Source organism: Sphaerodactylus townsendi, linkage group LG02, assembly GCF_021028975.2.
Source record: "Sphaerodactylus townsendi isolate TG3544 linkage group LG02, MPM_Stown_v2.3, whole genome shotgun sequence".
NCBI classification, from domain to species: Eukaryota; Metazoa; Chordata; class Lepidosauria; order Squamata; family Sphaerodactylidae; genus Sphaerodactylus; species Sphaerodactylus townsendi.
In genome coordinates this window covers 92,863,151-93,439,866 of record NC_059426.1, presented here as the reverse complement: position 1 = coordinate 93,439,866, position 576,716 = coordinate 92,863,151, and the positions used below count along the sequence as shown (strand labels likewise).

Here is a 576,716-nt window from a genome sequence, read left to right as displayed (position 1 = left end):
TCATCAAAGAACTCCACCTAATCCTTGTGGCAACCTTGCAAATATGATAATGTTCATATCTTTTTAAAAATGAATGTACATTCCTTTCTTTTGGTAATCACAATGCTTTAAAAATGAAAAAAAATATTGGAATGGGATAGTCCACAGGGAAGCTCTTTTATTTTCCCCTTCTGTCTGCTTGTTAGAGAGAGATTAAAACTTGTCTGAGTAGTGAACACTGGATCACATACTACAATGTTCACTGGTCACCAGCTTCATTTTCCTGATCTACTCTAATATACACAAAAAATACATCACTCATTGTTTCCTGTCTTCTTTTCTCCCTCATTTTTATATATGCTGTTTCTCTCTCCTTGTGCTAATAAGATTGTCTCTTCCATCTTACTTTATACTTTCTCTTTTAAATCAACTCAGACATCCTCAAGACAGCCTGGAATTCATGTTTCCTCTTCTGTTACTAGACTAGCTTCTTAATGGTTTTCCACTTTGCTATCATTGTACAACATGCATGTTGTTTTGATGTACAGACATTTGACTGTGCATGAATGAACATGCACATGGCCAAAACAGTACATCCATATAGAATGCCAACCTCCAGGTGGGGCCTGGAGATCTCCCAGAATTACAACTTATCAACAGACTTCAGAAATCAGTTCCCCTGGAGAAAAAGGTTCCTTTGGAGCTGTGATTCCCAACCAGGGTTCCACGGCACCCTGGGGTGCCGTGAGCATGTCCCAGGGGTGCCACAAGAATGCTACTGGCCCCCTCCCTTTCCCCCCACCCTTCTTCATTTCCCTGGGGCAGGGCTTCTTCTCCCTTCCTCATTTCTGTGCCTGCCTGTATGTTTTTTAATCTCCCTATTCCTCTCACTGCTTCACCAGCTATGCCCATGGCTGCTGTTCTGTTTCCTCCCACTTCTCCCGGGGTCTCTCGCTCCTCCACACCTGGTCTTTCCTCCTCTATTCGCTTTCTATCCGCCACTTCTGCGGCTGATTTCTTATCTCCTCCCTTTCCTCCTGGCTCCCAACTTGGCGCTTCCCTCTTTTGCGCCGCTTCTCGCTCTACGCTTCTTTTCTCTCCCACTTTTCCTTTTTGGCCTTCCTGCCCTGACCCCCAGACTTCTGCTCCCACTGCATGCCTTGCATCATGCTTTTTCCCAAAATCCCATTGCTCCTGTTCCAGTGTTTTGACTTCTTTACCACCTGGGAGCTTGCTTGTTGCCCCTACTGGGCCACCACGCATCCTGGCGGCACCCCTCACCCATGATGTTGAGGGTTCGGGGCTGGAGTCCGGGTTGCAGGCAAAGTCTCCCTGCCTCCCCCTCCCACCCAAGTCTTCTAAATACCACCCACCCACCCACCCTCCCTACCCACACCTTTCAACCCTTCCCCACCCCAATACTCACCTCAATCCCTTCCCAACTCCTACCCACACCTTCCAACTCTCCTCCACGCTAATACTCACCTATCAAACCTCCCCCTTACCTTTCTTTCCTCCCCCACCCCAAGCCTTAATTTGCCACCCTGCCCCACCAGAACCCTCACCTTTCCACCCTCTTCCACCTCAAGCCTTTCTATTCTACCCTCTCTCAATCTGCCACCCCAAGCCTTCCCTTTCAACCCTAACCCACCAGAACCTCACCTTTCCATCTTTCCCCACCTCAAGCCTCTCAGTTTCATCCTTCCCCATCCATGCCCACACCTTTCAACACTTCCCTTTGACAATACTCACCTTCAATCCCTTCCCCACTCCTACCCACACCTTCCAACCCTCCCCCACCCTAATACTCACCTCCCAACCCGCCCCAATCCTAACCCTTACCTTTCTTTCCTCCCCTACCCCAGCCTCACCTTGCCACCCTGCCCCACTAGAATCCTCATCTTTCTGCTCTCCCCACCTCAAGCCTCTTTATTCTACCCTCTCCCAATCTGCCACCCCAAGCCTTCCCTTTCAACCCTCCAGCCATCTCCAGTCACTCCTCCCCACCCTCCCCTTATCCTAACCTTCCAATTTACCCCAAGCCCTCATCTCTCTGACCCTCAAGCCACAGACCTAGAACCAGGTAAGTGTTGTGCTATGAGAAAGGGGTGTAGGATCCACTACAACCCCACTAAAGCACATCATGGGGGGGGGCGGTGTGTGTGTGTGTGTGTGTGTGCGCGCGCGCACACATGCATACGTGTGTGAAAAACTCAGATTTTGCCCCAGGCTCCATTTTTCCTAGATATGCCTCTGGGTGGCAGGGGCGTACTGCTAACAGGGTACCATAAGATATGAAGAGTAAGGTCAAGGGTGCCGCGATGTCAAAAAGTTTGGGAAGCACTGTTACCACCCAAGAAAATAGTCAAAATATTTTCTTGAGTCAAGTTACATGGCTACACTGGCTCCATGTCAGGGTGCAGAGACCTGTGTGGTTCAGAAGCCTCCATAAGGCTTGCAAAAGGACATGAACATGTAATTGTGCCAATGTTATATGGTTTCCCTCTTGCCTCTGCCCTTGTAAGATATAATGAAAGCCCCTTTAGAGCTGAATCTAACCCATGATTTGCCCACTGTTTAGGATTGTAGGTGGACTAGGTTCCCCAGTTAGCTTAAGGTTTTGTTATTGTTCAGTTAGGAGGTTCTTATGTACTGGTATTGTATTGGTTTCCCTAATGTTTAAGTTTAAGAAAAGTTATTTTGATATTTGTGCTATTAGTAAAAGCAGTAGCCTGTAGAAGCTGAAGTCAGCCCTGGAATGCAACTTAGACCAACACCCAGCCAACTCCTTAGCAAGGACAAAGACACCCTTTGGATTTGCAAATTAAACTCTGCTGGCAGCACCCAGAGGTCCCAGCCGTTGGAAGACATGCAGGGACCACCACTGGATAATTTGAACTCTCCTTTGTTACAGAGATGAGGCGCAGGAGCCTCAGGACATAACTGAAGGAAACAGCCATCTGATAAAGGAGATAGCTGGGTGTGATAACGAGCCCACCTAGATTTTCTGAATGGACTTTATCTGCTCTCCCTTCAGCCCCATTGCGAGATCTTGCGGGAAGATGTTTGACAGCGGGATTTCGTGATCCCATTCAAGAGTTGTAATTGTATCTTCTTTTTGTATTGTTGTTTTCTTATTGGTGTTTGGTAAGGGACTTGCCCCCTTACCTCCCTTTTCTACCTGCCCCCTTGCCCCCTTTGATGTTGGTGAATAAAAGTTCTTGCGCTTGTTTGCAAGGCGCAATTCTCCTGCCCGAGCTGTGACCATCACCTCCAAATAAAATCCTTTTGCTTTGAAGAACGCCGGCTTCCTGTGCCTCATTACGTTGCTGAGCTGAAATCACTTATTGTTACCCAAGCAGTGGCGGTAACAGCACTGCTTTGGAGCATAGTCTGGAGCATGGTATTATATCCCACTAAGGTCTGTCCACTCTCCAACTCTACTACCTCTGATCTCTACCCTCCAAATCTCCATAAATTTCTATCCTGAAATTGGCAATCTATAATATAAACCAATTGTCCTTTGTGAAAAATTTATACTTCCTTTTTAGGTATTGCAACATACATTTATTCTAAAAGCCTGACTTTAAATCTTGAAATCTCATCCCATTATGCTGTTTGTCTGATTTATACATTGGTACTTCAAATAACAGTTTATCCCTGTGGACAGTCTCATCTTGTATATTTTTTTATCTCCTATAACTTATCAGGACAGAAGTAATATAATGCTGATAGCATTTCTTTCACACCATTGCTATGATTTAAAAAAATCCTCATTGTTTTAAAGGAAGGTAGCAAGGGACAGAACTTAAACACAATATTAGATATTTGTGTCAGATATTACTCAACTTAATTTGTATATAATAAAATTGCTTTGTACCCAGCATGGCTGCCTACAACATGCAAAGTGTAAACAGTGGTTTTTTTTCTCTTTTAACATTCTGCTAAGCACTTTAAAAACTACTCCACACATGTTTGAGGCTTTTGAGTGGCCCGTCTTTTTACATTGTGTTTTAAGCATTGTGATTACCAAAAGAAATGAGTGTAAATTTATTTTTTTAAAGTTATGAGGGAAAATTATTCACATTGTAGATTACTATAAATCTTGTGTTTCATCTGTCATATGAAAAGCATATTGGGAGGATCCACAGTGTAGATAATTAGGGGAGGAGAAAACTACAAACAAATTGAACATTACAGTTGTGCCACAAAATCTGTTTCAGCAGCTAATAAACACTAGGTCAATTACAGCCTTAAAAACTTTCAGTTACCAAATCAATTCCCCTCCACCTTTTTTCCCCCTTTACCAGAGACATATTCTTTTCTTTTCTCTCATCCAAGCAATCCGAATTATCTTTTCATGCCATAAGAACTTGGTAAAATAACACTAGACAAATGTAGACTATCTCAGTGGCTTACCTAGGCAAACTGGAACCCTGGGCAAAACCTGAGTTTGATGCCCCCTCCATGGCTGGCCACCCACCATGACCAAACAATGATTTTTTACACCAGGTTGTTTCAAAGTCACCATCACATTATAGAACATGACCCAACTCACAAATTTGAACACAGCAATGGGCCATGCCACACAGCAGAAATAATTTTTGGAAAACATTTTCAAAATGCTTTCAAAAATTTTTATTACTGCTATGAAAACATTTTATGGTGTTGTATCCAGTTCCCCCAATTGGGGAAAACAGCATCACTTTCAATGTTATTTAAACTGGGGACCCCAGATTCACCCTTTAAGATGGATTTAAAATGAGTATCTGGGCTCCCTAGTTTAAACAAGTGATGCTGAAATCCACCCCCAAACAGCATTATTTTCAATGGTGTTTATCCCCCACCCTGAAACAGCATCACTTTCAAACTGGGGACCTCAGATTCTCCCTTTAAATCCATGCCATTATTTGGATAAAAGAATAAAAGAAATAAAGAAAACAAGCATTGGCAGGAAGGGGGGGGGATTTAAAAGGAAAATCTGGAAAAGGAAATTTACGGGGTGCCTGCTGTTAGGGGTGCAATTATTAAGATAGCAACACCAAACTTTCAGGGTATATTTAGGAGACTCTCCTAATGATACCACCCAGGTTTGGTGAAGTGTGGTTCAGGTTTGGTGAAGTGTGGTTCAGGTTTGGTGAAGTGTGGTTCAGGGGGGTCAAAGTTATGGACCCGCAAAGGTCTTCTGTTAGCTCCCATTGGAAACAATGGGGGATAGGGCACCCCCTTTGGGAGTCCATAAATTTGGACTCCCTAAACCAAACCTCACCAAACCTGGATGATATCATCAGAAGAGTCTCCCCAAAAATCCCTGAAATTTTGGTGCTGCTTGCCTAAAAACTGCACCCTCTGCGGGCCAAAAATGGAAAAACACTGAAAATACAAAAAATCCCACAAACAAAACTGCCCACTTTGCCCAATGGGAGGAATGCCTCTGGACTATCTACCTGTTCTCCCTTACAGGGGTTCCCCTCCCATGTGCATATGTCTGCTTTACTAGGAGAACACATAATTACAATCCTATGTTTTCATCCACATAATCAATATACTTAATTCTCAAAGTGGCCTAATCTATAGATCCCAAATGCAGAGAGCACGGGCATGGACAAACAGGACAGATCTTTCTACAATGTTTGAAAATACCCAGGTTTGCAGAAAATCTGAAGTCTTTAAAAAAATACACTGGGTTAGGAGCACCAAAATGATAGAAGGAATCCCTGAAGGTTTCAAAAACAGATGATCTCACTGTTAAGGCATCAACAGTATTGCCAGCATCAACAGTACTGCCAGCCTTCAAGCCCTGGACACTGTCAATAAAAGGCTGGGAGAAGTAGCAGAGCTCTTTCTGGACTGTTTTAGCCTTTGAAGGAAAACTCATCAGAGCCAAACTCAGCAGTAACCACAAGGCAACTTGCTACCATGCAACTTGAATGACCCTTCTATGTCCAGCTGCTTGCTACTTTTCAACATCTGGATGTGGCCCACCTACTCTAGTGGAGGGAGGGAGAGGGGAGGAGAGGGAGGGGGAAGGGTGTCATGCAAGGGAAGGGGAGTGAGTGAGGGAGGGGAGAGAGTGAGGGGTGGCATGCAAGGGAGGGGAGAGAGGGGGGCCGGCATCTGGACATGGCCCACCCACCCTAGCGGAGGGAGGGGAGAGAGGGGGATGGGTGTCGTGCAAGGGAAGAGGAGGGAGGGAGGGGAGGGAGGGTTGGCATGAAAGGGAGGGGAGGGGTGGCATGCAAGGGAGGGGAGGAAGGGAAAAGGGCCCAGCATCTGTACATAAACCACCCACCCTCTCCCCTCCCTTGCCTGCCACCCTCCCTCCCCTCTTCCTCCCACCGCTAGGGTGGGCCATGTCCAGATGCCGGGGCCCCTCCCCTCTCTTGCATGGCACACCTCACTCCCTCCCCTCCCTCCCCTTCCCTTGCATGCCACTCCCCCTCCCTCCCCTCCCCTTCCCTTGTTTCACAGACAGGTAAGTGGGCCAGATTATCACACCCCCATCCCAGCCTAGATACTTAGGCTCTTAAACTTGTCACTATAAATATACTAAACACTAGAAGGGGACTTCTCTTACAGATACTTGACACTAGGGACAAGAGTGTTTTCTCATAGATACTTTTGAAACAAATAAGAAAAAACAGCATATCTTGGAGGTAGGATGTAAAGGTTTAGGCTTAATATATACATGCAACAAGATGCTGTAGAATACCAGAACAATACAGGACAAAATATTTACCTAAAAACAACAACAACAACCAACAACAACAACAAAACTTTAAAAAGGCAGAGGGGGGAGGGGGACCTCTTTCTTCTGAACTAGTTTTCTTGTAGCAAGGTTAGGCGTTTTTAAAGCCATTTTTAATACATTAAGAAAGAAGCATTAAAAAAGATCCTCGACTGTACTCTGGTATAACTTATCACCTCAGGCTCTACCATGACACTGCTGTATGAGTAGAACAGATCTTAATATGTGTGACATCATAAAACTCTAGCCAAATGAAAGATCTTTGAGGAAGCTAGACAGTCCAACAAGGATGCTTTTGAGTCAGGCTTAATGTGTTCATCTGAGAAATGAGGAGTTAACTGCTGTTAGTGCAGTCAGCCACTTCTGTAGCCACTCCTGCATGGGAGCTGAAATGAACAATATGGTTTGCCTCACTGGAGTTATAAAGCAGTACTTTAACAGCGATCTTTTGATTAATTTCTTTTATCTGGCTGTCTGATGAAATGACAGAAGGAAGAAGGGGCTGGCAACTCTTAACTGGGAAAGTGAGGATGCAAGGATTATTAACTACTCTAGCTCCCAGGGGGACAGGGGTGAGATGAGGCAATAAAGATGGATAATAGAGAAGACAGGAGTTTTGAAGGAGGAGGAAGAGGAAGAAGAGTTGGTTTTTAGAACCTGCTTTTCTCTCATGTAAGGAGACTCAGAGCAGCTTACAATTGTTTTTTCGTCCCCTCTTGTGAGGTAGGTGGGGCGGAGAGAAAAAACCTGTGACTAGCCAAGGTCCTCCAGGAAGCTCCTTGTGAAAGACCAGGGAAAACAAACCCAGTTCACCATATAAGAGTCTGCTGCTTATGTGCAGGAGTAGGGAATCAAACCTGGTTCTCCAGATTGACTTTGAATAGTAAAATCTGATATGTCATGGGCAGCAACAAACCTGTATAAAACTGAAACAGTCCTCCTACACAAACCTTTTGACAGAAATTATTTTGAAACAAGTTCAGAAGTTTCTTACGCCATATCTACTCAACACATCCTCATCCCCTTGCAAGGTAATCAGCTAAGGTGAGCCTAGTCTATTTGCTCTGCAGACATGTGCAAAAAAAGAGAGTTAAAGTTAGATTTGGATCGTTAGCCTCTTTAAAAACTTAAATCGAATTCTTTAATATCAGAAGTAAAACTTCTTGTATAGAAAATCAGGCCTAAGGGCAGTTTTTAAGGAGGGCTAATGAGCTCCATGATTAGGTTGTTTCTATTTCATTGTAATGGTGACTTGCCTTGTCTTAATGTTTTCATACTGAATTTAATTGTAAGCCACTTCATGTACTTTAGAGAATGGGGCCTCATATATTGATTGATAAAAGTGTGTTCAAGTCATAAGAAATAAATGAAAGTAATAATAAATAAACCATAATAAATAAATACATACATAAAATTCCTAGAAAAAGATGATCTGATTTTCATCATCACTGATCACTTTTAAATTAACTTGTGGGGGTGGGGGAGCAGCTCAGAAGGTTCCATGAATGCATGTATGTATAATCCACATCAAGTATTCATTTGGTTTTTCTCCGTACCTGCTAGTCACATATTATATTTAATGTATGTACAGTTGAATGTGTGATTGAAACTGTCATTTATCTACGCACTGGTTACATTAGTAAAATGAGCACAAGACTGATCTTCCTTACAAATGTACCGATGCCCATACATGCAGGATGTATCATGTATGTCAACAAGGTCTGACTGTTTGCTCTTTACCATCATGGGAATGGATAGCTTTAACACTCTGCTTCAGTACCAGTGATCTGCTCCCCAAGTAAAATATCTGAGGTGCCATGCCCCCTAAAATATCTTAGGGGGCACGACAATCAGTATGCAGAGCCTTGGCCTTTATTCCTGCCCCGTTTCTCACTTCTTCCCTTCAACCATGAGTGAGAAAAACCTTTGCCTCTTTTTACTGTTGCAGGCAAGCCTCTTGTGTGGAAGGGGCGGGAGGGGGGGGGAGGAATGAAACCTGAGGACAAATCTTTTCCTCTAATCTGGAGAACCATGTTTGATTCCTCATCCTTCCATATGAGCAGCAGACTCTTACCTGGTGAACCAGATTTGCTTCCGCACTTCCACATTCGTGCTAGGTGACCTTGGGCTAATCACAGTTCATTCAGAACTCTCCAAGCCCCACCTACTTCACAAGGTATCTGCTGTGGGGAGAGGAAGGGAAAGGAGTTTGTAAGGTGCCTTGAATCTCCTTACAGGATAGAAAGAATGGGTATCAATCCAAGCTCTTCTTCCTCCTTGTATCACCTCAGTAAGAATGGGTATAAATCCAAATTATTATTATTCCTTGTATCCCTTCAGTTTTAACTTACTCTGTCCTTGCCTAGTAGGTAGGTTCCTCTCCAAAGAGCAAAATTGTGCACACAATCAGAAGCCATACTTCTACAGAATCAGAAAATCTTCCCAAAGCCAGTGGAATGATCAGCAAAAAATGGAAATACTGTCTGTAGAAATGCCAGTCAGGATGACACTGTTTGGCAGGAAGATGGCTGTTGTCCCTATCAGACACATATCTGTGGAGTCACTCTCCCTTCCCTGCACCTCTTACCTCTCAGTCTCTTAGGAAAATACCAGAGTGACCATCAAGATCAGGACATTTTCTGACTGTTCCCAAATTTCAGAAATACATATAGATCATCATGGGTAGCAATGTTTGTCTGTAGCAGTAGAAAAAAGCATGAATCCAGTAGCACCTTAACAACATTTCTGGCAGGGTATGAGCTTTTATGAATCACAACTCATTTCTTCAGATATTCTAGAAACTCATTGGTTGGGATTTGGAGCATGTATGGTATTTGTGAATGGATGCTATTCAGTCCAAAGCTTGATTTATGAATTTCTGAGAGCACAGCTTTTCTGCTTGCCACTGTAATCCTTCTTCATTCCTTAAACAAAATCATTCTATAAATTTGAAATATTTCAAAAGGGCTTAAATTCTTAATAGAGCTCTCTTAGCTATAAAAGTTATTATAAAGGAATTTATTTATTTATTTATTTATTTATTTATTTTCAGATTTCTAGACCGCCCCATCCCCTAGGGGCTCTGGGCGGTGCACAACATAATGACCATCAGGTACAGTTAAAAACAACTAAAACTTTTAAAAGCAGCGGTAAAATAGAAACTGACTATAATAGATAAATTAATGTATAAGATGGCATCCGCAATCCCAATTTCAAACCCTCTTATGGGAGGGAAGAGCAGCAAATCCCAAGATGACAGGCGCAGATGTACGGCCATGGGAGGGGGGGGCACCATCAACGGCTGGTACCTCCAAAGGCCCGGTGGAACAGCTCCGTCTTACAGGCCCTGCGGAACTCTGTCAGGTCCCGCAGGGCCCGGACAGCTGGTGGTAGAGCGTTCCACCAGGCTGGGGCCAGGGCTGTAAAGGCCCTGGCCCGTGTGGAGGCCAGCCGTATCATCGAGGGGCCAGGGACCACCAGTAAGTTGGCCTCTGCTGAACGAAGAGGCCGTATTGGGACATGTGGGGTGATGCGGTCCCGAAGATACGAAGGTCCCAGGCCGCGTAAGGCCTTAAAGGTCAACACCAACACCTTGAAAATGATTCGGACTCTACTGGGAGCCAGTGCAGCTGGCGTAGCACAGGCTGGATATGATCCCAGATGGCATTACCTGTAAGCAAACGCGCAGCTGCATTTTGGACCAGTTTTAACTTCCGAATCAGACGCAAGGGAAGGCCCGCGTAGAGCGAGTTACAATAGTCTAATCTGGAGATGACCGTTGCATGGATCACTGTGGCTAGGTCGGTCTGGGAGAGAAAGGGGGGCCAACCGCCGGGCCTGGCGAAGATGGAAAAAAGCAACCCGGGTTATATGGGCCACCTGGGTCTCCATTGATAGAGACGAATCCAGGTGGACCCCCAGGTTGCGTACGGAGGGGGTCGGAGCCAATGAGACCCCCTCCCACACCGGCGGCTGAAACGTCCCCCTCTCCCCCTCACGGCCCAGCCAGAGGATCTCCGTCTTCGATGGATTCAGTTTTAACCTGCTCTGTCGCAACCAACCAGCAACCGCCTCCAAACAATGCTGTAGAGCCGCAGGGGCGGCGGCTGTTCCCCCCTCCATCAACAGAATGAGCTGAGTGTCATCAGCGTACTGATGACAGGACAGCCCAAAACTCCGTACCAGCTGAGCAAGGGGTCGCATGTAGATGTTAAATAACAGCGGGGATAGTAATGCTCCCTGGGGTACACCGCAATGAAGCGGGCACTTCCTGGAGGCTTCATCCCCGCACCTCACTTGTCTGAGTCCGCCCCCGGAGAAACGAGGCAATCCATTGAAGGACAGTGCCCCGCACTCCAGAGGCAGCCAGGCGGTGGGCCAAAAGATCGTGGTCGACCACATCAAACGCTGCGGTAAGATCCAACAATACCAACAGCGCCGATCCGCCCTGGTCAAGCTGCATACGGAGCGTGTCTGTGACGGCGACGAGAACAGTCTCCGTCCCATGCCCAGCACGGAAGCCGGACTGGAAGGGGTCGGAGGCCGATGTGTCATCCAGAAAACCTTCAAGCTGCTCCAACACCACTCTCTCAATTACCTTCCCCAGAAACGAAAGATTCTGACGGGCGGTAATTCGCCAGATCTCCAGGATCTAATGATGGTCCTTTTAAGAGTGGGTGGACCACTGCCTCCTTCAGCCCATCTGGGAAAACTCCTTGCTCAAGGGAGTTGTTGACGATACTCAACAGATGGGGCCGTAGCTCCGCTCGGCAGGCTTTCACAAGCCAAGACGGGCATGGATCCAGAGGACAGGTAGTAGGTCTAACAGCAGCTAAGGTCCTGTCAACAGCGGCTTCACGGAGCAGGGAAAACTGGGCCAAACAAGGGCCAGAAGACGGCAAGGGAGTCTCCAGTTCGCTGATTGTAGCCAACGTAGGTGGAAGGTCGTGGCGGAGCGACGCAACCTTATCCGCAAAACGCGCATAAAGGCCTCACAGCTAATATCCAATTGAGGATGTGATGGCCTTTCTGACAGAGAGGTCAATGACCGAATTATAATGAATAATTGAGCGGGCGGGAGCTAGCGGACGCGAGGGAGGAGGAGAAGAAAGCCCTCTTTACCTCCTTCGTCGCCATCTCATAGGCTTTCATAAGCGTCCTATAAGATGTTCGCGCAGCTTCATCGCGAGACTTCCTCCATACTCGCTCTAATCGTCTAAGGCCCCGTTTCATCTGACGCAACTCCTCCGTATACCACGGAGAGCGTCGAGAGCCGGGGCGTAGAGGACGCCGGGGGGCAACAACATCGATGGCATCAGAGAGCCGGGCATTCCAGTCCTCCACCTGCTCATCGAGTGTGCCGGCGGGTTCAGGGTCCCGCAGAGCATTCAGGAAACCAAGTGGATCCATGAGTCTCCGCGGGCGGGCATAAATAAGCCCGTCGCCTAGACGGGGGCGTTGTGGCAAGTCCACCCGGACCTTCAGGGCATAATGGTCGGACCATGGCACTCTATCAATAGAGGATACGACCAGATTTATCCCCGACCCGAAGACCAGATCCAGTGTGTGCCCGGCCTCATGAGTGGGACCAAAGTTTATTAAGGAGAGGCCTAATGTCGCCATGGATGACACTAGGTCCGCGGCCACTATACATGAGGCGGCATCGACATGGACGTTGAAGTCACCCAAGACAATAAGTCTGGGGAACCGCAACGCCCAGTCCGACACCACCTCCAGTAACCGTGACAGGCTGTCTCTCGGTGCGCTAGGCGACCGGTACACCAGGAGGACAGCCACCCTCTCCAAGGTCAACCACCCCAGGCCGACACACTCTATGCCGGTGATCTCCAGAGCGGGGACTGCCCTAAAGGGAATAGACTCCAACGGATGAACAATGCCACCCCACCCCCCCGGCCCTGTGTTCGCGGATCGGTGAAGACATGCGAAACCCGGGGGCGTGACTTCACCCAGGGCGACGGTTTCACCTTCGCTAGACCCAGGTTTCGGTAATGCCTGCCAGGTCCACCTGCTGGGCACCGAGAAAATCTCGGAGCACCATGGTCTTGTTGTTGATGGACCTGGCATTAATTAACACCAAGGACGAAGCAGAGGTCCCTGATCCCAACCACCATCGTTTCTTGGGATAGGGTCGGAGGTCAGAAGGTGTCTCGGGCATAACCGTATCTCGCACGTCTTCTATCATATGGCCGCCGCCTACCGCAGTATCGACCCCGTCCCATTAATACAGGGATCCCCAGCCCCAGAGTTGGTGCCCCCATGAATATGCTACTTCCCTCTATCTAAACTTATCTAGCCCTAGCCTATCTAACCCTGGTATACAACCAGGCTGATAACTAACTAATCACAACTAATGCCTGAAACACTACAATAAAATTACAATTACAAATGATGGTTACAAATACATTCCAAATATGGCAATGAGCCTTTAAACAAGAGAAATGTAATAAAAGAGGGGGGGGGATTTGGGAGATCGAGGCCGGGAAAACACTAAATAGCCGCCGAGGGGGGCTGCTGCCACCAAGTCCCCCTACTGTTGGGCTTCCCAGTGAGCTCTGTGGGAATGGTGGTAAATACAAGAATGAACATGCTATCACCAACACTGTAGATACATTACAAAAATGTAGGATATCTTGATTCAGGCATCAAATTGCAAATAGATATGGAAAAAAACAGATGCCAATCTGTGCTTTCTTTTAAAGAAAGCACTGCAAGAATAGACCCTTTCTAAGTGGAATCATGTAATCCGTAATTCTAAATCGGCAGGAACAATTGAGGGATACTATACAACTGTAACACTATACAACTGTAAAGTATAGTTTGGTTAAAAATATCCAGTTGTCTCCTGGCATTTTTTAAGTCTGTGAATATTTAGACTGTGTCACTGCTGGCATTTCCTATACATCTGTGCCAATATTTGAATACAAAACAAAACAATGAACTCTTAGTGGCAGTCCTGTGTATATAATGATGAAAGGTGAGGGATTGATTGCACGTTGCTATGGCAGTAAAGCAATCATTTTGGATATTGAGCTGACTTGCTCATATTGTGGCTCTCACTCTCCATTTCTAGATTATTATGGCAACAACGGAGTATATGAACTTTTTGTACTATCGCTTCAAAGAGAAGGCTTACAAGAAAGGAGTATGAAATAGAGAACTATCAAGAATTTACTTTTCAATCCTGTTGACACAAAATCCTTGTTGACACAAAATCATTCAGAACCCTTCCTTTACCCTTTTACTTTTGTTTTGTTGGATCCATATAAAAGACGGATAATAGTGGTTAAAATGGCAATAGAAAACTGATGTCATCAATGACCACAGTCTAAGTATTTAAAATGCCAGCGTATTTAGAGCACAAAATCCTGCAATTATTGATGTACATTCAAAATGTACATTCAAAATGGGCACATTTGCCAATGAGCTCAGCTTTGCCCCGGACCTCTTCCCTCTGCCCACAGCTAGCCCCCCTGCCTGCTCTCTTGTGCTGCTTGACTTCTCTAATTCACAGTGGTGTAGGAGAGTTGGAAGCCACCAACCCACACATGCACACAGAGCCAGCCCATTTTGTCTGTTGTGTGTAGCAAAAATAGGCGGGTGAGAAAAGGCACCAGCTTAACCAGAGAGGAAAAGCCTGGCTGCTGGGACCGCCTGGGAGCAGGAAGAAATACACTTGGAAGCAGTGGCCAAATACTTTTATTAGAAACATCAATACAGTTGGCTTTTGCAAAGAAACAGCACAAGCAGGGAAAGAAAGGCAACAAGCAGGGTCTGTTTCTGGCTCCACCCATTCCTCCACTGTACTTCTGCTCTTGCCAATGAAAAAAACAAGCCACCTCCTTGCAGTAGCAAGAGTATGTATATGTGTGTGTATGTAAGGGAAGGGGGTAGAAAAGCAGCTCTAGTGTTGAGACTCCTGCTTGTGATGAGATCTGTGCTTTTAAAGCTAATGATGGGTGGAGTTAAGAGAACAGGAAGAACCAAAGCCTCTTTGAAGCTTCAGTAAGCAGCTGCACTGTAGGCACTAGGCTGCCTCGTCACATGTAAACAAAGAAGTGCAAGGAGAGCCCTCTGCAAGCCCAGTGTGCAGAGAACAGCCCCAAGGTAAGAATTCCATGGGTAGTGGGCATGGGAGTATAAACTCTACAGCAAATGGAGCAAAAGCTTTTGAGATTATGCAAAGAGCAGATTGTTCCCTCTTCTTGTACTCCACTCAATCCAAGAAGGTTCCTAAAGCCTCAGAATTAGTTCTGGAGAGGGGAAGAGTACAGAAGGCTGTGGGGGTGGGGGGTGGGTGCATTCTGTGAATCCTTTCACAGTTGATATGATCCAACCCAATATACTGGTAGTCTTGTATACAATGCAAAATAAGATCATGATATAAGATAGCAAAATTTAGAAAAATAAACAAGAATACTGTGTAATGAATTTTATTTAGGAAATATAAGGAAACATTTTATAAAATGAAATTCTGCTTTGTATGACAAATATTGAATATTGGTATTGTCCATCCTATTTTGTATTCCAGTGCTTGCAGATGGAAGTACCAAGAAAGGAATTATTGGGCTCTGGACTGATATTGTTACTTTAAAAAGTATGTACTCTGAAACACTTTTTATCATACTAAAATGGATCATTTTGATACTTTCACCCAAACAAAAAAATATTTCTTAGAAAATGAGCATTCAAATACTTTTCTTAGTACAAATGCCAAGCATATCCAGTATCAAATGTTACTTTTTAGGGCACTGTCAGTCTTGTAAGGGTACCAGCTGTACTGATTCAACACATCTCATACTCACAAGCCATTCCATGAATCTGTTGCTCTCCATGTAAATTCTTTTGAGTCCAGATTGCAGAGCAGGGGATTAGAAGGGGTCAAGATGGATGACACGGTTCAAAGAAGGGATAAGTTGCTGATTCTTGTAAAAAAAGCCTCTGCAACTTTGTAACTTCATCCTCTGCCCAGCTACTACTTTCTTCCACTTTTGGCTTAGCATAAAATCATACAACTAGCCAAGTGAAATGCTGCCATCTAAACACAAGCGATAGAGTGTGATTACTTTAGACAACAAATATAATATGTTTTCCCTCCCAAAGAAACCTAACATGCTTGTTTATTTGAATGTGGATCCATATTCTAATACAACATTCAGAATGTGCTGGAATAATTAGCAGGATATACATCCCATAAACCAGTGATCCCTAATGTGGTGTTGTGGTATTCACAAATGTATTTTCTGATATCCATTTGCTTTTTGAATCCTGGGGATAAAATCCCAAGTATCTTCAAGGAAACATGAAAAAAGGTGCTTTAGCTTGGTTCATAATTCATTATTGACTAGGAAAGCTCTGAAGTAATCTTGTACAAGCACATTAAAGTCACACGCCCTAAACATAGCAATTTAAAGACTTTTAAAAATATCTCTTGAATTGAAAACTTCTCCCTGTGATTATGCAGGGAGCAAAGTTATGCAGGGTGCAATCAGGGCTTCAGAAAAGACCATGAAGCATCATCTTTGTATCTGCAGGAAGTGTCCATTCAGAAGCAGCCACATAATATTGCTAAGAGAAATTCTCTTTACTCATTTTCTCTCTAAAAGAATCTACACTTGACCACTATATGATCCTCAACCTCCTGTTGTTAAAATACAAAAAAAAAAAGGTGGGGGGGAGGTGATCTAAGAGCTTTGCTGCCTTTTTGGACCTGAAAAGTGCCTTTGACTCAGTTGTAAGAGAGTTGCTGTGGCTTAAGCTAACAGAGAGGGGAATCGATGTTTGATTATTATTATTATTATTACTTATCAAACCTCTCTATTCAAACAAAACTTGCCAGATAAAATGTACAAACTCTGGAGACCTAACCCCAAAGATTCCCATTGTGAAAGGTGTTAAGCAAGGCTCTGTATTGGCTCCAGTCTTGTTTAACTTATTTATTAATGATCTGGTATGCGTATTGTCAGATGTTAATTCACACAGCCCAGTTCTTTCGAACAAACTCATACCACTCCTACTTTATGCTGATGACATGATACTGATCTCTAGGTCTCAAGTCTTAAAAGGCTTTTCAGAAAAACTATGGAGTACTGCACATCTAACTTCCTATCCTTAAACTCAGAAAAATAAAAAATGTCATTTTTTCCAATGTATTTAAGCCTTCTAGATGGCTTATTAATGGGATTAAGGTTGAACACTCCAAGTCCTTTAAATATTTAGGTCTAACCTTCCATCATAAAGCCACTTGGACCAGACACAGAGACATTGCTTTAACAGGAAGCTATAACATTGCTTCAGTGATGGTAAGTTTTTTTCATACCAGGGGAAGGGGATATGTCCCAGCAGCTCTAAAGGTTTTCAACTCCAAGGTAGTTCAGCAACTTCTCTATGGAGTTCCTATATGGATAACTGCATGGAACAACTCTGTTGAAAGAACACAATCTGGCTTCCTCTGTAAAATCCTTGGCTTACCACACTCTGTACCATACACTGTACTATGCTTAGAAACTGGTCAGAACCTACTTGAAACAAGAGCATGGCTGAATACATTCAAGTAAATTATGTTTTAACTCTGATGCGAACAGTTTAACGCAGGGGTAGGGAACCTGCGGCTCTCCAGATGTTCAGGAACTACAATTCCCATCAGCCTCTGTCAGCATGGCCAATTGGCCATGCTGGTAGGGGCTGATGGGAATTGTAGTTCCTGAACATCTGGAGAGCCGCAGGTTCCCTACCCCTGGTTTAACATATGCTGCGCATCCAGACCTATTTGCCTCTGAATGGTATCAACTTCTTAAATCAAAAATTTACTTCAAGTAATAAACTAAGTTTATTACTTGAAGATCTCTGTATGCTGTCACCCAGAGAGATTCGCCGAACCTTAAAAAGCAGACTTTTAGAACAGGAATATCATATCTTGCTGGGGCAAGCAAATAAATCATGCTCACCCCTTTCTGTCGGAATAGTACCGGAACAGGGGCACATAGCCAAATATCTTGAACTATTCACTGAACCCCAGCAGAGATGGATTATTACAAGCGCCAAATGCAATACTTTTCCATCAGCCATTACAAAAGGTCACTACTTATCTATCCCTCTCCAGGATCGGGTTTGTCCATACTGTAAAAACCAAGTGGAGACTCTTGCTCACATTATACTTGATTGTCCGAGATATGTGGGTATTAGGAATTTCTCTCCTTGGCTAGCCCTAGACAAATCTGAAAGAGACTCTGACAGTTCTGTTGTGGAGTTTCTGTTAAACAATACAGATATTATGCTCTTGGAAAAAGTAGCAAACATTTTTTTTACAAGTGACAGAACTTTCTAAGTAATGTCTAATGCTAGATACAGTTTCTCTGGGTTTTGAATGTATTCTTGTTTTGTACTTCACAAATGTCTGGTAATGCTCTAGAGCCTATATGCTGAATAAAGGTGGTGGTGGTGGTGGTGGTGGTGGTGGTGGTGGAATCTATTTCCTTCCCTCTTTGGGGAAATTTAGAGTTAGTTTCCAATCAATTCTATTTTTTGTCAATTTCAAAGATAAGGGAGGTTCTACAAAATGTCAGAATTTCACTCTAAAGGTTCTCAGAGGCAGGCAGAGGCGTAGCTACCATGGGGACATCCGGGGACAAGTGCCCCGGGCGCCACCTTGTGGTGGGCGCAAAAATTGCAGGTTCGTTAGTGGCTTTTTCTATTTTTCAGGGTTTTCCCATTTCTGGCCTGCAGGGGGGGCGCTGTTTTTAGGCTAGCAGCACCAAACTTTCAGACTATTGCCAGGTGGCTCTCCTGATGATACCAGCCAAGTTTGGTGCAGTTTGGTTCAGGGGTCCAACGCTATGGACTCCACAAAATGGGTGACCCCTGTACTCCAGCCCATTATTTCCAATGGGAGCTAATAGTAGCAGTAGCTCCCATTTTGAGGGTCCATAACTTTGGATCCCCTGAATCAAACTTCACTAAACCTAGGTGTTTATCATAAGGATAGTCTCTGCTACATTAACAGGTTTTGAATGCAGTTTAATTCAGAAGTCCCAAGATATGAGACTAAAGGTGCTCCATCCTCCATTGTTTCCAATGGGAGCTAATGGTAGATGGGGCTACCCTTTTGAGGGTCCATAACTTTGGGCTTCCTGAACCAAACTTCACTAAACCTGGGTGGTTTAATCAGGAGAGTCTTCTGAAGATAGCCTAAAAGTTTGGTGCAGCTAGCTTAAACATTGCTCCCCTGACAGGCACCCTCATTTCCCCAGGTTCTCTCTTTAAATCCACCTCCTTTGGGTGGATTTAAAGGGGAGAATCTAGGCTCTAGATAAAAAACATTAAAAGTATTGTTGAAGGCTTTCCAAAAACCAGATTCAACTGGTAGTTGTGAGTTTTACAGGCTGTGTAGCCGTGGTCTGATAGATCTTGTTCCTAACATTTCAGCCTGCATCTGTGGCTGGCATCTAAGTGTATCACAGAGAGAAGTCTGTTATAAGAGAAGGCTGGACTGGTATGTAATAGACTTCTCTCGTGATACACCTCTGAAAATACAGATGCAGATGTAACATTAGGAACAAGATACACCAGACCACGGCCACACAGCCCAGAAAACCCACAATAACCAACATTGAAAATGATGCTGTTTGGGGTGGGGAATCTACCCTGAAACAGCATCATAATGTTGTTTAAACTAAGGAGCCCAGAGTATCCCTTAAGATTGGATTTAAGGAGAATCTAGGGCTCATGTAGTTTAAATAACATTAAAAGTGATGCTGTTTCAGGGTGGATTCCCCTCCTTAAAAAATAGCATCACTTTCAATGTTGTTTAAACTAGAAACCTGGGTGTGTTCAGATTTGTGTGTTGGGCCATGTTCTATAATGCAATGGTGACTTTGAGATGACCTGGTGCAAAAAATGTTGTTTGGTCGTGGTGGGGGAGGGAGGCTGCCCAAATGGGGGGGGCGCAAAACTCAGATTTTGCCCCGGGCTCCATTTACCCTAGCTACACCCCTGGAGGCAGGCAATGTCTTCCAAATTTTTCCTATCTTCACACATGAACACCTCCTTGTAGAATGTAGTATAAAACAACAACAAAGCTAAAGTTTGCATTAAGTTTGCATTAATTTATCTTCAAAAAGAAAATCAAAGTCAAATCACATAGAAATTTCTCTTTTAACAGAGAAAAGTTTACAAGAGGAATCTAGTACTACATCTTAAAAAGTGAATTTCAATTTTTTTAAAGGATGGAAATTCTTCTCCCCATAGCAACATTACAGTCATAGGAGATTGCTTCAATTAGAACCTTCTTGTGATTTGACCATTTTGTGATGGCACTTACTGTCTTTTTCTCAAAATTCCGAAAGTGCTCAAGCACTAAGCAAAACTGGAAACCCTGCTGTAAGTGACAAGAACTGAATCCATATATTTTTGGATACTGCACTATCATTGCACTGTAGTGATAATTTGCAATTGGACTGGCTCATCCACACAAGATAATCTATTTTATTATGACTGCTATATCTCACCAATATTGCAATATCCAATGATATGCAATGTAACCAAGGTTTGCCTTTTTTTACTGCAGTTGTATCTGAATTCCTGTTCAATCCTAGAAGATAAGTTGTACTCTTTCATATGTACTTAATATAGTTTAGAGACAGTGTAACTGTATGGGGATTGGTTATCACATAAGTATGTTTGTACAGTTCTTTAATATCTCAAAGTGCTAACATGGTCCTTCAAACCTTCCCTATTTGCAGGGCAGGACTGTCCACTGAGACATTCATATCTATGGCTTGGTATTCTGCTGAGTTTCAATCTCAGAAAATAAGCAAGAACAAATGTAGCAGTATGTCTTGACAAAAGTCAACATTAGTCTTGTAACATTATCTCTGGAGAGCATTTTGCTGTTAAGTTAAATATGAACTGAAAAATACATTATGGTTATGTCAATGAAGAAAGGCTAAAAAACAGTAACAGAACAATGCACAACACAACACAGCAGCACAGTGCAACCTTAAGCAAAGTTAAACTCTCAACTTCAGTAGAGATAGGATGATGTAACTTTGTTTAGGATTGCACTGCAACAACCTAAACTGAATGCTATTTGTCACATCGGGGAATCTCCCACGTCCCCTATACCTAGAGGCAGAAATTTTCCCTAATTCTTCTGATATTTGCTTCTTCTGATAGTCTTACTGATCAGCTTCACTGCATATAACTTTCTGGAGGATTTTATTTCATTGTCCCACTCCACACTGAAGAAAATGTATAGCTGAACCAGCTTAAGGAATTGAGATGACCTCTCCCACACTTTTCTCTGCTGTGTTTGATCTCAGACATTATCACGCTAGAGGCTTTTCAAAGTTCAACCATAAAACATGAGCATTTTATTAAGCTCCTCAAGGGAATAGGATAAGAGCAGGGAGAAATTTGGTGAGATAAAAAGAAGCAAAAATATACAAATATTAAGATGTTAATAGTACAGCTCAGATGGCATTTGACTGTTTGATAAGATTTCCATTTTTTACAGATTTCTGAATGATTTGAAATAAGATGGATTTTCTGGTTGTTATACAGCTTTGACTCATAATTGCACTCAAGTTCATGTGCGAATTCCAAGGCCTAGAATCTAGAAGGAATGGAATATTCACCCAACTCCTTTTTTTTCGGACCTCCTCCAACTGTAGGATCACTTCAGAGCTTTTGAAGTAAATCCACCTTAGAACTACGGATGGGGATTCTTCTCCCACATAAAGTATAAATATCCTCCTGGATAGAAAATGATCCCTCTCTGACAACATCTTTCTTACTAAGCCAGCTCCCTCTGTTTTACACACACAGATTAGGAAATTAACTACCTCAGTTTTTAGAACCTGGACTAGGCATTCTTCTTTGCCTAGAAATTTATTCCCCTTTTTGTCTAGAGTAGGGTCTTTCCCACTCCCCCCACAAAAACCTCTTTCCTTGTCATCACCACAGATCTATATACACACACTAAAAACCATTTTCCTTAGGTCTGTCACACCATCATTGTCCTCATGGGATCTGATTTTAAAAGATATGTCAGAAATTTTAGTTAAATGTTTTGATTATACATATCTATAAGTATTTATATAAATATATATAAGCATGGAATTTTTTGTTTTAGAAGGTAAATGACTTATCTTTTGATTGAAGAAAAATTCTCTCTTATTTGGGTTGGCCCATTCTGCAGTGGTGGAAGAAGTGGCGAACAGTGCCCCAGGGATGGTGTTTTTACTGTCCCTGGGATGCTGTTTTTGGCCCATGCAGAAAGGGCCTTTATATCTATATCCTGATGTTGCCAACATTTCAAAACACATGAGAGGCTGCTTTATCTCTTCTTATAATCCTGTCAGTATAAAAGTAAAGTAATGTTGGAATGCAGGAAAACCAATTAACCATTCATTTCAGTAAATGACATTATGCATCCATTATTGACAGCAATAAGGATGTTATTCTTTTCTTATTATGTTCCAAGCTTACAGGATGAAAAGACTACTTTGGAGTTGCATCTGGAAGATATGTCTCCCACCCACCCACCCACCCACCCACCCACCCATCCATCCATCCATCCATCCATCCATCCATCCATCCATCCATCCATCCATCCATCCATCCATCCATCCATCCATCCATCCATCCATCCATCCATCCATCCATCCATCCATCCATCCATCCATCCATCCATCCATCCATCCATCCATCCATCCATCCATCCATCCATCCATCCATCCATCCATCCATCCATCCATCCATCCATCCATCCATCCATCCATCCATCTATCTATCTATCTATCTATCTATCTATCTATCTATCTATCTATCTATCTATCTATCTATCTATCTATCTATCTATCTATCTATCTATCTATCTATCTATCTATCTATCTATCTATCTATCTATCTATCTATCTATCTATCTATCTATCTATCTATCTATCTATCTATCTATCTATCTATCTATCTATCTATCTCACAGACAGCTACGATCTTTAAGAAAGTTTAATGTTCAAAATAAAACAATACAATATTAGAATAATCAGGCAACAGTAACAATAGTACAAGCAGCATACTGTTTCTTGTACCAAAGTTCAGGCTCATATCATACACCTGCATGTTTCTTCCAAAGTCCATGTCATTTAAATTGAATGTAAGAATAGATAGGCTGATTTGAAGTAAGAATAGATAGGCTAATTTGAAGTGACTTCTTTATATGATAACACTTTTTTTCAAAACTCTAGCAGCATTTATTGCTAATTGTGCCAACAATAATATAGTGTCACCTACAGCCAAATTAAAAGATTGAAAGCCTTGCATTACTGATTCCTAGGCAATGATTACAAAAGAGGTCCTCAGACAGACCCTTAAACAGAACTTAGCAGTGCCCTAACTTAATTAATTAGTTTTAAAAATCGTACACAAATTTCCCCTGCACCTAGGGTTGTAAGGTAAAAAACTGTGTGTGTGTTTGTGTATGTGAAAATGAGCTTGGTCTGATCTGTAAGCCCTATTTCACTCATACCCTCGCCCAGGGACTTCCAACTCCTCCTGGAGGGGCTTCTCTCTCTGTCAGGAAACTGCTTCTACCACCTGACCACACCAGAAATTGACCATTGGAATGGTCAGGACTCTGAAAGGAAACGCAAACCGGGGAACCTCACCCCCGGAGACAACTTGCAAAGAAAAACAAGGAAGTGTGTATTATAACACCAATTTTTAGTGATCAATATTATAAACTAGTATTACATTCATTCAGAAACATCAATACTTATCGCATGATCCGTACTCGTCCCGTTCCATCCATTCATAAGTCCGAATAGGCTTTTCTGCAAAACTGGGAATTGCTGAATGAAACAAGCCAGTATTTAAGGTAGTATTTAAGGTGGCAGAAAGATGGAGTAGGGCCACCGTGGCTGCTCTGGTAGATGAAATCACAGTTTATATCCGAATAGGCATCCGGCAAAAAATATATCGGCTGCAGCAAATATCTATGTCAGAAATTTCTTTGTAGTACGAGCTGCATCCGCTTGTATATATATTTGACTCAGCAATGAACCCGCTGCTTAAATAACGATGATGAGCAATGCGGACCAAGTCGCAGCTTCTTCTAGATGCAGTTCATTCGAAGACGAGTATTGCAGTCTACGCCGCAATTTCAGATACATGTACACAATTGTGCAATGTTCAATTAGTCAGCATCGTGCCAGTAACAAGCAAAACGCTTTGCCCTAAAAACGTTTTCGGTTCTTCATCAGTGCCTTAAAGTGCTCACATGCAATACATATTTTAACGTGCATTATTGATCTACAATATAAATAATACAGAAAGTTATATGAATGAAATATAATATACATACAAATGTTCCTAAAAAATTTTTTTTAGTAATTTAATACATATTTTAATATATTCTTATTGATTTTTAAAAAATGTATATTTATAAAAACGTATTTATTAGAAATTTATTAATATAAAAGTTTTTATAAAATTATTAATTAATTTATACAATCCACCAAGCCTCAGAACAATAAAGTAAATTATTTAAATTATTTATTCATCATAGAATTGCTCTTGACCAAAAATTACTCAGTGTCTTACCACTCAATAGCATGAACCTCTCACTGGATGTAACCTCATAGATTCATGTGGTATAGAAACACAAAAAAGTCTTGAGTCGTTTAGTAAAGGAAAGGAATGACTCATAGCACCTGTTTCTAATTCAGAGGAAACAACTATAGTCAATATCTCTGTTTAACCCTTTCTGTATGGAATTCAGCTTGAAAATCCATTTGGATTCTTGTTGCAATAATATTCTTTTTACTTCTCTTCTACCATCACAAATTCCAGCTACAACAAACAGGACTACAAATGTGAAATCATTTGGATAATGATTATGCCTAATGAAATGTTCTGTCAATGGGGCTTCTAATTTCTGGGTTCTTACTGAACTGATATGTTCAGCCAGTCTCTCACGAAGTGAGCGTGTTGTCATTCCTACATATGCTAATCTGCAGGGACATACCAGCATATAGACACACTGCTTAGTACCACATGATGAAAAATGGGTGATCTCCCAGCTTCTACGATGGTCAGCTGGATCCACAATTATTTTTGTGTTGTACGTGAGTTTACAAAATTTGCAACCCTGGCATCTGAAGTGCCCCTTAGGTGCAGTACTAGGATTTTTCTTTTTTATGTCTGTGTGTACCAATAGATCCTTTATATTGTTAGTACGCCTAAGTGCTATTCTAGGGGGCATTCCGCAGTTGGCAATATGTGACACAATGTGCCAATGTTTCTGGACAATCTTTTTGATGGCATTGGTATTGGGAGTGTATGTAATAGCCCAATGTATCCTGTTCTCTTGAGTTTTTTTCTTATACTTTAATATTTGTTGACGCGGTATCCTGTCAGGACTCCCCAACCCTCCCAAACTCTGAGCCCTTGCCTTGGCATCTCCCATTTCTATTCTGAGCCCAACAGGGACAATTTCCAGTCTGGTATGTCCCTGAAAGAATAGCATTTCCCCAATTGCCAGCCTTCCCCCTCCTGGTGCCCCCTTTTAAAAATAATGTGTACAAGACAGTGGAGGTCCATGTGGTACAGAGAACTGCTGCCCACATCCAAAGTTTTAAAGTATTTATTAAAAAGAAAATGTTTGCAATCATACTTTTAGCACAGCATCAGATTGATCCAGAGTTCCAAAAGAAATGAAATACAATTCTTCTGTCCTTTTTTATATACCTGCTCTATCAGATGTTAGATAGGATAGGCTCTTAACTTCAGGATGTTACAGATCTCTTCAAAGTTTCCATAAACTGGAAGTCTTCTCCAACTCCCTGGGATGAACATGGTCAAAATGACTGCCTCCTCCAGACATCAGATGAAAGATCTGTCTCCCCTAAGAGACCCAGTAAAAAGAGAGCTTCCTCCTTGCTCCCAAGTTTTCTTCATTGTCTTCCTCTACCCTCAGACTAGGCCAGCCTGGGTCAAAGAAGCTTTTCCTGAATCCTACAGGAGGTTTTTCCCAGAAGTGCTTTCTAGCATTTTAGACCCTCCAAATCCCTACTTTGAGAAGGGGGTAAGGGACATGACTAATCTCATTGTCTCTTTCTGCATCTATTAGCATTTCTAACAATATGGCTGAGGTAAGGCTGGAAACCAATTAAATTGACTTCCCCCTTCTGACTCCCCAGAGGGGAAAAATGATTAAAATGTTCCACTCCAAACTTCAAGTGAAAAAAAATTCTTCATGCCTCCTCTTCACAAGATTCAAGCAGAAGGGCACCTTTTTGCAAAAGGTAGTTCTGCAGCAAATCCAAACATATCCATTTTAAGACAGGTACAAGAAAGCATACATCATATTAGAGAACATACATGCAAGTCATCCTGCATAATACTGCACATTGGAATGAATTGACTTTAAGTGTCTATGTTCTTCTTGGAAATGAAATCTGCAACCCACTGTTATGTTCAGCACTGTTATGTTGAATGCCTGAATCTTCCACAACCACCCCTGCAATTTAGTGTTTGAGATCTTCATGGTTTATGGCCATTTCAGAGATAGGTGAGTCTGTTAGGAGGGTAAATTCTTGCTACATCTACTAGCTTGATTGCCTCCCACTCTTGTATTAGAATGTCCCAATCCTAGAGTCTGAGGCCTGGCCTGCAATGAAAAAATTGTGAAAGTCAGGAGCTTTTAGGACTGCTTGGGCAGCGATCTGAGCTAACTTGTCTGGCAGGGATTGCTTGGTCTGCTATAGCCCCAAAGTTTGGAGCAAACTGTTCGTAATAGTTTGCCAAAACCAGGAAAGTGCTAACCTGCCTTTTGGTCCTCAGAGCCTCCCGATTTTGGATTGCCTCTACCTTTTCCCCCTAGAGGTGATACTCCCACTCTCCACATTGTCCCAGGTAAACCACCTAAGGCATCCCAAACTGGCATTTGTTCAATTTGATGGTGAGACCCACCCCCTGGATAGCACCTAGCACCCTTGCTTAATATTCCAGGTGCAAATCTAAGACCCCTGATAAAAATTGAAATGTCATCAACATAAGCCACTGCAAACTCTGACATGTCACACAACAAGTTTTTCACCAGGCATTGAAAGTCAATGACTGGTGAAAAGCTATACTAGGAAGAAAAACAGTGATCTTTGACTAAGCAATATTTATACTTAAATAGATGAACAACATGCAAAGTTATATATGCAAATATATTCACTTTTTGGGAGTGAACTTTAAAAAGTATAGGGCCACTGTCTTGTCTATGTAATCATTGCTTGAATGAACACAACAACCCTTTTAAAGCCCTAGTTTAAGCTGTAATGTATTGTAATATAGCAGAACCATGCGGCTCAGCTCAGATAATGGCAGTGCATTTTCCAGAAGGACCTCTTGCATGAAAGGATTCAACCCAATGTATTTAATCCAAATTACATTAATAAACAGAAGTAAGGACTAAACCCCACTTAACCCAGTGGATGAAATTTAGTAAAGAAAAGGTTGGCATCCACTCTACAAATGAAGTGTTGGAAGACATTTTGGCAAAGGCCTTGTAAATTATCTCTAGGCACAGAACATGTGAAAAGTCCTTAATAACCATCAGCAGCTGACAGTACCTTTGATTTTAAGGTCTTATCTAAAAGTTACACAGAACTGCATGGTACTTTATTTGCCTCCCTGAGACAGATAAGAAACTGACTCAGCTCTGTTGGTATTTACAGCTGAGATTCCAGGGAACCTTACATAGGAATAACTAGCATGCTCTTTAATTAAAATGCTAAGCCACCTGCTGTAGTTATTTTCTATAGGTTTGCATATCCTTTTGCAGTATCTTCATTACCACTAAGGTTTTTGTTTTGTTTTTGTTTTTAACCCCATGAGTGTTTCATGTTGAGAAGATCAGGAATGCCAGTCCCCTCAGGATAGATATGGGAATAAACATGCTTTCCTGAAAGAGGGTGTAGTTAGCATTCCTAAGAGATCTGTGCTGAAATTTGTACTCTGTCATGAAGTTACTTGCATGATATTGAGCCAGTCACACATTCTTACAGGCTCTTTCCTTACAACACAAACAAAAACATTTCCGGCAGGAAATAAAATGTTCCCTCTATGGAGTTCAACATGATTTACAACCCAATTTGTTTTATTTCCTGTCTGAAAATATTTTATTTGCATGCTGTTCTCTAGTGATTTTTTTAAAAAAAGTTTTGAAAATGTTTTTACGTGCTGTGCTATCTTTTTAAAACAACTCCCACACCTCTCTGCAGTCCCTGGACTTCCTCCTAAGTGCCATTTTCTGTACTCATGTCAGCCATTGCATACTGTATTTCCAACAGTTTGTAACATTTAGGGGGGGGGGAATGTCTACAACTCCTAGAGAATCACAGCACAGGGTTTTGAAGTTTTGTAGCTACGGATCTAAGAAGAAGTTTTTTAAAAAATGGAATGATGACAAAATGGTGATCAGGAAGCATTTTCGAGGAGGGGTGAGTGCATACAAATGGGGTGGGAGGTTGACCTACCTCATACAATTGTTGGGGGGGGGGACAGAACACTTGCAGAGATTCCTTTACATTACTCTAAACTTCTTTAAAGGCTAGGGAAAAAGTGTAAGTAGCTAAAGTAAATCCTATCAAAACAAAACAACCTCTTCCTTTTCCCAGTCACCGTTTTCTCACTCACTCTCCACTTCTTCCTGCCATAAGGTATCAAATATAAGTTCATGATGACAAACATGCATCTGATTCACTACAGGGCAAAAAGCTTCAGAAGGGGTGATTTGAGGTGAAGAAAGGGTTATGCACATTTCTGCTATATCTCCTAGGATTGCCAACTTTTGAGCTAGTCCCTGTGGAGTTTTCCCTGACAGAGTTTTGATCTGCTGCATTTAGCAGGTGATCATGTTGAGCTCAGTACCATGAAAAGCTTCTCCTGCTGATTTCAGATTTCTGTTACAGGCACAGGAAAAGGCTGAGTTATTTCCCCCCTTACAAGCCTAGCTTCTCTGTCCACAGAAGAGGGATAATTGGGCTATAGTTATGTACATTGTGAGCCTAGAGAAGTCACTGAACTTATATAAGCCTAACTCTGCTTTGAAGTGTGCAGTAGGTTTTAATGGATGTTTTTGCAGATATGCAGTTGTATCAAAATGTTTCTTGGTATGGAATAAAATTTAAGAAACTAATGAAGCCATCATGTTATTTTGTATAATGAATAAAAGTTCCACGATCTCCCATATCTAAATAAATCCAGTATAGTAGTTGACCACAATTTTCTTGTGGATTTTTATACCATTTTCTTGCACCAAGAGGAAGAGTTTTTAACTCACTAGGATCTTTTTCAAACTATAATTTGTTTTAGCAGTCAGTTACTAACAGATTTTATGTGACGTTGCAGACATAACTGTTTTAGCTCCCAGCTGTTAACAGATTTTTTAACCTTTTCACACAACACCACTTGTGTCCTTTTCACAAAGCCAGTCTGCGTCAATTTAAAAACAGAAAAGTATTCTTTCTTCTATCATCAGATTTTCTTTGCACTTCTGAATTGCTGAAGTGTGTTTGAAATATCTGCAGTACTTCTGAAAGTGCATTTCCCTCCCCCTCGCCTTTTCTGCTCATTTACAGATTTAAATATGCTATTTGAAACCTTTGTTCCAATGTCATCTTACTTGGAATCAGGTTAACAGTGAATAACAACTGGTTTAAAACAGAAGTGTGAAAGGGACCCAACCACTTCACAACTCTCACAGTCTGAATTTGCAACAAGTTTGAACACAATAGGGTTGCTAGCCTCCAGGTTGTGGCTGGAGATCTCCTGTTATTACAACTGATCTCCAACCAACAGAGAACAGTTCACCTGGAGAAAATGGCTGTTTTGGAAATTAGATCGATGGCATTATATCCTGTGATTGTCCCTGCCCTCCCCAAATCCCACCCTCCTCAGGCTCCACCCCCAAAATCTCCAGGTATTTTCCAGCCCAGAACTGGCAACCTTAGTACACAGCTTATACAGAAAGAATATTGTATGCCAGGCCCTTCACACACAGTACAGGGAGAGCAGGTTGCAGGCAGGATAAAGGAACCCACTCTCTTTCTTGCCTAATTCGCCCATCTCCCTGCAGGTAGTGACCAGAGCCCGCAGAGGCAATGCGGGCTGCATTCCGCCTTTGCATGCAGGCATGGCTTTTTAAAAGAGACTTACCTCCCATGCCGCGTAGCCACGAGGGAGGGCAGCCGTGGCCCCCACAGCCATGCTGATGTCTCATGCTGCTACAAGATGTCCCTGCAACTCCTTGTGGCTATGCAGCCATGAGGCAAGTACCTTTAAAAACCGGGAAGCACGCCTGAAGTACAGCACTTCCCAGGGCAGCCGTTCACTCACAAGCAGCTGCAAAACACAGTAAAATGAAAGAATTGTGAATTGTGCGATTCTCAAATAACCCATTTCGGAGGGAAATGTGATGCAGCCTTGCTTTAGGGGCGGGAGCCATGTGAAGTCCCCCACTTGAAATGGTTTTTTTACAGGTATTATCCTGTGATAATTGGCCCATGAGGAAAGGGCCTCAATCATAATATGTATGATTTAATGTATTGCCGAAGGCTTTCATGGTTTGTAATCTTTTTTTTAAAGTGTATGTCGTGTGCCTATTTATCTAAACAGAGACATCTGTCTTGTTTCCTGATTTTGGACATGCCTTATCAAGTTGTCTTTTTAAAGGCCTCTATTTTTCTTTATATTTTGTGCCTAGAAGAAATAGAATGGTTTGAGTGAGTAAATAATGTATCAAAAACGTACATGTAAAAAAAAAGGAAGAAACAGAATGCACTATGAAAAAGGCACAAAAAGCACATGGTGCCCACAGACAATGTGGTAAGAAACAAAAAATAAAAAGGAGTTAAGGATTTAATGAAACCTGCTCCAAAAAGTTACCTAAAAGAGTCTGGTTGTACTTTATAACAAACAGAGATATAAGTGTTCCTGAGGCATAATCGCATGAGAACTGAAGGGGGAGGGGAATGAGACTGCTCCCAACTTCCCATAACGGCAACTCTGCTAATAGAGGGCAATAGATTAAATGAGTATTTTATAAAGTATAATTAAGGACCTCTACAGACTTTGGTTCCTGTGAAATTATGTAAATGTGTCTGGAACATATTTAGCTTTCTCTTGTTGGAGGAGGAATAAAGAAAACTGTGATTGGAGCCTATTTTATATGCCTTCATTTTTATTTTCTGTACGAATCGTATACAGGGTACACATATTAAAATGTTATACATAAAACTGAATGCTGCTACATTGTTTTTGTAACTAGTAGAAAAATTCTTCTCTCTAACCAGCTTGGCATTTTTTGCTTTTTAAAACAAGTATCTGTGTTCATACCTTTAACTATATAAACGTTAGCAAGTAAAATTGCCCCCAAACGGAGATGTCCAGAACTAGTATTGCCAACAAGCTGAAGGAAAAGGAAATGTGCTGCCTCTTTAACATAAGCCTAATGTGTGGAAATAGGCAGCAGTTAAAGCATGTCATGACACTAAGGTAAACGATACCATCTGCTAAATAACATCCCACTAAGTCTCTTTGAAAAAGCTTGAAATTATTTCTCCAGGTTGTTGGCAAAACACAAGCATGGGAGGGGGGTGCAGAAGGAGGAACTTTTACGAGCATGAGTGAACTGTGGTGATGGAGCAGGTAGGGTTGAAAGCAGAGGTGGGATCCAGCAGGTTCTCACAGGTTCCCGAGAGTAGGTTACTAATTATTTGTGCGTGCCGAGAGGGGGTTACTAATTGGTGATTTTGCTGTGTGATTTTTGCCTTAATTACGCCCCTCCTCTCAGCAGTAGCGCGCAGAACTTGAAGCAGTCTAGCAGGAGGTGAACTGGTGTGCGTGGCAGCCTGCGCCTGCGTGCATTCGTTTCCAGCCCAAGGACCGGCGCAGCGGCTGCGTCCTTTCCACAGCCCCGCCCAGGAATGCTCCGCCCCCGGAATGCCGCCCCCGCCCTCGTCATGCCCCGCCCAGCCCCATTGGCGCTACGCCACAGTTTGAATCCCACCACCATGGGAACCTGTTACTAAAATTTTTGGATCCCACCACTGGTTGAAAGCCCATCACCATAACACAGTCTATTTTTGACATTTCAGAAATAAAGAGTATTCATTGATTTATGAGATTCTATGTATTTAAAGAAATAGCCCATCTTATGGGTCTATAACAGGCCAATAGCAATGATGTTTGGGGACACCTGACCAGACATAAGAACATAAGAAAGAGCCTGCTGGATCAGACCAGAGTCCATCTAGTAGAATATATCATCTATATATATAAAAAGCTAACAGTGTATTTGTTAGTGGTAGTATAACTCAGTAACTGCTGGGCCAATTCCTCTGAAAATTCCCAGCCACTATAGTCAGCCAGGCGAGAGTGCTTTTAGATGTTCACATACCTGACATTTCACACCAGGCCCAGGTAAAACACCTTTTTCCTGGTGCTCCATGGTGAAGGACATGCAGTTGCCTGTGTGTAACTGTCACCCTTAGATTTTTCGTGCAGCTTAGAATGTTCGCTCAGATGGCCAGATATGAGCAGTGAAAACAGTACATAGGCAATAACTCGAGTGGAAGTGAAACACATACACACACATACATACGAGGAAGAGGGAAGGGAAGGAGAGGGAGGGAGGGGTGGCATGCAAGGGAAGAGAGGGAGGGAGAGTAAAGGGACAGAGGGGGAGGCATGCAAGGGAAGAGAAGTGAGAGAGGGTAGCCCCATCTATTATTAGTTCCCATTGAAAACCGTGGGGAATGGGGGCACCTCCTTTGGGGGTCGATAACTTTGGACCCCCTGAACCAAACTTTACCAAACCTGGCTGGTATCATCAGGGGTGTCTTCTGAGGGTACCCTGAAATTTTGGTGCTGCTAGCATAAAAACTGCACCTCCTGCTGGCCGGCAAAGTAAAAACCGGCAAAGAATATATTATCGTCCCCCTGACCAAAGTGCACAAGAGGATTCTGAGATGGAAAAAGAAATTAGAGAGGCCAACAAAAGCAAAAATGTCGTGGTAATGGGTGATTTTAACTATCCCCATATAAACTGGAAAAATGCATGTTCAGGTCATAGTAAGGAGAGAACATTCCTGGATATGCTAAATGACTGTGGCTTAGAGCAGATGGTTGTAGAACCAACCAGGGGAGAGGTGATCCTAGATCTAATTCTATGTGGGACCCAGGACCTGGTGCGGGAAGTCAGTGTTGTTGAGCCGATGAGGAATCAGCGACCACAATGCCATGTCAGATTCAAGTATCTCTGCATCACCGAACAAGTGACAACTACTAATGTAGTTACATGTTGCCTTCAGAAAAGGGAAATTTCTCAAAGATGGAGAGGGATAGTGCTTGCAGGAAGCTGAAAAGGGAAAATCAAAGAGAGTCAAAACTGTCCAGGATGCTTGGAGGTTATTTTAAAACACAGTCTTAAAAAGAGCTCAGCTGGGATAAGCGCGTTCCGCGAGGTTAGGAAAGGCAGCACCCAGTCCAAAAGAAAGCCACCACGGTTAACAAGGGAGGTTGAGGAAATTATTAGGAAAAAAAAGATGTCTTTTAGAAAATGGAAGTCCAATTTAACTGATGAAGAATACCAGAGAGAACACAAATGGTGGCAAAAGAGAAGCAAGCATTAGCTGTAAAGGAGGCAAAAAAAGGATTATGAGGAACGCATGGCTGCAACAACATCAAGACTCACAGGGCAACAAAACAGCGTTCTTCAAGTACACATCAAAAGCAGGAAGCCAGCTAGGGAAGCCGGTGCAGGCCCGTTTAGATGATGAAAGGAACAAAAGGTGTGCTAAAAGATGACAGTAGGAGATTGCAGAGAAGCTGAATGAATTCTTTGCATCTGTCTTCACCGAAGAGGAGGTGAGGAAAATTCCTGCACCTGAACCAAGCTTCTTAGGAGGCGAATCCGAGGAACTAAGCGAGGAGATAGTGGTAGACAAGGAAGAAAAGTTCTGGCAGCCATTGATAAACTAAATGCTACCAAATCCCCTGGCCCAGATTGGTATTCATATCCAAGAGTGCTCTTAAAGAGCTCAAGCATAAAATTGCTGGATGTTCTCACATTAATATGCAACTTATCCCTGAAATCAGGCTCCATCCCTGAAGACTGGAATATGGCCAATGTCACACCAATCTTTAAGAAAGGGTCTAGGGGACCCAGGAAATTACAGGCCAGTCAGTTTGACACATCTGTTCCTGGTAAATTAGTAGAATCTATCATTAAAGATAAAATTATTAAACTTATGTAGAAAAGCAAGACCTGCTGAGGAAGAGTCAGCATGAAAAGCTTTTGTGAGAGGCAGCATGGCTTTGTAGAGAGGCAAGTCCTGTCTTACAAACTTACTAGGAGTTCTTTGAGGGTGTAAACAGACATGTGGATAAGGGGAACCAGTGGACATTGTCTACTTGGATTTCCAAAAGGCTTTTGACAAAGTTCCTCACCAGAGACTATTGAGAAAAAAAACTCCAGCAATGAAGGAATAAGAGGGAAGTCCTCCTATGGGATTAAAAACTGGTTGAGGAACAGGAAACAAAGGGTGGGTATAAATGGGAAGTTCTCACAATGGAGAGATGTAACGAGTGGTGTCCCCCAAGCGATCCTGCTTTTGGACCCTCAGTGCTCTTTAACCTATTCATAAATGACCTGGAAGTAGGGGTGGGTAGTGTGGTGGCTAGGAGTTTGCAGATGATACTGCAAATTATGTAGGGGTGGCAGGAGAACCACAAAAGGATTATGGAAGAGCTCCAAGCCGGACCCTGATAAATTAGGGTGAGTGGAGCTAAGAAATATGGCAAATGCAGTTCAATGTAGCAAAATGTAAAGTGATGCACATAGGGGCAAAAAATCCAAACTTCACATATACACTACGCTACAGGGGTCAGTGCTATCAGTCCCAGACCAGGAAAGCGGGATTTGGGCCGTCTTTAGACAGTTGATAGTTCCATGGGAATGTCAACTCAATACACTGCATGGCAGCTGTGAAAAAAGGCAAAACTCTATGCTGGGGATCATTAGGAAAGGAGTTGATAATAAAACTGCAAGGATTAAATCATGCCACTTTATATAAAGCAGTGGTGCGACCGCACTTGGAGTACTGTGTTCAGTTCTGGTCGCCGCATCTCAAAAACGATATCGAAGAGATAGAAAAAGTGCAGAGAAGGGCAACGAGGATGATTGAAGGATTGGAGCACCTTCCTTATGAGAGAGAGGCTGCAGCGTTTAGGACTCTTTAGCTTTGGAGAGGAAGACGTCTGAGGGGGGGATATGATTGGAAGTCTATAAAATTATGCATGGGGTAGAAAATGTTGACAGAGAGAAAATTTTCTCTCTTTCTCACAATACTAGAACCAGGGGGCATTCATTGAAAATGCTGGGGGGAAGAATTAGGACTAATAAAAGGAAACACTTCTTCACGCAACGTGTGATTGGTGTTTGGAATATGCTGCCACAGGAGGTGGTGATAGCCGCTAACCTGGATAGCTTTAAAAAGGGCTTGGACAGATTTATGGAGGAGAAGTCAATTTATGGCTACCAATCTTGATCCTCCTTGATCTCAGATTGCAAATGCCTTAGCAGACCAGGTGCTCAGGAGCAGGAGCAGCAGCAGCAGCAGAAGGCCATTGCTTTCACATCCTGCATGTGAGCTCCCAAAGGCACCTGGTGGGCCACTGCGAGTAGCAGAATGCTGGACTAGATGGATTCTGGTCTGATCCAGCAGGCTAGTTCTTATGTTCTTATGTTCTAAACACAAAAATATAATGACCCGCATATAAGTCGAGGGGAGCTTTTTCAGCATTAAAAATGTGCTGAGAAATTTGACTTATACATGAGTATATATGGTACGTTGTAACCTGCCCAGAGCCCTTTGGGGATAGGGCAGGATATAAATCCCACAAAAATAAATAAAGGGAGGACTAGTTATTTTAATACCTGCATGTTTGTTAGCAATACACATGGCAGCAATGAGATAGTACCAACAGGTTCTGTCTTCAACCTTTAAAGTGAAAAGGGTAGAGGCAAACCCAATAGATTCCCGATCACAGAGAGAGCTCTATTAGTTTGCCCACAGGCTTTGTTCCATCCTTCCACTGGATGTGGCCTGCTCCCATGGTCCCCAAGTGTGTTAATACCCTCACAACTTTCCACTAGGTCCTAGGAAGACTTAGGCTACAAGTCACCATTTTCAGCCTTCCAGAACCATCAGCCACCACCATTAGTCACAAAAAAGAAAGACAGCAACAGAAACCTGTTTTTGTTTCAGGCATGTAAGATCTAGCCTGTTCTTAAAAATTGCCTTTAACTGAACTTACACTAGGTTATTTTACATACATTAGCATAGGCCTTCTGTATTGGAATGAATCTATTCAGCTTTGCAAATGTATGTCATCTCCCTCTCTTTACATTTACTGTGAACAATACCAATAAAAGGATTACAAATGAACAGGCCAATTAACAAATGAAGTGATTTATTTCACTGAAATCCCACTGCCTTAAGTGGCCAGTGAATTACTACTAGGTAAACTGCAGTTGTTTAGAAATATGAAAATATGATGAGTTAGCACATTTGAAACATAGCAGCAGAGACATCAATAAGACCCACTGCACAAACTTAGTTTTCTGAGCAAAAAAATTAATAAAATACATAAATAGGCCAATTTCCATGCTTTAAAATTGTCCCTTTATTTAACCTGCAGTAGGAAAATCCATTTGAATGGTGGTGCCAATTGCTTAAAAGCTGCTATTTTCATGCTTCATTAATATTTTCTAACCCAGTTACTGAATTCCCACTGACAATCCAGCTAAAGCAGCCTTAGTGAGGTATTAAATTTATCCTGGTCCTGAATGTCCAATGAAGAATTTCTGAATTTCATTACTGGCTGGAAAGAAACCTTAATTATCACAGAAGAAGTCTTAATGACTGGAACTACCTGATGCATATATGGGGGGAAATGCTTTCTTGTCCATAAACCATTTAGAAATTGTAGGCATCTGCAATAGTTATTCATTATGCTACTGTTCTGTGTCATCTGCCAAAAATACAGGTATAACAGTTCAGGAATGAATGTGGGCTATGCAATATAAATTGCTCACTTATGATATGCAGTATGTAGCCCCCACCAGAATTTAATTATCTTGCTTCCTATTTAGCAGTATTTTATTTTATAATATGTCTTGTTTTCCTCAGCAGGAGAGCAGGAAAAGCAAAGCAATTATTCATTGTCACAAAGAATATCATAATACGAACTTAATGATGTCTCAAATTCAAAGCATTGTTCTCTTTAGGGGAAAAACGTTTACCTTTGTTTTACCTTTGTTTTACAATCTTTGGTTATATGATTTTTGAAGAAACAGCATTTGAAGCAAAGATTCTGCTCCTTTACATAAGATAGATGTTCTAGGAATGCGAATCCTGGCAACTCTGGGTTCTATTTCGCTGACTCCAACTCGGAAAGTAGATCTGCAAGATCCCACAATTTCTAGAAATCTCTCGTTGTGAGACTGGGAAAGGTTTTTAGTCTTTGCAAAAGCGAAGTCTCTATTTCTGAAGATGCTCCATTTAGCTCATCAGTCTAAAACCATATGAGGGTTTTCACATGTGCTGCATAGACTCTCTTTATCTGTGTGGAAAAAGTTGGTCCTAACCAAGCTGTGAGCAAGGTTAGTTCTTCTTCTACAGAGAGCTTTAATTCTTTGAGGACTCTCTGGAATGTGATTTTCCACAGCAAGTAATCTTCTGGTTTGTCAGAGAACTTTTGTATACCTCTGTCAGCTAAATCTCTTCCAGGGTTTCTGGAGAAAGTGGCATTCAGGACATCTGACAAATGTGGAATCTTGGGTTGGGTGAAAGCATACTGTGGAGTTGATGATACTGCAGGAGCAGCTTTCATCTGAAGAAATTCTGGTCTCCATCAAGGTATTGCAGGGTTGAGATTATGTGCTGCAACTGGAGTAGCATACATTGACTGCGTCATGCTGTGTGAGCTTGTTGGCCAATCTTGCTTCTTGTTGACTTGGGGCAGACTATTCAGTAGAACTGCCTGTTGACTTGTCACTCCTGTGTCACCACACTAGGCTGTGGTTGAAAGTAAGCTACTGGATGTTGCACTTTGGGTATCTGAAACACTGATGCTGCTGGTTCCACAACTGGAAGTTGTTTTATATTTTTAACTTCCTCTGGTCCAACAGCTGGGGCTTCAAGATTGGTTGTTTGTGTATTCAAGTAGGAAGTCACCTTTACTATGGGGTCTTCTTCCTCTACTTCTTTGGAATTGAAGGTGAGTAAACTCCCTTTAAGGCCTTGTTCCAAAACCTGACCTCTTGCTATAAGCTCTTCTGTAATATCTGTTACATATAATGTGTATAAGGTATAGAGCATCAAGTTAAGGTGTTACAGAAAGCAAGGTCCAGATACAGGACACTGAAGGAACCAAGAGGAAGCACTGACAAAGTGGACCTTCTTGGAAGTAGTCAAAAAAGGATCAAGGTCTCAAGCTTCAAACTGTTCCACTCAAGCAAGTACTTTGTTTTAGTCAGACCATGGGAGGAGTTAGGGCCTTGAGCCTTCTATGCAATTAAACCTCTTTTTGTTGAACTGTTACACCTTTGCTTGAGTCTCCCACTCTGTTCTGGCCGAGTGCAGGGCACCTAGAATATTTTACTTGGGGAACAGAACAGAAGGTGTTTATCTTGAGATTTCAAACAGAGAATTTACTTTTCACAACTAAGGATGCATTTCTCAGCATAATTTACTAGAAAGTAAATTCCACTGAACTCACTGGGACTTCTGTAGAAATTTAAAATGGCTTTTCAAGACAAAGGAAGGTATGTCTTTACACAAAATATAATGAATTTGTGGAACCCACTGGCCCAGGACAAGGTAATAGCCACTAGATTTAATGGAGAACAGATCCATAAACAACAGATAAACAGCTAAATAGATGCCACATGTACTGAGGTAGTATATCTCTGACTATATGTATGACTACAGTTGAGAGGGAATAATGGTACAGGTGGACAACAGTAGGCTTCTCAGCTAGTGCAGAATGCTGAGGCTAGACTGCTGGTAGAGGTCAGCTACTGGGCAGACATGACCCCAGTACTACAGGAATTTACACTGACTATTCCAAAGTCCAATATAAGGTGTTGGTTTTGTCCTTTAAAGCCCTACATGTGTTGGGATCAGGGTATCTGAAGGACCATCTTCTCCCATATGTTCCTGTCCGGGACCACCTCCGCACGTTTTCCGCTCCTCGTTCTGCGCATGCGCCGCCGCCACGAGTCTCCCGCTTCTGCGCATGCGCGAACATACTAATACGTTGATTGGCTGGATGGCCGCGTCGAGTCGGCGGAGATTCCGCATTCCGCCGGCCTCGACTCGAGCGCAACCTGAGTCGGCCGGTCGACTCGACCTCCCAGCAGGGTCGCAGAAAAATCCAACGGGCCGAGGAAGGGAGGTGAGTCGAGTCCATTACCACCCGAGTCCGACGCTTTCACGTCTGTCAGCGAGGAGGACTGCGTGGTCCGGAACTCTCTAGTCGCACCTCAGAAGTCGAGTGACCCATAATCGCGGAAAGGAGCTCCAGGTATTAAGATCACAGATAGACGCCCTTCTGACTGTCCTTCCAATCAAAGGAGTTTGTATGGTGGGTACAGGACAAAGAGACTTTTCAGTGACAGCTCCACAATTATGGTACAACTTCCCCATGGAGGTACACCTGGCCTGCTCACTGTGGATCATCAGGAAATAATTGAAGATCTTACTATAACTGCTGTTTTAGACATATTGTTTTATTTTTTAAAATAATTTATATTTTAAGCCACCTTGAGTTTTGCAAGGAAAAAATTGGATAATAAAAATTTTAAATAAAGAAAATAATAAAATATAATTAAAAGAAACATGATTCTTGTTTGTTGAATTCTGTTTTTTCCCCATTACTTCAGTCTCACATCTCTCAGTTTCAGTTTTACAAGGTAGTCAGAATACTCCTAAGAAAGACAAAGAGCACAGAGTTACCCAGTGAGAGAGGAAAAGGGGCCCTGGGCTTTCTTCATAAATTGCAAGCAATAGCCACTAAGCTGGATATATACAAGTAGGGACCTGGAAGAACTTGCAGGAGGCATTTTATTTTCTCCTCCCCCACTATTTCCACTTTTCCTGAAAGCTGTCATCGTCTCTCCTCTTTTCTAGCTTCCTTCTCATCTTCCCACCCAATAGCTAACTGACATTTATCTCTCCCTTTGTCTTCAGGTTCTCTTCCTCCACCCCATCTCCTCCATGGAGATCAAAGCAGGTTACATTATTCTTCTTTCCTTTCTAACTTAACAATCCTGTGAGGGAGGTTAGCCTGAATGTGTGCGACTAGCCTAAAGTCACCCAGAGCTTCCATAGCAAGATGGGGATTTGAACCTGGATCACACAGACCCTACTCTGAAGCTGTACACTAACTGCTGTACCACACTGACTTTCATGGGGCGGATGCTGTTCAACAGCAGCAGTCTGCAAGGCCTTGAGGTTTTGGAGTGTAGACTGTCATTATATCCATCTGAAGCCTCTACCCAAACACTGCCCTGCTCAGACTCAACTACAAAGTCTTCAGGAATTACCCAACCTGGATCTGGAAGGTCTAGTCAGACCAAGTCTCAGTGTTTTTCCCTAAAAAAACCAAAATAGATCTGGAAATGTCCCTCCCTTCCCCCCTTCCTTTACTAATATAACCAATCCTTAAATCTGTGGCTGCCTAGCAACAGCCACTGAGAGAATCTATTGCTTAAAGCTACAGGTGCTCTGTTCATTATTTTAGGGCAATTAATGGTATCCAATTGGGTCTGACTAGAATCTTGTCTTTGCTTGCTTCTGGAGATGCCAGAAAGGGTAAGAAGAGAGTTATTGGTAAGAATTAGACAGGTGCACATGAAATGGCAAGAGTCCCTTCCTAGTGGTTTATGGCCAAGAGGGGTGACCTTTTCCGCTGCTGGGAAAGCAAGTAGAAGGGCCAGGGGACTTCTTTCCTTCATCTTTTGCAAACTTGTGGAAAGTGATCTAGAGGTCTAGAGATCTCTGCAGACAGCTAAAGAGGACTATAAAAAGCATTCTTTCCTTGATCTTTATGGCTTCACACACTTTGTAGATAACTAGGCTTCCCCTGACACCCTGGTCCCATGAGAAACAGAATTGCATCCGTTATCTCATGGGGGCAGGAAGCCAGGTGGTTTTCTTTTCCTATCTGCCTCTGACCTTGGGGTGCCTCAGCTTCAGGGAATGTTTTTCTCAACTTCTTGGGAAAGCAGGGGGGGGGGACTTGCAATGGGATAAAGGGGATGGCAAAGGCCATGTTTGTCAGAACTGGCTTTGCCAAGCTTTGGTGCTTTGATGCCTCATCAATAAACATTACTGATCAACAGTACAGAGTCCATTTATTGGCTTAAAATTTGAGACCTAGCACCCAGCACCTATAAAATAAACTCCTAGTGGTTGACCCATGTTGCACCAAGGTTGCCAGACTGACTTTCTGTCTCCCCACCAGGCCTCAAAATGAGGTGGAAGGATTGCTTCCTGGCAACTTGCCTTAACTAATATGTTGGTCAGGGGTAGCAAATCCACAGTCTACAGTAAAAGAAGCCATTTTTTCCCTTCCAAGGCCTGTTTGGCTCTGTGTGGCATACTGTTATCCTTTTAGGCTGTAGCTCCATGGGAAAGCTACATCATTTGCATTTAGAAAGCCTATAGAATGCTAGTGCAATCACTAGTATCTTTAATCAGAAGTATATCAGGTTCTAATTATTAGAAAGCCATTGGCAATCAGAATAGACCACTGAGGTAGATAACTTCATATGTTCAAATATCAGCACACCCTAAAATGAGTGTACAGTGAACAATTCTCATCTCTGCTTCACGATACATCACAACTAAACTCACATTATAACTTTGCCATGACAGATAGAAGGAGTGGGAAAGCTTGAACTTGCAATAATTGCTTGAACATTAACCGTTAGTGAAAGTACATTGGGAAAGTAGTTGAGATAAGAAGAGATGCATTTCTTTTTAAAAGTTGGATTTTTTGGATTAATTTTATATATATGAGAGAAACACGTGTCATCTGGGGCAGCAGGGGGTGGGGGTGGGGGGTGGCAGAGAACCGATCCATGCTTGCTAAAAATTCTGACTTCTGTTCTTTTCTGCCTGGCATGATACCCAAATTAGTAGACTGTTTAGCACATATTCCTGACAGCTGGAAACCATCTCTGCAAGGAAGCTGATAGCAACAAGAAATGGCAGTTTTCATGTTATAGCATTTAGCATTAGACATAATGTCAATATGAAGATGATTTGCAGCTCCATGACTTCTCACTGTAAATAGGCTCCTACTAGTGCCAATTGTGAGCCAACAATTTTAGAGCTTCTTGCGGCCTCACAGAATGGCAGCCCCTTGCTGTGAGATGATGGGTTTTTATCTCAAGCTAAATGGATCAGCCACCAGTAGATTCAGAAGCAGCTCACAGTCAAAATATATGTGTGCTGTGTTACAACTAGGGGTGGCGATAAACATACAAATCTTCCTAAACCCTACCAATATCACTGTTTGATTTTCTATTTTTGTTTTATGTCTCCTTCAGAACAATACAGTATGAAGTCTATAGTCAGGAAAAAGCTGACTGTTTATAACATTTTGCTTATATAATTTTGCTTCTATTTAGTACAAAGGCTTAGTACAAAGTAGATAAATGGAAGCAATCTTCCCTTTTCTCCTGTATTCATTTATGCAACTGTACCATAGTTAAGTAGCTGACAATGGTTAAAATCATGCTAGTATGTTATCTCAAATACCACCAATTTTTTGTGGCCAGAGGATGGAATAGACAATTAGAACAACCTTCATAGCTTACAGGTTTTTTAAAAAAATCAAATGCAGCAGTTTGTATAATTGAGCAGTGGGGCCTAGCACTCAGCTGGAATCACTTTAGGGTTGCCAATTTCCAGGTGGGTTCTGCAAACCTCCCAGAATTACAGTTTATCTGCAGAGTACAGAAATCAGTTTTCCTGGAGAAAATGGATGCTTTGGAGGACAGACTCTGTGGTATGTATTTGCTCCTGACATTTTTCCCCTCCCCAAACACTGCCCTCCCCAGGCTCCAGCCTGAAAAACTCCAGAACTTCCCCAACCCAGAATTGGCAACCCTAACCACTTACCTGTCTGTGATGATTTTTTGAAAAAACAAACAAACAAACCTTGCATTTTCAGTTATTTTTTATAGCCAGCGCAGACAAATTTTGCTGTTTTGATGCTTTTCAGTGCTCTGGATGTTGCTTCTTTTCGGCACATTGGAGAATCTCTCTAGTGCGAGTATATTCAGTACATTCAGTTCATTCTCTTTAGCCCCTTTGAGGGTGGAAAAGTTTGCACTCAAAATGGCATGATCCTCCATTTTGCACAATAAAACCAAGGTGCAATCCACCACTGCACACACCCATACACCCCCATCTGCACCCCCCGCCCTGAGACCTAGTACTTGAGAAAAAATGCTAGGATCTTCATGATCCTAGCCTTTTACGTCTTAGCACTCAGTCATCCATTGGCGCCAGTGCTCCATCAATAGTCTCATTCACTAAGAGAACAGCAGCATAAACAATTTATGTGCAATTGCTGTGCAGAAAAGCCAAGACTTATGTCCAAAGGAAGTATTTTCAAGGATAAACCCAGCAATCCAGAGGCAGTTGCCCAGGCGCCCCCTTGTGGGGGGCGCAAAAAACTGCAGGTTCGTTTGTGGGATTGTTTGTATTTTCAGTGTTTTTCTGTTTTTAGCCTGCAGAGGGCACAGTTTTTAGGCTAGCAGCACCAAAATTTCAGGGATGTTTCAGGAGACTCTCCTGATGCTCCCAAAGGGGGTGCCCCATCCCCCATTGTTTTCAATGGGAGCTAACAGAAGGTGGGGCTACACCTTTGAGGGTCCATAACTTTGGACCCTCTGAACCAAACTTCACCAAACCTGGGTGGTAGCATTAGGAGAGTCTCCTAAAGATACCCTGAAAGTTTAGTGCTGCTAGCTTAACAATTGCACTCCTGACAGCAGGCATCCCCCCAAATTTCCCCAGATTTTCCTTTTAAATCCCCCCCCTTTGTCATGGATTTAAAGGGAGAATGTGAGGTCCCCAGTTTAAACATTGAAAGTGATGCTGTTTCAGAGTGGGGGAGAATCCACCCCAAAACAGCATCCCTTTCAATGTTGTTTAAACTGGGAACCCCAGATTCTCCCTTTAAGGTGGATTTAAAAGGAGAGTCTGGGCTCCCTAGTTTAAACCCCATTGAAAATGATGCTGTTTGCGGGTGAATTCCAGCATCACTTGTTTAAACTAGAGAGCCCAGATTCTCCTTTTAAATCCACCTTAAAGGGAGAATCTGGGGTTCCCAGTTTAAATAACATTGAAAGTGATGCTGTTTCCTCCTTTTGGGGGGACTGGATACAACACCATAAAACACCTTCTATTCTATTCCTCCGGTTTCAGAGTCCCCCTGTCATCTAGGGGACCCACTTTTTGTTCTGTTCCCCCCTCCTTGGAAGGGTTTAATTGGGGTTATTGCTGACATCATTTTTATTGAATTTACCGCTGTGTTTTAAATTTTTTAATTTAAATTCTAATTTAATGGGGTTTTTGTTTGTATATATTATATGTAGAATCTGTGTTGTGTACCGCCCAGAGCCCTCCGGGGGTTGGGCGGTATAAAAATCCCATAAATAAATATATAAAAATAAAATGTTTTCATAGCAGTAATAAAACATTTTGAAAGCATTTTGAAAATGTTTTCAAAAAATTATTTCTGTGGCATGGCCTATTGCTGTGTTTAGGTTTGTGAGTTGGGGCATGTTCTATAACGTGATGGTGACTTTGAAATGACTTGGTGTAAAAAAATCATTGCTTGGTCACAGTGGGGGAGGGCAGCTGCTCATGGGGGGGCGCCAAACTCCAGTTTGCCTAGATACACCACTGGGCATAGCTACAAGGGGGCTGGGGGGTGCGAGTTGCACCAGGCTTGCGCAGGTTTTGCCCATGGCTCCAGTTTGACTAGTTATGCCACTGCAGCAATCAAACGAAAAGAGGACCATGCTCCTGGGCCACAAATGACATTCAGGATTAGAACATTTCAGATATGGCTAATAGGAAGATGAGAACCCGTGGTCTTTTGGAAATAAACTACGAAACACACCAAACCAGTGGAATAACAGTGCAGGAAGTGGCATCAAAGTACAGTTGGAGAAATCCTGTGCATCAGCATGATATGTAGAGTAGGGCAATGTAACTCAGCACTACATTTAAAATGCTTTATATACTGCATTAGCTTTAATGATGTTTATCTAAATTAGTAGAGTTGAAGCAAAAAATACGTGTCTAGTGGCAATTTAATGACTAACAAAAATTTATTCCAGCATAAGCTTTCCTGGTCTAGAGTCCATTTTGTTAGATTCCATACAGTGACCCTTCTCTAGACAGATATTCATGTATGAGGTATGAAAATAATAATAAAAATTAAACTCAAGGTGGTGTGAAATGCAGGAAGTATAAGGGGAGATGTAATTATTTACAATCCAGATGTAATGAAGAGAGAGACAGAGACAGTATTTATGGTGGCAGCAATTGGTGATGTTTCTTATTCAGCATGTATGTACATTTTAATAGTTGTCTCAGATTTTACCAAAATATTTACCAAAACAAGGAATCAGTCCTTGTTCAGCCCTCATAGGGAGAGTATATCAAATCTCTTGATGAATTCCAATTTGGTAAGTTCTCTACATTTAAAGGTGCTTTTCTGAAGAATGATGACTTTGGCTGTTTCCGCACACGCATGGAAACATAGCTCCACCGGCATGAATTGTGCCGGTGGAGGCTCGAAGGCTATCATAAGAGTGGCCCTGACTTGCTCCCCTGCTGGAGAAGCGGCTCCACACGGTAGTCAGCTTGTTGGTTCTCCCATTCCACTGACCGCCCTGTCCAGTGTCTCTGAGGAAAGTTGAAGGGACTTCCATTTACGCCGCTCCTCCGACCTCCAGGGGTCGGAGGGCAGCATGGGTGGGTCTCTGCAGGCCTCCTGAGTGATGCTGGACAGGAAGGTCAATGGAGGCAATGAGAAAAGCAGCGGCATCCTGCTGGTGCAGTTCATACCACGCCAGCAGGAAGCCACCACTTTACAAAAACCTCGCTCATTGAGCGAGGTTTAAAGCGGTGCCTTTGCGCTGCTCCAGGGTGGCCAGGACAGCACTGCTGCGATGCAGCAGCGCCTCCTGTGCAAACAGCACCCTAGGGATGGCGTTTTCCCCATCCCTAGGGCACTGTTATTTGGCCATACGGAAATTGCCTTTTAGATCAGCTACAATGCATGTTTTTGATGTATGTGTCAAAAGTTCTCTCACTAAGTTTTAATATTACTGTTTTTAAGGTCATATTAAGGTGCATTTATTCTTTTACTTGGGGACCAATCTGTTTATACTATATATAGAACAGAAGAACATTGTTGACACATGAGCACATTCAGCTGTTTTATACTGAAACAGACTAGCAACAGCTTTCCAGGGTATTAGGCAGAGGTCTTTCACATCACCAATTATATTTCTTTTAAATGGAGATTTCAAAAACTGAGCCCTCTGCCTGCCAAGGAGATCTTCTACCACTGAGTCATCATCCTTCCTCCAATGATGGCATATTATATTTTACATTTATTACACTAGATGATGAACCAGTAAATGAATCCAAGATAGTAGAACTTAGGCTATTAACTTGGTATCTTCAGCAAACGACACCACTGTAACTTAGTGTACCTTTTACCCAGGTTTTTTGACCATATGATTCTGCTCCTAGAATCAAGTGAAGAAGTGAACAGAATGAGATTGTTTTTAGTGCCACGACTGGAACTAGAAGGCATGCTCATAGATAGCCTTGTGCTTATTTATCCTGATAGTCATTCCTGGTCATTTTTTAACATATATGGGGATTAGCAAAGTCTTGCCCATCATTGCTTTTCACAAGCAAAGCACTTTTACACCGGACAATGATTTAGGCAGCATGGGTCAGTGAATATTATAAGGTTCATATTTCTCTTTAAAAATAAACTGAAATGCCACAGTGGCTGTTATTGATTTTTTTCTATTAGAATTTTTTTTCTGTGATGCTTGGCTAATATTTAAAATCTTCATGAAGAGTCTATGAGGGGATTTTTATTCAGTGTAAGTATAAAACATCTGTCTCTAAGAATAGTACAGTGTGAATGAAAAATTGGAAATCAATACTTCTCAGTATTATACTGTATTACAGCTCATATTACTTTATTGGTCTGAGTCCTATTTTAAATCAAATATGTCTATTATACTTTTATTTGGCTGGGTTTTGTTTTATAACTGTTTCATATATTTGCTTGGCAAGCATAGTTTCTCATACCTCTCAAACCATGCATTCCAAAATTGCCATGAACTAATGTTAGGTATTTATTAATTGGCAAGACCTGAAATATCTTTGGTCTGTGTGGGTCAAAGCATGTTGGAGGTGTAAAAGAATGCACAGATAATGACAATAACTCTTTGAGATAATGCTGACATAGTAAATGCATGAGGCAATGAGGATGAAACAAAGATGACTTCTTGTGCAAAAGGTGAATTGGTGTGTAGGAAGTGTGCTGGAAAAGCTGCTGAGGGAGGAGGACCATATTTTCAGCTTGGCACTGGGCTGTATACTCATTCCCTCAAGACAGGGTGCTTTGTCAAGGGTGTAATTCAGCCCTTCCATTCTAAGTGGAATAGGTTGCCACTCAACCTTTGAACACACTATCTTACAGGAACAGAGCCCAGTACAATAGATTAATAATTAGAAGTCATTTCAATGTGATACATATAAGTGTGGTTTGGATAGCACCAGCTTCTGACTTGATCAGAGGTGGGGATAAGCCATGGAGTTCCATTCCCTGAGCTATGGAGTGGAGTCCCTAACCCAACATTCACCAAACCAGGTCTGTTAAACTCTATGGCAAACTTTGGAGGCTCTGGAAGGTTGTTTTTTTAAGGCAGAACCACTAAATTAGTAGTGTAGCTTCAAGTGATTCTCCTTAGTAAAACCCCAAATTGATCAATGGTCCAATTTTATGGGCTTCCCAAATAGGATTATTTCTCTGTTGTTTCAAATGGAAAAAAATTGGGCCCCATTAAATTGGATCCTTGATCTGATCTTCACCGAATTGAGGGTTCATGTAAGGAGAGTCACCTGCAGTTTTGCTGCAAATTTGGTGCCTTTATCTTGAAGAACAGCCTCTCTCTCTGGAGCCTTGAAAAGGTCCCCCATTGACATAATGTTGAGCTATGTCAGAGCTAATAATTACAGAGAGAAAATTTTCCCAGCATAAGAAAAGTATTGGGAAATCATTGTAGGACAGTTTTTTGAGATAGAGGTACCAAATTTGCAGCATAGTTGTTAGTGATTGATCTTACAAGAACCCCTAAGTTTGGTAAAGATTGGATTAGTGGATCAATTTTATTGAGCCCCATTTTTCTCCATTGGAAAAAATGGGGAGTGGATGGGGGCAACATATTTGAGAGGCCATAAAATTGGACCCAACACCCAATCTTTACCAAACTTAAGGATTATTTTAGGGAGAGTCACTTGAAGCTACATATACGTATTTACCCTTAGGAGTCAGACAAAGATTTTCCATAGGTTTAAGAGACCTTTTTTTCCAGGATTCAAGAAAAAAAGGATTCACAAAAAAGCCCATATTGGTATGGAGATCCATCTTTTTTTAAAGATATTTTCTTTTAGATTTTTTTAGATTCTGAAATTTTTATATCTATTAAACCCAAATCCACAAACTACCTACCTACCTACCTACCTACCTACCTACCTACCTACCTACCTACCTACCTACCTACCTACCTACCTACCTACCTACCTACCTACATACCTACATACCTACATACATACATACATACATACATACAAATACACATACATGTGTGTATATGTATGTGTGTATGTGTGTGCATGTATGTGAACGTGTGTGTGTATACACACACACCACTAGATGCTATGGCATGGCATGGTTGTTGGGGAGGCTTATGCAGTTGTGGCCTCAAAACCCATCTATGAATTCTTTTTCCTGCTGCCTGCTTACTAACCAAACCATACAGGGAGCAGACTAGCACCACCACAGTTACACTGGCCACAAGTCGCCACAGCACAAATGACCCTTAGGACTGTACTGACCATGGGCTATGTCAGTTAATGTAGGAAGCTTTGTACATGGGGACTCTAAAAAAATGAACCCATATCTGCAGTCTGAAGTAATAACAGTTCAGAATTGGACCACCAAATTCTTCTGGTTCATTTTATTTTGCTCATCCTTTGCATCTGGGATGAACATAAGGTTTCACCCATTGGCCTGGACCCCTATCCATTCAGCAAAAGCCCTATGTGTATACAAAGATATACACCCAAAATATTTCAAGTGATCAGTAACTGCAAAAAAAGTCAATATCCCTAACTATATGGCAAACAGCCTGTTCACAAGTTTGTTCCACTCCATTCAGAACACATGGAAGCTGGAGCAGGGCTAGCATGCATGTTCCCATTCACTGGAATATACATTTAGAGTATACACATTTGAAGGTCTAAAAAAGCTTTAGGTCTGATCAAGCTTCATTCTACACATTGTGTAAATGACTCTACGGCTGACAATTGTGGAAAGAAGAGGTAAGAGGAACACAGGGCGTTTTCGCACACACTTTTTATTCCAGAATAAAAGCGAACCGCATTGATTCCTTACCTTTTTAATGTAGTTTCGTCGCTCGATGGCATTCACACATGACGGTCGTAGTCACACATCTTCCCACTTGCTTCAAGCTAACTCCCGGGTTTTTGCATTCCTCAGGAATGCGGCGCAAACGACGAATCTGATTGGCTGGCGTGCAGTCCTGGGGCAGTCCGGGGGTGGGGCCTAGAGATTACCCCTGTGAGGCGCGGGTGGGGCTGAGAGAGCTCCAAGAAGCTGTGACTAGCCCAAGGCCACCCAGCTGGCATGTGTGGGAGTGCCCAGGCTAATCTGAATTCCCCAGATAAGTTCTCTCCCACAGCTTCGAGGGCGGCAGGAGCTTTCGGGAATCAAACCCGGTTTCATCCAGAGATTAGATACACGAAGCTCTTAACCCCCTACGCCACTGGCCGGGTCAGTGTTTTTTCTCAGTGGTTCTCTTCTCCCGCCTCCGGGGAGAAGGCACAGGAATACCTTTGTTCCGCTTTCCCAGGAGGACTTTTCAGCACTGGATCGCTTGGAGAGAAAGAGAGGGGATGAAAAGAAACAGTGGAATGCCCTCTTCTCTACCCTACTTTTAGCAGGATGAGAAGGGAAACGGGGGAAAACCCACACGCATCCCGCACTCCCACCCCAAAGGAGGTCTGCAGGCAAATAAAGGACACCCGTTGTTGCATGACAGCACAAGAGTAATACTTCTCTGCTCCTTTCTCAAAGATGCAAGCCGGCCTCTTTTCCCAGCCCTCCTCCTGAAAATCCGCAGATCCTTTAAGCAACATCTCCTAGAGCTCCTCCAAAGGCAAGCAGGCTTTTCGCCAGCCGCCCTCCATTCAGTTCCGGACAAATGTGGAGGGACAAAGAGAAAACAGAAAGGGGTGGTGGTTTTTTAAGCACCCTTCAAGTTATGGAACCATCTGTGGAATTCGAGCTACAAGGCGCATTACCTACGACCCGGGAACGGGATGAGGGGGGGGGGAAGTCGCAGTGAGATGCAAAAGGAACAAAGGAATGTGCGCGCAAGCAGCCAGCACGCTCAGTCAGCATCTCCCATTGGATGGATCAAATCTCGTCACACACGGGTGGGCGTAAATCGCCCTCAAGCTGTCAGCTTCGATCCACTTACGCTCCACTTTTGTTTCGCAACTAGGCACCAAATTCTGGGGGGAAACTGCGTTTTCCAAGAAAGTTGCACAAGTATCGAGCGACAGGAAAAATGCGGAACAACGGCTGGAATGTGGAACAGAAAGGGGGTCGGGACACATTTCGGCTTAAGTGTGTGCAAAAAAATGTGTGATACGGCGATGACCTCACATGCCAGATCTGCAACATACGGTGTGTGCGAAAACGCCCACAGTCACTCACTTACCCACATCCAGAGTATAGGAGTGAGGATCTTTTTCCTTATCTCTCTAATTCTCTGAACAGTAGGTATATTTCATCTCTGAAGCTTTAACTGCACTTCTGCTGACACTCTCCATGAGTCTGATTTCCTTTTAGAAGTTTGCTGGAGGGGTACAATGTGTCAGTGTGTCAGCTCATTTGTCTGAACTGAAGAATTTGCCATCAAAATGGATCCTGAAGAATGTATTCTACAGTTCGGATGCAGGATTGGGGATAATTTTTGTTCTAATTCCTGTGGTTGCCTGGATAATATACTCTATGCTAAAGGCTCTGAGATAAAAGTAATGTTCTTGCAGAACTTTTATTGAAATAATTTCAGCAGAGACACAGCAAAATGTACTTTCATTAAATTATATCTGCATGACTTCTGAAATCCAATGATTACTGCTCTTTGGAAGAACCTTTAATGCATTCTACTAATTATGACATTCTTGTAATAGCATTTTTCCATAGAATCCATCCACAAAATGTCTTTATCCCTAAGCTCAAAAACATGGAGCTGGGAACGGAGGCATTTATGTTTGGCTGGCTTTCTCTAAGATGGATCAGCTTCAACAGGGACCCGGGTTTTCCTTCCTCCCGGGGCTCCAGGAGAATTTTGCCCGGTGACCATAATCCTGCCTTACATGGCCCAGCGCCCACCAGTACAGGGATTATTCCTGGTGCATCAGGACGGTAGCCCTTTGGCCCACTTTCAAATGGCCTCTGTTTTACGTATAGGCATTACTGAGCTTGGTCTCCCCCCCTGAATAGTTTGGTCTTCATTCATTCAGGATTGGAGCTGCCACAGTGGCGGCCTGCAATGGCTGTTCCCCTGACCAAATCCGGGCAGTGGGGCATTGGCATTCGTTAGCCTACAAAACATACGTTAGACCTCACCTGTTGTTTTAATGTTTGTGCAGAGTTGCAGGAACGCCGGACCCAGATATGCATCATCGGACGTAGTATTGTCCACTGGGCCAGCCTGTACGCGTCCTCATCTGCATGGGGCACTGGATCTTGGAAAGAGTGTGGACATTGTTTGGCTTGGCCAGAGGGGTATGCCCTGGAAGTCATGCTATCTGCTATATGGGAGGTGCTTCAGAGATTCGGTGCACCTCAGGAGATTGTCATCCACTTGGGTGAGAATGAGCTCCCAGCATTGAAGGGCCCGGAACTGTCCTTGCGGATGGCGGCCAACCTTTGCAAGGTCCTGGACATTAAACTATCCTTATGGGGAGGCCGTGCTTGCACGCCGGACCTCCCCATGCTGGGGGCTCTATAAGAGGTTTGGGTGGGGCAGGCTCATGGCGCATGCTGCAGAGGCCTCTGCAATTGAGCCCAACACCCCAGCGGAAGGGGGCCACAAAGGGTGGGCACCCTGGTGGTCCAGTACCTATCTGTCCTCCCCAATATGGATTGGGGTTGGTGCCGGGGTCAGCCAGGGGTGCTGACCAGCTACCAGATGTGCTCCTCTTGCTTGCCCAGCTTCTGCCTCAATAAAAAGGGCTGTGACCCATTTTAATTCCAAGACGTGTCCTGTGGTTATTAACCAGATGGAACCTCTTCACATCTGGGCGCAATATAAGCTAAAGGAGTTTTGACTCTTCAAAATTGATACCTGAAAATTTTGTTGGACACTAAAGCGCTACTGGATTCAAATCTAGCTATCCTAAGCAGTCATAGCATTTTACATCCTTTGAAATTAATGTGCTTAGAGTGATTTAACTATGTATATCACTCGGGATCTTTGTAGTGCAAAGTTGTGTACCGATCTATGAGCAACACTAGTCTATTCAATTTTTTCTTTGTTCCTTTACATTCTTATTGGATACTTACTTGGACGTCTTACTGAAACAGTGAAACTTCCATATTTAGCATAGTACAACTAGGGGTTTGGCTTGTGATGTTCCCCTTATGTTACCAGGGAAATCAATAGTCTTTTGCATTCCATCAATTGCTGTTGCTTGTGTTAACTCAGTGATTTTCAACCGGGGTACCACGGTACCCTAGGGTTCCGTGAGCATTCCCCAAGGGTACCGCGGGAAACGTTACCGCCCTCCTCCTTCCCTCGCAGTGGCGTATGGGGAGGGAGGGCTGCCCAATCCAATAGCCCACCATCTTTCCAGCTCACCCCCTCCCCACAGCAGCTGACTACAAGCCCTGCAAGTGAAGCAGTGAGATTTGAAACGGGGGAAAGCAGCAGGAATACAGCGGCGCAGGAGCAGACGAGTGGGTCTGCACGTGGCCTGCACTAAGGGTGGGCACTTTTGTTTAGCGCTCAGACCATCGTGGCAATTTTTGAGCTGGTTCCTAAATCCTGCCTGTAAGCAAATTAAGGCAACAAGGGTTTTTGGGAAAGGATAGGTAGGCAGCGGGCATTTGGGGAAGGAGTAATCATGCACCCTGCTCGGGGATTGGGTTGGGTTGTGTCACTGCTCCCCCGCCTTGCTCCTGACTCCGCTGCTTTTGGCGGCCTTAGCCCGAAGTCTCCCTCCCTCCCCTTTGGCCTTGTGGGCAGCGCCTTGAGTTGCATGCTTCTCTGCCCAGTGCCCTGCAGAAGCTCCAGCCTGGAGGCTGGAGCTGCTTCCCTCCTTGACGGGCAGGACGGGGCTGGTGGGGGGTCACTTTGTGGCTGCCGCAGGATGGTGGGGGGCAGGGCAGCGAGGGGAGAGGAGGCAGGCATGGGGAGGGGCTGAGTGGCAAAGGGCTCCAGCTGCAACCCCCCAATCCCCTCTGTGGCACCACTTCAGGGACAGCAACATCGGAATGCAAAGTGAGCCTCCCTTCCAGGCGCCAGCCAGAAAGTGGGGACCCACTTGTTTTGGGCTTTGTGCCCAGAAGCCCTCCAGGATTTATTTTGCCTGCACGGTTGGAGTGGGATGCAAACTTTTGAGGAGTTGAACTCTCGATGCCTCTTCTGTCGACATGGGCCGGGGGGGGGATGTTAGAGGGGAGTGTCTGTGTTGCTGGGTGGAGCAGGGGAAGGCAGAGTGAAGGGTCCCAGCTGCATATTTTTTAAAAAGACCCACAAAGTTTGTTGCTCTTTCCTTGATTGCTCATCCTTCTCCCCCTTTCCATAGCGGATTTGTATTTTGTTTCTGTGCATGGTGCAAGGATCGGTGTAAGAGAGCAGTCCTGGAAAAAATAAGTTGGATAGGTTCCTTTCTAGTTTTTCAGTTAGAAGTCAAATGGGCTGAGCATTTGTTCTGCTAAACATCAAGCAGTCTACGCAACCCCTGTGTACCCCTCGACGAAGTTGCAATCCTGTGCATACTTAAGAGAAGAAGCCCCACTGTGTAATTGCTGAGTAAACATGCATAGGTTTGAACTGTAAAAATGAAATCCTAAATATAGTTGCACATAAGTATTCCTCTCCAGCATTTGAGATAGTGGACTTTTTCGATGGGGGATTGGCCAAGGGCAGCTAACAAATGGTGGAAGGTTGTTGCATCCTATCTGCATCCTGCCAAATGCACTTAGAAATCCTGGCGGAGATGCCTGTTGTTTTATCGGAAGGCTGGTGCATGAAGTGATGTATGTTGAAGACCTGAAAGCTTTTAAAATTTTCATGAGGTGTGTTGGTGCAGTAGTTCTTCATTTAAAGAATTTTCCCTAGCTAGTTAATTAATGAATAAACAGGCAATAAACTATTACGTCTCTCACGTCACTAATAATTTAAATAAATCAATTAAAATAGGTGTTTTCCTCAAGGGTACCCTGAGATATGAAGAGCGAGGTCAAGGGTACCATGACATTGAAAAGGTTGGGAAACACTGTATGACGACTGAGGCTGAGATTAAGCTTGGGAGAGCCACCCTTATCTCACCTCGGTCCTGGGTCCTTTTCCCTCCTAATAACTCCAGGCCAGCTGGTTTCTCACAGATTTATTGTAAAAGTTCAAAACAAAGAAATAAAACATAAATGCGATTAGAGAAATTGACCAGCTGAATGCTTCTTGTGGATCTCTTGGGACCTCCAGCCAAGAGGTGCTTCTCTTAGCTTAGCCCATGATAGAGTCACCTAGGCTTTGTTCCCTCACTCTCCAAGAAAACTTTTCCCGCTCGCCATGAGGTTTCCAAAACCTTTGACGTTTCATCCTAGCACCTCTGCATAGTTTCCTGTCCTCACTCCAGGAGATCAAAAGGCAAAGATGCTTTTCACAGTCATATGTGACTTCCCTTTACTGTAGCAATAGCATCTTCCATGACATGCCCCCTTTTGGGATGAAGTCTGTAAACTCCATGTTCACATACTTCAGCTTCCTAATAATACTGGTTGCATAATATCACATGTTTCTAGCTAATACATAGTTCAGCTAACTATTTTCCATCACACGCCCCCTTTTAGAGAGGGAATCTGTAGTCTAATGGCTACATATTTCATCTATCCATATAGAAACGATTACATGTGTTACTTCCACATCAGTCATCTCTAACTAATACAGAGATCTGCTAACTACAATTCCTTTCATGCATAACATAGTCCTTATGATAGCATAACAATACAGAATGAAGAAAATCATGTTAATACAAAACATAATTTCAGACTAATACATACTTTCAGACTAATAAGCAATGCAATACTCTTTGAGCATTCAGCACAAGTTAACTCTTTATAAGGTTGCAGCGGCTGAGAGGCATCAGCTTCACCTAAAGTTCTCAGGAGCCTTTGATAGTGAGAAATCTCCAAAAGTGGAAATCTTGGAGGCCTAGGGAGCCCACCGCGATAATTCTTGCATTGTTACCTTTCATCCTATCTAGGAATACTAGAGGATTGTGATCAGACTGGACAAAAAACTTTGTGCCCATCAAATAAGGCTTCAGCTTGTTGAGACACCATTGCTACTAGTGCTAAGCATTCTTTTCTCCACCGTGCTATAATTGCATTCAACGAGGGAAGAAGTTTCCTACACAAGTACACCTACGAGGGTGTAATTCTTGGTCATCTGACTCCTTTGCATCAGAACACCTCGCAATCCCTCTTTCTGAGGAGCATCAGTTTGAACTAATGAAAGGTTTGCTAAAAATCAGGTGCTGTTAATATAGGTGTATCAATCAGACATTTCTTTTTATTAATTGATCAAAGCGCATTTTAGACATTGTGGCGACCTCACAATACATTGACAGAAGCGCTACTCTTTTTTGCATAAAGTCAGTCAATGGGGTTGCGATTTGACTGAAATGCAGTATGAATCTGCGGTAAACTCCTGCCATTCCTAGAAAAGTCATGACATCTTCTTCTTGGTGGTAGGTTGAGGCCACACTGTTTAATGCTGGCAACCTTGGCTTCTCAAAGGTTTCAGCTGACCCCTTCCTACTCGGTGAGCCTAAGTACACAGCCTCATTGCAGCCGCAGGTGGCACTTGTCCGGAATCTGGAGTGTAAGGCCTGCTTCTTTCAAGCGTGTCAGTACTCATTCTAAGGTGCTCAACATGTTATTTCTTCCCAAGTGGAAGATGTAATGGCCCAACATCATCCTGATAGGCTCATCGCATACGGTAAGCCTTCTAGGACTCTATCCATCAGACGCTTGAAATGATTTACTTGCACCTTTGGAGTCCAAACGGCATTTTTACAAATTCAAAATGACCAGCAAAACAAACAAATGCACTTTTTTTCTCTATAGCTTCCAGGAGTTAAAGGCAACTTGAAGAGTATCCTTTGCTGCAATCAAGTGTGGAGATAAACCCTCGCACTTGCCAGTTCTCTCGATGAGCGTATTATCTATTCTGGGGATTGGATAAGGATCGAGCATTGTGATTTTATTGGCGGAGTCTCCGGAAGTCTACACAGACTCGGTATTCAGGAGAATCATGGTCTGAGACCTTCTTTCCTTTGGGACAATTACTATAGAGAGCTCCCCCCCCAGTTAAGAGGTTAGCTCTAATTACTCCATGGTCCAACATCTGTTGGATTTCTTTGGCTACAATCTGTTTCTTATTGGCTCATTTAGATGAAGTAAGGCTTAACCTTTTATTGGTGCATGATTACCAGTATCAATATGATGGGAAATCAGGTTAGTAGAACCTGGCTTACTCGAAAAGATTGTCCCAAATTCAGCCAAGACTCCTGTCAATTGAGCTTGCTGGGGTGCCGGCAGGCTGTCAGAGATTTGCACATCAGCCCCAATTCATGCCTTCTCCAAAGTTTGGCATCCAGAAACACTTCCTCCCCTCCTCTCTTTGCCTGGAGAGAAGCAACTGTGACAGGTCGCTTCCTATAGGGTTTCAGTCGGTTGGCATGAACCAATAGCGATCTGCCATTCCCTCCCAATTCTTTAACCCTGTAATTGTCAATGGAGAGTTTCTGTTCAATGGAGAATGGGCCTTCCCATCTCACTCCCAGTTTTTTGTATACATGATCAACAGATAAAACCCACAATCTTGTGTTACACAAAATTCTCTTGGATCACTGAGCTTTTTTTGTCATAATACATCTTTTGCTTTTGCTGAGCCTGTTTTCGCAGGTTGGATCCCTGCTTCTTGCCTGACCGCTTCCAAAGTTTTTTCCTGAGGTCAGCAAAATACTCAGCCACACCTTTTGGAAATTCATGGTTTAGAATCCCTTCCTCTAGTCGTAGCCTTGAGCAAATCCAAGGGACCTCTTAACATTTCTTCCAAATAGGATTTCATTTTGCACTGAAACTGTAAGGATTCTTGGGGCGAATCTCGTGAATGCTGGAAACAGAATATGTGGTAATGCAACATCCCAGAAGTTCTTGGGGTGTTTGAAAAGAATATGTTCTTAGCAATTGCAAAAGGGAAGAAATATATCGTTCAGCTAACTCCATTAGGCACTTTGGTGGTGTGGAAACCGTGGGACTTTGTGTAATTTCTCGCCAGTTCACAGAACTTTTTCCATAAGTTTAGAAGTGAACTGTGTCCCTCTGTCTGGATACTAATGTACCAGGTATCTTCCATACACGATGCAAATTCAACCATGCATTTTGCTATATTTTGTGCAGTAATACTCCTCAAAGCATAAGCCACAGTGGTATCTAGAGGCATGGTCTACCAAGACCAGGATAAATCGTTTCCCTGTGCTTGTGCAATTGAGAGGGCCCAATATATCCATAGCAACAGTGTGAAAAGGTTGTGTGATTACTGGAAATGGGTTCAAAGGCATTCGAAAGTGGGTATGTCCTGTGGGAATCCATACCCTTTGGGCACACATCACAAATTCTGTACAATACTGCTGCACATCTTTATTTATGCCTGGCCAGTAAAGAATTTTCTCTGTATTTTAGCCAGTGTTTTCTTAATTCCTCAAATGTCTCCTGAGAGAGGTATTTCATGCACCGTTTTTTAACACCTCCTCTCTGAATTTCTTGGGTACAACCAGTCTGTTTTGACAATATTATCTACTCCTCACAGCTTCCTTCTCTGAGCAGAACTGTCTGCTCGTCTCAACCATTTCTCCCTGCACAATATTTGTACAGAATCACTAGGAGTAAGATCTGCAGGGTCAGTTTGAACTCTACTCCTACAGTCAGCTAGAGAAGGACAATTGTGCTGCTCCAGTTTAAAGAGATCAGAGCGTTGGAAAATTTTGTCAGTGAGAGGATCCCTCCCCTCCCTTGGGTTTTCCATTGTGCTCCACAACCCCTCTCCCTGCTGTTGGGACTCATTGGCAGCCACAGGAGGTGATTCTGGATCTTCTCCCCCACCCCCTTCTGCCTCAACATCCTTTGGATGCTGCTTTGCTCCTGATCTAGTAGAAACTTGGCCCACAGAAGCATCGTTACACAGTAAATCCATACCAACTATGAATTCAGCTGCGCAGAGCTGATGGGTCAAGACCTTCATATTACCCTTAAAATTGTTATAGGTTATATGTATTTCTACCAGATCTAAATACCTGTCCTGAGACTCAAAAGGTGAAATTTTCATTTGGCCGCACAAAGTGTGTGGAACCTTGTCCAGAAGATCTGCTCGCAAGGACGATAAATCTGCACCAGTGTCATATGTGACTTCCCTTTACTGTAGCGATAGCATCTTCCATGACACACTGTGTTAACTAGAGAAATAGAGATGCAATAAGAAAGTAACTTTTTAATATGGAAAAGTGGCTTTGACAGAGCACTGGAGGTTCTTCAGGGTTGAATTATCCTACAAACCTCCTGAGTCGTCTTCATCCCATGTGTTTGCTGATGTATTGAAAACAAATACTTTTGTTTTCAATACATGTGGTGTCTTACAAGTGCTGCAAAACATTCCATGGCTATGGAAAAACAGCAGGAGTGAATGGCTGAAACATCCCACTGGCCTGTTTTCTTTCTTTACCCAAATGATATCCTTTGACATTAATAACTGCAGTCATAAAAGGAACATTTTAGCTTATCTTTTGCTTCAATTTCCATCTGCCAGCACCCTGCTGTTAAGTTTCACATGGAAAAGTAATTTGCACTCATAGAGCATCGATGGCCTCATCAGTAAGTACACACATTAAAAGCAAGACTCCTCTGAGGGTGGAGACAATTAGCCTTGGCAGTAAGGAATGATGGTACAGTAGAAGTAAAGTCCCCATGCCCATTTTTTCATAAAAGCCCCAAGACATGAGAGATTAAAATACTGTCATCAGACAACTGATAGCCAATAAGAGTGATTAATTATAAGAATATGCATAAAACAAGCTACTGAAAAAGAAGATTCATTCATTTTTTTTAATTTTCACATTCAAATTCAGAGCAATAACTTGAGACTATTTCAAGTACTAGACCCTCTTTTCTATGGTTTCCAGTATTTAGCAAGCTTCCATTTCCAGGGCAATTTGTTAGCTGATGTGTGAAACTGGATTAGATGGTCTGATCCAGCAAGGCTCACCTTATGTTCCCAGCCTCACTGTCATTTTCTCTAATGAACCTGTGAGGTCTATTACTGCAGTCTAGTGGTTGAGTCAGGGTGCCTCAATGTCAAGGAAACTGTGCAGTTTAGGTCAACATTATATTTATCTATTTAGCAGCATGCAGTGGAAAGACCATGTCCAGAACTGCTTGAGTGATTAAGGAATGTGCTGTGTGATCTGTTCTTTAAGGTTAATGTGATAATTCTCACATTATAGTTCTGCTTTGCATGAACATACACATTTCTACGATGACAATATTATTTTGCTGATTTACCCATTAAATTACCTATAGCCAACTTAAATCTGAAGTTTAATCCTGACAAGATGGAAGTGCTACTACTGGTTGGAAGGTCTGACCAAGGATTAAAGGTATCACCCATTCTGGGTGGGGTTGCAATCATGTTGAATGAACAGGTCTATAATCTGGTGATGCTCTTGAACCCAGGCCTGCTGCTGGATAAGTCAGTGGTAATTGTGGTCAGGAGTGCCTTTTACCTGCTTCAGCTATGGCCTTTCATGGATGGAAAAGATATGGCCAGAGTGGTACATGCTCTGGCTATATCTATATTAGATTACTGCACATCAAGCTGGCCATCAGAAAAGTTCCAAAACACTTCTGTTGCCACCCTCCACAGCAGGTGAAGACTTCATATGTTTCCTGCCCAATATTTTAATTGAGCACTCTTTTATGCCCTATGTTTTAATTTTTTCAAATGTATTAATTGTTGTTTCTATGTCTTTTAATGTTTTCAGTTCTGGTTTTAAAGGTTCTAATGCGGTGTTATTGTTTTTGGATTGGATTTAATGGTTATAAAATGTGATTTTAGTATGTATGTATGTATGTATGTATGTATGTATGTATGTATGTATGTATGTATGTATGTATGTATGTATGTGTGTATATTATTATTATTATTACTATTACTTTTATTATTATTATTATTAATTGGATTTAATATACCGCCCTATCCCCGAAGGGCTCAGGGCAGTGTACAGTATAAAAAGTAAACAGCATACATAAAAACATTACAGTGCCAATATCATAAATACAATTTAAAACAGCAGTTATTGCCTGACACAGTTATTGCCTGACACAGCGCCCCACGAAACTCTTACTTAAACCCTCCCAAGAAAGGATAGTGGGTCCTGATGATGTTAAGGACCCATGTGGAGCAGAGGGGAGGGGGCTGGGGCACCCTCAGCAGCTGGTCTCTCCAAAGGCCCGGTGGAACAACTCAGTCTTACAGGCTCTGCGGAATTCCCCAAGGTCCCGCAGGGCCCGGACAGCTGGAGGGAGAGTGTTCCACCAGGCTGGCGCCAGAGCCGTAAAGGCCCTGGCCCGAGTGGAGGCCAGCCACATCATTGAGGGGCCAGGGACTTCCAGTAAATTGGTCTCTGCTGAGCGCAGAGGTAGAGTCAGGACATATGGGGTAATGCAGTCCCGAAGGTACGAGGGTCCCAGGCCGCGTAAGGCCTTAAAGGTCAACACCCACACCTTGAAGATGATTCAGAATTCAACTGGAAGCCAATGCAGGCGGCGCAATACAGGTTGAATGTGTTCTCGAAAGGCGCCCCCTGTGAGCAAGCGAGCCACCGCATGCTGGACCAGTTTCAATTTCCAGATCAAACGCAAGGGAAGGCCCGCGTAGAGCGAGTTATACATTTTTTTTGGCTGTCCATAAGATCCAGCTATTCAAAACTTGATTAGCAAGCAAAGATAGATGACTGTTTCTTGATCAGTGAGGTTATTTATTCAAGCCAAAAAGTAGAATACATGTGATCACATGTGGTGTCTGAAGATCTGGGTTCAGAGACACTTGATCGGAGCCTGCATACACTTTTTATAATTGGTTATTGAAGGCAACTCTTTGCAGTTTCATCGTACTTTCCACTCCTCCCATCACTTCCTTATTTGGCCAGCAGTTTTCGAGCATACAGAAGCCAAATAGCATCATAATACTTATTCTGCCAATAATTTTAGCTTAGTAAGTTATTGGAAGTAAAACAAACAACATATGCTCATGAAAGCTTTGCATAGGAAATGGCAAAAGGGAGGATACCTTGATACCACTTGGAACATGAAGCCAGTTGCTTATCAAATCTTGGAAGACTGTCAGAGTAACTTAACAAAGATCCTTGGCTTTTCCCCTGAGAAGGCTGAAACATGGAGCTGATATTAAGGCCATATCTATATGGACCTTACCTGGGGGTCCAGGATTGCCAGAAGGTCCAGGTAGGCTATTTAAGTTGCTTTTACCAGGCAATCAAGAGGACCCCAAAAGGGACCCTTGGGACCAGTAAGGCTAGCAGCCCCAGGAGGACCTGGTATAACAGGCCCCATGTAACATTTGTCCCTTTAAGTGTGTCAGGGTAACCAAGTAAATAATCTTTTTTAAGCTAAAAAAAATATGTGCTCCACAACTTTTCAATTTAACTATTTGAGTCCAAGTTATCACCTTGGTGGCGCTTGTGAGGGAAGAAAGGTGGGATGTAAACACTGTAAAACTTTTAAAAACTCAAGTTATGCACAGGTTTCCAACTTTGAAACCCCAATAACTGTCAACTGTGAGAATTACTGTTGGGAGTGGTGGATTGGACATGGGGATGGCATTGTTGGGGCCATTTCTTGTTGTCTATGATGTTATATTATTATGTTATATTATTATGCTTCCATGCCTAATAAAGGATATTTGATTGATTGATATTATTATGTTTAAGATGCAGTAATCCGTTATGGTGCTGTTATGTTGTGATGTTATTCTGCTATTGTGTTATGAAATGTTATTATGCTATTATGTTATGATTACTGATGTTCTTGCTTTTTGATACTTGGGGATGTGTTTATTGGCGTTGCTGTTTTGATGTTTGTTGGTTTGCTGTTTGCTGTTTTGATGTTTGAAAGGTGTTTTGATGTTGTTTGTCTGTTGTTCGCCACCCTGAGCTCTGCATGGGAGGGCTGGGTATACGTTAAATAAATGAATAAAATGAATGAATATACCTGCTTCAATGTCCCTGTTATATTTTTTACCTTGCCAAACCTTTAATGTTTTTATAAATAAATACTTCTTTTTATTTGTTCATCTTTTAAAGAACCCAAGTCTCTGGTGCCTTAATGTTATGTTTCTGAGAAAAGGAAAACATACCATAGTCCTCTGTCCATACTGAGTTTGCTGCTAGTAAGACACCTCCCCCCCCCCCGGTGCTCATTGACTAGCCAAACAACACTGGGAGGAAAGGGCCCAAACCAAGGAATCTCCCATCCCAGCAGGAGTATGGCAACTCTACCTTAAGCCCTCATCTGTAACTTTATGCAAGTCTCCAAATGTTCAGTCTTATCATAGAATTGTAGACCTAAAAGTCCCATAAATCATATCACTATGCTGTATCACTGCTCCATGCTAAAATAAAAAACATAAACTGCAAACAGCACTGGCATGATATTTTTGTGAAAGTATGGAAAACTATAACCCACTTTAGAAACTAATGAGCTATTTTGGATGCCTTCTGCAGGAAATCTTTGGTTGTACTTCTTTCTGTGGATATATTTGAATAAGTCTGATTTGGTGGTCCATTGTGTAACTTTTTAACATACTTCGATACCTTGCATAACATTAACTAGATTGCAAGGAGACTACTTGATCATTACGCCTTCTTTTAATCAGTGCCAGCAAAGGAACACTTTAAATAGTTTTACTGCATGACTAAGCTATAATTTATACTGATTTTCTTACACCAGGCAAAATTTGTATCAGCAACTGCACCATGCTGTGCAAGAGATGTGACTTTAACAAGTGCTTCATGATGACTTGAAGCATTTTCAGGAAAAATTTAAAAATAATTTACAATTACCATATACAGGGGAATCACAAGGTATTTCCATCTGCTTGCCTTGACAGTGTTCCATGACCTTCCTCCTGATCTTGTAAACAGATCTTTATTTATATATTTTACTTATTTGTACAAAGACCCATTTTAGTAAAACAGTTGGAATACATCATGTTTTAAACATGTCTGGGTGTGTTTAGAAAATATACATTCTTCATTTTCAGAAATAGGATCTTGGTATTATGAACTGAATTTATTTTCTCCTGCAGGAATCAGTGGAAACTCTTTGCTTCTATACTGTGGCTGCAGTTGGGGGGGGGGGGGCAGTGAGAAAAGGATGAAACCTGTTCTTTCATAGAATCATAGAGTTGGACGAGGCCCCAAGGGCCATCAAGTCCAACCCCTTGCAATGCAGGAAAACACAATCAAAGCACTTCCGACATATGTTCATCCAGCCTCTGTTCAAAAACCTCTAAAGAAGGAGACTCCACAATTCTCTGAGGCAGTGAATTCCACTGTCAAACAGCCCTGACAGTCAGGAAGTTCTTCCTAATGTTTAGATGGAGTCTCTTTTCCTGCACCTTGAATCCTCTGTGTCCTGATCTCTGAGGCAGCAGAAAAACAAGCTTGCTTGCTCTTCAACATGGCATCCCTTCAAATATTTAAACATAGCTATCATGTCCCCCCTTAACTTTCACTTCTCCAAACATCCCCAGCTCCCTAGGCATAGGGCATGAACTCCAGACCTTCTACCATTTTTGTTGCCCTTCTCTGGACCTGTTCCAGCTTGTCAATAACCTTCTTGAATTGTGGTGCCCAGAACTGTACACAATATTCCAGGTGAGTTGTAATCAGTGGCGCAGCGCCCATGAGGTGGGGGGCATGACACCCCAGGCATGCCCTGGTGTGGGGACATGGCCAGAGCCTAGCAGGGGCATTCTGGGAGTATTCCGAGGTGGGGAACAGGAGGGTGGCACTGAGGCAGAGGCCCAGGGTGTGCATGCACCCAATGGGTGCAGTTCCCCCTCACTTCACCCCGGGTCTAACCAATGCAGAATAGAGAGGTACAATGACATCCCTCAATCTTGACACTATACTTCTATTGATACAGCCCAGAATTACATTGGCTTTCTTGATTGCCGCATCACACTGCTGACTCATGTTTAGTTTCGTAAGACTCCCAGATCCCTTTCACATGAAGTGTTGTCAAGCCAGGTGTCATCATATATCTGTGCATTTCATTTTTTTCTGCTTAAGTGTGGTATCTTACATTTATCTCTGTTGAAATTCATTTTGTTTGTTTTGGCCCAACACTCTAATCTGTCCAGGTCATTTTGAATTCTTACTCTGTCCTCTGGGGTATTAACTACCCCTCCAATTTTGATGTCATCTGCAAATTTGATTAACATTCCCTCTATTCTATCATCCAAGTCATTGATAAAAAAAATATTGAATAGCACTGGGCCCAGGACAGAACCCTGTAGCACCCCACAGGCCTTCTTCATTTGTGACCCCATGATGGAATGCTCCAGGCCAGAACTATTATATGTTGATTATTGTTTCTGTATTGGTTTAATCTAAGTTGGGTTACATTTGGACATACAGATGATGAGGAATCCAGTTTTGAAGGATTTTAACTCTTGTGTTTTAGCTTGGTTGCTGATTGAGCTAAGGTTTTAGTACTTTTAAAGTTATTGTTGAGACCATATTGTTTTTGTTGACCCTCTTTTCCAAAGCTAGTTTACTGTTTTTCTTTGAAATAAATATTCAAAAACATTTAACCTACTGATGCCTCAATTAATGTAATTTTATTGGTATCTATTTTTATTTTTGAAATTTATCAGTAGCTGCTGCATTTCCCACCCTCGACTTATATGTGAGTCAATAAGTTTTCCCAGTTTTTTGTGGTAAAACTAGGTGCCTCGGCTTATATTCGGGTCGTCTTATACTCGATTATATACGGTATATGCTGAAAAAATGAAAGGTCCGACATTTCCTACAATAGAAGGATGACTGTGGCCAGATTACCCTGGTTCAAGATCTGGGGAACCAAGCCAGAGAGCCTGATAGGTCCTTCTTGCCGCCACTGCCACATGGAATTTCAGTGACAGTGATAGATCCAGAATAACCTCCAGGTCCAACACCCTATCTTTCTGGGGTAGATCCAGAGTCAGGTGTCCTTAATCTCCCAGACATTTATGCCAAAAACCTCCCTAAAATCCCCTTATTGTGTATTGGGGGGGGGAGGCAGATGGTTGTCATGCTGCTGCAAGAGCAGGACCAGCAAAAATCCAGACTTTTCTACCTACATGTTAGCCTGTCTAGCTTTGCCACCTTATTTCCCAAAATATCACAGCAGGTTTGGGAAAAACTGCAGAAAATTCAAGAAAAAGTAGCAAGATTTTGCGAGGAAGCAGACAATGCACTTCCCAACAACATCAGTCCCAGGGCAAATTACCCATGTGGGCCACAACCAATACTGAGTGTTATTGTAGCATGATGTGCGGGGAGGGGAGAGGGAGGGAGGGAAGAAGGATGAATTTTTCTTATAAAACTCTTGAGGTTATAGCAGCCTCATGGGATGTCAAGGATGCATCTAATTAGGATGACAACAGTAGTTGGAAAATCTATTGTCTCTGATGTGTTGAGATGCACAATTTGCAGCTCTAAAATTCTCAATTCTCGTGGTCCTGGAAAGATCAAGAAGTAGATCTGAAATGGTAGACATCTCTCCTTGTGGCTGTGAGAATAAGAATGTCTGGTTTAGCCATTTTCCAGTTTCATGTTTATGTGGCTGCATAGGGATACTAAACATGTGGCTGATTCAACTCATTAGGTTACAAGAAGCTCCCTTGTGCTATCTAAAAGTCAATTAAACCTTGAGTGCAAATTACCTTAGGCTTCTGTAACTGACTCTTTTCTTAGGTTACGGCATTTTAATTTCAGAACAGTTCTGGGGGGAAAAACAAACATTTGTGGCACAAGTTCAACCTCAGAAATAATCATTTCTCTAGTTCACAAAACAGGAGCAAGAAGAACTTAGCTGAAAATAAGGAGATATGTTTTTAATTTCTATTTCTTCTGTTAAATTTGAATTCTATTTGCCAATAATTATTCACCAAAATTTAGGAATAATAACCACCATACAGTCCAACCCTTCTTATTGTATTTGCATCCTATGAGTCAAATACAGAAGATTCACTTCCCATTCCAGCCTACTTGTGAAGTTCAGTCAATGTACGGCTTTTCTTCTAGTCACCATGCGTTTACCTATCCACCCTAATTATAAAGTGAAGGATTAGCCAGTTATTTTTTGACAGTGAACAGAGATTTTTTGGGTGGCACCTTTCAAATTGGTCTAAAAGGATGTCCTTTAGTTCCTGTTATGCATTATACACAGATACAAAGTAGGAATGCTTGAATTCTTATTTGCTCAGCTCAAGTGCCATTTAACCATTTTTTATTATTGGTTCAACTGTTTGTCAGTCCATTGTTGTGTCAGGACTGCAATTCCCAGCAACTACCCACCTTTTTTGCAGCAGAGCGGGAAAACAAGCCAGGGGGCTATACCAGATCGAAACTAAGTAGCTCTGTCAGAACCAATGAGAGATCAAGGTTCAGGCTGAGGAAAAGGGCTGATTGGTTGTTGTCTGTTTTGAAAATAAAATAAATACTGGAACTGAGGACAAGAATCCTCAGTTCTAGCACCCTGTAGCTAGGGCAAACCAAATCAATAAAGTTCTCTTTTAAAATCTGACTTTGAGTGGTGTTCAGCCTTACATGTTGGGTGTTTGGCAGGTTGCTTTACTGTATTTCTTCCTAACAATGCAGTACAGCACAACTGGCTTTTGATACATACACATTGTCACATAATCCTGACTGAGTTCTACTATCAACACGATTGCCACCTTTATCTTTGCTGCATAATTGCTTTGCTCAGCGGTAGGATTGTGCATCTGGAGAAAGCTGAAAATATTTTGGGGGACTGAAAAAAAGCTATCTGGATGGATTAAAAAACATTTCAGCGTTTTGCCTTTACCCATGGCCCAGTTCCCATGACCCATTTCAAGAATTTTCTTTACAAATCTTTTTAAAAACTGAAGCCCAATTGCAAGGTTGGTAAGTACCCAGCAATTTATAATATTCTGAAATAGGGAGAGATGAAATTGTGGTCAGGGAATATGTGCCAACAGGTGCACATTTCTCCATTCCAATTATCTCCTTCCAATTTTCCTACATAGCACAGGGACCAATAAAACTACTCCCCTCCAGTGTTCCATAGCTCATGTTCAGACCTACCCCAAGTCCAAGGTTGCAAGACAGAGGCAGGCAACTGCAAACCACCTTTAAATGCCTTGAAAAACCTATGGGATCACCATGAATCGACAGCACCCTCCAAAAAACCCCTCAAAAATCCAAGATAAACATTTTAAGGAATTTTAATCTTTTAAGTTGCACTGCTACTGTTTTCGCAATTATTTATTTATTTATCATTTTAATGCTATAAGGCACCATGGAATTGACATTTTTCAATAAAAAAGTTAGGCTGCTGAGATGTGGAGCTAAGCTATTTATCTAGTTCCAAATGTCACACTATTGCATTGTGAACTCCTAATCATCAATATATCTAATTCTCAGCATAGCCATGGATACTTCAGTCCAGAGACTGCAGTCATGAACAAACATGACAGATCTTTCTACAAATCTGAAAAAAGCCCTGGGTTTGCAGAAAAGTCTGAAATATAAAAATGAAAATGAAAAAATTGGAGCATTAACCCCACGAAAAATAATAGAAGCAGTTCCTATAGCTTTAAGAAATGAATACCCCTAGTGGCTCATCCTGCTAGGCTTTTTATTCATCATTGCCAGCCTTGATGGCTTGGCTTCTGTCAGTAAAATGTATGTGTGGGGAAATGGGGAGTGTGCAGGGATATCCTTGAAGAAAGGAAAGAGGAAGTAATGTAAGGAAGGAGATAAGGGAGAAATTAAATGCCCCCATAATTTTTTGTTGGTTTATCATTGGGCAAGTTGGCCCAATCCGGCAGCCAGCACCACGCAACAGGGAGACAGTTTTCTTGCTAGAAGTTGCCAAGGGAAGCAAAGGAGGGGAAGTTGAAGATAAAGGTAAATTGGCTGGTAAGGGGGAAAGAAAGAAGGAAGCAGGAAAAGAGGAGACATTATTTGGGCTTTCAGAGAAGAGATAAGGAAAAAGTGGGGGAAATGAAATCCCCCTGTCCTCACAAGTGGGTCCTCTGCTTATTTATCTTATTTCTCCCAGGCTTCCACCTTGTAAGCAAGACAAAAGTAAAAAAATATACAGACCATTAGACAAGTTATTTACATATTTGTAAGGCAACAGTAATTTTCAGTTAATGAAAAACTTTCAGTTTATGAATTCAAATATTTCGGTTCTATTAATCAAAACATTGGCATTATTGTTTGATTACTTCATTTTATTTTGCATTATATGACGTATCCAGGGAAATAGCACTTAATAATTCATGTCCTCCTTGTTGCATAAATGAGAATTTTATTGTGGTCAGCTTTGGACTGAAAGCTTCATGTTCTCCGTGCTGGAATAAGTGACTCAGCTTGCCTGGACATTGGTGGGCACTACTATAACTGTTATTTCTTTTAATGGGATGCCTTGCTTTTAATCTGGGATTTTACCCCTCCTCACCCTCTCTTGCCCTTTGTACCTCCTGTGCACACAGGTCTATATGGATTCAGATGCATCTACAAGAATCTGATGTTTAAGCAAAGTCCTCATACTTCCACTTCTGATAGGGGTAAATATTCTTTAGATTAGGCTTCTCTTTCTGCTTTCAACTGCAACCTGAATGTAAATTGAATTCACCAGAATAAATTAAGCCTGACTTTTGCAATATACTTCTTGGGATTTTGTTTACTGCACACAATATCAAGCACCTATGACTGGGAAAACTGCTGTGTTAATTAAATATATATTTGTATCTCTCCAAAAGTTCAAAGTAAAACTTCTTCATCTCCTGATAAGTGAAATATCAATGCAGGGAGACCTCACGCAGCTCACTTCAAGGGAAAATGCAAAACTACAGCTGTTGTGGAAATGCAGGTTGCCAGGAAGACTGAGACAGTTCAGTTTCCCTCAACCTCACACATCTCTGAATCTCTTGTGTTGCTGGGTGCAAAGCACTAAATAGCAGACTAAATGTTTTCCCCCAAGGAAATATAAGTTATATGTTCACAGAAAGGTTTTCTGTATTCATTGTCCCGTTCGTATTTCAACTCCTATCTAAAAATACAATAATTTTAAATTGCTTTCTGGATCAAATTCGCAATCTTCCGTGTAAGAAAAATAGTGTGAAAAAAATAGATCTGCACATCTGTGGGGGAAAAAATCATGCATTATATCTTGCAGCAGTGGCACACAGAGAGGTGCTTATTTTATCTTGAAGCCCTTTCAACTCAAAAAAGAAAAGAATACTTGAGAATGAGTTCTTAGAGAATTGATGCTGCTTAACTTTTCGACAGCAGGTCCTTTTGTAAGACCCCAAAAGATAGTACAACTTCTACATATAGTTGTTTGGAAAACCTCTATGCTGCCATCAGTCTGAAGGCTTACAGGGTAGCTCATGACATAAATCAATATAAAAATGTGATACAATAATGTATTTGTTTTTAAAGACTTTTATTCTGATTTTCTTCTGAAGAAAAGACCCAAGGTAGTTTATAGTAAAATACAGAATGTTAAAATGGTAGACACAAAAGACCAAAACAAGATACAAAACAGTTCACTATGCAGTGTGCTAATTAAGGTTGGCAACTGTGGAATGGAAAACTCCTGGAGATTTGAGGGTGGAACCGCAACAGGGTATATAAGGTTGCCAACCTTAAGGTGGGCCCTGGAGATTTCTGAGGGTTACAGTTGATCTCCCAGCTTCAAAGATCTGTGCCCCTGGCGAAAATGGTTTCTTTGGAGGATGGACTTTATGGGATTATACCCTATCATCCCCAAACTCACCCTTTCTAGGATCTACCCCATATCTCCCAATAGTATAATGCCACACAGTTCACACTACGAAGAAGTAATTTTCTTCAGGGCAACTGATTGCTATAATCTGGAGATGAGTTTTAATTCTGAGAGCTGCAATTAAAGTCTACTACAAGTCATAAAAGCAGCAATAATAAATATCTATAATATAAACTATAAACACAACTAAAAGTTGTTTAAGGCAGCATTGGGATGACCTCGGTTAGTTTTTGTCATAATCGCTGAATCTCAATTTTCAAATCATGGTATTTAGTGACCTTCTCATGTTTTTTTTTTTCAACCATACACTACCTCCAGCACAGCTCTCAACATCATTCATGCATGCAACCCCCTTCTCTATGACAAGGGCGTGTCCACAAGGGGATTATTATTATTAATTTAATTTAATAGCGTGCTGTCTTCCTGAAGCCGGCTCAAAGTGGCTCACAACATAGGTACAATTAAAATGTCATAAAAAGTCATAATATCATAAAGTCAAAATGTCATTAAAAGTCAAATAATATACATAACTTAATAAACAATATATATAGATGGTGCTAGAAACTTAACCAAGGACAACTTTCCACCCCTCCCTCATTTGATAAAAGAGGAGGAGGAGGAGGAGGGAGGCCAGCCAAGATGGACCAATTAGTCCCCATTGCTGCCCTCAACTATAGACCTGACAGAATAACTCTGCCTTGCTGAGCCTTTGGAACTGAGATAAATGCCACAGGGTCCTGGTCTCATTTGACAGAGCATTCCACCAGGCTGGAGCCAGGGTTGAAAAGGCTCTGGCACCAATTGAGCACAGCCAGATACTTTTCATTTAGGGACCACCAGCAAGTTGTTATTGATGGAGCATAAAACTCTCTGGAGGACATATTGGGAGAGATGATGTTGCAGATATGCTGGTCCCAGACCATTAAGGGCTTTAAATGTCAGCACAATTAAATGCACATTTGAGGGTGGCTGTTCTTTGATGCAGTGTTAGGAGATCAGTTATTATTCATTATTGGTTTTATTTGTAATTGTTATTTGCTAATCTATCTCAGGATCCAGTTGTAGAAGGAAGAAGGATCTATAAAGGTTTTTAATTAATTTGTATTTGGTAAATGCACTCTCCCTTTTTTAAAAACATAATTTCTGAATATGGAATTTTGGATTTCTTGATCCAGTACATGATGGTTTGTTTAAGTCAAAGCTATGGATGGATAACATCATATGTCATGTCAAACAAGCTCATTTGTCATATCAAACAAGCTCAGTAGTCACTAGCATTAAGATGACTGAATTTCTTACAAATATCCTTTTTATATTGCTAATCCAGATAGGTGGTTGCATGTGGGTCAGATTGTTTGCATAAGCAGTAGGCACATTTCCATTGCAATAATTATACAATTTATGTCCAGATTGTAGTATTAATGAATTTCTAGTCTGCCATCTTTGAACATGAACATGGTGTTTTAGTGATTCATTATTTCAAACACATGGATGATCTTCATGTAAGCACGTACAGTGATGTCCCAGCTTGACAGGTAAAGGCCCATTTTAGAACAATGCAATATAATTCTAAAGGCTCAGTTATAACCCTCCTCCCTCTTCCTAGAAGTAAAGGGAAATAATGGAAATACCATCAGTCCCTAAAGTATAGCATTGCTGCTACAGGATGCCATTACAATATATCACTGGCATTCAGTTGTTCAGGAGTCATTCATCTCATGATGTATGCAACCATAAGACCTAACTTGAGCAAAGCACAATAAAGCTGGGACAATTCCTCTCAAAAGAACAAAAAAGGTCATGTGTTCATACACACATCAAGACATATGTGTCTCTTTATAAACAATGATTGAAATTTCCTTACAAGGAGAATGTAGGATATCTGTTATAGAACCAGTAGTTGAAGAAACATGCATGTTCTATGGACACATTAGTGTATTTACCCCTGGCATCACTTGGATTTTCTAATTTGTATTCATTTCTCCCTTTTCTTGATTCAGTTTCTAGTGAAAACCACACAGATGGCTATATCTTTCATTTCTTCTCCTTTCTTCAATTTTTGACTATTTAATTTTAATGACTAAGATGTAATCCTGTGTTGCCCTTTTACTTCAGTGGGAGTCTTCATTAAGAGAAAACTGTGGGATGCTGCTCATTATTTTTTTAAGTTGTTTTCTTCTGGGCTGATATATTCTCTTATGTAACGTTCATTCTGGCATACTCATTCTTTATTATTTCAAATATTAAAATCCAAAATACTTTGTTTTTAAGGAAAGAGTGACATACTTGGGCAGATGTAGCTGTATATTACAAAAACATGCTTAGAACATTTTGTCCTAATAAAATAACAGACATATTATTATTTCACTGTATTTGCTGCTGCTTTATGCAAGGAAAAAAATCACATTTCCTTGTTCTACATCAGTAACAAATAGCAGATATTTCTACAATTATCTGCTTCCATTAAAGCATTTTTTCCCATTAAAGCATTTCAACTCAATGTTCCAACTACCAGCACACAAGGAAGAGATGTGATCTCCCTTTTCACCCTTGACGCCTTCCTATGACCTTTTGCCCACATAGGTCTCCAGTCTTTTCAAGCAGAAAGAGAAGTGGGACACTGTATATTTTATTTCACCAATAGAAAATGAATTGAACCCAACCCTCAGCTAGTCTCTGTACAATTCTATGACACAACAGCAACATGACCAGCAGGTGAATCCTGGAATGCAGGCAGATTCAAGCCCAAAAACTTTACCCACTTCATTGCTGATAAACAAAACACAGAACCAGATCCAATTTTTAAAAGTTAGCAATAGATGTAAGTTATCCAGATCTATAATAAGGTGAACAGTTGCTGCAATCTGTTTGCTATCCAAGGTGTTCTGAATAGCCCACCATATATGGTAAAACAGGGGTATGCAGGTTCTACTGCAGGGGTATGGAATTTCCTTAGTTCTGGCCCAGATCTCAAGATGTTAAATCTCATGAGGAATTTATCTCTTCAGCCTTATTCCATCCCAGCATAACATCAGGGAACCTGCCCGAGGCAACTTACAAAACACAATAAAAACATAAAATTCCCAAGGATTCATTTTTGCAGCCACCAATAGGTTGTTAGTTGTATAATTGTTTGGTAATCTACAGCCTAGACCCCTGTTTCAGTTTCTCAAGAAACTTTCCTTTGAAGTAAAAAATCACCATTTTACTCCAAACCACCAAGGTTGTAAGGGAAATTTTTGGGAAACCCACCTCGAATTATTTAGAGTTAAGCAGGAATCTTGTCTTCAATTTGTAACTTTATCTTTATATTTTATAAATTATATAGAATTTGAATGAATTTTTGAAAAGTTGAACTGCACAGCCTTAAAGCTTCTGCTTTTTTATGGAAAGAGACATTATGCCTTCAATGGTGAAATAAAAGAAAAAATAAATGAGATATAGAGCTTAGGAAGGTTTCACCTATTGATTTCTGTCGGTTTAGAAGTTGTTAAAAGCACAGAACACTTTTAAAAGTGGCTACACTGACACTTGTTTACTAATTCACTCAAAGCTCTTAATTATTTAGCCTGAGATATATATAACCATATAACATTACCTAGGCTGTAACTGGTTTCTCAGACGATATCAGAGTTCCTTGCATTAACAAGAGGTTGAAGGGATTGTTAACTCCTACCCTCGCATTGGATGCGAGGGGGATCTGGCTGTGACATCTGTCACCCCATTAATCACCAGGGTCGATGTGGCTGATCTGGCTGGCTAGGTGGATGTCCCCTACCTCCCTCATCGCTCTATGTGTGTCCCTCCTGAAGCTGCATGCTCAGTGGGAGAGAATGACCATCCCAGATAGAAGGAGTGTACCATTCTTTGGTCAAGCTGCACTCTCCTGCTAGAACCTCCAAACAAGCTCAAGCTCAAATCCTATCCAATCTCTTGTGGATCCAATGCTAAAAACTGAAGACATCTTACATGTTCATATATTTATGGTAAATGGAACTTGACCTAGGAATGACAGGCTGTCTCAGGCAAATTCCCATCTCTGATGTCCAGGGTTACTGTTATGAATCTCAACCATATAAAATATAGTTCCACTTCCATCAGACATGTGGTAGTAATTCTGAACTTCCATAACAAATAGCTGGTCTGATCCAAATCAGGTTGTCATTTGTTCAAAAGACATTAATGCTTCCAGGATGGTCCAATGTGGAATGGAAATGAATAGGTCATTAATGTAACCTCTAGAGGTCCAAACTCTCATACACTCTAGGTGGTGCTCTTTCCCTAATAAGGTGTTAGAATTTCTGTCACATACTGCATAATAACATTTTACCCTCAAAAAGTTCACCCTTCCCCATTATTTATTCAAAATGTAGCTGTGATTCTAATACCAGTTTACTAGAATAGGTATTAATTTCTTTCATTTAACTTTGGTTTAAAGCATCCTTTTCTTCTTTCCCTTGAGAATTTTTATTTATTCCACACATCTAAACAACACATATACAGAAAGTCAAAGAAGAAACACAACCTAGTCCCCTCCCCCCACAACAGCAATGCTAAATGAAAAAAAGGGAAAAACACATACACAAAAACCTACACATATGTATGGTGACTTCTAGCTACCTCACTAAGGATCCAAGCATAATTCTAACTCAGTGCTTAAAATTAATATTTACACTTTTTCACTTTTAGTCCTTCTTATAAAGTTGTCTTAATCCAATACGCTGTTTTCACTTAAGTCTCGAATCCTGACGATAAGCCTCCTTGCCTGAATATGTTTTCAATAAGTAATCCTGCTGATTTACAGTCTTTCTGGGAAAATTGTCTGTATTCTCAAGTCCCTAACACTATCATTAGCCTTGCCATCTCTGCATACTCTGTGACTTTCAAGATCCAATCTTGTTTTGTTGGGATTTTGTTGTCCCTCCATTTGTATGCATATAAAATTCTTGCTGCAGTTGTCATATACATAAAAAGTGTTCTACATTGATCCAGAATACATTCCCCATCAACTAAATCATCATTTTCTAAACATTTTTTTCTAGATTATATGCTAGCATCATTTTCTAAATCTAGTTTATAAAAAGTGAAATTTCTTGCAACCAAAACTTTTCAAATCAAAAAGTTAAGAGTATATCAGTTTTGTACAATAAATATGATACACATTTTCTTTTGAGATAAAATTCCATTGTGGACCAAACAACATATTCCTTTCAGTTTTATAAACCTAAATATTTTTGTATCTACATTAAAGCTAGGAGCAAGCAAACTGGAGATTACATTCCATTTTCTGCATCAGCAACAGAACGGGAAGCTGTTAAACATATACACAGTCGTTCCGATCACCGTGTTTCAAATGCAAGCCATGGGGTTGCACAGAATATAAATGGAAGACAGTAGGATTTCAGACCCTGTAAAGGAAGCTTCATTACTGGTAGTGATGTGGAAGAAGAACAACCATTATTTATTATTTTAGCCTAGAGTGTTTAGAGTGTTTCTGGGAAATTGGGAACACAGGGCAGCTTTTTACTTAAATATTCAGGAAATTTGGTCTAAAAACCATTGAGATATGAGCTAGAATCAGATACCATACTTCAATACAGTTAAATAAAAATGGGCATAAACACAACTTATTCCTCAACTAGTACAAGTACGCAAAGCAAAATAGAAAAAACAGGTCGCAGCTTTATTATCACCTCCAGGCACGTTGGGGATTGTGATACAGGGTGCTGTGTGTGTAACCTCAGCTTGTGGGTTCTGTGGGGCAGTACTTGGAAGGAGTTGCAAAGAACCAAATTTAAACAAAACAGTTTACTTTACTTAACAAATAACACTTTTAAAACATTTAACATTTACACTTTGCAGTCCTGTTAAGTTTGCATTTTCAAGTCCTTATTTACAGTCTACTGATATTGCCAAGTCCAATTCTTCTTTGCTAGAAGTCAGTTCTGAAGCACTTCTGAGGCTTGGTGAATGGGCTTCAAGATGATGAAGGTTCCCAGAAAACTCTCACCATTTACATACACAAAAACCCTGAAACAATAAATTCTAACATTTACAATATAGCAAAAAAATAAACTCCCTTCCCACTAGTTCCCCACAACATTGCAGTTACCTTAAACAAGGTGTTAAGGGCTTAATAAAATCAATCAAGGTCCCAGCCTGGTAGTCTCGCTTCCTCCAACCTCATGAGTTCTGCAGCATTCTACTTCATTTCAGACTCCACCCCTTTCTGGGTCATCCCATTCTGACACAGGGGTTACATGTGCAAGCACAAAATGACTACCAGAAGAGGTGATGCCAACCAGAGCCCTTCGGGGGTAGGGCGGTATAAAAAACCCATAAATAAATAAAAAATAAATACACCATAAAACCAAACACTTGCTTTTATTTAACATTTTATTTAAAATATTTACATTCTATCTTCTCTCTGTGAACAAAACAAACCACAATTATGGAACAATTCAAATATAGCAAATATTCACAATTAAACAGTCATTTCTGCAAGTCAGTTAGTGTCCGGGGGTGAGTGAGATGGGCCCCATCTTGCCCCCGACCCCAGACTCCCCATGCTGAACCCTGACAAGGTGAAAGTCCTCCACCCCGAACTTACCTGGAGCAACAGGGGGACGCGGGAAGAACAAGGACGTGGCCAGCGGTCCCCTGGAGGTGGAGAAGGAACACCCACACACCCCAACGCCAGCCAAGGAGGAGGAGGCAGAGTCAGCAAAGGCCCCGAAGGCCCAACGCCTGGAAGCGGCCTGCGATCCAGCAGCCAATGCACTTTATTCACTCAGATAAGCATCCCCCTGACACACACACACACACACAATTAAAATATTAAATTATTAATTAACATTGACACCCTGATCATGAGTTGCAGATTACAGTTTGATTTCTGATTCGTATTCAGCATGAGGAGCAATTATATGTTAATGGATGAAAAATACTTGCAACTTTAAAAAAATATAATAACTGCAAAATGGTGGATCTGCCATCCTGCATAGAAAAAAACCAGAAATGAAATATATAGTGTCAATTTTTAACTCCCAAAATACAGCTAATAACCCATATATGACATTAAAAATATCAAACAGAAGAAACAAAATATAGCAATCACTAACTAAAAATAAAATAACATTTCTAAAAATAACTATTCACATTTATTTTTACACCAGCTTTTCTTATTAACCTATATTCTAACCATTTATACATATAATTTCCCCTTTAAACAGTTATTTGCCTCTATAATAATATTGCAAACCATTTTCATGTTATTTAGATATTTGATTACTCTAAATCCCTTTACTTAACCTATCTTATTCTATCTAACTCTCCTTAACTTGGTCTCTACTGGTAGATGTTTAATACTCTCCACTAAAAAAAAAGGAGGGGCAGTGAGAAAAAAGCAGGAAATATTTCCAGGTTGTTTAAAGGTCTTTTTTGGAAGAAACTTGTGATCATTTTGTTTCAACAGTATTTCTCTTGGGAGCTCCTTCACGATGATTAGATCCTGACCCTGAAATTGCATCTTTTTCTTGTAATGCATGCCAAGGATTTCTTTGAATTATCTTCATGTCAAATATCACACAGTTCAAGGGAGGGTTCTTGTTTTTAGCTGCTACAGACCTTACATGGTAGATTTTGTCCACAATAGCCTCTGTTTCTCCAGTGGATAGAGATGGGACTTCTGGGAGAATGGTGTTTTGGCTGATCTGAGCTTTATGGAGCTTGTTGCCATGCATCGCTGAAAGGGGCGATTGCAGGCTTTTAAGTAGATGGGGTTTGGCTCCAGCCTTTCCAGATGTTCTAGGGACTTTCAGTTTGACAGGTGGACTAGTTAGGGTTCTTTCCGGACCCACTAGTTTTAAAAAATTCAGGATCAGTTAGTGAGTACAAGCTTTGGCTTTAGAAGCAGTCTCTCTGCTTCCTCAACCTCCCCTCCCCCTTTTTAGTTTCATTTTCTCTGTTTTTTTCATTTTTGCTTTTCTTTCAAACATTTTTATACTTATCTATTCCTTTTTTAAAATAAATATTTTTTCATTTATGTAATTTTTTGGTTTAAAAAAAAACACAATTCCAAAAGGTAGCAACATAAATCTCACCAATTCTGGAATGAAATCTTTTTTAAGGTCTTCTCCATGTTGCTCTGGCATGGCATGTATTCTCAATGCGCATTTCCTCTATTTCAGCTCTAGCCAGAGTATATGAAAGTCCTGCTTGTCAACTGGTGAAGGGTTCGTCATTGTGACATTCCATCCCTTAGCCTTTTTTTGGTTAGAATGTTCTAATAAAGTACTATTGGTTTTCTGATGCTTGTAATATGTCACTTTCATTCAGTCTCACAATATTTTCTTTATCTTGGAGCTCTTAGGTTAGCAATCATAACTCTATGCAAGTTTGATATACTAAGAGATTGGCCAGTGTTGACCACACTGTTCAGCTATAGGGCTTTTAACTCATTACCACTTTTTTAAAGCTGTATTTTGCATGCCCCTTAAAATGAATATGTTATCAAAGTTAAATCTATTGCTGCATAAAAGCCACAATTCTCAAATCTTGCATTTCTGGGACAAATTATTTGAGGATTGCTTGTGACCCAAATTTTGATACAGTTGTGCAGCAGCAGTTTTTAACATCAGAGCAAGCTGATTTACCAATGATTTACCCACTTCATTTGATTTACCAATGAGGTTGCCAACATTATATTTATTCTGATTTCCTGCATTCTTAACACTAATCTGACATGTAGAGCTGAAGGTGGTAAAAACTTTTACTGACAAATAGGAAAAATGCTGAAAGAAACTAGCTTAATTTGTATATTTTGTATGACTGGGAGCTTTTGTAAAACGAGCAAGAGCAAAATCAATTTAAAAAGTAGGTGCCTCTTTTTCATTGGCACTTTGTCCCCTGAAGATAAAAAGTGAGGAAGCCTAGAACACAGTCTTGGGGAGGTCACATAATCAAAGAGCTACCACTGAAATGGCCCTTTCTTGTTTACCCACTAGGAGGGGTAAACCACCCATGGGGATAGGGGGGTCAAATGACCCCAGGCACAAAGGCAGGGGGTACAAAAACACCTCCAGCCCTCTCCCCCCCCACACAGACCCTGCTCAGAAGACCTGGGTCAGCACAGGGGAGGCGCCTAAAGACAGAGCTGGCCTGCTGCCAGGAGCCGACCTGCTGCCACGGCACCTGTCTGAGCCACCTCAGACCCTCAGGGGTGGAGCTGAGGGGTGGGGGCGTCTTGGACAGGCACCACTGCAGCAGGCTGGCTTCTGGGCTTCCTGCCACGGCACCCTGCTGCCTCGCCTCCCTGCAGGCCAGCTTCTGCCTTCCCCAGGGCCTGGAGGCAGGAGGGTGGCTTGGATGGGGGCAGCTCAGATGGGCACTGTGGCATCAGGCCAGTCCAGGAGCCAACCTGCCACTGCGGTGCACATCTGAGCCATCCTTGCACCTGAGCCCCATCCATGAGCCCCACCCCTGAGCCACACACCTGAGTCCCACCTTGAGCCTACCCCCAAGCATGTGGGGTGGGGGCACCCAGAGTAAATGTTGTCCCTGGGTTCCATTTCCCCCCAATACACCTCTGCCCACTAGTCAAATACTTTGATCAGTCAGGAGGGCCTTCTTTATCCTGAGCACTGCTAAATAGAAGCCCTCTTCCCTTCCCCCTCCTGATAAACCAAGAAAATTTCTAGTTAGCATAGGGGATGGAAGGTTTTTTTAGGCCAAATTTGAATGAATAGTGCACCATTAAATTTGAGGTTTCAAATATGAGGTTTTAATTAATCTCCTATGTCACTGATTGTGTTATAAATTTCATTGTAAGCTGCCCTGAATTCGGCCTCAGCCAGGAATTGGGCAGGGTATAACTCCAATACCATAAAATAAAACATATATGGTGTCTCCCTGCAATCTTAATTTCTGGGCAAAAATGCATGGAAGAAGATGGTCCTTCTACCCTGGTCCCAATCCATATAGAACCTTGGTGGCGAACCTTTGGCACTCCAGATGTTATGGACTACAATTCCCATCAGCCCCTGCCAGCATGGCCAATTGGGCTGATGGGAATTGTAGTCCATAACATCTGGAGTGTCAAAGGTTCGCCACCACTGATATAGAAATTGAAAGGACAAAACCAATGGCTTGAATTGGGCTCAGGAGTGGATTGGTAGCCAATGTAATTGTTGTAGTGTTGGGGTCACATGTATCATGCCCCTAGGCTCTGGTGCCCAGTACACCCTCTTCCCGGGGTCCTAAGGTACACGTCCACTGGCCTCAGAGAGGGCTCAATTACCTCTGACATCAAGAGGGTTGCCAATCTCCAAGTGAGGCCTGAGAGCTCCCAGAATTACAGCTGAACTTCAGACAACAAAAAACTGTCTCCCTGGACAAAATAGCTCTTGGGGGTGGACTCTATGCATTACATCTAGCTGAGATCTCTCCCCTTTCCAAATCCTGCAGTTTTCAGACTCAACCACAAAATACCCAGGAATTTCACATCCTGGAAGTGGCAACTGTAACTAAAGGGCCTATTATACTGCGCTGCCACCAAAAATATTTATCTATATAGCCCACTCAATCTGATTTTCAAACGGACACTACCCTGACTGGGGAACACAGAGACACAGACAACAAATAATAATAACTGGAGCGGTTTATAAGATGAACAAAAACTGAAGACTTTATTTGCTGGCTAACAGAGGCTTCTCAGATAAACTGGAGAGGAAATAAGCGTATTGGTTTGAGAGAGAGTTTGCTTAAGCTTAACGGTTGCTGAATAAAGACTGTTTCTTAAAGCTTAGCGGTTACAGAGAGAGATTGTTTCTTAAAAGCTTAATGGTTTCAGGCACTTTACTTCAGTTACACAATGGACACTCGCAGGTGTCCCTTCCCTCCAGATTTTACTTTAGAAAAACATGTTTCTTAACAGATGTTACTTTAGAGGTTTTACACTATCTTCAAAAATAAAAAGATTTCAGTCCGCTGCACCTCACCACAAAATGAAACACCAGGGGCGTACCTAGGCAAACTGGAGCCCTTGGCAAAACCTGAGTTTGATGCCCCCCACCCACGGGTGGCCAACCTCTCCCATGGTAACCAAACAATGATTTTTTCCACCAGGTTGTTTCAAAGTCACCATCACATTATAGAACATGCCCCAACTCACAAATCTGAACACAGCAGAAATATTTTTTGAAAACATTTTCAAAATGCTTTCGAAATGTTTTATTACTGCTATGAAAACATTTTATGGTGTTGTATCCAATTCCCCCAATTGGGGAAAACAGCATCACTTTCAATGTTATTTGGTAAACAGGGGACCCTAGATTCTCCCATAAAGGTGGATTTAAAACGGAGAATCTGGGCTCCCTAGTTTAAAACAAGTGATGCTGGAACTAATTCCCAAACAGCATTACTATTCTCTCAATTTGTGTTTAAACTAGGGAGCCCAGATTCTCCTTTTAAATTCACCTTTTAAAGGGAGAGTCTCCAATAAGCGAAATAACATTGAAAAATGATGCTCTTTTGTGCGGATTCTCCTCACCCTGAAACAGCATCACTTTCAATGTTTAAACCGACCTCTAGATTCTCCCTTTAAATCTGTTATGCCGAAGGGAATGGATTTAATAATAATAATAATAATAATAATAATAATAATAAAAATAATAATAATAATAATAATAATAAAAATAAAAACAACAAATGCAAACAACAACAACAACAACAACAACAACAAACAACAAATAACAAACAACCTTCATTAGGGCATTGAGAGAATAAAAGAAAGAAAGAAAACAAGCATTGGCAGGAGGGGTGGATTTAAAAGAGAATCGAATTTAGGGGTTGCCGTCAGGTGCTGCATTATATAGCACCAAAAAATTCCTCAGAGAGCCTGTGAGACTTACTGAGGATATACTACCCAGGTTTGGCGAAGTTTGGTTCAGGGGGGTCCAACGCGGGACCAAAGGTGGAGCCCTCATCTCCTATGGAAACAATGGAGGATGGGGGCACTCCCTTTGGGAGTCCATAACGTTGGACTCCCTAAACCAAACCTTACCAAACCTGGGTGATATCATCAGGAGAGTCTTTTGAAGAATCCCTGAAATTTTGGTGCTGCTAGCCTAAAAATTGCACCCCATGCAGGCCAAAAATGGAAAAAAAACACTGAAAATACAAAAAAATCCCACAAACGAACCTAAGCTTCACATACGTTTGTAACTGAAGCCCACTTTGCCCAATGGGAGGAACGCCTCTGTGAAACACCCAGTCTACGCCCAGTGGGATTCAGGCATACAGTCTCCCTCTCCCTCACTCCCAAAATCTGGCTTCTCTGCCACAGGAGCTGGGCCTCCCAAGACTGATGTTCACTGTGGGACGGACTTAAAGACTTTTATACTTTGCAGAGGTTTCCCTCAAAACCACAAAACAAAACACCTGAGGGCGGACACACGCCTCCAAACTCAGGATTTAAGATCATTCGATAGCTTCCTCAGCTATGCTCTAAACACCAGAGCAGTGAGAGATCTCTCCGGATTCTCCTCACTCTGTCACCAAAAAGTACCCGAAGGCACATGCGCTCAGTCAGAGCCAAAAAGTCCAAAGACTTAAAATAAAGAACCCTCAGCACTCTCTCAAGACATTATATATAGTATCTGCCCATTTTTCTCTGGCCAATCAGGGCTGGCCAGGGCTTAACTCATTCAGGGGCGGCTCCACCCTGTAACCTGAATGCAGTATAAGTGCATTCATCACAGCAACCCTAGCCAGGTCTGGCCCCAAGGGTGTCCTCCCTCAAAAGCCTGAAAAGGGCCATGTTCCCTCCCCCTTGTTTTAACTGACAGAACCAAGACTTGGAATGCTGTGGCTGCCTAGCAATAACCATTAAAGAAATTTGTTTGTTAAAGCTACAGGCACTTCTTTTATCATTTGGTAGGTTTTTGAACCCCCATTTTTTGTCTATTTTTTAGATTTCCTTTTTTTTTGTAAACCTAGGGTATTTTTCAGGTTTGTATTATAATCTGTCTTGTCCATTCACAACTCTAGTCACTGGATTTAAGTTTTGGCCAATTGGGCTTATTAGTGTATAGATTAGTTCATACAAAACTTTCTATAACTGTTGTCTCCATGGCACATTTCTGCATGCCTGGCTTGTAAAGGCACAGGATCAAAGCCAGCAAAAAGATTGGCAACCCAATCCTAGACATACAAAGTCATCTCACAGCTTCTCTCACAGAACACTGTTCTGCCTAATAGGCATGGGTGGCACTTATCAAGACATGAGCCTTATCAAGACATGAACTGCAGCAGTGAAGTGCTGCAGCATGGAAGATGCCCAGCTCTGTTTGTTAAATCTAACCATCCATGGTAAATGTATCTGTTTGCACGTATCTTAGACTGATGCATCACACCAGACACTTTAGGCAAACAGACTCTAATTGGCAGAACAAATAGAAAACCCTAAGGATGCCCATGCTTAATGACATTGCTAGTATTCTAGAATGTATCCACTACAGAAATTACTCATTTCATGGCTGCAGGCAGTGCAAGTTAATTTATTTGTCTCAATTGCTAAGTTAAAGCATGTACTTCTAACAAGATATACTGTACTATGCTGATCTAGGAGTGTCTCCAGCAATATTGGTTTTAAAGCAAAGGAGAGCAAGAGAGCTGAAAAGAAAAGAACAGGGCAAGCCAACACAATGAAGCTCACTGAACTGGTAGGCCACAATCAATCATACACACAAATACTTCAGATTAGCTCCTAATTAATTCAGCTGAATTTGCTAAACATATTTAAGACAATATGGTGCACATGTCATCACATGAAATGTGTTTACCCAAGTTTTGAATTAACTATCCATAACCATTCATTCACAGCCCAGTTTTGAGTTAACTATCCATAACCATTCATTCACAGCCCAATTTTGAGTTAACTATCCATAACCATTCATTCACAGCCCAGAAACCACACAACACACCATTCATTCACTGTTTGTTTCCTAGGTAGCTCTTAGCCAGTATGAGCAACAATCCCATTCATCTCAAATCCTGATTATTGGAGTTGTTTAGAGATACCTCAAGCTATTCAGCTAGATGTGATTGCACTTTGTATTCTATTTAGTAATGTATGTCTGATGAGATAACAGGATACTGGTGATTTAATTCATGTTTAATTCATTTTATTTTGGTTTTTTTGTTACAAGTTTACCAGAGAGAACAAAATGTTAAAAAGTTACACATATTCAGCAAGTAGAACACAGAGTTGTAGTTGTGGACAACAAAGCTGTGAAGTAATGATTCAAAACTGCTAGTTGGTGTGACTCCAACACTAATCGGGTAAAAACCTTTTCAAAGCTAGTGTTGCTGGGTTGCTTTTCTTCCCCATAATCACTTGTATATTATTAGTTTATTTTAGATGCCACTAGAGCTAGTTCAAATGAAAAATGAGCTGAGTCATAAAAACATAATAGATTGCTGGATTTGAAGGGAAAAAAACCTTTTATGTAAAAAAAAACGGCCTGTCAGATACTTCTAGATGGTTAGGTATGAAGCCAATAGATATTCCCCGATTGTATTTCCTTAGAATCTGTGTGATTCATAGATAAACTCCCTTTATTCATAGAAGCCTCATTTAGGTAACATGGCATGGTTGTTTTCTCATCCTTTAAAAATCCATCTAAGCTAGTGGCCATCAATGCAACTTGTAGCATTAGGTTCCATAAATTAACTGGACATTTTGTGTAATGCTTCCTAATGCCAATTAATTTCATTGAGTAACCCTGAGTTCTAGCATTATGAATATTAGTAATTGTGAGTTATTTCTCTCACTCAGCATTTGTGTATGAGTTTAGAAATCTCCACCCTTTCTCTCACTTGTTTATGTTTCTCTTTAAAATCAAACATTTTAATCATTCCTCACAGGAGAAGTGTCTTACACCTTCGTTAATTTTTCCAGCTTAGTGGTGCATAAATGTGGGCAATGGGTAGCCCTATGATACCAGAAAGCTTTGATTTGTCCCCCCTCTTTCCTGGGTTCTCTGTAAATCCTATGAGTTTTTTTATGTTTTGGAGAGAGCAAAACTCTCTGCTGCTCTTCCAAGTTCTCTGGCATATGTAGTCTTTCATTACATGGGGATTTGGAGACACATGGAGAGAACACAACAAATTCACACTGTTTCTAAGTGTCTTCAGATTCTGGCAGGAAGAGACAGATTGAGCCTTCTATTTAGTTCAGCTCTCTGTTCAAGATGGCTCAAGAAAGAGTTGGATCAGCAATGACCCTATAGGCTATTCATGTGATGGGTGACTATATTCTAAATATAATGCATAATTAGTTTGCCCAAAAATGATGCATTACTGGTAATTTTATATTAAACCTTTTTTTTAATGATTTCTCACACAGAATCTCTCTTTTTCTTAACTGAGTTGATGTTTTCAGTGAACTAACCAGCACAATGTCAATACCTTTTTTTCTGGAAAGATATGGTCAATTTATTTCCTAACTCTGGTGAAGTGGGCTCTTAGCAGCTCACTACATAGTTATACAATTACATAAAATAGTCATATAAAATAGAGGATCTAATAACAACATACAAGTGGTGCTAAAAACTTCACCGAGGGTGGGACAAACCATTCTTTCCCAATTTGATGAAAGAAGAAGGAAACTGGACAGGGAAAGCAGGAAGATCAGCCAAAATGGATCTATTATTATCCATCATACTAACAGCCCAATCCAGAGCGGGCTTGCAGGCAGCACCCCGACTCTGGCACTGCCTCACTCCACTCTAGAGGGCTTCTGAATAAGGAAGCAACAAAAGGAAAACCTCAAAGAATAAAATGTAGGTTGTGGGAGCCTAGGTGCTACGGTTGTAGTTTCTAGTATTTCCTTCCTGACGCTTTCGGGCCAGTATCCCGTGGCTGGCATCTTCAGAGGATCATGCCAGCCAAGATGCAGGCGAAACGTCAGGAGAGAATGCTGCTAGAACACGGCCATACAGCCCGGAAACCACACAGCACCCAAGTGATTCCGGCCGTGAAAGCCTTATGTGGCATATCTCCAACACCAGCTCTGCCAGCGCATGAAGGTTGAATGGGCAGTGGTAGCCAGCTAAGGTGAGCTCCGCCCCCCTCCACCCCGGCCACCCGCCACCCCTCCCCACGTAGGAATGTCTCCAGCTAGCTTGTTGTGCCAGCAGGCTTTGGGACAAGCTGTGGCTTCCGGAATTGGGTGCTGTGGAGCTGCGCAGCGCCTGACCACCCGGGTAAGTTGCCTCTCTGCTGGCACATTTGCCCCTTATGCCTGTGGAATGGATACCCATGTCCATCCCCCACTCTGGATTGAACTGCCCATCTTGTTTGCCATGCTTGTGCCCACTTACACAATTGTGTAAGATCCCTTTGGAGCTCTTCAATCACTTCAGGGTTTCACTAACTTCACTAGTACCATCTGCAAACTAGTCATCTCAATGTTCTCCCATATAATTTACACTTCTAGCAGACAGCATGAGTTTCAAAAGAGATCCTTGTGTGATTTTACTCAAATCTTGATTTGTCATACTACAGTTTCATGTACCATTGATGATTGACCTTCAGAAATACCAGATTCAGTATGGGAAATTTCAGCTTATATCTCATCATATGTAAATTATTTGAATCAGGTGTGACTTTCATAAGACTTTAAACAAGAAAAATATCTGCGCCTCATCCAAGGTGATACTGCATTAGTACAGACAATTTTGATATCATACAATTCACCCCCTAGTTAGTGCTTCTATTGCTTTGGCATATCTCGGTGTGCATGTGAATGAAAACTTGTTCCCATGTTTTATGTGGGTCAGTGTAAGAGTCTGCATCAGACCTGGGTTCTTTTGTTAGGATGATGAAAAAAGAAGAGTTTGGATATATATCCTGCATTTCTCCTCTGTAAGGAGTCTCAAAGCAGCTTAAAAACTCCTTCCCTTTCCTCCAACAGATACTTTGTGTCAAAGATCCATCCAGGCCTTTGGAGGGGTAGCAATGCCAACCCCTGGGTTCTAAACCAGTACTCAAAACACAAAGCAATTTTTTAATTTTTTTATTTAAAATAAAGGTTGTAAAATAATAGCTTTAAAAATAGACAGTGAATAAAACATCATGAGGTGCATTTCCAGATACTCAGTAAAACAATAAAGTACACTTACTAAAAGAAATACTGGCTAGAAGATATAACAGAAGTCCTCAGTGCATACATCAAGTTCTTCAAGCAAGATTGAGGTGAAATAGACAATAGAAAAAGAAAAAATGGCTGCTAACTTAGATGAAATTAATTTGTGGCATAAACTGGCTACACCAAATAACTACCAATTAACCAATCAGGTATCAACTTAGTGAGAACTCTCTGGAAGGTGAACAAATTACCCCAGGCCCTTTTGAAACCTTCAGTTAGGGGTTTAGCTGATTCATTGGAGATGATTCCATGCCAATAATGAGGAATCTGACCTTGGTGGTTGTATAGCCTATCTCTGTCTACAAACACCTGCTCCTCGGCTATGTGAAAAACAAGAGAGACAGAAAACAAGATTTTTGTAAGTCTTTTCAGCAATTAAAATGGAGTCTCTTTGGACATAACATACAAGCAAAACTGTTACTCTCCTCACACCCTGTGAGGTAGATAGGGCTGAGAGAGTTTTGTGAGAACTGTGACTAGCTCAAGGTGACCCCGCAGACTTCATGTGTAAGAGTGAGGAAACAAATCCTCTTTACCAGATAAGAGTCTGCTGCTCATGAATACTATTACAGTTGCTATAGATGCTTAAGGATAAAGTGTGAATTAGTCAGACATGAACACAAATCACCTCCAAAATAGAAGTTGAAATATCAGTGATGTTTTATACATTTCACACCAACAGAATCTAAAAGTAGCCCAAGTATATTCCTTTCAAGCAAGTGAGTTTCAAAATCTGCTCATTCTTATGACCAAACCCCTTATGAGGAGGATAGGAGCATCAGTTGCCCCTTCTACCTCAGTTCACAACCACAGGTCTGATTTATCTCTTGTTATGCCAGCTGAATTTGAATATGTCTTTTAAACAAGTAAACAAACACTGTTATTTTTACATCCCAATGTGGTTACAATTAACCAACCATCAGGATTACAAATTACAGTTGTGACTTCTTCCATCCTGGCCACACACTGCCAAAGAAAAGGGAAGGGGCTAAATTCTTTTTCTTGTGCAACTCTTAAATGTGCACAAGACCTTCCAATATCAAGACATTGGACCCCTGGCAGTTGTTACAGTGGTTAACATAGACCAGAGGTCGGCAACCCGTGGCTCCAGAGCCACATGCGGCTCTTTCCTCCTTCTACTGCAACTCCCTGTGGCCACCCCTCCGTGGGGGGGGGGCCGTCCAAGGGAGGCCTGAGGAGAGTCCTTCCTTCCTGTCTTTCTGTTCCTCCGCTGAAGATGAGGTGGGAAAATACGTCATTTCTTTCTGGAGTAGTGCGAAGTGCCACCTGCTGCAGCACCACCAAGGAAAGTCCAGGCCGGAAAAGGGCAGGTGCCCACCCTATCCCCATCCCCAGTCGTAGCAGGCGGGCAGCAGCAGTGGCACCTGAGAGGCATGGTACTCACCGAGAGCAAGTCAGAGCAGCGAGTGGTCGATTGGGAATTCAGATTGAGGCGCCTCCTGTTTCCACTGAAAAGTGTCCTCTTTGCTGAATAAGGGGGCCAAGCAGGGGGTGGGTGACAAAGTAATCCTGGGTGCAGGCTGTAGGAAAGGCGTCCTCCCCTTTGTTGCGGATCCCTATTGAGTGCATGCAATGTTGCTTACTTCCTGGGAGGGGCGCGTAGGAATGAATTGGACCACATATCCCGGTCTGCAATTCGGAGTCTGGTGGTACCTTCAAGACCAGATGGATGACCTCCTAAACCTCATTGTGAGGCTAGGGATGGGAAGAAGGTATCCATGGCTGTGTTGTGGAAGGGCAAATCCGGGGGGGGGGGGTGCACGATCAGGTCTGGCACAGGCACCCATTTCTCTTGCAACGCCTTGCAGGGTGTAGCAGGGATTGGACGCTCAGACTCCCTTTCTGGAGACTGCCTCACTCCAACTCTCCCCAGAGGAAAAAAAAAACCCTGACAAAAATAGAGGGAAACTTTGGGCCGCTCCCCACTCACCATAAGGCCCAGGGTCACCTCTTTAAAGACACGGGATCTCTTGGATCGCTTCCCTCTATATGTCAACCAGCGCCCACTGCGCGAGCTGTTCTGACTTCTGCCGCTTCTTCCCACCTCCTTGTCAGCCGCCGCAAAATTAGGTCCTCAAGAAAGATCAGCATTTTCAAAAACCCCACGGCAAGGAGGTGGGAGAGCGGCAAATTCCGGGCGCTGCTGTAGCTGAAGGTGCCGCTGCTGCTGCTGGCTCAGGAGGAAGCCGCCGCGGCCGGACTCAGCCACGAGCTGAGCTTAGTGGCGGGAGAGGAGGAGGAGGCGGGAGAGGAGGAGCGTGTCCTCTGTTTGAAGAGGCCGGCATGGCCGAGGTCAGGGAGCCGCTGTTACGTTTTCTACTAATGTATATCAGGAAAGGAACTGGCCCATCGGTAACCTTTAAGTTAGGAGGGGGCAGATAGTAAGGCGAGAATAAGGACTGGTTTTCAGGGGAAAGGGCGTTTGGTGGAGTTTGGTGGTACCTTCAAGACCAGATGGATGACCTCCTAAACCTCATTGTGAGGCTGGGGATGGGAAGAAGCAATGGTGGGATTCTAAAGCTGGGCAGCCTCCGTGGAAAGGAGGGGAGCCAAAGCCAGCAGCCCTCATCTGGGGGCTGCTGGGGCGCCCAGCTGACTGGGGAAGAGGTGTTCTTTACATAAATAAAATATAATTTTATCTGTAGCACTTCATGGATTTTACAAGCAACACACTATAGTTGTTTATACAGAGCGTAAAGGATAAAAAACAATAAATACAGTGTTATCTTAATTTTAAATGTCAAAAAGTATTTGTGGCTCCAAGTGTTTTCTTTTCTGTGGAAAATGGGTCCAAATGGCTCTTGGGTGTTAAAGGTTGCCAACCCCTGACATTCACAAAACCATGTTTTTCCTTGCATACTCTCTTTCTTAATCAGTAGGATGAGAATGAAGAAACTGGACCTTATTAACCTTTAGATTTATCTGATGGGAAATTTCAGAATGAAAAGCTTTGCATGATAATGCTTTATCATTATCAACTCCTGAAGGCTATTTTTTTCCTGCCCCAACTCAACCAATCCATCTAGGAAAACTGTATGGTTTACTGGATCTATGAGGCGTTGAGAAAGCACAGATATGGTCTTGGAATGAGAAAAGCTATGTCTGATGTAATTTTTCCTCTTGTTCAACTCTAAAGAAGCTCATTTAGAGGCCCGACTGTGCAAAGCCAATGGAAGGATCTTGCCTTCAGAGCATTTTTTCAGCCGAACAAGCCTAGAGCTCAAGCAAATTCTTTTTAGCCGGATTGCCACACTGATAACTTTTGACTGCAGTAGGTTAGGTTTCACTTATGTAAATTACAAAGCCCACAGCAAAAAGAATGCTATAGTGGCAATTGTAGTGAATATAGCCAACATCACATTATCTTTGCTTAGATTGCTCTCCAGAGCACAGTGGTTTGGGATTCTGCTCACTGTTTGCCTTGCTGCATATTATAAATTACTGACTTTTTTGTTTTGCCTTGCTAAAAATTAAAGATGCTCTTGAATACAGACCATCAGTAACTTCTGTCTCTCACACAAATATGTACTGAAATATGTTCTGAAATGGCAGAAAAAGGTCTACCCTTCTTATAGCTTTTTAGTTGCCTATGTGTACACACTGGGGTGAAAAAGTAAAAATCCAAAACATTGTATGCTAGTGGCTTTCTTCATTTTTGTTTAAACTTTCTAGGTTGATAAGCCTGCTGAGAAATCCTTACTTTGTCAACCATGGAACCCTTGCAATTTGCACGAGTTAGTCTCTCAAGACCTGTTACATCTCATCACCATCCTTTGTAAACTAAGTGAACTTTCCAGAATACATCTAAGCTTTCTCCATGCATAGAAGATCAGCAGTAGTGAGCAAGCCATCTTTTGGGTCCACATTACTGACTTGAGAACTTTAATAGATATGCATCTGTTCTTTTGCTGTCCTTATACCTTACTCTGGATCAGGGGTCCCCAAACTATGGCCCGGGGGCCAAATGTGGCCCCCTGAAGGCATTTATCCGGCCCGCCAAGCATGGCGGCGATGGCTCCATTCATGTGCAGTGGGGGCTCGAGGGAGAGGAGGAACCGGCCCCAACGGCTGTTGATTGCAGTTACATGATGGCACCCCCAAATCTCCATGAATTTTCTGACCCAGAGTTGGAAACCTTACATGTGGCAATGCCTGCTCCGCCCTTCCCTCTCGGCTACTCCATGTGTTGCTCTCAGGCTTCTGTTCCTACTCACCATCTCCATTGGGCATCAGCCAGGCTGGCTTAATCGCCTCTCGCTGGCTGCTAGAGGAAAGAACCCAGGAAGATATCCTGATCCTGGGTTAGATGGAATGTTTCATTGGGAAAGTTCTGCTTTTTTTTTTTACAGGGGAAGGTATTCCACAGCCTCCCCAACAATATTTGGAGCCCACCCTGTACTTGACATACTTTGGTCACTATTCTAAAAATAGACCATGACAGAAAGGCTGAAAGGTGAAATCAAACATTTTACAATCATTTGTGCATAGGAATTGGTTCATAGTTTTTTTTAGTCCGGCCCTCCAACAGTCTGAGGGACTGGCCCCCTGTTTAAAAAGTTTCGGGACCCCTGCTCTGGATGCACTGGTACTACTGAGGGAGGATTGGGAGACAAAAATGACTCTGGAAGGTCCAGCTCCACCCTCCACTTGTGTATAGGACGAAAAGCAGCAGCTTGTGGTCTTAATGACCAGTTCATTCCTGCATGCTCCCTTGTTTCTTACTCCCAATGACAAAAATGCACTCAAATCTCTGATTAATCTATATGCGTATATTGTAAAATTACTCCCCTCAGGCTTCTTTAGAAATACAATAATCCCAACTGGAAATACAACAGGATGATTTAGGTTGCACGCCCATTGCACACTTGCCTGTGTATGTGACCTATGTTAGACTTAGTGGGATTCATTTATGTGTATACATGGATAGTACAAATCAGTATAATTTCTAAATTATAAGAAAGAAACCAGACACTTTAACTGAATGTGATGTACCTCTGATTATAAAGCAAAGGCTTATCTGATGGTACAATATCCCAGGGGTGTACCGCCCTAGGGACATGGGGACATTAATGTCCCTGGGCATATGCCTTTCGGTCACGTGGAGGGTGACGAAATGGCATGTGCCTGAGCTGCCCTCCATGCTGCCCCACCCCCTCTCAGCCTCCCTGGGGAGAGCAGGAGCCAGCTTCCAGGGACGTGGGGGGACAACTCCATGGTACAACTCCATGGTGGCGAGCTTGGCTTCTGCAGGCAGCTCAGCCTGCACAAAGGCCAGGGGGCGGAGCTTGGTGGCAGGCCTTTGTGCAGGCCTCCCCAGGCTCTGCCTGCCTACATGGAGGCCTGGGGTGGGTGGGGACTCGACCTGCAAGCAGGCTGGGGGGGCGGGGCTTGGATTCAGGTGGTTCTGCCCCAAAGCCCCACCCCTGGGCACAGGGAGAGGGGTCAGGGAAGGGTTTGTCTCCAGTCACCATTTTCCCCAATACACCTTTGCAATATCCTTCAGCACATCTTTCCTAAATGCTTTAACTTTTTGACCCCTCCTCATTTTGTTATGCACTGAGATAAGTCCTCAGTTCCTTTGCTGCCTTCGAGGAGGTGGCCTGTGAGTTCAAAATGTCTAATCATGCTTCCTGCTGTCCAATATGTGTTGTTATCTTCCCCTGGGATCTTAGGGTGGTTTAGGTGGGCAAGGAAACAAGTGGCTATGAGTAGCTCAGGAATTTAAATGTGTTTGGCTTCACTAGATGTGGCGGCAGACAAGCACTAAGAAAGAATGTGGATTTTAGAGAGTCTGATGCCACCAATAACAGCACCAATAATGACAGCACCTTCCCTTGAAAATCCTTATTATTTAACCAACCTGTGAAGAATATAAACTGCCTCCACAACAGTAAAAATGCACAGGGAGGGCAGACATTGTTACCGTGCTACCAGGATAACTTTAATGCTTTCAGTGTGATTTCAGATCTCGAAAGGGCGCAGAGGAACAGAAATTGGGACCCAACACAGCGAGTATAGTAAACAATAAGGATTCTTTATTGCGATGCTGACCTAAGTGTCAGCACCTTCGTTCTACAGCAACTGCGCTGCCTAGCAGCTTTACAAGGCATTTTAAAGACTTTCTCCCACCGGGAAAACTGGGAGACCATGGTACAACCCACCTCTATTCATTAACAAAAAAAGAAGAACCAATCACATTCCAGAGGGCAGTCCCTTCTTGAATTTCACGGTAGATTCAGAGCGAGGCGCTGACATAGGTGCGGTCAAGTCCAAGATGGGAAAAATACAAAGGATTTACTGGGTGAGGGGATCAGGAAATGAAACCTAAGAGTGCAGCACCCCTTTTTTGCTGGGTGATGAGATTAAGGCAGGCTGATGTCCGTCTTCTGGGGTTTCTGGTCTCAGTTTTGTGAGTGAAAAGGACATACCGAGGTGGGGCAGGGCTGGGCTATTACCAGCATTTCTGCCTTGAAGAGAGGAGGATTTATACAAATACAAAACAAAATCCTATCTTCTAATGCAGAAACTATTTCTATCTAAACTACAGAAAAATAAAATAAAGTTTCATTTTATTTGGAAACAAAGATCAGAATTGGATTTCTTTATTTTTGACACCGCTATCAACATGTGGGAGAAACTTGCTCAGACTGATTTCAATGTTCATGAATTGACTGCCAAGAAAATCCGGAGTAATCCAGCATGCAGAAAAGGTCTGGAACGTGGAAGACAGAATCCCTGTCATAGTTTCTTTCCCCCCTTTGTTTCAAGAGGTCTCAATATACGTCCTTCTGAAGGTATATTGTATTAATAATTAAAGATGATTTTGCAACAGGCTGTTAAAACACTTTGTTAAAAGGTTCACACCAAGTAACCCCAGTTATAAAGATCCCAGACTCCCTGAAAATGTGACATGTGCTTTTGAGACACTCATTACTCTTCATTTTATATAAGCTCTGAAGTTGCCAGTAATCAAGCATTTTAAGTCCTTTTTGATCAGTATTTTTGCTTTGAACTCATTTATTTTGAAAAGCATACTCCACCTTTACCAAAAGTTTAAAGCAGTTTACACTCTAGTAGTAATAAGACATTTTAGAAGGAGGAGGGGGAGGAGCTTGGATTTATATCCCCCCTTTCTCTCCTGTAAGGAGACTCAGAGGGGTTTACAATCTCCTTTCCCTTCCACCCTCACAACAAACACACTGTGAGGTAGGTTGGGCTGGGAGATTAGCCCAAAGTCACCCAGCTGGCATGTGTTGGAGTGCACAGGCTAAACTAATTCACCACATAAACCTCCACAACTCACGTGGCAGAGCCGAGAATCAAACCCGGTTCCCCAGATTAAAGTACACCTGCTCTTAACCACTACACCACTATGGCTAAAAATGTAGCTATCAAGATAGAAGCCCAGAGAAAAACAAGAAACAACAGATCCGAATGTTCAAATAAATCACACCAGAATGTTTTGCATTCCATTCCACAGAGTTGGTGTTATCACTATTAAAGCATACATTCCTACAGAAAACACATATATCTGGAGAATGGAGGAAACAGTCATAGGATCTGTTACCGAGACCTAAATTGGTCAATGGGCAAGGGAGTTATTCAGCTGCTTCGGTCCCAAGTTGTAAAGATTTTAAAAGATGAGAATCAACAAGCTTGGAAACAAATTGGAAGCCCATGAAGCTGTTTCAAAACAAAGTTAATATGGTACCCTGCTCAATACCAGTCAACAACAAGGGGTTACACTCTGTACCAGCTGAAATGTCTTGTGTTGAACAACACATTGTTAGTAAACCTGGACATTACTGAAGCATGGATCCACGTGTCTGTGTCAGCCAAGTCTAGAAGGAAGGAGAATCTATGAACTCAATGTGGATGGGAAAACGTATCCTTGACATGTACAGAGAGCAAGGCTTGGATCAGGAGCATGCCCAAAGTCTTCACCTGGTCTAACAACGTCAGCTAAACCCATGCAGGTCAAACAAGGTCTCCATAGAACATCACCCCCTCCCACGATCACCAGTGATGGGTTAGATAAGCTAGCAACTTGGATTGTTTCCCTCATGCATTTGTCAAATATTTTGTTAAATAATCGAGGGAATTGTTTCCTATTCACCCTTGATCTTCCAGCTCCGTCCCAGCACTTCTGACAGGCCCCACCGTTCTCAAAATCACCAGGCTCCCTCCATCCATTCACCTGGCTCCTGACTCTACAATTACAGCATCCCCTTGGGTCATTCAAACACCACTCCAGGCTCTCCCCAACTGGCCAGATATTTTTAAAATGACTAATAAGATTGTTAATCCTCGTTAGCACACATAACAAAATTTCTGTATTGGCAGCAGGATGATAGTGATCTCGCGGTTTTACACACAGATCAGGATCCAGCTTCTTAATATAGTTCCCAGTGTAATGTTGCACCAGTCCTATGAATGTTTATTTCGGGGTAAGAGAACCACTGAACTCGGAACTTACTTCCAAGTAAAGGTGCACAAGATCGGAGGGCTACACACCTTTGGCTTCCGGCATCTCCCTTATCTCCCCCCTTTCCTTGGATATCTCCTTGAGGGAGCCAATCTGCCTTTCGAAAACTTCAAGGTGGACGCTTTAAAGAGCCGGCAGTTTGCGAGTAAGTGAATACCTCGATGCCATCTGCCTGGAAGAATTGTGGGGGGAGGAAATTCTGCGGTGTCTAGCGGCTGGCTTGATGAAAGGGAGAGTTCAGGCAAGACATTCTCGCTCGTCTTTCTATCCATAGAGTAACTACCGGCTTTGGCAGGAATTTAGGCGATTGGTTTCAAGTCTCTCCCCTGCGATACATCCAGTGGGGGATCCCCGCCCAGATGTCTTGGAGACGGCAGCGTCGTCGTCCCGTCCCCCCGTCCCCCTCAACCGCCAGTGCACCCTGCTCTACTATTGCGCCGACCCCTGGGAATTGAGCTTGGCTAAGTAAACAGCACCGAGCTGCTATCACACGGTCTGCCACAAAACAGCACTTCACTTCGCATCTGGGCAAGATCAGTCCTCTTCCTCCTCCTCCGGCTTGCCTTAGCCGCGGCGGAGCTGGTCCCTCTGCTCGAGCCATTTCCCACTTGTCTTCTCTCTCCCCCTCTTTTTCACAACCCTCCCCAGGCTTGGGGCAGGGGGGAGACTTCGCTGGCTGGTGGCTGCAGCTGATTAAAGGCAGCGTTTGGGAGCCAGGTCCTTCCTTGTTTTGCTTTGCTTTCTCCGGAGACGAGAAGGGGGTAGGAGGGGGGCTTTCCCCAGCCATCTACTTCAACCTGCCAATGTTGTGATTTCGCAGCCACTGCTAGACGCAACACATTTCTTTTTTCCCCCCCGAAAAAAAGTTGTTGGGAAACCCAGATGATGGGACTTTATTATTATTATGGTTATTTGCAAGCCTTGCAGTTGCTCGCTTGGAGTTTCCCCTTGATGACATTCGCTTCCTTTACGGATGAAACCTTAGAGAGAGCCGCCAAATCCGAAGGATATTGCAGCCGGATTCTGCGAGCCCAAGGCACTAGACGAGAAGGATATAATGAATTTAGCCTCCGCGTGGAAGGCGATCCAGAATTCTACAAGCCAGGAAACAGTTACAGGGGTAAGTCTGCGCACTTTCAAAGGATACAAGCAATCGTGAGCCCAGCGAGTGTTGTGGAACTAAAAGGGGACTGTTCTGACTTGCAAGGATAAGATCGTTCCTGTAACTTGCTTCTGCACGTTGCTTACTTTGGGGATGCCCTCCACCCCCAACAGAGTGTAACACTTGTTCAGCTTTTTCAAAGTCCCTTTGGAAGTGATGGGGTGTTATTCCCCCCTCCCCCTTTTGGCAGGGACATTGGGTAAAAGGTAGTTTGTGTTGTGTTGCAGCAATATATGTACCTTAATTGCTCCCCCTCCAAACACTCATCCCCATCAACTGTCTACACTAGTGTGAAATTATTTCACTTGGCCAAGGATGCTCAATGGGTGGTAATACTGTCTTCCTTAAAAACAAGAATATAGTTTGTTAACTTAGCATATGGGCCAGGAAGGTTGCTGCAACGAACTGGCTGGTGCCTAAAGTCAATCCTGTTGGGAAGTTATCAGGGTTGTACTTATACAGCCTCATGGGAAAGATACTTTTCATGCTCAAGAACATTGTCCTTTTATTGTTTTTGCAAGTTGTGAGAGGGGGCCTAGCTCTAGAAACATATTCAGGGTATATTCTAGTTAGTGGCTTTTCAAATGAAATCCTGCTTTCCACCCAGCTTTCCCCCCTAGGGAAACTGAATAGATATTAAGTAAGAATAATACAAGACAGGGGAAACAACTACTGAAGGTGATGTGGGAGTCCTAAGGATTAATATATATCTAGAAATTATTATTCTAGGATTGTCTAATTTCTGGGTCTCCTTAACAGGTGAACATCTTAACATCAGATTGGGTGAAAGATTCCATTTATTTGTTTACAAGATTTATATTCCACCTCTGAAACTGAAAGTTCCAAAAAATAATTTAAAGTTAAAAATATAGTAAGCATTGTTAACTTTCTTGCTTTACCTTTTATATTTATATATTTAAAATACTTTGGAAAAATACATCCATCAGGAGTATGCCTTTGAATAAAGGTACCTGGGCTTGTTATGAACCATTTAACTTTGCTAACACTGAAAGCAGCTGTTAGGGCAGGCAGATAGTGAAGAGCTTTTCTGCCATGACTTTTGACCTCAGCTGGAGTGAATGGAAGAGCTTTGGGTTCCCATGGGATATACACTGATTTTGGAGAGGAGGTCATGGTGCACGTTCTTAGGAAATGGATTCTTCAACAGTGATTGACCACTTCTGTTGATAAAAAGTAACTTTATTTCAAGTTTGGAACATAAATGGACTAAATAAAGGAAGGTAACTTGAAATCTTGTGAGAACAATCTAATAATTCTCCCCAAGGAGGTGACCAGCTAAATCTGAATATTGTGTGCCTTCTCTGTTCCTAGCTTTGTATCCACCTCCTGGATTTTGTTGCGGTTGCTGACCTGCAACTGCAATGTTCTTGTAAAAATCTGAAAATTATTCCCAGTGAAAAGTTTCACTGGGTATTGCTTTTAGCTTCTAAGAAGGTTTCTTTTCTTGGCACTGGAAGAGAAATTAGGTTTTCAAATAAACTTCCAAGACAAACTTGGAGAACATATAAAGGGGTTTTTTTGCCTGCAAAGCACAATTAAATAATCATTTTCACATATTTCCTTGTGGTAAAAGGTTCTTCCCCCAGATTTTGATTGACCACTAATTGTGTGACATCATGCACTGAGCACATATTACTTGTGACTTTCAAAGCTAAATTCTTCCAGAATCTCCTAAACGTAGATACAGCAGGAGAAAATGTTGCAAGGGTGATTTTCCCCCCATAGCACAGCAGTTTCCATGTTGTCACTTCATTTTATGTTTATTAACTGTCAAAAGTGTTTTAACATTTTTATAAGTATTTCTCATGCAACCTGAAATGACATCATGGTAAACCTAGAAACAGATTTTATCCCAGATTTATTTCTTGAAATGTGATTTAGCTAGTAAATAACTGTGATATCTGCACCTGATCTCTGTAAGAAGAAAAGCTGATTAATTAAAGACAAACCAAAGATTTGCCACCTGTAAATTACCAGGAAACAGGAATGATTTTGCATAAGATGTTGAGAAAGATAATTGAGTTACAGCCAAGGATTTGGCAAACAGTATCAACAGGGAGTTTAGAGGGGGGGGGGGGTCTTGATTCCACATTCTGAAGGCACCAGTGTCTACTTCTGATACATTTTTGCTTCTCTTGAGAAAAGAGGCCACCAGTGTGGAGCCTGAAGCTGTTCTTCTAATACCAGGAAGCAAGAGAATTTCTGTCTGCAACTGCCACTCTCTTTAGTACATCTTGTTGATCTGGCATGTTCTTGTCTTTAGGTAAGCAGAGTATTATCCATTTCAAAATGGCAAGGTGAATTTACATTTTCTTGTGCCAGAATAAGGGCCAACATGTAGGACTATTTCTTTTGCCACTTAACCAATAATATGATAAACCAGTTTCCCATAGAATAAGTTTCGCTTTTGCAGACTCTATGTAGTAGAATAGAAATGATTAATATTCTTGCGAAGAGACTCAATCAAGCATTTGTCTCCTTGGCCAGTTTGATTATGTTTTTATCATGATCTTAAGGAAGTGGCATACATGGTTCTCTCCCCTTCAATTTTATCATCCTGTGAGGTAGACAAGTCTGAGAAAGAATGACTGGCCTACAGTCACCAAGTACATTTTTATGTTAAGGAGGGGCATGAATTTGAGTCAAATTCAGAAAGTGTCCATAAGCCATGCTTCTCAGTCTGCATCATGTGGCTCCCTGCAAATTTACTCATAAAGTGCTTATAAATATCATCACATGGTGGGAAAATTAATCATGAGAACTAGTGAAAGTTTTCAGGTGATCCTAGTATGTTTGAATGAGGAACGGGAAAGATTCCGTTTTTGGGAGTGGAACAAATTAACTTATACCTTCTAGCATACTCAGAAAGTATATCTGTATTACAAATTTAAAACGGGAAGCTAGGGGCCAAACAATCCTCAAAAGCTTCCTGGAATTCTGGGTGAAAGCTATGACAGTTAAACTAGGACAGACCTAACACTGTAGTGTATGCATGCCCTGAGACGATAGTGTTATTCAGATGTCCAGTGACTGCACAGGAGGATGAAAGCATCTTGCCCATTGCCCTATGCATTCATCCATACAGAATCTTTATGTGTGTATTATGTGCATATAGGCTCTTTCTGCACTCTCAGATGACCTTTGGTCACACAGCCTGTCTGGACTTTCAGACAAATGCACAGAGGTCAGAGTGAGCTAAGGGAGCACAAAAGGTTAGTTGTTTGAGTTTTTTTTTTTTAAAAAAAACTCTTGTCCTTTTAAATTGCTATAATCATATATACTATTTGTTGTTGTTATATTTGTTTTTGTTTCAAATGATTTCAAAGAGAGAAACTGTAAAGCTGTAAAGAAAAGCTGTAAAGAAAATCTCAAGCATCATTGTATCTCTCATTAAAGGGATCAACCCTGACAAATTTTGGGTCCAGAGGCAATGAGAATTCTGCCGTTGCAGAGTTGGCTCAGGAATCCCCTTGTCATGTCAGGAAAAGTAATTGTGTCTACAAATAACAGAAACATCTTCTCCATGAATTTATATCTGCTATTCATGTATAAAGCAAGTAAGATAGGGATCTTTACTTTTAAATATAAATGGGACACGTGAAATGAAAGAAGTTCAACCTGCCTTCTCTCATGCCTTAACTTGATACTGGGTGTTTGAAGTAATTTTCTCCCAACCCAACTCTGAAACTGGTGAGCTAAACTTGAAAAAAATGCTGAAAGAAACCAAACACAGAGATGTAGGGCAGCAGGGTATAATTTCCCTTGTTCTCACATCTTTCTGTTAAAAGAAAAAAAAACTTCAACTCCCTGGAATGTCTAAACTTGTGTGAATATGTGAGATATTCTCATCATGCCTAATTTGTTCCTTAGTTTAAATAGTGAAAAAAAAATTCTGCCAAAACTAACAGTTTCTGAGTATATGGTTCAAAAGCTGCTGTGACTTCTTTTAAGGAACTTTGCAGATGTCAAAAGATCTCAAATCCATACTCATCACAGATTTCTCCTGTATTTTGTTTTGACCCTAAATATATCTCTTCATTTCTCTCTTATGTGGTGAATCAGAGGGTACACACAAAGTTAGAATTACATACTTGTGAGGTGTGTGTGTATAGGAACAGAGTGTGGAATTTGACTCCAGACCCCCAGTTTCCTATGCAATTTTGTTGAAGAAATGTACATCTGCAATACCATGGAATTCAGGACTGGCCAGGTATATGGCTTCAAGAAGCTTTAGATTAAGCGGAATATTTAAACCATCAAACAAACAAATTTTTGCAGTCATTAACCAGTACAAAATTTACAAAAAACTCCCCAGTAATTAGAAGTGCCTTCTCTGATGATATTACACTACTATAAAATAGTCTTATTCATGATAAAATTCATTTCTATCCAGTCCCTTATTTGAATTCAACCATTTGTGTCTATGCTTAATGGCCAACTGTGCATATTTAACAGCTTTGTATGGCAGCTTATTATTTCTGTCTGAAATAATTTTCTTTAATTTAGCAGCTCTTTGCATTATCTGTATAATCTAACAATATGGGAAGTATCTTAACCATCACAAATTGAAATTGGAATTGTAAGGAAACCTGAAGTTCTGGAGTACATCATTACTGTTGTAGATAGGAAGAATTCCTGTGATCAAAATTATTGTTTACCCAGATTTTTGTTTTTTTAAAGAAAATGTTCTGCTGGTGATTTCACATAGTCACAGAGAATAATGTTGGAGTTTATTTAGTTGGCAGCTACTCCTTTAGTGAGAACTTAGTTCTTCCCTGGGTAGGCAAAAGCAATTTGTATTAAAAAGAAAACTAGTGGATCTCCTGTGGGTCTAGGAAAGAAAGTGTCTGGTTGCCTGCTGCCAGCCTGGGTGCCCAACCTATTTGCCTCAGTTTATTTATTCCTGTAGTAGTGCCAGTAGAGGAGGGGCCTATTTAAACAGCGGATCCATGCAATCCTTTCCTGTGGTTGGTTTGCTGTTGAATCAAGGATCCTCCTCCCCCCAAAAACCCCTAAACTGGCCTCAGAGATATCCCCCGCTCAATACAACTGAATACATCAAGCAAGGAAAATAGGTGTATTATTTACAGCATTTAACTTAATCATTAATAACAATAACAGTGTTCCAGAGAGATGGCAGTGAACTCAGTGGGGCTTTCAGTTGACCAGACATGCTTAGGGGGCTCTGCTTCTAGGGCAGGGGTCTGCCACCTTTTACTCTCAAAGAGCCGTTTGGACCCATTTTCCACAGAAAAGAAAACACATAGAGCTGCAAATACTTTTTGACATTTAAAAGAAGATAACACTGTGTATTTTGGTTTTTTACTTTTACGAGTTGTATAAAACAATTATAGTGTGTTGCTTATGAAATCCATGAAGTGCTACAGAGAAAAATATATTTTATTTATGTAAAGAACACATTTTTAACATTTTGAACTTTAAAAAAAATAACAAAAAATAACAAAAAAACACCCTCCCCTCCCAAATGGTGGATGGACGCCCCACGGACACCGCCGCTTTTTTCTTCTCCTCTCTGCAAAGGGGGGGAATTCCCCACGCTCCCTGCTTGAACAGGGAGCGTGCAGCCAGCGGCCGCTGCTTTTTTCTCCTCCTGCAGGGGGGGGGATTCCCCACGCTCCCCAGGAAGGGGCTGGAAGCCGCACCACAAGCTCCCAACCCCCGTGCTAGGGACTCCCTTTTGAAACGTCTTTCCTCTACCAGTACTCTTCCAAATGAGAGGAGGAGGATATAGTTCAGCTCTTTCGATTGTCTTGTCAGCATCCTGAGCATAGGTGTTTTCTTAACATTTCAGCTCCTAAACCTTTCAGAAGTTATTTAGAAAGATATGTTTGCTGTTATGATTAGAGATAAGCATTGAATATGGCTGTTGACCAGTGGTTCTCAACCCTCCTAATGCCGCGGCCCTTTAATACAGTTCCTCATGTTGTGGTGACCCCCAACCCTAACATTTATCCATTTTACAGATTGAGAACACTGATGCAGAGAGTCTTAGGTGACCCCTGTGAAAGGGTCGTTCGACCCCCAAAGGGGTCACGACCCCCAGGTTGAGCACTGCTGCTGTAGACTGACCTTCAAAATCATGTTGGAAGGTATAAAAATGCCTTTCATTAAGACGAGGAGTTTAGATTTACATAGCCACCTGAGTCTCCTTACAGGAGAGAAAGGTGGGGTATAAATCCAAACTCTTCTTTGCTGCTTCTTCTATACCCCACCTTTCTCTACTGTAAGGAGACTCAAGGTGGCTTACAAACTCCTTTCCCTTCCTCTTCCCACAACAGACACCTTTTGAGGTAGGTGGAGCTGAGAGAGTTCTGAATGAACTGTGACTAGCCCAAGGTCACCCAGCAGGAATGTGGAAACACATCTGGTTCACCACACATCTCTTCCACTCAGGTGAATCAAACCCGGATTAGAATCCACCTACTCTCCAGGTTAGAATCCGCCACTATACCTTGTTACACAATCTCTTGATAGAAAGAGAGAGGAATGTTAAAAGTTCAGTATACAGCAGAGCTCAGGTGTTCTAAAATTATGATGGTAGTATTCTACAACAGGAGAAAATGGAATCCTGATATCCCATCACCTAGATTTAGCAGCATAATAAAATTTGACTTCAGTAGCACCATCACCTTGAAATTCAGGTACAGAACAAAATTTGAGTCCAGTCACAAATGAAAATTTTCCAAAGTATAAACTTTAATGAGACAAAGCACACATTGTCAGACAGAGTTGAGATTGTGTGTGGCCCTTTCACACGTAGACCCGTGTAGAGCCATGTGATGTAATCTATTAATGTAATCTAGGCTATGAATTATGTAAGCACATGGGTGTAATGGTATATGCCTTGCTTATATATTTGCATCCCACTTAAAGGGTACAGATTGCATACAAAATAAATTTCACATTGGCTGCATAATTCTGTGTGGGATTGTACCACAGAGAAGGGGAGCTTAGGGAAGCAGTACCTAGCCTTCTAAATGGTTTAGAACCATTTTGGTTACAATAGATAATTTCCACCCCTTTCATTTTACTTTATTGCTATGTAGTCGACCCACGCGGTCAGCGTAAGAACGGTGACTCCAGACGCCGAGGAGATAATATCTGCGGGAGATCGCCAGCAGCAGCCGGAGACCGAGGTCCGCGGTTCCTAGCGAAGCCTCCCGGCCTGCCGTTCCTGGCACCTTTATTGCTACTTCCATTGGGGCGCAGGAGTGGAGTGACTGGGGAGTTCCGGGAGAGCGGGAGGTCGAGATCATCAGGTGATGGCATGATCTCATCTGGTTAATGCAGGCGGAGAAGAGCCGTGACGTTTGAGCCTACCCTCACCTGGGGCAAGACCATTGTCCCTGCTCTCGTGATTGAGCTTTCAGACAGTTCACGCAATTCGCGGACTCATGGGGATGAGGAGTGGCGCGAGCGCGACCGCAAGGCCGCAGGTCCGCTGGCGCCCTAACGTTTACCGCACTGTTGGTCGGCAGTACTCACTACATCTCCTCCTTTTTACATTTTAAACAAATAAACGCTTAAGGCTGCATTTAAAGTGACGCTTGTCTCCTCCGCCGCTTGGTCATAATAAGCTGCTTAAAAGTAAACATTGTGAACTTGGTTATGGGTAAGGGAAACAGCGAAGTTTTACACACATTACAGGCAATATTAGACAATGACATTGAATCCAAAACAAGATCCATAACAAGGCACACAATTAAAACTAATGCAGAGCTGTACAATAGCACTAACTATCCTCCCGCAGCCAGCTCCAGAGGGCTGACCACCAATGGGGCAAAACATCATACTTCAGATTAGCTACAACTTCTTGCAGCTCACGACTTTCATGTGGATCAACTGGGAATTGTCAGAAAGATTAAAACAACACATATTATGTACATTCTCACAACCTTGGTGATGTAACAACAACAAATAATCAATAGCGCACGACTGTCTAGGGTCGCTGACGAAAGTTCCTGCCGCTCTTCGAGGCCAGGGCATCCAGAGCGTGGAGGTAGAGCTGGATGGACTTCGCGAAGGCACGCCAGCCGCCAATAGTCTTAGCATTGTAGGAAGCGAAGTCCGGGACCCCACTAGGAGGTTGCGAGGGAGACTTTAACTCCGCTCGAGAGGGCGACCGCCGCCTCGGCTGCGGGAGGGTCGAAGCAGGGCGAGCGCGCGGCGGCGGCCCGGCTCCCCGGTGAGCCTGGGGATACAATGGTGAGGCGTTGAGGCAGCAAGAGTTCCGCAGGGAGTCGGCGGGATGGGGTTAAACGCCCTCGCGAGGTCCAGAACCAGCCCCCCTGGGGAGCAGGATGTTCAACACGGGGAATGTCCTCCTTATGTGTGTGCAGTTCCAACTGTCCGAGCCGACGCATCGGGCCCGGTCAGTTCGCTCGGGTTGGCGCTCGGTGATGCGGGCGCAGGTGTTGACTCGCGGGTTAGCTTAATCGCCTTGGTGACAAGGAAAGAGCGCCAGCCGAGGGTTTGGACGACGGGTCCCCAGTCGGGCGCCATAGAATATCTGATGGATGAGGTATCCGCGAAGGCTCAGCCCAGAGACCCGCTTAGAAGTTCCGCGCTTCTGCACGGGGAGCAGGCAGGAGCTCAGCAGGCTCCCGGACTCCTTGGTGGTACTGGCCCAGGCAGAAGGATGAGACGCTATGAGCGCAGCAAACCGCTCCCAGATGTTGGTCTGGTGAAAGCTTCGTTGTGCGGCCGATCGCCATCGGTAGGAGGCAAGGCAGCAGAGCAGGCAAAGGGGATGGTCGCTGAGTTGGTGGTGATGATCGCGAAAGAGACGCACAGAGGCTCCTCGGCGCCCGGTGGTCTTACAGCAGCAGCTTAGGGTTTCCGCTGGTGTCGCCTTGACGCCTCCCCCAGGTCATTCGGTCTTTGGGCGCTATGACGGGCGCTCCTGCTGGGATCGCTACGGATCCTTAGAGAGATGCTCCATCTCCTCGATGGGGTTGGTTTTCCCTACGCCATTCCACGGGCTGGCCTGTCATGGCGAATCGAGTCCATGGAACCTGTAGGAAGAGGAACTGAAAACACACCCCTTCCCAGGTTACGTAATGGTCCCGCCAAGCTCAGTTCTAGCTGATGGCGGAGATTGGGATCGAAGTTAGTGTTTAGGATTTTAATATGGGAAGGAAGAAGGCTTGTTTTGCAGCCTGTGAAGGTTGCTTTTACGTAACCCTCCTGGGGCCGCCACACTTCTTTAGTTGTTTGACAGGAGGGCAGGAGGTAGGCGCACTCTGGTGGAATTCGGTTTCCAGAGCCATCAGGGTGCGCCAAGGCTTAGGTCCGAGCCTTGAGGGGGGGGAGGAACAGGCTATCCTGGGGGGATTGTGGGTATGCATACTAATCAGCAACACAAAGGGGCTTTGAAGCACCTTTGGGGATGGGCATCCGGGAATGAAGCAATCAGGCAATAGAGGCAAACTCCTTTGTACACACAAAGGAGAAAGGAAGGGGCTTCTTTGCAAAGGAGTTGTAATCTACCGTGACCTTGCATAATGCAGGAAGCTGGATGGTGCTAAATTTGTGATCGAATTATCTGGGGAATTGCCGCCACGAGACCGCCTCTAAGGGCGAAGTCGCCTGGCCTTTACCGGTAATTGATAAAGTTGCCAGGCGCCATAAGCCAAGGCAACTCCAAACGGGTTTGCATTAGCGCATAATGGCGCAGCCCTTAAATCCGGGGCCTGTCCTGACAGTGCTGCGTATCAGGATCGCCCAGATTTTAATCCAGGAGGGCCAGTCATTAATTGGCCTCCCGCCTTTACTGGTCGGAAAAGAACAGAAGGAAAAGGGGAGGGGAGAAACAGATTCTGTGAAATTAGAGGCAAATCCTCGAAGGCACGAGATTGAATCAATGATCCGTGGACGCTTTACCCATCCCAGACCAGAGTCGTTTTAACCTGACTCATGAGGTTCTTCCCAGATTGACATGGGATGTCTAGAATCTTATTGGGCGGACTGTGAGCTGCCGCCAAGTCCTGGGCTGTTGACCGTGAGCCGGGCTGGATGCCTGGCCTCGCGGTTTGTCTCCCCACCCCCCCCAGATGCTGGCAAGCCTCGGTCGGGTTACTGGTCGGCCACTCGGCTGCTCTGATGACGGTAACATCAGCGCCGTGTCCACCAGGCCCTTTTAACTTACATCCTTCAATGGCGAAGCCCAGATATGGACGGAGCTCCCCGATATGCCTCCACCGCGACGGTGGTGTAGGTTGCCTATGTTGGCTGCCAGCTCAGAGCCTTTATTGGGTCGGGCAGCTGGCAGCGATGGGGCAAGAGAATCAGCTGAGCGCAGCTGGCTCCCAGCGGCAGCTCCTCGTGGATGTTTGTCCAGACTCGAGGTGATGGGTCCTGGTGCGCGGAGTTCCATCAATTCGGGACGCATGAACAGTCCCTGTTCAGCGGCGGAGGCCTGGCAGCACCAGCCCACTGTCCCGGTAGGGATGGGCTCATTATACTGGCTGGGGCGATAAGAACCCGTGGGGAACTAAAGGAGATGGGCTGCGCATGCGAGCCAGATGCCACGAGGGGGGTGGTTTTGGCAGGGCCTTTGGCGCCAGAGTCTGCTCTAAAGTACTCTCCTCCTGGTCCTTGGCTAGGGGAGACTGGCCGGAGCGCTCACGGGCAGTCAAGTCTGTGCGGGAAGCCCTTCGGCAACGGCACCGGTTTTGCGGCCTTCCTTCCTGGGGAGGACCCTCCTCCATCGGGTTGTAGGCCCCGCCGGCTGCTCTGCACTCCCTTCGAAGTCCGGTCTGCCGCAGAGTTAAAGCAGTCATCCTGGTGACTGTCTCCCCGGCCGTGCCATGCAGGAGTACAGCTTTGCGGGCGGAGGATCCAATGTCCCGCGCCTTAAGCATGTCGTGGCCAGTTCAGGATTTTGCCTCAGGTCCGCGGATTGTCTCTGGCACTCCATGGAAGCTGCTCTCCTTTATGGCAGGTACAGAGGAGCTTCCGTTTTGGCCTCCTCGCTATCTACCTGCCTCTTGAGCTTCCTGAGCCTGTTCACAAACTCAGCATAGGCCCTTTTGGGGTTTCTGGGCCGGATGGAGGAGAAACTCTGCCATTACCGCATTGGGGACTTTGACAAATGCCTTATAGGCGCACTCAGAGGCGCACTGCAGGGTGGCCTCAGGCAGCAAATCTGATCGCTGATTGGCAAAAAGGCCGGTCAGAAGCTGAGCGGCGTGTAGCCGCCAGAGGTGGCTGCTCTGTTGAAGCATTGTTGGCGTGAACTCACTTTCCCAGACCACAAATTCGTGCAGGGCTCAGGAGCATGCGAAAGGTGGTTTTTCCAGTCATCTGGAACCATTAGGTGGTTCCTTTATGGCGGCTTCCAGCATGCCTCTCACGTGAGGCTAGTGACTCTTACCGCCCCGCATTGCTTTCATATATGGAGCTCGGTAAGGATATTATAGCTCAGGGCGTACCGCATAACCCGTTTTAACCATGCCATCCTCCTCTACCCAGAAGTGGATGGGGCACAATGCGAGAATCTCGGCATCGCCTTCCGCCAGGGTTTTCCTTCTGCAGATCGCGGGCTAATACGCTCAGCGCAGAGTTTTCTTGAAACCTCAAGGCCACGCGGCTGACGGAGTGCAGTGGCTTCGAAAATGAAGGCGATAGAGGCGGCTGAGCCGCTGAGAGTTTGAAAATGGGTGAAGGAGCTTAGGGCAGAAGGAGTGACAGGCGTCCAATTTAGTGGATAGAGAAAATTCCGGGGTCAAAATTGAAGGTGAAAGATCGAAAGGAGGGCGCCTTACAGCAAGGAGCCGTAGGTTCAGCAGGCTGATGGCGACAAAAACATTGCCCCCATCGCCAGTAGTAGCTTATTATCGGGCGCTACGTAGGCTCTGCGCGAAGAGTGCGCTCGATGTTTTCCCCAGTCCTTAAGATTCAATGTCCCCTCTGGGTACCATGCGACACTCGAGCTTCAATCTCTCAACCAATTTGCGCAGCCTCTTCTTTACGGGGACTCCTGCCGCATTTAACGCCAGTTCGGGCTAACGGTTTGTCATAAGCCCCGCTTTTGCAAGCCTTCCCATACTTCACCGTGTTCCGGCTGACGAGAGTGTCCGGTAGGACGCTGCGAAATCTTCTGGATGCCATCCAGAGGACAGGCGAGCACCAAACGGTGTTCCTGGATGCCTGACATCCAGCGATCTCGGTATCGCTGGCCCTTCCCCAGGCGACGGTGAGCAGGGTGGAGGTTCGAGGATTCCGGTTTCGCACCAGCTTGTAGCCTAATCTACCCGGCTTCAAAGAACGTAGACGAGACGCCGATACCATCTGGTGGAGATCGCCAGCATGGAGACCGAGGTCCGTTCCTAGCTTAGCCCCCCCGGCCTGCCGGGTTCCTGGCACCTTTTATTGTTACTCTATCGGGCGTAGGAGGGAGGACTGGGGAGTTCCGGGAGAGCGGGAGGTCGGGAGATCATCAGGTGATGCATGATCTCATCTGGCTACGTGCGGAGAAGAGCGTACGCGTCTGAGCCTAATCCTCACCTGGGGGCAAGACCATTGTCCTGGCGCTCGTGATTGAGCTGGTGACAGTTCACGACCCGCGGACTCATGGGGATGAGAGGCGCGACGCGACCGCAAGCGTCAGCAGGTCCGTTGGCGTCCCAACGTTCTACTACGGCACTGCTGGGTCGGCAGTGCACTACTACATTGCTATTTCCCTTTTCTCAAGGGACTCATGAGCTCAGGATACACTGTAGACAAATGTGTCTTTTGGAATACAATTGCCAACTCTGGGCTAGGATATTCCAGAAGATTCAGGGGTAGAAAGTGGGGAAGACAGATATCATGCCATAGAGTCCATGTTCCAAAATAACCAGTTTTTCCAGGGGAACTGATTTCTGCACTCTAAAAATTGGCTGCCTGATTTTGAATCCATGGACTCTGTGGTTTGGGTTTTACAGGATATCTTCTTGTTTTCAGTGACACAATTGTTCTGAAGTGATTAGTGGAATAGGAAGAGGGGTGGGGTCATGGCAGGTAGTCATGATGACCTCTCTCTCTATAGCTGTTTCTGCACAGCCGAAAAACAGTGCCCCAGGGATGGTAAAAACTCCCTAGGTGAGTTTTTTCAAAAGCGGTGGTTTCGTGCTGGTGCGGTGCAAAGCACACCAGCGTGAGGGTGCTGCTTCTGGCCCCTCTGGTTTCCCCCGGGGGTTGGAGGGCAGTGTGGGTGTGTCCCTTCAGCTTTCCAGAGCTGCGTAACAGTAGGAAGAAGAGGTGGGTGAATGGGATGGCCCGCTGGCGGCTGCATGCAGAGCCACCTCTGTGGGCCGCAGCAGCCTCAGCGCTGCCTGCATGAACGCTGTGTAGAAATGGTCAATGGTTTTACCATAGTTTCCAACAGTTCCTAAAGAGGCCAGCCACAGTCCTCCATACAGTAGAAGGATGCTTGATTCCTTTTGTTTCCTCCCTTGTTTTGTTCCACATCTGGACATCAACAGACAAGATATGGATGTATTAGCAAGTATTGGCTGGTTGCCACTCTCTTTGCTGTCGTGGGGCAGGATTTGCATGCTGCTCTGTGATTGGTGGATGTTGGACTTGCTGTGGTCATTTGTTATACTTTCTGTATCTAGACAAGAAGTGTTTGTTTAACCTAACTCCCCTCTTCATAGTATAACAACTAGTTGGTCCCTCTATTAGGATGAGTCCCTAATATACTATTAAAGATACTAATTGGCAAATTTTGCCCATCTGCATTTTGTTTTCATTGTAATGCAGTTTCATCTTGGTTGTATACTAATATGATATCACACATAGAATCACTGATAGCAATAATAAACGTCAATGCCAAGTCATAGCAAATCAGACTTTTAAGAACATAGAATGTATCACACTTTTCAGAACTGCTTTGCCTGTTCCATTTTGAACCTTTCGTTTTCATGTGTTCAGAGCTTTCTCTATAACTTGAAATATTTTTTTCATTAATAATAACTGGGAGAATCATGCAGTCAGTGATTACAGAAGCTTGTACTTTAAGCAAGATGATCAAATTAGGATACCTGCTACATAAATCACAAGCACTAGCTGTTCACCTAGACTCATTCAGGAAAAGGGGGGGAAATCCTTCTCATAATTCCTATAAGTACAAGAAGTGGATCATCCTGAAGTTTCTATTTTATTGATTAGAAACTGAACTAGGCTAATACATTTTAACTGATTCTTCCAGTAAACAGTTGACATTCTTACTTCTATATGTGTGTGTTCATTGCAAACTCCTATCCTTAAAACAGTTTTCTGCCACCAGCTTAGCAGAACACGGTAGTCAGGGTTTTTTTGTTGCATTCTTATCCCTTTGTTCATTTCAGCACAAATCCCCTAAAATGTTCCTAAAATGTTTTCAATCCTCCTCCGCCCCCCTTACAATGATGTATGTCTGCACTCACCCCCTGCAAAATGGTTCCTGGCTGCCAGTACAGGATTTTTCCTCTTTTTAAAAAGTTTTACGTTGAATCGATGCTTCAATGCTTCACAGCCTCATGCTGCATTCTATGCTCCCCATATTCTTGATGCTTCGAAGATTAGCATCCCCCAAATAAAAGAACAAACAGAGAAATGATGCAAATAAACTGGCAAAGGGAACTGAGTAAGCTCAGAAAATGGCACAGAGGAGGAAGTTTAGGGAAGCAGAGAAGCTTAATATGGTTTTAATAAGATGTAAGTTATTATTTATTGTGGTTGCTGATTTTGTTTGTTGTTGACCTGTACACTGCCCAGAGCCCTTAGGGGATGGGGCGGTATACCAAATCCAGTAAATAAATAAGCAAATAAGCAAATAAATAAACAAGCAAGCAAGCATGGGAAACATAGTAAATAGATCACACAGCAACTGAAGGTGTTTTGATAATTGTTTAAAAAGGGAATTCATTTAAAACGTTTTGAAGCTGGAAATAAAACATTGTGGGAGGGGTAAAATGTGGAACTCCATGGAGGAAACATTTTATTTCTTGCCTCAAAACATTTTAAAAGGTTTGTGTGGAAAGGGCCTTCTTCTCACCATGTCTCACTTTTGACAGTTTGTGGCATTTTGATTTCTGCTGACTTCTATGTTGAAAGCAATATGAAAACTAGTATATAGTTCAGTAGGCACTACAAAAATCTGGTGAGAGAGATCCATTCCCTTCTGCAGTGAACTTGATAACATTTTGCCTTATTCAGTATTACTCAGTGCTCCTGTGGCTTTGTTGCCTGAAGGAAGGAATTAAGCCTTTATCTGTTCAACTATGATCCTGTCACATTTATCTGAGGAAAGAAAAACGTGTATTCAACTAAACAAGAAGGAATTTATTAAAAAATTGTTGGAAAAGATATTGACCTATTGAACCACTGACATAACATACACATTCCGCTTATTGAGATAAGTTCATCTCCAAACTTGTATTCTAATAGCAAAATCAGCCAAATCTTTGGATGCTTAAATTCAGTGACTGGACCTGTGAACTGGCAAGACCAATCTTTCTACAAACTTGAAAAGGGTCCCAGGTGTGCAGAAATAATGTGAAATCTAATAACATGAAATAAAATTAGGGAAAGTTTGAGGGGCTCATAGTGCAAGATTAGGCTAATTCAAGAGCACGCTAATTGAAGCTCAGATAGAATGCATTCCATAGCTTAGGAAAGGCATGGCAAAGTCCAAAAGAATGTCTCCATGGTTAACGATGCAAGTCAAGGAAGCTATAAATCATAAAGAGACTTCTTTTAACCAGTGGAAGGTCTGCCCCAATGAATCAATCAGAAAGGGCCACAGCTTTGCCAACAGAAATGTGAGTCAAAAACTAGGCATGGAAAAAGAGAATATGAGGAGTATGTTGCTAAAAGCATTAAGATGAACAATGAACATTTATATCTGGATCAGGAAACCACTCAGGCAAGCAATAGGGCCTTTAAATGACCCAAGATAAAGGAAGATGAGAACATGACAGAGCAGCACAATGAATGTTTTTGCTTCTGTGTTCACTATGGAAAGGATGGGGCATGTACCCATGCTACTGTCAATATTTTTATGAAGGTGATCTGAAGAACTGATTCATATTGAGGTGACTTGAGATGAAACTCTAGACCAGGGGTGGGGAAACTTTTTCCTGCCAAGGGCCATTTAGATATTTATAATGTCATTCGTGGGCCATACAAAATTATCCAAAGGCCATGCTCCTCCCGCCTTTCAGTAATTCATTTCATCTCTATTCTGTTCTTTCTGCAGTCCGCTACTTACCTTCACCCAATCGCCAGGCGAAAGCATTGCCAACCTGCCCTCCCCACTGCCCACCAATTAAAACACTTAGTGAGACCCAATTCTAACCAACAGGAAGCTAGAAAGAGTGAATGGCAGCCACAGAAAGGGAGAGGGGGATGGAAGAGTCCAACTGCAGCTCCTCCTCTCGACCCCCCCTTGCATTCGAGCCTTCATCTGGTAGAATTAGTGTCCATGGCTCCTGCTGTGCTTTGATGGCATCAGCCCCTGACGCAGGTTCTGCAGCACCAGCTCCAGCTGATGTGCATTCCTGGCTGAAACAAGGGGGGGCGGGGATGTAACAGATGGAGTGAGCATGAAGTGGTGGTGAAACAAGATGGTGGCAGTCTGGGACTGAGATATAGGGTAAGCCCCTCCCCTTACTCTTCCTCCTCCTTCTCGTCTTCTTGACACACCCAATTTCTGGGTACAGGGTGGATGGGCATGGGCCAGACCAAATGGTTTCCCAGGCCTTTTACAGCTCACAGGTCTGACATTCCCCACCCCTGCTCTAGACCTATTGTGGAATTCAAAACCATTAAGTCTCCAAGCCCTGATGGCATGTACCCAAGAGTTCTTAGGAAACTCAACTGTGACATAGTTGATTTACTAACTTGCATATATAATCTATCACTAAAATTCAGTCACTGTACCAGAAGATGAGACAGTACAAATTTTAAAAAGAGATTCAGAGGAACTTATAGGCAAGTCAACTTGATATATATCCCAGGAAAATTAGTAGCAATGGTAATCACAGACAGAATTACTAGGCACACTGAGGAACAAAGCCTGCTGAGGAAAAATCCACATAGCTCCTGCAAAGTGAATTCCTGCCTCACTGACCTTTTGGAGTTTTTTTCCAGAAAGTGAGCAAGCAGACATCATACACTTGGACTTTCAAAAGGTCCAGCAGACCCAGCAGACATCATACACTTGGACTTTCAAAAGGTTTTTGATAAGGTACTTCACTGAAGATTTCTGAGTTAACTTAGCAATCATGTGAAAGACTGAAGAGTCTGAGGCTAAGGGGAGACATGTTCGAGGTTTATAAAATTATGAACAGGGTGGAGAGAGTTGACAAAGAATGCTGGACAAAAAATACTACAACTCAAGTGAGTCCAGTGAAATTGATGGCAGTAGATCTGGACAAACAAAAGGAAACTCTTTTTTACACTGAAAGGGCTTATAATGTAGAATTTGCTGCCAGTGGATATGGCAATGGCCACAAGCACAGACAACTTTAAAAGGCAATCAGACCGTGTCAGGGGCTGACGCACAGTGCAGAGAACAACCCCAGTTCCAGCCCAGACTATCTCCCAGCCGGGAAGCTAGCTGAGCTGGGCAACCACATGCAACATGGATCAGGGTTCTCAGTCATTCATGTGCATCATTGTTAGCACTGAGGCTGTCTCTGTAGATATTCTAATTAATACATGTAGGTTGGGAGAAGAAATTGGCACCACAATCCCATTTCTCCCCTTCCATTTAAGTTCTTTCTCCCTTCTTAGAATGCTATAAATGGGCTTTGATCACTGCTACATGTACTATGTGCCTTAGTTTAATTAATACAAGGTTAGCCCAGTTGCCAGGAAAGTAAGCAAAAAGCCTGTCAGAAGTTCATTTTGGTGTTCTTATTTTTCTGCCTTTCTCTCCCCAGTAACTCTTTCTGCTGCCACTCCAGCCTACTTTCGTGGATTCACACTGATTGCTTTGAAAGAGGGCAAAGAGGGAGACAAAGAAGAAGACCATGCAGGAACCTTTCAGGTAAGAAATGTGTTCTTGAATAGTAGGGCATTAGTAACCCTGGCTAGGTGATAACTTCTTAACAGTAAACATGCGTTATATAAAATTGCATCATCTGTTTGTATAGATGCTGGTTTTTCTATAGCTTATGCATGCTGTGAGTCACCTCTGTAGCACCAACTGTTATAAGGTCATATTTCTGTAATAAGGGAAAATACTTCATTGTATGCTCTAATTTGGTGTGGAGTTCAGTTAAACATTATAGCCTGCTCCTTGCAGTTTTATTGAAAACTAAACTTCCCTGAAATCAACTACTCACCCAGTCACATATACATGTGCATGAGACTGGGGCTTGAACTACCTCCTCAAATTGGATACAAGAGATCAGATTCTACCAAAACGATTAATAACAAATGAATATGTGTAAAATACCATCAAGTCACAGCTGTCTTATGATGACCCCAGGAAGAGGCTTTCAGTTGAGAAGCAGAGGTTGTATCCAAATACTGAGAATCTGATGAGATTGGGCTATATGCAATGCTGCCTTGCCTCCCAATAACAACAAATACAATCTTCTTAATATTGTGTAATGTTTTTCCTAATAATTTGTGTTTTTTCATGTTGCTTTCTGTCTTAAATAGTCTACACATGGTTACTTTGGAATAAGTCTCACTGAGTTAAGTTCCAAATATGTATGTATTGGATTGCAGCCATACAACATGATTCTTTGTGTATTTACTTAACATAAATTCACACTGTATTTACTGGGATTTACTCTGGGTAGGATTGTACTGTTAGGCTTAATCTACATAATATAGTAATCACAGGGACATTTATATTTTCATGTGGCATTGTTAATTTAGAAAGTTTCTCACATGCATTTGCCTCCTCAGAAATTCCCTGCAGGTTTCTTTCATTATCTTTGTTTGCATTATGTTCCCAGAGAAGAAATCTCTCAGATTGTATGACTACAGATATTTGATTCCAGACCACCTGAAAGAACATCAGCTATCTAGCTGTTTGTGTCTGGGTTCTCCTTTTAAAGTACTAACTTTTGCAGCTTCCTTTAAGAAACTTGCAGTGAGTTATGGAATAACTCCTTCTGAGCTTTGGGGAAAAGTATTTTTAAAATAAAGTCCTTTATAGCCTGCAATACAATTAATGTTTACAACAGTCAACAAGAACTCCTGCTGGACATCACATCATCAGCAATGAAAATGATGTGATGAAGGTCCAGGGGCTTGCTGAACCAAACACTCTTAGATTTGACTAAACTTCACTTTTGACTACTGAATCTCAAACTGAGAGTGTGACCTGCAGAAAATATGTACATGAGAGCTTATACTTACTTTCAAGAAAAAAAAGACTGCTTTATACTTCTTATTTTTAAGGAAAGATTGAATATGTGATTTCCACTGTTTCCGAATGGTACAGGAACTATTTTTAAAAAAGCACCAAAGTGAGCCCAGAAATGATTTTGCCTTTTTGCTAATTTCAGAACTTAATTTCAATTCATTGCATACAACTTAGTGAATCTGCTGGTGTGGTTAGTGAATTCTGATACCTTCAGAGGCCTGACCACTGCTACAGAAAGATCTTCAGTGCTTTGTTCCACTGAATCACCATTCTTGTATCAGTCACAGTCAATAGTCTATTGTAGGGATACTGATTTTGCAGCCAATTTCACAGTTTTCTGTTTCAATGCCCATAGTAAGCTCTTAGTTTTGGCTCCCCTGGAACCTGAAGAACATCTTTTTAAAATAAAGGTTTTTGGAGAAAATTATATTAAATACAACAGGATTTATTTCTGGACCTCGCTCCAATATGTGGAATAACTGGCAATCTCTGGGAAAAGATAACATAAAGGCTGAAGCTTTTACAAATTCTGCTGCTGAAATTACAAATTCTGCTCAGTGCCACTTCTGAAAATACTGCTGAGACAGTTCCATTTTAGAATCATTATGCTGAAAAGTCTTGCATCTCTTCAGTCAATAGCAACTCTGTGTTTCTCCTTCCTCACTAGTAATACTCAGTGGCTGAAAGTTATGTTGGGCTGCAAAAGGGCAAATTGCTTCAACGGCAAACCAGGGAAAGCATGATTCCTTCTCCAATGGGGGGAAGACTCCTCATGTTCTAGGACCAGTGGAGACATTCCAATAGAGATACTGGGGCCATAGAGGTGATGTCAAGATGCTATTCCATCAAATTCCTACACTCCTCTCTAGAAAGGTTCCTGTCTTCCCTGCTGGCTCGCAATCAGGAGAACAGAAAGAACCATCCTGGCCATAGAACATGTCAGGGTCATTCAGGTAGTAGAGCTGGTTTCTCATCACAAAATCGGATGTGGAACTTGCTCAATTTTCGTTACCATGCCAAAATGCATTGGGGACAGGCAATCAATATTAGATCTTAAATTTGTCAACAAGTTTATAAAACTCCCATCATTTCCAAATGGACATCCTGAGATCCATCTCAGAAGCTCTTCTCCCATTGGAATTCATGACATCTATAGACTTCTCAGAAGCCTATCTGTTTCCAAGCCACAGATGGCTCCTCCGCTTTTGCATTGCAGACCAACGTTTCCAGTTCTGGGCCTTGCTCTTCAGTCTTTCCTCAGCCCCCCTGAGTGTTTTCCAAGATTATGATCAACATCATTGTAATTCTCAGACAGCAAGGCATACACATCCATCCTTATCTGGATGACCTGCTCATCAGGGCTCTGTCCTTCTCCCAGGCCCTAAGGGACACTCAAACCACCATCAGTTGCCTCCAGGAGCATGACTTTTGGGTCAATTTCTCCAAAAGCTCTCTACATCTGTTCCAGGTCTTGGAACATCTAGGGGTTTTGTTAGATTCCACTCAACACAAAGTTTTCATCCTGACTGAGAAGACTGGCAAGACCAGGACAATGACTACTCAAGTTATCAAAGGCAAGTCCTCTTCCCTGATGTCTCTGGTGAGCCTCATGGGGTTTCTCATAGCCAACGTCAAGGCCACTCAGTGGGTCAGTTTCCATTCCAGGATCTTTCAGTACTTTCTTCATCCATTCCAGCTTCAAATTGCATGTAAGGTCAATATGTCCTTAGTTGTTCCCAGACCAGTGAAGGCATCTTTCATCTGGTGGGTCAAGCACATCAATCTACGTCAAGGGAATACCTATTGGATTCCATCCTTTATGAACATGAGCCTAACGGGCTCTGGTGCCACCCTGGATGGAATTTTGGCACAAGGGCTGTGGTTGTCCTGGGAGTTGAGGATATTAATCAATTGCTTGGAGCTTTGAACAATCTTCCTTTCTCTTTGAGCAATCCATCTTCAGTCATCTGATCCTAGATTCTCACGACCTTGTCAGGACAGACAACATATCATATCAGCCAAGGCATACAAAAATCTCCAGGCGGGTTCCAGATCAAGCAATCTGCACAGGGAAATCTCCATCCTGCCATCATAGGCTGAGAAACACATTTTGTTCATCAGGGCAGAGCACATACAGGGTCTCTACAACTGTCACGCAAATGGGCTCAGTCATCAGCATCTTCAGGAGGGGGAGTGGATATTGAACAGGGAAGTTTTCCAACTGATCTTGATGCCCTGAGGACCCCAGAGGTGGATCTATTTGCCTTCCACACCAGCCATCAGCTACCCAGGTTTTTCCCTTGGTTCTTCCATCCTCAGTCAAAGCCATGGATGCTCTGACCACTCTGTGGCCGATGAGACTTCTTTGTGCTTTCCCTATAGTTCCAGTGCTGCTTAAACTCCTGCAGAGAGTGAGAGCGCTTCAAGCTGACATAATTATGGTGGCTCCAGTCTGGCTTCGAAGACCTTGGTTTTCCTCCCTTCAGGAGATGTCCATTGATCCACTTCTAGTCCTCCCAATCTGTGAGGATCTTCTTCAACTGGGCCCCATCCTTCACTGCGACCAGCCTTGTGGCACCTGGCCACCTGGAAATTGAGAAGAGCTATTTTTCCAAGCTAGGGTACTCCATGGAGGTTAGAGAAACCATCATGGCCTCTCACCACAAGTTAACCAACAGAATATATTATGCTACTTGGAAGGCCTTTATACATTGGTGCTGTCAGAAATCGGTTAACTTCTGTGATACGGGCACCTGCAATATCCTGCATTTCCTACAAGATGGCATACTTGCAGGCTTCTACCCTGTGATGTCAGTTGGCAGTTATTTACACCATGGTTACTTCCTGTGACAGCTGGCCACCCTCCAAGCATCCCCACTGGATTAGATTTTTAAAAGGGGCCTTGGTTGTGTGCCACAGACTCCCTACTTGGAAACGAAACAGGGTGCTTACCGCCTTAACTAAACTGTACTTTGAGCCCATCAGAGACATTCCCCTCAGGTTTCTCCAGCTCAAGTCTATTTTCCTGGTAGCTGTGACATTGGCACGCCACATTTCCAAGTTAGGGGCTCCCTCCATAGACTCTTTCTTGTGTGTCTTCCATAAAGATAAGGTGGTCTTTTGCACCAACCCCTTATTTTGTCCTAAGGTTGACTCCAGGTTCCACAGGCAGCAGGAACGATACCTTCCATCCTTCAGTCCAAATCCTAGACATACTAAAGAGAGGGTGTGGCCCACCTTAGATATGAGGCAAGTCCTTAAAGTATTAGGACCAAGAAAATTAGGAAAAGGGATGCTATACTTATTTCCCTTACTCCCCCAAACAAAGGCAGAAAAATGTAATCCTGCACCATCAGCAGGAGTGCATTTCAGAGGCTTATAAAGCCTCAGGGCTAGCTCCTCTCAGGGGTATCACTGGACACTCAGTTAGTAGACTGGCTACCAATGCTGCACTGTCCAACAATGCTTCAGTGGAAGAAATCTGTAGTGCAGCACCTGGTCCTTGATAGCCACCTTCACTAAATACTACAAGATTCACAAATACAGTTCCTTTGATGCAGTCTTTGGCTGCAAGGTCTTACAGCGCATTTTAGGCTCTTTCCCCACTCTTTCCCCACTTACCTTAAGCCCCACGCTACTCTCCTCAAGTAGCGCGGGGGTCCAGCTGCCCTCCCCACTTCAGGGGCGGCGAGAACGCAGCTGCCCCGACGCTGCCTCTCTTGCGCCTCCTCGACGCGCGTAATTCCTGGCGCCTTTTGAAATGGCACCTTTTGATGACCCCGCGCAGGAATGGCGCACGCCGGGAATTGCCCACAGCAACCCTTGGGCAAAAGTGAGTGGGGAAAGGGCCATAGATGTGTAGGTTATCCGCTTGTTGAGGGACACTGCTTTAAAAGGTCCCAAACTACAAATGTTCTCCTGGTCAGGGGAGAACGACCATTGGGCCCTTACCATGAAGGGTCCTTCTCCTCTGAGCCAAGGAGAACATCTGCCCCCCCACCCCGGAATTCTTGACTAGACAACTATTACAAAACAAGTCTGTTCAATTTCCTGTTTGCTCTTGCTGTTCTAGAATGTTAAGTATGTGCTGTTTTGGAGGAGGGAATGTTGCAGGTTTTTTTCTCTTCCTCCCTGTTCCTTCCTGCTAGTGGCTACCTTTCAATCATTCTGCATTCATTTCTGTTTGGTGTCCTTGAAACTGAGTGGAGGCGGGTTGACTCCCACCAGTCACAGGAAGCTAAAATTCTACACCCTGCCTCTCTGGGAATGTGGTGGGAATCAAACTACAGATGTCCTCCTTGGCTCCAAGGAGTAGGATCCTTCATGGTAAGTGCCCAATGGTTGTTCTATTTGATTTGATTTATTTAGATATATTAACTTTGGTTTTCTTCCAGTGGGGACCCAAAATGGTTTACACTAATCCCTCTTCTATGTTATCCACACAGCAAAAATTTATGAGGTGTATTAGGCTGAGAGTGGGTGACTGGCTCAAAGTTCCCCAAACAACTTCTGTGACAGAGTGAGGGTTCATACCTGGATTTCATGGATCTTTGTTCAACACTTTAACTGCTGTCAGTGATAGAATGGAGAGAAAGGGAATAAGGATGAGTAAAGTACCATGATCATGCAATCTACAAACATATGGGATTTCCTCTTCATTGTTCTTTTTTAGGATATGTGTGGGGAAGGCCATTGGTCAAATCTGAAAACAAGAATTTCCCAAGACTTGACCCATGGGTTTCTTTTTGTGTGTGAGAGAATGGTAAATCCTATGTGTGAATCTTAGTACCCTCTCACCTAAATCCACAGTCATGGGAAATTAGGGAGAAAAAGCAACCCCAATGGTTTCAGGCTCCAAGAGACATGCAGCACGTCTTGAGGGATCTGGATACTTTTAACAACTGAAAAAAAATCAAGAGGGAAATGTTGTGGAATTGTAATATTGAAAGAAAGTCAACGAACATCTTTCTAGCAGATAACTAAGAATATTTGGCTGTAAGAGATAGTTTTGAAGTAAGTTATCACACTGTTAGCAAGTACAAATTAGTGTGTCTCATTTCCTGCAGATTAATTATATTTCTCCTTTACAATAAAAAAGGGTTATTTTCTTATTTCTGTAGTTCGGCGCATTCCTACCATTAATGTCCTATTGCAGCTAATATCCAATTAAGTTTTCAGCACTGGCAAGAAAAGGAGGGTTTTTTTTACAGGGATCTGGACTCTAGGCCTAGCTCTGTTCTCAGCATCAAATCAAAAACTTCCTTCACTTTACAAAAGTAGACAAGAATTTTGAACTTGGGAATTGGCAGAAAATGGTACTTTCTACTTATCTCCACATGCCTCATGGATCTCAATGAAGGGGTAACTATTAAGGTATTTAATTAGTTTTATTATACTGCTTAGAAGCTGAAATCAGCATTTTAACTGGCAGGTTAATGTTTTTAATGTTTTTAATAGCTAAATTCATATTTTTAGCATGAAGTGGCACTCATTGCCTTCCACCTGTGAACACTCTATTAAATGCTCTTTGTAGAGTTAACATCTGGCTATAATATTTGCATTCATTAAAGACTGATGTCCTAACTTCAGTCCCAGGAAATAGTGCCTTATAGTTACACCTAGATACCTAGTGAGATGAAAAGTGAGAATTCTCTTGGTCCATGCCCTCTGTCCACATTCCTGTTAAAACTGATAGAGCTTGGTCACTTTAGAACTATGCAACCCGGATAAAATGTAGCTGAGATTCTGTGCATTCAGTTCAAATTTGTGAATTGTGAATAAAAATGAGTCTTTTAACAACTACACATGCATTATAGAAAAAACACATTATTGGAAACAATCAACAGAGAGTTACAGGTGGAATCCTGAGAAAAGAATCAAAGGGTGCATGACCAGATAATCACATATAAGATACTCAGCATTTCTACCCAGTAAAACTTTATTTGTGATGATCATAAATCAGCTGAGATTGACATACAGAATCATTAGTATATCAACATATAATAAAATTTCAGAGCTGTATAATAGGCTGATTTCAAAATAGCAGGAATACCGGTAGTTAATAAAATGCCTTTACCAGTTGCTTCCTTGCTGAATATATTGAGGTGCAAAATTTGGCTACCTTAAAGGTGGTTTCATTAGTACAATCTGCAAGGAAGAAAGAAATATAAATTCATCAAGTCAAACTGAAACATTTGATAAGGCTGGTAATATACAAAGAACAATTCAACAACATGTGATCAGATGTTTCAACCATGTCAAGTTTGCAGGGGCAGCCAAATTGATGGTAAAACAGCTGATGGTAATGCATTAAAGCAGGCCAAGGTGAAAGCTCTTTGTTATTTATGAAATTCTAAAACATATAGTATGCTGCAAAAACGTTTTTACCTTGATTCCAGCCTACTGAATACAACTTTGCCTATGCTCTGTCTACCTGGAGGACTGCATCCCAGATTTGCTATTTAATTATGTCTTTGACTCCCATAAATCCAAGGTAACATAGGGTCGGTTGCGTAAACCATAGGAATGTAGCTTTTTCGCAACAGCTTTCACACAGTATGAGAAGAAATTTTATCTTTTATTTTATTTTTTAAAGATTTTTTAAAAGAATTTTTTTTTTTTTTAAGATTTGGACTCTCTGGCACAATCTAATGGAATCTGTCTGTGATCAGAGCCTTGATGTAGAACTCCATGCTGGACTAATACTTCTGCAGTTTTGAGTAATGTCTTTTCCACCACAATCAGCATCAGGTGGGCAGGCTTAAAGTTTTTCTTCCAATCTTGCTCTTGACCAGTCACTTCAAACCTTTGAGTAACAGAGGTCAATGAGCTGAGTAGGGAAATTAAAACTAATCCATCATGGTTGTTTTGACAGCTTTAGCCAAATAGTGAAGATCAGTCACTATCTACTGAACTCTCTCTTCCTTGGAGAAATTCCGCTTTAGGATTTTATTGCTTATCTCCACAGATATGAGTGTGTATCTTATTTTAAGAGCAAATTGTATTATTTAACAAGTAGGGCCAAGTTATTCATATCTGAGGCAGGACACCTGTAGAAATTCCATTCCTTCTACAAAGGCAATGGAAGTCTTCATTCTAATGCAAATATGTAACATGAGCCCAAGGTCTTTTCATAACATTAGCTCCCTTACCCATTTTTCAGTGTACAGGTGTATAGTAGAGCTGTTTTGCATTGTGGGACTTTGACAAGATGTAGGCTGGGGAAGGGAAGGGGCCCAAACGACTGTTAAATATCACCTTAAAAGCTATTGACCGTCTCTTGGGGGAGCGGGATCTGCTTCAATGGTATAGATTATAGAAGTATCTTATTTGCATGTGTAAGGTCTCAGTTAAAAAGGACACATTGTAGATGATGTGAACAATTTCTGCCTGAGACCCTTGAGAGCCACAGACCTGTCAAGGTCAGCAGCTTTATATTAATTCAGAACATTGATTATGAAGATCAGTGTTTTGACTTGGTGTAGGGTAGCTTCTTCTGTTTTTGTTATGCTTTGCTGGTGCTAATACTGACATAAATCTGTGCTTGTAGTCAGAATCCTAGGAATGCTGTCTTGAATCAACTGACATGATGGCATCTCACTTCCTGGTTCCGGTCATCATTTTAAATAATGAAGCTTGGAAATTTTGAAATTTAAAAAAATTCAATTGTATTTTTAAGTATAATTCTGAATTTGGAAAAAAAATGATTTAAGCTCAATTAAGTAACTATTTTGCCTTTATCTTAAAAATACATAAGATGGCAAGAGGGTTACTAATGACAACTTCGCCCATGAAAGAGAATGCAAAAGCAGAGGATACATATCCTGGATAGAAATGTGCTGTTTTTCTGGTTTTACATAGGCAAAGGAAAAAGATCTCTTTACTGATTTTTCCCCCCTCTGCAGTCAAGCTGGAAGCTTTCTGAGGACAAGAATTTTAAGGGGCAAAATCAGCTGCACTGGGAGCAGGGTAATTTTAAAGTTCTATTCTATGAGCTTTGTTCTACTTGCGATACTTGGATACAGATGGAAAGAGTATGAGCATCTCTTCTGTCTTGCGTGAAGAGGCTTTTGATATTTAGATTGTTGTACTACTCCGTGCTCGGCAAGAAACATGACTTATGATTTGCATGAAGCAAATTACTCTGGCATTCTCCAAGAAGAAGAAGAAGAGTTTGGATTTATATCCCCCCTTTCTCTCCTGTAGGAGACTCAAAGGGGCTCACAATCTCCTTGCCCTTCCCCCCTCACAACAAACACCGTGGGATGTTGGTGGGGCTGAGAGAGCTCCGAAAGGCTGTGACTAGCCCAAGGTCACCCAACTGGCATGTGTGGGAGTGCACAGGCTAATCTGAATTCCCCAGATAAGCCTCCACAGCTCAGGCAGCAGAGCGGGGAATCAAACCTGGTTCCTCCAGATTAGAATGCACCTGCTCTTAACCACTACGCCACTGCTGTTCCTAGGTTCTCAACCAGGAATGCATATATGATGGTACATCTGTTCTTGCTTTAGTATTTTGCAAAGTCAAGCACATAAAAGTTTGTAAGGTGTTATGTGGAAGAGGTAGCTGATTTCAGGCAATTTTTTTTAAAAACCCATCTTTCCTACCCTCTTAGCCTCAGCAAGTTCAGATCTCATTAGACTAAATTCAAAGTGGGGATTTTTTAAAATCCCAGTGTGCATCACCTTACGCTTACCAACATGGAACAAAGTTTGTCACATTGTTATCCACTCACCTAATTTCTGGAGATACTCCTCCATAAGAGCAGCTTGAGTACCTTGTCAAAAGCCTTTTGAAATCCAAGTATATAATATTAATATCTGATGGGTCACCGGTATCTACTTGCTTATTTAGTTTCTTAAAGAATTCCAAAGGGTTGGTGAGGCAGAACTTCCCTTTGTAGAGGCTATGCTGATTTTCCCGTAGCAGACTTTGTTCCTCTGTGTGCCTAATAATTATATCTTTGATTACATGTCTTCTAATTTTCCTGAGACAGATGTTATGCTGATTGGCCTGTAAGTTCTTGGTTCTCTCTTCCGACACAGCTGCTGAATTTAGTGATAGGTTACATAAATGGGTTAGTAGATCAACTATGTCACATCTGAATTCTCTAAGAACTCTTGGGTTTACCCCATAAGGACCAGGAGACTTATTGGTTTTTAATTTCTCCAGTAGGTCTATAGCCTTAGGAAGTTTCTTCAGATAAATTAGGGAATAGCAATTCCCATCAAGCTTTTCTCTGTCAGCATGGCCAATTGGCCATGCTGGTAGGGGCTGATGGGAATTGTAGTTCCTGAACATCTGGAGAGCCGCAGGTTCCCTACCCCTGGTCTAGAGCTTCATCTGTTGTAACTTCAATTTGACTTAATTTGACAGTAGCATGGGTACATATCTCATACTTTCCATTGTCTGGGAGGCAGTAGGTGGCACAGAGCTGAACCTATGTTGCCCCTGAGACCCATGTGGACTTGGAAGTCAAGCCTGCAGTTCAACACTGGACTCTACCTGGTTGGGTCCAGCTTTAAACTGTGGGCTCCACCTTCAAAGCTTGCAGTATAAAATTGAACCTAGCCAGGCCAAGCCCAGAGTTGCACTTGGGTTTGGCAGTTCAATGCTGGACCTGAACAGGCTGCAGTTGATGAAGGGAGGGAGAAGGAAGAGGGGTTTTTAAGGCAGCAGTCCAAACAGATCCAAAAAAATTGCCCAAAACATTCAGCATTTTTTGGGATTCAATTTTTTGTTCTTTTTTATTGCTGTCTTTTTTCTGGTTGTGTTTATTGAATGCTCATCCCTCCTCAAGATCAACCTCATCATATGGGCAAAAGTACATTCCCATTTTAAGTGCCCCTTATGTCCCAGTACTTACACCCATATTGTGTATCTGTTGGGGAGTTCATTCCTTCAGTATCTTATCTGACTCTTATTTCCTCTTTGATGTACAATGCAACATATTCCCCAACATGTTCCACTCTGTCCTGCCTATACAGCTTAGACCCAGGGATGACTATATTCTATAGATTTTCCCCTTATTACCATGTTTCTGAGGTATCTAGCACATCTAAATTATTCCCAAGCACATGCACTCCAGCTCCCATCTTGACTCACAGACTTCTAGTGCTGGCATATAGACTCCAGTAACCCTTGCCTCTCATGACCCCTTTGACACCACATATGGTCTTCCTGAGTTAGCCTGTCCTCACTCCCAAGTTCTACTCTGCTTCTATCAATAGTAACTGAAATGTTTACACATCATTCATTTGGATTGATTTGTCCCAAATAGAAGGCTCCCCAGCTCCTGCCAGCTTTTCTCCTGGGATTACTTTAAAAGCTTCTCTGCCATCTTTTTGATATTAAACACCAGTAGCCTGGTTCTCTTTTAGTTCAAGTGAAACCTGTCTCTTTTATATCGGTTTGGCTTGACCTCAAAAGTTCTCCAGTACCTAACAAATCTAAACCCTTTCTCCTGGCTCCACTTCCTCGTCCACTCATTGATACCCTTAACCTAGGCATATCTAGCTGGCCCTGCACATGGAACCAGTAGCTTATCTGAGAATACTACATTTAGTTCTGACCTTTAACTTTCTGCCTAATAACCTAAATTTTTCCCCCAGGACCATATCACTACATTTCCCAATGCCATTGGTACCCAACAAACACCATGACTATGGATTCCTGTCCAATACTATCTATCAACATCTGGCGTTTGCACACTTTGCACCAGGCATTCAAGTCACAGACCTCTCTCTCTCTCTTCCTAATAACAGAGGCATATGGGGGCCAAATGGCGCTCAGAATCAAAAACCCCTCTGGGTGCCACCCTGTGCAGAGCACTGCTTACTTGCAAGTAAGCACTGCTTACTCTCAGCTTCTCTTCCCAGCCCAGCAGCTAGGGTGCCAGTTTCTTTTTTCTCTTCCTGGGAAGCTCTGTATTAGATTGCTCTATACCAACAAGCAAAACCCTGCAGGGCTTGTGGTGGCAGCTGCGCGTAGAGTGGAATAGGCCTTTTGCAGGTGGGCAGGCACAAAATACATGCTGCACATTCAACCAGTATATCCTGCTGCAACCCAATCTGGGTGGGAAAAGTCCTTTCTCCCTGCGCTCTTCCAACTATAGCCCATAAACACACAAACCCACCCGGGAGGGGGGGTCCCTACCCCACCATCTCCCACTGCCCCAAATCCTTGCTGTGGCTCCCGCCAGAATTAGACATTCCCCAATTGTCCTTTAGAACAGAAGAATTCACTCGCCAGTTCCTTGGGCAGCTGCAAAATCCGCCCCCTTCCCCATGAGAGTGACTGTGAAATGCTCCCCACATTTCCCTTCCACCACCCCCTGCCACTCTCCTGAAGGAAAGGGTATGCAAAGGCACCTCTCTCTTTTGTTCCTCTTGCACTTCTGGGCTTACATCTTCACTACGATTTAGGGAACGCCTCCCCAGTGGACCCACCTCCTGCATCTGCTGGCAAACTTCTAGAGCTTCATTTTGCCCACTCTTTCCCCAGGATTAACTCTCTTCCACTCCCTGGGCTGGAGGTCAGGATGGATCTGCTCCTGCTATTTCCCCTATTCTCCCCATGCATCTTTTTTTTTCTTCTTCACCCCCCTCCATTTCATAAGGGAGGAGGAGGTGTGCTTGCTTCTCTTTATCTGTCTCTCTAACGTTCATCCTCAGCTACAAGAGGAAACCTAAGCCTCCCCCCTCCTCTGCATTTGGCACTGCAGTTCTCCTAATGGGTTAACAATTAGATCAGAACCAGCTGCTTCCTTGCCCCCACAAATTCTCTCTTTATTTTTTTTCTCCATTTTTCGAGGAGTCCTGACAAATATGTCCAGGGCTATGGGCTCAAGTGAGCCCATAGAGTCAGGACTGGGGAAAGGGGAAACTGTTGTCACTACAGTCGCCACCCAGATGGCTGTTCTTCTTCCAGCCCTGCTGAGCCTTGCTGAATCACAGGGGGCTCTCTGGCCCCTCTGCAGACACCAGAGCATTGGTGCATTGGGATCCTCAAGGTGCATTGGTATCCTTGCTGATTTAATGACAGTGCTGCAGAAATAATAAATGCAAGGAGGCTGCAGACAAGGTTTGATGGTGAGCAGCCCAGGCAGGTGCTGAGGCTGCCTGCTGCCAAGCTCCATCCCCCACCTCCCTGCAGGCCAGCTCTGCAGGCAAGGGACAGTGCTTCGTGGCATGCAGCCTGAGACGCACGCAGTTTGGTTGCCTACACATTTGCTGTACCCCATGTCCCTATTATCAGTATGTCACTGCCTGATAATCAAATGACCTACTACCAAAGGTCCATTTCCCTCCAACCTCAGAGGGACTCTTAGGTAGAAGAGGATATTGATGTGTCACCCAAGAAGGGGACCCTTCTAAGGGTTCATATATCCTCAGACTGATGTCCCCCAACCTCAAAACTGTTACTATCCACAACAGCAGAAGAGCTGTCATCACAGGAGTGAAACTGTTCTGGAAAATCTGTGAAGGTCTCATCTCCAGTTTTTTCTTTCTGCCTCAGCTTCTCCAGGTTAGCAACCTTAGCCTTATGGGCTGTCTGCTCCCTGAGAGCCAATAGTTCAATGCATCAAGTGCACAAGCATGATTTCCACCCAGTGTGTATCTAATCATACATATGATATTCCCTGCAAAACACTGGATAGTCCCCACTCCCTTGCTTGCTTTGTACCTTCAATACTTGTTCAGTTGTTTTAAGTTTTTTTTAGAGTGAAATGGGGTACTTACCTGAATTTGTGCAGATTTCCTCAGCAGGAAAGCTACAGTAGCACACCACTCCCTTTGCTGATGTACAGTTTGTATGTCCTTTCATAGGCAACTTAGATTAAAAGGAGTTTCTCCTGCTCTTCCTTGACCTCCCACAGAAAGTTCCAATCTGGATCTTGTGTGTCTCTTACAGAGTCATCTCTCTAATGAGCTGTATTTTACAGCACAGAGCTGTGACTCCATCCCTAGGTGTCAGACAATAGCAAGCATCTGACTCACCTCACTAAAGCAGAAATCTTTCCCAGCAGGGCAATAACCTTCTAATCCACTCAACAAAACATTTTTGCACAAACACACCTCAAACAGCTCAGCAACCCCACAGTCTTAAGTGAATTGACCCATATTTACCCCTCTTTGACTCTTGCATCAGTCCCTAAGGCCACACCTGTCAGGATACCCTGTTCAGAGTCCTGACTGCAAGCCCCATGAGCAAGCCCCACAGGGTTCTTGAGTGTCTCTTACAAAATCAGCCCTCTTATTTACTGAATTATTTAATGAATGAAGTAGCATTCTGATTCCCAGTGTCAAATTTGACACTTGGTTGTCAAATTTGACACTTGGTGTCAAATGTTGACTTCAAACCAGACAGCATTATATTGTACCACCAAACATGTCTACATGGACATATGTTATCTTGATTTTAAGGGTACTTTGTATTATTTTACTGTGCTTAGAACTACTGGTCTCCCAACTTAAATTGTAATTTAAATAAACAGCCAAAAAAAAGCGGGGGGAGGAGCAGAGCACAGTACAAGAAGTAACTGAATAGTAGAATTAAAGAAAAGGCGAGAAACAAGCAGAATCTAGTTATTCTGGTGGGTTTTCCGGGCTGCGTGGCCGTGGTCTGGTGGATTTTATTCCTAACGTTGCAGGTGAAATGTTAGGAACAAAATCCACCAGACCACGGCCACACAGCCCGGAAAACCGACCAGAACCAGTTGAATCCGGCCGTGAAAGCCTTCAACAAAGCAGAGTCTAGAATTGTATGAGGTTTTGCTGCTTAAGTGAGGAGAAATTGCTGTATGACAAGACATTTATGGGGGATATGGCAATTACAATCAGATGTTGTCAGATCTGAAATAACAAGGGCAAGATTACTTAGTCCTTGATGTAGTATTGGTGAATATGTATGGATGCTGGTTTAATGTATACAAGCACTTAGGCTTGCACAATCAATGGAATATTCAGAGCCTGGGGGTTAATTTAGAACTCCATGGGATTGGCCGTGAGAGCTGCACAGCATTATGAAGCTTGAGGACAGAAAGTTTTGAAAAAAGAAGAGAAAGTGTTCTATTGGGAGAGAGAGAGTGTGAATGGTGGTTCTGTTCTCTGAAAGCGGAGGGCCAGATTCGCTTCTCTGCGGGCTGTGCTTCTCTGAATTAAGTTTCAGGAAGGGTAGAGTTCAGTAAAGGAATCTGTACCAGAGTTCCTGGTATTAAACATATCACAGTAACACTGTGATGACTTGGTTATTTTTTTCTCTGAGAAGAATCTCACTCATATATGAAACAGTGAAGCTTCTGACAGAAGGAGGGGTATGTAGAGATTATTGGAACTTCCTCAAGGAGAGTGGCAAACCTTCTATGATAAGCACCATGTGTGAGAGACACTCTCAGGGAGAGTTTGTCTTCATGTTAGTGTCCAAAGAACTGTGTGTGTGTGTAAAACTTGCCTGAGGGTAAAAAGTAAGATTTTTAGAAAAAGGACTAGATAGCCAAACAGAACTCTGTAACAACTAGTTTGGAGTACACATTTATTTTGTCTAGTGTTAAAGTGACAGTATAATCAGGAAGGCACAAAGATAATGAATGCCCTGTTTGTAATTTGTATCAACTGAAAAAGTTATTAAACAATATCTTGTATATTGTAGCCTCTCTAAAACCAGCTTCCTTTGTACCTGTATTTTTTTCTCCTTAAACTTTTGCTAGTTTAGTTATTTTAAATTTGTTCCTGTAAATACAATCTTGCAGTTTCTGGTTTCAACTTTACAAGCCTCAGGTGCCATTTCTTTATTAGTTCATGATTAAAAGACAATAGATTATTTTAGTTTTCTTTCAGAGATACTGCCCTGTCTGACAGACAAGTGCCCTGGAAGAGCAGCTAAAGACTATTTAGATGTCTTCTTAGGGAAAAAAATATGTGGAAAAATGAAAAGAAATATGAACTTTTAAACCTCCTCTTCAGATTACTAAAAATTTTGTTCTGATAATAAAAAGTTGCTCAGTCAGAGCTGTTCTGTTAGAGGTTTCGGAAAGAAAAATTTCCTTAAGAGCACAGGCATTTGGCAGATGCTTATGCGTGTGAGAGGCACTCCCTCTCTTTTTCTCTCTCTGAGGAGACTGGGGGGGGGGGGTACCTTGTTATACTGGCCTGTGTATATTTTCACTACCAGACGTATGATATCATGAGTGCATTAGGAAACCTGTATGTACATGCGTATGACCTGATTTCTGCCATTTCCACCTTCTTTTGAGAAGGAAGGACAGCAGGAATTTGCCATTCAGCTACAGGAGTGTCAGCCTGCACTATGCAATGCACTTTACATCTTCTGAAAGGTGAAAGAGGCATCAACACAGCATATTCTGATACATTCCTGTCCATTTTTTGTCTTGTGTGATTTTTCAATTTTTTGTCTTGTCAGGACACAGTGGCTGCTAGTCTTGCCTTTCTCAAAACTCCAGTTTCTCTTCTACTACCTCTCCTCTTACTGAAAGGGTCTCATTTTGTACTGTTGGCCATAATCAGGTCATTGTGTGCCAGAGCTTCAGAAAGACCAGGTGACTTCCCACAAACATTCCTGCTCCAGAATTGCTATCCTGACATCCAAATCATGGAGGCATTAGATCACTATGCTACCTTTGTGGGCATAAGTGCCCTGCTTGCCCTTTAACCATGTAAATTAAGCTGATGTACTGCTCCTCAAACATTTTTATTCTGTCCACCTCTCACAGACACTACAGTATTACAGATAACAGTGGAATGGGCACAAGTGGGGGTAGGGGGCTTCTGCGCTTCGAAGTTTCCTGTGTGTGTTTATTAGCTTGGCCCCCTCACACGGCAAAAAAATGGCAAGAATATAAGATATCAGTCCAGTGTCTCTCACTAATTACTTCAAAATTTCAATCAGCAGAGCAACTCATTTGAACTGCAAGACTGAACCACTTGCCTACCACCAACTGTGCTTACAGTTTAATCACTTGCTGTTTCTGCTGAATTTCCAGTTTCAGTGCAAAATCCTCACTATGCCCAAGTAATACCAAATCTGTATATTGCTTGTCTTCAACTGTCAAGTGCTCACAATGCCTCCAACTCCTTATTACCTCGCTTACAGTCTTGCATTGTCCAAAAATCCATATAATGCCAACTCTGTTTATTACTTAATATACAATGGAAACTCCTTGCGAATGCAATCACTGCTTCATGCATAATGCAAACTCTGTGCATTACTTCAAAATCTTCTTTGGAAGTGACTATAACTACAAATCTGTTTGGCTAAACCACTCAACAGTAGCACCATCCCTGCCTAACAGCAATACCAGTTCAGATTAATTAACTACAATCTAGTTAAGGAATGCAATTCTAACAGTATGACACACCTCCTTCACTCACAGGAGTGCCTGCCACCCTCCACAACCACTTTCTTGCAGTGCAGAGTTACAAGGAAGTTGAGCACTCACAAGTCATTACCCTTATATAGAGAGCAATTACCATTTCAACTTTCACATTTCAACTCTCTTTCTCACAAAGAAATGAACAGATAGGGTAACCAGCTCTTTTAACAGGTTCTTTTTACATGTAGGGAAGTCACCATCTTTGTTACTGCATTTTACTGTTTGAACTGTTGATTATGATCCTCTTGTTTTAATTGTATTTATTTATTGTTTTACTGATTGTACACTGCCCTGAGCCCTTTTTGGGAATGGGCAACCTAGAAATCCAAAATAAATAAAATAAATAAAACACTGCACAGAGTTTTGGGATTGGAAGCTCAAATACTGTTCCATTCACATGCCACCCTCACTTATTCATACCTAAATATAGACCAATCTATATTTTCAGCCTTTGTGTGAGTTTCTCTCCCTGAGACAACCAGCCCACAGGGTTAAACGAACAAGAAGTTAGCTTTTATTTATGGTTTGAATATGACACTGAAGAAAATAAAGTAGATCAAAGTTTCTTTTCCATTGAACTTTTGAACTGTTTCCCTATTCCAGCATTTGGGATCTTTTGTTACAAATTGTTCCAGTTAGCTTTCAGCTGCTCTCTGCCACAGGTTCAGTCAGCCCAGGGGCGTAACGAGGCAGCCCAGGGCAAACTGTAGCCCTGGGCAAAACCTGAGTTGGATGCCCCCCCCCCATGGGCGGCCACTCCACCACGACCAATTTTTTTTGCACCAGGACATTGGTGCCTGCAGGGGGTGCACTTTTAGACATATCAGCACCAAAATTTCGGCATACCATCAGGAGACTGTCCTTATGCTACTCTCCAAGTTTGGTGAGGTCTGGTTCAGGGAGTCCAAAGTTATGGACTCCCCAAGGGGGTGCCCATTGTTTCCAATGGGAGCTAATAGGAGATGGGGGCTACAGTTTTGAGGGTCCATAACTTTGGCCCCCCTGAACCAAACTGCACCAAACCTGGGGCGTGCCATCATCTCCAGATGATACCCTGAAATTTTGGTGCCGATACATCCAAAAATGCACCCCCTGCAGGAACATCCTAGAAATTTGCCCAAGAATCTTTCTGTATTGCTGTCAATGGGGGATGCAGGCTGTGGGGGGCACATTTCTGAAGGCACAGTCTCAAAACTTTCAGGGTCTCATCAGGAGATTGTCCTAATGATACCCCCAGGTTTGGTGCAGTTTGGTTCAGGGGGACCAAAGTTATGGACCCTCAAAAATGTAGCCCTCAACTCCTATTAGCTCCCATTGGAAACAATGGGGGATAGGGGCACCCCCTTTGGGAGTCCATAACTTTGGACTCCATGAACCAAACCTCACCAAACCTGGGGGGTAGCATAAGGACAGTCTCCTGATGATATGCTGAAATTTTGGTGCTGCTAGCATAAAAACCGCACCCCCTGCAGGCCAAAAATGGAAAACCACTAAAATACCCAAAAACGAACCCAGCATTTTGATGCCCCCCACAAGGTGATGCCCTGGGCAGCTGCCCACCTTGTCCAATGGGCATTACGCCAGTGAGTCAGCTAGACATACTCTCTACTCCCCAACTGCTGTTTTCAACTCTGTGATACTTTGCACATTATTATAGTGGTTTGTGTTATCAAGTAAATTCAGTTGTCTTGTTGGAAAGTATAAATAGGTCAGTATGATTATGAACAGACTAGATTGCCAAACTAATGCTTTTCCAAACAAGTGTAATAACATTTATATTTTTATAGTCCACAATTGTGTGTTAGTACTTTTCAGAGTTAGTGTTCCCAATTTGGAATCAGATGACTGCCTTAGGTCTGGCCTACAGAGTCTGCTTGAAGTGCTGAAGGCCATCTTCTTGCTGATTTCTCTTTCTATGTCCCTAATTCAGCAATTCTGGTCAGCTGTCATTAATCATAAATCAAGGAGGTCTTGATTTTTTAAATAGCCCAGCTGTTCAAGCACCTGTGTAGATGTGCAGAAGCTGAAAAACAACTTTTACTTCTTCATTATCTTTTGCTATTGCCAGGAATTTTGCAGGATCAGAGACTCCTTTCTTAAGCTACTATTGTTCAAAGTCTACTTTTGGAGAGATGACATGAACATTTTGTCTCTTAAGAATTTGTAGAAAGAAACAGTTTTGTAATTGCAGACTGATCTTTGTAAAAAAAAACATGCAGGATCTAGCTGATGCATTAAACTAACAATCCAGTACTATTGTAAAATAAGTAACCTCAGCACTTGAGACCCAAAGTCTCAAGTGGCATTCCAATAGCATTTATAGGATTTTTAATGCAAAAACTTAAAAGTAAAAATAGGTACTCATATTTCCTTTCCTTCCTCCTCTTTCTACTCTCAGCAGTGATAATGTATCTCCTGCAAGATGTTTGGAATAAAGCAACCTTCCCTAATCAGACATCCAATTAAGCAGCCAATTAATTAAACAAAGTTTGGCTCAGTAATATTGATGAAGTTCAGATTGGGGATGAGGGTAGCTATGTGAACCTTCCCACTTCAAATTGAGAAAGACTCACCTTTCAAATATAGACCTACTCTTCATCAAACAGCTCTCTTGAAAAGTCCTCTCTATTCCAGAGAAACAAAACCTTATCTTTGGTAAGGGATTAATTGGCACCAGAGAGGGCATAAAACCAGAGGCGTAGGTACCAGGGGATTGGGGGGTGCGTGTTGCACCGGGTGCACGCCTGGGTGGGCGCAAAAAATTCAGGTTTGTTTGTGGTCTTTTTGTATTTTAATTTTTTTTCAGTTTTCAGCCTGCAGTGGGCGCAGTTTTTAGGCTAGCTAGCAGCACCAAAGATTCAGGGATTTTTTAGGAGACTCTCCTGAAGTTACTGCCCAAGTTAGGTATGGTTTGGTTCAGGGGGTCCAAAGTCCATTGTTTCCAATGGGAGCTAATTGGAGATGGGGGCTACACCTTTGAGGGTCCATAACTTTGAACCCCCTGAACCAAACTTCACCAAACCTGGGTGATATCATCAGGAGAGTCTCCTAAAGATACCTTGAATTTTTGGTGCTGCTAGCTTAACAATTGCACCCCTGACAGCAGGCACCACCCAAATTTCCCTAAATTCTCCTTTTAAATCCATCCTCTTCAGCATGGATTTAAAGGGAGAATCTGCGGTCCCCAGTTTAAACATTGAAAGTAATGCTGTTTCAGAATGGGAGAGAATCCACCCCAAAACAGCATCACTTTCAATGTTGTTTTAACTGGGGACCCCAGATTCTCCCTATAAGGTAGATTTAAAAGGGGAATCTGGGCTCCCTAGTTTAAACACTATTGAAAGTTATGCTGTTTGTGGGTGGATTCCAGCATCACAGCAGATGCCCATGAGTGTGTGTGTGCAAAGCTCACATTTTGCACCGGTCTCCATTTTCCCTAGCTACGCCTCTGCATAAAACACTGTTTAAATGGTTTGTCCTTCCTGGAGTTGTACCATTCCCATCTTCATTTCCCCCTCCTTCTTAGTTGCTAGGGGTGATGGGAATTCAACTTGGACATCAATAAATCTGTAATTCTTATCATATGTGACAGGAAACAATTGCTGGAAGAGGCAGGAATTGTGTAGTTGCAGCCAGGGGTGTATCTTCAGAAAATGGTGCCTGGGGCAAGCTCTCAAAATGCACTTCCTCCTAACCTCTTGCAAACTGGCTGTTATGCCTCTGTTGATGCACCCCAAAATTGCATTAGCCTTTTTTGTTGCCACATCACACTAGATGCTCATATTTAACTTACTGTGCACCCATATCCCAATATCTTGTTCACACACACACTGCCACTCAGTATTGTATCCCTATCCAGAGAGAAAGGGAGGTGAGAAAAAAATGCAAGAAAGAGGGGGGGATGAGGAAAAGAGAAAGGGTAGAGTGAATGAAATAGGAGAAAGAGAGAGAAGAGGGGAGAGAAAAAGGAGGTAAAATGGGGGAAAGAGAAAGAAGGGGGGGAGAGAGAAATGAGAGAAGAGGAATCTTTGGTGATGGGGCAGGGGAAAAACATCACCTATGCTTTAAAAAAAAGCCTCTGGGGCAAAATTAAGCTTAACTTGCTTCTAGGCAAACATTGATGTGGCCAGGAAGAGATTGGGGGGCATGGACAGGCTGGAAGGGCACTCTTCCCCTGGCCTTTTCCCCTGGCCTTTTCCCCACCCTCATTCTCATTCACTGCTTACCTAGAAGTAAAGTAATCTTAATTTTGAAGCAACCAAGGACTTATTTTCTGGCAACCGGGGGGAGGGGGGATGTGGCCCACTCTTCCCCTCAGTCCCCCCATATCTGTCGCCAAAAAGAAAGTCTCTGGTTGCTTTAAAATTAAGATTAATTTAATTTAAACTTAATTTAATTTAATCTAATCAGGGGCAGGCTAGATTAATCAAGGTGTGCCTAGAGCTTGAGCCCCCCACCCCCTGCTTACGTGTGTAGTTGCAAAAAGATGTCAGCACAAGCAGTTACTTTTCCCCTTTGCATTTATTACTTAGGAAGGCGGGGATTGGCAAGGGGAATGGGATTTTTTAAAAGCACTCAGCAGGGAATATTCAAAAAGTTATTTCTTCTCATGTGAAGCCTATGGGGAGAGGGAGGAGTGCTCATTACTGTTATCTATCACATTATTTATGACCCTGAAGGATTTTCTGTTGGGTTTTTTTACCACAACTCTATGCTTTACAGATGGCCAACCACTGGGAAATACTTTCTACAGGAGAAATGGAAGATTTTTGCTAGCATGGTCAGAGACCCTGGTAATCTGTCAGGACAACTTGCATAAATGGTTGCTTATCCAAAGTGCTGTTCAGTTATATATTACTATCTCATAGTTTATTTGTGATCAGTGAAGAACTTTCTCTCTTCCCCTCTTTTGTTATCACCAGCTTGTAAATATCCAGCCCGATTTGTCTCTCGTTTGTTGAATTTCACTTAGTGCCATTGCATTGTGTTCCATTTCCTTTTATCTCAAAGCATGAGAGTATTCAGTTTGTCCTGTAAAATAGCTTAATCTTCTAATCAATTTTTAAACAACAGCTCATGGTCGTACTACTGGTCCACATGATTGAGACATACATACTTGTAGAAGGGTGTTTGTTTTCATGTACCTAGGCACTGGTTCACAAGTTATAGTAGATGCACACTGGTGTGAAGTAAGGCGACAATATCCTGTTCTCCTCTGTGTGCATTCATTCTTTAGTGAATCCCATTTCATGCATTCATATCACCAGTGTTGATTATCATGCTGAAATACACAAGGCACAGTGAGAGTTTGGGGATGTTCCGTAGCTTGTTTACTGATGCTGGGAAACCATTTTAGAGGTCATCAACAGATGTAGGTTTTTTTCCCTCTGTAGTCCACATTCCTACAGGTCTTCATGAAGCCTGGTGGTGATCCATTGGTTTTATCTAGAGGGTTTTTTTTGGGAGTGGGGTTTGAAATTTTTTTGTGGGGGCTGAAAACACTGTTTCATTTTTTGGGGGACACCTGTTATATTGAAGTATGGCAGTTTTACCTACTTTGCTGGCGCCTCTGCCTGTTTCCCAGTATTAGAGTTAGACCATTAGACTGATTTCATATATAGGGAAGTTCTTGCAGTTGTCACGCAGATAGATAGATCTGTCTGATTTGCAATGTTTCACAACACCATGCAAATTGCTTTTCACAAGGCTAAGTAATTTGAAGGCAATTTACACCTGAACACAACAATCAAGCACTGATTGACAGTAATTAACATTAGAATAGTGCCTTTGCAGTTCAAGAGTGCTGCCTGCTATAAGCAAAGCTGATGCTGTTTAAACTATCCATTAAATGTGGTTAGTACATTCATAAGCCTGTGTTTGAGAAGAACTATCCAACAGTTGCCTGAAACACAGGAGTATAGCTGGCCAAGTAATGGCTGTCTAATTCAGAAATTTTATCATTTTGTTGTACTAATGCTGTGTTATAATTAATGCTGTATATACTAATGCTGTATATAATTATATATAATAGTATATAATACTAATGCTGTATTATAATTAATGCTGTATATACTAATGCTGTATATAATTAACATTTTATAGTTTAACTTTTTAAACAAATTATTGTATAGCTTTTAGTATTCTTTTTGCTCTTCAGAAGCTGCCTTGGGTGCCTTTTTGTGTCTGTGTGGAATGGCAGGATTCATGAATTTCATATAAACATACAAAATACTAGGGTTGCAGTCAATTTTGTGGTAGTTTGGATCATGAGTGCTGGATTTTCACCCCAAAATTTGTAGAGGATCGCAGTTGTAATGTCTGTGGCAGAGCAGCCCTGCCTGTAGCAGTAAGATTAAGGGGAGACTTTTTGGAATTGGAGAATAGAAAATAATTTCCCACCTTTTGGGGGTGGGTGGGTTACAATATTATATAGTTAATTGTTAGAGACTTCAGCAGTGCTGCCACATATTAAATGAGGCTGTGACTTTATGGTGGATTGAATCACTTGAATCACAAGGAAAGGTGTTATATAAATGTTTTAATAAATGTTAGACAAGGATGTTGGAGACAAAAATTTGAATTGCATGGAAACATATTGGATAACCTTGAGACAGTCACTCTTTGTTAACCTAAACAACCTCATAGGGCAGTTGTATGAGTAACAGGATGAAGGAGAGGATGATGTATTCCTCTTTATGGCAATTTAAGCCCCCACTGGGAGAAAATACCTACAGAAATGAACCACTCTGCAAATGAGCCAGCATTGTGTATTGATTAGAGTCAGGGACGTAGGTATAGATTTTTTATGAGGGAGTTCGGGGGTAGGGCCACACACCCACCCGCACTTAGGGCATGGCCACACTTCCCCAAGCCCCGCCCCCGACCTTGCGCTTATAAAAGCAGCTCTCCAAAGCCGGGGACGGCAGACTCCCCACCCTTCCCTCCCCTGCCCCCCACCAGCTGGGCACCCAGCCGGCAGCTGGCAGTTCCTTCTGCCCTCCCCTCTGGGCAGAGGCATAGAGGGAAAATGGAGCCCGGTGCAAAATCTGAGTTTTGCGTCCCATCCCGCCCCATTCCCCTGCCCCAGCAGACGCTGTGATGCTGGAATCCACCCCCAAACAACATCCTTTTCAATGGTGTTTAAACTAGAGAGCCCAAATTCTCCTTTTAAATCCACCTTAAAGAGAGAATCTGGGGTCCCCAGTTAAACAACATTGAAAGTGATGCTGTTTTGGGGTGGATTATCACCCACTGTGAAACAGCATCACTTTCAATGTGGCGTAGTGGTTAAGAGCAGGTGCATTCTAATCTGGAGGAACAGAGTTTGATTCCCCGCTCTGCTGCTTGAGCTGTGGAGGCTTATCTGGGGAATTCAGATTAGCCTGTGCACTCCCACACACGCCAGCTGGGTGACCTTGGGCTAGTCACAGCTTTTTGGAGCTCTCTCAACCCCACCCACCTCACAGGGTGTTTGTTGTGAGCGGGGAAGGTCAAGGAAATTGTAAGCTCCTTTGAGTCTCCTACAGGAGAGAAAGGGAGGATATAAATCCAAACTCTTCTTCTTCTTCTAAACTGAGGACCTCAAGATTGTCCCTTTAAATCCATGCCGAAGGGGGTGGGTTTAAAAGGAGAATCTGGGAAAATTTGGGGGGTGCCTGCTGTCAGGGGTGCAATTGTTAAGCTAGCAGCACCAAAAATTCAAGGTATCTTTAGGAGGCTCTCCTAATGATACCACCCAAGTTTGGTGAAGTTTGGTTCTGGGTGTCCAAAGTTATGGACCCTCAAAGGTGTAGCGCCCATCTCCTATTAGCTCCCATTGGAAACAATGGAAGATGGGGGCACCCCCTTTGGGAGTCCATAACTTTGGACCCCCGAACCAAACCTCACCAAACCTGGGTAGTAGTATTAGGAGAGTCTCCCAAACAATCCCTGAAAGTTTGGTCCTGCTAGCCTAAACAATGCGCCCCCTGCAGGCCAAAAACCAAAAAACACTAAAAATGTTTTTAAAACCCCCAAATGGGTGGGCGGAGATTCGGACATGAATGGGGGGGGGGTTGAACCCGAGAACCCCCCCTTACCTACGTCCTTGGTTAGAGTATTGGACTTAAATCTGCAAGACCTAGGTTCACATTTCTACTCTACTATGGAAGTTTGCTGGGTGACTTTTGTCCAATCACACACTCTTAGCCTAATTAATCTACTTCATAGGGTTGTTGTTGGTATAAAATGGAGAAGGAGAATGTTGCAAGCCAGTTTGGGTCCCCATTATGGAGAGAAGCAGGGTATAAATATGGTAAACATGAACAAATAACTTCACATCCAGTTAACACACATCTATCCACTCCAAAATCTGGTCCAGTTGTGATAATCTCAAAGCTATAGCCTGTTCATTTCTGACAGCCACAACTAGTGATGATAACATATTTTGCTGGCAGCAGATATATGTAGTATCCCTAATGCTTTCTTGTGATTTCCAAACCTCTATTTGGGAGAATGTATTAAGGATCAAAACAGAATTGAATTTCTCAGGGAGAAATAAGATCATATGTGAATCCACGTATCACTGGCTAGAGAGAGTGGCAGAATTTTTATAGTGAAGAAGGCACAATGAAGTGTTCTGGTTGAGCATCGTTTCTATTAGCTTGCATCTCAGCATAAAGACTGCATAATGTTGATGGGCAGCGTGTAAAATTCTTTTGGAGGAATTTGAGGACTGTTACATAGGCATTAAAATAGAAAATTGAGATCGTTCCCTTTTTTGCGACTGAGATTTAAAGAATCTTTCCAGCAGGTTTGGCACAATAATGAATACGTTAAGATTTTCAAACGTGGTATCCATATGGTTGCCACCTCTATCACTTTTATGAGCATTTATTACAAGGAAAAGAAAGCGTACAATTTTGAAGATGATCTTCAAAGAGCAGCAGATGTTCAGTGAATTCAAAGAAAGTAACAATATATCCAGATCAAATAGAAAGCGGATTTTCATTTAGTGAGGTCCCAATCAGCAGTTTTTATCACCAGCAGGAGATAAATCAATCTAAACTGCTTGTCTATAGCTGTTTAATCCAGGATCCAGCCATCCTAATTAGTGAAGTGTGTTTGAGATAAAAGGGTTGAAATGTCATGTATGTTGTGGGCTCTTTGGCAGTCAGAAAATTTGAATGAACCATCTGCCACCACACCAAATTTAATCTCAGAGGTACATTGGCCTTTTTATATCACTCAGTGGCACATGCGAGGAGAAAACAGACAGAGCCAAGACAAGCAAGCAGCCTAATCCTATGCATGTTTACTTTCTAGGCTTGCCTTCTTATAAGCATTCTTATGACTGCATCCAAAAACACTGAAAAATTAAATGGTTTTGCCATGTGGTTTAGTTCTCGGATGATCTACAAGTAGATCTACAGGCATTTACACTAACATGGGAAGCAGAGCTGCCACCTGAAGAGCTCCCGAACAAAGGACACATGGCAAAGCTATAAGACAACAATGGTTTATGTGTGCTAGAACATTAATGGCACTTTATTAGAATATAGTGTCCTTGCAGTAGCTTTTATTAAAGCTGCTTTTAGTGCATATGAGACCTCTCTTCCCTGAGTATTTCTGTAAGGAATAAACAAGAAATAAAGAACTGGGGGCAAGATTAGTAAGCGTGGCTGTCCTTATGAATCCATTCCCAGATTATAACAGTATGTGCAGTTCTAAGTATGGACCTACATAATAAATGTTCTGTAGGAATCAGATCTTCTTGATCTCTGCAGTAAAGGCTTATGTTCAGTGGTAAGATTCAGTAGGTTCGCATCACTTTGGCAGAACTGCTTGTTAAAATGGTGCTTGTAAACAATCAGTTGTTAAATAATTTGAATTCTCACCACTGGAACCAGTTGTTAAATTATTTGAATGCTACCACTGCTTATGTTTGTTAACTTGAAGCATATTGTCATTGAATAAAAAGGGGCATTTTACTAGATTAGTGTAAATATTTCACTGTAAATTTCTGATGCAAGGAGATATTTTTGCACAGGTTTCAGTAATTTCTGCTCATTTCGGAGATGTTTTTCGGGCCCTGATTTTATTTTACACAGACGTTAGACTTAGCTGTTCTGGTAGATGTGTATTATTAGTAATGTGGTGTCACACGAACACATGAAACTGCTTTAAATTAAGCCAGACGATTGGACTGTCCAGATCAGTACTGGCCACTCTGATTAGTAGCAGCTCTCCAGGAATTCAGAAAGAGGCCATTCACAGTCACCTTCTACTGGATCCTTTTTGCACCTAGAGATGCCAGTGATTGAACCTGGGATCTTCTGCATGCAAAACAGAGGCCCCACTGCTGAGCCATGGCATCTCACTTTTTGGGAACTGGAATGCCTGACCCTAATTGCTTAGAATGATGTGCAACTGGGCAAGAACAGTACCCAATTCGTTAAAGTGGAACTTTTATAGATAAATTTCCTGATGGATTATATATATATTGATCGCAAATAAAATTTCTGCCCATAGAAAGGGGTCTTTTTTATTTTTCCTCCCACCTGAGACTGGCCATTTTTCCATGGCGAAATTGCACCATTGTTAGCACAGGAAATACTCCTGTGCAGCCGGGAATTCTTCACGGTCCCTGAAACTGCTCAGGATGTGCCTCTGTGTTGAGCCACCATTTCCCCCCTTTTCCTGGGGCTTTCAAAAACTGACAAATTGGAGGTTCTTTTGAAATGTCCCTGTGTGACTCTGCTGACTTTGCTGCCGTGGAAAAAACCACGGCAGCAAAACTGGGGCCATTTTTCCCAACTCGCTGTTCTGGCCCATGCCACCAATCAACAAGGGGCACTGAGTATTTAACAGAATTGTTGCCCTCCCCCCTCCCCTCTGAAATCTGTGTGCTTTTGAGATGTTGGGTGCCCTGCGCATCACCCCTCTGTCTGAAATCCATGTGTGTTTGAGAGGCTCAACTCCCCCCACGTCTAAAATCCATGGTTTCTCCCTCCATGTTCCCCCCCCCCCATTGCAATGAAAGACATTGTCAACACGGAAGGAGTTTTGGGTTCAGAGTCATTTAAAACTAAACTAGTGAAAGTGAGTGGGGGAATGGGGGGAGAATCAGCCAATCAGAAAGCGGGTATCGGAGGTTGTCGGGGCATACATGGAAGAGATTGCGGAAGAGCTGGTGGTACAAATGGAAAAGCCCTGGGCTCATGGAGAAACAGCTGGGGCATAACGTGCCAGCCCTGCCTCGACTCCTGGGAAGAACCGAGGAGCTGTGGAGAATCAGAAGTAGGGCAAAAAGAGTCAAGCAAGTAAGCTCCTGGATCTACCATGGGACATTTTTGACCATGGAAAAAAGCCCTCTGACTCCGATCTCATGCAGTTCTTGAGAGTCCCCTGTGAGCCAGAAGCAATATTTCAGGGATCATTGGTGATTGCAGGAAGAAGATGTGAGGAAGCCCCACTGATAGAAATCTTTTCTGTGAATGGAGATTTATCTTGGGATCCAAGCCAGTAAATATATAAGAACTTGACAGAGTTTAAAAGTGTTCTGTTTTTGTAATAATATATACTGTTCTAACAAATGGTCTCCAGGGATGTGTCCCTCGTGATGCAAAGGAAAAGAGGGTTCTATGTCCTGCCATCATGCTGGTCACAGGATATTAATTTGGTTTAAATACGCTGTGTACCAAATTAATCATAAATGTGTAGCAAAAATAATGTTGTAAAAGTAGCCTAATGGCTAACTTGCTGTGTGAAAAAAATACTTATGTGAAATATGACATGTTCCTGACCAAGCAGTCCTCAGTATGTATCCTGCAAACACTACATTACATTTTTTTTTAAAAAAAAAACTTTTCTTCTCCTGCTATTCCTGTGCCCATTTATGTGGGAGTAAGTTCTGTTGGTCCTGATCTGCAAAGCCCAGGCTAGCTTGATCTTTCCAGATCTCAGAAGCTAAGCAGGGGTTGACCCTGGCAAGTATTTGGTTGGGAGACCTCCAAGGAATACCACGATTGTGACTTGAAGGCAAGTATTAGCAAACCACCTCTGAACATGTCTGATCTTGAAAACTCCACCATGGGTCACTATAAGCCAGATTTTACTTGATGGCAAAAAAGAGAGTCCTATTTGATATACTTTTATAATGGATTCTTGGCAGTTCTAGTTCACTGCTGAAGCAGCTCAAATAGCTATTTGGGGCATCAAAGTCAATGGAGGCCAATACCGTGTGTGCATGTAAAGTGCCATTAAGTCAAATTTTTCAAATTCAAATTATGTTTAATGACATTATTTAAATTTTGCATAGGTAGAATTACACAAAGGGGGACATACTCGAATTAAAAATACATTAAAAATTCAGCATGTTCAAGTTTCATTGGTTTTCTGTCTTAAAATTTTTGCCCGAAAAATTGCTAATGACATAGTGAAGTGTGGATCTTGGTCACAGACATGGTGTCAGTCTGGGATTATTCAGATGACTCTTTTCCTCATTGAGCAACAACAAAAAGGGGGCATAATGGTAAACAAGGACAAAAATTAAATGGAAAGAAACCCACTACGCTTAGGCATAAAACAAAAACCAGGGGTGCAATATGATTTGCATATATTAAGGTGATAAGGTGAAAATAGAATAATACATAACCAAATGTAGCAACAAACGAGATATACAAATAAATACAACGTCCACAGGAATCAGAAAAAACCTGCTACATAGAAGTTTATAGGCAAGTCAAAACCTGTGTATATCATCAGCGTGATAGTGGAAAAAGTCTTGATATCAAATACAGCTGGAGGGATTTCTTAAAAGTCAAATTCAAATTCTTCAAAAATGATGGGAATTCCAGATATAGTACCCATTTCACTCCACAGAGCAGCTTTTTCAGTAGCAGAATCCTTTAAATTGTGTAATATGAGTAAGCTTGCTTAAAGCAGGACTAGAAGTTTTCATATTGTAAAAAGGAAGACTTGTCAATTTCCCTCAGTGTTAAACAGTTAATCTTACATCCAAACCATCTTGTAACTCAACTTTCAACAAGGGTGGTTGTCTATAAGTTGTGTGAAAATTTGTGGTGAGCAGGTTCTAAGTCTAGATGGCAGAAGAGCTTTTCTCTCAGTGTTTTCCAATTAGTTTTAATTTTATGGAAAATAGACTTCTCGCTGGACATTGGACAAGGAATCAAGGTTAAGGCATAGTTGACTGAGTTTTGCAGGAAATATATTGCAACCAAGTGGAATGGTAGGTGTCCCCCAACAAATATGGCATTAAACTGTCAGCCCTGAATCTGACATGAATTTTCAACCAGTATTTGAAAGTCAAGAGCCATGCTTTGGTTTCCAGTCTTTGAAGTCCAAGTTCGTTGTAAATTGCTGATCGACTAACAGACATAGGAATGCCCAGAGGTTGTCTGAAAGTGGAAATTTGCTGTCTCTCTACAGTGATGTTGAACACTTTTATCCATATTGGTAAGCTGTGCTATCAAGGCACATTTGACTTATGGCAACCCTAGCAAGGGACTTTCAGTGCAGGTGAGAAGAAGAGCTGGTTTGCCGTGGCTCCCTGTGCACAGTCTTCTTTAGTGGTATCCTTTCCAAGCACTTCCCCTGTTTACTTTCTGTGATCTGATGCTATCCCATGCCATCTTCCATCTGGCCAGCAGCATAGGACAAAGTAATATGTGTGGTTTGTGCCTGTTGTTCTGAAATCAGCACTGAGTACAAAGCAGGCTCTAGAGATGCAGGCTCTGGATTACTCCTTGGCGTGCACCTAAATGACTTGTAGAGCTGTCCTTGGGACTGGAACTTGCTGAGGGGGTTGCTGTAGGAGAACATCTGAGAACTGTAGAATTGGTGATATTGTCAAAACTCAAAGTGAGCTTCAGAAGCACTACTGGCTGAGGTAGCATGGGCAGCAAAATACCTTGGAGTTATTTGAGTGCCAAAATACTTTTAGCGTTCTGGTTTCTCTAGGGTTCTTATCTTATTGCCATCACTGAAGTGATGATATCAGAGTACTGTGGTGTGGCTTTCCAGTCTAAATTGATGCAAGAGGCTGGAAGCTTTGTTGAATTGATGGGACAATGTGCTTGGGAAGGTGGACTTTAGGTTTGGAGGTTCAATAATACAAGTCATATTACAAAGGGGATTGTATTGTGGTAGAGTGAGATGGAATAAAAGGGGTCAAGACTAGTCTTCCTTCTGGTCCTGCTCCCAGCATGAGAGATGTAATTTCAATATCTCCTAAATTCTTCACCTGAATATCAAGTTGATAAAAAATAAAACCATTCTGCCAAATGACAAAAACAAGCCAACCTGGTAAGGGTTAAATCTCCCATGGTGATTGTGATATTGACAAAGCTTGTGCTAGCCAAATATTGAATGTATCAATCTCAGAATGGAGTCATGGAGATGAAGTTTTCATTGCACACACTGTGCATTACTACTTGACGATCTAACGCTGCCAGCCTCCAAACATGATTATGCATAATTTGTGCTGGGATTGAGGAGATCAGAAATACTGTTTGCATGCCGTCTATCCAGATATCCTGGGATTTTGTGGTGAAATGGGCATAGGTGGTCTCGAGTTTTATGTTTGGAGTTTTTGCAGTGACAAATATCTAATGAATTCCAAGGCCTTTTGTTAGGTTAAACTCAGGACTTCATGAACTCTATGGAAAACAAGATCAACAGTTGCACTTGCCATATTTGTGATGATCAGACGTGAGCCAATTAACAAGTCTCCTCAGTTAGCACCAATTGACTTGAGTGCCTATCAAACAAGGTTTGCAGCAGGTTTTATTTCAAAACTGAGCATACCAAAAAATGGGGCCAATACAAATAAATCAGTTGCCATTAATTTTGCTAAGGACGATAGGTGGACAAAGTATGGTAGGATTTTTTTAAAAATCCAACATGACTGATTTATATGATTTGTACCGGATTTACCTGCCTTCTTAAAACAGTTGCCCACCAAGCACAGCTATGATGCAGAAAGGCAGGGGGAAGTAGAAATCCTGCAGTCTGTGTGAGAACATGTGTGTACAATAAATAAATAAATAAATAAATAAATAAATAAATAAATAAATAAATAAATAAATAAATAAATAAATAAATAAAAAGCACTCTGTACTGCATTGCAAGGATGGAATATGGTGAAACAACCTGCCTAACAACCCTAGATCAGATGAAGAACAGTTAGTCAGTTGAAAGCTCATCCTATTTTCCAGTGGAAGCAGTATAGGTGGGTGTCTGAGCATCATTTGCAATAACTGAACTTACAAGATTTTCTGAGAATCCTAAAATTTCAGGTAACATTCCTGCTGTTAGAAAAAAAATCCAAAAACAACAGTATATTTCATTAAAGTAAATTAGACTAGACTGGATGAAGGAGACTTTTGGTGGCATTTAGAGTTACTTGGAGAGTGGAAGTTGGCAATGGTGTCCTATCATTGTGCATGTACATCTCAGCATTAATATGGATCTACATATTACCTGGTGATAGGAGTTCATGTAGGCCTCCAAAACCAAGTCCCATCAGGAGGTTGTCGCAGTTCCACTAGACTTGTGACTATCCAATTTGACCCTTTACCGAATATACCACCTAAAACTAATCTCCATGCATTAGATTCACAATCAGTCTTAATTTCAAAGACTACTTGTCTTAAATTGACACAAGAAATCCACAAAGTTAATGGAAGGAACTGACAGAATCTACAAAATCTCTAGATTTTTAAATAAATCAAAACTGGTACTTGTTCAGCCATCCTTGAACAGTCTACATCGTACATGTACAAAACTTTGAAATCAGTAAATTGATGTCATTTTCTTGTCTTATTGGAAGAGTGATGTATGTGATTGTTCTGTCTGCTGCATCCTTTTTGAAATAAGACAGGGAAACATGCAGGTCCTCTACTCTGTTCTTGCAACTCCCATTATGTGTGGAAACAGAAAAGACAGGCAACTGAATTTCAACAATGAATTCTTTGCAAATGTGCAAAACCAATTAAGTAACATGAACTTCTTGAAGGAACAAATTACTCTTGAAATGTGGAAAACCAATTTCTAAATAGGAGCTTCTTCTGAAGACATTGTGACAGGCTTTCAGGAATGTAGAGAGCTAAGTATAGAAAGCAATGAACAGAAAATTCTTATCTCCATTACATACAAATTGAAAATCCATACAACTTCAAAATGTGATTAATTTTTACTAGTTTTAATTGTGAGGTCAGTGTAAATGCATGCCATGGGAAAGAAATGTTTCATGCATGTCAAGTTTTAGACCTTGGGAGACAGTTTGCATAGTTTGGATGGTGTTACATCCTGAGTACAATTAATTTATTTATTTGGAATACTTTTATTTCACATTTTTCCCCATGGGGAAATACTGAGGTTGGCAAATATTTGCTGAAATAAGGCTCCAAATACCTAAATACATGGTGGTGGCAGAAAGTGCCATCAAGTCACAGCTAATTTATGATGGTCTTGTAGGGTTTTCAAGGCATGAGACATTTGGAGGCGGTTTGCCATTGCCTGCTGCTGCATCATAACCCTGGTATTCATTGGAGGTCTCTCATCCAAATACTAACCAGGAACAACCCTGATTAGCTTCCAAGATCTGTGGAGATCAGGCTACCCTGAGCCATCCAGGTCAGGTTATACATGAATTTGACTCAGTTACACACCTACTGATCCTTCCTCTATGTAAGCTGCCCAAGAAGTAGAAAAGAAGGAAAGGTTGCCTGTTGAGTTGGCCAAAACATGATACTTCAGCATCCTTGTCAGACCCAGAGTCCTCTTCCTCACAGCGGCTCTCACAGGAATTGTTTCCTCCTTTTCCTCAGCTGAATTTAGATCATGTGTTATCTCTGTATCAGTATGAACCTCCACTCTTAAACTCATAGGCAAAACAGCAATGGGGTGGGGTGGGGGGTGCGGCATCCCGGGCACATGCCATTGGAGTCACGTGTGGGGTGGAAAATCGCTTGATAGAGGCAGGTCAGAAAATTGCTTGATAGAGGTGGGTCTCCAGCTTGATAGAAATCGGTTGGCGTTGCTGGTCTTATTAGATCTGACTGCAGCATTTGACATTGTCAAACATGACCTTTTGGTCCTCCACTTCACTAACATGGGGATTCAGGGGTCAGTTTTATCTTGGCTGGCCTCCTTCCTCCATGGTCGGGGGTCTTCGGTGGAATCAGAATGAGGGATCTCTATGCGGCAACCCACGGAATGTGGGATGCCGCACGGGGCCATCCTCTCTCCAATGCTGTTTAATATCTACATGTGACCCCTTGCTCAGCTGGTGTGGAATTTTGGCCTTGGATATTATCAATTTGCGAATGACACCCGGCTCATTCTTACAGCGGAAGGCCGGCTGGCCTCTGCCCCTGAGGCTCTCCAGCATTGTTTGGAGACTGTGGCTGATTGGTTGAAAACAAGCAGTTTGAAGCTTAATCCAGCAAAGATTAAGATTCTTTGTCTTGGTCAGGGGGAGAGGCTTTTGGACTTCTGGCTGCCAACTTTACATGATGCGGCTTAAAGTTGTCCGCATCAGTAAATAGTCTGGGCGTGACCTTGGACTCCAATTTGCTGCTGGAAGACCAGGTCACAAGGACAGCCCAGGCTACTTTTTTCCATCTTCGCCAGGTACGGCAGCTGTCTCCATACCTCTCCAAACCCGACCTTGCCACTGTAATCCATGGAACGGTCACTTTGAGAATAGACTACTGTAACTCGCTCTATGCTGGCCTACCTTTAACTTTGATCTAGAAACTGAAACTTGTCCAGAATGCAGCCACAAGGCTGCTTACTGGGGCAGCCAGTTGTAATCATGTAACACTGATCTTGAAAGAACTGCACTGATTGCTGGTTGAGTTCTGGATCATTTTCAAAGTGTTGGTATTGACCTTTAAGGCCTTGAGCAGTAGTGGACCCATGCATCTCCAAGACCGCATCACCCCATATTGCTTTCAGTGGCCTCTCCACTCATCGGAGGGGAACCTCTTGTTGCTCCCCAGCCAAAGAGTTATCCAGCTGGCTTCAACAAGAACCAGGGATTCTTTGCCCCTGGCTCCAGCCTGGTGGAACAAGCTGCCAGGGGATGTCAGAGCCCTACGAGAGTTTTCGCAGTTCTGAAGGACCTGCAAGATCTGGCTATTCCACCCGACCTTTTCCACCTAGCCAGCCGGATTGAACAGAATATAGTCATCTTCTTTCGGCCTCCAGGGGGAGGGGAGGGGAATCAGCATGATATAAGAAGGACTATACGCAGCCATTTATTTTATTGTAATAATTTAGTACTATACAATTGTGATTGGGCGTTGTTACGGCCTTAACAGGGGAAGGGGATTTGGGAAAGGAATTCTCCACCAGCTGCTAAGAGTGTAACAGCACACGTTAGAATTTTAAATAGCACAGGGGAATAAAAATAACTCACTTTGGCTGCGAGAGGTTTGGCCGAGGGGATCTTTGGGACTATATCTACAGGGAAGGAATTCTGGCAAAGAATATTCCACAGAGGAGCACAAGAGTCCAAATTGAGTTTAAACATTTTATATGAATTTGGTTCCAAAAATACATACACACAGTAAGGCACAAGAGCACATACATTCAAGTTCCTAGTATATAAACAGGTTTGAAAGATAGATTTGGAAGATAGAGAGGGAAATGGGGGTTTTTCAGGGTACCATAACGTGCTACCTAATCGCATTCTTAGGAGTAGATCGGCAGTAGAAGGCAGGGATCTAACGCCAGCACAGAAACCCAGTGAAGATCGATATCGTGCGGTCTCAACACCAAATGCAAAGACCAAGGGAGGAACATGTGGCAATGAGCAATGTGCTCCAGGTGAACTGAACTTTTATAGGGTAGATCGTTCCTTGGCGGGAAAAGGAACCAATCAGAGCAAGTTTTACTTCTGCAGCATCTGTGCTGGATTTGGGGTGCTGACTTCGATGAGTCAGTTCACCTTTCACTAACCCCGTGACAATAGGGTCAAATTATATTATCAAGCTGAATGAGGGAGGGCTGCAATGCTCCCGTGCAGATTAACCCTGAGGGTCACTGCCCAAGATCTTCAGATTTTGGCTGAGACCTTTAGACTTGGGAGAGGTAAAGGCTTTTAGGAGAACCATTACAAAAGGAGGGGGAAATGCAGAGCAATAAGTATTTGCTGCTGACCTGTGTTTCCAATGCAAACTAAAGAATACAGTATCTGCTGACAGGGTGACTTTCCATATCCTTTGTCTTTAACAGTTTCTATAGCAAGGTGTGGTAATCAAGCATGCTAGTGACTCAAATGAGACCTCCAGGTTACCAGGAGTAACTCATTATCTTAATTCAGCTTTTGTTAAAGTAGTTTTGACCTTTAGCTTGTGGCCAAGTGATCATGCGGCTACCTACACCCAGAGGAGTGCTTTTTGGCAACTGGCTTTTGCCAATATTATTTTAAAGCAGAAATATATATAAATAATATTCTGGGGGTGTCATGGGCCATAACAGCTTTCATAGCATTGTTGTTTTTAACTTTTGTATGGTTTTATTTTTAAATGTTTTAATGTAGTATTGATCTGTTGTGACCCACACTGAGCCCTGCCGGGATAGGGTAAAAATAAGATTGATAAAATAAATAAATACAACAGACTTTCTTTTCTGTAAATTGTGCCTAATTTGGTGCTAATCTCTCTGGGTCTAGGATTTTCTCGCTTCAGGAAGTTAACTTAATTATAAAATGACCAAATTTTTTTCATTTAACAATTTGCTTCAATTTGGGGTTTTAATGGGCATACTGAACCTCTGCAGCTGTCTTCACAGCTGCAATAAAGAGAGTATTTTCCTAGTGGATGCTACTAAATTGAAAGCCATATGCACTGATAAGTATTATTGAGGTATAACTCAAAATGCTTGTTAGTAAAAACAGTAGCTGCAATCCTGTATGCTAATTTGTAGGTTTAGTACTGTCCAGAATTGCTGTGTGAATGGAATGCTTTAGTACAATGTCACCTTATTTCCATGTTGCAGTTGGGTATAAGAAGGGCCAGATGTTCCCTCAAGCACTGTGATCTCTAGTATTTTCCCACTTAATCTGTGCCTAATTTCTGTTTGCAAACGTTAAACTTTTATCTGTAGCAATTATTATTCTCCATATTTATCTCCTTTTGCTTGAAATTATCCAAATCATTATCTCCTTGAAATGTGTGATTGACATTTGTAGGTGAAGTCAGCAATAACAGTGCAATCCTCAGCAGGGTTACACCCTTCTAACTCTGTGGAAGCCAATAGGCTTAGGAAAGCATCGCTCTGGTAAGGATGGCAGTGCACACCTCTCAGTAGCAGAGCAGTTTTACTACATTATTCCTGAATGTGCGCTTGACAGTAGCAGTTACATTGCTGCAGGATAAACAGTTCGCTTGACACAAATGGCACCTATATACCAACAGTCTTTGCATTGTCTAAAACATATAATGGAACATCCTAAGGGCTGTCAACACTTTGCATGGTACTTTAACATCTCTTAGCATTCAAAAGCCTTCTATAATAATTGATGTGCTTTATAAGACGAGCCACACTCCAAGGATCATATTACTGAGAATCTGTTTGCAGCCATTAAATGATGTGCATCTATATAAGATCTCGTTTTGGAGAATAAAAAAGTTGGCTCATTTAAGGATTTCAAACACTTTCAAAGGTGATTATGGTATACTAACTTGGGATTTAAATTCCTAATTGCCGTTGAAAGCCAAGAATGAGCAGATGCCCCAAGTTCTGGTTCTTTATTTTAATGGAGTTCACTTTTGTGTGCTACAACTCTTTAATTCCAGTTTAACCTGGAGAGTTTCTGAAAGTGATTGTGGAATTAGGGCATTTGCAGTTTGGCACTGCTTTAATTTCCTTCTGTTCAGGCATACATTTTCTCCTGTCTGCATTAAGTGCATGTTTGGTGGTAGAAAGTGTCATTAAGCTGCAACTGACTCGTCGTGATGCTTTAAGAGTTTAATGGCAAGAGTCAAACAGAGATGGCATGCCGTTACCTGCCGCTTTGTAGCAATCCTGGACTTCCATGGTGATCTCCCATCCAAATACTAACAAGGGCTGACCAGAGAACCAGCATGGTGTAGTGGTTAAGAGTAGTGGACTCTAATTTGGAGAACAGGGTTTTGTTTCACCACTCCTCCACAGGAAGCCTGCTGGGCTAGTCGTAGTTCTCTCAGAACTTTCTTAGTTATGTGGAGAGGAAGGGAAGGAGTTTGTAAGCTACTTCAAGACTCCTCACAGGAGAGAAAGGCAAGGTATAAATCCAAACTCTTCTTCTTCCAGATCTGATGAGACTAGACTAGCCTGGGCCTTCTAGGTCAGAGGTAAGTCCATGTATGTATTGAAAAAAATATGTTAAAAGCTGCCTGGATGCACTGCTGTGCAAAATTGCACCACTGCTTTGTTTGCAGCATTTTATCAATGCCATAAATATATACAAGTATTGTTATGACACCATAGCAACATTTCTTATGTATAGTTATATCGACGGCTTTTCCTCAGTGTTTTATCAAAGTCAATGTGTACATCATTAATATAATGGAAAAAATGACAAATAAATTGAAGGAAATGGAATGCTGCAGAAAACTGCATGTAGAATATTTTGTGGAAATTAAAAAAAATAACAGTAGAAAAACCCCAATCTATTGGTTTTGCATCAAAAGACAAAAACAAGTCATTTGGAATTCTGGATGTGGGAGGGGAAAATTAGATGAAAATGTATGGAGCGAAACTCTTCCGCTCATACTGGTATCCCTAAGGGGAATCTTTGTTGTGCCTATCTTTCTTCCTATTACAGATAAAAACAGCCATGGGTCCATTTTTTATCAGAAAAATGGTTTGTGTGTGTGAGAAGGGAACTAGCTCTTTCCCCTGCATTCTGGCTCTGTTTGTATCAGTAATTCCATACTTGCTTTATAGAATTAAAAAAATAGCAGGAATTTTGATCATACAACTCTGCAGTCACATCCAGTTTGATTGTGAATGGACTTCAAAGGAACAGTAGTCACTCCTGACTGAAAAGTCAGTGCACTAATATGTTGCTTTTTCCCAGTATAATTTTTGTTCATACTTTTTTTAGATAATAGCAAATTTGTAAATTAATCTTGTACTAAGTACAACAGGCTGGAAAAGCCTCTGAACCCACAGAAACAACCCACAGCACAAAATAAGTATTTGCTCATCTCCATGGCTGAGAGGCCTATATAAACCACATATATTTTCCCCAAATGTAGGAATAGGCAGCCAATCATTGTTTGGAATTTCTCCTAAGAACCACAAATCATTTGGGACATGGTAGCAGTCTGCCCACAGTTCTGTGTTATGCAAGCCTGGATTCAAAGAATAAGTAATTTATTCCTTGCATTGGATCTGTCAAAGTACACACTTTGGTCATATTAGAAACAGTATACAACTTAGGACAACGAAAAGTAAACCTAATTACTATCTTATACAAAAATTACTGAACAACAAAAAGAGCTATATACCTCCAAATTCTCAGTGCTCTGTTAAAAATTTAACAGTTGGCACAATTGCTGATCAGTTCCTTTGTGTGAATAATTCCATTGAACTATAATAGTCATTTTAGACATCTCAGTAATTTTTTATAATTTCAATAACCATTTAGATAGAATTGAATGATCATCAGAACTGTGCCAATGTTTGCAAATTAAAATCTTGGTGGTTGCTAAAAAATTTGTAATGATGTGAATGAACCAGTGGTGTAGCGACAATGGGGCCGTGTGAGACGCCCTGCCCTGGGTGCACATCATTGGGGTCATGTGGGGGGCAGAAATCGCCTCCACACCCCTCCCACTTCCCCCTCTTCCCACCCTGCCCCACCAGCCAGGCCCCAGTGGCTGGAGCAAACTGTTTTTTCAGCCTGCTGCAGGTTGAAATAAAGTAAGTGGGTGGGTGGGGGCTCTATGGGGGAGGTGCCCCCACTCCCCTCTACCTTCCCCCTTGCTCCACCCCATCCTACTCCACCATCCAGGCCCTGACAGGTGGAGCAGGCTGTTTTTTCAACTAGCTACCGGGTGAAATAGAATAAGTCCTTCATGGGCTCCAAGGGGGGGGGCTTTGCAGTGGTTGGGGGGGCATTTTGCTCCAGGCGCCATTCCCCCCCATGCCCCTGGAATGAACATATGTGATTGATGGACCAAGTAAGACATTAAAAGAAACTTCATATGTATAATAAGGAAGACTAAAAAATGTATGCAGTGGTGGTAGCAGTGGCACTCCCAGCCACCTAACTGTTTCACTCGCACCAGCCCAATAGCAGCAGTGGCAGAAGCAGCTCTCCCAAAATCAAAATGGATCTCCCAACTGAAGAGATCCATTTTCCTTAAAATTGCCTGGTCTAGGTTGGGAAATTTCTGGAAATTTGGGGGTGAAGGAGGATGAGGTTTAGGGCGGAAAACAATCTCAGCAGAGTATAATGCCACTCTCCAAAGTAGTCATTTTCTGAACTGAGCTCTGACATGTGGAGATAGCTGTCATTCCTAGTGATCTTCAGCCCTGACCTGAAGGCTGGCAAAGCTAGTTCCCCTGAAGGAAGTGGCTTCTTTGAAAGATAGAGTATGGCATTATACTCTTCTGAGGTCCCACCCCACCTTAAACCCCATCCTTCCCATGCTCTGTTCCTTAATTTTCCAGATATTTCTTCAAACCAGAATGAACTAGCAACCCTATCTCCTTTCCTGTCGTCAGCATATCTTTATCTGCCCTTCAGCCTTAAGCTTTCCATTTCATCCACCACCTCCACCCTCTCACAGCATCTACCTTAAAAAAACTATGGTCTTTATCCACAACAGGGACTAAAGAAGCTTACATTAGTCCAGTGGCGTACCTAGGCAAACTGGAGCCCTGGGCAAAACCTGAGTTTCATGCCGCCCTATGGGCAGCCACCCTCCCCCACCATGACCAAACAATGATTTTTTGCACCAGGTCATTTCAAAGTCACCATCACATTATAGAACATGCCCCAACTAACACATCTGAACACAGAAATGGGCCAGGCCACACAGCAAAATATTTTTTTGAAAACAATTTCAAAATGCTTTCAAAATAAGAACATAAGAACATAAGAACAAGCCAGCTGGATCAGACCAGAGTCCATCTAGTCCAGCTCTCTGCTACTCGCAGTGGCCCACCAGGTGCCTTTGGGAGTTCACATGTAGGATGTGAAAGCAATGGCCTTCTGCGGCTGTTGCTCCCGAGCACCTGGACTGTTAAGGCATTTGCAATCTCAGATCAAAGAGGATCAAGATTGGTAGCCATAAATTGACTTCTCCTCCATAAATCTGTCCAAGCCCCTTTTAAAGTTAATAATATCCAGGTTAGTGGCCATCAACACCACCTCCTGTGGCAGCATATTCCAAACACCAATCACACGTTGCGTGAAGAAGTGTTTCCTTTTATTAGTTCTAATTCTTCCCCCCAGCATTTTCAATGAATGCCCCCTGGTTCTAGTATTGTGAGAAAGAGAGAAAAATTTCTCTCTGTCAACATTTTCTACCCCATGCATAATTTTATAGACTTCAAATCATATCCCCCCCTCAGACGCCTTCCTCTCCAAACTAAAGAGTCCCCAAACGCTGCATTGCCTTTTCCTCATAAGGAAGGTGCTCCAGATCCCCTCAACAATCATCCTCGCGTTGCCCTCTCTCTGCACTTTTTTCTATCTCTTCCTCAATATCCCTTTTTTGCAGGATGTGGCGTTTACCAGAACTGAACACAGTACTCCAAGTGTGGTGCGCACCACGGTTTATATAAAGGGCATGACAATCTTTGCAGTTTTATTATCAATTCCTTTCCTGGATTATCCCCAGCATAGAGTTTGCCTTTTTTTCACAGAGCTGCCAGACATTGAGTTGGACATTCCCATGGAACTATCAACTAAGATGCCCAAATCCCTTTCCTGGTCTGGCCAGTGACTGATAGCACTGACCCCCTGTAGGCGTGTATGTGAAGTTTGGATTTTTTTGGCCCCTATGTGCATCACTTTTGCATTTTGCTACATTGAACTGCATTTGCCATTTCTTAGCCTTTCACTTCACCCTAATTTATCAAGGTCCGCTTGGACCTCCTCGCAATCCTTTGTGGTTCTCACCACCCTACATAATTTGGTATCATCTGCAAACTTGGCCACCACGCTACCCACCCCTACTTCCAGGTCATTTATGAATAGGTTAAAGAGCACTGGTCCCAATACGGATCCTTGGGGGACACCACTCCCCACATCTCTCCATTGTGAGAATTTCCCATTTACACCCACTCTTTGCTTCCTGTTTCTCAACCAGTTTTTAATCCATAGGAGGACTTCCCCTCTTATTCCTTCATTGCTGAGTTTTCTCAATAGTCTCTGGTGAGGAATTATTAAGATAGCAGCACCAAATGTTTTATTACTGCTATGAAAACATTTAACGGTGTTGTATACAGTCCCCACAATTGGGGGAAACAGCATCACTTTCAATGTTATTTAAACTAGGGAGTCCAGATTCTCCTTTTAAATCCACCTTAAAGGGAGAATCTGGGGTCCTCAGTTTAAACAACATTGAAAGTGATGCTATTTTGGGGTGGATTCTCCCCCACCCTGAAACAGCATCCACTTTCAATGTTTAAACTAGGAACCTCAGATTCTCTCTTTAAATCCATGCCAAAGAGGGTGGATTCAACAACAACAACAACAACAACAACAACAAGAACAACAAGAACAAGAACAACAACAACAACAACAACAACAACAACAACAACAACAACAACAACCTTTATTGAGAGAATAAAAGAAAGAAAGAAAATAAGCATTGGCAGGAAGGGGGTGGATTTAAAAAGAGAATCTGGGGAAATGTATGGGGGTGCCTGCTGTCAGGGGTGCAATTATTAAGACAGCAGCACCAAAATTTCAGAGTATCTTCATGAGCCCCTATTGATAATACCACCCAGGTTTGGTGAAATTTGGTTCAGGGGGTCCAAAGTTATGGACCCTCAAAGGTGTAGCCCCCATCTCCTGTTAGCTCCCATTGGAAACAATGGGGGATGGGACACTCCCTTTAGAGTCCATAACTTTGGACTCCCTAAGCCAAACCTCACCAAACCTGGAGGATAACATCAGGTGAATTCCCTGAAAAATCCCTGAAATTTTAGTGCTGCTAGCCTAAAAATTGTGCCCCCTGCAGGCCAAAAACAGAAAAAACACTGAAAATACAAAAAATCCCACAACCTGCATTTTTGGTGCCCACCAAGGGGGCGCCCTGGGCAACTGCCCACTTTGCCCAATGGGAGGAACGCCTCTGCATTAGTCTCCTCTCTTCCTTTTTATCCACTGGAAGGAAATTTAGACTGAAAGTATGTGACTAGTCAAAATGAACCAATGAACTTCCACATTAATCCAGATCCTGTTTGAAGTCCTAATTGCTACACCACACGGGCTTTCACAGGGTGGCCGCTGTTGAACAGTAGCAAGCAGCCAGACCTAGTTGAGTCATGCAAGTCAGGTGGTATTAAGTCACCCAGAGGTTGCTGCCAGGTGTAGGGTTGCAAACCTCAAGAATTACAACTTAACTCCATACAACAGGACCTGTCCCCCTGGAGAAAATGACTGCTTTGTAGGGTGGATTCTGTGGCATTATACCCTGAGGCCTCTTCCCTCCCAAACCATGCCATCCTCAGACTTCACTACAAAATCACCAGGAATTTCCCAACCTGGAACTGGCAACTGTTGCCAGGCCTGGCCCAATGAGTCCTCCCTCCATGGTGAAAAGATGCCTGAAAAGGGCTCTGCTGTCACGAGACTGACCCATGGTGGGTTGGTGGGGGGGTCTGAGCAGGGATGGGATTCAGTAATTTAACAACCAGTTCCAGTGGCAGGATTCAAATAATTTAACAACTGGTTGTTTACAAGCACCATTTTAACAACCGGTTCTGCAGAAGTGGTGTGAACCTGCTGAATCCCACCACTGGCTCTGAGTTAAGAATGGTGCCTCTACCCATCCCACCAACTCTTGGAGTGCCTAGAAGTGCTACAATAGGGAGCCCATTCTCTGCTCGGCTAGTTAATTTACAAGGACACAGTAAAATCTTGTCTAGACTTGTCTGCACCAATATCTGCCTTGCAAATAGCTGCTGCACCCTTCTTAAAGGGATTAAAAGAACAGTGCATCTGCCTTGGAAGCTGTTGCTTCCCATCTCCAGCCCTGGACTGTCCACCCCATGAAGTCAAAGGACTTGTTAATGTATTTTCTCTAAGTGTTCCTGCCAGCCTTGTATTAAACCAATATTTCTTCCTTTGACTAATCATTCTGTAATGATCACCTCATTTATACTGTCATTGTTAGGGTTCTTGAATACTTGTTTACCCCATTCTCCCTAAATAAAATTGCTAAACTTTATTTGCTCTCCTGCAATTTTTTTTCGCAAAAGCTGACTTCTGTATACTTAGGCAACAAAGATCTTGAGCTTGCCTAACCTTTTGCTAAATCAAGAATCTCCTGTCGCTAATTTCCTCACTCTAAAAGGGACAGACTCCCACCATTTCAGGTAACACTCCCCTCTCTCAACTGCCTTGTATTGACAGAAGTTGAAGTCTGGAATCTGTAGTTGCCTAGCAATAACCACTGAAGAAATTTGTTGCTTAAAGCTACAGGTGCTCCTTTTACCATGTTTGTATATTTTTAAACTCCCCAATCTATTTTTTTTTAATATTTCAGATTTTTTCTGCAAACCTGGGATCCCTTTCAGGTTTGTTAAAAGATCCATCTTGCCTGCTAACAGCTGCAGCCACTGGGGTTAATTATCCAAACCAATTTTCCTGTTATCGATATATATCCCCACCTAGCATTAAATTCATTATCTTTTGGTACTAGATCCTGTATTAAAAATTGGAACTACGTGCATTCTTTGAAGATGAAACCATGAAGAAAGCAAGATTTTTCATTATTATTCCATGAAAACTAATGGGTTTGTTTTGTTTTAAGAGTTGTAGAATAATTTGAAATAGATTAAAAACAGCCTGGTGTGTGTGTGTGTGTGTGTGTGTGTGTGTGTGTGTGTGTGTGTGTGTGTGTGTGTGTGTGTGTGTGTGAGAGAGAGAGAGAGAGAGAGAGAGAGGAATTTATAATCTGAATTGCAAAGATGTCATGAATATCTATGATTTTTCATTTTTAATCCAGAATTGTGTGTTGCAGAAAAATGTCATGAACTGATAGCAGATCTGAAAATGTTACTGCCAGGTCTATAGACAAAAATAGTGGAGACTAGATGGAGATGCTGACATGCAATTAAATCAATTATACATAATAATATATGTGTGATAAACAATGATGATTCAGATCTGCCTTATGTTTCCTAAAGTGATGTCTGTGCATTTACAACTGCATATGCTGTGTCAGCTTCTTATGCAGGTCTACAAGTGCTTTGCATCAACTTTCTTTTTTTAAGAGGGGCAAAAGTACAGAATTATGCCTCCGATATATTATAGACATTGTTTTTTTCCTTTATATGCTCAAATATAATCAATATAGATGCTGTACATCCATAAAATGACTACACAAGCATGGTGTAGTGGTTAAGAGCAGTAGACGCTGATGTAGAGAACTTGATTTGATTTCCCACTCCTACATCTAAAGCCAGGGGCGTAACGAGGCAGCCCTGGGCAAACTGTAGCCCTGGGCAAAACCTGAGTTGGATGCCCCCTCACCCATGGGCGGCCACTCCACCATGACTAAAAATTTTTTTGCACCAGGACATTGGTGCCTGCAGGAGGTGCATTTTTAGACATATCAGCACCAAAATTTCAGCATAACATCAGGAGACTGTCCTTATGCTACTCCCCAAGTTTGGTGAGGTTTGGTTCACGGAGTCCAAAGTTATGGACTCCCAAAGGGGGTCCCCCATCCCCCATTGTTTCCAATGGGAGCTAATAGGAGATGGGGGCTACAGTTTTGAGGGTCCATAACTTTGGCCCCCCTGAACCAAACTGCACCAAGCTTAGGGGGTGCCATCTTCTCCAGATGATACCCTGAAATTTTGGTGCCGATACATCCAAAAATGCACCCCCTGCAGGAACATCCTAGAAATTTGCCCAAGAATCTTTGTTCTGCATTGAGTTTTCTGCATTGCTGTCAATGAGGGTTGCAAGCTGTGGGGGGCACATTTCTGAAGGCACAGTCTCAAAACTTTCAGGGTCTCATCAGGAGACTGCCCTAATGATACCCCCCAAGTTTGGTGCAGTTTGGTTCATAAGGACAGTCTTCTGATGATACGCTGAAATTTTGGTGCCGCTAGCCTAAAAACTGCGCCCCCTGCAGTCCAAAAATGGAAAACCACTAAAATACCCAAAAACGAACCCAGCATTTTGATGCCCCCACAAGGTGATGCCCTGGGCAGCTGCCCACCTTGCCCAATGGGCATTACGCCAGTGTCTAAAGCCTGCTGGATGACCTTGGGCTAGTCACAGTGCTTTTTGAATTCTCTTAGCCCCAAGCTGTCTGTTGTGAGGAGATGAAAGGAGTTGTAAGCCACTTTGAGATTCCTTGCAGTTGAGAAATGTGGGTTATTAATCCAAATTCTTCTCTTAAATGAGTTTTTTAAAAACTAAATGAGGTGTGCAAAGTACTTTGGATACCAAAAAGCACACTGGAGGCTAAAAAAACTCTTTAGTTTGGAGAGGAGACGTCTGAGGGGGAATATGATTAAAGTCTATAAAATTATGCATGGGGTAGAAAATGTTGACAGAGAGAATTTCTCTCTCTCTCTTTTTTTTTACAATACTAAAACCAGGGGGCATACATTGAAAATGCTGGGGGGGGGGAGAATTAGGACTAATAAAAGGAATCATTTATTCATGCAACGTGTGATTAGTATTTGGAATATGCTGCCACAGGAGGTGGTGATGGTCACTAACCTGGATAGTTTTAAAAGGGGCTTGGACAGATTTATGGAGGAGAAGTCAATCTATGGCTACCAATCTTGATTCTCCTTGATCTGAGGTTGCAAATGCCTTAGCAGACCAGGTGCTCAAGAGCAACAGCAGCAGAAGGTAATTGCTTTCACATCCTGCATGTGAGCTCCCGAAGGTACCTGGTGGGCCACTGTGAATAGCAGAGTGCTGGACTATATGGACTCCGGTCTGATCCAGCAGGCTCGTTCTTATGAGAAAGTGCAGATAACTGGCAGAATGGTATTCTTTTACCATCCACCCTGAACCACAACCCATGAATGCTACTTATTTTCTGTCTCAGTTCTGTCTTAGAACTGTCCTTTTATTTTCCCCAAGAAAAGTAGTTTCAAACCTAATCCTCTCAATAAAGTAGCTTGTGTTTCTCTCCTGACATCTTAGACATACTACTTTCTCTTCCTTATGAAGTGTTTTTTGGGGGGAGGGGAGAGTCACCATGTTTGGAGGATGTATGGCCTGCAGCCGTGAAAAGCCAATGATATTTTTCTTCTCTCTGCAGTAAATAAGTTGTTCTCCCCAACATGCCCAATGCAGTCAAGGTGGTAACTGCATTTCCAGATGCAGCCGGCAGGCCGTGTGTGTGTGTGTGTGAAGGGGAGGGTGTTTCCTATTGCACCTCTTGTTGCCATACTCCTTTGTGCCCCTTTCTATTTTATGGAAAAAGGCGAACATTTGGGGTAGTGGGTGAGATGAACTTTTCCCTTTCATCATCCTCCATCTTGCCCATGAGTGTTTCCTCTAGAACAGTGGTGGCGAACCTTTGGCACTCCAGATGTTATGGACTACAGTTCCCATCAGCCCCTGCCAGCATGGCCAATTGACCATGCTGGCAGGGACTGATGGGAACTGTAGTCCATAACATCTGGAGTGCCAAAGGTTCGCCACCACGGCTCTAGAACATTCCCCCCCTCCACATTTGCCACGTGTGCCACGTCATGTACCACCTGTAGCTTTCCTTTGCATAAATGGTGCCATTTTTAATCTAATGAAAATCCAAAAGGGGACAAATTGGCTGTCAGAGCTAAGGTCTCATTCTAGCCTGCCCACTCCCTTGACCTGGAGTTTGGAGGCATTCTCTCTCTCTCTTCCCTGCTTAGGAAGAGGGAAGCAAGGGATAGGGGTGTCTGTGTATGTTGAGTATGTTGACCATCTTCCATCAAAAACAGGTTGTCACTCAAAACCATACTTCATATCTCTAGAAGGCACCCAAATGCTTTTGTTTTTTTGTACTGTTGCATTAATGCTGAAAACTGGCTACAGTTAATTGGCAGGATTGAAAGTGGAATTGTAGGAGGAGGGGAGTGGCACTCTGCACGTGTTCAGAGGATCTCTATGTTTATTGAAATAGGGTGGCTTGGCATGGAATAAAGGAAGGAAACGTAAGCTCATCTCCAGATCCAGTTTTCCAGCTTTTGTGACAGGAAGAAAGTAGACTCCTTTGAAATGTGGTGTTGGGAAATGTGGTGCCAAAAAAACAAATAAGTGGGTTCTTTATTAAATCAAGTCTGAACTATCCATAGAAGCTAAAATGACTAAACTAAGGTTATCACACTTCGGTCTTATTATGAAAAGATAAGAATCACTGAAAAAAGATAATAATGGTAAGAAAAGTTGAAGGCAGCAGACAAAGAGGAAGACCAGACATGAGATGGATTGACAGCCCATAGTTTGCAAGACCTGAGCAAGACAAATATAGGAAGGGATCTGAAGCTGGCAGGAAAGGATTTTCATCCCACTTCCTTGTTCCCATATATCCACAACTGAACCCTTTTGCTGAAACCTCTATGTAGTTTACTTTTTAGGAATTATTAATGTCAGAAACATGTGCAGGCAGCAAAATGATCTATAGAGTGAAGATTAGTTTATTTTTCCTTATATTAATTAACTTATTCTTACCCTCTTTTTCTACTTTGTTCTGGTTAGCACTTAGAGATGGATCACAATGACTCCTCACTTGTATTTGCAAAGAGAGAGATACCATGGCCTCTTGCACCTATACATTCTACCTTGCATTTCTTCTGGTTCATACACACTGTTGAAAACATGGCTTTCCACTGTTCTCAGTAAGGTCTTTCTTCCCTAACCTCCCCTTTTTTGTTTGTTGGCAAGGCCTAGGACTAGGGGGACAAAGTTATGGCTACTCTGGCTTTTTGGGTAGGGGAATGGAACCGGACAAGCCATGTGATTTATTCTCCTATGATGATTGGGTTGAGTTTGGGACCTGAGATAGGAGATTAACAGAAATTTTTGCTTGGGGGAGGTGAGGCTTTGGGAGGCATCAGTAGCCTGGTGAAGAGCTTTGAGCGATCTCAAAACTTGTTTTCTCTTTGGAGAGTTTTTACTTGATCCTGGTAAAGGTGCTCTGGCTCATAAACCAGGGACCAGGGAGTTGGACTTGATGGCCCTTGTAGTCTCTTCCAACTCTATGATTCTATGATCTTCCCCAGTAAAAAAAAAATGTCTCCCCCACAGTTCCGCACTATCCCTCCATAAAGTGCAAGCCTTCAGCCACATCATTCTGGTTCTTTGCTCCAAATTGCTGCTTTGTAAGAATCCAGCCCACAACTTACTGCTTTTCCCTCCCACCAGCCTTCCATTGTCAATCCATGAGGTACAGTCTGTGGGGAGCTTTCCCTGTCCTGCACCTGGTCTTGTTTGTAGAGGTGAATTATACCTCTGTTACCCAAACTGGTCTGGTCAGTTTAGAGGATACTGACCTAGGGACATGGGAATACCTAGGTCAGTATGGGAATGGGCGCATGCCTTTTATTTATATGGGGGGGCACTGGAGGGCCCCCCATGACCAAAGACCTGCACCCCACTCCCGGCCAGCTTGGCATCTGCGTGGGGGCATTTTCTTTTTCTCTGATTCTCTCTGTATATATAAAAAACTCACTGAACTTGATATTTTTGTCTCCAAAATCAGTGAACCTATCAAGTTATGGTGAGTCTCAATTTCATTCTGCACAGTTTTCCAGCATCCCCAGGGCATCTGTGCAGTTACTGTTTTGTAATTTGCCCTCATCTCTTTCTGCCCCTCCAAAAATATATTTCCTCCAAACTGTCCACCAGCATCCTCGGAGCCTACATGCAAATGAGCCTTCTTCTCATTCACTCTCATTCACTTTCAGTTTTGATTTTGCCTTATGAGGGAGGGGGAGGGAGGGGCACAAGAAAAGGCTGGGATACAGTCAGCCAGGAGAGTGGAAAAGAAATCATGCATGCCTTTCTGAAAACTGCATTGGTAAGTTTTAAAAGAAAAGAAAAAGATGACCTCCTATTTTCACTTTTGCAGAGAGACTTGTGCCTCACCAGGGGGCTAATCAGAACAAAAGTTGGCTCTTACTTGTGAGTAAGTGCTGTTTAAAGCAAGCACTTACTCATGAGTAAGCCCCATTCCAAGCCCTCTTTGAGGCCCAGCAGCTGGAGAGGTTTTTGCCTCTGGGCACCATATAGCCCCCATATGCCTCTGGGTCAGTTCCCTTTTTAGTTGGGGGAATTGACTGGAACAAACTGGCTATGCGAGAGGTGAGTAGGGAATATCCACCAAAGTTTATGATATTTTGTGTCCCAAAGAAATCTACTATATACAGAGGTGATTGGTAGAGTGAATAGAAGAGGGCATTGAGGAGAGGGTGATATTTTATTTTCCCAGGAGGCCCAAGGAGAATGAGAGATAGTGACCAGCACTTTTCACAGAAAACAACATTAGGTACAAGGAGTGACATCCAAGGGTGATTTGTCATGGATTTTGGAAGTCTATTACAGGAAAAATTGACCCCTCTGGCTATGATAAGAAAGACCGTCATCTTGGGACAATGCAAAGTTCCATTCCCAAGCACAGACAATGCTTTGGAATATGGTTTGATAGAATTAAGACCTTGGAGTGCTCAAGATTTGATGAATTTTGAGCTGTGATTATGAAATAAAACAGGCACATTTCAAATCTGGATGAGCTCATACTGTTAAAAACAATGAGATTCTGGACAGTTAATGACCCTTAATAGCTGGACAGGTGGCAGCACTCCCCTCCTGCTTTTGACCCCTAGTTCTGGCCCTGCTTTGTTTTCATGTTAGTTCAGGTACCTGAATTTGATTGAATCCCCACAGTCAATTAATCACATGATACTCATATGAAATATCCAGGTTTCAGGAAGAACTCCCCACTGCCTGATCGCCCAACATGGATTTATTCCAGTTCTGGTGCTCCTGCTCCCACTTATCACATATTTTTAAAGAACCTGCATGGAAGTGCACCTTTTAAAAAAAACACGTGCTGAACCCAGATTCGTGGGAAGGTTTGGAGCCTTCCACTCAATCAGAGCGCAGCCCTTTATTTTTGTTTCATACCAGAGGAGGCTACGTTGAAATGTGGCTGCATGGAACGTGATTTCTGTGCCAACTGTAAACTAAAATTAGACTTTTGTGCCAGAGCAGCTGTATGGCTAAAGAGTTCCAAAACCACGCATAAATGTAGCTTAGCGCGAAAAACAGCTACTGTCTTATCTACTCATGCGCATGGTGACGTAGCTGTCAAAAAAAAGTTTTTTTAAAAATTCCCGCCTCAACACAGCGAAACCTCCAATTAGGACGAGGAAGAAAGAGCCACTGAGCAGACCGCGCGTTCGATTGTGTGATCGTGGGGAGTGCTGCACTGTTTGAAAGCGTGATAGACATCAATGTCCTCATCACACACACGCTGCAGTGGGGAGGGTGAAACTGTGATGAAAAGGTGCCGTTTCTTTTGAAACTTGGTTGTATCTGGATTTAATTTCTTAGTGGGGAAATGGCCTTTAACAAGCTGGAAAATGCAGTCCTCCAAAAAGCAGATATTTTCTCCCAAAGTCAGCAATACATTTGGTTTTGAGAACATTTGTTCCTTAGAGAGGCTATGGCCTCAAGTGCCTTTCTTATTAGAATTCTTTTTTGGAGAATGGAAGCTGATTGTAAAGTAATCAGTGAACAAAACCTGTTCGTAATAGGCACAGCAACATCAGATAAGGTTTTAAGATTACATATAAAATTGTATATTCATTTAAATAGTGATTAGTTGATGTCTATAATAACTGAACTGGTGCTTAAAACCAATGCTTTAATCTAGAACAGGGTTTCCAGCCTTTTATTTAATGAGAGCTACTTCTGAGTTATGAAAAAAAAATCATGAGCTATTTCCCACTCCTCACTCCCAATCGCAGCATGTTACCAAGATTTAGAACTGGACTAGGAAGAGCACTTGAGGCAGGACAGAGAAACATAATATGAATTAAAAACTTAGGAAAAAAGCTTACAGCAGATCTATTTTCATGATCTATTTTTTTGGGAGGGAGGGGAAATGCATAAGCTACCAGCTGCTGATAAGCTACCAATTGGAAACCCTTTGCCTACAAGTAGCTGGACTCTGGAGAATTAGGACACTCAATCCTTCTTCAGTTGTCCTGTTTCAGTCTCTGCTAGGTAGTATAGCTATATGTGCACTATAAATTGTTGTTCCGGTTCACAAATTTAAGTGTGCCTGCTGTTTGATGCTTTTGTAAGAGATTCTGGCATCCAAGAGCTGGGGGATGGACAATCAGGTGGCTTCTGTTTGCTTGGGATTGCTTATGTTAATGTGGCAGGATACTTGACTAGAATTTTGGTCATGAATAATAGTTATTTGGAATCTTGTCACAAAACAAAGATTTCTACTTTTGCAGAAATGTATTGAGTATATGATGTGTATGTTCAAGAATATAGAAATGGTGCAAGAAATAGGATTTCACACACTTCTAGTCTGAACTCTCCATTTTATCACATTATTTATGGGTTGCAAACACTTCTGGTGTTGTGTCTATGGAATATATTAATCTTGATTATGGAAGTTAATAAATAGGTTAGACTACAAAGTATCTGGGATAGTTGATGCCCTTTGTGTTCTGTTAAGTTATTTGATTCTCATGTTTTTATTTCTGAAGATTTTGCTAGCCTAGGAAGTTTATGTAACCAAGCATGGCTTTACATTCATGCTTGCCATGCTTTTCAGTATCTAGTACTGCCAATCTTTGCATTTATTAGTAAAACTGCTGGGACTTTGCTTTCAATACTGTACTGCTTTCTTGGCAGCTGATGCTGATGTCAGCTGTAATGCTGAAGATTTGTGAGGTCCTCTCAAGAGATAAATGAATTTTTCAGTTCAACAAAACAAAGTCTGTAACTCACATTCAACAGTATTTCATTCCCAGGGGTGATTTTAGCTTTGGATTAATTGTATGTTTTTGTAAACAGTCAACAGAAATTAGTGGGATTTGCTTGCACCAGTGGGTGGTAAGTTTCTGAACCTAAGGCTTTGATGAAGAAAATAAATACTACATTGGTTTTTTGTTTGCTTTGTTAGTGTCAGAGCTTTACCATGAAGCAAGATTCTGATATTGTTAAAATGCTGACTTTAAAAATCTGTAGTTCAGAGTTTATGACTTTATAATTTTTAGCATCTTAGTAAAGGAAAAAAATAAAGGATGAGGATAGAAAAACACACACACTCCAAGTGCATTGAAGTCAGTGGCCTTAGAAAGGTGTAAATAGGATGGACTGTTAAAATGGCATATTAAACTGCCTCACTAGATTTGACCAAAAGCCCATCTAGCCTTTCTTTTAGTTCTAACATTGGCCAGCCAGAGACTTTTGGACAGTCACATCACAGGCAAGGTAATTGTGTTAGCTGTTTTTTTCAATGCAGGAATCTTGTCCTGAGATCTGCACCAGCCCTGAGCATAGAGATTCTATTGAGCTATCGTGGATTTTTGTTGCTGCATTGTAACATTCTAGTCCACTCCTTCCTACAGTAAACTTGATAGTATTTATTAAGTTCTCTATTCCTCAGTGATGGTGACTCTTCAATCCAGACTTTTAATTTTTTGCTGAAAGTAAAAATGTTAACCTAACTCTATAAGACTATGTTTTAACATTGAATAGTCGTCGGTGTACTTCCTGACAATTTACCATAAACTGTACAGGAGGTGAGATCTTCCAGAATACAGCACTATAATCTTTGCCAATAGTCTACAAAGTGTGACTGTCAACCAATAACACTTGTTTTTTAATTTATCCTTTAACAAGTTAATTAATCAACAAGGTTGGGTTAATTGACTGATCAAACTGATTAAGGTTACAGTTCTCACACACATTTATTTGAACCTCAAATTTGATTGAACAAAGTTCAAGGTGTACATTCCCAGTTTTAAGTTGTTTACAGAAGAGCTGTGTTGTTAAATGCTTGGCTCTGAACTCGAAAGCTCAGCTCTTGCAGAATTCCCCTTGTTGCTGGTGACAGGTGTGACTGATTAGGCTTTTATAATGGTTAATTTTAAAAGGTGCAGTTAGCCAGAGCAGGAGCACCAAAGTGTTAACCAGAGCACCACCTGATGACTGAAATTCAGAAACCAGGAGCCACAGATAGGGTGCACTGGCTAATACAAAAAACAGGAAAACCCTGTCAGAAAGACAGTGGGAAGAAAGAGGGAGATTTCAGAGTCTTGAAAGCAGCTTGAGAGCTTGTGTGACACACAAATCCTGTCAGGCCTCAGATTCAGTCAGAGGAGAACTATTTAAGTGAACCTGCATTTGCTCTGTAACTTCTGCCTAAAGAAACCAGTAACTCTTAAGTACCTCTCTGTAACAGCAACCTGTGAAGAAACCCTTGGAAAATAAAATCTAGTTTTTGAGTTTTATTTTTTAAAAACCTCTCTAAGTTCCATATTATTTTTAACTCAGAAATGGTGGCAGCGGACATTTGGTTTTCCCTGACAGGATTTTTGTTTAAAGGCCTGTGTGTGTGTGTGTAAGTTGGGGAGTGCCTTAGGCCAAAACAGCTATCAAACCAATCACCCTCCAACAACCTGCATCTGTCTTGGCTGGGCCTCTGTTTCTCTTCAGGGAGAGGGTGTTGTACTGTTATAACAGGCAACTGTTTTGCTGAATGGTAAGCAAGCATTAGCAGATCGCTGGGGCTGCCAACCTCCAGGTGGGGTCTGAGGATCTTTCAGAACTGCAGCTGATCTCCAGATTGCAGAGGTTCGTTCCCATGGAGGAAATGGCAGCTTTAGAGGGTGCAAACTGTGTCATCATATTCTGCTGAGTCCTCCCCCCCCTCCCCCCCAAAAAAAATCTGTGGTCTCTCCAGGCTCTGCCACCAAATCTCCAGGAATTTCTCAACTCAGAGTGGTACAGACTTTTTCACATGAGAAATTTCACATGAGAAAACTCCAATTAATTTTAGCCACTCTATAAGACAGAGTTAAGCATTCACTTTAAAAGTGATTAATGCATTTAAATATGTTGGATTGTGCCTGTAACATGCAGTCTTGCACTAATTTGAAGGCCTGCTTCTTTAGGTCTTTCATCCTGTGGCTGCCAAGGTTTGAGTGAGTTTGGGAAGATTTCTTCAGCTGAACTGCAAAGAGCTGCAAAAGTTCATGAGGGTTATGTCCTAAAATCAAATGAATAGGGCTTTCACATGTGCAACTGGGTGCTCAAATGTGGCCTTTCAGAGGTTCTTAAGGCTCCCCCACAGTGGTGGGATCCAAAAATTTTAATAATAGGTTCCGATGGTGGTGGGATTCAAACAGTGGTGCTGCCGCACACACGCACCTCCAGTCCCTAGTGGGCAGGGAGGTTGCTTTAGTAACCCCTTCTCGGCACTCAGAAAAAAATAGTAACCACTTCTAGAGAAGTGGTGAGAACTGGTTGGATCCCACCTCTGCTCCCCCACCTCTTTATAATAGGTCACCTAGAATTTTTTTAAGTGAGATATCTGAGTGCTGATCTGGACTCTGGATGTGTTGGGAATGTTGGAAATAATCAAATAATTTCAACAAAAGCAAACCAGGCGAGAGGCCTACAGTGCAAACAGGGTTTAAAGGCTGTAATTCTTTGTGTGAATTCACTTGACTAGTTCTAGTCTTTTATGGACTCCTCAAAGGATATTGATTATATACAAATGTGGGCACAGAGCAGAACAAATGATTTGTGTAACAGAAAAATTAATTGAACAAGCCATTTTAGATGATAGGATTAAGCTCTCGGGAGCAGCATAATACTGACAACACCAAAACTACCAAACTGCAATTAAATTGGAGCTGCTGCCACCCATAGCATGTTCTGACACACATCCCATTTCAGAAGCTGTTTGATTTGCTTCAACTATCTGCATTATATTTTGTTTCTCAAATCAACACATTTTGCCAAGTCATTTCTGCATCAATAGAATGTATAAACAGAGGAAAAAAATCAGAAGTGATTGCAGGCTGGGTCAGTATTGCAGGCTGGGTTTAGAGATACTCCTGACTTTGGAAAAGTGTGTCCCATTATGCAAAAAGTTTTCCTCGGAGCTATGTATTGTTGAAGGCTTTCACAGCTGGAATCACTGGAGAGTTTCTGGGCTGTATGGTCGTGTTCTAGCAGCATTCTCTCCTGACGTTTCGCCTGTATCTGAGGCTGGCATCTTCAGAGGATCTGATGGTAGGCAAGGAAAGCAAGTGGAGTATATATACCTGTGAGTAAAGGTCAATAGGTGAGGGCATCTGAATAGGAGTGGCCTGGTCTTTGTTCCCTTTGATTGTTTATTGTCTATAGTCATCCTGTGTTTGTGTGGGGCTGATTAGTCACTGTCTTGACTCAAGTGTTTTTCAAAACTGGCAGTCAAATTCTGTTCATTTTCATGGTTTCTTCCTTTCGGTTGAAATTGTGGATTTCAATGGCTTCTTTGTGTAGTGGTTGTCAGAGTGGTCCAGAATTTCTAGGTTTTCAAATAATATTCTGTGTCCAAGTTGGTTTATTATGTGTTCTGCTATTGCTGATTTTTCTGGCTGAAATAATCTGCAGTGCCTTTCGTGTTCTTTAATTCGTGTCTGAGTGCTGCGTTTGGTGGTTCCTATGTAGACTTCTCCCTCACAGAGTAGGGAGCAAGGAGTCATGGGGGGGGGGAGCTTGGAAGGAGTGGAAACCCTGAAGCAAGGGAAACATTAGAGTTTACCCACCCTCACTAACTGCGGACACTGTAAAACAAAGTGCATCTGCAAGGAAACCACACAGCACCCCAGTTTCCTCAGGACTCTTTGCTGTGCAGTGGGGGTATAGTGGGATCTCCTCATGTTTCTCTGTTTACATGCAAGGAGGCGCCTCACTGCCTGCTGGCAGCTTGCCTGCTCCAACTTCCAGGTCATTCCCAGTAGTTGCAAGATTGCTGACTTAATTAAAGTCCTTTAAATTGCTATTTTATAATAGAATCATAGAGTTGGAAGAGACCCCAAGGGCCATCAAGTCCAACCCCCTGCAGTGCAGGAACACACAATCAAAGCACTCCTGACAGATGGCCATTGAGCCTCTCTTGAAAAACCTCCAAAGAAGAAGACTCCACCACACTCCAAGGTAGTGCATTCTACTGTCGAAATATTGCTGTTATATTAAATTGATGTTAAATCAACATTGTTTTGTCTATATTACTGTGTTTTTTAAACAAAAAAAGCAGATGTGGCTTGCCTTGGAGGAAAGCTGGAGGGCTGCTTATGTGGCCTGATGGGATCGTTCTCTCCTTTCTTTCCAGCAGGGAAATTGGCTGCCAGGCATCATCTGCTCATGCGGCAACTCAGTGGCTCTGCCCGACTCTGCCTGGCTATTCCCTCACTGCTGCTGCTGCTACTGCTGCTGCTGCTGACACCTCCCCCTCTTCTCCTTCTCTGTGACAGTTCTCTCTCTTTCCGTCCCTCACAGAGTAGGGAGCAAGGAGTCATGGGGGAGGGGGAGAGACTGGAAGGAGTGGAAACCCCCGAAGCAAGGGAAACATTAGGGTTCCCCACTCTCACTAACTGCGGACACAGTAACACAAAGTGCATCTGCAAGGAAATCTCTGCCACCAAGGAATCTTTCCCTCGCTGCAGGGTAGAGCAGCAGTGTGTAATCAGCCTATGGGTGTTTTCAGTGTTAAGATAATGCAGGTATTATGATATCTTTGATTGCTGAATTTCTCCACTTATTTGATCTGTCTACTCATCAGCACAGCACTTAGAGGAACAACAGTAGGTCTGGCAAATTCCAGAGATCTACAGAGATCAATTCCCCTGCCCTTGAAGGTGGTCTCTACAGCACTATCTTGCTGATCTCTCTTCCCTCTCCAAACCCCACCTTTTCCAGGCTCCTCCTCTGAATCTCCAGGAGTTTCCCGACCCTGAGTTGACAGCCCAAATTATAACAACTGTGCCGCTTGTTCCTGACTTCATTGCACCACTCTACAATTTAAAATGTATTTATTAATATTTGAGATTTGGAGTCTCATGCCAGTGTGGCATAGTGGTTAATAGCTGCTAATTCTAATATGGGTTTGATTCCCCACTCCTCCAAATGGAGTCTGCTGGGTGACCTTGGGTCAATCATGGTTCTCTCTGAACACTCGCAGCCCCACCTACCTCACAAGGTATCTGTTGTGGGGAGGGGAAGGGTGAGTAATTGTCAACTGCTCTGAGACTCCTTAAGAGATAGAGAAAAGTGGAGTATAAAAACCAACTGTTGTTCTTCATACAAAATGTGATGCTGGCATACTGGGGGGGGGGCAGAGGGGGGCAATGCCTCAGAAATCACTAGTGAGTGTCACGTGGGGGCACATTTGGCCTCCCATTCCTCCCATGAGACCTGCTTTGCACTGCCTTGTGCCACCATTGCTGCCTCCTCCTGCAGCCCCACCCACCAGCCTCCATTCACTTGCTGTCCACCTCCTGTCTCAGGCTGCTGCTGCCCACCCACTTCTTCAAGCCACATGCCAGCCTACCTCTTTCCTGCCCAGCACACACAATAGTCAAACAGGTTCTGAAATAACCCATCATCTCCTAGCAGGTCAAGCCCCACAGTGAAAACACTGTGAACGACTTTTGTGAGAGCTGGAGGAGCAGCCAATTTGGGGCTCCAGTTATGTGAACAAGCAAACATTCAACGTAGCACACATCCCCAATTGCCAGCCTGCCTGGGGATAGGATCCAGTTCTTCCCTCCCATTTCATTTCAAAACCAGCTTCTTAGCTGTGTTAACCTTCATGCATCCTTCTCTGCCTCCAAGGTGCTCATTCTGAATTTTCCAAAGTGGGTGTGCGTATGAATGAGTCAGCAGGAAAGTGACAAGCCTCCACAAACCTGCGGCAGAGGTGCAGTTGCTGAGAGGTAGGTAATAGGTTAAGGGCCCCCTTTCCCTCCACAATTTCCCAGGCACCATTTTGTGTACCACTGGCCATAACATTAGCTATTTTTGTTTGTTTAAATGTCTTTAGGTGGTTTTTCTCCTCGGTGAGACCCAAAATGGCTTAAAAAGGAAGAAGTTTCCAAATTACAAATAAATAACTAAACCAGTCTTGGATGGCAAGCTGATTTTCAGAAGCTTTAGGCAGCAAACCCAGGTCAAGAACCCCATGGGTCACACCTCTGGCCTTGCCCAAATTAAATTCACACAGAAAAAGGAGGGGGAAAGTTAGCCTAGAAACAAATCTCAGCTGCTGTCAGCCTGCTGTAGTAGGTCAGCCATGATTTACTTCAGTTTCCTTTTCTTCTCTGCCTGCTACAACCTAGATTGGTGTTCTTCCTCCACACACACAAATATAAAAATCTGTATGCTTTCCCTTTCCCTCTATGTACTATTTAGTGATTTGCTGGTTGGTTTGAGTTTATAACTTTTAATGTGATGGTTTATTACATTGTTTTGTAAGCTGCCTTAATTTCTCCAGAAAGGTGGCATATAAATTCCCTGAATAAATAAATAACATAAAATAATATCACTTAAACTCTTCCTCAGCACTCCTGTTCACATAAAACAAACACATTCATTGTATCTGATCCACACACCAATGGGTTGGGCTTTAGTATTTTCGGTCTCCACCACTTCAACCAAAAGCACAAAGATTTTTGGGGGCCATGCAAGTACAACATACACAGCCTTGAAGGAATGTATATGGCTGTGTTACTAATTTAGAGAAACATATGTAATGTCATATTTAGTATCAGATATGCACGCCCACATACAGTTGTAAAGAGAGATGTGTCTGGCCAGAGAAACCAAAAACTATGTGGAGGTAATGAAAAAAAGAGTGAAGGAACAGAGCAAATTTTGCTTCCGTAAATGCTCTTTGCCTAAGAGTAGCAGTTGCTACAGATCAGCTACTGAATGGCAGCTGTGAAATGAGCCTGAGAAATGAACAGAAGCATAAAGCAAATATTGATGGACACAAGTAAATAAATATGTATGCGTCAGTCTTTTGCAGTTTCTGATGTTTAGTCACTATACAATATGCCTAGAATCAAGATGCCTGTTCTCTGCATCCATGGCGATAAAGCCTGTGGTACAGAATAGCTGTTGGGGGTGGGGGGAATCGGTGAGCACATGGAAGGGGTGGTGCTTCAGAGCACTGGAACAGCATGGTAGCAAAGAGACTTGGCTATGAACCAGGAAATCTCCAGCAGTGTCAGTTCTTTCAGGAACTCACTAGGTGGCCTTACACCAGGAAGTATCCCTCTGTTACCGCGCTGCTCAGGGTAACACTTTCCTTGCTCTAGAGTATCCCGCTCTCGGCAGCGCCCAGGAACCCAAGCAAGACCCGACAAGGCTCGGATATATAAAAGAGATTTATTGAGATGCTGACCTAAGTGTCAGCACCTCCCTTCCTCAAGCATCAACACTGCGCTGCCTAGCAGCCTTTACAATCCCTTTATACACTTTCTCCCGCCGGAGCTCCGAGAACCAAAGACAGCCCACCACCATTCAAAACAACCAATCATTCATTTGCAACATGCAGGAACCAATCAGTGTCCGATATGCATCCTCTTCTCAAGTTTCGCGCCAGAGCAGGGCGAGGCGATGACGCGTGTTCACTGGCGGGGACACACAAAGGTTTCTCCAGGTGTCCGGGGTCAGGGAAGCCAAGAGCGATGGCGTGAGTCCCCTTATCTGCCTGCTGGACGATTAGGCAGAGCAAGGCGCTCGGGCTGAGGTTTCCCCTTTGTCCGCGGTGCATCAGGGGACTTTACACGCGGAATGGGATAAAGTCCGGTGGGGCAGAGATGGCTCTCTGCCCTGGGCCAAGGGAGGTTCCATACAAGCACAAATACAGGGAAACTTACAAATCCTATTTCTACCTAATACAAATCAGTTCCTACCTAAACAAATACAAGACAGAAATAAATTTTCCAATCGTTTTAGTTCAGACATAGTCCAGAGCTGGATTCTCTCCTGGCTCCGCTTATCATTTCTCTTTCTGGGCTTTCTCACGCCATTGGCAATCATGGCGCAGAATGCCCAGACAATTTCGCGAACCTGTGAGTACCGGGAAGGGAGCCCTGGATGCTACCTGGTGATCCAGTGGTGCGAGGAGCACGCTAGGCTCTTTGCAGACAGCGGGGAGCATTGGGACCTTTAAAACACATCATACACATACAAAACAGAGCATCAAAACACGCCAGTAAATCAGGGGAACCACACACATAAACCCAATTGGGAAAGGGAACAAAGGGTAGTCCAGGCACTTTTCAAAGCGTTCGAATTGGCAGGCGGAGGCATTTGGAGTTATTCCCGGCAATCGGAGAGACCTAAAGAGCTGAGTAGAGGCAACACGGAAGGCAGAGGCATGCCAGGCCCCAGGATGGAAACCTTGACGCGTGAGGATCAGTAGTAGAAACGAGGGTCCGCTTCGAACACAGCCGATCTCGCACAGGAGGCAGCTGGTGATCAGTAGCTCAGCATCGGTGAGGCTCCAAACGCGACACCCACACACGCCCAGTCCAGGGAAACTGGCTTGCGCTTCTGTAGAATCCTTGGCATTTCCGGGTAACGCTGGGGTGCAGGGTCACCGTGACACAGAAACATCAGTGGAGGCTGCACCCCTTCGATATGTCTGACGCCGGGTGGCTGTCAACTGGCATGGCACCGCTTCTTCACATCTTTGGCAAACGGCGCAGGTCAATGGCATCTTTCGCCAGGCTCCTTGTCACCAGAGGCGAACGGCATCTATCCCAGGTCGCGATCTTCTCGGAGACATCCCAGCGCAGCGGGGCATGAACGCAAAATGCAGCTTGTCCAGATCGGTTGCTGTCGAAACTTTAGACCAAGTCCCAGTACACCGGGCCGCCAAAAAGTCCAAAATTTGTGAGGGGTGTAAAGTGCCTGGAGACCTCCCATGTAACTTGCTAAACAACCTTTGCATAGGGAAAACACTTAAACATTCGATGAGATACATACAGTATAAGGGTAAGCCGGCAAGCAAGCCGAGAAGGGGAGGAGGAGTCAAGACGGGGCAGGCTAGCCCGAAACTGTTAGGGCTAGGCAAGGGGAACATCCGAGGTGGGGTAATCGCAGTCTCCGTCGTTGTCCTCCCCGCTCTCGTCGGCTGCACTCTCACAAGCTCGGGGTCCTCAGTAATCTGACAGCGGAACCGCAGGCAGAGTCCCGGACCTCGCTCCGAGGTCCAGAGGGCCACCGGGTCGGCGGATCGGTCCCCTCTCAGCTCCTCGAGTGCAGGGGGCGTTGCCTGCTTTAAACGACTGTAGTGAACCCAGGGCCTGATTCCGTGGAGCTTTGCCGAAGAGTACGTTGTGAGTAGAACCTGGTAGGGTCCCTTCCACACTGGCTTCAACGGGACCTTCTTCCAGGACTTGAGGTAGACCCAATCCCCAGGGTTGAACGGATGCAGGGGGGCATAGAGTCCAGTGGGTTTCAGCTCGTTAAGGTCTCGATGTAAGGTGGAGACTGTGGCCGCCAGGCGACACAGAAATTTGGCGGTCAGCGCATTTCCCACCTCCCCGCGTCCTCTAGACTTGGCCTGGTCAGGGGATAGGGGCGACCGAAGAGGGCCTCGAAAGGGCTAACTTTGAGGTGGCCCCGGGGGGTAGTCCGAACGCGGAGCAACGCCAAAGGGAGTGCTTGTGGCCGTTTTAGGGAAGTCTCCTCTACAATCTTTGTCAAAGCTACTTTCAGGGAACGGTTCATCCGTTCCACGATCCCACTGGATTGGGGCCGCCAGGAGCTATGCATCTTCCATGGGATATTCAGGGCCCGTGCCAGCTCCTGCATGGTCTGAGAGGCGAAATGGGCGCCATTGTCAGAATCTATGCCCTCCCACGGGAAACCGACTACTGGAAGGATGTCGTTAAGGAGGACCTTTACCACCTCCTTAGTTTGGGAAGTGCGGCAGGGGAAAGCTAGGGGCCATCCGGTCATGGTGTCTACGAATACCAACAGGTATCGATATCCCATAGCTGGTGGGAGCTCCGAAAAATCGCACTGCCAGCTCGCTCCCGGGTGGCTTCCCCTAAACACTGATCCCTGCTGACGGGACTGGTTCCCTGACGAATTCACACGCTGACAATTAATACAGTTCTTAACAATAGCTTCTGCTTGCATGCGTACCTTTGCCCCAATAAAATAAGTGTCGAACCAATTAGCTAGCCCCTCTCTCCCCACATGAGTGCCTTCATGTAAAACCTTCAGCACCAGGAACACCATTCCTCCCGGAACATAGACCTTTCCCTGGGCAGTGACCCCCCCCTTCGTTGCGCTCCATCCCTTCTCCCTCTGCAAATCGATCCTCCGACTGGGTGTAGATAGGATCCAGATCCGGCACAACAGGGATTAGGGGGAGGATCGTTCCTTCCGGCCCCTTGGCGGCCCGTTTGGCAATTAGGTCGGCCCGTCTGTTTCCTCTACTTAACAAGGAGTCCCCCCCTTGGTGGGCTCTGCAGTGGACAACAGCCACCTCCGCGGGCAGATGAACCGCGTCCAGGAGGGCGCGGATTTGTGGGGCATTTTTGATCGCTCCCCCATTGGAGGTCAACATCCCTCGCTGGGCCCACATTTCCCCAAACGCATGTAATACCCCGAAAGCATACCGGGAATCTGTATATATATTAACCCGTAAATCCTTCCCGTGAATGAGGGCCCTAGTGAGGGCAACCAGTTCCGCGGCTTGAGCCGAAAAGGAGGGGGGTAACGCTGCAGCCTCAATGGTGTCCTCTAGGGTGACCACCGCGTAACCGGTGAAGCGCAGCCCGGATTCCATGAAGCTGCTGCCATCCGACCAGAATTCCCGGTCGGGATCTGGCAACGGGGCGTCCCGGAGACCCACTCTAGCTGCATAGCTGAGATCTAACGTTTGGATGCAATCATGCTCCGGTCCGTCTGACGAATCGGGCAAAAGCGTGGCAGGATTTAGCCTGGTGGATAGCTCACAATGAACCCCGGGGCTGTCTATGAGCACTGACTGGTATCGTGTCATGCGCTGCTGTGTGAGCCACTGGGCCCCTTTCTGTTCCAACACAGCGGAGACAGCGTGGGGCACATAGACCGTAAGGGAAGCTCCCAGCGTGAATTTCAACGCATCCTCCACCAGTGTGCACATGGCCGCCACCGCCCTCAGGCAGGTTGGCCACCCAGCCGAGACCAAATCCAACTGTTTGGATAGGTATGCTACTGGCCTGTGGGTATCGGCAAACTCCTAGGTCAACACCCCCTTGGCCACCCCCGACTGTTCATGTACGAAAAGGAAAAATGGCTTGGTGGGGTCTGGTAGCCCTAGCGCAGGGGCTTCTATCAGTGCCCGCTTAATATCCCGGAAGGCGGAGCCCCGTTCTGCCGTCCAATCCATGGAGCCTGTGTCCGGGCCCTTAAGCATGTCATAGAGGGGTTTGGACAGAGCAGCGTAATTAGGGATCCAGTTACGTGTGTACCCCGCCACTCCCAAAAATTTTCGGAGCTCTCGTCGCGTGGCAGGCAGTTGGATTTGGGATACCGCATTCTTACGAGAGTCCGTGAGGGCCCTCTCCCCCCTTTGAAGGCGGTATCCCAAATACAACACCGAGGTCTGGGCGATTTGAGCCTTGGACTGGGAAACCCGGAAACCCTCCGCAGCCAGAAAATTTAAAAGACCAATAGTGCCCGCCAAACAAGCCTCCTCCGAGGGGGCAGAGAGGAGGAGGTCGTCCACATATTGGACGAGACGCACGTCGGGCGGGGGAACCCAGAGCCGCAACCAGCGCTCCAATGCGGTGCCGAAAAGGGTGGGGCTATTCTTGAAGCCCTGGGGGAGGGAGCACCATTGGAACTGAGTTTTCCGGCCATCCGGAAAGGTCCATTCGAAAGCGAACAAGGGGCGGGACTCAGGGGCGATTGCCACCGAGAAAAAGGCGTCCTTCAGGTCAAGGCAGGAGAAATAAGCATGGTCCGGGGGCACGAGGGTCAACAGAGTTTGGCACCACAGCGTGGAGATCCTCAGTGATCTCATTAATCTTCCGGAGGTCATGCACTATTCTGAAAGAGCCATCCCGTTTTTCCACCCCAATAACCGGGGTGTTAAAGGGGGAGGGGCACTTGACCAGAATACCAAGGCGGAGGAGGCGATCGAGGGTGGGCTGGAGTCCCATGCGCACCTTCTGCGACAAACAATACTGCCGTTGCCGCACTGGGTAGGCATCCGGCTTAAGCCGCACAATGACGGGGGGCACGTTAGGAGCCTGTATAATGTTGTCAACGTCCCAGACCACCGGGTCCACAGTCCGTAGCACAGACTCCGGGATAGGGACAGACGGGACCGACCCGAGGAGAGCTAAGACCCCCTCCACCTCAGGATATAAAACCAGCGAGCAGCCAGAATCGGAAAACGAAATGGAGGCATGCAATTTTGAAAGCAGGTCGCGACCTAGCAGTGAGATGGGGCAGTCCTCCATGTTGAGGAACGAGTGCTCAATTGCCACAGGGCCAACGGAGACGGGGGTTGGAGCAAGCCGGGGAACGAGCTGCATCTCGCCACTCGCCCCCACGACGCGCACCTCTTCCCCTGTGCGTGGAAACGGGACGGTAGAATTCAGGACAGAATAGGAGGCTCAGGTATCAACCAACATGGGGATAGAGAGACCTCCCACCGAGACAGGGATGATGGGGTCAGAAGGGGACAAGGAGAGCGAGGTGACCGGGGCCACCACGGGAGAAACAGCCGCCGACCAGCGGGCAGCCGGGGCTTGCAATTCTGACTCGGTTGCATGCATTGAGTCCACGGCCGGGGCAAGCAGGGCGGACGGGCCATCCGAAGGGAGGTGGTGAGCGGGTGCAGAGGGGACTCACAAGGCTGCTGTGGGGCATCAGAAAAGGGCTGGGCAATTTGCAAGGGGGCCACAGGCTGCGGAGGGTATTCCAGAACTGGTGGGGGCACCCCTCGGGTGTACGAGGGGTTGCTGAGGCCCGGGCAGTCTCCCGAACCAGGGTGGGTTGGAGAGCTCCCTGCATCACCGTGGGGCGGTAGGAGGCAGGGGGAGGGGGTTCGAAATGGGAGGCAGGGTTTCTCCTCGGCGGGCTGGAGTGAAGATCTGCGAGACGGCAAGAGACTCCACCCGAGCCGTCCGCTGCTGGATCAGGGTAGGGGAAACGCGCTTAAACACGCAGGGGGCCTCAACCCGGGCAGGGGAGAGCTGGCAGTTCAAGCTCAAGCCCAAAGATCCCAGAGCCTGCCTGTTGCTCCTGCCCAGGTCCGGGGTCCCGGGATCAAGCAGCTGGGGCCTGCCTGTGAAAGGGACCCGGAGCTGTCCTAGCGAGATTCGGGAGGCCCGAAGGGTCAAAGTAGGGGGACTGAGGCCTGAAAACCGGGGCTGAGGCCTGGGTAATCGCTCCCACGCTGCTGAGGCTGGCGGCCCTCCGACTCCACCCTGGCAGCACACTCGCGGTGCCAGTGGCCATGTTGGCGGCAATAACTGCACTGATCTCTATCCAAAGGGGCGTTGCGTGGAGCTGGTGGCGGGCTGCGGGAGAGTCCCTGGTAACCCGAGTTCCCACCAAAATCTCGATTCCCACCCGCGGTGGCCCGTAGGGCACCCACTATTTCAACGAACTCTGAATCTGCTCCAAGGCTGGGGTTGTTGAAGCATTTGGGGGGGTCCTGGGAACCTTCCCATAGGACGATTCAAAACCAGGGTCCCGGTTAGTGCCCACGGCTGCCTGTAAGGCTCCCACTAGCTGGCGGTGGCGATTCTCCTTCGCCCTCTCCTTCGCATTCTGCGCCAGCTCTTCTCGCTCTTTTATCTTTATCTTTATTAACCTTTAATAGGCATAAATAGATCAAGATTTACACAGACACATTCTTCAGTCTCAAGTATAGTTCAGCAGCAAGAAAACAGATCACATAACCTGACGGTTGACCCCAAGGGGCTCTAATCACTTCAGATTCCTTTTTTTAAAAAGAAACAGCCAGAGTAAACAACAACAAATACCCCCCTACACATCAATGCAAAATACAATCCAATATAAAATTGCAATAAAAAATAGATCTGTTTAGCAAGTTAAAAGCAAAATGATACAGCAATAGGTATCCTACCATGCAGATTAGACAGATTGGAGATCTATACCTATCTTTTATAGGAAGTTCCTACGTTTGTTTTATGTATCATATTTTATATTTAAAAATTTGATTCTGTGCCAAATAATAAAAAACCAATTTGGTTTAGTGTACAGGTATAATATATATATATATTTAAAAAATACAGTTAAAAGTAATAAAATTACTTCTTCTCGCTCAAAATACACAGTATTGGCCGTTTTTAGGAGATCAGCCGGATCCTTAAGGGTATTATCCGGGATTCGATTCAGCTTCTTTCTAATATCCGGGGCACTCCCTCCGATGAACACGCTATTGATGAGGGGGCGATAGACTGGGTCAGCGGGATCCACCCGTGTCCATTTACGACATTCGGAACGAATGCGTTCTATAAAGGCGGCGGGTGACTCATCCTTATTCTGAGCTAGCTGGTGGAGTTTGGATAGATCATGTATGCATGGCCATTACTCGAGACCGAAATCATAAAGCGCCGATAGTTCCCAATTTATCCTGGTCTGCCTCTCTGTTCACATCCCAATTCTGGGTCTAACTTTGGAACACCTCAGCTAACGCATGGGGTTTACCTTCCTGATGGTCATCTACATATTGGGTGGCTTGATTCTATTTCTTGCATAACCAAAACCCTCTCCTCCCCCGGTCAAAAGGAGCAGTTGTTGAATATCTGCAAAAGTGGGCAAAGTGAGTGCAAAAAATGGATTCTACCAGTTGGGTCATAGCTAAGGGATCCAGCGATTATGCAGAGCCGACCTCTCCTTCCAATTATACAGGTCCGGCAGGCAGTAAAGGGAACATGGACATAGCAAGGGGCCGGGCTCGCCCGGTTAGGGTCATTCCCATCTGAGTACGGATGGGAAACAAACCCGCTGATGCCGCCTGCACCCTTGATGTAACCCCCACCTGGAGACGGTCGGGAGGGGCATGCTCCCTAGCCGGGTAGCCGCCACCACTCATCTGAGCTGCAGCAGACGGGTGGATGGGAAAGACGGTGTATCGACCATCCTCGTGGAGGGGAGGCATCCGACCGTGGGGAAGACCAGGCTGGTTTTCAGACCCGGGGAACTCCTGAGGGCAGAGACTGTATACTATGAACTTGGGAGGCCGCGTCGTCCAGCATCTGAGCCAAATGCGGTGTGCTGGGGGTCCCGATGGGAGGAAGTCCCGGAGGAGCCTGAATTCCGACTCTGGGGATGAGGGGCCAGACTCCCCTCTGGGGAAGGTTGAGTCATGAGCTGTGGAGCCAAAGAGGAGGGCCATCCCCATCTGAGGAGGGCGGAGGGCACCACCCTCGGAGGCGCCGCTTATCAGTCCAGATTCGAGGAAACGGGCGGCCTGCTGTCCAAATGCTGGAGGGCTTCCGCTTATAGCCACACTCGGTGGTGGGGTTGAGGCCATGCTTGCGCCACTGGGAAATCTAATAGATCATCTGGGGAGGGGGAGGATATCCATGTGGCGGCCCCTAAAACTACTTCCTCCCGATGGACGCCTGGCTCCACCCACTAACATAATCTTGGTTCCCTGAACACAGGTATAACTCTTGGGGTTTCTGTAAGCCTCCATAAAGTCCTCTCCAACGCCTTAGCTTGTTTCTCTTTAACCCAGTACTCCTTAGGACCTGATACAAATTCTGGAGGACTGGCCAGCTAAACGAGTCTGGCATTACCTAAGAGCCGCGGACAAATTGTAATTGGTCCATTCACTTCGCACCACGACTCCAACTTTCTCTTAGACACCGGGGCTTGCGGCTGAGCTTATCCCAGTTATACAGGGGCAGAAGCCAACGGGGGGTGGATTCAGGGAGAGACTTGGGGCTTCCATCCCAGACCCACAGGCTCCCATTTTCTAACCAACTCTGCTTTCGCTAATCTCTGTCCTGGGCTACCTGTTTCCCTGTCCTTCCCGGACCAAAACCCGTTTGCCAAATTCCTGGGCCTAAGGACACGCTGGGTTTAAACCCTGGCCTGGGTTCTTTTCTTTGTCCTTCCAGGACTAACCCCTTAACGCCGAGGCCCTCCGTTCCTTCTTTATGGCTCCCAAGGGAAATTCTCTCTCTCTCTCTCTCTCTCTCTCTCTCTCTCTCTCTCTCTCTGGGGTCTCCTGTCCCCTTTTCCCTTCGCAGGTCTGTCTCACCTGTCCTGCAGAGGGCGCCCACAACCTCCGACCAAAATGAGACCTCCGATCTCCGAATCACTGCAACCACTGCCGTTCTTCGAACTGCACTCCGCCAGTCGGGTCGTTCCTCGAGAGCAATACCGGTTCTCCCGTGAGGTTCAGAAAATCCCGGACTGAGCCCTCAACTGTTACCGGGCTGCTCAGGGTAACACTTTCCTTGCTCTAGAGTATCCCGCTCTCGGGCAGCCACAGGTGAACCCAAGCAAGACCCGACAAGGCTCGGATAAATAAAAGTGATTTATTGAGATGCTGACCTAAGTGTCAGCACCTCCCTTCCGCACCAACACTGCGCTGCCTAGCAGCCTTACAACCCCTTAAGTACACTTTCTCCGTCAGGTCGGGAGCCCCGGAGAACCAAAGACAGCCCACCACCATTCGGGAAAAACAACCAATCATTCATTTGCAACATGCAGGAACCAATCAGTGTCCGATATGCATCCTCTTCTCAAGTTTCGTACAGAGCAGGCGAAAGGATGACGTGTCCACTGGCGGGGACACACAAAGGTTTTCTCCAGGTGTCCGGGTCAGGAAGCCAAGAGCGATGACGTGAGTCCCCTTATCTGCCTGCTGACGAGATTAGGCAGAGCAAGGCGCTTCGGCTGAGGTTTCCCTTTGTCCGTGTGCATCAGGGGACTTTACACGTGAATGGGATAAGTCCGGGTGGGGTAGAGATGGCTCCCTGCCCTGGGCCAAGGAGGTTCCATACAAGCACAAATACAGGGAAACTTACAAATCCTATTTCTACCTAATACAAATCAGTTCCTACCTAAACAAATACAAGACAGAAATAAATTTTCCAATTGTTTTTAGTTCAGACATAGTCCAGGAGCGGGATTCTCTCCTGGCTCCGCTATCACCTCAACATCCCAGAATTACAATTGATCTCCAGACTGGAGAATAGGCTGCTATGGAGAGTGGATTCTATACACCATTATGGTTCTCTACACTCCTCAAACCCCACCTTCCTCAGATTTTACCTCCAAATCTCCATGAATTAGCCAAACCAGATCTGGCAACTCTACAGTCAGTTCCCATAGGCCAATAATCTTCTCGTACCCTAAAGTGTAATTAGAAAGTACTAAGTGAATGCAACAATAGTGCTGTGAACATTCAGTAGTATTGTGCTAAAATTATCACTACATTTTTTATAGATGTGTACATAATCTATTGGATTTTGAATACAATAAATTAAAATGATACCTTTTACACTGTTGATAAAAGATATGAACTGTTGAACTTCATGGTGGAGGGAAGGGATGCAAAAGGCTGCCCAAAAGACCAACAACTCTTTATTTTGACACAAAAGCAAATCAGCTGTCATCATTAGATAAATTTCTTTGGAAAAATCTCATAATCTACATTTAAATATATGCATCAAAATATGTTTAACTCATGAATGGGGCATTCCCTGAAAGTGAAAAATCTCCCCCCTACACCAGTTTCAGGCCTCTTAAATATCATTTAATGCCAATGTCTTTGCCCTTTATGGACTGGTTTAAAAAGGGCAAGAACGATGAGATTTTGGCCTCAGTTGCTCAACTTCGTCCCTTAAGATTTCCCCCTTATTTTCTTCAGTAATTTTAACAAGCCATTTTAGACTACTTGTGTTTTGCTTACTCAACATTCTTTTAGACAACTTCCTTCTGTTCCAAATTTATTAACAGTTTATGTCCATTGTTTTCGAGATAGCTGTGCTGTTCAAATGAATTGTTATGCGAAGTGATTTCTGCTCTCCCCCATCCCCCAAACAGGATTTGCAAATAACAGAGAGACTTCCTAAGATTCTAGAGATATTTTAAACTTATCCTTGACATGAATTGAGGCATGATTTTAATTTTGGTTAGAAATAATGCAGTCATATTCCACTGTAGTCCTATTTCTTAGAAAATGCACTGAAAATTTCATGTCAGTCTGTTGATGTCTATTAGAGAACTAGTCCTCAAAGCACAATTATACTTCTTATGATTTCAGATTTCAGAAACCTTTAATAGGCATTAGAAAAAAACCAAACCAGTTAAAACTAGATAAAGTTACAGTTAAAAGAACATTATTAAAAGGCATGCAAAACATGTATTAAGAATAAGGCTACAGCTTCGGATATTTCTACCTCACGATTATTCAGTAACTTAATCATTTTTATTTTGTCTGGAAGAGACACAAATCCTGTAGCAAAGAATGCAACCAGGTCAAATCTAAGATTATTATGTTTAGGGCAGTGAAGCACGACATGAGCAAGCGAGTCTAGTATATGGAGACAGAACAGGCAGCGTTGCTCAAGATGAGCAATATTAGAAAAACGACCTTGGAGTAAAGCCGAGGGGAAGGCATTACATCTTGCTGTGGTCATAACCCATCTAAGTTTATAATTTACCAGTTGGTCCAGGTAAGTAGCAGGGTAGAATTTCTGGGGAGTAATTCCAAAAAAATAATGGAGAGCAAGAGCTCTGTGCTTTACTTAAAAGAAATTGGTATTCCTGTTCAAATAGTCTACTTTTAGTTGGTGAAATAACTCAGGAGCAGTAAGCATTAGTAAAGACTCCCAGGTAAAACCCGGAGAAAGGACTTTGGCTTCAATATGAAGCCACCAATTCGAGCGCTGAAGCTCCCGTATTGCTAGTTGAGTTAAACTACATTGGTCTGTATGGAAATAAAGGCACACCCAAAATTTGAAGGTTGTAACCCATGTCCTTGATTCCAGCAGGTGATCCTTCTTATGCTAAAGCACAGTCAAGCAATGCTAAAGTAATTTTTTTTCAAATTATCATGTACCTAATATACAGTGTTTTGATGTTCTGTAATAACTTTATATTTCCCTCAGATACTCATATTTTTAAAACAATAGAGCCCTATTATACAAAGTACCTTTATCTAGATTTTGATTGTGGCTTGGATACCCCAGGCTAGCCAGGATCTTGTCTGATCACAGATGCTAAGCAGGTTGACCCTGACAGATATTTGGATGGAAGACCTCCAAGAAATACCAGGGGTGTGAAGTAGAGCCAGGCAATGACAAACCACCTCTGAATATCTCTTACATCTCTTCACCACCAGAAATTCCCATAAGTCAGATGTGACTTGATGGCAAAAAAAAAGCCATGCTGCCATATGACAGTGGACCCAGAATTCCTGTTTATCAGAACACCAGATTTTGCAAATATTATGGATAATGTACCTAATCTTATAGCTAGGGATTCGTTATTCTTTTTTCACAATCTTGTCATCAGTATAGTTTTTCACAACAGGAAATCATAAGTAGAAGATGATAGTTAAAAAAGTCCTACTGAGAGCAAGTGCAAAGAATTTTTTTTATAAAAGCCAGCAATTCCACTGCCCTAGTTGTATTCAAAGTTGGGAACTTCAAGACTAGGACCAAAAACTGAAAAATCACCAGCTTCCTAGAAAAAAAAAAAGCTCAACCAAAACATTAGGAGACATCTATAAAAGAAGATTGAAATGAAAATCCTACAGTTTCAGTCTTATTTATTTTCATTATGTATAAAGTGTCTGTGATCCTGGCATAACATAAACAAGCAAATAAAAATAATTCCTTGATTCAGAGGGGATAGTCACAAGTTTTGTTACTCAGAATCAGCAATGGAACAAGAATTTAGAGAAAGATAAAGGTCTACAAGGGCCACCACAAATAGGACATATATGTGAGTTTTTGAGGGGGTTGTGGGGCCAGAGCCGCCTCTCTGGTCCTACACAGCTGGGTTAGTTTTAAGAAAAACTAAGTTAGAAATAAAAGCAAAAAGGCATCTGAAATTAGAAAACAAACAGACAGTTTACTTAGCAGAATTTAGCTCAGTTACAGAATGTGAACACTCCCCAGTGCCCTCGAGTGATAGACCCAGAATTCAGAACGTTACAGAATACAGATAAGTTACAAAAGGTGACCTTCCCCAACCCCGAGGGAAAGGCACAAACTTTAGAACCAGGAGGTGACCTTCTCCCGAAGGAGAGGCACGCCCTTGGTACTCTCAAGCGAGAGCCCCGCCCCCTTTCAGGTGGCTCTCAAGTGAGAGTCACACACAGTATAGGAAGACCTGAGTTTTTGTAGATGCAAAGACGTCACACAGTCCACCCCTTTACGTATTATGGTCCATACCCCTTAAGAATCTAATTGGTCAGATCTGTCTTCTGGTTTACATGAAGACAAACCCCTTATTCTACGTCACACGCTTTCTGTAATTCAAACTGCACGCTGTGAGCTTATGGCCATCCTTGCCCATATGCAAAGGACCACAGCCATAAAGTAGCTTGCTCCTCCTAGAAAAACCTGTTTGCTGAGTTTGGCTCTCAGAGAAAGCCATGCCTCTAGGCTATGCAGGATTCCTTTGGGTCATAAAACGTCTCCCAACAGTTTGAAATGATTCTAACAATTATACGATGATTCTAAAACAATAGAATTATAGTGAAATACAAATACATGTAAATATGAATCACTCCTTATCATTTATGTGTTCATTTAACTATATAGAAGAACTCTTATTTAACTAATCACCTTGATTTAACTCTCCCATATTGCGGGTCCTACCCACAAAAACAAAGTAATAAAATTGCATCTTGTCTTCTGTCACGTAGGCCCTCTATGCCAAGATACCAAAAGATGTTATCTTGCTGGCCTGCATATTCACTGACAAGCCTACATTCCTTTGACCTGTTACAAACTGCAGGCTTTTGCTGGTCACTATACAGAGACACTCCATTTTGATTCTTAAATCCTTGTTTCATTTGAATTAATCCTCCTTGATTAAATACATAAATTTATACACATTCTGATCTGTCCCCACAGGGTAGACATAATAGGTCACTTCACCTTGGAACTGGAGTAAGCTGGTGTGTGCGGGGGGTCGGGTGGAGGGCAAAACAGCAAAAAAAGTATGTATAGGAAGATCATGAATTGTACAATGTAGACAAAATCATACATTGTAATATGACTGAATATAGAAAGTTGACACAGATTTTCCTTCCACTAAATAGGCTTGGCAGTCATGCTTTGGTTTGAAGGTTGCAGCAGGAGACTTCCTTGTGTAAAACTGATACAAATTTACAATCTTATTTGTGGTAATTCTATTCTTTAGGACTCCTTTCCTAGCATGAAGTATTCAATTGAAGCATTAGCCAGAAGACACACTCAGACTTCTCTTGTGGCATGATGGTCAGGTCTTATACGAATGTAAGACTTCCTGTGAAAATTATCATATGATCTGGCTTTTCTGGATACTGATTTTTTTTAGAAGAAATGTCATGAGTAATGTATTTTATTTATTTATTTTCAAATTTCTTATCCCATCCTTTCCCCAAGGGGCTCGGGGCGGCAACAATATTTTTAAAACAGGCACTATAAAATCTTATTAAACAAATTAAGACAATATAAAACAGTGCTAAAAACTAAATCCAGATGGCGAGTTACAAAATTCAATATTTCCTCCCCTACCCCACCCCTGAAGGCCAAAATAGCTGTTAACCTGGCTGGCCATTAGGGAAAGCCTGGGCAATAGCTCTGTTTTACAGGCCCTGCGGAAACTATTCAAGCCCCGCAAGGCCCTGATCTCAGTTGGGAGCATATTCCACCAGGTAGGGGTCAGGGTCGAAAAGGCCCTATCGAGGCCAGCTGGATGGTTTTCGGGCAAGGGATTTCCAGGAGGTTACACTCTAAAGAGCGGAGGGACCTGTTAGAGCAGTATGGGGAGAGATGGTCCCTGAGGTATGTGGGTCCAAGACCACTCGTGGCCTTAAAGGTTAAAACCAAGAAGATAGCCCAGTACTTGATAGGCAGCCAGTGAAGATGGAAGAGGACAAGTGTAATATGGTCCCTACTTGAAGCCCCAACTAGGAGCCTCAAGGCTGCATGCTGAATGAGTTTTAACTTCTGGATTAGGTTTAAGGGCAGGCCAGCATAGAGCAAGTTACAATAATGTAATCTGGAGGTGACCGTTGAATGGATCACTGTGGCCAGATCAGAATGGGAGAGATAAGGAGCCAGCTGTCTTGCCTGGCAAAGATGGTAAAATGCAGTTTGGGCAGGGTTTGATTCTCGTATCTTCCACATCCTGCTGAGTGACCTTGGACTAGTCACAGTCCTCTCAGTCCTCTCTCAAACCTGCCTACCCCAGAAGATACCTGTGATGGAAGAGGAGGAAGAGAAGAAGCAGTTTGGATGTTTACCCCCCTTTGTCTCCTGTAAGGAGACTCAATGTGCTTATAAGCTCCTTTCCCTTCCTCTCCCCACAACAGACACCTTGTGAGAAAGGTGGCGTTGAGAGAGTTCCAAAGAACTGTGACTAGCCCAAGGTCACCCAGCAGGAATGTAGGAGTGCGGAAAGACATCTGGTTCACCAGATAAGCCTCTGCCACTCAGGTAGAGGGGTGGGGAGTCAAACTGGGTTCTCCAAATTAGAAACCACCTGCTCTTAACCACTACACCACGTTGACTAGAGAAGAAAAGGGAAGGCAATTGTAAGCCACTTTGGGATCCCTTCTGGTAGAGAAAAGTGGGGTATAAGAAACAACTTTTCTTTTTGTTTCTATCCTGTGCCAAGTATATTTTGGCAAAATATTGGTGAAAATCTAATCTTGGTTTACGCTTTTACTCATGTATCTATTAGAGTGCCATTGCTGCTTTCCTTCTGGGCAAATGTTATTTTTTCTGAGAAACGCACATATAAATTGCAAAGAAGAAGAGGAGTTTGGATTCATATCCCCCCTTTCTCTCCTGCAGGAGACTCAAAGGGGCTTACAATCTCCTTGCCCTTCCCCCCTCACAACAAACACCCTGTGAGGTAGGTGGGGCTGAGAGAGCTCTGAGAAGCTGTGACTAGCCCAAGGTCACCCAGCTGGCGTGTGTAGGGAGTGTACAGGCTAATCTGAATTCCCCAGATAAGCCTCCACAGCTCAGGCGGCAGAGCTGGGAATCAAACCCGGTTCCTCCAGATTAGATACATAAACTCTTAACCTCCTACTCCACTGCTGCTCCCTAAGATAAAGTGAAATATCCCTTTCACTTTATCTTAGCCTGCATATTTCATAATTTGAGAATGTCATTTTCTTAGTAAATGCTTATAATTGTGTTTAATATTTAACACAAGAAAAATGCAAACATGACACTTTGTAGGAGCAAGCCACAAGAATTCATACTGCTGTATGAATGTAAGAAAGTTAATCTGAATAAGCATTGTTGCTTTAAATATAAGTGATTGATATTCATTCCTTGGGTAATGTAATTTTGTTGCTGGGTTTATAAATTTCAAGAGAATTCAAGTAAAATATTGTGGAAGATAAGTCCTATTTAGCCAAGCAGGCACTGTGTTACCTCACCATTGTAGAGCCATAACTCTTCACACAACCCTTAGGCAAAACTAATCTGACTCTTTTGGCTTCCTTTGTTTTCCCTGCTTCACCCACTCTCCCTGGGTTTTAATACACAAGTTAATGGCTCTTGGGAAATAAAGACAAACTAAAGTGTAATGAGTAGTGAAATCAGTTGACAAATAAAGTCAATTTGGTAAAGGAAGAAAAATACGAAGGGCCAGTAGAGCTAAATATTAGAGAGAGAAAATAGCTTACTGTCACATATTACAGACTTTTTTTGTGCCTTTAGCTATATATAAAACATGCCTTTGTGAAAAATCAAACTGATATTGTGTCACTATAATTAACAGCTTGTAGTCATTTCTCATCATATAGGGCAAACCTGTGTTTGTCATTCAAGGCAGTTTTACACTTCTTTCAGAACTGTATACTTTACACATTAGGTCAACTTGGGGACAGTGGAAAATGGGAAGAATAGTATGGAGGTAATGGACTTCATCCTCCAGTCCAGAGGTACTGGTCCAGCTGGTAAGGGTAAACCTTTTCAACACAACTCTAAACACTCTCCTAAAACTTCCATCCTTAGCTCCAAAGGGAACACACATTGGGGTTTCACTAAACCCACACTTAACTCTGCCAGTTAAGCTAAACACACCCTAATGGGCTCTATGGCACCAGTATCTAGGTGTGGTCTCCTCATGAGACAATAGCTAACCCCTCTGTGTGATTTTAGAAGTGTCCCTGTGAGTAAGCTTCCCTCTTGTTTCCTCCCTCACCACGTTTCCTAACCTCAGGTGAAAACAAGGGTCTTTCCTCTCAGTCTTTGAGATCTCTTTGAGGACACAGGCCTCTTAGCTGTTCTCCCTTTGTCTCTGTGGCTCTCGCTGCCTTTAGACACGATCTCCCCTGACTGAATCAGAGAACTGACATGATTTGTGTGTCACACAAGCTCTCAAGATGCTTTCAGATTGCTGAGATCTCCCCAATTCTGTCCAAAATCTCCCCTCTGTCTTTCTGACAGGCGTTCTCTGCTTTTATATGAACGAGCACACCCTATCTGTGGCTCCTGGCTACTGCATCTCAGCCAGCCAATCAAGTGGTTCTCTGGTTAACACTTGATGCTTCTGCTCTGGCTGAACTGCACCTTTTCAAATTAACCATATAAAAGCCTAATCCGTCACAACTACTATTAAAAGAAATGTAAAGAGATGAACCATCCAAACATAGATCTTCACATCTCATTTTGGCCTTTAGTGTGCATATTTCCATCTTCTACTTGAGGTGAATATATCATAAACTGTAATGTGTGGGAGGATACTTGCTCACTCAATATTCTGGTGCCAAGGAACACACAGAGATGCATGGTTAATTATGAACATGAGTTTTTATACCATAATCATGTTTGCTCTAGATGTTTTTATGGTATGTGACTAGAATTATTGCCAATGAAGCATCATTCTGTGAATTGTGAATGTGTAATGTGAGCCATTGTGCTTTTATCCCTTTCCAATTGCTTGCAAGGGTAGAGTTATCATCATTATCATAATTACAATGAGAATAAGGCACTTGTTGCCAAACCTTGAAATATGGTTAGATATGCCAACTGAATGCAGCTTTTCATCATCTAATATATTTCAGGTATGATTGGGGTAGCGAAGATGCTAAACCAAAGTGCAAAAAATGCTAATGGGGACTAATAACCATTCTAGATTTTCACATAATTGAAGTCACGCTCTTGGTCACTGATATTCCTTTTAAACAATGGCAGAAGGATATATCAAATTTTGTTTGGCAAGGGAAAAAAAGCTAAAAATAAATCAAACTAAAAATAAATGTTACAAAATGCAAAGTAAAAGGGAGGACTTCTGCTTGCTACTGTTCAACAGCAGCTACCTCATGAAAGCTAGTATAGTATGGTATGGTATGGTATGGTATGGTATATGAATGCTAGTATAGTATATGGCATGAATTTCAGTGTAGGATCTAAGGCCCCTTCTGCACAAGCCAATTAAACTGGGATAACACCAGTAAAAAACCCGGGTTGGGGGGGAACTTTGCATGGATTCCAATCCTAACAGGGATCCACTTCACATTTTCCCCCTAACCAGGGATTTTTTCAAGAATCACATTATATGTGATTCTTTTGTTTTAACGTGGCTCGCAGCTATGGGTGAGCAAACGGCTGTGGCTGCTGGGGCGTTTGAACAAGAGTATTGCACATAAAATTCTTGAAAAACCCTTTCCCAGCTCCCATCTGCAGAGCCACACAGGAGAAATGGGCCGTATCATGACCCAGAGGGTCGGTCCTGCCTGCCTGAGAAGCTGGGGCGGGGCGGGGGGGAGCCAGCAGGGAAGAACAAAAAATATGTGCCTTCATACGAAGGCAGGTTCCCTGGTCAATGCAATGGCTATCCATGGGACAGCCAGCCATGCAAAGGGTCTGGGGCGAGGGCAGGTTCATGTAACTTGTCTTTCCCCCACTTTTATTGGCCTGTACAGAAAGGGCCTAGGAGATGTAGGTTCAAATCTCACTCTACCATGGAAGTTCACTGGGTGACCATGGGCCACTCACACATTCTCAGCCTAAGCTATTTTACAGGGCTATTGTGAGAATGATGAGAAAGCAATGATGTAACTGCTTTGGGTACCCACTGGGTATAAAAGTGGTTAAGAAGTAATGCATTTATTTGAAGTTAAGTAATCCATTATGTATGTATGTATGTATGTATGTATGTATGTATGTATGTATGTATGTATGTATGTATGTATGTATGTATGTATGTATGTATGTAATATCCTGCTATTCTCCCATGGGGCCTCAAAGCTGTTTGCATTGGTCTCTTTTCCTCCAGTGTATCCTCAAACTATCCTGTTTTACCATCAAAACAATCATATGTGTTTGACTTGTAAAAAAGTTTTAAAATTTTGGAAATAAATACATACAGAAATACAGAAGATATTGAAAATTAAATTTCAAGTGGATGCAAGGACTGTGTTACTAGGTATCTCTCCAAAGAATCTTTCAGCAAAACTACAAGAACTATTTTTGTGCTTACTAACAGCATCCAGACTAATGCTTGCAGCCAGCTGGAAAGGAAAAAAAACCCTGTCCAGATTGAGAAGGGAAGAGAAAGCAAGAGAATACGCAACAATTACTAAGCAAATTAATCTTGTGAATAGATGGCTAAACAGAAGTTTAATGAAAAGTGGGAATTACACTTTTTGTGCTATGTTGAATCAACTATATAATGTCTTTACATAATATTTAACAGTGTGCAGACTAGTAATGTAAAACTAATCAGGTAGAATTTAACTGAGTGATTAAAAAAGAATGTAACAGTGATTAAAAAATAAAAGATAAAAAATCATACTTTAAAAAATCCTAATGGAAAGCATCTGATAGGATCTACAGAATGTGTCTGGCATAGGAGACTGAAAGTGAGGTGATTACAGAATTTATGATAACTTGGGCAAGGAATGTGGGCATAATATCGAACTTGAAGATTGATAATATGTATAGAAAAAGGTACGAAATTCTCACCTCATTATTATATGATGTATTAATGTATGATGTATTAATGTATTATTGGTGGTACTTGACACCATCCAAGATCTCTAAAATGAGCAATACTAATCAATGACTATGCTGGAAGTGTCATTAACAACTGGGTACATCTTACCATCAATGGTGGAGTTGGATGAAAACAAAGCAATTTTAGAAAGGGATCCATGGAGAAATTTCTAAAATTTTGAAAAGGAAAATCAGATTTAATGCAGAAGTATATTTACTCAATATTTTAGATAGATCATTGAATAAAGAAGTCAGATAATTATTTAGATATTTATCAGTAGCTGCAAGAATTATATGGGCAAGAAATGGAAGTATAAGGTTAAAAAATTATCTAAGTCTGAAAAATTGACCAGTTATATAGAAGACAAATGGATTATGGATTTTAAGAAAGAGCGGAAGTTATTGACTGAATATATTGAACAAAAATTTAAAAATAATAATATAACTTTGGCATAATTGATTTGACAAGGAAGGTTAGAGACTAAAAATTCAAAATACCGGTATGAGTAGAAAGTACAATGAATATTTAAAGTTCTATTTCTGCTTTTTTTCTCTTTTACCACCCTTTCCTTAGAAACAGGTAGAATCTATGGTAAGGGTCTGATGGTTAAACTTAAATTCTGTGTAGGAAAAATTGGAAGTTTTCTATTCTACTGGATTTGGAGAAAATTATATGAATTGTTGTGTGTGTGTGTGTGTGTGTGTGTGTGTGTGTGTGTGTGTGTGTGTGAACCAATGTAATACTGTTGAATGAATAAAGATTAATATATTGCAAAAAAATCCTGTGAGGCGTGTTTAGACTAACAGTGCATGATTGGCCCAAGTGACCCAGCAAGTTTTAAGGTAGATTATGGATTTCAACCTGAGTGTTCCATATCATAGACCAACACTGCAATCACTGCATCACGCTGATTAATATATTGGGGGGGGGGGTGGGCAAATAAATGATAGGATGGTTGGTAGCTGGGAAGGACAGTAGGATATAAGGAAAAGTGAAGGTATGGAAGTTGCCAGAGAAAAGGGAAAAGAGGAAATAGTGTGGGAAGGAGATACAAGAGGAAAGTAGATCATGACCTGCAAGTAATTGTGGGTTCTTTTCTGTGCAGTAGGGCCCAGTCTGGCAGTTGGCATTACAAAACTCAGCCCTTGATCTATTGGGTGGAGGCTGCCAGGACTAGGGGAGGAGGAAAAGTTTGAAGATTTTGGGAAACATAAAATTAGGTTGGCTGGTGGATGGGAGGGAGAGAAGGAAGCAGGAAAAGGGAAGAAGCTATCAGGTTTTCAGAGAAGGCAAAGGATGCCCCCTGCAAGTCCTGGTGATCCCCACAAGGTTATTATAACATTGTGTAGTTTTTAAAATATTTTATGGTGCTAATATTTTTACAGTGCTCATTGCTTTTACATCTTGCATATATAAATGAGATAATTTTAATGAAATATATTTATGTTTCTTTAGATTATTGATGAAGAAGAAACACAATTCATGAGTAATTGTCCTGTTGCTGTTACTGAAAGCACGCCAAGGAGAAGGACACGCATTCAAGTTTTTTGGACAGCACCTCCTTTGGGCACAGGCTGTGTAATTTTGAAGTAAGTAATTTTATGTTTTAAATACGTGGACGAAATTTCGTCCAAATTTTGGGGAAGCATTTAGATGCCTGATGTTCATGATGCTGTTGATAATATCGGATGTTGTATTCCTGCATCTACAGAAATAATACATGGTGAAGGTTGGAGCTTGAAATAGCCAGAAAATACTGGATGGTTTTATTGTCTTTGATTTATACAGGCACCCTGCTTCTTCTTCCCAGAGTGCCATCTAACTTGTTAGTGCAGTAGGTGAACATACATGAATTTGTCGTGGCTTATATCAAGGAACTGATCAATATTAAAGATTATAGGTATCTCAAAGGTTTGAACTAATTCCTGAAAACTTAAGTACAGAATTTGGTCTTGGCCTTGTACACATGCACACCCATGTGCTTTCATGCACACCTCGCCCCTGTAAAATGTGTTATATGTTATTTTCAATATCATTCATGGATCATAGGGAAGGATGTAAGTTCTCCATCATTTTAAAATATGCTTTGGGCACACATGAGACTGAAGAATAGGGATACCTTTCCAGATCTCTGCTTGTTAGAGGGATTAGTGTCCTAATGGAAAATTTCCCACTGGTCCCAATAATAGACTTGCTGTGTGATCTGAACCCATTGTAGAATAAGTTTTCCTGTTCCCCATATCTCATAGTGGCAGTTTTTGGAAATGAAAAAGTTGACTTCATGAAGGCTCTTATTACATAAGGAAGGGGGTGGGAATAGCAAGTAGCCCAGCTTTAGATCAGCACTTTGAGAGACTGCATTTAGAAGTGTTTCTCAGTGTTTATTCGACTTGAGGAAGAGGATTCTTCTCCCTAGTCCTCTCTTGTTTAGCAACTGGTCAGTACTATTAGATCTTTTAACTCAGAAGGTTTTCAGAACTCCAGTACACTATAAAAACATCTGAACAGACCTGTATTCATCAATAAGTTTGTGTTCCTTATATCTTTGTCCCAAAGTGAAATATCATGCATACATAAGCCTTTATTGGCATAATCGGAAAGCAAGATGAATACAATGATAATAAAAACAAAAGGCCCCCAAAGGACCATAACAGATACATACTATTGGGTACTCTCAGCTATCTCCATAATAAAATTGGCAACCTCTTCACAAAGACTAGGGTCTGAGTTATTCAGCAATAAGGATAACTTAATCAGATCTGGCAGCCCAGATTGGAAAAGAGAATTTAAATTGATATATTTAGATCTGATTTTAACAAATCTGGTGCAGTGCAAAAGTTGGTGGGCCAGGGAAAGTGAAATATCTAAGAACCATTTAAATTCAACTGGTGTGAGGATTTAACTGTCATCTTTTATAAAACACTCAAACAGTTATTATGGGTATCTCTGTGATGATAGATAGTCAGGAGGAAGTCGATTTAGATCTCATGAGAAAAAAAGGAGGAAATCACATCTACTATACAGTATATATAATAGTATTAGGTGGCATAAACGTTTTGAGCATACCTCCTAAGTCATTTTGGAAAATAACTACAAATATTGCTGTGCAGATTCAAGAAAGATATGCCCAAGTTAACTGTGTCCTGTGTTTAAGTAGCCCTCCCTGCTTAACATCTTCCTCTTCTCAAATGTGTAGATTTGTTGCTCTGGAGGTATGGATTAGCAGAGGAAGGATGTATGAGCATTTTTGAGGGGTGGGACCTGAGTTTTTCAGGCATCCATTTGGGAATTTTTGAATGCCCAGCAGGTTTTAAAAATAGTCTAAAACCAATTTTTCCAGCCGGAGCAGAGCAATGGTTTTTACCTACTATTTGCAGCAGTGTGTTTTGAGAGGGGAATGGCAGAAGGCTCATCAGTTTTACTGCTGCTCTTTGCATCTCCTGTGCATAGTTCTCCAGTTTTATGCAGGTTTCTGAACCTCTGTTTTTTCTGATTGACATGCATAGCAGTTTACCCTGTGGAAATTAAAATTTCATATGTGAAGGACCCAGGATACTTGCACAGATAATAATTATAATTATAACGGCACTGGAAATTGACGAATCAGTTTTTATACTCCAGTTCAACTGTACACCAGAGCGGTGTTTTGCTTAATCCCATGCATTCATAACTTGCGTGCCATGGTATGGACATAGCACAGCACTAATAAGTTCTTCAACATTCTCTAATAATTTACCAATGAGTCAAGTGACAGCAAGAGTCTATGTTTGCCATGTTAGAGATGGGAAACCCATTCCCCATTAGCAATTTTACAAGCCCTTTAAACTGTGATTTTCTTCCATCAAAATTCTCCAGGTTTAATTTTAACTGTGTCGACAGGCAATTTAGAAGGTATTATATGTTCAGTGTTCAATGTGACTGGATTCACCTTCACCTTTAAACTAGATGTTAGTTATAAGTGACTGTATTTGTTCAGATCGCAAATAAACATTTTCAGTCAGATGAGACTCTGTAGGGCATGCACGTAGGTAAGGGGGGGTTCTCGGGTTTGAACACCCCCCATTCATGTCCGAAGCTCCGCCCCTCTGTTTGTGGGTTTTTAAAACATTTTAGTGCTTTTTTGGTTTTTGGCCTGCAGGGGGCGCATTGTTTGGGCTAGCAGCACCAAACTTTCAGGGCTTCTTTGGGGGACTCTCCTGATGATACTACCCAAGTTTGGTGAGGTTTGGTTCAGGGGGTCCAAAGTTATGGACTCCCAAAGGGGGTGACCCATCCTCCATTGTTTCCAATGGAGGATGCTAAGCCAGAAGATGGGGGGCCACCTTTGAGGGTCCATATCTTTTGACTCCCCTGAACCAAACTCTCACTCAAACTTCCTAAGGGACTGTATTATCAGGAGAGTCTCCATGTGATACTCACCCAGGAGCCTTTGTGAAGTTTTGGGTCCAGGGGGTCCAAAGCTATGCGGATTCTAGGGGTTAGCAGGTGTGTGCCCCCATCCCCATTGTTTCCAATGGGAGATAATAGGAGATGGGGGCACAGGCGTAGCTACCATGGGGACATCCGGGGACAAGCGCCCCGGGCGCCACCTTGTGGTGGGCGGAAAAAATTGCAGGTTCGTTTGAAGCTTTCTGTATTTTTTACTGTTTCTTTCCAATTTTGGTCTGCAGGGAGGCACAGTTTTAGGCTAGTGGTGCCAAAATTTCCAGGCTATCGTCAGGTGACTCTCCTCCTGGGATGATATCAGCCAAGACTTTAAGGTGAAGTTTGGTTCAGGGGGTCCAAAGTTATGGGACTCCCCAAAGGGCAAGTGACCCCATCCTCCATTGTTTCCAATGGGAGCCTAATAGCAGATGGGCCACTATCATTTTGAGGGTCCATAACTTTGAACCCCTCTGAATCAGAAACTTCACTAAAACCCAGGTGGGTACATCATATATGATAGTCTCCCTTCCCCTGATACCACCCAGGTTTGGTGAGAAAGGTTGGTTCAGGGGGGGTCCAAAGCTGCTGGACCCCAAAAGGAGTGGCTCCATCCCCATTGTTTCCAATGGGAGCTAATGGTAGATGGGGCTACTCCTTGGGGCTGAAGGTCCATAACTCTTGGACCCCTGAACCAAATCTGCAGTCACTAAACTCTGGGTGGTATAACTCAGGATAGTCTCCTAAAAGATAGCTTCTAAAAATTTTGGTACACTAAGTATATCTCAAACATTGCCTCTCCTGGACAAGCACCTCATAGCCTTTTCCCTCGATTTCTTTAAATCCACCCCTTTGGAGGATTTAAAGGGAGAATCTGGGCTCCCTAGATTAAAAAAAAACATTGAAAGTATTGTTGAAGGCTTCTCCCACAAACCAAGATTCTTCAACTGGATTGTTGTGGGTTTCCTTACAGGGCTGTGTGGCCATGGTCTGGCAGATCCTTTGTTCCTAATCGCCATTTCACCTGCCTCTGTGGGCTGGTGCATCTCTTCAGAGGTCTATCACAGGGAGAAGTCTGTTATAAGAGAAGTCTGGACACAGTGTATAACATACTTCTCTCTGTGATACACCTCTGAAGATACTCCAGCCACTCTTGTGATATACAATTCCTCTGAAGATACTCAGCCCACAAGATCTTACCTGTGACCACAGCCGGATGCAGCTTAGGAAACCCATGCAACAACCAATCCTTTGACAATGGTGCTGTTTTGGGGTGGATGGGTGGGAAATCTGCCCTGAAACAGCATCACTTTCTAATAAGTTGTTTAAATCTAGGAGAGCTCCAGAGTCTCTCTTTAAGGTGAATTTCAAAGGAGAATCTGGGCTACTCTAGTTTAAAACAACATTAAAAGTGATGCTGTTCTCAGGGTGGATTCCCCCCTTCAAAATAGCATCACTTTCAATGTTTGGCTTTAAACTAAGGAGCACTGGGTGTGTTCTGATTAATGTGTTGGGGTATGTTTCGCTATAAATGTGATGGTGTTTGGTCACGGTGGGGAAGGGAGGGGTGCTGCCCATATGTTGGAAGCATAAAACTCAGATTTTTTGGTCCCGGGTCTCAATTCCTCTCCCTCAGCCTAATGCCACTGGATGGGCTTACACTCTTAGAGGGTCCATAATCCCTTTGGACCCCCTGAACCAAACTTCAGTAAACCTGGGTGGTATCCGGAAAGCTTACTTCACCATTACACCCTGACAGCAGGCACTCCTTCTAAATTTCCCCAGATTCCTCCTTTTAAAATGTACCCCCTTCTGCATGGATTTAAAGGGAGGAATCTGAGGTCCTCAGTTTAGAAGAAGAAGAGTTTGGGTTTATATCCCCCCTTTATCTCCTGTAGGAGACCTCAAAGGGGCTTACAATCTCCTTTGCTCCTTGCTTCCTCATGTCAACAAACTAACCCCACTGTGAGGTGGGTGGGGCTGAAGAGAGTCTCCGAAAAGCTGTGACTAGCCGAAGGTCACCCAGCTGGCATGTGGCTGGGAGTGCACAGGCTAATCTTGAATTCCCCAGGATAGAAGAGCCTCTCCACAGCTCAAGCGGCAGAGCAGGGGAATCAAGACCTCCAGTTCCTCCCAGATTAGAGATGCACCTGCTCTTAACCACTACGCCACATTGAAAGTGATGTTGTTTCCAGGGTGGGGGATAGATCCACTAGGCAGCAGCATCATTTTTCCAGTGTTAGTTTAACTGGGGACTCCTGGTGATTCTCTCCTTTTCAAAGGTGGAGTTTCATATAAAGGAGAATTTGGGCTCTCTAGTTTTAAACACCATTGAAAGTGATGTTGTTTGGGGGTGGATCTCCAGCATCACAGCTTGACTGCCCAGGAAGTAAACTCAGATTTTGCACCGGGCTCCATTTTCCCTCTATGCCTCTGCCCAGAGGGGAGGGGCAGGGGAGGGCAGGGCAGGGGAGTCTGCCATCCCTGACCTCGGAGAGCTGCTTATAAGCTTAGAGCCAGAGGAAGCTAGATGGGCTTGGGAAGGTGTGGCCATGCCCTAGGTGGGTGGGGGTGTGGCCCCGCCCCCGAACCCTCCCATAAAAAATCTATACCTACGTTCCTGCTGTAGGGAGAAGTTATTCTTACTTGCACACTCCCACATTTGAATCAGGGTTCAGCTGGGTTGCTTTGAACTTTAGTTAGTGCTAAAATTTTGTGTCATCTCTAAGCTAATGTTACCTTTTGTCCAAACACAGTTGAAGCATGCTGTTCTATAGAACATTAAATTATATGATTTATTGGGATGGATCCAGACTAAATTTTCTGCTCATGAAAAGCATTTTTTCAGTGAATGCTACTGCCTCTCCCCTTTCCACTGGTCTCCCCAAAATGCTGCTCCTGGGGTGGACAGTAAATCCTCAGGAACAGCATAAGAGGCAACTCAGGGGTCTAAAGCAGGAGGAGGAATCTGGAAATAACTACCCCACCCCTTCCATTAGATGAAAATTTAGTCTGGATGAAAGCCATCTCTCTCTGCCTTATATGTATATATCCCGGATGAGGGAGAGATATGATCCCATCACTAGCCACCAATTGTAACAGGACGGGTGACTTCAATCACGGTTCCCACTAAACTGACCAGTGGGGTTTTCCTTTGCCACCCTAAATATCCCAAGGCTAGTGTTCAGGGATCTTCTTTTTATTCTGCTGCCATTATTAAAGAAAAGGAACTCGGAATCCCAAAAACTGCTGCTGGCTGCCAAATATAGTCAAGGATCCCACCTCACATTCACTCTTTGACTGAGGGGAATAAACTTCAGAGTCCCATAAACAAAAATGGAGGGAACTCAAAATTGACTGGGATTCTAGTCTCACAGACAGGCACTCTTCACCCTCTCACACACAAACGCAGACTGGCACGAAGGTAACTTGAACACAGTAATTGAAATTTATTTTTAAAACAGAACAAAAGAAAAGGCTTCCTTAAACTGGCTCAGAGAGGTACTAACCCTTGATGGTTACAGAGAGGTTCTTTTCACTTAGGTTTCAGAGACGTTGTTGGCACTTTAGTTTCATACACACAGAGGCACACGCAGGTGTCTCTTCAGAGAAAAGTTTTCTTTAAAAATATCAAAGAGCTCCTTTACTGACAGACACTAGTCTTTTGCTGTACCTCACTCCCACTGAATCAATACTACACATCCAGCTCCATGCCCTGTGAGATTCTGGCATACAAGCCTCCTTTCTCCCACTGGGTCCCAAACTGGCCAAACTCCTGCCACTGGACTGGGGCTTCTCTCCCAAGAGACTGGTGTTGAAAACCCTGGACAAGTGACCAGACTCCTGGGTCTGGTCTACTGACAAGCTCTCTGGCCGGCCGCTTCTACCTCTGGTAACACCTTAAAAGCCAGTGCCCTTCCTTCCTTCCTCACAAGCTTCCTTCATTGAGGAGAAAGTTTCATTGTAGAATCCCTGCCAAGCTAGCCATCTGAGCTGGACCAGAATTCCTTTTCACCAGAGACAGATGCTGGGGAGACTTCACTCCACGGACTCGGCTCTCAGCTGAACACAAGCTGTTCTCTTCAGAACTCCAAAGAACTGTCTGACAGGCTCTCTCTGTCTTTCTGTTTTCTCCAGCAGTGTTTTCTTAGCACCCCCTTTCGGTACTTGGCCAGGCGTAACAGTGCCTTCCATCGACCAATCACCTTGCTTTTATTTAAATTAGGGCCTGATGCCTTACTTTTACTGTCACCTAGGCCTCTTTAAGCAGGCCATAGGCTTCACACCAGCCCTTCAGGGTGGGGCAAGTCGGTTACACCATCAGTTATTTCTAGCTGGATGGTTTCATACAGTTATACCCTACCTCTCAACAAGAGATAAATAAAATATTAACAAATAAAACAACAAGTAATTAAGCCACAGATAAAACAATTAAACAGCAGCAGATAAACAAGACATTTTCAGCAACAGAGGGAGGGAAATATGAATATCACTTTAAGGCCTTGGAAGGTCTTCACATGTATCAGGAGACCATCCAATCTGGTACCAGGCCAAGTTCTAAGGGGAGGCCATTTCACTACGTAGGAGAGTTTTGCTTAAAATTAATTAAGTTTGCAACATTGTGATCCTTCATATATCCTGTGTATCTCTCTCTAGCCAATATGAATAAAGAACACTGAAGCTATTTATAAAATTTAAACCTCCCTCTCCAAGTATCAGTTACTTGAGGACAACCTGTTGTGTTTTACTGGATAGAATACAAAAGAATGAAGCATATGAAACTAAAACATATGTGTTCATTGTGACTTGTGGGATACAGTGATTAGCAGGATAATGTAGCATTAAGTTGCTCTATGGGGTTAGCATAGTACATAGCAATTATTGTGCTTTTGTCATAAACTTAACACCATGTACATTTTCCTACTGAAATATAAGGTTCTGAGCATATCCAAATTATAGGCTTTACAATAAACCTTTTTTCCCCTTGTCACCTCCTCACTCCTACATAAATGCGTACAAGTGTTGGACACCATTTTTCTTAATGATTGTGGCATCAGTGAAAGCTATAATGATAGCATGAAAAAGCATTAAAAAAGAAATAGAAAATCTGTTGTGCAAAGTGCTTATGGTCTGCAATGTCTAGGGCAAAATTTTGTGCTTAAATTCTTGTAGAGATAAACATTTATAGGTTGTTAACAATTTCTGTGTATTTTTGTGGTCACATATTCTTTTAAAAAGAGATGTTAATTGATGCTATAAGTGCTGTTCACAGTGTACCTACTCCTGTTCACTTTTGGGAAGCAGCTCTTGAAACAGCAAGGGAGAATTAGCAACAGCCTGTATATCTGTGGGCCAGGAACAACCCATAAAAAGACCCTGAGAAAGCAGTGCATCTGTTTCTCGGCTGTGGTGCATGTGGCCATGTTAAATGTCCCTTATGAATCACTTTTTTTTTTCTGCCTCAGTGGGTGATCCTCATGGAATTGTGTCCTCAACAAAACATCCTGTCATTAACAGCCTTGGTCAGGTCTTGCAAAGTGAGTACTGGCTTTCTTGATTGAGTCAGTCCATCTCATGTTGGGTCTTCATCTTTTCCTGTTACCTTCAACTTTTCCTAGCATTATTGTCTTTTCCAATGACTCTTGTCTTCTTGTAATGTGATCAAAATACAATAGCCTCAGTTTAGTCACTTTGACTTCTAGGGACAGTTCAGGACAAATTATCTGGGACTGTACTTAGCTAGTCACTCATCAGCAGATACTGCAGGGTGTTATCAGTGTACTGGTGTCCCTTCCCCGCCCCCAAAAAACTTTGGATCAACTGAGCTAGAGGATGCATACAGATGGTAAACAAACTGGGGAAAAGATTGTTCCATGTAGAACCTCATACGACAATGGATGATGTGATGAGGTCCTCTCCCTTAATGCTACTGTCTGTCCGTGACCCTAGGAAAAAGGAGACCAGTCATCACAAGGCTGTCCCCTGGGTACCAGCGTTGGCAAGGCAGTGAGCCCAATATTCATGGTCAACTAACACTGCTCTCAGATCAAGAAGAACCAAAAGTGCTGACCTGTCTTGGTCCAGTTGCCTCCAACAATTGTCCATGAGAGTGACCAAAGCCATTTCCATCTTGTGACCAGGCCAGAAGCTGGCCTGAAATGGTACCAGTGCCAATGACCCATAAGAGATGGAGTTGTTCCACTACCGTTGTCTCAACTACCTTACCCAGAACGGTAAGTGCGATACTGGGCGATAGTTGGCTGGATCTGTAGGATCTAACTTTTTTTTTCAAGAGCAGAGGTTCCACTGCCTTTTTCAGCCCCACTCCCCCAGAATAGGTTTATAATATCTCCCAGAGGAATCTGCATGCCACCACCACTGGTTTTCACTAGGGTCCAAGGGACAAGTGGTAGGCTTTGTTGCTGCCAGGGTCCTGCCAACATCAACCTGGAAGAGATGGCTCAATGAGTCCAATATCAGGCCAGAAAATGGCCAAGTGGCCTCCAGATTGCTAACTGTATCAATGTTGACTGGAAGGTCTTGGTGGAACAACAAGATAATGTGCAAACAAGTCTGCAGATGTCTCACAGATAATGGTTAAATTACTACCATATGAAAAATCCATCCATGTGGGTAGTCACCTTAAATAACTGTGCTGGATGTGAGCTCTCTGATGCAATGGAGGCCTCTCTGATGCAATGGAGTTCCTTCATAATGGCCTTCACTGCCATCTCATATGATATTATGGAAGTGCTACAAGATGTTCTTACAGCTTTGTCGTGAGTTTTCCACCAAATCACTCTAGTTGGTTTAGCTCCCACTTCTTCCTATCTAGCTCCAAGGTGCATCAAAGAGCTGGTTTGAAGCAGGGGCAGACATGAAGGCGCAATCTTGCAAATGGCATCAGAGGGATGGGCATGCATGTCCTCTATCAACCTTCTGTTTAAGAAGCAACCTATAGTTTTCCTGGTTTCCTTGTTATAACAAAATATGGTTTTCTTGGAACTAAAGTATGTACGTAAGTGGAGTGGGAAGAGTATGGAAGCCCATAACTTGTTCTCAGTCTTCCAAACCATTGTTTGAAATATGAGGGACATTGTAGTGGAGTGGTGGACTAGAATCTGAGAGACTTAGGTCTGAATCCCCACTCCCTTTGCAATGGAAGCTTGCTGGGTGACAGAACAGTCACACAATCCCAGCTTAATCTGCCTCCCGGGATTCTTGTGAGGACAAAATGGAGTAGATGAGAATGATGTAAGCCACTCTGGGAGAGTGAACAATGAAGTTAATCAATAAATATATCCGTACTAAACCATTGGGTGCATGTGTAGTATTAAAATGTGAATAAATACCTTATGCATATGCATTCATGGAAATGTTATATGGGTTCATGTAACTACTAAATCCACAGGAAATTTACTTGAGTCTCTGCCTTGTTGAAGGAAGAGTGTTTTGGTATGGAGTTATATAATTTTGCTGCTGTTTTGAATGTGTTGTTTATATTGTGTTCATATTGAGCTGTGCAAATGTTGTCAGCTGAGCTAAGCTTAGAAGGAGAAGAAAAAAACCTATATGAGTAAATAAACTAGAATTTAGGCAACTAATGTGATGTTTTTGTAAGATATAAATCAATTAATTTTTTTTACACCTTGTTTACTAGCCTGTCCCAAGTGTCCACCGAACATCTGAGCAAGATTGTATTTGTTGGTTGGCTAGCAACAACTTACCTTCTGTAACTGTCAAATAATTTTATTACAATGTTACCTCAAGATCTGCTGGGGTAGAAATTGTGTTCATGTTTAACTGGCAGGGGACATGTTTTATTTTTAAGACTAAAGTGTGGAATTTGTTATTTTTCAGCATAAATAATTTCTCTTATGGTTTATTCATGTATCTCTTTTTGGATGGAAGTTGCTGCTAGAGGGTTGAGCAATTTGAAAAGCACACAAAGGCTGCCAAATTTGAGATCTGGCAGATTACAAAACGTCATTAACATGTATTTTTAAAAATCTCATTCATTTGGGCAATTGTGCAGCTGGAACCTTAGCCTTAAGAGGAAGCAAAATATAATGCCTTGAACATCCTTTGGGAGTTTACCTGATAGATTTGATATGTGGCTTCTAAATATAGTAGTGCCTTCTTTTTATGAAGCTTTTCAGAGATTTGGAACTCTATATTCATGTTTATTTTGACTAATCCTAGCTTTCATCACAATGATCACTTTCAGATACCACTTTTTGAAAATGCTTTTACTTAGTTTTCCCCTGTAGAGTTCTGGGCTACATTCTTCCAAGTGCTATGCAGGGAGTATAATATATAACAGAATTTACACTGGTAAATTCACACATATCCAGAAATTATGGAATGTAAACTGCCACAGTGGTAGAAATCACTGCCAAGAAGCTATAACTATATTTGCAACGTATATCATGTTATCCATCTATGTGTGACCTAAGGAGATGTGGGACACACTGTGTGGAGGAAGGTCTTGACTGTTTTAAGTGACTCACAATATTTTAAACATTGAACAATAGAATCCATAGCGAAAACTTTGTCAAAAGGTACAACTGTAATCTACATGGGGAAATTGTACTTCATTGTAAATCTTCAGCGCTTTTAACTGATAACACTGACAGCTGCTACCCTCACATTTAAAAAAAATTATAGCTGTCAAGCCCTGTCAAAGCCTTTATCAACTATTCATGGAGCCTTCCAAAACTGACCAGTTATTTAGTACTAGAAAATGCTACGACACTCTTTAAAATAGCTGTGTTGTTTTATTTTTACCTTGAATGAAAGTCTGAAGAAATTTATGCAACTCATAATTAGGTTGTATTCTTTTCCTAAAACAAATTTTCAGATGAATATTGGGCTACTAAAATTTCCCCATTTCCAATATGGGTTTGTGATGCTAGATAATATTATGTTCTACAAAATCCAGAGCCAGTTTCAAGTTATGATGATGTAACTTTTTTTGTATTTCTGGGGTTATTTTTCTACCCCAAGCAGATATGAATCTGTAGTGAGGTATATGTTTTCCACTGAAACCAACCTGTGGGGAACTATTAACACTTTCCTTTCTCTGGATTCCTTTGCAAAAATCTTCAATGGCTGAGAAGTATTTTCAACTCTATATTTCAGTTATGTCTATGTTCTGACCTCAGGCCAAGGAGCTCTGTTTGCTATACATGGGGTTATCTTCACTATGTTATATTTGCCAGTTATTCAGAGAACACTTATTTCAAGACTCTTCACAATGGGCATGCAGAGGGCATTCCTCATGTTTCTCTGTTTACATATGAGGAAACAGCCCAGTGCCTGCCCCACAGCTACTTGATGATGTCTCAACCAGTTGTTTTCCTTTTGCTGCTTCTCTTAACTCCACCCATCAATAGCCTTAAAGGCACAGATCTCACTGAGATTCTCTTTTCCTCCCTTCCCATACATTCTCGCTTTTTCTCTCTCTCTTGCTGCTGCTGCAAGAAAGATGCTTGTTTTTAAAATAAAAGCTTGTTTGAAAGTAAGTTTTAAAAATGCCCTCCTATCATTGGGGAGGGCAGAAGCAGACCGGGGAGGGTGGGGTAGAGCTAGAAAGAGACTCTGCTTGTGCTGTTCATTTGCAAAAGTCAAATGACTATATTGATGTATCGATACAAGCATTTAGAGAAGTGGGAAGGAGTCGGCAACTGGGAGGAGGGCCAGGGGAAAATGTGCAAAGCAGCATGAGTGGGGGTTGAAATTAGGTGGGCAGAGGGAAGAGATCTGGGGCAGAGGGAAGAGATCTGGGGCAAAGCTGTGCTTACTAGCAAATCTGCTCGCTCTGACTTTAAAGCAAAATTAAATTCATGCTATAAGTAGTCTTCTTGTTATGGGGACAATACAAAGTGAAAGCAGGGCTTGAGGCCTTAAGGAAATTAGCCCCCTATTGTCACCAAGAGCATGAAAAAAATTAACTTTAAAAAAACTTAAGATTCTTGCTTTTGGTAAACATCCTAGGATTAAAGACTGGCAGTTATCAGGAAACAATATTGAGCAAGTAAGCAGCTTTAGGTATCTGGGGTTGGTACTTCACGCCTCGGGGGCCAAATCTACTCAGCATGCCTCAATGGCTATTACAGGGGATAGGTCAGCAAATAATATAAAGTTCTATAAATCTAGAGGAGACTCCTATGTTCCAGCAGCATTGAAGCTGATGTGCGCCCCCTCCTTTTGTTTTCCTTCTGTTCTCCTTTACGTCCTGGGCCCCTTAACATCTATGGGGCCCCTGCTCCCTTTCCTTTTCTGGGAGGGTTTTTTAATGAAGATTTTAAAGCTGGACACCAACATTTTCGGTATGGAATGCTGTTTTCATGGGGTTTTTAATGTTACGTTTAGTGGAGCCTATATTATGTAGAATAGAATAGAATAGAATAGAATCTTTATTGGCCAAGTGTGATTGGACACACAAGGAATTTGTCTCCGGTGCATATGCTCTCAGTGTACATAAAAGAAAATACATTTGTCAAGAATCATAAGGTACAGCACTTAATGATTGTCATATAGGTCTAGTAAGCAATCAGGAAACAATCAATAGTAATAAAAACATAAAATGTAAAATCATAAAATAAAATGAAATGTCAGCACAGGCTATAGTCATACAGTCATAATTGGGAGGAGATGGGTAATAGGAATGATGAAAAAAGTAGTGCAGTAATTATGTAATAAAATTATATAATAAATAGTCTCTGACATTATCTATGGACCCATTATTTGTTTTCTAACAGAGTGGGATGGCGCATTCTGGGAAAAACTGTTCTATAAGTGTCTAGTTGTCTTGGTGTGCAAAGTGCTCTGTAGCGACGCTTAGAGTGGGTAAGAGTTGAAACAGTTTTATGTCCAGGGATGCGAGGGGTCAGTAAATGATTTTCACAGCCCTTTTTTTTTGAACCCGCAGTATACTGGTGGTCCTCAATGGAAGTGGCAGGTTAGCAGCAATTGCTTTTTTTCTGCAGTTCTGATTATTTCTCTGGAAGTCTGTGTCGATCTTGTTGGGTTGCAGGAACCAAACCACACAAGAAGTTATAGGAGGTGCAGATAACAGGACTCCAATGATTCCTCTTCCTGTAGAACTGTATCAGCAGCTCCCCTTGGGCAGTTTGAGCTTCCTGAGTTGGCGGCAGAAAAGAACATTCTTTTGTTGTGCTTTTTTTTTTAAATGACATTTTTGATATTAGGGTGTGTCCATTTTAGGTCATGAGATATGATGGAGCCTAGAAATTTAAAGGTCTCTCACTGTTGGTACTCGTGTTGTCTAGTAGTACTGTGAGAGGAGGTAGGATGGGAGTGGTTTCTCCTGAAATCTACCAACACCATTCTCTAACTGGTCTTTAAGTGTGTTCCTAGTTCTAGATTGTTCCAGTGGGCACCACGAGGCTAGTTGTTCAACCCTCCCACGGCTGTATGCGGTTCTCCTATCGCTTGTCTCCGAATGAGACCAATCACTGCTGTATCATCCTCGCAAAATCTTCAAAGTGCATTTTAACAGGATGGATCGCTTGAGATGCAGTCATTGGTATACAGAGAGAAGAGAAGTGGTGAAAGTAATTACAGCCTTGGGGGGGGGGGCCCCTGTGCTCATTCTTTTACAGGTGTCTTGATGTAATTTTTCCTAGCTTCACCTGGCTGCTCACCACAGGTTTTTTTTTTTTTGTTTTTTTTTTTTTTTTTTTTTTTTTCCTCTTCCTTCTTTTCCTCTTCTTTTTTTTTTTTTTTTTTTTCCTATCTGTTAGGAAGCTTCTGTGATCCACTCTACAAATATGTCTCAGTCCTGCTAGCTGGATTTTAGTTTGGTTAGAAGAATGTCCCGTCTGATAGTATTGAATGCTGATCTAAAGTCAACAAAGAGGACACTTGCATAGGTCTTTACATGCTTTATTCAAGCATGCTTGTAGGGATTATAGTGCAGAGCCATATTAACAGCACTTCTCATCTGGTCGCATCTATTTGCTCGGTATGCAAATCTCGGTAAGTGGGTCCAAACAGTGGATCCGTGATGGTTTCTCAAATGGTACATCACTAGCCTTTCAAAAGTTTTCGTGAGAATCACAGATGTTAGAGCAACTGGTCTGTAGTCACTCAGTTCCTTTTGATGGAAGTATGGCTTCTTCGCAAACTGGGATCGAGATAGTGGGAGTGTTTGAAGCAGGAAGGAACATGTAAAGCACATCTCTAGTGGGATTTGTTAAAGATTTGGGGTGAGGATGGGGGCCAATTGGAGAGGACAGACTTTTAGGCAAGAAGAAAAGTGTTATCTCTTGAGTCTGGGGCCCCTGGTGCTTTTCCCAGGCTCTCTGGTCTGTGAAATAGATTCTTGCACTTCCTTTCTGGAGATCACTCCAGGGGTTGTAAACCCAATGAAATGGGTTCAGTTGTAGGAAGTTTGGCTATTGTTGGTGCATCTGAGATAGAGGTTGTGGAGAAAGGTGACTGTAGATTGTTTTCAAACCTACAGTAGAACACGTTCAGGTCGTCTGCCAATTGCTGATTTCCTTCAGCTTGGGAAGGTGGTTTACTGTAACCGGTGATATTTTTGAGAGTTTTCCACATGTTTGCTGTTTCGTTTGGGGTATTATGTGTGGGGTATTATGTGTGCTTGTATCTGTTTATATGCTCCATTAGTGTTGTTTTAATTTATGCTGTGCACTGCCCAGAGCCCTTTGGGGGAGGGGCGCTATATAAAATTGATAATAAATAAATAAAACAATCCCACAACTAGTATACAGATCCTTTTTGGGACCCCATTCTGCATCCTTCTCCCGTCTTGAAAGAGTTCAATCTAAATTTCTTAGGGCCCTTCTACAGGTCCCCAATAATGCTTCAGGCTAGAAACATGGATCAGGCTAGAAACAAGGATGTTAAAGGGAGAATCCTCAATTTGCCTCCTATCCATCAATAAGTGGCGAAACTGTCCCTACAACCCACAAGGGCTCCTTCCTTTAATTTTCCAGGATAATTTTTGATCCAGTTGGCTCAGGGCAGTTCCGGAGGCCCTGCAACTAATGGGATTCTCTTTTCACACCCTTCTAACAGTGGGGTTTGAAAGGGCAAAAGAATTAATCAAACAGAGAATTTTTGCCAGAGGGAGACAATCTGATTTTACGAAATGTCTCAAATTCTTAGCACTGGATTATATCAGGTACCAGGTAAATATGCCGCCTTACCTTTGTTTCCTAGACATCAGCAAACTGAGAGGAACGTTTACTCTAGCTACATGTAACTCCCTACCCTCCTCTGTAACGGAGGGTAGATTTTTGGAAATCCCATTTGAAAAGAGGTTATGCTTCTGCTTTTTAAAATAAATTGATACTGTAGAGCACATGTTTTTTAGATGCCCTGTTTACAAAAAGCCTCTGGAGGAGATTCTTGATCCAGTTCTGGCTGGTTTAGCTGATGTGAATGAAAAAGACAAACTGGACTACATGTTAATGGGTAGGGATCACAGAGTTATAAGTACAATAGCCTGGTTCTGTATTAATTTGTAAATTTAGAAGGAAATAGTAAGTGATCGGATTTTAAGGGGTGGGCCGTTATTTATATTATAATTACACACAGTACTATATATAGTTTTTTAGTTAGAAAGACAATTTTTTAAATAGGATTTTAGGAAGCATTTTCCCCAATGCTACGGTCTTACCGTATATACTCGCATATAAGTCAATTTTTTCAGCATATTTTTTGTGCTGAAAAAGCCCCCCCTCGACTTATACACGAGTCAGGTGTATTTAAAAAAATATTTTAGGGTTTTTACTTTGTCGGCTGCCAGGGGGCGCTGTTTTTAGGCTAGTGGTACCAAAATTTCAGGGATTTTTCAAGAGACTCTCCTGATGATACCACCCAAGTTTGATAAAGTTTGGGGGGTCCAAAGTTATGGATCCCCAAAGGGGGTGCCCTATCCCCCATTGTTTCCAATGGGAGCTTCAATAGTAGATGGGGGCTACATTTTGAGTGGGTCCATAATCCTTTGAACCCCTGGAACCAAACTTCACCAAACCTGGGTGGTATTTACTTCAGGAGTGGTCTCCTAAAGATAACTCTGAAATGTAAGTTGGTACTCAATTGCTAACATAAACATCTCCCTCCCCTGACCAAAAAAAACATTTAACCTACTGGATGCCCCAAATTAATGTAATCTTTTATTGGTATCTATTTTAAATTACTTTTGAAAATTTTACCAGTGCAGCTGTGACTGCATTTCCCATCCTTGCCGCATATACATTAAGTCAATAAGTTTTCCTAGTAGTTTTTTTGTGGTAAAAAATTAGGGTGCTGCCTTGATCTTCTGAGTAGTATAAAGCGTGGTCAATCCTATATACAAGAGTATACACGGAAATTTCTTGTATATGTTGTTCTTCTGTTGATACAGATAAATGACTGTAATGTAGATTATTGTTTGCTTGAACTGGTCATTGACTGTAATAAATTGATGATGATGACCTTAAGAGCTGTTGCTTTTTTAAAGCTTTTTTCTCCAGATTTAGGTTTATTGATGATGTCTGTGCCACTTGGTTGTTGCAACTTGCAATCTTGCAACTTGGTTGTTTAGAAAATATATACCAAAGAAAAGAATATGGTCACAAACAATACTGAATCATGCTGTTTGCACTGCCATTTCCATAGATAAAAAATTCAGTAAATTATGTATGTGATGGAGAAGGCAATAGACATATCATACAAATATACACATCATCAAGTATATTGAACTTCTGTGTCCTTGCAAGAGAGGTTATCCATCTATGGTGGAGGAAAGTTACTAATAATTTAAGTTAGAAAAATGTTATCCCACTGAACCAAGATGTTAACAATTTTCTACCATCTGTTCTCAGTGTTTCAACATACAGAGTATTATTTAGTTATTTATATTATGCAAATTGTATAAAATATTATAAAGCTTTAATTAGCGACATATACAACACTGCATATTGTGGACATTAATTAGCACTCCCAACACTATATCAAAATGTTTTGAAAAACATCTTGGGACTCTTTTACAATGTAGTTTTGCTAATTTAGTCAGGAATTATATTTGTATGGTTGGATTTTGGTGAGATCTCCTTCACATTATCACTCTGGACATCCTTCTAGAAGCTATACTTAGCAATTGACACATCCCCTCCTATTCCTCAGTAGGTTTGGAATTATCTGGAGATTTTGGGAGTGAAGACTGAGGAGAGTGAAGTTTGGAGTGGAAAGGGAAATTAGTGGAGTATAATGTCATAGAGTCCATGTTTCAAAGTGGCAATTTTCTCTGGGTAAACTGATCTGTGTCACCTGGAGATCAGTTGTAATAGTGAGAGATCTGTAGCTACCATCTGGAAGTTGACAACCCTACCCCACAGTAATGTACACAATGTGAACACCCAGCGTGGTGTTGTGATTAAGGGCAGGTACACTCTAATCTGGAGAACTGGTTTGATTCCGTACTCCTTCACATGAGTGGTGGATTCTTAGTGGTGGATTTGTTTCCCCACTGCTGCATTCCTGCTGGGTGATTTTGGGCTAGTCACAGTTGTTCAGAACTCTCTCAGCCCCTCCTGCCTCACAAGGTAGCTGTTGTGAAGAGAGGAAAGGAGTTTGCAAGTCCCTTTGGGTCTCCTTACAGGAGTGGAAGGTGGGTATAAATCCAAACTCCTCTTCTTCTTTCCCCTGGGAATTTCCTATCCCCTGCTAGAATCATCACTGAGATATGTGTGTGACTGGTAAGGTTCATGTTGTAAGTTGTACTAAACTGGGTGATGGCAGGGAGAGTGATCAGTGAACTTATTTAGCTCAATGCATCAATTATCTTGATACAAGCTTTCTCTTAGAACATTCTCATGAATGCCAATTTTGTGTGTGTAAAGTGCCATCAGGTTTCAGGTAAGTTTTGGCAGAGCAGTATGGTTTTCCAGGCAAGAGACTGATATGATTTGCCATTGCCTTCCACTGCGTAACTCCCCTGTTATTCCTTGGTGAAATCCCGTCCAAGTACCCTGCTCAGCTTTCTGAGATCTGACATGATCAGGCTAGCCTGCATTATCCACATCAGGGCATGCTCATTTTACAAACCAGGATGAACTTCTCAGAGAAATTAGACTCAATTTGTTATGGGGTAGACTCATCTGTATTCCAAGCAAGGCATTTTCAAAGTCTGGCAATCCCACTTGGTTATCTTTGTGGTAGATAATTCACTATCAAGTGAACTAGACTGAAAATTGTAGAGACAGCAGTCCCTATAGTAAGTATCAGTTAAATTGGCTCTGAATGTTTTATGATAGCGGAAGATTTGCATTTTGTAAGCAGTTGAAACAGATCTGTGCAGTCCCAAACGTTTATGAATAGTGCTCTTTAAAATACATTGCAGTTATTTCCTCTGAAATATTCCTTAATTAATAGAGCATGCAATTTTGTTAAAAATTAAGCCCTTTCCTCATTATTACTCATCTTCATAAGTTGTTTGAGTTTAGGCAAGCTTAACATATTTGCAATATCAGATGGAATCTCTCTATAAGGCCCATAGATCCAGGCTGAAAGAAAGCAGCGAATGTTTTACCTTTGATGTTCCTTACCCTCCACCATTTTGTACATCTGACTGTTACTGATGAACCAAACTTCTATTGGGAGACAAGAGTCAAAATACAGAATGTCACTCTGCAGTCCTTTGGAGTTGGGCTTGCTTTGAATTGAAACAAGCTTCCTTCAGCCTTCTTCAACCGAAGCCTTGTTTCATCTTTATCAAACACTGGTAAGTGCATTTGGGGAAAAAATAGAAACCATAAAAATGTAGGTCCATTTGTTACGTGAAGTGGTGGGATTCAGCAGGCTCAAACCACTTTGGCAGAACCAGTTGTTAAAATGGTGCTTGTAAACAACCAGTTGCTAGATTATTTGAATCCCACCACCGTGTCAGGCCACAACCCAGTGTATGGTCCTGCGCAGTGGGATTTTATAAAGACTGTCAAAGAAAGAAACCCAGAGTCAAGCTTTGAAATAGAAAGATAGGTTTTACTGTCCAGAATTAGGTATCTGACAGAGGGTGCTCTCTCTCGAGAGACCCTTAACAAGACAAAGGCTTCATTTTTATAGATACAAAGAGTACATATGTCATATAATCATACCTGCATATTAACCCATATGATAATTTCCCCCATACACGTGTTTTCTGCATGGGCATTAAGATCAGATTGGCTGGTATGCCTATTTCTGTTGTGTTACACTAAAGCTGCATGTCCTCTGCTCATGTCTCCCTGCCCATATGCAAAGGGCTGCAATAAACTGAATTCTGTCTTTCAGGTTTTCCAACCTGATCAACAGTTTCCAACATTCCTAAGTTTGTTCCCAGAGAGAGAAATCTCTTCAAGCTAAAAAGATTTCACATACTTTCCTAATTCACTTTAAAAGGTTATGAATGATTTTGACAAATATACGATATGATTCTAGTAGAATAGAATTATAGTAGAATATAAGTAAATCTAAATCTCTCATTGTCATTTCAGTGTTCATTTAAAATATAGAAAAACACATTTTCAATTAACTAATCAAATTCCTTTCTATTCTAACATTTGATTTCTTTATTGCTATGCTATTTCACGTAGGCATCCCATATAGCTAGTTCTGACAAACAAAGCTATAAAATATTTCTTCTGTCACGTATTTGGCCCATAGAGATAAGATCTTAAAGATATTCAGTGTGTAACTGCTGACATACTGGTCTCTATACAAATCTTTGGTTCTTATTAATCCATCTTTCTTTGATATCAGAAACAAATTTTAGGCCTTTGGCCCATCCTCACAGTCCCCCCAATTAATGGTAAGTATGAATTACAATCAGTATTCATATTGCCATTAATTATAAAGAAGATTTTTCATCCATATGGGTAACAGCTAAAAAAACACAACAATCCATAATTGCCATACAAATCAGTAATAGTCCTATTACAAAAACATCCTTTAACCAAGCAATCATTTAACATATCAGCAAACAACATATGTCAAATAATGAAATTCCCAGGAACCCTGTGAGTTTGTATAATGGCTTTGATTATACTTTCCCCATAACCAAAACTTATCCATACAGCCCATGTAACTTGTTAACCTTTGAACCTTGTTAACCTTGAGCTCTGGTACAGTTTGTAATATGACTAGACCATGCTTCAGTGTGGAAATAGTGAAAACCTAATCCTGGTGTGTACTTGAACCATCTAATTCTAGTAAGGAGTTGTCTAGATGCTATTCAAAGCACCAATAACCAAACACTTGTCATTAATCAATCCTGGCACAAAAGCAGTCCTGCTACAGATAGTAGGTGTCCATAATACACCACTGAATCATTTCCATATTGGTCAAACAAAGCGTGCGCATGCTTAATCCATAGTTTTAGCTCCACCGAATGTGGGACTAAAAAAACCCAGAACCCACAAAATGCAGAAAATGATTTAGAAAAACAAATTGTTTGGATTTTTGTAATACACTTCAAATTTCACTCTCAACCTAGGAAACAAAATACACCTTTAGCTAAAATCAGAGTTCTATTTAAACAAGAAACACAAATCTCCCAGTGATTTCACTATCTACTTAGAGATATTCTGTTACTTGATCTTCTTCTGTCTTCTTATGCTGATCACCTGTCTCTTCTTTAGTTGCTGGCACACAGGCAGCCTTACATTCGTAGGAATGAATCCAATTCTTGACCTCCTCCAGTTTTAATGCTGCAACAGTAGTTAGCAATTCCTGGTAAGGACCTGCCCACTCTTGAGGTAGATTTTCCTGCACATACCTAAAAAGAGAAAACAACAAAACACAACACAGCAATAACAGCACATGTTGCTGTCTGACGGTGGATCACTTCTTGTGCGAGGCTCCTTTATAATGACACACATGACACCATTGCTGGGGTAATAAATTGTCCATAGCCATTTTATTGAGCAGAAGAGTGAGGCTAAGCATGGGTCTGGATCTGGTCATGCGGGTACGTGCTACAGCTCAGCAAGACGGGTGCCCAGTCCCAAGCTTCGCTCTACTGTGGGGCTCTGCTAGGCTGCCGCTCCTGGCCAGAGATGTTCCCCTTCGGCCCGGTTCAACAGGGCGGTCACCTCTTGTTGCTGTTGCCGTTCCCGAAGGGAAGGCGCAGCTCCCTAGCCCCTTTCCCCTTTCCCTTCCAGATGAATACCCATGCGCCAAACCGCCGTGCACTAGGCTATTACATAATAAGCATGCATTAACATATAAAATTAGGGTGAGGTGGGTGGGCAGATCGTCGGTCGGCAAGCACATGGTCTGAACAAAGGAGGGCGAGCCCCTTCAAAGCCTTGGCTCGCTCCTCCTTTCATCCGGTGACGCTGCCCCTTCCCAAAGTGGCTCCCTTTCCATTTCCGCCCTTGTCTGGGCAGTGTCAGCTGGGCTCGTTCCAACCCCACCCCGATCAGCAACTCTGCCTCGTGGTAATTCACAGGCACCTTTTCTGATAAAGGCCGATTCCTGTTTATACACACATTCCTACTCTCAGAATCTGAATACTTCCTCATGAACCCTAGGCCTCCATTAGTCAATTCAATTTTTCTAAATCAATTCAAAAGGACTAAACCCAGATTTCTTATCAGGGGGTCTTTATCTTCCTGCAGTCAGCTCACTGCCAACTCCAAAAGCTTACCTTTAAACGAACCTTACCCCAAACCTAGGGTCCCATTTGGCTGGCTGCCAAAACTTTCAGGCCAGAGACTGTCTCTGGTCCTTTAGTTTTTAAAAGAAAGTCCAAAAGAGTCCCTTCAGTTTACAAAAGAAATCTAAAAAAGTCCTAAAAGAGTCTTATTAATTAATCCATCTTTCTTTAATATCAAATACAAATTTTAGGCTTTTGGCCCATCCTCACAACTGGAACCGGTTGTTAAATTATTTGAATTCCACCACTTCTAACTGTGTTCAGGGTTGAAGAAAATTGAATAAATTCATCTACCCTGTCAAAATTTTGGACATTCCTGACTTCAGAATTTGGAGTGGCATCTATAATTAATTCCAGTCATGCATCCTGCAGCTTAGATACTCAGCTGCAGAGTACAGCTGCCCAGTCAGATGGCAACTTGGACAAACAGGGAGTTCTTTACTTCAGTTCCCATGCAACCAATTTACTCCAGCTCCATCCTTGCCACTTTGCCCCCCTCTTCCACAATAGTTGGTATTTTGGTTGAAGTTTCTGCTATATTGGTATATTACAGCACAAGATCACTAAATTTCAACATGTAACTGTTATGTGATGGGATCCGACCATGATGAACTAATAATATACATAGTTGGGAAATAGGAAAGCTGCTAATTTGAAGCATAAGAAATTGATATGCATACACTGTGGACCATGTTAAATGAATTATTTTGACTTTTATAGGTAGTGGCAGGGGCCTTAACATCACATGTGCCTCAAGCATCTTAAGCCCTTTGGGTGGCCCTGTGAAGGAAAGGGATGAGATAAACATCTTCTGCCTCTGAGTTTCTCATACTCAATTTTTAGAATAATTTTCCCTCACTGGGATGCTTATCTGCTTTGTTAAGGAAGCTGCACTCACTTCTTCCTTCCTTCCTTCCTTCCTTCCTTCCTTCCTTCCTTCCTTCCTTCCCTTAAGCACAGCATCAGACGCACTCCACTGAGTATTAACTTGTCTACATCAGATTGTCTTTGTTGTGATATATCAGATTTGTGACAGTCTGAATTGCTTGTATGTGTCAGTTGGTATCTGTGGAAAGCTGTCCTGTGAGGGAAATTTTAAATTAAAACAAAATAAAAACTTTTCATTCTAAGCCAAGGGAATGACAGGCAAAAACATCTCCCCTTCCTTGTTGTGGAGCACTTTGCTGCTGATTGGTATGAAAAGCAACAGTCCCTGGGTCTGGTCCAGAAATTCTTTCCCACCCAGAGCTGTTGTTCCAGCCCAGATTCTATTGGGGTAGAGTTCATCGACATCTCTAGGAAATACATTGCACAACTATTTCATGTATAACATACAGCACTGAGCCAAATTTTCAGCCATTAAAATATGAGTGTTGTTTACTTTCTTTATATGCTGTTTGCCAAATGTTCACATCTGCTTCTTTCCCCAGTATGTTGGTTCCAATTTTTAATGGCTGTTTTTGAAGCAATCCCAAATCCATCAGGAATCACAGAGGCAGCGTAATGATGTAATATTCAGTTAAACTTGGCTACCTGGCAACAAAAAGAGTGAAAACAGGAAGTGTTGCCCTTACTCAGAGCCGCCTTGCTGGTGAGGTAACATAAATAATCAGATATGGCTACAAGATGCATGGCATAGTATCAGAAAGAAGGTAAAGCTTCTTGCTAGTACTCTGTATGACCAGCCATTCTGCTGGATTCCAAAATCCATCTTTGAACAAGCACTCAAATAGAAGAGTTTTATTTGTAAGAATACTCTTTGGGCAACAACCTTTCCCCTCTTTTATATCTTAACATTTTCTTTATTTCAGGTAATTATTAATATGGACTTAGTTGTCAAGCTCACATTCATAACAATAGAAAGTTGAATTCATACATTTGATTTACTTTATTCTTTTTGATTTTGAGATCACTCAGGTAGAGTACATTCTTCATAAACTTCTTCTCATGGTTATATACTGACTATATTTATTAACAAATGTTTTGAGAATCTATCAGTGGTGAACATATAATTTAACTCGACAACTAGTGTAACAATTTTTAATGATGAATTGTTGAAGGTAAAACTGCACTCTAATTAATCTGACTATATATATTAACTGTCAACAAACCAAATACTTTTTTATCTATTGGCTGATAAATATTAATTATTTTGGGATGGAGGGCTATGCTAGGATTTTGTTATTGTTATTATTTTCCAGCACTGGCATTAACATTGCAGATGTAAGAGAGCACAGAGATATGAATGCAAGCATTCCTTTCCCAATTTAACGAGTGTCCACTGTATTACACCAGGTTTCCTAAACCAGGAAGCCTTCAATCTGGTAATGGAACACAATAAGATTAAGAGAAATTTACAATCTTAAGGATTATGAGCTGGTTCTTGTCCTGAACAAATTGACTTTAAAGGGATTAGAAGGGTGGGCTTGGAGAAGTGTAACAGTTTATGAGTGCGCTGTAAGTTTGGAAAGACTGGTTGGTTGGCCATGCATATAACTATTCAGCCAACACTCATATAACCATAGACAGAAAGTGAAAATAATAGTTGATTTATTTTAAATTTCAGGCCTGATCCCAGGAATGTAGGTAAGGGGGAGGGGTCTCGGGTTCAACTCCCCCATTAAATGTCTGAAGCTCCGTCCCCCCATTTGTGAGTTTTTTTGGTAATTTTTAGTGTTTTTTTGTTTTTGGCCTGCAGGTGGCGCAGTTTTAAAGTTAGAAGCACCACAATTTCAGGGATTTGTTGGGAGACTCTCCTGATGGTACCACCCAGGTTTAGTGAGGTTTGGTTCAGGGGGTCCAAGGTTATGGAATCTCAAGGGGGGTGCCCCCATCCCCCATTGTTTCCAATGACAGCTAATAGAAGATGGAAGCTACACATTTGGGAGTTCATAACTTTGGACCCCCTCAACTAAACTTCACCAAACCTGAGTGATATCAGCAAGAGAGTCTCTTACTGATACCACCCAGGTTTTGTGAAGTTTGGCCCAGGGGGTCCAAAGCTATAGACTCCCAAATGGGGTGCCCCCATCCCCCATCGTTTCCAATGGGAGCTAATAGGAGATGGGGGTCCTTTGAGGGTCCATAACTTTGAACTCCCTGAACCAAAATTCACCAAACCTGGGTGGTATTAGGAGAGTCCCCTACTCTGAAAGTTTGGTGCTGCCAGTTTAACAATTGCACCCCTGACAGCAGGCACACCTCAGATTTCCACAGATTCTCCCTTTTAATCACCACCCCTTCTGAGTGGATTTAAAAGGAGAATCTGAGGTTTCCAGTTGAAACATTGAAAGTGATGCTGTTTCAGGGTGGGGAATCCACCCCAAAACAGCATCACTTTCAATGTTGTTTTAACTGGGGACCCCAGATTCTCTGGGGACCCCAGCAGGTGGGAAGAAATAATTGTTTTGGCCAGCAACTGTGGCCACACTGTGGAAACACAAAAAGCCAAAATGGATCCTTTTAAAATGTCTGCAGGATACTTTATTCCTGCTGTGTGGAAAGGACCAGTGTGAAAAAGTATGATAAATTCCACAAAATATTGCGTGTTAAAATCTGGTTTATAGGCTGAATTCTTCTGAAGGGAGTTTTAAGTTGGTTGTAATGGGAACCGGCTCTGGTTTTTAAAGATCTGTCCTTTCTGATCCACTCTTGAATGAATACTTCACTCATCTGCATTGTAGGGAATAGAAAGGCAGAGGAGAGAAGGTTCCATCATTTCCTACTTATTAGCTGTTTGCAAATGAAAATCATGGTTAATTTAGGAGCCTGACAGCTGTGGAGCAATTGCCATTCCACCACAGCTGTCAGTGGCACTCTGGTTTGTTTTACAAACAGATGTTTAATTTGACTTCAGTGTGGTTGTCAGGTTTTCCCCCCCTTCTCTTATTTGAGAGGAAATTACGAGAGGAAGGAGAAACTGAAATAAATTGGATGCTTATTGGTTTGTGTCTTTCCAAAGCATAAATCTAAGTAATTAATGATGACATCAAAAAAGTTTGGAGATTGTTATGGATATTGAATGATTGAACCCAATGATTTTTAAAACCACAGTCACCAATTGAATGCAGCCTCAGCCATTAATACAAAATGGGCATTTATAAAATGTTTTTGATTCAGTGTACTTCTCCTTGAAGGGCAATGTGTAGGAACAAGTTATTAAAACTGTGAATTCATTTTAGCAAAATTTGGCAATGACATGTTTAAGGAAGAGGAAGCATTTATCACTAATAACTTTATACACTCATGCCATTGCAAAACTATGTAAGACTGAATATTTCTGTTGTGGATACTTTAATGCTGCAATACTTTTCAGCATACAGAATACACTGTTGTTCTTATCCTAAATATCAATTTTCCACCTGTTTTAGAATACTTCAGTTGATAGTAAATTATTTTTCATGATAATTAATAAGTTGAGATGTATGTGGAAAGAAATGTAAGGACTCCTGGAATTCCATTTGCTGTGGAATTTCTGTCAGTGAGTGCAAAATAATATCAGTCTCATTCTAAGGAGATAAAGCTTACAGAAATGGGGATGAATCCCACAAGTTTAAAAGTCTACTCAAAATTTAAAAGAAGCCAGGGCCAGTGCAACCACCAGAGGCACTGGGCAGAAAGACAGGGAGAAAGACAAAAGAAAAGGTCCCGTGATTGAAAAAGTCCTGTCTTTCATGTCTACCCACCTCCCCTCTGAAGTAGGGTCATAGAACAGCAAACGGAGCCTGGAAATCTCCTGTAATTACAGCTGATCTCCAGATTCTTCTAGAGCAGGGGTCGGCAACCCGCGGTTCCGGAGCCACACGCGGCTCCTTTGTCCTCGTACTGCAGCTCTGCAGCAGCGACACCAACAACAGCAAGTTGCACTTGGGACATGGCAAGCGCGCCTCCTTCCCTGCTCCCTCCTCTCTCCCTCCCTCCCTCCCTCCAGCGTGCTTTCCCATCCTTCCCTCATCTGGCGCCTGGGAAGGAGAAGAAAGGATGGCGGAGGGAATAAGAAAAGAAGGAAGGGGCAGGGAAGGAGGAGTGCTCGCTGCATCCCAAGTGCAACTTGCCATCGATGGCGTCGCCGCCGCTATCTATCCTGTCTGTTTGGCTGAAAGCAGGGCTTGGGGAGGCCGGGGGCTGGGGCGGGGCTTGGGGAGGTGGGGCCAAATGGCTTTTTGGGTGCTAAAGGTTGCTGACCCCTGCCCTAGAGAAAATGGCTGCTTTTGAGGGTAGACTTTGTGGCATTGCACTCTGCTCATGCCCCTCCCCAGGCTGAATCCCCAAATCTCCCAGAATTTCCTAACCTGGGGTTGGCAACCCTACTCTGAAGGCAGAACCCCTGTTCATAAATTATGGTGAAAGCATGTACAGTCTGTGTACAATGCACACTTGATTTTTGTTTTACATGCATTGAGTAATTCTCACATTATATTCAATGCATATACAGTTGAATGTTTGCTTGAAATCCCACATTTTTCTAGGTACTGACTCCTAGTTTCATTTGTAAAATGAACAGGCATTGGCTCTTTTTTTTACAAACAAGTATACATATATACATGCAGACTGTATGTGAGTTCACCATAGCATATAAACAAGGTTAGATAGATTGGTTGTTGTGGGCTTTCTGTGCTGTGTGGCCGTGGTCTGGTAGATCTTGTTCCTAACGTTTCGCTTGCATCTGTGACTGGCATCTTCAGAGGTGTATCACTGAGACTCTGTGTTACACCTCTGAAGATGGCAGCCACAGATGCAGGAGACAAGATGTTAGGAACAAGATTTACCAGGCCACGGCCACACAGCCCGGAAAGCCCACAACAAGCAATTGAGTCCGGCCATGAAAGTCTTTGACAATATGGGATTGTTTATCAGAGCTTGAATAAAGAGCTTGAATAAAGAGCTTGGGCAGGCTCAAAGATATTGGTAACCTCAGCTATTTTGTCTATTACATTTTAGCCCCCATTTGCTTCTGGAGATCATGGTTATTAATAGAAATTTAGTTGTAGCTTTTGTTTTCAGCATCACATTTAGTTGCATTTAGTTGCACTCTGAACTGTGACTCGTATTTTTCCACTATCATCCATGTCTTCCCGTAACTCTAGTTTCAACTTCTGTAACTTCCCATAACTCTAGTTTCGACTACTTCATCTGGGACTTCCCTTGAATAGATTCAGAACATTCTGGTTGATGTTAGCCAACATCTAACAATATTAAGACAATTATACTGGATTTATGGATGCTTTTACACACACTGAATAATGAATACACATACTAAAAACTGAATAAATAAACTTTCAGTTTATTTTTAGCACACTTTAATGATTGCTTACAAGCAGATTTGCCATTTCACACAGTGGTTTTTTCCGCATGGCATAATGACATTGGGGTACAACTGGGATCGTAAATTCTGGGTCAATGTTATCCCAACTCCTCCCTTTACATGGCTGTGCATTTTCATGAAGGAATCGAGTGAATACCGGAATGAAATACTCACATTTCTTTCTCACAAGTGCAGTTCCCAAGCACAGCTTCTCGAGCACACAGTATGCACAAAGAGGGGAATGGCAAAATTTCAGACCTGCACTCCCCATTAACTTAGGATGAAAGTTGGCTGGCTGCTGCCATGGGCAGGAAATGTGCTTGGGAGGATGTGTCGAGATGCAGTGGTGTATACCTAGGCTAACTGGAGCCCTGGGCAAAACCTGAGTTTGTTTCCCCCCCCCCCATGGGCAGCCATCCTCCTCCACCATGACCAAACAATGATTTTTTTCCACCAGGTCGTTTCAAAGTCACCATCACATTGTAGAACATGTCCCAACTCACAAATCTGAACACAGCAATGGCCATGCCACACAGCAAAAATATTTTTTTGGAAAACAATTTCAAAATGCTTTCAAAATGTTATATTACTCCTATGAAAACATTTTATGGTGTTGTATCCAGTCTCCCCAATTGGGGAAAACAGCATCACTTTCAATGTTATTTAGACTGGGGACCCCAGATTCGCCCTTTAAGGTAGATTTAAAAGGAGAATCTGGGCTCCCTAGTTTAAACAAGTGATGCTGGAATCCAGCCCCAAACAGCATCATTTTCAATGGTGTTTAAACAACATTGAAAGTGATGCTATGTTGGGGTGGATTCTCCTCACCCTGAAACAGCATCACTTTCAATGTTTAAACTGGGGACCTCAGATTCTTCCTTTACATCCATGCTGAAGGGGGTGGATTTAACAACAACAACAACAACAACCTTTATTAGGCATTGAGAGAATAAAAGAAAGAAAGAAAACAAGCATTGGCAGGAAGGGGTGGATTTAAAAGGAGAATCTGGGGAAATTTAGGGGGTGCCTGCTGTCAGGGGTGCAATTATTAAGATAGCAGCACCAAATTTCAGAGTATCTTCGTGAGCCCCTATTGATGATACCACCCAGGTTTGGTGGATTTTAGTTCAGGGAGTCCAAAGTTATGGACCCTCAAAGGTGTAGCCCCCATCTCCTATTAGCTCCCATTGGAAACAATGGGGAATGGGGCACTCCCTTTGGGAGTCCATAACTTTGGACTCCCTAAACCAAACCTCACCAAACCTGGGTGGTATCATCAGAAGCGTCTCCCAAAAAATACCTGAAATTTTGGTGCTGCTAGCCTAAAAACTGCACCCCCTGCAGGCCAAAAACAGAAAAAACACTGAAAATACAAAAAATCCCACAAACGAACCTGCATTTTGGCGCCCACCAAAGGGGGGCGCCCTGGGCAACTGACTACTTTGCCCAATGGGAGGAGTGCCTCTGTCAGGATGGGCTGCAATGATTGGTGGGAGAGAAGAATGTGAGGTCAGAAGAGGAGGCCAGGGAGGACGGCCTGCTGGTGTGGGGTGATCAGTCAGTGAGATGGGAAAAGTAAATGTGCTTGGGGGGATGTGTCGGGAAGAGCGGGCTGCAACGGTTGGCAGGAGAGAAGACCGTGATGTCAAAAGGGAAGCCAGGGAGGCGAGCTGCTGGGCCGAGGAGATCAGTGGGAAAAATAAACTGTGAGGTGGGAAAAATAAACTGGCCCAGCTGTTGCGGTGTTTGCATGGCATCAGGGATCAGCGCGGGATATGTGAAAAGAACCGTCAATTTGGCGATTAAAAAAAATCCCGGGATAAGGGAAATTGCACAGGGTGCTCCCAAGTTAGGACTGGGAACCATGTGAAAATCCTGCACAAACCAGGATAAGTCACTGCCCCATCCCAGAATATTTGGACCATGCAGAAAATGCCAGTAACATTCAAACAGAAAGAAATAAAAATTCTAACAAAATGTAATAATGGTGGCAGTTCTACAGATAATCATCTGTAAAAGCTTCCAAATATTGAAAAATATGTCAGTACATAACTGTCATCTATCTGCCATGTGTTCAAATGCTGATAAAGTTGTTAGGTCCTCAATTCACTGGATTACTGGAGGTGGCTATTTATCTGTCCAGGGTTTCAATAGCAGTCTATTACCAAAGTAAGGACTATATCGTATGTGGAGGGTCCAATTTCATTAACCATCAGTTAGTCCTCAGGAAAAAGGCAAATAGTTCAAAAATATGCAAGTATCCTCTAAGATTAATGAATATTCTAATGTAAAATTGAATGTAAGCACTTTCTTCCGAAATGACTGAATAACTGAACAGGTCTTAAGCATGAGAGAGGCAAGACTAGGCAGATGAAGTGCCTGTCAGTGTTCTGCTCCCCCTCCCCACCCTGCCTCCTTAAGGGAACAATGGAAAGGATGGGAGTCTCCCAGTGGTACTTGGAGGTACCCTGGGATGGATGGTGATGCATTTACACACAAAGTCCTCCTTCCCTAAGGTTATTCTCATAGCCTGTCCTGAATGCAGTGTTTTTCCAGGTATGAGGGTGGAGTTGCACTTGGGGGAAGGTTCTTTGCCACATCTAGACTGCAGAGATCTGTTTTCTCACTGTCGGTGGCAGAGTCAGAAGGTGGACTCTATAGCAACAGACCCCTCTTTTTCCCTTTCCCAAACCTCCAAGATTTCTCCAACCCAAATCTGTCAATTCTTCACCCACACTGGAGGCATGGGAGACCTGGCAGCTGTAGACCCATCATGGTTCCCTTGCCTGTCATAGTGTGGTCCCCAGTTTCACCCACACAAAGAAGCTGTTTTGTATATAAATGGCAAGGAGGAACAGGAGCACATCTGGTCCAGAGGAGCCTTGCCGCCCAGGGCATCTTTCACCTTCCAGCATCCTCAGGCACCCATGAGGAGGGATGACCCAGCAGACTTTGGATGTGCAGAGTGGCCTGAGGAGTTGCCCCCATGAGACGCAACAAAGAAACCCCCCAAGTGCAACTCCGCCTCAATACCTGACAAACACTGCATCAAGGACACTGTATGAGAATAACCATAGGGAATAAGGATTTTGCGTGGATACATGTCACTATCCATGCCCCTCAAATTGGCATCCAAACAACCTGGCTTCAGCCGCCTGGATAAGGGCTGTGTGAGTGTGTGTGTGGGGAAGCCATGATCCTTGGCACTGACCTCTGCAGCAGAACACTGCAGAGAAGGCACATTCCAGTCTTCATAGGAAAACTAGATGATCAGAGAGGATTGACCATGGGGTCCCCAAGAGGCAAAGAGAGGAGTTTTCCAAGGCTCTATTCAGCGTGTTTTGTTATATTTTTGATCTTGGATATGTTCCCCTAAAAGGGGGACTTGTCCAGCCAACTGGAGATGTTGAGAGATCTGCATATCTGTACAAATGACTGTTTCCTCCACAGAGCATTCCCCCTTGAGCCCACCTACAGTGAGGTGAGTTCTCCTAGCTCTGAGAGAGCTGAATCTTAGATGAAATGACTGAAAACTGGCAGTCCACTTGTTTGGAGTGCATTTACACTTAGAATGGCATTTTATTCAACACGGCCAGATAAAACCCTGAGGTGCTTAGTGGGCGCAACTCTGATTCCTTTTGTAAATGTCGCCCTACAAAGGCCAGCCTCAGGCTTTATCCCTGTCTGGCTTTATCCCTCTCTTTATCCCTCTCCCAACAGAGTCCAATAACACAGTTATGATCTTTCAGTACACTTTGCTGAAGAATCTGGCAACAGTTCTGGCAACAGAACTTGGAGGTTTTGTGTCCAGGCATATCTGTCCAGATGTGGCTTTCCATTAAGGCAGAAGACCAAGAGAGTCTGCATACCTTGGACAGGTTCCAAAGTTCGACTTTTTCTGTAAGTGAAGCAAGGTGAAATTTGAGGAGTGATTGGAACTACAGCTTTCCCTGCTGAAATCAGCAGTTTTCCTGCATCACTGGCAACTTGATAATGTGACTTCCTGTGTGTGCCAGAAGTGGCAATGCCATGTTGCCAGCAAAATAGGCCTAGGTCTTCTTTTGCCGACAGTAGCCCCGCTGCAGACCAGTTGACTGGCACTGGAGTGGGGGAGCAAGAATGGGGGATCCCCTACTTTCTTTAGTGGCATGGAAATGCTACATGGTCAGTACTTGGATGGGCTATCACCACAGACAATTGGGGTTGCTATACAGAGAATGGAACTGGCAAATCACTTCAGCTCATCTCTTGCCTGGAATGCACTATGTATGGGATTTCTTTGTGTCAGTTGAGACTTGACACAATGTTCTTCAAATAGATAACACTTTGCAGCAAGCAGTGGATTTGATTCACTGTTGCATATTCAGGAGAACACCCTCTGATTTGAAATGAATAAAAGAATCCTGCTAATAAGTTCATGAAACAAATGAATAAAAAAGACAAATTCTGTACTTTATTTCAGAATGGAATAATAGCTGTGTGTGAAACAAAAATGTCAAAACATTAATCAATTAAAAATAAAATAAAATGTGTAGCCAATTCCACTTATGCTGCAACTAACAATGATATATGGCCATGTTCTAAATCATCTAGAGTTATCAACCATATATGAAAAAAGAAAAAAAATCTGCAAAAAATCATCATTTTCCTGTAGGCAAAGATTCCTGATGAGGAAAAGAACTCATAGTGAATGTTGCCTGCTCACTGAATAGCAGTTTTTTTTAATGCAGAGTGAAATGGAAGGATGTTGTTGAGTAAACAGCTCACCATTGAGAGCAAATTTGGTGAAAATACAAAACAAGAATGATTATTTATTTCAACATACTCCTCAACCACATTTTCCCAATAAAACCACTCAGGCAGGAATCAAATTGTTGTTACTGTCTAAGACATTTCCTCTGTAAACGGTTAACCACATATTGATATTCAGAGTTCATGTCAGTTTAAACTCAAAGCAAATTTATCTGAAATGTGGTCACATACTCAGACTGATCTAGTTGATCCAGCATGCTTGTTATTCAGAAGAACCTGACTGTTACACTGGGCCTGATGGCTGGCACAAAACAAGAGTTTGGAAATTGTATTTTTTTATATGTTGCTGAATCATTTATTTAATAATAATAGTAATTGTCAAAGAGTCATAATTGTGTAGCTAAATGAGTCTTACATTGTTTTTTTCCTGGACTCATACTCTTGTGCAAGCCAGGTATTCAGATGCTCCTGCTTAAGCTCCATCTGGCAAGGAATTGAGGATGGTGTGGAATAATGTAGTGCACATGTAAATGCACATGTGAATGCCAGTGGGTTGGATACTGTGGGTCCATTTTGATAACAGTCACACTTCCCTCCAGACCAGAGAGTCTTCTAGTGACTTACGACACCCTTCCATCAGCACAAGGCCATCATGGTGTAGTGGCTAAGAGCAGGTGGATTCTAACCTGGAGAACTGGGTTTGATTCCCCATTCCTCCACCTGAGTGGCAGAGGCTTATCTGGTAAACCAGATATGTTTCTGCACTCCTACATTCCTGCTGGGAGACACTGGGCTAGTCACAGTTCTTTGGAACGCTCTCAGCCCCACCTACCTCACAAGGTGTCTGCTGTGGAGAGAGGAAGGGAAAGGAGCTTGTAAGCCCCCTTGGGTCTCCTTACAGGAGAGAAAGGTGGAATATAAATCCAAACTCTTCTTCTTCTTAATATGGGGAAAATGCTGCCATTAATGTATGGAATCTATTTGTATGCAGGATTCCTTCCATACACCTTCCCCATTACTACCAGTCTAAATAATGCATGTGGCTGTATGTTTGAGTCACACCTATTCCTTAATAAATACGATCAGATAAAAAGAAAGGAACTTTTTTTAACTGTGACATTCCATTTACTAATACAGCTTGCTTCAGAAGCCAATGCAAGGAAGGCTACAGCAGAATAAGGTAAATGAATGTAGAATATGGCAGATGCAGCTCTGTGTAATAGGAGGAAGGGGCTGTCAGGTTGCCATCCTTGATATGAAGGCAGCTGGGTTGCAAAAACAGAGGATTATCTCTATTTTCAGTTGTAAAATGTGATGTGTGTGTTCTCTCTACCTTGAAAGACAATGGTCCAATTCAAATATTACTTGTTTTATGGGGTTAATGCTTCTGCATGCTCCAGTACTGTACCGTACCAGTCTAGGAACATCAAGTACATCAATTAAGAAGTTATTTTTCCCATGACAGTTTCTATTGATCTTAAGGCAGTACTGGTGTGGGAAGTATTGAATAGTGTAGCAACAATAACCATCTCCCTCAAGTCCACCCATGACTACCTGCCTATCCAGATGCCTTGCCCTTCTCATGTCACCAGATATCTTTTATTTGTCAACGTGTTTTGTGCTTGTGTTATTGTTCAAGCTAAGTGACTGCAGTGTTGTCTATGCTACTATTTGGAAATTTTTTTAAAAATCAATTATTCCACTGACTTTAAAGTTAAACATGAGTGTCTTTCATTGCTTGAAAAAGAGCGTGTATTGAACTGAAATGTTAAAATGTGGGTATCCTAAAGTGCTTTTGTCTAATATGGATGGAAAACAATGAAAGTGCTGACCCAAGAAAAAGGGTTCTGGTCTTCCATTGAAACTAATGACAATGAAACAACGAAACAAACATAATTTTGTTAATGAAAAAAAATGAAAGCAACAATACTGAAGCAAAACCATATGAAACAACCCAATAATGAAACAGCCCTCTTTCTATTTAATAACAAAATGAAAAAAACAAAGCAAATCCCCATGCACACGTTTTGTCAAAGAAAATGTGATAGTGTGCAAGGACTTACTGTTGTTACTTTTACCAATTATCCTCCACCAGTTGAATATAAAGTAAGGTCTCTTTTTAACCGCATCTTAATCTGCAGAAATCACTGAGTAAAATTTTCACCACAGGGAAAAATTGTATCACTTGCTAATGCCTGCATATGAAGCAGACTTTAAAGACACAGCTACAACGGTATGTTGACATAGCTAGCTCAGGAAAATTAAGTATGGCTTTAGACTAAAACTGAAATATTCCAGAGCTGGAGCAAGGCTGAGTACCAGCAGCCAAAGACGAGTGAGGCATGTGTCTAGAGGTGGAACAGGGCATGTGTATGATTGAGAAAATGATTGCCAGGGAAAGTGTTTATGGTTGCTTTGGAAATATGTTATCCTCAGACCTTCCTGAGATAAAGATGTAATATTCTCTGTTTTCATACTGGTGCCCATTTTGATGTTCATCAGAGTGGACATTGATCTGGAAGGAGAGCATGTGCTGTCTTTTGTCAGAAAGTGCTGAAGACAATATATTCCCAGGAATGCCTTTATTCAGAAATGAATTTCCAAGCATGTATACTTGTTGTCTTCTTCCTAGCATTGTCCCACTAATGTTGGGTCCGCTGCTCGGATTTTTAAACACCACTTTTGCAGTGTCATTTAAAGTAAATGGCGCTAATGTGCCATGAATTGTGATTCATACCTGCAAGATACATGGCAAAGGAGCCTTCCTTTTGCCATCTGTTGTAATTTATCTACATGCACTCGTATTTGTAAAGCCCATCACGTATGAATATATTTGCATTTGGAAGCCATTTTATATTGGTCAATGTTAAAATTTGATCACATGTCAACCTTTGCCTTTTGTTTATTATAGATATTTATTATAGATATTTATTATAGACCGCATCACCCCATATGTCCCTAGGCGGCCTCTCCGGTTGGCGGAGGCCAACTTATTGGTGGTCCCTGGCCCCTCGGCGATGCGGCTGGCCTCCACGCGGGCCAGGACTTTTACAGCCCTGGCCCCGGCCTGGTGGAACGCTCTCCCTCCAGCTGTCCGGGCCCTGCGGGACCTTGGGGAGTTCCGCGGGGCCTGTAAGACGGAGCTGTTCCGCCGGGCCTTCGGAGGATCCAGCCGCTAACAGTGCCCCGTCTGTGGCCCTTAACATTTGGGCCACAACTCCATCAATTCCATCATTGAGACTCGCCATGCCTCCCTTCATCGCGGGGAGGGAGGGATTTTATATTGTTGAAACGCTGGACGCCACCTACATCTTGGATTTTTAATTTAATTTATAGTTAAATTTGGACATATTGGTAAACGCCTTGGGATATTTTATCGCTGCTTTTAAATGTTATTAATTATACTGTTTTCAAATGTTGTACACCGCCCAGAGCCCTCCGGGGATGGGGCGGTATAAAAATCCAATAAAATAAATAAATAAATATACACTATAATGTGTATCTTGAATTGTTCCAGGCATTTATGTTGCTTATATTTTATACTACAGTGGAACCTTGGTTTTCATTGCCTTCAGTTTTCATAGGTTTCGGTTTTCATCGATTTTTTCAGTGAAAAATTTGTCTCGGTTTTCATCGATTTGCCTAGGTTTTCATTGATTTGCAGAAAGGTGCAGGGGTTTGTGGAGAAAAATCACCCAGACAAAGCTGTTGCAGGCCGTGTCTGCAACTGGTTTAATGACAATGTCTTGCTCCATTTCAGACAAATCTTAAAGAGATGTCAGAAACAGACCTGTTTGGACAGCTTTCTGGTGTGACATTGGTCCACTGGCTCTGAACTGGTCCTAGTGTTATTGTTTGTTGCTGTTTTCAGCATTAAACTCTATGTTTATTCACCAAAAATGTGTTTTGGTATTTTTTTTGGAATGGATTAATTGGATTTACATTAATTCCTATGGAAAAGTTTGCCTCGGTTTTCATCAGTTTCGGTTTTCATCAATTCTTTTCCGACAGATTACCAACGAAAACCGAGGTTCCACTGTATTTGAGTTGTTATATTTTATACTATCTAATATGTTTTGGGAAGCTTTGAATTATTGAAAACTAATATTTGGATGTATCTTGGGAATGAACTCCATTACTAAATATGCATCTCAGTAGTACTTCATTAATATGATATTACTGAATTAATAATGTAACAATTCATTGTTACAATATTGAAAAATCATAAAAAGAAAGTCCAGTTTTCTTCCCTTCTGTTTTCATTCTTGAAAGTTCCCTTGAAACTCGATACACAATCAGGAGAACCTAGTAAAAATATTTATATTAGTAACATTTTATCTCCCACTGCCCAACATTTTATATATTTGGAAATATAACATGTTCCTAGATCTTGTATACCTCACAAATATTTCATGGGGAAATATATAAATAATATAATGAAATGGAAAAAAATCTGTACAAATGTGAACAGTATTTCATAGTACTTGATCCGCTGTTATAGAAGTGAACTGATTTAAGGTTATTACAGAATCATAATACTTTTTGTATTGACAATGTCATAGATAAAACATAAATCAGTGCACATTACACATTCACAAAGGAATGTATGGTTTCAAGGTAGTGTCATACTAATTCCAGAGATAAAACAAGCTGTGATTTTCAGTTTGGTTACCAGGAATTCTATGTCATACCTATACAGGGGCCAATTGGCCATGCTGGTAGGTGCTGATAGTACATGGGAATTGTAGTCCATGAACATCTGGAGTGCCATAGGTTGGCCATCCCTGGTATAGGACATCTGCCTAAATGACTGGGGCTCATTATCAACTCTTTAGACATTGTCTAGAGTTTTAACTAAACATTCAAAAAGTTGCTTCTTATAAACTTTGTTAGAAGAGTAGTGGATGACTGCAAGAGCTGTAAAGCTAATTTCCATTTTCTTCAGAACAGTGGTTCATGTGAGAATAGGTATGCCTAAATGATGGAGGAATGAGTGAAATCCAGAAATGCCATTGATTGGTGTGTGACAATATGATTATTTGTTAGTCTGGACAGTGTAGTAGTAGAAGAGGTAGTAGTAGTAGTAGTAGTAGTAGTAGTAGTAGTAGTAGAAGAAGAAGAAGAAGAAGAAGAAGAAGAAGAAGAAGAAGAAGAAGAAATAAAATTTAGAAATGATAATAATAATACCAATTACAAAAGACCACATTGCTTGGATTCATACATATACTGTGGTGATACATTATGACATCCTAGGTTCTTTAGATGAACCCAATGCATATGAAGGTCAACACCAGCTGAAGATCTAGTGATTGTGATGATTATGATAATGATGATAATAATAATAATAATTTAAGATGCACACATTAATTTGTACAATTAGGATTGATCAGTAGGGTTGTGTAAGGGTCAACAATCAGACTCAGAGTTTTATTTGAAACCGTGTCAGCCCAACGGCCAGATTGCCGAAACTGGGGTTTGGCTCTTTTGTCCCTGGTATATAACTGTAGGTAACAGTTTGACTCTATCCATAATCCCCCCACCCTCGCATTCCCCAAGTATCAGCATGAGAAAGTACAGTGAGAAAGAGACATTGTTTTTGGGACAGACAGTTTACTCAAGAAGGCGGATAAGGAGAAACAGTTAAGCACTATTGAGCTAGTTACTTGCGAGCAGTAGAAAGAGGCCCCATAGCCTTGGGCAATGATAATAGCTGGGCCATCTGTGGCAGAGCTGTGGACATGCAAGTTCCCAGGCCAAGTATGGCGCAGGCCTAATAGGTTGTCTGCAAAATACAAGAAGTTGGGGAATGGGGAAGCGGAGAGAGAATGACTTCTATTTAAGGGTTTCATAGTAGAGATGAAATTTGAACCGAAAATTTTGTTGATCACAGCTCAGTTTCTTTGCCACTGTTCTACATAGACCAATATATTCAAAGACTTATTTGGATCTTCTTTGGAGCCAGTAAACTTTCATTGTCGACATACTTTCTTTGGAAACAGGGAGTTCTGTTCTGACCCACACCACGGCCAGCAGATAAAATGCTACTGACATCACCTTTAACCTCTTCTACCAACGGCATCTGATTAATTTCAAACTATTCCTGAAATTACCAGCTCCTGACTTTCCCACTTATTAAATATTTAAAGTGTAAAACTTGTATTTGATGCTTTTCAAGAGGGAAATGCCCTCCTTGCTCTATCATTCCTTTAAACTTTCTCACAGCTGTCTCTTTTTGGTAAAGAGGATTTTTAGCTGTAGAACTTCTAGCTTCTTTTAACAATTTATCACAGTTTGATATCAACCACTGAACAGTATTTTACGTGCTTAGCAAGCTGTGCTGTGGATGATTTTGTAGGAGATGTTATTTATCTAGTAAGAAAACATTAGATTTTATGTCCACCTTCCCCTGACTAGCTCTGAACTCAAAACAATAATATAAAATATAATTTTAATTTACTGTATTTAATTATTCGATTTATAAACCATTCTCTCACAACCTATGAGGCTCAGAACAGTGCACAATAATATATCAAATTAAAATTGTATAATTAACTATAGATATTAAAAAATACAATTTTCACAGTATAGTTCCCTTCCCTTTTTTAACCCTAAAGGTACGGTTAATAGCAAACATAAAGTATCAATAGAGAAAATACAATGTAAAAAGAATGTAAAAGAACATAAAAACATAAAAAAGGAGAGGCCAGCTAGTTGGATGACCATTGCTGTCCTCAATTATGAGCCTGGAAGACCAACTTTGTTTTACAGACTTTGCGGAACTGCGATAGGTCCCAGATGGCCCTGGCCTCATCAGACAGAGTGTTCGCCCGTACTATATGTCAGTGGTTCTCAACTTGTGGGTCGGGACCCCTTTGGGGGTCGAACGACTCTTTCACAGGGGTTGCCTAAGACTCTCTGCATCAGTTTCTCCATCTGTAAAATGGATAAATGTTAGGGTTGGGGGTATTAAAGGGTCGCAGCACTAGGAAGGTTGAGAACCACTGCTATATGTATGTTATACCTCTCATGCTGCCTTATACCTCTCATGCTGCCTGCTATATGTATTTTATACCTCTCATAAAAGTTGACCTGCCACTGCAGCACCTGTCCGAGCTTCCCATTCAAACCCCGTCCTCCCTGCTGTCTCCTGTAAGTGGGGCGCTGGGGGGGGGTCATGCCCCCAGGTACCATTTAGGCCTGGTACACCACTGTTACACAGGCTAGAGTTTTGTTTGACATTCCCCTAATAGCAGGTTTTGTCTTTTTTCCTTGGTTCTGTGGTTAGGCACTTTCATTCAATTGTATAATTGTATAATTTTATGTTGTTTTAATTCAGTGGTGGCAAATCTATGGCACGGGTGCCAGAGGTGGCACTCAGAGTTCATCATGGGGGGGGGAAATTGCCCCCCCCCCACATATCTAGGCTGGCCTGGGCCACTCGACTTGATGTGTGTGCACCTCAGCGAGCAGGGAGGACTTGACTGGTGGGCCTGGTGCCTGTGCTCCAGGTGGCTGCTGCCCAGGGCAGGGGGCGAGGCAGCAGAGATGCTAGAAAGGTGCATGTGGGACTTGCTGGAGGCTACAGCAGGCTGGCCCCTGCTCAAAGGGGTTATTCAGGTTAAATTGCTGCGTTGGCACTTTGTGATAAATAAGTGGGTTTGGGGTTGCAATTTGGGCACTCGGTCTCGAAAAGGTTCACCATTACTGTTTTAATTGTTTTAATATTTTACGTGTTTTACCTTGGAGACCCTAATCAGACAGAAAGATGGCATTATTTTTATAAATAAATAAATATTGGTGTTTAATAACACTATAAAGATAATGACTGCAGTCCAACAAGTCCTTCTATGGATTTGTACACACTTTAGTAGTTGTTCCTGTGAATGCTTTTTTAAAATTTGCAAGCTTTTAAACACTTAAGCAAGCTGAAATTCTTGTGTTGGGGAAAAAGGCTTTGATTAGCATGTCAAAGAGATCAAGTGTTTCTACTCTTATTGCAACCTGCAAAGTAGATCAATATATAGAAAGCATTGCTTAGGACCAACTACACCCTTCACACCAAATCATTTTATTTGGGTTCAGTTTCCAAAACTATGTCATAAGTATAATTTAAAGAATGCTCCTCACTTTCCGTACTATTTGAAAATTAATTTCTTTGCTGCCTAAATGCATTTCACAAACACTGTGTTTTCATGTCTTCAACAGGGCAAGCATTGTGCAAAAGAGAATTATTTATTTTCAAGATGAAGGATCTCTCACCAAGAGGCTATGTGAACAAGGTATGATAAACATAATTCATTTTTCTCTCTCTGATTGCATTCTCTCCTTCCTAATTTGATCCACTGAAGTAGGTAATCAAACCACAGCTCAGATATGTCTTGGCATTTCTGTCTGTTGCTTTGGATTACAAGGGGGATGAAGCAAAGCAGTTTTAAATCCTATTGATTTCAATTGGAGGAAGAGCTTCTGTTGAAACCAAAACTATTTAACTTTGGCTTTCTTTTACAACAGATTGCATTATAGCCTGAAGGCTATCCTCTGAACTTAAAAAAATACTACTTCCCTCCGTCTTTCTTTGCTAATATCATGACACTGAATTGTGTTCCAGGTTTATCTGGAAACACTCAACAACTAGCCCATTGCTCAACTGTGTAGGCCTTGGCTTCACTGATCTTTTTTTCAGTGGGACATAAAGTGCTGCAACGCTGCTTGTATTTTAGGTTTCTCAGGTTCTTAAAATATTTCTCAGATTCTTAAAATATATGCTAAAGTAGAGATAATCAAAACTATGAGACAAACAAGTGGGATCAGAGTTTTATTTTCATAGTGAGTATTTCCCATCTAGAAGGCATAGACACCATTATTATAATATAAAGATTTCCAAGAACGAATGTTTAAAAATAATAACATTTGCTTCATAATGGATCTCTGATTATCTTTTAAATACAAATTACAACCTTGTGTTGTTCCATTGTAGCTAAGATGCTAAAAATAGGGTAATCAATTAACACAATCACATGGGATTTATAGAATGCCCCTTATCATCAAAATCCAACATGGCTATAATTTGCATTTAAAATATGTGATTTCCATCATGACTTCTCTGATGCTCCATCGAACTGGTATAGCAAGTCAGAGAATTGGTTGTGGAAGTTCCAGAGTTAGCATAAGAGTACAATTGGAACTTACCCGTTCATGCCAGATCTTCCTGAAGATTAGAGTTCCCAGACTCCCATGAGAGCAAGGTATCCCCTGTCTGATCAGCATGGCGGGGGGAAAGGGGCTTCCTGGCAGCAAACAGAACATCACTTCTGTTGCACAGTGGACGATGTCATCATCTTATTGGCAACTTAGGGATGCACTGGTATTTGGGGGAAAAAACTCTGTGGTAAAAACAGCTTCTACCACAGAGTTTTTACCCAGTACTGTTTTGGGTTTGGTTAATTACCAGTGATGTGAAAACATCACTTCCATTGTGTACCAGAAGCGACAATGCTGTGTAGCTACTGACATTGGCCTCTTTGTTGTTAAATCACCATATACCCTGCCAATTCCCTGGGGGTACCTATCGACTATATCGTATGTGGATTAGGTGTGCTGCACAAAAGTACTTGTGTAGTTGTTGTAGTCAGGAGGAGAAGGGAAATGGCAAGGGCAACACTGGTCTTAATCACAGCAGCCTAATGTGAGCAGGCAAGGATGCAATAAGTTACTGTAGCTATTAATCCATTCTTATATATGTAGTGTTTTAATGGATTGTTTGAGGATAACTGAGGATCCAACTCAGTAAGTTGCTCAGTAAGTTGTCTCCTTTCAGTGTAGTGCAAAGCAATCTTTTTCACCTCAGAGGCACAAAAGCGGAAGCATCAATCAGCAGCTGCAGCTGCCTTGCAAAAATGGAGGAAGCCTGGGAGCCGTGGCTCTGCTTACTCTCTCCTCAAGCAGGCCATGCCCCTCACCTGCTTGCTGCAGTCTTGGCCCAGGCCACCTGTAAACTCTCCACTTCCCCTGCAATAGCACTTCCTGCCCCAATGAGCCCTCAGTCCCCCTTTTTCCTCCTTCCTTTGCTCTCATTAGGCACCCTCCCATTTCCCTCTGTGCTCCCAGCATGGCTCCCTTCCCAGTCCAAGGCCTCCCTCTCTGCCCAAATGTCAAGCCGGCCCCATGAGGCCTGGTCTGGCTTGCTCTGGTCTTCTGTGTAGTACTTGTGTAGTTGTTCTTCTTGTGTAGTTGGCCTTCTGTGGAGCAGCTTCTTTCAAGGCCTCCTGCCAGCTGGCTTAGTTCTCCACAAGCAGGTCTCTCAATAGACTCATTTTGTAAGCAACACCCACAAATTCATTTTTTCACCTGCTTGCCCTCAACCTCTCTCACAGAGGCATATCTAGGGAAAATGTAGCCTGGTGCAAAATCTTTGGTCGTGGTGGGTGAGGCGGCCACCCAAACGGGTCAGGGGGAAGAAACCTCAGATTTTGCCCTGAGCTCCATTTTGCCTAGACACGCCTCTGAGTCTGAGCTTAATCTTTCTTTAAACCCAAGAATGTTGGATTAATCTGGTCTTAACTTTGATAGTTTTTTTAAAAATATACTGAAATGTATGCTGCATGATACTTAATTGAGTTTGATAAATGTGACATCTTTGATAGTGGCCAGGAGTTTTACTTTCTTGGAACATTTAGATATGCAGATTGCTCTCATTTTCAACAGCTCTTTATGCTATGAATGGAGAATATGCTCAATGAAGCTACCAAAGCAAGTTACGTAAATGGAATAGAAACATCTGTTTCATGTTCTTGTATATAGAACAATTGAAGGAAGCATAAGGGGGAGGAGAGTACTTGCCATCTAGAATCTAAAGTATGTTATGGTATTTTCCAGAATAGGAAAACATGCATCTTAAAAAAGGCTAAAGCAACTTTTGTTTAAAGTTATAGCGTTAAACATTAGAACACACAGAAGGCATTTGTTTGAAATCATGCTTTGGGTGCAAACTGGAGATTGCTAAGTCAATGAATCAATTATGTAAATGTATATTTCCTGAAATATTGCTCTGTTCTCATGGTATGAAACTGTCCGCATTTCCACTTTTAGAATTGCTTGCTTGAAAGTGCCTCCAATGAATGTTACCCTTACTTACCACAGTTTTCCTTCTCAGGCTTAGACTAAACATCAACCCATTTACATCTAAAGCTGAGTAGGTGTGTTTTGTTTCTGTAACACAAATACAGGGCATATGTGAGGTGAACTAAATTTTGATTTCTTTGCTGCCTGACTTGACTGTATTGATATCTTTGCCAGCTCCAGTATTGAAAGTGAGCTTGTGCTACATTTTTGTAAAACATTTTTTCCATTAGTGGGCTAATGTCTGTAAATACATGAGGATTCCCTGCCAAGCCTAATTTAGTCTTCATTAGCAGCTCCCACTAAGATAAGAGAACACAATTATAATGTGAAAATATCAGAAGCTAGTATAGGTCCAGTGGTTATAGCAGCAGACTCTAATCTGGAAAACCAAGCTTGATTTTTCACTTCTTCACATGAAGCCTGTTAGGTAACCTTGGTCTGGTCACAGTTCTCTCAGAATCCTTTCAGTCTTATGGAGGCAAGCAATGGCCAACCACCTCCAAATGTCAGTTCCCTTGAACCTTCTGTGGGGTTGCTCTTTGTTAGTTGTGACTTAATGGTACACACACACATTTAAAAGGGAAGAATTGTATCAGTCTCTGGAACCAGCAGAGAGGAGTAGCAGCAGTGGAGGAGAAGACTTGGCCAGGAAGAGCAGAGTGACCTGCTGGTGTTCATTTTGGAGGGCTTTTCTCAAAGCCACAGCTTTTAAAACAGTGTATTTTAACAGGGGTTATCTCTTTTTCTCCTTGTAAGGCTCCTGTGAGCCAAGGCTGCTGAATCTGGAAGGTGGGGCTTAACAGGGGTTAACAGAGTTCATCTCTTGTTCCTCTTTGTCCTGAGAGGTGGGGCTTTTGTCCTGAGAGGTGGGGCTTTAGTTCAATCTCTGGAACCAGCGGCGCGCGCCTAACGGCGTGCGCAATTTTAATTTAATTTTTTAATTTTTTTGTTTTTTAAATTAATAAGGACATATTTGACAGATAGTACGTGCAGATAGCTCCAGGGGGGCAGTGACTAAAAGCTTAATATTTAAATATCTAAACAAATCAGATATGAAGGCAGAAAGCCAGCAGGGGGATGGGGGCTTTCCAGTGTTTTGCACTGAGTGTCACATGTATGACTATCTGCCACTAGGACAGAAGTCGTGGGTGTGCCCTCGCTGCAATGAGCTCCTGGCACTCAAGGAACGTGTGAGTTCTCTTGAAGCCAAGGTGGCAGACCTGGAGAAGCTGAAAGAGGCAGAGAGGGTGACAGACGAGGCTTTCAGGGACCTAACAGCCGGGTCCCACTCCCAAGGTGACATCTCTTCAGATGTCATGGAGAATGAAGGTCTTGGGGACGGAGGGTGCCAGTCTGAGGTGGGGGAAGATGTTCCCTTAGATGGGATCCCTTCCTTAACTGGTGATCAGCTATCCTCTCGCACTGAGGATACCCCTCGGGGAGGTGGGGGGCTCCTTGTAGTGGGTGATTCAATCATTAGAAATGTAGAGAGTTGGGTTTGTGAGACGTGTGATGACCGCATGGTGACGTGCCTGCCTGGTGCGAAGGTTGCGGATGTCACGCTTCGTCTAGATAGGCTTTTAGACAGTGCTGGGGTGGAGTCAGCAGTTGTGGTCCACATTGGCACCAACGACATTGGGAAATGTAGCCGGGAGGTTCTGGAAGCTAAATTTAGGCTGCTAGGAAACAGGTTGAAGTCCAGGACCCCCAAGGTGGCATTCTCAGAAATGCTACCTGTTCCACGCGCAGGGTGAGCTAGGCAAGCGGAGATACAGGGTCTCAATGCGTGGATGAGAAGGTGGTGTAAGGCAGAGGGTTTCAGATTTGTCAGGAACTGGGGAACCTTTTGGGACAAGGCAGGCCTGTACAAACGGGATGGGCTTCATCTTAACCAAAGAGGAACCAGGCTGCTGGTGCGCAACATTAAAAAGGTGGCAGAACAGCTTTTAAACTGATCACTGGGGGAAAGCCGACAGGAGCTGAGGTGACTTCGGTTCGGAATACAGTATCTATGGGGATGCAGACAGAGAGGGAGGTTTTTCTAAATCAACCACAAACAAGCGAGGAACATAGCAATGTGCATGTGACAAGGGATAGTGTCTACAAAAGACTTGAGGGTAAAGCACATAAATCCCAGGTTAAGGACAGAGACAGGGTATACAGGTGTCTCTATGCTAATAGTAGAAGCCTTCGACCTAAAATGAGGGAGCTGGAGTACAGAGTTTTGAAGGAGGACTTTGATATAGTGGGCATTACAGAGACATGGTGGAATGAGGAGAACCAGGGGGATGCTGTTATACCAGGCTACAGGCTCTATAGGAAGGATAGGACAGGGCGCATTGGAGGTGGAGTTGCCCTTTACATCAAAGAGACCATAGTATCACATAAAATAGACAATGCAGTGAGCTGGTCTCTCACAGAATCACTGTGGATATCAATACCAGGGGTGAAGGACAGTTTAATATTAGGAATATATTATCGTCCCCCCCTGACCAAAGTGCACAAGATGATTCTGAGATGGAAAAAGAAATTAGAGAGGCCAACAAAACCAAAAATGGAGTGGTAATGGGTGATTTTGACTCTACCCGTATGAATTGTAGAAATGAATGTTCAGGTCATAGTAAGGAGAGAGCATTCCTGGATATGCTAAATGACTGTGGCTTAGAGCAGATGGTTGTGGAACCAACCAGGGGAGAGGTGATCCTAGATCTAATTCTATGTGGGACCCAGGACCTTGTGCGGGAAGTCAGTGTTGTTGAGCTGATAGGGAACAGCGACCACAATGCTGTCAGATTCAGTATCTCAGCATGCGAACAAGTGGCAACTACTAATGTAGTTACATTCGCCTTCAGAAAGGGAAATTTCTCAAAGATGAGGGGGATAGTGCACAGGAAGCTGAAAGGGAAAATCAAGAGAGTCAAAACTGTCCAGGATGCTTGGAGGTTATTAAAAAACACAGTAATAAAAGCTCAGCTGGAATGTGTTCCACAGGTTAGAAAAGGCAGCACCCAGTCCAAAAGAAAGCCACCATGGTTAACAAGAGAGGTTGAGGAAATTATCAGAAAAAAGATGTCTTTTAGAAAATGGAAGTCCAGTTTGACTGATGAAGAATATGAGAAGGAACACAAATGGTGGCAAAAGAGAAGCAAGTTAGCTGTAAGGGAGGCAAAAAAGGATTATGAGGAACGCATGGCTGCGAACATCAAGACCAGCAACAAACAGTTCTTCAAGTACATCAAAAGCAGGAAGCCAGCAAGGGAAGCGGTAGGCCCGTTAGATGACAAAGGAACAAAGGGTGTGCTAAAAGATGGCAGGGAGATTGCAGAGAAGCTGAATGAATTCTTTGCATCTGTCTTCACCCAAGAAGAGGTGAGGAAAATTCCTGCACCTGAACCAAGCTTCTTAGGAGGCGAATCCGAGGAACTAGCGAAGATAGTGGTAGACAAGGAAGAAGTTCTGGCAGTCATTGATAAACTAAATGTTACCAAATCCCCTGGCCCAGATTGCATTCACCCAAGAGTTCTTAAAGGGCTCAAGCATGAAATTGCTGATCTTCTCACTTTAATATGCAACTTATCTCTGAAATCAGGCTCCATCCCTGAAGACTGGAAGATGGCCAATGTCACACCAATCTTTAAGAAAGGATCTAGAGGGGACCCGGGAAATTACAGGCCAGTCAGTTTGACATGTGTTCCTGGTAAATTAGTAGAATCTATCATTAAAGATAAAATTATTAAACATGTAGAAAAGCAAGACCTGCTGAGAAAGAGTCAGCATGGCTTTTGCAGAGGCAAATCCTGTCTTACAAACTTACTAGAGTTCTTTGAGGGTGTAAACAGGCATGTGGACAGGGGTGAACCGGTGGACATTGTCTACTTGGATTTCCAAAAGGCTTTTGACAAAGTTCCTCACCAGAGACTGTTGAGAAAACTCAGCAATGAAGGAATAAGAGGGGAAGTCCTCCTATGGATTAAAAACTGGTTGAGAAACAGGAAACAAAGAGCGGGTGTAAATGGGAAGTTCTCACAATGGAGAGATGTAAGGAGTGGTGTCCCCCAAGGATCCGTATTGGGACCAGTGCTCTTTAACCTATTCATAAATGACCTGGAAGTAGGGGTGGGTAGTGTGGTGGCCAAGTTTGCAGATGATACCAAATTATGTAGGGTGGTGAGAACCACAAAGGATTGCGAAGAGCTCCAAGCGGACCTTGATAAATTAGGTGAGTGGGCTCAGAAATGGCAAATGCAGGTCAATGTAGCAAAATGTAAAGTGATGCACACAGGGGCAAAAAATCCAAACTTCACATACACGCTACAGGGGTCAGTGCTATCAGTCACAGACCAGGAAAGGAATTTAGGTGTCTTAGTTGATAGTTCCATGGGAATGTCAACTCAATGCATGGCAGCTGTAAAAAAGGCAAACTCTATGCTGGGGATCATTAGAAAAGGAATTGATCATAAAACTGCAAAGATTGTCATGCCCTTATATAAAGAAGTGGTGCGACTGCACTTGGAGTACTGTGTCCAGTTCTGGTCGCCGCATCTCAAAAAGGATATTGAGGAGATAGAAAAAGTGCAGAGAAGGGCAACAAGGATGATTGAGGGACTGGAGCACCTTCCCTATGAGGAGAGGCTGCAGCATTTGGGACTCTTTAGTTTGGAGAGGAGGCGGCTGAGGGGGGATATGATTGAAGTCTCCAAAATTATGCATGGGGTAGAAAATGTTGACAGAGAGAAATTTTCTCTCTTTCTCACAATACTAGAACCAGGGGGCATACATTGAAAATGCCGGGGGGAAGAATTAGAAGTAATAAAAGCTGAAAACACTTCTTCAATGCTAACGCAGGATTGGTGTTTGGAATTATGCTGCCACAGGAGGTGGTGATGGCCACTAAACCTGGATAGCTTTAAAAGGGGCTTGGACAGATTTTATGGAGGAGAAGTTCGATTTCCATGGCTACCAATCTCGTCTGATCCCTCCTTGATCTGAGATTGCAAATGCTCCCCAACACTGACCAGGGTAATCGGGAGCAAACAGCCGCAGAGCAGGCCAATATGCGCTCTCTCACATCCTACATGTGAGCTCCACAGGGCACCTGGTGGGCCACTGCGAGGAGCAGAGAGCTGGACTAGATGGACTTTGGTCTGATCCAGCTGGCTTGTTCTTATGTTCTTCTTCTTATGTTCTTATCTCCTCATAAGTACACTGACAACTGTTCTAACCAGCTAAATGGGCCTTGTACAAATATACAAGTAGAAGAAAATCCCTTTCTTTAAAGAAATTCTAAAAAGGAGGTAGGCTTTATTCTTTGTATACAAACTACATGTTGATTTTATTTATTATTGATTTTAAATATTTATAATCTCAACTGTGGCTTGACAGAGTTTATCCCATGTGACCAGGCAGGAAGTTCTTCAGAGTTCACCAAACGGACCTAGCAGTGGCGAAGCCACCAGGGGGAGGGAGTGCGCCATGCACCGGGCGCACGATTTTGGGTCTCGTGGGGGAAGCATTGCACCCCGAGACCCTCCTCCCCCCCTTCTCTCCCACTCTGCACTCCTCTACGCATGGTTCCTCCCATACTTGTTTACATTGCCCACAAAAGGATCTCCTGGGAAATGTAGTTCCCACCAGGGTCTTTGAAGCCTGGAAGGGAACAGGCCTGTTCTCCAGCCTGCTCGGTTTCTTAAGTAAGTGTGGGGGGCGGGGTGCTGCTACGGGGGGATGAAAATCACCCCCCGCCACCACCCACTTACATTACAAACCGAGCAGGCTGGAGAACAGGTTTCAAAAGCCCTGGTAGGAACTACATTTCCCAGGGTCTCCTGGAAAATGTAGTTCCCACCAGGGCCTTTGAAGCCTGGAAGGGAAGAGGTTTGTTCTCCAGCCTGCTCGGTTCCTAAAGTAAGTGTAGGGGGGTGCCGGGAGGATGCCGCATGTGGGGGGGGGCAAAAAAGACAGAGTGCACACCGGGTGCACTCTGGCCCAGCTACACCTCTGGGACCTAGTCCTGGTAGGAAGAAGCACACCAATGGGGGAGGAAATGAATATACTTCTCCTGCATCCCCCCCCTTGCTCATCACCACTAGAGAAAAACACACCAATGTGGGGAGGAGAGGAGGAGAGCTTCCTACAGCTTAGGCTGCTGGATAGTGTAGACCTTTCCCCTCTGGGAGGAGCTGGAATTGGGGGGGGCCCAGATCGCCAAGGACTACAGTTCCCAGCAGCCCTCTCTTTTTTTCTGTTCATTGTTGGGGACACATTGCTCAATTATACAGTAAAAATTCCCCCATTTCCACCTGCCCCAAATTTCTGAAATTGTTCAGATAGTTTTCCACATGAAGCTTTTGTAATTTTCAGTTTACATTTTTTTCAGGTTTCTGATTCACCCCAGTACATGTATTCATTGGTTAAATCACTGTACAAAGTATAATTTCATGATTGCCTCAAGTTTACTTTTTGCTCTGTGACTTCATTCATTTACTTATGTGCCCAGATCAAATCAATGTTGATGGTCATCAGTGAATTAAAGGAGAATGATCTAAACTGAAAAATGGAAAACTGTACATACACCAATTTCAAAAATGAGTTTTTAAAAATATCTAATTTAAATTGGAAGTTGAGTATAGCTGAGTATCAGAGGCGTTCCTCCCATTGGGCAAAGTGGGCAGTTGCCCAGAGCACCACCTTGTGGGGGGGCACCAAAAATGCAGGTGGGATTTTTTTTTAATTTTCAGGGTTTTTTTCTGTTTTTGGCCTGCAGGGGTCGCAGTTTTTAGGCTAGCAGCACCAAAATTTCAGGGATTTTTCATGAGACTATCCTAATGATATCACCCAGGTTTGGTGATGTTTGGTTTAGGGAATCCAAAATTATGGACTCCCATAGGGAGTGTCCCCATCCCCCATTGTTTCCAATGGGAGCTAATAGGAGATGGGGGCTACACCTTTGAGGGTCCATAACTTTGGGCCCCCTCTGGAACTGGGAAATCCTATCACTAAAATCCTGGAGTGGTTCTTCACATCAGTTGGGGCTCATGAAGATACTCTGAAATTTTGGTGCTGCTATCTTAATAATTGCACCCCTGACAGCAGGCACACCCTAAAAATTTCCCCAGATTCTCCTTTTAAATCCACCCCCTTTCCTGCCAATGCTAATGTTTTCTTTCTTTCTTTTATTCTTTCAATGCCTAATAAAGGTTGTTGTTGTTTTTTTGGGGGGCATCAAACCTGTAGTTTCCGCTCCCTTAGGGTTCCAGTTGATTTGCCTAGGTACGCCACTGCTGAGTATAAATCAAGGCAGAGAGAACCCAGGGAACAATAACAAAAAACAACAACATAAATCGACGCATTTTACAAATTATTATAAAATTATACTAGAGGTTTTACAGATTATTTAAGCAGAAGAGAAGCTCAGTAGTTACTTCATATGCCAGCATTTTATTCTAACTTTTCCAGCTCATTTAATGCTTTGATTCATGTGCAGTAACATGAGAGCTTCTTTCTTTGTAGACTCAACCTTGGAGGGTGTGACTGATAAACCAATCATAGATTGCTTTTCGTGCCACCTGTGGGATCTGCTGGCAATTATAGGCTTTACTCTTTTTATGTGAAAAACTGGTCAATGCAAGGCACACACCTAAAAAGAAGACTATCCCGCATCGTGAGAATTATTTTATTTTTTAATTATATGTTCCCGCACTTCTGTCTCTCAAACAGTTTACACCACTTTTGTGTTTGGATTTTGCTCAGAAACATAGTTGAAAGTGCTCAGAAACATGGTTCAGTCCATGTAGAGTAGTTTGCTTATTTTGTTGAACTTGCTTTTCAAATCTCATGTTTGATCTTCAAATATTAGCATCATGGCACTCACAAAGAAGCCAAGCAAACCGTTTCCTTAAACTTAGGTAATATACTGCACATTGTGTGGTCTTTATTAAAAGTTGTGTGTATAGTTCCCCCCCCCCCCGCAATATTGCTAGCGAGAGAACAGAACTTTTTATCAATTGGTATTCGATACATTCTTCACAGATTTTTGTCTGAAATTGTATTAAGTTGAACTGTGGCTAGGTAAGATATGGAGATGGGCACAAATGAAAGAGTTTATATACATGAACTATAATAACAGTGTTTATATCAACATATTAAAATGTGTGGTTTAAATTTGTGATAACAAAGCACATTAAATGGCTGGGTATTCTCAGAACTATAGTAAGGCATCTGATATAGTTGATGAAGGTGTACATTTAATATAGGGTATTTGTTAGAGTTATTATTTGTGTCTTTAATTTATGTTAAAGGATCATACAAATTAATGAAGTTAATTTGGTACTGTGCTGGCAATTTTCTTAATTATGTGGGTTCCCTTCCTTCAGTTTCAATTGACAATTCAATCTAGTTTTAAGCCAATCAGGATCATGATTAACAGTGCAATCTTTTGCTATTATTCAAGTATAAGTTCATTGAAATATCTGTTTGGTACATATATTATGGTCCACCACAATTATCCATCAGTGTGAGGAGAAAGTAGTCTAATCCAGACTGTACCATATTTGTTTTAACATAGTATAATCCTATAATTACATATTTTATCCATAGGTAGGGTTGCCAGCTCTCGGTTGGGAAATACCTGGAGATTTTATAGGTACCACTGGGAGGGCAGGGTTTAGGGAAGAAGATTTTGGATTTATATCCCACCTTTCTCTCCTGTAAGGAGACTCAAGGTGACCTACAAGCTCCTTTCCCTTTTTCTCCCCACAACAGACACCTTGTGAGGTAGGTGGGGCTGAGAGAGTTCCGAAGAACTGTGACTAGCCCAAGGGTTACCCAGCAGGAATGTAGGAGTGCGGAAACACATCTGGTTCACCAGATAAGCCTCTGCCACTCAGGTGGAGAAGTGGGGAATCAAACCTTGTTCTCCAGGTTAGAATCCATCTGCTCTTAACCACTACACCACACTGGCTGGGAGAGGAGGGACCTCAGCAAGATAAAATACAATAAGGTCCACCCTCCAAAGCCGCCATTTTCTCCAGAGGGACTGATCTTTGTCATCTGGAAATCAAGTATAATAACTGGACATTTCCAGGTTCCACCCAGACTTTGGCAAACCTATGTATGGGAAGAGGGAGAGTTTCACTTGGGAAGTTAGCAGAATACAGTCAGGATCTCAAACAAACTGTGTACTTGTAAACTCATTGTGGGGGAGGCAAGCTCAGAATGATTGTCCCATGCTGGTTGTCCCACAGTCTCCAGAGAGAACCTTGAATACAAATAAATGTACCATATATACTTGTGTGTAAGTTGACCCACATATAAGTCGAGGCACCTAATTTTACCACAAAAAACTGGGATAACTTATTGACTCGTGTATAAGTCGAGGGTGGAAAATGCAGCAGTATCACATTTAGAAGACCACAATCAGCTCTGTGTAGCCTACTTAAATAAATGTTTAAATTAATGAAGCAAGCAGTGTCACCTATTACTTTGTCTCCGTATGGGATTGAAGTAGCACACAAGTATTCAAGATTCATACTAGGTTTAGCTATGAACCCTCTCAAGGCACACCATTTCAATTCACTAATTGTTTAGGCTGGTCCTGTAAGTTGTCTTGCTAGTCAGTGTGTGCTTAGGACATCTGATTTTCACCAGGACATGTTTGTTTGTTTATTTTAAATATTTCTACACTCACAATTCTTCCAGTACATCTGGGATCCAAAGTGGCAACATTAAAAAATCCATATTTTGATTAAAACATTAGAAAATGTCAGTAAAATGGCCCAACATACTGCCATTATAACATTGCCTTATATCCATACAAGGAGCCTATAAAAGAGCACAATTCAGTTTTCCCCAAATCCCCTTCTAAAACAAAACAAAACAAAACAAAAAACTTTGACAACCCCTCTGGAAAACCAACATGAACAAGAACTTCTTTAACTCTTTGGGGACTGTTCAATACGTGACAATGCTCATGTTCAGGGGGCAATAGAACATATCCTATCACGGGAACTGATGGCAAGAGGATCCTGTTGAGACTAATAGAGTTGCCACATGGACAAATATTGGAACAAGCAGTTTTCCAACAGAAATATTCCACCATGTAGCCTACTGAATTCAACTTAGCTGCCATGTTTTCTAGCTAGCCTGGATATTACTGTCTGAATTACGACACTCCTGATGATATATCACATTCTGTCATCGCAATGCATAAGATAAAATTATTATACATTTAGTACAATTTCATTTAGTACAAATGTAAAACACTATTAATTCAAAGGAACTCACTATTAAGTAAATGTATATTTGAGATGGGTGATAAACTGTAGAAAGGCTGGCTTTGGTCCTGGAATCTGTGTGCAGCAAGGATAGGATTTGGATTCACTTACAGGAAAATGGGTTTAACCAATTCTCAGACAGTAGTTTATGTGGAAAAAATAATTATCTGGGATGCTTCCATCTGGAAAGTGGAATGGTATACAAACCGACTACCTCACAGGTTGAATGACATAACCATTTTAGAGCACTCTGTAAAGTTAAAAGCTATCCAAGTGATAAATAATAATGCAGAGATCAAGATAATTTTTGCCCAGCTGTCAGGTAGTAAAAAAAGGATTATATGTTATTAAACTTTATGATTGTAATATAAAACACACTGGAAAGTGCAACCATTTTTCTTGATATGTCTGCATTCCTATGCAACCTCATCTAATAAAAATGAACATTTTTGAGATCTAACTTAGCAGCATCAAGAATTATTCTCTTTGTTTTCAACCAGAAATTGGATTCTGCCTACACACACATTTTGACACTAATGGAGACAGCACTAACCTCTAAAAGGCAACCAACAGCAAACTGTAACTGGTGGAACCAGAAAGCCTGCCCCCTATGTACATACACTGATTTAAAAAAATGAAAAGAATCTGTGAAAAAAGAATCTGTATATTATGCAGAGACTCTATCTTAAATTACAGTGAATGCATGTGCAATCCATGTACAGTGTACAATTTATTGTTCTTTGTATGTTTACTGAGTAATTCTCATGTTTCAGTGAATGCATATACAGCTGAACATGTGATACAAATACCACACTTATCCAGCTACTGGTCTGAATTTCATTCATCAAGTGAATGTGTGTTGGCTCTATCTTACAAAGAGATGTACACATGTACGGGAGAATGTATGTGCATTCATTGTAACTTGGGAACAGGGCACGCAAAACAACTAAATGAAATAAAACCTTGTTCATTCTAGACTGGGAGAATTACTGAGTGTTGGTCATCACACTCCTGTTATTTATTTTAATTATTCTTAACCCACAGTGTTTCTGAATTACTCTGAATTACTCTTGAGGCTTTAAGATGGAGCGCCACCAACATGGGTTTTTAGATTGTTGTTGTTGGAATTGTTATGCTGCTTACTTAATTTTACGGATTTCAGATGTGTTTTAAGTATTTATTACTATATACTGTTATTGTGAACCACCTAGAGCCCTTTGGGGATGAGGTGGTCTATGAAATCCAAAGTAATAAATAAATTAAATAAATGAATATCATACAAGAAAGCCTAGAATTGTCTATCCAGCCACTAGATGGTCAAGCATCTTGTTCAAAATGAGGATTTTTTTCTACAAGACTAAATTTTTAACACAGTCAGGTCCAAATATGACTTTCTCAGCAGGAATTTCACATCTGATTCCCTCAAGCTAATTTATGTGATAGCCAGTTCCTTGAATCCATAAGTTATAGGCAGCTAATGGAGTGACTGCAGTGTGGATTTAGCATGCATGTTCCACTTAGCTTTCCATAATAACAGAGCTATGGCATACTGTTCCAGTTAAGTTTCATAGCTGACTTCAAGGACACACCAATATAAAATGCATTATAACAGTCTTATCTCAATGTTACCCTAGCATAGATTCCTGAGGCCAGAGCAGCCAAGTCAAGGTATCTTTCAGGCTAAGTAAAGCTGAAAGAAAGCTTTTGTTGCAGCTGCCTTATTTCTCTAGCAGTAATGATGGATGCAGAATAACCCTTACTTTCTCAACTGAATCACTGAGGGTCAGCTGAACCCCAGGGAAAGCACAACATTATTCAAAACTTCAACCTTCCCAGTAATATCTCTTCCTTGTCAGGATTCAGTTCACTTAGTTTATTCAGTTTGTTCATTCTTAGAGCCCCATCCAAATGGGTGTGTGTGAATCCACTTCAGGGAGCAGTGCACCAGCTGCAGCCATGAATTCACCCTTCCTTTGGGCACTTACCCAAGTGGAGGGCTGATTCCATTGGCATGCAACCACCGCTGTAGCTTGTGTTCAGATCAAGTCTCCACTTTACACACTAGCAATCTGCCACCCCATTTTCTATCCCAAGATCTCCGGTGAAACATGATGCCAAATGGGCTTGTCAGGGAAATGAATCCAAAACTCATCAGGTAATTAATGTGAAACATGCTGTAATGTCATTTATTTATTTCAAAAAGAAGAAGACTATACCGTAATAGATTACATTGTTCTGATGTATCTAAGGAACCATTTTTCTTCCTTGGGAAGGTATAATTAAAGAAAAACATTCAGGGTTTATTAGATTTCTGTGGAAATAAAAAAAGCTTTAAAAAGTTCTTAGGTTTCCCTTTGGCTAGAGAACATTAATATTACTAGCTTATAAATAAGATACAAGCACTTAAACTAGCTCTTGATGTCTCCCTCTAAGTTACTTGCAAAGTTTTATTTACTGGTTTGTCAGCCAAAGTGCACCTTAATACAAATCTAATTTTTGAGCTCTGCTCTTGAATATAGATCTAAAATAAGACACACACGAGACTTTTAAATAATAAAATGCAGCCTTGAATGCAGCTGAATCATTTATTAGATGACACAGATGGCAGTTTGGGGTGTATCTTCAGTTTATGCTATTGAAAATCTTCCCAAGAGTGTATTTTGTCTTGGTTATACAGGCACTGAGCAGCAAAACATTTTGCTTGCCTAAAGCTTTAATACTCCATGTACCAGCTTTAGAGTAACTTCTACTGAATTCAGTGGAATTTATCACAAGCAAAACTGTGAACGATCATGCCCAGGTCTTAAGAACGCTTAACAGGAAGTATATTGCACCAAACTCAGTGGGACTTGCTGAAGCACAACATACTTGAATCACAATTATACCCGTAACTATAGTGTGTTTACTTCTCTCTTCCTCTTTTCATGAATTTTAAAGGAACATTGCAACTCAAGGCCTAATGAGACAAGATGTTGCAACATCCGTGATATGATTTTTCCAATACCTAGTAAATATTAGAATTGGAACCACAAAGACTGGGGAGCAATTTAACACTTTCCTGTCCCTCATGGATTTGTCAGTCAAAATTGAGCCCCAAACCAGATGGGTGTCCAGCATGGGAAGGGGTTGGGTTTGATTTACAAAACCATGTGAATATGGAAGAATAATTTCCTCCCCCTGCCATCCCATGTAGTTCCAGTCCACATTGGGAACCTGTGAAACTACTATTTCTTTCTTCCTTTTTTAATGCTGGGAAGATTAAAAATGGATTTACTAGTTTAATCTCTAGTTAGACTGCCAGTTACTTGAAGATGAATCAGTAGATCAATGAAGCTGAATCATTGAAATAAGCCATTGTCATGATCTCAGTATTACCCAGATAGGGGTACCCACAGAGACATAGTGATGTAATTAAACCTATTATATTCGAAACAGTTCAGTTTGAACCAGGGTGAGCAAAATCATAAGTTGTATCAGATCCCCAAAATAAGGATACATGTGAATGGCTTAATTGCGTGCAGATCGGTAGAGTTTGCTTTGGCAATTAGCACATAACTCCAACTTGGAATAAATTGGGCCGCAGCCCATTTATTATATTATAACATAACATAACATAACATAACCTACATCAACAGAAGCTGGGGAGCAAGAGCCTCGGGCCAGCATCCCCCTTCTAAACCCGGAACCCGGAACAGAAGTTATTGGATGGCACCTGGGTGCAAACCCATTCGTGGCACCCCTTCCTGCTGGGGTGTCAGGCTCGTTTGCAGGCACCGCGGCCTGCCCCTTGAGCCCACCCCATCCCAAGCCTCTTATGGAGGCCCCCAACCGGGGAAAATCCGGCTCGCAGGCTCGAATTTTCCCATTAAAGGGTGAGGTCCTTTGCCCAATATCGCTAGGCTGTGACAAACATATATATAGCAACAGTGAAAGCTTAACCCCTTAGGGAGGGAGGGTGGGGAATCTTTCATCCTCAGCCGAAGGAAGAGGCCGGGGCTTGCCGCGTGTTGGCTTTTAAAGCTTTTAAAGCAGGCACGCCCATCCCCCTTTGCACATGACTCGGGCTTCCCCAAGCCATGCCGGGCTTGTGTGCTGCTGTGCCCCATTCCAGCCAGGAACTGTCTCCCTCCTGCAGCAATGGTGGCCCCAGTTAAGTCTGGGGCCGCTATTTCATTTATAAATGACTTAATTAGTTTATAAATGGCTTATTTATCTCAATTAAACAAACATAGATTAAGGTGGATGCTACCTAGCAACCTAACACAGCTATCAGAGTTTGGGCAAATCCTCCTCTCAGTCTGTCTGAAGGATGCCCCCAAAATTCCTGCTTGGCCAACTATTTCCACATTATCCACCCAGAGGGTAACAGGGCAAACCCCAGTAAAACTCTACTCTAGGGAATGTTGCTGCACTTTCTAAAACCCAGTGTTGAGGATTTGGACTGCGTTGGGGAGCTACAGCAGCAGGAAACTGGAACCCACATGAAATTATTTTTAGAACATAACGTATGACCTTCAAATCAGACAATGACATGGATCTAACCTTCCAAGAAACCATCCTTTAGTCCAAGGAGCCATTTAAGTTGGAGGAAGTCTCCTTAAGCTAAAGGATGGCTTCAGACTTTGCTCAGTGTAGTGATAGAATGGGGTATGATTCACCTCACCGTAGTAAATAGGAACTAGGAATAATTAACCCACCTGATAAACTATTTCTTGTGGGCCTCTAAAAGGAAAACCTAAGAATGCAAGTGAGATATTAAAATAGAAGATGTTGTGTCATCTGCAGAAAAACCTGTCAACGGCAAAGTTCTGTTGCAATATTACACAGTGTACTACACATATTGATAAGGTGCCAGCATTGACCTTTAAAGTCCTATAAGGCTTGGGACCAACATATCAACCTACTATAATGTGAACTGACCTGACCATTATGGTCATTTATAGGAGCACTTCTTCAGGTGCCGTTCTTCAGGTATTTAAGACTACCTGGGTAGCAGTTCAGGAAAAACTTTCTCATACTCAGTCATGGCACCAAAATTGTGAAATTCCTTTCCTATGGAAATGCACGTGTTCTCTTGTATCATTTTCTTCTGCAAGTGTGTAAAGGCTTTGTTGTGTATGGCATTCCTTCCTTGACATTGGTCTGTTCCACACAGCTTTCTTCCCAAGACATCTTCAGGATACCTTATTTTAGCTCAAGGTATATTTTTTGGAGAATGCTCCAAAGTACACCTTTCCCCCCTAACCTGCCTGCAAGACTTCTCCTGCCTGGCTGTGTAGAGTGAAGAGTTCAGGAGGCATTTTATTTTTCCTGTCTGATCATTTTGCCATCTGGTCAGTTTCACCTTCAACTTGTGCCTGACAATTTGTGTGCAGCTAAGAGGATTTTCCCTTTGCTGATGGTTGCCCCAGGATATTTGCTCTGAGTACATAGTTGTACTCAGCTGGTCCTGCCGATTCCGGCAATATATAGTTTTCCTATTTTTTTTAAATGGAGGAACTATCTTTGAAGATAAGCAGAAACTCATAAGATAATCTTAGCCATTTGGAGGACTCCCATTTTGCTTTACAGTGCATTACAATGGGAGACCTCCAAGTGACTAGGTTGTCTTATAGGTGTCTGCATATCTTCAAAAATAGCTCCTCCGTTTTTTTTAAAAAAAATAGGAAAACTATATATTGCCAGAATCGGCAAGACCAGCTGAGTACAACTATGTACTTTTGGGGCTGAAAGGGCACCCAGCATCAGAGTCTGCAGAGCAAACATCCTGGGCAACCTTCAGCAAATGGAAGCAAGGAGAATCCTTTCAACTGCACACAAAATGTTGGATGCAAGCTGAGGGTGAAACTGACCAGTGAACAAAATGGTCAGGTGGGAAACAGCCTCTTTCCCCACTGACGACCTGAATGTGTTCTACTGTAGGTTTGAAAACAATCTACAGTCACCTTTCTCCACAACCTCTATCTCAGATGCACCAACAATAGCCAAACTTCCTACAACTGAACCCATTTCATTGGGTTTACAACCCCTGGTGATCTCAGAAAAGGAAGTGCAAGATCTATTTCACAGACAGAAGCCTGGAAAAGCACCAGGCCCAGACAAGATAACACCTTCTTGCTTAAAAGTCTGTGCTGTCCAATTGGCCCCCATCTTCACCCAAATCTTCAACAAATCACTAGAGATGTGCTATGTTCCTTCCTGCTTCAAACACTCCACTATCGTCCCAGTGCCGAAGAAGCCTTCCATCAAGGAACTGAATGACTACAGACCAGTTGCTCTAACATCTGTAGTTATGAAAACTTTTGAAAGGCTAGTGATGTACCATTTGAAAACCATCACGGATCCACTGTTGGACCCCTTGCAATTTGCATACCGAGAAAATAGATCGACAGATGATGCTGTTAATATGGCTTTGCACTATATCCTACAGCATCTTGAATCGCCAAAGACCTATGCAAGGGTCCTCTTTGTTGATTTTAGTTCAGCATTCAATACTATCAGACCGGACATTCTTCTAACCAAACTAAATCAGCTAGCAGTACCTGAGCATATTTGTAAGTGGATTACAAGCTTCCTAACAGATAGGAAACAGCAGGTGAAGCTAGGAAAAATTACATCAGACACCTGTAAAATGAGCACAGGGGCCCCCCAAGGCTGTGTACTTTCACCACTTCTCTTCTCTCTGTATACCAATGACTGCATCTCAAACGATCCATCTGTTAAAATACTGAAATTTGCAGATGATACAACAGTGATTGGTCTCATTCGAGACAACGATGAAACCGCATACAGACGGGAGGTTGAACAACTAGCCTCGTGGTGCCACTGGAACAATCTAGAACTGAACACACTTAAAACCGTAGAAATGGTGGTAGATTTCAGGAGAAACCCTCCCATCCTACCTCCTCTCACAATACTAGACAACACAGTATCAGCAGTAGAGACCTTTAAATTTCTAGGCTCCATCATATCTCATGACCTAAAATGGTCACCTAATATCAAAAATGTCATCAAAAAAGCACAACAAAGAATGTTTTTTCTGCGCCAACTCAGGAAGCTCAAACTGCCCAAGGAGCTGCTGATACAGTTCTACAGAGGAATCATTGAGTCTGTCATCTGCACCTCTATAACTGTGTGGTTTGGTTCTGCAACCCAACAAGATCGACACAGACTTCAGAGAATAATCAGAACTGCAGAAAAAACAATTGCTGCTAACCTGCCTTCCATTGAGGACCTGTATACTGCACGGGTCAAAAAAAGGGCTGCGAAAATATTTACTGACCCCTCGCATCCTGGACATAAACTGTTTCAACTCTTACCCTCTAAACGTCGCTACAGAGCACTGCACACCAAGACAACTAGACATAAGAACAGTTTTTTCCCGAATGCCATCACTCTGTTAAACAAATAATTCCCTCGATAATGTCAAACTATTTATTATATATTTATTATATAATTACTGCACTACTTTTTTCATCATTCCTATTGTCCATCTCCTCCCACTTATGACTGTATGACTATAGCCTGTGCTGACATTTCATTTTATTATATGATTTTACATTTAATGTTTTCATTACTATTGATTGTTTCCTGATTGCTTACTAGACCTATATGACAATCATTAAGTGCTGTACCTTATGATTCTTGACAAATGTATTTTTCTTTTATGTACACTGAGAGCATATGCACCGGAGACAAATTCCTTGTGTGTCCAATCACACTTGGCCAATAAAGATTCTATTCTATTCTATTCTATTCTATTCTGATGTCTGTGCTGTCTGGAAAACACACTAGAAGCCACTTCTTTTTAAGACATCCCTCGGATGTCTTATTTTGGGTATGTGAAGTTAAAAGAGACAGTCGCCTCTTTTTAAGACATCCCACAGATGTCTTTTTTGTGCTATGTGGAATGGACCATTGTTTTCCATTTATGTAGTTCATTATTATTTTTCATATATGTATGTATATATGTGTGTATACACTCTCACACACGTATATATAAATGTATATATGTTCAAAGCATGTTTTTAAATTTTGATTGTTCACCGTCTTGGGACCTGGATTGCAATTGAAAAGTGGCATAAAATGTTCTAAATAAAACAGACGTCTCTTTTTTAAAAGGGCGAGCCAACCATTGGTCTGCAATCATTGGTGGATCTCATTCAAAGAACTATGTACTCTGGGAATATGGAGGTTATGCAAGTGAAGGAGTTAAGCAGGTTGCTGAGCTGGGATCTCCAGTAAAAATGGAAGAAGAAATTCGGCAACAGGTAACAAAAATCTAAAATTATAATCAATAAAACAAGTGGAAGTCTATAATGTGTTGTAGAATTATTCTCTTTGTCTATTCTACCTTTACAAAGTCAATTAAGATTTTTATTGAACAATGATTTTAAGATTTAGTCTTACAATTTAATATTCAGTAAAGGTCAGTTTTTGACTCACACCCTTCTTAATTAAGCTTCAAACCAGCGACGTACTGTAGCTTTGACTTAGGGCTGTTCTGCACTCCATGTGTAGCATGCATGTTTCTCAAATCAATGTGAAGTTAATGTGTAAATGATCTGCAATATCTGCAAAATGCACACCAAGCAATCGGTGTGGCGTGTGAGTTGCTGCAATTTACAGCTTCACAGAATAAAGAGGAGACAAGTTCATGAGTTTAGACACAAGGGGTCATGCTGAATGGTGTTTGAGTTCCAGGAGCAAGTCTCAATTACAGCCAGGTCTAGACAACTGAGGACCCTAAGCCTTTCTCTTGTAATTCTCTTGAAAGTGATGCATCAGATTCTTTTGCAGAAGAATAGCTCTGTGTATTTGTAGCAGTAATATTTTCTCCTGCAGCACTAATTTCTGTCTTGTAGAGAAAGTCGAATTTTTTCCCTTTCCTATTTGCTCATCTATTTGCAGATAAATTGCTAATATACATTCTGACTTACAATCTGAAGTAGAGTTATATCCCCTTAAAAAGACAATAACTGAGTTGTTGCTTATCTCACATTTTGTACCACATGCTATACAAGAAGCAAACAAGACCTTTGGTTTTGCAGGATGTGTTCCTGTTGTGTTCCTGCAGACACAGGACGTCATATGCCCAACATGTTCATTTGATCTTTGTCCATCATGGCTTGAGGAAAAGTCTAGCTTGAAAGGGAGTTTACTTTCAGTGAAAAGAAGAATTCCTAGCCCAAGTTCTTAGAGCTAATTCATCTTCTGGAAAGAGTGGATAGAACTGAGGAAACTGACTTAAGAAGAATTAGAGTGGGAAATTACCCTGTGAATGGGTGTGGGATTCTTATCTCTAGTTCTTTAGAAGGATTTACTTGAGAAGTAATCCTAAGGTTTGAGGAGTCTGAAAGGAAAGTTAGTTGTGGAAAATGCTTCTTTCCATATAGTTTACTAGCAGGGCGCCCGTGTTTTGCTACGCATACTTCATCACAGGCTCTCTATGAATTTCAGGGTGACATTCAACATACTTCTTTACAGCCTGTTTGTGAACTTTGGGGTAACATGCAGCATATTTTCTCACAGCCTGTCTGTGGACTGATGGGTTTGTTTTCGCATATTTTGCAGCAGCTTCCTGTAGTTGTCTTTTTCTAATGCAATGTGTTATTGCTCTCTTTCACCTGATGGGCTCCAAAAGACGTCATGTGGAAGCAGCCGTTGTATTTTCGGGATGCAGAAAAGAAGTGTTCAGCCACTGGATGCTGATGAGTGAGAAGGCTGTGAAGAGGTTCAGGGTAGGGTTGAAGGGCAGGGAGCTGGACTGTACCGCCACTTCAGCAGATTCCTGGGGACTCATCCCGCCACTTCAGAGTACGACACCCACACAGGGTGATCGGAGGCTGAGAGCAGTAAACTTGTCTGCACAGTAATCAATCTGATGTCCATATGCAAAACCCGACAAATGTTTAGTAGTCCAAGGTGGTAGTGTGGTTTGTAATCTGTTTTGATAGTATTTGGCTGTAGCGGTGTTGTTAACGTGAGGGTGGGTGGAGGAGTACTTTTTCACAGCCTGTCTGTTAACTTTGGGGTGACATTCAGCATGCTTTTTTGCAGCCTGTTTGTTAAAACTGGTGGTGTTTAACTGTCACCCTTAGAATGTTCGTGCAGCATGTCTGTGGACTGAGGGACTGGTTTGCCCTTAGAATGTTTGTGCAGATGGCCAGAGATGAGCAGTTAAAGCAGCAAATGTGTAATAATTCAAGTAAAACTGAATATTTTGGAAAATCCTTTATTAGTGAGCACCTAAATCACATAATAAACCAGTATGCCAAATTTCAACATTGTAGGTTTGGTGGTTTTTGAGTTCTGTGCATGAGTCAGTCAGTGAGTGGTATTTCATGTTTATATATATAGATAAGCACCAGAGTAAACACATGAACCTCTGGGCACTAGCTTGGTTGTAATCTGTGACACATTTTGAAAATCTATCATATTTTAAAAGCATTAAGAACTCTGTGACAAACTGACATCTTTGCAAAAACCAATAACCTGCCATCTGTGCTGAGTTTTGAAAACAATATCTGTAAATAAAAACTGGCTATTTTCACATTGACCATATTCCCTCCTAACCTAATCCCTTGAAGTTGAACTGTGATTCTTTCACAGTTTTATTTGGAGCCATGTGAAGGTACTGTGTAAGGAAGTGAATAAAAATCCTAGGGTCCCTCGTGTGCCTAAATAAACGTTGATTTCTCTCGACAAAATAATAGTGGATACTCAGTGCACAGCTCTACATGCTGGATGAGATGCATATATTTCCATCTCTCTTCAGCTGTCTTAGTCAATATGACCTTTGTTGGGAGAGCATAACATTTTTGATTATCTTGATTCTTAGCATCTTTTGATATCGACAGCCATAGCACCTTTCTGGGATAAAAGCCCAGAAGTAACAGACATCTTGTTATAGTGGTAATATTTCTGTCTTGAGAAATTACAGAACGTGGTGCTAAGAGTCTACTGCTTATAAAAATAATCTTGTGAGACCCAAGGGGATCCCCCCCCCAATGGAATCATCTTGAATGACTGCATGGATTGAGAGAATCTTGTGAATTATTTCCCAATTTCTTCCCAGCAGTTTTTTATCTGTCTGTCCGTCCGTCCATCCATCTGCCCACCCACCTGCCTTTTTCTTTAGCATATTGGTTTAATACTCTTCTTTATGAGGTCGAATAGTACATAATGTAATGAGGACTTATCTGGACCTAGTAGTTTTCTCCTTTTTCTCTAGGTGTGGAAACTTGATACATGTGAATCTTCTCTGTCTTTAGAAGGATGAGAAACAGCATACATTTAGCTTGTGCCACATGGGACAAAGGGTTCTAAAAAGACAAAAATCAGTAGGTAAACTATAATTCCCTCTTTATTGCTCAATTAGAATGGAAGGATGTGAAAAATGGCCAATTACGCATAGTGTACTTCTTCATGATGGAGGCAAATGTCCACTGTAGCAAGATTTATTGTATGAACCTATTTCCTGCTTTCACTTTCCATTCTCTCCATGGCAACCTAGACCACTTTTAGCATTATTTTTAATTTGCTTCCCCACCACAGAGAGGAGATCTGTCAGTAAGCACTGCTTTGTCATGGAGATCTTCCCTTCACCCAGAGGCAGACTTTCCTCTCTCACACACTGCCACCCATGCCTTCCTCCTTGGCCCCCCCCCCAATATTGCTGGCTGCTTCAAATTAAAAAAAGAAGAAGTTCACTCACATGGACTTAGCCAAAACACACCAACTTCTGCATTTCATGTTGACAGATTGATATCTTGACATAATAAAAACACAAAGTGTTTGGAAATAACAAGCCTCTCTGTCCACCAGTAACAGTGGCAGCAGCAAGAAGTAGGGTGGTGGAAGAGAATATCAGCTCTAGCAGAGCTCTTGCACAATGTCTCCTTTTTTGGCAGCATGTGGTCCATGAAATTGCCTTGTTCTTTCATTTGGGGAGAAGGGGATTATTTTTGGAACAGCAATATCGATACAGAGTGCAGTTTAAAGGCTAAGCCAGCAATTTTGTCTACTGGGTATAGTGAGATCTGAGCCTTTAATAATAAGAATAAGTGCCTTTAAAAATCACTTGATGGGTGAAGTTAAGAGAATCTGGCCTGGAGAGTTCTCTACAGAAAAACGGCAGGCCCAGAAGGGAGTGCCTCCTTGTGTATAAACAGAAAAATTCAAAGACACCCTCTGCAAGCCCACTGCAAACTGAAGAGCCCATGAAGAACCCCAGAGTAAGTGTTCTATGTGTAATGGACCATTATAAAAATCATTCAGTGGACTGTATAATTTTTTAAATGGAAAAATCAGCATATATGAATGACAGAATAGGGAGATTCATATAGCAATTGGGGGCAATGTTTTTCCCTGCCCCTCAGCTAAATTCCGGTATTTGATAAGCACACATGGCTCTTGTTATCTTATAGCAGACTTCTGTCTATGAGTTACACAGTATAATTTTGTACCCAGGAGTATTCCCTTAGGCTATACTAAGGTTTTCTGCTAAATGCATCCTGAGCTAATACTTTAAAGCATGAATTTAAATGGGGATTCTTTTTCACTTATCAAATGTTAAATGAATGAATAATTGAATTCCCTTTGTTTTACCCAAGCTTGCCTAGCTCAGCAGAATAACCTTACATGCCCAAAGGTAAAGTTGGCCATTACATTGAGATATGGTATGACATATGCCAGTTTTTAAATTTCCCATAGTTGTATAACAGATGCTATGCCAGAACTCGACATTTCAAATTTATGTGTGGCTGTCATCATAACTGCAGCCCTGCACTGACCCTTTCATTTTATTCTGGTATTATTTAGAAGATATCAAATGTCTTTCATGTTGACACGAGTTTCCTGCATCTCATTCCCTTCATTTGATTGTTACTTGCAGAGTTTGTGAATGATAGTATGGGGGAATGTGAACTTTTAAAAAATTCCTGTTCTTTTCAGATTTGCATTTTGGAAAGGGCATGCTTTTTGTTGCCCAAACATTTCTGGAATTTCAAGATTTTTTTGGAGTCTTTAAAATTCAAAAACATTTGAATAAGTTGTTGATAAGTTTTAACTGATACGGCTAATTGTATACTTTTTTTGTACTGTTTTATTTGATTTACTGATGTTCGCTGCCCTGAGCCCTGTTGGGAAGGGCAGGATATAAAATGAATGAATGAATGAATGAATGAATGAATGAATGAATGAATGAATGAATGAATGATGGGCAACACAGAGTTTCTAGGGAATGATTCCAAAGTAAAATTAGTTTAAAACAGAGTTTGCCAAAGTACAATTAGTTTAAAACAGAGTTTGCCAATGTAGCATATGAGAAATTATCTTGCCTTACATTAGCTTTGCCTACCAAAAGGGTTTTCTATCCTAGACTTGTCCTTAAAAAGAATAAAGCTAGATTGTCTGGAATTACCAACTGAGAACCCTTTGATTGGACCAAGTCGAACTTCATCATAGTCCCTCCCATCTGGATACCTCCTTTCTTTGTTTTGAAAAAATAATCTACATAAAAACAATACTAATTAAGCTATAAAATCAAAAGCAAAACATGAACAGCCATTAAAATGATGCACTGGAGCAATTTTGTTATATTTTGAAATTGACTTTTTTCTTATAATATGAAATAAACAAACTGCTAACTTGCTGAAGACCAAATATTCAAAATTCACTTAGTTTCTGTGCAAATCAACCTGTTCCTTTGCTTTAGATAACACTCATTTTCACTGGGTCAACACCAACTCCAGAGCTGAAGCATTATCTTCTGTCTGCATACTTTACATTTTTACTTTGAACAGCTGTGTCTAAAGAAAAGTCTATGTTCTTAAAATTTTAGGACCAGTACTCTCTTTGAAACTCACTTACGTATTTAATGTTCTCTACATTTCAAGAAGGCCATAGTTAAAATTAACAATAACAATATCTCAGCACAGCTATCCTTATGTGTGTGTGCACAGAAAAGTATTTGAGATTTTTTATTTATTTATTTGTCTTATATACGGTCCTCCCCCTGAAGGCTCAGGGCGGTTCACAACAAGGTGAATAAATGTTCCCTCTATTTTTTCTTTTTATTGTTTTATCCATCTCTGTTTGCAGCACATTGTATATTTTCACTTATGTTTGTGCATGTTAAATAATGTTAGATGATTTATATAGTAGTTCCACCTACAGTGTACATTTATGCATATCACAGACATATAATAGCTTGGATCCTGACTACAGTTTCTCTGAGAACAAGGGGCAGTAATTCTCCTTCCAGTGTGAAACCTACAACCCCCTCCTAAGCAATTACTGGGGTCCCCCATCACCCAAGAACAGAACATAAGAACATAAGAACAAGCCAGCTGGATCAGACCAGAGTCCATCTAGTCCAGCTCTCTGCTACTCGCAGTGGCCCACCAGGTGCCTTTGGGAGTTCACATGTAGGATGTGAAAGCAATGGCCTTCTGCGGCTGTTGCTCCCGAGCACCTGGACTGTTAAGGCATTTGCAATCTCAGATCAAAGAGGATCAAGATTGGTAGCCATAAATTGACTTCTCCTCCATAAATCTGTCCAAGCCCCTTTTAAAGCTATCCAGGTTAGTGGCCATCACCACCTCCTGTGGCAGCATATTCCAAACACCAATCACACGTTGCGTGAAGAAGTGTTTCCTTTTATTAGTTCTAATTCTTCCCCCCAGCATTTTCAATGAATGCCCCCTGGTTCTAGTATTGTGAGAAAGAGAGAAAAATTTCTGTCTGTCAACATTTTCTACCCTGTGCATAATTTTATAGACTTCAATCATATCCCCCTTCAGACGTCTCCTCTCCAAACAAAAGAGTCCCAAACGCTGCAGCCTCTCCTCATAAGGAAGGCGCTCCAGTCCCTCAATCATTTTCGTTGCCCTTCTCTGCACTTTTTCTATCTCTTCAATATCCTTTTTGAGATGTGGCGACCAGAACTGAACACAGTACTCCAAGTGCGGTCGCACCACTGCTTTATATAAGGGCATGACAATCTTTGCAGTTTTATTATCAATTCCTTTCCTGATTATCCCCAGCATAGAGTTTGCCTTTTTCACAGCTGCCATACATTGAGTTGACATTCCCATGGAACTATCAATTAAGACGCCCAAATCCCTTTCCTGGTCTGTGACTGATAGCACTGACCCCTGTAGCTTGTATGTGAAGTTTGGATTTTTTGCCCCTATGTGCATCACTTTGCATTTTGCTACATTGAACTGCATTTGCCATTTCTTAGCCCACTCACCTAATTTATCAAGGTCCGCTTGGAGCTCCTCGCAATCCTTTGTGGTTCTCACCACCCTACATAATTTGGTATCATCTGCAAACTTGGCCACCACACTACCCACCCCTACTTCCAGGTCATTTATGAATAGGTTAAAGAGCACTGGTCCCAATACGGATCCTTGGGGGACACCACTCCCCACATCTCTCCATTGTGAGATTTTCCCATTTACACCCACTCTTTGTTTCCTGTTTCTCAACCAGTTTTCAATCCATAGGAGGACTTCCCCTCTTATTCCTTCATTGCTGAGTTTTCTCAATAGTCTCTGGTGAGGGACTTTGTCAAAAGCCTTTTGGAAATCCAAGTAGACAATGTCCACTGGTTCCCCCTTATCCACATGCCTATTTACATCCTCAAAGAACTCTAGTAAGTTTGTAAGACAGGATTTGCCTCTGCAAAAGCCATGCTGACTCTTTCTCAGCAGGTTTTGCTTTTGTACATGTTTTATAATTTTATCTTTAATGACAGATTCTACTAATTTACCAGGAACAGATGTCAAACTGACTGGCCTGTAATTTCCCTGGTCCCCCCTAGATCCTTTCTTAAAGATTGGTGTGACATTGGCCATCTTCCAGTCTTCAGGGATGGAGCCTGATTTCAAGGATAAGTTGCATATTAAAGTGAGAACATCAGCAATTTCATGCTTGAGCTCTTTAAGAACTCTTGGGTGAATGCAATCTGGGCCAGGGGATTTGGTAGCATTTAGTTTATCAATGGCTGCCAGAACTTCTTCCTTGTCTACCACTATCTTCGTTAGTTCCTCGGATTCGCCTCCTAAGAAGCTTGGTTCAGGTGCAGGAATTTTCCTCACCTCCTCTTGGGTGAAGACAGATGCAAAGAATTCATTCAGCTTTTCTGCAATCTCCCTGTCATCTTTTAGCACACCCTTTGTTCCTTTGTCATCTAACGGGCCTACCGCTTCCCTTGCTGGCTTCCTGCTTTTGATGTACTTGAAGAACTGTTTGTTGCTGGTTTTGATGTTCACAGCCATGCGTTCCTCATAATCCTTTTTTGCCTCCCTTACAGCTAACTTGCTTCTCTTTTGCCACCATTTGTGTTCTCTCTGGTATTCTTTATCAGTTAAGTTGGACTTCCATTTTCTAAAAGACATCTTTTTTCCCCTAATAATTTCCTCAACGTCCCTTGTTAACCATGGTGGCTTTCTTTTGGACTGGGCGCTGCCTTTCCTAATCTGTGGAACACATTCCAGTTGAGCTTTTAAGACTGTGTTTTAAAAGTGGAATAATAAATAACTAAATAAAAAATAAAATAAATAAAAATAACCTCCAAGCATCTTGGACATTTTTGACTCTCTTGATTTTCCCTTTCAGCTTCCTGCGCACTATCCCCCTCATCTTTGAGAAATTTCCCTTTCTGAAGGTGAATGTAACTACATTAGTAGTTGTCACTTGTTCGCATGCAGAGATACTGAATCTGACAGCATTGTGGTCGCTGTTCCCTATCGGCTCAACAACACTGACTTCCCGCACCAGGTCCTGGGTCCCACATAGAATTAGATCTAGGATCACATCTCCCCTGGTTGGTTCTACAACCATCTGCTCTAAGCCACAGTCATTTAGCATATCCAGGAATGTTCTCTCCTTACTATGACCTGAACATGCATTTTTCCAGTTTATATGGGGATAGTTAAAATCGCTTCCATTACCGACATTTTGCTTTTGTTGGCCTCTCTAATTTCTTTTTCCATCTCAGAATCCTCTTTTGCACTTTGGTCAGGGGGACGATAATATATTCCCAATATTAAACTATCCTTCACCCCTGGTATTGATATCCACAGGGCTTCTGTAGGGGAATCATCCCCCTTGCATTGTCTATTTTATGTGACACTATGCTCTCTTTGATGTAGAGGGCAACCCCACCCCCAATACGCCCTGTCCTATCCTTCCTGTAGAGCCTGTAACCTGAGATAACAGCATCCCACTGGTTCTCCTCATTCCACCATGTCTCTGTGATGCCCACTATATCAATGTCCTCCTTCAAAACTCTGTACTCCAGCTCCCCCATTTTAGGTCGAATGCTTCTACTGTTAGCATAGAGACACTTGTATACTCTGTCTCTGTCCCTAACCTGGGATTTATGTGTTTTGCCCTCTAGCCTTTTGTAGACACTATCACTTATCACATTGCTATGTTCCTCACTTGTATGTGGATTGATTTAAAAAAACCTCCTTCCTCTGTCTGCATCCCCATGGACTCTGTATTCAGAACCGAAGTCACCTCAGCTCCTGTCGGCTTTCCCCAGGAATTAGTTTAAAAGCTGTTCTGCCACCTTTTTAATGTTGAGCGCCAGCAGCCTGGTTCCTCTTTGGTTAAGATGAAGCCCGTCCCTTTTGTACAGGCCTGCCTTATCCCAAAAGGTTCCCCAGTTCCTGACAAATCTGAAACCCTCTGCCTTGCACCACCTTCTCATCCACGCATTGAGACCCTGTATCTCCGCTTGCCTAGCTTCGCCCTAAGCGTGGAACAGGTAGCATTTCAGAGAATGCCACCTTGGGGACCTGGATTGTAACCTTTTTACTAGCAGCCTAAATTTCGCTGCCAGCACTTCCCGGCTACATTTCCCAATGTCATTGCGACCAATGTGCACCACAACTCCTGCCTCCACCCCAGCACTGTCTAACAGCCTATCTAGACGTAGCGTGACATCCGCAACCTCCGCACCAGGCAGGCAAGTCACCATGCGGTCATCACGCCTGTCACAAACCCAACTCTCTATATTCCTGATGATCGAATCACCCACTACAAGGAGCCCCCCACCTCCCCGAGGGGTATCCTCAGTGCGAGAGGATAGCTGATCACCAGTTAAGGAAGGGATCCCATCTAAGGGAGCATCTTCCCCCACCTCAGACTGGCACCCTCTGTCACCCAGACTCTCATTCTCCATGACATCTGAAGAGATGTCACCTTGGGAGTGGGACCCGGCTGCTAGGTCCCTGAAAGCCTTGTTTGTTGCCCTCTCTGCCTCTCTCAGCTTCTCCAGGTCTGCCACCTTGGCTTCAAGAGAACGGACACGTTCCTTGAGTGCCAGGAGCTCATTGCAGCGAGGGCACACCCACGACTTCTGGCCTAGTGGCAGATAGTCATACATGTGTCACTCAGTGCAAAACACTGGCAAGCCCCCATCCCCCTGCTAAAACAGCTTTTTAGGGCGCATCTGTGGGCTTGTACTGATGGAGAAAATCCATGAAAGCTGCTCTCCATGCATCCATAGAAATCCTAGGTGAGATCCAACATTTATATAATCAAGATTAAACTACTGTTATGTAGTGTACATGGGGCTGCCTCTGAAGGCAGTACTGAAACTTCAGCTAGTGCAAATTTGGTGGCCATGGGTGAAACTTGGGGCAATAAACTTATGTTTGCTTTTCCAGCTGCCTTGTTTCTTTGAAAGTGCCTGAAGGATTGACTTCACTTTTATCCGTTTTGAATTTTCTGGACTTATTTGAATCTAGCCTCAGGACAGGATTGGGCTGCTTTGGCCACCTTGGTTGATGTCCTCCATTATGAACTAGATGGGGAGTGTTACTGCTGGTTCTGCTGGATCTCTCAGTGGCCATCATTACAATTGATAGAAGTATCTTCCTAGGCTGCCTCTTAGCATTGAGCTTGGGTGGATTTGATAGAGATTTTAGCTTATAGATGTATTAAGCCATAAGGGAAATATATTTAGTCACAAGAACTATATTAGAGTAACTTATAATTCACCATATATGTAAGAATCATATACATTAATTAAAGAAGTTAGGAAAGGGCTTTTGGTGAAAAACATGAACAGCTGACTCTCCCTAGCACTGGAAAATACTTTGGAATGTAGAAACTACTGATAACATGTGGTTGTTATGGTAACCAGAACCTGATACGAAGTAGAATAAGTATGACTTAACCATATGTCCAAATATAGAAAGCAAGGTGGGCTTTGGAAGAGGGAAAAGAATAGGAGCATGACAGGCAGTCTATAAGTCTTCACAGCCCAACCAATGAATAATGTTAGAAAAGTTGCTTGGGAGGGTTTAATAAAAAGGGTATCAGTAATACCTGCAATAAAGAGACCTTTGTTTCCTGCAAGTGTCTGTATTGTCTGTCTCTGTAAGAGGTGTAAAGTTTTCAAAAAACCGAAATGCCCAGCTGATTTAGAATCATGCCCCTGCTAGATGAAGAGTTTGCGTAGCGGGGGTGGGACAAACAGACAATCGCCCTTCCTCCACAAACCGTCACGAAGTGTCATAGATGGGCCACCCTACTCTGGTGGTACAGGCTGTTTGCCCGCCTCCAAGAAGGAGGAGAGCAAAGGGAATGGAGGCGTGGGGAGCATGGGAGGTGGTGTGAGAACCACGGGAGGCGGTGTCCTGTGCTGTAGACAGAAAGACAGATCCAGAACAGCTGAAAGAAAGCTCTGCCCAACCAGCAGAGCTATCACCAATATAAGCATTATTCCCTTCCCCCTCCCTTCCAAGCAAAGATACAGTTGTAAGAACCAAAAGTGGTCGGCCTTCAAGAGGTCAGCAACAGGAACAATTAGATAACACATCTGGCTACCAGCTAGCAAGTGCAGGAATTCACACAGAGCAGAGATTCCCCACCCCCACAGAAGGCAGACTTGACATCATGCAACACTTGGTAATGGGTAGTGATGGCAGGGTGACTTGGGAGTAGCAGAGAGCTGCATCTGGGCTCAGTGAGCAAATGGGGAAAGGATGGGATTCCTAATGACCCAGGCAAAGTAAGTAAAAGAAAAGAAAATACATTTGTTATTACATTAAAATTGAGCATGAGGTAAGACTAGCTGAGAAGCAACACACTTACAAAAATCCTTAATGAGCTACATGGCTGAACAACAATTTGAACATGTAAACCCCATGGCCAAACCCAGCATGTTTCTATGGCCATGCTAACTCAGTAACAAAGAAGAAATATAATATTCTGAAGATGAAAAATGTGATGGTTATGTGATGTGTTCAGATCATTACATAGAACTTCATGATATGTGTGGCAACAAATATTAAGGAACTAGACATTGTTTGTATATTAGTGTCAGTTGTCCCATAAATAAAATTGACAACAATATATTGTAACTGCGCTTTGGAGCTTGCTTTCTCATTATACACATAGAATTGAATTATTTGCATTTGGTCTTACCTAATTTTATTTTGGAGGTCAACATTTTTTGATCTTGCTAGTGTGACTTTTTATGTTGATTGAAAGTTAGTAGAAAAGATCAAGAGTTCAGTAGCACCTTAAAGTCTAACGAAATTCCTGGCAGGTTATAAGCTTTTCTGTGTCACAGCTCACTTCTTCAGATAATTAAAAGACTCTTTCACACTTTGACTCAGCTGTTGATTGCAACATTAACTTTGTACACCCATAGTCCAATAAGTGAATTAATTAAATCTGTTTCTAAGGATTAGTATTCTGGACAATAAGATTATAAGTAACTGCAGTAATTTTATGTTGTATACTGAACACTTTTTTTGAAAACATTGGACAATAAAATTATAATTTGTTTTAAAACACTTCATGGTAAACAATGGTGACATACCAATTAGTGACTGTGAGAGGTTTGATGCTGTCTTTATCACCAGAATACTAGTGAAAATTGAATCTTTCCAGTAAAACTACAATAAGGTAAAGTATGTTGATGACATCCAACTATCTGTTGATGGGAGACCAGCTGGACACTGCCCCGAAAATCTGACCGAATGTCTGGGGGCTGTCATGAAATGGTTGCATGACAGCAGGCTTAAATTAAAGCTATCAAAGTTGGAGGTCCTGTGGCTGGGTCAGCAAGGACCGGAGGGGGATTGTTGACTGCTGAAATTGGATGGGGTGACATTGACACCTTCATATTCAGTCCACAGTCTTGGTGTGATCTTGGATGCCTTGCTATCTATGGAGGCCCAAGTCGCATAGACAGCCAGGTTGGCTTTCTGTCTCCCAGTATCATCCCCAGAGAGTGCTATGGTCCTCTGGAAGTTATCACTTAGAAGTCCCCAGCCTGAAGGAAATCTGGCTGGATTCAATTTTCAGTCCTGGTCCTGACCTGGTGGTACTCTCTGTCACTTAAGACCAGGGCCCTGTGGGATATATTACATTTCTACAGGGCCTGTAAGACAGATGTCCTGCCAAGCCTATGGTTGAGACAGCTACGACTCTACCACCTGAACTGGCTCCCCCTTCCCTTTTTCCTCTTCTACTTCTCCTATTCAGTCCCATTTTCTCCCCTACCCCTTTTCCCCTCCTCCATCCTTTTTTTTTAAAAAAAGGGTAGGTTCTAGAGGGTGGGAGATTTAGTTTTTAGCTTGGTTTGTCTTATTACATGATTTCCCCCACTGGAAAACTTACTCTCAGGGGAAGGCTTGAGTAGCTTTTAGCACAGTCTGGGGCCAGGGCTTGCCAGGAGCAACTGGAGGGGGCAGCTACAGGTGAGCCCAGTAGTTCCTTCTCTTTGGCTCTCCTAAGTGGCTGGGAATAAGGTCAGACCTAGGGAGCCCCTCCCCCACACATGGCTCACAGCAAGATGGCTGAGAGGTGAATAGCCAAGAATGGGCAGGAGCACCACACACAGGCATTCCACATTTGGGCTCTAGTAGATGCCAGGTGGCCAAGGTTAAGTAGAGGTGGAGTGAGGGCAATGAAAAGGTTGCACTTTGAAGACTGTGATTGGCAAGTCAGGATATACTGGGAGAAATGGACAGATTCACAATCCATTTATTGTATAAATAATTTTTCCTTCTGGGAATATTTTAAGTGGAGTAAGTCCATAATGTTTGGAAAAGTATTTGATAGGCATTTTATTGCAAGATTTTAGCATCTAATCTTATATTCTAAAAATCAAGTGTGGCCCATTTGTAAATACTTAAATCCATGAACTGGGCCCATGCTGACAGAAAACAAGTGGTTTTGAAAAGGTTTACAATTAAAAAAAATGGGAGAGGTAGTCAAATCCTCCCAAACAAGAGTGTTGTCTGTGCATGCACAGACAAAACTGTAATACTTTGAACAAACAGCTAGGTGGGTGGGGGAGTAACTTCCATCATCATCATTGAGGCAGCATTGTGATTGGGTGGCCTGGGGCCTGGGTGGCTGCTGTTATCATTAAGGCAGTGAAAGGTCAGGGTGGGCAGGGGAGTTATCACTGCTGCCATGAAAGGAGGAGGAGCAGGAACCATTGCTCTTTCTCCAACCAGCCATAGAGGCGTCAGGGGAGGGGCAAGGAATACAGGCAACATTGCAGCCACTTCCACACTAACCTGGCAAAGTTGCGAGTGGTAAGATGAATGTGCAGAATTTGTCACTTCCTTCCTTTGCCATCCTGGCAAAGCTGCAAAGAGAAGGGGACAAGGCAGTCACTACTGCCTCCCATTGCCAAGTTAGCAATGCTGGAGATGGCAGGGGATGCAGGAGTTATCACTGTCCCCCCTGCCAAGCTGAAAATTCCAGAGGCAGTGGGGTGCAAGCCTTTTGTTGTTGCCCCCGCCAGCTGAGTTGACAAAGATGTTGTTGCTGCTCGCCCCTATTGAGCAGAGGTGGGAAGGGTAAGTCAAAGTAGGTAGGGAATGAAAAAGTGTTAAGTATCAGAAGTGATAGGGAAGAAAAAGGGTAGATGAGATTCAGGGAGAAGGGAGAAAGCAATTGCATGAAAAATGGGGTGCCCCCTCCTTGCACATTCTTTGTAGGTGCCCACAAATGGGATGCCCATATGTATTAGACATAATTCAGAAAAGGCCAATATCAAAACTTTGAGAAGAAAAGATGAAATTCAGAATTCTTTTTCATGGTTAAAATCAGCATTCTCTGGAAATGTTTGCTCTATTTTTGGGCATCATTCTCAGAATAACAGGTGCAACACTGACATTTATAGAACTCTCATTGATTTGCCTTGTGGAACTTGGTTGATTGTGGCATTACTAAGCACTACTTTATTGCAAAGTAATTTTTGAAATGTGGCCAAAATGTTTTAAAATTAGACACTCCTTGTATGTATATATGTATATATATTTGCCAAAATCTTTTCTTAGCAAGTTTTTCTCTAGCTGGTAGGATGAATTATAGTTATTGAGGTCTGTAGTTGTTTTAAAGGATCACTTAACATGTAAAATAATTTGCATTAAATATTTTTACAGGCAATAATATCAGAGTTTTGTTATAGGGTTTTTAACCTGGGGAGTGGAGAAAATAATAACAATCCTGCAAGTCTGGTTGTAATCTTCAGATAGAGATTAAATGAAGTGATATTTCAAAGGGACACATTTGTTCAGGACTGTAAGGAAAAAATGAAAGATTTTTTTGAGCAATTTAAATACTTGAGAATGGTTTGGTATGCAAGTAAAGCATCTGTTAGAGGTCACTTGGTACAACATTGTGAATTTAAGAAAAAAAGACGAGAAAATATAAGGTGTTTTTATAGAAGATTTTAAAAAGAGGCTAATTTTTAAAAATTTCAGGAGATAAGAATATCTTACAACAAATAGGAATATTACAACAACAGTTACTGATGTTAACAAAAAGTTTAAATTTGCAGACAAACCAGGTAGTGGTTAGTATATAAATCGAGAAAAGATAGAGAAAAGAAAACAACATAGAATCTACAAGAAGCCAAGGTTTCAACAGATACTGGGACAATTTAATTTTTTAATAATTAGTATATAAATTTATGTAAAGGCAAAGAGGTTCCATTGATAAAAACAGATGATTATTTTAGAAAGCAAAGTTTACCTGAGTTTACCTGAAGAACAGAGAATTACTATAAATGGCACTAGAACAATAAAATGCTATAAAAAGTTGAACTACCCTGTTTCCCCTAATATAAGACATCCCCGAAAAAGAAGACATAGTAGAGGTTTTGCTGAAGTGCGAAATATAAGGCATCCCCCGCAAGTAAGACATTGCAAAGTTTTTGTTTGGAAGCATGCCCGATGTACAGAACACAGAAAAATAAGACATCTCCTGAAAATAAGACATAGCGCATCTTTGGGAGCAAAAATTAATATAAGACACTGTCTTATATTCGGGGAAACACGGTAGGACAGGTTCCTGGTCCAGATGGTTTATTTAGAATTATAAGTGTTGTGAAGATGAATTTTACAGCCTGTACAAAATACAATGAACTCTGTTCTGCAAGGAGGAAAGATGGCAACGTCATGGAAAGAGGCCAATATAATTCTAATACCCAAAGAATGACAAGATTTCTTTGACAAGAAATTAGAGACATACATCATTATAGAATAACAGCTCTAAGTTATTGTTGTAAAATTGTTGTAAACAGATTGAAAATAGTTTTACAAGAGTTTATTCAGGAATACAAATGTGGATTTTTGGCCAAAAGACTACGGGCAGCCCCATCCAAGCCGTATGGGGAGGCTTGCAAACCAAAACAGCCTCTCCACCACCGAGAAGTCTCTATGAGGCTGAATAGACTTATGCAATCTAAAAGAATCACATAAGTCTGACTTCCCTGCCGCTGATATAAATTGGCCAAATGGAAGCCAAGAAATGTTGGCTCCTACCCCAGTCATACCCCTGGACTGCCTTTGTTGTGCTGGTGGCACAGGCACTGGGACTCTGGTGCAGCATCCCAGTGCTGGGGGAGGCCAGCAGCAGTCACACGCCAGCCATTTCATCCTTCTGCCGGGGTAAGTGTTCTGGGTAAGGCAGACTGTTTCCACTGGCAGATTCACCCCATCTTGGATGGGACTCTAAGGGAAAATGTTAGAACTGTATTGCATATTTTGGAATATTTGGAGACACATAATCAAAAAGGATTTGCTTTGATTTTTCTAAATGCAGAGAAAGCATTTGACAATTAAAACTGGTATGTTTTGTTTCCAGTTTTAGAAATATGAATTTTACAAAATAGGTGAAATCGATTTATATTTGACAGTGAGCACTAATAATTGTTAATGGAGATTTAATGGATATACCAAAAGGAACAAGATAAGGATGTCACCTCTCTCCCTTCTTGTTTATGCTGGATTTTGAAATATTTAATAGAGATATAAGACAAGAGGATTGGGGTATAAAAACCAAAAAGCATAAATTATGACTCCTTGCAGATTACTTTCATACAGTTCCTGTGTTACTAAAAGATATCCCATTTAAACAATAGCAGGAGGATATATCAAATTTTGTTTTGCAAGCAAAGTAATATTGGATGAAATATAAAATTCTGCAAGATGCAAAGAAAATAGAGGATTAGGTTTATATACCTGACTTGAAATGGTAGAGAGCCAGTGTAATGTTAACAGCAGTGGACAATATTCTGGAGAACCGAGTTTGATTCCCCACATCTCCACATGAGTGAAAGACTCTTGTGGAGGAGTGGGGGTTATTTTACCTTTCTTGATATATTACCTGCTCCTACACATGAAGCCTGCTGTGTGACCTTGGGCTAGTTACAGTTCTTTCTCAGAACTCTTTCAGCTCCACCTACCTCACAAGGTGTTTGTGGTGGGGAGAGGAAGGGAAGGAGCTTGTAAGCCACTTTGAGACTCCTTACAGGAGAGAAAGGTGGGGTATAAATCCAAACTCTGATTATCATTATTCTGCTGCCTGTTGCTTGGTTTGGTTGAGAAAATGGGTTTTGCTGAGAAACAGAAGACTTTTGGAATTAGAGATTTGGATAATATGAGATTTGGGTAGCATGCCTAATTATGGCATGGCAAAGTCAGTAAGGATTTTAAAAATCATTATATTAGACAAGCCATACAGAGTATGGGAAAAATATATTTCAGAAAGCATCATTATGGTTCTCAGCACAAAAAGCTGAGTATAGATGAGAAATAATACTTGAAAGTAGATGGTTAACATATTGTGACATATTAGATTTTTTCTGAAGAGGACTGTAAAATGAAATCAATATATTTAGTAGCAGACTTATCTGTCATTGGCTTTTTATGCATAATTACTAGAAATATTTAAAATAGATAAGAGAAAACATTTCTTTGAAGACTTTAAGACTGAATTTAAAGTATAACAATGTAAGAATAATGAACATTTTATTGTCAAAATGTATAAGCTTCTGTTGAAATTTGAAACAATGAATGAATAAATGAATAAATGAATGAATAAATGAAAGAGTGACCCCGGGAACTCCCAGGGATATATGTTTGTGTGTGTGTGTGTGTGTGTGTGTGTGTGTGTGTGTGTGTGTGTGTGTGTGTGTACACCCTAAATCTAGTTGTAATTTGACTTGATTTTGGTTCCCTTTTTCTGCTGTATTCATTTTTATTAACAAAATGACATTTTTTTAGAATTCCACATTCCATATATTCAAGGGGATGATAATTGCATATAATTGTTGCCCCTTGTTTGGATTAGAAATAAAATGCAGTTGTCTAAAGCAACTCTGATGTGTTGCTGAACTGTTTTAATTGAAAACCTGTGGAATGTGCAACACTGCATGCTAAAATGCTGAATTGTCAACTTTTTCTCATTGACAGCCTTGGCACAAGTAAAGCTTTTAGAAATTTGTTTTTACTGTAAAATGCTTTGTGATGTTTGATGTGGACAATCATGTGCACTGTGGACTTGGCTTCATGCTCAGTTATTTTATCTGGGAGGAGTTGATTTGTCAAATCACATTTCTTATATTTTTTCTTGGCAACCACAGATGGAAGCTACAGCCTTGAGAAATTCCAGTTATACAAATAGTCAGACTCCTGATGTGAACATCAAATTAATTAATGTGCTCCATCTCGGTGGTTATAGAGAATATAACTAAACAAAAGAAAGCTGGTAAAATAATAATATATCCTGGTACTCCCTTTCTTCAAAACCTCTCCCTTCACTTTGCTGTAGAAACATTTTGTTTTCAGAAGTGTGTGAATACTTTAAAACCATTTGGAAGTATAAAGCAATCTGCCAGAAAGCAGCAGTGGAATTTGAGGTGGAATACTGTATATATCTGCATTTTATTTATTTACTTAAAACATTTCTATGTCTTTTTCTCCCAATTCAGGGTCCCAAAGCTTTAAAACACTAAAACATTTCAAGCATGAGAACATTTTAAACATTTGAAAATATTTAAAATAAGAAATATCTACTGTATTTAAACCAATGGTATAAAACATATGAACACATGGAAACACACAAACAGGGAGGTGGTCTAATAAGAGTTAGTGAGGGAATGCCAAAGAAAACAAAAATGTGTTCACCCACTAATGGAAGACAATATGAAAGGGAGATAAATGAATCTCCTTGGCAGAGAGCTTCAAAGTTCTGGAGTTATGACTGAGTCCTCCAATGCTGTGTTAAGAAAGATGATTGGATTTCTTAACCCACTTCAGAACTGGGCAGCAGCTATCCTGTATCTCTGACCAGAGTTTTTCCCAGCCCATCCATCCCCTTTTCAGAAACTCAACCTATCCCACCTGGCTATTGCTCCTTTCTAGCTGAAAAATGTTGCATGTATACAGAAATGGAAACCCAGACTTAATAAAGCTAGTGTAGGAAGGAAGATATTGTTATGACTCTGCTGGTGCAGGTGAACAGCTAGACTCTCAGTGTATTGAATGAGATCTAATGATGCCATGTGCCTGTCTATTGAATTGATTGGTTTATTTCCCATTTAGTATAATCAATTAAAGAATACCAATAACTTTTAAAAGGTTGAATTGAAAGTTAATTTAATAGATTATCTGTGGGAAAAGGCAATGAAGAGGAACAGTGGTATGATGTTACATGGGCTCAGTTAGAACTGAGGTTTCCAACTTTATTGCAACAGCATGGAATGCTGAACCAGGTGGTCAGGACTGATGTTAGAGCAGAGAGAAGGTTGCTGTTGTTCCCTAGGTTGGTAACTTTCCTGGGCTGTAGTTTGAATGGAGGATATCAGTGTCAATAAATTATGTTTTCAGGATTGCCGAGTAACATTAGTGTTTTCTTAATGTAAGTGGGAGGGAGAGTCTGTAATGTGGACTCTTGAATGGCTGTGTTGTAGTTGATGTATTTGAGATTGTTTAAAAATTATTTCTGTTCTGTTATGTCATAGTATTGCCTGATCATTTTTTTTTGATGGACCATAGGATTGGGCTTTGCTTGTGTTGTGCCATACAGGTTTTTTTAAAATCTTCAGAACAACCCTTTCATTATTTACCCACATCATACCGTATATACTCGCGTATAAGTCGAGTTTTTCAACCTTTTTTAGGCTGAAAAATGCCCCCCTTGACTTATATGCAGTTCCCCCCGCAGAGCCGCAGCGCTTACTCGCGAGTCGCGAAGCCTCATCCCCCTCACTAACTCACGCTTTCTTTCTTGCAGGCTCTAAGTCTAAAGCTTGGCTTCAGGGAAGCTGCCACTTGGGGCAGCCTGTCTCTATGGTTTTCTTAAAAGGGCAATGCTCCAGCATTGACTTAGAGCCTGCAAGAAAGAAAGTGTGAGTTAGTGAGGGGGACGAGACATTCTCTGCTTCACTTTCTCCTGTCTTCAGTCGCTTTCCCTCTCCCCAGACCCACACGCGCCCGCCTTGCCCCTCCTTAAAAAGCCTCCCAAAGGCTTCTGGGGCTCTCCTTTCCTCCAGCTGTGGATCCTTTGCCAGCTCAGCACCCTGCCTCCTGATGGACCTTTCCCACCCTCGACTTATATGTGAGAATAAAATTTCCCAGTTTTTTGAGGTAAAATTGGGCGCCTCAACTTATATGCGGGTCGACTTATACACGAGTATATACACGACTTATACACGAGTATATACACGAGTATATATATGTTGTGCCTTTCAGTCCACCAAGGGCAGTGCATGGCAGACAACTGTCATGATGAAACACCTTGACTTTCCCTGGCAATTTCTTATGTATCCATCCTTAATTGCTGAAGGTTTATCTTATTGCATGTCCCTGAGTGCTAGATAAGAAGTAAGTTGTTTGGCTTTTTCCTTACAAGGGGCTTATTCATTTGTGCTTATGTTTAATAAGTGATTTCTGCAAATAAAAAGTAATGTGAGTTCTAAATACAGTGAGAGGCATTTTTTAGGTGTTGTATACAGCAGCAAACTTGGTGAGCACTTTTGTCCGGTATGTATGTGGTCTTTTTAACTGTTGTCAAATATTTTCCCATCCCCCCACCCTGTATCCAAATTTCTTCCTGTTTTCTCAGTGCTATCTTTTCAATGCTGTTTTTGTCCATTGTCTTGATCAGAATTTAAGGATGGCAAAGGAGGAATGGTTGCCTTTATAAGCTATTAATACAGACATTAAACTTGCAAATTAATCTGGTGTTCTGAGCACCAGGCATATGTTCAGTGTTCTTGAAGAAATACTGTGCTGAGTAAGTTCAAACCACAACATCATTTTGAAAGGATCTCTCTTTCTAAAAAATAAGCACTTCTTTTATTGTAATAATAGTTGGCACTTCCAGTTGTGAATTGTTTTATGTGGTAGATTTTTTTCCAATCAGTCTCCCTATTCTTTATTTATTAATCTGATGCCAGTAAATAGGAAGAGTCAAATTATCTTCCTGGAAGAAATCTGTTCTTATGTGGAAGGCAAAAAAAGAGGAGTTTAACCTTTTGTCCTGTTGGCAGACTTGTATATACAATTTATCCCAATCAATAAACTGAAAGATTAGTTCCATGGTTATTGTAGTCTGTAATTAGGAAAGGCTGAATAAGTTTCCATTGTGTGGTAAATGAGGGACAGTACATGGTCTGGCCTGGCAAGGAAAACTGTTAACTTACAATGCTCTGTTTTGAAAACGTTTTTGTTTTTTGTTTGCTTTTTTAATGTTGTATTTGCACTGCTGTATCAAAGGATAGCTGATAATGGCTGGAAGTGATTTTTAAAACAGACATTGCTCTGTTCCTATTTTTACCTAAAGATAATGATGTTAAGGAAAATAGTTTTAGTTTACTCAAGTGTACTCAAGTGTCTATGCATAAATGACAAAAGTATATATTAAATGCTTCTACTTTAAGGTGACCAGATGGTCACCTTTGTAAACTGGGACAGGCGGGTAGGCGGACGGCTTTGCGCGTGCGCGCGTGCGCATGCGAGCGCAGCCACAGGAGCGCACTGCCTTCTGGGGCGCTCCCGTTTCCCGCTCAGTGACAGCTACATAGGTGGTTTCAATTAAGTCTGTTTTACATGTAGCTCAGTCTATGAGTCAGCGAAAGACAAACGGAAGGCAGAGATGGGAGCGGGCAACTCTTAACAGAGAGCCAGTGAGTAATGGGAGTAATAAAAATAAAAGATGCAGGAAAGACAGATGAAATGGACTTGTGCAAGAAAGATAGAGAAATAGGCATGATTGTGTTTTCAGTATATATGTATCTGTGTAATTTTAATTTCAGATATACCCATTAGAAGCCTCAAAGAACTGATGGAAGTTGTTTGAACATACTGGCATACTGAGGAAGACGCATGAAAAACGTTCTATACGCGCGAGACATTTCTATGTAGAACCTACAGAATTGATACATGGACTATATGGAACTGAAGTTTTGTTTCTGAATAGAGAATTGAATGGACTAAGTGATTATTTATGTTTAGTTATAAGAGTTGGAAGCCTTATGCTGTATTTTTAAGAACCTTGTCAGAGAAATAAGGAAATGTAAATACAAATAGAAGTGTTGAGTTGTTCAATTATATATAAGATTAATATATAAGATTAGACACAGCCAGAGTGCAACGTGTGTATTTTTGAGTTTATTTGGGCTAATGTTGACATTGCACTCTTAAAGATAGTTGGTGATGAAGGATATCACTCCATGGCCCTTTCCGCACCACAACAGTGCGGAGGTGCATCGGCATAAATGACGCTGACACATACCCCGGGACCATTCGCATGGACGGTCCTGGGAGGGTGGCAGGCAGTGGCGCAGCCTTAGCACAGGCTGCACCGTCCCTGCAAGCTTATGTCATCCCCTGGCCTCCGGCTCATCGCAGAGGCCTGGGGACACGCCCCCACAGGCTGGAGTGACGGCTCTAGAGTCGCAGGCCAGGGGGGCGTGTCCCCTGGCCTCTGCAATGAACTGGATGCCAGGAGACGAGGTAAGCTTGCAGGGATGGTGTGGGGGACATGGCACCTTCCAGCTGCTGCCGTTCGCACGGCAGCGGTTGGAAGCCACTGTTTCTGGAAAACCTTGCTTGGGGAGCGAGGTTGGGAAACAGCGGCTTTGCACCGCTGGGGGGAAGCGAGGGCAGCACTGCTGCGATGCAGCAGCACCCCCCATGCGAACATCTCCCTAGGGACGGCGTTTTTGCCGTCCCTAGGGTGCTGTTTTTGGTCCGTGCGGAAAGGGCCCATGATTCATTGTCAGTTCTTCCACCTGTTTTGTCCTTTATATTGTCACTTACTCATCTAACAATGTTTGTAGATTTGTGAGAAGTCTTCTGCCCATTCAGTGACCACCTCCAGACTTGATTAGCCCTGCAAATCTGCTGCATTCCAGCATTATCTTGGGACTAGGAGGAATCTCATTGACCTCACTTAATTACCAACCACCAATTTATGGCCAGTAGACTTTCTATTGTTAAAACATACAAGATTTCCAATACATTTTATATGATTACAGCTCACCACATGTGTGAAAATCTCCAAAAGAGGGGGGAACAATGAATTATGCTTATAACATCTAGCTGACCATCCAGCAAATTTCAGAGGTCACATTTAACTGCCAAATGTGAAATTGTTATATTCCCTTCAGTCACAGAAATAGCCTGAATCAATCAAAATAGGGTTTTATTTGGTTGTGAACTACACACATGATCAGTCTATGAAATCCATGAGAAAATCCTGTACCCAGCTTTCATGCATTATTGCCACATGCAAGAGACAGTTTCAACATACTACAGCAAATACTTGAAATTTCAACCAAAGGATACCATCATCCTACACAGGGTGTGCACAGAATTGCAGGGTGTGCACAGAATTAGGTTGCAACATTATGCCTGAGGAACACATGATTTTCAGAAAGTCTTCTAATGGGAAACATGCATGAAACGCCTTCACATGAAAACAGCTGAAAAATGAGTCCCTGTGTGTGTTGAACTTTGTTCTCTGACTTCTTCCAGCTGAATAGCTCTACACTATTCCATGGCTCTGGGAAGGGCCCAAAAGGTTATTAGTCCAAAGCCCTGTGGTGATATAGAAAAGGGAAACTATTCACAATCCAGTATACACTTCAAATCACAGGATGGCACATCTAAGAAATGTGTGTACTAAGAAAGACACTTACAAACCATCTTCTACTTCTAGAACAATTCTACAAAAGATACCAGCTTTCTTTTCCTGTAGTTCCCATACAGAATAATGTTGGAAATACATTAAAGATACATTAATTACTCCATAATAATTTATCTATTTTCCAAACAAGCTAATTTTAACCTTCTTTTAACAAATGGTTGAATACAAATCATGTCTGAAAAGACGCTCACAAGTTTCATGCCTCTAAAAAAAATTGACCACTAAGCCAATTAATTGAATGAATTTGGGAGATGATATTTGCCTGGAAGATTGAAAGAGGCACAGAAATGAATACCAGATATTGTACCAGATATTGTAAATGGATGAGGTGTTTTCATTAAATTCTGAATATAATCTAATTGGAATCTCTTTGAAATGTATTAAAGATATTTTTATCTGTAGGGTATCTTCTTCACACATGATTGGCTTTATTCCAGCCATTCTAGTTTCTGCCTTTAGGAATCTACCTGCAAATATGTGGGATTAAGCAGTTTCTGGATTGCACTAACAATGAAGGTTTTTATTAGAGGGTTTATGCTATCAGAGTTTGATATACCATAATAGAAGGGAAACTAATAACTTTTAAAACATGGAATGCTGCAAGAAACACTTTCCATTATATCCCTCTCCTCTACATTGTTCTCTTTCTGGCCTACATCACCTCCTCTTTTTCCTCATGCTACCTTCTTTCCTTCTCCCTCACAACCAGTTGCTTCTCAGCTGAGTCTTTCCATCCTATTTTTCTGGATACTACTGTTCTGACCCCATTCAGATAAATGTAACCACACATCCTTCAGGATGCATATTTAGTGTTGGCAGCCACAGGATCACCCCCGTCAGCCAGCTGACAGTCAAGCTCGCTAGCAGAACTTACACCAATCACTTTTGCCCTGGCAGTCCATAAGTAAACCTATGGGATGTACAGGTTGGGTTCATTTCTATCAGGTGGTCACACACAGAGATAAAAGTCCCATTTCTTTTTCATTATTAAAGCACAGTCCCAGACCTGTTTACACCCAAGTAAGTGCATTGATGAGAGCACCATTACTGTCAGGAGGCCTGTGTTTGGGGATTTTGCTTATGCTGCTGTTTCAATGCACTGGGGGGAGGATGGAATGGGTTAAATGCATTTCTAACTGTCTTTTCACTGTTGCTGTAGAATGTGGTGCAGTACCAGGTGCTGTTCAAGTGCTGTGTCACTGCTTGCCCATCTTATGTTATCTTCTTAACACTTACTTTTAGGCGCGCTTTCCCAGGCTGGGGGGGGGGGGGCTGCCAGTTGTTTTAACTACTGGATTTTGCGTGGGTATTTCTCAGTTCTGGCTTTAGCCAGGGAAGATCCAACACCATTAAAACTACTGTTCTTCAACAAGAGTTTGTGTGTGTTTTTGGGATTCTGACATTTACAGTATAATCGTAAAGTTATACCCTTCTAAGCCAATTGACTTTAATGAACTTGGAAGGATGTAACTGCTTAGGATGGCAGTGTAAATTCACAATAATCAGTACACAGACCTTTGCTAATTCCAGCAGAACCCACCCTTACTAAAAAAACAAACAAACCTCCACATGATAGAATTAACTAACAGTACTTAATTCTTAAATAGAATGAGGCCTTTTCTCTAAATTTGTAGAATAGATTTATAAGAGTAGAACAGCTTTCTCTGTTGGTAAAATCCAGAGGTGAATAATTAAATCTCACTGAATTCTTTTTCTGTTCTCAAACTGAAGCCTGTTTTCTAATTCGAAAAAAATTACCACTTTTACAAACTTTAAAATCTTTCATTCCTGCTATAACTTGATGCAATCAAGCTGATCCTGCATTCATTTTTTAATCTTTACCCTCACATTGAAACAAACTATTTCCTTTGTAAAACTGGTGGAAGATATGATCAGTAACTTTGTCCATCACATGTAAATTTCGTTGTGCGTGCACAATGACAATAAAATGCTTATGCTTATGCTTAAAATGCTTATGTAAGATTTTGTTTGTGGAGTAAACTGCAGTAATTCTGGCTTATATCATAATTTAAATATGATAAGAGTTCTGGCTATATATCTTCGTAGTTGTGAAAATTATTCTTTCTATATATTTCCAAACCAGGCCATATTCTTACCTTGTTTTACTATGCAACTATTCTGAGTGAAATATTGTCCAACATCATTTAGCACTGAGGGCCCTTCCAAGTGGGCCAATAAACACAGGATGGGGATGGGGAAAACCCCATTTCTGGAGGGGGGACTTTGTGTGGATCCTGCTCCTAATGCAAGTCCACCCCACATCTCCCTCCCAACCAAAGTTTTTCAAGAATCACAGTATCTGTGATTCTTTTATTTTACCTCAAGTTGCAGCCACTTGCAAGCGAACAGCTGGCAGGGAAGCACTTTAATCAGCTGCATTTCCCTGTGTTTGTAGAGGTCCTGCCTCCCAGGGACAGCAGGATCCCAGGGACAGGATCCCAGGGACAGGATCCCAAAGACAGCAGCATAGCTGTGGGGGTTCATGCCTGCCTGCCCACATAGCTACGCAGTGGAGGGAGGGAGGTAACAAAAAAGGTGCCTCTATGCAAAGGCACTATGGCAACCCACATAGATTCTGTGGGCTTTGTTCGCTGCCTGAGAATGGGAAAACAGGAGAATGGGAATGGGAAAACAGGAGAGCGGGTTGCTTTATCCTGACTGCAATCTACTCTGCCTGTGCTGTGCAGAAGGGGCCTGAAAGGCACAACTGTCAATCAGGATCTGTAAGGAGAGATATAATACAACTGTAAAGAATTTAAAAAAAGAAGTCCTCAGTTGGCCCTAGTTTTTTTTAAGTATAGTAGATCACGTATTTTTACTAGATCATAGGAGGCAAAGAGGGTGGAGTTGTCCAGTTTTCTGACTGACATTAGGTAATCATCCTCAACTCTGTGACCAACAGGAGCATTTCAATTTACTGTTCTCCAAGGCAACAATTCCCAGTCTCAATTTTGTTGCAGTTAGTTATAAATATAGGTAACTAAGAAAGTACATCACTAAAGGGGGGGGGGACTTGAAAAAGTTTATTATGTTCCTCACCTCTGCAATGGTTTTAAATGCTTTCCTTTTAAAAAGTTAATGATGTGATTGTCACATTACTTTTAAGATGAAGTGAGAATGTACATAATGAACATACTCTAAATATGGTGACCTTTAAAAAATAAGAAAAAAATCTCTTTTAAACTTTCCCTTTGGCTATAGGATGCTTACTGAGACTGCCACTTAGAGTAGATTATTGATATTTTAAAATACTTTTCTTGCTCTCAGTAATTGATGTATTACCATTTTCCCACAGCATATGGTGTTGTAAAACACATTCATCTTTTCTCCATTAAGACTAAACAGAATTGTCATTATATCATAAGGAAATAAAATATTCCCTTCTCTACTTAATTCAAAAATGCAGCTATTATCTGTCAAGTATACAGATTAACTTGTCCTTCAGGTAGATTTTTAATAGCCCTTTAAATACAGTGTGAAAGAAATGCAACACAGAATAACCGAGAAAGCATTTTCTTCATTTGGGGAAATTATATGGTAATTTGATGTGAATCCTAAGGTTGCTTTTTCCCTGACTTATGCCTTTAGCAATCAAAGATTTATATGTCATCTGTACTGATGATGTCCTTCAAACTGCTGGTTAAGGCACAATCTTTCATACTTTTTGGAAACAAGAAAATAACTTTGGTACAAATATTTGAATAGGGTTTCTTTATTAAAACAACTAATGTATATTTTGTACAGTTGTTATTTCATTTGTAAAGATCAAAAGAAACTTCTTTTAATATGATTTGGGAGTCACTAGTCTAATTTTCAATCCAAGGGGATGTGTGCAAGATATCACAGGCTATCACCAGGGATTTACTTGTGTTTGTTGTGTTTCATCTAGTGTTTGTGATTGATAACATGGGTGAAGGTGGATAGAGGTAGAACGTTTTCTCCTTCATTTTAAATTCTAGAACTTGGGCTGCTTCCCTGAAACCATCAGTGGACAGCACTGATGACACAGGTCTTTGCAATTGCCTAGCAGCCATTTCTGACCCAAATAAAGTTTATTCCAGGGCTCACAGGAACTACATGAAGTAATAGACAGGGCGGTGTCAAGGGACCAATTTCACCCCCACTATAGCCTCCTAACCTATCCAGCTATTATTCTACATGGGTCCCATGGTCCTGGTTATAAGCTTTCTTAAACATTATTGTCAACTGAACGATGACAGGAAGTCAGGGAAAACTTTTGCTCAAGAAGAGCAAGCAAAACTTCTATTCTTGACATTTTTCTTCCCTCACAAAAACACTCTTTTAAGCTATAATAGCTCTTGTTTCTACTCAGATACTTTTTTTTTTCATTTAAAGATTCTACTGTGTTTTGATCCCTTGCAGCCACAGGTGTAAGACACAGTTTTAAAGCAGAAACTTGAACATGGGCTTCAAATTCAGTATATGGTAACATGAAAATTAATAAAATTCAAGATCTGCATGGTAATTTGGCTGAGTTTAAGAACAGTGAATAAAGTATGCAGGGTGGATGGGCATTGATGGAAATTTAGAGATTTAGAGAGCGAAGACTGGTGTCATTGACCAAGGCATCTCTAAGCAGTCTATAGTTTCTCTTGTGCAATCTGTAAACGTTTTTATATAGCTGATTTTGGCATGCTATCGTTATTTTCTTTTTTTAATGTTTGAAAATTTGGAGAGATATCAAACAGTATGTAGTTACAGCTATCACCAGTACCAATGGGAAAATACTAGCTAATGTAAACTTCTTTGTGTCTTCTGTTAACAGCCGTATCTTCAATTAAAAGGAATTTGACTGGGTTTTTAGTAAAAGCAGCCAGTAAGTTAGCAACATTAGATCTACTATAATCAGAGCAGATGTAAGCCTACATTGAGCAGCAAGGAATCAGGCAAAATTCACTCCTGTGGTGTTTGGGGCTTTTTATGGTAATCATATTTATATAAAGAGAAAGTAGAAATCCATAAATGCTATGGCAGTTCTTATGCACTCAGATAGTGTACCTGTGTGTTGACTACCAATCTAGAAGTTTTTCCAATGAGTGAAATGATCTGTTTGTATTTTTTTTAGAAAAAGAACTAAAGTAGGATAGATGTCAGTAATAATGATAGACAGAATGTGACTTCAATAGCTGTGGGAAAACATTAATTGGTTTCTAATCAAGTTGTCCCAAAAATCCAATAACAGGATAGAGAAATATGCAAGTCGGGTTCAGAACTATTCCATGTTTTTTCTTGTTAGATTTCTGCATTTGCTACTGGGCATTCGTGAAATGTGTATATTGTCACATTGTGATTGATTTTCCACAGTGCTTTATGTATGCACATGTGAATCAATAATATAAATATATGAATTACTACAAGAAGTTGCAATGATACATGCACTCTGTCTGAAGTCCGAGAGACAGACAGAAGATGCAGATTCTACCAACTCCAGTTTGGAAGCTAAAGTAGTCAATTTAGAATTTCAAAATTCCAAGAAGAAATTGAGCAGGGAGGAATTTCAGAAGCATCCCTGAGTATCCAAGGAATTTTCAAGGAATAGACAGTCATACTTGTACTTCTGTTTACAAAATTAAAGAGAAAATGCAGCCCTGGAATTACCCTGAGCTGCCATTGCAGTTGGGGAAGGGGTAGAGCGAGGAGCCAGGCATGTGAAGGCCTGGCAGGGTGGTCACGTGACAGGGACCCATCACGTGACAGGGGCTTGGAGGTGGGCTATATAAGGCAATCAGGCAAGCTGAAACTCACCTTCCCACCCTGTTGACTGGGGCTAGTAGCATTTATCTTTTTGTACTAAGGGGCACATCCTTTTTGGGGAGGCAGAGTTTGCACACTGGACCTCCTCTCTGCTGGGGGCCTCAATAAGAGGTCTAGGGGTGGGTCGGGCTCAGTAACACAAACTGTGGGGGCTCTGCTTGGGAGCCACTACCCCTGGCAGGAAGGGGTGTCACCTAATGGGCCTGAGCTCAGGTGGCACTTAGTAACTTACTGTCCCCATTCCCCAACATTGGAATTGGAGACAGTGCCAGGTTCAGCAGGCTTGCTGCCTGGCGGCTAGGATATGTCCCTTATGCTTGCCCAGTTTCCTTCATTTTTTTTAATAAAACGGGCTGCAGCCGAATTCATTCCAATGGAGCTAAGTTTGTTGTGTTATTGGTATTAAACAAGCCCTCCACACATCAGCATGCAAATGCATTAGTAGCTTGGCACCTGCAGGAAATCTCTACTAGAGCAGGCATTTCTGTCAGCAAAGTTCTTCCTCATCTCCTTCTGTGATCAGAAATGCATCCCAAAGTGCTCAGGAGTAGCAGGAGAGGTGAATTACAGGCTTGCAGTAGGAGGGGGCAAAATAATCTCTTCCATAAGCAGAAATATCATGAAGTTGAAGCCACTCTGTTTCAGGCAAAGAGGGAACTGTTCCCAACTGACACTGTAAATTCCAGAAGATCGTATGTCTGTGTGGAAAATTTGTCATGGAAATCTTGGCAAATGTAAAATGTAGACCAGTTTGTGTGGAAGGACCACCAAATTCGTACTGGTTCAAAGCTTTCTCAATAGCATAACTGCCTGATGTGTTAGTCAGATCTCTAAAAAAAGAACAGTCCTTATTACATTACATGGCATACATCAATTACTTTAACCAACTGTTGCCATTATAGATTCTTTTGGTTGCATCTTCAGGAGTCTAGTCAAAACGTGATCTGGTTCCATTGCACTATAGTTTGCAATAGTATTTGTTTTTCTGGATTTTTTAATTTGTAAACCTGTGGATGAGGTTCTGTTGCTGTTGCTGTTTATTTTAATTTGTAATATTATCACTAGAAAGGTTATGTTATTTTATTTAGTTTTCTTTTGTTTGTCACTATTCAGACAAAGAGCTTTCCAGAAGATGTACACATACACCAACAGATGTCTCTAATGTATTAGACTGCAAACTTAGCATTGACCTCAGCTAAGGGATGCAGACACTGATAATCCATCTGTGTAACATTTTCTTGACCTTCAGAGCATTTAGTAGAGTTTGGTCACCCAAAAATTGCAAACCTGTTGCAGTGCTAACCTTTTCACGTTCACTCAGAAATAAAATCCCATTGTGTTCATTAAGAATTGCAAAAGGGATTAATAGGGGTGGAGTTTGATTGACAGCAAGTTAGGACAGGGATCTTCAACTCATTTTAGAAGAACTCCTAATTAAGAAAGAAAACCTGTTAAGAGATATGCTTTAGGATTTGTTTTTGTTTTGCATAGTTTAAAAGGGTTTTAAAATGTTAAGAAATGTATGAAAGGGCATGTGTTGATTTTTCTTTTTTAAAAGTCTATGACAATATCCAAAAACAACAAAAATTTTTTAAAAAACATAACTTTTAAAATGGGCTATCCATGCATGGTAACATGTTGGTATGATAAAGTATGCGTATATTTATTCCTTTAAAAAAATTTTTGAAATATTTATATACCAGTCTTTTTCCTGAGCATCTCAGAATGCAAGGCAGGTAACATCAATATAAAAACAATTTTGTAAAACAAGCATTAAAAGCAACATTAAAAACCATCTGAAATAATTCTGCCTGCCTTCTGGGTGTGTTGCTGGGAGGAGGCTCTATTAAATTCTAAGCTGATCAGAAGCATAGCTGGGCCAGAGTGCGCCCGATGTGCACTCTGGATTTTTTGCCCCCCCGTGGCGCCGCCCCTGCAGCGCCCACTCACACTCTCACTTACTTAAGAAAACCGAGCAGGCTGCAGAACCGGCCTTCCTGTTCTAGTGGGAACTACATTTCCCAGGGTCTCCTGGGAAATATAATTCCCACCAGAACAGGAAGGCCTGTTCTGCAGCCTGCTCGGTTTTCTAAAGTAAGTGTGTGTGGGGGCACCATGGGGGGGGTGCGCTGTGGGGAGGGGGGAAAGGAGGAGGCACCAGGGGGATTTTGCACCCCCCACGTGGCCCAAATCCATGCGCTCGGTGCATCACACACACCCCTGCCCGCTGGGAGCTTCGCCGCTGAAGCTGTTCCCTGTGTCAGAAATGGAGATGGATTGTGCCAATAATATATACTTTTGCTTGACTCAAATTTTTGAAATAGATTAAATTTATTTGCCTATTTTTATTTCCATCTTTGTATTTTTTGCATTCTCCAAGCAAAGAATGCTGTTGTACTAGTTCCAAGTTTTGCTGTCTAGAAACGCCAAGATCTTTTGGGAGACAAATGGCACTTACAGCATTGTTGAATAAGCTGATTTATATACATTTATCTTGAAGTTTTATGTGTGAAAGTGATGGCAATAACTAAATTACATCTCCTTTCTTCTGTCCCAAAATTTTAAAAATCTTGACTGATGTGTGCAAACATCAATCACATTTAATTAAGTGTTTCCTTTTTTAAAAAATGTCTCCAGGAGCTCCCTATTCTGTTAAATTTTAAAAGACTGGCTTTAAGTAAAAAAAAAATAAACACCTCATGGGGCCCATAAAATACCCTTTCGGGGAAAGGAGAAGAGATGGTATCTTGCAGTCTAATGCTGGATTGCTTTTATGTCTTAATCAAAACAGAGTCATTCTTTTAACTAGAAGAATGAGCTCCCTGCCACAAGCTGGGTTCAAGACAGCAGTGATCATCTTATTTAATTATTTATGGACAAAACATTTTCTTCTTTATTGTTGGCAACAAAAATAAATGAATAATATTTTGATGTATAAATTAGTTACACCTTAGGGCTGATATTTTTCCCAGGCACCTTGCAGATCTTTTCTATCCATACTTTATAGTTACATGAGTCTATCAAAAACAGAATTTGACTTCGAAAAAACAAAATAAAACATCCAGGGCTTGAATCCTAAGCAGCATGACAAAGGATGTGTTTGAAAACTTGCCCATGTCCATCCTCCCACTGCAGCCTTCTGTGCTAACAGATATTGTCTTTCTGGGGATCATCAAACCCTCCAGTAATTGAGGTGGAATCTGAAGTAAAATTGCCCTTCCCTCATGGAAATGCTATTTTTTGAAGAAATTGCAGTCGCACTGATGGAACAACATGGCATGTAAGCCCAGAAGTCAAATACAGACACATTCCTCATTTCTGGTGGAGCATCCTAGCTCTATGAATACTGTTACTTCTAGAGTTAAGCTGTTGGCATTCCGAGTGCTTATATCTGGGAATTATGAGTAGTTCATAATTGTACTCGTAAATGAGTAGTTCATCTCATGGAACAAATTTATAACATCTCATTTTTAAGACCAAGGAATTCGAATTCATTAAGAGTCTACTCCCTCAGCATTGTGGAACATTAATTTATTCTGCAGTAGCCTGTCCTCCATTGCTTAAAAGACAAAAGTGTTAGTGCTTGGTTTCATTATTTAAATCCCACTCTTTGTGGCCCCGGTGGTGACTGGGTTGCCACATGCTCAGCAAATAACTGAGACAATGTTATGAGTGGATTTAACAGGCCACAACCTTATGGATTACAGTTGCAGAGGTTTGGTTTGGCATAGGGCAATGGATCCACAGAACCGAGCATCCCACCTGACACTCAATGGGAAACTCATCCCTCAGCCCACCTGCTAAAGGAAAGGAACCTACTACCTGAGAACACCTGGGCAGAGGCCCTGTGCGATACCCCTACCACCAGAGAACGAGGAGATAGCAGCCCCTGAGCTGGACATGCCTCCTTAACCAACAACTCCAAGATCTCTTAAAGGGTCCTTAACTGGGATGATGGGCACACAGGCCCTATCTTCCCCCAAAAGGATCCAGCCCAATTCCAAAACTGTCTACCAAGTTGTGACAGTAGTAAGATAAAGGAACAGAACAATTGGGCCAACCATAGCATAACCCACAGAACCACACAAATTTGAACTAGCAAAAACCCATGGACCTGAACTGAGGGAAGTTTGGGTGGAAACCGAAGAGACAGAATGCTTCCTGAATCCTGGGTGGCCTGGGATTTAAGATGGGCAGGCAGACCAGAATGAAATCTGGCTGCCTGAGGTCCATCTGTTTGGCTGTGCTCCAGAGATATATCCTGGTAAGCTACCAGATTGACAGGCTGAGGGAAAGCTGCAGGGGCCCATTCAAGAATGCCAGAAAATATGGCACCTGCCTTCAGCAAGCTGTTTATCCATGCAGGGCATAAATGGACCCCTGGGATAAGTCAGGGACCTGTTCTGCTTAAGGTGTTGTGATACACAGTTCTTTCATTCTCCATTTTCTCTTATAACCCCTTCATGAGATAGTGTAGGTGATCATGGGCCAGAGCCACCTGGTGACCTTCACTGTGAGCAGGAATGTAAATGTAGTCTTCCCAGGTCTAGTCTAAACATTCTAACTATTGTACTCTGTTGACTTTCTTTTTAAGAAAAAAATTCAAACAGCAACAACATGGTCCTAAATTATCTTATAAGTTCACAAAATATATTTCAACTACTTCAGAGGGTGAAATAAGTTGCTTTGTGGTATGTTATGTTAATATTCATCTGTATGTAGTTACATAGATGTTTACTAGAGATGTCTCCACTCCTCAATCCAATATTCAGTTTCTATAGACACAAGGGAGGGAGTTGAAAGAGTACTTCAGCAACTCACACTAAAATGTTGACATTCTCAAAGACAAGAAGAGGGATGGTAAAGTACCAGAGAGGGATGCAGTATAAATATGGATTATTAGAGCATGTTCAGTATGAAAGTTGATGCAGAATAATACCACCCTCTATCACCTGGGAAAAAATGTGGTGTGCATTCAGTGCTCCTTCTTGTAAAGGGATTTAAAAATATGCCTTATTCTTTTTGTTTTACTGTATTGTTATTGTGATCCTTTTCATTTTGCCATTTTTAACATTTTCTTTGTAATGTTCTTTTTAAGTACCATTTATTCTCATAAATATTAAAATTGCATGAAATAAGTGGGAAATCTTTTTGTAAGACAATGACACAAAAATAAAAGGTTTATTGCTTTTATTTGAACAAGGGAATGAATACTGTGAGGTGATCTTATTTGTTGTGAAGTTTCTGTGAAGGTGATGCTGACATGCGAAGAAAGCATGGTATAGATTCCTCCTACTTCATATTGAAACTCCAACTTGGGATGTAAAAGACTTTTGCAAATTCAGTGGTTCAGTTTAAAATTTGATAGTCCAAGCAGGCTGTATTAAACTGAGGAATATAATTGTGGCTGCTATTTAAACTGAGGGTTAAAACTGTAGCTGTAAGACACATTCAACTCAGAAACAGACATGGACAGAAAAAATGATATGTGTATTAAGGATGGTTGTTCAAAGCTTTGGAAGTAGTTTTTTTTCTAACCTGCAGCTGCTGGCATATCATTATTATGTTCTGTTGATGATTCACAATAGGCTGAAGCTTTGTTTAATTAATGTTAATAGGAGAGAGAATCCCCTGATCACTGAAGAAAGATTTTAGTGTCATTTTAGCAAGTATTCAAGGCTTCAAGAATATAAAAGTCTTAACAATTTGAGAATGCTTTGTTTAAAGGAAATTGTGTTGCAGTTTGGATTTTCTATTCTGTAAATAATTGGTTGTCTTCTGCAAGATTTGTCTCACTGCTATTTCACCTGAGTTTTCTTCCACAATCTCTAAGCTGTGACATGAGGTGAATTAGACACCCTAGTTGTAATTGGGGGGGGGGGGGATAGAATTGTGGGGTAAGCGACTCTAGAACTGATTTTGTTTTGAGACATTGTCAGCATTATGATGGTAAATGATGCCTGCACAGTGTAGGCAGTTTCCATTTACAGTTTACTTTTTGGGAAGGAAGGAAGGAAGGAAGGAAGGAAGGAAGGAAGGAAGGAAGGAAGGAAGGAAGGAAGGAAGGAAGGAAGGAAGGAAGGAAGGAAGGAAGGAAGGAACCCCACTCACCATAATCATTATAGCTTTGTAAAGGAACCATACAGGTGTATGCAAAACAAAAAATCTGCCTCATGTCATTGTATGTGTTTTCAAACACTGGACATGATAGTTCTGTGAAACACAGTGGCATCTTCCACCACAATTTTTTTTAAAATGATTTTTTTTTAAAGTCCAAGATTCATGAACAAAGGTGCTCCAAACCCGTTATCATCTTGGGCATCCTTTTATTCTACATTTTTTGTTCTTCCATTTTATCTTCATCAAAACCCTGTAAGGTAGGTTCTATCCACTTCTGTCTGCTCTGTCTGCCTTCTTTTTTTTCTAATAATAATTTTATGGTTATTGTCATCTGCAAACTTTGCTCATTCAATTTATCCATCAGGGGACATAATCATGAAAAAATGTTAACACATTTTCAAAACACTGTAAAATAAGCATACTTTAGTTGATTAAAATTCAGCATAACAAACCAATTAATTGTTTAACTATTTAAATAGTTAGATTTTTGACATGTTCAGTATCAGTGCTGTCTAAAACAACAAAAGCTTTGTAGGTTTGTGTGTCCCTACCTTCCAGTAGCACTGGAAGGAACCATGCTACTTCAGCTTCCATGCCGCTAAATGTAACAGCAGAAATGCCATTAATATTTGTATTTCTATCTATCAAGTAGTTTCTAAAGTGAGGAAATCAGCTTGTTTGAAGTTATATGAGCTACTCCTGGATAACAAACTGTAGTGCTGGTTCGTGCAGTCAGCAGGAAAAATGGATTTAATAGAGTGATTTCAGTGAGGTGGAAGAGGGTATCCATATTCTTAGACAGAAGCAAGACAAACATCAATGAGTTAAGAGGAGTGTTTTGCACGTTTCTCCTACAAGAACTCTGCAAGGCACAATGTTGACATGAACTCTGTGAAAGCTCAAAAACAGCTGATGATAGCGATAATGTCTTTTATTTCTCTGAGTTTGTGAGGCGTGAGAAAATCAGATGGGTTCTAAGCAATGGGATAATTCTATTTTCCTCATCATACATAGGGAGATAAGGCTGGAGTGTGTTGATGAGATCAGTGCTTTAATAGCAGTAATTTATCTGAGTGTACTCTGGAGATAAACAGAATGTCCCTGCGTAAAGGGAAAAACATAATTTAGCTTAGGTGTGACTTTAATTCTGTTAACATGATGAGATAGCAGGCATATTTTAAATAAATGTTTGATTCTTTTCCCATAGTATGTACAACATCTGCTTCATTACTGTTATTACTACATAACAATAACAGTGCAATCCTAAACAGAAGGGCACCTTTCTATGCCTGTTGACTTTAATGAACTTAGAAGAATGTGACTCTGCTTAGGACTGTATTGTAAATTTAACAGTACACGTTAGTCACTGTACAGAACTCAAAACTGGTGATGTTCCAGAAGGCTTCTGCTCTGTAGGAAAGTTCAGAACTGACAAATAATCAGCAGCTGGTGTGGTAGAAGAAATTTGGTAGTGAAATGCAGATAAGGTTAGGTTAAGGCCTTTGGGAAAGGCTTAACCAAGGAAATGAAGATGATGAGGAAAAAAAGTTATAATTAAGGAAGTTGTTCTAGCACAGGGATCTGCAACCTGTGGCTCTGGAGCCGCAAGTGGCTCTTTCATCCTTGTACTGTGGCTCCATGTGGCTTGGGCTCTCTCAGCCTCCTTCAGAGAGTTGCCCTAAGGATTAATGGGAAAGAGTCCATGCTCCTAGAGAGGCACAGCCCGAGACGGCTAACCCAAGCCATTTCCGGCTTCCCTGTCCTAGCTGCCTGGTTGGCTGATGCCAGTGATGACGGCACGGGGCAGGGGCAGACCATTGTTGGTGGATCCTCTTGAACAGGTGATCGGTGAAGGGTAGGAAATGGGAGGGAGTTACAGGAGGCCAGATTCTCAGTGCAATCCTAGCCTCAGTCCACCTCCCTTGAATGGGGGGGGTCAGGGGTCGACCCTGCTTTGGGTGGCCTCATTTCTCCTTCCCCTGGGTCCTTCTTGGGGGGAGGGACCACATGGGAGACCCCAGCAGCGCCACCTTGGGTTGCAGACCCCCCCCCAATAGCCCCACTGAGCTCCAGGGGCTTTCCTGGTGGATGGCAGCCTGGCTGAGTCCAAGTGAGAAAGACTATGTCAGATTTTAAAGGAGTTATTACCTGCAGTCCTGCAAGGTTGCACTCGTTGGGGCTGTTTGATGGGGAGGCGGGGGTGGGTTGGAATTGTTTGCTTCTGCATTGCCAAGGAGGGCAGGAGCGCATGCGGAAAGCCTTGCATGTGGATCTTGGAAGGTTTACTTCAGAGTAAGCCAGTGGAGGGTAAGCTTGTAGATCATGGAAGGGAGGAAGGCCGGGTTCATCCTCAGCCATGGTTGTTGAGTGTTGCCAACTCCCGGTAGGCAAATTCCAGGACATTTGGGATAGATTCTCAGAAGCTGTGGCTTTGGGGACCAGGGCAGGGGCCATGGTCTGTGAGGAATATGGCTGAGTCCACACTCCATGGCAGACATGGAGGTCTGTTATTATTTTTTAAGAGTTCAAAATGTGTTCTTTACATAAATAAAATATAATTTTCTCTGTAGCACTTAATGGATTTCATAAGCAACACACTATAATTGTTTATACAAAGCATAAAGGTAAAAATATATGTATACGGTGTAATCTTTATTTTAAATGTCAAAAAGTATTTGCAGCTCCAAGTGTTTTCTTTTCCGTGGAAAATGGGTCCAAATAGCTCTTTGGGTGTTAAAGGTTGCCGATCCCTAGCATAATATGTAGGAAGGTATGAAGATAGGGAATGAAGTGAGAATAACAGATCAGGTTTAGTAAAACAGAGAGATCAAAATGAGGAATGTAGCGTAGTCAGAAGTAAAGATTCTTTAAAGTCAGGGCTAGAACTATAGTTGAAATGAGAAAAGCAACAAAATGCCTCCTACAGGGGATGGATCCATACTTAACTAGAGCAGTCTAGATAGGTTACTGAATGGCAAAATTGCTCAGTTCAGAAAAGATGAGTATGAAAGATAAGGCATAAATTGGAAATCCTAGACTCTTACAGTTTTCAAATTTTTGGCAAGCTTTCAGAATCTGCTCTTTCAGGCTGCTAAAGTGTTGGGTATTTTTCGTTCTCTCTTCCTATACAGTTCACAAAGAAACCTAAATATATCTCAATAACTTTGAGAAGGGAATTTTTGATGAGGATTGGTAACCATGGAATGTCTATTTTATTTAGTATCTGTTTAAAAGATAAAAGACACTTAAAAATTCTCACTTTGGCATAATAACCTCATTAATTAAAGGGGTCTTCTATAAAATTTGACATTTATTTGAGATGAAATACTGAGTATAATAATGGTCAAGAAGGAAGTACTGAGGTGACAAAGTAACAGCTAGCTTTGAGAATAAATTTATTGATTTAATTAACTTCCTGTCATATGCCTAGGGAAAAATGGCAAATTAGAGTGCACTGCATTGGTGCAAAACTTCAGATCTGACACCAATGAATCCTTTATTAATTCTTTTCATGAGTCCATCAATTGTACTCAAAGCAATAAACTGTTATTTTTAGAGGAGTTGAATCCTGCACTCATTGCAATAAATGGACTGTTTATACAAGGAAATCTGGTTAAGTAATGACAAGGTAGTCTAGGAGTTTGTAAAATATTGTTATTCCTTAGTATAACAGACCTTTGAAATATTGTGTCAATACTGCATATAATTCAGTGACCCTGCTAGAATATGTAATTTTTTTTAAAAAAATGCTAAGCCTTATGAAGCAAGTGTTGCTATAGTATAAAAGAATGTAGACTGTCATCCTCTCCAATGGTTTCTCCACCTTAATGTGTGAGTTGGAGGGAAAGAAGGATAAAAGAGTAGTAAATACTGTATTCTTCCAGAAGATTCTGAACTCTGGCCTTTGCAGCTGAACACATTAAAGGTTTACTTGAAAGAAGTGAGTTGGTGTGCCCAATTATTTATTTCTCCTCTTCAGGGAGAACTTGTATATAGCCATGATATCTGGGAGTTCCTCAAGTAGCACTTTTGAATTACAGTGAATTAGATGTTTGCAAGGTATTGGCTCTCCCCAGTCAAAGCTAATAGACCATTTTTCTTTCTCCATGAGTAGAGAGCTTCCCCCCACCCCCATGGCTATTTGTCCACACCAAATCACAAGTCTCAAATCAAAGAGAAAATGGTATAAAATGAAATTCATAAAAACATCAGAAACTGAGGCCCCTTCCGCACACGCAAAATAATGCGTTTTCAAACCACTTTCACAACTGTTTGCAAGTGGATTTTGCCATTCCGCACAGCTTCAAAGAGCATTGAAAGCAGTTTGAAAGTGCATTATTCTGCATGTGCGGAATGAGCATCAGTTGCTCCAAATGAATCTCTACGGTTCAAGTCAAGCTGAATAACTTTTCCGGTGCCATTCTCTACTTTATATTAAAGCTGCAGAAACCATCTGTCACGAGATCAAGATGTTTTTTTTTCCAATCTAGCATCTCTTACTGGGTTTTTCTCCAACCAGACACTCCAGTCTGCCGAGTTTCAAAGACTTTATTTCAAATGAAAATAATAAAAAGATCCTTTGACATATATTTCTTAGCATAGCATGTTCCTTCTGATTCCTTTGTCTTTATCTCAGGAGCCCATGGCCCAGAGATGGTTCTCTGACCAAGTCCCGAGGTAGAATCTCCCCAAGCCTTTGTCCTCACTTCCCAGGAAGACTACCCTCCCTGCCATGAGGCAATCTAGGCTTTGATGTTTTGACCATTTGCTTACTGATAAATTTGCATAGGCTTTCCGGTTCTCCATCCAGGAGATCAAAGCTATCTATCATGCTGGTGTGAGTTTGCCTGTTGGAGTTACAGGATACAACTTCCTCACACGACTCCTTTAGAAATGAAATCTGTAGGCTTTATGTTTACATATTTCAGCTACCATACATATAAAGATAGTACATGTTGAGTAATATCAAACTTTTCTTTCTAATACATAGTCCAGCTAACTACAATTCATTACATGCATAACATAACACTGTTAATATAGAACAAAGAAGATCAGGTTAACGTAGAATAAATTCTACAGACTAATAAGCAATGCAATACCCTTGAGCACTTAACTACAGTACTCATGCACCTTTCAACCGTGGTCAGATACTTTCTTTTCTGGAGAAATCACAATAGCATCTCTCCCTTTGGAAGCTCTCTTCCTGGTTACTCCATGATGTAACATCTGTGGCATGTCGCTAGCCACAATTTGCTTCATTGTGTAAGACATTACTTCAATAGGCAAATGCCCACCCATGTCAATGTGATGTGGAATCACATCAGTGTTGCCCAGCTTACTGGAAAACACAGCTTTGAAATCTGAGCAAATCTCATTTAACTGAGCCTGCTGGTTCTTCTGCATATCAGACCAAACCATTTCATCTTCAAATTCTGCATCCAAAGAGACTTTCTCTCCCTCCTCCTTTGTTTATAAAGAAATGCTGCTTATGGCAGTTATAGGATCTGCCATGTATACATAGACTGTTTTGACTGGTTGTGTAATCACAGGTAATGAATGTAAAGGTATTCTTATGGTACCTTGTGGAAAATCCACCCTTTCACACACATCACAATTTTTGCAGAACCCTTTCCCTACAATCAGCCAAGGTAGGGCAGTTCTTTTGCTCCCTTTTAAACTTATCAGAAATTTAAATGGAAATAATTTATATGCCATTAAAGGTTAAAATGAACTTATCAGAAATGTGATTCAGAGCATCCGCTCTGTCCCCCTCAGAGAGACCTGCCTGCATCTCCAGGTCTCCTGCTATGAGAGGCTTTTCCCTAACTCTTTCTGGCCCTTCAGCTTCCTTCTTGCCCCCTTCAAGCTCACCACAAATGTGCAGAGGCAAGACACTGAAAGCATCCGCTCTCTGTCCTGACAGTTCAGAACTCCCTGCTGGCACAACTATTTTACAAATGCCCTCCAGCTGCTCCTTTGAGGTGCTGGCATCAGGAGTTAACCCGTTCACTTCATCTTGTTCACACAATTTCTCATCCTCCACACCCCCTTCAAATCAACATTCTCCTGGGACCTAGTGTAAACATTCATTTTATCATTTTTGTATAGAAGATCAGCCCTGATAATGAAATCCCGATCACCTTTTACATGGGTTAAAAGAAGCATTTTCCCATTAAACTCCTTAAATTTAACATGCAATTCAACAACATTCATTAATCTTACACCAGCTTCATAAGGCAAAAGGTTCACCTGTCCACATTGCTTGTGTGGTACTTTCTTCAATAGATCAGCCTTGATCGAGGAAAGGTCAGCTCCAGTGTTGATAGTCCCATGTACTTGAATGGACTGTCCCAGAATCACTGGCTCACTTCTCATGCTCTCAACCCAAAGTTCCTGTTTTTTGGGGATGATGTCCTTCATGCCAACAGTTCTCTGCTGATGGATCACTGCCACAGAGCTCATTCTGGGTGACTCTGCAGCCACTTTCCTCAGGCCGTCGCAGCACTTATAAGCCATCTCCTCTGAAGCAGTCTTCTGTTCCCTCTGGCGATTTCCCCTCTCCCCCATTTCAGGACGGATGCTGTTTGCTCCTGAATAGAATGCTCTCCCAGCTGGATGCTTCTCTCTTCCTTTGTTGTGAGTTTGATTCCTACCAGCTTCGAATTTGAGGAATTGTTTTCTCTGCCACGAGTCCTCATTTTTGGACTGGTGTTGTGCTGTCAAAAGATTCCAAATAGCTTGTTGATTCCGCATAAAGCTTGTTAGGAGCTCCTGTCAGGAGCTCCTTTCTGGAATGGGCCTCGAGGCACCTTACCCAAGCCCCTGTTCCTTGCTGGTGCTGGCTCACCTCCTGCAAACTCATTCAGGCTGTCTTGGTACTCCGTCCTGGTGTCTGAATCAGCATCAGACCCAATGGTCTGAATCAGCATCAGACCCAATGGTTACCACTTTGTAATCCTGAACTCCACAGTTCAAATGAGACTCGTGAAGACCTCCACTTCTGTGCCTTCACCACGCTGCGCTCGACCATTGCATAGGCGTTCCGGTTCTCCATCCAGGAGATCAAAGCTATCTATCATGCTGGTGTGAGCATGCCTGTTGGAGTTAGAGGATACAACTTCCTCACATCATCAATATCTCCTTTTAGTTGTTGTGGGTTTTCAGGCTGTGTGACCATGGTTTGGTAGATCTTCATCTTCATCCAAGAGTTCTTAAAGAGCTCAAGCATGAAATTGCTGATGCTCTCACTCTCACTTTAATATGCAACTTATCCCTGAAATCTGCCTCCATCCCTGAAGACTAGAAGATGGCCAATGTCACACCAATCTTTAAGAAAGGGTCTAGGGAGGACCCAGGAAATTACAGGCCAGTCAGTTTGACATCTGTTCCTGGTAAATTAGTAGAATCTATCATTAAAGAAAAAATTATTAAACATGTAGAAAAGCAAGACCTGCTGAGAAAGAGTCAGCATGGCTTTTGAAGAGGCAAGTCCTGTCTTACAAACTTACTAGAGTTCTTTGAGGGTGTAAACAGGCATGTGGATAAGGGGGAACCAACGGACATTGTCTACTTGGATTTCCAAAAGGCTTTTGACAAAGTTCCTCACCAGAGACTGTTGAGAAAACTCAGCAATGAAGGAATAAGAGGGGAAATCCTCCTATGGATTAAAAACTGGTTGAGAAACAGGAAACAAAGGGTGGGTATAAATGGGAAATTCTCACAATGGAGAGATGTAGAGAGTAGTGTCCCCCAAGGATCCGTTTTGGGACCAGTGCTCTTTAACCTATTCATAAATGACCTGGAAGAAGGGGTGGGTAGTGTGGTGGCCAAGTTTGCAGATGATACCAAATTATGTAGGGTGGTAAGAACCACAAAGGATTGTGAAGAGCTCCAAGCAGACCTTGATAAATTAGGTGAGTGGGCTAAGAAATGGCAAATGCAGTTCAATGTAGCAAAAGTGATGCACATAGGGGCAAAAAATCCAAACTTCACATGCACCTACGATACAGGGGTCAGATTGCCATGTCAGTCTGAGACCAGGAAAGGGATTTAAGGTGTGTCTTAGTGGATATTAGTTTACCATGGGAATGTCCAGCTCAATGCATGGCAACCTGACGTGAAAAGGCAAACTCTGTGCTGGGGATAATTTGGAAAGGAGTTGATAATAAAACTGCAAGGATTGTCATGCCCTTATATAAAGCAGTGGTGCGACCGCACTTGGAGTACTGTGTCCAGTTCTGGTCGCCGCATCTCAAAAAGGATATTGAAGAAGATAGAAAGAGAAGTGCGAGAGAAGGGGCGAATGAGGGATGATTGAAGGATTGGAGCACCCTTCCCTATGAGGAGAGGCTGCAGCATTTGGAGACTCTTTAGTTTGGAGAGGAGGCGTCCTGAGGTGGGATATGATTGGGAAGTCTATAAGAATTGTACATGGGGTAGAAAATGTTGACAGAGAGAAATTTTTCTCTCTTTCTCACAATACTAGAACCAGGGGGGCATTCATTGAAAATGCTGGGGGGAAGAATTAGGACTAATAAAAGGAAACTTACTTCTTCACGCAACGTGTGATTGGTGTTTGGAATATGCTGCTACAGGAGGTGGTGATGGCCACTAACCTGGATAGCTTTAAAAGCGGCTTGGACAGATTTATGGAGGAGAAGTCGATCTATGGCTACCAATCTTGATCCTCCTTGATCTCAGATTGCAAATGCCTTAGCAGACCAGGTGCTTGGGAGCAGCAGCAGCAGAAGGCCATTGCTTTCACATCCTGCATGTGAGCTCCCAAAGGCACCTGGTAGGCCACTGCGAATAGCAGAGTGCTGGACTAGATGGACTCTGGTCTGATCCAGCAGGCTAGTTCTTATGTTCTTATCTTGTTCCTAACATTTCGCCTGCATCTGTGGCTGGCATCTTCAGAGGTGTATCACAGAGGGAAGTCTGTTACACACTGTGTCCAATATCTCCTTTTGTTTGACCCTCAAATGACAGGATTTTCAGCCCAGTTGTTCAAGCCACTTTTGAGCATGTTAGGCTTGCACACACACACAAAAAATATTTCTGATTTCCCATATGGATATAACATAGCTGCACTGAGCTTGGTGCCATGCAAGGTCTTTTGTTCATCTTTCATCAAATGTCACAACTTCCTTCAGCTTCCAGACAGGAAAACTTAAAAACTGTTCTTAGAATCCAAAAATAAGTTTGGGGACAACAAAGCAGATAGTGATTATTAATCTATCTCAGGGGGCCGAATATAATAGAAAATTAGAATGAGGATAGATGCCAGTGTATGAAATGTCTCAAAACCCCTTCAGAAGCTCACATTTACTAGTAGTAAAAGGAATACTAGACAAATCCAAACAGCACTGTACCAGTTAAATTTATCTGTATGCATGTGTTTGTTTAAGTAACCATAGGGCACATGCCAGCCTAAATTAATCATACTCAGGTTCTATTGACTTTAAAGGAAGAGTTGAGCATATATACATGTATCTTTCTTCTTTAAAGATGTATTGGATCTCAAAGTGTTTCCTTTTGACTACATGATGCCCATGGTCTAAAAGAAAACCCCCACCCCCAATGAAAACAGAAGCTAAAATTAACATGATATTAAAGAAACATAAAAGCTCACTCAAAAAGCTAGGTTTTCCTAAACGGAAGGACATATAGACCTACATTTTTTGGTTCTTTGGGTTTTTTAAATGTTGGAGCACTATTTCATTCCTTTCTGAGTACTTGTTCCAAAAATGAAAAAAAAATATTATTATGGCACAGCCTTTGGTGAAAATATAAACATATGGGAGTGGAAATTGTCTGGATAGGAAGACTGTGTGAAAACATGAAGAATGGGAACTACAGAGCTGGGAAATGTGGTGGTGAGCATAATGGGGATACAGGAGCAGGTGTTTTTTGTGAACACAACAGATCATTGTCTCCAAAAAAGCTCTGGGAATTTTAACTTGTCAAAGTAAGAGGAGTCTGTAGACATGGATTTGATATTTCTAAGAGCATATTTATCACTCAGTTTCTTTTTTGTTTGTGTGAAATTAGACATTTGATAGTATTTTAATGTACTTTAAATGGTTTAATTTCTTTGGATTTGGTATTATGAAAAGATGTAGATTTCAAATCCAATATCATTCCAATATAGTGGGAACATTTAAGAGGCTTAATAGCTCCTTGGAGTTAAATTGGTTTATTGAAGCCTGCATAGGTATTAAGATGTTTGTAAAAAATAGGTATGAGCGTGGTACAAATTTAGCAGTTTTGAGCCAAGATTATATTATTTTTACAAATGTCAATTAATTTCTATGCTCCCCTAGTTCCCCTCATCTTTACCATGCTAGCAGCAGTGATGCACAGTATAAAAACAAAACTGTAAACCTGTGACAATGACTTTTTCATCAGTTTGTTTTCTTATTGTCACAAAACAATTAGGAATAAATTAGCCATTATTTTCATTAATTAGCTGCAGACACACAGACAAAAGGTTTTTTTCATTTATTTGAAACTGTTCATTCCTATTATCCAGTTTTTCCATTTACTCTTTTAAATCCTTTGGATCAAACAGATTAGATACATTCTCTAATTATAGGCATATGTAGGTATAGCAATCATATAGGTATAGCAATCATCCTCACCCTTATTTTGTAAGGGATGTGGGAGAACCAGAAAACTAGATAAACTTTCTATATAACAAATGTGTGTAGAATGTTAGAATGCAAGCATCTTGGTTCCTTAAGAACTAATCAGTCTCTAGACCCAATAGATACCAGAGTTCACAAGGTTTTAAATGTGCGCACTGCGCAGTAGAGTCCCATCTAATTTCCGTGTGTGCCAGGAACAAAACTAATATGCTACTGGTTCTGGTGGGTTTTCCAGGCTGTGTGGCTGTGGTCTGGTCTACCAAACCACAGCCACACAGCCCGGAAAACCCACCAGAACCAGTTGAATCCGACCGTGAAAGCCTTCGACAATACACTAATATTCTACATTTATTTTAGGAAATACATTTCTGGATAGGATAGAGAGAATATGGTTTTCTAATGTCATAGAACCAACTAAAATGAAGGGAGATATAGGACCTGCATCCTGCCCTCATGTTTGCAAGATGGAAAAGTGTGCATGTATGTGAGTAGATTTGTGAGAAGAAGCAGGAAGGAAGGAAGTTTTCCTTACAGTAGCAATTTACACATCAAAGGATGCCCAGTGCCTTGACTTGACCCCTCTATCTCTGATTTTCTAGCAAGACCTCCTCAGAAGTTTGAGGTTAAGAGACAGTACAAATTCCTTCACTTTCAGTATATAATTAATATAGGTAGCAGGATCAGGCCTGCTAGTGCTTCCCCTTAACCTCCTGGTTTTGATCAAATATTTGTACATAATTTATGCACATGTATTTATTTATTTATTCATTCATTAGATTTCATAGATTGCCTCATCTCCAGAGAGCTTTGTTTAAATCTTCAGATTAGTATGGGATGAAGAAGAGGACTTTGAATTTATACCGCACTTTTCACAACCATAAAAAGTCTCAAAGTGGTTTACAAACTACTTCCCTTCCACTCCCTACAACAGGTACCTTGTAAGGTAGGTAGAGCTGAGAGTTTGGGGAGAACAGTGATTAGCCCAAGGTCATCCAGCAGGTGCTATATGACATCTTTTGAACATCAGACAGAGGTGTGGATTGGTGTGTGAGATTTTTTCCTCCTTATGATCCTGAAATGGGGTGAAAGGTGGGAGTTCTAATTTGAATCTAACACAGTGGGTTGGATCCAGACTAACCTGGCATTTTCTACTGATTCTCCCCTCATCTCATTTCTCAGGGTTCCCCATCCTCTAAGAGTTTCTTTTTGTGGGCATCAGTGGGCTGCAGTGGAAGAAGTAAGGCAGGAAAGATTGGTTCTGCTGTTGGAAATTTTAGATTGGATTCAACCAGTATGTGAAAGCTGTAAAGGGAAGCTAATTCTTAATTCTCTTAATTTTCTTCATTTTATTAGGTTGATTTCAATATTGTTGCTTGGAAAGCCAGTGTGGTATAGTGGTTAAGAGCAGTAAACTCTAATCTGAAAAACTGGGTTTGATTCCCCACTCCTTCATATTACACTTAGCTGGTGTTTCTCCACTCCTGCACATGAAGCCTGCTGGGGTGATCTTGGGCTAGTCACAGTTCTTTGGAATTCTCTCAGCTCCACTTACTGCACAAGGTACCTATTGAGAGGAGAAGAAGGGAAAGGAATTTGAAGATGTCTTGAGTCTCCCTACCAGAGAGAAAGGTGGGGAAGAAACTCTTCTTAGCCTTTCATAATCAGAACTAGGCTAGGAGAATGATGAATTCAATCACATACACAGTGAAGAAAAGGACAGTATTTGGCTTTGTTTGACCATGTATTCAAGTTTTCTTTTTAAAAGTAGACTGCCCATCCCTTCTATTCTTAATATGGAAACAGAAGTTTGCCTGTCTTTTTTTTTCTACCAGGGACAAGAGAAGCTGTGAGGCTTGTACTCTGATTTGAATCACAGAAGTGGCAATATTATTTGCACATGAAATCAAAGTTTCTTTAGGGAGACCTCATTCTTCCCAGATCTTTCTCATACCTGCTGTGCTTTTGCTCTGCTTTTCATGGTGGCAGATGAGAAGCATTTACCCCTGTTTTTCTCTATTATGCACTGTAGCTATCTGCTTGTTCCAGAGCAAAAGCAAAAATTGCAGTCATGCTGTCTATTGTCGAGAGAACATATAGACTTTATTCATCGCCAAGTACTTGTTGAAAGAGAATAAGCAAAATATTTACCCCTAGAAAGCAAACAGGTATACCTCCAGAGTAGATAATATTCTAAAATATTCACATCTGGCCATTGTTCTAGTGAATTACTGTCTGCTTTTGACAGTTGTGAAGGGAGATGCATTCTACATAGTGTTGCTCTTGAAATGTGCTCAGAAACCTCTGCTGATACTGAATGCTGCAGACATGAAATTAAATGGAGTGGGTTATAAGGACCATAACAATCCACTCTCAGCTGTTCTATGCTGGTTTCTGATTTGTTTCAGAGTCTAATTCAGTGTGTTGGTGTTAATGTGGTACAATGGTGAAGAGTGGTGGGCAGTGAAATTCAGATTTGGGTCTGATTTTCTTTCCAGGAATCCAGATATTCCCAAAATGGGGGTTCAAGAATATCTAGGTTTTCTAATAAATAAATAAATTCAAGTCCATTATACCCAAATCTGACTTTTACCATTTTTACCTGCACCATATAATTTGTTCAAAAGCCCTTTACAAATGCATGAGAATGCAAAGTGCTGAAATAACAATATCTATATACTATTTCCCAAGAGGGCTCCTTATCTGTAAGTAGATTCAAACTTGGGGGACCAAGAAAAAATTGGTCATTAAAAAAACCCCAGATAGTTCTCTTTGTAAACTTAGAGGACAGGTGGCAGTGCAGCTTGGGAGCTGCAGCAGCAGCCTGGGCAAGAAAGTGTGTGTGGGGTAAATGGAATTCCTTCTTTTGCAAATCTCATAACTCCTCCCTCCCTGAGCCTGGAAGGTAGTCTTCACTGCTCCCCTGCAGAGCTAGAAAGCCTCATGCCCTCCTGCTGGAAGGTAGGTGGGGGAATCACCAGGCGTGTGGGGATAGTTAGGGAGAGCTGCAAAGGTGGGGTGGGTGGAGTGCCAAGGGTGGGTGGTAGATGTGGAGAGCAGCAAGTGGGTTATATTTCTTGTGGGTCCCTACTTGTAATTCTTCTATTTACTTTTTAAATAGATCTTTGAAAATTGGAACAGAATTGACCTAAACTATTACATTATTCTTGCATTTTAAAATATCACTCCATCTATTTTTCATGTTTATTTGGTAGCATTTATCTTACTGAATTTACTGCCTAAAAGGTGCTTGAGGGGTAGTTCATCAACACACTTAAAGTTGACATTCATGGGACTAAAAAGCTGAATAAACAAAAGTCAATTCACAGATTTGAAATATGGACACATGGTGTTGAACATCCAAAAAAAGCAGTAAGGAGAAACTTAGCAGGCATTTTTGTAAACTGATTTTGAATCAATTCACAAGGGACATAACAAACTATGGTACTCAGAAAACGAATTGTCCCCAGTTCCTGCTGTTAATGCTATTTAAGCTCCTTGCCAGTAGCTCAAGTGAAATTGTTATCTGAACATGGTTCTAAGAAATACTTATGGACTAAACATTTAAGCCCACCAAATGTTTTAAAGAAACTGTTTTGCCTCTTTTCAGAAGCACTTATTCCAATGGCTTGCGTCATTACTGCTGGCTTTCCTGGAGTGGCTAGAATTAAGTTTAGGCAGCTTTCCCCATCATTAACGTTTCTTTTCAAGAGGTTATAAACATGGTCATTAGCATTACATATGAGTCAAAATTTGCACATGGCGTTTCACTCCAGGAACAGATGATTTTTTGCACTGAAAAGGATTGTATTTGTTTTAAAATTGCACAACTCTTAAACATGGGGTTTAATGGCTATCGAACGTATTTCATTCTACTTTCTTCAATAATGAATAAAACTGGTATTCAAAAGATGGGAGAAAAAACCCAAATGTGGTAAGGGCTGTCAACCTATTGACTGCTGCTCCCATGATTATTTTTCATTAAATAGCAAGAGGTTTTTCTTACTTTTTAATGCTTTTTGTACGCTAAGCTTTTAGGAATAATAAAAAAAGAGTTATTGATGTTTTTCCACTTAAAATTTACTTTGAAAAAAACTTGCTTCACATAATTCACATTTTAAGAAGTAATAAAAATATATTCACGTATGATTTCTGACAAATATGTATTGTATCACCACTCTCAAGTATTTGTGTGCTTAGAAACTTAATAGAGAGGAAAAAGGCATAAAGCCAAGGAAATGATATAAAAAGCATTTAAAGTACATTAAAATTGGTGATAAAAACTCACACTTCAAAAGGTATCTGTGTTGAACTCATTATGAATGGATAATAGATATCATGATACCGGTGTGTAGAGAGGTTGGTTGGTTTCAGTTGGAAGGTAGCAATAGCAGCCTATACCTATCATTCATGCAAGATTAACCTTAAAGTCACAGGTGATGCAGCCAAGAAATTGTTGCATCAGTCTTCAGAACATATTCTGACTTCCATCTAGACACAGAATCAGAGCAGGCCCTTCATGTTCTACATCAAAAGCTCAGAAGTATTTATTGAATGTAGAAATATTCAAACACTTACTGACTTGACTCACTCCTTGTCTCCAGTTATGAAAATGAGACATTTTGCTGATAATGAGGGGTCCAAATAATCAGTGGCATATTTACCTAGGGATGAGGAGCCACTAATCTTGTCACATAGGGGTGCAAAATCGGCCCCCTACGTGACCAGGAAGACAGCAAGTCAGCAGGAAGTTCTGCTGCCTCGTCATTGTCTTTGGGCACCCTCGACCCTGCCCCTGTTGTCTGGGGAGAGCAGAAGTGACTGCCATCCCCCATCCTCCAACAGCTACTTTTATAAGCACTGAGGCCAGGGGCGGGGCTTGGTGTAGCCATGACCTTAGCCATGCCCCCAGCCTCAGTGCTTATAAAAGCAGCTGACAGGGGATGGCAGCCACTTCTGCTCTCCCCAGAGGACTGCTGGGTGCCAGGCTGGGGGGAGTGGAGCCCTGCCCCGCCTCCAGGCATGGGGGGAGGGCACCCAGGGACAATTTGTCTCTGGGTGCCATATTTATGAAGCATCAGTTTTCAGTTCCACAAATTATTTATAAAGAGGGTTTGGGCTGGTTTTTGAGCAGTTGCCCTAGGCCCTGCATTGGGGGCTTACACTAGAGATATCCCCTCATTGCTGTCCTAGTTGTCACTGATAGATACGCAAAGTGAATGATAGAATTCTACCCTAATCCCATTTTATCCTTACAAAAACCTTGTGAGATAGGTTAAAATTAGTGGATTGGGTGGAAATAAGGGCAGAGAGGGGCATATTTGACTTTTCACAGGGCCCCAGTAAGATGGATCCTGGTTTGGGGCAACAATTATGAAATTCTCAGAGGCACTATACTAGTAAGTGCAATTGGAAATGCAGGCTTTGAGATAAAGGAACCTTAAATGACTGGTGAGGTGGTTAAATACTTAAGTTCCTCCCTGATGGCTGTCTGATACATTGCAACTGAGGAGAAGAGCTTATCTTAAATTCTCCAGTTTTCCCAACAGTTTTGAATGTCCCCATGTCATGTCTCCAGTGGATATAGTACCAGTGAAGAATAACTGGATGATATCTGTATTGTGGCTTAATATTTTAGTATCTTATAATGTGGTTGTAGTTCTTGTTCATGAAAGTTTGTACCACAGTAAATCTGCTATATATTTCAGGTGCCCCAAGACAAACTATGGGTTATAGTGCACTCAATGCCACACCATAATTTTAAAAATCACAAATTCCATAATAAAGGGCAACTGTAGAATGTTTGCATAGCCCACCAGGTCTGCCAAAACAAAGCTCTTGCTTCACATTTTTTTATCAGCAAAACCAATTTTCTTACTAAAATCAATTTAAGATGATTCTTAAACAGCTCTTCTAATACCAGCTGACTGATTGTTATGTCTTTAAGCTTAGCTGACAAGAATTAATCTCACTGACTTCATTGAAACTGCTTTATTGACTTCAGTAGATTTATTAATGTTTGTGTCACTGGAGATCTCAAACTTCAGGTTTAAGGTTGCAAACCTGAGTTTAGTTACTCATGCATAAATCCCATAGGATTGAGTTTACATAACACATGGCTAGATTATACCCAAACTGTGTTTTTGTGAATCAGTCCAGTCGGTAAGTATTTTGCTCTTGCCTTTATTAGCATTTCAGACTTAACCTTTAGGATTTTTTAAAATACAAGTTGTTGTACTTACAATTTACATTTCTTTCTCTGCTTTCATTTTCATTTTCATTATCCATTTCTTATGAGTCACTTATTCCTTTATAATCTCCTTTCCTCTTTGACCAATTAACACACAAAATAAAAATAGTAAAACATTCTTGTATTAGAGCTCTGTGTTGTTGTTTTTCTTGCCTTTATGGCTGCTAACTTTGAAAAGATTGTAAAATAGTCTATTACTACTATTGTCACCATTTTACAGCCGATTACAATTTAGGCACTCATTTCATAGGTTAGTAATCCTAAGGAAGCCTATAATATTTTCTGTCACCAGACTGTGCAATAAAATATCTTCTATTCTTTTTTCTTGAGTTGTTTTTCCCTAGTCGTTTATTTTCAAATTTCTTTCCCTCTACTCTCTTATATTTTTTATTAGTACTACTATATTTATAACATCAGTTTAGTTTTTAGCTAGGTAGACTTTACTAGACCTGTTCTGTTGTTAAGGCATACCTCCTAGAATGAATCAGATGACCACTTCTAGCATTTTAAGCGATATACATATCCACTGGCAGTGTGTATAACTGTATGTTAATAAATAAACTGGTGGTGATAAGTTCAGTTTCCTGCATTTTAACCTTATATGCAGAAAGCCAATTCACGTAGCATTCTGGACAGTCACATGACTTCCTCAGCACTTATTGAAGGGGGAACATTCCTGCACCTGAACCAAGCTTCTTAGGAGGCGAATCCGAGGAACTAGCGAAGATAGTGGTAGACAAGGAAGAAGTTCTGGCAGCCATTGATAAACTAAATGTTACCAAATCCCCTGGCCCAGATTGCATTCACCCAAGAGTTCTTAAAGAGCTCAAGCATGAAATTGCTGATCTTCTCACTTTAATATGCAACTTATCCCTGGAATCAGGCTCCATCCCTGAATACTGGAAGATGGCCAATGTCACACCAATCTTTAAGAAAGGATCTAGGGGGGACCCGGGAAATTACAGGCCAGTCAGTTTTACATCTGTTCCTGGTAAATTAGTAGAATCTATCATTAAAGATAAAATTATTAAAGCAATGCTTAAGAAAAACAGAGACTACACTTACTGAGAAAAGAGTCAGCATGGCTTTTTTGCAGAGAACAAATCCTGATCACTTACAAACTTACTAAGAGTTGCTTTGAGGGGTGTAAACAGGCATGGACAGGGAATTTGAACCAGTGGACATTTGTCTACTTGGATTTCCAAAGGAGAAACTTTTGACAAAGTTCCTCACCAGAGACCGATGAGAAAACTCAGCAATGAAGGAATAAGAGGGGAAGTCCTCCTATGGATTAAAAACTGGTTGAGAAACAGGAAACAAAGAGTGGGTGTAAATGGGAAGTTCTCACAATGGAGAGATGTTGGGAGTGGTGTCCCCAAGGATCCGTTTTGGGACCAGTGCTCTTTAACCCTATTCATAAATGACCTAGAAGTAGGGGTGGGTAAGCGTGGTGGCCAAGGATTTTGCAGATGATACCAAATTATGTAGGGTGGGTGAGAACCCACAAAAAGGGATTGCGAAGAGCTCCCAGCGGACCTTGATAGAATTAGGTGGTGGAGCTCCAGAAAATGGCAAATGCAGTTCAATAGTGGCAAAATGTAAAGTGAGAGTGCACACAGGAGGCAAAAAATCCAAACTTCCCACATACTGCATACAGGGTGTCAGTGCTATCAGTCACAGACCAGGAGGAAGGGATTTAGAAGTCTTAGTTGATAGTTCCATGGGAATGTCATCAAACTCAATGCCATGGCAAGCTGTAGAAAAAGCAGCTAAAACTGCTATGCTTTAGGATCATTTAGGAAAGGAATTGATAATAAAACTGCAAAGATTGTCGTATGCCCTTATATAAAAGCAGTGGTGCGACTTGCACTTGGAGTACTGGCCATGTCCAGTTCTGGTCACTACGCATCTCAAAAAAGGATATTGAGGAGATAGAAAAAGAAGTGCAGAGAAAGGCCTAACAAAAGGATGATTGAGGGACTGGAGCACCTTCCCTATGAGGAGAGGCTGCAGAAGCGTTTGGAGACTCTTTGGTTTGGAGAGGCTAGGCGGCCCAGGGGGGATATGATTGAAGTCTATAAAATTATGCATGGGGTAGAAAATGTTGACAGAGAGAAATTTTTCTCTCTTTCTCACAATACTAGAACCAGGGGCCATTCATTGAAAATGCTGGGGGGAAGAATTAGGACTAATAAAAGGAAACACTTCTTCACGCAACGTGTGATTGGTGTTTGGAATATGCTGCCACAGGAGGTGGTGATGGCCACTAACCTGGATAGCTTTAAAAGGGGCTTGGACAGATTTATGGAGGAGAAGTCGATTTTTGGCTACCAATCTTGATCCTCTTTGATCTGAGATTGCAAATTCCTTAACAGACCAGGTGATCGGGAGCAACAGCCGCAGAAGGCCATTGCGTTCACATCCTACATGTGAGCTCCACAGGGCACCTGGTGGGCCACTGCGAGTAGCAGAGAGCTGGACTAGATGGACTTTGGTCTGATCCAGCTGGCTTGTTCTTATGTTCTTATGTTCTTATGTTCTTATGTTCTTATGTTCTTATGTTCTTATGATCAACCAGTTAAATATACTGTCAAAGGACTGCCTAGTATTCAACTGCAATAAATATTGTTAACATTCTGTATAGCCAAAGTGTCCCTGGTGGAACCATGGTGTGATTTGGTAACAAAGCCAGGATTGAGCTTTGCCGAAATCAATCTCTCACATACATTCTTCTCACTTAAAGACAGAAACTGTTCTCCCTCCCTCCCTCATTTTGTTTCAGGGCTGGGGTAACTACCTCTTCTTGGTCTCCTTTGCCCAAAGACCAATTTTTCACGGTAAAAATGCCCCGTTGTTAGTATGGAGAATAGTCCAGTGCAGCCAAGAGTTCTTTATGGCTCCTGGTGCTGCAGCGTGTCTGCCACATTGTTGCCCTGGCACCACCCCATGATATTGGCTTTGCTTCATGAATTTCCAGAACTGCAAAGGTTGAGGTTCTTTTGAAATGCCCCTTTGTTGCTCTGGTGGCTTCTGCTGCCATGCAAAACTCCTTGGCAGCAGAACTGGGGCCATTTTCCCCACTTTGCCCTTCTGGCCTGCCCCACCAATGGACAGATGCTGAGAATTGGTGCCCTTCCCCAGCTTGCAGTGGAAAAAAACAGAGGGAGAAACCTTGGTTTTTAGACAGAAATGTGGCGGGTGCAGGCACCGTGTATGGAAGGGTGGCGATTCTCTCGCATACGCAAGGATTTTAGATTTAGATTTTAGACAGAGGGGGTGTGTAGGATGGCGATTCCCTCGCAAATGCAATAGTTTAGTGTCTTGTGTTCAGGATCATTTAAAACTAAAATAGTGAAAGCTAGTGGGGGGAAGGGGGAAGATTCAGCCAATTAGAATGTGAGAAACAGAGGTTGTCTGCGCATGTGTGGAAGACATTGCAGAACAGCTTGTGGGACACATAGAGAAGCACCAGGCTTGTGAAGAAACAGTTTCTCACATTCTAATTGGCATAACCAGTGGTGGGATTCAAGTAACAACCAGTTTCGGTGGTGGGATTCAAATAATTTAACAACTGGTTGTTTACAAGCACCATTTTAACAACTGGTTGTACCAAAGTGGTGGAAACCTGCTGAATCCCACCACTGGGCATAACATGCTGGCCCTGCCTCAAACCCCAGGAAGAACTGGGGACCAGTGAAGAGTCAAAAGCAGGGCAAAAAGCACCGTCGCAGGCATGCTCCCGGAGCTACCATGGGACATTTCGGCCAAGAAACATCAGCCAAAGAGGCAATAACTTGCAACATTAAACTGCATTTGCCATTTCTTAGCCCACTCACCTAATTTATAAAGTTCCGCTTGGAGCTCTTTGCAATCCTTTGTGGTTCTCGCCACCCTACATAATTTGGTATCATCCGCAAACTTGGCCACCATGCTATCCACCCCTACTTCCAGGTCATTTATGAATAGGTTAAAGAGCACTGGTCCCAAAACGGATCCTTGGGGGACACCACTCCCTACATCTCTCCATTGTGAGAATTTGCCATTTACACCAACCCATTTGCTTCCTGTTTCTCAACAAGTTTTTATTCATAGGGGGACTTCAACTCTTATTCCTCAATAGTGTCTGGTGAGGAACTTTGTCAGAAGCCTTTTGAAAATCCAAGTAGACAATGTTCACTGGTTTCCCCTTATCCATATGCCTGTTTACACCCTCAAAGAACTCTAATAAGTTTATAAGGTAGGACTTGCCTCTTCAAAAGCTCTTCCTCAGCATGTCTTGCTTTTCTACCTGTTTAATCATTTTCTCTTTAATGATAGATATGTGAGAGATCCTAATTATTTTGACTGGAGATGCCAAGGACTGATCTTGGTACTTCCTTCATGCTAAGCAGATACTCTGCCACTGAGCCACTGTCCCCTTCTTTCCTGTTGAAAGTGAATGAAATGGTGATATAGCAGGAGGCAGTATCGAGTTAGTTTGGGTGGTGCCAGCTGAAAGGGGCATATCAGATGGCAAAAAACAGACAGCTGATCAGTTTTCGATATTTATTAGGAAATGCCTTGAAGAGCCCCTAACATTACCCCTGCCTCAAGTCCCATAAACCCTCTGTGCAGCACTGATATTTAAGCTAGTTTTATGAGACAGGCAGAAGTTGCAGAGGTTGCAGTGATACCTCCCTCTCATCAATGGAGTTTCATGTAAATGTTGGACTTACCCAATAGGGCTTTTTTAAAAATAACACAGAGAATAAAGAAGTAAAGACAATGTAATCTATTAATGATATTGTGTTAAATTGTGTGCACCTCTGAAATTAAACTAGAATTACCATATACATTAAATTTGGTTGCGGTATGTTGTGCCTTTGATATCATTACTGAGCACTGAGCAAGGAATCAATGCCAGTTTATTGAATGTGGCATAAGGTATGCTGGAGAATGGTCATTGATTTCTATATATTATGAACAAACTAATATTGATAACATTTTGCACATGGAAAATTGATCTTGCCTTTATTATAATGAACTACTAAAATTCAGAATTGTAGGTGCAATAGGTTAGGGTGCTGATGTTTTACTATGCTAATAATAATGACATTAACTAATATATTTTATGGCTGCAGCTGAAAAGTCTTAAGCCAGTTTCATTTATTTCAATACTCAATTAAATAGAGATAATGGAAGTTTGATGTATGGATAATGCCAAGAAGACATATAAGTCGAGGTCTAGTGTTCTCATACGCTTCACCATCTTGTGGCTATTAAAGTTTATAAAGTGAAACAAAAAATTAATGGTGTATTTCTGCATTTACCATGTTTAAAGCCATTTCATTATTCAAGTAATGTAAGGCTCTTTTGTTTTTAGTTGTCAGTTGTTGGTAAAGCAATAACATAAGTTTAGATGTGTAAGAAAGTAAATATTTCATATGTCTGTGTTCATTAAATGTTATCCAGGCTCCTCAAATTTATAAGGACCTTATTAAATTAATGTCCCTCAAAATGTTCTGTCATTACAGCTTTGCTCAGAACTTTTAGCTCCTAGAGAGAGTTCAGACTTGATTTGATCTAGAAGCCATTTATTTGTTGTTTTTGGCAGTCCACAGTGTTTAGTTTAGTCCATAGTTTAGTCCATAAAACTCTTACAAAAACTCATTTCCAAGGAATCAATTTTCTTCATGCCAACTTTCTTCACTGTCCAGCTTTTACACCTGTACACAGCAATGAGGGATACTATGGTGGGCATTTAGAGGTGTGCATAAAAAGTAGGGCTTTTTTTCAAATTCTTGCAACTGGTGCAAGGGACTGGGAAGGTTAGCTGTGGCCGGAGATAAGATGTCTATGGCAAAGCTGGTGGCGAAGCAATATTTAAATCCTGCTTTAAATGGTTTTGTTTGCCATGAAGAGTGGAAAGTGAAAGTGGGGCTCCAGAAAATATGTCCTTACAAGAAATTTTGTTGCAATGAACACTGGCCTCTACTATGCAGCAAAGATCTTGTGCCTAATCAAGCATAGGCTGCAAAATAGGAAATTAGCAGCATAAAATAAATTAATAACAAAAATAAGTAAGATCACTGACAAAAGCAGAAATAAAGGGAAAATAAAAGAACAAAGTATAGGCAATGACACTAATAAAATAGAAATATCACCAGTGGCAGGGTAAATAACATAATAAAGGTCAGGGAAAAGAAAAAAAAAGCTTTGCCTCACGTCTTTCAGAAAGGTTGTACAATGGTAGATGAATTTCTGTTGAGAGGGAGGCCCCTTCTGCACAGGCAAAATAATGCGTTTTCAAACCACGTTCACAACTGTTTGCAAGTGGATTTTGCTATTCCGCACAGCTTCTGCATTATTCTGCATGTGCGGAATGAGCCGGAGTTTCAAAGTCTTGACACTGCACAGAACAACCTCTGATTCTCTTCCATCAAACACTGCACAGGCAATGGGTGCATGGTTGCTCTGTTGATAACTGTCAGACAGATTTCTATGAGTCCTTCAAAAACTTACCTCAGGCTTTATGGGTAATCTCTGTTACTCTGCATTATGAAATGTACAGCAGAGGCATGAAGGGTACGTGAGGGATTTCTTTAGGTTGTGGCATGAAACAAAATGTAAGTGGAAACATGGAGAGTTATATGCATGAAATCCTGCCTTTTTTTCACCTCCATGTAATTTGAACATTGCTGCCAAGCTCATAATAGCTCCAGTAGAATCTCAAACACTTCAATCAAACAGAAATGTTACAGAACTAATTGGAATGTATTGAATTTTCTTTTGCAAAAGTAGCTCTGCTCTGCTTTAATTTATAAGAAAAAAATAACATTGCAAAATAATAACACTAAACAGTTACAAGGCTTGATGAGGCAGAAGTAAATCTCCCAATTGATTGGGCACAGCGACTTACAGTGCATCAGGTATAATTACAGAGTTTGAACCCCTGCTTGCCTAGAGCTCTTACTCTTTGAAAGGGGCACATTCTTTTGTACTCATCTCCAGCTTCATGTACCACTCTGTGGGTTTTACATGTAACTGCACCAGCAGGGCCTTTTCTCACAGCGAAGATGAATGCCGCTTTTTGTGGCAACCCAGCACGATCTGGCCTATTTTCTCATGCCATTATCAAGAAAGAGAACATGCATCCATTATAAATATTTGAAACTTGATCCTACTGTGACAGGAAGCTGTAGAATAGCCTGAGCGCAGAAGAAACTTGTGCTTACATGATGATACCTTTGGAGGCAAGGATATTCACAAAACTCTTAAATGCTATCAGAGCACATGAAAGGTTTTCCCACTCTTAAAAAAGCAAAAACTTCAATTTGAGTTTTAACTTTCTGCCAAATGGCATGATGTCTGCACTGATAAAATCAGCATGAATTGTTCATATACAGCAGCGGCAGAGAAAAAGGAACTGATCGGTTAGCCAAACATTTTCCCTTAGCCATTCTTGCAGTCCTGCTGCTCTTGCCAAATGCTCTTCAGCGGACAAAGCAATGCTGCTAAAATGAATGGTCAAGCAATCCGTGTGACAGGATTCCTAGGAAGGAAGGACAGAATATTTAGGAATCAGTGATAACTGCAGAGGGAAAGATTAAAGGGTTTAAATGTCCAGTGGGAAGGACCTTTTAGAATAATGAACTAGAATGGATAGAAATGTCCTTGAAATAGAAATTTAAAGTTGTGTTTTGTGACCTTTTCGCAAGTTAAAATTAGCAAATGCCGTCTGGCAATGTGCTGGTCTGTTTTGTGCTCCAATGCCACATAAACACATAAAACTATATTATATTGAATTAGACCATTGGGCCATCAGGGTCACGTTTATCTACTCAGAATGGATAAGGTTTTTCCCAGCCATGCATTTGTTTCATCTTACCACAAATGTCAACCACTTGATCAGAACACATAAAACCAGTTTGATGTAGTTTCTGCTGATCCACAAAAGATAAAGGCTGAAGCGGAAGAATATAAAATTTAGAATTTCTTCTTCTTCGATTCTTAAGTAGTAAACATAGCAGCAAAGATGCACATGCTCATTTCACTGTTTGTTCATTTACATTCTGTTTTTCCAACAGGGACCTCAAGGCAGTAAACATAGACAGTGTTGCCGAGACAGGATGGCTCAGGGAGTGTACTTTAAGATAGCTTGGTTAAACTGAGAATCCATGGAACTGAGCTTGTCATGTTATTCATTATCTCATGATGTTGGGATTGGGTTAGGGTGATATGATAGGGGACCTGCAAGTAAGTTTGGTCTGGAGGCTCTTAGTAGCCCTCTACATAGAGTTCCCAGACAGTGTTCCACCAAACCCAAACTTGCTTGGCTTCAGCAGGACAGCTGCATGAGATAAGGTATAAGCAACGCAGGTTTCCAAAATGTCTATATCATTTTGTGATTTTAGTTTTTATGCTTTGTAAGCTTTGCATTCTTATGCTGCACACACTGACTGCAGGAATTCTCATACAACCATAACTGTAAAATGACAAAAATCACTAAGACTCCCCAACCCTGCAAGTTCTCGTGATTGTTCCCCAACACCTGGTCTAGAATTACTGTCTTGAAACAAGCATGAAAAGGCATTATTCTTACAGAGTATAGATCCAATGTTGTAATGTGCATCATTGAATAGAGTGTTTCATCATCATCACTGGAACAATGGCAAGGAAGCTGGTATTCTGAGCTTTGACTTAAAAAAAATTACATCAGGAATTCTCCCTTAAAGGAAGATTATCCCCTTCCACCTATATTACACAGGGATAGAAGTGATCAGTACTTTCCATTCTGTCATGCTATGAGTAGACATTGGGAAAAATCTCTTCAGACAGCAGGTTAAGGGACTGCATGCTTGAATGGTCCCTCCATGCACAAGATCTTTGCATATAGAAAGCTCTGACTGATCTTCTTCATGATATGCTGTCTTTCTACATGCAGGTATGTTTTATTTTTAATGTGTGGAAGTATTAAAAAGTTCTAATCCTTGTTTGTTATCTGGAAACCTCTCCCCACCTCTCTCTCTCTCACACATGCACAAACATTCATATACAGCGTACAATGTAAACTTCAATGCTCAATGTAAACTCAAGCACTTGTATTTAATAAGTATCTGTTAAAATTGGAAAGGTTCTGGGTAGGGTTGGAGATTCGGACAGTCCAAATCTGGATTTTTACCGAATCTGCACTGATTCGGATGGATTCGGACGAGCAAGGTCCGAATCTGAGCTGTCCGAATCCTAACAGATCCGAATCCATGGGATTCGGATCACCAGCCGAATTGCGTTTTTATTTTTTGGTGTTTTTTCACATTTCGGCCTGCAGGGGGCGCATTTTTAAACCTATCGGCACCAGAATTTCAGGGTATCATCAGAAGACTGTTCTGATGATACCCTCCAAGTTTGGTGCAGTTTGGTTTAGGGGGGGCCAAAGTTATGGACCCCCAAAAGGGGTATCCCTATCCCACATTCTTTCCAATGGGAACTAAGGAGATGAGGCTACCCTTTTGAGGGTCCATAACTTTGGCCCCCCTGAACCAAACTGCACCAAACTAAAAGAACATCATCAGGACTGTCTCCTGTTAATGCGGCTACGAAATATTGGTGCCTGATGCATCTACAAATGCACCCCCTGCAAACTTTTAAGTACTTTGCACAAGATTCTTTGTTCTGCAGTGAGCTGCATTGCTGTCAATAGGGAATTTCTGATGAGGGGGCTTGTGGAGTGCATATTTTTCATGGTAAAGCCACAAAAGCACTTCGGGGTATCTTCCAGATGACACCATCTAGGTTTGGAGACTTTTGCTTCAGGGGGCAGTGGGAGATGGGCCCTAACCTTTTGGGGTCCCATAGAGGTAAACCCCCTGAAGCAAAATTCCCCAAACCTGAATAATTGATAATCCAGAAACTCTCCCTGAAGATACCCTGAGAGTTTTGTGGCCATGCCTTCAGAAATGTGCGCCTCACAGCCCTCTGCCAGAAATTCCCCATTGATTTCAACAACCACAACTAAGATCACTGCAGAACAAAGAATCTTGAACAAAACCTGGGGAGTGCCCTGCAGGCGCGGCATTTTGAGATGTATCGGGCATTCCTCAAATTATCAGGGTATCATCAGGTGACTGTCCTGATGACGCCCACCAAGTTTGGTGCAGTTTGGTTCAGGTACATGGACCCTCAAAAGGGGTGCAACTATCCCCATTGTTTCCAATGGGAGCTGATAGGGATGGGGCTACACCTTTAGGAAGAGTCCATAACTTTTGGCTCCCCTGAACCAAACTGCACCAAACTGTGGGGTATCATCAGGACAGTCTCCTGATGAAATACCCTGAAAGTTTGGTGTCACTAGCTTTAAAATGCTGGTTTAGTGTTTCAATCGGCAACTCACTCCACTCCAGCCAGGCTTCATGTGCAGGAGCCGGTGAAACACATGAAAACCAGAATTTTTTAAAGCTAGTGGCACCGAATTTCAGAGGTATCATCAGGAGACGATCCTGATGGCACGCCCCATGTTTGGTGCAGTTTGGTTCAGGGGGGGGGCCCAAGTTATAGACCCCTCAAAGGGGGGCTCCCCTATCCCCCCATTGGTGGTTTCCAATGGGAGCTAAGGAGATGGTGGCTACCATTTTGAGGGGCCTTATAGCTTTGGCCCCTAAACCAAACTGCACCAAAGCTTGGGAGGTGATCATCAGGACAGTCACCTGATGATACCCTGATATTTTGGTGCTGATATGTCTAAAAATGCGCCCCTGCAAAGGCACCCCCCAAAATTCTGCCCAGCAATATTCTTTTCTGCAGTGACTTCTGCATTGCTGTCCAATGGGGAATTTTCTGGTGGAGAGGCTGTGGGGTGCACATTTATCAAAGGAATTGCACAAAGTCACAAAACGTTCAGGTGGTATCTTCAGGAGGAGTCTCTGAATGACACCATCCAGGTTTGAGGAACTTTGCTTATATGGGGGCAGTGGGAGATGGACCCTACCCATAACATTGAACCCACTTGAAGCAACGGGTCACCAAACCTGGATGTGGTTGTCATGAAGAGACTCTCCTGAAGACACCCCTGAAAGTTTTGTTGGGTTTACCATGAAATGTGCACTCCACAGCCCCTCCAACCAGAAATTGCCTATTGACAGCAATGGAGCCAGCCAGCCAGCCACTACAGAGCACAGAATCTGGGGAAATTTCTTTTGGGTGACTGTGAGGGTGCACTTTTAGAGCTACTGTCACCAAAATTTCAGGGGTATCATAAAGTAGTACTGTCCCTATGATACTCCCCAAGTTCTGGTAAAAGAAGTTTGGTTCATGGGTCCAAAGTTATGGACCTTCAAAAGTGTAGCCCCCATCTCCTGTTAGCTTCCCTTGGAAACAATGGGGGATGGGGCACCCCTTTTGAGGGTCAATAACTTCGTTCCCCCCCCTGAACCAAACTGCATAAACTTGGGGAGAATCATCAGGATAGTCCCCATATGATTATCCCCTGAAAGTTTAGTGTTGCTGAAAGCTTTAAAATTGCGTCCCCTGCAGGCCAAAACGTGTAAAAACACCAAAAATTCAAAAAAATAATAAAACGTACCCGAATTTTTCGGATTTACCCGAATTTTCGGGCATATCCGAATCGGCTATGATTCGGATTCGGGTATACAAATCATTTTATGCCCCAAAATACCCAAATCCAAATTTTACCGAATTTTTTTAGTATTGACCAACCCTAGTTCTGGGGGAACTGTCTATAGAACAGAAGTCATGGATCTGGGAAACTGTACCTAAAACTGATATCATCAGGAAAAAAACAGTTGTTTATTTTTAAAATGTTAAGAGAACATAAGAAAGAGCCTGCTGGATCAGACCAGAGCACTCTGCTACTCGTAGTGGCCCACCAAATACCTTTGGGAGCTCATATGCAGGATGTGAAAGCAATGGCCTTCTGCTGATGCTGCTCCCAACACCTGGTCTGCTAAGTCATTTGCAATCTCAGATCAAGGAGGATCAAGATTGGTAGCCATGGATCGACTTCTCCTCCATAAATCTGTCCAAGCCCCTTTTAAAGCTATCCAGGTTAGATGCCATCACCACTTCTTGTGGCAGCATATTCCAAACACCAATCACATGTTCCGTGAAGAAATGTTTCCTTTTATTAGTCCTAATTTTTTCCCCCAGCATTTTCAATGGATGCTCCCTGGTTTTAGTATTGTGAGAAAGAGAGAAAATTTTCTCTCTGTCAACATTTTCTACCCCATGCATAATTTTGTAGACTTCAATCATATCCCCCCTCAGACGTCTCCTCTCCAAACTAAAGAGTCCCAAACGCTGCAGCCTCTCCTCATAAGGAAGGTGCTCCAGTCCCTCAATCATCCTCTTTGCACTTTTTCTATCTCTTCAATATCCTTTTTGAGATGTGGTGACCAGAACTGAACATAGTACTCCAAGTGCAGTCGCAACACTGCTTTATATAAGGGCATGACAATCTTTGCAGTTTTATTATCAATTCCTTTCCTAATTATCTCCAGCATAGAGTTTGCCTTTTTCACAGCTGCCATGCATTGAATTGACATTCCCATGGAACTATCAACTCAGACACCCAAATCCCTTTCCTGGTCTGTGACTGATGGAATATGTCCCCCCACACATACACGTCTTGCTATGGGCTCGCATGCCAACAATGGTCTACTTTCTTCTGCTCTCCAGTTTAAGTAGGTCTGTACAGCCTTAAAAAGAGATAACAGAATAGTCACCTCATACTTAAGAGAAAGCAAGAAAGGCATAGAAGAAAAAAATATGGTATGAAAAAACCCATATGGCACCAGTATCTTCCATAAATCTTGTGTACTTTGAAAGTACAGTGCTGAGGAAGGGAGGTAGTTGCATCAAAGTCAGGATAACAGAGCCATGGTGCATCTACACTACCTCCAAAAAAAGACTTGCTGCACCACAGCCAGCAAGCCAATAGGGATGCTCCTCCAACCCCCACAGAATATGCAGCTCCATGGGCTGCACCTATCTCTTTTGCTGGTCTAAGTGTACACCAGCAAATTGGGCAACCAACAAAGCTGCTTCCACTCCCAGGAATGCTCCTTCTGGCACCAACACCAGCTCCTGTACTAGAGGAGCACTAGACCTGTGGCAGCTCTAGCACCTGAGCAGTGTACTTCTGCATGGCACCTGAGAGCCAGTATAAGTGCTTCTGCACAGGTATAAATACCCCTTATGCTGGCGCAAGTGTCATTTATGTTGGTGCCAGGAACATATTGCCTCCTGAGGAATTGCTCCCCCCCCCCCCCGGATGGAACTGACAGTGGTACAGGTTTTTGGATATTTCAACCAATTAAAAAAAGACACAGGACAGTATTGCTACAACCATACTTACCTCATAAAAGCACAGATTACAATGAATACATGTATTATTTGTGTACAGTGTATACATGATTATTCTTTATACATGCATTGAGTAATTCTCATGTTATATTCAATGCTTGTATATATAAACATGTGATTGAAATCCCACATTTATCCAGGTACTGGTCTCTCGTTTCATTTGTGAATGCACATTGGCTCTTTGTTTCAAAGAAATGTACACAGGTATGTGCAGGATGTAAATGAATTCATTATAGCATGTGAAGAGGGCTACGGTTTTGACTGAATTATGTAAAGTGGCTTATGAGCAATTTTTTAGATACTCAATTTTGACTGGGGACAAAACACTGGAAGCCTTCTATGACAACCCAAATCTGCTTCTCTTTACCTCAGAGACAGGAATTTCTTACTCAGATAAAATGGGACTTGAGGATTTGTTTTTGAATAGTTTAAAAACAACAGATTTTAACAAAAAGAGGAAAGGTCAGGGCAAATCAGGATTTGGAAATTCTTGAGAGAAAACAATCCAGTACACATACAGTATATAGTTCTATAATACAAATTCATGAAAGGTTTTGAAACTATTGACAGACTTATTCTAGGTCAATATATTCTGTGGTTGCTCTAAAACACTCTCTCCAGTTACCCAAGAGGTTGGTATCTTCCTTTCAGTACTCCAGCCCCTGGTATGGGAACTTTCTTCCTATTCCCCAGTTCTCTACTGACCCTTTAGAAACCTTAAAGGAAAGTACTTCAACCAGACCAATCCAGGGAATTCCATTCACCTCGGAGTTCTACCCCTGTTAAGTGAACAGCAACTGTTCAGCCAAAAGCCCTCAGTTCAATTGAATACCAAAACCTTTAGCTAACAGACTTTCCCTCTGGCATTCCTGAGGATAGCCTGTCCCTCAAGGTTCTCTGTTTCTGAGGGGAAATTAATTCTTGACACTATCTGCTCACCACATCCCAACAGTGCAGTCCATTACACCTTCAAACTTATCCTTTCAGGGCAAGTAAGCACAAATGTTCCCTTGGATTTTGTAGCTAAATTATATATTTTCCCTAGTTCCATTCTTAGGTGAGTAAGCTAACCAGAAGAGGTTTAGGCCATTAAAAATGCAAGATTTGTTAAAGGCTACAGATGTTTCTCTTTTGGAGTGGGAGGAATACGAGGCTCAAGCAGCTTTCCTTAAAAATGTGTATTGAGAAACAGCATTTATTCAAGCTGTGAAAAAAATTAGTCTGCTTGCGCAGCACTCGCTTGGTTTCTTGGTACAGATTTTCTGTTAACTGTTCGCAAACTTTTCTGTTAAGAAAGTGTGACACTTTTGAGCAGGAAGATGTTTTCAGTAAATAAGACCTCCAGGGAACATAGGATTCAAGGCAGGGAGATTCATTGTCTTGGCTATTTAGTAGACAAACTCTCAGCTTCAGATAAACTGTGAAAATAATAATGATGATCAAGATAAATTCTCACCTGAATAGAGCTTTGTTGGATTTGGAATTGGAGTGTAAGCTCTATTCTCTTCCCACTTAAGTCAAAGTATTTCCTCATTACAGCCCCACCTATATAGCTGAAGGTTTTGCATAGACGGAGAACTCAAGCATTTCAAAAAGAGAGATTCAGACTTTCCTTCAGCCCATTACTGCCATGAGTGAAAATGGCAACATGGGTAAGGCAGGTGCATCATAGTCCATACTTTGGCAATTTATCTTCCTGTATGGGCATTTGATGTCTGGAGTACAGAATGTTTTTCATGTCTTTCCAATAACCCAATAAATATATTTAGAGAGTGAATGACTGGTTGAAAGTCTCCCAGTGAGGTTTTAGGGCTAAGCAGGAATTTGAAACCATGTTTTCCCAGGCTTGTTCACAGTAGAATGGTCTCCCACAATATTCTCTTTTAACAGAGGTGGTTTCTGCACAGCCTGACTATAATAAACTGAGGAAGCTATTTATACCGTTTTGGGGAAGAACTTTGCACAGGGCTGTTCCCAAAACGGGTTCAGCGCATTATATTTCCCTCAACCTGGATTTTACAAAAATCTGTTAACTGTCGATCTTTTTTGAGAACCTGAGTAGAAGCCACTCCCAAATGAACTGCATGGCAGCAGCTTACTTTTCTCACCCACTGCCTGATTTTCACACCTCCCTGCAATGACCCACATGTTTACTTTCGCTTCTGCAGCCCTCTGCCATTGCAGGAGGTGATTCTGCCTCTTCTTCCCAAAGTTCACCAAGCATGTGGGGGAGGGGGTTGGGGGCTCTCTGACTAAGCTCCCTTTAAATGTCCCAAGAGGGGGATTCTTTTTTTAAAAAAATTGGATGTAATTAGTACGTAGCCACAGAGATACACGGAGGATTCTTACCTCCATAGCTTCGCATTCCTTAGGGGGGGGGAAAGGTGTTCTCGTGTAAAGGAGCTACAACAACCTGGACTATTTGCAATCACTTCCTGGAGGGATGAAATCTTCAGTGTGAAGGCAAACAGGAGGAAAAGGGTTCATTAATAATGAGTTACACATGTTATTAGTGTGCTGTGCAGAAACCACCAGAGTGATGGAGACCAATTTATTTAAATCTTCCTCTTCAATGAACCCATTTATTTTAATTTTTAGTAAGGAAGGAATAACCAGGATTAAACTATATGTTCAATTTGTATCCTTTCTACTCCTTTTATTTGTAATATTGCAAATTACAGTTGTGATTATCTCTTGACGAGTCTTAACTTTGAATTCCAAAACTTTTGTACTGAAAAGAAACCTTTCCCCAAAGCATTTCAGATACCATGTTATATATTATTTTATAATGTCTATTGTAGTGGGACCATATTATATGCTTATTTGCAAGAAAACAAATTTTATTTGTAGTTGCAATACTGTCTGTCTGATATACAGAGAGAAAGAGAGAAAGTTTCAGTGATAAAATTCCACATACACATGAATGGATTTGATCTACTGTCTCTGCAATCTGGAAGCTTTTGGGAACAAGAGCAAAATTTTGGATGGCATAATGAGTCTGAATAGTTTATTTTCATGGCCAATAACTTGAGCAGGGTTTATATGTGTATTAGAAGTTTTAAACAAAATTACTGGATTTGAATCAAAGTATTAGCTGTACTAGCATAACCAGGAGCATCTTTATCTGCTAATGCATCTGCATAGTCAATTTTTGTACTTAAAATAAAACACAGTTAAAATGTCACAGATAATCACATAGATAGATAGGTATGTAGATACCTTATTTTTCTGCATTTTTAATACAGAAATTAGGGACGGAGTATTTCTAGGTACTTTATATAGCAACTGCCATCACTATTAATGGACTCTTGCATCAAAATTATAACAGATTAGAAGCATTTCTGATTTACCAGATACCTTAAGATCTATAGGAATACAGAGCTACTTTTCAATAGATTTTGACTTGTTTGCACTGTATTCTACCATTTAATTCTATAGTCCCTTTTAAAAATGTGGCAGAATCAATAGTAGGTAAAATTACATGTTTCTGTCATATAGGGAATATAATTACATTTTCATTCTTCTTGGGTCAAAATTTCTTGTCAGCACTTTTCTGTGAAAGAAACTGAACAATACAATAGCCTAAGAATAACTTTGGCTTAGACGTGTTCTCCATCATCAAGGATGGCTCATTCAAAAATCTTATATACCTCAAGGTTTTTCACCAATAAACTCAATCTTCTACGAGAGAAAGGAAAGGAATTGACAGTTGAGGGCTTATGATGTTTTATCTCCACCCTCAGGTAAAAGGATCCATGATTTTCCCAAGGGTTCTGAGTATCTTTCAGTTCCTAAATTTGATGCCTGAGGCTGAAGACTCTGAATGTGGATCTGTTCTAACTCGCTTATCTCTGGCAGCCCTTGCATTTATAACTTTATCTGAGTTTATTGAGGAAGTAAATTTTAAATGCATTTGAAACCCTTCCCGAGATTTCAATAAAAGCCTGTCCAGTAGTTGACATTCTATTTCAGGAGAATTCTCATGTATGTAAATGTGATGCTTACACTGGGCAGATTGTTTTGGTTCCCTAAGTTATAGTTTTGATCTGTTTTCTATAATTGGCATTAATGACAGCAGAAATTATCGAGGCATTTTTTTGTTACATTAAGCACTGATGTCTGCAGAGAATAAATTCTGGGAAGGACAGGAGGCTACATAAATCCTTCACAACTCCTCACTTATTTCAGTTTGGAAATGAAAGCAGATTACCTGGTGGCCTGATTTTGTTTTCCAGTGAAGACATCAAGCCTTTCCATAACTGAAGACTTCTTGGGTTGATTTCAGAGTATATAAGAATGCAGTGATCAGTTAATCTCAAGGCTCAAAAAGAGTTTTTAGGGCCAGAAATGTTTACTGTATTTTACTGCACATCTATAGTGACTTCTCGTATTATGAGTTTTGACATGCACACATGAATATTTTAGTACATGCATGAAAATGAAGGAAAACAATTTAATAAATAGGTTCTCAATAAACAGGTCTTGAAAATAAAAGTTTCATATAGATACAGTCATCAGAAAGCAAGCACTGACCTTGGTTCTCTAGATCAAACTGCATGTTACCAGAGTTCTGTGACTGGAATTTCTGATAGATATAGATATGTAGTTATTGGCTTCCTGAAGCTTAAAAAAAGTAAAATAATGAAGCTGCAGGCAGGCCTAATGTTTGTTTGTTTGTTTATTATTTATTAATTAATTAGGTTTCCATGTGATCTTTCTACCCAAATTGGGTCCCCAAGGCAGAAAATATCAAAACATTAAAACTTTTCAACTTCAAAACAACATCTTGCAATACATAATTGGCTAAGGGTTTGAATGTTTGACGACAAACCCTTAGCCAATTATGGTGCAGGACCCAAACCATGTGTGTCCTGCACTCCCATTGGCCATTGCCAGGCTGCGAAGCAGCTGTTCCACAACCTGGCAAAGCCTTTCCAGGCTTGGCCCACTGCAGCCCAGCAAGATGCTTCCCTTCCCCCACCTCCCCTTTCCCACCACCCCCAGGGCTCCCCAACTAGGCCCTCCATGGGCCCAGCAAGCCCTTACCCTTGCCCCCCTGCCCCAGGACTCCCCAACTGGGACCTCCATGGACCTGAAAAGCCCCTCCCATTCCCCTGTCCCCAGGACTTCCCAGCTGGGCCCATGGAGGCCTTCCTGACTACCCCTCCCATCCCAACCATTTAAATGCCACCCTCCCCCACCCCTTGCCACCCTCCCCATCCTGATCCATCCCTTGCCCTCTACCCACCCCTAGCTACACCTTGCTACCCTCACCAACCCCTCCCTACCCATTCCCATCCTCCCCCACACTAGGCCACCCCTTTTCACCTTCTCCCACCTGTAACCACCCCTTGCCAACCACCAACCACCCCTACCCACCTCTTGCCACCCTTCCCTCACCCCTACCCACTCCTTGCCACACTTCCCCTAGCCACACCTTCCCCTAGCCATACCTTGTCACCCCTTGCCACCCTCCCCCACCCCTAGCCACACCTTCCAAAACTCCCCTACCCAAGCCTTACCTTACAGCCCTCCCCCCAGCCCAGGCCTCACTTTGCCACACTGCCCTACTAGAACCCCCCTTTCCACTCTTCCCCACCCCAAGCCTCCACTTTCAATCCTCCTGCCATCCCAAGCTATTTGGTTCCATCCTCATCTGGCCCAACCCTCATCTTGCTGCCTGCCCCCACCTGCCACTTTTCTCCACACTCCCCATATTCCTGCTTTCTGTGCCCCTGCCTTCAGAGATGAAATGGGTGGTAATTAGTGCATTTTCTGTTTGGAACGCCTTTACCCTTGAAGCTCACCTAATGCCTACTTTACTTCCTTTTAAATGCCAGACTTAAAAACCTAGACTTTTTTTATCTAGGTTGTTAATTAGGAGGCTTGTTTTATCAGATTTTTAATAGTCTGCTTCTATGAATGTTTTTTGTTTCTTATATCCAATGGTTTGTGTTTCAATGGCTTGTGTTTTTAAAAAGAGATACATCCCATCTTAAAAGTTTGTTTTTCCTTTCTAGAGAAAATATTGTCTGCTTGGTCATTGGTCATTTGAAAATGTTATCTTCTAAGCCTATATCATGTAGCACAAGCAACAGTAACCAGATGCTACAAATAATGAATTTCTCAGGAAAAGTTTCCAGTTTGCATTTGGAAGCTGAGATTCAAAAACTAGAGAAATGAAAACAATACTTGTGAAGATAAAATTAATCTGTTATCATTCTAGTCTTTGATCTCCCATGACCTTTACAGTGATTGCCCTTTATTTCTGCACATCAGAATCACTGAAGCAATGGAAGTGAGAGGGCCTTGGAACCTTTGCCTTATAAACCAATGTAACAACACGACTGATTAGTCACAAACCTCTGTAGAGGCATTGCAGCTATATAGCTCAGAATTTAAGAGGAGTTTGCAATGAAGACCACAAATGAGAAGGACCCATATCAGTTGTAGTGCACACCCTTTTTTGTAGAAAATAGATGTTAACACAGAGTGTATTCGAATAGTAAGGAAAAAGACTGATATTTTTCTGTAAATGTATTCTTTCTAGATATTTTATGTATTATTGCATTGTGTATTACTGTATGCAGTAACATGTTTTGTAGATTTTATCTGCGTTAGTTTTGTAATTGGAGAGCCAGCATGATATAGCCTGATCTCATCGGATCTTGAAAGCAAGGTCAGTACTAGGAAGGGAGACTACCAAGGAAGACTTTACAGAGGATGGTAATGGCTAACCACCTCTTCTTAATCAATTGCCTTGAAAGCCTCATGCTGGGGTTGCCAGAGCATGCCCGCAACTTGACAGTACACAGTATTGTTAACTTTTGTAAATAAAATTGGAGAGGGAATCTTAATTTGTTCTTTCTTCCTTCAAACGATACAGCCTGTCCTGGTGCTCTTTCTCTCCCACCTGAACCTGCTATTTAGCATCAAACTGCATTGACAGAACCCATTGTTTTTATTCTTTGTGCACAGAATTGCTTGCTTTTGTTTTATAAAGAAAGTTTTGTAAGGCTGAAAAGAAGTGTAAAATGTCTAAACAGATCACTCATTAGAGCTGAAGAAAGATGTGGTATATATTTTCCTTCTCACTGATCTTAACAATAACTATATATTTAGAAGAGGTATTGTCTTGAATATATGTGTACATAATTCTTTAATATGATTTTTTTTGTCTTAGAGGTGACATGTGTCAGCATTTGATGACAAAATTACCATGGCAAATATGTTCTCTTTGAACAGCAGAATAAATTGCTACATAAAATTCATGCTCCTTAGTACCTAGTTAATGTTACCCAAGGCTGTAATAACTCACATCACTTCTAGAAAATCTTCTAGGTTTGTTTGTTTTTCCTCCTTTGTTAAATTTTATGTACATGCAAACCAGATGCACATCTCCTTGTTCCTAGACTCAAGAGTTTACAACACTAAGAATGTGTATAAAAGTAACTCGGAATAATACATTATATAACAGATTGGCAGCCATAGTTGTTGCTAGCTCACACTGGGACAATAAAGAATGAAGGGAAGTTGCAGTATAACGTGCCACAAATTTAGTTTGACATTAACTTTGCAACACCATTAGAAGTTCCAGTTTCATGTGTTGGCTCACCAATTGTCCTGGAGAGCTAAAAAAAACAAGACATAGAGGCCAAACATTCTCCTAACGTTTTCTACTAGGATGGGTTTTCAAAGGTTGGTCCTATCTGATCTCAGTTGCTGAGCAGACATAAACCCTGGTTAGTACTTGGCTGGGAGATCATCAAGGAACCTCTGAATATGGCGGTTTCCTTTACTCACTATGGCTAGAAGCCTCCATAAATGTATAACATCCTTTTAAAGCCATCTACCACCTGGGCTGACAATGAATTTCATAATTTAATGACTCAATAAGTACTCGCAGACAATGTCAGCGATCTACTGATATGGATTTGCATGACCAAATATTATGTGTAAAAGACTGCAGTTAAAAATTCAACTCAGCAGTAATTCCTTTAATAGTATCAGGAAAAAAATGCTGCTGCCTATACTAATGACTGTCCAATTGTGTATGTGTGAATGATCAGGACCTCTCAAATGAGAAGTGGAGCAAAAACCATGTGAGACCATGTCTCATAATGTTGTATTTTTTAAGTTTCCACAAGGGAAGTTTGTAAATATGAGGTTCATACATGAATTTTGCCGGTAATGCTTGATTGATAAACGAAGTGAGCATCACTTTGTATCCTCTGAAATTCTTTCCTGTCTAAGAATGCTAAATGAGCTTCTGTGCGTGTGTGTTCAGCAAACTATATCTGGATGTTTCCCATGTAATTTTGTAGCCATGGACTTTGCTGAGGAGTATATAGCAAGAGACCTCTCATTCCCTGCCTCTTGTACTCCACTGTTGTCCAGTGCAACTGTGGGGAAAATGGGCTCTCAGCAGTGCCACAATGTCAGTTCCAGTTGCAGAAGTGACATCATGCATTGCTGGACACTCTAGCAATCCAGTAGACCATTTCTGCAACACCTTAATGACATTTCCAGTTATAGGAAGTGATGTCATCACATTATACAATGCCTGCTTCCTCCTAGGGGCTGATAATCATAATTCTAAATGCTCAATTGAATCTGGACTATGAAGCATTTAGAACCATTGGTAGTGTCTGGTAGTCATGGAAAGGGGTCCAGGCTTTGACCTGGAGGTTAGCTCTGTTGTTAGAGGGACTCCCTGCTGTTGTTCCTTTTCCACAAAAGAGTTTGCAAGTTTCAAAAATATAATAGAGTCTGATGGAGGTGTTTGGTTGGCAGTATGTTTGGTTGATACATTATCAGGAGCATGATGTATCTTGGAATTACAATTACCAGCTTACCAGAATAGCAGGCAACCTCTCGCTTCTGCTACCCAGCTGTTGCCATGACTTGAATGAGTGGCAGGAGGAAAAAATAATGGGGATAGTGAGGTCAATCACAGCATTACTTCCTGAAATGGGAAACTTCTAGGAGAAATCAGGAAGTGATGTTGCAATGCCAATCAATGTTTTCCCTGCCTGTGCCCATCCTCAAAAGGTTCCATGGCAACCTTAGCTTGAAACGCTAGTTTTGAATGGGGCCAAACTTATCTGACTCAAATCCTAATGAGCTCATTGATGGCAAGTCTATCATGAGTCATGGCAGGGAAAATATGGAGAATCCCCTTAATTAATCAGCGGTTAGATGCCAATTATTCTGCCATCACTGTGTTTAGGGGTGTTTTTTAAAGGAATACTTGGGAATCCATGCTTGATTACTTAATGTAAAATGAGAACCCACAGAGATGTAAGGGAACAAAAGAGCTTCATCTGATCTCTCACTTCAAAGCATCACTATTCAAACCAGGCCTCTCCCATCTACATAAATAGTCAACACTTAAGAGTTCTACAGAAAGCCAGCAGACTGCACTGAGATGTCCGCAGAACAAATGGTTTCAGATAACTTAAGCGAGCAAGCCAAACTATCCATTACCAGGAAATATAATCAGCTTTCAGGATCATAATCCATCTGAAATGGAGGGCAGATGACTTCGTTACTTCAGCCATGCAGATCAGCCATTCTTCTTGACAATTAAAACAAATGCTAAATGTGCAATGCATTGATAGCTTAGAATAGCAAGTTGAAGTCGAGAAACTGTCCATTTTTACAAGAAGAAAAGATATTGTGTTTTGCTGAGTACAAAACTGTGTCAAGAAAAAATATTTTTCCCAGTCTTACTATTTAGAACATGGCATCCCTAAAGACAAGACAGGCTTGTGTTTATAGACAGCTTTTCTTTTGACAGATTTAAAATATTTCAGATTTCTACTTTCTTTTTATATGCTGCATAAAATCAAATGTCAGTAAACTGCATTTTAAACCTCTCCTTGGCTGAAGATTAACCTTATTTCAAGGTTTATATAAACATGACACCATATTTTATGTATTTAAAATATTTTAGAATTATACCATATCAGTAAGTCATGATCTCAAAATCTCAAGTTATGTTATCTCAGGGAAAAACTGGTGCTGGTGGATCTGGACCTGATATTCCAAGCATGTATGAAATTGCAATTAAATCCATGCAGGGATCCAGTTACTATTGGGCCTTGCGAGGAGTGGGGGAGGAGGTTTAGCTTCTTTGTCCCAAAATGGTTTTGCAAACTCAAACTTCATTCCCTACTGTTATAGACCTTTAAAGGACAAAATTGGCAAAAAAATGTTTTACTTTTCCCCCTGCTACCCTTCTTCTTCTTCTTCTTCTTCTTCTTCTTCTTCTTCTTCTTCTTCTTCTTCTTCTTCTTCTTCTTCTTCTTCTTCTTCTTCTTCTTCTTCTTCTTCTTCTTCTTCTTCTTCTTCTTCTTCTTCTTCTTCTTCTTCTTCTTCATCATCATCATCGAATTGACAAAACTAACATCTGTCAAATTCAGAAGGCAGCCCTGCTGGGATCCGCACGAATACTGTGCCGATACATTTCTACTTCCTAGGCCTCTGGGTGAGGCTCGAATTGTAATGAAAGACCAACAACCAGCTAAAGATCTGGGAGCTGTGAAATCTATAATAATAATAATAATAATAATAATAATAATAATAATAATAATAATAATAATAATAATAATAATAATAATAATAATAAAAGCTACAAAAAAAGAATACCGAAGTAGAACTTTAAAAGAATGAACAGAAAACTGGCTTAATAAAGCATTACATGGTCAATATGTAGATAAAATCTGTGGAAAAGTGGATGTTGCCAAAGTATGGCAATGGTTAACATCTGGAACACTAAAAAAAGAAACAGAAGGATTAATTCTCTCTGCTCAAGAATAAGCGATTAGAACAATTGCAATAAAAACAAAAAATGATAAAACATCTAATGATGCCAAATGCAGATTGTGTACTGAATTGGATGAAACTGTGGATCACATACTCAGCTCATGCAAGAAGATCACGCAGACTGATTATAAATTGCGACATAATTCAGTTGCCAAAATGATTAATTGGAATTTATGTAAAAATTATGGTTTTCCCACACCCAAGAACTGGTGCGAACATAACACCAAAAAAGTGATAGAAAATTAGCAAGCCAAAATACTATGGGACTTTAGATAAAGTACTGGTGCACAACACACCAGACATTACCATTGTCGAGAACAACAAAGTGTGGATTATTGACATTGCCAATACCCAATGACATCCGGGTTGAAGAAAAACAACTAGAAAAAATTACAAAATATCAAGATTTAAAAATTGAAGTGCAGCATCTATGGCACAAACCAGCAGCAGTGATCCCAGTGGTGCACTGGGTACTGTCCCAAAATCCCTGGGACAGTACTTGCAGCAACTTAACATCAATAAAATCACTGTCTGACAAATGTAGAAAGCTGCTCTACTCGGCTTTGCAAACATTTTATACGGATACATCACGTCTTCCTAAGTTCCAGGGTGGAACTTGAAGTAGATAGAAGGCCAACACCAATCAGTGATCTGGCGGTTGTGATACAATGTGTTTGTTGTTTTTGTCAGTAATAATAATATGAGAGTACAGTTTTCTGTAACAAAAAGAAGAATTCCCCCTCTGCTGTACAGTTTCTAAGGAGGATCGCTCATGACTGGAATTGCCCCGTGAACTCCATCATATCTCATTTGATATCAGATTTCAGGGAATGGAATGGCAAGGAGGAGACGTATCAGTAGTAAGAGGCAACAACTACTACAAGATTCAAAAGTCTGGCGTTGGTTATATTAAAGATTAATTTTTAAGCATGCTGATATTTAATTTTTTATATCATAATAACTTTAGCAATGTCCTCAGTGTACTAAAGATTGCTCCAACAGCTTTGAGTTTACCAGGGACCATTCTTAATTTCTAATGCATATCCCTAGTAAAACACTGACCTGGATAACTCAGGTTAGCTTGACCTTCTTCGATCTCAGTTGCTGAGTAGACATCAACCCTGGTTAGTACTTGAATGGAGGGGTCATCAAGGAAGTCTGAGGTTGCTATTCAGAGCCAATCAATGGAAAACTCCCTCTGAATGTCTATTGTTTTGAAAATCCTACAGGGTCATCGTAAGTTGGGTGTAACTTGATGATGTAGGAGGAAAAAAACCTAGTAAAAGAATGTCCTTTCTGCATCTCTAATTTTTCCTCAGAGGACGTTTTTAACGTACCTTTAAAAAAGTTGTGTCCACATATGTACCTGTGCTTCATGATTGTTCATCCTTTATCCTCCTTATGTGGGTCTCTAGAAGTCTCATATCAAAATAGGGGGAGGAAAGGTACATTACCGTCCATAGGCATGGAAATGAACACATGGCCACAAACTCTGCGGTTCTGTTTCCCTCACTCCAGGTAATTAATGTTGTTGAATGCAGATGCATAGCTACAGAAAACGGTGCCTGTGGCAAGCATTGAAATTGCACCCTCCCACTCTGCTGCCCCAGTATAGCCTCCACAGTGGGGCAACAGAGTGCAGGAGGGAGCACCCCTAGTTGTGTTAACAAAAAGACCGATAGACTCTGTGTAATTCCTGCAGAGCAACAGCAACTCATTCAGTCATAGACGTAGTGAGAGTGGGAGGGCTTGAGCCCTGGGTGCTCCTTGAGCAGGGGCACAGGCAGAGCCCAGAATACAGTGTCCCAATGCAGCCTCCATAGCCCTTCCCCAGAAGCCTCCACCTCCCACTGCCCAGAAGCTGTGGCCCCAGTGCAGCCTCACTGAGGAAGGACTGTTTAGGCTGTGCCGAGGAATTGGATTTGTGTAGGGATGATCAACCCTAGTTATTAACTAAAAGGATACAACTTTTAGTTAACAACTAGGGTTGTCGAAGGCTTTCATGGCTGGAATCACTGGGGTGCTGTGTGGTTTCCAGGCTGTATGGCCGTGTTCTAGCAGCATTCTCTCCTGACGTTTTGCCTGCATCTGTGGCTGGCATCTTCAGAGGATCCTCTGAAGATGCCAGCCACAGATGCAGGTGAAACATTAGGAGAGAGTGCTGCTAGAACACGGCCATATAGCCTGGAAACCACACAGCACCCCAATAACTGGAGTTGCTTGACTCGACCCTCCCATCCCCTGCCTGGACTCTACTGCCCAAGCACAGCATCCAAAGCCCTTCCTTAGTGAGGTAGTAGAGTCTGGGCAGGTGGCGCTGTGAGCCTGAGGATTCCCCCTCCAGAATCTGGTGCCCCACACTGGGATTGTGTTGTCCAGGTGGTGTGGGGGACTCTGCTTGTGTCCCTGCTGAAGGAGTTCTTGGGACTCAAACCATGTACCACCTCCTTTCGCTAGGCCCATGGCTGAATGTTTTCTGCAGAGCAAAAGCAACGCTCTACACTGAGCAATAACTACACTAAGATTTATGCTTCAAGAGCCAATAAATGCATACAAGTACAGCAGGTAGAGTTTTAAGCAATATGTAATTAATAAGGGGAAGGGACCCACCAGAAGCCATCCTTTAATTAAGGGCTTTACAAATATGCAAATGTATCCCTGTATTTCATGTGTGAAAAGCTGGAAAGGTTTGGACTGCTGATTTCAAAACTTCAATTTCAGTACAGCATTCAAATGCAGATCCTTGTCTTTGTAGCTAAGACCAAATAGTAGGCAGGCACCTTTGAAAAAATGCTAATAGAAAAGTTATGTGATAAGGCACAGTTCCTTAGACATGCATTTCTTCTTATAAAACAATTATTTGAAATCTAGGCAGAAAAGAAATAAATAAACCATTTCCTTCTTATCAGCATTGCTTTAATGTGCTCAGAATAGTGAATCCTTATAATGCCAGGAAACCTGATGGTTGATAAGCAACTTTTCATTTAAAGCGTTGATTGTCTGTTGCTTTCCCCCCCTATTTCCTGATCATAGAAGGAGGATTCTGAAAGAAATAGCAATTTGTTCATCATGTCTTCAGTGCAGTCCCACATGCAACTGTGCAGGAACAGACTGACCACAGAGAACTGATGAGAAAGCTTTTAGAATGTTCAGAGAGCTTGCAGTGCTCTGTCTCTTTTCTGTCTCATGCTGAGGGCAGTGTCAATTATTATTATTATTATTATTATTATTATTATTATTATTATTATTATTATTATTATTATTATTACAAAACAGTTATACACAGCAAACAAGATCAATATGCTGGATTTTGTATTACATCACACGTCGGACACTTCCCAAGCATCTAGGACTGTGTGATGTATCGCATCTAATAATGCAGAGCCGAAGTAGGGTGGCCTTTGCAGCTGACACATGGTGGTTTCGTCAACGCCAAGTGTTTTTAAGTGGCGGTCAAGATCTTTATGCACTACACCCAGTGTGCCGATCACCACTGGGACCACCTTTGCACTAGTTTGTGCCAGAGTCTTTGTAGTTCAACTCCTTAAATCCTCGTGCTCGCAGGTAAGTTTTTCTCCAGTTGCTTCTCATCAATCCTCACGGTCACCACGGTGGAATTGCAACATCAATTCTATTCCAGAATTTCTTTTTTTTTCCACAATCGTGAGGTCAGGAGTATTGTGTTCCAAAACTTTGTCAGTCTGAATTCGGAAGTCCCGGAGAGTAGTTTTACGTGTTCATTTTCAGCGTGACCTTTTCAGGTTTGTGATTCCACCAGTTCTTTGTCACAGGCAGATGGTAGCTTGTGGCACAAGTCTCCGAGGATGAATCATCTGAGCAACAGTATTATGCCTCTGCTTGTAGTCCGTCTGTGCGATCTCTTCTTGCAGCAGCTAAGTATGTGGATCTGGCATTGTTTCGATCTGCTTCCTTGCAGGAGTCTGCACTTTGGGATCTGTAGTTGACTTTTCAATTCTGGCTTTGATGGCATTTGTTCGAATTAGCTTGTTCTTGGGCTGCAAGAATCAAGCTCTCAGTCTCCTTTTTTCAAAGTTCCATTTGTGAGCCCACAACCAGGTTTTTTTTTCCCTTGTCAATTTTGTCCTCAATTTTTTCTAGGAACTGTCCATGGAGAGCCCTTCTTTTTGCCAGTTTTTGCTTCTGCTTTGCAGTGTATTTTTTACGGTATTCACTCTTTGTCTTTTGCACTTCTTTGAGCAGTTTTCTGCTGTTGACTTCCATCAATGTTGGTTCTTCACTGTTTTTCACATAATCTGCCAGTGCATGTTTCTCTTCTTCCACCGTTTGTTTCCACTTAGCAGAAGCCCTCTACCTCCTTCTGATTTTCTGCGTAGGTAAAAGTCTGTCAACATCACTACTGGGTGTAATGAGTAGTGGGATTGTCATCAGTTTTTCTTGTTTTTCTGTCCAGATCATCCAGCTCTGCTTAGCGTCCAGTTCACAATTCCAGCAGTGTATCTGATGATGGGTATGGCTCCAGGTGTTGATAGCCTTGGATGCGTATTCCCGCCGTTTAATTTGCTCTTCAAAATTTTTTTCTGACCCTTTGGACATATTCTCTCGCTGACCACATTTTTCACATGTCCATGCTTGATGTTGTCCAGCTGTAGTATTCCCAGGTACATTTATAGGATTCCAGGTTGATTGCACTTTATGGTTTTTCCATTAGGCATCTCTATGCCCTTACTGTCAGTAATTTTCCTTTCTTCAATGCCACTGTGGCGCATTTGTCCAAGCCGAACTCCATACTCAATGTCATTGCTGAAGATTCTGACTGTGTTGGTCAGTGACTGAATTTCAGTTTCTGATTTTCCATAAAGCTTTAGATCATCCATGTACAGCAAGTGGGAAATTTTTGGTGAATTTCTTGCAGTTTGATAGAGTCCCAGGGTTTGTTTTTTGTAGAATTGTTGACAGTGGGATCATTGCAATGATGAACAACAATGGTGACAGTAGAGTCCCAACCCTGGAAAAAATTCCTCTCTTGATGTTGACAGTTCCAGAGCTTTTATTGCCTGCGAACAACCTAGCTTTTCCAGTGTTTCATTGCATTTTGAGTAACCTTGCTACTTTTCCCACAAACCCCACTGACATCCAGACATTTGATGACCCAACTGTGTGGCAGTGAGTCTAATGCTTTTTTGTAATCAATCCACATTGTATACAGGTTTGTTTTGCGTTTTTTGCAGTTCTCCAGTATCATTTTATCAATCAGAAGCTGACTTTTAGTGTCCCTGAATTTCTTGATACTACTTTTTTGTTCTACTGGCAAGATGTTATTTGCCTCCGGCAATCTTGGATTTGATCAGCAATTATGCCTTGTCAGCAGTTTGAACATTGTGGTAAGGCAAACACGCTATTGGTCTGTAGTTTCCTGGTATTGTCCCTTTCTATGAATCTTTCTGTATCAAATATGTTTTTCCAGTTACTATCCATTCACTGATGTTTCCAGTTTGCAGCATTTCATTGAATTGTTCGGCCATTTTTGAGTGCAGGCTGGTCAGATATTTGAGCTAAAATCCATGCAACTGATCACTGCTACAGGTGATGTCCAATTTTTCACTTTCTTCACTCTTTTACTGATCATTTCTGTTGTTATTTCAAAGTTTCTCATCTTGTTCTTGGAAAATTTCTTTTCAAAGTCTTTTATCCACCCAGCATTTTGTGTTGTAGCTCTTTTTCTGTTTCCCACAAATCTTTCCAGAATGTATTTAGAAGCTGTTTTTTCTGGTTTTTCATTCTGGCACAGCTGTCTGCTGATTCAGATTCTGGTAGAACCGCCTTTGATCAGATTGAAAAAGTTGATTTTGTTTGTACTGGATGACTCTAGCATCATATCGCTAAATTTTTCTGGTTGTTGCTGTGATTTGTTGTTTCCACAACTTCAAGCGCTTCTTCAATTTTTCTTGTGTTCAGCCAGTATTTTTTAATCAGGTTATTCTTTATTTTGACATTTTTCAGTTTTTGTTCCTTCATGTTCTTCAGATTGCTTGCATCTGATCGTAGGTTCTTGATTTTTAACTCCAACCTGATTTTCCATTTTGGTTTTCCAGTCATTTTTCTTGTGGGCTTCAGTTTTTGTATCCCCAATTCTTGTGTTACAATCACTGCTGTAATTGTATGCAAGCTGATTAGTTTCTTCCCATTGATGTTATCTGGATAGTTGCGAGTGCAGTATCCACATCTTCCATTAGAGATGCCAGATGTTTTCTTGGTACTGTTTTCAACGTTGGCAGTCTTTGTCTTTCTCTTCCTTGGATGCAGCATAGGTCAAAAATTTCTCTTTAAGTTCTTGTTGCCTTGTGGTCAATGTGGCAGGTGTAACGAAAAATGGCCACAGGTTTTCATGCAAAATTTCTGCATTTTCTGCTGGCTCCAAATGTTCAGGTGGACTCAGATATTGTTAGAACTCCTACAATTGTCTCCACAGTTGCCTGTTCTACTGTTTCATGATTTTTCCGTGATTTCTTCAAGTTTGACTTCACTGAACACCTTGTTCCTGGTTATGAATCGCCTCTGGTCAGCAAGTTCCCAGTTCAGTTACAGCTGAATCTGGATATTCGAGTTTCCACAGCCGGTACATCCGTTTTTGGTAGCCACGCTTTTGGGGTTCCGATTTATGGTAGCAGTTCATGACAGTTCGATTCTCTGACATTGAAAATTTCTGCCGCTTTGGTAGTTGTTTTGCTTCCAGTTGCCCTGCAGGCCCATGCCCTGGTTGCTCAGCAATGGGTCCTGGTTCCTGTAGCCCACTTGTCGATGGATGCCCAGGTTCACCAGCACCCGCCGCGGTCCTTATTATCCTGGGCAACGACCGAGCCAGTATAGACTTCTTTTGAGTTTGTTTCACCATATTTTAATGGGTTGGGTGCACTTAGTCCTTCTCCTCAATTGAGACCACTCTGGCATGGTTGAACCTGCCGGTAGTTTGCACTACTGTTGGGCACAGCTCTCAACATCACAGAAGCAGTTAAGCCCCCCGCCAACGACAAGGCGGCACCCGGTGGGGGGATGATGATGATGATGATGATGATGATGATGATGATGATGATGATGATGATGATGATTATTATTTAGTTTTGTATACTGCCCTCCCCCAAAGCTCTGGGCGGTGCACAACATATAAATCTATACAGTTGTGCACAATTCAAGACATAACAAAATACAACTATAATATCAAATATATGGCTCTATGTGAATTACAACAATTAAAACCCACATTAAAACACAGTGTTCCAGTATACCATCTCGTGTCTGTCAACTGGAACCCTCCTAAAAGGGGAGCGGTGGGTCCCTCAGATGTTATGGGGACCTTCAGAAGAGGGGACCACCAGAAGGTGGGGTCAAGCCCTGGATCTGGACCAATATTGGACGCAGTGATTGTGATCAGAAATCTTCACAGGCAGACAGCAGCATGGCAGACAGCAGGCAGACAGCAGTTCTAAACACTGGCTCTTCTAGCGCCCTTTTAATGCCCCGAAGGTTCCCCCCCTCCTTCCATCCCCAAGAAAATCAAAGCAAAACATTACAAAGCAAGAAATTGACAATCATTTATTCTCAAGCTGACAGGAAGGGTTCTCAACCCAACTGGCACTTGGGCACAATCTACATACTACAGGTTACAAAGTACAAGGGCAGCAGGAAGCCGCCATTCAAGGAAGCACATTATCATTGCAGAAAACAGAGCCCTATTTGATGTCAGGAATGCTACCTGACATTCTGCCCCACTTGAGGCCCTCCCCCATTTTGGACGGTTGGGGTAGGTGTGGTGGAAGGCGCGCACTAGGTGGGATGTGTGAATGTGGCAGGTGTCTACCCATTCATTGTGCACAGCCGGGAGATTAGTCCAGGCCACCAAGTATTGCAGGTGGTTGTGGTGAATGTGTGAGTCTAATACAGCATCCACCTCGCGATGGATCTCTGAGCCCAACCAGATCAGGGTCAAGGCTGCGAGCTGTAGGTGCCAAGCATCGGGAGCTGGTGCTTTCTTCAGCAGGCTGCAATGGAACATGGGATGAATGGCTCTGAGGGTTTTTGGCAACTCTAATTCTACTGTGGCTGTGTTATGGGTAATTTTAAACAGCCCAATAAACTTGCTGCCCAACTTTTTACAGCTGTGCACCCACCCCGAGATTCTTGCTAGCCAAATACACCCACCTCCCTACTTCTAAGGGGAGGTCCCGTCTCCTTTTGTCTGCCTTCGCCATCTGCACCAGTTTGCCTTGTTGAGCGCATTCTGGATGGGGCCCCACGATGCACAGATGTGAGAGATCCATTCCTGCCAGCCCCCTGGCTCCCCCCACCATCATCCAAGAAAGGGAATGGGGTGCTGTGCGGCCGCAGGCCACCTTGAATGGTCTTTTGCCAGTGCTACTGTGCACAGTATTGTTATAAGTGAATTCGATGAAGGGGAGCAGCTCTGCCCAATTATCCTGGTGAAAGTTTACTATAGAGTAGCGTTCATCCTCTCACTCTGGCCATCCATGGCCAGATGAAAGGCCGAAGACATACCTTGCTCACTCCTAATAACTTCAGGAAATGCTGCCAGAACCAGGAGACAAACTGGCTGCCTGGATCCAAAATGATTTTCCAGGGCACCGGGTGCAGGCAGTACACGTGTGCGATAAATAGCTGTGCTAGCTTTTTGGCCATGAGGAGGCTGGAGCATGGGATATGAGCTTACTTATACAATGAATCCACCACTACCCAAACCACCATCTTCCCCTTACTTGAGGGCAAGTCTGCAATAAAGTCCATAGAGATCACTTCCCAGGGCACCGAGCAGGTGGGGGGAGGGCTGCAGGAGCCCTTATGGCTTCCCAGGGTTATGCTTGGCTGTTGCACACACTGGGCAGCTTTTTATGTAGTCCTCAACATCCTTGCGAATGGAGCACCACCAGAATTGGCGATGGAGGAGGTGACTTGGTCTACTCCATCCATGTTTTTCCAACATTATTCCATTCATGTGGACTCCAGGAAAGAAACAGCTGTTGGGAGAGAAGTTTTACTGTCGATGTTTTGTTAACAAGCCCACACCTGCTACTTTCCCATGCAGGATTGTACTGAACACACCATGATTAAAACAAAATTGCACTTAGCTGTAACTGTTGTTCATCAAGTGTTTTCCATGCAGGCGCACATCTCTCCCTCATTTACTTGGTGTGGGCTGTCATTTGCTGCAATGGTTCACTTTTATGGTGGTAAAGGAAGAACTGAGATTGGAGCCCTCTCCCCACCTTTGTCATCTGACTGGTAAGGCAAGAAACCGCAGCACTCTCAGCTCTAGATAAAGGGGAAGAGGAGCACTCCAAGTGCTCTGAAGCTTCCTGAAGCTTTCCAGTCAGTTCTCCACAGCTGCCCTTGTGTCTGCATAGTCCTATGTGTGGCTGCACAGAAGACCCTTGATGAACAACTGTTGCAGACAAGTTCAACTTTGTTTTGCTAATTTCTTTTCCTTTACTATGAAGTGTTTACTGAAATGGCATACCACTTTAAGCATATGGCAAACACAGATGAAGACTTTTTTGTATTAGTAGTCTACAAAGAAAAATGCAGGGTTTTTAATGGTTAAATAAAGAAGAGGGGAAGTATTAAGAGGTAATGTTGCCAAAGTAGATTGGGTTCATTTTCAGATAATTTTCGTTCATTCTTTTTGTTTTTGCTCCAAAAGACAGACTTTTTAAATGAGGTTCTTAGTGATGCTAAAAAATTACGTGTCTTTTTAGGGAATCCTTAGAGGTGATAACAACGTCAATTAAAGAGAAAAAATGCCAAACATAACAATAAGATCATGGAAATCTGTCAAATTATGGAATCACAACCTTAGCCATTGAGAAACAGCTTTGAGTAAAGAAAATTCCTAGTAACTTTATTATTCACACTTAGAAGCAATTAAAATTAAACTCCTTTTACCTGCACTTGCTGTCATTTCTCTTATGGACCCATTAGAGTAAAATTAAGGTATTTGTGCAAGATAGTGGAGTCGTTCCAAATTACTTTCCTGTCTTATGTTCAAGCTTTTGATAGCATACTTTGCATTTGATTTCAATTTTGGAGAGACACTAGGCATGTTAATTAGATTCTCATTGTGTTCTTTGTGTGCTAAGAAGAAGGAAAAGTGAAAAGGATATTTTCAACACTTAATATTTCAGAGCTGTATCATAGTAATCACCACCGTAATGCAGTAGAGATGTTTTGAACAATGAAATATTCACAACAAGTAAATGTGTATTTCAATTTTAAAATGATGTCAAAAGTATAAAAATGTATTTTAATCAATTAGACATCACCAGGGATACTTGATCATCATTTCCATTCCTCACAACACAAATAAAACATTTTGCATATGTTTTAAAAAGAATTGTTTGGGCTTTTTTTGGCCACATAGCACGAGGAAAAAAGCTTTCCAGAAGAAAACAGTAATTTTATTTGCTCACGGAGTGCCTGCAATTTTGCCTGCAATTTTGTGCCACTTCAGACTTCTCTGTGCCACCTGACATTTGCAGAACATTCCTTTGGAGGTTTACTCTGCAGTTCATCCATCCACCATTTGTAAAGTACATGAATAAAGTTAGTTTTCAGTGCTGATTTCGCACACGTGTTATTTTTCATTTTTTCAATGAGGTATCTTAGAAGCTATGAAAACTTGATATGAGAATCGCAGCCAATTCTGACTTCCAGTACAGAATATGATGATGGGTGACTATGCTTGGCTTTGCTCTAGGGCCCCTTCCATACATGCAGAATAATTCACGTCCAATCCAGTTTTAATGCACTTTGCAGCTGAATTTTGCTGTGCGGAAAAGCAAAATCCACTTGCAAACAATTGTGAAAGTGGATTGAACTGAATAAGTCTCTCTGGGTAAAGGAGTGAGCCAGAGAAGCCACATTTACTTCTAAAGTGATCTCCTCTAGACAGGATTGTGTGGAAACACTCACTGTAGTGATCTGCTGGAAATGAGAAGCTGGAATCAGCAGTAATCACCATCTTTTCCAACTTGAGCTACTGACCCCTTTTGGGAGGAAACATCCAAGCCATGTATTCCTTATGAATGGAATGAAAATACAAAGAGATTGAACGTGGAGCCCATATCCTGCTTCTGCTAAGCCCAACAAAAATAAGATCTTCTTAATAGGTACAGAATGATGAGCAAGTGCAGACTGTAGAAAAAAGAGTTTAATTAAAGTTATACTAAAAGGAATTTCCAGAGCAGAAAGCAGTAGAGAAAGACAACCATTTTGAGGCCAAAAAAGTTCTAGGTCTTCTTCCCCTCCAATCCTCTGCTAAGGTTATTCCTCCAGCAGGTGGGCTGGAGGAACCATTTCTCTGGGGGAGAGCACTCAAACTACCCAGAGGCTCGATCACCTCCCCACGCTGCGCCATTTTGCTTTCCTGTGCTTTCTGTCAATAAACTCTTTGGCTGTGGACAGTTTTATTACCCACACCATATGGTTGTATGGTGTCTTATTTTAACTGTTGGGAATTACGTTACCTGAGCGGGAAGGGCCACACCTCTACCCGCAAAGACAACCATTTTGAGGCCAAAAAATTTCCAGATCTGCCATTTTGAGGCTAAAAATTTTCATTTCCTCTCTCAGTAGGGCCTTGAAAGCATTTTAGCAAGTGATATTACCAGGAGAAAAGTGGAGAGATGTTTGATTAAAAGCTATTTCATTCTACCCATGCCTAATGAAGGCTACAAGCAATCAAAGGGACAGAATAATTAACTGACAGATTTAAGGATGTGATGCAATAACACTAATAGAAAGTGTAGTCTTATTTTAACTGTTGGGAATTACGTTACCTGAGCAAGAAGGGCCACACCTCTACCCGCAAAGACAACCATTTTGAGGCCAAAAAATTTCCAGATCTGCCATTTTGAGGCCAAAAAATTTCCATTTCCTCTCTCAGTAGGGCCTTGAAAGCATTTTAGCAAGTGATATTACCAGGAGAAAAGTGGAGAGATGTTTGATTAAAAGCTATTTCATTCTACCCATGCCTAATGAAGGCTACAAGCAATCAAAGGGACAGAATAATTAACTGACAGATTTAAGGATGTGATGCAATAACACTAATAGAAAGTGTAGTCTTGATCTGTGTCCCTTGAACCATGGAACAGCCATCACTTTGAGAATTTTAGCTGTTAAAATGCCTGCTCTTTCCTCACTTCTTGTATCTTTTACCTTTATCCTTCCAAGGCAAGATCTTGGATATTAGTGCATCCCTGCCCCTCCCATACTTTGCTGCATTAAATACCATTAAGAACTTTTAAAGGGCTGAGAAACACCTTACAATTAATCAGGGCTGGACTCCAGAATCTAAAAGCTCATACTCCAAGCACATCATTAATGCAGGAACTTGTTCACTTTATTCATAGAGGAAGAATAGAATATTGGCAAAGCCAAGAAATAGGGAGATGAATAGCAGCACTAGGAAAGGTAGCTGAGTGGCTGCCAGTTAAAAGGAGTGGTGCTTGTCAATCTGGGGTGAGGAATAAAACATCATCTGCCTAAAAAGTACTGCAGCTTTAAATTTAGTTGTTGCTGCTACTCACTTCTCTGCTTTATGCAGACTATTCATTCAGATAAACTTTTAGCATATGGAAACATATTTCATAAAGGTGCTTATTTAAACTTATTAAAGAGTTGTAAAGCTATTGTGAATTATTTAGACAAAGCTAATAAATGCTTTTGGCAGCTATATGAGGAAAAAAGGTGCATACACACGTGTGCGCGCACACACACACACACACACACACACTGAAAATACTCAATTTTACATGTTTGGAGGAATAATATAAGTGTGGGAACTTTCCTGACCTCCTCAAATTAGAATCACAAAAGAGAATGCTTAGGTGTGGGCAGATTCTGATATTATTCATTTTCAGAGTGGCACCTTCTATAACTTTGCTGAGAACATTTTTTAACAGAATACTAGGACAAAAATATTATGAGGAAGAATTCTATGGGAGAAAAGGGTTTTTTAACCTTTTCCTGTTATTCCATTTTCTGCTAAAAGTATCCTCCACTACTTGTTTTAACACTACTAGAAGAAATGTATAGGAACTTATAAGTTTTCCCCGTAGGAATGTTCCCCCAATTTGGTGCTCCAGGGACCTGGTGCTATACAAAAACATAATCAAACACCAGGAGTATAAAGACAAGTTTATTTTAAGCTGCAGCCCAAATAGACAATTGGCCAAAGGCAGAAACAAAGATACAGTCATAGTTCAAAGCAGTGGGGTATCTACAGAGAATAGAGTCTGGGGCAAGAACTGATTTTGCACACCCACACACACCTGTGTTCAAGAATCTGGCCAGTGAAGGGGTCTATGTGGGTGCCTAGTCCTACCCCCCCCCACACTCCCCCAGCCTCCATTTACCAGTCTTGTGCATGTCCAGGTACAGGCTAGAACAGGGGTAGGGAACCTGTGGCTCGAGAGCCGCATGCGGCTCTTCTGCCCTTGCACTGCGGCTCCATGAGCCGAGCCGCCAGCCCCATCCTTGCCCGCCCTGCAGGCAGCAGGGCGAGCGCACCAGTTGCCCGCAGCCGGCTGGGCCACGCTGCGGGCTTCCCCTCTCGCCTGCCCCGTTGGAGCGGGGCGGGTGCTTTCCCGGCAGCCGGCAAGGCCGAGCCGCTAGCTTCATCCTTTGCCCGCCCTGCAGGCAGCAGGGCGGGCACATCCATGCGCTTCTCAGAATGAGCGGAGTAAAAGGTTAAAAAAACCCAATATATACAGTGTTATCTTTTTTTAAATGTCAAAAATTATTTGCGGCTCCAAGTGTTTTCTGTAGGGGTGGTGATGGAAGAACGTCTGCTGCCCAGAGCAGAAAGAGAAGAAGAAAAGGGCAGACAGGCTCCAGAGGAACTGTTGCGCCTAATGGACCAGGCAGGCAGGCAGCAGGGCCTGCTCATGTTCCGAGCTCATATTCTCCAGCAGCAGGGCTTACCCCTCTGGCCTTCAGGAGGGAAGGGGATGGCCAAAAGTGCCCCCACTACTAGATCTAGGCATGCAGTGCCTGGGTCTCACGACTCCCCCCCAGCCCCCAGCCCCCAGCCCCCAAGATACACCCCTTGTTGAAAGGTTATATAGTCAAATATCTGTCAATCACAATGACATCATTGATTGCATCACTTAAAAACAACCTTTTATTTAGGGTAACAGGTGATGCCCCTTTTAGGCAATTTAATACTTCCCATGATCAGAAAATGGTGATTAAGAGGGTCTTGGGGGTGATTTTGCTGCAATAATGAGATCCAGAGCAACATTCTAGTGAAGTTGTATGTGAAACTCTTTTGCTGCAAAGTTACATAACAATGAATTGGTGTTTTGGCTCATGTCCTTATCTGTTCTCTTGGAGGAGGAAGAGTCTAATTCATGGCCTTTAGGTTATTTTATGTTTCTCAAGTACCCTTGATGCGCAAGAGAATTGTAACTCCCTGCTGAGTTATTGCCTAGGTCAGGGAGGGCCATTCACATTTCAATCTTACAATATGAGTATATTTGAAACTAAGTACCCATAGGCCAGATATCATATAGATAGGCATAAGACAGCTCCTGCAGAGTTGCAGTAAACAGGAAAAACAAGCTTTTTTTCCTGTTAGTCCTGCTGTGAGAAGGCCTGGTAGCTCATCCCCAATTTTCTAACACAACTAATGATCTAAAACAGTTAAAATATACTCTTAATATTCAGGCTGCTGCCACAGGAATACAAGCTGCATGGATGCACAATGTTCTGTGAAAAATGAGATGAGGGAAAAAAATGGTACATAACCCCTGTCCCCTTTAAAATGACAGCTCCTATGACTGCATATTATTAAAAGATCATGAAAAAGTATCACAGAACTGCACATAACATCTGTCCTCAGTCAGCAGGTAATGAAGAGAAGAAGGATCTTAATTTGCACTGAAAAGGAAGATGATTAAATTGACTGTGAAAGGAAAGGAGTAGGTTTAGTGGCTGAGACCACACTAAGGAATAGAAAAATGAGATCTTACATAAGGGAGAGAACTAAGGTCAGCTAGAAATGTATTAGCACTGTATATAGGAGAGGGAAGAATGTAAGCCTACAAAAACCTTAAAAATGGGGAAATAATGATGGAAGGAAGGACATATTGGTAAAGAATGATGGGTAAGACTGATGAAGAGATCTTTGACTCTCAAAAAGCTTATTCCCCTCAAATCTTGTTGATCTCTTAAGGTACTACTGAATTCAAATCTAGTTTTTTAAAGTTTTAATGCAGAAAGGGAGAACATTTTTCAGGCATGATTTTATACCATTTCACATTCTAGTTAAGTCATTACAATTACATCACAGCATCGAGCTATAATTCAGTAATATTCTAGCTGTTTCAGGATAGTATATGATGACTAAATGAATAACATGATCCCTATGCTGTCCTTAAAATAATTTAGCAAGTTCTCATCTCCACATTTCAGTTTCCAATTATACAATTTTAACTTGCTTTCTGGTTCTTGGCACAGCTCCTATTGATTGGATGAGCTTCATTCTCATTGCCTTCTATAGTATTGGATGTCATATGTCTCTAAATAATCATTTTCACCATGTTCTCACAGGTCTCTATTTTTGACTACATCCTCAGATATGCTAGCTGTCTCCATGGAAACACAGTCACAAGTAAGCACAATGGACCACCGTTTCCCACCATTTATAGCCATGTATAGAATGTGTAAGGGCATCATTCTGTTACTGAAATTCCCTTGAAGTATCCCAAATTTCATCAGTATACAGAAAAGTGCAGCAGGGTAAACAGTCTAAAACAGACTCCAATATCTCAATTGATTCTTATCTACAAGAAATGTGTATACATGATATAGGTGATACAGCTTAAAGAAAGAGGACTGGCATGATGGGTATATTTAGTGGAGTTTGACTCTAATTCTAAAGACTAGTTTTAGAACATCATCGCTTTTAGTCTGCTGCAGAAAAAAAGCAAGCACACCCTTGACCTGCGTGAAGCTGATAGGTTGTATTCCATAGCTTCAGGAGCTAATGCAAAGGGACACTCTATTCATCTGTTGTAGCAAAATCAAACAAAACTTCAGCAGCACCTTAAAGACTAACAGCTTTTGGGAGTCACACAGAAATGAACTCAAGAAAGCTCATATTGAAATAAATATTATTAGACTCTGATGTACAGTGAACAGATCTGACAAAATCTGTCTCCAAGATGAACAGAAAAATACAAATCTGGACAATTTCTATATTTCTAAAGCAGCTCACTCAGCATAGGTTGCAAATGTAAGAAGCAATTTGGTTCTCAAGGGAACCTCTTAGGAGAGGGGTTGTTGCTCAGTGGCTGAGTATCTGTTTGGCATGCAGAAGATGCCAGATTCAATCCCCAACAAATTCAATTAAAAGGACCAGCCAGGAAATGGTGTGAAAGACCTCCAACTAACAATCTGGAGAGCTGCTGCCAGTCTGAGCAGGCAATACTAACTTCAGTAGACCAACATTCTGATTCAAGAAAAGTCAATTTCTTGTATTTGTGTATGAATCAAAGCCAACTGTCCATGCACTAATAGTTGTGTTAGTTTTTCAAGTTTTGGAGAATTTAAAGTACTGGATTGTAAAAGGTTGTTTTGACTACCTCTTTAATAGATCAACAGGTTTAGTAGGTTATTAATTATAATAATTATTATTTTTATTTGTTACATTTGTACCCTCTTTTCTGCCCAATGGGCACCCAAGGCAGCTCTCTCCTTGCCTCCATTTTGTTCTCAGAACTATCCTGTGAGGTAGGTGAGGCTGAGCATATATGACTGGCTCAGAGTCACCCAGCAAGCTGCCAGGGCAGAGCATGGATTTGAACTAGCATCCCAGATCCTAGTTGGACACTATGAAGTTGCTCAAACTGTTCCTAAGAAATTGTATGGACACATGCAATTTACAGAAAGAACACCGAACAGAAGGGAATATTTTAGAAGCTATTGCATAACGGTCCCTCTATCAAAGAACATCATTTGCCCACTTGGATAGAGAGACAATCCTGCCCCAATGTTAAATGTATGTTGCTAGAAGGGAAAAGATTGAATTTGGCGGCATGTGTGATTGTGAAAGAAATGTGTTGTTTGGTATAAATTACGTGTTGGAATACCAGTGGTGGTCATGCTATTTTACATTCATTTTCAGTAAATGATACAGTGAAAGTTTCTTCAAATCTGCACTGCAAATCAGATAATGTCCTTTAACAGAACTGGGGTTGTTTCAGTTCTATGTGTTTCAAGCATATCCCAGCAGAAAGCTCAGGTTCACTACAACATGTAAGGCATGAGCAGAATAGAAATTGGGGTTTGATCATTGTTACTATAGAAACTTGCGTATGTTTCTTTACTATCATAGTTAAGATTACTCCCAGCAGTCCATCAGTTTGACAGTCGTTTCCACTGGTAAAATGAAAAACACCTTTCCAAATATAATTCCATTTTAGAAGCAGCTGAGATTGTTCCTTACAAGGGCTATGATAAAATTGGCATGTTTGTGGCTCTATCCTGGAGATCTCCACTGGCATGGATCTCTCTTTTTAACAAAAAGGAATCTGTGTTAACTTCCAAACAGGAAGTCTGAAAAGGGGAGGAAAAAGTTGGAATTGAAACAGGACACAGAAGTGTCTCTGATGTGAAGCTTATGGAGAAAACTAACATAGAAGGAAAAGGACACAGGAGATCCAACCACCCTATTCTACGTACACAACAAAGGTTAAAGCTACACAGACCACAAAAGCCTACATATAACTAAATGACTTCCCCTGAGAGTGGTGTAGTGATTAAGAGCAGGTGGATTCTAATCTGGAGCACCAGGTTTGATTCTCCACTCCTCCACCGAGTGGCAGAGGCTTATCTGATGAACCAGATGTGTTTCCACACTCCTACATTCCTGCTGGGTGACCTTGGGCTAGTCACAGTTCTTCAGAACTCTCTCAGCTCCACTCTTTGCAGAGTGATTCACTTCTTTGTTTCCTGTAATAATTTGTTCTGTAAGTGAGACCTTTCACTGCTGATAACAATATCCGAAAGAATATATATATATATTGTTTTGCTCCCTTGTAATCCCAGTGATTCTTACTGAAAGCAGTTGCAGAAACATGAGGCCACTAAAATAAAAACCTGTGACCATGTATTACTGGGATGCATTGATCATAAAAGCAGAGCTTCAAATGTTGAAATCTGCTGCTGCTTTGTTCATTTGTTAATGCTTAACATCACCAAACCACTAAATCTCTTGGCATGGAGATGGCAACAGAAGGCATCGTGCCCATGAATTTTTATGATGTAGGAATCTGTACAATCTACTGTTGCTTCAATAAATTTATTATCATAATTGTCACTGACTTCTATCCAAACAACTAGGCAGTGAGTTCCATACATGCAACAGGACTTGCAGCGCCATGCTGCTTTCCAGACTATCCTGCCTGCCCCACAACACAAGCTACTGTAAACATATATTCAGAAGTGGCTTTTTTTTAACACACTGCATGAAGAGGCATTAAAATGGAAGCATTAAAAATATGGCTTCCATTAATGGATTCTAAAGAACATAGCTGGTATGATTATTAGTGTCACTTGAAAGTCTGTGATAATGTTTATATTGCTTAGTTTAATAAAGTTGCTGATGGACCTTCTAATTTTAAGGTATTCCTGGTCCATCTAGTCTATTCCAAAGGTGCCTATACCAAAGGTGTTCAACTCTCCATGACATTAAATAACTAAGCCAATGGCAGCAGGAATTGTGTCAGTCCTGCCTGCCAACCTTCTCTGTTGCAGAAAAGGTTGACCATTAATAGGAACCAGAGAACAGGAGCCCACAAGAAGGTCAATATCCAAAGAGAAGATTGAAAGAGTGAAGGGGTCATAGAACAAATATATGACTGTCAATTTAAGTTCCAAATGTGTCTATGTGCTTTTCATGTTATCACTGTACGTGGTCACTTGTAAGTTGTTCTTACAAAATGGCTATGCATGACATAGGAGTGGCAGTGGCAATTTTCTGCAACTGGAAATCCTTGTTGTTAATCTTAATACAATGCAGGGCAATGAATAAATTTGTCTAAAGTTTTCCCAAATAAAAAAAATAGGTGAGCAATGGTGAGACATAAAGAGAACACTACTGGATGAGACCAGTGATTCATCTAATTTAGCATCCTGTCCTTTACAGGCACAAATAAGCTATCCTGAAAAGTTGAAAACATGGCATAGAGGCCAACAACTTCCCTTAATGCTCCTTCCCAGCACTGATATTCAGAAGTACACTCTGAATTATCTAAATGTTCTTAACTATATATTTTAAAGTGAAGGTTAGGTGTAGTCTTCAGGCAAAGGTGCAGAGGGTAAACCCTGTTAATCATAATCCTGTGGTTATTTTTCATTGTTGAAACTATCTGGATAAATGCAGACATGGCACTTCATCTGCAGTAAAAAAATACCGTATGCACACCATGCTCCATCACAATCTTTGGAGACATTTTCTGTGGTTTCAGATATAAACAGGGAAAACCTCTTTATTAAATTAGGAAAGAGAAGACAAAGCCCACTTTCTATGAAAGTAATTCCTGTAGAAAAGAAGAGCATACTAGAAAATTATTTACATATGGGGAAAGTATTTGCACAAGCCTCAGAATTCAAATTAAACACAAACCTAGCACACATCTGTAATTACTTTTCTTCAGCTTTCAGCTGGTCACTGTATGCAAACAGCAGTAACATTTATTTTGTCCCAGAGAAGGTACAAGGTTAAAGTGGGTAAGTAGGATTATTCATCTGTCTATGTGACTAGTGATACAAGAAATGTCCATATGACTTTATTTTAAGCATTCAGATGTGCTGTTCCAGAACCAGTGGGTGAGCTGAGTGTCCAGTCATGGTTTAAACAGTAGAGCTAGAATGAAATGTTAAATATATGATTAAAATGAGAGAACTATACCTACATAAACCAAGTTACAGCTGCAGTTCAGTGGTTATCATTAATTTTTCACCATATATTATGGAGTGGTTTTGAGTTGTGGTTCCTTGCTAACAAATGAAGCACACATTTCTCTCAGTCTTAGCCAGTGTTATGACTAGTGCAAGAACAATAGATTCATGGAGCTTGTCAACCAGAAAGTAATTATCTCCTAGGCTGTCTAATTAAAAGAGAAAAATCAGTTAATCTATATAACCCCAAAATCATGTGTTACAAATAGAGGGTAACAACATAGTATATTGTGTCAAAAATGGCTGCAAGGAACAGAGCAACAGATGGCTGAACTAAGTTACACATCATATTGTGATGGTGGGGGAAAAATACTGCTACCCTGCCTCCACCTGAATCTGATAGCTAATTTTATGGAGGAAATGATTTTGTCCTATTTCCAGTTGTGTTAATGAAGTAGGCGCCAATCATGAAACACTGAGAAAACTGGTAAAGCATTCTACTGAAAAACCTTTGTGGCATTGCCCCCTGAAAATTTGTGATGTCTTTGTAATATAAATATTGAAATAGAAAATATTGAAGTTGAAGAGTTCTGGAATAGGCAGCAAAAGCTGTGATCCTATAATAGATTCCCCAAAGCAATATTTTGTATCACATGCTTTTGTATTGCAGGGTTTTGAAGGAGGACATTGATACTGTGGGCATCACAGAGACATGGTGAAATAAAGAGAACCAGCGGGATGCTGTTATCCCAGGTTACAGGCTGTACAGGAAGGGTAGGACAGGGTGTATTGGGGGTGGTGTTGTCCTCTCCATCAAAGAGAGCATAGTGTCACGTAAAATAGACAATGCAATGGGAGCTGATTCCCATTCCCACAGAAGCACTGTGGATAACAATACCAAGTGTGAAGGATAGTGTAATATTAAGAATATATTATTGTCCCCCTGACCAAAGCACACAGGAGGATTCTGAGATAGAAAAGAAATTAGAGAGGCCAACAAAAGCAAAAACTTAGTGGTAATGGATGATTTCAACTATCCCCACATAAACTGGAAAAATGCATGTTCAGGTCATAGTAAGGAGAGAGCATTCCTGGATTTGCTAAATGGCTGTGGCTTAGAGCAGATGGTTGTGGAACCAACCAGGGGAGAGGTGATCCTAGATCTAATTCTATGTGGGACCCAGGACCTGGTGCGGGAAGTCAGTGTTGTTGAGCCGATAGGGAACAGCGACCACAATTCTGTCAGATTCAGTATCTCTCATACCTATTAACCTATTAACCTATTCATAAATGACCTGAAAGTACGGGTGGGTAGCGAGGTGGCCAAGTTTGCAGATAATACCAAATTATGTAGGGTGATGAAAACCACAAAGGATTGCAAAGAGCTCCAAGCGAACCTTTATAAATTAGGAGAGTGGGCTAAGAAATGGCAAATGCAGTTCAATGTAGCAAAATGTAAAGTGAGCACATAGGGGCGAAAAATCCAAACTTCACATACACGCTACAAGGGTCAGTGCTATCAGTCACAGACCAGGAAAGGGATTTGGGCGTCTTAGTTGATAGTTCCATAGGAATGTCAACTCAATGCATAGCAGCTGTGAAAAAAGGCAAACTCTATGCTGGGGATAATTAGGAAAGGAATTGATAAAACTGCAAAGATTGTCATGCCCTTATATGAAGCAGTGGTGCGAACACACTTGGAGTACTGTGTTCAGCTCTGGTCACCACATCTCAAAATGGATGTTGAAGAGATAGAAAAAGTGCAGAGAAAGGCAACGAGGATGATTGAGGGATTGGAGCACCTTACTTATGAGGAGAGGCTGCAGCGTTTGGGACTCTTTAGTTTGGAGAGGAGACGTCTGAGGGGGGATACGATTGAAGTCTATAATATTATGCATGGGGTACAAAATGTCGACAGAGATAATTTTTTCTCTCTTTCTCACAATACTAAAACCAGGGGGCATCCATTGAAAATGCTGGGGTGGGGGGGGGGAGAGAAGGACTAATAAAAAGAAACATTTGTTCATGCAACACTTGATTGGTTTGGAATATGCTGCCACAGGAGGTGATGATGGCCACTAACCTGGATAGCTTTAAAATGACTTGGACAGATTTATGGAGTAGAAGTCGATCTGTGGCTACCAATCTTGATCCTCCTTCATCTGAGATTGCAAATGCCTTAGCAGACCAGGTGCTCAGGAGCAGCAGCAGCAGAAGGCCATTGCTTTCACATCCTGCATGTGAGCTCCTAAAGGCATCTGGTGGGCCATTGCAAGTAGCAGAGTGCTGGACTAGATGGACTCTGGTCTAATACAGTAGGCTCTTTCATAGTTCTTATGCTCATTGAACACATTCCTGCATGCTTTCTGTCCAACTAAATTGAAGTTTTATACTTTGATTGGTTAAAATGGCAGCATAAAAGTATTTTAAATAAATAAATTCCCAGCTTTGTTTCTATATTTGCAAGGCCATCCCAAACAGAGTTGCACTCTTCTAAGTCCCCTGAAGTTAATGACCTTATCAGGATGGAACTCTGCTTAGGATGTCACAATTGCTTGCCTGTAAAGGATTCAATAGTGTTGATGGTGAAGTAACCTTGAGTGCATTCCACAGCCCGGGCGATGGGCCAGCTTCATCGGCGGAGACTTTATTTTTGCGCGGGAGATGAAGACTCCATTCCCATGGGAAGCAGGAGGGGGGATGGGGTGGGCAATGGTGTTATAACCTGTGCTTCTGGCGGGAAGTGTCATTCCTGCCACTACGTGTACGTGAGCTTTCTAAGATGTCTTAATAAACGGACTTTTACATCCAAAAAGCCTTTTATTTCTGCTTCTATGGAATTCCTTACATTGTGGCAGGAAACCAATTCAATATATTCCTAGTACAGTGGACCTCTGGTGTCTTGACATGGAGAGGTTGAATGTTACTGCGGAAGGTGCGGTAGCCCCCAAAGAGGGCTCCGAACTTTCCCTTCTGGATCTGGAGGAACCGGCAGGAGAGCTTGGAGCCTCGCTGGTGGCTCTTTCCCGTCCCTGCCATTATCAGCACGCAGGTCTTCCTTTACTCCCGTTGGGCGAGGGCGTGGCGACGACCATGGGGACTTCCATGAGCCGTTTGGGGAGGCAGCTGTCTATGCGATCGGCCTGTGGATCCGGATCTCTGCCCGTTTTCATGTGGATTACAAACCTCCAGATTGCTAGCCTGTCACTGGAGGAGGCGGGCCTGACCACCTTTCATGCGGCAACCCAGGAATCCATTGGAAGGCGATTCCTGGACTGCGTATTTTGGTGATGCTCCCAAAGAACCACCGTGGCACAGCACTGGGGCCCGATCCGAAGGATACTGGGACTAAACCTGGGATTGGGAGGGGTATCCGTACTGTCTTCCAATCCCGGACCCCTGATCCCGGGCCAGCACGACACGCACCTGAGGTGCCCCAGGGAGTCCACCCGGTGGCTACGGTGTCTCCGATGTCTCGCTTCCAGACGCCGAAGAGTCCGAAGAAAGCCTGCACTCCCAGCCGGATCTGTTCCCTCTCCCATCGAAGGAGACCTGGGATGAGGAAGTGGGCGACCTGCTGAGATGCCAGAAGCATGGACCCGGGAGGCGTCAGCTATGGGAGGAGGAGCGGGCACAGTTGCAGCAAAGCGCGAAAACCTGCAGAGGGACGGGGAGCGACAAGCGCCATAAAGAAGTCCAGCTTCGAGAGGTTGGACCCGTGCCAAAGATGCGCTCCAGCGACAATAATGCTCAGAATCTGTCAGTCCATGAAGTAGAGTCCTGGAACACTCCAGAGCTGGATTTACTTGACAGCAGCGTAGCGTTCAGGCTCTCGCATGCGCATAAAGCGAGCTCACTGAAGCTCTTAAGCGGGGCCGAACTGGCTAAATTGGAGCGAGAAAAAGCTGCTCTGCATGCGCACCAGGATGCATTGACCATGAGGAGAGGGAGCTGGCTGCGTTGGAGAGGGAGCTAAGGAGGCAGCAGACCAGGAAGCCCCAAGTTGGAGTCACTATGCTGTTACTGATCGCGCTGAAGCCAGGGCCGCGTACCTGAGTCCTGCCACCCAAAGCGCCAGCGGTACCGCCAAGCGCCCCCGATTCCGGCACCCCGTTACAACAGCTGCCTGCCCAACCTGCTCAGCCAGCGCAACCACACGCCGTAGCAGGCGCCAAAGAGCCGATGGAGCGAGGCTACTATCGGCTCCCCGATACCAGCCCGTTTCGATGGGACCCGGCTTCCAAACTTCCCTACTTCATTTTGCAACTCAAAATACCCCACTTGGAAGACTACGATGATTTATACGGCTCTGGCCGCGAAAAAATACGGGACGCTCCGGCTCCAGGTCCTGGATGGGGCAACTTGGCCCGATTGATTCATTGACTCTTTTGGATTTTACAAAGATGAAGACTCATCTGCACGGTGCCCGCATTCCTCAAGCCTTAAAGGCTGGCGCTTCCAAGATCCAGGCGCCGAGAATGAAGCTATCAGCACCATCAAAAGCTATCCAACGGCAGGGCAACCGCCCGTTTGCAGAATTTGCCCGTGAATTTCGTGCGTGGCTGCTGGGCTTCCTCCTGAGTGGCCTGAGCGGCATGAAATCACGCGAGATACTTCTCCCGGATGCTGTGGACGGCAAGCTGCGTGAAAGCGGTGTTTTAATTAGGGTTCCTCGTACTATTAACGGATTGGATCCAGTTGGGGGGTCCCAGGTGAAGCGTCTCATTTTGGGAATCACCTTCGTGCCGGAGGCAGCCCGCGCCTTAAAACCCACCACCTAAGCCCTGCAAGCCAAGCCCAGCCAGCCCTACCCGGGAAAACCACCTCTGAGCCTTGCCGTACATGCGACTGGGATTGTGTCTTTACTGCGGAGGGGCCAGGTCATCCTAGCCGCCAACTGTCCTAAGAAGCAAAGAACCAACCGCTCCAGCTACGCACACCTCCATCTGCCAAGCCCATGCGCGCGCAGATCAGGGCGGACGCCCTCCGGACGAGAGCTCGTCTAAAGCGGTGCATCGAAAGGCGACCCAGAGGAGGAAGCTGGCTGTTTGCCTTTCTTCAGCCCCCATGGACATGGGCCCGACTTTCTGGCAGCCGGTGAGGTGAAGGCAAGCTCCCATTACTGTCAAAGCGTTTCTGGCCAAGCTAACCGCTAAACACACTACGCATTATAGCCTTTGCGGCCCTTGTGGATTCTGGCTGCTCCCACTGTTTAATGTCTGCGGCCCCAGGTGCCAGAGGAGCTAGGTCTGGATAGCCAAATTCCCTAGCTAAGCCCGCGCCACCATTCACCCAAATGGGCGGCAGCCCCTCGGGAACGAAAGGACCGGCCCAGTTCAAAACAGCCGGTTCTCCTCCGTTGTGCCGACCATTGGGAGAAAAATTAGTTTTATTTTAGCCAGTGGCTTCAAACACTCCCATAGTTTTGGGCATGCCCATGGTTATTGTTACATAGACAAAAGTTCATTTGGAAAGAACGGATCTTAAATTCCACCCCTGACCCTCCCTCGCGGTGAACACATGAGATTGGGTGGAAAACCCAACTTCTCCTGACACACCCCCCTCCCTGGCTTCTTCAGCGATTGCTCCCTACGATTCTATTGGCATCCCACCCCTGCATTATCATGAGATTTAGCCAGAGTTTTTCAGGAGCAGGAATCGCGATCAGTTGCCACCCACAGAGACACTGACTGCAAAATCGTTATACAACCAAAGAGCATGGCTGCTTAAAGGTAGAATCTACGCGCATGAGTCCCAATGAGGGAGAAGGAACTCCGTTGCCTTCTTGGATAAGAACCACGGCATTTCAGCGGGTTCATATCGTGCGAACTACCAAACACACACTGCGCTGCTCCGTTTGTTTGTAAAAAAGAAAGATGGGTCTTTACGGCTTTGCACAGATTATCCCGAGGTCTCAATCACTTGGTCTCTCTGTCCAATAAATATCCTTTGCCTTTGATCAAAGGGACCTTTTAGATGCACTTTCGGCAAAGGCATTTTTACTAAATTGGACTTAAGAGAAGCTTACTACAGGGTCAGAATTGCTGAAGGCTATGAACACTTGACTTCGCGTTTAACACGAAGTTTGGACAGTTTGAATACTTGATAATGCCATTCGGGTTAAATTAAATTTGGGGCCCCCGGAACTTTATAGCCCTATATCAACGAAGTTCTCCACTTGATTTATTGTACAAGGGAAATTAGTGGTATACTTAGATGGCCGTTTTGATTTACTCACAAACCCATAGAAGAGCATGAAACATTGTTAGTTCGAGAGGTATTGAAGGCAGCTTGCTTTCGACAATTCTCTCTTTGCCAAACTCTCCAAATGCTGTTTTCACCAGACCTCCATTGACTATTTGGGTTACGCGGATCTCGCCCGAGGGCAGAAAATGGATCCTGCTAAGATTGGCGCGGTCCTTCAATGACAGCCTGCCCCCACCAACCGCAAAAGAGCTCCAATCTTTTCTTGGTTTTGCTAATTTCTACTCGTGACTTTATACCCCAATTAGCTGAACTGACTCGCCCTCTCACAGACCTCTTACGCACTAAGGGTAAAGATCCATCTGTCTGCCAAGCCGGGGCCCCTTTCCTGGTCCGAGGAGTGTCAAACAGCCTTTCAACTCTTAAAGTCACGTTTACCACCGAACCTATCCTAGAAAGCACCCTAATGACCCAGATCTCCCGTTTACAGTGGTTCCGCGTAGATGCCTCCCGGACAAAGCACCTTAGGCGCAGCCCCTGTTGCAGAAAAATAAAGATGGTAGGCTGGTTCCGTGTGCTTATTTGTCCTAAAGAAATTCTCTTGGTGCTGGAGACTCAACTGGACTGTAGGGGATAAAGAGACTCGCGGCCATTAAAAGTAGCACTCTCTCCACTTGGCGCCACTGGCTGGAGGGCTTCAGCTAAGCTTACCCCTTTCAGGTTTGAATTGGGATCCACAAGAACCTGGCAGCTCTTTCCACCCCCCCCCTCAAGATGTCCATAAAACAACCCGTTGGGCCCGATTTCTTTTCTCGTTTCTCTTTACAGTCCATTTTTTTCCCCGAGAAAGACCAATAAACTGGCTGGCGCAGCTCTCGCGCCCTCTACTACAGCGAGGGAGGGGGTGGAAGCACCTTGCCTTACAGAGACATTCCCACGCGCACTGTTCTCTCCCCCTCCCAGTTGGGGCTGGCTGTCACCCGATCTCAAGCGTCCTCCTCCTCCCAGCCCCATTCCCAGTCGTCGTCTCTCCTTTCCTGCACGGAGAACTTTCCGAGGGAGGCCGGGGCTGCTTTCGAAGCCTCCAGCGGAAGAAGGTGACTCCCAATTGCGTTTGGAGAGAATGGAGTTTTAAGCCGGAGGGAATGTTGAGTACGTGCCTCCCCCTCTCCGCCAAGCAGGTTCTTGAAGCTTGCCATGATGCCCTTCGGCTGGACATTTTGGCTTTCTGAAAACTCACCATTTTGGCCCGCCGACAGTTCTGGTGGCTGGCAATGTCTGGAACAGTAGAGGCATACATTAAGGGCTGCTCGGTTTGTGCAGAAGCCAAAACCATCCCGGGGAAAGCCCCATGGACTGTTTGAAACCTCTCCCGGTGGCCTCCAGCCCTTGGGAAGTCTCATCTCCATGGATTTTATTACGGATTTGCCCGAAAAGTCATGGCAACTTACGGTTTTGTGGGTGGTGGTGGACTTATTTTCTAAACAAGCCTCCATTTTATTCCATGTGCTTCCATCCCCTCCGGCTCCTAAGTTGGCACGACTGTTCATTCAACATGTTTACCGTCTCCATTCCGCCCCCGTTAAGGTAGGTCTCCGACCGCATGACCCCCAATTCATTTCCAAAGTTCTGGAAGGCGCTTTTGCAGGGTTGTTGGGGGGCCGCCCCGACACGTCGCCGCCCCTACCACGCCTTCAAGGAAGTGACGGCGCAGACGGAGATGAAATCGAACAGAACCCTAGAGCAGTATTTACGCTTTATTTAAGCACCAACTACCACCAAGACAATTGGTGCTGCAGCTTATTCCAGTTTGCGAATGCACGCCTATAACAATGCGGTTCATAGCAGTACAAAGAAAACCCCCTTTGAAATTGTGTCCTGAGTCGCTCCTTTCCCGCCAAGGTTACCACAATCTACCATGGCCGCTGCTTTGGACCCTCCAGAGTTTCAACAATGGATTTCATCCCTAGCCGAGGAGATGGAAAACGGTCCAGACCGCCTTTACAACAAGCTTTGCTAAGGACTCCCAAAAAAGCCGTGCAAGCGGATAGAAACACCGCTCGGATTTCCCTCTAGCGTGTAGGCTCTTGGGTGTATTTGTCTACAAAAAAAAAAAAATCTTAGAGACGTTGCATAAATTTTCCAAACTTGGCAAAGATTCGTGGGACCTTTTCAGATTACTAAAGTGATTAATGATGTCACTGCCCGCTTTAGATTTTGCCCTAACTCTCTTAGTAACATTCATCCTGTCTTCCATTCCAGCTTGCTCAAGGAGGCTCCCGCTTCCGATGCCTGGCCACCTAACCCGCCGGAGAGGCCCTCCACCGACTATTATTATTGATGGTCACAAGCACCCTACGTAAATTGACCAGCTTATCCCTGGACTCTCGCTTTAATCGCAAACGCTTTGCAATATTTGAGTCTCTTGGGTGGGATATTCCTCTGGGTATAATCAATGGGTTTATTCCTTTAAAATATTGACGCCCCACCCTTATTTCTAAGCTTTCCACCCGGCGCCTTTCGCGCAGCAAACCTGGGGGGGGAGGGTCTTCTTTAAGGGAGGCCAGGAGTGTAAAGGACTTCAATAGTGTTGATGAATTGAAGTAACCTTGAAAGGTGCATTCCACAGCCGAGGGCGATGGGCCAGCTTCATCGGGCCGGAGACTTTATTTTTTTGCGCTGAGATGAGAGACTCCGTTCCCATGGGAAGCAGGAGGGGGGATGGGGTGAATGGTGTTATAACCTGTGCTTCTGGCGGGAAGTGTCATTCCTGCCACTACGTGTACGTGAGCTTTCTAAGATGTCTTAATAAACGGACTTTTACATCCAAAAAGCCTTTTATTTCTGCTTCTATGGAATTCCTTACATTGCCTCTGCTATATATTACCATTGCTCACAGCACATCCCATTTCCTGGAACTTCTGAATGTGTAAGAATTTGGAAATTAGGTGTAAATGTTTCCATTTATATAGTCACACATGTAGAGAGGTACACAATTCTCATTCCACTGATTTTTCAAGAAAGTGTCAGACGCATCCTGAAAATGTCCACAGTGATCACGAAATCAAGCCTGGGAGAGCCATGCTTGTTTCTACAAAACATTGGGTTCTTTTTCCAGATACTCTGAAACCAGCTGAAGTTCTCAATGATTTTATTGAAAATAAAAACAGAAAATAATAAAACATTCAATACAGATATTTCTCAGTTGAATGGCACCGTTCCTTCAGGCCTTTTCTCACCCCCGACCCTTTGAGCTCAGATGCTCACCTGAACTCAGCCTGGATCAGAATCTCTAAATGTTTGTTCTTCACTTCTCAGGAAAAGTTCCTTCCTGCCATGCGGTCACTTACTCTTTGATGTTTGGGGCTTCCATTTGGCTACCACCTTTTGGTCTTGCCTCTGGACATCAAAGAGCTTGGCAGGCTATTGTGAGTTTTTCTAACACTGTAATGGAGTATCTTCATCACAACAGTCATGAATCTCTGTAACATCAAAATGGCCAGATGTGAATCTCAGACATGCATTCCATCTGCCGACTTCAGACGTCTCTATAAGATTCTGACAAAATGGGCTCTGGCTCATGCCATTGTATATTTGTTCACCTTTCATTGTTATTTTGCCAATAAATGTCTCAAATTCATGTGTCTTTATGAAGCAGTTGCAAAGTATGTCCCTGTGGGAGATTTTAATCAACCTGCTTCATGCTACATCATTAGGAGCACCTCATAAGTAAAGTCTGGGAATACGAGGCTCCTGCAGTACTTCTTTTTGAACCAACAATTATATTTATACTTTGCAACATTATAGCAAAACTGACTTGTACTAATAGTTATCACCAGAAGTTCTAATTTGCCTAAAACACAATGCGTTTTATGCAAAAGTAACTTTTGGAACAATAAGCACATGACTACAGGGACAGATGTTATACTGGTGGTTAGTTAGTAGCATCAGATCCCAGTTTGTCTCTCTGTCTCTACCCAGTTAAGAAAAATCATAGTGAAAGGAAACATAGTGACACACCGTTAAGTTTGATGCTTCTACATATAGGGAGCTTAATCTCCTGGCACTAAAATAAAAGTGAGTGAGAGAGAGAGAGAGAGAGAGAGAGAGAGAGAGGATTGGCCCAGATCTTCTCTGGAACAGTGTAGAGAGAGGAAAAAAGACACGCCTTTTGCATAAGTCCCAATTAGTTAAATATATCATTGAGAAAAGTGTCCCTGAACTGTATAACTAGTCCCATTAAGAGAAATTCAAGAGGCACAGCATTACATATACTGCTTGGCTAGAAGTAACTAAATATATTTCTAAGAGATTCCACCAATATCTTTTCCAGCATGGCAAATGTTATCAGGGTCAGCTACAGGCAGATTTGTGACCAAAGTGAAGTGCAAAACACATTCATTTTCTTTAGATACTGGACCCATCAGAAAGTCCTCATCCACTAATCCTGATTGGCAAAGCTGTATGTTGAAGGCTTCTCTTCCTAGTTTTATTTTTCCTAACATCCACACCATAGCTAGCTCCTGGATTTGCTTCCTTTGTTCAGAACAACTACGATATTAGTTGTCACAAACACCGAGAGACCAAGACTTTATCCTTTCCTTCAACTTTTACTGTGAGTGATGTTCAGAGAAGCGTTATCCAAGGTAGCAATGGAATAGGAAATTCCTTCCATCTCTTTCTGCAGCAGAAGCTGGAAATGGTGCCTCTTTGCTACTCATGGACCTTAGAAGCTTGTAAACAGATTCAGAGCTGGATCCATGGTAGGACTGCCAGCCTTCTGACTGCCAATTGCCAGCCTTCTGACTGCCAATTCTGGGAGCATTGTGGGTGGAGCATGAGGTGAATTGAAAGTGCCATCACAGCATCTGTGACATTGATTCCTCCACATGTATTTCTCTCCTGCCCCTGCTGCTCACTTGAATGAATGAGGTTGGGGATGGGAACTTACACTGGTAGGCAAATGGTAAGCCTAGTCCGTGGACTTTAATAAGCAAGTTTGGATAAAATAAAATGAGAGATATATCATTGCTGCTAGCTAGCTATTTATTTATTTATTTATTTATTTATTTATTTATTTATTTATTTATCTATCAAATTGTTCTCTCCCTCTCTATCCTCACAATAATTTTTGGAGTAGGTTAGACTGAGATATCATGATGGATCCAAAGTCACTGAATAAGCTTCCATGGCAGAGCGGGGATTTGAACCCAGCTTCTGAAGACTTTGTCCTGCACTCTAACCAGAATGCTATGCTATCATAGAAAATAAAGCAAAGAAAACAACTCTCCACATTGGCATTTTTCATTCAAAAAAACAAGCCTGTCTCTCCCAATCTTTCTGGTGGCATCTTTATATCTGTGCAGAACTGGTCTTGATTGGCCCAGATTGTGCAACAGGCTGCTTCAACTCTTTTGCCCAGTACTTAGCAAATAAAATTACTTCCATCTCAATGACTTGATCTCTTTAGTTATGGGAGAAGAGCCCTGGAATGTCATTAGAGTGCAGCCTTATCAGATTTGCTTGGATGAATTTCAATTATTGCAGTCTGAGGATGTAAAGAAGTATACAATGCTGTATAAGACATTTTTTGTTGTGTAAGAAGAACCAATTTGTTTGAAATGAAAAAAATGCATAGCATAGGATTCATTATCAAATTTCTACCATTTTGTTAGTGGCATATTTTGTTTTGCTGCCCAGTTGAGACTCCCATATATTGACTTCTCATTGTGGATAATAATTAGGAAAGTAATAGAATGCCCCCTACTATTTTAGTAAACATCCATATAAAAACATTCTTATAAAAACAAAGTCCATATTACCAGGATATATTTACACAGATATTGTCGAAGGCTTTCACGGCTGGATTCAACTGGTTGTGGTGGGTTTTCTGGGCTGTGTGGCCGTGGTCTGGTAGATCTTGTTCCTAATGTTTTGCCTGCATCTGTGGCTGGCATCTTCAGAAGTGTATCACAGGGAGAAGTCTGTTACACACCATGTCTAGTGAGAAGGGAATGTTTAGTGGGGTGTATATTGACTTCACAGCTACAAAGCCACATTGGACACACAACGCATTATGTTAAAGACTCAGCCCACTTCATTGAAAAAATTAGCAATCTCCATCTCAACCCTAGCGACAAACTTATCAGCTTCAATGTTGTCTCACTGTTTACCAAAGTTCCAGTGAAAGACACACTCATACTCATCAGCCAGATTTTTCCAGATAACATCACAGCTTTGTTTCAACACTGCCTAACAACCAGCTCCTTCCAATGGGACAGTGATTACTATGAGCAGATAGATGGGGTAGCCATGGGAAGCTTCCTCAGCCCGGTGAAACAAGTCCTCAAAGCAGAACCCAGGAAACCCACAACTTTGTTCTAATTTGTGGATGACACTTTTACAATCCAGAGCAATGGTGAGGAGGAACTGCTGAATTTTCTGGACCACCTTAATAGCATCCACCCGAACATCCAATTTACCATGGAAACTGAAAAAGAAGGAAAACTGCCTTTTTTACATGTTTTGGTCTTTCGCAGACCCAACCACCAATTGGGCCACACAGTATACAGAAAACCAACACACAGAGACCGGTATCTACATAAAAACTCCAACCATCATCCACAACAAAAAAGGGGCATAATCAAAACTCTGACAGATTGTGCAAAATGAATTTTTGAACCTCACCTCCTCCCTGATGAAATCAATCATCTAGATTGGGCTCTGCAGGCTAATGGCTACTCCACAGCAGAAATAAGAAGAGCTTTAAGAACAAGAAAAACCCAGAGGACTGAGGAGAAACAGCCCACCACAGGAAAAATATTTCTACCATAATCAAGGGAATTACAGATCCAATAGGGAAACTGATGATAAAAACATTACCTACAAACCCATCTTCAAACCTACCAGGAAAATACAGCAGATGTGTCAGGAGGCCTGTTATTATGAGGATTTTGCTATTGCTGCTTTCTGTATGCTGAGGGTGGAGGAATGGGTTAAATGCATTTCTCACTGACTTTCAGCTGTCTTCTGTATGATGTTATACTGTACCAGGTGCTTCCCAAGGTCAGTGCCTGGCCGTTTTTACTGCTATTTCTTTCACAGTTCCTTTTGGGCGTGCTTTCCCAGGATAGGGGGGTGCCGTCTGCTTTAACTACTGGGTTTTGCGTGGGCAAATCTCAGTTCTGGCATGGCCAGAGAAGATCCTCAATTCTCAATGAACTACTGTGCTTTTACATGAGTTTGTTTCAGTTTTTGGGATTCTGACAAGATGCTACACTCAGCAAAGGACAAGCGAGACCCCCTCACTTCTTCAGGAGTCTATCAAATACCCTGCAGCTGTGGAAAGGTCTACATAGGAACCACAAACGTAGCATTCAGACTCGAATTAAGGATAACGAAAGACGTTGTCAGCTTAACCATCCTGAAAAATCTGCTGTAGCAGAACATGTCCTAAACAAAACCGGACATAACATTTTATTTGAAAACATTGAAATTCTGGACAATTCAGAAGGTTACTGCACAGGGAGGCCATTGCAATTGACAAACACCAAGACAACTTCAACAAGAAGGAAGAGACTCTGAGAATTAACAAAGCTTGGCTACCAGTACTTAAAAAATGGACTGATAACCCCACCCGCAATACAATGCACTCAACCACACCTTTGCATAGCAAGTTCCACCCAAACACTTACTGACTGGTTCCTGGGGCCATGGACAACATATACCCCGCTAAACTTTCCCTTCTCACTAGACACAGTGTGTAACAGACTTTTCTCTGTGATACACCTCCGAAGATGGCAGTCACAGATGCAGGCAAAATGTTAGGAACAAGATCTACCAGACCACAGCCACACAGTCCGGAAAACCCACCAAAACCAGCGTACATAAAGTTTAATGAATAAAACAGACTTTAAAAGCCATAAATATGCCAAGAAAGTATTGTTGAAAACTGAGGAAGAAATATCAGTTCAGCAGTGTCAAAATAAGATGCTTTAATCTGACTAGCCTCTCTCAATTATGGTACAGTGGGCTTCCTGAAGCAGTGACTCCCCCTCCCCTTTGAAATCTTCAGGAGACACTACAAGGCCAGTTCATTTTCCAGGACTTTTGTGGGGATTTAAATATGCGGGAAGGAAGGGGCAAAGGTTTGCTATTTTTTTATTTAGCTGAGGTTTTTTTTACTGTTATTATGAGCCATTCCCTCGGACAATGAGGAAAAACAGGATGTCATCATCGTCATTATCATTATGATGCAAAGAGAAAATTGTTCACTTCTTCAGGACCAGGATATGTAGCAGGCTACAAATCATTCATTCAGTTTTGCAGCTAAGTTTGGATAGGATTTTGAAACCTGAAATGACTCCAAAAAGTACTTAATCCTTTATTACATAACAATTTCATTTTTAGTGCCTCAGAGAATATGCTTCCCTCTGTATAAAAAGACACTCTTTACCATACATAAAGCATACACATGGTCCCTAATTTCCCAGGTAAGCTGAGAAAGTCAGGGATTGGTTATGTGTAATATTGGTTGATTTGTGATTGAATGTTCGCTTTTTTAAATAGAGATAGTGGGAGAGTAAATTTAACTCTTCCATCACTTAATTGTTACTTTCAGACTGGTACTGACTCTATAAGGTTAAAGAAAGCCATGCAAAGTGACTGCTTTTAAAAAGTATTGGATTCTTATGTTCATGAATCATTTGAAACAGAAAGCTAAGTGTAACCTCAGCTTGTGGGTTCTGTGGGGCAGTACTTGGAATGAGTTGCAACAACAATTTTTAAACAACAAAATGGTTTACTTTTCTTTACAATTAACACTTTTAAAACATCAACATTTAACGTTACAATTCAAGGTCCTGTTCAGGTTGCATTTCAAGTCCTTCTATTTACAGTCTACTGATATTGCCAAGTCCAAATTCTTCTTTGCAAGTTGGCTGGCTCCTGAAGACTCCAAGGGCTTGATGAACAGGTTGCAACATGATGAAGGTTTCCAGGAGAACTCTCACCCATTACAACCACAAAAGAAAACCCTGAAACAATAAACTCCAACATTTACAACATAGCAAAAACAACAACTATCTTCCCAGTAGTTCCCAACAATATTGCAATTACCTTAACAAGGTGTTAAGGGCTTATAGAAATCAAGGTCCGAGTCTGGTAGCCTTGTCTTCTGCAAAGAGCTCTTTCAGCCTTTCTGCTGCTCTGAGTCTCCACCCCCTTACTGGGTCAACCCATTCTGGGCCAATCCATTCTGGGCATGGGGGTTACATTCTCCCCCACTAAAATTCTGTCGTCTCGACAGTAATCACAATGCAACTCTTGAAATCATTGCACAATGATTTCCCCAGAGATTCCTGTACTTGGAGGAACCACATTTTGTGCATCTGAATGCAGAACATTGTCTTTCCCTTAAGCTTAGCTGCACTGGCAGTTTGCAAAACTCTTTACAGCAATTGTTGCAAATCAGCCAAGCAGTTTGCAGAAGGGATGGGGGATTGCAACTGGAATCCCTTCCTTCATATAACTGCCAAACAGTGTTTCAAATTCACAGCAACATCTCTTGAACTTACATAACAAAACAGTTTTATGGGGATCAAACCCCAACTTGCTGCACACTTCCATTGCAAGCAATTTATATTTGCAATCTCACTTCCAAGCCCCACGCTGGTTGGGCGCCATTTGTAACCTCAGCTTGTGGGTTCTGTGGGGCAGTACTTGGAATGAGTTGCAACAACAATTTTTAAACAACAAAATGGTTTACTTTTCTTTACAATTAACACTTTTAAAACATCAACATTTAACGTTACAATTCAAGGTCCTGTTCAGGTTGCATTTCAAGTCCTTCTATTTACAGTCTACTGATATTGCCAAGTCCAAATTCTTCTTTGCAAGTTGGCTGGCTCCTGAAGACTCCAAGGGCTTGATGAACAGGTTGCAACATGATGAAGGTTTCCAGGAGAACTCTCACCCATTACAACCACAAAAGAAAACCCTGAAACAATAAACTCCAACATTTACAACATAGCAGAAACAACAACTACCTTCCCAGTAGTTCCCAACAATATTGCAATTACCTTAACAAGGTGTTAAGGGCTTATAGAAATCAAGGTCCGAGTCTGGTAGCCTTGTCTTCTGCAAAGAGCTCTTTCAGCCTTTCTGCTGCTCTGAGTCTCCACCCCCTTACTGGGTCAACCCATTCTGGGCCAATCCATTCTGGGCATGGGGGTTACATTAGCAGCAAGTTTTTTCTCCAGCTTCCATTTTTATTTCTTTTATTATTAGTAGTATTTTGTTAAGCATGATAACTAAACAATACAGACGTAAGCCCATGATATTACATACCTAATCCTTACTTAAACATACATTACCTTACACTACAAACTGCAATCTCCAACCCATTAACCCCCAAATGCTAAACCTAAGTTGATTTTTCAAAACTACCTTCCATATTTTACCAATCTCTAAATGTGTAGAAACACTGTTTATACAAATTTCAATATCTGTTACTATGCATCCTGTTATTCTAGTACAATGCAAATAATTTCAATGTCTCTGCAAATTTAGCAACAGACCAGTCTTTCTGAGCCTCAATTACTTGTACAAGAATATCTTTTTTTCATTGTTCATATAAACCATGCTTGGTTTAGCCACAGTCCCAAAGATGGCACTGAATGGTTCTTCCATTTCTGTCCAATGCTATTCATACTGCAACAGCCAGCTGAGGTAGCAGACCTCTTTGAGACAGCTTCATACTGTTTCATGATTTCATACTAATAGGACATTCAGTCAGTCAGCTGACATTAAGTGATAAATTGAAAGTACATTTAAAAAATCAATTTCATCATTTACACCATTGCAATATTTTTAACAACTATATAATCGCACCATAGATGAAAAAAGATCCCTTAACCTTTCTATATTTCTAACAATTGTCAGACCCCCCCCCCCCCTAAGACTGGCTAATCTTTCAGGAGTCAAAATATCAATGATAAAGTATTTTCAAACAGTTCTAATTCCAACATTTAATGACACCTTAGATACGGTTAAAATGGGCAAACCTAAATCAATTTGCTACTTAATTTTACAATTCCTTTTTATGTTTTCTCCCTCTTGAATTCCTGCATACATTTTTGCCAGTAGCCATTTGGGATTAATGTGCACAAATAACATTTTTTCAGTACCATTTAACTACCAAAATCAGCTACGGTCCTTTATAAAGACAACATTCTATGTCTCAACTGAAGAAATTGAAATATTAAGATTTGTCCTGAAATTCTACTCTTCAGTTCCACTAAAGTCAGAAAATTCCAAACTCCTTTCAAATCAGTAAATCTTACTAATCCTACTTTAGCCCACCAATGAAAGTTCCCAAACTTTAACAGATCCTGAAACTCTTTACTATAGACCCAAGTTTTTAAGCGGAGGAGGTTGGTCAGCTCTATCTAAAGGGTCATGCTCCTGGCTGTGACACTGCCATTGTGTTACGCCACCCATCCACCCCCAAAGAGGCTTCTTGACGCAGGGAGTAGTAGTAGTAGTTTGGATTTATACCTCATTTTTTCTCAACCATTCCCTTCTTCCCACAACAGATACCTTTTGAGACAAATGGGGCTGAGAGAGTTCTGAGAGAATTATGTTTAGCCCAAGGTCTCTCAGCAGGCTTTATGTAGAGGTGTGGGTTAGAGTCCACTAATGTAGATTAGGTCCTTTCTGCACGGGCCAAATACAGCATCCCAGGGACGGTAAAAACGCCATCCCTGGGAGAGTGTTCGCACAGGATGTGTTGCTGCTGCGCAGCAGCGCCGTCCTGACTTTCCCCGGGTGGCATGAAGCCGCCCCATAAAACCTCACTCAATAAGCCAGGTTATTGATAAACAGTGTCTCCCCCGCAGCGCGGTGCGAACCACACCGCCGGGAAGCCGCTGCTTTCCCCGTTGGCTCCACTCACCTTCTTGTGCAGCGCCCCTCTGGAGGGCTGCAGAGACCCACGCACACTGCCCATCGCAGGGCAGTGTGGGCGGGTCTTTGCAGTCCTCCAGAGGGACATTGCACAAGAAGGTGAGTGGAGTGGGACCACCGAGAGGAGGCTCTGCGTGGAGCCACCTCTCCAGCTGCAGGGGAAGTCAGGGCTGCGCGCACGCTAGCGTGCAAACGGTCCCTGAGCCTCCACTGGCATACTTCATGCCGGTGGAGGTGCGTTTCTGCACGTGTGCGGAAAGGGCCTTAGAGTCTAATGTAGATTAGAATCTAATGTAATCTAATTAGATTACAATCTAATGTAGATTAGAGTCCACTGCTCTTAACAACTATGGCTTGTGTATTTCCAAATGTTGTGCCTGCTCTTAATCATCTTACAGCTTTTTCTTCTGTGCATTTTATAAGTCAAACCAGATGCACAGAGGTACTTACTGTATTGCATTCATTTGGCTGGTGTTTCCATCAACTTGGGTCTTAGTAAAAAAATAAATTAAATTGCTATTCTTGCAAACAGGGTTTTTGTAACAAAGAAATGATAATCTTTCATGGCCTGGTCTGGTGATTTATGAATGTCAAAACACATCTCTTCTTTTTGTAGATATGAGAAAAAGCCAGCATCTAAATATCCATTTTATGTTTCTTCATTACATTTTTGTTATCAGCTTTTAGCCATTTATGTGCACTCAATTGAAGTATGAATATCGGTTCTAGAGATTTTACTTTTCCAAACAAAAATCTGAAACTTGCTGATAGCTTCTTTCATGAATTATGGTGTTATTAAGTAATGAAACTTGATACTGATAGTGTGTTCACCCCTTTTAAGCTGCAGGATGAGCACTACAAGAAAAACTCAAGAGAACTAATAGCATTCCGAATAGGACTTTATTACCTGTTAGCTATATGAGCTGCTTAAATGGGGAATTGATGTTCTTCAGGATGGCAGTATATATACATATACATGAGGCATATTTACATGTAATAATTAGGATTTAAGTTCATTCAAATAACCTGTGAATATCTGTGATCCAATGGAAAGAAAATAAAGCATAGCAGAAATAAAATCAATGCACAGTCTTCTGCAAACCAACCATATGAGAATGTCTTATGGTAACATAAGGTGTAATGTGTTTAGTACACTGTGAATTGCAACATGGTATACTGGCTGTAATTTTAGACAGGGATCTGGGAAAGGCAGGTTCATATCCCCACTTTGCTGTGGAAGTTTGTTTGGTGATCTTGGGCCAGTCTGCAGAACCTACTTCACAGGGATGTCCCTTTATTTTCTAATTGACAATTAATGTTTTTTTGTTTGTTTTAGGACCCTGAAATTCACTTTTAGCCCCCATATTATATTTAAAAAAATACTTTAACCCAAATTGGGGGAAAAACAAAGGCAGAATCCATCCAACACATACATCCTGGAGATGTGAAGGCAATTCTCTGTGAGTTCACTCAGTAGAATTAATTGATGTATTTACATACTAATATCACCTAATTAGCATGGTGACAGGATAATTAAGTTACAGTCTACCTCTGTCCAAGAACCACAGAATTCACAAATGTTGTCAATGGTTTTCACTTAACTATGTCTTCCCAGTCATCCAGAATTCATGCATCCATTGTTCTGAAGAATTATTTGAGAAGATCCTTGTTTATTGGGAAAGAATACATTCTCAATTTATATGCTTCTCTGGGAAAAAAGAAACAAAATACAGCACAGACCCCACTAAAAAGATTATCAGCACTTGGCAAGCTGTTCTTGTATAGAGAATGCATTGTACAAGACATTCAGTCTGGTAAATTATCCATCAGAAATGGCCATAGAGAGTTCATGGCAGATGTTCAAATTGTGTGCCTCTTTTAATGCAAGGCAGCAGAATTGTTAACGTTGATGTCTGTGTGTGAGAGTCTGGTTTGTATAAAGAAAACACAGACTTCAAAACCCACCAAGGGGAGTTTGATGGTGATATGTCAGATTACTTAAATGACCTGTTATATTGGCAAGGAAAGTAGCCTGTTGTGAAAATCCTGTACCGTGTTTCCCCGAAAATAAGACAGTGACTTATATTAATTTTTGCTCCCAAAGATGTGCTATGTCTTATTTTCAGGGGATGTCTTATTTTTCCGCTCCACAGCTGCATGCTCTGGTGTTCTGTTCGACGGGCATTCTTCCATACAAAAACTTTGCTACATCTTACTTTCGGGGGATGCTTTATATTTAGCACTTCAGCAAAACCTCTACTACGTCTTATTTTCAGGGGATGTCTTATTTTCGGGGAAACAGGGGTAGTAGTGAGTGAAGGTTCCAGGTTTCAGCTTTGATAGCAAGGATTACTAGGAGGAAAAGCTATCTGATTCTGTCTTCTGATGAGGCACATCAGAACTGGCTCTGCATCTGTACTTTCTTCATATCCTGGCCTGTATTTTTGAGGTGCATCAGTGACTACTCTGCCTGAAGGATGCTTCCTCATGGACACAATCCTTTCAAACATACCAATCTTTGCTTGTAAGAGATGGGACAGGGAGATGAAGCAAGCTGTCCATTTCAACCAGGAGGTAGAAGTCTAAGATTATTCCTGGAGATTATTAGAGCATTTCATCCACCGTGTAACATTTATGTGAAGGATGTACATATGATATTGTGTTGTACATTCTGTCTGTGTCTGTTTATTTATTTACATTGTTTATAGTCTCCCTTTCTTCTTTAGACTAAAGGTGGATTACATAGGATGAGTTAATACAATTGACAGGATGGGAAATTCAAGAAACAATGCAATAGGATTGAGATTGCAGAATCAGACATCTACAGCAGAACTGAAGAAAATCATAAGTAGACTAGTTTTTAATCTTCTGCCAAGATAAACTGTGTGGTATCCCAGAAAATGGAGAAAAAAATCAAAATGACTTTACCCATCCTATTCTACTAAATATTTAATGCATTTCTCAATTAGCATCAGTTGTACTCCATTGATTACCTTTATTGCATTTTACTTTTTCAAAAAAGCAAGAAAATACAGGAACATAGTTTGGGCATAAGTAATCTTAGAACATGTATGCTTATCAAAAATCCAAACATTGCAGAACTTTGTCTATTATCTTAATATGCCATTGTACGGGGGGGGGGGGGGATCACTATAAGAGCACTAGTGTCAATAAAGCAGAAAACTTTGGTTACCGACTCACAAATCTATATTATTTACATAGTAGTTGAACTGTTCATAGTTACAGTGATAAGAATGAATCTAAGATTTTTCTTAGGGTCTTTGTGTCAATATAATCAATCACAGGAAGTGGCCTGTCTTGGGGAGAGACAAGCCTATTTCAACTCTGAGTCCTTAGTACAAATTACCTCTCTCACCAGTTACAGTTAGCCATGATTGAGGGGAAGGAGCAGAATCAGGAAAGTCTTGTTCATATGTATAAAAGTAGGAGGAGGGGGGCATTTATTTAAAAAAATGAAAATGCAGATAAGGGAAGCTAGATCCTGTCTCTTAACTTTCTGTACTCTGGTCTCGGAGGCTTTCCCCCCTCATATCCATTTTGCTGTTGGAGGGACAAGATCTACTGCCTTCACACATATTATATGTTTTATTCAAAAATAGACTTGCTCACTCAACTGTACTTTAATGGGTGGACTTATATACAAGGATCCCTTTATTAATACAGATATTATTTGTGTACACTGCCTATTTATTGGAGTTGCTGAACATCTGCCTCTATACATAATGCAAATGAGAATTTTAAATGCCTATCAAGACCCTTTCTTATCTGCCTTGAATTTGGCAGTGGGAATCCTTTAGGGGAGGGGTGTAATCACTGTAAAAACCATTCTGGGTGGGAAGAGATAAATATTTTAAATAACTAGAAAATGCATCACAAATATAATAAAAATAACAAATATAACAAAAGTACAGAAAAGGAATACATTTTTTAAAACTCAGATGAACTGAAAATGGCACCCCAAAATGTGCACCCCATCTTCTTAAATATTAGGACTTAAATTATTAGAGAAGTTTTTCTTCTTGCCTTGGCTGACGTTTTATGCCAAGTAGTTCAAGTAGTTTTTTTGCTGGAATTTTTAACGACATAAAGGAATGCCCAGAACTGATAAACTGATATAATGATCCTTGGGATTTGTTTCCAAGTCCTCCACCAGTGCTAGAGTATGCAGAGTGAATAACTATGCTTGACAGTTTCAGTTTTACTGTAGTCATTGCTTTGACATGTTTGACTTTCTGCCAACCCATTTGGAATACAACCTGCATCCCATTTACCCCATTTGCTGTCTAGAAATTAAAATACACTTTTCTTGTTCTCTAAACTGCAGCATCCACGCCCCATGTAATTCTTCAGGGTTTCTAGAGCTCTGCTGTTCCTCACTGCTTGTCCTTATTCTCCCTGAATGCAGGGAGCATTTTACAGTCATCTAGATTCTTGGGAAGACAAGAGAGAACTGCTTTGAAGAGGGGGGGAAATCTTTCATTTCCACTTATTTTGTTTCTTAAGTCTTTTCTCCTTGGCTGTACTAAATGTTCTGAGATCAGAGAGTTACTCTCAAAATGAAGTATCTTGTTTGATCCTTGAAATATAATGAAATAGTGAAAGTCAGTGTGAAGGGTCAGATTGTCAGACTAGTCTCTGGAGGACATGTCCCTTTGCATATTGATAGCTCCATTTTGACATGGAAGCTTGCTGGATGAGCTCAGGCCATGCACTCTCCACCTCCCCTGCCTCACAATTTTGAGAGGTGTATGTGGAAAAAATTGAGAAGGAACACCAATGTATGCTACCCTCAGCTCCTTGAAGAAGGACAGAATAAAATGCCTTGGATAGACAAGAGTTAGCAAATCGATGTCAATATATATTTGGCTTAACTTGTCCAGTATGTCCAGTATGTAGCAGTCAAAACTATTGTGTTTTTATTGTACTGTTTAATGTTTGACATTGTTCTGTTAGATCAAAGACCATATATGTCCCAAAGGTAAAAACTAGGAATGTTTGCAGAAATCAGGTAGGGTGGACTTTTTGAGTGAATTTTGATTCTCTTAGTTGCATGTGTTTCGTTGAACAATCTGATTGGGTTCTCAGTTCCTGATCCCTTCCAGTTCTTTTCCCCCTCTCTGGTGTCTGCAAAGATTGTGGGCATTGAAGAAATGATGTTAGGAATCATCACATGTGTGTACTAAAGGCTTTACTAGCTGCAATTAATGGTAAGACCAAGTCTGTCTAACAAATATTTTCTAATAGGATATTATTGCTGAACATATTTTAGAGAATCATTTAAAACATATTAGGGAATCACTTAAAACTTTATTGGTAATACAAAGCATACTAAAAATCCTGCTCAGTTTTCTTATAATCCTTGGATCAAGGAAATGAACACAAAGTGTTTTGAGATCCTTTGCACATTTCTATTTCTGTGCAGAATATACAGTAAAATTTTACATCAGTGCTTGAGCAGCAGGACAATTTGCACCAATGATACATCCATACCCCACAGATCTCAATCTGAAACAGTTTTGCAGAACTCTCAACAAAATATATGCAATTAAATTCATTTGCTTTTTGCCTAGAATCTTCTCCCAAAGCTGTACATTGCCAGTTATTTGCTGGCTTCATGGACAGGATTGCTTCCATTCACAATTCTTTGGCTATGATGTTATACTAGGGCACACTCAGTGTTTTGTCCTACAGACAAATGGGACCAAGGAGAAAATCACTGAGCTCCAGGAATCCACTCATTCTACTGCAGTATTAGTGGCATAGGTTTTAGAGCAAGAGATAGACATGGCTTGAATATGTTGGAGAAGAACGGTAGCAGGTAGGAGATTAGGTAGGGTCATGTCTCAGTCTTTCCTATATACAGGTTTATATTCAGATCAATGTTGTTAATGAAAGACTGAGGAATCCCACAGAATGGGCCAAAAAGTGCAACAGTTTAATAGTTATTTGGGAGTCTCATTCAAGATATTTGAGTAGTCGGCAACATTCTCTTCTTTCAATAGCATGCTGACCTTGTCTCAACTAAAACTCCCTATTTGCAGTTTTGTTAGTAGCTGTAGAGACATAATCGTGCCATCCACTTGAATGTTATTTTCTAAGATTCATTTACAGACCTAAATGCAGAATATTGGATAATTTCATGGCACAAACTGCTGATACTTCTCACTTTCTGAAAGTACTTAAAGCATCCCTTGGGGAATTAAAATGAAAATAGCACATAAAAGTATATTTTTCCCAAAGCTGCATGGAAGTGAAGAAAGAACAAAACTTTTAAAGCACAATTATACTACCAGATGCTATCTAAAAGGAAAGGAAACCTATGCCTAATGGATGTTCTGAAAAGTAATTTAGCTCAGTATTCCAAATGTGGCCCTGCTGGTACCGTATGACCAATCCCCTGGAAAATATATGCATAAGTAAAGAGGAATATAATTTTTGCTGCTTTCCTTTCTCCTGTGGCAGCCTTCTAACCACAACCTTATCCTGTTCTTGGGAGTCATCCATCCCCAGAAATGGCATTTCAGGTTTCATTGGGAGAGGGTGGTAGGATAGTTATGCATATCATTTAGATGAGATCCAACCAGTGGTGGCATTCTATTAATCTATCTACAAGTTCAGTAGAATTCCCCCCTTCCACCGCCTCACACTTACCTGGCTGCTTTGGAAGGGGCTGGGCTTCTATCACTGCCAGGCTTCTCCAGGGCTCTAACAGTGACAACTCAGGCAACAGCACCCTCACTCCTGCTGCCATGGTGGGAAGTGAGGGGCCTTTCAAAGTCCCAGAGAAGTCCTCAGCACCAGGCTTCTCCGGGGCTTTAACAGCCTCCTTACTTCCACTGCTATGGCGGGAAGCAAGGGGCCTTTCAAAGTCCTGGAGAAGCCTGGGTGCCGAGGGCTGTGAAACAGCCAGGAGGAATCATGTATATGCAGGAAGTGTATATTGCCAAAGGCTGATTCAGAGGTGAGGTGGGTAGGCATAAGAGACAACTCTTTATCACTTATGCACCTCTTTATTTTATACCTTTCACTTGTCTTTCTCCTCTGCACTTCTTTACATTATTTGAGATTTTATCTCACCCTACCCCAGCAAGCCAGACTCAGGGTAGTGAACAACAATAACGCCATACAATCTAACAATAATAATGCAATAAAATCCCATCTAATTAATAAAAATAATGTTAATAACATATAAGCATCTAATATTAAAACAGTCAACCAATTTGCATCATTGGACTTCCCAGCAGTTTAGGATAAAACAGATGCCCCCCCCCCCCCGCCACAGGACCCTCTGAAAATAATAACAATAAAATAAAACAACATAAAGTCCTCCTTCATCTACAATGGAAGATGCTGTCCCAGAGATATGAGAATCCCAGACACCCAGGGTTTTAAAGGTCCAACCCTAGCACCTTTAGTTTGATCCAGAATTCTGGAAACCAATGCATCTGGCAAAGCATTGTATATGCAATCTTACTGGGGTCCCAGAAGGGATCCTTACCACTGTGTTTTGGACCAGTTGTAATTTCCCAAGCAATCTCAAGGGAAGCCCAGTATAGAGAGAATTATAGTAACCCAGTCTGGAGGTGACTGTTGCATGGATCACTGTATCTAAGTCGGTGAGACAAGAGGGGAACCAGCTGCCTTTCCTGGCGAAGATAGAAGTAAGTCAGTTTGGCTGTTCATGGGACCTGGGCCTTCAAAGATAATGAGGCACCAAGTTCACACCCAGGCTTTGAACTGCAGGTGAAGGTATTAATGTTACCCCGTCCAATCTTGGCAGCCAGTCTGTCCCACCTGTTCCAGAATCAGAACTTCATCTTTGAAGGATTTAATTTCAGCCAGCTCTGATGTAACCATCTTACATTAGCCTCCAAATGCCTGACCAGTTTTTCTGGGGTAACTTTTAGCCAGTTCCCCATCATCAGATATAATTGGATGCCATCAGCTTACTGATGATGACCAAGTCCAAAACTCCAGACCAGGTGTGTGAAGATGTGCATATAGATGTTAAGAAAGGATCACTCTCTGTGATACTACACAATGAACAGGGCACCAAGAGGGCAGCCCTTCCCCCAATGCCACTCACTGTCCCTGGTTCTGGAGGAATGAGGTAGGTCATTACAAGGCTTCCTCCTGAACTGCAGAAGCAGCAAGGTGGTGGTTCAAAAGTTTGTGGTTGACCATCCCATGGTTGTAGCAGAAGTCAGACTGAAATGGATCCAATTCCGAAGACTCACCCAGTAAAATCTGTAGCTGTGTTGCCACCGTTCTTTCAACTACCTTCCCCAGAAATAACAAATTTGAGACTGGGCAGTAGTTGGTCAGGTCTAACAGATCTGAAGTTGGTTTCTTCAAGAGAGGTTTTATCATTGCCTCCTTCAGTCCCTCTGGGAAAATCTCTGTCTTTGAAGACAGGGACAATTTCCTGTAAGGGCCATTGCAAACCATCACTGCAGGCCTTGACTAGCCATGAGGGGCACAAATCCAGGAGGCAAGTGGTTGCCTTCACATCTGCCAGGGTTCTGCCCACCTCAATTTGGGAGAGCAGGCTGAATTATTCCAATATAGGACCTGAAGATGGCCCAGAGGCCTCCAGCTCATTCAGTGTATCAATACTGATGGGAAGGTTCCAGTGGAGTGACAAGATTTTGTCTGCAAAAAAAAAAGCTCTCAAAAACCTCAGCCTTTTGAATCAGTAATCATTTTAAGTCCATCAGAGAGCGATGAAAGAGATCAAACAACCACAAATAATTGGGCCGGATGTGACCTAGCAGATGCAATGGAGGCCATAAATAATTCCTTAGCAGCCTTCAGAGCCATTTCATTGGATTTCATCAACATCCTGTAAGATATACTTGTACCCTTGTCACAAGCTCACCACCAAATTCACTCTAAATGTCTCAACTCCCATTTCAACTTCCCCAGCTCTCTGATATACCAGGATGCTGAGTTTCAATGAATGAGAAGAGACCGTCAGAGTGCTATCTTGTCGCTAGTTTTGGAGAGACAGGAATGCCAGTCTTCCACCAGCTCACTAGCTGAGGGCATTGGATCCCACAGACCATACTGGAAAACAGTTGGAGCCATAAGTCTGTGAGCAAGCATAAATTCACTAATTACCTACACCTGAATCTTTTGCCAGGCCTCCAGGACAAAGTGGCAATCTATTTAGAGCTACCAGATCCACACCCACCATACCAAAAATCAAATCCAGCATGTGGCCTGCTTGATGTGTGGGACCTGGGGTGGTTGCTTTCTAGTTCCAGGCATTGCCTTAAATTTTTTTGAACATTTTTTTAACTTGTGAGCTTTATCTGCTTTTTTTGTAGGTCTTTTTTTCTTAGAATGATACCAATATTGCCTGCTGCTTACTTACAGGAATCCCACAGCAAATGTGTGACATGTGCTAAGCACACGTCCCCCAGGAGTCTTTGTATTTCTCTCCACACATGTCATATCCATCATAATGATGGCATTTAATTAATAATCATTATAAAATAATTTACTTCTACTGGAAATATCTCTGATTTACTTCTACAGAAGTAATTTACTTCAATAATTTATTTCTACAGAAATATCTCAAAATGGGTAGAAAATAAATATTTATGGGATATAGCATGCTTCTACAATAGATTGTGTCCAACCCCCCCCCCTTCCCTGTGCCAAAACCATACTTGTTTCCAAGGCAACTTGATGACAGTAGGATCAATGGTGGCATGGCAGAAAGGAAATGGGGTGAGATGGTCATGGTGGTAGGAATAAGGGAGGAACAATACAAAGTCGATATCAAGAACCAAGGTTGACTTTCTCATGACTGATACTGAAACCTTCAGTGTGAGCACTGGCATAATGCCCATTGGGCAAGGTGGGCAGCTGCCCAGGGCATCACCTTGTGGGGGGGCATCAAAATGCTGGGCTCGTTTTTGGGTATTTTAGTGGTTTTCCATTTTTGGCCTGCAGGGGGTGCAGTTTGTAGGCTAGCAGCACCAAAATGTTGGCGTATCATCAGGAGACTGTCCTTATGCTACCCCCCAAGTTTGGTGAGGTTTGGTTCAGGGAGTCCAATGTTATGGACTCCCAAAGGGTAGCCCCCATCTCCTTAGCAAAGAATGGGGGATGGGGCACCCCCTTTGAGCTCCATAACTTTGGACCCCCTAAACCAAACTGCACCAAACTTTGGAGGTACCATAAGGACAGTCTTCAGATGATACCCTGAAATTTTGGTGTTGATACATCCAAAAATGCGCCCCCTGCAGGAACATCCCAGAAATTTGCCTAAGAACCTTTGTTCTGCATTGAGTTTTCTGTATGCTGTCCATGGGGGTTGCAGGCTAGGGGGGAAGACATTTCTGAAGGCACAGTCTCAAAACTTTCAGGGTCTCATCAGGAGACTTCCCTGATGATACCCCCCAGGTTTGGTGCAGTTTGGTTCAGGGGGGCCAAAGTTATGGACCCTCAAAACTGTAGAACCCATCTCCTATTAGCTCCCATTGGAAACAATGGGGGATGGGGCACCCCCTTTGGGAGTCCATAACTTTGGACTCCTTGAACCAAACCTCACCAAACTTGGAGGGTAGCATAAGGACAGTCTCCTGATGATATGCTGAAATTGTGGTGCTGATATATCTAAAAATGCACCCCCTGCAGGCACCAATGTCCTGGTGCAAAAACAAATTGGTCGTGGTGGAGTGGCCGCCCATGGGGGGGGGGGCATCCAACTCAGGTTTTGCCCAGGGCTACAATTTGCCCAGGGCTGCCTCGTTACACCCCTGAGTGTGAGCCATGAAGAGAAATTCAGGATGGAATCGAACACTTCTGTTCAATTTCAGAGCTGCTTAGGATGTGACAGGAGAGCACTTCAAGATACAAAATTGTGGGACTGCAAACATAGCATCTGTCTGAAACCTTTTAAGGCCCCCTTGTGGGCAGAAAAATTACCCATTCCATATATATAGACCGAGGGACAGACTCTCTCTCTCTCTCTCTCTCTCTCTCTCTCTCTCTCTCTCTCTCTCTCTCTCTCTCGCTCTCGCTCTCGCTCTCGCTCTCGCTCTCTCTTTCACACACACACACACACACACACACACACACACACACACACACACACACACACACACACACACACTGCTAGAAAAGATATTAATAGGGACACTTTTATATCTGTTGAAATTTGTAATGATTACTGACCCTCATAACAGCGATCAGAACTGCAGCACAGTACAAATTACCATGAATCAGGGCATCCATTATTATGGATTCAGAAAACTGAATAGTGAAAACAAAAAAAAAACACCAAAGTTCACCTTGCATTTCAGCATAGTACCTATTGCTATGACTGCTTTAAATGAGGCACTGGGAATCAATGCAGTGTAATTTGAAAGACTCACATTTCAGGAACAGATGCTCAAAAACAGTTACATTTCTTCTGCCTCTCAAGCCTCCTATGTAATATTCAATTTTATCAGAATATGAGTATTTTTCTTTTTCTTTGATCAATAGTAGAGATAATTTTTTTCTTTTCTAAAAGTTTCTAAAAGCATTCAAATACATTAATAGGTACAATTTGTTCATATTCATTGAACAGAGGCACCTTGAAAACTTCATAACTTGTTTGTTTTCTCAAAACATCTCAAAAATCCCTAATTTAATATTTGAAGTGAAGCATATTGATTAGTCTTGAATGGTAGCAAACTGAGTCTTTGCTGATGAAGAATGGCTACTTGTTCACCAACAGAGAAAAGATGGATAAGTCACAGATTCTCTGTTCTGAGTGTCATGCGGTCAAAACAGAAAGCTCAGATAGGTGGGGTTAGGCACTCCAGATGTTATGGACTACAATTCCCATCAGCCCCTCCCAGCATGTGAGTGGTCATGCTGGCGAGAACTGATAGGAGTAGAATCCATATCTGGAGATACTCAGGTCCTCCCTGCCGGGGTTAGAGTAATGTGGCACATTAGGAACTCTTCATCTTGCTAATGCTCTGAAAAACATAAAAGGTCATCCAAAGCCCTGAAAAATGGTTAAAGTAGTTGCAGGACTTAAAACTTGGATGAAAAAATGACCCAAACTTGGCCACTAAATGAATCTCAGACACCGTTCCTTCCTTTTGGCATACAGTTTAGTCTTCCAAAGGAACACTTTTTATTGAAAAAAAATTCAGCAAACAGAAGCTTCCAGTGTAACCAAAATCTTTCTGCTTCATTATTTACACATCATGTTAAATTTTAAGTTCTTCTCAAATGTTATTAACAAGATTTAATATTATCAGCAGGAGCTTATGGAAATGCTGAATAAGAACTGAGCTAATAATTAGTCCTTTCCAGCCCTTGTAAGAAACATCTGCTTTTATTGATGTCTCAGCACATGAGCAATTGCACTTGGAGGTGTGTAATTAAGCAATTTGATAGTCTTCACATATGATTCTGGGTAATTCTGTGTTTTATGACAAAATTTTTGATGCATTCCCTATTTTATTTTTTATTTGATTTGATTTATACTCTGCACCTTTTCCAGCCAGGCTCTTTTTTTGCATTTACAGTTTTCAGCATGACTGTGTGCTTTGCAGTGAGATCTCTCTGCATTTCCTTGTTTATACACCGGGAGGTGGCCTGCTCCTTCTCCCAAGCTTAGACACCATTTTGCCTGTCTCCTGAGGAGAATGCTTCTGGGTTTGGGTGGTGGCTTACTGCTTGTTTACAATTTTTATAAAAATAACATTTTTTCAATCTATCACTTCTGGGAAAGAAGACCTATTGTCCCCCTGATAATGGCAGTGAAACACCTCCTGCCTGGACAGGGAAAGGTGGGGAGGAACAGAAAAGCCAAAGAGAACAAAACATGCACCATTGTGTGCCATTTTTCCTGTGCAGATGGGGAAAAAATATTGCTTTGCCCACTCCTGGAAACCATGGGAGTCTCAATCTGCCACTTAGTGAGCTCTGAGGAGTATTGCACAATTGAGAATCTGATCGAAGGTAATGTACGTTTGACCTGAAGAGACCAAATGTGTGCAAAAGGTCATTAAGTCCTGTTTCTTAATAAAATCTAAGGCAGTTGCTTCAATTCAATTTGGGTTTTTTTTTTCAAACTAATGGTGAAAAGGATACATTCATGAGCAGAAGGTGCAGCTTGCTGACAGCCGCCCAATCCAAAAGCTCTGCCTTTAAAGAGGCAATTGGAGGCCAGAGGAGAAAAAAAATACCCCTTCTCTCCCAGGAAGTCCATTGCTGGCAATGATTTATGCCCCTTTTGGGGGTGCACTGTGGCCAAAAGTGTTCTGGGAACACTTCTAGACAAACCCACACCCATGGGTTCCTGCAGTGGAAGGAAACACAGTAACTTCTGAGTTTGGATGCTGTGCAGTTGTCTAGCACATTACTGCTGACATAATAGCCCCTCCATCGGCATAATTGCCCCGTATGCTGGTGCAACAGTCACCTGCATCAGCACATTTGCACCGCTTCCAGGGCTCCATTAGTCCCCCTCCCTAAGTAGATTTATTTGGCATTAAGGTGTAACACACTATTTTTAACACCAAATCTTTCTTCCATAGCTAATCTTTCTTTGAAGGGTATCTACTGATGCCATCTTGCTATGTTATCTTAATCCTAAAGCCAACTTTTAAACATATGGATTGCCACCAAAGAACAAGTAGCATAGGTGAAGACTGAAAACTAGAAATATGAGGAAGGCCAGCGTAGTGTAGTGGTTAAGAGCAGGTGCACACTAATCTGGAAAGCCGGGTTTGATTCCCCGCTTTGCCAGTTGAGCTTTTGGAGGATTATCTGGTGAACCAGATTAGCTTGTGCACTCCAACACATGCCAGCTGGGTGAACTTGGCCAAGTCACAGTACTTTGGAGCTCTCTCAGTCCCACCTACCTCACAGGGTGTTTGTTGAGGGAGGTGTCATGCCCCAGGTCTCCTTACTGGAGAGAAAGGGGGGATATAAATCCAAACTCTTCTTCTAAAAGGCCTTGGGAAAGTGCTGCCATGCCATGCCAAGGCTCAGACTCAGGTCTATGGCATGGACAGGTCTCAAGGAGAAGAATCTGCTATTTAAACCCTGGATTATTACATATTACCTGTGCTTTGCTGTGTGTCTGCACAAGTACTGTGGATTATTATGCAGGAAGTAGTCTATTGAAGATGAAGACTCCAAACACTTCCAGTCTGATTCCTGGCCCAAAGACCTACAGCCTGACTCAAACAGTTTGAGAGAAATTGCTAGCCCAGATATGAAGACAAATCAAGCACACTTCCACAGTCAGATATCTATTTTGTGACATATAAAACAATATTTGGAAATGTTAAACTATGATAAAATATGATCATTTCCATGTAGAATATATTCATAAGGAAACTGAATTAAGAATACTTTATAGGTTGAGTTTTTTTGTGAGTTATATGAGGGTGCTTCCGCACTTACTGTGTTGTACCGGTTTCTACTCAGGTTCAACTCGGGTGTATCGCACCTACAACCGAGCTGGCGTTGTCTTGTCTCTATTCCCCCAGCTTCGGAACCGCGACATCCCATGTGATTATGAATTCGCGACTTCGCTGGTGGAACAAAGATTGATGTCCGGCGAGCTGATAGAGGGCCTCGAAGCGACACCGCGTCATTCAACCAATCAGGGCCTCTTAGTTCATCGCGGAAACGGGAGAATTAAGTGACAGGCAGAAACCGCGGCTTTTTTTAATACAGTTTCCCCTCCGTTTGAGGAAACTCGATGTCGAGGATGGTTCAAAGTTAGGAGAAATCACTGACTGGAAAAAATTTTGAAGCCCGGCCCGGTAGCTCCACGACTGCGCCGGAGGTAGTTCAGATGTCAATGCTCACATTAGCTGTGACGTACGGAAACTGTAAAAAAAAAACATAGAACATTCCCGTTTCCCTCCGTAACACAAGCGCCAATCACGATCGAGGAGCGAAACAGGTACCCGCCCACTTAGCTCGGTTCCAGGGGGCCAAGGAAGTTGCTGTGCGGACAGCCAGGAATCGTCCCCCATTGAAGGGAACCGAGTCGACCTTCACTCCCTTTTGTAGTGCGGAAACACCCTATGAGTGTCATGAAAGGGATTCATGTTCCTCTTCCTTCTTTTAAGGTCTTGACGAAGGAAACATGTTAAATTCTTCCTTCTCTCACTTTAGTAAAACTTTGCTCAAACTACCACAGACTTAGGAGATTGCTACCTATTTATCTCTCAAAGCCTGTTAACATTCCAATATTGCTTTCTTACGATAAAAAAAATCTTACAAGTAGCGTACTTTTGACTCTAAACAATTATTTTGCATTCTTATGATCTTCTGAATATGAACAGTAAAAGGAAATACAAAAATCTTCATGAACTATTTTAAATGGCTTGGTACTAATCAGAACAAACTAGGATTCTGAATGGAATTGATTGTGGTAAAAATCTTAAAAGAACAATTACCATACATCTCACAATTACAGCAACCATTTTTTGGAAAAATGTTTTCCTTTTGAAATATCATTTGAAAAATACAATTCTGAACACATTTTGCAGATCTGTATCACTGCAAGAATTCTTTGCCTTTAGGACTCAATGGCAAGTTAATATTTAAATTAAGTTTGCACAATGAAAATAGTTTTATGCATTAAATATTATTCTTTAAATAAAGCAGAGATCAGCATAATGGTCATTTATGGAAGTCTTTTTTTATTATCTATTATCCACTAGATATTATTACAAATAATATTGCAGACCAGCTGATGGTTATTAATGAATCGTGGAGGGGATGGGAGAAATAATTAATTTAGAAATCCCTCAACCAAAATCTCCCCTTAAGATTCCATAAATTCTTAGAGGCTTGTGCAAGCTCATTTCTCCTTAGCACACCAGCCTGGCTAGGAAACAAGTCTAGAGTTGCTATGCCTTTACTTAGCTTTGTGTCAGATTGTTCCAGTACATAGTCAATTACGATGTCTGGAAATATATTTGCATATATTTGTGCAGTCAATATGAGAACAGTCAAAGACACCTAGCATTACAATATTCTCTCCTTTAGTCACCACCTTTAGTATTTTCTCCATCTTAAAGCCTGCATCGTGGTTTTGGTCTGAGGGATGATAGTAACCCCCACTTTTAAGTAGCCCTTAGAGGCCAATATCTCTATCCAGGGTGATTCTTTTGGGGAGATTCCCCTGAAACTTTCCTGAAACTGACGTGGATTCCACACAGGCCAAATATAATGAATGTAGGGCACTATACAAACTATTTGGGTGAGTTCATTTGGGGGGCTTCACACAGGTCCCATTCGCAAAACTTAACTGGCCCACTTTAGTTCCCCTAAGCTGGAATTTTTGAAAGTCACTAAACTAGCTATTCCTTTGCAAAATCCCAGGTTTGAGCTACTCTTGCACAAACAGCCGGGCAGCAGGTGCTTTATTTCCCTGCTTCCACCCATTTACTTTAAGTTCCTCACTGTCCACCAACAGGGAGAATCTGCCTGCCTGCCATTCTGTGCAGGTCACCCAGCAGGTTGTGGGCAGATTCTCTGAAGGCCCCACAGGGTACAAAGTCCTCCAAGCATGTTTTCTCCCCGTGGCAATGAGTAAGACCAATCTACAGCAACATTGTCATAATTGCCCTGCCATTGCAGGGAGGTTCCTTTTGCTTTTCTTTTTCTATTTTGCATGTTGCACAGGCGCAGCTACACAGATGTAGCCAATCATATTGGGAGACAATCAGTATGGCTGCAGGGGTTCATTTCTGTATGCCTTCCAACTATGCATGCGTTGCAGGAATTTTTTTTAAAAAATGAGAAGCACCTCTTTGCGAAGGTGCAAAAGCAACCCGGATTGTTTCCATGGACTCCAATCACTACTTGAAGGCAGAAGTGGGATCCAACCAGTTCTCTCCACTTCTCTAGAAGTGGTTACTAATTTTTTCTGAGTGCCGAGAAGGGGTTACTAAAGCAACCACCCTGCCCAATAGCGACTGGAGGTGTGTGTGTGCAGCTTCGCCACTGTTTGAATCCCACCACCATCGGAACCTGTTATTAAAATTTTTGGATCCCAGCACTGCCTGAAGGCCATGGATGTGAACTGGAAAAAGGAAAACAGGTTCCTTTATAATGACTGCAATGCATTATACGTTTGCTATGAGGAATTCCCCTGAGTGAGAGTATTACCAAGTTACAGGAAGGTGCTGTGTGTATTTGTAACAGGTTGATCCTGAGTGTAGCATAGTATTAAAGCCTTTCAGGAAGAAACTTTTTTCTTGGCATGCACCTTTGTTGCTTAAGACATCTCTCAATTTGTGTTATATCAAATAAGCTTTGTTCTCATTCACTTGTAAACAGAACAACCATATTGCTTCTGTTAGTTTACCTCACCCTTCAGTAACTGGCCACAAGTTTCAGTGAGAGGTATATATTAAATCCCAAATCCCAGAACATTATTCCCTCTGTTATCCCCAGTGTAAGTGAGAAGGCAGAAAAATTTACAACCCTGGGCTGGTGTCTGCAAGTGTCTTTTTCTTTAAAATTCTCACCCCAGAAAACTAGGAATGCCACAAATTTTGCATCAAATGTGTTTTGTCAAATCTACTCTGTTTGAATTCAGTGATCAGAGCTGATCATGTGGTCTGTTCAGTTTGGATTGAGTTACTCAAATGACTGTTGAACAGGTTTGAATCAAAACACTACTTAGTGAAATATATCAGCAGTCATTAACATTGCTAAGTAATACCTATATGTATACAAATTAAATTAAATGAAGTGATGTCATCTTTTGGCCTCTGAGGGGAGGGGGGTTGGAGGCAGTAGAGGGAGGGGTTTCATTGCCATCTGTTTTTAACACCTACCTTAATATTGGTTTTAGTACCATGGTATTATATTTTGTGCTGTTACTATATATATATAATGTTTTAAAGTTTTAATTGTTATTTTTTTGGAATTGTGCTGTAACCCACCCTGAGCCCTATGGGGATAGGGCAGGATAGAAATAAAAAAATAAAATATAATAAAAATAAACACTGAATGCATAGCAACTCTAAACTTGGTTCCTAACCAAGCTCAAGACCTGTGTGAAATGTGTCAGTTGGGAACAGTAACTATAATGCTATTGCCATCATTTATTCATGACAGATTTATACTACTTTGAGTGATATAACTGTCTGCAGCTGTGTCTTAGAAATTGAGTCACCATTTTCCCTGCATTTTCCTCTTGGAGTATCACTGGAAGGTTTTTTTTTAAAAAAAGTTTGTTTAATAGTTGTTGCTTTGGCAAAAGTGCACACAAATATTCTAATGACCTACTGCCATGATCTCTAAATTCCCAGCTTTATTTTTTTAAGTTACCACTCTACAAGGAAAAGAAAAGACATTTTTAAAAATGAAAGCTTGGAATTAAAATGTTGTGACAAGAGATTGTGAGACAGTTAGTGTACACATTCACAATTGCAATTACCATCTTTAAGAAAAGTCCTCCAAAAGCCTTACATGAAGGATGGCAGGGGAAATTGTGACGATAGATGATAGGAAGGAATACAGTGAAGCAACCTGCAAATAGCCACATTGAACGAGAGCCCAACGGGAGCTGTGATTCCAGTGGCATACCTGCCTAGGGACAGGGGGTACCCTATGTCCCTGGGCGCCCCCCATTTGGTCACGTGGGGGGGTGCCACCATTTCAGGGTCGTTTGTGTGTTTTAAAATTTTTTTAGTGTTTTTTACGTTTCGACCTGCAGGGGGTGCATTTTAAGGCTAGTGGCACCAAAATTTCAGGGTACCATTCAGAGACTGTCCTGATGATACCAACCAAGTTTGGTGATGTTTGGTTCAGGGGAAGCAAAGTTATGGACCCCCAAAGGGGGTGCCCCCATCCCCATCATTTTCAATGGGAGCTAACAGGAGATTGGGGTTACCCATTTAAAGCACCAGAACTTTGGTCCCCCTGAACCTAACTTCACCAAATTTGGGTGGCATCATAAGAATAGTAACCATATGATACCCTGAAATTTTGGTGTCATTAGCTTTAAAAATACACCCCTTACAGGCACCGCAAGAAAGTTGCCCAAGATTCTTTGTTTTGCAGTGACTTTGCTCCATTTGTAGCCAATGGGGAATTTCTGAGTGTGTGGAGCAGACTGCACATTTTTTTTTGAAGATAAGAGGCACCAGATCCTTTCAAAGGGCTCAGGGAGGCCCTCCAAAGGTAATAGCATCCAGGTTTGGAGACCTTTGCTTTTGAGGGTTCAATTTTATGGGCCCCCAAAAAGCTTATTTTGTTTTCCCGCTCCTGCACATGAAAGCCTATGGGCTGAGTTCTCTCAGAACTCTCTCAACTCACCCCCCCCCACTCAAGAAGCAGAGCTCACCAAGAGTGGAGACTATTACCCAAGACCTCTTGGAGCCACCTTGAAAGTCTGGTGCCTCTATCTTCAAAAATGTGCAGCCAGTGCTTACACACTCAGAAATTCCCCAGAATCTGCCAGGCTCCTCGGCAAGTTCTGTGGTGGGAAAAATTACTTTTCCCACCACAGACTTCAATGGGGCTTTCTGTTATGCCCAGATGGCTCTGTGGTAGATGTTTCAACAGGAGGCACTGTGATAGGGGTCTTGCTCTGAGTGGGGGCATTTCCTGTAGGGCTGCTGGTGTAAGTCTCCTGAAAGGAACCAACCAAATTTGCTAAAATGTGTGTGGAAGAGGAAAATGCTGTGGGCACCAAGTTGAAGGTGAACCTGATGCCCACAGCATTCGGCCATCCCAGGAAAACTTTAGCAAAGTTGGCTGGTTCCTTTCAGGAGACTCACATCAGCAGCCCTGCAGGAAATAAGTGCCCCCACCCAGAGAAAGGCCACTACCACAGTGCCTCCTGTTGAAACCTCTACCACAGAGCCAGCTGGACATAACAGAAAGCCCCATTGAAGTCTATGGTGGGAAAAATAATGTTTCCCACCACAGAACTTGCTGAAGAGCCTAGCAGATTCTGGGGAATTTCTGAGTGTGCAATAAGAATAATCAAACAGTTGTATAGAATTGTATAATAATCCATCAACAACTTCTAATTTGTGCTGAATTTTGAAATAATCTTAATTAGAAAAATGGTGGTTGGCTTGGTAGGCAGTCTTGTGGGGGAGAGTACTAAGGCAGATTATTCATAACCAAGGCATCAAATATTGCATTGATTTAGGAGGTCTCTTCATATTGTAATGCAAAGGCACTTTTGGTTGTTTAGTGGTAAGAGGAATTGCTTCACATTTCTTGGCATATTTTATTTAAATTATTTCTTCATTCTGTATGTTTATACCACTGGAAATTTACAAACGTGATACTTTGAGTTAGATTGTAGATTGGGGTAGAAAAGGAAGATGTAATGAAATCAACTGTCATCATCTGGGCAATGCAAAAGTCTCGTGTCTTGGTCACACTCCAATAAACAACAATCTGGAGGCTGTTCTTTACAGCTGCATGTGCTTTCAACTGCATGTCAGAGATACTGCATAAGCATATTTCAGAAAGTGGAATGGCAATATCATCCACATTATATTTTTTTTAGTTTTAAAGTAGTATCTTAGAAAAACGGATTAGTTTTGAGGCAGTTAAGCATTTTGTCTATTGGTTTGGAAAGGTAGAATGAGCAAATGCTTAACTTCCCTTTTGTAATCAGCAAGGCTTATGGGACTTCCCTTTGGTTGCATAATGACTGTTATTAAGGCATATTCACACTGAAGATTTGTTGCGATCCTTCTGGCAGTGGCAATGGGAGCAGGTCTTTTTCACACAGAGCAGTAAAAATCTAGCACCATCTGGACATAGTAATAACCCAGTGTAGTGTGGTGCTGATGAGTTTTGCTAAGGATTCAATTAATGTTCTTGGGACTGGTCTCAGACTCAACGATTCCCATCTGTACAATGCATAAATGTTTCTGTGTATGAGCAGATAGCCTAGTGTCAGAGGACGTGTAAGCTGTGGTTTGGATGCTATACAGCATTTCCATGGATTCAAGGATTTATACAGATCTGAAATGCTTTGAGGAGGGGTGTCAAAAGTTCGCTACAAGTAGGGTGTCAATCTCCAGGTGGTAGCTGCAGATCTCCTGGGATTACAACTGATTTCCAGGCAATGGAGATCAGTTAATCTGGAGAAAATGGGTGCTTTGGTAAAGTGGGCTCCACGACATTGTATTCCATTAAAGTCCCTTCCTTCCCCCAAACCGTGCTGTTCTCAGGCTTTATCCCACTCCCAAATCTCCAGGTGTTTCCCAATGCAAAGCTTACAACCCTATCCTTAACTTTTGGTTAGGCAAGGAACTTTTGGTTAGGCAAGAGCAAAACACAAAATGCTGGGGAGTGGATCCTGCAAGTAACCAGGCTCCCCCCAATGCCTTTTCTAACCTATCAATGTCTAGCTCTCCTGGGTGTTAATCAAGATCAGCACTGCAAGGTGGGATGATTGCATGGTAAGACACAAAATCAGTCACTCTGATAGCTGTAGTGAATGAAGGCCAAAAAGATTGCATTTAGGCTGAAGCCTCCAAACTCAAATACCACAGGATATAATTAATGTTTATTAAAAGAAATGTGCAGGAATAAACAAATATAAGAGCAGTGAACAGTAAGGTAAAAATAATTAAAACTAAATAGCTAATATAAGATTCTTATACAAGTTTTGGTTCTCTAATTCCAGGTAGGGTTGGCAACCACCAGGCTGTGGCTAAAGATCTCCCACTATTACAACTGATCTCCAGGTGACAGAGGTCAGTTCACCTAAAGAAAATGGCCACTTTGGTAGTTGGACTTTAAAAAAAAGATTTTTATCTATACCAGAGATATTCAAATACATTACAATACCAAAAAAAATTTCACAGCATATATAATCTTTGTAAATTCCCTTAATATTTCTAATATTACAGCAACTTCCGACTAGACAGAAAAAAAGAAAACAAAGAAAACAAAAATACATAGACAAAATTTGCCTAAATATCTCTTAATATTGTTCTTATGAAGCAATTCTTTTAATTAAACTACTCAATTTTATTATAAATTATTTGGTGATACAAATCAGTTACATACAAAAAAACCCCCTAACAATATATCATTATTTAAGTCAAGAGAAGGTATGAGATTTAATATTATAATGCATACGGCAAGTATTGATAATCTTTTTCTTGTTTCACATATGAGATTAAAGGGTTCCATATCTGTTTGAAACCATCTAAATTATTATATTTAAGTATATTTGATAGTTGGTCTTTATGGCATTATACCCCATTGAAGTCATTCCCCTCCCCAAACCATGCCCTCCCTAGGTGAAAAGTGAGTGAAAAGTGTGCTGCTTATAAATAACATTGGCCCTTTCTGCACAGCTTATTCCTACTGAGTTTAGCTCACCCCCTTTGCACATAAGAAGCGTATCTGTTCAGGAAGCAGCAGCAAACACTGCAGCTCTTTTGTACAGGGATGCTTTTTTCATCCTACCCAGTATGCATGTGTGGCTACGGAGGCCTCTAGGGGACCTCCATGGTCATGCAGTGTCTAGTCAAGAAAAGGAAAAAGAGTATCTCCCCCCACTTCCCATGCTTGGAACTTTGGAATGGTGGGCGGCCAGAGATTTACCCCATGCAACCCAGAATCTCCTCCCCCTCCCTGCAACCAAAAATCTCCCACATCTGAACATGGTGGCCAGTATTTGAGTGGATTCTCTACAGAATCTTCTCAAATGGTGGATGGAAGGGGGAAATGGGATGCTTTCTGCTGCTGTAGTTCACACAGACAAGCAGGAAGTGTTTGAAACTCAGGTTGCAGGAAAAAGAGTGTGTGTTTAGTTACCTTCATTTAACCCAAGTTGGGCTCTCTAAAGCAAATCTGTTCTGTTTTGGGGGAGCATTCTGTGCAAACATCTGCCCCCAAAACTGGGTTTTTGCCTCCCTATTCTGTTTTAGGTTGGCTGTGCGGAATCACCCATAGACTATATACATGCAAATTACACACAAGAATACCCAGTGGCATACATATAACAATTCTAATAATGTCTTAATTCTGAGTCCTTAATTCATTCCTATGTGTATACACTGTAAAGGTAGAAAAGTAGTCCATTGATATGTCTCTTTAAATCCTCTGGATATCACCAGTTGAGTTGGTAACTGGTGAAATTGTCAATTCAATTATATGGAAAGACTTGCACAAAGATTTGAGGAAAAATGTATATTATCCTATTCAGAAAATATTCCAGGGATTATTTCACAGCCAACGATTGAACACAAAAAGGTTTCCTCAATTGGCTCCTTTTGGGCTCTCGTTCAGTGTGCCAATATTGAATGGTCACAATATTCAACCATTTTCAATAGTTCTTCAGTAATATAAAACGTTGGGAACTGTGGACGAATTATATAAATAAATAAATATGAATTAATTATATTTATTAAAATGTTTTGATTTCACTAGCTCAATACTAAATGGAAGTACAACTCTATTAGTTAAGAAAACCAGTTAAGATAAGTTAGTTACATTAAGTTAGGAAAAGTTAACATAAGTTAGTTAAGAGAATTAAGATAAGTACGATATGAGTTTGACAATTTTTTTATTTCTACACTATGATAGATAATCTAAAAAAGATATGTAACATTTATCATGATGGATGTGGACAATTATATTGTGATATATACTGATGGAGATGAATGTAACCAATCTTTCCTTTTCTTTTGTATTTTCACCTTTTTAAAATGATTAAATAAATTTTAAAAAAATATTAGCTGAATTCATTTAAAGAGGATAATGTAATAGATCTTATCCTTCATGTTCCCCTGATGGCTAGAAGTACTATAAGCTTCCTATGATATCACCAACTCAACAGGAGATATTGTGGAGGATTTAAAGAGACATATTAAAGAGACTACTTTTCTCCCTTATCAATGTGTGCACATAGGAATGAATTGAGGACTCAGGATGAAGTCATTATTAGAATTGGTCGTTTTATGTATGTCATTGGGTATTCTTGTGTGTAATTTGTATGTATGTAGCCTGTGTTATTTATATGCAGTGCACTTTTCACTCAGAACTTTATTGAAACTTCATTGAAACTATTGAAAAATGTATATCAGAGCATAGATATTTGACTCTTCGTAGCATGTAGATTAGAACCATAAGGGTCTAGTGCAGGGGTAGGGAACCTGCGGCTCTCCAGATGTTCAGGAACTACAATTCCCATCAGTCCCTACCAGCATGGCCAATTGGCCATGCTGATAGAGGCTGATGGGAATTGTAGTTCCTGAACATCTGGAGAGCCGCAGGTTCCCTACCCCTGGTCTAGTGATTGTCTTAGTTGTCCTGGTTACACTGTACCCTTCCTGTTGATTTTTTTGAAGCTATTAGACCTCATAATCTAACCCACAGCTGTGTCAAACTCCCAGCTCCCCTTTTTTCTCCCTCTCTCTGAAAGTCCTAGATCATTAAGCTCCCACAGTGAGGCCTTCTGAGTTTTTGCTAGGCCAAAGCCTGAACCAATGTTTTTAAAGCAACATTTGAAAGCTAGAAAGGCCAGTTTCTTGACAAGGGGGGAATATCATATAGTCATGTTTCATGGGTAGAGGGCCTTGTGCCCATGGAAATGCTGTCCTCGATCCAACCCCCAAATTACTGAACAGATCCCGGGATTTTTTTTTAAAAAAAATTGGTAACCCTAATTGAGACAAAATATACTGAATTAACGTTCAGTATTAAACGTATATTTAATACTGCTTTTTCTATCTCTGCTTAAAAACAATAACAATATCCTGTTCCTCCTGCAGAGTCCCTGGCAGGAACCCTGTTGCCTTCCCTCAATCCCTTACCCGGGGGTTGGTAACTCCGGCCCCTCCCCCGGTCTCAGGGGAGTGGTTTATACACAATAGGTGTTTAAACCATAGTCTGACTGAGGAGGCACCTCCTCTGGGCTACCTTCCTCTCTTGACCCCTCCTCAGCCCAGCCACTGGCCACAGTGAGCCTGCTCTGCCTTGGATCGCCAGCCAGTCTCTTCTTGCCTCCCTCCAACTCTCGCCTTCTCTTCCTCCTCCTTCCCACTCTGCTCTACTGCATTCCGTTCCTCCACAAGTCCCAATCCCTCCTTCTCTCAATCACCAACTACCACCATCACTGGTATCTCCTCCCTTTTGTCTCCACACCTCCTTCCGGCAGCCCCACCTCCATCCCAAAAGAGTCTGTGGCCATGCCCCCCTTTCAGCAGCTGGGCTCTCCCTCTTTCCATGGCAGCCAGGTTAGAGAAGGCCCTCTCCCGGCTGATCCATTGTGCTCCCGGTGCTGCAGCCAGGTCCCTGGGCAAGCCCAGTCCCAACTTACCCTCCACCACTGGGGCCATTGGCGGGCATGTTGGGCTGTCGCATGTCCGGGGCTTCTCCACTAGCTGCAGCCACCTGGGTGGTCCAGCCCAGACCTTCGGGTCCCCGTCTTCCTTGGCTGGAAGCCTGGGCTTCCCCATTGGCTCCAGCGACATGATGGCCCAGCCTCAGCTGTCTCGCCACCATCCTGCTCTCCCTCCTGGAGGGCCCAAAGCCACAGGTCATCTTCAACCTCCCCCTCTGGGCCGGTGAGTGTGGAGGAGGCACAGCGGGGGACAAGCGAGTCCAGGAAGGGGGCTGCCCTGGGATACACACCTACAAATAAACACAAATGTGTTCAAATGCAATGTTTGGGTAGGGGTGGAGGAGGGTGGCAAGGTGTGACAATGTATGGGGGAGGGCGGCAAGGGTTGGGTATGGGTAAGGAGGGTGGCAAGGGATGTCTAGGGGCGGAAGAGGGTGGCAAGGGGTTGCTAGGGGTGAGGGAGGGTGGCAAGAGTGGGTAGGGGTGAGGAAGAGTGGCAAGGGATGGGAGAGGTGAAGAAGGGTGGCAAGGGATGGGGAGGGGTGGGATGGAGTGGGGGAGGGGGCAAGGGATCGGTGGGGGAGGGGAGCAAGGAGTGGGTAGGGATGGGGGTAGAGGGGCAAGGAGTGGGTAGGGTGAAGGAGAGTGGCAAGGGGGCTAGCGGTGGGGGAGAGAGGACTTTTGGGGTGGCAGGGGCGACATCTGCTGGACTGTAGTGGGCCCAGCAAGATTTTTGGGGGCAACGGGGGCAGGGTCTGCCAGGCCACGGAGGGCCCAGTGAGACTTTGGGGGAGTGGAAGGGTGGCAGGGAAGAGTTTTGTTTGGGGTGGAGGAGAGATGTGAAGGATTTGCCACCCTGTGGAGCAACTGCTCCACGGCCTGGCAATGGCCAATGGGACTGTAGGACACACAGTGCTTGGTACCCTGTGTGTCATGCAGGATAATTGGATAATGGTTCATTGTCATGATATTCAAACCCTTAGCCAATGATATTCAAACGCTTAGCCAATTATGTATTGTAAGATTCTTCAAGCTAACTGGATTTAATTGGTCTCTTTTATCTGTTCACTATGCTAAATGGATGACTATGTGGCTTGCCTTAACCTCCATCCAGAAGTCAAAAGTATTTGCATACATCTAATGCACAGAATATCATGTTGTTGGCAAGTGGAATTTAGCAGCGGAACATCTGAACCACATGTTGACTGCCACATCATCCAAAGCAATGGCAATCACTCTTTGCAAGGAAAGACAGACTTTCTCTGTATAATTTCAGCATCAAACCTCCCTTTGGGGCAGATCACTTATTCAGTTTCTGAATGGAACAAGCAAGTGTAATTTGCAACAGCTAAAACAGTGTGTGAATCTTCATTTCAAAATGTAAAATCTCTGCAATGTGGGAATCAGTAGTTATAAAGGAAGGTTTCAAAAGAGACTTTTAGGAATTGTCAATTAAGTGAAAATGAAGAGTTTCTCTGCTCAAATGCTAAGAATTCATTTATTTGAAAACTACCATTAAATTGCTCATTAGCAAAACAATAGGACCACTCATATAAAATAAAATAACCAAAGCTAAATCACTGCTGACATTGAAGTGTATTTAAAATCAGCTGCAGTCAATAAGACTGTTGAGTTTCATTTCACAAAATGAAAGGCATGTAGTCACATGGGACCAATAAAGTCGGGTGATTTATAGGAGAAAGGCAAAAATGTGCTGAGCAAATCAAGAGAAAAAAAGAAAAGAAAAAGGTCATAGGAAGCCTGTTGGGAAGTGAAACACTGCAAAAAGTACTGAAGGCCCCTAAAGCTCTAGCTGAGCTAAGAGAACCAGTGACTGGGGGAAAAATTCCTCTGGTTCACTTTGATTAGGGACAGAGGTATCATACTGAGCTACAGGAATTGTGCCATTTAGAGAGACAAAGAATTTAGTCTATAGTTGACTGTAGTCAGCAGAAGATAATTCCAATTAAGACATCTGGTGGGAACCACAGTCTGAAGGAAACTTTTTTCTGTACAAGAAAAGTGACAGAGCTACATTTTAGAAGAAAGCTGCTCAGGTTTTTGAGGTTACTAGTCAACAATTGTCCAGGTGTTCTTGCACTTTTTACAATACAAACCTTATAGTTGTGGCAGACAAAGGTGGTGCAGTAAAAACAGTGTCATGGCACCTCCAAAGAACTTTTGGGTGGCGCAGCAGGGAGGGAAAAAAGAAATTCCTCCTGCCACCCAAATCCCCCCATTAACATGAATGGCTTATGCCACACAAAAGTGTGGCATAAGTCCAAGAGCTGGGGCCATCATTCCTGGGCTGGAAAGCCAGTGGAAGCTGCTTAATATTGTCTCTACACCTGGGAACATCCCAGCAAACCCCCACCACCACCACACACACTAGTGTTTGCTCAGGACACCAGCACAACTACACAGCACCTCAGATTTCCAAGTTTTGGTGCGGCAAAGCAGAGGGCTGGCTGGTCACCACACATTTGCCCCATGCACAGATGGGGCTGCCCTTTGTGCACTTGAGGAGACAAAATAACATTGACATGGCCCTCTGCTGTTTCCTCTGCAAATTTCCCCCCTCCCCATCTGGATTGGGCTGTTAATGTGAAAGGTTTCCACATCAGCCCTTGAATGATGAAAAACTGCTCCATTCCCCCTCCTGCCATGATTAAGTGTGGGTGTGGCTGCATTAACCACTCACAAAATGTCATCCTGGAACCAGACTCTATAAAATGGTGCCCATTGTAATTTTTCTTGGAAGAGAAGGTGCATCTTTAAAACTTACACCCGGTTCCTGACTTTCCTTTGCCTGTGGAATTAGCCTGTTCTCTTACTGTTCCTGAGATAGTGGTGATGTATGAAACAATGGCAAAAAATCAAGGGCATCAAGTGAAGCTGATGGGCTGTAGGTTCAGGACAGACAAAAGAAAATATTTCTTTATAATTGTAAGTGATTAAATAAAATGGAATTTGCTGCCAGAGGATGTAGTGATGGCCACAGGCATAGACAGCTTTAAAAAGGGGATTAGACAAATTCATAGAGTACAGGTCTATCAGTGGCTACTGGCCATGGTGACTAAAGACCACATTCAGAATCAGTCAGTCTCTGAATCTGAGTGTCAAGAGGCAACATTAGGGGAGGGCCTCGTTTTTTATGCCCTCTTGTTGAACCTCCAGATAAATTTGTTGGCCATTGTGCGAGGCAGGATACTGGACCACTGGTCTGATCTGTCAGATGTCTTCTTATGCTCTTATATCCTCATGCCCAGATTGCCTATTCCAGTCTAAAAATGTGCTTACATTTCTCTTTGAAATAGTGCTGTGCATAGTTTTAAGGGAATCCAGAGAAAGTGATTTTATTTTTTATCTGCTTCATTTAAGCCCTCGCTTTCTCCACGATGAAGACCCAAAATGGGTCTTTCTCAAGATGGGTCATTCTCGTCTCTTCTTTTTTTATCTACATAACAACCTTGTGAAGTAGGTTTGTTACCCAGGATGGAGACACAGTCTTTCAATAATATGGAGAAAATTAGCTCAGAGCAGACTGCTTATTAATATTGCAAGAGGCTAAGTAAGGAATCTTTAATACCAGTGTATACAAAGAAAATCCACACAGACAAATATAATTGCAAATTTGACAATCTTTATTGTAGGGATGAGAGGTTCACAAATACTTGATTTTATGAAATAAATTCAGAGAGAGTTTCTAAGATATAAATAGGTTGGAAAATAAGTTTGGAATAGAAAGGGGTATGTATGGACTTGAAAGCGCTCTCTCTCTCTCTCTCTCTCTCTCTCTCTCTGTGTGTGTGTGTGTGTGTGTGTGTGTGTGTGTGTGTGTGTGTGTGTGTGTGTGTGTGTGTGTGTGTGTGTAAAAATGGGTAATACAACCTGATCGCAATGTGAAGAAGATCCGGCGTTTAGAACCAAACAGCAAGCGTCTGGTTCCAGGGGGCAAGGTGTTGGGCACAATAATGAAGATGGAAAGGAGTCAATGGCACTGGGCAATTGGCCCTTTGGAGGGTAAGATATTTATAAGGTGAAGAACCACCTTGGCAGTGTCAGGACAACCCCTGGAGATGTTAGGATAACCTCTGGGAGGCATCCAGATAGATTGTTTGAGAAACAATAGAGTGCATTGTAGGTGATCAGAAGAAGTTAGGGCCTTTCCCCACTCACCTTTTGTTGCGCGCTACTCACGGCAAGTAGCGCGGGGTCCAGCCATACTCCCCACTACAGCAGCAGCGAGAACGCAGCTGCTTCGATTCTGCCGCTCTGCTACCCCCTCAGCGCTGGTCATTTCTGTTCCTGTTTGGAACAGAACCTTTGGGAAAACCCGCTGGGAGCGCGGGGCAGTGAGGAAGCCCGGTGGTGACTCTGGGCTTGATTTTCGCGCGGCTGATAGTGACGTGGATCCTGCCGTCCAATTAGGACACGGCGGGGGTGTGCTCGATGCGCACGCAGCATTCATTTCCTTTTTTTGTCTGGAAACTCGTCGTCTGCTTGTCACTTTGAAACGACAAAGATTCGTTTCTTCATTGTTTTTTTAAAAAATTTCTTTGGCTCCCTTTTGTTCATGTGCGTGTGAGAAGGCTTCTTGGGCATCTGCCCTCTTTCCCCCCCTCCCCAGTCTTGCTGCCGAAGGAGACAGAAGCTAATCCCCACTCAGCGGCAAACCCGTCCTCTTTCAATCACTCTGGTGGAGGCTCAGCACCTCCAAAGTAGCCGCCGAGCAGCCGGTGGGAATGTAGATGAAGCAGATCAGAAGCAAAACGACGGGATTTGGAGGGAGGCTGTGTGTGTGTGTGTGTTGCCAGAAGGGGAAGCGCTGCAAAACAAATGGGGGGGAGGATCAAAGATGCACGACCTCCGTCTTCTCCAGCGCCTGTCCAAAGGAGCCAGGCTGCATGGAAGGAGTTCTCACCCCAGCCGGGGGGGATCAGGGGGTTTGCCCGGGGAACCTGCAGAGCTTTGCGTCCCCCTGAGCCCTTTCGGGGGGGGGCGGCAGTCTGTATTATGGGCACAGCCCAGCAGAGTCACACTGACTCCAGGTTGAAGAGCTGAGCCCCACTCCCCGGAGCCCCCTTTACTCGTAAGTAAGTCTCGCGGCGGGCAACGGTGGCTCTCCCTCCCCCTGCTCCTCCTTCCCACTGGGGCATACTGGCACTGCAACATGCTAGTCAAGAGAATATTTTCTTGCTCACAGTGATGAAGCGCTCCCCCTTTCCTTATAGTCCCGCCCATCTGCCCAGCAGCAGCAGCCAATCAGGATAGCCCCTAAGCTCAACGCGCGTACCACACCTTCAGAGTGGGGATTCCTGGTGGCTGCTGCCTGAGCAACGTTTGAGGGGCAGAAGCTGCAGTGGGGGGCATGACCCCGCGCCCAAAATGTCCCGCAGCAAACAAACCCGGTGCATATCTCCATCTTTTTTAAAGTGGGGAAAGGCCCAATAAGTAGTTTTTAGGCTGGAGTTACAGAAGGGAGTATCTGTGTTAAAATAATCAGGGGGGCAATGTCATCAGGGGTCCTCTTGTGGCTGAAAATGAGTATCCATTCAGCAGGGCTACTGTATCATGTTGAGAACAAATTCTTTTTGGCTGTGGAGCTGAAAATGTGCTGCTATGGCAAGCAAGCTGAGAGCATGAGAATAGAAAGAAAGTTCCTTGTAGGTAGACCTGGCTATTGCCAGAGAATGGGCTCCCCATCTCTGCAACACTAGCATCACTCTTGAGGCTGGCACGCGGGCAGGGATACCTATGAATAAGCACACACACACACACAAACACACACACACACACACACACACACACACACACTATGGGTATGGTAACAGGTTAGCCTTAGAGCATAGGTGTCAAACTTGTGGCCCCCAAGATGTTATGGACTACAGTTCCCATCATCCCCTGCCAGCATCGTGCAGAGGTTGATGGGACCTGTAGTCCACAACATCTGGAGGGCCGTGAGTTTGACACCTGTGCCTTAGAGTATGCCACTGGCCTGAAGTCATCCATAGAAGTATCCAGAGTAAAGTAGAGATGCAAGCCTGAGTTTCACAGATCCTGTTCTGACACTCTAACTACTATGCCAGGTCTTTATTAATTCCAGCCACAGTGTTGACTCCTACATGGTTCTGAGTCCTAGCTCCTAGTTAGCATGCTATGCTCTCATCAGATCAAGAGGACACAAAAAATAAGTTATTTGGACAATCAAGCACCACTATTCTTCAAAAGCTCTGCCTATATAAAAGCATTATAGAAGCATCTGTGAATGGTTATTAATAATTATCTGTAATGTATTTCAAAGTAACCAAGGCTGTTAACAATTTTCACTGGCCTGAAATAAATCTGTAGTTCAGTTTTTTCCAATTATGGATAAATATCAAAGTGTACAGTACTACTTTGCATTTGTAATTAATCTATTACTTTAGTTTGATTTATGTGTAAGGTTGTTGTTTTTTGTCAGCTTGCAACTGACTTATGGTGACCCCATAGGGTTTTCAATGCAAGAGATGTTCAGGGGTGGTTTGTCATTCCCTACCTCTACATCATGATGCTGGTATTCCTCGGGGGTCTTCCATCCATGTTTTAGCCAGGGTCAGGGTGAAGAGCGTATGCTTGGCCCAAACTCACCCAGCAAGTTTCCATGGTGCGAGGAGTCTGAATCAGATTTCTCAGGTCCTAGTCTGGCACCTTAGCCACTCATGGAAATGAATTATATTTCTCAAAAACATTCTTTCACTTTGATCTGGGTTTTTTTTTAATGCATAGACCAGAACAGGGGTTCTGAAGTCAAAGCCAAAATACTCATACATACAATTTCATTTTTAATGTAAAAACAGGTTTGAGCAGCTGAATACTCAAAGGTTCTGCATAATTTATCTCCTCAAAAATAGGGAAGAAATGACACAAAACCCAGCTAACGTGAGAAATTATCAGCATGATGCCATGAAGTGGATGGTACCACTACTGTAGCAAGGTGTTTTAATTCAGTTGTTTGTGAATCAGGACTGACTCCAAATACTTCACGCCCCCATCCTTTAGGTGATGGAAAGAATGGTGTTCATGATGCCTGTGGTAGTGTCACTGCTTCAGAACTTAATGCCATTGTGCATTTACACTATATTTCAAGTATTAAATTTTAACCTTTCCCTTAACCAAAAGTCTGTTTCATGCATGGTAGACAGTGGTGGGATTCAAAAATTTTAACAATAGGTTCTGATGGTGGTGGGTCGGGTGGGGCGTGACGTGGTGGGGGCGTGGCCTGGGCGTTCCGGGGGTGGGGCATTCCAGAGCTGGGCAGTTCCAGAGTGGGGTGGGCATTCCTCACTTGATGAGATTTGTTGTACCCAAGGACAGAGATTACCCCCTTGTTCCTAGTGAAGTTAATCATTAACAACCGGTTCTCCAAACTGAGAAAATTTTAACAACCGGTTCTACCGAATAGGTGCGAATAGGCTGCATCCCACCTCTGATGGTAGACCTCAGATTAACACAGAAGCCCTTTTTTGTAAATCCATAACTTGTAAAGTACCAGTATGAACAGATCCTGTCTGGAAGCCAAAGCAGGGACAAACACAGGATTTTTGCCAAAAAGGGAGGGACAGGCTTTCAAGCACTTGGCAGGCCGAAACACACAACTATTAGAACATGTTGTTCAGGCACCACTTCGGACAGTTTTTTCAGCACTTGGCATCATTTGAAGTCTAGTGTATTCCTCCTATTTATCTGCCTTTAACATGTTCAAAAAAAATGCCATAACCTTCACAGTTTGTTAACCTGACAGTGCTTTTTTGCCGCTGCATACTGTCATTAACGATATTTATTGACTTGTAGGGTTATGAATGTAGACTAAAAGGTTGTACATGGTCATGCAAAATTTACTGCTCAGAAACAACAAAATGTATGCATAATCACAGTGAACTTGTTTTTATATTTTAGCCAGAAAATCACGTTTCACTTGTTCCTGTAAGTAGCCAGTACTATGTCAAATCTTGTCTAAAACTTATTGCAAACATTTTAGAGTCTTTCCTGTTCTCAGAATGAATTATGATTGTGAGCTCATGTCAGGATGGTAGGATAAATGTTTGTTTTTACAATGTAAACCACTGTATTCATGTCCTTAATTTAGAGCCCTTGAAAATAATTATGTTGATGCCATACTCAGCACTTTCCCCACCAGTAGGGAGATGTTTAGGATATTCAAGAGACAACTGATTAAAATTATTAATATCATGGTGGAATTTGGATAAATATAATGATGGAATGGACAAAATATATTAACACTGCCATTAATACAGCTATACCCTATATATCACATTGACCTCAACAAATTTAGAAGGGTGTAAAAATGGCACTGTAGGATACTCTGAAGTGCTAATATGTAGTTCACATGGTCATTTTTTTTAGTTCTTGTAGGATGACTTCCTTGTTTTGGAACAATGACCCACTCTTATTAATTCTTCCAATATAGAAAGAGATGTGGTTGTTTATTATTATTATTATTTATTTAATGTAATATACCGCCCTATCCCCGAAGGGTTCAGGGCGGTGTACAGTATAACATTTCCTATAACTGTGAATGCCAGCACAAACAAATAAGTTATAAAAATGAAGTAAAATTGAGACATGAACAATGTAATCCAGAAGGGAGGAAGAAAAGGACTCAGAAGGTGGTGTGACCCCAGCACCAGCATAAATGCCACAGGCACTGTGTTTCTGACAATTGTTGTAACAACTTCATTTGAAATACAGTGAAATCATTTTCCCCTTAAAGCACTGCTCACAGCAGAGAAGCTATTAATAAGCAAAGTCACTATCTTCAATAGTAAACTGGATACCCCAAGCACCAATCATGAAAGCAGAATAACAGGCCACCCATAGAAACCTTCCGCAGATTGGCTCACTCTTGCCCTCTCTCTTACTATGTGCACCCTGACCATACTTCCTCCTCAACCTAACCTGGAAGGGCCCCCCCTTTATATTACCTCAAGGCCAACACCCCTGGCTTGGAGTCTAATCTAACCCTGACAGCACTCTCCTGGATATATTTAATGGAGAGGGGGTCAGACATCCTCTCCCTAGGCTTATCACTCCTATATTTCAGGCAGCTCAGGGTTGCAGCTTCCCATTTTAATTTCTTCCTCAACCTGACCACGAGCTTTTGGCCACACTGGCTGCCACCAGGCTGGTCAACTTCCTCCTCTCCTACAGCTATCAGAGGTTCTGCCTCCTCTGCCATCTTCTCTGCAGGCAGGCCCCATTAGGAGCCTCTTCTCACCAGCTGTCACTGACCAATGATATCATGGGCACTCCATTTCTCAGGCCACTGGGTCTCCCTCTCCAGTTTTTCCCAGTGAGAATAATTCTGGCCATTAGAGGCCCATTACTTACTTTTCAGGATCTGGGTTGAGGTGGGCCTGCACTCTAGCTCCTAGCATCTTGATTCCTGGAGAACCTCACAACTGTCCCAAAATTGGAAAAATTGCACAAAAACACCCATCAGATGTTCTCACAATCAAATTAGTTTTGAGAGCGCCATGCTGAGACCTTAGTCCCAAGCAGACATAGTTCTGATTTGGATCATAATAATGGTACACAGAGAGAGATAGCTAAGCCTTCCCTCATGCCTTTTACCTGGCCTGAATTTTCCAGGAAGTGATATTTTTCCCATTGGGGAAACCCAGGCTTACTGGGTCAGTCCAGAGTCTCCAGAGGAATGAATTACAACCCCCTGGGTCTGCTGCAGGTCAGGAAAAACATTAAGCTGCTCTGTGTATGCCATGATCCTCTTCCAAATGGTGCCCAGGCATATCTGGGATTATGTTCCCACCACAGAACTGACAACAAATGTTTGATTTCATGAAATGAAACAAGAGCCAGGGAAAACTGTAATATAATTAGGCCCAGAGTCATGATGAAATGAAGAGGATTCTTTAAGATCTGTGGATAAGACCAGTGTTGGAAAGTGCTGAAATAAGAGGTGGTTCTTAAAGGGGGTGCATTTATCAGTCTCACCAAATTCCTAAAGAGATTTTTACATAATAAATATTTAATTCATTTACTGGATTATTTTAAAATGTGCTCATAACTTCCTTGTCCCATCTTACAAGAAAAAAAGAAAATGGTGGTAATCAAAGGAAGGAATAAGTGAGTGAGTTGCCCTAATACTAAATGCATTAGGAAAATCTTCTTCACAGCACTTTTAATGTAAATGAATTCATGCTGCAAAGATTTAGAACATTGGTGGATCAGCGGAAGAAGATTTTGCAGTAGAAACTATTTGCCCTTGGGGAAGAAATCTTGCTTTTGCAATGCATTAACAATCAACAAGCCCATAGTGAATTGCATTATAGTAGCAGGATTTGGTAGGGGTGGGTTCTCTTAATATGTTCCCTTCTGGAAAATAATATTAAATCATTCAGATTGTTCTTATTTAGTTTTTAATTTATTAGTAGTAGTAATGTTAATATGGCAAATGGTTGTTCCAAGGAGGTTTCTCTAGTTTAAATTTTTAAGCATGGTTTTTTATAGTTCAGGAAATTGAAATAGTTGTCATTACCTGTGCAGAGCAGCTGATGCCATTTAGAATATTTATGCTGTAAACCGGAGCTTGAAAATAATATTGTTAAGCTGATTTGTCACAGAAGCTTTGAAATCATGGAGAACGGCCACCTGCTCACAAAATGTAAAGCTGCAAAGTGGTCTTAATTAAAGTTGTTGGTGTTAAATTGGGAAAAAATGTGCCTTTTGTTATAGCTAACCATCTTTGGTTAGACTCCACAGGAATGGTTATGCCAAACTAAACCTGTAGGCATTATATATACTCCAGGGTGTATTAATTTGGAATTAAGTTTTCTTGACCTCATGGGACTTTATTTAATGTAAACATGCATAGGACTGGGCCATAGAGGAACCTGCAACCTGCCATTCCATAGGTGTGTGTTATGAGCTGTCAAGTTATCCTATGAATGAATGACTTTCAGAATGTTTTATTGTTAACAGCCCTGCTCAGGCCTTGCACACTGAGGACTATGACTTCCTTGATTGAATTAATCCATCTCAGGGAGGGTCTTCCTATTTTCTTACTGTTTTCCACTTTTCATAGTATTATTGTATTTTCCAGTGAGTCTTGTCTCCTCATGATGTGACTGACATATGATAGCCTCAGTTTGGTTTCTTTAGCTTCTAGGAAGAATTCAGGCTTGACTGCCATTCCATAACACATGTAATTTGTATATGATTATCTATTTAGTTTGTGCATACACATGTACACACACAACCTTCAGTTCAATCCTAAGCAAAGTTCCACCCTTCCTTCTCTCTTCTCCACTGATACAAGCACGTGCAATACATGATCAAATTACAATCTGTATGGACGACAGACGATATATCTACTGTCTACTGTTCTTCAGCTGACACAGTGTCGGTTTATTATCCAAAAACCCTTACTGAAAATTGAGTAGTGTAAGGCCATGATTAAGAATACAGCTGAAAAAGGAGATTAGGGCAATACCCCTCTGAACCAAGCCAATTACACCACACCAATACATTTGAGTGGACCCATGTGTTTGCTGCAATTTCATTAGCAACAGCAGTGATTTGATGGATCAGATGAGACTGCATACCAGGGCATTTCATGGAACATGATGGGAACTGTGTTCAGCTTCTTTTGGAATTGTAATGTATTAACTTAAAATTCTAGTTGCCATTGTAAATTATATAATACATATTTGACACATTGTATATTTTGTTCATTTTTATTGCTATCATACTGTGGAATTTCTCATCATGTATGGAAGTGAAAGTTGGTCAATGAAAAACACTGTCAGAAAGAAAACCAATTAACTTAAAATGTGATATTGGAAGAGAGTTTTATGAATACCTCGAACAAACTAAAAGACAAATAAGTGATTTTTTCCTTTTTTTACCTTTTTCACCTTTTTTTACTTTTTACTTTTTAGTTGCCATTGCCTGCCTTCATATCATGACCTGGTATTCCTTGAAGGACTTCCATTCGAATACTAGCCAGAGTCAGGCTGTTGGTTTGTGACTAACCCAAGATACCCAAGAAAGCTTCTATGGCAGGAGTTGGATCTGAACTTAAGCCTTTTCCATAAGAGTTACTTACAATGCATCTTGCTGCCAAATGTTATGCTTTTTTTCCCTTTGAATTCTGCATGGTTCCCCCACCCACACCCACCCCAGTTTGGTCCAGAAATGTTTTTCCTTTGTTTCTCCTCTTCCCTTCAGCATTTGACCACATTGAAATAGTTATTATTTCTCTGCCCAGCCAAACAGCTGGCTCTTATCCATGCCGCCATGTAGGTGCCCAACCTCTCCTTCAGCCATTTTCTCCACCCCGTCCTTCATTTAAAAAAAAATAAACTCCCCCCCCTTTTTTTCTCATATTATGTAAGAAATTTAAAGTCAGGACACAGACACAAGCCAGGTCGATTGTATCAGCTTTTTCAATTTCATCTTGAATTAGCAATGTAATATCAAGGCAATGATAAACTGTATTAACAGTGAGGAGTGATGAAATTAACAAGGAAAGTCGCTTATGCAGGAAGAAATTGAACAATATTGTTGCGTGTTACTGCAGCTCTAATTTACCCCAAAAACATGATTCTTTCTGTGTGGGGATGGGCTACATGTGTCTGTTCCTTCAGGTAATGGCATCTGTTCCAGTAGTATATGGAGGGGGGAAGCTTCTATTTTGTGCAAAAACACAAATATCCATGTCTTGTGCATTTGCTAACCTCCCCTCCAGCCATTTTTTCCTCCCCTCTTTCTTCACTTTCAACAGGATTATTTAAAAAAAATCTGTTTCTCATATTGAACTAGAAATGTAATGTTGAGGCAAAGATACAAATTATCATGATTGATTGGATCAGCATTGTCAATTTCATATCAAACTACTGATGTAACATTAGGGTAGAGAAATATTTTGAAGCTGGGATCGATTGAAAAGAATACTAGGAGTAATCACTGCATGTAATTGGGGATTGGTGCTGTAACGATTGAGTGTTACTGGAGATTAAATTTGAATGAAAAACTGGTTCTTTGTATGTGGGGATGGGTGAGTGGGTGGGCTATGTGTTTCTTTTCCTTCAAATGATATTGCCTGCTCCAGGAGCTGGTAGTTCTCAGTAATAGGAATGCAAGCTGTGGCATTGTCGAGTAGCTGCAAGAACATCTGTGCAAAAGTTTTTTAAAAGGGGGAGCGTTGTTATTCTGCATCATGGGTAACATTGAACTACCATCAGGAATAATACATTTTCAGCAGTTATACATGGAATAAATTCAACTGAAGAGACAAGGAGGAACCCCGCCCCCCCAAAAAAACAGGGAAGGGGGTAGATTGAGATGTGTCGAATTTTTCACAGAATTTTTTTTCAAACCACAAGGTTCAACCACTGGTATAATCTGTGGTAAACTGTGCATGGGTTACCTCCCTCCCCAAAGCTGCCCTGCTCAGGCTCTCCCCCACCCCCCCGCAAAAAAAAATCTACATGAATTTCCCAACCTAAAGCTGGCAACTTTTTCTAAACAGTGGCAGTAGCACTAAAATCTCATGCCACTTAACACTTATTCTATTAGGACCTCTTGCTGCTGCAAAAGAAGCCATGTGAATCTCATAACAAATCCTGGCCCAGTATGAGTTTTTACTATTTTCTTCCTGGGGCATTTAGCTGTACTTTTCAAGTAGGCATTAGCACTCTGTTTACAAAGTCCACACACCTGTTATAAAAATGATAAATGGAGCTTTGCAGTCTTTGATGAGATGAAAAAGTAGTTTATGTAGTGTCTGGCAGATTTTAAAAAATTCCTTATTTGTAAGAAAAAGAAATGCAAAAAGTGTATATTTAGAATGACTGGTTGGAAGAGGGAGTAATTCACTCTCTGTGTACATTGCTATATAAATATTGATTGTAGCAGAAGCATATCTATAACCTTCATTTATGATGAAGAGTGGTTTTCTCAAGTGCCTCCATTTTCCAAATGTCAGGTTATAAAAGCATCTTCATTCTGCCTGAGAAAATCATTGTCACATAAATGAAGTTGTTTGGAAAGTAAAATTGGCAAAATCCAGACTATGTAAACTCTCAGAGAGAAATGATTTGAAGATGTTTAGCTTTCAGGAGCTCAGAATTGGATCTATGTCATATGTATAAGGAAAAAACTAGCAATCAACAGAGCTTAAACAGAAGAGGAGAAGGCTAATATTTATGTCAGTTGTGAGGCTTCATGATTTCAGATGGATTTTAAGAGCGCGGGTAAAATAATGGAATGCTATTCCACATAAAATACTCCTTATGTATATAAAACTAAAGCATCCTCCCCCAAAAAATCCTAATGCAGAATTCCTTCCTGATGTACGTTCAAACACATACAGAGTATTTTATCTGGAGAAGAATTCAGACTTTTGCTCTTCCATTTGCAAACTGAAAGGGTAAAACCCAAAAAAAGATACAATACATCAGTGTCAAAAATTTTTAAAAAACTCTCAACATTAAAAACTTAGACCACAGGCAGATTTAATGATTAAGGCATAGGAACATTCATGCAATAAGAGCCAACCCACTATATTATTTATCATGTATGTAAAAGGCATAAAATATGTTTTAAAATGTATTGACAAAGGCTTTCATGGCCAGAATCAACTGGGTATTGTGGGTTTTCCAGGCTGTGTGGCCATGGTCTGATAGTTTTTGCTCAATAGCAAAAAACCATGGCCATATATCCCTGAAAACCCACAACACCCAATATGTTTTAAAACCTTTTCCATTTTTGTTTATAAATCAGTTAAATTTGGGGGTAGGGGGATGGCTAAAGGCCAAATACTGCTGAAATGTTCTTGGTCTACAGGTGTGCAGTTTTGGAATTTATAACATTTAATTTCTTTATAGGGTTCACTTGAAAGGATAGGAAGTCATTCCATTTGCGTGACAGAAACAACGTTCCGTACCCATAGGAGAGTAAACTGGGCAATGGAGGTTATTAAATCCTAGAAGTGATAAGGGCAGGTATTAAGCAGGCAGGCACGCAGGCAGGCGCAGACAGACAGACAGACAGACAGACAGACAGAGTGAATGAATGAATGAATGGATGGATGGATGGATGGATGGATGGATGGATGGATGGATGGATGGATGGATGGATGGATGGATGGATGGATGGATGGATGGATGGATGGATGGATGGATGGATGGATGGATGGATGGATGGATGGATGGATGGATGGATGAATGAATGAATGAATTTGGGATGCTCAACTGAGGAATATAGCCCACTAAATAATTTTTACAGGCATAAAAGAAGATAACTTTTTTTAAAATCCTGTGTTTGCTAGCATAGTTGTACCAACCTTGTCCCTTACTTAATAAGGAGTAGGACTCAAAATGAAGTTGTCTGAGAGTGTTCAGCATAGGAAGTCTTCTTCACCCACCAGACAGATAGGGTTTCCATCATTTGTGCACTGCCAAGGCCCCTTCCGCACAGCACAGGTAGAGCGGGTTGCAGTTGGGATAAAGTAACCCACTCTCCTGTTGTCGTGCTTGCTTACATCCGTGCAGGCAGCTACCGGATTCAGCAGTAATATTTCCTGATCCATACTTCTGCTTCATAAAAGACATAATTTTCAAATCATGTAATTTGTAAAACAAACTAGAGTGTGAAAGGTTCACTAGAGTGTGAAAGGTTGCTGTTTTCTGACACCATCTTTGTGACCTGATTAAGGGCCACTCTGCATAATCCTTAGGGTCCCTTTTTCCCCTATAAGAAGCCCCTCACACAGTAGCCAGTGTTCAGTATCTCTGGACACTTCTCTGTCTGCTATATTGTTCCGTAACACGCTGTTCATCCAGAGCTAAGCATGGACCATTCTGCTCCAAGATCAGGTGATTACAATCTTTAATACCTGATTCCCTTATCTATTCCAGATCTATCCCCTCACAACTGCTTATATCCTAGGACTGTGAGTGTGTTCTTCTGCATTGATTTTTTGTGTGCTTGCGTACCCCTATAATCCCTTAATAAAAGTTGTTAAATGGTATTTGCTGTCCTGCAAGTTTCTTGCAAAAACTGACTTTTGTATAAATAAGCTTGCCCATCCTTTTGCTAAGCCAAGATCTTCTCTTTCTGATTTGCCACTCTAAAAGGGAGAGACTTCCCACCACTGTGGGTAACAATAGCAGCCAATGAGTGGCAAATACAGGTGCAGCCAATCAGTGGGTACCAATGCAGCCAGTGTTCCTGCTGATCTATAGAGCCATTGCAGGGCCTAGGACATGGTGCCGGGAGAACCTGGCTTGGGGCCTTCTCATACAGCACTGTTGAGATGGCACTGTTGAGGCAACTTGCGCAAGGGAATTGATTTCATGTTTTTCCTGTAAATAATATATTGTACATATTAATATGTGAGTATATTATAGCTAAGACTAGGGGGGAAAGTCATTATCTCAGTTGTCTGGGTCATTAGTATTTTCCCTTGTGCATAGGTGTAGATTTTTCATTTGATCTGACACAAGATCTTTTGAAGCAAATTGAGTACTATTACACCTTCATTCCAGATGTAGAAATTACTATAATAAATGTGATATTCTAAACATATAGAAGCAGATTCTCACCAGACGAGGATAAAATGTCATATCATTATTGATTTGATACACTGACTTTTTAATTCTAATTTGCCCAGCTGGGAACTTGTTGGACCCCTCGCCTGTCTTAATGAAAACAGCATATTAGCTCTTCATTAAAAATTAATTCTTTCAAGCTGCTGTTTCCAGCTGAAGCTGAAGTCAGTCCTGAACGAACTGAAAAAGTTTCACAGGCTATCAGCGCTGCAGATATTTTCTCTCCTCTTAGTGAAAAATGGGAAAGGAAAGTAATGACAATAGCAAAAATGGCCTGTGAAAATTGATTTCCCTAAACTGGGGCATATGTGGATTAGAGCTTGCCTGAGGTATCAGAGTCATTTCTGTCAAGCAGGGGATGGCAAGATTATCACTAACCTGAAAGGACAGCTCAGTTGGAGCTGCCAATTACATGTAATGTATGGTGTGGGTTTTGAGTTTAATTGGAGAATAGTTTTTTTAAAAAAAAAAAAAAACCTGCAGAAATCATGGGAGTGAGTTGTGAATTTCATATTCTCTTAAACAATTTGCCTGGAAAGGATCCTGAGGGAAATAGGGGAAAGGGAGGGGGGAGCACTAAGAAACATTTGATAGATGTTTTCTGAGCACCAGAGCCTTGTTAAAGCAGTCTACTGGTTTTGTTTGAGGTTTATTACGCTACATATAATTTCAAAACTGCTGATACAGGAATTCTTATAAGCTACAGGAAAAAAAACTTTATTCACTCCTCAGCCTTGTACAGGTATGATATATTCTTCTCATTTCTTTTATGAGATTGAGGCGGGTGGTAAGGAATGGGGATAAAATCACTCTCTATTGTTATATTTAAGGAAATTTGCAATGTGTCTACTATTGATTATGTTTTCATAACAATAGTCCCTTGTAAATAGAAAGTATCCTTCATACTATTTCTATCTCTGCTGGCAAAAATAATAACATTGGCACATGTCCAATGCTACTGCAAATCCTTGAAACTAAGCTCCCTGGTGTTTTTTTTTTCTATCTCTCATACACACTCACTTGAGATATGGTAAAGCAGCTTTATTGTCTGATGTCATTTGGCATAATCCTGCTTTCTCGTTGCATGGGGCATTAATGTGCAAAGCAGTTCTGTTTGAAGGCCTTAACTTTCTCACCCTCCTTTCTCAAGCCCAGCCACCATACCTCTTTATGCACTGTATATTATGGCCTGCACTTGTATTACAAAAGGCCCTCCTACACTTGACAACAGAGATCAGGAGAGGAACTGATCTCTACATGTCAGTATAAAGTGAAAGAGGGACACCCTGAAGTGAATATTCTAGACCAGGGGTAGGGAACCTGCGGCTCTCCAGATGTTCAGGAACTACAATTCCCATCAGCCTCTGTCAGCATGGCCAATTGGCCATGCTGGTAGCTCTGATATGGAATCTGTAGTTCCTGAACATCTGAGAGCCGCAGGTTCCCTGACCCCTTGTTCCCAATAGACTACATGCTGTCAGGAATCTCCCCGAGAGTGAGGTGCCAAAGCAAGGTGAGGAGAGCTTTATACCAGATGCACCTGAATAGAAACTCCTGCCTCCAAAATGACTAAACAGGGTTGCACTTTTGGGGTTGGGTCCATCCATTCAGTATTGGAAGGTACTGTCACAGATTTTTCCTGTGTTTTCTGTCTTCTTATTCGTCTTCTTTGTGTGGACCCAGGCAGACTATAACTATGATGATCAGGAGAATGAAGGGAATGACCCACCCCTTCTGCTTCTTCTATGTGTGGAAGAAAATGAAAGTGATTTCATCTCCTTCCTTCTCCCTATTGCAGGTCCTGAAATGGGTCCTGTGAGCCAAGGAATAAACTTTCCTGGAGCTGAAAAGGATTTTGTGGGAAGGGGTCTGCAGAAAAGACCATGCATCTTTTCTTCCACAAATCACTGGATCTAACCATTTACCACTTCTCAGACACAGATAATATTCAACATCACATTTGATCTCTAAAGACATTTTCACAAAAAAGTTATATGTGAAATTCTCAAATGTAAGGATTTGTGGTATCTTGTTTTGACAAGCCACATAGCACTTCTGCTGATCCATTGTTAGGCTGTGTTGAAAACAATTAATTAAGCATGTGTTACAGAATCCAGATTATGAAGTTGTTTGCAAAGTCCTTTACAAAACAGCACTGCTTTGAACATTTCTGATTGGTTGTTATGGCACTTCACAGGGAGCTGAAGTGCTTCTGAGTAGGCAGGGCAGCTTTTCCTATAGACGTGGAACCTTTCTGAGAATTCTTCAAAAATTGCCTTCACAGAGGTATGCATAGGCATATATGGAAATGACAGGGATTTGTATGAATTGTTGAGATCAATGTTCTGTTAACAGATTTCAAGTGCATTACTGGCAAAAAAATGCAGCATTTTCTTGGGGGGGGGGTGCTTAAGTGCTATATGGTGTATCAGTTTACGACTCTTCCTCAAGTACCATGTATACCAAAAAGTAAAATTGTATAGGCTAACCATATGCATTTAATGTTGTTCAAGCTGTAACAAATTGATACCTTTGATAGGAAAATAAATTGCATATATTTCAATGTTTCTCAAAATTTACAGAAATTTTGTATCTCTAGCTTTGTAGACTGTGCTCAGTTCCTTTTCTGATATTGTATTTGCAGCTTCAAATGAGATCACATGGACATGAGGATAAATTATAGCACAGTTGGTTATCAATGTAACCTTTGATGAGTTAAACCATAAGCAGAAAACAGCAAAAAGGCTGGATTCTGTTCTTGGTGGGACTACTAATTGGCTGGAAAACTAGTTTCAGCCTACTTTTTTTCCATGTGTATTTGCCAATTGCTACATCAATCCAAAGGGTCTCCCTGCAAGTACCAAACATTGTGTCAGTACCATCCCTCTGTTTCTCACAAAGGAGGAAATGCACTCCCTGAAGAGGAAATGGAATGAAACATATCTGCCTTCTCAGGAATTATGAGAAGCAATTTAAATTCAAGTGCCTTTTTCGCTGGTTACAAATCACTGCAGAGTGTTATTCACCATAATGCTGTCCAAACATCATTTTATTTATTGATGTTTATTGCTTCTCTTTTGCAGAGCGATGAGGTTTTGACTGTCATCAAAGCAAAAGCACAATGGCCTGCCTGGCAACCGCTAAACGTGTAAGTAGGCAGGAAATTAAACCTCCCAAAAGACTTTCTACTCCCTGTCCTCTGACAGAACACTTTAAACATCTTGCCTCCCATCATAATGATTCTGTCTTTCAAGGAACAGCAGAGAAGCCCTGATGATTAATGAGTTTCTTTCTTTTTTAAAAAAATCCAAGATTTTGTTTCATTTACTCACTTTTTACAGTATTTGGGTGGGGAGGGGGCTGGGCGAAGCAATGTTAGGGTTTCATACTATTTCAACAGCATCCTGCAGAGTGGATTGTAGAAAATGTTCCAGTTTTCTTTCCTGTGAACTGCTGAAACAGGACATGACATCCTTGGCAAAGGTTGTCAGAAAGAGATGACAGAGTTACAAGGATCACAGCTCTAACATCATGCCAGCATGAAGTTACTTGATTTTGTTGTTGTGGGTTTTCCTGCCACAGAAGCAGGGGAAACAAGATCTACCAGACCAGGCCACACAGCCCAGAAAACCCACAACAACCAGTTGAATCTGGCTGTGAAAGCCTTCGACAATACATTACTTGATGTTACTTGCTGACTCTGATTTATCTAGCTACTCCATAGAAACCCACTTACATGAGGCTGAAACTGTGGCCCCAAAAGCTCTATCACCACTTCTTCCAGTAAAGGAGCTGTTAACCCTTCCAGCAGTTTCTGGTAGAAGTCTGGAACTTACCCCACAAGGTCGTGTACCAGGTGATTCTATTTTGCTGTGTCTCTTTCTCCTTAGCACTGAAGGCATATCCACAGTGCATACTGATACTGTAATCTTATGGATGTTTTCACAAAGTTAGTTCTATTGAAGTGGGCTGATTGGTACAGCTTGAAACTGAAAACTGCAGTTCTGTTAGGGAGGTAAGAATGTTCCACCGAGGATGTTGGTAATGCAGATTAAAAAATCAGCATGGTCTTTGTAGGAGTAATTTAGTTCAGAGCTGAGTTGCTGCAGATGTCATGTCTGAAAAGAACAATCCTTATTAACTGATGCTTGGGTTACAGAAGAATTACAAGGAAGCAACAGTAATCCCAGGCAGTTTGATTGTCAAAGCAACAGCAACATTGAGAACTGTAGCATTTTAATGAGAAAAGCGAAGGTTCTCTTACAGATTTCTGAACTCCTTCACACTTCCAGGATTTCTAAACTCCTTCCTGCTTCCAGAATTTTACTGTTGTAAAAGTTGTGTACATGTATACATTCTACATGCATAGGTTCTCTCACCGCAATCATAGGGCATGGGGGTCCCAATCAAACAGCTTATGTCTGTACCATCTGATGTTTTTATATATGTCTGGGATCTGTTCACTTAGGGACAAAAAGGGATTAGGAGTGGGCACAGCAGGTGCAACCCTGCTCACGTTGTAGGCTGAACTGGTGAAGACTGAGACCTTGGGGCTGTAGTGGTTAGCTTGGTGAAAATATTGACAGCATGTGGCAACAGTAAAGGTGGATTTAAAAGGAGAATATGGACTCCCTAGTTTAAACACCATTGAAAGTGATGCTGTTTGGGGGTGGATTCCAGCATCACAATGGCTACCCATGTGTGTGTGTGTGAAAACTCAGATTTTGTGCCGGGCTCCATTTTCCCTAGCTACCACTCTGCCGAGAGGGGAAGGCAGAAGGAACTGCTGGCTGCTGGCTGGGACCCAGCTGGTGGGGAGGGGGGCAGGCAGGGCAGATGAGTCTGCCAACCCCGGCCTCAGAGAGCTGCTCTTATAAGCACTGAGGCCAGGGGGGGCTTGGGGAGGCATGGCCACACCCCCAGGGCCGGATAGGGGTGTGGCCCCACCCCCCAACTCACCCCATAAAAAAATCTATATCCACATCACTGCTCCTGAAATTTCAATTGATCCCCAGACTTCAGACATCAGTTCCCCTGAAAGAAATGACAGCCTCAGATGGTGAACCCTGTGGAATCACATCCCCACTGAACTCCCTCCCCTCCCCAAACTCTATCCTTGAGCTCCCAAATTTCCAGGAATTTCCCAAAGGTCAACTGGCACTCCTAAGTCTGTTGCTAGCTAAGAGAGAAACAGAACCTACCTCCCAGGGTATCTATTTGGGATGTGAGGTGGGGGGAGGGGGGTCAATTGTAAGCCGCTTTGAGACTCTTTATGGTAGAGGGAAACAGAATATAAAAACCAACTCCTAAAAATCCCTCAAAATATTCACCAGGAAACTGATTTGGCAAAGTTTGATCCTTTACAGTATATAACTTTTATCAGACTGGTTCACGTTATGTTCAATAAGATGTAATACTGCCTGGCAACAATTATGAGATCATGGCACATGCAATATTTCCACCCCAAATGCAGTTACCAATGATCATATAGATCAGTGGTTCTCAACCTGGGGGTCGGAACCCCTTTGGAGGTCGAATGACCCTTTCACAGGGGTCGCCAAAGACTCTCTGCATCAGTGTTCTCCATCTGTAAAATGGATAAATGGTAGGGTTGGGGGTCACCACAACATGAGGAACTGTATTAAAGGGTTGCAGCATTAGGAAGGTTGAAAACCACTGATATAGATTATCAAATTAAGTTACTATCCTAATATTTCAATTTTTAAAACACCACTGTTTGAATTAAGGAAACTTTTTTTTCATTCAAGAATTATTTCTGAAATGTCTGAAGTTAAAATATGTCACTGCTGTATGGGAAGCTTTGCATTCATTGCTGCATTTTTATTTCTGCTTAAAATTATTGAGGGAGGCATTTTTGTAAAGCTGAGGTGCCACTGGTTGTCTGTTTTAATATATGGTGGAAGTCCATTGTGTGTGTATTAAGTCCCATCAAGCCAATTCTGACTTATTACACCCTGATGAATGAATGTCATCTAAAACTTCTTGTCATTAAAAGCCTTGTTCAGATCTTGCAAATTAAGGGTCATGGCTTCTTTTGTAGAGTCAATCAATCTTGTGCTGGGCCTTCTTTTCCTGATGTCTTCAAATTTTCCCAGCATTATTGTCTTTTGCAGTGACTCTTGTCTCTTCATAATGTGAACGACCAGTTTAGTCATTTCAGCTTGTTGGGAGAGTTCACGTTTGATTTGATCAAGAACCCACTGATTTATCTTTCTGGGAGTCTATGGTATCCATAAATTTCTATTTCAACAACACATTTCAAATAAATCAACTTTCTTCCTGTCACTTTCCTTCATTGTCCAACTTTCACACCCTATACCTAGAAATGGGGAATGCTATGGCATAATTTAACATAAGACAGTGCCTTATAACTTACAATTCATACTTATGATTTAAATGTTAACAAGCTACTAGATCTTTGCCATATATTTTTATTATGTATAATAATCTATAACAGCCAAATTTGAGCTACTTTGACAGGTATGCTTCTCATGTTTTTTTTAGGACCTAGGAGGGGTAGAAGTGTGTTTTTCTGCTACTTTCAAGAACCTTGCTACTTTTCTGCTACTTTTGAGAACTTTGAGTACTTGTTAAGTACTTGTTAATCAGTTAACTTGAATTGTTAATCAGTTGGCTTGAATTGTGGAATGGAGGTGGGGGAAAATAAGAGGATTGAAACAACATGCCTCTCCCCTCACTTTTTGCCTGTGCTCATCTGCTGCTGGCTTGCATTTTCAACTCGGCAAATAACAATTTAGCAAGCAGCAAGGTTCCTTGGACCTGAGAAGTGTGCAGCAAGGTTCCTCTGAGCAGTGAGGCACCTCTTTGATTCCTGGGTGATCCTGGCATGAGGGGTTGGTACAGTGGTGGGATCCAAAATTTTTAGTAACAGGTTCCCATGGTGGTGGGATTCAAACTGTGGCAAAGCGCCAATGGGGTTGGGCGGGGCACGATGGGGGCATGGCTGGGCATTCTGGAATGGGGCATTCCTGGGCGGGGCTGTGGCAAGGACGGGAAACGAATGGACGCAGGCGTAGGCTGCCACGCACACCGGTGCACCTTCTGCTAGACTGCTTCAAGTTTTGTGCGCTACTGCTGAGAGGAGGGGCGTAACTAAGTCAAAAATCATGTGGCAAAATCACCAATTAGTAACTCCCTCTCAGCACACACAAATAATTAGTAACCTACTCTCGGGAACCTGTGAGAACCTGCTGGATCCCACCTCTGGGTTGGTAGCAGTGGCCCCCCAATGACCATCAGCAGGGGCCCTCAGGCAATGACCAGCTGGGCAAATCTGCCTGATGAGGGTTTGTAAGCGATGGGCTCATGGAGGCATCAGTGGTGTTGGCAGCCCACCAGCAGTGTGAGTGCCGGGGTGTGGTGCAATTGTTCATCACCGATGGCTCCCAGGCAACAATGGTGGCCAGTGGCAGAGGCCCCCCTCAGAATGCACAATGATATTTCACTTGACAGTCGAGGCTGGGTGTGCCTCTCCAAGAACATAGCAACGATGGCCCACCAGATGGAATGCTATAGCCCAACAAAGACAGGCATTATTATTCTTTTCTGAAGATGCTGACTGGGCGTGGGTTCGATATTAACAGCTATTAGAGGCCCAACACCCCTTTTGGGTGCCTCTTGAGGTTTTGGGGTTACCTATATTGTTGGTTTCAGTTAGTTCTGGCATTGTATTTTCAGGTAGCTAGTTTGTTATATTGTTTGTAGTTTATAGTGCTAGTGTTAAATATAGTTGGTTCTTGTATTAGGCTTAGTATAGTCATTGATGTTATATTTAGGTTAGTTTACTAGGCTTGATATTGTATGAACACTGCTATGAGCTGATTAGATGGTTAGTCCTAGGTTGTTAGGTTTTGTAGTTTTAGCTTTAGAAATGAAAGTTGCCATTGGTTTACTCAGGTTGTCTGTTATGATATGATCATTGATTTTTTTCTGTTAATTGATCTTATATGTTAATCGATGTTATGATTGATGTTTTGCTATGATATTGATGGTTATTATTTATACTGTTATACTTTATGCTGTTGTGAGATGTTTATTGATGTTTTTGGCCATTTTGTGATGTTTTTCATTGATGTTTTGCTGATTATAATGATTGATGTTTTGTTGTTTATATGACTGTTCTTTGCCATCCTGAGCCCTACAGGGGAGAATGGGATATAAATTGAATAATAAAAATAAATAAATAATGTTAGCTTTTGGAGTCATAAATTCACGAGATGGTTTTGCTATCTAAAATCTGCATATTAAGCATATTTTATTTTACACAGTTTGTTAATTAGAGATTGTATTTACAATGTATTACACAAAAGTCTAGTGTTCTGTAGATTTAGCTGACATAAGAAGTAACTTTTCCCTACAATATAATATGAAATTAGTATGTTAGGCCCTTATCATTGATGTGGCATGTTTGTCTTACTCAAAAATAATAGTTAAGAGGGGGCACAACAGGGAGAACATTATGTGACTGGTGCCCCACACCATGAGGCTTTATTGAGTAAAAATTTCATAAGTAGTAATAACCAAGATGCCTCTAAAATGTTTCCCTTTGGAAACAATGGGGGATAGGGGCACCCCCTTTGAGAGTCCATAGCTTTGGACCCCCTCAACCAAACTTCACAAAACCTGGGTGGTATCAGTAAGAGACACTCCTGATGATACCTCCCATGTTTGGTGAAGTTTGGTTCAGGGGGTCCAAAGTTACGAACCCTCAAAAGTGTAGACCCCATCTTCTATTAGCTCCCATTGGAAACAATGGGGGATGAAGGCACCCCCTTTGGGAGTCCATAGCTTTGGACACCCTGGACCAAACTTCTCAAAACCTGGTGGTATCAATAAGAGACTCTCCTGATGATATCTCCCAGGTTTGGTGAAGTTTTGTTCAGGGAGTCCAAAGGTATTGACCCTCAAAAGTGTAGACCCCATCTTCTATTAGCTTTCATTGGAAACAATGGAGGATGGGGGCACCCCCTTTGGGAGTCCATAATTTTGGACCCCCTGAACCAAACCTCACCAAACCTGGGTAGTATCATTAGCATAGTCTCCCAAACAATCCCTGAAAGTTTGGTGCTGTTAGCCTAAACAATGCGCCTCCTGCAGGCTGAAAACCAAAAAACACTAAATATGTTTTAAAAACCCACAAACGGGGGGGGGGGGAGCTTCAGACATGAATAGGGGGGTTGAATCCGAGAACCCACCCTTACCTACGTTTTTGCAAAATATCCTAAACAGTGATTTAAACTTAAAATGTGCATTAGTACAATGTCATCATTAATAGAATCTGTAGTCACAGAGATATCCTGGAGAATCAGAATTAGAGCAATTTTATCTGGGTCTCTCCTGGTACAGGTTACCCATAGTGTTGTTAGCTCCGGTTCTGGAAATTCTTGGAGATTTGAAGGGTAGAGCCTATGTTTGGAAAGGGCATGGACCTCAACAGGTATCATGCCATACAGTTTACACTCCAGAGCAGTCATTCTCTCCATGGGAATGGTCTTCTGTTTTTTAGAGATCAGTTGTCATTCTGGGAGATCTCCAGGCTCCACCTAGAGACTGGCAACCCTAGTCATCCATCAGGGTGACCAGGAGATAATTAGCCACCATGCACTTAAGTACCATAGCCCCAAAATAGTAATATTCATAGAAATTCTCATGACTGCAGATTGTTGTTTTTTAAATTATTGATTTATTAAAACACTTATACCACTTCATTCATTATGGTTCAAGATTAGAACATTCATGTTGCATTTAGCAAATAATTTAAATAAGTTAGCACTTGTATGATTTAAGCATTACTCTCCTGATTGTCATATGTAATACCCATGTCAGAATGCTCTTCCCAACATTTTATTTTTTGTCAATCATTCAATCCAGCAATAATTTCTGAGAACTGGAGACCCAGTATCTCTAGAATTCTAACCAGACTATGTTTCCAGTCATTCAACTGGAGAGAACTAATCCACATTCACATTTTGGTTTGCTGAGTGGACTGGGTTCCACTGTGATTAGTTGGTATATGTGAATTCTATAGAGTAGAGTTACCATGCAAAGGATGGTATACTTAAAAAAACATCTGTATTACTTTTAGAGTACTGAGTTGTTTCTTCTGTGCTAAGAATTGAAAGGTTTGAATGAAGAGACAATCCTGCTTTCCAGCTCCCAACATGGTAGTACTTCAGAGTGTTACAGATCTCAAAGCAATACTTTTTAATCTACTATTTTAGAAAAACAATTACAAAAAATATGTGAAAAACTTTAATGGCCAGAAGGAACAGTGGTTGTTAACTTTTCATTTCTAGAGAAACATGCTGGGAACATCTGAGTCAATGTGACAGGAAACATTATTCAACTTTGTCCTTCTCTTGCCACTCAAGAACACTTACAAAAATCTGAGTAAAAGAAACTGACACCTCAATTCCCTGCCCTGTTCACTGTTAAGTGATGACCCCAAACCTAAGCAGCTGTTTTCATATTCCAGCCCATACAACCCACCTATGGACATTCCTAAGGGACACCAACAGGGATGCAGCCAGGCTTAATAACTACACAGCTTGACAACTAGAGCACAAAAATGAAGAGCACTTTCAAAAATGTCCTTAATTAATCAACACATGTCCAGCTGAGTCAATTAACAATACCCTGCACATTGTTCCTGTTACATCTCACACTCATTCTCAGCATGAAGTTTTAGTTGCCAAGTATATGTTTTGTTGAGATTGTAACTATTTAAAATCCTGTGGTTTATAAATGAAGCCATGAAATCAGTCTATAGCCACTTGTGATAATTAAACCACTTGGTGAAGAAAGATTCAGGCCAATAATAGTGGTGCAGCAGAAGCCATTTCCACATGCTCAGCTCTTGCACCACTCCTGTCAGATTTGTGTATGGGATATGGCACAGGTTATTGATGTGATTAATATCAAGCCTCAAGGGAGGGGTTTTTTTATTTTTACAATTCTGTTTCATTTGCGCTGAATATTTTTGGTAGGACCGAAAAAAAAAACTTCCATGAAATTAATTAAACTGATATTTACTAAAGTTATTATTGTGATTTCTGGTATGCATCATGGTTTTTATAGGAACTGGAGCCTGCTTTGAGGAAGACCTTCTAAGATAATATAGAGATGGATGAGTAGACTGTGATGTAATTTCTGAGGTAACTAGATGGTATTATGGGCATTTTGCAATTATATGTTAATCTGTTCAATTGGAAAACCACTTGATTAACAATTACCAGTCATGTTAAGGGATATATGAAATCACTGCAGAGTGTTGCAGCTTCTTTTGGAAAAAGCTTTCCCTATTGAGAAATCAAATAGAAATGAACTATACAGAATTCTTTTTTTAAATAAGTCTTCTTTTTCTATGTATACACATGTATTTTCTGTTTTCCCAAAATATTTCTTCTATCTCAAATTTTCAAGGAAGGTAACAATTTATTAAACCTCTCTTAAATGTAAAATGTCCCTTAACAGGTCATGAAAGGGTTTTATTCCCTGCCACTGTGATAGCAATACCAACAACAATAAACAGCAATATCAATGTGTATATCTCTTTACTATATGACAGTGTGAGAGAACAAAGAAAGAAGAACGAGAGAAGCAGACCAAAAAATCAAGAGATGTGAGCAAACACAGAGTTTCTCATACTATTTCATGTTGAAAACCAGTGGAAACATCAAGGAAAAGGAGTTCTCTGAGACTGCCACCACAAAAAGTTCTAGCATTGCTTCTGGAATATACTTTGAGTAAAATGGGTCCCTAGCCAGTATGGGGTGGATCTGAGAAGAAGACATGTCCTCACAATGAAAATTTGCTGCAAATAGACTAGCTCCAAGTCAAGTGGCTTCTTTAAGCCAATGGTTGTAATCACAATAAGACATACAGATACTGGTGACCTTTTTACTACTTCCATCTCCTGCCTCCTCACAGATACCTGTCTTCTCACTCGCATCTGCATTGCTTCAGCATCTTTTACTATTTAAAACACAGAGATTGTCAAACCAGGCTGCTTGTGGCTGGTTTCCAATTCACTTCTCTTCCACAGCAGGTAACTTTAAAGGCTACAGAGAAAATGGAAGGTGGCATGCAGATGAATAGGCAAGGAGGCTTCAGAATGAAGCTGCCAGCTGCTCTTTATCAGCTCTCCTGCAGCAAAAAGAAATACATGGACAATTAGCAGCTTTCTCTAAACAGTTAGCTCTCACTTCCCCTCCCCCATGGGACCCAAGCAAAGAGAAGAGTAGTAGTATCTTTGGTGACAAAGCATGCAGCACAGTTGACTTGGTTTTAGTGTTCCAAATTTCCACTAAGCAAAAAAAATGAATCCCAGAAAAGCACTATCCTGTTCCTGTCCTTGGTGTGTCTTGCCACACCAAGTATTCTCTTGTTCAGTGAATTCAAACTTATGAGAGTTCTCCACCCCAGCCTTTTTGTTATGAAAAAGAAGTATAGATGCAAATGCAGTTGGGGAGGGGGTTAAAGCCTAACATAAAAAGATACACATTGTAGCCCCCATGTCTAGCCTTTTCTCTTGTTTTTGATTTCAGTGAAACTCTACTGTAAAACATATGAAGAAAGCCATCTTTGTTTAGCAGGACCTGTGGGGAAAATAGAATTAACTGGAAAGTAAATGAGCCATTTTGGAGTAAAGGGACTGCTTCTGAATGCATCCCTTGTGCAATGTTGTCAATGACTCTAAATGCTACTGGCCTAGGAACAATGTTGCCACCGCTCTTGTAATTTTCTAACACGCTGTATAATAATAAGCAATGTTGTGATTTTAACTCCCAGCTGCAGAAGCTTATAATAAGTGGCAAAGACTGTTGATTTCTTTAAATATTTAAAAAGGCATGTTTCTTACTGGTCCCACTGTAGAAAATTGGTAACATCAGCCCAGCTAGCTCTGTAGTATTATATGGAGGCACATCGTAAGAATCAAACACTGCTTTTAAAATCACATACCAACAAAGTCATTTTACTATGATAAAACAAAAGATACTTAAGTCATGACATTCCAATTATTTTCATGAGCAGGATTGACTATAATAATTAAATTATTCCATGTCCATGTTGTCTATGATTCCTGTTTTATACAAAATCTGGCCTTGTTCATACGGCCTGACTCTTTCAGGAGTGTAGCACAAGGGTCTACTACCGTGTTTCCCAGCGTCTTATATTAATTTTTGCTCCCAAAGATGCGCTATGTCTTATTTTCAGGGGATGTCTTATATTTCTGTATTCTGTTCGTCAGGCATGCTTCCAAACAAAAACTTTGCTATGTCTTACTTTTGGGGGATGCCTTATATTTCGCACTTCAGCAAAATCTCTACTACGTCTTATTTTCCGGGGCTGTCTTATATTCGGGGAAACAGGGTAGATGGGAGCCTGTTTCAGTGCCTATTTGCTGGGAAAATGAATAGTGTAACAGCAACATCTTCTCCTGGACTAGCATGTATTAGGGTGTTGAAACATCTTAGTAATGATGCTGGTTTCCTAGAGAAAAGGCCACAATGCAGGTAAGAGAACATCTTTTTTAGATGCTAGAATTTAAAATACAGGCTTTTTAGCCACATAGGGCTTTTCTTTATGCCTCAAGTTCATGGGAAAACAAAAACCTCATAATGTTTATCTGCCCTTCTTATGTCTGCAGAATGGAGTGAGTTGGAGCAGACGTTTAATTAGGATATCATCAACATCTTCCTAAATTCAGGGGTATTTCTGGGGGAGTTGAAAGAGGAAGTGATAAGGGCAACCTTAAAGAAGTTATCCTTGGATTCATCCAACTACTGCCCAGTGTCACATCTTTCATTCCTGGGTAAGGAAGGTAGTTGAGAGAACAGCAGTCAACCAGCTCCAGGATTTCTGGAGGACACATAGGCATTGAACCTATTTTAATATGACTTCTGGTCTGGTCATGGGATGGAGATGACATTGGTCTCCCTCACAGATGATCTCTATGAAGCCAGATAGTACCTTAGACACATTAGCCAATTGTCTGGAGCCTGTGGTGAAGTCGCTGGGAAAGAGTTGACTGAAACTAAATCCATCAAAAACAGATGTCCTGTGGTTGGGCCATGGAGTTTCAGGATCAGAATGCCAGATACCAACTCTTGATGGTGTTCAGTTGACACCAGCGCTGACCGTCAAGGAGTGACTCTGGATGCCTCTTTATCAATGAGGCATTTTTAAACTTGTGCCAGGTCTGACAGCAGGTCCTTTCCTGTGTCATCCTGACCTAGCCATTGTGATCCATGCACTGATCACCTCCAGATTAGACTACAGTAACTTGCTCTGTTTGAGGCTACCCTTGAGGCTGTTCTGGAAACCCCAACAAGTCCAGAATGTGAAGGCACAGGTCATTAGGGGGGTCTCCATGGTAGGAGCACATTCAACCAATGCTCCATGAACTGTGCTGGCTTCAGATGGAGTACCAGATCAGATTCAAGGTTTTGGTACTGACCTTTAAAGCCTAAACAGTCCAGGATTATCATACCTGCAAGACTGCAAGACTCCCTATATACTCTCCAAAGAACATTAAGCTCAGCAAGAACCAAGGCCCTTTCCGCACGAAGGCGGAAGGGCTTGGGTCGGCGTTTCTGACGCTGACCCGACGACACTGGGACCGTCCGCATGGACGGTCCCAGAAAGAACCGGCCTGGGGACGGCATTTTTGCCGTCCCCAGGCCGCTATATTTCGCCCATGCGGAAACGGCCCAACTTACTGGTGGTGACTGGCCCCAAAGTTATTCGGATGTCCTCAACCAGAGCAAGACTTTTTTGGGCTTAGACCCCAGCCCGGTGGAACTCTCAGCATAGTAAGACCTGGGCCTTGGGAATTTGTTACAATACCATAGGGCCTGTAAAACTGAGTTGTTTTGCCAGGCCTATGGTTGAGGGTAGCAATGGTTTTCCTATGACTGGCCTCCCTTCCCGCTGCTCTCCCCTTTCCCTCCCCCTTTCCTCTCCTTTTTTCTATATGTATTATGGTTAGTGTATTTTCCTTCACTATGGTGTCCTCCAGAAAACACTATAGTGTTTTCCTTTGTTCTCCTTCTTTAGAGTTCTTACAGTTTTATTGTTAAGTAATATTGAAGTTTTACGTGTAAATACGTAATTTTAATTGTGCTGTAAACCACCTTGAGCCCGACTTGGTTGGGAAAGTGTAGGTTAGAAATCAGAATAAATAACAATAAAATAATAATCCTGACAAGCAGTTATGGTTTGAAGTTGTTCAAAGAACTCATCAAGCACAGAGCAGTAATTGAAACACTTTGAAACTCTATTAACTATTTAATATGCTGGCAGTCTATGATTCTACTGTGTTTGCTGAAAGAAATTCTCTACTAAATCTGTGCTAAACCTGCATTAATCAGCACAGACTGAGGAAGATTCAAACCAGTGATTTTGATAGTTTTGATAAATAAAAAGGATTTAGATAAATATTAATGAAATCCCTAAAGCATGGACCCCAGAGATCTAGCAACAAGTCCAAATCCCTTTTGTCAATTAGAATATCCTTATTAACTGTGCATATGAATATTCTCTAGTTGCACGTCATGCTTCCCATTGCATACAAAGTTAAATTCACACAAGAATGTCTAAATAGCTGCTTAATTTTATAAAAGAAAGAGATATCTTTTTTCCTTCCTGCTGGTACTGCAATTTGTTTATCCTTATTATAGTATCAGGATTGGGAAAATAACTGTCTGTATCTTTCAGCTAACATATAAAGTAGTCATATTTGGTTTTCCTGTGGTTGCTGAAAGTGTAAATCACATGAACAAATTACACCGGAATTGCTGTTTTGCTCAGTTAATCTTGTCCGTCTATTCAACTGAGAAATACAATTAGGAGAAAGTTGTATATTGAACACACAAAGATGAAAACTTCAAAGTGTTTGCTCTGAATGGAAATAATAATTTGAATTTTGAATTGTAAAATGCAAACTTGTTCTAAACTCTAATTAACTCACTGTAATGAACACATTTTGATTTTGATTTGTTATTTCCTTTTAAACTAAAAAGGAAAACTCGTACCATAGTTCTTTAATGAACCATCTGTTGCATTTTTTATAAAACCATCATTATTTGAAAGTGAAATCATGCATGTTTAATTGTACCTATTGTCAATGGGTGCCATTTGAGTGTTACACAGAAATGTGGATTAGTTATTTTAAGTTGATTGTTGGATATCTGTAACAAATGACTAGTGACCCCTTAGGCAAATCCTGCTAACAGAGGGCCAACATTAATTGTGTTCACCATGGTCATTCGATAGGCTCTACAGCCTAAGGGGAGATTTTGAAAAGCCTTCTCAGTTCTTACCCCTACAGACAGGAGGTTTCAAAAGAGCATACAGCCTCAGATACCATAGGCTATAGAGTCCTATTTGCAGAAATTGCACAAACAAATCTGCAAAAGCTGAAAAAGCTTGATGCTTGTGTGCCCCATTTCAAGGAGTTCTCAATACTGGTCTACTTTATGTAGCTCTTTATGTAGAAACAGTGTGTGTTATGTGTAGTAAATGTGGACATTTATGTGCAGAGTGCAGTAAATGTGAACATTCACAACAAAAACTTATTTATAGGATTTGTCCACAATTTTCTAAACAAGGCTTTATCCCTATGTGGCACAACTGTTGGTGACATGGCTAAGTAAAGTTTTACATTGAAGTCTTTTGAATCTACTCTGTGTCTGTTTCATCATACAACATATTTATACGTATATTGGTTTTGTATAAACACTGAAATAGCTGATCCAAATCTGTAGCTCCATATCAATACATCCTTTGATCACAGCAGTGCAATAATAAAGGGAAAATGGCTTATCAACGTAGATGATTCTCAATATGGCCAAATCTGTGGATACTTAAATCCAGAGATCAGAGGCATGGACAGACAAGAAACTCTTTTTACAACCTAAAAAATCCCCCGGTTTGCTGAGAAATCTTTAATCTGAAGAAAAATACATTTGGGGAGATTAAAAACTTTCCAATTAATAAAAGCAGCACCTTCAGCTTAAATAAATGAATGTCCTCAGTAGCAATTGCTAGGAAAACCAACTGCAATTGCTAGCTCAAGTATTGGCTTTTGTTGGTAAAAGGCAGCAGGGAAGAGTAGTGCCATATTTTGGCCTCTGAGGGAATTTATTTGGGCAAGGCCTTACAACACTCACTGCGTGTCCTGCTTCCACTAAACTTGCATGACTCACCCAAGCCTGGACACTTGCTACTGTTCAATAGCAGTCACATTGCAAAAACCAGCATAATGTAATAGTTAGAGTTTCATACTATGATCTGGGAGTCCTGGGAGCAGTGGTGGGATCCAAAAATTTTAGTAACAGGTTCCCATGGTGGTGGGATTCAAACTGTGGCGTAGCGCCACTGGGGCTGGGTGGGGCACGACGGGGGCGTGGCCGGGTATTCTGGGGGTGGGGCATTCCTGGGCAGGGCCGTGGCAAGGACGCAGCCGCTGCGCCAGTCCTTGGGTGGGAAACGAATGCACGCAGGCGCAGGCTGCCACGTACGCTGGTGTACCTCCTGCTAGACTGCTTCAAGTTCTGCACGCTACTGCTGAGAGGAGGGGCGTAACTAAAGCAAAAATCATGTGGCAAAATCACCAATTAGTAACCCCCTCTCGGCACACACAAATAATTAGTAACCTACTCTCGGGAACCTGTGAGAACCTGCTGGATCCCACCTCTGCCTGGGAGGGATTTATCTGAGATCCATTATACATAACACATATGAAAGCACCTCTCTGTCGTGTTTTGAGGTGTTATGTATTACACTGCCTTCTTGCTTTCCTTAGCATTTGCTACTTATTTTCACTACCACTGAAGCATTCTAAGTTGGATCTAAGAACCAGAATGGCTGAGTTATATTTAGTAAAATGACAGAGTGGTCCACATGTGGATGTAGCTCTGAGGTAAAAGGGGATCCTTTACTCTAAATAAACTAACTAAACATAGAGTTTATTTAGAGTATAATAGCTTAATGGTTTCAGTAAAGTTTACATGCATAATAGTTTCAAATAGAAAGAGTTTTCCTTCTTTGAAGTTTCTTAGCTAGAACTTGTTGCAAAGGGTTATTTTCTCACTTGCTGCATAGGTTAATAACTTCCAGAGAGAATATAAATTTTCTCACATTCCACACACTCCACCCACCCAACCATCTTCCCCTGACATGCCAACCATCTGTACAAACCAATCAACTCCAACCCCAAGGTACAGCTGCCAAACAATCATAACACACTGCAATCACCCATCCAGCCCCCCTTTCTTACTTTAGATGTTAACCCACAGCAACACACACATAAAGTCTTACATTTAAAAACCCAAAATTATTTACATAGCAAAGTATCATACCTGGGATCAAACCCCCATTTTGCCATGAAAGCTTTCTGAATGACCATGTGCCAATGACATCCTCTCAGTCTAACCTACCTCACAAGGTTCTTATGAGGATAAAATGGAGAAAGGGAGAATGTAAGCTGCTTTGGGACCCCATTGTGGAGAAAGGCAAAGTATAAATAAAATCATAAATATAGCTGAAGATGGGGAGTTAAATAAAAGATAGGTTGCTTGGTGAGTGGGAAGCAGAAAAGGAAACAGGGAAAGGTGAGGATATGGGGCCTGCCAGGAGGAGAGAATAAATGGGAAGGGGGTACAGAGGAAACTGAGGTGACCCCCACAAGTCATTGCAAATTATTTAGTATATAGCTGGAGCCAGCCCAGCCCAGCAGCCAGAACTACACAGAGCTTCTCAGGAAGAGGCTGCCAGGGGAGGGGATGAGGAAAAGCTGAAGGAGCAGGTAAAGTTAGTTTGACTAGTGGGTGGAAGAAGAAAAGCAAGGAAGGGGGAGCTTTCAGTAAAGGGAAAGCAGAAATGGTGGAGGAAAGGAAAATGAGTTGTCTCTCCCTCTTTTTGGGCATGAAATTTTATTTGTACTTCAAAATCTTTCCAACACACACAAAAATAAAAATTCACCCAGTTACAAAATAAGAACTCTCAGTTCCTTCTGTTCTGAATGTTAACCCTTAACGCTTAATCATTAAGCATCCAAATAAAATTAAATCTTTAGCATCATTACTAACAAGTCTCACTTTCTACTATTGTGCTACGGCCCTGATCACCCCCCATATATTATTACTGCAAATATTTTCTTTAAAAATCATATTGGCAGAAGCCAGTGATCACAACACCTCTCTGTGTAGGTAGCAGCATGTCCACTTGGCAGCAAGCCAAAGGTCAAAGGTTTGCTTCACACAAAATCTAATCAAGGGGATGAGTTACTCCTGCATAACCTGGAGGTCTCATTTTGTTTAAGGGCATGCTTGATTACCACACCTTGCTAAAATGCTGTAAGACAAAAGAATATGGAAAACCTCCTTGGTATCTGATGCTAAATGGCTCTGCAACAAATGGTTGCTTCTTTGCATTTCCTCCACCCATTATTACTCTCCTAAACCACTCACCCTGTCCTAATCAAATGTCTATCTGAATAACCTGGGCAGTGCCTCTACAGAGTTACTCTGCATAAAGCCATTCTGTGCTTCCTGATTTAATCTAAGAGGAATTGACCCCCATTGTCCCGGGTACTTAGAACAATAGATAGAGCTCAAGCCAGCAAGTCCAGCATGGGAAGTTCCAAAGAATTTAGGAAAATGAAACTTAAAGCTCACTTGTTCCCGCCCCTACCTGGGCAAAAGGGTATAAAAATACTGAGTACCCCAACTCCAGTCCTCACTGCTAACTTGAACCTCCCTTGGTCTTGTTGGTGTGAGACACGAATTCGTCCTTCGCCTGTATTCAGATGCTGGTCATTTGAGTTCTTACCTTCTTCTAGACTTTCTTCAGCTGATTTAGGTAACGTATGACCCCCTGCTTCCCCAAACCCCATTCTATCTTCCCACCTATCTTTCCTCCCTATCTATATACTAGGAACTGTGTGTATGTGCCTTGACTTCTTACTGTGTGATTGTTTGCAACCAAAATTTATATAAAAATATTTAAACTGCAATTTGGTCTTTTGTGAATTCTCTGCAGATACGTTTCAAGCCATTTCTGGTATACATAGTCTAAAAAGATCCCTACCCAACCTGCCTCTGCATTGCCAAAGCCGAGTTATTTTCCCCATTGCTACTTAAAATAGTTGTGTGCTGTTAGCAGCTGGTGGAGATTCCTTAAAAATAAGTTCACAACCTGTGAAAGCTGGGTAACAATTGCCACTTATTTCAATCTTCAAAACCAGTAGTTATCAATTTTTTTTCTGTTTTGTCTAAATACTCTATCAAGGATTTGTAATTGTCCATAAACTTAATTAAGTTCTTTGTGTAGCAAAGTTAATTTGGCCATCTCTATTAACTCTAATATCTTCATCCTCTATGTTTCAATTATACTTGTAGCTGGAGCTTTTCATTTCTGTGCTTATGGTATTCTTGCTCCTGATGTCATAATTAAAAAGAAAGCTCAATGTTTTCATTCCAAAAATCTATGCACAAGTCACAACAGATAAGCCTCAATTTTTAAGAGATGTCCCCTCTCAACTACACACTTACCAAGAAGCTCAAGGACAGCCTTATCTAACACAACATAAACAAAGAAATGACACAAAATTCTGAAATGGAATACAGAAACATAGGCACTCAATTGTCTGAATGGGAACAGGAACAACAGGAGATGTCCTCTACAAGTCGCTTCAAGTTCCTCACTTGTCATATTTCTAATTCTGAAAATACTGCTTCTCCACAGGGATCAGAAAAGCTGTAAATGTGGAGTTCTACCCAAGTTTTTACTAGGCTACCCAGGGATAGTGTATATTTTTTCTAAAAACTTGGGTAGAACTCCACATTTGCAGAAAAGTACAATGGAAAAAAAGTGGGAAGGGTTAAAAAATCGAAACTCCTGAAGTAATATTTGCACTTTCATAGACACAGTATCTTTTTTAAAAAGGAGAGAACATGACATGATGTTACAAGATCTTTGTGGCTATTGAAATAGGAGTGGAAAAGGCAAGACGCAAAGATATGAACCCTGACCTGTGCATGCTTACTACTTTCTAGCCTGCCTTGTGGTAGAAAGAAAGCAGTTTGGAAAGAAACTGAAACATGATATTCAAAGATGGTGATCATAGAAGCTCCAGATAGCCAAGAAATCAAGTAAAATTGTCTGAATGGATGTTTTATTTCTTTATCTAAGAATGACTGTGCTGCATTTAGAGCAGCATCTTTTCCGTGATAGAAACCCATGGAATGGTTTGCCAAAACTCACTTTTGGCAGTGTTGCCACAGCTCTTCTAAGGTTGTGTTAAGATATGGCTTATTTGGCAGATTTTTGGCAATAAATAGCACTGGTCTGAGGAACAGTTGTTTTTTTCCTAGTGGTGTTCTGTCAGGAAAGAGATTATTTCACCAAGGGTCCTATGGGAAAAGGTTCTTTGGGTTGGAGTTACATGTTTCCCATTAGCTGAAAGGAGTAGAAAGATATAACTGTAAGTTTAGACGTTTATTAATAGCATTATGGATTTGTAACTATTGCATTTCACTTTGGGTGCCATTTAGGAGCATGGAAGTGCAAAAAGATTGAAAAAATATTAACTTTTTGCAACCTCTATCCCCCCCAACCCCATGTACCCTCATATTTCTTAAGGGTGCTATTCAGTAACATCAGATTTGAATACACTTAATAGCCCAATCCAGATTTGGAGGCAGCAAGGAATGGTGCAGCTGAAAGAAGAAGAAAAAATCCTGGTGGCACCAGGAGGGCTTTTGTAGCAATGTGCTCAGACAAGGATTGGGAATAGGTGAGCACATTATTTAAATAAATTACTACTTTTTTGAATAAAAAGTTTTGCAGCACTTTATTGATTAAGCTTATAAACACTTTAGGGAACCCACTCAACTTGAAAGGCATTACGCAGTACTTGAACTGGCCTAAATGGGTGTTAAAGTTTTATTTTTTTGGCAATGTGCACTCGATAGTAAGCCTCCCACAAGTTTCGTTTGGTAAAAATTTTGCCTTGGCTCAAACTTTTCAACACATTTTTGATTAGGGGGAGTGGGTATTTGTTACAAGCTGCCATTGCATTCAACCCTCTGTAGTCCGTACACAGGCGCAACTACTCATTTTTTAAAAAACAAACAAAACCAGAGTCGCATTTGTGAGAAAACTCTTAATGTCAGACTCAAGATCTGAAAATAATAGAAATACAAATACAAAAAGGCAACATCCTCCATGTTGACAGCTACTTCTGGCTTTCACTACCACAGGGCTGAGGGGCACCTGGCTGCCAGTGCCCTTCTCCTCTCTGGCAGCAGGGGTGCCCCTTGTGCATGGAGGGGGAAAACATGTCAGCACAGTCCAGCGCCACATCCACTGCCCAATCCCTGCCCCAATCTGGATTGGGCTGCCTGCCTCTGATAAAATGGAATGGTAGAGAAGCAAGGGAATATTCTTGCAGTTGGAGAATTATTGAAAAGAAAAAAGACACAACAGTATCTTCTTTCTATAGCAGCAGTTTTGTGTGCCTAGTTCAACCTTTTTTTAAAAAAAATCATTCTAGAGATAACAGTATGTCTAGCATGGTGACATTTCTTTATTGCTGTCAAAAATAGAACAATGTGAAACAGTGATACGTGATGAAAGGTGCACCTAAAGCATGAAAGGTAAGAGAAGAACAGTAAGTTAAGAACATGAGAGTTGGCCTTCTAGGTCAAACCAGTGATCCATTAAATCTAGCATTTGGTCTCAGACAATCAGCTGTGCTGGAGGGTTTACTGACAGATGATTGAGGCCAAGACCCAGGAACTTCATGAAACTGTTTTGCTTTATTCAGAGGTGTAGTTAGGGAAAATTGAGCCTGGGGCAAAATCTAAGTTTTCTGTGCCCCCCCACCATGATGGTGGGGGAAATGGGAAGGGGTGGCTAGGGGTGGGGGAGAGGTGGGAAAGGGTAGGTAGGGATTGGAGAAGGTTGCAAGGTATGGCTAGGGGTGAGGGAGATGGGAAGGGATGGCCAGGAGTGGGGGAAAAGGGGAGGGGTGAAGAGGGGTGGGGGAGGGGAGGGTGGGGAGGGGTTGGAGAGGATGTCAAGGAGTGGCTAGGGGTGGGGAAGGCGGCACGGCATGGCTAGGGGTGGTGGAGATGGGAAGGGATGGCTAGGGTGGGAAAAATGGGAAGGGGTTGCTAGGGCTTGGAGAGGGTGTCAAGGGGTGGATAGGGGTGGGGGAGATGGCAAGGGGGTAGAGGCAACTCTCACTGGGCCCTCTGCAGCCCAAGGAGCCCAAAGGTAGGCAGGGTGGGGGCATCCCCCACCAGGCTCAGCGAGAGCTTCCCCACCCTCAGCTTGCACTCAACCAAGATTCTTCTTGCCATTTGCTGAAGGTTGCCCCATGACGTTTGTTTTGCAGACTCCAATCCTGGGTGTCTGCCCCCACCCAGCCACAGGACCTCTTCAATAGATTAACTTTGTGACATTATGAAAACCCAAAAGTATATGATAGCTAGGGTTGTCAGATCTGGGGCGGGAAATAGTGGAGATTTTTGGGGCACAGCCTGAGGAGGGTGGGGGTTTGAGAAGGAAGAGATTTCAGAGGGGTATAATGCTATAGAGTACACCTTACGAAGTGGCCATTTTGTCCAGATGAACTGATTTCTGTCACCTGTCTGTCATCAATTGTAACAGTAAGAGATATTTAGCTACCACCCAGAGGCTAGCAACCCTAACAATACCACAGATATTATTCACATCAGCCAAAACAGTGTTTAGTACCATTAAACCTATTGTTACATTGTCAGCAATTATGCTGCAATAAATTTGTCAGTTTTTGTGGCACCTCAAAACTTACATTTCCTTACAAGTTAGGAAAGCAGTTGTAAATCCCATTAAAATACATGTTATGAAACTATGTTACTTGGTAATAAATTAATATCAATTTTTAAAATAAATATGCAATGAAAACAAAGCCTACAGTCTTAAGAATTATTTTTTGCGGAACAAGCCACATAGAATAAAATGGAACTTCCAAAGAGAGCTGCTTCCTAAAGATCTTGTCATAACTGTACCCTTCAGTCTGCTATGGTTCTGTCTGGGGCTAGTCTGAGTATCCCTGTACTTATCAGAGGTGACGAAAAATGGGCCTGCTGTAGCATTCTACCTGGCAATGGCATACCTGGCATACAGCAGAATTGTACCCCACTTCTATTAATGGATGCAGTAGGGCAGCCTGTACTCCGGGTGGTAGGTCTGTTAAAGACAGGCCTGCCTATAAGGGCACCCCAACCCAGTAGGGTCAGACAAGGGAGGAACAATTACTGCATGGGGTGATGGGGTCCTAAGCAGCAGCTGAGTGAAGGGGTAGCGAGAGAAGGGGCAGCAATTTAAAGGCAAAGGGTGAAGCTAGAGCCTGGACTGGTCAAGTCACACTTGACTGGCAATAAATCCTTGACTGGCAATACATGTTTCCAAGGAGCACAGGTGGGTGGGGCAATCCTAGGGTTGCCAACCTCCAGATGGGGCTGGATATTTCTCAGAATTACAACTGACTTCAGAAATCACTTGCTTGTTTATTTTAAGCATTTATTCCGCTTCTCCTGGATTGCACGACTTTATACCCTACCAAGGTCCCTCCCCTCCATAAATTCCACTCTGTGAAGCTCCTCAAATCTCCAGGTATTTCAGAATCCAGACTAGGCAACCTTAGACAATGCTCGGGGAGGAAGGAAGATGAGACCCCAGGGAGTCTCCCTCATAAAAGGTCTCAAGCCTGGGGGAATAGGTTAGGTGTCCTGTTAGGTAACTGGCTAAACATTAAACATTAAAATATATTTCAGGCATTGAAAAGCATGTAAAAAAATAAATGTTCTATGAAAATATTTTCAACAATTAAATTAATCATAATATAAAACTTAAACACAGGAAAAATGTAAGTGCACAAAAACAGACAAATAGGAAGAAGGGCTAATAAGAGTTAGTAGGGAAAACCAAACAAAATGAAAATGTCTTAATCAACTGGTGGAAGACAAGGACAGGGATGAATCTCCCTGGGCAGGAAGTTCTAGAGTTTTGGCACCATGACCGAGGATACACTTCAGGTATTGAGGGTACCAGAAGTAGGAAACCTGAGGATTACCAGAGTGGGCAGTCCTTATGGTATGCTGTCCCCAAGCCATACTGAGCTTTAAATGTCAATAGCAGCATCCTGAATTGGACCCAGAAGCAAATTGGGACAAAATTGGAAGTAAATGGAACAAAGCCAGAATGATATGGTCCCTGTGATTCCTTCTGCATTTTGTCTGCTACATTCTATACTAGCTGTATCTTTCAGACAGTCTTCAAGGGAAGCCCCATGCAGAGAATATTACAATAGTCTTAGATGTTACCAGGGCAAGCGTTACAATGCCAAGATCTTCCCTGACCAGGAACAGCTGCAATCAGCTCACCAGTTAAAGTTAGTGAAAGGAATCCATCACCACCAATGATATCTGTTTATCCAATGGGAGGCCCAGGTCAAGCAGCACTCACAACCTACAAACCTGCTACTCGAGAAAGAGTGCATCACCATTCAAAATAGGAGATATTCCAGATCCTGGGTGACACCTTCCTCCCACCAGTAGCACCACTGTTTTGTCAGGATCAAGTTGCAATTAGTTACTCCTCATCCATCTTAAAACTGCACATGTTCACTGATTTCACAGTCCTCTTGTCTTGGTGTCTTCTGGAAGTGAAAGATAAAGCTGAGTGTAGGGTTGTTACCCAGCAGTTGGCAAGCAGTGGAAGTCTGGAGAGGGGGACATGGGGGATGACACAATCATACATTTTACTAGGTCACCCCTTTCTAAAATGAACCTCCCAGGCAAATTTATTGCATATAAAATACAGCTCCCTGCTGCCCCTCTATCTGTTTTCATTGGGTACAATCCTTCCCCAGGAATAGCTTTGAGAGGAACTTAACCATTGTGCTCATGCTTCCCAACCTTTTGGCATATGTCAAAAGATTGGCAGAAAGTTGTGACATCCTGTGCAATCTTTGGCCAGAAATAATTCTTTATCAACCTCTTTTTGGTTTTCCCCATTCCCAGATGTCCTGAACAGTAAAATGACTAAACTGAGGCAATTATATTTCAGTCACAATATAAGAAAACAAAAGTCACTGGAAAAGACAATAATGCTAGGAAAATGTGAAAGAGCAGGAAAAGAGGAAGACTCAACACAGAATGGGCTGACTATAAAGGAAGTCACAGCCTTCAGTTTGAAAGAGCTTAACAAAGGTGTTAACAATATGATGTTTTGGAGATCATTAATTCACAGGGTTGCCATAAATTGGAAATAATTTGATGGCCCACAAATTATGTTAACATAACTGTCTTTTTCACTAAGAACAGTGCACTTGCTCTTTCCCAGCTTATCTATCTCAGAGGGTTGTTATGAAGATAAAATAGAAGTGGGAACCATGTATAGCATCCTCAGTTACTTAGAGGGTGGTAGATACAATGTACATAAGCTCTTGTGCCTGAATATATAACAACATATAATAATGCTCTAGAAATACTCTTCCTTTGCACCATTTAATTTTGATTGTATCCTAGAGTAAATCTTCAGACCTTCTTTAAATTATGTCACTCTCACTCCTTGACGAAAATGGGAAATGACACCTTGAATGATGGCTGGCACCGTGTTTTCTTTGTGCATTATAACTTACGTAGTGAATGAATGCTTTCATTCATGTTGGCAGAAGAATTCCTCCATTTTAATTCTTTCCTTGACCCTTATTTTATAGGAAGAAAAAAAGGATAGGAGAGAAAAATATTTATTGCTGAGGCTCCAAGACCTTACAGATCTATTGTTGAAGCGGTATAGAAGGTCAAAAGAAGGTCCATGCTAATAGACTTTTCACGTATCTCTAGGTTTAACTCTGGGGAAATTGCCTGACCTATCTGTTCCTCCATAAAATAGAGAGCCTTTCCTGAAAGGCCCTATATTTTTGTTGACTGAAGTTTCTGAAGCTGAGGGGGGGAAGCCTCTGCATATAATATTGACATTCAGAATTATTAGCCTGTGTAGAATATAAACTTTTTCTTCCATTACATTTAACAGACAGCATCCCAAACCACCAGTTCTTCCTCCATATCAAGGATACTTATTTTACTCTCAGGCTTACTCTGCACATGGTAAGATTTTTTTCCCCCAATTTCAGGTTGGTTCACAATGATTTCCTTTGCATATAAGATCACACATAGGGTTCCACCTGTTCTTATTAGTGGTGCTGTGAGAACCACTGACCTGAAAAGCTCTGATTTGATATGTGGCTCATTCCGCACATGCAGAATAATGCACTTTCAAACTGCTTTCAGTGCTCTTTGAAGCTGTGCGGAATAGCAAAATCCACTTGCAAACAGTTGTGAAAGTGGTTTGAAAATGCATTATTTTGTGTGTGCAGAAGGGGCCTGTGAAAACATTTCATATCAAATAATTATACAACCTGCTGCTTCAGCACAGAAATTGGATTTGGATTTGGCTTGTTTTGTTTATGGAAAAAAGTCCCATTCTGCATCAATCTTGTAAATGACTTCGGTACGGTATTCCCCTTTTGGGACATTTTACCTTGTTTATCTAAATTTGTATCAACTATGGCCCCTTCCGTACTCGCAAAATAATGCGTTTTCAAACCACTTTCACAACTGTTTGCAAGTGGATTTTGCTATTCCGCACTGCTTTAAAGAGCACTGAAAGCAGTTTGAAAGTGCGTTATTCTTCATGTGCGGAATGAGCCATATATCAAATCAGAGCTTTTCAGGTCAGCGGTGCTCACAGCACCACTAATAAGAACAGGTGGAACTCCTTTCTAGTTTTAATGAGGAGGTCTGATTGCTTCTCTATCTCTTTGGTCCTCCTCCTCCCCTAGTTGGTAAATTTCAAAGGTCAAATTAATATGCTTTACCTTCTAGGTTTTTTCCAAACCTCATCTGGCGTTTGTTCATTGAAGTGTTATTTTTTCTTTCGATCCTATACCAGGACGTTATAAAGCTCCTCCACCACGTCTTAATTGAAATTGGATTTGCATTTGGCTCATTTTGTTGATGAAAATGAAGTTCCATTCTTAAATCTTATATTAATGTTCTGCTCATTATTTCCATTCACCCATTATTCATGCTGTGCTTACCCCAAGGCTGTTTGCTGTGCAGTGGAATCTCCCTATGTTTCTCTGCTTACACATGAGGAGGTGCCCCACTGCTTGCTCCAATCCTAGCTGTGATTTTGCCCATTCCTGCTTCAGGTCACTCCAGGTCACTAGGCTCATTGCCACTTTTTTTTGCTGTCTTCTTATTTGTTTGTTTATGGCACTGTAATATTCTATCACTCCCATGATAGAAAATGAGTGTGAAAAATATTTTAAAGACTCATTGCTCCCCTGGAAATGCCTGTCCAGGAGTGGGCCGAACTGCTCATGCGTGGCCAGAGGAAGGTGGACAAGAGCAAGACCTGAACATACTGGAAAAGTGGGTGGATGTGAACAAGGTGCAATTCAACAAGGATAAGTGCAGTGTTCTACAATACAGTAACAAAAATGAGAAGCACACATACTGGATGGAGGATACACATACATTTCTGGGTAGTAGTGTGTGTGTGACATGATATTGGGGTACAGGTAGGCTGTAAGCTGAATATGAGCAGTCAGTGTGATGCTGTGGTAAAAAAGGCTAGTGGACTCTTTAGGTGTATCAATAGATGCATAAGATCCAAATCATGAGATTTATAGTCCTGCTGTACACCACATTGGTCAGGCTGCACTTGGAGTACTGTGTGCAGTTCTCGAGGCCCCATGTCAAAAAGTGTGTGGACAGAATGGATCATGTGCATAGGAGAGCAATGAGGATTATTGGAGCCAGAAGACCAAGCCCTATGAGAAAAGACTGTTCAGTCTGGAGAAGAGGAAGTTAAGGGGGAACATAATTACTTTCTTTAAGTATTTGGAAGGCTGTCACTTGGAGGAGGTCAGGAGCTGGTCTTGTAGGCAGAAGAGGGTAGGACTTGCAATAATGCGTATACATTTCAAGTAGAAACGTACCAGCTGGATATTAGGAAGAAAAGTTGTTGTTTTCCCAGTAAGAGTAGTTCAGCAGTAGAATTGGTTGCCTAAGGAGGTGGTAAGCTCCCCTGCCCATTAATCTCAACCAGTGGCTGGATGAACACTTGTCAAGGATGCTTCAGGCTGATCCTGTATTGATCAGGAGGCTGGATTAGATGGCCTGTATGGCCCTTTCCAACTCCATGATTCTATGAACTCGCCAGTGTTTTCCCTGTCAAAGCTAAGGGATCAAAAACTGCCACCTCAAATTGTGGTGGACAAGTTTCTGCTTGTGCTTGTACAAGATCTGCTGAATAAGCATAAGATCAAATTTCCCAGGTTCCATGTAAATAACGGGTTTAATAAATACAGTAAATGTCATATTTTTACTTATTAAAACTACTTGGGGGATCCATGCTTTATGAAGTGAAACTTTCTTGCCTTGCAAAAATGGGTGGTATTTTCGTTTTATTGAGCAAGACATGCATCAACCTGAAAAGTGTAATTCTGTTCTCATTTTGCTTCCATCTGCCACTTTGAGAATACATAATTAATAGAGGGTTTTTTTAGTGTTAAAACCATGGCAGCTTGATTATTCTTACTGTGAAACAGTACATTTAAATTATATTACAGGATGTGATAAGACCTTGTCTCGGTGATTTTATCTTCCATCTAAAAATAACAGTGCCATTCTCATGAAATGCAGTGACATGAAATTATCTGATATGAAGTGAGTTACTGCCGGATTCTTTATAGCTTTGGTGATGGATATGCACATCCAGTTATATTAATAAATTAAATGAATTTTATCATTTAGAGGGTCTATACATAGTTCCTTGTATTGTTATGATTTCATTACAGGCAGCAGCAAAAGATGGAATAATCTTAGGGCCAATCTTGTGATTCAGAATATAAATTGTAAAGATTAATTAATAGAGAGACAGGCACTTTGGTTCCACTACTGGGATTTGGTTTGCCACAATTGATTCAGATCCCAAATCACTAGGCCCTAATCTTTCCACCTATCATATTTTATCCTGCCATTCTTCCAAGAAGTTCTGGGTACCTTTTCCATTTTATCTTCACAACACTGTGACTATGGCCAGACACAATGACTGGTTGAAAAATCAGCTTTACAGCAGAGTAGGAATTTGAACTTGGGTTTCCCAAATTCTAGTTCAACAGTAAAATTGCTACACCATACTAAATCTTAGAAATGATAGGTGAAAGACTATGAATGCAATTCAGACAGAACACTGCTATTCATAGGTGACAGAAAACACAGAAAAATTTCAATCAATAAATCAAATTACCTCTATTGGCAATGTAGATATAAAGGAGATACCTACATAAAATTTGATGGTAAAGACTCTGTTTATCTCAAGGAATTAAAAAGATATAATGTTGTTTTAACAAGATGAGTTTGCAGAATGCTGAGCTAATTCTTCATATTTAGTGTTAATTTGAATCATAGGTTCCACTAAAAATTGCACCACCATTTTAGTTGTTCAGGTTGAATTTCTTTTCCTGCACCTTGAATCCAGTTAGATAGGTGTGACCTGACTCCTACATAACACAGAAAAGTTAAAATGTAATGTAAATTCATCTGCCAGTATGGTTATGAGCATATTAAAACAAAACAACCTGAAAATTTGATATATTAACTGATGTGGGCAGGTGCAAGATGGGTTTGCTGCTCTGTTGCTCAGAAGACTCTCAGTTGATTAGGTAGTGCTGCCTTGTGCTGCTGCAGTCCAAAATGGTGCTCAAATATTGCTCGAAAGGACTGGCTACACCTCCCCCCCCCCCCAAGAACAGCATGAGAAAGAAGTTGCAGGGCTACAAGAACAGCGAAAAATGAACCCCACTCACTGTTGTCATAGATCTCGTCAATAGGGTCCACCAGATATCTTTCAAATATTAAAATTTCAGCTCTAAATGAACACCATATTATAAAACAGAACTGCAACATAAATAAATTACTTTGAAAGGAAACCAGCACATAAAATCACACTCAAAAAAGAAAATACCCATGAGAAGGTGTCCTGTATTCATGTGATGATCAGTGATGAATAGGCAGATGTGTTCATAGATTGCAGGGGGGGGGGGCATGCTGTTAGCAGTAGTAGAAGAATAGTAAAATGGTGAAGATAGCAAACTATTGCAAAATAGACATCTAAACATTAATTCCTCTTACTGTAGCCCCTAAACAATATATCTCAAAAGTGTCTATTCGCTTTAGTGAGCTATTCCAGAAAAAGTGATGTGAAGATTGCAATACTGTGACGATCCCAGAGCAAATACTATTAATGGGACTTGCTCCATCACAGCGATTCCAAAATTGATCTATAAAGCTGAGATCCTGACCTAGCTAAATCAATCGAAAACCTTGCTGTTTAGTTCACTTGGTGTTTGTCAATCCATCAAAGATATTCTTAGTGGAGAGGCATCTTTGTTCAAGGGAAGCAACAACTGAACACTAATGGCTTGAGTCTTTAGAACTAGAGTGGCTGAAACACTCCAAAGCAAAGAGCAATCTTATCATAGCTGCTAGGTGATGGATGAGATGACAGCAAAAGTCTTTTCATCTGTACTAGTCATGGTGCCCTATCCATCTTGAGAGTGTTGGCACATATAATTGGCTAGTTTGCTCCTTGGAGGCCACTGGAGGAAACAAAAACAGAATTTAATCTTAGGTGCTATAAGCATGCTTGTGAAGGGCACAATCCAACTTATAAAAAAATCATTCAGAAGGGCTCTGTACATACAATCAGCATTTACTTATATTACTGTGTGTTACTTCATTGATAGTAGAGTTGGGTGATGCATTTTCTAATATAAATAAAAACAAAAACTTATAGGAGATAATTGGTCAGTACTTTGATTACCTTCCTATTTTTGATCTTTGTTTTAAGGAAGAATTTTCAAAACACCATCATATCATATCATGACCATAACAATCATTCACCTTTCCTCCCTAAAACTGAAATGGTTCTTATCAATCTGGTCAGTAAATGAACATCTAAATTCACTGTTTGTCTATATTTTAATTTCAAATGGTTCATAAATTTCATTCATAAATGTAAAAAAATATTGTTATTGATATTAATTCCTCTGCCTCCTCACTGCAGGGCCCATCCCATGTGGATTTTCCCCTTATGAGTCCCATACTTGTTGGTAAACTTTTGATGGTAAACAGCTACACAACTGATAGGATTCAGTCCAGTAATTTGTTGGTATAACTGCCTGCATGTACTAGAAAGATTAAAGGAAATACCTCCATAGGTGAAAGTGACAGGACAGTGATTTATACTGTAATGCAGTAATGCAATGTTGGAATGCAACATTTTTCTTTTCCTTTCTTTAAGTGTTCTATATTATTTATGCCCTTTCCCCCTGTATCGCATGGCTGTGTTCTATGAAAGCATTTTGCAGTATGCTGACAGTGGGATGATAAAAATCTAGAATCAAAAAAATCTAGAATAAAAATCTTTGTCTCCATTGTGCTTCATTCTTGAGGCCTTCTGGATCTTCAGATTCATTTTGGACTACTACCAGTGGTGGGATCCAAAATTTTTTTATAACAGGTTCCGATGGTGGTGGGATTCAAACAGTTGGATCCCACCTCTGACTACTACTACCTATTCTGGCTTCCAAAAACAGCACATTTTACCTGTCAAGGAGGGCAAATGTCAGAGATCAGTATCAATCAGCACTAATCATTAGAATGTCACAAGAGCACAAATCTAATCAAATGAATCAAATCACTAGTTATGTGCATGTTACTGTGGAGATGGGTCCGAGAGATTCTCAGTCATCAAAGACTTTTGGCCAGCCAATTACACAATATGACTGCATCGATATGACATGCAGCCTCTGTATTAGGGAATCCTGGGCAAGTTCATTAGAACCAGGGTGGGATTCTTATTGCAATATATATTATTTAGCAGAAACTTGCACAATACTTGGCTTTAATATCTTCTGGCTGATACAGTAAATCTCATGCATATTTGAGTATGAATAGCTCATTATAGTTCTGAAAATTTTGCTAATATGTACTTTTTAGTTAGAGCCCAGCACAAGCATTGTTTTAAAAATAGAGAACCAAGCAAGAACTACATCTTCAGAACACCTGTACTTCATTACTTACAGTTTTAAAATAAATATTCTTCCATGAGTTGAGATAATTCGTGTTTCCTTTCCAAGTGATTCAAACTTCCAATAAAACCTTTTAAAAGGACCAAAGTAAAAGCCATTTCGTTAAATAATATACATTTTCATCTGAGTGCTGAAAAGGATATAGTGTGGTACAATATCCAACACTTTATCATGTCAATCTTTGATATTTCTAATTCATGTGGATATTCTGCTGCCTGTCACTATGATCTTATTTGCTGGAAATATTATGTCAACTTTGGTTTGACTGCTCACAGAAATATTTATAGGTTACCACATAACTCTCTGTTCCCCCTTGCTATATTTTCCCTGCAGTATTTAAGAGGACAGCTTCTCAAATAGCAAAGTTTACTTCATCTGTCTGTCTCTTCTCTATTTACAGGAGAGCTGCGCCCTCTGCTGAATTTTCTGTGGACAGAACACGCCATCTGATGTCTTTCCTTACCATGCTAGGGCCCAGTCCAGATTGGAATGTAGGACTGTCAGCTGAGGACTTGTGTACCAAAGAATGTGGGTGGGTCCAGAAGATCGTTCAAGATCTGATACCGTGGGATGCCGGCACTGACAATGGGGTTACCTATGAGGTACCTGAGACTATTGATCTTTGCTTAAAATGAATGGTCTGTAATTTGACTCATACATGTTCTTAAGAAATAGCAATGTCTGCTGTTTACATTTGGATGCCACAGTAGCCAAATGAAAGAAGTAGAGAGCATCCATGGGGAACGACAGAATGACCCCCCCAAACCCCCCCCCCCACTGTACTGACTGAATAGCTTTAACTGATCAGATAGAGCAGATTCTTGTCTGTCATATCTGTCCCATAGTGATAGAGATCAGTACAGGCTAAGATATACCCAATGTGATACAGTGGTTAGAGTGTTGGAGTTAGATGAAGAGAGATGGGTTCAAATTACTGCTCATCCATGCAGCTCTCTTGGTAGCATTTGGACAGGTCACTTGCCACATGCAAATAACACAATAAAAATAAGTTATAAACTACAGTATGCTCGACCCCTGCTTAGTTGTGATGGCTGTATACCGATAATCCAGCCAAATAAAATAGGTGGGTTATAATCAAAGCAGGGTTTGAAACTTAGAGTTCATGTTTCATTTGTTAATGAATTGTGATTGTTATGACATATGAGCTTGCAATCCAGTTCCTGACAGTTGTTTGACCACCAATGTGGCAGTGTTGGAAGGACCTTGCTGGGCTATAGGAAGCAAGGAACAAACAGGGATTTGTAGACTAAGCAGGTGTGAAGAAACTATGGTTTACCATGATATCTTAATTCAGCCACTACCTCTTAGCTTATCCTTCCAGGCAGAGTATTTTAAAGGATAAAAGGGAGGAAGAATATGGTGCCCTGAATTCTTCGTTCCTTGATCTGCTTGTCAAAGTCTCCTACATAGCATTAGTTCTAGCATGTGACAAGTCCTCGGAATGAAGAATGTTCTTCAGAACAGCACATAGTTGGCAGCTTTAGTAGAAAGTATCACTTAGCATATGACAAAATAGTTAACCTCTAAGCCACTCAGATTCATTACACACAAATATATGTACACATACACACACAAAGAGTTCAGAATATGATTCATGCATGGGAAAAGTTAATTAGGGCACCAAAGCTGGAAAAACAGATTATGTAAATTAAGAATTACTTTGCTGTTGTGTAGTAATCAAAGGGATGAACATAGCAGCAGCGTGAGAAAGCCTCCCCACCACTAAGAAGCCTCTATGGGGCTCAATAGACTTACACTGCCCCAAAGGGCAGCACAAGAATGAATGCCCAGTTGCTGGTGTAACACCACAAACTACCAGGAGGGAGACAACTAAAGGGGGATTCTGCAGGGCAGTGGCAGCCACATGCCAGTGGCACTGCCCCTCTGCCGGGGTAAGTGCTCTGGGGAGGGCAAATCCACTGATGTGACCCTCTGGATGGGGTTCCTAGCTGTCATATTTGGGATATAGAAGGGAAATATAACACTGTAATATAAGCTGTGTGTTAACATTACATAAAGTTGGTATCCCTCAAGCAGCATCAGTATAATAACTTTAGTATGGGCAAAAAAAATCAATAAATTGTAATTAAACATTGGACTGGCCCTCAGGGACAGTGGAAGAAAGCTGAATTTCAAATTGCTTTTTGTAATTTTGTGCCAGAAATCCTGCATTGTATAAAGATAATATGTACTCCATGACCTTACAGGTGAAAAAATATAGTTCTTCATTTGCTTCTTTGGAACCATTTCTTTGCTACAAAAAATTACACACTATTATAAAGATCAAAATATATCTATGGGAGTAAATAAATGATTTGTAATACAGTTTTTGTATCTCTTCCAAAACTCATAATACATAAAAAGTTGCCTGCCTCCATTTATGCGCATAATACTCATCCAGGACCCATATGTTTGCCCCAGTGGGATAAACAGAAACATTTCAAAACAGGAAAATGGCATGGGGGAGTTTGCCCCAGAGATCCTGTGTGTGCTGTGTTTTCTATTAAAAGGAAATGAAGAATTGGTTTTTACACTCTACTTTTCTCTACCTTAAGGAGTCTCAAAGCAGTTTGAAATCACAGTCCTTTCCTATCCCAACAGCAGGTACCTGGTAAGATAGATGGGCGTGAGACAGTTCTGAGAAAACTGTGACTGGCCCAAGGTGACTCAGCAGGCTTCATGTGGAAGAACAGGGAATCAAATTCAGTCCTACAGAGAGCCCACTGCTCTTAGCCACTACATCATGATAGATGAGCACCTTCTGTTAACACCCCAGATAACAAAATGACCTTAGAACATGCAAAATAATTTCTCCCTCAGCTTCACTGACTAGCAATCTCATTCATTATCTCCATGTCCAAAATAAAAAGTTGAACATATGGCCCATTCTTATTTCATACCAGGGTCCCATCTAGGGTGCCAAATCACCGAGCAAAAGGCTAGATCATGACTATTAAAAGTTCCAGAAATAAAGCTTTATTGTTTGGCGGTGCGAGAAACAGGACTCAGGCCGACTAACCATTTCTCTGTATCTGCCAAAAACAAGTCTTTTATACACTGAAACACACAAGAATCAGGCTATTCCAAATAAGTTTACATATTACTGTACCCTAAATTAATTAGTTCATACACATTCCAGCTGTACTGGACATGTCTGGTTTTTCTTGCAAGTTTTACAATCTTCCACTACACATGTCTGCAGATGTGACTGTCCTGCTTAGCACTTATGGATTCCTTAGCAAGCAAAAGTTACAAAAGCTAAAGCCCTAATATACTCATTCAATATGATCCACACTAGTGCTGTGTTCTTTCCTCTCTCAAAGTCACAGTTCTTCCCTGTCCCAAAGTCACAGATCAGAAAATTTCCAAAAGCAGGTAATGTGTAACTTTTTCCCTGGCTTTGGAGTAAAAGTGAAGCTCATGGCCATGCATTACTCTGTCTTCAAGTTTTCTTGCTTCCCCCACCCTTTCCTCTGCTGTAATTTCACCATTTCTGGTAATCAGAAGTGCTTTCTTTTAAAAAGAAAAAAATCCACTAAAGTTTTATTAATGGAATTATAGACTGCCATTGAAGTACTGCTGGACAAAAAAGACAACACACAAACAAACAAAAAAGGTGGCAGGCAAGGAAGTGGCAGGCAGGCAGAAGTTCCACCATTTCACTGTACAGTGATGAGAAGGGTATTTTTCACTTGTGGGCTTTGACTTGTGGGCTTTGCATTCTCTGCAGTAGCAACAGTATTAGTGAATGCAAATCCTGTGTCTGGGTGGAGTTCATTGTCCACGAACCTAGCATGCCATTGGCCTTTGATTCTGCTGTTTTAAAGTACTGGTAGCCAGTATTTTCACATTTTTACTCTGAAAGATCTGCAGCTGGAGTAGCGGAGTCTTGTTAATCTAGTGAAATAATGCTAGATCACAAACAGGAATGATTTTAAAAGATGCCAAAAACCAGGGTTAAATTAAAAATAAAACAGCAGCAAGTAGGCAAAATGGCAGATCAGTTCAGCTCAGCAAAGGAAGCTTTGCAACAGGGTTTTTCTGGTGAGTACAGCAAGCCATGGGAAAACCCCATGGCAAAGTGAGCTGCTGTGGTGCTAGCGTTCCACCATTGTCAAGAAATTCTAGGGGGAAGATACACCGAAGAATGCTCTTGAGTCATTTATCTTTGTTTTCTGTAATCTTGTATTGATTTGGAATTACTTATTTATTTTTTGTTTTATTTATTTTATTTTCATATTTATACCCCGCCTTCCCCGTAAGGGCTCAGGGCAGCGAACAACCAACAGATTTCATGTAATAACATCATAAAACCAACATATTTCACTTAATAGCACCATAAAACATTTAAGTTAATTAACAAGAGAAAACACTACAACAGTAAAAATGAATTCAGATGGTGGCTTAATCCACTACCCTCCCCCCCCCCATAGCACCCACTGGAGGCCAGTCATGATCAAGGTCAGGTCAGCTGGCCAGATGGGAATGCCTAGTGAAAAAGCTCCATCTTGCAGGCCCTGCGGAACTTGTTTAAGTTTTGCAGGGCCCTGATCTCATTGGGGAGCTTATTCCACCCGGTCAAAGCCAGGGCTGAAAAAGCCCTGACCCATGTAGAGGCCAGCCGAACTTGCTCCTATGCCGAACTTCCTCGTTGTAAGAACTCGCTATGCCGAACTTCCTCATAAGAAATAGTGGCGTTGTCGTCTGCCAATGCCCTGGCTCAGAGAACATGGTTCATGTAAGCTGCTAAGTGCCAGGCCCGGGCCGGATAAGCTGCGGCAATTAAGGCAAGGTACTCCCCAAAACCCCTAAGCCAGTTATCAAAGGTGCGGTCTGTGCCGTCCTTGCCGCGCCGCTTTTTCTCCTTGCTAGAGCCCGGCACCCCCGGGACACCTTTGGCCTTCATGCACCAAAAAACATCTATAAAATGCCCGTCCAGGGCCCTCTCTCTAATTTTCTTGAGAAGGTGTGGACCGGCAGGGTTCCTGGGATCCCAGGATGGAACAGGTCCCGCCAACCTGGCTGGTGATGTCCCACCCTCTTGGGAGGGTGGCCTGTGAGCAAGCCATTCCAGAAGAACTGGAACCCGTTCCCCAACCTTCCAAAAATTCCCATCTGCCTGCTTGTGTCAGAGAACTCACCAGAAGAAGAAGAACTGGGAGACCGACGAGTTGAGCCGGCCCAATGGGACGAACGGCATCTGCCACGGCCCCACCCTTTCGGCCTGCAAGAGACCTCCTCCAAAGCCTGGGTGCTGGCATGTCCCCACTGCTGTTTGAGACTGGGCACTAATATTGCTGTATTGAGACTGGGTACTAACATTGCTGTATTGAGACTGGGCATTGCTGTATTGAAACTGGGCGCTAACTCGCTCCCCCACCTAGGTTCGATAAGGTACTCGTTAGGCCCTGGGGTATAGGAGTGACTGGCGGGCCCCTGAGATCCCAGGTGTCACTGTCCCGCTGCCATTAGGCCCTGTCCAAGGGATAAAATAGGAAAAGGGGCTCCCAACCGGGGCAGGTTGGCTCGCAAAGGCTGGACCCAGGCTTCCAAACCCTTCACCAAATGCGCTGACATACTACAACCCGGCCACATCACAGCTAATGGCTATTAACCGGCAAGGGAGATGATGTAGACACCGAATAGGTCCTCCCTTCCTTTTGTTGGCCCTCCAACTCCTGAGCTGCATCCCTCTGGACGGTAGGGGAAGGGTCTGGCACTAGCCATACCCCATGAAACATACCGCCTAGTGCGAGGCCTGGATACCTCACCGGACCAAATGCCCAGGGACATGCTCCCCTCCCCTTCTAACACCTGCACCGCTTGGGTTACCAAACGGCCACTGGTGTGTTTCTTCGGCGCCATATCCTGACCAAACTGCTTCTCAGCGAAGAGTCCTAAAGGAGGGAGCTGGATGGCATACCAGTTCACTATGCCTGTCCCATCTTGCAGAAAAATGGACTGCTACCACCACTCAAAGCAAGCCTGAACCTCGTGCTCTTCCTAGCCTATCTCCCTAAATTAGCAACCAACACCAATTCAGTTTGCTCCAGGAGTCGAAGAAGGCCGGAGCACCCATGTGCTGCCTTATATATAGGGAGCGTGCTCCATGCCTTCAATGTGCGCATCATGCAATCAGGTCGGGTGTGGCTCAGCCATCCAGTCGGCCCAGGGCACGCATGCTCACTGCTCCGGAACTCACCATGTGCCCTGCCTCCGGTCGCAATTACAGCCTAGTTGATTCTAGTGCCGTTATTTATTAGAAAATCATATTGAATTGGAGACCTGATCAGCCTTGTCACATGAATCTGTTTTTTATTTTTATGTTGTTTACATACATTAAAAAGAGGATGAATAGAGTTGAGTTAACTATTCGTACAATATCACTTATAGCCATTGGTGCAGAGTGGTTTGTTTGGGTAGCGATGCTAGTGGTGCCTGCATAAATGGCCATAGTCTGCAATTCTGTTCCCAGGCTTTTTGAGACTCACCACAGATCATTTCATATAAGTAGCCTGCCCCATTCCTTCCAGTTGTGAGGACTGTTTGTGCATATCTTCACTGTACAAACGGAGCATCTCCCAGCATTGGAAAGCATGGAACCTTAATGTTTTCATTCATTTTTGTATGCATGACACACTGAAGATTCAAAATACACACTGGGACTGCTAGTTCATGGTAATAGCATTTACTGATGGTGACAGGCCATCAGGCTTCTAAAAACAGAACAAGCTAAGCTTACAATATTTGCATTCTCTGCTACCTGTGATAAAGCAATGGTTCTGTTTAGTTTTTTGTTACTAAACAATTCAAAAGGTTATATACTAACATGTAGAACAATGTTTGCAAAGCTCAGTAAGTTATTCTAATGCTGTGCTGAGGAAATCAGACCGTTTTGAAACCAGTCTAATGAGCGTGCCCTGAAAATAATTTATCACAATATATGAACATCCATGCTGAGATAACCAGTGCTGTGTGCCATTTTCTAACCAAGGCTTCTACAGCACAGTGTAGTCATGATTTCTACAAGTCACAGCAAGATGCTTGATAGCTTATATTTTTGTCCTAATACACAGTGTGCTCTTATCAAACTTCCTGCCTCCTATCTTTTTGTTGTATTTAGAGGAATTATTTTTCCTAGTTCCATATTGCTTTTCCTCAGAAGTTGACTTTTATGGTGGGCAGGGGGATGTGAAAGGCTGAGATGGGGGCTCAGATGCTTGGCTAGCATTTATGCATGGGGTGGAAGAAAGGCTCAGCCAGGAGCTCAGGCACCTGGCTGACCTTTTGGGGGGGGGGCGAGGAAAGGCTTTTCCCACAGTCCCAGTAACAGCCAATGGGGATGCAGCATGCACAGGGCATTGGTTCCTGTGCATCCTGTACGGTAATTGGCTAAGGTTTCGTTGTCAGTTCATTCAAACCCTTAGCCAATTTATGTATTGTTATATTTTAACTAATCCGTGGTAGTTTTCGTTGTTTTAGCAAGCATTTGATGGTATCTACAGCATCCAGTCAGATGTGTCTTTAAAAGATATATGTGTAAACATTCAGTTTAATTATTAGTTTTTTAAATAAATTGAGTAACCCAAAAATGGATTATATGTGATTTTTTAAAAAAATGCCCCAAATGTGATTTGTGCTGCATAGGATCAACAGTGAATGGGACTGGCTGACTGACCTGTACTGCTTTATGCAAGGTTTGTCTGATTCATTTGATAAGCACTGAATTTTATCCCTGCCCTACCTAGATGACATTTCTACACTAATGGGGGGTGAGAGAACTATGTGATAATCTGCTCAAAATATATATATGAAAAGGGTTGGTACAAGGGATGGGATCCAAATTGCATACACTATCAAAGACACAGTATTGCACCTGCCAAAATCTATGCTAAAGGATTTCCTAATTTGTTCAGTGTCATTTAGAGTCAAGTATTAATTAAAGAAAGAGATATGTTCCAAAAAGCAATAAGAAATTAATCATCATAGCATATTATTTCACTGACAATGCCATCCTAAGCAGAGTTACAGCCTTCTAAACCCACTGACCCCCCAACAGGCTTAAATAACTCTGTTTAGGTTTGCATAGTATGCTTTGAACCTGTGGGTGCATTATGATGCGAAACATTAATGAAAGATGATAGGGAATTTTCATATAGTTGGTGTGAGTGGTATAATCTATCAAGAAATGTCTCAGAAGAAAAACAACGCAGGATTAACCTATGATGTCTATATGTTAGTCACTACTTGATGCTAATGCCAATGAATGGTAAACATGCATATGTGAACTTTGCAGTCACTCCAACCATTCACAAAAGCCCTATACTTTCTTGCTCTATTGTCACTTATACTGTACCATTTATCACCTTTAAAGCCCTTAATTGCCTCACCTCTTAACTCATTGACAAATGCCTGCCTTTGCTTCTTCATTTCCACTGTTCTCAGCAATCCAAACATCTGTTCTCTGAGATGATTTCTCCCTTTCCCCATCCCCACCACCCATGTCTAGCACTGTCTTTGAGAATACCTGCATGATGTTATTTCTCTCTCTTCCTTCAAGTTCCATGACATCTTGGTACAACCCTTTAGTCCCCATATACTACCAAAACTTAAAATTATGTAAAGGTACCAGCAATGCATTTTCTTCCTCTGTTTTTCTTCCTCTCCCCCCTTTAATGTCTGTCCTGCATCAGTCTGTGGATGTATGCAAGACAGGGATTTTTAAAGTGCAGAGTACATGGATAGTACAACAAACCACATTCATTGACCTAGAGAAATGTGGAAAATATAGGAAACATAGAATGAAAACCCCAAAATATATTCTAAACTGATACAAACCACTGCTGGTTTGTATTCTGCTGGTTTGTCTTCTGCACTGAAACACAATACTTTTTATTGTTTATTTCCTATGTATATTCCACTTGCTTACCTTTCTGTCTCTCTCTTGATATATGAGTCATCTATCTATCTATCTATCTATCTATCTATCTATCTATCTATCTATCTATCTATCTATCTATCTATCTATCTATCTATCTATCTATCTATCTATCTATCTATCTATCTATCTATCTATCTTGTCTGTCTGTCTGTCTGTCTTACAATAGTTGCAGGGTATTTTCTCACAATATTCTCTGTACTGATACATTGGCAATACAGTAAAAATCAGCTGTTTCAGAAATGAAAAACAATGTCCTCCACTCAATTGTACATTTTTTGTGGATGATTCTGATCTGAGTGGGAACACAGAGAATTCAGGAAGATACTTTCCATAGTTTCTTTGACAAAACCAAGTTTGCATTTCTCGGTGTGCTTATTCTGCCACCTGCCTGCTTTCTACAGTCATCGTCCTAAAAAAGTTTGGAAATCCTGGGCTTCTAATTTTTAAAAGGATATATAATGAAATATATAATGAAGGTGATAGAAGCCAAATTTTATTGCCAAGGAAACAGAGATTATTTTTATCATTTTAAAGCTTAAAAATTGCTGTGCCTTAAAAATGTATTACTTACCAAGGAGTCTTGAGATGTGATCTAGAGAATTAAATATATGAAGACCAAATAGAATTTCCTCCCTTGCATATTTTGAATAAATATTTGGGTTGGGCTGTTTTGGGAGAAATTTACATTATTTATAGTCCATCTTTTTTACTGGTACTCAAGTCTAATTATACAGAGTATGCCAAAACAATCAACACGATGGGACAGCCAACAAATCATGCAATGGGATTAGGATTATAGAAAACTAAAAACAAACAGGAAATTTGAAAATGGAACTGAAACTGGGGCATAAGTACACAAAATGGAACCTGGGGCAACAACTAAAATTGCAACCCCACCCAGACTCCACTACTCCAGTGTTGCCTCCAATTGCCAACCTCTAGGTGGAACTTGGAAATCTCTGAGAATTGTAATGGCTCTCCAGGGTCACTCTTCTGACACTCCTGCACCAGCCCCAATGTCTGGATCTGGGGGCAGATCTGGGCTGTGTCCTGCCCAGTTTATCTCTTCCTTTCTGTGGGGCCTGACTCACTTGCCTCCCCCATGGCTGCCTCCACTGTGTGCAGTGAAAATTAAAACCATCTTCCTACCCTCAGCAAGATCCCAGTGAGCCGACCCAGTGGCTCAGCTTCCTCCCCTTTAGTGGCCCCTCAACAGCCAGCCACAGCATCACTTCATCGCTTTCTCCTTAAGGTAGGGCAGGAGGGACTGAGGGGGCATAGGAGATGAGAACATAGGAGCATGGGAGGGGGCATAGGAGATTATTGGCAGCAGCAAAGCAAAGCCAAATGGTGGCCATAGCTGCAACTCTTCACTCACGCCTGGAGGGGAGGAAGCCAAATGTGGGTCCCACATGATCTGAAGTTGCACTGGGGCTTGAGCCCCCCACCCACATTGAGTTGTAATGGCAGGGGTGGTGTCCTGACTCTCTGTGAGCAGCTTAGTGACTCAGAATCAGAGTCCTCAGAGGAGAAGCCTGAGGCCACTAGGAAGACCAACAGGATCAGGAAGAGCCTAACATGGCTAAAGCACTCGCTGACAGTGGTCAAGTAGCACAGAGTTCATCCTGCCTGAGCCTGCAATGGAGACTTCAGCACTAGCTCCTAAAATAGTCACTAGGGCAGAAATGGCATGCTAGTCCCCCAGGGGACACTCTCACTCTGCAAGAATGGTGATGACAGAAGTCCTGACCAGGGTGGCTCAAAAAAGGCAGAATGCTCAACTGGCGGCATGCAACCCCATCCCTGATTTTGACCAGAGACTATTGAGAAAACTCAGCAATCAAGAAATAAGAGGGAAAGTCCTGCTATGGATTGAAAACTGGTTGAGAAACAGGAAACAAAGGGTGGGTGTAAATGGAAATTTCTCTCAATGGAGAGATGTAGGGATTGGTGTCCCTCAAGGATCCATTTGGGGACCAGTTTGGGACCAGTTTGGGTCCTATTCATAAATGACCTGGAAGTAGGGGTGGGTAGTGTGGTGGCCAAGTTTGCAGATGATACCAAATTATGTATGGTAGTGAGAATCGCAAAGGATTGCGAAGAGCTCCAAGTGGACCTTGATAAATTAGGTGAGTGGGCTAAGAAATGGCAAATGGAGTTCAGTGTAGCAAAATGTAAAGTGATGCACATAGGGGCAAAAAATCCAAACTTCACATAAATGCTTTAGGGGCAAAAAATCCAAACTTCACATACATGTTTTAAAAGGGACTTGGACAGATTTATGGAGAAGTCGATCTATGGCTACTAATCTTGATCTTTCTTGATCTCAGATTGCAAATGCCTTAGCAGAACAGGTGCTTGGGGGCAGCAGCAGCAGAAGGCCATTGCTTTCACATCCTGCATGTGAGCTCCCAAAGGCATCTGGTGGGCCACTGCGAGTAGCAGAGTGCTGGACTAAATGGACTCTGGTCTGATCCAGCAGGCTCTTTCTTATGTTCTTATGCTACAGGAGTCAGTGCTATCAGTCACAGACCAGGAAAGGGATTTGGGCGTCATAGTTGATGGTTCCATGGGAATGTCAACTCAATGCACAGCAGCTGTGAAAAAGGCAAACTCTATGCTGGGAATAATTAGGAAAGGAATTGATAATAAAACTGCAAAGATTGTCATGCCCTTATGTAAAGCAGTGGTGCCACCACACTTGGAGTTTTGTGTTCAGTTCTGGTCACCACATCTCAAAAAGGATATCGAAGAGATAGAAAAAGTGCAGAGAATGGCAACAAGGATGATTGAGGGATTGTAGCACCTTCCTTATGAGGAGAGGCTGCAGCGTTTGGGACTCTTTAGTTTAAGGAGAGAGACGTGACGCATGGAGGGGGGCTGGAGAGTCTGTAAAATTATGCGCATAGGGTGCAAGAAAATGTTGACAGAGGAGAATTTTCTCTCTTTCTCACAATACTAAAAACCAGGAAGGCATCCGATTGAAAATATGCAGGGGGGGGGGGGGGAGAGAATTATGGCGCACTAATGCAAAAGCGGAAAACATTTCTTTTGCTTATACGTATGTGTTTGGTTTATAGAATATGCTGCCACCCAGGAGGTGGTGATGGCCACTCACGCTGGAAGTACTTTAAAAGGGGCTTGGACAGATTTATGGAGGAGGAAGTCAATCTATGGCTACCAATCTTAGGTCTTCTTGATCTCAGATTGCAAATGCCTTAGCAGACCAAGGTAGTGCTTGGGGGGCAGCTTAGCTCAGCAGCAGAAGGCCATTGCTTTCACATCCTGCATGTGAGCTCCCAAAGGCATCTGGTTGGCTTCTGCTTGAGGTAGCAGGGGAGTGCTGGACTCGGGATGGACTCCTGGTCGAATCCAGCAGGCTGCTTACCGCAAGGGACTTCTTTTTGCTAGTTGCCCTAAGCAGGCAATGAGAACAACAATTCTTCACAGGCTTCTAACCAAATTTTGGCATACTGCAGCTGTAGAAGCTCATTAGCTGACAGCAGGGCAGCTGAGCCTGATTACTTCCTAGCCTACTTTGGCTGAGACTTGGGAAAGCTGCCTTGCTGGATCAACAGGTGCAAGCCTGTCTGCCACCTCCTAAGTGTTGCTGCCAGTGCCTGGCTTCCAGTTTCAGTCCCTCACTGCCAGAATCCATCAACCTTCCCAAGCCTTGCTATCTAGAGCTGAGGGCAATGCTCCAGATGAGGCCTGACTGGATCTGCCTGTGGATAGGAATAATTAAAAGCTAAACTGTAATAGAAAGCCCCAAGAACACTAGGAATGACTTATGAACAAAGGTCCCCATTTGTTAATGGAGGTTAGAATAGAACTGTAATCCGAATGACACTAGAGTCAGCTCCACTGAAACAGAGGATGAATTTCTGAATAAACTTATATAGGGTTGCTCTCAAAGCGAATCTCTTTCAGTACAGCTGGTCACTGCAAGAAAATGTCTGTAACTTCACAGGACCAAGCAGGGGTGAAATGCTGAATAGACTGTGATTGAAAATAAAATGAAGGAATTAGATTACTAGCTATTATTGATGGGGAAATCAGCCATTAATTCTGCATTTATATTTTAGTGGAAGTCACGTTTTTTTGCTGTGGTGTATTTTAAACTCCAACACATACATGTTTCAGTCGCCACACAGGAGAGGCAAAAGCATTGAAAGCAGGCTTGCCAGGTTTCTGTCCATGCTACCCCTGGATTCCTCATGGAATATGCTGCCCCTGGGTTCCATTTCCCAGCAATCCCACTGGTATTTGCCATTGTTATCATAGCATTGTCAATTCTTGGGAAAACCCAGCAGTGTCGTCCATCTGCTCTAGCAATCTTCAGAAACTCTTGAGGTAAAAGCATCATACTCCATTTGGACATGAAGAGTCCAAATTTGAATTTGGGGTGGGGGAACAATTGAAGGCTGCCATGATTTCATTTAAACATTTTCATCTATATATCAAAGTAGAAGATAGAAGTATATAAAATATGCATGCTATGAGAACTTGTAGCCTTAGATCAGTCAACCTGAAATCATTGTGTAAACTGGAAATGATGTATGAATACTGGCAGACATTGTTCATGGAAACTAGCTAAGAGTCAACAAAAAAGTCATTGACATTCAATTTTTATATTAAATATTGACTTGCTTCTGTATATTCGAGGCAAGTTAATGAGAAATGTGAAAGTGTACAGTGTGTGAGGATTTGAATTGATCAAAATGTTTGTTTTTTGGCTACACTGATTTTCAAGCAAGGTGCTTGGATCACATACTTTCAACAGAACAGAATGCAACAACATTTGTTTGGAAGAAGAATAAGCCAATAAGCCCATTTTTATTCTGTCTGTGGTCACTGCCCTTGGTTTTCACCCGCCTCATTTTCATAGTTGTTTATTTTCCCCTCCTTTCCTACCATCTTAATAAAATTTATGAAATTTTATACCACTAGCAATGCAATCCGACAATGATGAAATATCCATCTTATCAAAAGGAGGCAACTGTTACCACCATCAGAATCCCATTAGAAAACATCATTGCTAATATTGAATCAGCAATTTATTATCTCCCTAAGGAAGAAGTGGAGGAAGTAAGAGGGAAAACAGCAAGGATTCTGAGAAAGGCAAAACTTCCCTCCAGTAACATAATGAGGAAAGAAAGAAAAGCCATCAAAGACCTCAATTCCAATTCAGAAATCATCATTCTCCCAGCAGACAAAGGTAATGCAACGATAATCATGAAAACAGAACAATACAAAGAAAAAATCAGACAACTTTTGGATCCTAAAATATACAAAAAACTGAAACAGGACCCTACCAACAAAATCACCAGAAAAATCAACACAAAATTCCTCAATTAATCCTAACATATGTCAACATCTATGTAAATCTGAAGCTCTCCCTCCTAGATTTTAAGGACTTCCAAGAATCCACAAGGACTCCACTCTATTCAGACCCATTGTGAGCACCATTGGATCCCCTGCATACAATTTGGCAAAATTTCTGGCTGTACAATTACAAAGCCAGATTGGATTTACCACACACTACATTAAGGACTCAGTCCCCTTCATAGAAAAAATTGGCAATCTTAAACTCAGCCCCAATGACAAACTGATCAGCTTTGGTGTGGTTTCCCTATTTACCAAGGTCCTCATAGCAGACACCATCACATTCATTAACTGGATTTCCCCAACAGATATTACAGTCCTGTTCCAACATTGCCTCGCTACAAGCTAATTCCAATGGGATAATAAATTTTATGAACAGAGAGATGGGGTAGCCATGAGCAGCCTTCTTAGCCCTGTAATAGCAAATTTTTACATGGAACACTTTGAGAAACAAGCCCTGGAAACAGCACCAAAAAAGCCCACTATATGGTTCCATAATGTGGATGATACGTTCACAATTTGGAGCGATGGAGAAGAACTAAACAAGTTTCTGTGGACCATATTAACAATATCCACCTGAACATCCAATTTACTATGGAAAAATAAAACAAGAGAAAACTACAATTTTTAGATGTCTTAATCATCCACAAACTGAACCAACAATTGGGCCACACAGCATACAGAAAACCTACACACACTTATAGATACCTACATAAAAACTCCAATCATCACCCAGGATAAAAAAAGAGAACAATAAAAACCTTGGTAGCTCGTGCAAAAAGAATCTGTGAACCCCACCTCCTACAAGATGAACTGAATCACCTAAACTGGGCTCTACAGGCTAATGGTTACTCCACTACAGACATCAGAAGAGCTGCAAGACCAAGAACAAACCACAGGAAAGAAGATAAAAAGCCACCCAGAGGGAAAGTGTTCTTACCATACATCAAGGGAACCACTGATCGTATAGGAAAACTGATGAAGAACCATAACCTCCAAACAATTTACAGACCCACTAAGAAAATTCAACAAATTCTACGTTCAGCAAAGGATAAGAGGGATCCTCTTACTTCTGCAGGAGTCTACCACGTATCGGGCAGCTGTGGACAATTCTATGTAGGGACCACCAAACACAGCGCCCAGACACGATTCAAAGAACATGAAAAGCATTGTAGACTAATTCAGCCAGAAAAATCAGCAATAGCAAAACATGTGATATAAACCAAGCTGGGCACAGAATATTATTTGAAAGCACAGAAATTCTGGACCATTCTGACAACCACTATGTCACACTACACAGAGAAGCCATTGAAATCCATAAGCACATGGACAATTTCAACAAAAAGGAAGAAACCATGAAAATGAACAAAATTTGGCTACCAGTACTAAAAAAATACTAGAATCAGGACAATGACTAATGAACACCACCCAGACAAAGGATGTCTCCAGGCAGAAAGCAGTCAAAGGGCTAGTGATCACTAACCCGAACACCACCCATCACTCTAGGCAGTAAACAATCAAAGGGATCAAAAGGCCAGGCTACTACAATGCAGATGTCCTCACTAATGGATTATGCTATCTTCATGGTTACTCACATGCTAAATGGGTGGATCCTACCCAACACATGCAAGTCAAGCTTCCTAATTGCACCCTTTACACTTGTTAACAGACAAATGGTTCTTTCTCCCACCTTGGACATTCCACAGGTATATATACTCCACTTGCTTTACTACCATCAGATCCTCTGAAGATGCCAGCCACAGATGCAGGCGAAATCTCAGGAGAAAATGCTACTAGAACATGGCCATACAGCTCAGAAATCACACAACACCCCAAACAAATAATTCATAACAGAAATTGAAAGGATTATAAAGTCTCATCTATCTAATAATCTATTATTATTTGAATTAGAAGACAATTTTAAAAAATCAATTAAGAATAAGGAGAGTCTTTATCTATGTTATCTTTTGTTCCTGCTTCTTTCAGTTGGCATTTTTCTACAGGAGAGTGTAATGTAAAGTGTGATACTTTGTGTACGTGTGTATAAAGCGCCATCAAGTTGAAACCAATTTATGTCAATCAAGTAGAGGTTTCAAGGCAAGAGACTCACAGAGGTGGTATTCCTTTGTTGTCTCCCATCCAAATACAAGCCAGGACTGACCCTGCTTAGCTTCTGAGATCTGATGAGCAGAGGCTAGCCTGGGCCATCCAGAGCAGGGTGTAATACGTTAAGAACTACCAATTTAAATGGGAATTATTACAGATAATTAATACAGAAAAGATGTAATGGTTGTAATAAATTTCAAATGCCTCCACTTTGTAAATGTCATGCAAAACAATCAAATCTGTATTAAAAAGTTATTAGTTACTGTGTTGGTGCCCTTTGTAGTACACACCTCTTAATACACACAAAACAAGCAAAACATTCACCAAAAAACTGAATGCTTGGTAAAACCATACAAATGTGGAAGTTAAAAACTGTCAGCGTGGAATGGTCATCCCAACTGCATTATCATTGGCGGTACCCTGGAGACAGAGAAAATCAAGATCAGGGCTGTAGTCTGGAAGATGCCACTGTTGTGCCACATGAGCCACTTTTGGGCTGAAGCCATACATACAGCCATTTTTTGGCTGAAGTCATAAATACAGCCACTTACGTGTTGAATAGACTCTGGTCTTCCAGTATAACTCAAACACCTTATTACTTGCTGTTCAAAAGAAACCCTGCACTGTCCCACATGAGAGTCTTTGGGAGCTATGCCAATGTCCCTGCTGCCCAAAGGAAAAAGGAAGAACAGAGATGGCAGAGATTATGATTTTTGGGCTATGAGCTAAATTGTAAGGGATATATATTTGCCCTGAAATATGGATCAGTGTTAATTTTAAGGAGTGCAAACTTTGAGAAGCACTCCAGTTGGGAGGTTGTTCATAAAAACACTGAGGTCTTACTGCCATTCACACAGCATGAAACGGTTAATGAGAGCTCTGGCCAGCAAATGCAGCCTGCTAGTAATCAAGGTCATGCTGCCAGCTAGAAAAGCACAAAGCAGCCTCGAGTGAAAACAGAGAAGGGGGAGGAACAGGAGATGGGTGATTCAGAGGAGGAGCAGGAACAGAGAACTAAAATTCCGCATGCCTCTGAAAGAAAAACCAAAGCCATACCCCCCGACAAATATGGTTATTCACAAAATGTTTATGTATGCCAAACCACGTTGCAGGACCCTAACTCCTACACTGAGATGTTAAAGTTACCTCCACAAGAGGTGGACCAGTGGAAACAGGCAATGGATTTAGAATACAATACACTTGTTAAGCACAATGTGTTTTCTGAAGTAACCCTGCCAAAAGGTCAAAAGGCTATTGGCTCTAGATGGGTTTATAGGTGCAAATACATGCCAGACGGTACCCTAAAGTACAAGGCATGATTGGTTGCACAAGGTTATGCACAAAAACACCTCTGTGACTATGATCAAACATATTCACCAACAGCCAGACCTGAATCTTTGAGAACTGTTTTGACCATTGCAAGTAAATGAAATTTCAAACTACGACACTTTGATTTTGAATGTGCTTATTTGAACACGAATCTATGTGAAACTGTTTACATGCAACCCGCTCCCGGTTATGGCGGAGATCAACCTGATAATGTGTACCTTTTGCATAAATTGTTGTATGGGTTAAAAAAATCAGGAAAGAATTGGTACATGTGCTTTGATGCAAAACTGAAAAAGATGGGATTTCAAAGATCTGTGGCTGATGCCTGTGTTTACAGAAGAGGTCAAGCAAACAAACAGGAAATAGTCCTGATTTATGTAGATGACATCTGTGTATATGCCAAAATGGATAAGCAATTAGAGCACATTTACAAACAGCTGTGTGAGACATTCATTTGTAAAAGACCTTGGTTCTACAATGCATTATCTTGGAATAGATATAATAAAAGTACCAGGGAAAGGCTATCTTTTTAGTCAACAGAAAAAGATAGCTGACTTGGTAAAGAAAGCCAGACTGGAAAAAGGCAAGACAGCAGCACCACCCATGATACTGGACTTTTGCAAGTCAAATTAAACAGTTGCATTCAAAAACCCAGAACTGTATAGATCCTTAATAGGCAGCTTATTACACATCTCAAATTGGACACGGCCTAATATTGCTTTCACAATGAGTACGTTGAGTAGCTATGTTGCCAGCCCAACACAGCATGATTGGGAAGGGGTGAAACATGTAATTCGATATCTCAAAGGTACAGCTAATCATGGACTGTTATTCAAGCCTGATGTAAATAGTAGTAAACTGTGTGAAATAGCAGACAGCTCATTTTCTAACTTCGAGGACAAGAAGTCCTGCACCTATTTCTTGGTTAAGTACGCTGATGTAGCCATAGTGTGGGACTCTAGAAAGCAAACCTCAGCCAGCCTATCAACATCTGAAGCTGAGTTTTGCGCTTTATCAGAGACCTGTTCAGAAATAAAATGGCTTGAAACGTTGTTGACTGAATTATGTTAAAATATAGTAAAACCTATTGCTATATTAGAAGACTCACAGACATGTATCAATTTGGCTGAAACTGAAAATCTCAAGACAAGGACAAAATACATTGGTGTTAAGTATCAGAATGAATGAATGAATTCGAATACCTTTAATGGCATATAAATGATTCAACATCAACATGAACATCAACACCACAAGATAACAACAACCTTTACAACTTTGGGCGAGTTAAAATAACGGCATTAAAAAATTTAGCCACGGCTTCCAACAACTCGTAGCTGTGGCTATTTAAAAGATATAGAACCTTCTGGTTATCTATAATACCTTCGTTCCCTTTCAAGAAAGGAATTATGTGCTTCTTCCTCTCTATCTCATAGAAGGGACAATTCAACAGCATATGAGATACTGTTTCCACAGAGCCCATATGACACGGGCATTTCCTGTCTTTATGTGGAATTCCACGGTGGCGTCCAAGACTAAGGGAAGAAGGCAGGGCATTACACCTAGCTAAAGTGATTGCTGTATGCCACCGGGCCTCAACCAGGAGATAAAGATACCGGGCTATGGTTAATCTATCCAAGGGTATTCCCAGGGAGATCATGGAACAGGTTTGATTAGCTTCCTCTAGCATCTGTCGAAACTCTTTGTCAAAAAGTCTCTTTTTGATAACCCCATAAACTTTCTGCTCTGTTAACATTAGCAGGTCCTCCAAGGGGATGCCCAGCTCATTGAGTTTGGCTTCGATTTTAACTCACCACTGAGTTGTGTGGAGAATGGTGAGTCCCTGGGATGTATAGTCCAGTTCATCCTGATTAAAACAAATCCTGGCCCAAAACTTGAATGTACGGCACAATGTTTGGCACAATGAATGTACAGCACAATGAAATTATTTCATTGATACTCCCCAGTGAGGATCCAAAGTATCAGAATGTAAGGGAAATGGTACAAAGTGGTGAAATACAGGTATTGTACATTGAATCAGAGAACAACACTGATGATGTCTTAACAAAACCTGTTGCACAGGAGAAACAATTAAATGATGAAACAATTAAATGTGAAAATGTAAGTGTGAACAGTCAGATAATTTTGGAAGGGGTATCAGAAGTAGTCAACTTCAGATGAACAAAATCTATCTGACAGTTTGCACTGCTGAGACAGCATTTCTCATCCCCTCGTGGTACGCACCTGAACTGATAAGAAACTATGAGCTGATTGATTGTAAATATGTATATAGATAGACAAAGTTCAACTGGAACTGTGTGCTAGGGACACTTGTTTTCTGCATAGCATTTTGTCAGTCTGAACTGTGAAATAAAAGCCCTTCTTTGGAAGAGAAACTCTGCATTCGTGTGCCTTGCTTCAGGTTGCTGACCTAAAAGCTGACTACTTTATTCCAGCATAGACCTCCACTGCAGGATTGTTTGCCTTAGCAGAAACAACTACAGTGCAGCAGTGCCAATGGCTATTGATGCTCTGGGGCATGATTTCATCACCGTTGCAAGGGCATCCATTTGTTTTCTGAATTTAGCTTTGCCTTTTGAAAACACTAGCTATAAAACATTGCCAATAAATGTATCTGTTTGTTCCAGTGGCTATTCTGTTATCAGAAAATATTCTGGCAGTATAGCTTGAAGTAATTGCTACATGATTTTGTGCTGAATGCTGTTCAGTATAATGTGTCTAATCATTTGGTGCTATTATATCTATTTGTTTCTCTTTTTGACTGCAGTCACCCAACAAACCAACAGTACCCCAAGAGAAGATAAGACCTCTCACAAGCCTTGATCATCCCCAGAGTCCCTTTTATGACCCTGAAGGAGGTTCCATTAAATCAGTAGCCAGAGTTGTCCTAGAAAGGATTGCACGGAAGGTACCAGTATAAAATGCCAAATAAATAAAATGTAATAACCAGCCAAAAATCTGCTCCAAATATATGTTAGTCATTGTTTATTTACTTATTTCATTGATACTCCCGAATGAGGATCCAAAGCAGCTTACATCATTTACTTCTCAATTTTGTTGAGGCAAAATGTATGTTACTCAACTGACCATTAGAGTTTTTAAAAGAAACATCAGAAGCATCAATTGGAGATTTTAAATTTCACCTCCTGTGTATTGTGGATTAGTGCAGTTGAACTGTCAGTTTCTTAATTAGGAGAGCTTAAGAAATTGAGAGAAGCTTGTGAGAACATATGCCAATTGTCACTGGGGCGAATTCCTTTTCTTTTACTATAGTTAAAGGATAAGCTTCCACAGTCCCTAGAATCAGGTTCCTCTTCCATAGAAGAGGAACTTGATTCTAATCAGTAAATGGTCCAATAGTGAGTTGCTGCCTGAGGTGGAGAATGGGGAAGGCATGCAAGGAATAAAAAACTCACACAACTTGTTTCTTGGTAAAATAACTGGCCACAACATTTAAAAATACAACTCATTTAAAAATCATAACACCATAGGAACACTGTGAGGGATGGATCCAACCTGAAAACCCGAAAACCCTCACCCCCCCCCACATGCCTGTTTGAGGGGACCTGGTGGTATGGCAAATTACTGGGAGCCCATGTGGATGCCAGCCTCTACCTAGTGCTCCCTTTGCCACCAGCTGGTGTAGACCAGCTGATGGCCCACACCTGGACATACAGCTTAGTGGCCTGCCACAACCTCCAAGTCTCCTTATGGGAACTCCATCCATGGGGAGGCAGGTATGCAGGCACCATTTCTCCACAAAACAATCCATCCCCACACCCCAAACTACCAAAGAGCAAGGGCAGATTACCCAAAATGCTGGTGATTGCCTTTCTTAGAGTGAGGAATCAGCAAGGGAAGACCTTGCATAGTGAAAGGCTGGATAACTATTATGAGATCTTTTCCACCAGCATTTACAGAGATGATTTCTGCAAGAAATCCACAGGAAACAGGAGTAAAAGTTAACAATTTTATTAGAAAAAGTAAAATAATAAATGTACAATCACACAATGATAAAGCACACAGAAAATTCACACAGATCTAAGATTTAGATAGAGGTAAGGGTAAAAGTTTGGAACAAGTTGGGATTTGGGATGAGTAAGGCAATAATTACCTGATCTTGAAGCGGAATGGTCTGATGAGCAGAGTTCAATTACCTGCATTAAGTTTCAATAGAGAGACAGGGTAGAAGACAGAGCTGTGAACAGTATTAACCAGACAAAAAGTTGTCAAGAAAAATACTGAAAACCTTGTGCCGGGTGGATAAACTACTTCATAGGGAAAATCGGGTCCTCAGGCAATGCTAAGCGACCTGGCCTTCTTGGACAAAGGTGATTCTTGTTTTGTGGGGGAAAACAAAAGAGGGAATTTAGGCTTAATGTTCTAAGCTCAGGGAATGCCTGACAATGATTAGATTTTGGGTTGGAACTGATGTCATTGCAGCTCCAGGATAATGTCATGAAGGTGGTTTTTGGAGAGGTTAGTCAGGAAACTAGAAGATGGGATTATTTCATTGGACAATGACTGAAAAGAAGTCTTGATAATGTTAAATTGTAGTATATCTGCATATTCTTTGTCTCATAGAGGCAGATGTTCTGGGATTGAGGTGGGAACTGGTTTTCCCTGGCTGAAGACTTTGTCTCTTCCTAATTACTTTAGGAAGTTGAGGCAGGCTATTTGCAAGTTAATGCTGGGATGGCATCCATCTTGGCACTGCATTGCTAGGCCACCTCCAAGGTTGGCAAGATAGGTAGAGACATGCAAGATAGGTAGAGACACTGTTGTCAAAAGAAAACAGACCTCCTCCATCCATCATGAGTAGCACCCCCTCACTTCCACCCATGCCCCAGCAGCGCCCGAGCCCACACAAGCCCAACATTTCTTACCATGAGCAACATTTATTTTCAATCAGATTAGCATTTTCAAATCTCTTTCATATTTTTCATCCTTGCTTTTTCCCCCTGAGGAGAACTCTTGGTATCTCTCAACATCAAAAGAGCAACCTAAACTCTGACACCCTTGCATGCTAAGATGTTCTATGATGCATAGGCTTAGATGGGCCTAGTAAAAACTTCAGGCCTTCAATAATTCTGAGAGTCCAAGAGCTCATATCTTATTAGTACATCTTCTGGCACTTGATTTTCCATTCCAATGCTCACAACTAGATTATTTCATCTGTTAATATAAACATTTTATTTGCAGGGGGAACAGTGCAATATTGTTCCTGATAACATTGATGACATTGTTGCAGATCTTGCAGCAGAAGCTCCAGAAGATGAAGGTACTTTTTAATTATCACGTTCTTATGTGTGTTTGTGTTTTGTTTTGTCCTCCAGTACAGCTACTCTATATTTTATGCCTTCCCTATTATTATTACTCTAAAAGCGGGGAGGGTGAAAGAACCATTTTCTCAGCTATTTGTGTTAAGAGCCAGTATCATTACTTGATGAACACCCACAATGATGGTGTCACCTGGCAGAATGTGGGGAATTGAAAGCATGATAACTAATTTAAAAGAAGCTTAATCCTACCAACTTTATTTTCCTGGTTGGTCTTCATCAAGCTCTAGTATTTTCTCCATCTAGCTGCTCTTTATTATTATCATTTGGTGGTGGTGGTGGTGGTGGGAGTGTGTCTACAAGGACAGTCTGCTCCCCTTATAAGCTTATGAAGAGAATGCAAATAAGAGGAGGAATAGGGTCAGCTAGTGCATCTGTTCTAGTATGTTATCTTTTTAAAGATGATGCATTTTTCAAGTTTAAAAGGTGGTATATTGTCTGTCTACCCCCCCCCCCCAACTTTTAAGTGAAAGTTCACCACTTCACATTCATTTTGTCTTTTTTTTCTGGAATGTAAGCCATTTCTGTGTTGCTTATAAGGGCCTCAATAAATGTTATGATGTGAGTACCATAGTACCTTTAAATGCACCTTTTTCTCTTCCTGAAGACAGTTGGAGGTTATCTTGGTAACTGCAGAAACATTTTTACTTTTTTTAAATAGTATCTTTCAATACCTTGCATAAAGGCCTTATCCAGACTTACAAAAGTATAGAAATTTGTCCTCATTTCTTTTTAGCAACAGACCTCCATGTATGCATTGCTGGTATATTTTCAAATCTCCTAAGGACAGGGAAGGATATAGTCACCAACAGCTAGATGAAACAAAGCTTTCACATTAATTCATGCTGGATAATGTTTGAATATTTTTTTTCCCAATACTTTTTATTAGGTTAAAATATTTGAACAACATTACAGGAGGGTATATCGAAAGAAAATAAAATCAACGTATTTCTTATTTCTCCTTATACATTCTTTCTTATCTCCCAACTTAATTAAAATTAAAATAACTTTATACGTGTCTCTAACTGAGACTCTGCATAGTCCTTTCTTTTTTCTTTTATTTAAAAGCTGCGTCAAATCAGCTTCCTTGGTGTGCTTCCGGGTCGGTAGTTGTCTGTAGCTTCCTTCCTTCACCTCCGGGGTTGTCTTCTGGGGGTTTTTCCCCCTCCTTTTTTCTATGTAGTTCTTATTTATCTCATATAAACAAATATAGAGAAGTAAAAAAAAAACCAAAATCAGTGTCTTATAAACTTAAATCAATAGGAATTCGCCTTGTTATCAGATCTCTTTACTGAAACCATATTACTTCACCCAGTGTTATATATCCAAATTGATCTATAATCAATTAGTTGTACTTCTAATCCCTTGTCCTCTTTTTACTATTACAGTTTAGACTCTATCTAATCTTTACCTATATTTACAACTATGTTCCACTTTACAAAAAATGAGAGAGCTAAAATAAAATTTAAATAACTAAATATTATTTTTCCATAGTCCTTTAATATTTACTCCTAATTCTTCTTGCCGGCATTCTTCTTTGCTTTCCATACTTTTGTAACTAAAGGAAAACACAATAAAAAAATCAAAAACAAAACATCTGTGGGATATACACATATACATGTACATACACATACACATACACACATATATACATATACCTATACCTATACATGCACCCACACACGTATATATATATATATACACATATATACACATGCTCACACAAATACCCACATATATACACATACATACATATACACCTATATATACACACACATACTCACGCATATACACGCATATAAATCTTGTCATCCGTCATTTCAATAATCTATCTAAGTAATCATTATATAATCTCCATGTTTTTTTTAAATTTATCCTCTTTGTCTTTAAGTTTACAAGTCAATTTATCTGCTTCCATTACAATATACAGTCTCTTTCTCCAATCTTCCAAATTTGGGGCCTTTGGTTCTCTCCAGCTCTTGGCAATTTCAATTCTAGCTGTGGTTATCATGTATAGGAATAGTGTATCATTTTCTTTCATTCGTTTATCTTCATGGAGACCTAAGAGAAAGATCTCCGCTTTCCTTTTTATCTTACATTTTAATGTTTTTTCTATTGTTGTAATTACCTCCTCCCAGTATCTCCTTATTTCTTTACATTCCCACCACATATGCAAGAACGTCCCCTTTTCTTTCTTACACTTCCAGCACTTATCGTTATTCATACTTTTCATTTTAAATAATTTCACCGGAGTATAGTACCATCTAAAATATATTTTTTGGAAATTCTCCTTTAAGTCCATCGCCAACGTAAATTTATTATTCTTTTTCCATAATCTTTCCCATTCCTCAAGTGTAATATTTCTTTTTATATCTTGTGCCCACATTATCATCTTCTCGTTTACCCTCTCTGATTCTGTCCTGTAATTCAACAATAAATCATACACTTTCTTGATTATTTTTTTATTATCTTTTAATGCTGCTTTTTCAAATTCATTATGTTTTATTTGGAACCCTCGTCTTTTCTTATCTTTATTAAATGTTTCGGATAATGTTTGAATATTGACAGGACTATCTGAGGACAAGGGAGTTCATTACTATGAATTAGTTGTGAAGTGTATATTCATGCAGTTTATCAATCTTCAAAATCAAAACCTTACTTTAAAAACATGTGTATATGTTGCACAACAAAGTAGCGAAGCTGGGGAATACTTCATCTTGCACCTCAGTAATCCATGATTTGGAATTAGCAGAAGCCTATAGAAACTATAGTCAGGGAGATAAAGTTTACCTGTGTTTAAACAAAAAGCTGGTAGAATGAGTATTTCAGTGAACCAGTGGTTCTAGATTAGATCCTATAGTCTAAAGTTCCCATCTCAAGTCCTGACCTGGATAGCCCAGGATAGCCTGATCTCATTAGATCTCAAAAGCTACTCAGGGTCGGCCCAGCTTATTATTTGGATGAGAGACCACCAAGGAATACCAGGGTTGCTGTGCAAAATAAGGTAATAGCAAACCTTTATTGGCTCTTATTTGGAAAACCCTGATGTGTTGCCGTAAGTTGGATGTTACTTAATGGCACTTTATGCTCACATAAACCCTCTTAAAATGGATATTTTTCACCTACTAAACAAATTTGAATGTAGTATAGGCAAACCAGATGAGCAGAGAAGGTTAATAGCCACATAGATATATGCTAACTTATTTAGTGAAAAGAATCTTGGTCTAGAAACATAGACCGTTTCCGCACAAATGCGGAAGCGGCCGGGTCGGTGTACTCGACGCTGACCTGACGACCGTGCGGACGGTCCCAGAAAGAACAGGGGTCGCCTTACCTGCTCTCCGGCCCTCCGGCGCGTCGCCGGGGCCTGGGGACACGCTTACCCTGCCCTGCGCGCCTGCTTCCGGGTCGCAGAGCAGGGGGGGCGTGTCCCCAGGCCCCGGCAACGTGCCGGAGGGCCGGAGAGCAGGTAAGGGAAGCGAGGGGGGAAGCGCCGGGAAGCCGCTGCCGTTCGCACGGCAGCGGCTTCCAGCTGGCATTTCCCCAACAAGAGCGCTTCCCAGCGCTCTGGGAAAATGCCAGTGTGGGGATGGGCAGGCGGCGCGAGGGCGGCGCGGCTGCGATGCAGCTGCGCCCCCTGTGCGAATGGTGGCCTGGGGACGGCGTTTTTGCCGTCCCCAGGCCGCCATATTCCGCCCGTGCGGAAACGGCCTTAGATGGAGAAGGGATCCTTTTTACACAATTGGCAACAGTGTCCAATAGCCAAAAAGTATTGGCATACAATATTTAAGAAAATAGAAAAAGGTTAGAAAAGGGGTAAACGTGGTCCCACTGTGCAAGCACTGGGTCATTTGTGACCCATGGGGTGACATCAAAATGTTTACTAGTCAGACTGTGTTAATAGGGAGGTTTGCCATTACTTTCCACAGTCATCTACACTTTCCCCCCAGCAAACTGGGTACTCATTTTACCAGCTTTGGAAGGGTGGAAAGCTGAGTCAACCTTGAGTCAGCTTTTTTTTTGTTTTTGTTTGTGAGACTTACTATACCGCCCACCCCCGAAGATTGTCAAAGGCTTTCACGGCCAGATTCAACTGGTTGTATTGGGTTTTCCGGGCTGTACCTAGTAATGGCAGGCAATTGACCACTAATTGACCACAGCATATTTCTAATAATTAACTGAAGTGAGTCTAAACTGACTTCAGTCAGCATCAAACCTAGGTCATGAGCAGAGCTCCTGACTGCAGCACTGGAGCTTACCACAGTGGTCCTCAGGATCACAGAAGCATTAACATGTCAGAATACCTTGCAGTCTCAAAGTTGCCCTTCTGTTGTCATTAGAGTAATAATCTCAATATCTGATTAGATGTCTAGTTATTAGAATTGTCAGGTCCTTCCTGGCAATAGGAAGTGCTTCATGGGAGTGGAGCTAGAGGCAGCAAGCCACACACCCAGTGCAATGACATCACTTCCATGTTTACCTGGAAGTGCTAGCCTTGTACCAGGAAGCTCTACCACCCATCTCCAAAAGCTTTTGAGATTTCTGTAGATCTTTGAAGTGTGTTCCTAGAGTGTTGCTGACACTTTTAGGTTCCTCCCTTCAGCTGACCTGCTTCCACCTGCCAACCAGCTGAAGGTCACCAGGGGGCATAGTCAATTAGTGGCCAATTGCCTGCCATTACTAGGAAAAAAGGAACCCTATTACTTACATTAGCAACATTACTGGGAACAAGATAGGTTAGAAGTTCAGATCAGTAAAATGTTTATGCTAATGAAAGGTGGAAATTACTGCATACAGAAATTGGCAACCTTTTATAACACTGGAGCAAAATTAAACCTAATAAAAATATTAGAAAGATTGTCAAAGGCTTTCACGGCCAGATTCAACTGGTTGTATTGGGTTTTCCGGGCTGTACCTAGTAATAGCAGGCAATTGACCACTAATTGACCACAGCATATTTCTAATAATTAACTGAAGTGAGTCTAAATTAATCTGCTTGCCGTTTCTCTATAGATTAGTATTTTGTTATGTATTAGATAGATGGGGGGAAGTCACCATGATAAATGTAACAGTATATCTTTTTACATTGTAATCTGTGCTTTTCTTCTCCTTTTTCTTGTCCTATTAAAGCTAATAGGAAATTTGAGTTTTCCTTTTTCCTTTTCTTGTTTTAGCACTGTTTGTTAAATATAATTTATGTACTTATTAAGTAAAATTGATTGAATGAATAAATTACTTAAAAAAGAATTTCTGAACTTGTGGGATAGTGTAAAACTTGGAATACAATAGTACTTAAAAAAAGTGGGGTGCATTAAAAACAGTTGAGAACAATATTTTAGAAATGAAAACCTTGAAATATCACTTTTTAACCCTTTTCCAGATAAAATGACTCTAGAGCAACACAGAACTAGCCAAAATGGGCATTCAATGTACTAGTTCCACAAAAAACAGTGGATACATTAAAGACAATTGAGAAAAATATTTGACAAAGGAAAATTCTGAAAAATCATGGTTTTCTTAACCCTTTCCCAGTCAATGTGTGGTTAGCCATTAAATGGCCTTTTCCACATGCACAGGTTACTGCAGATTTTCCCAGTGGTGATACCTTGTGTCTTAAAAACGTTTTCTATGAAATCATTCCACATGCCTCAATTGTCCTTGTCCCTTCCATCATTTTCCCCCTTGTCTCTTCAGTTGGATTTATTTCACACACTAGAGCTGAAAACATACTATTCCTAATGGTGGTGGCCCAGAAGAACAACCCTTCCCCTTTTTTCTTTTGTACAGCTGCTCTACGGTTCCTGCACAGTTACAAGGAAGCAGCTATCCAAAAAGATCAGCTGAGATTTAGCTTGGCCACCATTGCTGCCCAGGGGTGGGGCAGAGGGGCAGGCTCAGCACTGGGATTCAGTCCAGCATGGGGCTAGGCTGCCCAGCTGCTGACTCAAGCAAGTGATGTACCTGGTGGAGGTGGGGCTGCTGCCTTATATGGGCAGGCGGGCCATCCCACACCTTTTCTCACTCAAGTACCAACAGCTTCTCCCACCCTCCCTCCTTCATGGGTCTGAGTTTTTTGTTGTTGACATTCTGGTTATGGTGATTGTTGTTGTTATTTGCATTTCATCTGTCACAGCCTGGCAAGTTGTGCATGGGGACTGATCCATTCGGGGGGGAGGAGCCTGCATGCTGGTCCTCCCCATTTGGTGGGGGTCTCCACAAGAGGCCAGGGGATGGAGCGAGCCTGTGAACCACATGCCCAGGTGGGGGCTGGCGGTGGTTCACACCCCCTGGAATCAAAGGGACTTGATCCAGAGACCAGCACCCAGATGGCTCTCACTATCTTGCTTCTCCAGGCATTGCTGTTTTCCCCCATGGGAAAGTTATTATTGGGGGACAGCAGACTTGCTGCCCAGTTCCAGATCCATCTGCTAATTTGTGCCTCTGCTTCTTTTTGCCAGCACACCAATAAAATGGCTATGACCAAATTTTACCAACACAATGGGGGGGGGGGTTGTGTCTCCTTCTGCACCCTCGGACCACTTCCTCCCCTCCTGGGGTGGCAAATGGTTGGCCATTTTTGTAGGCAGTTATACTGCAAATACCAAGTAAAAAGGAATAATTTACCCAATCCTAATGTGTGCTTTTATTACTTGGAGCTAAATTCCCTATTAAAGTTATCTGTAGATACATATTATATTCTTCCCAGTTGGTTGGTCTTGAGCAAACCAACCCACACAGAAGAATTACATGATGGGTTGCCAGAAGTAAGATCAGAAATTGTGCTAGGATTTATGGAACAATGCTTAGAATAATGGGAAGGGAAACCTAACCAGGATGTACTGGTAATGAGCTACTATAGTAGAATGAACCAATTCACAATGTGAAATGGGAGAACTAAGGGAAAGGGAACAGGGGGAAAAAAGGGTATGATAGGCAGGGCTGCTGGGAGGGGTGGGACTGAGAGGACAATATTCCTGGGGCCCAAGTCAGTTGGAGGGCCACTGAAGCCAGAGTCAAATTGTATTCAACTGAATGCATTTCAGTCTATTTACTTCTTATGCCAGGTATGTACCACCATGCTATATGCTTCTTAACCTTTCATGATCTGCCTTCATTTCCTCTCTTCCCCATTTCTAAATTTTATCTCTCCTTTTATTTGTCAAAATTGGTCTCAATTCCTCCTACACTGCCCCGGTCAACCTCCCAGAGCTCTTGAGCAAGGCTAGGAAATCCCTGCCCATCTGGTCCACCTCTCAGCCTTCTATGGCACTTTGACAAAGCCAAGAAACTCCTATGCTGCCCAGGGTTGCCTCTCAGCCTTCCACAGTGCCTGGGCAAGGCCAGGAAACCCTTGCACCACCTGCCCCTAGTTCTCAACACCAGGGGCCCCAGTCTCAATGTCTGTTGAGGCAAGGAAGGCAGGTCTAAGGGGAGGCATAGAGAAGAGTGGAGCCTTGGTCAGTGGGACAGCACATGCAGCCAAGAGAGGTAAGGAAGGGCAGGCTCAAGTCTGTCTCAGAGGCTCTGGTTGGAGGGGAGAGTCCTAGGGGCAAAACTACCCCTGTATGAGGAAGGGAAAAGAGGCTCAGGTGGAAACTGGTGGCTAGCAATTCATTGAGCTGGGAAGTTTCCAAACCACAATGGAAAGGTAGCCAGTGAGTCCTCCCTCACTTCTGAAGTCCACGAAGCTAGCAAGGAACTGTAGGCACCAGCTCCCATCTAATACCCATTTGTAAATGCTACCTTGCTACTATAAACATCAAAGTCATTCATGTTATATTACAAATGACAATCTTTTCATCAAGGCTTGGTTTTGATCAAGAAGTCATACTTTGATGAAAACAGAGAAAATGTGCTTCCCTTCACTCTGAACCCCTGATGTCAAATGTTATTGGGTCATTGTGTTCCCATTCTTCTGATATTTTAAACTTCTGGGAATTTATGTAGAATGCTACCCCATGCTTTGTGTAGCATAAATAATCCTTTTTAGGGTGCACCCATAACTGATATTAATGGGGACCATTGGTTTAGATAGAATGTGTAATTGTACACATTAGTCTTTGCACAAGTGAGTGTGCATGACTACCAAAAAAGTAAATTAATATTTGCCTGGATGAGTGTGCAGAGTGTAAGTGGCAGGATATCGAGAAATCATGAAAATGAGAATGTATAACAAATGGGATGGTAATTAATAGGGAAAACAGCATGGCCAACATGAAGAAGGCAGAGTGGTCAAACAAGAGAGTATCAAGGAAGATTTCTTCTTTGATTATTTTTGAATTTCTACTTGTACTGAAAGCTATTTTTCACAGCAGCCATTGTAATATCAGTTTGTATTCAGATTATAAGATCTAAACAAAGCTGTTAATAATAGGATATTAATGATAATGTTAGGTCACTATAAGTCAGATTCATATGATCTGCCTAAGCTGGAAGCAACTTCGTAATATCTTCTGATAATAAATTATGCTTTTTTAAAGATGACACTCCAGAAACCTGCATCTATTCAAACTGGTCCCCATGGTCAGCCTGTAGCTCTTCCACTTGTGAAAAGGGAAAACGAATGAGGCAAAGAATGCTCAAAGCTCAGCTGGACCTCAGTGTGCCTTGTCCAGAAACGCAGGACTTTCAGCCATGTATGGGGCCAGGCTGTAGTGATGAAGGTAAAAAGAGGAATCGGGGGAGTATATCCAGGTATGCATCATTCTTTAGCTTTTGTATTTTGGGAACAAATAGAAATTGTTTTTGGTGTTTCAGATGGTTCCACGTGCATGATGTCTGAGTGGATAACCTGGTCCCCTTGCAGTGTGTCCTGTGGCATGGGAATGCGATCAAGAGAAAGATATGTGAAGCAGTTCCCTGATGATGGCTCCATGTGTAAAGTGCCTACTGAAGAAACAGAGAAATGTATTGTGAATGAGGAATGCTGTAAGCATTTGATTTAACCACAAAAACCCTAATTGTTGCGATAAGCAGCCACTCTTTAAAAATAGTGCCATTAGACTGATCCTCTTTTTTTATATGATGTCTAGCTCCTAGCAGTTGCCTGGTGACAGAATGGGGGGAGTGGGATGAATGCAGTGCCAGCTGTGGTATGGGAATGAAGAAACGGCATCGAATGATCAAGATGACTCCAGCCGATGGATCCATGTGCAAGGCAGAAATCACGGAAGCAGAGAAATGCATGATGCCTGAGTGCCGTAAGTATCTGTGGTCTGTCATTAGGTGCAACAGTCCTCAGTTGGGGCCTGCCAAATGCAAAGCAGATGCAAAACATTGTCACAACCCTGTATTAGCACTGTGCTGAATTTTCATAAGGTTTGATTTTCAACGTGAGAGTTGCCATTGAAGCAGGAAGAAGGTGGTTCATGAAGGTAGAAAAGCTTACCATACATTTTCTCACATGTTTTGTCATGCTTGCAAATGACCACAATTTGCCTGATTTTCTGTGTAGCAAATATATTCCTGTTTCCTTGACAGTGGTAATATGTTCTCTCCTCCTTCAATAACTGCCCCTTTTCATACAGTTTTGTGCCCTTTGGCAAAAGGATGCAAAGACACTTCTTGCCAGAAGCAAAAATTGCCCCTTCCCCCTCCGTGCAACAACACCCCAAAATAACTTTTTTTGTGAAAGGGCCATTGGAGTGGATTAGACTTGATGGCTCTTGGAGGTCTCTTCCAACTCTTTGATTCTATGATAATACCCGGCATAAAGCAATCAGCCACATTTTGTCCTCATGGAAGTTTCCAGGTTCAAGATAGAGATCTGAAGCCTCTCTTAAAGGGACATATATTTGAGTATTTTCAGCATATTGATGACACCAGATTCCATGCTTGAAAATGATGTTATTTAATGGACTGATGATTTGTTTTCCTATTATATAGGTATCATGATATAGTAAAAAAATGTTGTGGCATAATCATTTGTGAAATCTTGTATATGTCAGTTTTATGAGGGGACAATGATGCACTTGGAAATCTACTCCCTAATATGTAAAAAAACTGCATGTGTCAATGCCCGCATGTGTATGTGTACACAAACACACACACACACACACACACACACACACACACACACACACACACACACACACACACACACACACTCTCTTAATTTCCTGAGAGAGATACACAGATCAGCCAGGGAGATATAAAGTCTGATCTACACCACGTTAAAGGTGGGAGAAAGGTTGTTTGTTCTGTTCCTCACATTCTAATCCCTGTATTTTCTTGCCACTCTTGTGTGTTTTGCATCCACTCAGTATAGACACTGAAGGCTGCTTAGATTTTTTTATGATTCACATTGCTACACTTCATAGACTTGAAACTACTTGGGCAATTTGTCTTTTTTCTACGTTATTTCAGCACACTGCTATTTTTAGTCCTTCGTCGATTTAGACAATCCTCAGACAGTTCCAAAGTACTGCTGTAGACAATTCCAGTAGACAATTCCAAAGAAACCAAAGTGCCCCTGTTATTTTTCTTTGAAACTTTAGTTTGGTACATATTTCTGCTAACACATTTTCTACCCTTGATGCATTTGATTCTCATTACAAAATTTCTTGTCCTTAATATACCTTTCTAAAGTTCCTGGTTTTACTACTACAGTGTTTGTTTCAGAAGTGGTCGTTCTCCTCAAAAGGTTATGCAAAGGTCTTCCTGTGTTCTACTTTATTAGATTTTTTTTCTAACTTGTATGGAGATTTTTTTTGTTTTGACTTGAATTGGGGGAGTGTTCTTAAATGACTTTCAACTTGAGATCCTGTCATGCACTGTCATGCCACTTGAGGTCCTGTCATGCGCTTTCCACTTGAGGTCCTGTCATTGTCCTTGTCTTCTTTCATCTTTGTGCAGCCCTCTTATTTTGCTGCCAAATAGCTGAAGAAAGCATCAGTCCACAGGGACAAGTAGACCAAGCTAAATAAGGAATGTTGCAGAAAAATGAATACCAGAAAAGGCCTGATAAAGCATATAGTTTGACTCCACAGATATTTTTATACCTCACAGGTTTACAATTTGTTTTTTAAAAATCCAAAATTATTTTTTGGGGAATAATTTTTTCATACATTATGTTGCCAGACTGAGCAACTATACTATGTGTTCGGGAATATCTGATAGCAGCATATTAAGTGGTCCTGCTTCAGAGGCATGACTGGGGAAATGGCGCCTGGAGAGAACATCTGCTCTGGGTGCCACCCCCATGCTTGTGGTAGGGGCTTGGGGGTGGCTCGGATAGGCACCTCAGCAGCAGGCCGACTCCTGAGCCACCCTGCTGCCACTGTGCTTGTCCAATCCTCCCCCCTCCTGGCAGGCCACCTCCTGTCGTCCCCAAGTCCTGGGGAGGGCAAAAGCCAGCTTGCAGGGAGGTGGAGGGCAGGGCACCATGGCAGTACCCAGCAAGGGAGAGGCCTCCCTACCACGCGGCTGGGTCTGGCAATGCAGCTGCGAGGCCTCTCCCCTGCTGGGGGATCATGCTAATGAGTACCTGGCCTCTCCCAGGGCACATAGGGTCTCTCCCCTGCTGGAGGGGAGGTCACACTAGCGTGCGCAGCCAAAAAGTCATGCAGATGCGAGAGGCTTCCCAGTCCTGTGGCTGGGCCTGGCCTTGGGTGCTGGCAAGTGCTGCCCAGCCACAGGGAGAGCCACCAGGCACTTTCTGGGTCGCCGTGCCATGAAAGAGGCAGGGCGCAGGGACTTGGCCAGTACCTGGCACTCTCCCCACATCACCAAAAGGCATGTATAATGTACTATAGGTGGTACATTACTGTCTTGCTGAAAAATCACTGGACTCCCTCATCAGCAAGATTTGTTCATGAGTGCAATTTCCTCCCATAATACCAATCCAGTTTTCATCAACACTGCCCATCCACTATTGCTTGGATAGTATTTTAAATTGCTTTGTGTGAGCAAGAACATTTCTTTCTTCTGAACTAGATACCATTCCTTGTATGCTGTCTCCTTGGTCTGAGTGGAGTGACTGCAGTGTAACATGTGGGAAAGGGATGAGGACACGACAGAGGATACTGAAATCTGCTGCTGAACTTGGAGACTGCAATGAGGAGCTGGAACAAGTGGAGAAATGCATGCTTCCAGAGTGCCGTAAGTTTAGGTGTCTGATCCTGAAAAGTTAACTTAACTCTGCCCCATCCCCTTATTCCTAGTACCTGACCAATGTAAGTTCCACTTGTTCAAACTATCTGACTATCAAAACCTAAACACTTACACCCATATAAGCACACTGGACTTCATTCTATACCATAGGTGTCAAACTCTCAGCCCTCCAGATGTTATGGACTACAGTTACCATCATCCCCTGCCAGCATCATGCTGGCAGGGGATGATGGGAACTGTAGTCCATAACACCTAGAGTGCCGCGAGTTTGACACCTGTGTTCTATACTAAGACAGAATAATTGATTTCTTTCTATAGACCACAGTTGATGAACCATGTGAAACTTCAAGAGGTCTTCACTGCTGCTGAGAAGTGGTTAAAATGATGTCACAGTGATAGTATTTAGTGTTTATGTAGCAAATTCAAGTGCTCAAAGCCCTTCACACATAATTCTTGCATGGTAGGCTGCTATTATCACCTCCACTCAAGGAAACTGTCAATCATCTTGCAGCAAAAGGCAGACAAAGGCAGGATAAAAGTTCCGTAATAATGGCCTTTGTAGAATCTCTTTCCTCTTATGCAGTTTTGTACCTGAGAAATGGGACAGACTGTTCCCAGTCTGCAATGGTAAAAGAAAAAAAAGAGTACTGAGGACTGTACTAGAATGCTCCAATGAGCAATTCACCTTTTCCCCATTCAGAATTCTATCCAGAGTAATCTGAATTGACTCAAAGCAAAATTAAGGTGTTCTAGTTTTTAACAAAGAAATATTAGTTACCCATATTTAGTACTATTTTATCACTGATACAGGTTTTACATAAGTTCCACTGTGAAATTTGTCTTGATATCAAGAAAAAAAATCACATGTTAATAGTCACATTGAAAACAGGCAGGTTCATCATTTATCTTTAATGACATTTGCTAAGTTTGTTCTAATAACATTCCTCTTTTTCTCTAAATAGCTATTGACTGTGAACTAACCGAGTGGTCCCAGTGGTCAGAATGCAATAAGTCTTGTGGAAAGGGTCATATGATCAGGACAAGAATGATAGAAATGGAACCTCAGTTTGGCGGGGCACCATGCCCAGAAACAGTACAGCGCAAAAAATGCCGGATAAGGAAATGCTTGAGAAATCCCAACGTTGAGAAAAGGCGCTGGAAAGAGCCTCGGGAGAAAAGAAGAAGTGAGCAAACAAAAGAAGATATTGATGGTGAGCAATTTCCAGGTATGTGCAGTGCACATTGCTTCAGAAAAGTTTCATAATCACAAGTTATGGCTGAAAAAGGTTGGTTCTCTTCACTATAATACTTATGCCCCTTCCGTACATGCAGAATAATGCACTTTCAATCCATTTTCAATGCATTTTGCAGCTGGATTTTAGCAAAACCCATTTGCAAACAGTTGTGAAAGTGGATTGAAAGTGTATTATTCTGCATGTGCAGAAGGGGCCTAAATCTTTCCTGATTAATACATCCTGAATTGTCATTTGAAGATCACTGGAAGGCTAACAGCTTAAAAAGGATTTGGCTTGATTATAGCATATTGAACAACAAGCTAAGTCTGTTGTAACATGAAGTCAGAATAAAGCATGTATTGAACCCCAGAAAGTAATTAAAAGTTAATTTTGAACCCCAGAAAGTAATAATTGAACCCCAGAAAGTAATTAAAAGTTAATTTTAGATATTTTCTAACAATAAAATTTCCTAAGTCTTCCAGTCACTAATAAAAAAAATACTAGCTCGTGTTTTTGATCCAATAGCAAGATCCAGATAATCAAAAGCTAAGTTAGGAAACAGCAGCCCCTTTGCATATAAGGCAAAACTAATCCTTTCACTTGGGCAGCGTCTCTGATTTAGAATTTGTTAGAAGCTGTAGCTGAGATATATAAGCCACAGGTGAATCCATTAAATTATTCATGCTAAGGAATTCCTATGTGTGTAATCTGTAGTCCAAGGAAATATGCTACCTTGCCTGTAAAAGTCTCAATATTTATATGCCTAACCATGAGATTTTAAAAATTTAGAATTAGAAACTGAAATAGAACCATCAGCAATAAGTATAAAGAATTAAGAGAGGAATCTTAATAATGGAAACCTACCAGTGATTCTCTCTGTCTCATTCAAAATTCCATCCAGAGTACTGTCAATTGACTCTCAAAGTAACTCTCTCTTCTCTCTCTTTTATTTTTAGGTTGTAAGATGAAACCATGGACTGCTTGGTCGGAATGTACCAAACTATGTGGGGGTGGCATTCAGGAGCGGTTCATGACAGTAAAGAAGAGATTCAAAAGCACTCAGATCACCAGCTGCAAAGATAAGAAGGAATTAAGAGCCTGCAATGTTCACCCTTGTTAGCAAAACAGGAGGCTTCTGAAAAATGCACTCTGAGATAAATGTAAAATCAACTTTGATTTTTTAAAAAGGATATAAATTGTGTATACTAGTCTTCATTTTTGCAGTGTGGTTTGCTTATTAGTCTTGCTGGTGCAAGAGATATATTTTATAAATATTTCCTCACTAAAGAATACTGAGAGTTGCTTGGATGCTCCAGCTAGCCCTTAATCCATAAAACTAGTGATGTCATTTGTGAAATCCTGTAACCTGGAAATTATAGACATCTCTGTGGACATACTATGGCCACAGAAATATTCCCTGTAAATACATGGAATGCATGCATACATGACATTGCAAACTTAACTATCCATTTGGATCCTGTTTCAGAATATCCAAAGCAGTGCCTCTGTGATTATAAAACTGTGCCAAGGAAATATTTCAATAATGCTGGTTCAATAATACTACAGGTGCATATTTATCTTTACCATCTTGGTGTAAAAACTGTATTTATAAGCAGTTCTCTGACACATTATTTTTCTTTCCTGAAAATGATACGGCCCAAATAGCATAAATAACATTTTTGTTCTTCCTACATTAAAAAGGGGAAGCACATTTTAATGATTCACATACGAATAGCCCAATGTTTGAGAACCTTTTTTTCTGGAGGCCATATGTAAATTAGCCCACATATATTTACCCTTGGACCCTATGCTGGGTGGTCAAGAACAGGCAGGTGAACTTTCTCCATGCAGCTTGAATAAACAGATCTCAGGAGCTTCAAAGGAAAACATGGACTTCAGAAAGCTGAATCAACATAAATATACAATTCATTGATTAAATAACCACCTGTCTTCTCTAGACCTTTGGAATACTGCAGGCCTACTGCAGAGCAGTGCTGAAGAGGGATGGAAGGATTGGGTCCCTCCTCTTCATCTAAGAAGCTGCCTTTGTTTCTTTCAGATACAATACAGTAACATTTTCACGTCAACCTTCCATTGCAAACTTTGTTACCACTTTCATTTGTTTCTCCTCATTTGGCCTCCATGCTTCTTAATCAGTATATGCAAAAATAGCTGTCTTTTGGAACCCTAAGGACTGGACCTAGAATAAGTTGTGCCCTCAGCAAGGAGGCTGCTCAGACACTTACTTCATTGATCACAGCCAACCAACAGATACCAGCTGTGAGAGAAATCAAAATATTGATCCCGTGAGCTTTTGTTTTAAATGATATTCAATTTTCTCTGGGTTTGTCACATTGAACTCAAGAGGATCCTCCATAAGAGGAAAGCTATTCCTTTAAATTAGTCATACATTCTACCTTATTTATTACTTGCAACTAGCTTCTCAAAATCTCACCATCTTTCTTCTGATAGGTGTCTCCATCCCAGTTTTCATACTCAAAACTCAGTTTGGCTTGGCAAGTGCCAGGTCACACTATGACAAGGAAAATAGGTCTGGAATCATTTCCAGTATTAATAAGTCCAAAAGCAATTGAGGGCCAGGGGCCAGAACAAAGATATCAAGAGTCCTATATGGTGCTGTAAAATAATGAGCAGAAATATCATAAAAGAAGCACACCTAGAAGTCCATGTTTAGAGGGTAAGTTGATTCTCTCCCATGCACACAGCATTTCTGAGTTTCTTATAATTAAAATTAAATGATTGCACATTATTTTCCCAATATTTACGTAATTATTCAGTCAAAATATTCATAACATATATATTCACTGGTATATACACAGTTGCATAAAAGCGCAAAAAAGTGTTTCATTCCTTTATGCTGTTTTTGTCTTAAATATTAGTAATTGTCTCAGGAAAAGGGTTGGCTCTACTAAACTAAGGCCTTTTGCATATGAGTTGTTTACAACGTATACTGCCATCAAATACTACTTTTTGTTTCTTTGAATTCTACATTTCTTTTTACTACATTTGGTTCAGGAAACATTTCCCCTTCATTTTTTCTCTATTGTTTTCCTGAGCACTTTTACCACATTTTTTTAAAAAAATCAATTTCTGAGCCAGCTCTCCTTGAGCATGCGATCATTTTGAAAATGTCTTTATTTCCTCACCCCACCAGATACTTGCCCAAATCCATGCCTCAACTTCCCCTTCAACATTTTCTCCTCATCCTTCACTTTTGAAAGGATTTTTAATTTTTTTTCTTTGTCGTATCAAACTAGCAATGTTGAAGCAGAAATAAGAAGCAGGGGTAATTAGAGTCGATTCCCCACTGGCGGAATCGGCCTAGGATTGAACTGGGACCATTAAATTACAGTACCTAGTTGATTCCAGAGTCACTCCTCATGGCAGCCGAGGTCTCGTGTTGGAACTGTGATCAGAGGGCATGATCACCTTGGTGCTTCTTATGCTCCTTCTGTTCCTGATTGGCTGTTGTTTTATGGCAGGAACGTGAATGTGCTTTTCTTTTCTTGTTTTTATGTAACGGCTATGTAGCCACATTGTCACAAATCTTCATGGCTAGAAGCAGTGCATAAACATGCACTGTTTAGTTGCATGGCTTTGTATGCAAGAAGAAAAAAATAAATAGCGTGCTTTTCCCCGCCATGAATCTCCCATTCTGCGCATGGCCAAGACACTTAGCTGTGATTGGCTGAAAGCACAAATGAGAGAATCATGGTGGGTTAGGATTCCCCACGATACCAGGTTCATCCTGTGTTTGCCCTAGAACAGCAGAAAAAGTTACACCTCCCTGGTGGTTTTAAAAATAAAATGGGAAGAAGGGGCAGAGCTGGAACAGACACGAGTTGGACACAGGAGCTGTGGGGAGTTCCAGGAAAACTGCAGGGGCTATCCTAGGTCAATTGCACAAGTGGAGAATCAACCTAGATCAGCTTTGTCAATTTCACATACAGCTTGTAATGTTAAAATTAAAGAACAGATAGATAGAAGCAGGGGTGATTAGATCAGCTTTGTCAATTTAATATCGAACTAGCAATGTAATATTCAGGCAAAGCTTCCATTTTGTGTGGATAATTCTCAGTGGTAGAAATGGAGGCTGAGACATTTTTGAATTGCTGCTTCAATGCATCTGTGCTGTAATGCTAGAGCACCTGCACAAAAGGAAAAAAAGTGGGGGAGAGGGTTGGTCTACTGTTTCACAGATGACACTAGGCTAGGAATAATGCATTTTCAGCAGCAGTGTATGGAATAAACACAACTGAAGAGACAAAGGGAAAAATCAACAATGTGAATAGAGGTGTGCAGATGATTTCGCTGAAAACATTTGCAAGACACAAGATTTGATCACTGGGGAAAATCTGTGGTAAACTGTACAAGTGGAAAAGGCCTATGAAAGAATATTGTGATTTCATTTCAATGTAGTTAACTATTCATCTTTCATCGTTTTCCATATTTGACTGACATACATAATTGCTCAAAGAAGTTGCCAGGGAATTCTTTAATGTCTAATGATACAATAATTGGTTGGTTGGTTGACTGGCAGACTTCTCCAACAATTCTTATAAGACAGCATGAAATAGTATTGGCCTGTGAAGAAAATTCAGATGGTGTATTGGCTTATATCAGATAAGTATTTAAACTTGTTACTTTTTCATTTTAAAAAAGGGGCCCCTGATCAATTTCAATAGGACTTTACTCATGACAACCTTTTCCACTGATGAAAATGAAATTAAAACTGTCACTAAATTTGAGCCTTTAACTTACAAATTATGTTTTTCTGATAACTGAAATAAATATTTTTTCTGATCAAGGAAATAAAGCTATATGGAATGCATAAAATTACTGCAGTGTTATTGTAAACCTAATATATTATTTGCTATCCATCAGTTAAGAATAAACCAAGCTTGTTTCCTTTTATAATACATGTTGGTCACCTGTTCTCTAGAGCTGAAAGCACAGGGATAAGCTCTGAGAATTTTATAAACCTCACTTTTCATATATTAGCATTGTTATTTTCTTTTCTTACATAATCTATAGAATCTTCACAAGCAGCGAAACAAATGTTTGGGGACTTACATGTACAACAGGTTTTAATAAAAGCTACTTGATTTTTTAAAACAAACAAACCCTCTTCGTTTTTAGATTTTCTTTGTTGTTGTTTTTGGATCACAATGGGATTTCTGAGAAAGCTATCATGGATATATTTCTTACCAAAGTCTTGTGTAGATGTTTTGTATGTAGTTGTCTGGCTAACATATTATTACTTTGGAATAAAGACATCTTTATTATGAAAACAACTGGCCTTGAATATGTTTCTGTTTAATAATACTAGGTCACTTAAGTAATCTAAAGTAAGCAACATTTTCTCTTTATTTTTTTCATTTGCCTTGGAACATTTATAATTTTAGTGTAATCAGTGACAGCAAGAATGGCTTGATTTTTGTCCTTCCTGGACATTAAAACTATGCTTTATGCATTTTACTGTGCCCTAATGGAGTTTTGCATTGTTGAATCAATACCTAGGCATTTACTTTCTTATATTTTTGTATTGCTTTTCAAGCATAAAGGTTTTCAAAATAGTTTTGTTTAAAATAAGAAAAGCTACCTGGCAGTATTTAATTTGTGTAACTTGACACAGCTATGATGGATTTTTTTCCTTTTGCATTTGCTGTATCATCTGCTTGTGTATGTAGGTGTATATGTGTGTGTGTGTGTGTGTAACCATCCGCATGAGACTATATGAACCTATCTTAGACAAAGCTTATCTATCTAGCTCAGTACTATCTACCTGTACAGAGAGAACTTCTACAGTAACTCAAGTTCTACTACTTGAGATATTTTAAATGGAGATAGCAAGAGCTGAACTTGAGTCTCTCAAAATAGGTGCTGTATCAGCACTTCTGCCCCTTCCCCAAAGTACACCATTCAAGGCTTTTTATAACCCCCTTGTCATACTGTGCCCTTCTGTCAGAACTTCTGTCAGTCCTCTTCTGTCAAAACTTTGCTATTCTATTTCTCTACTGCCTTTATCTATTACATAATTTATGGTGAGTCCCAAAGAAGGCTTGATTTGTGCCAGGGTCTACAGGACGTGATCCTCATTTCAGTGCCAGACCTCAATCTTAGAAACTATGGGAAAAATTGAAGCTGTTCCCTGATCAATGTGACAGCAAATCAGAAGAGGGAAAGAAACAGCTCATTATGCTGCCACACTTTTGCCCATGAAGCACTGCTCTCTCTTTCTCTCTGTTTTCCCTTTCTCATGTTCTCCATGTATGAGAAGGAAGTTTGTTTGGTTGCTTATATATTCTCTGGAGGAGGGAATAGTCTTGTTTTTGAGCTCAGTGGTTTAGAATTCTATTTTTGATTCTCTTCTGTTTTTAATTTATTTCTTTTCACTTCCACCCCACAACTGTTCTCATTAACTATTTTATTGTAGGATTTTATATTTAAACAGAATTTGGTTGCATTTTGGATTGTTGTAACCAGTGATGGGAACCCAGTCCAAAAGTGAAATTCAGAGCATGTATATCGGTATATATATCAAGAATATTCAGGTGCCATTATTCAATAAAAGAAGCCAAGGGGTAGGGTTTTTCCCCCCTAGAAAATAAGCCCCAATTCTCAGGCCTTTTCTGCATGGGCACTGAGCGGGGGTGCACAGACGGTCCCATTAGGGGCACAGGGGAAGGCATAGCCTTCGTGCAGGCCGCGCCTTCCCCAACCAGCTTACCTGCTCCTGCTGGCTCCCATCGCATTGTGAAGGCCAGGGGACACCCCCCCCCTGGCCAGAGCGATGGCACTGGAGATGGAGGCCAGGGGGGCGTGTCCCCTGGCCTCCACAAAGTAATGGGAGTCAGCAGGAGCAAGTAAGCCGGCTGGGGGAGGCAGGAGGGAAACGTCGCCTTCCAGCTGCTGCCATTCACACGGCAGTGGCTAGAATGTGCCCCTTTTGAAAAACCTCGCTCGGGGAGTGAGGTTCAAAAGGGGCATTTCTGTGCCACTTGGGTGGCGCAAGCACCTGCTATGCGAACACCTACCCAGGGACGGCGTTTTTGCTATCTCTGGGGCGCTCTATTCCGCTCGTGCGGAAAGAGCCTCAGAGAGAGAATAATAAAAGGTTATAACCTGTGCAGGGATTCAAATAATTTAACAACCGGTTCCAGTAGTGGGATTCAGATAATTTAACAACTGGTTGCTTACAAGCACTATTGTAACAACTGGTTCTGCCAAAGTGGTGCAAACCTGCTGAATCCCACCACTGGCTATAACTTAATCAGGAAACATAAATGCCATTGCTACATTATGCAACAGCAGAGCATTTAGAAACAGTTAACTTTACGTTGATTTAATTCTCATGTCCCTTGATGGATAAATACCATCACATTCAACTTTAATCACTGCAGAGGGAAATGTATTTTTTTTATCAGTTTCCTGCTTAGAAAGCAGTAGCTTTACTATGGGATAAAGATATTTTACAAGTAAACTGAAATCCTCTTAAGATCTGTATGAGATGATGTTCCCACCTCCTGTCATTCTTCACTCTGCATGAAAAGCCATTTAAGGCCTTTATCTCTAGACTTTCAATACTTCCTGCAGCGTTTCGAAGTGTTGTGTGAAACAAAGCAATTACAATGTATTGTCGAAGCACTTACAGTTCACCTGAATGACGTTCAGCATCCTCTGTTTTGTTTCCTGGGACAGAACAGTTTGTACCTTAACTGATGTGTGTCATTAACTACTCAGTAGGAACTAGGCAACAATGTTCTTTATGCTCTCAGACTGACGGCAAAATTTTTGCACTGTTAAATCTTCAGTTTTCAACAATTATTCCAAGGGGCCCAAATCCAATATTGTCTTCTTTGCTGCCAGAACCCAGACAGTAAGTTCTGAGGGGTGGGGAAGGGAATCTGGTAAAAGAAATATAGCATCACACTAGTAGTAAACACATTCATAATTCAGATATTCACCCAGTGTTTGCATTGCACTAGCATGATGGAAGACAAACACTTCCTGTCTGCCACAATATTTCAGCATGAGCCAGGTCTTCCATTTGAGTGCCTGATAACCAGAGATCCACATAACATGGCCTTTTTTGAAAAATATCCAAATCAAGCCTCGATGTGATTCTTGTATTCAAGAGCACAGGTCAGCTAGATACAACAAAGGGGCTCACAACATAGGCCATTCCAAATAAACTACCTCATAAGTAATACATATAAAAGTAAAGGCAGTCCCCTTCAGAATCATTGAGTTATTACTGACCCATGGGGTGACATTACATCCCAATTTACCAGGTAGACTTTGTTTATGGGATGGTTTGCCATAGCCTTCTCCAGTTGTCTACACTTTACCCCAACAAGCTGGGTTTGACTATTTAATCTTTTTGCAAACAGTTGTGGCATCTTCAGACATGCAGGTCTTATGAACAACTGTGGAAGTCTTTAGGGATAACAATCCGCCACACACTCAGGGCCCAATATTTGCCCCATAAGAAATAGGTATAAAACTACTGCTAATATGTGGAAATCATGACCATGTATTATAAATTAATGTATAATAAAACAATTTGATTATTTTATATGTCTCGTAAGTCAAAATCAAACTACACTGTCCCTTCGAATAAAAATACGAGACACCACTGTATGATTTCAACCATACTCCAAAATCAGACAAAGTCACAGCAGGCATTGTTTATCCTGTTGAAATTGCCAAAATCCAGATGGAACCCAGAGATCCCCCACATATAACTGTTCTCCAGTCAACAGATATTAGTCCAGCTGGAGAAAATGGCTGCTTTGGAGGGTAGACTCTTTGGCATTATACCTGGTTGATGTCTCCCCCATCCCCAAATCCTGTCTCCCAGCCCAAAATTCCAGGAACTTCCCAAACCAGAGTTAGCAAGCTAAATCAAAAACTTGCATTGATTCTGAATCATGTCCAATTTTTTCAGCATGCTTTGGGAACCCACCACCAATGCTGCCATCTCCCAGCTCCTGAAACCTAGTATTCAGCTCTGCACCTGCTTTCTCCCAGCTCTACGTGGGGTCAGAAGCAGCAGCTTTGTAGAGCTGAACACTAGGCTCCTGGAGCCCAGCATTTAGCTCTCTACCTACTGCCTCCCAGCATTACATTGAGCTCAGATGCAGCAGGAATTTCTTGGGTTTGGGTTTAATAGACCCCAATTTTTTAAAAAAACCCTCCCAAGCTGATACAGGGATCCGGCTTTTTAGCCTCTTTCAAACATTTCCATGATTATTAAACCTGAGTCCTGAAAAAGTGCATATTCCCAGCAATACATGGGTTCAGCTGGTCAGCACGAAACCAAGAGAACTCATTTCCTAAACACATTGTTCCAATTAGTTGGCAAGGGAAAACCTCCTTTCATTCACCAATATTTCAGGATGCTTGCCAATTTACTTCTATCTATGCCTGAACAAGCAATGTCATTCCTAAAACTCCTGGTGAGACTAACCAGTCCCTGTGGAACTGGCCAACAATGTCCTGTCCACACCCCTCCAAGACAATTTGAGGAAAGACTGATCAATTTGGCAACACTGAAGAACTATCTTTGAATAATCACATATCCCATGCCATATCATATTAATTAAACTCTTGTTCTCAATTTACAGGGATCTATAGTGAAGTAAAATGTCCTCATGGGATTGAGAAATATTGGGAAAGGGTGTCAGTCCCTAAAATGTGTGTCAGTCCCTACCTGGAGTACTTAGAAGAAAAAGCACCATGTCAGAAAAGAGAAATAAAAATCCACTAGATGGTGCTGGAAGTACAACTGTTACTCATATATACACATATTTGGTGATTTTAAAAGGTTTACATGAAAAAAAAGAGAGAGTATTAATAAAGACATTACATTGGTGAAGAAAATTATCATCTCATTTTAGAAATGGAGAAGTTGATTACAGCCATAGAACATTTAATTAAAGCACTGTTTTCATAGAATGCAGATATAGCAAGGGTAGACTAATGGTTTAAAATTATTTATTTCATGTAGGGTTAGTCACTAAATTATCTGTCCCCACATTTTTTTAATCTGACTAATCAGCATAACCCATCAAAACAGACCTTTCCCCACTTGTTTTCTTGTCAGTTAATAGCTACACAATGGTTGCAACTGTCCATTTCCAAGAATAGCTTATGGATGCATTTTTGTAGTCTCACATAACATTTCAGCATAGGATAGTGAAACTAATTGTGTATTAAAATATGAACAGGTTGTGACTATGGCATTAGTTCCATTTTCAATTAAGGACTATTAGATATCAGCTGGCATGCATAGTGGTTAGAGTGTTAGACAAGGATCTAGGACAACCAGATTTGAATGTTTTCTGTGCTATGAAAGCTCATGTAGTGATCTTCAAACAAAAATTTAAAAAGTTTAAAGAAATCAGATGTCCAATCCAGAGGGGAAGGCAATCCAGAGGGGAAGCCAAATTGCTAGCTGGAGGCAGCGCAGCCCTACATTGGTGGAAATGCCCTCCCTCAGGGTACTTACCCCAGTAGAGAAGCAAATTTGCAGATGGATGGCTGCCCTGGCCTGCTAAGATGCCTGGATGTGGCGTAGAGTGCCACATCAGCACCCCACACCTGTAACCCAAAATGGTGGGATGCAATGAACCTTTTTTGGTTGGGGAAATTAGCTATAGAGCACAAGGTTGCTTAGCGTCGCTTGAGGAGCGTGCACAATCACTCAATGACAGGGGTAAAAACACATACATACAAGGGTTTCCTAGGATATAATTTAGAAGTGAAAGACAGGTTTTGGACATAGAGAGAGAAGGGATGGGATATCAAAGATTACATTACCAGTCTTGTGGATGTCCAGGAAGCAGAGACCTAATGGCCAGCACTAGGCTCTGAGATGATCAGCACTGATGGAACAATATTACAGACCATCATGGTGGCATGATAATATTGGACAACTGACTGGGGTCTGAGACATGCTTTTATAGGGGAAAGCATGTCTTGGGCAAATGAAATCCTTTTCAGAAAGGATTTTTTTCCTGCTATTCCAAAGTGAGGTAATGGTTTTGAGTATCAGACCATTGAGCTGATGGCTGACTCATTATCTTAATGGGTTTTGCGCTGTTGAACAATACAGGTAATGACCCTTAATGGGCGTTGTGACATATATGGTCCCAAGGGGATGAGTCACAGGAAAGGTTTAACAAATATAGACAAAAGGGAACTGGCTTTGCCCAGGGGGTGCTGTTTTCCATATTCAAATGTTATTTCCTGAATATGGGCCAGGCATGAAGTTGTGGAGGGGGGGGGAGCCCTTGAGGCACTCTTGCCAGACACAGTCCCTATATGGAGTTTCTGAAACAGACTCCTATGTTTCAGGACACTGTTAGGCCAGATCAGACAGGGCAGCATTCCGGGAGAAAGACTCTCTCTCACCCTCCACATTGGTACAGGTCTTAGGTTAGCTACACACCCCACCAGGCCTGTCTCAGCTTCCTCCCCAGCTAGGCCTCCAGATACTACTCAATGCCTTCTTTGTCTTGGTCTTCTCCCTAAAGGAAAAAAGTACTCAACCTGGAGAAAATGGATCAGATGATGCAGTAGGGGGAATCCAGCACTGAATAGATAAAGAGGTAGTACTGAAATACTTGGCTACTCTAAATGAATTTAGCTTTCCAGGACCTAATGAACTGCATTCAAAAGTATTAAAAGAACTGGCAGAAGTAATCTCAGAACCTCTGGCAATAATCTTCAAGAATTCCTGGAGAACAGGAGAAGTCCCAGCAGACTGAAGGAGGCCAAATGTTGTCCCCATCTTCAAAAGGGAAAAGGAAGAAAACCCAAATAATTACTGCCCAGTCAATCTGACATCAATACCAGGAAAGATGCTAAAGCAAATCATTAAACAGTCTGTAAACACTTAAAAGGGAATGCCATGTTGACACATGGGTTTTTCACAAACAAGTCATTCCAGATCAATCTTACGTCTTTTTTGTTAGAATGACAAGCTTGGTAGATGAAGGGAGTGTTATGTAGCATAGCTTGATTTCAGTAAGGCCTTGGACAATGTCCCCCATGATATTCTTGCCAAAAAGCTAGTAATATGTGGGCCAGAGGCGTTCCTCCCATTGGGCAAAGTGGGCAGTTGCCCTGGGCGCAGCCTTGTGGGGGGGCGTAGGTTCATTTGTGGAATTTCTTGTATTTTCAGTGTTTTTTCCATTTTTGGCCTGCAGAGGGCGCAGTTTTTAGGCTAGCAGCACCAAAATTTCAGGGATTCTTCGAAAGACTCTCCTGATGATATCACCCAGGTTTGGTGAGGTTTGGTTTAGGGAATCCAAAGTTATGGACTCCCAAAGGGAGTGCCCCCATCCTCCATTGTTTCCAATGGGAGCTAATAGGAGATGAGAGCTACACCTTTGAGGGTCCATAACTTTGGACCCCCTGAACCAAACTTCACCAAACCTGGGTGGTATCATCAGTAGGGTCTCACGAAGATACTCTGAAATTTTGGTGCTGCTATCTTAATAATTGCACCCCTGACAGCAGGCACCCCCTAAATTTCCCCAGATTCTCCTTCTAAATCTACCCCCTTCCTGCCAATGCTTGTTTTCTTTCTTTCTTTTATTCTCTCAATGCCTAATAAAGGTTATTATTATTATTATTATTATTATTATTATTATTATTATTATTATTATTATTATTATTATTATTATTATTATTATTATTATTATTATTATTATTATTATTGTTATTATTAAATCCATCCCCTTCGGCATAGATTTAAAGAAAGAATCTGAGGTCCCCGGTTTAAACATTGACAGTGATGCTGTTTCAGGGTGGGGGAGAATCCACCCCAAAAAGAGCATCACTTTCAATGTCGTTTAAACTGGGGACCCAAGATTCTCCCTTTAAGGTGGATTTAAAAGGAGAATCTGGGCTCCCTAGTTTAAACACCATTGAAAATAATGCTGTTTGGGGGTGGATTCCAGCATCACTTGTTTAAACTAGGGAGCCCAGATTCTCCTTTTAAATCCACCTTAAAGGGAGAATCTGGGGTCCTCTGTTTAAATAACATTGAAAGTGATGCTGTTTTCCCCAATTGGGGGGATTGGATACAACACTATAAAATGTTTTCATAGCAGTAATAAAACATTTCGAAAGCATTTTGAAAATGTTTTCAAAAATATTTCTGCTGTGTTCAGATTTGTGAGTTGGGGCATGTTCTATAATGTGATGGTGATTTTGAAACAACCTGGTGGAAAAAAAATCATTGTCTGGTTACTGTGGGAGAGGTTGGCCGCCCGTGGGGGGGCATCAAACTCAGGTTTTGCCCGGGGCTCCAGTTTGCCTAGGTACGCCCCTGATGTGGGCTACATAATGGTAATGTTAGGTGGTTAACCTAACCAACTGGTTGTAATTGGTTAACCTAACCAATTTGGTTGAACCTAACAATTGCTCATAAATTACTCCTGTTCATCCCGTAGAGAAGTGATTAGTGGGGTCCCTCAGTTTTCTGTCCTGAGCACAGTGCTATTCCATATTTTTATCAATGACCAGGATGATGGAATTGAGGGCATGCTAATTAAATCTGCAGATTACACCAAATTAGGAGGGGTACTTGTAGTCGACCCACGTGGTCAGCGTAAGAACGAGACGAGACGCGGAGATAACATCTGGTGGAGATCGCCAGCAGCGGGAGCCCGGAGGTCCGTGTTCCTAGCGAGTCTCCCGCGTGCTCGTTCCTGGCACCTTTTATTGTTATTCTATCGGGGGCGTGTAGGAGGGAGGACCGGGGGGAGTTCCGGGAGAGCGGGAGGCGGGAGGTCGGGAGATCATCATGTGATGCATGATCTCACCTGGCTACGTGCGGAGAGGAGCGTAAGCGTCTGAGCCTAATCCTCACCTGGGGGCAAGACCATTGTCCCTGCGCCCGGTGACTGAGCCAGACAGTTCATGACCCGTGACTCATAGGGGGATGAGGAGTGGGGGTGCGGTGCGACCAGAAGGCCGTAGGTCCGTTGGCGTCCCAACGTTCTACCACGGTGCTGCTGGGTCAGCAGTGCATTACTACATCTTCTCCTTTTTTTCATTTTAGAAGGGGGACCGAAATGCTAAGGGGTGATTTAAAGGGACGCTTGTCTCCTCCGCCGTCTGGTCAAGCTGACCGAGCTGCTTGTGTAACATCAGAACTTGGTTGCGGGGTAAGGGAAATTCGAGGGGCTTCTTACACACGTTACAAGCAATATTAGACACACATTGAACGAAACAAGATCCCATAACGAGGCACACAATTAAACCAATGCAGAGCTGCACAATAGCACTCAACCATCCTCCCGGCAGCCAGCTCCAGAGGGCTGACCACCAATGGGGCAAAACATCATATTTCAGATTAGATACAACTTCTTGCAGCTCACGTACTTTCATATGAATCAATTGGGAATTATCAGAAAGATTAAAACAACACATATTATGTACATTCTCACAACCTTGGTGATGTAATAACAATAAGTAATCAATAGCGCACGATTGTCTAGGGTCGCTTTGACGAAGTTCTTGCTGCTCGGAGGCCAGAGCCGGTCCAGAGCAATGGAGGTAGAATTGATGGACTTCGCAAGGGCACAGGCCAGCCGGCCAATAGTCTTAGCATTGTAAGAAGCGGAGTCCGGGGACTCCCCACTAGGGAAGTTGCGCAGGGAGACGAACTCCGCTTCGAGAGGGCGACCGCGGCGCTCCGACAGGAGGGGTCGAAAGGCAGAGCGGAGCGGCGGCGGCGGCGGCCGGGCTCCCGGGGTGGAGCCTGGGGGAGGACGATGGTGAGGCGACTGAGGCAACAAAGAGTTCCGGCAGAGAGTCGGGCGGGAATGTAATTAAACGTTCTCTCCCCGCAGGTCCAGAACCAGCCCTGGGGAGCAGGATGTTTCGAATACCGGGGGAATGTCCTCCATGTGTGTGCAGTTCCAATTGGCCGAAGCTGATGAATGGGCCCGGTCGGTTCCCCGTTTGGCTGCGCCGGTGATGCGGGCGCAGGTGTTAGATTCGTGGTTAGCGACAGTCTTGGTGACAAGGGAGAGAGCGCCAGCCGGGAGGGTTTGGACGACGGGTCCCCAGTCGGCGCTCATAGAGTACCTGATGGATGAGGCATTCATGAAGGGCTTAGCCCAGACTCCGCTAGGAAGTCTCCGGGCGCTTTGCAGACGGGAGCAGGCAGGAGCTTAGCAGGCTTCCGACTCCCGACTCCTGGCCCAGGCAGAAAGATGAGACGTTGGCAGCGGCAGCAAACTGCTCCCAGATGTTGGCCTGGTGAAAGCTTCGTCAGGGGTGGCCGATCGCCATCGGCAGGAGGCAGCAGAGCAGGCAAAGGATGGTGGCCGCCGAGTTGGCGGTGATGATCGCAAAGAGGGCGGCACAGAGGTTCTCGGTGTCTCGGGGTGGTCTTGCTGGCGCAGCAGCTCTAGGGCTTGGCTGGTGGTCGCCTTGACGTCTCCCCAGGTCATTCGGGTCTTTGGGCGTTGGCGACGGCGTTCCTGTTGAGACCGCTGGGCGGGATCCTTTAGAGAGATGTGTTCCATCTCCGGGATGGGGTTGGTTTCCTCCTGGCGCCATTCCATGGGTTGGCCTGTCATGGCGAGTTGGAGTCCACAGGGACCTGTAGGAAGAGGGACTGAAACACACCCCCTTTCCCCAGGTTATGGGGGGGGCGGGTCCCGCCAGGCTCAGTTCTAGAGCCGGATGGCGGGAGATCGATCGCGTTTTTTTTTGAGTTGCGGTTTAGAGTTTAGAGTTTACTATAAGAAGGCTTGTTTTGCAGTCTCTGAAGGTTGCTTTTAATGAAATCCTCCTGGGGGCCGCCTACTCCTCTTTCTTTAATTGTTTGACAGGGAGGGCAGGAGGTAGGCGACCCTGGTGGGAATTGGCTTCAGAGCGTCATCAGGGTGCGTCAAGGCGAGGGTCCGAGCCTCGAGGGGGGAGGGAACAGGCGGGTCCTGGGGGGATTGTGGGTATGCATGCTTAATCAGCAACACAAAAGGGGCTTTTGGAAGCGCCTTTTTGGGGGGATGGGTGCATCCGGAGAATCGGCGCGCGAGGCTCTGTGCGAAGAGTGCGCCCGATGTTTTCCCAGTCCTTAAGATTCAATGTCCCCCCCCTCTGGGTACCATGGACACTGAGCTTCAATCTCCTCAACCAATTTGCGCAGCTCCCTTCTCTTTACGGGGACCCTGCCGCATTTCGTTAGCGCTTTCAGTTCGCCAACGTGCTTGTCATAAGCCCTGCTTTTGCAAGCTCCCATACTCACCGGGGTTCCGTCGGACGAGAGAGTGTCCTGGGACGCGTGTCTCTGGATGCGCCGATCCAGAGGACAGGCGATACCGAAACGGTGGTCCCTGGATGCGCCGATCCAGCGGACTTCGGTATCGCGGCCCTTTCCCAGGCGACGGTGAGCAGGGTGGAGGTTCGAGGATTCTCGGGTTTCGGCACCAGCTTGTAGTCGCACTCCACGTGGTCAGCGTAAGAACGAGACGAGACGCGGAGATAACATCTGGTGGAGATCGCCAGCAGCAGGAGCCCGGAGGTCCGTGTTCCTAGCGAGTCTCCCGCGTGCTCGTTCCTGGCACCTTTTATTGTTATTCTATCGGGGGCGGGTAGGAGGGAGGACCGGGGGGAGTTCCGGGAGAGCGGGAGGCGGGAGGTCGGGAGATCATCATGTGATGCATGATCTCACCTGGCTACGTGCGGAGAGGAGCGTAAGCGTCTGAGCCTAATCCTCACCTGGGGGCAAGACCATTGTCCCTGCGCCCGGTGACTGAGCCAGACAGTTCATGACCCGTGACTCATAGGGGGATGAGGAGTGGGGGTGCGGTGCGACCAGAAGGCCGTAGGTCCGTTGGCGTCCCAACGTTCTACCACGGTGCTGCTGGGTCAGCAGTGCATTACTACAGTACTAATACACCAGAGGACAGGATCAGAATTCAAAATGACCCTGACAGTTCAGAGAGCTGGGCCAAACGTTACAAAAGAAATTTCAACAAGATGAAATGAACAGATATAAGATGGGTGCCCATGGCTTGATAAGAGTACACGTGAAAGGGATCTGGAAGCCTTAGCAGACTACAAGCTGAACAAAAGTCAGCAGTGTGATGTGGCAGCCAAGACAGCCAATATGATTCTGGGCTTTATCAATAGGAATATGGTGTCTAGATCTATTCCGCATCAGTCAGACCTCACTTGAGAACACTGTGTCCAGCTCTGGACACCACAATTCAAGAAGGATATTGACAAACTGGAGCATATCCAGAGGAGGGCAACTAAAATGGTAAAAGCTCTGGAATCAATGCCCTATGAAGAGAGATTTAGGGAGCTGGGTATGTCATGTTGAAGAGAGAGCAAGCTTATTTTGTTCTGCTTAAGAAATGGCAGGTTTCCCTGCTCCAGTCTCCCAGCAGCAGCCACTCCACCTAATCCACCCACCAGGAATTTTTCATTTGTTTTAAAAAAGTACTAGATTAACATATAAATAAATGATCTTAACAATATGTGTACCAGGTTCTATGAGTTCCTAGCTTTCACACAAAAAAAGATCTCCTTCAGTTAAAAAAATGTTGTTCCCCTTATATAAGAACATAAGAACATAAGAACAAGCCAGCTGGATCAGACCAAAGTCCATCTAGTCCAGCTCTCTGCTACTCGCAGTGGCCCACCAGGTGCCTTTGGGAGCTCACATGTAGGATGTGAACGCAATGGCCTTCTGCGGCTGTTGCTCCCGATCACCTGGTCTGTTAAGGCATTTGCAATCTCAGATCAAGGAGGATCAAGATTGGTAGCCATAAATCGACTTCTCCTCCATAAATCTGTCCAAGCCCCTTTTAAAGCTATCCAGGTTAGTGGCCATCACCACCTCCTGTGGCAGCATATTCCAAACACCAATCACACGTTGCGTGAAGAAGTGTTTCCTTTTATTAGTTCTAATTCTTCTCCCCAGCATTTTCAATGAATGCCCCCTGGTTCTAGTATTGTGAGAAAGAGAGAAAAATTTCTCTCTGTCAACATTTTCTACCCCATGCATAATTTTGTAGACTTCAATCATATCCCCCCTCAGCCGCTTCCTCTCCAAACTAAAGAGTCCCAAACGCTGCAGCCTCTCCTCATAGGGAAGGTGCTCCAGTCCCTCAATCATCCTTGTTGCCCTTCTCTGCACTTTTCTATCTCCTCAATATCCTTTTTGAGATGCGGCGACCAGAACTGGACACAGTACTCCAAGTGCGGTCGCACCACTGCTTTATATAAGGGCATGACAATCTTTGCATTTTTATTATCAATTCCTTTTCTAATGATCCCCAGCATAGAGTTTGCCTTTTTTACAGCTGCCATACATTGAGTTGACATTCCCATGGAACTATCAACTAAGACGCCTAAATCCCTTTCCTGGTCTGTGACTGATAGCACTGACCCCTGTAGCGTATATGTGAAGTTTGGATTTTTTGCCCCTATGTGCATCACTTTACATTTTGCTACATTGAACTGCATTTGCCATTTCTGAGCCCACTCACCTAATTTATCAAGGTCCGCTTGGAGCTCTTCGCAATCCTTTGTGGTTCTCACCACCCTACATAATTTGGTATCATCTGCAAACTTGGCCACCACGCTACCCACCCCTACTTCCAGGTCATTTATGAATAGGTTAAAGAGCACTGGTCCCAAAACGGATCCTTGGGGGACACCACTCCCGACATCTCTCCATTGTGAGAACTTCCCATTTACACCCACTCTTTGTTTCCTGTTTCTCAACCAGTTTTTAATCCATAGGAGGACTTCCCCTCTTATTCCTTCATTGCTGAGTTTTCTCAACAGTCTCTGCAAGAAAGAAACTACATCAGTATAACAATATTCCAGTCCTAATTTTTTAAAGAAACTAAAATGCCCCCTTCTTGGTGGATAGAGTAAATGGGATTAGCAGGGACAGAGACAGGGAAAATGGCTGCCAGGTTCATGAGAAAATGCAGTCTTCCCACCCACACAGCAGCCAGTCAGGCTTTACTGTGATATTTCCCACAACTTTGGTGAAAAGCAGCTTTGAGGAAAATCAGAGAAGTCTCATGAAACCTGCGGATGCACCATTATACTGTAGGGAAGCAGGGGGAAACCCCATTACCCAACAACACTGAACTCGGGTCACAGAAAATGTGCAGAAATGGCCCTCACTGGCAGGCTTGCAAAATAGTACTAGTGGTGAAGAAGCCTTTTGCCCCCTCCACCACTACATTAACAAAGGGAGCTTTGTAAAGGGAGCTTCTAATAACTCCTATTTCTGACCCTCAACAGAAAGAAAATCGGTCTGTAATTATCATGTTTTGGGGAAATGTTTTGCTGGTAAAATCTCTCTTCTTATTTTGTCACCTGAGTTGAAGTTAAATGATGCACTAAGCACCCATTTGTCAAAACTGTGTGAACAGAATCATAGAATCATACGGTTGGAAGGGGAAATAAGGGGAAATATAGGCCATATAGTCTGACTTTCTACTTAATGCAGGATCAGGCTAGAGCACATGTGTCAAACTCACGGCCCTCCAGATGTTATGGACTACAGTTCCCATCATCCCCTGCCAGCATGCTGGAGGGCCGAGAGTTTGACACCTGTTTATGCTTCCACCTGTGGTTCCTTTTCTGCCACTTTTGATTAGAGCTGCTTTGCATCAGACGGTCACTGGTTCCATTTTTCCCTTACTTCCCAGTTGTCCCTTAGTTGCCCATTGATACCTCCCATTCAATTAAAGTTGTTGGCAAACCATCAGTCATGTGCAGTGCTTACTTATTTTTGAATTTGGGATTTAGTTTTACATGGCGCCAACTAAAGGAAAGGGGGTTAGGCTGCTGCCAAAGGGCAAGGGGCAAAGTCCCCCACTAAAGTGCCAGGTGCCAGGGCTACAGCCACGGCACGACAAGCCTCTGCTAGTGGGGCCTCTAAGAGACCCCAAGCCAAAAGGCCTGGGATTCCCCCCCCTTCTGCCACAGCCCGGCATGTGGCCGGGATCAACACCTGCTCTAAGAGGGTGGGCACGGCAATGGCAGCACCACCCAGAGCTGCCCATGGGAGACAGGGAATGGGCAATAAGGGGACCACCAAGCCTCAGGAGAGCAATAAAATAAAGGGGCCGAGAGTGGCCACCAAATCTGCTCACTCGCCATCCTCCAGGGCCACGGCCTCCACTGTCCTTTCTAGGGGAGGTGGTCAAAAAGACCAGACAGTGATGCAGAGAGAAAGCTTAAGAGGGCACACCATTCCTGAAGCTGGAAGTGCAAGTCTTCTCAGCAAAAGGGAGCACAAAAAGCGAGTTGACATCTCTACGTCCAGTGAGTTGTCCTCGGACGAGGATTCTGTGCAAGCAGATGGTTTTTATTGGGACTCCAGGAAGGGTATCCCATCTCTGGCACCCCCTTTAGCCAAGTGGCAGGAACTTAGCTTGGGCCTCCCCCATGATGGCACAGATCACAATGTGGTTTTAACCAGTGGCGAGCTGCTCCAAGATCCCCCGGGGGTGGCACCTGCCCAAGAAGGTTAGGGAGCGGACACTTGATGGCTATTATGTGAACGTTTTCGATCTTGTCATGCCTGATGGGGTCCAAGGGATATCAGGGGGATCCTCTAGTCAGAGCTCCCGGCCACCTGGAGTGGAGAGAACCTTTAATAATTGGCTATCCGGGTTTGGGGAATATGCCCTGTTGATATCAGTGGCCTATCCGCTCAGGGCATGGCAAGTCATGGTGCATTTCAACAACATATTGAGAGCTCGATCAATCGCAGGGGAGGCTGCTGCGATCAGTTACAATGAAGAATTTTGTAAAAGCGCCTCACACACACATAAAACTCGCTAGCGTGAGGTGCATAACAGGGCATGGACCATGCTGGTGCAGCCCTACGCCAAGCCCCAACAGCCCAGCACCAAAAAATGCCCTCTGTTTAAGGGCAGCGGATGCTTAGACTGTTGGGAGTTCAATGGGGGAAAGTGTCTCAGGGCCAAATGTAAATTTGAGCACATGTGTGAGCATTGCTCAGGACCACATACTTGCCTCACATGCCCGAAGGGAAAGGCTGCTCAGCCCACAACCTGCCCCAAGGGTACCCTAGGAGGAGAGCAGCAGAATTTTTGCTAGATGGGTTTGTTACTGGTCTAGTACTATGCTAGAAGGATACCTTCGTGGGTCAATCAAGTTGTTCTCAGGATGTCCCTGAGTGGCAGCAGCCTTTTACTGGGGCACTATCCAGGGAACTCTCGGTCTAAGAGAGTTTCCAGCAAGGAAAAGCACTCTTCTTGCTTAACGTTTATACAGTCTTACCACCATACATGTGGCCAATAAACAGAAATTATTCAGCAGCATCAAAAATACCAGTACAGTAATATCTGTAATTTTAACATGGCTTTATATGAGTTTTGGTAATTTGGTAAATGAGTTTTGGTAATTTGTATAATAAAATGATGAAAGAAACATGAGGTGACTGAAAAAAAATTAAGTTCAAAAGAGATAATCTTCTGTAGTCCTGTGCTAGTATTCTGCAAAAGGGCCTAATGTAGTTCTCTCTGAGGGTCTGTAGAGGGAAGCAGATAGCTATTTTCTAGCTAACTGTGTGGGATGATTTGTTGGTCCACAGTCAAATTCCAAAAATAAAAGCAGTGTGGAATGAACTTGAAAACTTGCACTCTGTGCTGTGATGTTCATTAGGTCCCCATGTGACTAAAACATCAGCTTTAAATGAGTCTGCTTCTCACCAAAGAAATTTAACTAGGGTTATTTCCATATATGATGCTTTAATTGAATTTTTTGCATTCTCAATGTGGAAAAATGCATTTTTCTTTGGAGGTTTGAACTAAGTAAAATCTTCACCTTTAGCATTAAGAGTGTCTGTTCATGGGGATTTCAGAAGGATGCATTTAACTCCCCCCACACACACACACACACACCAGAAGGGGTGGGCAAACAGGGATTATAAAATTACTTGGAGTGAAGAGGAGGGTCTCTCTTTTTTGGTGACAATTTCATTCATTCAGGCAGAACTGTTTCCTGAAGTCTGTAGGAGGCAGTCATTGCCTGAGCAAAGGCTTCGAGGTAATGCAAACCCTTCAGAGCAGCTGTAATATTTTAAGCTAAGTATGCTGCCTTGGATTTGGCTATCTTTGGGCATATATAGAGGGAGGTGCCATACAGCCTGCAGGTCAGAGCAGGACTGTTCCATCAGATTCTATATCCCTAACTTGTAAATAAAAACTAATTGATTTTAAAAGGGTCTGCTGCTTTCTCATACTAACAAGATCCAAAGGCAACATGTTTCATCCTGGAAGGCATTCTTGGGTTTGTTTTACTTCTTTGAGATAGGCAGCACAATCCTAAGGGTGACTGGAGTGATGGCAGTCAACTGCCAAAGCCAAAGGAATGCCACTGGAATTCCACAGAGGGGAAAAAGCAACACACTCCCCCCCCCCCCAATAAGGCACAGCACAGCAAGCACATGGGGGTCTACAGCAACCCCGGCAACATCCCCCAAGCAGGGGGTGAAACTATGAAAGCCTTCAGGACAAGCAAAGAAGAAATAATGAGGGAATGGGGAAATGCTTCCCAAAAGTCCTTGCAGGTGCCTACTTATTTTCATACTTTTAAAAACTGTAGGATGGTGGGATGCATCCCTGTGGAAAGTTCTTTCTATAGAAAGAGAAGCTGAAGTACCTTCTGAGGAAAGTTGGATAAAGGTGAGCTTACCTATCCAGATACAAATTATCCTTCAGTCTTCCTTTGAGGCCAGCATATGGAAGACTCTGGTAGCTGCAACAACTGGTATTGCTTCCAACTGGGAAGTTACACTCTCGTCTCTCTCCTGATGCATATCATCAACCAGGTCAACTAAGTCAGTTTATATTTTGAACTCCAACTGAAAGTATATTGTGATGGATCTAGGTGACAAATTGCAAAAGATGCAATGGAATGTTTTTATAATTGTATTTGTGTAATCATCTATATCTATTATGCAAGCCTGCCCCCATCTGTGGATTTCTAAATCTGTGGATTGGGGCCACAAATGTGATAAGCAGATGTCTCTTCAAACTTGGTAGACTCCCTGGACTTGTAGAAAAGTCTAATATTTTTAAAAATGGTTTAAATTCTCCTCAAAATAAACACATCTGAGAGTCACAATAGGGCTATCTGTGAGCCACACCTACTTCAGCCTGGGGGCTGCAGTAGGCCCAATGAGAAAGCGTGAAGGAGAGATGGAATTCCCCTTCTTGTGTGTCTCACCCCCTCCCCACTGAATCTAGTAGGAAGTCCTTGTCACTTTCCCTCCAGATCAGCATGCCCACAACCTGCCTGCTGGAAGGTTGGTGGGAAGAGAAGCAAGGGCAGGAGCAGTGAGAGGAGCACAAAGGTTGAAGAGGTAGATAAAGATAACAGCAAGGGTGGGATAAATTGATGGAGAAAAGGTGGGGCAAAAGTTAATGAGGGTGGGTTGACAGATGAGTGAATGAAAGGGGGAAAATAGGAAGGTAAATTGACAGAAAAGGGAGGGGTAGTGGGAGCAAAGAGGTAGCTTGACAAATAAGGGAGTTGGGAGAAAGGGGTGAAATAGGGGAGTGGAGGGGTTGATTGATGGAGAAGGGGTTGGAGCAAAAGGTAGAGAAGAGTAGGTTGACAGATAAGGGGTTGGGGCAAAATACATGGTGTAGTTTGACAAGTAAGAAGAGAGGGAAGATTGTTAGAGAAAGGGGAAGAAGGAAGAAAGTAAAGTGGTAAGTGGTGAATCCTTTCTACATTCTTTTGGAGTCCCCTCTTGTTTCTTTTAAAAGACAATGCTGGGCAATAGCGACTGAAGTGTTTTTCCTAAACCTAAGATTAAAAAAAGATAAACTTACCTAATAAAGAATAGAGTGTGTTGAATCCCACCATGGATAGTATTTACTGCAAATCATCAAACCTGTAAAGCATAGTTAAATTACCAATTAACCTTTAGAGGTCAAGTGAATTCAAAGTTCAAGACTGCCTGATCACTTCTGCTATCTTTATGAAGCAATCTGGAAGAAACTGATTGGCAGACCATGCCCTCTGTCCTCACACAAAGGTCTCCTACCATATGATTAATGGTTGCATGGTTCACCTTTTGCTCCCTGACAAGCTGCATTTAAACCATCTTCTTTTGCATTACATGCTCAATAACCTATTGAAATATTCCTGTTGAAGCCAGAAACTATAAAATAAAAAGAAATGCCAATACAGAACAGAACAATACAGTTCTAATTGTTAACCTTGTATTGGAACTTCATCATGACTTTGTAATGCCTAGGCCTCTGTCAGAATTTATAAAACTGGTGCAGTATCAGTAGTGTTAAAAACTCCTTTCCAAAGTGTATTGATCCCCTTGCATTTAGGCCATGGATTCACCACAAAAGATACCTCATCTCTTCTTGGTCTAGCATCTAAATGCATTATGGAATATGCCATGCATATGAGTTACCCATGCCCCAGAACGGAAGTAAGAACATTGAATTCAGACCCTTCTTGTGAGCTTAATTACTTGCACCTGCCCCCCTTGACTGTTCTTATAAATGGGTTGCTTCTGTCCTTGGTTTCAAGGGTGAGGCGAGAGGCATAAGAAAAAATAATTCTGCGGAGCGCGACCCCTACGTGGTAATTTTGGTGCAGTAGTTGTTTTTCTTTGTTAACAACAATACTGGTTGAACGCTGTACATATTGTTACTAATGTCTTATCATTTACTGTAGATTATAGTTAGAGCATTGAGAAAAAAATCCCTGTTTTTTGCTTGTAAGTATTTCCATGGTTTGGAATTGGTGTTCCCTGTATATGGTGATTTTTTGTGTAACATGTTTTTTATTTTGTTTTACAGAACAGCCTTGAAGTTTTCACGAGGCCAGTGATTATCTAGATTCTGGCTAGCTGTTGCTGTTATTGTGTTAAAATTTGCTGTGTGCCTGTGAGCCTGTATTGTACAAATTTGTTGTGAAATAATTTTTAAACATTGCCATGATGTTATAAAATACCTTTTTAGTCTTCAGCCTAGTGGGTACAAATTTTCTCTTATCATTATTCCAGAATGGAAGTGGGCATTAAAAAATGCTTTTGCCCACTTTCAGTAGTTACATACCAGATTCTGGGCAGGGTGGTGGTGGTGCAGCATGTTAAGACATTAGATATACCTATGAATAAGCATTTGGGTGTGTATGATCATTATGGGAGTTACACAGGACAGATTGCAGCACCTACCATGAATTAGACAAGAATCAAAATTGTCATCATGCATATGTCCACATAAATGAAGCCCTCTGAAATTCACAACTGATTATTGAAAAGATCCTGAAAAGTACACCTGATAAAGCAAAACTCTGAATATGTATGAAACAGAACAAGTTCCATTAATCTACTCTTAAAATATTTACTTTGAGAGATGTGAGGAGGACAATTATCAAAAAAACACCTTCCAACATTGGGAGTGCTTTAGAAAATAAAGCACCCCTCGGGGCCCTTCTGCACATGCAAAATAATGCACTTTCAATCCAGTTTCACAATTGTTTGCAAGTGGATTTTGCTGTTCTGCACAGTAAAATCCAGCTGTAAAGTGCACTGAAAGTGGATTGAAAGTACATTATTCTGCATGTACAGAAGGGGCCTCTGTTTCTCAACTGCCCTGCTCTAAGAAGATCACTGTGGGGTAGACAGAAGTGTAACGTTTTCTATCCTTCTCCCCCAATGAGAAAATTTAAGATAGACTTATCAATTTTAGGATGCTCAAACACCCAATGTTTTATCTTCTTGTCAAGCCAATTTTAATTGATCAGTTTATTTACACAGTTTGAACTTGTTTGCAGAATTATTTTTCACAAATTCAACCATCACAGTACAGTTCAACCAACAGCATGTCATGCTCACACATTCTTACACATCCCAGTAAGAGTCCTACTCCCCTCCTGGCTCCTCACCACAGACCCATTGTCACTGCATGCCCCTCAAAAGCCACTCAGTAGCCAACCATATAAATAATGTATGAGCAAATAAGTCAGCTAATTACTACTCATAAAATCATAAAGTTGGAAGGGGCCATATAAACCATCTACTCCAACCCCTGCTCAATGCAGGATCATCCTCTAGAGCATCCCTGCAAGTGTTTGTTCAGTCACTGCTTGAAGACTGCCAGTGAGGGGCAGCTCACCATTTCCCCAGCAGTCAGTTCCACTACTGAACTACACCTACGGTGAATATTTTCCTCTAATGTCCAGCCAGTGCCTTTCCCATGGTAATTTTGTATCCATTGTTGTAAGGCCTATCCTCTGCTGCCAACAGGAACATTCCCTGACATGCTCTATGTGCAGCCTTTCAAATACTGAAAGACAGCAATCATGTCCCCTCTCAACCTTCTCTTTTTCAGACTAACATCCCAAGTCCCTCAGCTTTTCCTCAGAGCGATCATCCTTGTTGCTGTCTTCTGCACTTCCTGTATTGTGTCCACATCCTTTTTGAAGTGAGGCCTCCAGAATTGCACACAGGTGCAGCCTAACCAATGAGATGTACAGTGGGATTATCTTTACATAAATCAAAGGATGGTAAAGTACAACTCTAGTGTTTTGTTCTTTTCAGTATTCTCACATCATTTAGTCACCTGATCAAACCTCTCACTACATTATGCCTTGAGTCTGGTTTATCCTTAATTGAGACCAAGGCCTGGATTACTACAATAAAGTACTGGCTTAAGATTCATTTTAGAACAAAACAAGATGATATTATATCTTAACTTCTTAAAGATAACCACATCTTACAATGGTGTAAAGTGATTATTCAAAAAATTAGGAATATTGGAATTGACTTAATCGCATTACAAAACAGTAATGAAAAGGTTTTTTTGACTCAAATTAGCAATAGGCTGAGAGATCATGAGAGACATTTCTTTTATTCAGCCAAGATCGCAGCCTGTTCACCCCGAGCCTTGGGAATTTCCCCTAAGCATGGAGTTCCAGCCAATTATCTTGTTTCTACTCTATCTGTCGAGCAGCATCAGGCCTTTATGCTGGCCCAATTTAATAGCATTCCTTCAGCTATGACATCAGGTAGATACCAAAAAATTCCAAAACATCAAAGGTATTGGCGTTGTGGCTCTCTTGATTCCCTGTCCCATATTCGCCTTGAATGTGGTTTAAATGCTGATGTACGATCATGCTTAATTCACCCTTTGTTACTGTCAAAGAAAATACAAAGGTCTACACATGCTATATGTTTTTTTTACAGGATCATTCTTTTGATGTTACTTGTACAGTTGCTTCCTTTTTGGCTATCATTTTAAAATGATAGTTACTGTTTTATTTGACTATTGCTGTTGGTTTATACTTAATTATTTTACATTATGTTGTTGTTTTATGCTAATAAAAGGTACTGACTGACTGACCTCATCAAATCCTCCATGATCCTAGGCAAAATCTGCTGGGACACCAATGCAAAAGCCCTCACAAGACAAGGAAACAAAATTCCAGCACTTAAAGAAAACAGAACACTACCATCACAGGTATGGTACAGGGGCAAAGCTATTCAAACTTCATTTTATTAGGCAGTTTTGAGGTTGACTCACACAGGTAACAAGTAGCCCGTTTATGTAAGCAAAATCATGTGGAGTGGGAGGGAGGGGATGATGAGGCCCTATTCATTTTGTGCTACATTCAGGAGCCTATTTGCCCCCCCCCCCCCAACACACACACATCATACATTAAATGCAAACTAGGTTTGGTTTTGTAATCAGACCCTGTAAGTACAACATTTGGGGAAAAAAAAGGAGAGGACACTACATACTATATGACTGCATTGATAATAGCACAGTGATAGAGTTTGCTGATTTACAAAAATCAAGAATAAATTCCCATACTAGAATGCATTAAAAAAGAAAAAGGAAGAATGAAAAAAGGGGGGAAAGGGAAGTCCATTAACTTCTCAATTGTTATTACCAATAATCAAGATGCATGCCTAATCAAATAACATGCATGGTGTTCAGCTAAATGTAAAGGCCTCCAGAATAACTCAAGCTCTTCAGAATTTAGAAGCTAGGCAGGGCCAGTCTTGGTTATTACTTGGATAGGAAACCACTGAAGAAGACTAAGGTTGCTATGTTGAGGCATCCAATGAGAAAACACCTCTGAACATTTCTTGCCTTGAAACCCCATGGACCTAGGGTTGCCATAAAGAAGCTGCAAAATGATAGCATACAATTACTGTTTTTATTAGTAATCAAAAAGTGTTTTACCTGATTTAAGATATAAGAATTTGTAAAGTTTATTTCACATTAAGCAACATCTGCATATAACACTGCATATAACATGTAGATTAGGTACTCAGTAAAAAAACACAATTTTGTGAGGGGCTGTTTTATTTTAGAATCTCATCCTCTATGATTATGCAGTGCTAATTCACAGTATATTGGCAGAGAATGATAGCTGTTAATTGCTTTCATGAATATGGATCTGAAACCTTGCCTACAACAGAAAGGTGCTATGCACTTAAAAATTCTTACATTAACTAGGAAGCAAAGCTGTATAGTTCTCATGGGCACTACAATATTCTCAAATATTATATCTGGAGCTAAGACCACGATTGTAGCCAGTGTGGGGATCAATGGCCACCAGGGATACTGATTTGGTGCACTTAAGTTTTCAAAACTCAGACCATTTAATGTGTGACGTTTTCAATTTCACTTAAAGAATGGGAAGTTTGTTTCATATTGTTTTAAGAATAGGAAAGCTCTGGTTAATTTTTAAAAAAGTTTTGAGTTCAGAGGCACCTTTAAGACCAACAAAGTTTTATTCTTGGCATGCACTTTTTTCTTCAGATACACTGGTTAGTAAAGTAATTGACCATGTACACATACTCACCATTCTAAGCTTCATACACTTGATCAACCCAGGTCTATATACCCAGATTTCTTTTTTAATGATCACCACCAATCAAATTATGGTCCTTAAAACCTGTCACACCTGGATGTGGGAAAGGGTGCTGTTCTGAGTTGCTTTCACTTTTGCAGGTGCTTGGCTATCTTTCAGCCTGACCTTGGGAGTCTACTGCTGGGATGGGCCCAGAGGTGGGATCCAGCAGGTTCTCACAGGTTCCCAAGAGTAGGTTACTAATTATTTGTGTGTGCCGAGAGAAGGTTACTAATTGGTGATTTTGCCATGTGATTTTTGCCTTAGTTACGCCTCTCCTCTCAGCAGTAGCGCGCAGAACTTGAAGCATTCTAGCTGGAGGTGCACCGGTGTGCGTGGCAGCCTGCGCTTGCATGCATTTGTTTCCTGCCCAAGGACTGGCGCAGTGGCTGCATCCTTGCCACAGCCCCGCCCAGGAATGCCCCACCCCCGGAATGCCTGGGCACACCCCCATCGTGCCCCGCCCAGCCCCATTGGCGCTACGCCACAGTTTGAATCCCACCACCATGGGAACCTGTTACTAAAATTTTTGGATCCCACCACTGGATGGGCCCCAGGTCTGGGTTTCTATACTCTGTAATGTTCTCATGTGAGGGTGGGGAGGTGTGATGCATATTATTAACTGCTAGGCGCCTTTTTGCCAGTTTCATCTTTTTCATTGTTCTCTGACGTCTGCAAAATATTTTTTTAATTTTTTATTGTATAGTTATATAACAGATACATGCTATGCTTTTAATCAGACTATACATTTTCCCCTTTTTTCCCTCCCTCCCTCCCTCCCTCCTTCTTTTTCTTTTTGTTCAAGCAAGCAGCAGAAAGTTCATTCTTCATATCCTTTGTTCCCATTTTTCTTCGTTAAATTCGGCTTCTCTCATCCATTTCTCAAAAAGTAACCAAATCTTCATAACGTCTCTTAGTTTTTCTTGCCATAACATATTTTTGACATCATCTCAAAAATTTCTTACTGTAACCAAACATATTCCAACCATTTTGAGATTGTCCATTTCTTTTTATCTTTCCATCCTAATGCAATCACCATGTGTGCAGCTCTAATCATAATTTTATATATTGGTCCATAACTTCTATTCATCCTTTTATCTTCAGTTAGACCTACCATTAATAAATCATTGTTTAAATCAATTTTAATTTTTACTAATTTTTCTATATACTTCAAAATATTTTCTCAAAACTTTTTTACCTCCTTACATTCAATCCACATGTGGGTGTAGCATGCTCCCAATTCACCACAATCCCAACATCTTGGGCATAGACCATTAGTCCTCACAAGGACATGTATCTTTGATTATCTTATCCAGCCAAAGTACTCCATTGACATAGTGGAATCTGCACATCTCCTGAACACCACATCTTGCTAAGCTGTTTTTGGAAGCTCCCTGATACTATGCCTTTGAGAAAACCTTTCTCCACACAACTACTTTCTCCTTGCATTTCCTCAACCTCTAGATATTTCCCTAACAACAAAATCCCTTCCTAAATCAATCAGCCTCAGCTAAATCTGAATACTGAAGGCAGAGACTGTAGGAAGTATCTCTGCATAAACCATTCATGGTATCCCTGATGTAATCTAGGACCAATTGGCCCCATTGTCCCAGGGTTTGGAATAATAGATAGAGCTATTAATTAGCTCAAGCCCTGCAAGTCCAGCATGGAAATCCCAAGTAAAATGAAACCTAAGCTTGAAGTTCCCACCAAACTAGCCATCCACTCTATAAAAATACTGCTCACCAGAGCCTTAGTGCTCATTGCTAACCTGAACCTCCCTTGGTCAAGTTGGTTTGAGACACAAATTCGTCCTTTCGCCTGGATTTCCATGCTGGCATAGAAATCCTTGCCTGCTTCCCCAAGATCTTCTTCAGCTTAATTTAGATAACATATGGTCCCTGCTTCCCCAACTCCCACTCTATCATCCCACCTATCTTTTCCTCCCTATCTATATACTTAGGAACTGTGTGTATGTGCCTTGACGTCTTACTGTGTGATTGCTTGCAACAAAATTTATATAAAAATATTTAAACTGTAATTTGGTCTTTAGTGAATTCTCTGCAAATACGTTTCAAGCCATTTCTGGTATACATAGTCTAAAAAGATCCCCTCCCAGCCTGCCTCTAGCATTGCCAAGCCGAGTAATTCCCCATTGCTCTATAAAAATAAGTTCATTCACTGTTAAGCTGGGTAACACATGCCTGAAACCAGATTGACATGGGGACAGAAAATTAGTTTCTTCCAAGTAATCCTGGAACAAAGTTGCCATCTCCAGTTAAAAGTTCAGGGGAGTATGAACTCAGGCTGGTTGGAGTGTTTGGACTGGGTGGCATAGGGGGAGAAAATTGTGCCTGGGACAAAATGACCCCCGGTCCCCGCCCCCCACTTACCTTAGTTCAGCCTGAAAAAGTTCAGCCTGAGAAACTGGCATGTTCAGTTCAGGCTGAAAAAACGGCCTGGTGGGAACTACACTTCCCAGGTGACCTTGGGGCTCGCAAGGTCTCCTGGGAAGTGTAGGTCCCACCAGGCCACTTTTTCAGCCTGAAAAAGTTCAGGGTAAGTGGGAGACGAGGGGTGTGGAAATGATTTTCCACCCACATGTAATCCCAGTGGCATGCACCCGGGGTGGGGGGCCCTCACCCCGGCATTTATGTGTCTGTTTGGCGTATAAGGTGGAATTGTGGCCAATTATCTGCTTTGCATGTGGGGAGCCAAAATTCAATCCTTGGCAAGGATAAAGTAGGAGGTAATGCAAAAGTTTTCTGGATAACTTGGGTGCTGTGTGGTTTCCGGGCTGTATGGCCGTGTTCTAGCAGCATTCTCTCCTGACGTTTCACCTGCATCTGTGGCTGAAACATCTTCAAGAGGATTCGAGAGATGGATCTTCAGAGAGCATCTTCAGAGTGATGCCAGCCACAGATGCGTGGCAGTAAACGCCAGGAGAATGCTGCTAGAACACGCCTTCAATACAGCCCGAAACCACACAGCACCTGCTGATCCATTCGACGACCGTAAAGCCTTCGGAGCAATAAGACATTTTTTCTGGATAAATCTTGGAGAATTGCAGCCTGTTTGAGTAGACAACTGAGTAAACCTCAAGAGACCAAAAATCTGACTCAGTATGAGGTGTGTTCATTCATTATTTTTGTTCATTCATTCATGATCAGCTGCTACCTGGAGCTAACAATACTGACTACAATACTGATCAATTAGCTTCATTTTCATAAAACTATCTGCTGACCACTGGAAGACATGGCAGCTGTAACACAGCCTCACCACACCATTCAGCAAAAAGATGAGAAAGGAGAAGTGATTGAGCATGGGATATGAAATTAAAGCCATATTATATATATATATATATATATATATATATATATATATATATATATATATATACTCATATATATATATATATATATCTTCTTTCTCTCCTCAAATCTTTAAGCTGCAGTAAAGGGCAGGGCATGGAAAATCAGGCTTCCGAAACACCAGATGTTATGGACAACATTCTGGTAAATCAGTGGATTGAGGACCTTAGAATTTTATCAATATATATATATATATATTTCAAAATACAGAGGCATGCAGCATCTCTGCTAAAGGCACAAAATAGCCTTTTAGTGATTAGGTCATGAGACTTCTGTACCTGTGGTTAACCAGTTTTTTTTCAGCTGTACAAAGCTGAGGTGAACTGTTCACCACAGGCACAGATGGCAATTTGGCTTAAACCTTCCTAAAATGAGTTGAAGGCAATCTGTACTCATGATGAATGCAGACCAAAGACATTAACTGTGATCACTGTTCAATCTGGGGTTTAAAAATGCAATTGAGCACTTGAAAAATTCATTATGTGACTTTGCCCAAAGCCTCTCAGAAAGAAAGTGCTCATTTGCTAACTTCATCTTCCTATCCATTTTTAGAGTGATGCCAGCAGCAAAAATAGTTGCAAACATTCCCTTCCAGCCAGTGCTTATATTTACCAATGTACTTACCAAGCAGAATTACCCAATATCATAACAACAGTCATACCCCCATTGAGGCTGCTTCTCTGCTTCACCTTCTCTTTTTACCTAATGTGTCTTGTATTTGATGGAATTGTAAACCTTCCAAAGGACCGAACATTTTCAAACAATACATTTTCCCCTTTTTCCCCCTCCCCTCTGTATTTTTTTTCATGATTTTATCAAACAAACAGCAGTAAATTCATTCTTTGTAATCTCTTCTCCCATATTTCCCCATTGACTCCAGCTTCTTTCATCCAGACCACATATATTGTCCATATCTTCAACATTTCGCTCTGTATCTTGCTACAGTTAATTTTTTGTTATGATATCAAAAATTTCCAGTGTCACTTGTTCCCAAATATATTCCAACCATTTCTGGATTGTCCATTTTTTCTTTTCTTTCCAGCCTAAAGCTATTGTTGCATGTGCTGCTTTAATCATTGTTTTATACATATAGCTATATTTTTTATCTACCCTATCCATTACACCCATGAACATTAAATCATTATTTAAACCAATGTTAATCTTCACCAGTTTCTCAATATATAACATTACAGTTGCCCCCCCCCCCAAGTTATTACTCATATCATTTTTGTATTAAACTGTCCACTAATTTTTCAGGATGTCTTCAAAACTATTTGCTTGTCTCTTGGATGGCATGCCACAGATGCCAAACTCGTGGGCCTCCAGATGTTATGGACTACAGTTCCCATCATCCCCTGCCAGCATGATTCTGTCAGGCAATTATGGGAACTGTAGTCCATAACATCTGGAGGGCCGCGAGTTTGACACCTATGCTCCATGCCCTTACTGCAGCTAAAAGATTTTTATTACAACATTCTGGTAAATCAGTGGATTGAGGACCTTAGAATTTTATCAATATTTCAACGCAAGGAATATAGATGGCAACTAAAAGCATTGTATTGGCTCATGGACTTATTTTTAGATATTTGGAAACCATTTATAGAAATCATTGTATTGATCTGCCACCACTGCTGTTATATTTTTGTCTTTAGTTTAACTTTTAAAACTTATTTTCTTTTTTTTTCTTTAATTAAAAAGGAAGAAAAAGAGAGGGGGAAAGCCTGTATTATTGTGAGGATAAAATGGAGGAGGAAACAATGCTGTTCTATGCAGAGGCAGAGATGCAATGGGGACATCTGGGGTGGCTCGCCCTGGGTGCCACTGTTGCAGTCACGTGGCGGGGGCATATCGGGGACGGGGTGGGGTGTGTCGGGGCATGCAGGCAGTTCATGTCCTGGGTGGAGTTTTCCCTCCCTTTATCACTGGTTCTATGCCAGTTGCTTCCAACTCCAGGCAACCCTATGAATCAATGTCCTCCAAAATGCCCTGTTCTTAATTGCCATGCTCAGGTGCTATTGGGCACAAATATTTTGTGGGGCTTTTTCAAAAGTTATGGTGTGGTATTTCCTAGTCCATTATTAACTTCATATTTTACCTAACTGTTGTGTTGCTGCAACTGATTAGCATTTTTTAGCACTGATGCTGGTGTGAGAATGTCACTAGCAAATGTCTTTTGCAAGTTCCTCTCAAATTTAGTATCAAAGATAGCCTGGTCGTGACAAAACAGGTTACCTCAACCTGCTCTGAAGAACAAATCTATTTGCATCCCCACTCCAACTCTGCCTCCCGCACTGCTGAAAAACACTCTGGAAGTGGTAAGGTGGTGCAGCAGTGACACCATCTCTGGCCTCCCAGAGTTTGCATTGGGCTGCCCAAAGAACCTCTGTGCCTACAATTTTATTATTTCTGATCAGAAAATCTAGCTCTTAACGTTTCAAGAATTCTTTTTGTGCAGACAGCTAAAATTCTTTGTATGACCCTTATTTTTTGTTAGATATTGCAAAGCAGCATGAACTTTCAGTTGCCATTTTCATTTACATGTTTCCCTACTAACTTATTATTGTTTGTTTAACTTCTTTTGTTTAAACCGCATTTGCTTGCTGTTCTATAGCCTATATCACAGAGTGCTGAAGTTAAATCACTGAGCTAAAGTTGTGCATAACCCAGCTCACTGGCTTTACAGAATGCAAACTGGAGGTGAATCTATCCCCAATGATTTCTAAAAAGAAATTGTATGACAATAAAGTATTTTTTTCACATGTATTGCTGTGAGCTCAACTGCTCCTCGTGGAAATGGAGGCACAAACTCTAAAATGAGAATTTCTTTCAGTCTTATTATTCCTCATCTGAATTGTATAAAATCAGGTTTTTCTATCTTCAGATGGAAGAAAGAATTTTATAAAAATCACCATTGGTGACAGCATGATGTCACATCTGGGTTTTCTGTGGCAGATATCACACCTCTTTAGGAATCACTGGAAATTCTATGGTAAAACTATAGAGTTTTTGGCAATTCTAAAAAGGACTGACACTACTTTCAGGAGAAATATGGGGGAGGAATGTCAGTCCTGTCTAGAAATCACCAGTTCTGGAGATTCCAAGGGACACGTGACATCACTTCTGAGCAAAACCTAAAAGTGACATCATGCCATGCCTGACATGGGATTTCCTCCCATTAGTTAACAATGGTTAATAAATCAGGAATGGCCTACAGGATTTATTTTTTCCTTACAAGTAAATCCTCCTGTTTATCCAAGCTAATGTGTATTTATTTCATTGTTCACTGTTCTCACTGAGACCCAGGGTGGATTACACAATTAAAAGCAATGCAACCAGAGCAGTATAATATGTACAATCAGTAACTGACACTTTTTGTTACATGGTTCATCAATATGACTGTATGAACCTCAACCAAGATTAATACTACCCTGGTTCTAAAATGGCAAACATGTTTGCATTATTTCACTTTACCAAATAACCAATTGCAGTACATGCATCCTCACCGCAAGCCCCCAGTGCTGTCACAATCATAATTTTAAGGACTTCAGGTATATTTATACCGCTTGCAATGTTTTCTGCACTGTCTGACACTAACCACAGTACTGCTTTAGCACAAAGCCACTGTTAGATAAATCAAACATGAAGTCCTTATCTATGGCAACAACTTCATAATCAGAAAAAGCAATACACTCAAAGCAAGGAGAAGCTCAGTGAGAAACAAAGTGATTCAGTTTGTTCCAAATGGCAGACTCAAGGTCTGTTCTGTAAAATGTGGTTGCAAGTTTTTAAAGGGTCCGCTTAGTGCCTGTGTTTTTAAAGAAATCACATGTTGGCATCCATGCACCAGTTTCCACTTGTGTCATGTTGTAGCCATAAATATGAAATAATATTTCATACAGTTTTCAGAAATATGCAGTATACTCTTCTCTCCCAGCTGAGAAATGTCATGGCAATAATCCTGCCCTAGAATACTAATCTGATAAGAAGATCAGTTTTCAGAAACATACACATGGTAACTGTTAAGTTCTTTTTATTTATTTCAGCTGTCTCCACTGGAGATTTATTTGTATATTAATGAACACACTTCATGTACTAATAGCTGTAGGTTTCAGAATGCATCAGCCATTATGGGCAGGGTCATAAATAATGCTTTCCCATAAGATCAAAGAAATGCAGTTGGCTGGAATAATCATCTATTGCTGTAAACGTTTCTTTTTAAAACACGACCGTATACCAAACTATAAAAGCCTTTAATATATAAAATCAATGGAATTAAATACATTCTATTGTCGAAGGTTTTCCTGGCCAGACTCAACTGGTTGTTATGGGCTTTCCAGGCTGTGTGGCCGTGGTCTGGTAGATCGTGTTTTTAATGTCTCGCCTGAATCTATGGCTGGCATCTTAGAGGTGTATCACAGAGAGAAGTGTGTTACACACTGTGCCAGCCACAGATGCAGCCACAGATGCAGGCAAAACATTAGGAACAAAATCTACCAGACCACAGCCTCACAGCCTGGAAAGCCCACAAAACCAGTAAATACATTATCTTTGCATGGGTACTTTTTCATGTAGGACAGTTCATCTAATAAGTACTTAGCATACAACTTCCCCGGGATAGACAAAAAGCTAAGTGGGCAGTAGTTTGTGGGCAGAAAGTTGTCTCTCTTTTTGAAAATTGGGACAACAATTGCCTCTGTCCAAAGCACTGGTACTTCAACTGTTTTGTTAATTGAAGTAAATACAGAGATGTGGACAGAGGCCAACCAATCCATAAAGGTTATAAACAATTCAGGACGGGAATCTGGGCCTGGAGATTTATGGTTTTTGCTTGCTTCCAGGACTCTGGTAACTTTGACGACATGAGAGTGTTATTCATTATAATTAATAATTTTGGACCCAAAATGTCTTGGAATTTTTTATAATATTTAGCTGTGTAGCCGTCTGGACCAGGGGCTTTATTAGGCTTGGTTGCCGTAATGGCATTTATAATTTCTTCCAGCTCAATTGTTTTATTTAGGCTATCTGAATGTTTTTTTTTCGATTGTACAATTAAGATTATCCTTAATATATTGTTTAATGTCTTCTTCCTTTTGGGGTTTTTGTTTGTATAAGTCTGAATAAAATTTAACTATTTTGTCCATTATATCATTTTGTGATGTTATATAACAGTCTCCTTCTTTTAATTTTGTGACCATTTTTTTCCCTTTCTCCAATCTTACTTTGTTAGCCACCCATTTTCCTAGATTTCTGGAATTATAAAAGTTATTTTGTTTACTGCATTTCAGTTTATGTAGTGCTTCAGTTTGCCATTGATCGTGCAGAAGGTCTTTTAATATTTTAATTCTAATTCTAATTTTTTTGTTTCTCGGATTCTTTCTTTGTTGTTGTTCCAGTAAGGTAAGTTCTTCAATTATTTTTTTCTGCTTTTCTTCCTTTTTTTTTTAATTTGTAACTTTCGTATGTAAGGATGCCCCTCATGAATGTTTTATGGGCATCCCATATAATATTTACATCCTCAATAGAGTTGTCATTAAGTTGGAAGTACTCTATTAATTTTTTATTACATTCCTTTTCCACTTCTTTGTTTTCAAGCAAATAGTCATTTAACTTCCATTGAGTAGATGTTCTATTAAGTTCTATTTGCCAAATAATTGGGTTGTGGTCTGAAAATACTTTCGGCGAGATTGTTACATTTTTAGTTTTGATTGCAAACTGTTTGGATGCTAAGATCATGTCTATCCTACTTGAGGTCTTATGTCTGTGAGAGTAGTAGGTAAAATCTTTGGCCCCGCCCCATTTTTCTCTCCAGATATCTTTTAGTTGCAGGTTATCCATTATTTCAAAAAAGGCCGGGGGTAATTTGTCTTTTTTATTTTTTCCCTTTTTTTATGTCCACTCCCTTTAACTTTATCTATTGTGGGGTTTATTACCCCGTTGTAATCCCCCATACATATAAAGTTGTCATATTGGTATTCTGTCAAAATTTTCAGTAGATTTTTAAAATATTCCTGTTTTTTCTCATTTGGGGCGTATACGCCTACTAATAATGTTTTAATTCCTGCTGTTGTTATCTCTACTCCTATATGTCGTGCTTGGGGGTCTTCAAAATTTAATATTGGATTTAAATGCTTTTTTGCAAATATTGTGACCCCCCTTTTTTATGGTGTGCGGTATGAAATAATTCTCCTATAGATCCTCTTTTAATTAATTCCTCGTCTTTTTTTTTACATGTGTCTCTTGCGGGCATACTATATCAAAATTTTGTTTTTGAAGAAAATGGAAAAGTATTTTACGTTTTTTTGGTATGTTTAAGCCATTTATATTATTTGAAAAAAGTTTTAGTTTCATTTTTCTATATTATAATACTTGCATATTTAGGTGAAGATTAATTAATTATCTTTATGCATTTCTAGTGTTTCATATGTTTTCATTTATTTATCTTATATATCAACATTTTATTTTCATTAGATATTGCATTGTCAACATTTTCATATTACATTATTGTCTTGCAGTAAGTCTATTATCTAAGTCTATATGGTGTGGGTTAAATGTCCTGATATTCAACTGAGCTTGATAAAGTTAATCAAAAAAACATCCTTAAATTATAAGCTCAAGTATTTATCTATCTATTATTTATCTCTCAATTCTATGATTTATCTGATTACACTCTTTTCCCCCCCTCCATTCTTCAACATTTCTAATTTCTACCTTTTCCAAGATTGAAAAAAAAGAAAAAATTTAATTGAGAGAAAATTCATAATATGTATTTTTTAATAAATTCATATACCTTATCTATAACCTAGATCTCAGCCCTACAACCATATGTCATTCTTATATATAATTTCCAATCAGTGAACTTTTATATTCTAATTATAATGTATAAAACATTTATACCTCTTAACATATTTATGATTTATTCAAACTCAGACTAGATTTTTCCCATATCATTTCCAGCCACCCTTCCCTTGAAATATAATATTACATCATATTACATTATACCATATTTAACAAGTATTTTTACCAAGTGGTTTGTCTTTTCATTGCACTGCATCTAGTCTTGCCAGGTCTTTTTTGTATTTCTGCATAAAGTCTTTCATCCTGTCTTCTGTGTCTATAGTCCATTTTTTGCTTTTGTAGATAAAGGAGAGGCCTTCTAATGGTTCCCAACGATATAGGACATTTCTTTTTTTAAGAGCATCTGTCAAGGGTATATATTTTTTCCTTCTTCTCCTGATGGCAAACGGTATTTCTTTTAGTAGATACACTTCTTGACCGTCGATCTTTAATTTTTGTTTAGCTTGTTCCCTTAAGAGTGCATCTCTTGTTTCTTTTTTCAGGAAGGTGATAATAATATCCCTGGGTACTTTATTGTCTTTAGCATATTTTGAGTTTACCCTGAATAGTGAGTCTATTTCCCCTTCCAACTCATCAGCCTCAAAATCTATGTAATCTGCTAGCTCTGTTATTATTCTCTTGTCCAGCTCTTCATTATTTATTTATTTCAAGCCTCTGATTCGAATATTTTTTCCTTGTTCCTTAATTCTTGTAAAAGAAGTCTTTCTTCCAGAGATGCTATATATTTGTCTTTGTCATCCATCCTTTCCTCTATTGTTGTCATTCGTTCTTTCAACTCTGTGACCTCTTGTCTAGTTGCTAGTATAGACTCCTCTAATTGTCATTAAAAAGTTCAGAGAAGTATTGGAACCAGGTGCGGCTGTGAATAAATGCAGGACTCGTGTGGGATGGATGGAAATCAATGGATGTTAAACTCCAAAATTTTGCAGAGTCATTTTGGGAGATTGCTAAGATGAGAGCCTCCCGATGCATCTTGATAGCTTTTGCCCAATTTTGTTTAATTTGGACCCGCAGCTGTTCTCGAACAGAGAAGTAGTCCTGTAATAGGTCATTACAGGCTGTCTTCCTAAGCCTGGAATATGTACTATGAAGGGTCCATTTAAGTTGATGGCAAATGGCATCAGATTCTGGACCTTTGTTTTTTACACATTTAGTCGATTTTGGGACAGATGAAGAACAATTTTCGATAATTTTTTTTGGTTAGATTTTGGTATAATTCCAAAACTTTGTCTAAGCATTCAGGCTGTAAGATTTCATTTTTCAGGTCCATAAGGTTCTGGGAGTGTGGGAGGTCCTGGATTTTATGTGCAATTAAATCCGACCATCCCAGTTTAATTAGGAAATTATTAGAGCTGTGGGATGTTGAAAGAGAACAACTGACATCACATTTAAGCATGATGATCAGTGGCAGATGATCACTCAAGGAGCTGTGCTCTAGATGAAAGCCTAACCCCCTGTCAATGTGCCCAGCTGACACCATAATATAGTCAGGAACACTACACCCTCTCCATGACATAAATGTGAATTCTCCCGAGTGCGTAAATCTTAACCATCCGTTAAACGAAACCAGGTTAACATCAAGACAGAGGTTAAAAATAAATGCAGGACTCGTGTGGGCCCTTTGGGGGAGGGCGGTATAAAAGTGGAATAAATAAATAAATAAATAAATAAATAAATAAAAAGTGTGACTCCTGCCTTGTTAATTACCCTATTTTTAGAGCTTCTGGGAAGGGAAAAATACCAGGGCAGAAGGTCAAGATCAACTTCAGTAGCCTTGCTGATTCATTAATTCCCATTCTGGCATTAAAATCACCTGCCGAAATTATGTCAGTATGATAAAAGAAATTTTTTAAAAAGATTTTATTGATTAAAAACATAAATTTTGATCATTGCATAAAATACGATTACCCATATGAAGTAACACTCTTATCTTAATACCTCTTGATAATAATAGTTTAACTGAAATACAAAAAGCAAAATAGAAAATACAATTGATTATCATTGTATAATAATCCTAATGTTTAGTATCATTTATTTATCGTACTTTAATGGTTATGACAATAACAATGAAAACTAAAAATAAAAGTCATATTAAACCATTAAATCAACTGACAATATTTGTAGTATAAGAAAGATAAGGATTACTAATGGTTTAAAAACAATACAGTAAAAGGGGGGAATCCAGGCCCCTCCCCGCCTTCTTCACTAAGTCTAATCTCTTTATTGGATTTCCCCTACAACATAGTCATTCAGTGAGTCAGAGCAATGTGGAAGGTTAGAGAGTGTAAGGTTATTGTCATTGGATTTAGAGGTGTTAGATAAAAAAAGGCCTTGGTTCTGGTGACGAGTTTCAGAGTCAGCCTAGGTTTCTTTTAGAGATGCAGCAGAGAACTGACAGCCTCTGATACACCTCTGAAGATGCCAGCCACAGATGCAGGCAAAACGGTAGGAACAAGATCTATCAGACCATGGCCACACAGCCCAGGAAGTCCACAACAACCAGTCTTGTCTTCTTTGAGCAGGTGCCTGGAACAAGAACAATTTGTTCCAATATTGTATGGAGCTGTTGTATGTTTATATATTTTCATATAGCCTATTGAAAGTTTGGAAAGCCTTAAGAAACAAGTGCATCTTGCTGCACTATGTTTAGGGATGCCTACAGGAGCAAGAAGAGAAGAAACACTTGCTTCTCCACCTACTAGTAAGGTGTAAGATGTGGGAGGTGTTAAGGTAAAGGAGGCCAACAGTAAGGAAGGTAATGGAAAGCTTGCAGCCAAGGTGACTGACTCCCAAAATCCACCCCCTGAGTAGTACTCCACCTCACCTCATTAAATAGCTGAACATTATTATATCACGTCAACCATAGAGGTATTGTTGGGCTGCGTATTTGAATACTTGACCAGTGAAACATACTTACTAGACTCAACTTATCATTTTTTTATCCAAATCAAATGATCATGGAGCTCACGTCAATAGTCCTGTGTGTATCTGCCCATTCCCAAAAAAGCTATGCTGTTGCAAATGTTTTTGAAATGGATAGTACTTGGCTAGCAGGCAACACTCCCCTTCCATTATATTTATGAAAACCTAATTCTTTCTGATGTCTATAGTGAATGGCAAAAGTACAATTTCTTTTTGAGATAAGTAGAATTTTTGGATGAGAGAACACAAATGAAATAAGAACACAAAATGATTATTGCTCAGATGAAGGAAATCATTTAATAGTACAGGAAACAAAACACTGGAGCTCTTGATCAAAGTACCAGACTTTCAGACTGAGACAATATGTCATTATCTCCAAGCCAAATGGGCTTTTTGCCTTCAGGCCTTATGGGCTTTGCTGTGCTGCCAAGCAAAGTGCAGAAGCTAATCAACTCCCAAATCCTTTCTTAGGCAGAATGCAGAAATTCAGAGATACCCTTAAATGGTATAAATGTTCCAAAATTACACAGTGAAGGCATATAGTACTACCCACTCTATGGCTCACAGAGGCCAGGGATTCTATTTTATGAGTTAGCTTTCCATACTGATATACCCTGTTCCACCATCTGCATAAATTGACTCAGTTTCATATAGATGACCACTGTATCTCCACAACTTTAATATAATCATTAAGGACAGTTGTGTTACAAAATATAAAACAGATTTATCTTAGGCCCCATACTAATGATTAAATTATCCCAATTTCTAGAGAGCATTTCTAAAAACCACCTTCACCCCTACTTCTGCCAGCTTGATGTTTTCCTGGTTGGCTGAGGTGGAGATGGTTCTCCTCTTTCTCTGCGGCTAGCTTGTTGTTCTTCTGGTCCTGGTGCTAAGATGTGAGTGCAAAAGCTGAGGAGTAGGATTGGGCTGTTGGAGATGATGGGTGCTTTACTTCTTTACACAGCAAGTAATTAAAATGTAGAATTTATTGCTAGAGGATATAGTGATGAACAGATGCATAGATAGCTTCAAAAGAGGAACAGACAGATTCATATAGGAAAGATCTCTCAGCAGCTACTAGATCAGTGACTGAAGGGAATCTCCATGTTCAGAGGCAGAGGCAGACATCCTCTGAATGTCAGGAGGCAATATCAGGGGAATGCCTTGGCCTCTCTGTGTCCTGTTGTTGGCCCTTCAGAGGAACTTATTGGCCACTGTGTGAAACAGGATGCTGGACAAGATGAACTACTAGTCTGATCCAGCAGGTCTGTTCTCATGTGGCAAATAATCCATTTATGTTGACAGTGGCCAAAGTCTAGCACTCTACCAATTAGATTATACAAACTTGCAGAAATAGCATAGGGACACAGTGTCTTTTAAGTGGGATAAGCCTTGACAGTCATTTGAAGAGGAAAAACTGAATGACATCAAACTTTAATTGGAATGCAAATATTTTAAATTATTGATTTTGGCTATACATTAAAACCTGTGAAATCTACCCTTGTCTAGAATGCTGAAATATAGCTCTAGCATTTGAAGCATGTTCAAACTGTAAGTACCATCAAGGGGGAAAGAGCTGTGTTCCTTTGCACCATAAAGATTAAATTGCACTTTTAGAACTCTCATAAATGAAGCACAGAGGCATTAGAATGTTGGGCTTAATTATGTCTTCTGAGCACTATTCAAATACTTATATTTACCTCTGAGTCTACAACTAAATTGCATGTTTTCCAAACCCACAGAAAGCCCTTTCTGAAGTCAATATGCAGATTGCTTTGCGGGATGCATCTAATAATTAAGTTACTGATTAGGAGATTCTCAATAATTTACAGGAGGCAATGTTAGTCAATTACATTTTCAAAACCATCAAATTTGTTTGTTGGCTGGGTTAATGAGCAGTCTCCAAGAATATCTTCCATTTTTAAAAATCCATTCAAAGATCTTTAACTATTTTCTGGCGGAAAGCTACTACTGTCAAATGGCTACACTAATTTTCTCTAACATTTAAATTTGCTTCTGAAAAATAGAAGATACAATATAGCTGAACAAATTACTGAAAAAAACTTACTACACTAAATATTCATTTTGTTTTTCTGTGACATACCATTTGACTTCCATGGTTGCTGCTGTTTCCTGATACCATTTTCTCTTTTCTTCTCTTCCCTTCCCTTCTTTGACCCTAACCCCTGTCGTTAGCCTCATTTGAACCTATGACCCGATTGGTTCCAGTAATTCTCATGGTTTTAACATGATGTGATATCACATCATGCCTGAGGCACTGAACTGTGACATTATTGACTAATAATAATCACAGCAAGTAAAATTAAATGACACTGTGGACAAATTAGGTAAACTGGAGAAAGAAGGAAAATGACACCATGAGGAACATCATCCAATAACCTGAATATGTTTGTGAAGACTACAGAAAATAGGAAATAATTGGAAACATTTTTCAACACTCAGTGTATCAAAGACAAAATGACATAATCATTTTAATCTCACTACTATCATATATACATTTCCTAGATTACAGTTGGATTCAGAGCAGGCCCAAAGTTACTTTGGGCTCAGTTTGTATCTGGCAGAAATAATTCCTCTAAATTCCTCTTCTTCTTCTTCTTCTTCTAAATCTGAGTCAGATGGGACTGTGTGCCACCTGAATTGTTTGCTGAACCCCTGCTGGATAAATGGATGCTTCCATAAGTGACAACTAATCTTAGAAAGGATGGGAAATACCATTAACAGATTTTACTAGGCTAGGCAGTCTTCAGAGCCAAATTACCTTCATATGAAACCTTCGGGGGAGGGCAGCTAATAGATGGATGGATGGATGGATGGATGGATGGATAGATGGATAGATGGACAGATGGATAGCCAGATGGATAGCCAGATGGATAGCCAGATAGCCAGACTCCTTACAAGTTAAAAGATTGGATCCAATGGAGTTTTTTTCTACAGATGGCATGATGCCTGCAGAGCACAATTTTATTATCTCACTCAGGTCACTGCAGCCCAAAATGTTTCCTTGAAATGCTGTTCCTGGGATTTGCAAAACATTTCATGGGGCAAACACAATTCCAGTAGGAAGGGCCAGGATGTAGCTGACTAAAGTAGCACCCAGGATTCACCCCACACACTGTGACCCTCTGGTGCAGCTGACTGGCCCTGCCCCCAAATTCCATGTAGAGTTTAAGTGTGGAACCAGCCTCCCCACCTTGATCTTCATGTGGAGTTTGGAGCAGCAGTTTGCTGCTGGCCTCAGCTGGCTGGTCCTGAGCATTACCCACCAGCTGACAGACTTGGCAGGACTGGCAGAAAGCTTTAATATCTCTTCCCATATATGGCCAGTTGAACCTTGTTTGTATATGGTCCTTGGTCTTGTTGATACCTAAATGTCCTCTTATGGGAGTGTCTGTTGGAACATGTGCTTAGATGGGACATGATCTATTTGACAGTTGGACACTCCCTCCTGCTAGTGCCGTGTGTAAATCAGTGCAGTGTGCATAACCAAGTAACGTGTGCAAAGACTGATATGGCATGGGCATCGGATTGGCACCTGGTTTGTATATTAGTAGACACAGTCCACTCAGTGGAAGGAACTTGGAAACAGCTGTGTCTGGCGGAGCACTTTGGTGGTGGTTAGCAAATAAACGGATCTGAACGGTGACTGTGTGTCTTGCAGTTCTTGTTTGCCTTGCACCCCTCAAGGTGTCCTACTCTCGTGTAAGCCGCTGCTTCGACAGTGTCATGTGCCAGTTGTAGAACCTGCATATGGTATTTTGTGTGGGACAACCAATTGGGTTTTCTTTTCCCACACAGCAGGATCCTTTTTCTTCCTGGCAACTCTAAACAGTTTATTGTCCATAATTTTAAAAATATAGGGACTTACAATTGTAACTTCAGCATCACATGACTCAGCTGCATCCCACAGTTCCTTAAGAGATTCATTGTCTCTTTTGTCTCTTTGAAACTGTGCAGCATGAAACATGTCCATCTGTATTGCTGAGTCTGCCTCATTTACTGCTTGGATCTTTGTATCAGTCTCTGAGGTATTTTCTGTGCCAACTATAAATTGCGTTCTTCCTCTTTTTACAATGTTAATGTTCTTACAGTGCTTGGCCAGGTCATTGCCAATAAGCATAAGCATTCTAGTTCATCTAAAACTCCCATAGGTCATTTTCCAGGATAGTGCTTATATATGATGGGAATTTCAGCAATAGGAACCTCAAACTTTGGCCCACTTATGCCCCTTATACAATAGTATCTATTATGGACATATTGCTCTGGAGCCACCAACTTATATTTTTTTCAGGTGATCTCTGCACCAGTGTCCTGTAACCCCATAAGTCTTTCTTGATTTATAGTTAATGCTTCCATGAAGCCCTTACAAAGCTCTTCCTCCACCCTTCAGACTTGTAAAACTTTGGCCGTTTTGGTCAACAGGATTTGGTCAGGAGTTATCACTTTAGTGTTTTGACTGTTAGTGCATTCAACCAGTTGGACTATTTTGACAGACTTGGTGCTAGGAGATGTCCCAGCTCTCCCTAGGTTAGGGCACCAATATCTAATGTGTCCCTCCTCCTGGCAATGAAAGCAAATAATTCCATCAGGCTAATTTGTGTCTGAGTGGCTCACCTTGCTGGGTTGGTCTTTGAAGTCCAACACTGTCTTTTGGACTCCATTCTCTGGATTTCTTATAGGAACTTGGGAGCAGGTTTTCCCCCAAAGACTCCCCCAATTTCATCCAATAATGAGGCAACTTCTGGCTCTCACAACAGAACTCATCCCCCCCCCCAAAAAAAACCCTCCATGTCCTCAAGCTTTATAATTCTGTGTAACTTTCACAGCCAATCCCATGGAGTTCTAAATTAATCCTTCAGGCTCTGAACTTTCCCTTGACTGTATAAGCCTAAGTGCTTGTATACATTACAGGCCAGCCCTGCTGGCAAGCATTTAACTGTGCACTAGTCCTGAACAGTCTGATGTGCAGTTGAAAGGGGGGCTGCTGCTGCTGCAGTGCACTCCCAGGAAATGGTGCCCAGGACTCTAGCTTTCCCATGCCCCCTTGCTATGCCAGTGGGAAGGGCAATGTGAGGCAATTGTAGTTCGTGGGCATAAAATATTCCATCTGTGGAAAATTTCAGTTGAATCCAAGCCATAGGAGAAGAGAACAGAAATTATACTACCCAGGGGCTTTCAAAGTAGAGCATAACATTCTGGGTCCATCACAGGAGGAGAAGGCGGCCAAAATTAAGGATAAATATTATTCAGAGAAAAACGGTCCAATGGGAATAAACATTTTCATGTATTTTTTTTCTGTTTAACATCGGCCATTAGTGCAAATTTCTCCAAAACTGTTTTTGCTAGGTTTATTTTTTCATGTTCAGAACTCTATTTTTGGAATTGTGTATCTAGGTGTCGGTGCCACTGTCAGTTCTGACACTTCTGCTTCTCGCCCTATTTGGAGAAAAAGGCAGACAGAACAAGGCCACTAACTAACACTGTATTAAGGCACAACACACTTTTGTATTAATTATTTAGCACAATAAATTGCTTATGAAAAATCAAATTTCTATTCCTTGAACATCATGAGATCCAGTGCATGCAATGAAAGACACTGCGTAACTGGGACATTTCTTTGATCAAACTGATAAAAAGCCTTGAAAGAAAAAAGATGAATGAATCAGGGTCTCTAGAGTATTTGTGCATGGCTGAGAATGAGTTTGGCATATGCATGTAATTTATTATTATTACATTTTTATCCCTCATTTCCATTAAAGGGCTCAGATAAACTTTCTATCTTTGGAACAATCTTGTTTGGTAGGTAAGAGTAAGATAGCGTTACTGGCAGAAGGTCACTTTGTGATTGAATTCAGAATTGAACATTAATAACTTTTTTTGTTATTAAAATATTTTATTTCTCCCTCCTGCCCACTTCTGTGGAAAGAATTCAGTTCCTGTTTTCCTACTCCAGAGTTCAAAGTAGACATGATGATGAATCTTTATGAATCCACATAAAAATTGGGAGTTTTGTGTCAATTATTTTAAGGAAAAACAAAGTACCCAGTGTCCTCTGGGAACCTAAGCTTTGCCCTTCTCTCTGGTTTAACTTGTTGCACTCTATAGTTAGCAGTATCTTTATTGCAGTCCAGCTTCAACTGAAAATGAGGTGGAATGAAAGAGAAATGTTGGAAAGCAAACAAACATAGCAAGGTAAGGAATGGAAAGGGCAGGGTTTGGTTCACCTCATGAGTATGCTTTTTTGTTCATTTTTTTGCTTGTTTGTACTTTTAAAAGCTCCTGCCATTTAGAAGTGAACATGTACTCCCCATCATATATAGTTTGGTCCTAAATCCTAAACTGTTCCATTATTTTATTTGTGTTTTTATGGTTATTTAACAATTAAGAATTACATTAAGTACAATGAACAACCTGGATTGCGATTGGTTTTGTTCTTACACAAGAAGACTGTTTATTCAATCTGGGAAACATAAAAGCAAAAGAGTAACTTCACAGAAAACTGTTGAGAAGATTGTCAGCATTAATTTTTTTAATGAAATCTGAAATCTTCGCTATTTCAGCATTATGCAAGGCCAAGGTTCAATGAAGCAAAGTGCCTAAGACAAACAATATTTGAGAATCAATGGTCTATTCTGCACAACCCCAGTAAAAAGTTGCGAGGCAGGAAATAAAACATTTCCTCCATGGGGTTCTAAAAAATTTTATTTCCACCCTCAAAACCACATTGCTTGCTGATTTGCCAAGCTCCCATAGCCCCAATAACACAACACAACCTCCTTTTTGGAATAGAATTTGGCCACAGCCCTTTTTATTAAGCAAACCGGAAGCTGAGCGAGCATAAGGGGCACATCGTAGCCACCGGGCATCCTGCCTGCTGAACCCAGCACTGTTCCCAATCCCTATTGGGGAATGAGACAGAAAGTTACTAGGTGCCACCTTATCATAAACCCATTAGGTGACACCCCTTCCTGCTGGGGGTAACGAGCTCTTGCAAAGCCTCTATGGCTTGCATTAGGGAGCATGCCCCACACCCAGGCCTCTTATGGAGGCCCCCACTGCAAGGAGGTCTGGTGCGCAAGCTCGGCCTCCCCAAAAGGATGCGCTTCTGTGCCCATAATGGCCACAGAACTGGTCTTCCAGCTCCTGCCACAGTTTCCAAGCCCTTAGCCATTGCAGCATAATGTAGTGCATGTAACCAGACATCCGTACCCCAATCGGACCGATGCACTCCTTCAGGGCAAAAATATGCAGCATGGTGATGGGAGATTTCCACCTGCAGAATAACCTCACTGCCTGACTCCCATACCACTTGGGCTGTGGCCTTGCGCCATGTACCTCCAAAGTCTTTAGCCAATGTAATAATGCATGCTGTACAGAGGTTAATCTCACATTTCTGCGCCACTCAGACAGGTGCATGTCATCATGGCAAAATTACACTGCTTGGTAATGGGAGATTTTAGCCTGCAGGATAACCTCACCTCCCGACTCCCATACCTCTTGGTCTGCATCCTTGCTTATCTTATACCTGGCCCAGTTTAAAAGTATGGACAGAGACCCAGGGCCTCCCCTGCTTAGCTTTTAGAGCTAGCAAGCCTGAGCTAAAATGCACTCTCATAATACCTTCTGCTCTACCAGCTTTATAGTATCCTGCCATGCCTGTCTTTGCGGCCAGCATGACCAAATTGTGTGTTCATCGTCAGCTGCTAATGTAGCCCCCCAAGACTGCAGCCATCTAGCATGGCAGCACAATGTCCTTCTGAGTCAGGATGTCATTCTTCCTCAGCTGTAGGACTCTGGTGTGCAGCAAACCAACTCAGGAAACAACATCATGGACCACCAGCCGCAGCACATCATATTCCAAACCCTGTTGTCCAAGTCAGCATAGAGCCATGATGGACTCCATGATGGAGTCCACCCCCATCCGGATCATGCCGCAAACCAACTGGCCCAATGCACAGTGCTGCGTCCAACCATCCACACACTGGTCCGCCAACCTGACAAGACTAAATTGAATAAATTAGCGAAAGTAATGTATTGTCAAAGGCTTTCACGGCCGGATTCAACTGGTTGTGGTGGGTTTTCCGGACTGTGTGGCTGTGGTCTCGTAGATCTTGTTCCTAACATTTGCCTGCATCTGTGGCTGTCTTCTTCAGAGGTGTGTCACAGAGAGAAGTCTGTTATACACTGTGTCTAGTGAGAAGGGAATGTTTAGTGGGATATATATTGTCCATGTCCCAGGGTAAGGAACCAATCAGTAAGTGTTTGGTTGGAACTTGCTATTCAAAGGTGTGGTTGAGTGAACTGTATTGCAGGTGGAGTTATCAGTCCATTTACATTTGATGTTGCATTTGCATTCTCTGCAGCAGCAGAAGTATTGGTGAATGCAAATCCTGTGTCTGGGTGGAGTCCATTGTCCATAAACTTAGCATGCCCTTGGCCTTTGATTCTGGTGTTTTTAAGTAATGGTAGCCAAGCTTTGTCAATTCTCAGAGTCTCTTCTTTCTTGTTGAAGTTGTCTTTGGCCGTTTCTGCACGGCCTTTTTATGGCGCCCTGGGGACGGGATAAACGCCGTCCCCAGGGAGTTGCCGATTTTCAAAGACAGGCGGCGCTGCTGCAACGCAGCAAAGCGCTCGTAACCTGATCTGCGCTCCCTCCCCAGGGCGCGTCAGGCCACCCTAAAAACAACAACCCCACTTTAAAAGGGGTTGGTTTTGCCGCGAACAAGCTGATGTTCCCGCAGCCGCTGATGCGCTTAACAGCACCGCTGGGGAACAGGCCAGCTGTTTCCTCTTCCCGCATACACTCACCGTGTCCCCTTTATCGGCCTGTTGGCACTCTGCAGCCCCTCCTCACTCGTCCCTCACGACCCCCCTGGAGGGATCAGAGGGCAGCGATGAAGCTGCGGGGCTTCAGAGGCCGCCAGCAGGCCGAATTGACGGCAGGACAAGGTGAGTGGGACGGAGAAGGGCAGAGGCGGCTCCATGTCTGGAGTCATGCCATCGTCCTCCGCCGGCCTCCCCTGAGGCCGCACGCACGCTTGCGTGCGAACGGCCTCCGCCCCCACGCCGGCAGAATTCTTGCCAGCGTGTGGGCGCCTCGGGGGCCGTGCGGAAACGGCCTTGGTGTTTGTGAATTTCTGTGACTTCCCTGTGCAGTCTGACATAGTAACCTTCTGAATTGCCCAGAATTTCAGTGTTTTCAAATAAAATGTTATGTCCAGTTTTATTTGGGACATGTTCTGCTATTGCAGATTTTTCAGGGTGGTTAAGCTGACAGTGTCTTTCATGCTCCTTAATACTGAATGCTGCGTTTTGTGGTTCCTGTGTAGACCTTTCCACAGCTGCAGGGTATGCGATAGACTCTTGCAGAAGTGAGGGGGTTTCTCTTGTCCTTTGCTGAGCATAGTATCTGCTGTATTTTTCTGGTAGGTTTGAAGATGGTTTGTAGGTTATGTTTTTTCATCAGTTTCCCTATTTGATCTGTGATTCTCTGGATGTATGGTAGAAATATTTTTCCTGTGGTGGGCTGTTTCTCTCAGTCCTCTGGGTTTCTCTTGGTCTTAAAGCTCTTCTGATTTTTGTGAGGGAGTAGCCATTAGCCTGCAGAACCCAGTCAAGATTATTGATTTCTTCAGGGAGGAGGTGAGGTTCACAAATTCGTTTTGCAGAGTTTTGTCAGAGTTTTGATTATACTCCTGTCAGAGTTTTTATTATACTCCTTTTTTGTTGTGGGTGGTGGTTGAAGTTTTTATGTAGATACTGGTCTGTGTGTGTTAGTTTTCTGTATACTGTGTGGCTCAATTGATGGTTGGGTCTGCGAAAGACCAAGAAATAAAAAAAGGCAGTTTTCCTTCTTTTACAGTTTCCATGGATGTTTGGGTGGATACTGTTAAGATGGTCCAGAAAATTCAGCAGTTCCTCCTTGCCATGGCTCCAGATTGTAAAAGTGTCATCCATCAATCTTTTACATTTTTACAAGAGAAGAAGTGGCAGCATCACAAAACCTATGTGTAAATCCATGCACCAGCTTGTTTCATCCTTAGCTTCAGATCTGCTTAATAACTTATTGGTATAAGTTATTGGTATAAGTTATTGGTATAAGTTATTATGATCCTCTGAAGATGCCAGCCACAGATGCAGGTGAAATGTCAGGAGAGAATGCTGCTAGAACACAGCCATACAGCCCGGAAACCACACAGCACCCAACTGATTCCGGCCGTGAAAGCCTTCGACAATACATAAACTTATTGGTAGTTTCACTCAAGACACTGATCACATTTTATGCAGAACTTATCTGGGTATAGCTTCAGGAAAAGCTAACTGCTAAAACGGTATGAGGACTATAACAAGAGGAACTCAAATGTAAAAAGAAAGCATTATAACTACTATCAGCTTGACTGTATTCCTGCTTGTATTCTGTACAGCTGCCCCAGAAGAACCATATGTGGGTCTTCAAGCCTGCTAGAGCCACAGATCACTATAAAAAACACCAATAAGCCACAGGAATTGTCAACATAATCTATTTCCCTGGCAGCTCCAGCAGGTAATCAATATACAAACATTATACAAACATCCAATTTACCACTACATGAAACCCAAATAGAACAAACAGAATGGATTCTTAGAACCCTGGTAGAAAATGGTGCAGGGGGCTGAGAAACCAGGTATACCCAATGCAAAATCCTAGTTGGGATTTTGAGACGATCATGCCATAAAGTTTGAACAATGACCAGAAGATGCTACTTCATGGCAAGCCAGCCCTTATCTGCTAGCATCTGAAGCCCTAATAAAAGTAAAGGAGAAAAGGGCAGGACAGAAAGCATCAAGTGACATGCATAAAGGGTAAAGAAGCCCTTCCCCTAGCTTCTGTGTTAAAAATTGCTGTCCTCCAATGCTGGTTTTCATTTTCAAAAAAGCTGTTGGGGTTTTATGTTGCAAGCAATATTTACTTTCCCCCTAATAATCCTGGAGGCTAGGTTATAAACTTCTCCATGTGCCCATTCAGTTTATTCCTGTGTGTTCTCTCCTCTTTTTCAAGCCAGCAAAATGTCAAGTGGATGTGGTCTAGCCAGTGTTGGTAGTATTTCAAACTGTACACATTTTGAAAGAGAATAACAGTCCTTCCTTCAATAATTCATCCATGTGGAATTCATCCTTTACAACACAAGCATGCAAACTGTGCACAGTGGCAACCATTAAACATATCTTTTTTTAAAAAAACCAACCAAACAACCATACACTTCATTTTTAAGGTGAAAAATCAAGAAATGATTGCCAGCATGAGTCATCTACTGTTGTAGGTCATGTATGATTCATAAAGAGAGCTTTAGAGACGTGCCATTTGTGCAGAATCTTCCACGTCATTCAGCCAGAAAAGTGGTCACAAAGGTTGAAAGCAGCACTGGCAATTGTTGCCGCATTAGAATCTTTTAAGCAGGCTGGCCAACAGATCATCATTTAAATTCAACACATCATCTCATTGCATTGTTTTATACAGTAACAGGATGGAATTCAATGAGATACAAATTTCTAACAAAATTTCAAAACTTAGGCACAAATATCTCCTAGTATAAGAAATCTACATTACTTTCTTGATTGTAAATCCCCTCTTCTGAATAAGGCATTGTGGCTCATACCAAGGATATAGTGCATGTTTGTTAACGTGCTTCTGTAGAATATATTGGTGTGGATATTGTACATTTTATTTCCCCCAGTGATGTTCTGTTAAAGCATCCTTAAGAAGGAGCAGGGAAACTGATGGATTTGCAACAGAGTGGCAAGAGGAAGATCTCATTTTAAGATGGGGAGGGGAGTAGAGGATCGTGCTCACATCCTGTTCACTAGTTGCAAATGGGAAGCTGTGTTTTTGGTTAACTGTTCATCTTATTGTCAATATGTTCATGGTGGCTGAGCAGGTTGCTTCATCATACTCTTTCCTATCGTACAGCAGAATCAGATTTTGACACAGGAGCATTCTCACACAGCCCAGTTGTGTTCTACTTTCCCTGCCTTTTCTGTGCCCTTCAGCAGAGGAGGCTGAAATCAGTTCCCAGATCCTACTTTCATCCTAGTTCCAAAATCCTTATTTGAATTTCTAAGTTCCTGAATCCTGATTTGGATAATTTAAATCCTCTGCACTCAAAATAAGGTTTGTATCACCACCCCAACATTCAGGGTACACTCCTCTCCAAGAAGTCATATGCTGGTTCCTGGTCCAAAGCTCAGTTCTTGTGCCAGCTGCTCCAATGTGGAATGACCCCAGGGCAAATTTCACATGCATAAATTGGGGCCCAGGTGCACCCCATAACAATGTTTGGACCAACCCACATCACACACCTCCACACTCCAGAGATTGTCCCCTGCAAGATGACAAACAGTGATGCCTGGTCCAGACACTGATTCTGGCACCACAAGCTTCTATTTCAGTCACCACCAAGAATCTTGTATTACTAGGTTTGAATAAGGAACTGGAACAGTTGCATGTCCTCTGCACCCCAAAATGAAGTTTGGACTACCCCACATTGTACATCTCCACATTCATGGGATGGGCACAGGAACTGTGTTTTGGACCAGGAGCCAGCATATGTTTCCTTGGAGGGCAGAATCCCCTGAATGTGGAGGTGTATGATGTGAGTTGGTCCAACACCTATTTTGGGGTGCAGAGAGCATGCAGCCATTTCAGTTCCTTATTCAAATTTTCTTAGCAGTATAGGCTTCTTGATGGCTGCCCTAACAGAAGCTTGTGGTGCCAGAACCAGTGTCAGGACTGGATACCACTGTATCCCTTCTTGCAGAGGACAGTCTTTGGAGTGTGGGTATGTGTGGGGTAGGGTGGTCCAAAAATTGTCATGGGATATACTTGGGCCTCAGTATCTGTATGTGAAATTGTCCTGGGGGCACCCCACTTTGGAGCACCTGGCTAAAGAACTGGGCTTTGGACCAAGAACCAACATGTGTCCCCTTGGATGGCAGAGTCCCTTGAATATGGAAATATATGATTTGTGGTGCTTCAAATCTTTTTGTGTGGTGGAGAGCTTTTAAATTGTTCAAATCAGGATTCAGGATCTAGGAAACGTGAAAAAAGAACTTGGAACTAAGAACAACCTGGAAACGGCGAACCAACTTCAGCCTTGTCCTCAGAAAGCAGTTCTTTAAAGAAATGATTAAATCAACCAAAATCATATAAATCAGGCATTAGAATCTTAGCATTATGAGTTGGAATTTTGTCAATTCTCCTTCACACAATAAAGCTCCAAGTTCTGAACAAATGAAGACTGTATAGTTTTAGAATTTAAAACCATGGACATGTAAACAATTGATATTTTGAGACACTAATTAGGCTTGTAAAATTCAAGAACTGAAAGAAGGATACATAGCAAAATAGTAGCATAAAGGACAATTAGATTAAAACTTTTTTAAAATCAGAATTTATTCTTCTAAAAATATGAGGGATGAAGCAATAACTTTTCATTTATTTTTATTTTTTGTTGCCAGTGTTATTAGCTTTCTTAGTGCATTTAAAATGTTTTAATTTAAGTTCTGGATTTTTTAAAGAAGTACATTATTTTCATTATGATGTCATTGTGGGAGGGCAGCATTGGTCTCTTTTTTTTGTAATAATTTATGGGCATAATTTTTGCGTTTGGAGATTTTGGCACACAAAATCATGCCCTTGTAAAATATTACCCGGAAGTTAAACACTTAAAATTACAGCTCTACAGGCAGCAACAGTAGGTAAGGAAAGAGAAAGAATACTGGCCCTGGAAAGCAACTGGTTGGTGGTATCTATACTCTTTCCCACCAAAAGACAGTAGAATTGTATATTAATACTCTATTTCTTGACCTTTGTTCTAGTATGTTCCACTTCGGTCCTAGTTCCTACCCAGTTCTGTCTCCAAGGCACTAGGACCCAAGCGAAACATTCTAAAACAAAGAAGGTCCAGAAAATGGTAGGTTAATCTATAATTCTACTGTCATGTTTCAATAGAAAAGAGTATAGTGTCTGAAATACTGGGATAAGAAATACTAGGCCCCTGAAATACTAGAAGCCAAACCTTCCCATATATAACCATGACCATTTAAAATGTAAATGAACCAGAGACACTAAAAGCTATTTATTGAGGCCAGTTTCCTCTCAGTCCTTTCCTACTACTGACCTCCCCAAAACTTGAAAGAGTCCCCAAACTCTAGGAGATAAATTTTCGCTATGCCTAGAGTTTTGGTTCTGATTTGGGTTATTTTACATATTCCCAAACTTGGAACAGCAAATCTCTGGTATATTTTTGTCTCAGAAATGTCAAAGTGCACACCCCTAGTTTTGATTTGCCTTATTTTTATTGCTGTCTTTGAGATACTTGTTTCTTTTATGCCTATACATGTCTGAGGGACAATTTTCATCCCACATCTGTGCAGTGTTAACAGAGTAATGGACTTCATGCATAACTTCAGATAAAGTATACTGAGCAAATGTGTAAGACTTAGTCTGCTGTCTTTCTCAATGAGCAGTCTATGTTGAGTTTATCCTTCTAACATTTTTTGTGTGAAAAGGAGAATGGCCAGATCTGTCTTTTCATCCCGAGTTTAAGAACAAAGCATAATAAAACCTTTGCACTCTGGATGGTTTGTGCACAGAACAAAGCTAATTTGTGCCCAGTCACGGGGCAGAATGCCACACATGTGACCTTAATAGCTAAAACAACATCTCCCATAATGCTATATCCTAAAGCAACATTTTATATGTGGCTGTCTTCAGCTTATATATATACCTCTTGGGTAGCACAATGCCAATTTTACACTACTTTAATATTATTTATGTGCAATTGGTTCAGAAACACTGAGAAATTATTTCATTTCAATGGAAATGTAATATAAGAAAGTGATAGGAAAGTAGAGGGAAATTTTGTTTTCCTTTCTCAGAATGGAAGAACAAAGGCACTACAGCGATAAACAGCTCATTTAAAAAATGGCCTTGCTGTGGTTTTTTTCATTATTATTATTTTAGAAAACTAAGGTACAGTTTTATTCTATGCTCCTTCCATTATTTTCCCTGATCATACCAATACTGCTCACAGCATCTCATCCACACACTTTGGTGAGAGACATTTGAAATCTAAATATACTAAGCTCAATAGCACTTCTTCATCATTAATAGTACATTTTGAATTTCAGCTGCAAACAACTGTAGAGTACTCATAGCACTGAAAATAACACCGAAAGGGATTTCAAGGCCAACAGGGATAGAACAGCAGCATGCCATTGAGTTACTACCTGTAATAAGCTCTTCTGAAATCAACTCTCCCATCTGTAATGTGATGTTCCCTGACAGTTTATAATGTATTTATGTATTTATCTTTCAAACATTGCTAACAGGTAGGAAAGCACTAACATCTACATTTTAAAGATAGTAACTAAAGAGACTGGGAGATGCGGGAAACTATCATGAAGAATTTCATGACTCAAACCTGGATGGGGTGTCAGGGAAAACCTCAGTAATTGTGGTCCAGCAGGAACTGTGTTGGACTAAAACCTAAGAGATGCAAAAGTTCTGCCAGTAAGATTTTTATCACATCTTCCTAAAGAATTTAAAATGGAATTTATCACCATGGACAGAGCTCTGATTCAGATTATGGCTGTGGCATGGGAAAGGGAGAAGTGTTTTGTATCTTCTCATCCTGTTCAGTTTATTTGCTCTAAATTGCTGCTCCATGGCTGCTGTTAGCTCTAGACCTTAGGAAAAAACATGCAAGAAAAATCTGTCTAATGTATTGTTGAAGGCTTTCATGGCCAAAATCACTAGGGTGTTGTGGGTTTTCTGGGTTGTATGGCTGTGTTCCAGCAGCATTTTCTCCTGATGTTTTTCCTGCATCTGTGACTGGCATCTTCAGAGGATCTGATGGTAGTAAAGCAAGTGGAATATGTATACCTATGGAATGTCCAGGGTTGGAGAAAGAACCATTTGCATTGGTTAAAAATGTTAAGGGTACAATTTACAAGTGTTATTTGCATGTGTTAAGTGGAATTCACCCATTTTAGCATATGTTTGTAACACTGATGTTGCATAATCAGTTAGTCTCTCTGTTTTAGTACACTTAACCTCACCTTCACTTAGTGACTTTCTTCATGAGGCTGTTGGAAATAAAATAACAAAATACTTTAAGATCAGGTAGGGGTGTTTTTAATAAGCAACTGTATTTCTTTTGGTTGTGGTAGGTTTTCCGGACTGTGTGGCTATGGTCTGGTGGATCTTGTTCCTAATGTTTCACCTGCATCTGTGGCTGGCATCTTCAGAGGTGTATCACAGAGGGAAGTCTGTTACACACTGTGTCCAGAGAGAAGGGAATGTTTGGGGTATATATTGTCCATGTCTCAGGGTTGGGAACCAATCAGTAAGTTTTTGGGTAGAACTTGTTATGCAAAGACAACTTCAACAGGAAACAAGAGACTCTGAGAATTCACAAAGCTTGGTTACCAGTACTTAAAAAAACCAAAAGCAACCCCCAAGGGCATGCTAAGTTCATGAACAATGGACTCCACCCAAACACAAGATTTGCATTCACCAATACTGCTGCTGCTGCTGCAGAGCATGAAAAGGTGAATCACTCACTGGACTGATAAGCCCCACCTGCAATAAAATACTATCAACCACATCTTTGCCTCTATTCCCCCAAATCTCTCACTTTTCCAAACCTATCCACTTAACTCTATACACATTCTAGGACTGTGTTAATTCTCTGCTGTTGCGATTTGTGTGCTTGTACATTTATTATTTTTACTTTCTCAATAAAAATTGTTAAACTTTTACCATTGCTTGCTTCCTGCAGATGTCTTGCAGAGGTTCATCTTGGAAAAAGTTGGTAACAAAGATCTCAAGCTTACTTGACCTGTCATTAAAGTACAGTCTGCCCTTCACTAATTCCCCACTCTAAAAGGGGCAGACCCCAGAATTTTGAGTACTATTGTCCTTTGACTAATTGCAAATGTTTGTGCTTGTCCAGATTTCTTCAAAACAAGGGGAAAACTCAACTGCAGATCAAAGTTAGTTCATCTTTTTTTCTGAGAAGTCCTAAAATACTAACAAGTAAAATAGATTTAGGTCTGTCAGGATGAATAGTATTCTGGAGCAGTGTGGATCAGTTCTGATCAGTGCTATATATTTTTAAATCTTCTCCTCTGCAGTTAGCCAAGAAAATGAATAGTTTACCAACCCAATTAAAATCTGTATTGCAAATACACATGGTATGCATTATTAATCACTACTGTAAATACCAAAAATAAAAATACCCACCTCTCAAATCTACTTTCATATTCAGGATATGACAAACATCTTGTAGAAGAAACATCAGCGTGGCAGTGTCTCTGCATCAACTGATGGCTTACAAATCTTTTTTATACTGGGGGATTTCAGGTTGAATGCACCCAGTTCAGAAACTGAGCTACCTCTCTTCACAAGAGCTAAATTTATTTTCTTGTATTTGTGAACCTACAGCGTCCTAATTTGGGTTTCATGGATAGTGAACCTGACACTGATTTCAGCAAGGTTCGTCAAGCAAAGTTCTTTGGGCACCATGTGTAGACATAAATATAAGATGGATTATCATTGCTCTCTGAAAAGTGTTAACCTAATGTGCTGCACAGAAACTGCATAACAGCAGGAGTTTTGATGAAAGAAAGAATCAAAGGCTAAGTAGAATGACTGCTGTACATCTACAACCACATTCCAATGCACATTTTTTAAAAAAAATTGAGCAAAAATTGAGATTTAAGTCCCCTATATGATAGGAGCTAATTGCCTGGAAGGAATCCTACAGTTCTTTTGCATGAGCAATTCACTTCCAATGTGCCCCCTTTTCATCTGACAAATGCACGAAATGAATACAAAGAGATTCTTACCAATGTATAAATTCAGCAGTAGTTAAAACCTTGGTAAAAACTCAGTTCCTATGATGTAAATCACAATTCTAAAATTTTCCAATTTTCCTGACAAAAAGTGACACCAGAGATGATTTGATGCCAAATTTCCATCATTTTTTGCATAATTCACTTAAATCTTGTTGCTTGATGCCATAGAGCTCAATAAGAGAATCTCCAAAATCAGTTCTGGGCTTATTTCTTAATTCAGGCTCTCCCAAGGGTTGTGCACAGTAAAATTAAGATGGGGGTAAAATTCCAGTGGAATTTCAGCAGCCCAAAGGCATTTCTAGCACAACAAAAAGAAAGCAGACTATTGTACAAAATAGTGTTCAAAATAGGTATGCCTGGGGGTAATTGTATCAGACTCCTTCCCAATGTCTTAGTGACAGTTTATGCATGCATTACTTACTCTGTGACTGTTAGTGGGATTTTCTCATGGTTTTTGGTTTGTACAGGGATTTTCCTCCAGCAAAGTACCCCTAGTGAAGCCAAGCTGCCATTTTATGTGTGCCTCATTTCCTTGTTGTTTCTGTGCAATTTCCATTTTTTTTCCTTTACCATTTTTCCATACCATGTTTGCTCTAGCATTAGTTTCCTGGACCATGACAATTTTTCATCCTTTTCAATGAACTGATTGCTCCAGTGACAGACCTCCAGTGTGAAAAAAATTTAAAAGAAAGAAAACCCTTCGGATCCTTCTGGAATGGTGACCTGAAGAGGGGGACTAACTGTACACTGCCTGGGAATTCCATCATGTAATACTTCTATGTGTCCTTCTGCTTCCCACCAGACCCCACCTCCCAAGGACATAGGTAAGGGGATGGTTCTTGGGTTCAACCCCCCCCCCTTGCATATCCAAAGCTCCACCCCCCCCTTTGTGGGTTTTTCCTATTTTAAAGTGTTTTTCCGGTTTTTGGCCTGCAAGGGCGCAGTTTTTAGGCTGGTGGCACTAACATTTCAGGCTATTGTCAGGTGACACTTCTGATGATACCAGCCAGGTTTGGTGAAGTTTGGTTTAGGAGGTCCAAAGTTATGGACCCCCAAAGAGGGTGCCCCATCCCCCACTGTTTCCAATGGGAGCTAATAGTAGATGGGGCTACCCTTTTGAGGGTCCATATCTTTGGACCCCCCAAATCAAAATTCACTAAACCTAGGTGGTATCATCAGAATAGTCTCCTGCTGACACCACCCAGGTTTGGTGAAGGTTGGTTCAGGGGGTCCAAAGTTATGGACTCCCAAAAAAGGTGCCCATCCTCCATTGTTTCCAATGGCAGATAATAGAAGATGGGGACTACACCTTTGAAGGTCCAAAACTTTGAACCCCCCTGAACCAAACTTCACCAAATCTGGGTGGTATCTTCAGGAGAGTCTCCTAAAGATGCCCTGAAAGTTTGGTGCTGCTAGCTTAACAATTGTACCCCTGACAGCAGGCACCCCCCAAATTTCCCCAGATTCTCCTTTTAAATCCACCCACTTCGACATGGATTTAAAGGGAGAATCTGAGGTCCCTGATTCAACATTGAAAGTGATGCTGTTTCAGGGTAGGGGATAATCCATGCCAAAACAGCATCACTTTCAATGTTTAAACTGGGGACCTCTGATTCTCCCTTTAAGATGGATTTAAAAGGAGAATCTGGGCTCCCTAATTTAAACACCATTGAAAGTGATGCTGTTTGGGGGTGGATTCCAGCATCACAACAGCTGCCCATGGGGGGGGGGTGTGTGCAAACCTCAGATTTTGCACTGGGCTCCATTTTCCCTAGCTACTCCTTTGCCTGGAGGGGAGGGAGAAGGGACTGCCGGCTACCATCTAGGAGCCCAGCCAGTGGGGGGAAGGGGTAGGGTGAGGCGGGCAGGGCAGGGCAAGGTAGTCTGCCATCCCTGGCCTTGTAGAGCTGCTTTTATAAGCACTGAGGCCAGTGGCAGGGCTTGGAGAGGTTTGGCCATGCCCCCAGGGGCAGGTGGGGGTGTAGACTTGCCCCTGAACCCCCCATAAAAAATCTATACCTACATCACTGAAACCTGCCCCCAGGACTTCTATATTATTCAGATAAAACTTGTGATGGTATTACTTAGGTATTGTTTCAATTTCAGAATTTACTCTGTGACTGTGTGTGCATGTGCACTTGCATGCATGTTCAATTTTTAGTGTGCCTCCTGCTGTTCTATTTACTCCCCCCCCCAATGATTTTAATTTTATTCTACTTTCTGCCTGTTTATTTCTGGGAATCTCCCTGTTCCCATAACTAAGTCCTGTCCAAATCTGGGACTTTGGTATACACTAGACAGTGATAATATAATTTTACTCAAGAAGACACATGTTTGTGCTTGACACAAAAGGAAAATGCTCCAAGTGTTTATAAATAAAAAAATAAAAAATAAAGTGTTTATAAATAAATAAATAAATAAATAAATACTAAATAAATACTTTAATAAATAAATACTTTTAATTTCTCTGAATATGCCAGCCACAGATGTAGGCAAAACATCAGGAGAAAATGCTACTGGACCATGGCCATACAGCCTGGAAACACCACAGCACTCCAGTGATTCCAGCCATAAAAGCCTTCGACAATACAATAAATACTTTGAACAATAACAAGCAAGCAAGTTTTCCTTGTCTTCCTCTTCCAGTATCTAAGGCCACTGAATTATTGAGAATGAGTTCAGAAAATATGGGGTTACTTTTTCTGTCATATTACCTAAACATTCTAGTATTGCCAGTGGTGGATTTCACACAGCATAAAAAGGAATGTGTTACATCCCATTATTTTTTAATCTGGGTCTATTTTATTTTGTTTTTGCCCTTCACACAGGTGCCCATTTTCCATGGAGGTAACAATCCATTTTCTTTCTGCTCCTTCTCATGAACCCACTATTTTTTTTACAATGCAAACAAAATACATTTTTTCCTGCATTCTGATTGGCTGTTCCATCATCACAGTCCCCCTTCCACTGGAGAATCTACAGCAACCGTGGGAACCCAAGGAGGATCTTCCCCTCCCATTTTACCTACATGGAAAAAAAAGTTTAGGGGTTTAAAACCAAGACATATGTAAACATGAAGTATGCAACCCCCCTTAACATTGTGATATACAAAATAATAACATTTGTCCAAAAAGAGAGCAAAGCAATATGTCCCATCCACATCCAAAGATGTGCATCTGTCTAGTTTTGAGCTCTGAGTACCCAAAAATAAAAAGGAAAGGAAATGGGCTCATTGCTCGCAGTGGCCCTGTTTGTTGTGAATCTATTGATGAACATATTTGGGTGAAATGGTGCTCACAGTCCCTGTCAAGGGGAGAAAACATGCTTAGGGGCACTGGCGTAATGCCCATTGGGCAAGGTGGGCAGCTGCCCAGGGCATCACCTTGTGGGGGGGCATCAAAATGCTGGGCTCGTTTTTGGGTATTTTAGTGGTTTTCCATTTTTGGCCTGCAGGGGGTGCAGTTTGTAGGCTAGCAGCACCAAAATGTCGGCGTATCATCGGGAGACTGTCCTTATGCTACCCCCCAAGTTTGGTGAGGTTTGGTTCAGGGAGTCCAACGTTATGGACTCCCAAAGGGTAGCCCCCATCTCCTTAGCAAAGAATGGGGGATGGGGCACCCCCTTTGAGCTCCATAACTTTGGACCCCCTAAACCAAACTGCACCAAACTTTGGAGATACCATAAGGACAGTCTTCAGATGATACCCTGAAATTTTGGTGTTGATACATCCAAAAATGCGCCCCCTGCAGGAACATCCCAGAAATTTGCCCAAGAATCTTTGTTCTGCATTGAGTTTTCTGTATTGCTGTCCATGGGGGTTGCAGGCTAGGGGGGAAGACATTTCTGAAGGCACAGTCTCAAAACTTTCAGGGTCTCATCAGGAGACTGCCCTGATGATACTCCCCAAGTTTGGTGCAGTTTGGTTCAGGGGGGGCAAAGTTATAGACCCTCAAAACTGTAGCACCCATCTCCTATTAGCTCCCATTGGAAACAATGGGGGATAGGGGCACCCCCTTTGGGAGTCCATAACTTTGGACTCCTTGAACCAAACCTCACCAAATTTGGAGGGTAGCATAAGGACAGTCTCCTGATGATATGCTGAAATTGTGGTGCTGATATATCTAAAAATGCACCCCCTGCAGGCACCAATGTCCTGGTGCAAAAACAAATTGGTTGTGGTGGAGTGGCCGCCCATGGGGGGGGGGGCATCCAACTCAGGTTTTGCCCAGGGCTACAGTTTGCCCAGGGCTGCCTCGTTACGCCCCTGCTTAGGGGAAGTTTCTGAAATGGTGGGCTATCACATTAGTTTGCAGCTCAGCAGAAACGAAACTAACATGACATAAAGCAGGAGAACGAACAGCCGGGTGGGGAAAATAAAACTGTTGGGTACCCATGCTATTCCTTTGGTGATGGTTCAACCTGGAATTTTAAAAAAACATTGCAATTTTGGCATGTTTTGAAAAACCCGGGTTGAGGGAAATATAATGAGCCAATCCTGCTTTGGAGCAGGGACTCATGCGAAGTACTTTCTACCCATTATATTTCTACCATGCAGAATCTACCAGTGTGAGCTTGAATCATTTGTTGATGTAGAGTGACTGACATTACAGTTTCTCAAGCACAAAACCACAGTGTCTTAAAAAAACATACTCAGAGTCTTTAAAATTCATCTGGGAAAAGACTGAAACCATAAAGGAAGGATAAATGGTTTTCAAATATTGATTCGTATCCACTTCAAGCACTTCCTCAAGTAATGGAAATATACCATTATCCCCAATTTAGAGCTCAAAATGAAGGTGTAAAGTGGTGAAATGGTTTGCACACTGGGAAGTCCACATGGAAGTGGAAATAACACTTGATTCTCCTCAGTCCCATCTTAGTATCGTACTTTGTGGGAAATCTCAGTGAAGTATCTGCTTTAGCCACTGTTACTCCTGCTTTATGTAGTTTCAGATTTTCATACTTTAAGAGTTATAAGTGGCATGTTGTTTCATTGCACTTAGTGGCAAAATTGAAGTAATGTTAGTTCAGTAGCTTCAGGCTATGCAAGAATCATTTTAATGTATGAATATTGAAGAAAGCAAATGTAAACAAAAATAGAGTGCACTATTAAAACATAATTTAAAATGTTCCCATTTTGAGCCACGAGAGCCATAGAATCATAATGGTATAACCAAAACAAACCTTAAAAGATCAAATAACAGTATTACTTAACATTTAAAGCTTGGGCACATTTAATATTCTTCAGATATCTTGGCTTAGATCCTAATAGCTGCAAACAGAGGGTGTTTCCCCACTTCAGAATTAAAGCAGACCGGGCTCGTAAGAACCGGGGGTTTTTGAGCGCAAGTTAATGTTCCCCACTGCAGTTTGTCTATTAGGGGAACTGCTGCAGTTTTTTAGAAGCAGCACTCCCCACGGCCCTGCTGTCTACAGAGATCGGCAGGGCAGGTCTCTGCTACGATTGGCTGGAGTCCCGTTTTGGAGGCTGAACCTTTTTTTATTTTTTTATTTCTCCTTCCTGGAATCAACTTTGAACCATCCCCACATGCACACGTCATCACAAAGCTGCCCAATCCAAGTTCCCTGCTTTTGGTGCTGGCTTTTGATTGGCCAGCACATTGCGGTGCAAAAATTTGCTGAACTTCCTGGTTGTTCGTTTGTGGCTTCATGATAATGCTGGGGACAGAAACTGTGGGGATTCATTGCGCTGTGTTTTGAGTGAACCTAAATAACAGTGGGCCCGGTGCATCAGAATCCCACTGCTTTCAGCCCAAACAGAAAAACCTTGTCCTTTAAAAAAATCAGCCCCAATTCCTTCGTAGACGATTTTTTTCTTTAAAAAAAATTAGTCATCCCTGGTGGGACAAGAACTCACAAGCTTTCACATTGCGGCACATGCAGACAGAGCACTGTATTAGCTAGGTAAACCACACAACTCTAGTTGAAGATATGGGTAAATACTAGGCTTTCAGTGAGTGCTCCCTTTCATTGCTATGTAAATGACCCTATGGCCCCTTCCGCACATGCAAAATAATGCGTTTTCAAACCACTTTCACAACTGTTTGCAAGTGGATTTTACTATTCTGCACAGCTTCAAAGAGCACTGAAAGCAGTTTGAAACTGCATTATTCTGCATGTGCGGAATGAGCCTATGTTGCAACATAGTGTCAAATACACAACGATCGCTTCTCCCCGAAATAATTGGGCAAAAGGCTACACGTCACTAACAGGGGCAGGAAACTCAAACCCCGAATTCACCACCCGGACTTCCCCACTGCCCCACGCTCTGCCCGGGGTTTTCCGAAAGGTGCTCTTCCATCCAGGATCTTAAATGACGCGTGCTGAGGGGGTAGGAGAGTGGCAGAATCGGGCTGGCTGCATTGTTGCCACTGGTGTAGTGGGGAGTGCAGCCAGACCCCAGGTTATTTGCCACCAGTAACCCACAACAAATGGTGAGTGGGGAAACGACCAGAGTTTCTCTTATGCACTGGAGCTTCAGTTCAGGGCCTGTCAATGAATACAGCTAGGACTGCTTCTGGCTGCAGTTCTCTGGTGGATTCTGCATGGGGAAAAACCAACGCTCCTGGAATGGTAAAAACACAATTCCGGGGGCACTGTTTGCGTGACTGCCACCTCTGAATTGAGCCAGTCCTGTGCTTTTCCCAGGGAAATGCTGTTTCCCTGCCTCACTCGATGAGTGACACATTTGGGAAACAGCATTTTCCTGCCAGCACCGTGCAAATGGCACTGCCTTGGAGGCACCGCTTTTTGGCAGCTCCATTTTTTTCCACACTCACCTTTTCTCCTTGCTGAGCTCCAGAGTGATGAGGCATACCCACGCTGCCCTGTGACCCCTGGGGGTTGGAGGGCAGTGTGGGGTGGCTACTTGTCGCTGTGGAGCTCGGCAAGGAGAGAAAGTGAGTGTGGGAAAGGAAATGGAGGCACCTCCATGCAGAGGTGCCTCTGTGGGCAGCGGCTACTCTGGAGCTGCTCGAACCTCAGCATGCGAATGACCCCAGGGCTCCTTGGGCATGATATGTGCTGGTGGAATGCCACTGCCCGCCCCCCATGCGGAATCTGCCTCTGAATTGCTTAAAATCTATTATTGAGGGTTGGGGGACTCTTCAGAATTGTATCTGAAGTGGTAGAACAAGCTATTTAGGAAAGAGGGATTGTAGGAAATCAGAGTATAAGGAGCACACACTCACACACAAGACCTTTATTGACATTAAAAATAAATATTAATATACAATAGATCCAGTATAATAAAGTGATTAGAACAGTTCAGAATTAACAGAAGAGATGTGCTATATTCCATTCACGATATCTAACAGTGTTTCTAAAAACTTTGTGGCTGACTCCGTTATCCTTCGATTTTGGTTAGTCATAACAAAAGATGTCTTGGATTCATCTGAGTGCCATTCTTTTTATTCCATCATGCTTACTCCCAGGTAAGTGTAAATAGGATTGCACCCTAAATCTCTTACATCAGATTTTTCAGCCTGTCTATAGAGACAACTAGAATTGTTTGGTTAGAACTATTTTTAGGTTGTGTAAATACTAGATTTACACCCCTTTGTCTTCATCACATTTTGGAAACAAACTGAAAAGAAAAACAGTGCTCAAGCCTACTCAGCCTTATGTGGCCCCACCCACATTCTGTACATTCTAAACCCAGCTTCTGTTCATTTACCTCCTTTTGGAATCTCATACAATTGACCCATGGAGATGATGTCTTCTGAGATGGACCTCCCGTCCTAACTCACTGAGGCAGGTAAACCACTTTTTGACCAGACTTGCCAGATTTCCTGCCTTTTTACAGGGACTGAGCTGTTTTTCATCATCCTTTATTGGCATTTCAATAATACACAATAAATAAGATCAAAATAAAAACTCACAGTAGTCTTTTTTTTAGCATTAACAACATCTGCAAATAACTTAAAACTGTAACAGTAATCTCTGGAATATGTTAATTTAACAAAAATATTGTGTAGCATTGCATGCAACTGGCAATACAAAATAATATGATGGGTTATGTCCAGAGAGCTTGGGGAGCACATACATGTTCTCTCCTGCAGTGGAATCCTCTGGTATCTTCCAGTCAGTATCTTTAAAGGCAGAAAAATAAATTGACCCAACATAAAAACTCAGCGATGTGAGGGATTACCTAAATTACTGACCCATTCTTTTATAAGAGGTTGATGGTTTTAATGTTTCAAGAGAGCAAGTAGATGGTTGATCAGGGAACATTTTTTTGATATTCCAGATCTAATAATCTCTGATTTGAAACTCTAAATATGCATGACTCATTTGAAAGTGCAAAGGAGTCAATCGAAAATTCAGTGTGTCAGATTTTGGTTTCAGTATTGAAAAACACAAGATACTGTGGTAATCATTTTTAAAGTGAAACTGTAGGGAGTTCAAATTTTAAGCCAATATTTAAAGGAAATTAGACAGGTTTTCGTTTCTAGGAGATATTGCCCCAACTCTGCACAAACGACAGTGTAGGGCACACATTTAGAAACTTCTCAGAGTTGGTGAAAATAGATTGCCTGAATACCCTCAATGTTGCTGTTAAAAGCTTTTATCCAAATGGAAACACCATGTAGCAATTGCAGTAACCTTTTGGCCTTGAAGATTTTAATAGCAGCCCGGACAAACTGATTCCCTTTAACAAAAAACAATTGTTTAATTGATGCAGAAAAGCATTTGGCCAAATTTACAATTCTAGATTTATGTGTGGACTAGTTAAGGTTATACTGGTAGGTAATACCCATATATTTGAAACTTTTAACTTGAGCAAATTCCTTATTTTCCACAGTCCATTTCTGTGGCTTCAAACTTTTGGCAAACACTAATATTTTAGATTTTGATAGTTAATGCAAAGTGAATTTTCCAGACAGTAGTTATGAAAGTTATGCAAATATTTTAACAAGTCTACTCTTGAGGAGGAGGAGGAGGAGGAGGAGGAGGAATTGTTGTTTGGATTTACATCCCCCCTTTCTCAAAGGGGCTTACAATCTCCTTGCCCTTCCCCCCACACAACAAACACCCTGTGAGGTGGGTGGGGCTGAGAGAGCTCCAAAAAGCTGTGACTAACCCAAGGTCACCCAGCTGGCATGTGTGGGATAAGCCTCCACAACTCAAGCCTCAGATAATCCTCCACAACTCAAGCAGCAGAGCTGGGAATCAAACTCCATTCCTCCAGATCAGAGTGCACCTGCTCTTAGCCACTGCTCTTAGCCACTACTCCCACTGCTGCACTTAGCCACTGCTCTCAGCCACTACACCACTGTGAATCGCAGAATGGTAGTATCAACAGAGTAAAGCAATTTAAGTGTATCGTAGGAGCCTAGTTTAGGGGATGACCATTTATTGGCTTAAGAAACTGAGCCAAATCATTACTGGGGAAAGCCAGTAAACTATAGATGTCTTGATAGTTAAGAAGAGAGGAAGGGAAGTGGAAAGCTGTCTTGTGAAGAATAGGGAGAAGACGCTCACATACATTTATGCTCTCTAAACGCTGAGCTCAGCTACGGCAGGATTATCCTGGGGACAATGGCAGAGGTTCCGAATTGGAATTGGAAAGGGAGTTGCCTCAGGAAGGACCGCCACAACTATGCCCTTTATGAGGAAACTGGGGAGCGGTGAGGGAGCTACTCTGGGAAGTACTACTATACAAACTCTGCAAGTGCTGGGGGGTGGTGAGAGAACCACCCGGGAGAAGCCAACACTCCATCAGCGTGAAAATGGGGTGGTGGTGAGAGCACCAACTCAAGAGAAATCACCACACTGGCTATGTAAGAATGGGGGGGGGGGCTGTGAGAGAGCCACCCCAAGAAAGTCGCCCGGAAGAATGCTCCAGGAGAACCAATTACACCAGTTACACCAGCCAGGAGGAACCATCATGCCCGAGAGAGGGCCGCCCCAGGAGTAACCACCATGCCAGCAGACTGAGAATGAGAGGGTGGTAGAAGGAGACTGCTTCAGTAGAACATAGGATTATTCTATCAACTGCAGAGTGCTCAGAACCTCTTTATCAATTGCCAGAGACCACAGTGTCGGTGAGAGAGCCACTCTGGATGAGCAGGAGACCACCATTCAGGACTGGGAAGTGCAGGGGGGGCGCAGCGAAGGAAACATCTTGGAAAATACCACGCAAGACTGCCACACAGGTTGTAAGAGAGCAGAGGGGCGAGATTTCAACTCTGGCTGTGAGAGAGCCAAGACTGTTGCTTGGGTTACTCCCTTTTTCCACTGCCTTTGTCTTGCTCGTGTCTTCTGCCTTGCACTGTGTTTTAGGAACCTATAGGGCTTTTCTTAGAATAGGTATAGATAGGGTTAGTGAGACTATATTAGGGATTGTGATTGAGGTCAGTAGAATTGTTAGTCAGTTTGTATGATTAATTTAGTCCTGCCCCCCTTTGTAGGTTAATTTTGTTCCCTTAGGTAGAACTGTGTCTACTCTTAGTTAGTACATGGGGGTAGCTATGGATATATTGTGGGAAGTTTTAGTTCTAGTAGTAGTTTAGTCCTATTAGAGTAGTGTTAATGATCCTATCAGAGTAGTGCAAATAGTTAGTCCTATCAGAGTAGTGTAAATGGATTGATGCATTGGTAAACGTATTCTTTAAATCTATTCATGTATTGTAAATGTTTTGACTGTCCATGTATTGATTTTTTCATATGTTAATATATTGTTAGTGTTATTGTATTATTGTTAACATATTGGTTTGCTGTATTGCTATGGTAGAGATTTCATATTGATGTCTGATGTATTGTTTTAGTGCTGCTGTTGCTATGTTTTAGTCGCCATCTGAGTATTTTCGTCATATTTATAGCTCTAAATGCATTATTATTGTTATTATTGGTTATTCTATTCTATTGTACTGTTTTATCATGGGGCTAGCCGCCCTGAGCCCTTCGGGGATAGTGCGGGGTATAAATTAAAATTGAATTGAATTGAATTCAAGAATATATTGAAGAGATGAGAGCCCAGGGCATAGCTTTGTCCCACCCCCTTGGTGATTTTTTGCGGTTAAGTGGTCACTATTAGTATTGTATGAATAAAGTTTCTTTATCAAGAATAATAGCCAAGGATCTATCCTCATTAGGACTGAACTATTCAAGATATGGTAGCATGTGGTAAAAGCACTTTACTCAGCCCCTGATACTCTCCCAGAAGGTAAAGGTGCCAGTTATTTTACCTTTCTCGCTAGCCCCTTCTCAAGGCACACAGAATAAACTGAAGCAAATTCAAGCAAAATAGAATTAAAGATTTATTTAACAGAGAGGAGATGAAAGTGGCAGAAAATAATTTGGAGGGAAGGAAAAGATAAAAGAAGAGAAATATATTTCCAAGAACTTTGGCTTAAAAGTCACTTTTTTGTTTAGGCACAGGTACATTAAGTTTGTTCAGTTTCAGTATGTTTAAATCTTCTTCTACATATTGCTTAGATGGTACAGTTATAGTTAGATGGTACAGTTACACAATATATTGGATTATGGATTATGGATTGGCTGATGGATTACCACACAGTGTGTAACAGGCTGTTACTTCACACAATAACAATACCAGTAGAGCCTGAACTCACACAGATGTCTGGCTCAGGACTAATCAGCAGGGCAAAACAGATGCTAGCACCTCTGGGTGTCCAGATGTAAGCCTGCATTGCAAATGGAGACTGACCTTAAAGGACAGATGCTGCTCAGCAAGTCTACAGGCTAGGCATTGCTTGGAGTCTTTGCAGGAGCAGTCCCAGGCAAATAGCTCTGAGGAATAAAAGGTTTTTGGCAGGAACTGCAATTATGGTGCTTGCAAACAACCAGTTGTTAAATTATTTGAATCCCACCACCAGAACTGGTTGTTAAATTATCTGAATCCCACCACTGCTTACACATGAATGTAAATCTAGTGGCTATAGCTTGCTGTCGGTAAGAAAGCCCAGAGACTCTCTCCCTCACTCCCCGTAAAGAAAACAGCTTATATTTTTATTATGAAAAAGCTGGCTACCTTTCAAAAGTGAAACCAGTAGAGGTTCTTTCTGCACAACCAAAAGAAGCCATCCTAGGGATGTCTTTTAAAATCCTGTCTGGATTTTTCTCCAGACAGGACCAAAAAAAGCATCTGAGGAGAGAGCGGCTTATTTCTCCCATCCCATCAAAAGGCTCTCACTATCGTTTTTTCCCACTGGCTATGTTCTGGTGCTTCAAACCTCCATTTTGCCCCCATTTGCTAAAGTTGCCCAAGATGTTTCTTCTGCATGCATTGTGCCCATGCTTCTTTTTAGTTCAAAAAGTACATGGTTCAACTTAGCTCTTCATGCTGAATCCAGCAATATATTAATTTCCCACCCTTAAAAAAATTCAATGAGCTATCTTTGAAGACACGAACACAAGATATGAGAATCATGGATAATTCTCATATAATATGGTTGTGTCTTTGAAGAAAGCTCATTGAAAATGATTTAAAATGGAAAAACTATATATTGCCAGAATCAGCAGAAAGAACTATGTTGAACCATGTACTTTTTGAGCTGAAATGATGCATGCAAAGGAATGATGCATGCAAAGGACAACTCCTGGGCAACTTTAGCAGTGGTGGGTGGAATGGAGTTTTCAAGCAACAGAAAATGGCTAACAGGAGAAAACAAAAGTGAGAGCTTTTTTTGATTGGGCAGGAGAAATAAGTCATATTCTGCGCTCCACCCAGCAAGCAGCAGATGGCTTTAAGCTGACGTGGCAAAAAAATAATAGCTGAACTAGCATTTTCTGAAAAACCTGGGTTGAGCAAAAATAGAACATCCTGAAGATATCTGGAGGAAAAAGCTGTGTGGACTTCCTCCCCAAAATACCTTTTTCCTCTCCTCAGGACATTTTATGTGTGCTGTGCAGAAAGGGCCAGAGAGACGCAAGAGTGTAATAATGAAAGTAAGTGATAAAAACAAGTAAAAACTGTGTAGGATGTTTAGATGGGAGATTTGTTTTTGATGTCATATTGATTGCAATAATTATAGAATCCCAGAGTTGGAAGGGGTTTCTTCTCCTTCCTTTTTATTTTTCTAGTTTTTTCTTTTTTCTTTCTCCTTTGTCAGGCCCGAATGAACCTGTTGTTTACGGAAATGTACTGTTATGCCAATAAAGGTTGTTGATGTTGTTGTTGTTGAGTTGGAAGGGGCCATACAGGCCATCTAAGAGTTGGAAGGGGCCATACAGGCCATCTAGTTCAACCCCCTGCTCAATGCAGGATCTGTCTAAAGTGTTTGTTCAGCCACTGCTTGAAGACTGGAAGTGATGGGCAGCTGACCATCTCCATAAGCAGCCAGTTCCACTGCTGAACAACTCTTAGGTCCATTACACATTGAACACTTGCCTCAGGGCTCATCAGTGTGCAGCAGGCTTGTGGGATTCCCCACGTTTTTCAGTTCACATACAAGGAGTTCCAGTTTATCTGCAGAGAAATCTCCAGGCCTGGTTTTCTTAACTTTACCCATCAACTTATTCTTAAAGGCACAGATTTTAAAGGCACTAATTCTTATAGGAACAGATCCCACTACACTGCTCCCTTAGTCTTTAAATTGCACTTTTATCCATATTATTGTCCCGAAAATAATCCCCCCTCCAAATGAAAAGGCAAAGCAATTCCCTGGTCCACATGCTTGCCAAAGAAGGGGACATTTTCATGCTGGAGCCCTGCTAGAGCCAATATTTTCTCCCCCCACACCCTCTTTCTACTGATGCTGCTCCTGCAGGACAGAAAGGCTTGTGATTTCCAAGCACTCTCAGTTATTATAATGTCAAAATATTGATTTATCAACATGAAAAATGCAGAGGTTGGGGGTTTTTTTGGCTAAACTCATGTGAGTGAACATCTTTTCTTTAACTTGAAGGAGTTGGCAACATGAAAGGGGGGAGGGGGAAGACATGGATCACAGAGTGAGGGAGAGGCTTATTTTTAAAATAGGAGCTTGCTTGAAAGAAAGTTTTTAAAATGCTCTCCCAATCATCAGAGAAGGCAGAAGCAGAGCAGGGGAGGTGGGATTGAGCCAGAAAAAGATCCTGCTTGTATTGTTCTTTTGAAAAAGTCAGCTTAACAATGTATTGGTACAAGCATTTAGAGAAGCAGGAAGGAGTTGGCAATTGTGTGGAGGGTGAGGGAGAAGCATGAGGGGGTGATGATCACTTGTAATTCCACAGCTTCAGGCTCCACCTAGAGCAGGGGCAGGGAACCTGCGGCTCTCCAGATGTTCAGGAACTACAATTCCCATCAGCCCCTACCAGCATGGCCAATTGGCTACTCACAGCCAAAACAGAAAGTGGGTTGGTTGTGGATGCAGGGAAGTGGTCTTGGGCAAAGCTGTGCTCACTGGCAAATCTGCCTGCACTGGTGGGGAAGCAAAATTAAATTCATGCTAGAAGTGGAGAGATAGATAAATAGTTTAATACGGCCAAAGGCCAGCAAAGACAAAACAAAACAACAGCACACATCCACAACAGAAAAAATTCATGCTAGAAGTGGTCTCACTTGTGGCAGAGAGAATAGAAAATGAAAGTGGGGTTTGAGGAAATAGGTATGTACAAGAAATCTTGCAGCAACACACATTTGCCCCCATCATGCAGCAGATGCCTTGCGCATAATCAGCCATCCTGTAAAATTTCCCCCTAATATCCAGCCATTACCTCTCTGCCCACAATTTCAACCCATTATTGTGAGTCCTACCCTCTGTTCCCAACAGGAACATCACCCTGCCATCCTCTAAGTGGCAGTCTTTCAAATACTTAAAGAGAGCAAATATGTTCCACCTCATCAACCTCCTCTTCTCCAGACTGAACATTCCCAGTTTCTTCAGCCTTTCCTCATAGGGCTTCCTCTCCAGACCCCTAATCATCTTTGTCACTCTCCTCTGCACCAGTTTTGTTCTGTTGACATCCTCTTTGAAGTGAGACTATGACAACTTGTTATTTGGATGTTATGCCTCAGTTGATGCACTCCCACATTAGCCTTTTTTTGCTGCTGCATCACACAGACTGCTCATATTTAGCTTACAGTCTGTTCAGCAGAAGCAGTCTTCTCATTTTTTTTCTTCCAATTTACTTTCGTTTTCTCTCGGTGTTTTTTTTTATTATTGTTGCTAGTTTTCTTCTTAAATCTCTTGGATCTACAGCAAGATTTTCAAAATACTGAAGGAAAATACTGAAGGATTATAGGAAAGAAAATTAGACACAACTAGAATCAATGTATGAAATCACATAAGCAGCATTTATAAATATATGAAGGGAATGCAGTATGGCACAATTCTTTAACACCTGCTTAATCTGTGCAAATGGTCCTTTCACAAAGCGTCTCTGAGATTTACCTGGGCCACCATTGCTACCCGGAAGTGGGGCAGGGAAAGAGGCAGGCTCAGCCCCAGCGTCCAGCCCAGCATGGGGGCTGGGCTGCCCAGCTGCTGGCGTGAGTGAGTGACATACCTGGAAGAGGTGGGGCCATAGCCTTATATGGGCAGGGCAGGCCGTCCCGCGCCTCTTCTCACCCAAACGCTGAAATTGTCAGCCATCCTCCTTCTGCCCATCCATCCAGATGATTTCTACCTATTAGACTTTAAGTTCCAGGGTCTATGGTACATGGTTAAAGCTATGCCCAGTTGCCTGTGCTGCCTCTGAGGCATTCAGTTCCTTCCTCGAATGGGTGGTAAAAGGGTGCATAGCCAGCCCCATGTGACACACTACCTGAATGAGTTCCTTTTTGTGGTCCTGGTGGAATCTGGCACCTGCCATATCAGGTTGGCTGCCCTCCAGACCCTTGCCAAAGAATTGGGAGTGCTACTGGTAGGGAAAATGATGGTAGGCCCCACCGCTTGGGTGTTGTTTAAATACTGTTCAGGGCACTTCTTGCCTGCCAAGGGATAAGTTGGATACCATATGTTTGCTCCTCCAGGATCTTTTGGGCAAGAAAAAAAAATGCGCTCATCAGGAGTTGCAGGTGTTGGGGTTTGGCAATGGGCAGCCCTGTCCCCAGGTGTGGGGGGATGTCCGTAGAAGGGATTTTCTCCAGGTGCCATTTCCCCTCTGAAAAGTTGGATTTAAAGTTGGATTTGGCTGTGTGGCTGGAATCCCTCAATCATTATCATGGTGTCTCACTTCGGCAGATGCCGCTCAAACCAGGGGAGGCCTTCCAGGTGCACTTTGACGCCCCTGGCAGTCTGGGTTTCAGCGTGTTTTTTTAAAGGGCGGTTGTGCTCACAACAATGGCTCAGCAGCTGGGAGAGCTTTGGTTTACTGAGGGACCTCACTTTTGGGGGGAGTTTTTCCCCATCCTGGTTGCAGTTTATATCAGCAGAGTAGAGTGGAGCTACCCATAGTAGACAAGGATGTCTAGTAGTCCAACTGCATACACTCAGCAGCCTCCCACCTTCTTAGGAATAAGACACTTCACAAGAGATGTTCTTTCCACAGGAAGGCTTTACTTGGTAGTTGCAGCATAACACTATACTGTACACTATGCAAAGTTCTTAAGCTACACAGTAAGCAGTAAGATCACTAAGATAAGTGTTATGTCTCAGGAATCAGAAGCCGGAGGAACAAAACATAGCACTTTATTGCATAGCTGCTACTCACACATAGCCTAAAATCACTCTGCAGCTGTGCTCAATATAACACACATACTAATTACCAATTCCAGTGCAACAGCTGCAGACTCTTAAAACAATACAGTACCTCACAATCAATACAATACATTACACCCCTTCCCCCTAACTCCTGTAATAATCTGGTGGGATTCTCTTTCGCTGGGATCGTCTCAACTCCCGCTCTGGCTCCTGAGTCTGTGTTTGTTCCTGATTCTGCAAAACAATTGGACTATTTACTGGTTCCTCATCCTGCATCTCCATCTGCGCCCTTAACGCCCTAGATTCCTTGAGGACCTGGGGTTCCTGATCTACTGTTGGACCTGGCACTCTCTTCCTTCACCCGCCCCTCTTCAGTTTCCACCCTATAAGACAAGGGTCCTGTCGGTTGCCTCACGACTGCTGGGACCCAACACAGACCTGCTCCATAATTTCGGACATATACCATATCATCCCTATCAAATGTCCGAGGTGCTTTCAACACTTGATCTTCTTTTCGTGGACGATCATCAACTGAATCGGGATGCATCCGGTCCAGCAATGTTGTAAGTTTCCAATTCATCAGCAACTCCGCAGGACTCCTCCTGGTGGCTGTGCATGGTGTTATGTGCTGTGTTAACAAAAAATTCGCCAACCGACGGTGCCAATCCCCCTCTACTATTTGCTGCAATGCATCCTTCGTTGTACACACCATCCTTTCTGCCTGCCCATTCGTAGCCGGATGAAAAGGGGCTGAGGTAACCTGGCGAATAACACCATTGGCCAGGAATGCTCAAAACTCCTTGGATATAAATGCTGTCCCATTATCTGATACCACCGTGTCTGGGAGGCCATGGGTTGCAAATAACTTACGCAGTGCCCTAATTACTGTTTGTGATGTCATTGACATTACTGGCACTACTTCTAGCCATTTAGAATATGAGTCCACTACGATGAGAAACACCTGGCCCTGGAAAGGGCCTGCAAAATCAATATGTACCCTTGACCACGGTCTTTTTGTGGACTCCCATTGATAGATAGGAGCCTGAGGTGGGGCAGGTCGCGTTATCTGACACTCCCTGCACCTAGCCACCCATTCTTTTATTTCACTATCCATCTTTGGCCACCACACATAACTACGGGCCAATGCCTTCATTCTCACTATTCCGGGGTGCCCTACATGTAAGGCCTCCAGCACCCTAATCCTTAAAGCTGCTGGGATCACTACTCTATTACCCCACAGTAAGCACCCCTTGTGGACAGATATCTCGTGCTGCCTCGTTCCAAATGGTCTGAATTTTTCCTCTAACTTCCCCAATGGCCAACCCTTCCATGCCCAATTCAAAACTCGGGCAAGCACTGGGTCCTTAGCTGACCTCTCTGCTATCTCTGCCGCTTGCACTGGAGGCTCTGATAACGATTCCAACATCAAAACCTCCAAGAGTGGGGAGTGATCTTCCTCCTCCCTTTGTACTGGCAAGCGACTCAAAGCATCTACATGACCAATTTTCTTTCCTGACTGGTGCTGCAAGACATAATCATATGCATTCAGGAACATTGCCCACCGCAACATTCTAGGGGACAATATCTGTGGTGTCTGGCGCTCTGAGGAAAATAATCCCAACAGTGGCTTATGGTCTGTAACAATCACAAACGGTTGCCCATACACATAATCATGAAACTTCTTAACCCCAGCCACTATTGCTAATGCCTCCTTATCTATTTGCGCGTAATTACGCTCCATTGTAGACAACGTCCTAGAATAATATGCAATTGGAGCTTCCCGCATATCCTCCAATTGGTGGCTCAACACTGCTCCAACTCCATACGGGGAGGCATCACACGTCAAAATTAGTGGCTTCCTCTCATCGAAATGAACCAATACGCTTTCTGATGACAACAATCTTTTGACATCTCGGAATGCTTTCTCATGCTGACTTGTCCACTGCCACACTGCCCGCTTATCTAATAAACGGTGCAGTGGCTCTGCCACTGTGGCCTTATGCTTTAAGAATGAATGGTAAAAATTTAGCAATCCCAAAAATGCCTGTAACTCTTGCTTTGACTGTGGTGCTGGGGCGTCCTGGATGGCCCTCACCTTTGCTGATGTCGGGTGGATTCCCCTTGCATCAACCATGTATCCCAAAAACTCTACTTGCGCTACTCCAAACACACATTTTTCGCGCTTGACGCGCAACCCTACATCTGAGAAGCACTGCAGTACTTTTCGTACCCGTGTCATCAGTTCCTCCTCAGCTGCACCCACTATCAAGACATCATCAAAATATGGTATGACTCCTGGCAAGTTTCTTAATATTTCTTCCATCAAACTCTGGAAAATCCCAGGAGCTACACTCACTCCAAATTGTAGCCGCTTTACTCTGAATGCCCCCCTGTGAGTCACTATCGTCTGGGCTTCTGCAGTGGCATCATCCACTTCCAGCTGTTGGTATGCCTGCGCTAGATCTAATTTTGCAAAAACCTTTCCCCCTGCCAATGTTGCTAACAACTGACTAACAACTGGCACTGGATACGGATGTTTCTGCAATGCCTTATTAATTGTGCACTTATAATCAGCACAAATGCGCACATCCCCATTGGCCTTCAGGGGGGTCACAATTGGAGTTTCCCATTTTGCATTTACCACTGGCTCCAATATTCCCTGTTCCAATAACCGATCTAATTCTGCATCCACTTTAGAGCGCAAAGCAAATGGAATATGCCGTGATTTTAGACGTATTGGGGGTACTGAAGGATCAAGATACAATGATATAGGTGGACCCTTATACTGCCCCAGCCCCTCAGCAAACGCACTCTTAAATTCTTCCACTAGCACCTCCCATGTTAACTTGCTAACCTCATGAATTCCAGTAATTGCAATTCCCAACCTCCCGAACCAGTCCAGCCCCAATAGGCTTGTCCGCCTTCCTTCCACTATTAACAATTGCAAACATCCATCAAACATATGATATTTCACATGGACATTACACATGCCAACCACAGGTACTCTATGTTCTTGATAATCTGTAAGTGGTAAGTCACAAGATCTAATGTCCAAATCATCCTGTGGGCAAAATGTCTTATAAGTGTCCCATGAAACGATGGAGAATGCTGACCCAGAATCCACTTCCATCACACAAGGGACATCCTGGATCCTCACAGTCACTGTCAACTTACGCTGGATCTCGGGTTGCACGTGGTTAATTACATCAGCTGCATGAACACATCACACTGCTCAAGTGGGGGTTGGCCAGCCAAGCCAGCTACATGGGGACAGCAAGGTGCATCCACAGAGTGTGTAGCAGATGAGCCAGGAACATGTCTTCTTGGTCCTTGATGCCTTTTTTCTCTGCACACTCTCCCAATATGCCCCCATGTTTACAACAGAAACATTGTGCCTCTTTAAATTTACACCTTTCTCTCTCATGGGGCCCACCACAACTCAAACATTTCTCTGTTGACATCCTCCCTCTCTGTTGTGGTGGTCTCCCCATCTTCATTACACCATGCTGCAGTCTCTGAATTTCACCATTGCCAAGGTCTACAGTCCCACTGCCAGCTGTTTGCAGTCTCTGTGGGCTCCTGGCTTGTCGCACCTCCCGAGTAGAGGCTGCAGCAAGTTCAAAATTCAAGGCTTCTTGGTATGCCATTTGGAAAGTCAAGTCTGTCTTTGCCAGCAGCAACTTTTGCAATGATGCCTCTCTCAGGCCACGGACCAAACGATCCCTTAACATTTCTTCCAAATTGGAGAAATTGCATTGTTGTGCCAACCGTCATAAGGCTGCAACATAATCTGCAATGCTTTCAGACCCCTCCTGATCACGTTTGTAAAAAACACTCTGTCTGGCTATTTCTGATGGTTGGGGAATGAAATGGCTCCTTAATGCAGTCAATATCTCTACAAGTGGCGTTGCTGATAATTCTCTCGGTGCTATTAACACTCTGGCGAGGTCAAACACCCCTTCACCACAGAGGCTCAAAAACACGGCTCTTTTCCTTTCTGGGTCTGTTATGCCATTCGCCAGAAGATAAAATTCCAACGGGGCCTCATAACTCTGCCACTTCAAAGGAAACTCCAAATTAAACTGTTCCAGCTGCCCTTGAAAGGCCATAATTTACTCACATTCCACGCTTCACTAAAAACCTTCCAAGACCTTTCATAAGTTCATCCTCGTCGCCAATATGTTATGTCTCAGGAATCAGAAGCCGGAGGAACAAAACATAGCACTTTATTGCATAGCTGCTACTCACACATAGCCAAAAATCACTCTGCAGCTGTGCTCAATATAACACACATACTAATTACCAATTCCAGTGCAACAGCTGCAGACTCTTAAAACAATACAGTACCTCACAATCAACACAATACATTACAATAAGTAAGAAGCCTAAAGATACATACAGAGTTCTATACACTGCCTTTATAATGTTCAAGCTAGCACTTTGCCCAGCAACAGTCTTCCATAGGGACAGAGTCACAGTCTCTTGCACCAATCATGTTAAAGGTCTACTATCACAAGTTACTCCAGACTTTCTGGCTCTGGCTCTGTTGCTGACCTAGGATATCTGCGACTTAGGAGATGAACCCTCTTTTTTCACAAGCCATAACAGTTTATTTGTGGTGTGACCTATTTAAAGACAAGCACGTTCTCTTTTGGTGCGACAACCAGGCAGTTGTCAAAGTTATGGACCCCCCCTCTTTGGGGGTCCATAACTTTGCTTCCCCTGAACCAAACATCACCAAATTTGGGGGGTATCATCAGGACAGTCTCTGGATGGTACCCTGAAAATCTGGTGTTGCTAGCCTTAAAAATGCACCCCCTGCAGGCCAAAACGTAAAAAACACTAAAAAATTAAAAATCACACAAAAGACCCTGAAATGGTGGCGCCCCCCCATGTGACCAAATGGGGGTGCCCGGGGACATAGGGTACCCCCTGTCCCTAGGCAGAAACGCCACTGACAATGAATACAAAGTCATGGAGAACTCAAAAACAAGTATTGTGTTATTTTGTTTGCTCTTAACAACATAAGAACATAAGAAAGAACCTGTTGGATCAGACCAGACTCCATCTAGTCCAGCACTCTGCTACTCACAGTGGCCCACCAGGTGCCTTTGGGAGCTCACATGCAGGATGTGAAAGCAATGGCCTTCTGCTGCTGCTGGTCCCGAGCATGGCTTTTGTGTCTTGATTGTACTATGAAGTACCCATATTATTCCATAAATTATTATTTATCTCTATTGACAACAACAACAATTAGACATAGATTTTGGATGGTATTTCTGGTTTGTATGGACCAGCAGTCATTCACATGTACACTTGTGTAGTATTCATCCTGTGCCTTGTGGCTGTCAGGCATGTTGACTTGGTGAACCTTATATTAGGAAAATTCTCCATCTGAACACACCCGATCATTCCTTTCCTCCCATGCTATCTCCAGACTTGAAATAACTTGAATGTCCCCACAGAAAGCAAGGATTATATGGAAACACCAAAGATATGTAAGGAGAATTTCAGCTCAAAGAGATAGCCAAGTAATAAATGGGAAAGAACGTTTTCAGTTCTAGCTTTCTATGTTCTAAAACCATTCAATGTGAAAGAGAATTTCTTACATGACTGATTCTTAGAAACGTGTGTCAATTTATTCTGAGATACGTGTAGATCAATGATTTGAAAGGGAATTAACTTTCCATGTGGTCTGTGCAAAATAACATCCATTCAGTTCAGCACTCCTGCAAGTAGGACATGTATCTATTATTTCTGTTGTTCAATTTTCTTCTCAGCTCTACTTCCTGGTATCCATAGCAGCCACATCTTATGCAGTCAGCTTTGCTGAATGATACCTTCAGAGAGTTGTCTCAAAGCAAGGAACAACAGAAGGCTGTGTGTGTGTGTGTGTGTGTGTGTGTGTGTGTGTGTGTGTGTGTGTGTGTGTGTGTGTGCATAACTATTCCTAAAATCAAGTGGAGTGCCATCTCTAAGAGTTTAATTAAAAATGAATGTTCATTATGCATTCCAATAAAAAGAAAGGGTCAGGAAGCAAACTTTTGACTGATGGATAATTAATGGTCAGGAAAAGACATAAGTTAAAGAACAAGAAAGAAAATTACAATGATGCATTTCCTTTTTAAAGACTGTGAACAACAGACAATTATCCATGTACTCTGTTGCCATATTCACAGTCTATGCTCATAGGGCACAGACCATCTTGAGGAACAGCTCAGGTGCAGCATTAATCTCACATAAACATTAATAAACAGGATGAAGAAAAATAGATGAAAAAGATGAGAAGGAGGAGGAGAAAGAGAAGATGGAGGTGGATGAGGGGGCTGGATCCCTAATGTTTTCTGTTTTCATCATTAGAAAAGGAAGCTAATTCCCTTCTCCCTCTGCTGACCTCCCAATTCACTCCTCCCTAGGTTTTTCCAAGAGTTTACTGACTGAAAGGCATGATTTCTGGGGGCATAATAAGCAGCACCAGGAGAAGAGAGGTCAAAAAGCTCACAATGCCATTCATACTAAATAGGATCCAAGCCAATGCTAGAAAAAAACTGATATAATCCAGTTTACTTCCATTAGGAAATAATATACAGACTCCTTGGAATGACCATATTAAGATGCTTCAAATATTTTCCAAAAGCTGGCTTTGATTTTGCATGCTTGTGCACACATCACACTAGTGGCGTAGCTGCCACAGGGACATCCGGGGACAAGTGCCCCGGGCACCCCCGTGGGAGACACGTGGGGTGGAAAAATCGTCCCCACACTTCCGGGAAAGAAGATGGGTGTGACTGAGCCTTGGTGCGACATATGCACGATGCACCACACCCCTCCTCCTTCCCAGAAGTGGCTGGGCCTCAGCCCCCTCTGTGGCACCCCCCATGGTTCACAAGGTCTCCTTGGAAGTGTAGTTCCCATAAGGCTACTTTTTCAGCAGGTTGAACTCAAGTAAGTGGGGGGCGTGGGGGTGGGGGGCAGGGTGCCATGGGGAGGTGCCATGGGGGTGCTGTGGGGGGGGGGAAGAGCCCAGGCACCATTTTGCCCCAGGCACCATTTCCCACACACTCAAAGATCTTAAGTTGCATGATTTCATGGATACTGGTTAGGTATAAACAATATGCTTGAGTGGCTGGCTAGAGAGACTTTGGAAACTGGCAGATGTTGTATAAATGTCTGCATTGTACTCCAAAAGGTAACATCAATAAAAAGAAGAGAAGAAGAGTTTGGATTTATATCCCCCCTTTCTCTCCTGTGGGAGACTCAATGGGGCTTACAATCTTCTTGTCCTTCTCCCCTCACAACAAACACCCTGTGAGGTGGGTGGGGCTGAGAGAGCTCTGAAAAGCTGTGACTAGCCCAAGGTCACCAAGCTGGCGTGTGTGGGAGTGCACAGGCTAATCTGGATTCCCCAGATAAGCCTCCACAGCTCAGGCGGCAGAGCTGGGAATCAAACCCGGTTCCTCCAGATTAGAATGCACCTGCTCTTAACCACTACACCACTGCCACAGTGCCCATCCAAGCTTCTCCTTCTCTTCCCAGGAGCACCCAGAGCACGTGTTGTCCCCTGGCGCCATTGCACCTGATACACCTCTGTATATGAGGAGTTGATCCTAGAGTGTTTAAGTCTGTAGACAGTGCCAGATTTACCTATAGGCTTGGCATGGTAAAGTCTAGGGCAGGGGTAGGGAACCTGCGGCTCTCCAGATGTTCAGGAACTACAATTCCCATCAGCCCCTACCAGCATGGCCAATTGGCCATGCTGACAGAGGCTGATGGGAATTGTAGTTCCTGAACATCTGGAGAGCCGCAGGTTCCCTACCCCTGGTCTAGGGCCTCAAAACCTAAGGGGCCTCCGGCCAAGGTGTATAATATTTTTTGACAAATTCCTGTTTATTCCACAAAATCTTTACAAAATTCAGTAATAGCAAAAGTTTTCCACAGGGTTAATTTTAACATGTAGGTATTTCTTCAGTCACTACAGTGTTTAACAATAAAACCTTATATCCTGTAGAGGAGGAATTGTGAATTGCAAAATTTTAAAAATTTGTTATCATGTTTGGCTATACTGAATGCTGTTTGGTGGCCCAATCAAAGGGAGGGAATCGTCCTCTGGAGGCAGTGTGGGGTTACAACAATGGAAATGCCCTCCCTGAGGTAATTACCCTGGTGGTGGGATAAATCTTCTGGGGCCCAGTTGCTACGGAGCCCTGTAACAGCTGGCCACAGCACCCAGCCTCATGTTGGTAATCCCACTCTGCTGCCACCTGTGCCAGCAGGGTGTGGGCGTTCTGGGGGCGTTCCAGGGGGTGGGGCTGATTTCAGTCCACCTCCAGAGCTCGATTGGCCACTGTGCATTGGGGGAATTACTGGCAGAGATACACCACATACACCACGATTTTCATGGTGTATCTGTATTCACCCCATTTGAGTGGGTTTTTTTTTACTTGTTTAGACTTCCTGCACTGTAGAAAAGTCCTTTGGAGCAGGCCAAGCAACCCCAAGCAGCACCAACACTGCTCACCTGACAGTCTGGATTGTGCTGAAAAACATCTTCCATCTCCCTGTGCTTATGAGGCTGCAGGGGATTGGGAGGAGGCTCACAAGTGGAATAGCCTAGGACTTCTCTTCATCTAAATCCGGCAATGATTGAAGAGATCAAAATTAGCACACTGAATTATGCCAGAAACCAACTGAAACCCACAGCTATCATTCTAGTATTGGAATACCTTTTCTCCTCTCCCTTGCATGCCATCCCTCACTCCCGCATTCCCTTGCATGCCACCCCTCCCTCCCCTCTTCCTCCCTCCCACAGGAGCAGCAGTGGCATAGTGCTTAAGAGCAGGTGCATTCTAATCTGGAAGAACCGGGTTTGATTCCCTGGTCTTCTGCTTGAGCTGTGGAGGCTTATCTGGGGAATTCAGATTAGCCTGTGCACTCCCACACACACCAGCTGGGTGACCTTGGGCTAGTCACAGCTTTTTGGAGCTCTCTCGGCCCCACCCACCTCCCAGGGTGTTTGTTGTGATGGGGGAAGGACAAGGAGATTGTAAGCCCCTTTGAGTCTCCTACAAGAGAGAAAGGGGGGATATAAATCCAAACTCCTCCTCCTCCTCCTCCTCCTCCTCCTCCTCCTCCTCTTCTTCTTCTTCTTCTTCTTCTTCTTCTTCTTCTTCTTCTTCTTCTTCTGTAGTCCCGTGCCCCTCCTGGTTTGTAAAAGATAGCCAGGAGGAGTTATGGAGCCACCATTTCCATACCAACACTTAGAATATGATACAAAACTTCCGTATAGACCACTGTGACATGACAGTGCCAAACCTTAGTTACTTGTCTGCGTTGCAAACAGTCTGCGTTGCAAACATGTGTATCCCTTCCTGTGTTTTTTCCCTAAGTAAACTGCAAATGTATTTTTTTTGCTTTTGTGCATTGCAGTTACAAAGAAGAAAAGTGACTTATTTGAGGGTAACAAGTTGGCCATGTTTTTCCTCCTCTTCATATTCTATTATATTTTAGACCTTAGCATTTGTCTCCATCACATGATATCTATATTATCTTTAACATCATCCCATTTCAATTTTGTAGGAGGACTGGTTTCCTATCCATCTTGAGCTCCTGGCTGATATGTAATGTAGGTAAAGCTTTCCATATCTTGCCTAAATTGCATCGTGTCACCACCTATTGTTTTGCCCCAAATAGCTATTATGCACTTATTGTGACTCGTCTTTGTACAGAAGTGCCAACCCAACATCACACCAGTAAGAAAGCCCGTGTCTGGTCATAACAGAGATGAACTACGACAGGCAGTGACAAAAGTCTAGTATGCTGTCTGTAGATGTCTATGCTAAACAATGAAAGAGTGATAATAGCTCCAGGGCCTTAAAGTCCTATGAAAATGCATCCAGGTTTTGGTCCTGGCCTTTTAATTAGACCATGAGATTCGACATTCTGCTTGAATAGTGAGACAAATAACAGGTAAGTGCTTCCTGCTCTGAAGGGCTATGATGCATTCAAACTCAAGACATTTTCTCATGCCTTTTTCTCACATGGCTTCGGACACAAAAAGACATATTAAAAATAACTGGCTTGGATCCACTGCAGCATTTCAATGGACAGAAGGATTTCCACCCATGGAGCACAACTCTCAACTCTAGCCTTCTGCTGTAGCCCAAGATGCCCCTCAAATGCTTTTTCCTGAGGGTCCTCTATCCTCAAAAAGCAGTGTTTCTGGAGATGCTTTGGGCTGCAACCAAAAGGGTGAAGTAAGAAAGTCATGCTTTGCAGGTGGAAATTCTTCCATGGAAACACTCCAGTGGATCTGAGCCACCTTTTTCAAAAGTCATTTGAAAGGGTCATTTCAATGTACTTAAGATACTCAAGTTGTTTTTATAATAAAGATGCTCTATTAGACAACAAAGCTGTTGCCACCCTGAAACACTCCACGTGGTTTTCTTGAGTTAAAAAGAACAAATGTTATGCCCAATATCTTACAAATCTCAAGGATGCAAACTTAAGAAAATCATTCACATCCCTGAGATTTCAGACGTTTAAATCAGAATATTTACTGGGGAGATATGCCAAAATATCAAGAGAGCTATGATTATGTAGATGTAGATTAAATCAGGCTGAGGATATAATACATTACACACTCTACTGCCCTTTTTATTCTGTTATCCGTACTAAATATATTAATGACATCCTGACAGGCCTGACATGTAATGTGGAGGAGAAGGTTTGCTTTCTTATGGCTGATTCTTATGCTGGGGTTACAACTAAAGTAGCGACTTTTATGTTCTTAGCTGCAAAAATCAGAGAAATCTTAACCAAAGCCCCAACCATAAAAGCTAAGTTGTAACAAAGGTGGTTAAACCCTTCTATAGTTCAAGTAGACTCTGCCTTAATTATATAACCAAACATATAATTATTTCATTGTTGTATCTCAATGCTATATAACTATTCTGTTTGTATATTTCAATGCTATATAATGGTATTCTGTTTTGTATTTTAATGTTTTGTAAAAATCTTACAACGTGTTTTAATCCCTTATGTAAACTGTTGGGAGTAGGGTTGGGGTTGAAGTGTTTTTCATGCGTGTATGGACCATGGCTAATAAATGTAATTTGATTGATACTCAAGATACTCACATTTCCCAACCAGTATACATTCTACTTCCACTATAAAGGTTTTCAATATCGTATCCCTGCTTTTTTAAATAGTAAAATATAACTGAAGTCTGTCAGTTATTCTTAAGAAAGTGAATTGCTGAGCCTTTTGTGAATTATACAAAGGAAATCAAAAGAAATAGTCTCAAAAGCTCTTGACACTGTGGGAGACATAGAAAGTCTGAACATGGACCTTTGCATTTTGGAAATACTTTCAAAATTGTTCTTTTTTTCATAGGAGGATTTATAAGAGGTGAAAGTAAATATGGCTAAAAGTGCATTACCAAGGCTAGGGAATAGAGAATCCTGTCAGTTTCTGAGAAACAGTTTATGAAATTGGTTCT

The 576,716-nt window shown here is 41.9% G+C and overlaps 1 protein-coding gene across 1 annotated transcript; it reads left to right on the top strand.

Annotated features, from left to right (window-relative positions):
- The first annotated feature begins 96,349 nt into the window (after positions 1 to 96,349).
- On the top strand, positions 96,350 to 493,904 carry SPON1 (spondin 1). Its single transcript, XM_048484581.1, has 16 exons — positions 96,350 to 97,480; positions 115,477 to 115,583; positions 198,171 to 198,304; positions 240,071 to 240,144; positions 250,496 to 250,576; positions 261,379 to 261,527; positions 421,926 to 421,990; positions 452,505 to 452,706; positions 472,672 to 472,812; positions 475,107 to 475,185; positions 483,724 to 483,906; positions 484,001 to 484,171; positions 484,276 to 484,443; positions 487,178 to 487,342; positions 488,317 to 488,580; positions 489,546 to 493,904. Exons 1-16 carry the CDS (start codon positions 97,243 to 97,245, stop codon positions 489,707 to 489,709), a joined length of 2,385 nt encoding a protein of 794 aa, XP_048340538.1. The 5' UTR covers positions 96,350 to 97,242; the 3' UTR covers positions 489,710 to 493,904.
- Positions 493,905 to 576,716: the final 82,812 nt, after the last annotated feature.

Coding starts and splice junctions, on each gene's coding strand:
- SPON1 (XM_048484581.1), top strand. CDS start 97,243: ATGATGGGACTTTATTATTATTATGGTTATTTGCAAGCCTTGCAGTTG. Junction 261,528..421,925: donor AAGAAGAAATTCGGCAACAG/GTAACAAAAATC, acceptor TCTCTTTTGCAG/AGCGATGAGGTTTTGACTGT. Junction 452,707..472,671: donor ACAATGGGGTTACCTATGAG/GTACCTGAGACT, acceptor TTTTGACTGCAG/TCACCCAACAAACCAACAGT.